The following is a 560542-nucleotide window of genomic DNA, read 5'->3' on the forward strand; positions in this document are numbered from 1 at the left end:
GGAAAAAAGGTGACTTGTGGGTGGATGAGACTTAAGCGTCATATAAATAAGCTAAGTGTTCTGAGGCAACTAGGATCTCTTTAAGAAATGGAATTGACACAGAGGAATCAATGGTTATGGCAAAGCTTATAGACACTCTTCTGGAATAAGTAATGAAAAAATATTATTTCCAACTTGGCAATTGAATACCATATGCAGTCTTAAAGACACCAAAGCAACAGCAATGCTATATGTCATTGCTAAGTTACTGTGGCCTTGTGATATGTGTTTATTTTTAGGGAATTCTTGCCTGAATGCTCAGGTATTTTAATCAATATTACTTGAGTGTAATTTCCTGTTTTACCTGTCACAGAAATTGCTTCATGATAGTTAAAAATAATTATTTAAAGGTAAAAAATTGAAGTTTTTTTTTAAGATATACTAAATATTACAGGATTATATTTTAATAACTGTGCATTTAACCATGTATGAATTTTATTTGATATAAAGTTTATGAAAATGTTCATTGGTACAGCTTGCAGAATTCTTGAAAATGTCAAACAATTGTAGTTGTAGATGAAGTTACTTTTCTTCTCAACATTTTCAAGAAGCATTTTTCAAGAGATGCTGCTTTAATATTTATATAAGCACTTAGAAAATAAAACCTTGGGTGCTGAAAAAATATGCATGTCAGTAGCTTCTGCTTCAAACTGACAACCTGTACATCTTTTCAACAGTCCTTAGATGGTTTATAGTTAGCTGGCCACATTAAAGATTTAAGCTCCTGAGGTTAGCGTTTTCTCTTTTCAAGGGAAGATAGCTTACTATGTCTTGTTCTCTTGCAGACTCTCAGTGCATCTTTTGTCGTGACAAATGAAGCTGATGCTGTACTAAGGTTTCAGCTCTGCTGTCTATCATTTTGCTTTCTCATGAACAGGAGCAATTTACCTGGTGACCAGAAGCGTACAGTGTTCAGCTTTGTCAAAACAAAGACGTGACAGACAAACAAATTTCAGTGTCTGGAGCAGTGTGTGCTATCCTTGGTCATGCTAAATCATGGACCTTTTTCCCTGCATGTGTTTGGTAAGTTCAGTACAATTTAGATCTCCTTGTTTCTGATGTGGAACCACAAGACTACTCCTATAATATTTACCTGATAGCTAACAGTTTCTGTTGCTAGTTAGCATCTTTCTTTCAAGTGTGTGCTGATGGAAATACTAAGGCATAGACCTAAGAAAAAATAGCCACATAAGCCTGGTTGGAATCAGGAGAGTGAACATTTCCCAGGAAAAGATAATTTAATCTCCCTTCCCTTTTACCATTTTTAAATTTTGTTCTGCCATCCAATGTAAATGAAAATAGGTAAACTGAGGCACATAAATATTCAGGAATAAAAAACCTTTTGCACTGTATATTCCACTCTTGGATTGTGCTTCTTTCTTTAAACCTTCATTAAGAGGCTTTCAAAAATCCATTTAGCTTGACTTGATTTGAAATATAAATAGCAAGCAGATCACTGTCCCAAATATCATGTGTGCAACTCTCTTTAGCACTTAAACAGCGTCCTGTAAGTGCCTGGCACACACACAGAGAAACAAGTCTCTGTAGAATAAGCTGATTTAAACACACGTCATGAGACCTACATGTCAGTAGTGGCCAGTCTACACACTGCAACTCCTGGCTGACCTAGGAGACCTTAACTGATAATGAAAGAGGAAAATAGGAAAATTAACAATAAATTGCTAGAGAGTAAGATGTACTGTAGATCATGTGCATTTTTACCATGTTGCAAGTTAACTCCTTAATGCATCCTTCAGTAAAATGTTTACCTGTCTGTATCTGAGTATCAGGATTTCACTGGAAAGAAAGGATTTTCTGGAAGGAAAGTATCACTATTAAAGTAGGAATGTTATGTACCAGACCTTTTATGGAGAAAAATTTAAGAAGAAGGAAACGAACTAGTTACCTGGGCTTTTAGCATATGCCAACCTTGTTTCTGTGCTACAACATGTCTTAACTTATTAAAAGTACAAAAATACTATCTGGAGTATAACATGTAGCCTCTTATCTCACTGATGCCTTTGCGTAGTTCAAGATGAGGTCACCACCTGCCTTGGAGATGTAAATCCTGGCCTGAAAACATGCATGCTCAACCTGTTTGTGTTGATATCTTGCTTATCTATGCAGATATATGAAAAGCTTATATTTAATATTGATTGGACTCAAAAGTTTTTTATATCATAATTTTATTACAAAGCACAATTTCCACCAAATGTATAGTTTAGCAAGAGATATACATTCACAAAATTTTATAGTCGTGTTTTCCAAAAATGCCTTACACTGCCTTATTGAATGACTTAAATGTAACACATGATCTATACAACAAAATCACATAAAGGAAACATTTTCAATCGTTTTGCATATTTGAGTAAGATCTTATATTTTTATATTATGTTTCTAAGTAAATTTGCATACCTTTAATTCTAATTTTTGGACATGTAAAGACATCACTGTCAACATAGCTTGTTTCTTGCCTCTGTCATTAGATGTCAGAACAAAGGAGCAAAATAATTTTATTTTTTTTTAAAGTAGTTTCGAAATCTCTTAATCTCTGCTGGAACTTGCATTGCACAACACATCAGTGTGATGAGCATTGGATTTTCTTTCCCTTCATATATCTTCAAAGCACATTCAACTGCCTGAAATACTTTGCAAGAGTCAAGTTTGGGTTTTGTCCTCAGACCTCTGGAACAGAAAAAGTGAACAACTAGCAAGGCAGGCAGGGAGAGATGGAAAATGCAGGCCCTAAATCGAGAAACTGGTAGTTGATTTTTCCAATCACTTAGTCCAGTTAGCTCTTCATTTTTCAGTACAGCAGACACATTTACTCTCAATTTTCTGATGGTCACACTGAAGTACCGCATAAAGATTTATTATGATGGTGAAAAAATGTGACTTTTTTTCAAAATAGGTCAAGAATTTTCCAGTGGTGAAACAAACTATTTTTTTTCCATTTTCTTTTTTGTGTGTCAAACTCCATCCTCAGAATTCTGAAGTTGCTTTTTATGTAACATTTTATCTCTTGGAAGATGTTATGTTTAAGTGTGCCTTATCATTCAAGTGACTATATGCTTAGCAAGACGTGTTAAGAAGACATACTGCATCAACACCTTTGAAATTTAGAATTATAGTCTATGCTACAGTTCGTGCAGGAAAATGAAGAAAGCATATTATCTGCTAGAATTTCAATTTCAGTTCCAGAACTTCATTAACAGTGTTCTTTTTTTTTTCTGATCACAATCCACTGAATCATGAAAATAGTTTTTATCAACATTAATGTTTGTTACAGCAGGTAAAGCAAGAAAATATATAAATAATGTAACATAAAGTAGGATTAAATGCAATCTCTCCTCAAGGATTATCACAGAGCCTTATATCTCACAGAGCCTTATATCATCACATCATGGGGAAATAGCTTCTATTTTATGAGATTTTTTAAATTCCTAACCTTCCCCCCTACCCCCCATTTTTGCACACATATTTTCTTTGATCTTAGTAGGAATGTTTAAACATTCTGTATTTTGCTTTACCAGGCATTTTAAATTCATACAATTTTAAAAACTTTATTTACATTTTAACATCTGCATCATGTTTGTTGTTGTTGTTGTTGTGTTTGTTTTATTTTTAGATTTAAGCAATACTTACCATTTTCTTGCCCATCCATGGAAATTAATAAAGCTCTTTTAACATGCCACAGTCATTTTTTGCTAATTGCACTGAAGTCAGTTAGTTCTTTGTATTTATTAAGATATTGCAATGTGTCCTGCGTGCTCAGGATCCAAAATTCAAGAACATACTTAAAAGATCATCTGAAAGAAGTATAAGTATCAGATATTTTTTGATGTGTACATCAATTTTGCTGATAGAATTTTTGGCCCAGATGAATGATTTTTCTGTTGTTTCATTAGTCTCCAAATAGAAGAATACCAAACCCATTTATATGTGTGTACTTGTGACGTTAAAAAAAGTGTTGCGATTCTTAAGTGCTGAGATATAGGAGAATCTACGGGGGTTGAGAAGAGGTTCATGAGGTACACATTTCCTCAGTGTGGCAGAGAGCTCTGACACTGCACAGACAAGGTAAGTCTTAGTTTATCCAAGACTGATTGTGTCTTCAAGTGCTATGTGGCTTAATTCTAGATGTAACACAAGGGCTATGTGTATTACAACATAATGCTTTATCTGTATACTCAATTGCTGATATTTGGAAAATTAATCAAGGCTGCACATCTGTAAACCATAACAGTATTCTGAGTTCAGTATGTTCCTGCGTAATAGAGGACATGATCCTTACAGATCTGTGTGTCTGTCCAAAGTTAGGATTAGCCACATATGTAATTACTAAAAATCTCCAATTCTGACAGCTCAGTAATCTCCCTAAGCAATCTCTTTTGTTGTTTACCCCTTCTTACACTTAGTTTCCACCACCTCCCACCCCAAATAAGCAGCCTAAACCCTCACTTGACGCTTTTTTCCCTACTACATTTTCTCAAACCAGTGCAAAGGGAAAAGGTGTGGGGACTTCCTAGATTAAAGTGTGCAACAAGTCTAATCACAGCTATTAGAGCTAGGAAGCCTCCACTCAGTCAAGCTCTGCACAGCCAGAACAAACAATGAAGATTACAATGTCAGTGTTTTCAAAACAGGCACTTTTACAGAAAATGACTTTTCTTTTATTTAATAGAAATGCAGTTGAATGTAATTTTGTCCTTTAAGTAAACTATTCTCTACAAATGATAGAATTACAAAATTACAACTCGCTCTTTAAAAAGACAACGTTCAACAGGTTCCAAGAATTAGAGACTAGACTATCTTTAGAGTTCTTCAAAGCGTGCTTACAAATGACATTGCTTAATAGCAATTGAGAGTTGCATTCCCTGTACATAAATTTAGTCCTTTAAAAGTTGCTTCAGTGCAGCATAAGATAGTCATCTCAGCTTCCTTTGTTGTCAGCAGAAAGAAGCAGATGGAGTGACTTGCTTTGTGGCTGTTCCTGTCTCTCCACTGCATATAGATAAATCCTAGACAACAATCTCTGACTGGCCAGCACATTTTTTATCTTTTGCTAGAAGATGGTTTGCAAGATCAATCCTATTTGTAAAGTTACCAGCCTCTGGTGAATCTTGAGAGGATTCCAGCTGTTCCTCCAATCCCTGCAAAACTTCAGAGCCTCTCCAGCTGATTCCTTTCTTCACTCAAAGAGGATCTTTGCCCAGTCTTCCAGTGTTCATATGCACTTCTCTCTCCTCATCAATCTCTACTCAGTTCATATGATTCTTTACTAAAGGTCTTACACAACCCAGTGACAAATTAATGGGAAGTTTCCCTCTGATTTCACTAGGCTCTGAAGAACACCTTCTGCTTGCACTGTGACTCTCCAGGATTTTCCCAGCCTTCACTCTTTTATCGCCAACTCTACCCCTCTAAACTTGATGATCAGCTTCTGGTTCAAACAACTGTCAAATGCCCTGCTGGGCACTAAGTAACTGCTGCTAATTTCAAATTCCATACATAATGAAGCCTGGCACACATACCCTACAGCACGTGAGATTCAAATTCAGCTTTCTAAAGCATACTAAATGAAGGCAGAAATTCACTGTAAAGTCACAGTTCATTGTCTTCAACTGCAGAGCAGATAGAGCTTAAAGCTATCACAAATCCTTACCATTTATCGTTTTGATGCATGCTTGGTTGCCCCCATATCCCATTAACACTAAAAGCAGTTGAGCATATTATTGTTGCTCACAAACACACCCTCTGTGCCAAAATATTTTTTTTTACCAAAATAATGGAATTTTCATTAATGGGAGCACTTAAAAGAGAGATGGGAGAAAGAGCACGTCAAGGCATAGACTCTGCCTTCACTAGCAAGAGCAGCTGAGAGGTCTCCCATGGCAAGAGCAGAGCACTGCAACCACCTCTCACCAGCTTTAGACCCACAAGAGCCCCGTCCTGCTTTGTGCAATGGCTCTGCCCCTGCTCTCTCAGGAGGCTACAACAGCAAGCTATTGCCTCCCTCATGAAGCTCTCCGTTATTCTGCCACACAGCTGCTGCCAATATTTCCAGAGTGAGCCCAGGCTGCTGTTGCACAGCTCCGCTGTGCCGCCTGCGTGACAGATGGTGCACAGTGAGGCAGCGGCCACAGCTGAGCGTACATGGTGGAGGTGTGATTCCACTGTAGAGATCTTCCAGTGATGCTGCTCAGAAAAACTCCAGTGAGGGAAAGGAACAGTTCAAAATTCTATTATGTACATAAAAGTGTTTATTCACCCCTCATTGCACACAAGGCTGGAGGGTATTGCTGTGCCTGTTATCAACATTTTGCTTTACCTGAGAATCATGAAGTTCTGCAGCATTAAAACTAGACCCACTGTGTTCTGACTTTCTCTATCTGAGAAACAGATATCATTTTTCAATAGCTTTGACCGATTTGGATGTTGGGCCTACTAAACCCCGGGCATTAGAATTGCATGGGCCTGAGAAACTGTGAAGGTCAGAGCATGATCTAACAGTAAGAGCAGTAAATGCTTTTCATCTGGGGCCATTGTACATTGTCAAACTTTCACACAAGACAACTGCACCAAAAAAAAAAAAAAAAAAGCTGCTGAGTAGGCTTCAGGGGTACAGCCACAACTTTGGGGACACTGCCACATGAGTACATTTACCTGCCCTTTGCACTTCTCACATCTGGCTCACAACTCATCTGGCAGGGGATGTGTATGAGCATCACATGGAAGGGTCTTGTCCGCTATTCAGTGTGCAGAAAGCTCAGATTTTAGATAGTTTTAAGAAAGGCCAGGATGGTGTAGTCCAGAGAGTAAAAATGCTATCACAGTTACTGGGAGACATAAGGGAAATTTGGTAGGACAGCAACCCAGTAATTGAAGCAGGAGACATTTTGTTTTCAATAGGCTATCCGTTCTCCAAGAAAGTTAAAACTGAACATACTTTTACTGGGGCCCTCTAAAGGGAAAAGATATTTTTGAATACATGTATTTTCCAAAATGAACACAAAAATAGTATTTCTGTAGAAAAATGAATGCGCATCTCACATCTGCCTCCTCAGACCATAATAAAGTTACTTTGGATACTGCTGGGATTGTTCAGCCTGGAGAAGAGGAGGCTCAGGGGCGACCTCATCGCTCTCTAGAGGTACCTTAAAGGAGGCTGTAGCAAGGTAGGGGTTGGTATATTCTCCCACATGCCTGGTGACAGGACGAGGGGGAATGGGCTAAAGTTGCGCCAAGGGATGTTTAAGTTGGATATTAGGAAGAACTTCTTTACTGAAAGGGTTGTTAGGCATTGGAATGGGCTGCCCAGGGAAGTGGTTGAGTCACCATCCCTGGAGGTCTTTAAGAGACGTTTAGATGTTGAACTTAGTGATATGGTTTAGTGTTAGGTCAGAGGTTGGACTTGGTGATCTTGGAGGTCTCTTCCAACCTAGACGATTCTGTGATTCTGTAAACCATAAGGCTCCTCAGTAACAGGGGCAGTACTGCCAGTTATGTGTATAGATATGCCATGAAAATGTAGGTTAGCAACCTGGCTTTTGCATTAGAGCATCTTACAATAGGAAGCGGATGTTGAAGTTTTGTCTAAAAGGGTTACAAATGGGCTTGGGCTTTCTGTCTTCCCTACCCTGGCTCTTGCTGTCTTCACTTCTCCACCGATTTTCTTCACGTCCATGATTTCTTAATCTGAGGCAGAATGATTGCTTGTTGTCAATGAATGTTCTGTATAAGGTGTCTGCCTCTAAATTGCTTTCAAGCTGATAACTCTTTCTAATAAGCTGCAAGACAGCGCTCAGCATGTTTAATGTTTCTATTATTTTTCTACAGAATTAAAAACCCTAGCCAATATTTTTTTTCTTGTTTAAATCTTTTTACCCCCAATCATCTGGAAGAGAGAGAGGACTTATGCTACAGGTGCACAATTCTGAGCACAGCTGTCTCTCTTGCCTGTTCACGAAAGCTTGTCTTAGCAAACAAAACCACTGCCAACCTAGCTACTAACAGGAAAAATATGTATTCACTGATTATCATTTTTGTTTGCATTTTTTTCCCTCCATAAAACAAAAATATGAGCATAGAGCTCTGTATGCAGTTGATTCTGGTGCCCCTGTGGGCCTTGTCACAGAAAATAATATATATATTTGCTAATTTGTTCCTATAAAAATTTAAAAAATGCAAGATTAAAAAAAAAAAAGGCATCAAAGTGACAGTCTCTTCATAAGTCTGGCAACAACGGGGAAAAACAGCCTGATGTTGCTGCAGTTTGGCAGCCAAATGGGTATGTGCAGGCTGTTGCTGGCAGCAGTTTGCATTAGCTTAGGGTCTCCTTTCTGGAAAGAGACTTGAGCTGTCAGGCGTGGCCGTCCAGTCTGTGCAAGCAGGGCTCACTTGTCCTGCTGAGCTGCTCTCCTGCTGGGCCTCTCCCCCCACCTCCCCGCACAGCTTTAGCTGCAATTCTCTTATCATTATGGCACCCCTTGGAAAACTTTTAAGGATATTACCTAGCAAACACCTTAACTTCTGTGTAATTTTTTTACGTTTAATTCCTTATTTCCACATTTTTGGCTATGCAAGCCTCTGAGGTGAATACTCCCTCTCCTGTAATTTTCCTATATGAGTCAGTAACAATTTTGTATGGAAGTTTTGGATAAAATAATATCTTACATTTTATGGTCTTTAATTTTGTCTTTTTTATTTAAAAAGAGATAAAATTATTCTCATCTTCCTTAAATATTTGTGTTTTAATTTATATGTTTTATCTAAGCTAGGCTTCCTGTTCTGTTATAGCAAGCATAAAAAATAATGGCAGGGCTTTTCAGCAAGGAGAACTGTGTGACATTCCTGTATTATTCAATTAAAAAATGCCATTGCAAATTTCTGTTTTTATTTGAGCTCTGTTTGAATTATTAAATGTAATTATGTTTCACATAGTAAGTTTGATAAATAAAACTCATCTAGGATAACTGCAATGATCATTGATTATCTTTGGTAGACCTCTCAAAATAAAAAGTACTTGTAGAAAAAGAAATCTGTACCATTACTGATCAGATTATTATTATCCTCCCAAAGCATTGGTCCCATGACTGTTCCCTGACTGCATAAGATCAGAAGGATTTAGCTCTCCTTCTTTTAGGTTGCCTAAATAGAAAAAGGAAAATATGAACTCTTCCCAGAGTGATAACACAGAAGGTATTAGTCAGTCCTCATGGTGATGGGATTCTTTTAAAGTAAAGGCAATTACTGATATGATATGACTAATATAATATTACAATATAATATAATATAATATAATATATAAATATATTTTTCACTGGAGTTAATATTTGAGCTGGAAAAATCAGGCTTCTGTATATGAAGGGATAAACTTTTAGAGCTGCAGTGACATTTGCTCTGTACTACTTTTGCATGTCCCAGGCTTTTGCCTCTGTAGTCACCTTCTAACATTCATAGAGCCCAACCCTCTATATATGAGAATAGGGGGGATCTCCACAAAATAACAACTTACTTGGTGTTTTCTTGCCAGTACCTCATGAGAAAGGAAATTTATTCAATCAATTAGGGTCGGGAAGAGTTGTTCCAAGGTCAGTGTTCAAGCTTCTCTATCCAGGCAGTCAGAATCACTACTGTATCTTAAACATGCCCATAATACAGCATTGTATTAAGACAATAATTACAACAAAATCTTAGGTATTAGAAGTTCTTTGTGTGATTGAATTGCCAGGTGGTATGGAATTACTGCCCCAATGTCTGGCTCAGTAGCTGCGCTCTGGCAATTCTTTTACTGTTTTGTTGTTTGGTTGTGGAGTTTTCTTGTTTGTTTGTTTGTTTTGAGGGATGGAGAGGGTTGGTTGGTTGACACTGTTGTGTTTTTTTTTTGTTTTTTTGTTTGTTTGCTTTTGTTTGTCTGTATCTGTGAAAGACCCAGGTTAGTATAGAATAGTACTTAGAGTGATACAGCTGAGGACTTCTTTCTGGTGCTGTCTATAATGTTCCCTTTGTTGCTATGAACTCAATGAAATCTCATTATATCAAGGTTAAGATCAGCCAAACAAAAAACCACATATTTCTGTATCCTTTGCCTGCATTTTTCAAGTAGCTATAGAATTCTGTCTTCATTTAGTTACTCTTTGGCTTAACTGCTATTTAGCCCATATAATATTTCCAAAAAGGCTGTCTTACAAGAAAATTATCACTTCTGGTTTGCTACTCTGGAATTCTTCCAATCTGTCACTGTCTCCCTGTAATGAGATGTCCAGAACTGCTGCAGGTGTAGTTGTATTTATTGCCCCACATAGATGAAATTCCCACTGTAGATTGAACGCTGTTTAGAAGGCTATGGACTTTGTGCTGCCAAACTGCATTGCAAAAGCATTTCTTGATTGTTTCAACATAACCACAAGGCTTCTCTCTCTCTCTCTCTGTGTTCAAGGGTGGGATATTAATTTTGATCTTTTTTCTTTTTAATTAATTGAAATGACTGAAGAAACCTAATCTTTCCACTTCCATAGAAGTCTGAGGCAGCTAAGCTGATTAGGCACCTACCTTTTACCTGGCTTAGGTTAAGTAAGATGTGTCCTGTGTGAAATAGTTTGTAAAAAGTAATTGTTACAGCCTGAGTGACATGAGAGTGCAGTGAAGGGAAGGTAAATGTGAATATGTGAAAGGAAGACAGTTCAGTCCATGCTCACACCTTCTGAGACTTACATAAATGATAAATGCAACTCTTTCTTGATTGACTTATTATGTAGAATAAGGCAGAGCTAATGCATAGCTAACTCATATATTAGGCATGCCCTACAAAAGACCAGTATAGGCATTTCCGTGGATGTGCAGACTCAGAGAACTGAAGGAGTAGCACTCAAAAACTGCAGTCAGAAATGTTGTTTTTCTGTCAGAGAGTATAGCATCTTTAAAATTCAGCTGTTCCCTTGATGGCTGTCAATGTGTCTGTTTGTTTTGGAGAAGAAAAAGATGAAATGCTGCTTTTTGGTAAGGTCAAAACCTTTTCTTTTCAAGGTTACCTGGAATGTTTTGATTGTTTCAAGATTCATATTCTTTCTTTACTATAAATAATAAAAATGTAGGTCTGCATACTCTAAAACACAAAGTATGTTTACATTTATCTCTTACCTTAGGAGACTAATCAAAAGAAAACTATGTAGATTCTTGGTAACTGTATAGTTAAGTTGACACTGTTGTCCCCACAACTAAAACAAAGACATCTGAAACTTTTTATTTCTGTTTACTATTAAAATATCTTTTTTTATGGAATAGAAATTGGCATGTTCATTCAGCTGTTGAGCTAGATTTGAAACACAGAATGTAGCATGCAAGGACAACATAGCAAGCGGCTAGGTTTGGCTGCACAAATGCAAGGACACAATCCCACATACCACTATTAGTTTACAAGCTGGGCTTCACCAAAGAGAGAAGCTCTGCCTCTGTTTTTACCCTATGTCAGTACCCTGTACAAGATCAAATGCATCAGCAAACTCCTGCTTCCTATAGGAAGGTTCTAATACAGGATTTTTCAAGAATTTTCCTTTAAGGAGGATCATTTTCTCCTAATGAGAACATATGGTTTTGGCAGCACCAATCTTTAAGGAATGCAGTCAGCTTTCCCACCCCCCCCCCCCCTTTTTTTTTCCTCCTTTAGAAAGTATCAGCCTAAGTACTGAGCTCATTTACCAGTAAATCACCAAGTAGAATGAAGTATTGCAAATGTAATCATCACTATCCTCACTTGAAGAAGGCTTGGACTGATGTGAATCATAACTGTGCTTCATAACAAAGACAATATTGTGTAAATGTTCCTATCCAGAAGCAATGAGTCATGCTACAATGACCATCACTTAATCATTCTGACTAAACAGAGGATCAACATTTACAACTGAGTGTGTTAACTTTCAAAATGTTTTGGAGAGAGAGAAATATGGCAAAGTATAACAACTTATAAAAGCTACTACTGTATATTAATTCATATGACCTAACAGCTACTAGTTTTACTTGGAAAATATGCCATCAGTGAGCTGTGAAAGGTGCTTATGAATTCAACTTGTTTGCAAGAAAGTAAGGTGGGTAACACTTTTTGCAGTATCAGAAAGAATATTCCACTTGACCCTTTAATATGCTATCTATCTCCAGACAGCATAGTTCCTTTTACAGTAGATGAATGTAATGATAAAAGCTTAGTATAGTTGAGAATAAAACAGCATAAACTATTACAAATGAGGGATTTTCTGTAACTGTCTTTGCTATAGTTTAACTGTTGATGAAAACATATTATGGAGTGGCAGTTTACTGTCAAATGGCCCTTTAAAGGACAGGTTTATAACCCCACAGCTAATGACCTTGGATTCCTCTTGGTATGGTACGGTACAGATCTAATTGCTTTCCTTTACAAAGTCCTTAACAAAATAAGGCTTTTTAAAAAAATCAATTCAACTTTAAAAGTCAATTTCTTAAATACTATTTTTTTCCTGTACTGCCAAAGATTGTGCTTGAGCCAGCAATGTGTTTGTAATGGTAAAGAAAGCTAATGCTGTCCTAGGCTGCCAGCAGGTCGAGGGAGCTGATCCTTCCCCTTCAGCACTGGTGAGGAGGTAGCGTGCTCGTGGAGCATACCTGGAGTGCTGTGTCTAGTTCTGGGCTCCCCACTACAAGAGAGGCATGGAGCTCCTGGAGAGAGTCCAGCAAAGAACCACTAAAGATATAAAGGGAGCACTTCTCCTGTCAGGACAAGCTGAGAGAGCTGGGACTGTTCAGCCTGGATAAGAGAAGGCTCAGGGGAGATCTTGTCATTGTACATAAATAACTGAAGGAAGGGTGCAAAAAAGGTGGAGCCAGGCTCTTCTCAGTGGTGCCCAGTGCCAGGACAAGATGAACATCAGGAAGCACTACCATGCAGGTGACTGAGCACTCACACATGTTGCCCAGAGAAGTTGTCCAGAATGTTGTCCGTTCTAATTTGATATTTGATCTCTGCTATGCCTCATAAACTCTGGGGAGTATCTTTGCCCTGACTTATCTCTGTGCTCTGTTCTTCCCAGTCATGTGGCATAACATCTGCATATGCAACACTTACGGCTTTGCCCAGGCATTACCCTTCCATTTTTGAGATGCTCAGCACAACCATTTCTAATTTACTGTTCTTCTCCAAGTTCTTGCGCTGACATGACATTTATCTGGTGCTGTTCTGCTGTAACACCATGACTTCTGCTGAACAATATTTTCTTGCTTCCTTGTAGTACCCCATCTGCATCCATCCTTTGAAGCAGGGAACATCTGGGTGGTTTGTTTGTTGTTGTAGGTTTTATTTTTATTTTTATTTTTATGCACTGACTAACCTAGAATGAAGACTCCTGAGCTCTCATACTGTTCACATAGTTGACAAGGGTAGCGATACGATGTGAGGTTCCATCTTAGTGTATTGATTTCACATAGATATGAACCCCAAATTTTGGAATAAAATCGGATGCCTCCATGATAGTTTAAAGCTCCTAAGGGTTTCCATGGAACCAGGACTTTTTTTCCTAGCTAATTCAAAATTGAGACCTTGCATAATTTCAGGTTCAGCAGCTTGCACTGTAAGTTATACCCACTGGATCCAATTGAAGAATACTTTCTATATGTAAGTGAAGCACAGAAATGCTTTCATAGATTATGCGACAAAACTTTTGTAAACGTGTAATGATATACCAGGTGAAGCACAGAAAGGCCTGGAGGCTTTTTTTTTTTTTCTTTTCCTGAAGCAGAGAAAAAAAAAAAGAAAAAAAAAACAGGAATGCAAGGAATGCAGCCAGTAAAAGAAACTTAGTTTAAAACTTAAAGAAAATAGACTTTTTAAGAACAAAGAGGGATATGAGCTTTTTGAGAAAGAGTTCTGAATGCAAAGGACAGAGCATATTCTTAAACGTTTAAGAATAATATTATTTTTCTCACTGATATTGGTGGGCTTTTCCATCCAACAAACTTTAGATCCCCAGTGGAAGTACATGAAAGAACTCAAATGTTGCTAAAGATTGACAAAGGTGAACTTCGGGGAGGGGGGTGGGGGGGAATCACAGGTGAATAAATATTCTTCTTTAGTGCTAGTTCAGCCAAACCGTAGGTATTACCTTTTTAGAAACAGTTTAAGCACAGCATGGCTCATTCCCTTTCTAGAAGCAGGACTAAATCATTGTATGTGTAGTAGGACTGCAATAGGGAGGTTGGATACTTAGTTTCTTAGTTTTAATCTTATCAAGACCATATATTCTAACTTTACATGTGTAAATTCTCTTGCTATCAGGGAAAAATGAGAAGGGGAGAGTAGAGTGTTCGTAAAGAATGCTGAAGAATTAGATATTTGACACCATTGCTGGCTGCTATTTTTGCACTATACAGGGAAATAGGTCCTGTTAATGACCTCTCATAAAAACCCTTCTGCTTGAGGTCACAGGCAGGACCTGCAGCTTGCACATTCTTTTGCATTAAACCAGCACATGTGGCTGTGTTACCACCTCCTCCCACCCTTCTCTAGGTCCTATCACAGCTCAGGATTTTCAGCAGGGTGACATAGACAGGTGGTCTCCCTGGCACACGGAAACGCCACAACTACTTTCTGAAAACACCAGAATGGAGATCAGCCCCTCTTCTGTCTCCACTGAAATACTCTCTCTCACAGCTGAGGGGACCTGAATGTCCCCACCCTTCCTGCCAAATCGAGTCCTGTTTGAGAGCAATGAAGCCAACATCAGCCCAAGAGTAACATGGGAACACCACGAGTAACTGCAGTGTTTTCTTTCATGCACAAGTTCAGTAGCAATAGATTCAAACATCTCTGTAGGAAATAAAAAATTGAGAATGATAAGTCAGCAAGACAGGAGATCTTTTCTGAAAGTAATATTGCAATCTATGTTATTCACAGCCCGTCATAACAGAAAAAGAACAGCATGAAAGTCTTGAAGAGGGAGTCAAAGGTGGAAAGGTGTCTGTGGAAAGACATACACAGCAAAAGAAGGGAGCCAACTGGAGACTGTGTAATTTTGTTGTTGTTGCTTATTTATCCATAGATATTTTAGGTATCTCATTAAGTAATACAAAGAGTGCTTTTGTAGGTCTTTTGTTCTGCAGTTGAGTTGTGAGGAAATAGAAAGCCAGCATCTACTTTGTGTAGCTAAGCTGTAGCAAATTAAAAAAAAAAAAAAAAAATTGCAGAAAATTCAGTAGAGATCACAAAGTTCAACATATGGCATAAATTCAAACTATTTTTAAGTGGTTGTAAGACAGTCTTTATTCTTGAGCTCTGCTAGCTAGAATCTGAGTTGTACAAAATCTAAATTAGTAGAGAGGGAAAGCCCCCTAATATCAATCAGACTCTTCAATACATAGGAGTTACATATAAAAAAAAATAGATTTAACAATCTAGAATGTCCATAAACAAATCCTGTCCCTCCTTCACCTAGTCACAGAAGCAATGATTCAATTTCGTCACATGGAAAATGTCAATATATCAATAAACTATTACTTCTGCTTCTTATTTCTTGTTCTTAATCCAATTAGCTTCATTTAACACAAAAGAAAAGTTATACTCCCTATTCATGGTTACCATAGGGAATGAAAGTACACAGTGTAACTTCAGCTCTGACTCTATTAATACAAAATCATCAATTTGGTTATGTCACAGTTATGGTACCAACAGTAACCATAGCAAATGAAAGAGAAGAGGACCTGTATGTTTATATCATTGTCATGTGATCCTTACCACTAAATGATATGGCAGCCATGTGGCTTCTTAATGTTTATTAGAATATTCTATCATTATTATAAAAAGTAATAATCTGAAAATACAGAAAACTTATGTGTATTCAGAATATATTTCATTCTCTGTGTTTTTGTTTTCTTAGTCATATTTGTTCCACATCTTTGCTCTGTAAAAAGTTTGCATTACTGCAAAGTCTTCTTCATAGATGAGTGGATTCAAAGTCTTCAGCCTTCACAATTCTCAAAAGCTTCTACTAGCTTAAATGAGATGACCCATCCCACTTGTATTATATCATGGAAGTCTGTCAAGTTGTGTCATGTGACTCGACTCTGAATTTCTCCTCTTTTGTAAAGACCAAATGGCTGCTGATGGGCACTTGTAATTCTGAGCTATAGCTGCAGGTGAACACTTAACATTTATGCTCTAGACAGAATATATGTAGGCAGAAACAATTTTTGGTTTTAGTCTTGAAAAATGTAAATTTATATTCTGCGAGGATAATTCAAAATTTGCTGAAGTGGCTGTCTTCTGCTTTTGCAAATCCATTTTCAAGAGGATCAGTTTTGAAAGTCTGGAAATACAAGACATTTAAAAAGTAAGGAAAATAAACTTCTGTAAAGGGAAGATGGAAAAGCTTATCAAGTACCTGCCAAATTCTGAACACTAGACTTTTTTTATGGACAGTCATGAAGAAGTTACATGCAACAAAGAGAGCTAGTGAAAGTTATTTATGTTTACATCTAGAAGTATGGGAAATGTAATAGTACTGAATGTTCTCTGAATTGTTCCTTTTCAATCTGTACCCTAATGCATATTTCAGAGCTTCCCACTCCAAGAGGCAAATTATCCACAGGGAAAACAGAATACCCTTCATAATCTAAAGCTACAGTCCTGGTGTATCAGTGGACTCCTCACCCTTTTAGATAGGAATACTCTTTAGAAAACAGTTAGGTAGGGCTGATGGTGTGATTTCACACAGAAAATTATTTCACAGGAGTGGCAAGATTGTTACAACTAGCACTCATGAAGGGAGATCAGAGGATTCAAAGAATGTCTTGCAATCTCTTTTGAATATACATCTTTTACTTTTTTTCACTCTTTTTAATTTGTTATTTTGCTATTTTAAAAGAAAAGTTTGAGTCAAGTAGTATTTCATTTTATGTTTTTCTTATGAAGAGAAGGATAAGCTACAGTAATATTATTTCTCCATCTCTGACTTTATTTTTGAAATCCTATTCTTTTTACATTAATTTGGATACAGACATGTCTTCTGACTTTCATAGTTTTTAGATCATAAAGGCACTTTGAATTTTCTGTCTGTGATACAATTAAGCATCAAAAATCATTGGATTTTGCTAAACTATGGAGAATTGACTATATGTAATACATAGCAAAATTGTACATAATGCATAGCAAAATTGCAGTCTTCAAAGTCATTGTAGGCCACTTTCACTATTTTATGCAGACAGAGCAAAAAATCGGGTGATGAGCTGAAAGATTCAGTAAAATATGTAATTAAAATTGCTTAGATTTAAATATGTCTGTTCACAAGAAGAGAGGATGTGTCACATCCGACACCTCTTAATTTCTTGATTGAATTTGGAATAATGTCGTTTTTCCTTGAGAAGCACCAAATACACACACACAAAAATTAATGGTTTAGTAGTAATTGTAAACAGAAATATCATAGAAGCATAGAATCATATAATATCCCGAGTTGGAAGGGACCCATAAGGATCAACAAGTCCAACTCCTGGCACCGCACAGGTCTACCCAAAAGTTTAGACCATGTGACTAAGTGCACAGTCCAAACACTTCTTAAATTCAGACAGGGTTCGTGCAATGACTACTACCCTGGGGAGCCTGTTCCAGTGTGTGACCACCCTCTCGGTGAAGAACCTCTTCCTGATGTCCGGCCTAAACTTCCCCTGCCTCAGCTTAACACTGTTCCCACAGGTCCTATCACTGGTGATAACGGAGAATAGGTCACCTGCCTCCCCACTCCCCCTCGCGAGGAAGTTGTAGACTGCGATGAGGTCCCCCCTCAGCCTCCTCTTCTCCAGGCTGAACAGGTCCAGTGACCGCAGCCGCTCCTCATACGTCTTCCCCTCTAGGCCCTTCACCATCTTTGTCGCCCTCCTCTGGACACTCTCCAACAGTTTAATGTCCTTTTTGTACTGTGGTGCCCAGAACTGCACACAGTACTCGAGGTGAGGCCGCACCAGCGCAGGGTAGAGCGGGACAATCACTTCCCTCGAATGACTAGCAATGCTGTGCTTGGTGCATCCCAGGATACGGTTGGCCCTCCTGGCTGCCAGGGCACGCTGCTGGCTCGTATTCAACTTGCTGTCAAATATTACACACAACTCCACTTGTTTAGAAGGTAAAACAAGATTCAAAGTACATTGATATGGTTAAGTATCAGTAACATTCTGCTAACTTGGCTGGACATTAGCTGAGGTGCAGAACGTAGACCTTATTCATAAAAACTCAAACAACAGTCAAAATAACTTCCAGCTTTTGGGAAAAAAAATAATAATAAAAAAAAAGTATCAGTGGGAAAAGCCCATGTGTTTAATTAGTTCCCACTAAAGTTCAATTTGAGGGCACTTTAAAACTCTTCCTGAAATTCTCTTTTCCATTCCAGTACTCACGTTAGTAGAAAGAGTATAGTCTGATTCATTTCTGCCAGGTAAAAAGAAATATCTCCCAGGTAAACAAGAAAAATTCTTCATACCAGTGAAAGTCAAGCAGAAAAAAAATATTTCTTGCTTCTTGCTCCAGACTGACATTGCAGTGCCAGCAGCTTCAAAATATTTCTGAGTTATTTGAGCAACTTTCACACGAAATTAGTAGAAAACAAACAAACGGTACAGCATAACTGAATTTTTGCTATTGTATGTGTTATAAAATCAAATATACTGAACTTTCTCTCTTCCTAAGGTGAAATAATCATATAAAGCACTAATAGGTTCAGTTCTCCACAAGCCTTTAAAATCCAAGGAAATATTGACACTTTTAAACAAGGGCAAGCCGTATAACAATGCATAAATCTACACTGAGATTTCTTGGCTTTTGGATTTTGACTCAAATGTTACCAGGGCTTTAGTTGTTGACAATTAAGGATTTTAAATGTAAAATAAAGCCTTTAAATCCATGTCCTACATAGTTTGTCTTAGTTTATAGATTGCTATTTTCTTCATGGCCTCAATTAGTAAACGTTACCAATCTTCTTGCTGTAGTGCTTGCATGAGTTAAAACTGAAGGCTAGCTAAACACATTGTTTTACGCCTCTTTAGTTATATTTTCACATGCTTCATATGCTTCTATACAGCTCCACAGCATTCATCCATTTCCCATCTGCTTATCTGAAAAGCAGTAGGATCAAAAATACCCATAAGTACCAGACATACAAATCATGATTACTGGATTCGTCTGGCAATCTTAAAAATGGTAGCATAAGTGTGCATACCTATCGTCTACTGCTTACAGAGAAGTAAACTCTTACTAAACAAGATTTTTGAAGCTTTTTTTCAGAACCAAGGCTCCAGGAAGTTTAACTAAATCTTTTAACATGAGGGTTGGGTCGTGTAATGGGTGCTAGCCATTATGAAGTCTTCAATCTGATACAATGCAGAAAATGGCATTCTACATACATGAATTAAAAGAGATATTAAAAACTTCAGTTTTATCAGTTAAAATCAAATAACCTAAATAACTTAAAATGTATTTTAAAAATTATTATGTAATTATATCTATTATGTAAAAAAAAAAAATATTAGTAAGAATTAGAAAAGATAATTCAAATGACAGAGGAATGGTGGGCCGAACATATATAGGCTGAATTGCACAATTAGCCTTCTGTGTTGTGATTTTTATTTCATGGGTTCCTCCTAGGAATCAAAAAAAATGCCAAAGCCAAAATAAAAATCATGTTGCTCTTGAGTTAGAGGAAAAACATTGCTGGAAATGTTACTGAAGGGTATCTCACAAGGGTATCTCACAACTTACAGGGTTTTTAGACATCCTAATTTTTTGAAAATGATCTTATATCTAATGCTAACCCCATCTGATAGTGCTTGGACTTGACAGAAGGGAAAGAGATTTTAAAAATCAACACGTTTAAGTTTGTATAAATTATGTACTGCTTCATCTCCTTTTTTCTCTTGGAGTCAGGAGTAACTCAGAAAAACTGAGTTCAAACAGGGATATTTTTCTGCAAATAAATGACACTGATTTGACATAGAAGGAAAAACATCAGTCTGAGTCCTTACCTTACAGAGATGCCGACTGTCAGATTCATTCATTCTTCAATCACAGGATTACAGGGGAAACTGCTATCTATAAATTGACTAGGTATTTGAAAGCACCTGAATCTTCTAAATCTATCTGGCTTCCTTAGGAGTCTGATAATTTCACCCTTAGGCAAGAAAAAATGTGAATTTTTTTCCTCTCCCTGAATGTAAATTTACGTAAAGCCAAGGAACGCTTCAAAAATTATGCTTCTGGGTTCATCCTTCTCACTACCCTCTCACTCCGGGCTGAGGCATTCAGACCTCCTGTCTCTAAACTGTAACTGTGTGGCATATTGACTGGATTAACAGCTCTGTAAAGATACTAATGAAAATCTTCTGGATTCAGAATGTTTGTTGTCTACTTTTTTCAGAATTATAGCATATTCCTAGCTGAAAAAAAAAAAAAAAGTACTTGTGAGTGTCTTTAAAGCAAAGCAAAACAAAACAAAACAAAACAAAAAAAACCAGCATATTGTTATCTCTCCTCTACTTTTCCTCCCACAAAGCCCAAGGAAAGTTTGACAAGGAAATATCAGCCTACAGAAAAGAAGGAAGAATTCTTTATATAGGTAGAGTGACAGGTCTGTCACTCTATTCCTCCTCTTTGTGTTTTGTTATCAAATCAGTCATCCCTGGAAAGCATTTTAAATTGTCTCTTGATGCTAGAAGTTCAAAATGTTTCAACTTCATGTTTATTTGAGAAGTTTGTGTGGGAATCAAGCACAACTTTCTCTCTATTTTTTGGATAAGCAGAGTCTGTTTTCTCACCTTCAGAAATGAAAAAGTTCAGCTTTGACCCAGAAGGTGCAAGGCTTTAATGTTTTAATTTTACATTACAACACCATCCTGTAACACACACACAGTGTTAGGGTACACATCTCTAAAGTGGTGTGCTAACAGCAATGTCATTCTTTCAAAATCTTTTTTTTTTTTCAAAAACCACACAAGACAGCTTCAGAAAACAGAACCTCTCCGATTTAAGCAGGAAAAAAAAAAAAAAAAAGATACATGATACATGTCTAAGCAGCACATTGGAATTATTTTGTTCAAGTACTTTATGGAGAGCTCTCAGAATGAAAGAAAGGCAAAGTCTGAAATTAGCATGGGCATAGTTAGTCCAGCTTTATCTCTAGACTGGCAGCTAGCTGCCTGTCAAAAGGTTTTAAGTAAAGTTCTTGATTGTAGGTCACTTCTCTGTGGATAAATCACAGAAACAGCCACAGATAAGACATATGATTGGCTATTCTCCTGCTGAGGAGAGACTGCATTAAGGTAGACTAATGAATACTGAATCATTTTCTCACCCTCAGGGTGGACGCCCCTGTCAGGGCTGAGTCATTGTGAAAGCAGTATGCTGAAGTGATTTAAAATGCAGCAGCTTTTAGTGCTGGTGACAGATGGATATAACTTGGGCTTTATACATACTCATTTTTAGGCCTTCACAAGCCATGAGTGCAAATATACGAGAAAATGAAAGATAAACTGTGATACAAGTCTCCTGTTTATGCACACTTTAGGAAAGTGCAAAGTGGAGACCTTGCCACAGACATTTAAAATGACCACAGGGGACTGTCTTCTAGGGTAGTTAAAGATGGATATTTTATTCCAAGGCTTCCTCATTGCTTTTTTTTTTTTTTTTTTTTTTATTTTCCCATAAGACTGAAGAATGTCCTGGAATAGTGTGTTACCTCTGCATAATGAAACTGCATTTTTACATTTTCTGCTGAAAATTTGTTCTGATGTGATCATCAGTTTACCTAGTCAGCTGGAGGTGTTACAGCATCAGAAGTGCAGATATGAAAAGCTTGAGGTACATTTCAATTTTGTCAGTTGCATTTTAATTTGAAATATGTGTTCTTGTTCGAGAGAGAGAAGATAAAAAGGTAACTTTAGAAATATCAAACACCCTGACAGAAAGGATGGATTAAAAAAATGCTATTACAGCCTGGGTGAGAAATTATGCAATTGTTTCCAACTTGGCTGAAAAATATGTCCTATGGCCTGGAGTCTGCCCTGAATTATGACTTCTGTTTGTATAATTGTGGCTTTTGGCATCAACAGACTAATAAGGAGGGGCTTGTGGTGGTAAGCTCTCAGGGGCCTCCCGTGGCTGTCACGACCACCTTGGGGACCAGCCCAGGGGAGGTGTTTGCGCACACTATGAGCAACTGCCATTAACGCTGCCAGGAGGACTTTCATAAAGGTCCAGCTGCTCGGTGTCGGAAGGTACCTTCCCCTAACCCCTCGGGAGAAGCCGTAACTTTGCACAACCCTGTGATGTCTCTGTGGTGAACCCTTGTTAGCCATGTAGTGCAAATAAAGCTGCTTGTGCACAGCGTAGCCACAGAATGTATCCCACAAGGAATGCTAGTAATATAAAAAATGGATAATGAAACTTCATAGCGTACATGCATGAATTCTTCTAGCTACTCAGTCAAACCGTAGTCTATGGAAACCTAAATTGGAAAGCTGCTTGGGAAAGGAATCACGTGCAATGGAGGCTATGAATAGTCACTAGCAGAACAGCTTTATGAAAACAATAGCTCTAATGCTTGCATGCTGTTCTATGCCATTTAAAGCATTGCTGTTCATTGTAGAAAATGGGACTTTTAAGCTGACCTTCTGTTTTACCTTTGGGGAAGCTAATGCTTGTATTGCAAGGGGGAAGCTGGTTGGTTGTTTTTAATATGATATGTGCCACAAATGAGAATGTCAGGAAGGTCTGAAATTTCATCTCATCCAAATCTATTAGTGTTAATGTTCTTTTCATTATGATTTCATCAGGATTAATTAACAGAATCTGTGAATAATATGCTGCACATATTTGATATGCAAAACCAAATCAACTGTACAATTTATGTTTCCTTACAGCTGGTGCTTCACATATTGACAGTCAGGAGTATAGGCTACATGCATTAGTCTACACCAGCTGTCCGTGACTAACAGCTCACCTTCCTGAGCCATGAGGTGCCCTGGATCTTAATAAAACCTGGTGCTAGCAGCTGACCCTGCTGGAGTCAGGGCTTCTGAAGAGAAAGGGTTCTGACAGCCAGCCCAGAAAGCAACAGAATCATAAGGTTTAACACACATTTAGATTGTGCTGGTGTAAGTGTGTCTTGACCATTGCATTTGAAAATAGTTCAGGATAAATGTATGAAATGTCCAATATTTGTTTTCAACGACTTGTCCAGTGCTTCCTCTGAGAACCCTATAAATTACCTCGCCAACATGATTCACCAGAAAGTAGGCACAGTAAATATGAGTGGGATGCTTATAATTCTCAGAGAAGAGCTCAATATTTATCAGAGAGAAATTTCTGTTGATAGCAATGGTAGTGTCCAATTAACCCCCCTCTATATAAATATCTAATTTTTAACGGGAGAAGACATTTCTTAAGTGTTGTTTTTTTTTTCATTTATTTTGATGGCAGATCACAAGATAAAAATTTGAGGTCTCCTGTACCTTTTTTAGAACATGATAAACCATCCTTATAGGCACCAAGATCTGGAATATTGATATATTTTGACGCATAGAGCCAAAATAGTGCAAATCTGTTTTCTGCTTTCACTGTGCTTGGCACAGGCTCCTGGATATTTACATCTTAATTTCTTCCACTCAGATGTGGTATTTGATGTGAGTGTTTGTGAAAGCTACCAATCTGACAGTCCTGCAGACCAAAGCTTTCCATTTATTCCCTCTTTAATACAAAGTTCAAGTTTCCCTTTCCAATTAAAGTGCCTCTACCTGTGCTGGCCGACCACCTCAAGGGAGGCATCATTTAGATTCCAGCCACACACTTTCCCCTGCCTCACTGTTGCAAATGCCAGCAAGAAGCCGATTTATGCCAGCTGTTGCATATTTTTAATGGGTACACTTGTCTATAGGGAACAAAACTATCAGATAACCACGAGAAGATAACAACTTTAGGTTACTACCAGTCTGGACTGGGTTTGAATTAATACTCTGGAAGAAAATTACCCTCTCTCATTAATTGTCCAGATCTGTTTTGGAGTTTGTGTGGGCTCTGAGAAATATCTTAACAGAAGATATATTTTCTGTTTCTGATATTTTCAGAATGTTTCTCTTCACAAATAGGTGGATTATCCAAATTTCAGGTTGTATTAACTGCACTCAGATGTGTTTTATACTTAATAGATAAGGAAATTAGCTCATATTAGAAATGCAGTACATGTATATTATACCTGCTGCACATTTATCTAAACAGTGTCAGGTTTTGAACAGCTTACATTAACTCTGCATCTGTGCTGTGAATCCAGAAAGAAGTTGAGGTTTGCTCAGCTAAATCCTTTTTCATGGTGTTGGCAGCTGAGAAGGAGTTTGTCACTGATATGCTTACTTTTTTTTTTTTCCGTTTCATATCTTTGAAGAGGACATAAATGAGAATAAATTGACTCTGAAGTAACAGAAGGAACGACATAGAGACAATAATGATGAGCATGTTCCAGCTGTATGGATTATGGGAGAAGCTCAAAACCTCCAGGTTCTCATTTTCTAACAAGACAGACAATTCTGACACTTCGATACATAGGCATGGACAAGCCAGAGGGGGAGAAAGAGGTGTTTCATTTCTGTCTGCTGTTGCAGCTTGGTGGCTTTCGTACTTCTGGAACCATGCTATAGCAGATGAATTGAGAGCCACACTGTTTAGAGGAGAAGGCAGAGAGGGAAGTGGTGTATTCCCCAGAAACTGCTGAGCCTTCCATCTGTGCTGTTGACACTGGCTTGGGATGGAAAAGAGTTTGGCTAGGACATCAGCATGTTGTATGCGGCACACTTGGACCTTGCTGTGTGACCCCTTGCTCTGTTTCGAGGAGAGTGATCCTCACCACTCCTGTTACAGAGGCAAATATTTCTGAATTAGAAAACTGATTTTTCTCTTGTTTTCTACCACTCTGAATGCCACCCAAAAAAGGAAGAGAAAAGAAATATAAACTTTTCACCGGTAGAGAAAGTATGAATGGAACATGGCACTGCTAGCATGTGCTTCAGAAAAGGGCACAAAAGGCAACCGGGGCAAATACACTCAGGCAATGGGGACATGTGCAATATATAGCTGAAGCCTAGGAAACAACAAACAATTGTGTCACATAAGCAGCTTTTTAACACCAAATGATTTTTCTTGAAATCCTAGCCAGATGAGTTGCTCCCACACACAAAGGGAAAGAAGACAAGAAACAAAGAGAACCTGGCTTTGGAGAATTTCTAGTCTGTATTCCACTTTTGCAGAGGTGGCTTGCCAGAGCAATATACAAGATGAAGCCTAGACAAGAACTTGATTATATTTTGCATCAGTAACTGCACCTTCTAGTGGTTTTTTTTTGGCACTGTCTTTCCCTTTAGTTTTCATCTTTTAACCTGGAAGAGTTCTACAGACCAAGGGAAATGTCATAGGTGGAGACAGAGACCAGTCTGTAGAAAGTAAATCCATAGAAAATAACCCAGAAAATATTATGAGATTCTATTTAGGAGATTTGAAGCTAGATTAGATATGTGTTAACAAGCACTAGGAGGATATTGTTTGGGGCAGGAATTTCCAAGCATGCTTAGAAGGTTGAGATGCTGTAGGTGGTCATCCCAAATCACTTTATGGACTATTATACCCCATTGCTCAGCTTAATATTTCTGGCTTCTTTTACAGTGAATATGTCACTTACATCCATTTACTTCTATCATGACCCTCAAAGCAGGTGGCAACTCACTAAAAAATATAACATCATGAAGTGTGGGGCCCTTTTGGTTTATGGTTTAGGTATTTCCTGCGCAGCTTCTGATTTTGCAAGGAGGGCTTATCATCATGCATCACTAAGAGATTAATCTTGCATCCCTCTCAAAAATAACTGCATAGTCTTCCTTGTCTGCCAGGAATTCTCCTTTAATTCTCAGCAAATTCTCTTCCTGTTGTGTGGATGATGTGCAGATGGTTATTCTTTCTCCTTTAGATCCTGTGGTGGACAGCTTATGTAAGTGGTGGTAAGTATGGTCCTTCTTAACCTGCAAATCACTCTTCCAAAGACATTCATTTCTTGAAATAAATTAATAACAAAGTGGACCTATTTACATAGACTTTTACTTTTACACTTCCAGGCCATCTCAGGGTTACAACAGAGAAACCTAATGGAGCGTTAAGGTTGCACAGAGTCATTAGAAAAGCCAACTTAAATCTTGATGTCTTCCAGTCATAGGCAGGCCAGGTACTGTAATTTTTAATTTTACAGCCATAAACACCAAGTTTGGAAGAAGATAACTCATTTATTTCTTTTTAGTTAAAGCATGGACAGATGTATTCATGACACTAAAACATTTGCATTATTAAAAGATTTCAAGAACACAAATCAATTGCTAATCTGAAAAGGCTATAATTATTTTTGCCTAGCCATGAATAAATATCACTTTTGCAACGTCTGTAGGCTTAGGTTATCTATTTCCCCTTGTGTATTTGTAAACTTGTATGCCAGTTGAGTTACCTGGATCAAAGCCACATTTTAATAAGACATAGAAGAAACAAAGTGTATTTGCTGTCAGCTTTCTCTACTGGAACTACAAAAATAATTGTAATCGATTTTACTTCTTTGAAAAAAAAGATGACCCTTAATTTGCTTGGACAAACCAAAGTGGTTGTTAACCATCTTCTGTGACCTTTCTCTTAGCTGACAGTTGGTTTGTGACAGATGAAGCTGAGTAATCAGCTGACTCTTGTGAAAACTAAAGCCATGTACCTGATGCAGTCTCGTTTTGAACTGTCATTTGTGGTACATGGGATTTGTTATGAAAGCTTCAGCATTTTAGATATTTTTGTCTTTCTGTCAGGATAATGAGGAAAAAAATTGCTCAAGCCTGTTTCTTCATAGGAAGGGATATTTCTGAATTTACAAAGCTGGCTTTAGTGGCATTCCTGTTTTCTGTTTTCCTGGAAATTTTTCTTTTCCTTGGTAGCTAGGGGAATTTCACATATGTCCAGTGTTAAATATTTCCCCTATAATGAGTTTTCTAATGTTTGAAGGAACCGTCATGAAACAAGTGTGACTTTCATTTGAAAAAGTGTCTTTGCTGCTGAAACACAAAGAGACAAGTGACTCTAGTTGAAACATGTTTATGATTAGATGCTAGGATTTAAAAAAAGAAATCAGTGAGGGTGATCAAACACTGGGACAGCTTGTCCAGAAATGTTGTGTGATCTCCACCTTTGGAGACATTCAAAATTCAAAGGGTATGGCCCTGACCAAGCTGACCTAAATTGTCCCTGCTCTGGGAGCAGCAATAGAAGTTGAACTCGGTGACCTCTAGAAGTCCCTTCCAACTTGAATTATTCTACGTTCCAGAACGTGCCATGTGAAAGATGACAGGAAGGTATTGTTTATGATTATTGTCAGTCCTCAGATTTCAGATTCAAGACCTGATTATCTATACTGGTAAATATATTGCATTGAATTCTATAGCAAACTGATTCACTACCTGTATGTCACAGACCTACAACCATTTGTTCCTTGGAAAACTATTCTTCATCTAGTGTATTCCTAAAACTTCAGGAACTATCATGACTCAACTTGTGAGTTTTGTCTTGTTGGAATATTAGGATTATATTGTGCCTGCAAGCAGAAGAGACAAGTGAAATATTCTCCCTTATATTTCTTCTGAATACAAAATCAGAAATACATTTCATATGCAAGCTGAAATACATTAAAATTCAGTTACTGTTAGTTACATTTAAATAATTTGAAAACTGAGGGTCTTTGGAAATCAAAGCAATGATAATGGAAGGAGCCTTCATGTTTTCCTGTGACATGCAGTGAAAGAATCAAAAGTGGCCAGGGGGGTTCAGATATCCTTACCGTATTATTCAACTGCTGGGTGATGCCTGCTGCAGGCAATAGTGAAAATGTCTCAGCAATTGAAGATACAAACATAGATGAGCATCTCATTTGAAGCATATCTTTTAACTTTTTTTTTTCTTCTCTGCTATATTTTTAAGTTGTTGAAATTAGTATGTTGGAAATATTCAGTTTCTTTTTATCTTCCTTGCATAAGGAAATAAGTAAGAAAGGCATCAGATGGAGTAAACAGCAATGTACCCACAAATGTTTAGCCGGTCTCCCAGCTTCACTTGGCTAACAAAGCACCCATTGGAATAGGCAGAATGAAGAAAATGCATGAATGCTAATTACATTTGCCATCAGTTGTTTTTTTCTATATCCTATTTTCCTTTGTCACCACACATTTTATTAAGCAAAAGTTACAGATAATACATTAACTGGAGATCTTCCGGCCTACAGTTTAATGGTACTAAAGATACGGACTTCCCACACTTTTTAAAATAAGATATGGAGTTACTGGAGCTTCTGATAATTTAAGAACTTCAGACTCTAGGCAGTAGTACCACACATATCATTACTAGTTTAACCAGTTTCAGGCATGCCTAGAGATTAGTACACAAAGTATACATGTTAACTACTGATTGCTGTCATTCCCTCATGAGAGTCAACACTATCATAGATAAAGCATGAGAACCAGAACTAATGCATGGAAATCATTCACATGAAGAAGATATCCAGCTTGCTGCTAGGGCTACCATGTTTCTAACAGGCAAAAGTGAGAGACTGGAAAAGAATGGACACAGTAGTCGTGTGTAGTGGCAGGCTGTAATCCTTGTCTCTCAGTTATGCTTGCTGGGATATTTTCCATTCAGGAATGAGATGCAAGAGCCTGTTTCAGTAAAAGCACTTATTCTGACTTTATCTATGTGGTATAGCATGGAAGACAAAGCAGTTTTCAAGCAGCCAAAATCATCAGAAAAACATACCTTTCCTGGGGGCAAGCCAATAATCCACAAGTCATCCCTGCATCCAAATTTGAGTGGTAGCAAGAAGGAGATGACATGGCAGAATAATGTTGTTTTGTTTTGTTTTGTTTTGTTTCACTACTAATTATGTAAATCATGTTCTCTTAATTGTGTACCTAAACCAATGACTAAACAACATTGTCCATCACAACACAGTTCATTGCAGAAGAGTAGGACTATACTATGCCTCATTGGCTGCAATTTCTTGCTTTCCTCCTTCCTCTTCTAATTCAAGAACACTACTTCTCAGCTCTTTTCCAGGGTGCACACACAGATCAAGATTTGTTTGTTAGCTCAGACTTGTGCCTTTTCTCATCTGACTTGTGCCTTTTCAGAGAGATTGGTCACAGTGGCTGAGAAAGTTTCTAGTGTAAGAAAGTAGACTTAAATTATCTTGGTTATAGAATTTATTTAATCTAGGAACAAGCTCAAGAAATGAGCTAGCGGGCTCCTGCAGCTCCTGGACTAATGGCTCTGGTTCTGCCTGCAGTTATGAAAGCAGGCTGAAATACATGCTATGGTGGATCTGTGAACCTTGTTATTCAAAAGAGAGTATGAGAACATTTTCCTGTCTTGATACCTTTTATTTTTCTTAAAATTGTGTGTACATTCATGGTTAAATCCACTTTACACTGGTCATTACCAGCACTAGTTTATGGTGTGTAATTTATTAAAAACACAATTCCTTGCTTGTTTTCTTCTAACTCTTAACTAACTTCTGGCTGAGTTCCTGTTTCTTGCTTTTCATTATATGACTCAGTCTTCCAAAGGCAATTGTTCCACTAGGAAGATAAGGTGAAAAGGCAACAGAAATAACACAATGTGTCATCAAAATAAAATGTGGTACAATTTTAGTTTATTGTTACTGTGGGAATTCCATTTCAGTATCATTCCCTCTGTGCCCAAAAGTAAGATAAAATAGTGAGCTTTTGTACTTCTGGTCAGAAATTTTCAGTTATACAACATACTGTCATATACGTGCTGTTTATATATAACAAAAGCAAAATTTACTCCCTGTAGACATAACACCATTATCTTTAAGACTTTCATTATTTCTAGATTCATGATATCATGAAGATAAAAGCTTGTACTTTTTTCCTAAGAAAAAAAAAAATAAAAACTTTGAGTCTCTACAAGAAGACTTTACAACTTCACGGTATTGAAATTTTAAAAATTGTCCTAGTCAGTGCTTTTGGTGCAGCTACATAGTACTCAGTATATTTCTGAAACCTTTGTAACAGTCAGTTTACTTGGTTGATGAACTTAAGAAATACCAGCTTTTTGCAGAAGAGGCACTCAGTAGTAACTGCTACCATTACTACAGATCTATTCCACCTAGCTTCCACAATGATGGTTTGAGAGTTTGATGCTTTTGACTGTAAAGTTATAGGGCAGATTAAGCAGTCTTTCTGACAAGAGCTCAATACATGAGCTGAGATAAGCTGAATTAATAAGTGTAAGAAATAATAGGAAACAGAAGGAGATGAACATGAGGCGAGCAAGGGTGCTTTCTTCTATCAACTCTTCAACAAATTCTCTCAGACTTTCCAGAAAATATCTATGTAGTCAAAAGAAAAGAAAAGGAAAAAAAAAAAAGGAAAAAAAAAAAAAAGCAAATTAACTTCAAGACTAAGTAATGGCTTCTTAGCTTTCTGCAGACAAGCAGCAGCAATTCCTCACTTTCCTGTTTTTTTAAGGGTTGTTGTTTAATCTGAGAGTTTTGTAGAAACACAAACTGAAGGAAAAACATGATTTCATGAAACTCCAGTAACTGGGTGGAGAGCTGTATCTCAAAATACTTAGCAGACATTGCATTACATGAGTGGGGAGATAAAGAACTCTCATGTAAATAAAATAATCAAAAGGGAAAGTTAAAACTAAGCAGCTATCAAAGAAGGAATACCTAATGATTCCTTATTTTCACAGAGTCATTGTAGTCAACTGTCATAAAGTATTTGTCAGTATTTAATGATATTTAGGTAGCTTAAAGTACTGCAAACTTTGAATAAACACCTTTGCAGTAGTAACTTTTGTGTTCACTACACAGCTGCCATGACAGAGGTAAGAGTCTAGCTAGTTCCCCTGACCTTGGGCCCAGTTCTGTTACATTCAGATTAGCATAATTTTAGAATATAGCTCAGCTGAAGGGAAAGAATTTGTTTCAAATTGATACTAAAGTAATTCAGTGCAAGCATGGACTCAAAATAGGCAGATCAGATAAAGAATACAGATGTATGCAGGCCTTCACTCACCAATAAGTGAATAAAAACAGCTTTTTAATATATTAAGTGACAATTAATTTGTTTAATGCTCTATCCATTGATAAATTAAATATCATTTGTGTTGACAGCAATTGTACTCCTTGCTGTCTTGCTCTGTGCTGCTGTGATAATTATTATTTCAAAGCAAAAGCCAATCCTTTTCTCTCATTTAAGAGATACCATGCACCATATGAATTGTGGATTTTATCTAAAGCACAGTGAAAAACACCACTGGAAAAACACCTGTGGCCTTCAGTAAGCTTTAGATCAGTCTCTGAACAGGTCAAGGTTCTTGTGGAAAATAATATCACGAGACCTTGTAATTATGTTTGAATATATAATGTCTGTACATAGAAGGCATATTTGAAGGAATCACAAACTCTCAGAATGTCTGAGGTCAAAAGGGACCTCTGGAGATCAGCTAGTCCAATTACCTTCTCAGAGCAGTGTCAATTAGAGCATGTTTCCCCAGAGCCACGCTAGAACATATCTCTAACTTTATTTCTTTAGTTTTAAATGATTGATTTTCTCAATTTAATGTTCTCTTACATAAAACTCTGTACTACATTTCACTCTGTAATTATGGGATCATTTGCCAATCTTTTATGGCCTCTTATCAAGAGAGTGGAATCCTGTTGTGCATTTTACATTTAGTATTATAATTTTTTTCACTGAACAGGGCATCAGGATTTGGAGTTTTAATGCAATCTTGGAAATTATAATAATGTGCTAAACTAATTCTGACCTTTTTAAGGTTCTATATTTTGATTGCAAAGCACTCCACTTCTTTAGCATGAGTTAGTGAGACTGCAATCAATGGAGAAAAGAATTAAACAACCAATATAAAATGGATGGTTTGGAACTTAAGAATATCTTTTGGAAAGGTAGGTAGAGAGACCTCCAAAATTTTGTCAAAAGGTGTTCCAGAAATAGAGCACTCTGAGCCACTTTCCTGTCAGACATTGCTGTTGAGCCTTGACCAAAGTTGGACACTGAATACCCACTGAGGTTTCTGTACTGATAATGCTCACCTCTCGTCTCACTGATTTCATTGAAATTGTTGCCACAAATTGTTATGCTAATGGACATTTACACAACTGCTCCAGTGAATCTTTTCACCATTACCCTGGACACTTGTTAGCTGGCATCCTGCAACATCCATGTTCTTATGAATCTGCTTACTTTCTAGATCGAGAGCTATATTGAAATTAGCTGACAGTAAGACCAATTACAAGTGATTGATTGATGTTGGTTATGTATACCTGATACTGATTGTTGATAAGAGTTACATTTTAATTAAAATTACAGCTTTTCTTACTGTATATTAACATGGCTAGATGAATATAAATTAGAATAGCCTTCGTGCTCTTACGTCTCCTAGGATATGAGAGAATATTTATATATCAGATACACTTCAATTATGAAACTTAACACAAGGTGTGCAACAGCCAACAAAATAGAAAAAAATGAAGGCCAGATCTAATCTTATGTACCATCTATATAGGGGTCTAGATTCAGTACAAAAATAATTTAATACCTACTTCTCAATATTGTCTGCAGGTATCTCATTCATCTTGAAAACGTCACCAGTCTCCCACCAAGAAACCAGCACAAGAAACAAATCAGAGGCTGTGCAGTAGCTCACCCTGAGCACAATAATGCGGGTCAGCAATGAATATGGGTGGTAGGTGCTTGGCAGAGGCATACCCAGTCCCCTAAGAGCCCTTGCTGTTGGGGCTGCGAAATTGCAAAGCCAGAAATACATGTAGCATGGGAATGGGAACAGCAAATCTCCAGGGATACTGCCTTCTTAACAAGGGTATTTTCCTTGGATCAGGAAGTAGGGGGTACCAGTTGAGCCAGGATTTTAAGGTTGTCCTGATCTTGACACCTGTCTCCCATTTCCTTACAAAAAGATAGAATGACATGTGTTCCATGGGTCTATTTCCTTTCTTCTGATCTTTTATTCTGATGAGGTCCCTAACTGAAGTACATCATCAGTTTTTCCAACCTTTGAAATTACTGTAATGTTTTCTATGATGAAAGTATATTCTTATATGCTCATAGAATTAAAAGTTTAAATTCATTTTACTTTTTTGGTGTCCAATAAGAATCTTATTGAATGAAAAATTAATGTATGTTTTCAAACAGTAAAATATGATTTATATACTAAAGACCAGAATATATCAGTCTGAACAGTGCAAAGTGGAAAAGTATCTACGTTTTAGAAAGAGAGCTCATGAAGCTACTTTCTGGTTCGAGGTGATCCAGTCTCCTATATTACTGAAACATTTCTGAATTTATTACATTACTGAAACTTTTGTGATAGGAAGAATAAATACACTGGCAAAAAAAAAGGGACTGTCTGTGACCTGAAAGTAGTGAGGGACAAAGTCTTTCTGATCTTATTTTAAATGATGCTTCAGACTTCACAGCTTGCACTGATGCTCTGTTATCAACCAGTGACCTTCTTAGCAATCACAGTGGGCTGACAAATTAATGACACTGTTTTGCATAGATTTGGGGGATGAGTAGGAAGAGAATACAATATAATTAAACTATTGTAAAGTTTCAGTTTTGAATTATTACTTCTGAAGAATGTTGGTCAATGTATGAGTTTAATCAAAGCTAATAAACATGCATGGATTTATCTTGCATCAGTTACCTTTTGGAGCACAATCCCAGCGACAGCTTTGTGTCAGATGCTGTTTTTGGATGCACGTGCTCTGTGGTGACCAGCTTTTCCTGCAGCCTTTAACTCATGGGGCAGAATGAGAACAAACTTCACCAGCCACGGTTTCCGTCTGTCTTTCACTGGGTGCCACAATAGTGGTCAGCACAGCATACCAGCCACTAAGCTTCAGGCATCGACATCCCTAGGAGTGTGAAATGCAGTGCTGTAGGCCATCCCCTCAACAGGGTGGATTTTTATGGTGAACGCTGCTGTTGTGAGGAGTATCATACTTATTTATTTTGTTGTTGCTTAAAGTAATTTTGTAAGCAGGTCAATATTTTTACCTTAGTAGTCACGGTGTTACTTTTAGCTGACTTGCTCTGACTTTAATTTTCAAAATGAGTTAAGTTTATTTTCAGATTGTTCAGTTATTGTATGTTAGGCTACAGGAATAAGCTATATATTGGGTAGAAAAATACAAAATTCCTTGCATATTTTGAATTATATATGCTTTGCAGTTTGCATAGAAACAAAATGGAAGTTATATCAGTTTCTAGGAAAGATAATGTGCATTTAAAAGAAATATGATCTACAACATATGTAGTAAAACAACACCTGCCCACAGAATAGACCATGTTAGTGTTCCTGTTCCAAATCGCAGGCTTCAGGGGCTTTGGTATATTATGCCAAACATTGTGTTTATCAGTGTGATGATATCTTGCCTGATGGCACAGAGATAATCAAATGAGGATTTTTACAGGAAGCAGTAAGGAGAAAATGAAAAAGAAAAAAAAAAAGAGAGGGGCGGGGGGGGAGAGAGAGAGATTAATCTCCTTAGTGAGAGAGACACTGTTAATTGGCCAGTATCCCTACCTGGCTGCTTCTAAGCTAGCAATATTTAATCTTTGCAGTCCTAAGGCTAGGATCAAGGATTCTGAACCACTGACCTAGAAAACACTAAGGAAGCTGAAACAGTTGTTTGTAAGTGCTGGAAGGGACTCTCAGACATACAAACAGCCAGAAAGTGCTGCAAGGAGGCCACTTTCTCACCTCCTGAGTCCCTAGGATGAATGAAACTCATCAAAGCTTGCAAAGAATGAAGAATTTTCAGGCAAAAGGTGATAAAACTTGCCTGTGGCTCCTGCGTGAGCAAATAATGGATGTTTTTATCTAAATAGATGGGAGAGTCACAAAAATGTGTCCACCAAAGAACACAATAGAGAAAAGAGTAAATGTCACTTATGGTAGTAACCATAGTGGCTACCTTTTTGATTAACCCAGTGACTTTTGAAGTTAGAAGATGAATATAGTAGCTAGTTCTTTTGCAGCCACTTGATTGTTCTAGATGCTCTGCAATCTAAGCTTTTCCATTATGCTGCATGGACTGTATTTTTTGCAGCAGAGCTCTCAGACAGAAATACTGGCTTCAGAGCAATTCATGGCTGAGGAAAGTGGTGCATACGGCCAAAATGGACTTAGGAAAAAAGTGCCCATGTTTAAACACGAATCTGGGACATACTGTGCCCAAATGTAGTTTTCCAAGATGTGGTGAATCTTAAAAATGTTAGCCATACTGGACAAAGGGTTATGATACAACTCAAAAAAAATTCACATACCTCAAATGTTTTATAATGATTTTTATCAAGTAGTCTGGAGCTGCAGACAGCCCATCAACAAACTAACCATGTGACAAGCCTAGAGGCAACTCCAGAGCTGCCAGGGGAGCCTGCCAAGGAGCCAGATGTCACTAGGAGTGCTTCTGTTACTACTTAGCTGCTGGGCCCTGTGGCTGCCACCAAGCAAGCAAGGGAATAGGTTTATGTACTGTCTTACTTTTCTTAGCCTACATCAGTCTACTGCAATTCTGCCTCCACTTGAGAGAGAATATTGCTGTGTGTTTGCATTTTTTTCTCAAGCCAAAGCATGTGCATGCATATAAGGGAGTGGATTTTGTCAAACTTGAAAAATATGATTATTATTGACCACTACTGCTGCATATTCTTAGCTTTCAGTGTCATGTTTTGAAATGAAACTTTCTATTCCAGATGTTTTCAGATCTCATAGTTTAGTAACTCTTTGGTTATCCATGAAGATGAGATATGTAGACCTTTGAGAGGTTATGGAGTTAAGGCTCCACTGTAACTGACCAGTGGGAGGATGTCATTCAGAAACAACCAAGATCATATTGTCAGTGTCCAGAGAAGGTCTGCTTCATTTACTGTCCATTTTCATCAGTCACAAGGCAACACAAATCAGTTCTGGAAAGTACCAAATTCTTTTTGATCAAAGATGACTCATTCCCATGTAGCACTATTGATTCCTGAGCAATAATACTCTGTTTATCCTTATTTTTTTTAAATTACGATTCACTCTTGTATTGTAGATAACTATAACTCAAAGTGCATTCACCTATAAAGCAGGCCAGTCCTAAACATTATTTAGAGAAAGGTCTAGTCTGTATTGATACACTGCTTGATTTCTCAATCCTGCCTTTAGATCTTAGAAAGCTTTTCTCTTTTGGTGCATGCAGGGGTTAGACTGTAGATGATGCAATGGAGACTTGTACACTATCAGTTAAACACAGGCCTAAGCCCATTCTGAATCAGTTATTTTTCTCCCTCCCCGCATGGTTTCCTACAGAGATGCTGTTTAAGTATGGGATGAGTGCTGCCATACTCTGTAAGGTGAGACACCAGGCACTCTCTGTGAGCTGGTGCAGCTTCTGAGTAGGACCTGATTGCTTTCTAGATGAACAAAGTATTTCAGGATATACCTACTCCTTTTTGTCTCCTCCTTTTTCACCAACATGCTATTCTGTTGCTAGATCTTAGTTTAGCCCTCTGTAAAATATGTAAATAAATGTCTTCAAATGTGATCACACAACCTTCTTTGTTCTGCCAAGTACTATTTTGGTGTGTTTCTTCTCCTCTGTCACATGCAGGCTTTGCCTAGTGGTAGTCCAATATTTACCATGCAAGATGCACTTTGCACTTCCTCAACTATGGAGTTAGCTGAGGAAAAACAAGAAACTGTGAACACTGTTAATTGTATTTCCTTAAATAGCAAAACAATACAGAAGCAACCTCCTCATTATTGTTACTTTCAATTTTGTGCAGTAAATGAGAAGTGTTTGGGGCCATTTTGTTTTGGTTTTACGTCTACTACACAGAAGGAAAAGGTAAGAATTACGGAGGAGTTGGGACAATTAGAATATTTCTGAATTTAAGTTTTTATTTCAAAATGACAGATTCTGATCACTTGAACTGAGCATCCTATATCCCACCCAGTAGAATATTGCCTGATCATAGGCACCAAACAATGATACCAGATTAACAGCCCCTGATTTCCTGAGCTTGTGTCTAGAAAGAGAAAGTGAAGTACTCCCAAAAGGCAACTGGGATCTTAGATTCCCAGGTCATGAAGGCCAAGTGGATTAAAAGTAGGCCTTTATGTTTGTTACAGAAAGTGAACAAGCCCTTAGGATGCCACAGAATCTTTACATTCACCTCCAAAGAGGGAACACATCCTTCCCATCGAGGCTTTGTAAATTTGTCTTCTTTGTTTCTTTGAGAGTTTTCTACTTTAAGTATTTTCATCAAGAAGGAGAGGATAGAGTGATCAGCAAAGGTGCAGGCCAGAGTGCTGTGAATGTGTAAAGTAAATTAAATGGAAATTCACGTTTCATACAGGAACTTAGGGAGTTTTTATGAATTATAAGTTCCCTTCCAACAACCCTGGGCACATTACAGGTCACCTGAACCATCACTCTCCCCCATTTTTTCTGAATTATGATTTTTAAAAGTCGGTGCATTGGTAGCTCTTCTTATGAAAATCTATAATTTGCCACTTGTGACAAGTTGCTGGAGAAACAAACCCAGGATGTAAGTCATCTTGCCTTCCTGCACCTTTACTTTAAAAGCCTTTTTTCCACAAATCAGATGTCATGACTTCTCTTGATCATTGATGGAGCCTGAGATAATGCACTCTAGTATTTTCCTGAGGCTGTGCTGTATTTCTTTGCTTCAAATGCAAGCTACCATTCCTGGTTTGGATTTGTTTCTTTTGTGTTTCTGGTGCCCCCTACCACTAAAATACAAAGTGACTAAACTTGGTGGTCCTTGATGCTTCAAAGGGGGAGAAATAATTTGTAATGTCCAGACAGGTGTATTTTTCTACCTCTACAGCATCTGTTGTTTGCCTCTAAGTTTTTTAGTACTGTGATTACAAGAATCTGAGGTATCAGCATCTGTAGCTCCTTTGTTCCTTCTTTTTGTAAGTTCTGTGTTGAAGACAACATGGAGATTCGTTTATGCTTGCTTAGCAAGTGTATCCTTTTAAATTTAAAAGAAAGAAATCCGAGGCCTGTGTGAGCTTTAAATGAGAACTAAAAGAATAGAATATGGCCTTTATACATTTATTTTAAAGTAAACACAGATATTTTCAAATAAGGGAAAAAAGCCAGTAATTCTGATTCATCTTATTTCTTAAACATATCATTTCTGTTGGCCTCATATGGAGGGAAACAATAAGAGATTCATTCCCTGGGAATAAGGGAAAATAAGTAGGATAAACATAGATACAGAAGCAGAAATTAGTATATTCTTCTACAATAAATACTCCTTATCGAGTTTTTTTGTTTGTTTGTTCTTTGTTTGGGGGTTCATGTGTCTGTATTTTATATTTCACTTCCCTCATTTAAAAGATGTTATCACTTTTCTATATACTATGAAGCATATGTTGTTTAATACTAACTAGAATATTTTTGGACCAGCTAAGCATCAGTCAAATTCTTTTATCATAAAAGTCTATTCTGGAAAGATCACCTTATTCTAAGGTTACTAAAATGAAAGCAAGAACCCTTGCACATTAGACTTTTTTTTTTTTTTTCCCAAAAAGATTTCCATTTTCTTCTGCAGACCTGCCACTTTACTTGCTAGTTGTATTATGAAAAGCTGTGCTTATAGCAGACCTATTGTAGAGTGAAAAGAGAAAATGCTTTGCTACAAGGCAGTAGCTAATTCACTATTCTTCAGGGACTGATATTCATCTATCCTTCAATAAAAGCTAATGGTTAAATAGACCCAATGCACTCAGCTAATCTAGGAAGAAGCTGATGGCTGGGGGTTGGGATTCAAAGTTCATGCTGAAGTGCTATTCCTGAAGACAAAGATATTCTTACATTTCCCATAGAAAAAGATGACAATGCTACAAAAAATATCAGATGGCTTTCAATCTCAAATACATGGTTTTATAAAAAAGTACCTACTGCATCTGAGTTAGATTTTATTTTTTGAAAATGTATTACTTTGTTTCTTTTTTTCTTTTTCTCTTTCTAAGGGATGTGAATATTTAAACAAAGGGATTATATTTTAAATAACCTTCTGACTAGTCTTGTGCTACTTGAATTCCATCACCCTTAAGAAGACACAAAGAATTTTTTCATGAAAAGCAATTTTTGTAAAGCACTCCCAGAAGGAGGAGAGATGACAATAACACGTTTCCATCTGTATAACTACTATTCCAGTTAAAAGTACTGCTGTGCTGTGCATATCAAACAGTCCAGTGCAAGAAGGAAAGCTCACTTGAGAAATCAACAATGAAAAACAAAAACCCACAAGTAACACAGTAGACTACACAAGGGCAGAGCAGATAAGCAAGGTTATGGCTTAAAATACAATATATATAGAAAACCACATGATTTCTGGACAGTTTCTGCAGCGGTGTATAAGTACATATGTGTCACTGATTCTTTTGATAACCTAAAAGTATTTTATCTGTGTTCTAGGACATTTAGCTTAGCCATACTGTGAATGAAAACAATGACCTGAGTATATAGATGTGTTATTTAAATGCAGGACATAGACTCTTGGTGGTTAAATTCTGGTCCCTCCAAAAACAGTGGCAAAGCTCTCCCTGACTTCACCAGACAGAGGATGAAACAGTAATAAGGAGAGGCATTGAAACTGGTGGCTTGTGTCCTTATCTGAGGACCTCCTCCTAGTGCAAATGATGAAATGTCATATACTGTAACAAAATGTCACACCTCTGCAGGCTAGCAAATCAGTGGCTGAACAGCTGTTTTCTCCGTGACAAAATTGGACACATTTCTTGTGAGAGAGCTTGAAGATTTGTGTCCTACTGCAAACTCAGTACTGCAAATGTTTTTTCTCTTCCCTCATCTTCTGCCTTATTTATCAGTTAGAGAAATATACATACGTACACATATATTTTGTCTTGATGGGTTTTGTCCACTTTTTCAATGTCCATACATTAATTCCTCCTTTAAGGGATGTTTGCCAAAAGGTGATCATTCTTCTATCTGAGGCCAAATTATGCCACTTGTTACACAGAGAAGTATTACAGTGCTACGACCTTCAGTTCTTCAGCATGCATCAGTGGGAAAGGATGTGGACCAAGCCAGTCTTGCAGTAATATGAAAATCAACCATTTACCTCAAAAAGCTGAGGAAAAGGGATTCCATTTGAACAGTGCATTGGCACTGAGTGGCATGAGCTATTCCTTGGTTTAGGGATGGTTCACTTAACAGTTCTCCCATATAATTTTTATGCAGGCCTCAGTTCTTGTTGATCCAGGATTGATGCCATAGTAATTCACCTGTGCAAAGTACAGGGGAGTCCAACTAGTCAGTGTTGGAGTTGCACTTTAGGTAATGCATCAGACTGATGGAGGCCTTAAGACAGCAATTGAAGGACAGCATTTTTAATGAGCTGTCCAACAGCTTTCAGATTATTAAATAAACTCATGGTGGTTGGATCATGTATGAAAACAGAAGTGTGTTTTGGTGGAAATATAAATTTCCTTTATATTATTGCCTTCATCTGAACACTATTTCAACATATCTTTAAGATAATGGTTAAGATCCATTAACAAAATAATTTGAGAGCTATTTACTTCACATTGTTTGATATTCAAATAAATTATGAAAAGTATTATGTTGTATGTTTTACCCTCACAAACATGTCAAACATAATTATGAACATCATGAAATTGGTCCAGACACAAAATTTCCCACCATATTTCTGCAGACTAGCTACATTCATAGTTCCAGAAGTTTGATAAAAGTAGCAGCTTACGGAGAGTAGAGAATGGAGTCCTCATGGAGTAAGCACTGCAAGGATGGGCACTTACCAGGCAGCATAGTCCAGTTACTCTACTGGAGGTTGGAGTTACTCTACTGGAGTACTGGAGTTACTCTACTGGAAGTTGTTTCTACTGCCATCTCCTGAAAAGTAAACCCAAGCAGGTACAGTAATACAGTGATAGTGGCACCTGGCCCCTGTCAGTGCTGGTTGTGTAAGACGGGGACTTATTCAACTGCATTTACATTCTTGATGTTCTCAGCTCTGGCAGGTTCTCTCACTCATACTGTCATTGTAGTCTGACTGACACACATTTCTAACCCTGTCATCAGAAAGCTCATTCACTTATTTCTTTTTCATTGTACATTAGTTTTCAATTAGCTGTTCATTACATGATAATATTTCATTCTGTTGTAGTTTTCTTAGTGAGTGTTGTTTCAAGAAAGGCTGTAGTAATGGAGGTACTGGCCCACCCAGCATAAATTCACTATGGAGAACCTAGGTTACTGCTTCCACCTGTTAAAAAAGTCTTGCCTTTCGATTTTTCCAAGAGAATTTTTAAGGTTGTTAGAAGTGAAAGATCTTCCCCTTCTGTTTGTTAACATTCAGATAGTCAATTCTTTTGAATCTGCTTGTGAGACAGACTTGTTTAAAGAGTAATCACTGAGGGATGTGATTGATCTATATCACAGTTAGCAATTTATGGGTACGTGTCATTTCATTTTCTGAGGGTGTCATTTTTTGCTAAATTTAAACAACTCTGAAGAATTAAAATATTTGGAGAGTTCTCTCACTCTGTCTTCTCAATCAATTATACTGAGTGATTACAAGTGGAAGGACCTGGGCCATTCAAATGTACTGTTTTCCAATGAAGAAACGCTAAAATATGCAGATGAGACATTTGATATGAGATGAAGGGGTCACAGTCCTCTTGAAAAACAGAAGCAAGAGTACAAAATAGTCAATATATGATGAGAATACATGGTGGAAAAAACTGTTTTTTTCCGTAAATACATATTACATTTCTCTTTCCCTCTTCTGCTTTTGTATAAACTACCTCCTCTGCTTTTTAAATGTCATCCATATTTATCAGACTGCATGGTTCTTGACATTTAGGAATATTTTTTCATCAAACTGTAACTGAAGCTTTGACAAAGGGTACTAATTATCAAGGGATTTTTTTATTTTTATTTTTTTTAAGGAGCAGCAGGCTACAGAGAAAGTGTGAATTATCAGTCACTTCTAATGTTCTGGTATCAGAGTCTCTCTTCCCTTGCTGTTGCAACATAGTTAGAAATAAGAATTCTAATGTTTGATGAAGCACGTACAAAAGGTAGTGAGAGTCAAATAACAGTGGATTTTAAATGACAGAGAAGTCATTAGTCTACGTACTCAAGTAGAAAGAGTTACCACCTGTTAGAACTGCACACAGTCCCTACTGAAGTATATTTTATGAGCATTTTCAAATGTAAATGCTGAGTAAAATGCTCATTACTCACCAATGGTGATTTCATTGACTATGGGATGCATAACTTGTACAATATCATCATACAGTAAATGAAAAATTAGAGCAGGAAATTGTATGAGAAAATACTCTGTTACTAAATAGAAGTCTGAAATTATAAAAAATCATACATGTACATTGTGATTTTTATCAACAAAAGTTGTTCATATTGGAAATAATCTATTTTCTTGTCCTTAGTAGTAAAGACCCTGATCAGAAACATAATGTTTGCGTTTCATATAGCCCTTTCACGATTCTCCAAATGAAGCCTAGTGTAAGGGTATAGATATATATCTGAAATCTATTCATCCATTTTCAGTTGCCTAGCAATGGCACAACAGCAAAGGAAAGAACAGTACGTGGTGTATAATACATTTTTTTTATTGTTATCAATAGTTCTGTGTCCATACAGTTCTCCTTCATTATGATCTTGCCTGCCATCACATATAAATGATTTGATTTCACTGACTTGTCAAACCCAGGCCATTTAGCTTGAAGTGAGATTTTTAACTAAGGAAGGAATGCAAGACATTCCCATTTCAACATCAATTTTAATTTAGTTATGATATCAAAGTCTGCTTTTAATATATGCTCCATGAATTCAGCTGTGTTAATAGCAATGCTTAGGTCGGACTATCTGAATCAATTTTATAAGAATTCAAGGCTAAGCACAACTTTTATGTCTGGCTCAGCTTTGTTTTAATGTCAATAATTGTAAAATGGCATACTTTCTTTACCAGCTGTTTATGTAATTACTTTCTAAGTAAAGAATGAGGCCAGTCCTACTAAACATGTACCCTCAGAGGAGACCAGTTCCAAGCAGTTACCCGTGAAAGCAGAAAAGAAATATAGACCTAAGCATTCCTAAGACTCAGCACTTTCAACACAGTGAGCTCTACCTCTTGTCACTCCTTTCTATCCTACACGTAATTCTTATTAATGTCTTCATGTTGCAGTTTTTAAATCATCATATATTTATGAAACAGAAAGGAAAGGAAGCAAGTATCGAATTGTGCCTGAAAAGAACGCATAACAGACCAGGCCAGAATGGCTTTCATACAATTTTATTACTTATTTTCTTTCCCTAAAAACAATGTATCATACTGAGCTAAGGCAAATAAACAAACAACAACATGAACAAACAGAAAAAACACTTTTTTTTCTTTTTCCCCCCATAGGCTACTGAAAACTAAAGCATTCTTGTCTGTAGCATCCCTCTTCCAAATTAGAGTCTACAACACCCATTGAAACAGACTGGATTTATATCTTACAGCTCCACATAAATTTGGTGTGCTTTTCCTCTTTTTCTCTTTTTTTTTTTTTTTTTTTTTTAGCTCAAAGAAACTCTCTGGACTTTAGAAGATCAAGGTGAAATCTTCTGCCTCCTGACAACAAGATTTCTAATTTTCCCCTTGCTACATTTGTTTCCCTTGTAATTTTTCTGTTCAAAAAAAGTACTGAGAACACCTCCATGTTAAATTTAACAGGAAATCCCTAATGGCTATAGAGGGAGACAGTACTAAGAAGGACATACATCTGCTGGGCTTCACTTTTTCTGTCTTATGCGTTTCAGGTTCTGCAGAATGTTTGGCAAAATAAATTGTGGTTCAATACAAAATGAATGGTTCACTGATGTGGTACTTTGCCATTTCCCCTGTGGGATGGTGGAAAGGATGATTTGATCTTTCTCTCATAGAAAATGACATCTTTCCTCAAGAATTTTCAAGTAACTAGAAAACTTAGAAATAGCTGTTTCTCCTGTCAATAGTTTTAGCAGTGCAGTATATAGGAGAAATTTTCATCTCAGTAATGAGAAAGTTTTAAGGAATTACTAACCTGTAGTGCACTGTTGTATAAAGTCCTGAAGACATACAATTTTAAACAGGATTTGGCTCATTTGTGTTGCACATATATGTATAGGTAGATAATTTACTTGTAGAACAAAATGGAAGTGATGCTATTGAAGTCATACAGATGGAGGAGTTTACCTACTTGCCTGTATGGTAGACAGTTCTTAAGGGTTTCAGCAAGAAAGTTCTCAATGTATCATGCTCTGATGCATACTCTGAAGAATGGTGTAAATAGGCAAAAATAGAGAAGTAGACAGGATTAAAAAGAAGCAGGCTCCCTGAGAGAAATTATTGCCTGGTAATTTAGAGTAATTTCCATTTTAAAGTAGTCCTTGTAAGGAAGAGCAAGAGTAATTTTCAGTCTAGCACTTGAAGATTGAACTAACGGAGAAATTGAAAACTTTGCAGTGGCTTTGGCAGAAATCCAAATATTTTTTCCAGAGAGACCTTTTCCTGCTCCATATTTAAACTACATTCATCTTAAAACTGCTTAAGTCTATTTTAAGGTAAACTAAGATCTCATTTATTCTTGTGGTATTTTCAAGCTTCACCAAGAAGCTGTGACAGTATGAAGAGATCAAAATTATTATACTCTGGTGAGCAACAGCTTTGGAGAAAAGGAATTGATAAACTGACATTAGAGCCACTGCTTTAATAAAACATATACCGCTAGTACTTCAGCTGTCTTCCATTTTTAAAGAGCTCCTAAATCTCCTGCTTGAAATACATGAGTATGTCCAGGAGGCTATGGACATACTGAGGGAATCATCTGCCTTAAACTGGGTATCTGGCATCAGCAAACGGTAATATCTGTCCCTGTGCTTCTCAGTAACCTCCTTTAGAGTAGACTGGTTGCTCCCACACAGCAGACAATTTGGCCCAGGCCTCTTCTTGTACCCTGATTGCAATCCCAAGGCATATGTCTATAGTTATATATACTTGTGTCTTTTGCTTTGAAGTGTGTGAAATGAAGTGGTCCACAAAGCAACATATTTATAGACTAATGGTGGTAGTATATGTTCCATACTCTGAGGTCTGCCATGAGTTTATGGGAAGGCCAGGAGGCCCAGCAGACAAGGTTTGGGGTAATTTGAAAACCTCTGGAGAAGGAAAAAGACACACCTGGCAGGATGTCATCCCCATTGCTTTTGGGAAATAAGGCCAGTAATGAGCTATCACAACTCAAAACTCATGTTTTGTTTCCTGGGTTCACTCCAAGGACACACGAGTCTGGAGGACCCCTTCATTAGCAATGTGGATGATCAGACCCCAGCAACAAACCAAGAACCTTGTTATGTTATGTTTTAAATATATTCCAAAGTAAGTCAGGCAACTCACATGCTGAAGGTACCATACTATTCTGGTTGAACAGAAGGGTGTTTGGATCACTTAGAAGTTGACTTCTAAGAGACTTTCGGTCTCTGAAACTGGCTGAAGAGAAGTCACAAGATAAGTTTTAAGATGTTTTTAATTAAATGTGTGCTTTAAATAAGTGGGATTTTGTTACAACAAAACTTTAGGGTAGCTTGCTCATAGTTACACAGGAGTCTGAGGAAGAATATGTGACTTTTGAATGCCAATATTTCTAACACTTGGCTAACATAGATGGAAAAGCTGTAACACAACCAGGTCACTAAAACAGTTGTCCCAAAAGTGGAGATAAAGAATCTATTTAGCCAAATAAGTCAATGACCATCTCACGTCTCTCATTCTTCTGAACAGTTTAGGTTAATAATTGTGTTTAATAAAACTGTTTGTCTCTTCCTACTTGATGGAGTTGATGTGGGAATTGCTCACAATTCTAGAGGCATATGCTTTTTAAGACCATGGAAAAATTAAAAGAACCTTATTATTTTTATGTATAAAAAAGTTTGAGAATCTGGATTTTAGTTGGAAGTTATATTTTAAAATTCAATTTAAACCAGGCAATCACAGTGCACAAGCTGCTTTGTGCTGGGACAATGCATAATCAAGCAGTAATTTTGTGAAGTTTGGCACAAAATGAGTAAAAATAAGCTTTTCTGGAGATTGCGATCATCTTCAAATCCATTCTAAATGCTTAATTAAATAGCCTCCTGTACTATTACTCTTCTTTCAGTTAAAAGTGAAAAATCTTTTTTTCATACAATGAGAGCTACTGTACCTATTTTGATCTTAATGGATGGAAATGGGGGGCAGTTTTGCTATTGCAGTCTGAAGATATAAAATCACATTTCTGTAGCAGGACTGCACCACACACAAAAGAACAGTGCAAGGATGCCCAACCCAACATAACGATGCAATCAGTTTCGCCTGGCATGCATGTTTATTGAGATGGTAGGGAGCTACAGAAGATCTGGAGAAGGGCAATTGAAATGATTAAATGGATGGAGCAAGTGACTACAGTAAGAGACAAAAAAAAGGCTATAATGTCTCAGTTTAGAGAGGGAAAAAAAAATAGGAAGGGGTTACAGTGAAGTCATGAGGGTGCTGCTGAGTAATGTGAAAGCAAACCGTTATTCAGCAAATACCACAGTAAAAGAACTAAAGGGTATTAAAGGAAACTATTAGAAAATCTGTAAAAGAAATTGCTTTACATAGAAGATAGTGAACTTCTACAATTAATTCCTCAACAGCTTGTAGAGACAACATCAGCAGGTTCATAAAGGGATTTAATAAATTCATGGACAAATATCCATAAAAAAATACTAAAGGAATACTCTAGCCATCACCCATCTAATGATTGTGGATGCTGGGAGACAACCAGTGGAAATGGTCAGGGCTGCTTGTTCTTCCTGAGTAACTTTACTCAGTAACAGACAGAACAGTGTTCTAGGTTTGATGTACTGGCTGTTTCTTATATTCATACTCATCATGGATATGCATGCTCTGATGTAACTGAAATGTACCTACACTGTGTTCTGTTCTATGGTACACACATATGTTTGTTTTGTTCTTTTTTTCTAGAAAATACAACAGTGATTTAGATTTAAAAGATGTTTGTAAGGGAGCTGTGTGTACCAGCTAAAGAGCAGAATTATCGCATTGACATTTTGCAAAATACAAGCCCAAACACAAGTTGCTGGACTGACCCACTGTCTAGGCTAATTTAAATTGGCTTGGCTTCAAAGAGGCTGACCACTCAGAATAATCCAGGTTAAGACTGATTTTTGCCCTAAAGAAACTAAACCCAAGTTATAAAACAATTTTTATACATACAAAGGGTACACTACCTGTTCCACTGGTATTGCTATATGTGAATCCCAAGACAAAAGTTCAAATAGAACTTTCTAGTGACACTCCTACTGCTTACGTGTGACTATGAACATCATGTTTAATTTTTAAGGGTGCATCTTCAGCAGATTCAGATCTGAGCCCATTAACTATGGATTCACATCTTCTGTTAAATTTATTGGGAATTTTGGCTATTCTGTAGTAGCACAAATTAAGCAAAGCTGTCTTAGTAACATCTAAGTAGCACAACTGACAGTTTAGACCATAACTTTTTCTATTCCTCACTTTCTCCTATCAGTAAAAAGGAGACTCTACAGCTTACAGAACTTATAATGTTATTAATGTTTGTACAGTGCTCAGGCAAAAAGACACCATGCAAAGGCAAGATCACATCGCTTTAATAAAAGTTCAGGGCTGGGTCTCATTTTATTTATTCCTGTTTGACCTTTGAAAGGAGTGAAACCAGAATTTTCTACTTTTCCTAAATATCATTCCAGGTCTTATGATTTAGAATTTTTAGTCTCTTTGATTTAGCTTTAGTTATCATTAATGGCTGAAGCAAATACATTGCATTTGATGCTTTGAAATTGAGGATTAGATATTTTAAAAATAATAATGCCTAGGAAATAGCCTTGCCTTAGTATTCACACTGTTGGAACACATTGCTTATGATAACTGGATTTTAAAAGATAATTCCAGTGAATTCCTATGGTATTAGTAATTCAAAAGCAACACTTTCCTACCTTGACGTCTGTTGTGCTCATCATATCCTTTCTTCAGTGATCAGCAGAATCATGCTACAAAGTCAATGCAGTTAGGTAGGAGGCCTTGGATACGTATATGGGTTTATGCAGTACTCTGTACACTTTCATAGTTGAACAATGACATAGCAGCTTCCAAACTAGAAAGCATCTTTCTGGAAGGCACAATCTTCTAATAAAATACCATAGAATCACAGAATCATCTAGGTTGGAAAAGACCTCCAAGATCACCTAGTCCAACCTCTGACCTAACACTAACAAGTCCTCCACTAAACCATATCACTAAGCTCTACATCTAAATGTCTTTTAAAGACAGCTCCCTCAGCTGCTCCTCATAAGACTTATTCTCCAGACCCCTCACCAGCTTCGTTGCTCTTCTCTGGACTCACTCAAGCACCTCGATGTCCTTCTTGTAGTGAGGGGCCCAAAACTGATCACAGTACTCGAGGTGCGGCCTCACCAGAGCCGAGTACAGGCTTCACTTCCCTAGACCTGCTGGCCACACTGTTCCTTATACAAGCCAGGATGCTGTTGACGTTCCTGGCCACCTGAGCACACTGCTGGCTCCTATTCAGTCGACTATCAACCAACACTCCCAGGTCCTTCTCTGCCAGGCAGCTTTCTAACCACTCATCTCCCAGCCTGTAAGCGCTACTTGGGGTGCATTCTGAGGGCTGGGGCTGCAGCAGATGCAATTATTAATAACTGCAACCTGCGACAGTTTTAGAATACTATGTTGCTTGAAGATAAGTGGTTATCTGGCAGTGCAGAAGTTTGGTTCTCAATCAGGAGTTAGATAAACAGAATGTTTAGGCCTGTCAGATCTCTTTTAAAAAGTAATGGGATGATGACAGAAGGAACTTGTCTTTGGGGATGAAAAGAGACTAATGCAAACAGTTGTGATATCATAAGGCAACTTCAATAAAGTTAGATACATCACCATGACCATTTTCAACAGACATGTTTAACATGACCATTTTTATTATGAGTAAAAGGAAGATTTCAGGAGTGAAATGTTGGCTGTGCAAATCCTTAGTGGTCCATAAAATCATATTCAACTACATAATATATATAAATATATATTTCTATACAAAGAACTAAAGTTCAGAAAAAAATCACGTAAAATATTTAAATAACCACTTTGTTGATAGCAATTTTGAAAGCAAAATATGGGTGTTATTTTTAGAAGAACTGATAGGTCTCATTACATTTCCCATTGTAGATAACTGCAAGGTGACATTGTCTTTTGAAAGAATCCTTAGCATAAATTAAATTTTTCAAACTTCTTGTCCATATGTAGGAGAAGTTATTTCTTCTGGAGACTTCACTTGTATAAAAGTCACTATATCTTGCCATTAGAACTCATTGCCAAATATGTTTAATTTATGTTCAGTGTAATTGAACTACTCCATCATTCTTTCCTGTTTGGACAGTTATGGTCACTTAGGAGTTTTACATTACTTTTAAACTTGGTTGATACTGATTTTTCCTTTTAATGGTCTCTGGACCAAGAAACATATGCTTTTGGTGTTCTCTCAGCACTTTTGTCTTTACTGTCTGTCTCCTTCATGGTTCATTTATGTATTTCACAAAGTTTGTTCAATATAAACTCCTTTAATAAAAGTAATGGAAAATTTCCATGCTTTTAATTACTTCTCTCTTTACTTTTTGAAATAATTTAAAATTTTGCTATCATTTTTTTCCATGCTTACACCTTAATTTTTCAGTGGTAGCTACGCTTTATTGTCTCATATTTGGACCCTATCTTTTCATATCCATTGATTCATAGAATCATAGAATGGCTTGGGTTGGACGGGACCTTAAAGATCGTCTAGTTCCAAGCCCCCTGCCATGAGCAGGGATGCCACCCACTAGATCAGGTTGCCCAGGACTTCATCCAACCTGGCCTTGAACACCTCCAGAGATGGGGCATCCACAACCTCTCCGGGCAACCTGTTCCACTGCCTCACCACCCTCCGAGGGAAGAATTTTCTCCTAACTCCTAATCTAAATCTACCCTCTTTTAGTTTAAAACCATTCCTTGTTGCCCCATCACTATCTTACCGAGCAAAAAGTTGCTCTCGATCTTTTTTAGAAGCTCCCTTCAGCTACTGAAAAGCTGCAATAAGGTCACGCTAGAGCCTTCTCTTCTTTAGGCTGAACATCCCTAGCTCTGTCAGCCTGGCTTCATAGGAGGGGTGCTCCAGCCCTTCTATCAACAACCTTCTTGTGCTGGGGACCCAAGACCTGGACACAGCACTTCAAGTGTGACCTCACAATGGCAGAGTAGAGGGGCACAATCACCTCCCCCAACCTGCTGGCTCTTTTGATGCAGCCCAGGATGCAGTTCACCTTCTGTGCTGCAAGTGAGTACTTCTGGCTCATGTTAAGCTTTTCGTCCTCTAGAACTTCCAGGTCTTTCTCTACAGGGCTGCTCTCAATGAGCTTTTCTCTCAGTCTGTCCTCAACACAGGTGCAGTACCTTGCACTTGGATTGTTGAGCCTCATGCAGTTCACGTGGGCCCACTTCTCAAACTTGTCCAGGTCCCTTTGAATGATAATACAAATGCATCATAAAACTTCTATCTTTGTATATAACACATTTATAAAGTTTCTAAAAGAGGCATACTTCCTGTTTTATCTGTAAACTTTCTGGCTTTTCCAGTTGGCATCCTTGGTTGTTCTTTGTCCTGCAGGTTGGTAACGTCATTTTGAGGGAGGTGAACATACAGTCTTCCAGGCCTGGAAGCACCTCAGGCATAACACTAGGAAAGCACAAGGATTTACTAATAGTGCTAAGCTCTTATAAGGTCTTAAGTTGGTGAGATACAAACAGTAATAAAACAAACCTGACCTTATATATGGGAAGAAACTTCATTGGTTTCAAAAATATGTATAAATATGTACATATTTAGAATATTATGTGCTCTTCCAGCCTGACTTACTGAAATTTTGAGAATTACCTGTAAGTAATCCTGACTTACATTTTGTAAAGTTTGGCTGTTCAAATGAAGAAATTGGTTGTCCAGTGAAGAAGTACTTGCAGTCAAGTTGGAGTTATTTCCCTATTGCATGTCCCAAAGAAAAGAAAGACAAAGATAAAGGGAAAGGGAGAAGAGAAAGGGAGAAGGGAAAGAGAGAAGAAAGGGAAAGGGAAAGGGAAAGGGAAAGGGAAAGGGAAAGGGAAAGGGAAAGGGAAAGGGAAAGGGAAAGGGAAAGGGAAAGGGAAAGGGAAAGGGAAACCTTGTACAGATGAAGCTTTTGTGGTGAAAATAAAATTTTTAGCTATTGTTTGGCAGGCAGCCTGGGGAAAATGACTACTTACTAGCATTCTAACTCTGCTCTTTAGTCATATATCCAAGACTGCTCATTAGCATTCCCAAGCATGCATCGATTTGAAAATGTCTTTCTTTCAACTCGTCAATATGGAAGCCCCAAAGTGCACTTTATTTGCTTAATAGATTCCTTCAAGATGTTCAAAATCAGTTGTGACTCTTCTGGTTATATTCAAGCGAAATCCACTTAAAGGAAAAAAAAATATATTATTTTCACTAAATAATAAAGGCAGAAAGTGCAAAGAAATAATGCATTCTGGACAGATTTCTCTGAGCAGTGGAAAGAAACACAAGGTATTCTCAGATGATGATATATAGGATAGTACTGTCGTCTTAACCAACATCCTGGTTCTTATTGAATCTGATTCCCAGATTCAACAGATAGCCCCAAGAAAAGCACACCTACTATCATATTATTTTGCTTGCTAAGGGATATTTTAAAATGCTCAAATGATCACTCAGTAAGTTTATCAGACAAACTCGCAATCAACCCAGAGACTAAGTACAGTTTTATGCAGAGCACAAAATTTTTCCTTTACATTATAATGATTATTATAATGATATTATCTTTATCTTCTGCCCTACCAGGAGCTGTAAAAAGCCCCCTTCCTCCCCAACCCAATAACTATTACCAGTGTAAAAGAATGGAGCTTTAGAAGGAGAAAATACACCAGTATTTTTACCTCACTTGTTCTGTTGTGCTGCATTCAGATGTTAGGAATTTTATTTCATCTTGCAGCATACTTCTCAGGAGTTAGGAGAGACTGGATAACTTTTTACCAGCAAGTCAGAGACTTTTTTATACACAAATAAATCTCCTCCCTTTGCGATGAAAATTGATAACAATCCTACTGTTAGTCGGTTTCCAGAATATAGCTTGTCATGTGTTCTGAGATAAAACACTTCATGGCTGAGAAAGTTAACAAAACTGTAAAGCATTGGATAAAACAGTAAATGCAAAGGTTCTGTAGCATATAAGCTAGAATTGTAATCAGCTGTATACAGAAGTGTATAAACTGTACTTTATAAGGCACGATCACAGTATATTACTGCCTAATTTGCCTTTGTTTAACTGGTTAATGGCATTTTTTATAAAACAGAAGAAATCATCCCCTCCATATAATGTTCCTGTAAAACAGGATGGCAATATTTATATACCTCCCAGGGCTATGGCAAGGATTCACTAATTAGATATAGACTGATTTTCAAATGGGGAGACTCAACTACTGCTCAGTCTCTCTCTACTCCTGATCTAACAGGATCAGAGCACCTCCTGCTTCTTTGGAGTCTCTCTTCCAAGCTTCAGTGAAATGGTAAAGTAGGGCTTTGAGAGAATTTGTTTTGCTGTACACTGAGATGTATTTTAATTGAATTATTAGGTTATTTATAATTTATAATGTTACAATACAGAAAAGGAAGGAACGTGTTTAGAGCTGGCATCTTAGTTGTCTGTTCAACATGCAGTGCATGAGGCCTAAGTACAAATGTGTCCTCAGAGGGCGTACAGATGAGAGAAGCTTCCTTGTAGCTTTCTCAGTGTTTCCTTTTGGGGAATTCAGGATGTGGTTTTCATCCAAACCGGCACTTCCGTGATGTCTTCTAGCCTCTCAGAGACTTCACTCAACTACTTCTGATGCACACTGCAACAGCTTTTCAAGGGGAATGCATAGCTACACAGGAGATTCTGTACACCTGTAAAGTGTAAAAATTAAAAAATGGCCTGTGTATCTACCATTGCTTGGGAGAGAGAAAAGGTAATCTTAGAGAAGGGACCTATTGAGGGAAAGTTTTAAATGCAGAGATTAATGCATTTCCAGCATATTTTTTTCTTATGCATTTCAATTACTCTGCAGCTTAATTAAATCTAGGGCAATCATTTCACAGAATCACAGAATCACGGAATGGCCGAGGTTGGAAGGAACCTCTGAAGGTCATCTGGTCCAACCCCCCTGCCAAGCAGAATCACCTAGAGCACATTGTGCAGGATGGCATCCAGGCAGGAAATCCATCACATCCAGGATTTCCTGTCTTAGGGAGGGGAAAAAAGATGAAACTCATTTTCCACACACTACCCGTATGCAAACCTATTTCTTCTCAAAGTCTGATACAAGAGGAAATAGTTCCTACAGTTTCAGAATTGCACATTTGTACAGTTGTTAATCATTCCTGCCTTTAACACTTGACAGCATGTAAAGTAGATGGACTGTATTTTGCTCATATTCACTACATATCTGCTTCCTCCTGACAATACAATTTTGGTTTTGTAATAAATCGCTGCTGCAAATCATTTTAAGTATTCTTGTCCCATAATTCACCCAAAGATTTTTGACCTTGTTAACTGCAGATTTTAGAGCAGAAGTTTAAAATAAATGTCAGCCTTGTTGATGCAACCCTATTGTTTTCTCCCAAGACAGCTTAATAAGTTTAGACAATGGGAAGTGACAATTCCTCACAAATTTCAAAAAAATCACAAATTCATTTTAATAATGAAAATCAAATTGGTGTGTATAAAAATAACCTTTGTCCTGTATACTAAGGAAGCTCTAAGATCTGTAATGAAACACTGTTAAGTATAAAAAGAAGAAACTGGGACAAATGTATATTACTAGTGATTTGGTATCCATTACATTGTCATTCCTGAGGTTGTTCTTAAAAAACAACCAACCAAACAAACAAAAAAAACAGTGTACTAACCTAGTAACAATGAAGGTAGGTATGCTTTTTTGTCTCATTGCTGCTAAACATAAAAAAGATGCAGCATGCATCTAGATGAGATACTCCATCAAAGGCTTGCTTTTGTCCTGCTAAATTCAATGGGCAAATTTCTGCTACCAGTAAGAGCAAAAAGGTGCTATACTGAAGGATTTAGAGCATTTGGACCTGAATGACAATAGGTAGAGGGCAAAATATGAACTCAGTTCTTCCATGGTTTTTTTGTTTCCTGTATGCCATTAACAGAACAATTATAGGGGAAGATATTTTCCTTATTTCTACATCCCTTTTTCCTAGAGGTAATAGAGGATGGCCAGGAAGGCCAATGGCTTTCAGGCCTGCATCAGAAATAATGCAGCCGGCAGGACTGGGGAAGTGATTGTTCCTCTGTAGTCAGCTCTGGTGAGGCGGCATCTCGAGTACTGTGTTCAGTTTTGAGCCCCTCACTACAAGGACATTTAGTTGCTCAAGTGTGTGCGGAGAAGAGCAACATAGCTTGCGAAGAGACTAGAAAACAGGACTTTTAAGGAGCAGCTGAGGAAACTGGGGTTGTTTAGTCTGGAGAAGAGGAGGCTGAGGGGAGACCTCATCACAGTCTACAACTACCTGAGAGGAGGTTGTCAGTGTCTTTTCTCAGATGACAGGTGATAGGACGTGAAGTAATGACCTCAAGTTGCGCCAGTGGAGATTTAGGTTGAATATCAGGAAGAATTTTTTCACAGAAAAGGTGGTTATGCATTGGAACAGGGAAGCGGTGGAGTCCCCTTCGCTGGAGGTATTTAAGAGGCGGATATGACGCTTAGGAACATGTTTTACCAGCAGACTTGTAATGTTGGGTTGATTGTTAGACTTGATGATCTTAAAGGTCTTTTTCAAACTAAATGATTCTGTGTTTCTCTGATGTGAGGAGGGAAGTTATAGCCTTGGAAGGACAGTAGATACTTGGTGCCTTCAGTACTGAAATGTCCTACAAGCATCAACAGCTATACTATCCCACCTGTCAATCACATTCATAGAACAGCCACAACCATAAATGAGTGCCACATAGGATTTTACAGATGATAAATAAGATAAGAGTGTAAGCACTAGGGATACTTTAAGGGGCAGTAATCAAAAATAAAATATAAAATAAAATAAAATAAAATAAAATAAAATAAAATAAAATAAATAATAATAACAAAACCAACTATGTAATCATGGTACAAGCCTGCTGACTACAGAACAGAAATGTCTATAAAAAATTACCCATGGCTGTGGCTGCATATTGTGGAGTATAAGATTATAGATAAAAAGGTTTTTCTTAGGAGATTGTAGGTAGCTTTGATGCACAGTGAACGCTGGAGGCAGTACACCTGAAGAAAGGGAAAAGAGAAGTGTTCCCCTTCATGTTGTATGAGATCAGAGCTGCCAAGGACTATCTTTGGCCTTCTCATGCTAGTTGCAATATCAATCTCTGAACACGATGCTGAGCAGAGCATCTCTCCAAGATTTCAGTGTGTTGCTTCTGCAGGATTTAAGGGATTCTAAATGAGTTAAACCTCACCAAGGTGTCTCACTCCCTTTTGGCAGCAATTTCATGCAATCCTGAACTTTGTCACTTGTTAAGTGAAAGTGATTCATGATGCACTGAAATAGAAATTTTTAAGAAAATGTTTCTGAATTTAATGCTCGTGAGAGAAATGACCTTAAGTGAGACATGATGCAAACAGGAGCAGGATGGAACAAACTGTTTCAATAAGTTCTGGTCATCCTACCTCTCTTCGAAAAACAAACTCATATATAGTTAGGCCATAGGTTTCTGTTGAATAAATCCAGACTCTCTCTGCATTTGCCAAGGCTACAGAAAGAGGGATTGTATCCAGTCTTTGTGTACAGTCTCTTTAATCAGTTTAAACCTATTTTTTCCTGTTAGATTTGCGTCAGTGAATTCAGAGGCACTGAGTTAACTGAATTGATTTTAAAACAGATTTCAATTACACCATATAATTTATGACTTTAGAAAAGGCCTACTTGGCTCTACACATAAAGATAGCCATGGTAAGCATGTGTCATTAACACACAGCTTTTTTTGAATGTACATGACAGGTGCTTTAAATGTCTAACGTGAAGGTGTGAATAGTTGCTCTGCTTTTCTGACTAACTTTCCAGAGACAGAGTTGCAGTAGCACCACTGTATCCCGTATAATTCTTGCAATTTACTTCATCATTCAGAATGCTTTTAGGTAGACTTGTGCTTGAGTGGACACTTTCCTTATGCCATACAGGAAAGCTATTCTGTATCACAGGTCCTACATAAGAGGAGGCATGTTTTATGTTTGATCTAGGCACGATCACTCAGCTGGTCACAAGGAAATAAGAGGTCAGGATGGTGGCTCAGCATTTTGGATTTTTCCTTGAAGCTTATACTGTAGCTTTATTTTATCTGGAATTATACAACATTTATATGTGGCTCTTTTCTTTGAATTTGCTGCTACACTGAGCATGGAAAAACACAACTTTCCTTCTGAGTAAAATAAATGGTGACAACATGTAATTTTCTTCTTTGCAGCCCTTGCTATAATTTCTTTCCTTTCAAGCAATAGAGTAGTCATTTTGATAAAACCTTCTCCATTAGTCTTGTCAGTATCTTGTTACTTGCGTGTAACTGTTGTATGACTAAACATCCTAATTGTTTGGAGAGGTACAGTTCACTGTTGCTTTGTACATAAAGTAAATATTTCCCAAGAACGTGTTATGGAAATAATTCACTGAAGCACTTAACTTTCAAAGATCAAAAAGAATATCCTCGCTGAAAATATGCTCACTGTTTAATCCAAAAATTACTGAAGACTTGGATTCTTTTTGGCAAATGGAGAGTGGTTTTTCTGTTTGTTTGTTTGTTTGTTTGTTTTGTTTTGTTTCTTTAGTTGATTGGTTTCATTTTTGTTTGGGAGGGGTATTTTTTTCTCATTAATAATACTAATAAGCATATATATATAGTTTTGTTTTACATATTATTTTTTCTATTATACCACCTGCTTTTCAGGGTTACCTATGATTTCAGGACAGGCTATTTAATAGAAGAATATTATTTAATATATAGAAAGCTGAAAGAAGTGGGGAATGAACATCTTCAGGCAGATTAGCTATGTAATCAGCTGCACTGGCCAAGGACAGCCAGCCACAGAGACAGAACAGAGGAATAATAATGTGGGTACAAGGAGCAAGGAGGAGGCATTCTGTCTAGCCATGCAGCCTTCCCAGAGACCAAGTGATGCCAGAAAAGGATCTTCAGAGAGACCTTGAGACCTACCTGAAATCTTAAGTCTTTTGTTCCCTAGTTTTACCTCTAAAAATAAAGCCAAGCTTCCTGCTCCCATCAGATTTCCTGGTGCTTTGACCACCCTCACTGTGTTTGCTTGTAACTCCTCCCAGCCCCTGTTCTGTGTTGTCTGTGATGCTTTTGGGCTAGTGATCCTTTGCTGCTGGTTTTCAGTAGTTTCCTAATGGCATTTCTTCTCCTTGTCCCAGCAGCCAAAACAGGAGGTACCAGGTTCAAATTTTTATAGGCTCCTTCTCCTTGCCACACTAAGTTGAATTGGGCAGGTGGGAGAAAGGGGGTCATCATTCTCTCATCTTCTCTCTGGTATCTCCCTCTCTTCTTGTCTTCCTTTGTCTTTGCATCTCCATCTTTCCCTATTTTTTTTCAAACCACTTGATTTCATTTAACCACAGTTATCATTCCTAATAGGCTGCTATACAACATTGTATCTCCATGATGGACAAGTGGGACACTGCAGTGGCCAATAAAGATACACTGTGACCCTTGTTTAGATAATATTCCTTTGTTGTTGAGAGCAGCAGACAAGCCTTGTTTCTTCCTTAAAGCAAAAGGAGAGGAGTCTTCAGCCTAAAGAAAATGGACTGATAGAAGGAAATCGGGCTGACTTATTCTTGCATAGTCATAGGCTGTCTTGCTTTCAGGATATCTGCAATAACCAAACAGCCTCACAATTTGGAAGGATGCACAAGAAATAACTCTCTAACCAGAAAAGCAACTTCTTTCAGTTTAAAAACATATAAAGATTCTTCAAATACTTGAGAAAAAAAAAAGTTATATAATCTCTCCAAGTTGTTTGCCAATTTTAAAAATAATTATATGCATACTCAGTAATTTTGCCCTTTGAAAAATTAGAATTTGTTTTTTTCTTCTTAAAATTCCAATGGCTCTTGAAACAAGTAATATAATTTTCCTTACTGTTTACTGGAACCTACATGGTTCAAGCATACTGCGGATAAGTTTTTAAGTTTTCTTCCTGGACTTCTATTCTAGCCCTAGCACAGAAGAGTACAAAAATATTTAATTTCATGTTGCTGCTACATAAACATTAGCTAACTTTGGCAACTCCATAATTATCAGTGGAGGATGTTCATTTACAGCCCTAAAGGCATTTCCCAGAGCATCAAGGCACTTTTCAAAATATGGCTTAGACTTCAGTACATTGACAACATATCTTCAGGACAGCACAACACAATAAATTTTCCTCTTGAAAGTCCACACCAAATTAAAGAGCAGTTGCTGATAGAGAAGTACATATAGCCACTGTCACTTTTATCAATAACGCACACCAGGTGGTCACATCTCGGGGGGGGAGGAGCTCCAGCCTTCAAAGCAATGAGGCAGAAAAAATTGTTCTACATGGTGTTCACTTAAGTGAACTCTTTAAAGAAACAGAAATGAAACTGCAAGTTGTGAAATGCAAAAACAATCAACAGCCAGAAAATGGCACATGTCAGTGAAGAAAGGTTGATTTTTTGTTCCCCTTTCCCCCTATTCTGAGACTTAAATTTGCAATTTTCTAACATAGAGATTAGACAACATGTGGAATCCAACAAGTCTGATTCACACTAAAGCAGTGTTTTGACTGAAAAACACTATATGATTTAGTTTATGGTATAAATATCCAGTAATCCCCTCCCTTTTAATATCCCAATTTGAAAATGCTGTGAACTATATCAAATTGAGAACAGAGGCACTAATCCTCCAAGTTCATTTACAGAGTTCCCACTTCAGTAGTCTTGCTGGAACAATAAAGTAGTTTGAATGCAAGCTTCTTTGTTAAAGTCAAGCTTGCCTCACTTCCCAAGATATTTTTGATTGCTATTAGTTCTCTCACTAAAATATGCGTGAGCATTATGGTTAGAAATCACCAAGAGAGAAGCTTATGATCAGCAGCCAGACATTTTGAGACCAATAATTTGTTTTCTTTCAAATTACTTACTTTATTGCATTAGGGGTTATAAATAAATGAGGTTGCATTTGCTAGACAGATTATAAATGAGATGAAACTACAGCTGTGCCTGTCTCTTCAACAACAACCAACAGACAGCTCCCTCTGCCCAAAATACTCCAATTTCCACCCATGAAGAGTCTCCCAAACTGACCACATTCACAAGAGGCAAAATACTCTATACTAGCAAGCCCCAGATGGTAGCTGGAGGGCTGAATTCAGTGTCAGTGTGAAGATGACCACCTCTTGTTTTGGTTCCTTTGTCACTGGAACAAAAGCAAGCTTAAAATTCATCAAACAATCAATCAGACAAACATTTGCAAAGCAATATTAAGGAATGTAATTCCTGATTAAACTTTCTTCCCAATGTAAAATTAATCCTGTGGAAACATATACATTTAGCAAAAGCTAACCACAAAAGCTTAAAAGTGATTATTCTTTTGTATTGTTCCAAGATTGAGCTAAATTTAAAACCTGGAACACAAAGCATTGCAGTAGCTTCATTTGGAAGAGTTTGCTTCTTGTTTATGATTCATAGGGGAATTAGTATTTCTTATTGGCTGTGTACTATGTTAAAGTGAGAGCTTTGAAATACAGTAATAAGCCATTTTCTTCTGGCAGACCCTGAAAGTTTATAAGTAGGGATTATACCAGGACTCTTTGCAAATTTTAATCCAGTTTGCATCCTATAAAAATAGCAGTAGTTCATCCCTCATGAGGCTTTGCTGTATTATACTGCTTGTATAGACTGTGCTGTTGAGGAGAGTGTTTAAGTAGAACCATTTAGTGCAAATGGAAAGAAAAATGTGTTTTCTCTGAATTGAGAAAATGAACAACTTGAAGACAGAATAATATAGCCAGAAAAAGCAAAGAACTGAGAGTGACTAAGGCAGCTATGAATATTCACACCCCAAAGGGACTGCTAAACCAGCAGTATCTGTATATACCTTTATTTTTATATTATTGTGACATTTGCTACTAAAGGAACTAGTTTCTCTCATAAACTGTAAAGAGAAATTACTTTACCTGCCACCGAAAAGACATGTCATTTGAACTCATTGTCTACTTGATAATTTTTTTATACAGGAGAAAGTTGTATAACTAATATTAGAAGTGTGAGAAAATTTAACTTTGACAGCACAGCTCAGATGATGATTAACATTAAAGGAAGCTATGTTTACAAATTACAAAATAAATACTTGCAGATGATGCCCTAGTCATATAGCAAATATACAGCAAGTAAGCTGTAGAGAACATGATACATAATATCTTTGTTAAATAACATTCAAAATTATAAAACTTCACAGTCACTTTTCCTTATAAGTCAAAAAAATACCAGCCTTGAATATACAAAAATCTTGAGGCATGTGTCCAAAATAGAGTTTCCTCTCCACCTGGCAGCTGGAAAGGTCTTTCTGCCAATAGAATTTTAGAATCACATCATGTTCTCCAAAGGTGACAAAAATCAGAAAAAAGAACACTTCCAGTGAAGTGGTGTTACTTAGATGTTTTCACAATTTGCTTCATATTGTATGGTCTTACAGTGTTGTCATTTTTATGACATCAAACAATCAGTGAAATAAGCTGATGACAAAAGAATAAACTAATGACAACTTCTAGCTGAAGAAACACTACAGTAAAGCAGACCAGTCAATGGAGGGCCACCAGGATGGTCAGACGGCTGGAGCCAAGGGGAGGCTGAGAAAGATGTATCTGTTCATCTATTCTGCAGAAGAGAAAGCTATAGTGAGACCTTTACTAGTCTACAAGTATCTAACAGGAGAGTGTAGATAAGATAGAGGCAGACTTTTTTTGGAAATGCATGATGAAAGGGTGAGAAGAAATGGATGCAGACTGCAGCAAGGAAAATTGTGTTTAGATATAAGGAAAAAACTCATTGCAGTGAGAGCACTCAAACACTGAAAGATATTACCGGGAGAGTCTATAGAATCAGCATCCTCAAAGATGTTCAAACTCAGTTGAGACAAGGTCCGGTAATTTATATTTAAAGGTGGCTTTCTTTGAGTAAAATATTGGACAAGAAAACTTTCAGAAGTCCTTCCCACCCCCAACTATTTTATAGTTCTACGATTACATGAAGTTTTGGAACTTGAGAAGATGTGAGATGCTGATATTTTGTCTGAAAAATATTGCATGTTGAGAGATTCAGCAGCATTAGCATACGTTTCATAACTGTATAATGTTCAAACACTATCTCCAAATTCTAAAGTTTGATGACTTCGTTATATTCATTTCTATTTCATCTGTGCCGGGAAAAAAAAAAAAACAAACACTTTTCTTGTGGAAACAGACTTGAACATACAGAAAAAGGTTGTTAAATATTGAAGCATTTATAGCCAAATAATAAACTGCAATTGATTTCAGCTATACGTGCACAACTTTTATGAACTGAGGTAGAAAAACAAAGATGTATTGAATTGCAGTGAAATTGATAATTACAGTTTCTAACAAAAAAAATTGAAGCCTTTGACAATTGAATTGCAGGAGAAATACACATCTGAGAGAAAGCTGTATAATATGCTAATAGGAGTGTTATTTTTACTAAAAATTCTCTTAAACTAAAATGCTTTATTATTCTCTTGCAACATTTCTGTGGCTAACAAAAAATAGTTACTCAGGTTTGTCTTCAATGCAGTCATGCTTTTACCAAAGTTGTTTAACACATTAAGGTGCCTCTTAACTCTGAGTAAATGACAAATATACATATCTGCCAGGAAATTTAGTCTAAAAGCAGAAAAGGAGCACCAAATGCCAAGTATTAGTGGTTGTGTAGTCTCCTGGGTAATGCAATCTAGAACTGTAGAAGCTCAAACTGAAATACTTGCATCAGCAAAGTGATTGAAAATGAAACATTTTAATTTAGGAACACCAAAATATTTTATTTCAACTGTAAATATTTTTTAGCCTTTTTCAGTTATTGGGCATTCCGTCTTAGACTAAGATACACCCATAAGCTATATACAATACAATTCAGGATGTTAGGTTGCAAAAGAAGCTGTTCATTCTGACGATAAACACTCAGTCACACAAATAACTTTTATTCTGGACAAGAAAAGTAACAAGTTAGTATCCCAGTTCAGAACAAGGAATCTCCTATACCGAAATAAAGTAAGTACCATCTTTAAGCACAGGACTACTTACCTCAAAAACCAAATCTGTATCCCAAAAGGTATTTTCAGAGTGTGGTGGTTTTGTTTTTGTTTTTTTTTTCCTGTAACAGCCATCTGAAAATATTGAAAGTAGCATAATAATGAGTCCATTTCTATGGAAATGGTCTTGTTATTATTTAATCAGGCCAGCATCTAAGTGATTCATGAACTGTAGGTTGGAATTCAATAAGCAGTTCACGAATCTCTGCGTTAAGAAAATCTGAAGGAAAGAAAAAGAAAGAACCCCCTTCCCCAAAGGACTTGGTAAACATTCTGTCAATGACGAATGCCACCTAATGTACTTTAAAGCAGTTAAAATCTACTCAGTTCCTTGGCTTATTCAGTGTTCACTTATAGAAATAGTGAGTATCAGTGATGCATAAGTAAGCACTGTATAAATCCACAGCAAAAAGAGAGATAACCAGTAGCTTAGAGAAATTAACTGCACAAAGCAGTTGCGAAGGAAGTTAATTGAAATTTGGAAGTACTGTAAAAAAGCCAGAAATTTTCTTCCATAAATGGATAAGGATCAATACACTGGAATAAAGCTGCCTCATGCTTCCTGGAGCCTTTATATTCACACCAAACAATTTTATTTTTGTCATCCTTAAATTCCTTACCCCAAGGCCTGAAAAAGTGCCCTTTATTGTTTTCCTTGTAAGATCTGTAGTTCTGCATGCATATACATACATGCGCACACACACACACAAACATACGCTTGTATGTGTCTTATGGGTACACACAGAGCACTCAAGACTCCACATTCACTTTAAAAATACCTTGTAGTCACAATTCTAAGCAAAAGACTATTTTTCTAATGTTTCCACAGGGTGATCTTCGTAAGACTATTAAACATTTGTAATTAGCTACAGCTTAGAATAAGCAAATGGAGGAAGAAAATTTGCATTGTAATTTAGTTTGACATGCAAAATGAGCCCAGACAGCTACAGCATCCTGATTTGTAGAAGAGTGATACCTATTTCCCAGGGAACAAAAATGCCATGACCACCTTTCCTCATTGCCTTTTTTTACCTCTTCTCCCACCCAACCAAGTTATATAGAAAAGAAAGATGGATGAAGAGGATAGATGGAAAACTACTTCTGGAGCAAATGGTGCAGCTCAAATTCTTCTCAATTTCTATCCCTGCCTTTTGACTGGAGATGTGCATAGCTTTTTTAAATAAAAAACATAATCTATTGAGAACACCTGGTTGCTTTGCTTTTACATTGCATTTTTTTCTGTCTGCTTTCATTTACCTTTCTTATGTCAAATATAAATGTGCTTCCATCACTTTATCAGGCATAGAGAGTTCCTAGTGATACTTTATCAAGACAAAAAAAACAACCAACCAAACAACAACAACAACAAAAAGCTATAGAAGCCAAAACACATTTTCTATATTATTATTGTAACCTCAGTAAGAACAGGAGTACAATACTGCTTGACAGAATTTCAAGAAAAAAAATGAGATTTTTTTCCAGATCATTCTGTAACAATTGATCCTGCAGGGGCATGTGAAACCTTGGAATATATGTGTTTTGCTGAATAATGTTTACAGTGCTGCTAGCACTCGTGATTTTTAAGGTGGTGACAGAGTATTGTAAGTGAATAAAAAATAGATAGGATCAGAGAAGGTAAGTAACAGGGGCTTTGAATAAAATGAAAAATAAATATCACATGGAAAATCATTAGGGTTACCTTCTGCTTCTACTTTCTTTAGCATAAAATCATGTGGAGTAATGAGAGAGGACAGCAAATGCTTCATGTATATTTGTGGTTTAACAGAAGATAGAGATGTCCCAGTATGATCTTTCCCCCCTTCTTAAAATCTTTGGGCTGCCTTATTGATTGATCATCATTATGTTTAAGTGCATTAGATACTAATAATTACAGGCAATTCCAAGGGTATCTTATAATTCACCTCGAGAGGGGCCACTTTGCATACCGGTAACACCTTTTCTAAATGGTTTCAGGCTGTCTTTACAGTGAGTTTCAAATGACTGTTTCAGGTGAGGTGTAAACTCGTCTGCTCATCAAGAAAGAAAGGTTTTTTCTTTGTCTCGAAGGCCCTGTAGCTGCTCATTGACTTGAAAGCTGACAAAAGGCAAGTATAGAATACAGTCTGCTGCCATAATGGTGCGGAATAGCAGTGTTATTCTAAATGTACATGGGTGTTTCAGAAATCTTCTGCTGTGGGTCAGAGAGAACAAAACAGGTCATGAATGAAGACATGGGAATTTAGAGGAGCCATGGCAATGGCCCATCTAGAAAGGCCCAGGGCTGGAAATGTCAAGGACTTCCTCGTGGGTGTGAAGGTAAGAGTAAATAAGAATTAATGTACAGCAAAGTAGAAAACTGGAAAGAATTTTTGTTCTACCAAGATTTTCCTTATTGCTGAAAGCAAAGTTCAGACATCTTCATGACAGGACTGAGAACTGCACTTAGATGCTTTGACAGAGCCATTTTAGAGCAGAAGTGCCCAGCATACTTAGTGCCAATATGGTTGTGTCACAGCCCCATCAACAAATCAGTGCAGGTGAGCATCTCTGAAAGAAACATCTAGCAGGAAAGAGTTTGACAGGGACATGCTTTTGCCAAGTTGTCAAAGTTTTCTATATATACATTTTTTATTTTTACCTCGCAACTTCTAATATTTTAGAGGTAACAAATGGAACAAGTTAGGATGTTGTTTATATTCAGCCAGGTTTTATTATTACTCTATACTGAAAACATAACTGATTATGTTTAACCCCAAGAGCAAGCTGTAGTTGCTAAATTTTTGTCAACAACAGGCAGCTTTGTTGAGACAAGAACAAATGTGTTTAAGACCAGAGAAAAGGATGTTGTTGTGAGATGTCTCGTTTACCTCGGTGGGAGTATGGCAAAGGTAAGCACGAAAGATTCTTGTCCAAGGGAGTTTTCTAGGTAAAGATTATTTTTTTTTTTTGTAGGTGGACCTACCTGCCTATTTTATAGTTCACTGAATGTATTAGTTTGATTGAAGAATTGGGATCTAAATTTGACAAAATCCAGATATAAAGAAAGGAAAAGAGGTATAACAGAAAAATAAAAAGATAGCTTAATAATTCATTCAGTGCTACTTATTTATTAGTCTGAGATTATTAGGAACATGACCACCATGGTAGAAGGTAGCAAATCATAAAGAAGGATCAACTGGGATTCAAGAGATGAGAAGTTCTACCTGAGATCTGTTGGCTGAGAGACTGTAGAATAGTAGGGGAAACAGGATGTGTGCATGAGCAGTGCTGTTCAGAACCTTAAAGTGATGATGGAGTGCATGTCAATCATTTACATGAAAAGCTATAACCTATTTTCCTTATCATATTCACACACACACACAAAAAAAAAAAAAGTGGAAACCATATTTTTTTTGCAATCTCCAAGTCCAACCTTATTATACAGGGACTGTCACACTGAATAAATCAGAACTGTTTAAAACCCTGTAGGCTGTTCACACAACTCAAGGCCACCTGTTCTTGGGTCTGGTTCCTTTCTGTTACTCGCTGTAAACACAGCATTCCTGAGGTCAGCAACTGTAAGGCTTGGTGGAATGGCTACCCTCAGCTACATGCAGCTGCAGTCAGATTATATTACTGCTCACACAGTGGCCTTGCAGGCCCTCAATGAATAAATGTTTTCTGCAGATAACAGCTCTACATTCAGGGACACTGCATTTATAAGGCAGACACTTACTCCACACTTACTTTTATGTATGAATATATAATCAAGGGAGAAAGGAGAACAGTGAAGCAGTTTAAAAGCTACAGTAAGAGAATCTGCCAGAGGCAGCAGCGAAGCAGCCTTTCCATCCAGGCTTCTGAAGGCTTCATTGTAAACTTAAAACCTAGGAGAGGGAGCATGTCTGTTAAATGCCTGTGCACAAGTACAGCAGAAACCATTTAGTTCTTAACAAGTTAATTCCTAGCACTGACATTAACTCTTCAGCAAAGATATAGTATTAGGCTATGTTTTCACTGAAGAGCTGGCACAACAGAGTGGTCACACCACTAATTACACCTCCAGCAGAACAGGACAATTTCCTGAAGTGCAATGAATTAAAGTTAAGAACACAATCAGTTTTAAAGAAAGGGTTCTTAAATGTAATTTTACTCAGATCCGAGTTCAGTTAAAACCTAGCACACAACCTGGAGTAAAACAATAAAAACAACAACAACAAAACCCAAGAATCAACCTGCAAAAACAACAACAACAAAACCCAAGAATCAACCTGCACTTTTTTGTTTGCAGAATGTGCAATTTCACTTGTTGGTGCTAGCTGCTACAGGATGAACAGAATATGGACTCCACCAGTTCTTTGTGCTGCTCTCCAAGACATGAAGCATCATCTAGAAAATCTTGGTGACATATGAAAATCCTTTCTTGCTTTCTTGATGAGCAGTTGAGTTCACATCTCACCTTTCCAGCAGAAGAGTTTAGCATCTGGGTGATCTAAAGTGAATAGATCTAAAGATCTATTAGTAAAATAATTATGAGATGCAAAGTTTGGTTAATTTGGAAGGAAGAACAGGCAGTGCATTTAAATCTAGACTGAGAATTCCACGGTAAAATGTTAAAGATTAAGTACCATTGGCATATGCTCTATTAGTGTCCTTATTGCCTTGCCAAAATATCTAACCAATCTTTATTCTTGTTCTGTCTGATCTGGTATGAGTGTTGTGTCCCAGTGCATATGTTACAAGCTTCACTGGCACTGTAAAGCTGGCAAGTGGATCCAGTCAGATTTACAAGCACTATCTTTCTAGCTCCAGAGCATCTGTATACTGTGGGCAGACTGTTCAAAGAACACGTAAACTACTTATGCATCCAAATGGGAAGTAATATCCATGCCAGTTTAGCATGTGGTTTGTGAAATGCAAATTAAAATAAAAGGTTGAAGTAAGCTTTTTGCTTCTGAAGCATCATGGTGAATGCAATATCTGAAAGCAACCTCTGTCATCAGATCTAATCATTGCCTTTATATCAATTATTGCATCTCGTCCTGAAGGATGCATAGAGCTCCATCTTCCTAGGAAGGCTATTCTAGATCCTTGCTACTCCGCTCATTCTCTGTTTTGCCTTTTAATCACTAGGAAATTTTTACCTATTGTTGGTGCCACTCTTATTACTGAAATTATCAGAGAAAATCAGACCCCTGGAAAAACAACTAACTACCCTCCTTCAGCCTACTACTGTTCTTTCATCGCTACTCATTTCTATCTCCCTTGGATAGGTCATTTTATTCCCCTTTTTATTAGAGTCTGGCTTCTCCAGCTTCACTGACAATTTTCCATTTGACTTAGTATCCAGTGCTTCACATATTAACACAGTTAAGGTCTGCTGTGTTGACTTTCTCCAGAAAATGCATTATCAGACCACTCTCACACAATCTACTTTTGGACATTTTTTTGTCATATTTCATCAATTTTTTCTTACCATATGCAGACAAAATAACAAGTTTGTACTTGCTTGGATTATGTTTAATGTCTACTGAAAGTATTAGTACTACTTTTTTCTATTCTTCAATTGTATTGTAGCACTTCTTACTGAAAAGACTTATTAAAAATGCACACCGTTGAACATGTAAGCTTGTATGGATATTCTACCAAAATTGGGGGAAATAGTGGAAAATATCTATATCCATTTTCTTCGTATTGCCCTCATACTTTGATCTCCTAGTTTTTTCCTAGTTCTGTTCTGAAAAATAACAAATTCTTCATTGTACCAAAAGCATCCTGCCAAAGCTTGTATGTTTGCTTTCTTTTCCTACTCTATGAAACCCCCTGTATATTTGTTCTCTTTTCACTTGTATTGCTAAAGAACCTTTTATTTATTGATTTATTTATTTTCAAATCCTCTCTTGTCTCTGCATACACTTTTTGACCCCTTAAATGAGTATTTTTTTTCTAACCAGTCTTTCTTCCCTTCTGAATATGCTTTCTACTTTTTCTGAAATGGCCTTCTTGAAAGTAGTCAGTCACCTAGCAGAGCACTAGTCTGCAGGTTTTTTAACCCCAATGTTGTTTGGTATTTAAATTCTAGACTGTTTCGCATCCATGGACTGGAAGGAATTTAAATCTTCCCTTGCATGCAAGTACTGGAGACCTAAGTCTGGTTGTTAAAACTGAACAATTCCTTCATTTTGTCAATGTTTATCAGTTTTTTTCCTTTTAAAAAAAGAATAAATATTTTATAAAAAAATTACTTTGTCTTTCTATGCATTTCTTTCCTTTGTGAATATAAAATGAATAATCTCTGCCATTCAACCCAAGATCATTTTCCATGGCTGGCTCTTCCATGACAGCCTTGCTGCTTACCAGTGCCAACTCTCAAAACACATCCTCCTGCTTCATGGACAATTTAACCATCAAAATTAAGGAATCTTTAATAAGTGATTATCTTTGTTCTGAAAGGTTTGTCATTGGAAGTCATTGACTGACATGTGACTCTGCAGTGGGCTTTAATATTGAGGGGAACCATGCAATGAGAGGAATGACTCAGCCATTAGCTTCAGGAACTGCTTTATTGCCTAGGCCATTTGTTGAAGTTTTTTATTTCTAACAGTGTACTACAGATTAAGCATTTTGTTGTCAGAGAGACAATGCATGAGTTTGGGTTTTCTTTCTATTGGTATTAATTTAAAAGCTTTAAAATGAGTGTTTTGAAAGATCTAAAACCACTTCAGCTTCTCAACACTCAAAATGGATTTTTCCCTCTTTGTGAGAGCCATAAGTTTAATAAAAGTTCATTAATTTATTTTTTATTATGATATGTGCTTTGGTTGGCTAAAATGTTTCTAAAATACTGTTGAATGTCTTAATTTGATAAAAGCAACTTATTACTTATAAATTGTTAAATGGTTCAAAATAGTGATTTAAAATATTAGTAAAAACATTTTACTGCATTTGTTTGCAAACTTGTATGAAAAAATTACATCTACAAAATTTTAATCGATTTTAGTTCATATACTTGCACATATGAGTTTGTTTCTATAGTCCTGAATTCTTGTAATAAACATGGTACAAGGAAACACCAAATATTTCCTCAGAGGTCAGTTTAAATTAAAAATAAAATAAGCATGGGTCATCTCAGAGAATCTCAGTCAGGCAAATTTTAAATACCATTCAGCTCTTCAGTGAAGTGTAACTTCACTAGCTGGCAGTCATTAATACATTATCTATCTACTCTTCTCTCTATTTATTATCCAAGATGCATAGGTAAAATGTTATGCATTAATTTTATCACACAGAATCACAGCATAGTTTGGGTTGGAAAGGACCTTAAAGATCATATAATTCCAACCCCCTGCCAATGGCAGCGACACCTTTATGACAATTAATACTTTTTTTTTTTAACTAGCTTTTATAAAAGGCCTCTATAACTGCATGTAAAGACTACCGAAGTCTGATTCTTCACTGCTTTCTTTGGTGTAGCTGTTCAAAACAGGTGTAAAGTGTGAAACCGGCATAATGACATTTATTATTCCCTTTGCTCTTTTTGCCCAGTTGATATTCTGAGATGTAAGGGTTCAGATAATTTGGGTTGTAGGAGATGGGCATGATTTTTAAAAGTATCTTTTCCTCTGAAGGGAATGAAGATAAGGGAGAGCCTGTAAGTTAAAAAACAAAAAACTTCTGTAGAGAGCTTGGTGGCTGATAGCTGCCAAATAGTACCACATATATTCCATATCTACTTTTGGCAATTGTTTGTAACTAGTTCTACAAAGTAAAATGAAAATGGGAAGTTAAAAACAAACAAAACCAAAAAAAAAAAAAAGAAAAAAACACTTCATAAAACATCAGATAATCTTCTGCTTGAAGGAAAGATCTATTAACGTGAGCATCAGCCATGCTTTCTCCCTGTTCTTTTCATCTGGAAATATCCCAGCCAGTGTTGGGCTAAATGTGATCCAACTACCTTTTACAGCCCTCCTCCCATTCCCTCATGACCTTGCCAGTAGTGCAGTACTGTAGTTGAAGGTAATCAGTTTAGTACATGAATAAGATTTGATTATTTTTGTTTTACATAGGCTATAAACCTGTCCAATCTGTTTTAAAAATCCTTTCAGTGTTCAATTCCCTTAGTTTTCACTGAATTGAATTCTCTGCCTGAAATATATTAAGCAACTGGGGTTAGAACAGGGAAGTCTTTTTTTATTTTTTTTATTTTTTTTTTTTTGTTTTTAAATGTAAAACTCCCTTACTTCCTTGCAATAATTCTTCATTAGAAATATGGAGATTTGGTACACAGTGTATTGTTTCTTCTCAGCATTGTCCCTGAGATTTTCAATCACCTGTCAAGCTAACATTATTTCACTGGACTTTGTGAGACCTTACCCTTCTTTGCAGCTTGGTCATGGTGTCTTCCTGGCTGGCACTGGTGAACGTGTTACAAGCATCAGCTGTTAGTTTGTCAGCCAGTTCAGTTCAAGGGGATGGTAACTGTAGGGCAATGCATAACTAATAAAATGAGCTAAAAGCATCAGGGGGATCTCTAAGCAAGAGCCTGCTATACTGAAAAAAGAGGCAGCCTCTAAATATACTCTAAAAGGTTTCTAGCAGTCAGGATGTGAAGTGAAAGCTGTCTTCCTTCAGAAGTTTACATAATCATTTAATTTAATCCTTTCTATGGTGTTTCCCTGTGACTGCTTTAGTTCTTTGATCATAATATGCTAGGACAAATGTCAGGAAATATGAGCCTACAACGTGATGTAAATCTTGTTTCCTATCGGAGATGTGACTATGAGCATTATCTTCATGATATTTTCTTTCCCATGTATTTATTTCTGCTCTGTTTTTTTTTCCAGTTCTACGATGACAGAGGAAAGCAATGACTTTCAAGCTAAAAAATGAAGTTATCTTGTGTCCCATCCCCGAGTTAAGAGAGTACTTTAACTTGCATTTCAAGGTGAGAAAATGCCTTATTAAGCTGGATATTACCTCTAAGATATGTAACAGTGTGACATTTGTAATAAGCCAGGTCTTTTGGCTTTTACATTGTTTTGCACTTTCTTCAGCTCCATCATCGGTGTATGTGATGAGACCTACATATATGTTTCTGTCTAATAGCAGTCAAATATCATCATACAAATATTGTAATTTCTTTTCTTTCCCTTCAGTAGCTTTATAGCTTTATGGACTATTATGAATTAGGTGGAAAGAAAAAAGAATATCTTGAAAATGATAGATATATGCCAATAAGTACACAGAAATTAGCATCAAAAAAAAAATGGAGCATAAAGACTTCTTTGGTTCTTTTGAACTTTGCATTAAAAAATTATATATACATATGAGAGAAAGAAACTAAAAATCTTTCTATCCCTGTGGTAGCATATGTTTTATATGTATTTTTGTAATTCCATAGTGCGGTTGAAGTCTTTACTCTGAAGGGAAAATAGGGGGGAAATGTAAAAGATAGAGAACCAAAGAAGAAAATATTTTGTTATTGCTAACAGCTTGGTGTCTGTTCAGTAAGGACTTTTGCCAGTGAAGTCCTAGCTTGCTTTTAATTAATGTTGTATTACTTTTTTTTCATAGCAGCATCTATTTAAGATATTGTTAATAACAGCATCTATTTAAGACATTAAGTCTCTAACATTAATTTAATGGAAGCTTTCCAATGGCATCTATTATATGTTCCCGGTTAAATTAGCATGATGGTCTTTTAATGGATGTTTTAATAGACATTATTAAACAGAAAATTATAAAATTAAAACTGAACTCAGTGGGTTCTTTGAGTTCCTATTGTAATGTTCTGTGAAGTCATTGATTCTGAAAAATAATAGCCTATATATTTTTAATTTAATTCAGTGGTAGTTGGCAAGAGCAAAAACATGAACATGCATTTATATGACAGTAGTAAAGGTAAACATTTACTGAACTAGGATGCAGCTGATTTTAAAACTATCTTACATTTTGATTCTGTGGGTAAAACTTTTTCAGAAGAGGTTTATAAACATTTGTGTACCAACAGCAATGATCATACTTTTTCCTCCCTGCTGATGTGTATGATGTGTTGAATTCCTGTTGCAATCAGCTCTGAAAATAATTGGAAGCCCATTTCTTCAGAGAAAGAAGCATTCTTTTTACAAGCTATTTCCCATATTTTTTCAAAAAACTCATTTTCTCTTGTTAGTTTGTGAAACTACACAGTGGGAGTGCATAGTAAGTCTCAATTCCAGCTGGGTTACTTCTACACCAGATTCAAACTGAGAAGTATTGCAAAACTCAATAGACTGCAGATCTGCCTAGTAAGCTCTTATTTTGCTCAGCGAACATTTAGTACACAGGCAGCAGAATTTGAACTTTCTCCTTATTGATTTTCTGTTTGTGAGTCGCATTCCTGAAAGTACATATCTTACCCATGGAAAATGTTACTGTTTTCATCAATGAAGAGGGCTGTTGGTTATCATCTTCTTATTTCAGCAACAATTATGATTAATTCCCATTTTTTCTTCTGATCTTCCTCATTTTGTTGCAGAAATGTGGGAGAGAAGACACCTAGCATACACTTTAAAAAAAAAAATACAGATAAAAGATAAAAGTGTCTTGTATAACCAGTTAGTTGACATTTTGAACATGTCATTATTGCTTTCATTTGGGTGGAACTTTTTCTGGAATTCTCAGAATTTCTGAGTTTTCTATATAACCAACCCTCCATGAAGTATTGTGTAACATCTCAGGGTTAGCTGAAAACTTTTCTTTTAACTAAATGATTTAAATCACCACTATTTTCTCTGAAATCCTAACGGTCTTATTTGCATACAAATCTGTCATTTCACAGAACAGACAAAGCTGGCAGACTTAATATGAATTTCCCATTGGATTTGTTTGTGAGTGTGAATCCAGCCTTCACTGAAGAAGGACTAACAATCTTTTTCACATCTCTCAGAAAGCCTTGTCAAAAAGTGCAAATGAAAATCTCTACTTTTCACATAGCTCTCTTGCTGCCTGCCTATATCCATCTGGCAATTTCTGATAAGGTCATGCCTATATGCTGACTCCAGGTGAACAAATGCTGTTTTCAGGTTGATCTGTGTGCTTTAGAAAATATGTGCAATAAGTAAACAAGCAACAATCTAATTACGTTATAGCCTGGAAGTGGCAAAGTAAACATATATTTTGAGAAGACAAAGGGTTTGTTGTGCTTTTCAAAAAGTCAACCTTTTAAAGGTATGTCTTAAACTCATGTGCCTAAAATAAGTCTTTGATAAGTGGGAGGAACATTTTTCCCATAACAGTGAACTTTACACTGCATTCTCTAATGTTGTGCAGAAAAGCATTTGTTAAAAGAACCTGCCGTGAGGTTCTTTCAAGAAAAGAAGACACTTTTATTTATAATCTCCGGAATTCCCAAAATGCAATGGGATACAAACATACTTGAAAGCAGACTTTATAATAATATGAGAAAAAGATGCGAATGCCTGCTGTGATGAGCTGGTTTGATTATACCATAAAGCCCTTTAAAAACTGAGTTTAACATCTCTTTGGGGAGAAAAAGGCAAGTGAAAATAGGCCTTCATAATAGGCCTCTATGAGACAGGAAGAAGCTGGCTGCCACATATGCTAGCTTGCCTGTGCTTTTATTTTACTTTGGATGAAAATAGCTCTTGTAAATCCAGGGAGAGAATGAAATAAACACAGAGTTCAATATTTCAAATAGATGACAAATTTCTAAATTTCCATTTACCAGCCTTTCCCCCTAAGAAAAGAAAAACTGCTCCAGGCAAGTTCTGTTTCCCATCTCATCTAGGGGCAAGTCCCCCATCTTTCTTCCCTCCTTTACTTTCCAGCCTTGGACCCAGGAACTGAGGATAGATGTCAAGGGAGTGTGGGGAACCTGCATCTCTACAGTTCCCTCTCCATGTTTCTAAACTCCATCTGTGGGACCAGACAGAACATCTCTTCAGTGCTATAGTCAGTGGCAACCCAGATCTTCACAGAAATGCCAGCTGGCATACAGAAATACTGTTTAGCAAAGCTTTTGATGTTATTAGTTTACTAGGAAGGAGCGGGTCTATTGAAACAGAGACTGTTCTTGGAACTGCCGCATGGCTTAGGAGAGTCAGGAGAATGTGGGGGACCAGGTACAAGTGTCTCCTCTGCATAGCTTGGAAGAAGCTGAAGCCTTCTTATTCAGGAATTATTTAAATGAAAAAAAGTTTGATGGATTGAAGATGTTGACTTACTGGCTTACTGAGCAATACACTTTCCTGAAATGCAGATGACCCCTATCCAATTTTCAGTTCCAATTCTGGTTCCAATTTGGATGGAACAGGGACATGAACTTGCAGTTTCAATTCCCACGCGAGTGCCACTAACTTAAAACTTTGTAGCTAGAAGAGCTCCCAGGATTTTTTAATTTTAATTTTGTTACAGGGATTCCAAATCCCCATAATTGCTTTCAGCTGTAGTTTCATTGAAACAAATATATTCCTATAGAATGTGATTTAAAACAGATTGGCATTTTCTGCCAACATCACTGAATCAAGAATATTTTGGGGAGCTACACTAAAGAAAGATTATTTAAAAGAAGACAAATGGGAAGGGCAAAAGAAGATGGCAGGCAATCAGAGAAAAAGGTAGATAAGCCAAAATAAAGTCCTATTTGGAAGGGAAACAAAAACTTGTCTTCCATTTAAAAAATATCTCCAAAGCATTCTTGGTTGGATGTCTGTCCTGCTTACAATCAGCAGGCCAAAAGACTTACTGCTAACCAGTGAGAATCAGGTCAGATTTGGAGCCTTTTATTAATTCACCAGGTTAACGAACTCAGTTTTGAATCCTGAAAGCTGTACCTATAGCCAGAAAACCATCTCTAGAGCTCAATTTATAATCAAGACCCTTGATACCTATTGTAGCCAGCAAGACTTTCTTTTCTGACTTTTTCCTCACCTTTTTCCTTTTATAGTTTCTAAAATAAAGTTTACTTATGTAAGTGCCCTTTTCCTTTATATACTGCCCATAGGCAGAACAGGATTCTTTTTTATTACACTGGCATTCTTTTGTCCAGAAGTTTCAAAATCTTTCATCAAGGAGACAAGCATCCTGCTTTGTTCCTTTGAGCAGACATGTTGATGCATTTATTTTTCTCAGAATAACTGACATACTTTTTTGAGAAAATCACCTAATTTGAGAGAAGAAATCTGCATTCTAGTAGTCTCAGAGCTAAAGAGATTAAATTTGTTAATCATTATGTAATACAATTTAGTTAGAGTGAAGGATGACAGTACCAAAGTATGTTAGAGCTTTTTTTTCATCGCCCCTTCTTTATTTGTCCACAAAACATCTGAATGTCCAAGCTTGCCTGTCTTCCAGCTCTGAAATCTCATGGGTTGGATGTCAAACTGGCTTCTTGTGAAACCTGCAGGATTGCCGCCATGACCCAGTTCAACTGTAAATAGCACCGTTATCTAAGCTACCACTGTAGGACACATTTGAAGTGTATCACTCATTGTATCACTCAGAAATGGGCAGCGTCCAATTTAACTCAAACAGCTTGTGACAAAGTGAAATGAGTGCACAGGAGATACAAAGGCCAAGATATTAAGAACCATTATGGATATGTGCATACCTAAGGATTTGAAAACATCTATATTCTTAGCAATTGTTTTTTACAGATTCTGCATAGACTCCTTAGAAGTGTATGAATTCTAGACCAAATTATTATGATATTAACCTGAATAGTTAAAGGAATAAGAATAGGCCACTAAATGAGTAAGGAATAACCTTAAGCCAAGAAAAGCTGTGGAGTTCTAGAAGTCCAGAAAGCAGATTACGGTGATGTAACAGGAAATGTATAGAAGTAAATCTTACTTGAAAGCAGGTATATAGCTTGACACGAACATTCAAATGGGCTTTCTGGTGTGCAATAGAGTTAATTACTTTATCTTCTCATTTAAAGCAATCACATGTATTCAGCATAAGCCAGAATGTGTGGCATGTTCACACCAAACTACTGAAGTGCACAAAGAAGCTGCTGCACCTAAGCAAATCCAGTGCAGCTAGGTAGATGACGATGATGATGCAGAGGATAAGGCACCCCCTGGGAAGGCCTCCTGGGAAATTTCCAGAATATGCAACGTCATCCTGAAGATTATCAGATGAAATCCTCTTTCTTGGTTTTAGACGGGGATTCTGTTGAAGCCAAGGTACCTGTCCTATACTATTGGTTTTACCTGGGTTTTACTGTTCAAGGCAGATGCTACTACTGCTACTACTTTCTACTAATCCCCTGTTTTGTTTAGAAGCTGATGAAGCTTTTAATAAGGATGTTAGAATAAAGGCTGTTCAGTGTTTACCTTAAAATAACAAATATGAGTTCAGAAAAAAGTATTATGTGTCTTTGGAACAGACATGTAAGGTCAGATGATTTTTTGCTCATCTATCCCTTTCTTTCTAATAAAGATTTGTTAAGAGCTTAGTACATGTAAATTTCTGTGTATTGGCATTGTGACTGAATTGCAGAGGATTTGAGAATCTTTAGTATTGCCAACCGCAACTATTCAAACAAAAGATATCAAATCCTAAATCCCAAAAGAGTAGCTTGAGGATGAAATTTATAAGAAAAAAAAGGATATATTTGCTCATATGTTATTTGCTCATGTGTTATTTGATACCTGGGTGTTGTTTTTTTCAGGCTTTTCTGTGTAATGTTTTTAAGCTAGCCACAAATGTAAAACAAGTACAAAATAAATCTGAAATGTTCATGAAATCTTGAGGCTCAGAGTGGAGCTATAGGAAGAGTGCTGAATGTCAAGAGAAACTGAGTTGACTAAAGTAAAATTTTGATTTCCACTTGGCGTTTTTATTATGGGTAAATTACAACATCAATTTACACCATTTTTAAGAACTGTGCATTTGAAATATGGCAAAAAAAAAGTGGTATATTAATTTTAATTTGGAATGCAGTTTAAACTGCATGAGTCATTTCATATTGCATCATTCCACACAACTTGTTTTCAAAACAACTTAATTTCTGAAATGATGGTATGTATGTTTTGGGGAACAGTCACTACTAAAAGGGCTTGCAAATTTTGACTGGGAAAAGAGAACATCTGAATTCTGTAAATATTCAATTTCCTAAATCTCATCTGAATTTCATTGATTCTACCATTTCTTCTTCTAATTTGAAAAAGAAAGATGTGCTTTAAAAGATAAGCAGACTGACTTTCAAACTACAAGCTATATATTATTTAAAAATAAAAATGGCAGAAGAGAAGACTGAAATCATGGTGGGAACAGAGATAAAGGGTTATGCAGAATAAACATCAGAAACTTATAGATGCCAATGCAAAACAGTTATGCTAAACATGTTCTAGTGATATAATATGACTGACATTTTAATAACAAAACATCTGAGAGTTAGTGTATAAGCAGGATGTTATATGGTTCTAGCCCAACCTAGCAGATCCTGACAGCTGCTGAGAGAGGCTTCATGCAAATCAGTTTTTAAAACCGAATCTTTTCTGATTGGTATTCATGTTATATACATTACAACAGATACTGCTTGAGGCAGGCACAGCCCTGATGTGAATGTGATTTCTGAGCCTCTTACCCAATACATCGGATGATGGACTGGGGTCAGGCTTGCTCTCCAAAGCCCAGGAGCAGCGTTACCTGGAGCCCTGCCTATACCCCACAATCCCAACCTCAACAAAACAGTTCTAGTCAGGGTATCCTGACTAGATGCTGTAGCACAGATGGCTACAGCACAGAAACCTGAATCTAGTGTCTTTACTGTCCTCTTCCACCTCCCTACCATCTTGCATTTCCAGTGAAGTGTCACTGGTAATCTGCTATTTTCAGATCAACTATCTTTCTTAAATTATTCAGAGACTGATTAACAAGAACACCGCGGATCTCAATTCTTAGGTAAATTTGAACCTATGTAAAAGTGTGGCTCTGTGTCTCACTGCATGATAACCTTTCTCTAACCATGTCTTTGTGTTTGGAACACAGGTTCTAGCTCTTAGTTTTAACAGCAAACTGGTTCTGCCAAGAAAACAGCCAACCTGGATCCTTGAGACGTGAAAACAAGGTAAGCATTTTTAGGAACTTAGAGCTTTTTTTCTTCCATAAGCAGTGTTTTTGTGCTTATCATTTGAACTTCTTTGGACTTGAAGAAAGAGTGGTAAATTGACTTTAAAGCAAACTATAATAACAAACATTACATTTCTTCTATTTTTAATATAAACATTGTTTTAAAGCTGAATGATGCATCAACAAGAAACTGTCAAGGGAATACCAAAAAAAAATATGAAGCCAATTTCTAGAAAGGAATCTGTGATACAGCAACTTCTGAGTAGGCATCTACGTTGACATTAAATTAGGCTGCTAGATCAGCATGTTCAAGTGAAGATCCAATATTCTTGGGGTCAATGTGAGCAAGAAAATATGTAAAGAAACAGAAGCCAATTAAGGCATTTAACTAAAAGGGATGAATCTGAGAAGTTAGGATAGTCAAAGATCAAACTAGTTTCACAGTCGTAAATTAGTTCTAATTGGAAAATTGCAGAGTCTATTAAACCAGCCAAGGGTCCATTAAAATGCCCAAATGGAAAACAATAAGGGTATGTTCCAAAACTGTCAGTCATCTTGTAAGCAATGGATTTTTGAGGAGTTTAGTAATGGAACATTTAGACTAAATAATGCAAGCTGTATAGCGTGAGTCATATACAGGAAGTCTAGTTCAAATGCTATTTAAATATTACATGCGGTGGTAGGGAAGGAAAAATGGAGGAAGAACTTCAGAGAATTCGGAGCAAAATGATGACGTTAAATACAAACAAGACATGGAAATGAAATGACAGTAATACAAAGTACTCTCTCAGCCAAATGCATCTCACACTATGAAGAACAAAGGCCAGAAAATACTTGAAGTATTCATTTACATGATAGTACCCACATCTGCATAACAATTAAAAACAGACAGGGGATCAATTATGAAGAATTGAAAAGAGAACTGGTCATAAGCAGTCTCAGACTTGTGATTATCTGGGCTCTTTCCCCAAGAGCTCGATTTTATAAATTCTAAATCACAAAGGTCCCAGATTCCTGTCATATCTGCAGAGAGATCTTGGTACACCATTATCAGTACAGTCACATGTCAGTGCAATTTATTACATGATTCAAATCAGAATATACTTCTGGAAATTTTCCCAGAAGTCTACAGTAGAGGATTCTGACTCTCCTACTTTAGGACTATAACATTATACAGTGCATTAGAGGCTGAAGGCACAGAGCAACAGAAAAGTTTAATTACTGTTCCTGTGTGGAACATTATAAATATTATGGCAGAGATATAGAAGTCAAGATAAGAAACCAAAATGGAAAAAAAATACTGATGAGAAAATCACCTTAGAAATGACATCCTGAGGCAGAGGATATTGATGATGAATAGTAATAATATTCAACCTCAGGTAGAGCTGATGGCTCCAGCAAGAGCTGCAGAGATTCTGTTTTGATGATATTAGTCACTTTTCTGTGGCTTATTAAGAGAATTCTAATTCAGTCAACCCTTCAACTCTGTCTCAAGTGGTATGCTCTGAAGACAAAGATTACTCTGTTATACTTCCTTTCATGGAAGAATGCATTTTATTAAATAAAAAAAAATAAAAAAAATAAAATAAAAATATAAAAAAATAAAAAATAAAAAGGGAGAACAAATATACATAACTTTCTGGGAGAAATAGGAACTATAGAATGAACTGTTACTGAAATTATATTAAAAACATGGTTCTAGAAAGTGAAAGACTGTTGCATATTTTAAGGTTGCTTCAGGGTATTCCAGCAACCCCTTGATGTTAAAAAGAATAATATTGGAAAGAGCCTTTTTCATCTTCTTCCAGACAGCACAAAAGCCCTTCCAATTCCAAAACAATCTTCAAATTCACAGTATGTTCTCATGCCATTAGAAGAGTCTCTTCACTGCTATACTAGCTTTACTACTTTGTTTACCTTAGTGTATTTATTTTACTTTATAGACAATTTTATTTTTACTAAATATACTATTTTTATTTTACTTTTATATTACTTTAGTATTTTACTTTTTTACTACTGCTCTACTAGCTTAACTGCTACAATAATAGCTTTACTACTGCTGTAGTAAAGGTACGCATACTAGAAAGCATAATACTTCATTGTAAAAAATATAGGTACCATCCTCCCATCTCAGTATGAATCTGTGCATGACAGCTTAGAAAGGAAGTTTCCAGTGTATGATGAGAAGGTAGACAGAAAAAGCAAGGAAGAAGAGATGCTGCAATATCTACTCCAAGATTGGATTATTTGAATGAACGTGTAAAGCATGACTATAAATATAGATCTGTAACAAGTTATCCATCTATATATGCTTTTGCAGAGGTGATTCATGGACTAATTCTGTACTACTGTTGCAGAGGATGGCTACGAAGATGATTAGAGGACTGGAGCACCTGTCATACAAAGATAGGCTGAGAGAGCTGGGCCTGTTTAGCCTAGAAAAGTGAAGACTGAGGGGAGACCTCAACAGTGTGTATAAATATCTGAGGAGAGGGTGTCAAGAGGATGGAGCCAGTCTCTTTTAAGTTGTGCCCAACGACAGGACGAGAGGCAACGGGCACAAAGTGCAGCACAGGAGGTTCCATCTGAATATGAGGGGGCACTTCTTTACTGTGAGGGTGACAGAGCTCTGGCACAGGTTGCCCAGAGAAGCTGTGGAGTCTCCTTCTCTGGAGATATTCAAAACCTGCCTGGATGCCATCCTGCACAATGTGTTCTAGGTGATCCTGCTTGGAAGGGGGGTTGGACTAGATGATCTTCAGAGGTCCCTTCCAACCTTGGCCATTCTGTGATTCTGTGATTCTTCACATTTAATCATCCCTAGAGGGTCAGTACTGTTTTCCAGGGCTGCTTTGCTGACAGCAGCAGGAGGCTGTCCAACTCCAAACAAAGGTGAATCTATTGCCATTGTGGCTTCTGTAACCTATTTCAGCTCAGCCTGCAGAGTAGAGTGTGTCACAGTAAACAAGACATTAGATTGTAATTAAACTGGCAATTAAACTGTAAATAACTTCAGCAAATAACCTTTTTTACTCAAAGAAAACTGCCAAGGTTTTTTTAGAAGTGACTGCAAGAAAAATCAAACAAGTTCTGTTTAAATTCAAGTACAAAGGGAAGGCAAGCTAATATAAATCTTTTCAAAAAAGTCAAACCTGAACATTTTTATGAACCCCTGTAACCAAAAAAAAAAAAAAAAACCACGGCATGACCATTTTCTTTTAAAAAACATCAGTCTGGTCAGAAGTAAAGCTTAATAACTTTCAAAAGGAAAGCAAAAGTGAAGAGTTAGTTAAACACAAATAAACAATCAAACACCTCAGCATTGAACAGGCCTTTTGTAATTTCAGAGGAATGACTGTTGCTCTAATAAGTCCCTGAGGTTATTCTGCAGATACCTTTGTATTTATGAAGGAATAATAATTATAATTCCTTTCTGTGTTTATGGTGGGGAAAGTGGGGGTCATAGATTCCAGCAGAAGGAAGAAAGTTAAGGCAAAAAGGAGTCCACTGTAAGTCTCAGAATAACTTAATCTAGGCTCTCCTCTTCAGAAAGAACATTTTAATTTAGAGTTCCAACATCAAAGATCATATGAAATCACCATTTCTTTGAAAATCCGTACTTAAGGACAAGAAGATACTGGTCAAAATCCTTAAACTAATTAGTACCAAACATTCCTCTGGGCTGAACTTTTCCCTAGGATCAAATTACAGAGCTTAAACTAGAAAGCTCTTAGTCTGATTTCAGTGTGGACAAGGATGAGCTTCTAGTGAGGAGGATCTTTATACTTTATCATCTCTGTCCTAAATTGCTTTGAGTCTACCTTTATTCTTTTTCTTTTTTTTTCTTTCTTTTTTTTTTCTAACCATTAAGTAACATTCCTAACTAGTTACTTCTCTTAAGCTACAAACAAGAATTAAAAACAAAACAATAGCTTAGTGAGTTTTCCATTACTCAGCAGGGAGCAATATATTGTCGTTCTTCATCATCAGTCATAATTCTGCTTTTATCTCCGTGCCTAAAAGAAAAAAACCTTGCAGAAATGGGTTCAATGTCAAGGGTGAAGAGAACAATTGTGATTGTCCAGATCATTTCACACCTAGCAATGTCACCACAAAATATATTCTCAGGTTAACAGGCAGGACAGAGAAGGAAAAGTAGAGGACTGGTAACTAAAAAGGTCAAAAGCAAAAAGCTAGGAAGGTAACAGGGGATTCTCATTCATGGATTTATGAGCACCTGAGGAAGGTGATACTGCCCCAGACTAAGAACTACTGAGTCAGGAAGAAACTATGTCCCCAGTGTGCTATTGAAGTCTGCGTTCCCTTAAAACTTCACATTTAAACTCAGGGTTTGAATTAAAATTATTCATTACTACATTAACTTCTTTGGGTCTCTAAGATAACTTGATTTATAGAAGATAGCAGTTGTGGAAACCGTGCTTTTAAAACAGAAAATCTACTAGAAATTTATACCTGTGTAACTGTGAGGAGAATTAGGTTTAATGGGTAGATTTTATATTTTCTGCACCTAAGTTTTATTAAAAGGCAGGAAAAAAAAAAAAAAAAAGAAGACATATTGTAATGATTAAAAAATCTGGTTTGACTTGGATAAATAACTGTCAGGATTTGCAGAAGTGACACTACCACTGACCTTAACATCTTAACAACACAATTACAGTCAGAGAGCTCTATTCCCTCCTTCTGCTCATCCGATTTGAAGGCTACAGAAAAGCAATGCAGGAAACAAAACAAGCATTTTGGTTTGCGAACAAAATGGTGCTGACAGAATTGTCAGAGGTAACTAGTTTACTGTATTGCATTTAGGCTAAAACATAGCTATGAAGAAACTGAAATTAAAAATTCTTCTCTCCTAATTATATTAATGACATATAATTTCCAGTTCGTTTATCCATGTGTTTTGCAAGCTTTTACACAGAACAGTAGTCTAAACATCAGAATTGTAAAGTGACTGCATTTCTGTAAGGGAAATACGTATATTTTTTAAAAAGGACAGAAAATATTATGAAATGGTGACTGCTGTAAAAAATATCCTGACACTTTAATGGTTTGGCATTTAAAATATTAATAATAGGATAATTTCACTGTGCCTTTGAATGAAATGACTGTGTGAGGTAAATACAAACAAACTCATTTGAGAATTTATTTATCAGAGTGCTGATATTCAGAAGTACTTCTTGAAATTTAAAATATATTAACTAGTTTTGTACCCTAGTAACTCTATCCCATTTTTTCTTCACATTAATGTTTTTGCCTACTCTGAATAGCTAGTGTAGAATTTGTCATGCTTCATGGCTAGGCCAGCTTTTTGGTGTATCTTTGCTATACATCTGCTGCACAATGAAGGTTTTGTGGAGATCTCAAATTAGAGACATCAAGTTCAGGAAGCCTGAAGTGATAAGGTTTTACTTACATTTCAATGGTATATTCTAATATGTATATTCATCCTTACTCTGCTCTCAGGGTGTTGTGAACATTAAGCATATTTTGCAGTTACACAGGCAACTCATTTGAGGCTCTCAGAACTGAATCAGTCATCCCTATTTTGTACTGGAGACCACAGAATGACAGGAATGTCTCATATATATTGTGGCAAACTGAAAAGACCAAGTTTAAGTCTCGACCATCTCCGCAGAGGTAACAATGACTGCCATTACATAGAATCCCCGAGTGGCTGAGGCTGGCAGGGCCCTCTGGAGCCCACCAGGCCCAAGCCCTGCCCAAGCAGGGCCACCCAGGGCACACTGCCCAGGGCCATGTCCAGGTGGCTTTTGAAGGCCTCTACCTCTCTGGGCAGCTTATTCCAGTGCTCTGTCACGTGCACAGTAAAGAACTGTTTCTTGATGTTCAGATGGAATCTCTTGTGTTTCATTTTGTGACCATTGCCTCTTGTCCTGGCACTGGGCACCGAGAAGAGCCCAGCTCTGTCCTCTCTGTACCCTCCCTTCGAGTATTTATAGACATTGGTAAGAAAGCCCTGAGCCTCCTCTTCTTCAGGTTCAAAACACAGCTCTTCCTTGTGCTTTGTGAAGGTCAGCTCCTCAAAATTAAATCAGAAATCACACTTCCCATTCTTTTTATTACAGTCATCCATATGATGCATGTGGTCACCGGTGATTAGAAATCTCACACTGGGGAAGCCATAATACTTACCACCACCGGGTAAGATTGGAGATTAATAATACCTGGACACTCTGGAAGCCACAGCTTAGTAGTTATTCATTTTATAGAGTAGACTGTGCCTGAAGGGAAAACCAGGACTTCAGTCCTCTTCGTCCTACCCACACTGAAAATGCTGTTTTTCTGGAGTACCACTCTGAACACCACTTGGGAGAAAACTGATTTTAAAAGTGAAGAAGAAGATTAGGGACATTTAGCTGGCAACCCAAAACTGAATCCCTGAACAAGGGGCACCATCTACAGGGGAACAGACTGACACTGACTCAGATCTGTCCCTGCATTACACAGATGACATCTGCGCAAAACACATGCAAGTTGGTTTGCCTACCCTTGAATACTCCTTCATAAAAGAGTATTTCCATCTTCATTTATACCACTGCAGTGTCCAGAAGCCCTGGGCAGAAAGCAGGAGCTCTCTATGTTAGCTGTTATATAAATGCAGATCAAAAAAGACCATCTCTGCCTAAACAACTTAGAAGCAGCAGATGTGTGCAGATCAAACACAAGAAAACAATGAAATCAAAATGACACATTGAGATAAATAGTCAGTGGACTAACAAGTTATTTGATTTTACCCTTTGAATTTTAGCTATGATAAAAAAAACAACAACACTTTTATCTACTCCCTCTATCCAACTCACAGTCTCACACATTGCTCCAAAAATCATCTTCAGAATATACTTTATATGACACACTTGCTTTTGTTAGTAGTGTACAGCCATGAAGTTACTCTAGTATTTACTTGTTTTACTGAAGGTTAATTCTCACATTTGGGACTTAGCTTTCTCACTTTGTTTTCATGTTTCATGTTCTCCTAATGCAGACTTGGCTTCCTGACTAAGAATGTGAATTCTAAATACATCATCATCACCTAGTATGTACTGTGGAAACTTCACTGAACTCAGTGGGATGACAGTGCCCTAATGTGGGATTCCAAGTTTTTAATTTTCAGCTGTACGTGCCAGCCCTTGGATTCACAGTCAACTGGGAATAAAAACAATAAAGACTGGGTGTTTCATTTGCTAAGATGAGAAGTTTCAGACATCTGTGCTTGAACTCATGCAATCAGAGAACTTCTGTTTAAATGCTGGCCCATTCCCCTAAGCAAAAGCTAATTCCTTTGTCTTCAGACGTACAAACTAGTCTTAAAATGAAAAAATTTAGAGAATGTCAAACCGAGGGAAAAATAGGAATAAAATAGCATGACAATGAAGAAAAAAGTAAAAGCATCTTTCAGTTAAAAATAGGTACCTGTGATCTTGGGCAACACAAGGCTGGTGAATAATTTCGTCATGATGACACAATTCAATCAGTGTTAGCTTACAGTTCTAAATTCTGCCTGATAAGTAAATTAACATGCTATCAATATCACTGACTCATTCACCTTCTGCTGATTTGCCCTCGTGATCTACCTGACTCCCCACCCTGTACATCTAGTCGTGGCAGTGGTGATACTTGGTCACACAATGGCTGATGTACAAAAGAAAACCAATGGCAGCTTGGGCCCAAAGCCAGAACCCTGATTGCTCTTTTTGATATGCTACAACTGCTGTTGCTCCTTAATTTGCCTCACTTCAGTGACTGTCATTCTAGTACCTGCTCTTTATATGCCATAAAAATTGCCAGGACAGGCCTGAGAATACTTCAGTTTCATTGGCTCCGGCCCAGGCTTCTTCCTTGTTTATGGAGCAAACGGGAGTCTTTTACTTTCAAAACCTAGCTTTTATGGCTCATATTGCTTTCTAATCTTGAGGTTTTATTTTGAAGCCATAGTATATAGAGAATGAAAAATAAAAATGGCAAAGGCAAACACTGCACCATTTCTGCTCTTGCTTTTTTATTCAGATTCTTCCCAGACGCTCCTGTACCTCTGGCTCAGTCGAAGTCTAAATTAAAAACAAGGAATATGAAGGATGGATCAGAGTCAGGTTCTTAATTTGTACTTATCGGGGTTCTTGATGAATCTTCTAAATTGTAGACACTACTTAATATTCTCTTTTGATGCACATTAAAAAAAAAAAAAAGAATAGGACTCAGTTTTAGAACATCATTTCTTCTCTCACTGCATATTTCTTCCATTTTCTCATGCCAGGACACCTTCTTCTTCCCTGAATACAACTGTGAAAGACATAACAATAATAAATACAATAAGCTGTGTTTTGTGAGTTAGTATGTAGCACTTGGCTACCACTCCCAGTGCTCATCAAACATTTCCAAGCTCTTCTAGAATGTCCTTGCCCATTCAGGGCATGTACATCATCCCTCAAGTTCCACAGCCTCCTTGGGTTAAATTAAAGACCACGACTCAACAGTAACTCTCTATTTCCTTGAGGATGCAGTGGTGAAATAAAACTGGCTTGCAGAACTGGAGACCTCTTTCTGCATGAAGAAGCTTTGGGGCCTGAAAGGAACCGAAGCAAGTGTGTGTGCTAGAAGGAATTAAACTTTTGCAGCAATTTCTCCAGTGCGAATTATCAAGCTCGGAAAAGGAGATTAGGTGCAATATCTCCCACAACCTGCCAGCCCCTACCAAATTTGTCCTTTAAAAAAATAAATGAAAAAAATATATATATATGTATATATATGTGTGTAGCAGATAAATTGTGTATGCTCTGTGATAGGCAGAGAGCGAGAAAGGGATGGTATACACTCTTCAGGGCTACTGCTACATAGCACTTCTGTTCCTTACTGTCTGTCCACTATGAAAAAGTCATCAGGCTTAAAGAATGTTTTTTGTCTTTGCTCAAATACAAAGACAGGATATGAAGTGTCATGCCTTGCAAACACCAGACTCCCTCAGAGGTCTGGCTGTGTGGCTGTTAGGAGCACAGTATCAAGTCCATATAGTTATTAGCACTGAAATTTTTATTTTTTTATTTATTTTTTAACTGAACAGATAAATGATCCCAGAGAAAACAGTCCTTGAGATCTGCAGTACTGTGAGAGAGAAGGAGTCATTTTTTTTTAAATTCTACAGGGTGATCTGGGCACAAGTGACTGTATGTCTGTATGCGCAGGTTAAATTAAGTTGGCTCCTCCTTTAGGTAGCTCAGCAGGAGCTGTTACTTGCTTTCCTTTCCTGTCTTCTCTCTCATGACCAAATGTGCCGGTACAAGAGTCATAACGTGACTAACAGACCTAAGAGCACGTCCAACACTGATGGGATCAGAAAACGTGTATGTGAACTGAGCTGGCAAAGGGCTGCAATTTTCAGAGGCAAATGCCACCACAAAAGTATGGCTGGGGAACGGCAGCACGATAATGTTTTGTGGAAGGCACAGTTAAATCACTCACTTCTGAGACGTGCCTGGGAGCTTCTCGACTTTCTCAGGTACCTGCTAATGATGGCATGCAGAATGGGCTCCCCTGTTTGCCAGGATTTCCTGTTCATCGGATTAAACTATAACTTAGATGACTGTCACTCTCGCGTGTGCTAGGGGAAGTCAACTACGTGGTCGTCGGACACATCACCTCTTGCTCAAGTTTTCTGCAAAGAAATGTAATTCAGCAACATGCCGCACCATTGCGCATCGAGTCTGGGCTAGAACCTGCATCTTGGGTACCCATCATTAAAGGTTACGGGAATCTCTTACCTAAATATCACCCTATTATTTTTACAGTCTTGCAACAGAGATTAGGATTTCCTCCCGTGACACTGAGGTACAGATGCAGCAATAACACATGCTGAAGAACAAAGAACTTCAGCCCTCCGTGCTTCTAAAAGCCAAACTTACATCTAAATCTATTTCCATTTCCCTCTGGAGCCCGGGCAGCTCCTTACGTTGTATTAAACACCAGACAAATAGGATAGATCTAATTAAAAGTAGAAGGAGCGCGCTTCCCTTAATTGAACGTGTCACGGTTACGTTTCGCAGCCCGGCGTTAATCAAAGCTGCGGCTCGGTGGGGACACCCCCCGGGAATCGAGTTACCCGCTGCGGGCCCTTACCTGGGGGCGATGCGGGCTGCTCCGGGGAGAGCCCAGCACCGAGGGGTCGCCACCGCCACCGCCTCCGCTTCCCGCAGCGGTGCGCGGGGCCGCGCGGGGCCGCGCGCGGACCGGGGTGCGCGCGGCCGCGCGGGGATGCCCTCGGCGCCCGGCCCCGCCCGACGGGGCGGCCGGGGACCGGGCGGCCGCGGGATGGGCGAGGCCGGCGCGGCGGCTCCACCCATGCTGGGCGCCGCGCGATTGGCCGGCGGCTCCGTTCTCCCCGCCCCCCAGCCAATGAGGGCGGCGGGCCGGGGGTGATGGGCTGCCTCTCGCGGGAGGGATTCCTGGAGACGCTGCAGTGTGGCGGCGCTCCCGGCGCCGCGCAGCCCCCGGGCCGCCTCCGCCTCGCCTCGCCCTGCCCGCCGGCGCCCACCGCCGCCCGAACTTAACGCCCGGCGCGCCGCCTGCCCGCCGGGGGATAGGGACGGGGAGGGGAAGGGAAGAAGGGAAGGGAGGAGAAGGGGGGGGGTGTCAGCCTGCCTTGCGCGGGGGCGCACCGCTCCGCGCCGCTCCGCGCACCGGGAGGGGCCGGGGCTGAGCGCGGCCCCGCCGCGGGGGGAGCGCTGAAGGACGCGCCGGCGGCGCCCGCCCCGGTTGCCAGGTAAGGCAGCGCCCCGGGGCTGCCCGCCGCCGGGGGTGGGGGGTGGGTGGGGGAAAGAGGGGTGGGCACGCGCTGCGGGGGGGCGGGGAGCGGCTGGCACAGCGGGGGCGCCCCCCTCGCCCCCTTCTCCCACCCTCCTCCGTCTCCATCCTCTCGTCCTCCCCCCGCTCCGGCAGCGGGCGCGGCGCCCGCCGCCCTCCCGGCGCTGCCCGGGTCCGGAGGCGGCGGGGAGGCGCCCCGGGGCGGGTCGGGGCTCCCCCGGCCGTGCCCTGCCCGCGGCCGGGCGCTCCGCCGCTGTCCGGTGGCGGCGGGGCGCGGCCGGGAGGGGCGGCGGGGGCACGGCGGGTGCCAGCGCCCGGCCCCACCTTCCCCCCCCCTCGTAGGGGCAGCCTCTAATCACTGGCGTTACAATTAAAAAAAAAAAAAAAAGCCATCCCATATTACTTAGCTATGAAGCCGATTCTTTTTCTTTCCGTGCGATTTCATCTGGGGTTCCTCGGACGTTGTTGCCCTCCCCTTCTGTGTGCTGCCCGCCTTGCTCTGGTTTCTGGGGTATTGTGCCCTGCCTGGAATGCTCGTCCGCTCCGGGTATGGCATCAGCGCTCTGTTTAAAAGTTAATTTGGCTTATCAAACTCTTCGAGGTGGAGTAGTGAGGAAGTGGTGGAGAATGTTAATGTTTCTTTTGTTTCGAGGCTTCTGAAATAAAGATATCAAACGTCTATCGGCTTCTAGTAGTCCGCATAGTAAGTAAATTAAATGTAGTCATTGGAATGAGCCTTTATGGCACTTCCAACAATCTGTAATTCAATCATCTCTGATACGAGCTGCCTTTTGCTATTATTCATCAGACCCAGCTGAGTGATTTCTGTCAGATGGGAAGTGGTAGAGAGAAATCTCTAGGTAAATGTAACTGAAAAGCTTTGCAAGTGGAGTCCTAAATGAGCACAGAAAAGCACTTGGCCACAATCTGGAGACAGATGTTAGCATCCAAATAAATCATTTCTTCTGATTGTCAGGGGGATGTCAAGTCTCATTTTCCTTATTTAGTAGCCATTTGCAAGTGAAGAACAAGGAGCTCTGTGTTTATGACCTTGTAAACTCAATGCAGAATGCTGTAATTCAATAGTATTTCACTCTGAAATACTATTTTCCGTACAAAGGTCAGTATGGTAATTCTAGACACACATACATGTTGTAGACCACAGCAAGGCTACTGGATCAGCAACGGCAGTATTGATCCTTTGAGCGCTATGTAATGTGCCGTCCGTGTTCGGCGTTAATCTATTGCGTGCTGTTTGAACTGCTTTGTTGTCTGAGAGAGTTCTTTCGTACTGAGAAACAGCAGACAATAGTTGGAGACCCAAGAGGAGACTCCTTTCCCTGGTGGGTAGGTATCTAGAGTTAGAGGAGCAGTTGCTGTAAGAATGACCCTGAAAAGGGGGGAGCTTTGAGGTACAAGGACAAGTGGGCAGCAAACTAATTTGCTTTGAGTGTATGAATTGACATCTCCTGCCATGCTTAAATAAATCTGCTCAGAGAAAGTGTAAGGGAATTCCATGTGTGCCTAGAATAGTATTTTCTTGTCACTTGTTTGTTTCTTGGAAACAAACGACCTGATTTTATGTCTTCAGAAACAAATATGTGTGTGTGCATGTGTGTGTATATATATGTATTTTTTCTTCTTACAAGCTTTTTTGGGATTGTAGTTCCATTAGTAGTGTCCGAGGGGAATATACTTTAATATGGTCTATTACTTGGCTTCTGGTATAGTTGCTCAAAATTTGCATGCATGCAATTCATAAATTGAAAACTACATAGCTTAAAAACATAGTGTAGGCAGCTTGAGTGAGAAGAGATAATTTAAAAAAGAACCACAGGGCAGAAGATAATGACATACTGTAGGAAATAATCATACTCCTGCACTTGCAAAAGCATGAAATGTTCCAGTGTAGCCATTTCATACAAGACCAATTTTCCTTCACATTAAGAGTGCCTAAGTGAGCCTTATTAATGTTTGATGCAAAAGATGCTAAATCCATTTTAAGGATTGATACTGGAATTTAAAGAGGTAGCTCACAGACTAACAGTGCAGTTCTAACACTTTCACAGAACAAGTGTGGAAAATAATCACTCGCCATGTATGCCATAACTGTGCAAATGAGATACAGCATTCCTTGTGACAGTGACACACTAGAAGCCCTTTCCGAACTACAGATTTAAAACGGAATTTGGTTTAACAATCTGAAACTTTCCCTTACCTTAATCGTAACTTGAATCAGATGTAAGAACCCAGAAAATGTTCAGCTTTGGTTAGCATAGTAGCTTAGAAGGTGTAAGATAAAGAAAGATTCTGTTTGTCAGAAACCTGGGGGGGGGGGGGAAATCTATAGTTTTCCAGCTGGCGTGGAGAGACCGGAAACATAAAATCAATTTTTATGGTCTTTTGGCAGGGTTCGCTGTTATATGTTTAAAAAAAAAAAAAAAAGTAGTAGCAGCTAAGGGTCTTGGCAGAAGTTTTTAAGCCACTCAGCCGTACAGAACTCTGCTAATTGATGTTTTCTCACATGAAAACAAGGCTCTCGTTTAGCATATTGCAGGCTTTTCTTGTCCATTCAGCAGTCTGATCACAATTTTAAAAATATTTCTATGTAAACGTGTGTGGTCTTATATTTATCTGGGAGTTTAAATGCATATATGATTTCTTACTGGGAAGGAAGTTCCAAATTAAGAGCATGTGCAGCCTTGTATTACCTGCTGTGGAAGAGACATCAAAGTTTGGAATACAATTGAAAAGAAAAAATTTCTCTACGTGCTCCAGAATAGAAGCATGGAGGAGTTATTACTCATGGATACAAGGATCTCCTTCCCTCTGCTGGTGATGCCCTTAAAAATGTTCAGTTTCACAAAGAAATACTTGGTCATCTGATTTACTTTGATTCTCTATAGAACGCTTGTCTTAAACACTACTCTGTATCTAGGAAGAAGCTTAATTAGAAATACACATAAGGGAAGCTTGTTAGCCAACTATGAATTTGTGTTTACCGCTGACATTTACTAAAGATACTTGAGGTTAAAATAAAAGCATTTGCCAGACTGAATAAACAAAGCATTATGTTAACAAATATTTTCAGGATCTTTATGTACAAATGTTGTCTTTGCTAGAGGAGCTTTACTCCTTCCTAATACACTGTTAAGAGGAGGGATTAAGAAATGCTGGTTATACTGCTGTATCTTTTGCAAAAATACCAGATACCAAAGCAGGTGGATTAGAAGCAGGACAACTGGCTCTTCGTGATTTCTCTTGGTGAGAGGGTAAGAGCAGGCTACAGGCAATCTCTGTCAGGAAGTACAGGAACAAGCGGAGTGGTTTGTACAAGCAGTGCATGGAAAAAGTTGTCTGGCTTAAATAAGTTAAGCAAAAACCAATTTTTTTTTTGAGACATAATGCAAAAGCAAGAGATTAGCTGTAATAAAACAACTCCCTTAGCACTTTTGTTTTCTTATCGTTACTAGTCTGAAGGCATTTTCCTGGAATTGCAGGCACTGAACACTTCGTCTCCATTGTAGAAGGAGTGATGCTGCCATCTTTTAGATTCCGAGAGAGTTGCCAATTCAAGATGTCACTTTCTTTTCTAGTCATCCCTAAAGATGCTGGGGAGGATGTGTCAGAACACAAAGTAAATCCAGAATGCCTCCTGTTTAGCATAATTATCTGATAAGCTACTAATACCATTATTTAAAAATGGAAGACCATAGAAATACAAAAAAAGTGTTATCAGAAATTTTCCAAACTGGTTGGATTTCATTAACTCTGGATAGTTATACTAATATAATAATCCAACACAATAAAACTTTATTTAGAAGTAGCTAAAACCAATGTGTTTAATTATGCTGTCTACATTTATCAGCTATTATTCAGGATTTATAGTAGTACCCTAATGTAATTGTTTTAATAATGTAGCCAAAGTTATGGTGACTGGGTAGTACAGTGCCACAGATACATGAGAATACATGCCTTAAAGCTGCTCAGTGATTTAATGAAGTTGATTATAAATCTATTTGCGAGTTCTGCTTCATACCCTTTATGTGAATGGTATTGGCTTCCTACGTGTAGCTGAAAATCAATGTAGCAGTTGCAATATGGGAAAGCTGGTAAACATCACCAAATATAGCTTTGAGACATAAGATTGCTAGCAAGCTGCCTCATCTTCTTGTATTTGAATAGCCTTGTGGATATGGCAATTAATAATTGGAGTGCTTTTGTGGAAGGCATTGTGGAAATAAAGACCCATGTAAAAAGGTTTACCTGGTTCAGGATGCTCACTAACAGTGATAAAAATTTCTAGATATACACATGCACATACACAGTTGACAGGTGGATGTTAAACCTAGCTCTTCTTATTCTGAAAACTTAATAACTGCTTGCTACATGCAATTTTAATTTTTATTCCCTTCTAGAGCTATGGAGAGTATTTCTTTACAATTAATCTATTTCTATTTGATTTCTATCATCAAATCTTGAAGTCTTAGAAGCTGGTGTGACAGTTACAGTTAGTGTTACTTTTTTTTAAAAGGCCCCATGCAGTAACTTGAAGAAATAATAGAATGGGATGGTGTCATTCTGAACCAGTGTCATAGAAGACACAATCTGTTGGCAAGGAGCTGAAGGCTAAAGATCGAGATAGCACAATACATCCAAATCTACATTGTTTAAAGGAAAATGTTTTCATTTATATGTACAAAACAAATGTATGTTGTTGAAATTGTCTGCTTTCTTGTTTTGACTTTAATAAGGCATGTGATTTAGCTTAATGTGGTGTTCGGATAGTAAGAAATAGTACTGTAGGAGAGCACCATTGTCGATGTGAATGGATTAGTTTTTATTTTAACTCGATCAATCGCAGAAGAAATAGTATAGGAGGAAACACCATCTCCATTATGACAACTCTATTCATTATCTTTAACAAACATACAAAGATTAGGAATAAAATACATATTCATGAGAATAAAATTGGCACAAAAAAAAGTAATAAAGTTGGAGCAAGTGTTATAGACTGTCTTCAATTGTTTTCTCATTCTACTACATCTAAATGTGTATTTTAACAAACTGAAGTGTACTATTTTGCCTACTTCTAGTTTTTTTTTTGTCGTTTTTGTTTTGTTTTTAAATCTTTTCTCCCAAAGCAGTGACCCTAAAAAGATTTAGGGATTACATCCAGGGAACATCATCTGTCATCATCACTAAAGAGCAGAGAAGCCATATGTGGTCATAAACACTGAACTGTTGAGGGTAGAAAAGATGCCCAACTTCAGAGGGGATGCTGGACAACTAGACGATTGGTTTAGAGAAGAGACTTGGGAGTAGGGTGTCTTTGAGATAGGCCAAATATGCTTCTTGGTGAGACTCGAAAGAGCATAGTATTCTCTTTGGAACACTGTATATAACAAGAGCTTCCTTGATTCCTGCACAGTGAAAATACTGTTATTAATATATTAATATTATGTTATTAATATATTAATTATAGTACTATAGTATGTCATGGAGCAGCCTGGGTGGGTCTGCAAGCTTGAAGAGTTCAGACTAGAAGGTATCAGATTTTATCTGTTAGAATAGTAAGCATATGGGCCAGTTTACTGAGGAGATAACACTTTCTACTCAAAGTCCCTAGATCAGTATTTCATCTTTTATCTACTTCAAGTACAAGTTCTAGTTTTGATATGGAAGTTGCTGGATATCTTTTTTATTTGTATTAATCTGTGAGAACAGACCAGATAATCATCTGGCCTTAAAATTGCTGACCTATTGAACTTGCTGCCATTAACTCTTCTTGAGTGTCTTGGATGAGATTATTATTTTTATTTCTTTTTTTTTTTTGTAAAAGGTGTTGTGACATGTTATTCTTGTAGTGTGAAGAGATTTGGTCTGAAATTCTCTTGAGCTGCCCTTTCATTTTATAATCCTATTTTGTCCTGCCTTACTGACAAGACATTTCTGTGTATCTATCTACGTGGTATTAATCTTTGAGACCTGATTTAAAGCTCATTGAAATAAATGGAAAGAACAGTAACTTAAAAAACCATATGTTGTATTTAAAATAGGATTCTGTTTAAAAGGATATTGGTCCTCCCACATTTGAAAGAATAACAAGCAATATCCTGCATCTCATCAGTTTGGCCTGGGCCTGTGGAAATGTACCTTCATTGGTTTGCAGATGCCCAAGAGAACGGTTCTACCTGAAGGTCTGCATTCTACTAAATCTGTTCTGGAGCTAGCATTGCATGTAGCAATGCTTGGGCATGGTATCTGAGTTGGGGAACTCTGCATCCTGCACAGTACCTTGCACCAGGATAACTTTGTGTCGCCTAGAGTCTTCCATGTCCTCTTTCCACCTGTCAAGGTATGGGTGTTTTAATTGTTGGTATTGATAGCACAATAGGTGCCTGTTCTAAGAAGGATACAGTCTTACCAAAATGGAAAGTGAGGTTTCCTTGAGAGTATCCTCCCATTGAATTGCTAAAGATATGTCCTTGCATAGTCTAGGCAAGGATGGGATACAAATGCGTACTTGACCAGAAATGGAACAATGTTTTAACTCTGCAGGATTTTGTAGAAATTCTAGGATTTCTGCGTCCTGAAATTAATGTTCTTTTTTATAACAGCTGACATCTTTGATTAAAGATAAATTTGTTAAACTGTTGCATTTGATAAGCCTATCTGGGAGTTATTATTATCTCCTCAGATCAAGTCTGTTTTTTTCTGTAGTTTTCCTTTTTGTCATAGCTGTTTTTTCTATATTAAGAACAAGAAGATATCTTGCATTTGTTCTTCAAATTCAGCTTTTATTGCATTAAGCTTTCTTAGCTTATTCATCTGCTACTTACAGCAGAGTAACAAAAGGAGAATGTTTGTGTGACCTTGACAGAGGTCAATTCCTGTTTCACGTTCTGCTGTAGCTAGGTAAGGCCTTCAGCACTCTTATCTTGTAAATTTGTTTCAATCCTACACAATAGGATTGAAAGGTATTTTTCTATGTTAATGTGTATGAGTACTCCTTTACTGAGAAAGTGGTAAAACTGAAAACTTAAGTAAAATCATCTGGGACAAAAATGCCTGAAGTCATAGGCTATAGACTTTTTTTGTCATTATCAAAGTGGACATATATTTGGATAATAACTTGGACTTACTTTAATATTTGATATGCAAATATTGGCTTTACAATTTGTACACTGGCTAATAATTGTGAGCTGTTTACTCTAGAATAAATTCTTCATAAATATTGATGAAAGTTCCATATGGTTATAGGTGAACAAGGCATAGAACTTGCTATGAAAATCATCATTCTAGAATAATAATAGTAGTTCTCAGTGTCAAGCAGGTAAAACGCAGAACTTTGAACTGAGTACTATTTACCCATGTAGTATCATCTGTCTTTCAAAGCAGCAACCAGCCAAATGTTGACTAAAAGTGGTGGATCAGACTTCTGCAGACATGGTAGAGACTGTCTACCCTGTCAGTTACTGGAGAATTCGTACGTATCCCTAAAGCTGAAACTTACTTCTGCTTCTCCAGATAACTTAGTTCGGATGGAAATCCCATCAATGGGATTCCAAGATAGTAGTATTGCATACAGATGAAAGAAAGAAGTAATCAGCACAGTTTTAATGGGACTTGTCAATTTTCCTCTAGTTATGGCTTTGGAATTTCCATTTAGTGTGGAAATGATTCTGGAATATTTAATTTGCTTCGGGTTGAAATTTGGCTCTTAGGAATGGTTTGACTGTTCAACTACTCTTATCTTAAAACAACTGAAGTGTTCAACAGTGTTCACTGATTTCACAGAATAAAGCTAGATTTGCTGGAAGAAGTCATCACCTGACATCTTTTAGTCAGCGGTGTTACTGCTTTCTGCCACACACAGTTTAGACTTCTGTGATGAAGTGAAGTAATTAATTTGGGGGTGGGAAAGGGAGGGGTTAAGAAGAACAAACTCTTAGCATCACTTTTAGGGTGCTGGCTTCAGAAATTTTAAGTAGGTGAAACTGCAAAGTTGAAAGGATATATTGCAAAGGTGGACAGAAGACCATAGGTGGATGTAGTGAGTACCAAGCCTAGTCAAAGATGTATTTGGTCTATTACAGTGAACAGATTATTCAGGGTGCTTTTCCCTTCCATTAGGCCAAATACTGAATATTTTACGGGCCCTTTTAGGATAAATGTATAGACTTCTGAATAGCAAAGGAATTATGATGATGAGGCAACATAAACACCTTTAAACTGTGAGGGGAAAAATGGCTGAACTATGGCCATAGTGCTAGTAAGATGACTTAAGATAGTTGCTTCAATCAGGCTTAGAATTTATTTGAAATAATTATGTCTAAGTACAAAGTTTGAGAGGTGTATTTGTAAGTTTACAACTGTTATTGTTTATCTCATGCCCTAGTGTTTTTTAAAAAAAGTAGGGAAATGTACTGAAACTATTCTATTCTTTAAGGCCATCAGCAAGTCCATTGATTGTGATGAGTCGGGTTTGTTTTAGTTTAAAATTATTGCTTCATTATCACTTGGTGCATGAGTTCTGTGTGCACATGAAACTATAACAGGACAGGGAGGAACTAAAGGTAATGTTGGCTTATAGTGAAGTGTGAGAATGGAGGGGCTGTATGTTGTTCAAGGACAGTCAAAATTCTGTACGTGTTGGTGCTGAGATGATTCTCTAGTTTGAATCACTACATACCAGAGATGTAACCAAGGTCAGCTGGTTAGTCTCAGCAAGGCTAGTATGCAACAAGAGGCAGCATCTTGCAGATATGCATTTGAAGTGTGCACGAGAACTATCAATTGCAGTAAATGCACATTGTTGTTTCTTTTCACCCCTTCATAAGGTGCATGGATCTAGCCTACAATGGACACAAGCTGAAATTTTATTTTCTGTCACAAAGCAAGCAACTGCTTCAGGCCACATTGCTTTTTCCATTGGATTTGCCTTAATGTTGTATGTCTGATTCTGGCTGGCTTAGACCAGGATTCTTGTTAATACATTTCTCAGTAAATCATATTTTCTTTCATTAGACGAGTTGAATTACATTTCAGAAACTTGTATATATACATTTTTTTTCAAAGCACTTACATATGAGTTGGAAGGTTGCATAAAAAGTCATTTATTGTCACCATCACTTAAAATAGCTATTTAGGCTTTTAAACCTATTCTGATTTCGTAGGCTACTTGCTTGCCTTGACACGTAGGAAAAATCAAAAGTGGCACTTTAGTTTTTTTGGCAGACGTTCTAATGTATAGTAGGCAGGCTTTTTCATGGAACAAAGAAAAAGAGCAAGGGCTGATGGAGGATGTAAAGAGGCGAGCAGTTAACGCTGAATTCCAAATATGGGTTGTAACCAGTGACAGCTGTTTCATCAAGTGTTGCTCCATGTGTGCGAGAAGCAGTGTTTGCTTTGCAGTCTCTTTAGAACAGGGCCTGACATACCTTGTAATGTGTTTATACTGTGTCTAACATAATAGGATCCAGAGCTTTGACTGAGGATGTGGCCTGTTGTGCAAAACAAATAATAATTAGCCCAAATGTTGAAAAAGTGACATTATTTAAGGCACCTAGAGATCACTAAACAATTCATTGCTGTAAACATTGACTATCTCCTTGAAAGGAGATTTTAATTTTAATTGTCACAAATTTCATACATGAAGAAGTGAACAGGTCTGTTAAGCATTCTGTTAGATATAATTTATGTTTTGCTGGTCATTGAGGCTGTACTGTTTGTGCTGGGGGACTTGGACACTCAGTTTACAGTTCCAATTTGAGACCAGGCTGAGTTATTCTTTACAACCTCTTTCACCCTGATACAACTTATGAATCTATCAATTTTAAATGGGGGAAAGGGGGGAGAGTTCCCCAGTAATGTGATTTGCCATTTTCCAGCTGAAAACTGGGTAAACTGTTTGGCTTGCTCATAAAGAAAGCTGTTTTTATGCATAATGCCATGTTCACAACTGAGATTTGAATTACTTGCAGGAGGGATGGTACAAAGGGGCTGGATTTTAGCTTTGTGTGGCCAGGAGGGAATTTATCTGGCATAAAGCAGATAAACTAGTTCCAACTCCAGTAATACTTAAGAGGCTAGCTACTTCATGCCAGAAAACAATTTCTAAAGGTTTCTGTGATAGGGGAATTAGCAGAGTTCTGCTACATCAGCTTGCCCAGTACAAGAGCCAGTTCCTCTCTCTGGAGATTGGTGTAATTGTTGGAGTCTTCTGCCCCCCCTTTCAATCAGGAGTTGGTACAGGAGGAGAAACTGTTCAGTCTGATATGTGATATTGTAAATGTGTGAAACAAATTGAAAGACAAGACTCTACCTAGTCTGTCTTAAAGATAGAGCCAAACTGTTACCAAGAGTTCAGGTAGAGATCTTAGGGTTAGCCTTTTGTGAATAAATACAAGTCTGTGTGCAGCAGATATAATACATAGCAGCCAATCTAAACAAAACAACTAAGTATCACAAGGTAGGCTTCATATGAGTCGTATTGATGTAGTGAAACATAAATCCCATTTGACAGATGGGGATCAATGGCAGAGGGAGATTAAGGATAGGATTCATCTCATTTTACTTTAAATACCTTCAGAAGGTGATTCATTTGACCTAAGTTGGGTTGTGAGATGGACTGCTCTCTGGAGGTATCTGTTCCTTTCCAGTGACTGTAAAAAGAGTCTGAGATCACTAGATGAGACTTAATCAGCTAATTTTTAGATGCCTAACATGGACCATTTAAATCCTAAATTATGTGCCTATGGCCTTACCGAGGAGCATAGGGCAAGACTGAAAACTGAACCTAGGTTTTATGAATTCAAATTAATAGCACTAATTGCAATAGCATCTTTTCTGTGAAGAGGATTAGATCATTTAAAACTAGTAATACATATTAAATGCCAAAAAATGCATTCAACAGTTGCAAATAAAAAGTAATTGGACCAAAAAGGGGGTATATATGAAAGTAAATTAAAATCCGGTTCAATTTCTTTTTTTTTGCTCAGTCTAGTATGTGATTTGTGGGAATCAAAAAAATAAAAAATAAAAAATCAGTAGTTTTATGCAAGACTCTAGGTTTAAAAAGAATACTCAGAGCTAAACTTGCATGTTTTGCTATATAGGATAACAGACCAGTCTTTTCAGAATCTGCAGAGCTGTCAGGAAAGAACAAGCTTTATATCCACAAGTAGCATTTTTAATAGTCATTAAAACTTTCCTGGGGGGACCATAGGAAGATGGATATCTTGTCAGTGACACCATAAAGGTCTGTTGTGTTGGGGTGCAGGGAGGGAATATTCTACTAATAGTTACCGGAGCTAAAGTTGGTCTTGTCCAGTCTGCACTGATAATTGGGATTGCGTGAAAGGAGACTCCTTACATTCCAATGCATTGCAACAATTGCGAGATACTGTTTCCTGAGACCTGCACGTTAAAAACCATCACAGTGTTACCTCCTTTGCTAGGCTTTAGATCTTGCCTGAAGTGTGCAGATCTGCACAAATGGGAGTGACGGAAATAATCAAACTTGGCAAAGTAAGGGGAGACTTTTATTGTCTCTCTCAGAAAAGCTCTCAGGGGAGAGAGGAAAAGCAGCAGTTCAGACATTGCTATAGTGTGTGGGTTCCCCCCCCCCCCCCCCCCAAGAGCTGCAATAAGTTTTGCATCTGAATCAGATGCAGTGCTTTTGGGGGTTAGCTTGGTTCCTTCTTGTTTGTCTTCCCACCTATTTACCTTTATGTACTTTAAGGCTGTGGTTTGTCATGGTTTTTGACTGAAATTAAATTTTCTGAGCTGTAGTGCAGAATCTGTGTTAATAGACTTCTGTAACTTGTACGTAGAAATTTAATCAGATGATTCTCGTAATATATGACCCCCTTAAAATCATGGCATCACATATCTTTGCATGGGAATATACTGTGATGTTAAAGCTTCAGGGTGTAAAGTATTTTTTTTCAATGAAGTGCTATAAGGAAAAAGCAGAACAGGAAAAAACTGTGCTATATTAAGATAAAACAGACGTTGGCAATGCAGGGAATAAAATAGGATGTATATTTTAAGCTTACACAATCTTTTCCTCTAAAGAATTCAAAAATGGCTATTGCTTTCACAGTACTGTGTATAGTAAGAACTGTATTTTCACATTATGTCTAAAGCGTTAAATTCGAATGGTCTAGAAAGAAAAATCCAATACTCTGAAGATATCAGCAAGACAACCATTTTGCTGTGATGTAATTTTTCAGTCACCAGAATTTCTCATTTGTTTCTATCCTCCTTTGAGTTAGCAGCTCAATATGATGTTTTCATAGCTAAATGAACCTTTATAAGCTAGACAACAACTATATATGAGTACAGAACAGTAGATCTAAAATTCGTCACGCTGTCAGAGTACGACTTTTCTTTACAAATATGGAAATTGTTAGTTATCTGCATTTTCTCCCTGCCCTGCTTTCCTCCCTACAAGTTGATATTCACCCACGTGAAAGCGGCCAATTATACTTCAGCCATTGTATAAATAATGCAGAAGTTGTCAGTAGCAGAGGAAAATTTATGTTAGAAACCTAGGGTAGTGAATAGGGAAATAAAAGCACCTTTTAATGAGGGCAATAATCTTTGTTTTTATATCACTTCATGTTAAAAAGGTATGTGTTTTTTAACCTATTAGCAGTTTCTAATTCTTCACCTAAGGACTGGCTGTAATAAGTTCCCAGTTCAGTCTTCCATTAGGATATTTTGTTCTGCAGTATTTTTTCCAGCTGTTTTTCCCAGTGCCTCCTGAGAGCAGGCACTGGTGTCTCCCTAGGTTGGGAGCAGGAGTGGAGCCTGAGATGGAGGAACGTCCTGGCATCGCAGCGAGGCTCACCAAAAACGTCTATCTCTTTCCCCTGGGTCTGTGAAAAGCACTTGAAACACGCAGTGCAACCAGGAGTCAGGCTACCTTGAAAGCAATGTAATCACGCTCATTATAGGTAGACTCCTGAAGCTGGGGAGCATCTGGGCCAGCTCTCAGTAGCTGTTGCAGGTATGCCAGGGCCTAGGCACTTGCTGGAGCTGCCATGACGTTGGCCTAGCTAAATAGCATGTTATTAGGGTAGCTAATTGCCAGCTGACTGTTCTGGGGGAAGGCCAAAATCTGAACTCAGATAATGTGCAGAATTTAACTTCTAATTTCCCTCCTCCAACTGCTGTTTCTCTTGAGTATTATTCAGAGAGACTTTGTGGCCTTCAACGTAGTTGCATGTCATCCACCATGCCAAGGGTCTCACCAGCCTCACAGTGATCTCCAGTGAAACTTGCTGGACTGTGTGCGTGCTCTGTCTGTGATGCCTCTTACTAGGTCACAGTCATCAGATTAACAATGTACTAGCCCTTGCCTCACGTAGTTGACTTTGTTTTCAAGTGGTGGTGCTCTTAATGTAGTCATTAAAAGGATACTTGTAAAGGGAGATAAAAATTGCATCTTCACTGAGGCTTAAAACAGGAGTAATAAGGAGATAAGCAAGTATCTCCTTTTTTTGATCAGGGAGCTCAATTTTTCCTAGTTATCTTTACTCTTTCATGATTGAGTTGTTTGTTTCCAGATGGTGGCTATATGTGTGAGGGCTAGGATGTGCACTGGCCAGTTTGTTCAGCAGCATGTGTCTTCTCAAGCAGAGCCTGAGGTACTGGGTGCAATGGCCTCTCCTGCAGCTATCAGCTCCAGTGCTTTCATTTCCCACCCCACAGCCACTGAAGCAGCATCCTTCTGTGGGAGGAAGGATTTCTACTTATTTTCTTGAAAACCCAAATGTTGTTCTTGGATTGCTTTTACCTATGACTTTGTTAGGGTTTGAATTGACTGGACACTTTCCCCACATCTTCAGTTATACCTTGTCTTTTCTCCCATACTTTTTTAAAAACTGAGTGGGAGGGGAATAAAAATTAATCACAGATAGGGTAATAAGCTCTGATTAGAAGACAAACAGACACGTAGCATGTAGCATACTGGAAAGGCTAAAGATCTGCTATGTATGTAGTCAAAAAGTAACTCTTGTTAATATAATAGGCAAAGTGATTAGGTGTCACCTTATTGACCAGGGTGGCTTATCACAGTGATTCAGGGGGTTTAATCAGCAGTTCTTCAGTGATTGAAGTCTGAATTTCTGAGTGGTGCTGTTCTGCTCTCCTGGAAAGCATGGTGGTGGTTGATGGGCAAACACTGAAGTCCATGTGGTAAGGCACTGATCCTGTTGTGCATCCTCTCTGAGCCTCTGGAAATCCCTTTGAAGTTAAAATAAACTGTACTAGTGAAAGTGTACTTTTTTTTTCAAAAAAAATAAGCTTTTTGAAATGGAAGTATGAGATACTGTTATCACGTGGCTACACTGTGTAGACTTACTTTCCAGGATCTTTTAGCAGCGAAAACCTTTCACCATATATAATTATTTTCATGAGAAAAACATGGCATATCTGATCTGGGAATCTCTTCAGACAACATGTTTTTGATATGTCTGCTTGTAAAAAGTATACCAGGGATTGAGAATTTGCAGTATTTCAAATAGATTATGGGAAGGGCATGATTTTCTATTGTTTTCCAAACAAACTCTTTTAGGCTTCTATTACGCTTGAATAGATACTTGCTGCTTTAGTCTGAGCAATTCTATTGAGCCCTTGTACTTTTTGTTATGGTTTATTAGCAAATATGGGTTCTTCTGCAAACTTAGGTTTAGTTACCAGTTCATTATTGCAGTGAGATTTCTGGCTCAAGATGTTTGATTTTTTTTTTCTTTCCTGAAATTAGTTTTGAAAATTCCACTTGAAAATCCAAGTGTATTTTTACCTTTGCTGTAGTATAGCTGTGTTAAAGTTTAAGTGAGTAAGTTTAGATGGCTATCACATCAAGCAGCTGTAAAGGAAGTAAAAGTTCCATGTGGAAAACATTACTGTTAGCATTAAAACGTTACTGTTAGCATTCTCTGAAGTGTTTAGATCATGTGATTATTTTTTTTTCAGAACAATCCTCCCCACACTGAATTCTAGTAAAATAAAGCACTTCAGAATTTATGTTGCTTAAATGGTTTTATTTTCTGTTCGACGGCAGAAAATCAGTCATTACTCAAGTCACTTGGTGACATTGAACACTTTACACATATCAATCTTTGTCAAAATGAGAAGTCATTTCTCAATTCTGTGTGTTATAAAGCCAAATATAACCCTCTAAATTCCTCTTGTCCATACTTCTTAAGTACAGCATTGTATGAGCTAGAGTTCATTTAAACTGCCAATTATACAAGTAATTGGGATTTAAGACTTCTGTACTTACTGTGGAGTAGAATATCTTAATACTTTCTGTGGACAACTGAACAAAAATGTATAACTGAACAAAACTGAAAAAGTATAAGTGGTTCACACTGTAAGAATGTCAAGACACTTTCTTTTTTTTCCTCTGCATTTTTGCTATGTATTTTGACCTTCCCAGCTGATTTCACTAACATTCATAGAAATGCACAACTGTTTTGTTTTTTTTTTTTTGTGGAAGCAGGCTCAAACTGCAAGAAATTCAGAAGAATATAGACACCTGAAACAAGTAGTATTTCCAATTTTTTACATCAGGTCTTCTCAATACTGTTTCAGTTTTCAGTAGATTGTGGAGTGTTTTTGTTTTTTTTTCAGGGGGAAGAAAATCATTTTTCTTATGCTGACAATGGCTGTAATCACATTACAGGTAAAGGGTTCAAAGGTTATTTTTCCAAACAAAGAATAGAAGAAAAAACTGCACAGCAGTCCCTTTCCACTGTAGAAGATAGTGACATATTATTCCTTTCAATTCCAGGTTGTGCTTCATTGCTTTCGAAATAGATATACTTGGGACATATGCCCAAACCCAAGATGTGGTCAATGTGCTCCTAGGATTATTTTGTTGCTAAAGAGCTTTTTTTGCCAGAGAAAGAATTATCCAAGACAGATGCTACTGTGATAAACAGCTTGATACTTGCTACCCTAGATGCTGAAAAGTTTAATTTGATAAGAATGTAACAGTGTCAGGATCATAAATGCATAACAACTTGTTCACCTTAGAAATATATGGGAGGTAATACTTGATAAAAGATACCTCCACAAGTTTCTTGGGTGAATGGCAAAACTGAATAGCTAAATTATTATCACTGTTTATGCAGGTCTGGATTTGTAAATGACCGGTTATATCAGCAATGCCCAGCTTGAAGCACATTGAGAAGTGCCTTGTTTTCCGCATGTGCTGGGCATTCATCCTGCTAAAATCAGGCTGTATGCACACTTGACCCAAAGCCAAGTTTTATTTATATGTTAGAGAAACTGTAAGGTGAACTTTGGGTACGTTCTTGTGATTAGAGGAAAGCCTGGATGGAAAGCCTGATCTTGTGTTACAGGCCTGTCTTCCCAGCCAGGGATCTTCAGGGTGTGATTCATCCCATGTAAGGTCTTTGAAATAAGCATAGTTGTACTGTGTAATGTGTGGTCAATAGGACAAACATAGACTGCTGAACCAGTGTAGTGGCTTCTAGGAGGCTCTTTCAGGCTGTTACCATGCCCATCATCTTAGGAATATCCACTGAGTAGATGTATATGAAACAATTAATAAAAATTTTAGTACACCCTCACTGTCACCTGACAACCATCTTTAAGGTAGTTGTCTAGTCTAAGCTGCCAATGGTGACTTTTTATCATTAATAGAGAAGAAAGGATACTTCATTGTCCCCATTTTAGATAGCCATTTTATGGTGATGAGTCATACTTGGACACTGGAGCTCTTCCTCCACTGCCTGAAGTGGGAACCATAGTAGCTATTGTTGGTCTAGGAGGATGCAATGTCTGCCTCAAAAAGATTCACTAATGCCCAGTATTTAAGGAAAAAAAAAAAAAGTTGAATAGAATGTAAGAGTTTATTTTTCAAGAATTTTCTTTATCTTCTGTCTCTGAAACAAATAGGTGGTACTGACTTCTTTTCAGAAAGAAATGTTATTTGAAGGTAGTTTTCATGATAAAAGGTTTTGTGGTGAGTTGTACTGAAATTATAGATATGTAGAGAAATTAAGGAAATCCTAATTTGCACATAGGGATTTTTAATTGTAAACAGTACTTGGACTCATTTTTTGCCACTTTTTAGGGATTTTGTGAACAGAGTCTTAAAGCATGATACTAAAGGTGTCTTTGAGTATTGAATAAGAAAAATTAAAATTAATTTTAATCAGTATGACAATGCTAGTATATGTTTTTTCTATTCTGACCAACCTTCCAAACTTTAGTGTGTGCTTTTATGTATTTGTCCAGTTGTAGCTTAGAAAGACTTATTTATGGATAGTGATCTAAAAAATGGACTAAATAAGTTTCTACTTATGTAGTATCACAGAACACTACCGAATAAAGATGAAAAACATGCCCATAATATTTTGTGAATCAGGATCGTGTGTATTGCTTATGTCCATGTAATTTCATCTTTATTGATACTTGTACCTGATAGATGCTCCAACTGGTATTCAGGTACTGATTCTTACACGGTGTTTTGGTTCTGCAAACCTGATTGCATTTCTACATCTCCTAAAGGAATAAACAGAACACAAACTGCGTCTGACATGAAATGTTACTAATAGGTTTCTGTTGAGTACCTTTCAGTACTATGCTGTTTACATGGTCATTTAATGGGATCCAGAGAGACCAGCCATTAAGCACTGTTTTCTTCAGATCTTGGATAAAAGATACCTACTGCTACACCAAAACAGAAGAGGATTCTGAATATATAGTATACAGTCTCAGCAGAAATCTCTTGCTCACGCTTTCTCTTTTTCTGACTTCGTGTATGTTATTGTCAATCCCACATTCACATAAGTATTTGTTACTTTAGGTGAGTTGAATGTGCACATGACTGTGCATCCACATATGGTAGACATTGGCATCACACAACTTGCATATCTGCCAATAATAATGATTTTAGCCTGGCATTATTTTTTTTTCTGGCCCTGGGCAAGTTTTTGCTATTCCTAGGGGCCCATACTTTTTCTTGTATTCTGTCACTCCCTATTTGCAGGAGAGAATTGAGAGACACTGAGTAACTGTCACTTAACCAATATATTTCCAGAATATCCTTGAAGTCGTGTGTAGCATTTAGGTACTGTGCATGCAAATCACCTTGCCAGTTCGTCAGAACCGAGCCTTTGATCACAAAATTTCTGTGAACATACAGACCTCAAGATGAGTGTGGAAATGTCTGCAAATATGCAATGTGTGTGTAAATAAAAATATTTTGTATCCTTAAGGATGTTGTGAAGATCTATAACTTCTTTGTTCAAAATACCTGTATTAGCTGTCCATCAGTTAGTTTAGGATGAAAAAGCTAGCATAACTCATGTTTTAGAGCTGTAAATTTCTATGTAAATAAGATGTTCTTTTAATAAAATACAATAAAATGACCTGATTAAGGAGCAACTACAAAGCATGCAAACTGATGGTTGTATTATCAATGTCAAGCACCAGATATCCAAGAAGCTTATAAATTTGTTGTCACTTGCTATTTCTCTTTCACAATTTCCAAGCTCTAGTCCATGTTAACAAGTGTTTTTGACATTACTGGTTGATCTTTGGGAGAGGGGGGGAAATCTCAGATGCAGAGTTATTTCTTGGAATTTTGTCATAATCTTGCAAGAACTTTTTCCTATGTGTTCCCCAAACACAGAAGTCCTTAGGTCTTGTTCCTAGTGGTAGCAATCACATTTCAGAAGGCAGTTCCAAAAGATTTAAGTGCTTGCAAAAGATAATGAACAGCTATAAATGAGTACCTTATAATAGTCAAAGCATTAAAGAAAAAAAAGGGGGGAAAAAAGTGGTGGCTTTTTTTAACCTGCTGCTAAGGGAACCCGGTCCCTAATAACACCTGAGTGGTGGCTAATAAGAATATTGATTTTAAGCAAACAAATAGTAAAATGTTTGGACAGTTGAAGACTGACTTTGTTTGTTCAACCTCGTGTTTGAATTATTTAGTCCTGTATCCTCAAAGAATCTTAAACATTGTCATGCTGAGAATCACAGTTATCTTCCCATTGACACTTGTGAACTTAGTAAAATTCCAAATTCCATACTGGTTAACATAGGAATCGTAATTTCATATAGAATAGGTTTTCCAAAAGCTGGAGCGCTAATTATCAATGTAAAATGATGTAAAAAGAGATGAAAAAGGGGTTATATGCATAATTAATGTTCTTTGTGAACTTCAGGCTATTTTTACTAACAGCCCAAAAGAAATTAGTCTAGAATAGCAAGCAAGCAAAAAGGATCTGTTGGTATACTTGTTGCTCTAAGGAAGAATAAATCTCAGCAGAAGGTAAGTAGTCATAAGACTTAGTAGTTTCAGCATATAGACCAAAAGAGAGCTCTCCGAACCTTATTGAGGAAGGCTGAAGTAAATTGAACTGGGAGTTAAGATGAACTTTCAAAACTGCAGTGTGAATGAGAAAGGGTTGAGTTCAAATATACTCCCTGTCTTCTCTTCAGAAAGAAGTGCATTACAGGTCTGCATTTAGTTTAATAAACTTTGGAAGCTTTAGGCAATGTAAGTCTATGAAATAGTATGCAAAAAAAAATGTGGTTAAAACTGTGGATCATCATTATAATTTTGCAGTCAGTAGTTCTGGAGACACATGTTCTTTCTTATTGCGTTGCTCATAATTTGAAATGTTTGATATATGTAGCTTTGCTGACTTGTTTTTATGAGCTACTTAAGCCATACAGATTTAATGAATCTCTCTAGACCACACACTAGAAATAAATGTCTTTAATGTGCCCGAGACCTGCGTAGTATAGATACAAGTTGAAAAATTGTTTAGATTGGTAAACCTGTATTCTAACATGACCACTGTCATTCTATACTAGGTGAATATATTTTGGTGTATGACTATCAATTTCTAAAGGATTACGTTTAATATAAGCATGATTACAACTTCTTACCTCAATTTCTTACTATCATGAGTCCACTCTGTGGAGTTTCTTTCCATGAAAATTTTACAAAAGTAAATGAATATAGGGAATAGAGTTAGTGTGTTGGTATTTCAGGTATTTAGAAATTTTTATGTGGCTGGTATGCATTTGATCAAAAGAGGAGTCTGTCATTTTCATTTATTTTGGGGGACTGCTTAAGTGAGGCGTATGAATCAATCTTTCAAAAAAGATGGTTGAAAAGATCTGAAATGATGTGTATCAGATGATGATCCCCAATGTCTAACAAGGCAAATGTAGTTTTCCAACTTGTGTTCTCTATGTTGTTTTAAGGTAATGAGAAAATATTGGTTAAATAGTAGAAAGAGAAGCTAAAAATGGTAATTGGAGACAAAGCTGAAACACTAAGAGGGAGGAATAAAGAAGTGTAAAAGAAATAAAGTATCTTATTAGTTGGTAGCATTGTATAAAAAGGATTTTGTTGTTTTCAAGTTGACTAAAACCAACCGGTATTGCACGTAAACAGATAAATAAAGGGCCCACAAACCTGAGAAGCACTAATTTAGAGTGCAGATATTCCAGAGTAGCATTTCAACCATTACTGGAGCAGTTTAGAACAGTGGGAAAATGTGGGTCTGGATAATGGGAGACAACAGGTGTACTTCATACATGATGAGTGAGGAAATGGGCCTGCAGTATGATAACCAGGAGCACAGAGTTCCTGGAGGGGGCCCATCAGCAGTGATGTAAAAGCTACAATGCTATGAGCATTAATATGTAGAAACATAGGTGTAGTGATGAAGGTAATACTGAAACAGAGGTGATTTTTCCCTGCATAAACACTTGTCTTTCCATTATGAAAGATCCTGGTAGAGCCTTAAATTATGGTATAGTTTTGTGACCTGGGAATAACTGTGAAGAGATCTGAAACTTTAAAATTTCTTGTATCTCTTTATCTGCAGGAAGAACAGTCTCAACTAACCAACCAAAGCAGCATTTACACTTTTACTGGGATTTTGATGGATAAAAATTCTAGAAAGTTTATAACATTCTCTTATAACAAGGATAGAAATATACCTGTGTTCATGGCACTGATTTGTTCCCTTTATCTTTGATTATTAATGATGTATTCCTTGCTGTTTCCAGAAGTTAGCTGTGTATGTAAGAGCATGTGTTGAGCATCATGGAGGAAATTGAGATAATTTTCTTGATTGCCTTACCTACTTGAAGAATTGTTTATTGTAGGTATTCAAAACTCATGAATTAGACTGAAAATACAAAACTGGTAGAAAACTTTGTTTTAAAAATCACTTCAAATGTTTATCTGTTTTTTGATATGAACACTAGAAACTCTATTACATGATGAAAAGTCAGACAGTCATGATTCATGGAGTTTAAGGGTTTCAGGGAAAAAGGCCCCAGCTAAGTATTATAATTATTGCACTTTATTTTGAATTTGAGAAATGTATGTAGAATAGGATTTTTTAGAAATGCAGGAATGGAGGTATAATACATTCTGCTGCTAGTCCTAAATTTGAGTGCAAGGAAACAATAACAAATTGATTTTGCAGGCTACCCAGCTGCTATTCCAGCCCACTACAGCTGAATACAACTCTAAGGTTTATTACCGAAATACATCACACAAGAGTTCCACCTAAACTGAGTTCAATTAATAGGAGTCACTGTATATGCTGTTCACTCCCCCAATTGCATATTGATCTGTTTGTGATTCTAATGTGCAGTAATGACTTCATGCTTCTCTGCCTGCTACCTGCACCCTTGCAAATGCGGTGTTGTATCTGGGCATATTTAAAAAATAGCAGCTACCCTATTTCTTTTTCTTGACATGGTAGGTCCAAATTGAATAAAAGCTTGTAAAAGCTTAAGATACTACTGTTGGCAATTATTTAAATAAAAGCTGTACTCAGTCATCTTGGTGGAGTCATGTATAGAACTGACATTGGCCTCTAGCTACTTCTTAGCATTTATGGATTCAGAAGTCTGAATAAAAGTTGAAATAGTTATAATATAAATAAGTTTACTAACACTACACTAATTATATTAATAATACATTTGAAGTATTTCTAATAAATATGCCCAGCAAGTTAGAATTCAGTTAGTTTTCTCCATGAACTCTATGGTGAAGCACTTAAAGTAAAAGGAGGAGAACATGCTCAGAATCTGGGAAGTACAGAATCACAGAATGGAATCACAGAATGGCCGAGGTTGGAAGGGACCTCTGAAGATCATCTAGTCCAACCCCCCTGCCAAGCAGGATCGCCTAGAACACATTGTGTAGGTTGGCATCCAGGCAGGTTTTGAATATCTCCGGAGAAGGAGACTCCACAGCCTCTCTGGGGGAACCTGTGCCAGTTCTCTGTCACCCTCACAGTAAAGAGGTGCCCCCTCATATTCAGCCAGAACCTTCTGTGCTTCGGTTTGTGCCCGTTGCCTCTCGTCCTGTCGCTTGGCACAACTTAAAAGAGACTGGCTCCATCCTCTTGACACCCTCTCCTCAGATATTTATACACACTGATGAGGTCTCCCCTCAGTCTTCTCTTTTCTAGGCTAAACAGGCCCAGCTCTCTCAGCCTATCTTTGTATGACAGGTGCTCTATTCCTCTCATCATCTTCACAGCCCTCCCCTGGACTCACTCCAGTAGCTCCGTGTCCCTGTTGTACTGGGGAGCCTAGAACTGGATACAATACTCCAGGTGTGACCTCACGAGGGCTGAGTAGAGGGGCAGGATCACCTCCCTTGACCTGCTGGCAGCATTCTTCTGAATGCAGCCCAGGATACTGTTGGCCTTCTTGGCCGCAAGGGCACATTGCTGGCTCATGGTCAGCCTGTTGTCCACCAGGACTACCAGGTCCGTCTCTTCAAGACTGCACACTAGCAGGTCACCCCCCAGCCTGTACTGGTGCTTGGGGTTATTCCTCCCTAGGTGCAAGACCCTGTGCTTGCCATTGCTGAATTTCATGAGGTTCCTCTCAGCCCATCCCTCCAGCCTGTTGAGGTCCCTCTGAATGGCAGCACAGCCCTCTGGGGTATCAGCCACTCCTCTGAAACTACCTTCCCCCAAAATAGTTAATAGCCACTGTTTATATATTAGATATCCCAGGATTTGATGTTGTTTGTCAGAACTGTTCATCTTGACTAAGCCCTGAGTACGGAAAGTGCGTGACTTTTTTTCTCTGGAGCCTGTGCTTTCCCTTCAGCTGCCCAGATGGTGCATGAAGGGAACCTGTCCCCATTGTTTGTGTTTAGGTGGCAGCACCAACCTTGTGACAGGTGCTGTTCTGGGAGAGGAGAGGTTGCAGGGAAGGGGTGAAATGCCTGGTCAAAAGCACTGCAACTTGGAGGAAGCGGATGTGAGTCAGGGAAATAAGAAAGAAAAGCAGAATGGATCTGGGAGTGAGTGATGGAAAGGAAGGGATGGAGGCAGTTGTTTGCTTCATTTACTACGTGGTTTCCCGTTACTGCAGCAGATGAATTCTACTGACAGTCTCCTTTACTATATAACTAAATTAATCCCCAGAGCGTCCTGTGCACTAAATGAAGTAGGATCCCGTGGAGAAAAATAGTAGAGCCTTAAAAAAAAGAAATTAAAGACTGTATTGCACTAGGGGGCTGAATTAACTTTGCACGAGCCATCTCAGTTCTGGCTTTTCTAAACTTTAGAGTGCTCATCTTACCAACCTTAGTGTTATTTTAATGTAGGTCTGAGAGAGAAGGGTTTGTGATAAATGTAGGCAAATTATATGCACAAATGTGGAGTATGCAGGAAACATTCAACCTGGTGTATCCTACGCAGGTGGATGTACGACTCTTACTGACCTTGTGTCGTTGATTTGAGGATACAATTTGCCTACTACTTAATCACTTTTACCTTCAAAATACTATGAAAATAAAAGATTTGCAGACAGAAATCTAGGAAGGTAGTTTCTAAGGAGTGAACTGTAGAACAGAGATGCTTGCAAAAATGCTGTTACCATGAAAACGATTTATAAATCCTAGCACGCATCTTCAACGTTTTCATCTGTATTGTGTAAATAGCTATTGCTTCCAGGTGTGTTGACCCACCTAGCAGTCAGAAAGTAAGCACCCTTTGTGAATTATTTAATAGTTGGATTACAAATATTAATCATAAAAGAACTGAAGCATTTTCTTAGAATATTTTTGAATCTCAAGCTTTGTTTGCAGGTCTTTCAGTGCAGCCTGGTACTGTAACAAATAGGTGTGCATGAAGAAAACCATTTCACTCTGCAGCCTTTTTCGCCCACATCTTTAGGGTTGCCAGAAATCCTATCTGTCAGCTAAAATGATGTTAAAGTTCTGCACTGCTCTAATCCAAATATGACAGAGAATAGGATTAGCAGAAGCTGCTCAAATGTGATAAAATAAATGAATAAAAATGAGTTGAAGAGGAAAGCATAATATTAGTGGAACATGACCCAATTATATATGTAAAAATATACCCAACAAAATAGGTCAGAAATACTTGGCTAGATGCATTCACATACTGTTTAGAATGTGAATTCTCCGTGTAGCTGTAATAGTATTATATAAGATTTTGATATCTGTGTATACTTATCTATAATGAACTCCTATAAATACATGTAATTGAAACGAGATATTGCAGTCAGACTCTTTTCTAGAATATGAAACTGTATAAATAAGAACATCAGGGTCCCCAAATGATGCAACCTTCATTTCACTTTCCCTCTCTATTCCACAACTCAAACAATAAAAATTTAAGTAGGTAACTTACATAAATTGAGAAAATAAATTTGTTGACCTTGAAAGATGTGCGGTATAACTAATAGGAAAAAGTTAATTTTTTCAATAATGAATTCCCTCCAAGAAATGTTAATTCATGCTTGCAGATTAATAAAACACTCTAAAAGGTAGGCAGAGCTTCTTAAGCAGTAGTTGAATGTAACTCTAACTCTCAAGTTAGTATTGTGATTTTTTTACATTAAATAAATGTCAAATTAATCTGCTGATTTAAAGAAGCAACATGCATAGCTTACAACTTTAAGTTATCTTTTTCTCCTGGCAATATTATGGTATATTACAGTTCACTGCTCTGTTTCTCTAAATAATGAAAATAAAGGAATTATCTGACTTGGACTAAAAAAGAGAAATGATGGTCAGAGCAGATGTTGGTATGTATTTTTGATTTCCTCATTTTCTTATCACATGAATGATCCACCTCTCTATATGTTGACTAAAAGAGATCTAACTTTAATAATATAAAAAATAAAATATGTTTAAATCTTTTTAGGTAACCAGAACTACTACCATTAATTAATTGAAGAACATGATAAATTAGAAATATATAGGGCATTTACTGGGGTTTGTTTTAAAATCTGGGTTTATTTTCTCTCTCCTTTAAATAAAAGTACTTTGAAGATCAGAGTCTTTAAAATAGCTGATGAACTTAAAGTCAGAATTAGTTGAAGTAAGTGACCTTTTAGTGTATTATGGAGCTAGTTGAAAATGGTCTTTAAATCCTGCTTTATCTTTCTCTAGCTAAAGAAAGCTCACGATTAGAGTTTGGGTTAACTCCTTCCTCAAGAAAATTGACAGCAAATAAGACTGAGCAGTGAACACGAGAACAGCAGTAGAGAGACGGAAAATCATTCTACCAGTCTGCTAAAATACAGCATGAATTCTAGTTCTACATAAGACTTATAATTTATGGAGACTTTATAATATTAGTACTAGTAAATTCTTTTGTTTTCTAGAAGTTTTTTTGAAATAGTCAGAAGAATGTACTTACTGTTTTATGCATAAGAATTTAAAATAACTGGACATATTTAAAACAAATTTTTCATAGCTTAATTCTGACTTGGTGTTATTGGAAATGCTTTACCAAACGTTCCAAATTTGTAGGAATTCACTGTCTTATCCACTGAAAATCCAGATATTAATACTGAATGCTCTTCCTTGGATATGAAATTACTCAACTGTATATAACCGTTATAGGGAGAGGTCATTTGGTTTGATTGTTAATAGACATCATGCCAAACGTACAAAAAGTATATTTAAGAAGTGACTCCCTTCAATTATACTAGGATTGGTATATATTTGTCCAGTGGCAGAATTAATCTCCCCATATGTATTACACTGAATAGTTCCTACATTTTCTTTGTGATGTTACACCTAAGAGTCATTCTGCACATTGCAACAAGAGTAGGGGAGTGCCAAACTACAGCAGCTTGGCTTAGACTGCCTTCAAACCTTCCCTTTTCCTTCAGCTTTGTGGTCCAGACCCCTCTTATGCCATTTCTTGCTCTTGTATGACCAGATGGTAAGTCAGTTCAAGGAACTGAGCCAACAGGAAAGGAAAAAAGAGTAATTATTTTGCCTGGCTCAGATCACTGGACTTGCTCATAACCTGCTCATCTGAGCGTGAGTGCCAGTGCAAAGGAAGAGGCACGATTGCATGGCCAAGGGCAGGGAGAAGAGCAGGAAGCCTCAAGCCTTCATTTAGGTGTTGCTATGGTGCTGTACAGTTGGTAGTAACTTTCTAGACGAATGGAGGGGCTAAAAGCAGTCAGGATTGATAAATATGTTCTAACAGATTTTTCTTGCTATGTGGTTAGGAAGGGGAGGGAGGTAATTGTTTTCCTTGTAAGTCTGTATTTAACCCTTTCTAATAGAGTATGCGTGACCTTTTATTGCTAATCCTCTCTGTTAAAAGGGTTGATTTGGCATTTATCTCAAGGAGTGAAAGATGTATCAGTATCCCGCGTTATATTGAGAATATCACACTTTGCTATTTTGGCATCCCCAAAAGTCTTCCCCTGTACTGTTGCATCTGTGAAGAATCATGACTGTTTTTCTACTTTTGGATAGTCATTCTTCTCAGTGCAGTATGTGGAGAGACTAATAACTTACAAGTGATTATATCAGTATATTCACGCACAGAAGTGAAACGAGTCTATTGTTCCATGCTGTAATTTATCCTGACTACTTTATTGATCTGGGCATTAGTGTAGGTCACTATGCAACTTACCATTAGCTTATACAAAAGGCTTATTTCAGGGGAGCCAAGATTTTATGCCTTGAAGCAGTTCCTTGTAAACCCAAATACCTGTTCAGAAATATTCAGGACAATATGAAGATCTTCTTGTCTGTACTCTGTCAAATAGCACTTTAAGATCGCTGATTTCAGAGGTCCATAATGAGTGTGCTCACACACAGTAAATGGTTGAAGTCACTTCTGTTCACTGGTCTTTCTTTTGCTTCAGTACATAGCACCTGAGAACTGGTATTCTTGGCTTCAGACCAGTGCACAAGAGGAGAAACATGATGGATAAATAAATAGCTTTTTGTCAACAATTCAGTTTCTAGTCTGCATTTTCAAAAGAAATTGGTATTGGCCTTTTTTTTTTTTTTACGTTGTTGTGCAAACGTCAAATGTTTATTGTAGTGCTAGGAATATCAACAACTTTTAGTGACCTTATCAGAAGCTCTGCTGTGTCCATGTTTTAGTTGGACTTGAAATTTGTCTCATGAATAATCATTAGTGGAAAGGCTTAAAATCAGTGGGAGTTGTGTTTCTAAAATACTCTTTTGCATCAGAGCCTTACAGTTAAGCAGTCAACACATTCTTAACATTTTGTTTGTGCTGCGTATGACCCTTACCAGTATGATCAGGACTTCCTTTGCAGTTGAAATTCTAGGACTACCCCACCTTTCTCGGACTTCTAATAGAGAAGGAACAAAATAACTGAGAAGCAGAGAGGGCAGAAGTTGGACCTGAGTGGTGGTACGTGGGAATGAGTAATCCTAGATTACACTGTAAAACTGCTTTTTTCCTTGGACGTGGGAATTTAGAAATTAATTTTCTTTAAGTTTAACCTGTGGACTTTTTACAGTCATTACTTTTAACCTACTGAACTGAATCGTCATACTTACTATTGCTTCACCTGGAGAAAACTGTAATTTACTCTTATTACAGATATCTCAAAATTGCAGGTTATTCTTTATGATACAGAAATAATGCTCTTCATTTATAAATAAATCTGTAAGTTTTGTATTACATCTGAGTGCCTGACAAATACATGTAATATGTAAGTACAATGTGACAAATTCAAGGTGTGATCTCTTCACTCCATCCATGTTATAAGATCGTAACTGCTTTGCAAGTCAGATCCACTGGTGTATCTAGTTCTGCTCTAAAATGAGGCACCCAAAATCTATTGTTTCTTATTTATCCATACCATAAGTGGCCTTTTGAAGACTATCTGCTGAATTCCTTGCTGTGTTGGGAACAGAATCCACATGAGTCCCATTTCAAAGGGATTAGCTATGTGTTCCATCTAGGTTCATCTCAGTGTTGAAGAATTTAACAAATACAGTGACATAAACCTTGCAATTACCTATCAGAGCATGCAATCCTTGTTTTAACAGGTGGCTAATCTTAGAATACATTGTTTGTTTCCTCTTTGCTAGTACAACAGACAGCTTTGCCAATGTTGAGTAAGTCTCGTCTGGTGAAATTGGGGATGGAGTTTACATCTTCAGGTTCTGTTCTTCCTCTGAAGCCAAAAGCTAACTAATTGTGGAAGTTTTCCTGCATGTTCAGCTAACTGTCTAATCTCCATAGTGAATCTAAAATGAGATGCCTCAGTATTTAAGAAAATGTTTTAAAAAATTCTGCAAAGTACCAAATGAAAACTACTAAAGTTTTTCTGAAGTTATTTATTGTAGATTTTCTTGAAAATTTTCAAACCTGGTAGACCTGATGAAGATATTTGTGGCTTAAGATATTGTCACTCAGCAATTTATTATTCTAAGCTCTAGCCTATTTCCTCTAGGCAAACAGCTTGTCTTTCCTAAAATAAACTTGGATAATGTTACCTATCAGAAGTCCTGGCAGAGGTATTGGTTGCCTGGCAGTTAAAGCGTTGGGTCTAATAACATGTTTCTGACAAAACTAAAAGGAAAATAGCAAAACGAATACTGCTTCTAGGAAAAGCTATAAGAGCCATTTGAGGTATTCCATAATCTTGCTTATTTGTTTGTTACCCTGTTTTCGTGATTTACTAAAGCTTTAGATACTAATTTAGGCTCGAAGTGTGGAAGAGGGGAAAGCATCAATGTGCATTGAGTGAGTATGGTGTTCTTTTGTTGTTGTTTTTGTCGTTTGTTTTTTTAAAGGTTTCCTCCCTCTCCCTCAAGTATTTTGATGCTGAATGTTTCTTCTCTGTCTGGGGAGGAAATGTGGAAACTTGGAAAAAAATACAAGCTTTGTAAAACTAAAAAGGAAATATGTGATGTAATGTGGCCCAGGGCATGAGGCACGATTGAAAACTGCTTGTGGTTTTGCTTTGTCTGTATAGCTGTCGGTGTTTTGCTGTTATTATGGTGCCTTTTATCTCTTAGACCATTTGACTGAGTGCTTGCATTGAGAATTGTTCTTTAATGGAAGATGGTGAATGCTTATCTTGCTCTGTTTGGACAGCAAATCTCAGAAAACAGATGAGAACAATACACTAGTGGCAGTGATCAATTTAAGACTTAGGAGCCTTCCTTATTTTTTTTTTTCTTTTTGATAAACAGAAGATATTAGCATTATTGAAGTTCCACACCTTAGAGAAGGGAGGAAACAGGCTTTGTAAATCCAAACTGAAGCTTGGGTTGCACTTCCCAAGAATAAGCTTTTCATGCAGAGGTAAAAGGACTGCAAGGTGCAGCTCAGGAGGGAGCCCTCCTCATCAGGCAATCCAAACTGCTGGTGGGTGCCCCCACGCAAAGCAGATTCGTCATCACCTTGGGGGTGAAGTTATTTCTGTGCAGAGCCAGCAGAAGAGTTGTCATCCAAGCTCTGCATAAACTCTATTTCAGGGATTTATGCCTTGAGCTTAGTGATTTACTTTTGTACTTCATCGATGTTTTAAAATTAAAGATAGATTTTTAAGAATAGGTTAGCATGCAGAAATTATTGAAAATAAAACCTCCGTTCTTTGTCTATAGCCTGTTATTCCTTTTATTCACTTTGTCAGCACTACCAGGCTGACACACTGTACTTTAAAACTTGAGAATTATACATGGGATTTGGAAACAATATAATTCTTTTGTATCCTTTTTTTTTTTTCCTGTCTTTATTTCATTATGTCATTTCTGTCTTTTCATCAGTAAAATGGGTTTGTTAAAGCATTGTTAATAATGATGTTGTTAATGCTGCTCGTTAAAACATTTTGTTCCACTCACACTGAGCTGAAACCGGTTGTAGGAGAAGATGGTAACTAGAAACATCTAATTACCATCAATGCTTCTGTTTTCTGTCACAAGGAAGATGGGGACCAAGCCAAAACATAATGATGCCTTCTCTCTCTGTGAAGTCCTGAGAGGTCTGGTTGCAAGGTTCCACTGAAGGTGCATAGGGGTGTTATACCTGAGAACAATTATTAGTTATTATAACACGTAAAACTTGTCTGAAAGCTAATTTATAGGCACTGTATGGTTTCAGATGGCAGATTTTTAGCTCAAGGAACAGTGATTAAAATCTTAATAGGCCAGTGTTTTTAATGAGTTGGTCTGATAGTGGCTTTGCTCGTGGCAACTATAAAATTTTATGCAAAGTGCTGTCCAAGAGTATGTTTGTACTTATCAGTACTGTAGTGGCCCAGGTGTGTAGCTCCACTGAAAACCTTTTGGGGCTTTTAATAAAAAGACAAGGGGTATTTATTGTTAAAGAAAAACAAGTTTCCTCAAAAGCCAGCATCTCTTTGAATGAAGGAAATCCTACAGAATTTCATACTGCAATTGCCATACAAATAGTGAAAGGCTTAGTCCTGACATAGATGCCAAAAATTGTTATATCAAAGTGCTGAGAAGAGGAAAATGATAAAGAGACCATACTCTTCAGACAGCAGCTACCCGTCTCAAGGTAACAGTATTCACTGTAACCCTGATACCCACTTTAATGGGAAGGCTACTGAAATAGGCTGGCTACTTTTTGAAATATAAAATACCTTGAAAAGACATTATCAGTACAGTATCTACTTATAAGACTGTAATTTCTGTGACTCAGGTTTACAGTGCAGCCCTGAAGAAAAAAAGAATGGTTATAGTATATTAGTTCATAAATCCTCATTTGATACTGTTACTGTGAGCTTTTGAACTACATGAGACTGTTCTATTTATTTTAAGTTCATTTATTTCCATCACATCCACCTTTATCCAAGCATCCACTGACAACTTTATTTCAGTTAATAATGCATATTGAAATTTGGGCTACTAACTTGCTGATGGATGTTTGGATTTATAAGATAATACTTTTATCCATATACTTATTTCAGCCTATTTAGAACTTCTGTCTGAACACAAATGCACACCTTCATTCCACTCAGTAAATCTGTCACTCATGTGGAGTGCAACCCATACTGCAGAAACCTTACCTTTCTTTGTGGGGAAGAAAAATAAATACATATGGTTTTGTTTTGTGTATATATAATCTGTTTGTATAGACATATAAAATATTTATAAAATAACAACAGAAGCCGTCACATGCCAAGAGGAAAGTTTTGTTTGTAACACTTGAGATAGTTTAACTCCGTCTTGAAGTCATTTTGAGGCATATCACTTCTCAGATATGTTTGTAAACATGTTGCATATTCTGCCCATGAAAGGAAGGATAAAGATTTGTCATAATGACACAGTCATTATGATCAAGTAATTTCTTAGATTGTAATGTGGCTGGTGAGAAGAAGGTGCAATTGTAAGACTTTATAAACATGGGCTTCTTAAATTCTTTTCTAAGAATTGTTTATTGGGAAGGTCCTGATGATGATCACTTCAGCTTTGTTTTAACAAAAACTAATTTCTAAATAAAATACATTGTAATTACATTTTTATGGAAGACTGACTTATCTGGAGAATAAGGGAAAAGGATTTTTTTTTAATTTAAAGGAATTAAAGGAATGTGGTTTTTTTTGAAATTAAATTATTTTTTCTTACTCAAATTTGAATTCTTTGACATAATTTCCCAGCTCAGTTATTTTAATTGTGTAACTTACTCGTTAAGCATTTTATCAATTTAGAAAACGTTAATGCAAGTTCTAATACAAAACTTATTGGCTGCTACTGCCAGGTTTTACATGCTGCTACTGCTAGGTTTTACTGAAGTAATAGAAATGATCAGAGTAGGAATTAACTTAGGTTTTGTATAAAATGATCAAAAATATGCTTTTTTCTTTAGAAAAAGTAACACGCAGAATTGCTTTATTTGCATCTTCACAGACTGTTTTCTCTTTAACCAAAATAGCTGACATGCATTAGAATTTATCTTCTTTATGTTGGTTTTAGTTAGTATTTGAAATTTTTTTTTGTTTTTGTTTTTTAAGTTATTGATCAGAATAACTTTTTGATGATACTGATTCATCTTGTTTTTACTTCTAGGTAGGTATTTCAAAATGGCTATCAACTTGTTTAAACAAATAAGCAAAGAAAAAAAAAATCCCTTCAAAAGCAGAGCGGCCAGCAGGGCATTATTGTGTGGATGATTAGCAATCAACTTGGAGAAATAACAAATGCATCACAAAGCTCATTTATGAGGAGGGTGGAAGGAGGTGGGGTAGGGAGGAAGCCCTACAACAAAACAATTGATATGCACACCCCACAACGCTACCTAAACTGTGTTATGAGATATAAACATCTTTTCTAATCTTTCTGCCCAAGGCTGACTTTCTTCTTGAAAGTATAATAAAGTAGTAAAGTAATTAAAAGTTAAAGCACAAAAGATTAAGCAACACAGAATTCTAGATTAGTTCCAGTTGTTCCAATTTCAACACCAATAACCCAAAGTAGTACCTAACTGTTCCAATGATGAAGTATGCCCTCTGAAAATCATAACAGAATTATCCAACTAGAAAAACATTAAACTAGAGATAATTCTGGTTGCTATTTTTCACTACTGTTCAGCATGCTAATACTTTGGTTGGCAATAGGATATCAGAGCTGGTATAGTGATGCTGAGGGAGTTGCTAAGCTGTTTATGTGCACAGTCGTGTTTTTCCCTTGTTAGACAAAAACTTCTTTTCATGCATTTATACTAATCAAGAAGTGCCTTTTAAAACAATTATGCCATCTACAGAATTGTTTGTAATTATGAAGTGCATTAATCAACTGTTCTGATCTGTCTGATTAGTAATTTTTAATCATGAGCAAAATGGAAGAAAACACAGATGCAAATAAAAATTGAACTCCATATTCTGGGTTGTGTTCAGGTGTACGTAAATAAACAGTATGGCCTAGGTTAGTAGATCAAAGATACAAGAGCACAGTGGCTTGCACGGGTTTTAAATGAGCAAGGCATGTACGAGTGAATGTCAGTCAGCCACCCCTCCATGCTGCTTTATTATTGTCTGTGTACTGTCAGCACTGAAATAACCTCAAACTAGTGCCTGAATGTGTATGAGCAAGTTTCCTGTTTTGGTGGGTTCGTTGTGTTGGTTCTTCTTTTGATAATAGAAGATAAAGCCTCCCCAAAACACTAGTCTTCTCCTGTTTAAAAGCCCAGTTAGTCACCTTGGTCTCTTCTACAACTGGTTTCTCTCTCTTTGCGGTGTGGCTGCCTCCACTGTTCAGCTTGCTTCAGTGAAAGTATGCCTTCTAGCTAGCCTTCTTGGGGGCTAGGGAGGGGAAAGTCTTTTTCAATACATTGATGTAGATGGCTGACTTCGGCAATAAGTATGAAGAGGGAATTTTATTTACTTTTTGTTAAAGTAACTATTCCTTTTTTTTTTTCTGATTTCCTCTTGCTTTCCCTTAATCATAAGCCATGCACTGGCATGGAGCTCTAAGTAAAATGTGGTATATTGGCTACTGATTTAAATACTTTATTATAATGCTAGGAACTATTTAACTTTACATTACATTTATCCTTTTTCTTACGAACCCTCTGAAAACAGAATTTACCCTAATCCAATGCATCTAGTTTTTTTGACAGAGAATGACTTGGCAATGCCTTCGCATTAATGAACAGTGAACAAAACCAACCATTAGAATTTACATATTTAATGAAGATGTATCTATTTTATTTCTGTGATGCTGTAAACTTTAGTGAATTTTGTGCTATTTTCTGAACTGAGTAAATATCTGTTTATTTAGTTATTACTAAATACCATTCTAAAACTTAAATGATGTTAAGAAGTAGTCATGGCATTAATTCTAACAGCATTCTTGCTCAGAATGAGTTTTTACTAGCTTTGGGACATCATTCTTTAATATGTTTTCCTGTGGTTTCCTAAAAGATTATCAATGAATTTGACTTGGTGTTTGGGTGTCTTTAGAAAGAGATCTTTCTCGCCTAAAAACCAAGCATTGTTGTGTAAGAGTATGTCATCCCACAGTTTTCTGGTGCTGTGTTGAGATGATTGTATGTTTTAACCTACTTTTCCATTGCTCTCAGTAGGCAAACTGCCATTCCCAAAAAGACATGCTGTCTTTACAAGCAATCAAAGTAAAATGGTCAGCCGCTTTTGAGATCCAGCTATGCAGTTGTGTGCATAAAAACAAACGCATCTCTCCAATTACCTGATGTTTGGTTACACTGTTTTTTCCACAGTTGCAGAATAACATAACAAAGGCCTTATCTGATCCCTTTGAAGACAATGATATTCACTGAAATCAGTGTGAGTAGATAAACAGTATCCAAGTCTTGAACAAAATAAGTGTCACACTACTACCCAGTAAGAAAACATTCTGACCAATTTTGGTCACCAAGCCTTTTTGTTAGCAATTTATTCATATAATGTGTTTTGAAATATGAAGGACAAATTTAGTTACTTTCTCTGACCATCCACTTGGCTAAGTTTAGACAAAATGGGTCTACAGGCTGGTCAGTTGCATGAAAATGCATCAATACTCCTGTCTTTTATAACTGCCCTTATATCATAGTAGTAAATCTCAGACACACAGGTTTGACTGGGCACAAAAACAAAAAAGAAAACAAAGCTATGTTTCTTTTGTAAACTGGTAGATTTCAGTGTAACTCAAATCTTCTTTTTCCCCTCAGTCTTTTATATAAACATTATTTCCTTTGCACTTTATGTAGTGCTTTTCAGGTTCAAAGCCCTTTACACAAATTATTTTAATTAGTTTTCACGTCTCCTCTGAGAGAGGTAAGTAAATATCATTATGCTCATTTTTACAGACAGGGACTCTCATCTGGAGAGGCTAAGTAACTTGCCCAAGGCCACAAGGGGAAATATTGTCATAGCTAGTCCTGGAAATTCAAGAGGTGTTATCCTTACTCTTTCCCTTTGTTTGCTAGGTGGCAACTTAAATTGTTAATGGTTACTCCTGTGTTTCAGAAATATGTTCTGTGATTTTACCTCTTTGGTCTAAGCCATAAATTCAGGCAAGGAAGAAATCAGGTTTTCTGTAGTCAGGCTGTAGCATAGTAACACAATTTCCTTCCACAGAAATGTCAAGTTACTTTCCTGTTATGTCTGTAATTAAGTAGGAGAGGTTGTAGACATTTCTGTTCACAATTTTACCATAGGAGGCTGCATAGTCAGTAGTTCCTTTGTCGGTTCAGGACGTATTAGGGCTGTAGCTCTGGTTTATGGGAGATGCTGAAAATGCAAGTTATGGAGATGTTTCCAAGCCATGCCTATGTAGGACCTTGGGAAAATAAAAATACTGACTGTATGTACTTTCTAAGACGTTTTCTCGTACAAAGAAGATTCAGAAGCAGAGAGTGGTGGTTTTATATTTAAGAAATTTAAAATACCACACCGCTTTAATTATTGTGTTTTAGAGGCTAAAGTACCATGTCTGCAAAAATAGTTCTGTCTAGTCTTCAAGCTAGAGAGTGTTTAAAGAACTGAGTTTTCTGGTTGAATTTTATGTTTCTTGAAATTTAAGAGAAGGTTAGTCCCAACTAGTGTGGGGCTGTTTCATTTGTACGTGTAGAGAATTTAAAGAACTCAGTAGATTAGTCAGGATACTATTTTGAAAGGATAATGGATGGAAAAGAATAGAAATGTATTACATGTCTCTATTAACTATACCATAAAAAATGGAAATGTACTCAAGTTGTGTATTATGTATATGATATTACTATAGCTAGTGACCCCTGTTCTCCATGAAGAGCCAGGCACTACTTAGACTGTGGCAACGTTGTATTACAGTGCAGGATGTTGAGTCTCAAGTTACCAGTACATGGAAAATGGGTGAATACTCACAGCTGTCCAGTCAAGTGATGGAGGACAAATGAGAAGGAGAAGGTCTTCTGGGGATGAATATTTCAGCAGTAGTTCTAAGGATTAGGGAGAACTCAAGCTTGGTTTTTGCTGTCCCAACGGGCGTAGACCTTTTGTTTGGTAGCTTGAGCTTGAATTATTGTGACATTTTTCTGTTGCCACCTTACATTTTTGTTGCTGCTCAATTAGAAGTGTTGGACTTGAATCATTTGCCCACACAGAGGCATTTTCTTCCTTCTGAGATGTCTTAGATTATGTGAAATTTCTCTGTGGGGCTGACAGGTACTACAGAAGACTTATGAGAACTCCATGTCCCACCACAGCAGCAGGTGGGGTTCTGGGACATGCTTCGTGTACCCCAGGGTACATCAGAGGGCACTGCACACTTTACTGGGGGCCTTTGTGACTGCAGTTTTATATGTCGTGCAAAACACTTATGAGATTGTAAACCTCGTCTCAGTTACCTTGCACAGACATCTATACCAGAGTGAAAAGATTAAAACGTGGAAGGAAACCAAGCAAGACAGTGACATAACATGCTTTATGAATGCAAGTGAAAGAAAAAATGCTGAGTATTTTGCCAGACGTTTTGGAAGCTATGTGCACAGCATATGTGCAGCAAGAAAGAATTGATCAACTAACAGTGGGGTGGCAAAATTAGTCATCAGTGGAAGTGTCAGGTAATTCTTCATGATAATGATCAAACTAATGAGAGCTTTAGGGATAGTTAGTAGGTAAAGCTTGAAAACTGTCACTATCTAGCATGCTAGCCCCCCTTCCTTACAAAGCAACATACTCCATTTATACTGAGCTATGGATTATTTTCTCTTTAGACTCAAATAAAATCTGTCCAGGAAGAATCAGATCACATAAAACTGTTTATAATATCTGTTATCAAAAGCACCTTCTTTAACAGTGTCCCACTCCTTGTTTTTAAAACATCTGTGTTTATTTAAATACTATTTGAAAGTGTCTTATTAGTTAAAATGAAAACACATCCTTTTTATCTTTTAACAGTATGAATACAGTCAGTGAACAAGGATTAATTGAATCTGTTTGTGGGACCCAAAAGTAAATAGACTGTGTGACATTAAATTTTATCAATAACAGGAATTAAGTATACAAATTAATTGTTATTAAAATGTCCCTGTTTCCCAACAGTGAAGTCTCCCTCTTGGTTCCTTCTAAAACATCATCTAGAATTTTTCTTAGTAAAACTTTAATGATACATAATTAATTACTATGAATATGAACTAAGGGTATCTTTCAATCTCCTTTGCTGCAGTGATTGGCATGATTTTCTGTATGAGATCACTCAAGCAGTTCAAGACTTTGATTTACCTTTTTTTTCATTTGCAAATTCTTTATTGAGCATTATTTAGATAGTGAATATACCTCAGCTAGTAAAAAGCTGAGGATTTGTGTGTTAGTGGTGAAGAGGTGAGAGTGATATCATGTTCTCTGGCTTCTGACACTCTCTGTCCCGGCTCTATGTCATTGCTGGCTGTGGATGATGGTGTCAGCCTTGCACATCCTGAAGTCATAATATTTTAACTACTCAGAATTTGTGGAACTCTTACTGTTTGAATTTTGAACCTTTAAATGAAAAATACCTGTCCTAAAAGCACATGAGAGAAATTAATAGTAAAACAAATTGCCTCATCAGTCTGGTGGCCTGTGTTACTCCTGTGTACTTACAACAGCGTACAGCACAAGGACAGATTTTTCTAGGCCTACTGAAGAGATGGACGAGAAGGGGAAGTATGTGGGTAATAAAGACAAAGACTGTTTAGAAGAATGTTGAAAGCAATGTTTTGGAAGCAATAGGTCAGATGTAGCTTTATTGTTCTGTGTTAAACATAAGAGAGAACTTAGAAAAGAAGCTGTGCTTCTGTCATCTCCCTGGTTTGAGCTGCTGCTGGTGGGCAGGCTGGGAGGCCTCTTGGTAGGAGAGCCAGTGTGTCCCCTTGCCAAATGCACCACCAGGGTCAGGAAGAGAAACCAGGGAGCCAGAGACAAAGAGAAAAATACTGATGTTATCAAGATCAGGAGTCTGTGATAATGGATCCATAGGTCAAATCAGAGCAAGAGATAAGCTAGTATCACAAGTCTGATATCTTTAGGCGGAGCAAAAACTAGAATCGGACAGGAGCAAGGCGGAGAAGTTATCTTGCTCAGAAGTCTCCCGTGTGGCTAGTGGCTGACTACTTGGGGAGGTAGGTCTGCTCACAGTAGAAGTCACAACTAGTTGACACCTGATTCTCCCGCAAATAGACTATTCACTATTGTGCATTAGTGTGTTAGGGCCTTTAAAAAGGGCCATTAGTGTGTTAGGGCCTTTAAAAGTCAGAAGTTACTGTAACATTGAATAAGAGAACAATTTCTGTGCAAAACCTACTTCAGGGCTACTGCATGAAATCCCAAACAGATGCTTAGACACACATGTTTTTCAGTGTTATTTCTAAGCAAATAGTAATTGAGGACAAATAACTGGAGCAAGTAACAGCCTAAGTTGTGAAAAAAAATGTTGCCATTTTCAATGTTGTATTCACTTTTCGCTGAAACACTGTGTTCCTGTGATTTTTTCACTGCTGAAGTTTCAGCACTGCTCAGGAAAAAGAGACAATGCCTAGCATCTTTTGTTTGGATCTGTGATGGTTCCTTATTATGCTTGCTGAGTAATACTAAAAATCTGGCTTTGAAGCTTAATAGATTATAAGTTATACACGCAATAATTTAATCAGTGTTTATCATCTGCACATTCTTAGCATGGTAAATGGTTGCATCTCTCCAGGTGACATTTCCTGGCTTGGTAATACTTGAAGAAAAGGTAAATTAAGCTAACCTGAACTGAGTTACTGTAATCATCTTCCCTTTTGTTAAGGTCATGTAGTTCTAGTTGAAACTGGTATTGTTCACCTCAGATTGGGTGTAAGAGGCTGTAACCCTCCTGTTACCTTGCTTCAGAGGAAGAAATATCTAAAAATATTTAAATGCACAGAAATGATGGACCAGCCAGTCACTTCTAAGACTTTAAGGACCAATACAATTATTCTTACAAATGTTTTGAACCTTTCCCCTGATTTCTGTGAGAAATGGATCAAACTTCAAATGAATTTTTTCTGAGAAGAAAAAAAAATACTGAAAAATAGTCAGACATTATGCAAAATATACCAAACTTTAAAAAATGATTTGCAACAACAGGAGTGGGAGCTGCGATTACTAGGTTTGGCAAGGAAATTGCTATTACAAGGAAGAGTCCAATTACTTGAACAGATCTAATAAGTTTAAGTCTTATAATAGGATGGGGAAAAGTTTCGTTCCAACTTTGAGCTAGAGCGCAATTAATATTTTAAGTAATACTCTTCAATTTTCTCATATAAAAACTTAATTTGATGTGCATTATGTATGAAGTCTTACCTGCAACAGGAATGATATTCTATGGTAGTATTAAATGATAATTACACTACTGATGACTTTAAAGAATTTGTGATTTGACATAGCCTTGGCTGGCAAAACTACATCTTGTGATGTGTGCTAAATTAAGGTTTGAGATGCACAGTGAAAGGGGAGACAGTTTTTGCAGTACCTTATTTTATAGCCTTTTGCTTTAACATAGCAATCTCCATTTTTCCGTAACTATTTTTTAAAACATGAGATGTATAATTTATCCTTCATTTATGTAGCTAAATGTTGACAAGAACTTTGAAAATCTGATTATGTGATATATCTGGAAACCAGGCTCAAAATCTTTTATTACAATGAAGGTGTTTTTTTCTTTGCAAGTAAAATTTTATTTTTTAGAAGAAAGGGAAAGTATGAGCAGCATACTGCTTTATTTGAAGACTGTTTTCACTTATATTCAAACAGCTAGTCTCTATACTTAGTAAGAGGTGAGCTGGACTTTATTTGTGGTGGATAATCTAGGTATCATTTTGCAGAATGGAGAAGCTTATATTGATCTCAGATGGTTCTTCTCACAATTTAGCATGCATATATGGGATAAAATTACATAGAGAATATTAATGTTAAAGCTGTAAAGCCAAGCACTAAAACCTAGCCAGTGCTGATTATAATGTTGCCCAGGCAACTTTACTTCCATTATCTTTACATGTCATAGTATGTTTTTTTTTCCCCACTGTTATACAGGAACGGAGAAAAAAAAGGTTTGTTGATCAGTGTCTCTGATCAAAGACTGTCCTCAGTCTTCTTGCAGCCCTTGGCATGTTTACTGCCCATCTCATTACCCAGATGAGGCAGAGGACTGGAAACTTTATATATAATTAAAGACCCACAAGAGGCTAAACTAAGGTTGTATGTATCTTGCTCAGTATGGTACCAGTAACGTGCAGTGAAGAACTGGAGGAAATGCATGTGGAGTTGATGTTGTCATTGGTTTGGTGCCAGCTTTCTATAGCAAGAATAACAGGTCAGATTTAGGAGAAGCCACAGCTAGCAATTTTTAATAGCTTCAGCCTGACCAAGTTTGCATGTATTTTTATTGGTCAGTGCCTTTGACTCCTTTCCTATATGCCCTCCTATTTCAAACAAAAGAATTATACTGGAAATAGGGCAGGGGACATGGAATAGGAAGGTGAGAATGCTAGCACTTATATAGATAGATAGATATAGATATATATAGAGAGAGAAAAATTAAGCTGAGGAATATATATATATATATATTCCTCAGCTTAATTTTTCAAAATCAGTGTTTCAACCTAAAAGCTTGTCATGTCTGCCTGCCTCCACCCCCCAACCCTCCACCCATGTCTGCTTGAGTAGGAGATGAAGCATAGATTATTCTAGTCCCATTGTTCAGTCTCCCAAAGCTATAAGCATCTAACAATGACTGTTTAATTAAAAAAACATTAGATAGGTGTAATGTGGGTGTCACCAGCTCTGTATTATCAGTGAAAAAATAAGCCTAGTTATATTTTTAAACGTTTTGTCAACTGGACACCAGCAAAACTGGATACCAGATGAAGAACCCGTTTCTTCTAAGAACAAACATCAGAAGGAAGAGAAAATCCATTTATAATTGATAATACTGCTTAAAGAGGGAGAAAAAAATAAATTAAGTGCCAGGTATGATTATTTTGCAAGTCATGGGGAGTTGTTTGTGATGTTACAAATAATCAGCAAGACTAGAGAACAGTAAATGTGGTCATTGATCAAACATTAGTAATTTAGTTTCAACATACGATGTATAGGGTCTGATTCATTGTGCACTAAAGTGGAAACTTTTCAATAACTCATGGAATTGTCTGTAATAGTTCTGGAATACTTAATTTTGGTGTATTTTTTGCAGTATTATATAGAAACGGTAGTATTATTAAACAGATTAACTCCATTATGCTTCTTGTTCAAATGCAAAGCGAGTAGTTTTAGATAGCTGGTTCTTAAGATGCAAAATGCAGTTGAACTTTATTATATGGTCTAGCCAGATGGATTAGTAAAACAGCAAATGCTGAGGACTTATTAAGAGGCAGTGCTAGGATCGTTAACATTGACAAGTCCTATCCTCTTGTTTCAGGCTAATCAGTGAATCTGATCTGGCAAACAAAGGCATAAACCACAAAATTCAAAAGTATGGAGCACCTTGCTGATTTTTAAAAGTACACAAAAGGGAAAGGGAAATAGAAGAGGAGCAGGGAACACTGGCAATAGTTAGAGAAGGCAAGCCTTACTCTGTTGCTTTAATAGGATAGGCAATTCATAGTTGCACAAAAATACACTGTTTAAAAAATTTTCTCTATAGATTTGCCTTTTTAAAAAATAAAAATAAGTAAAACAGTTTCTCCAGAGGAATGCTGTTGGTAGTGGTTTAAGAACCAGGCTCTCAAAGAGAGGTTAGTTGGACCTTTGGCTCCCTCTTACAATAATGGGTATATACAGGTCATTTTGCCTGTATTATTTTCTAAATATGGAAACAACGACAACAACAAACACATTGCTTTTTTTTTTTTCTTTCTCCCCCCAATACAAATAGTCTCACCATTGTGATAAACCTTTGGAGTCCAGGAGTTGGGTTGAGTTCGAAAATGATTATTGCCTCCTAGGCAAAAATTAAGCTGACTTAATTGAATTCAGACCATAACCTGTAATCACAATGCATCTGAACTTTCAAAAAGTTGGTATTCAGGTAAGGAATTCAGACCTTAGTACATTTTGGTTCCATACAGAGCAGATGAAATTGGTTACAGTATGTAGCTGGCACTTCAAAGAGCTGTTCTCTAAAACTATTTCTAGACAACATAATCCACCTGACTATGAAATGCAATAGCAGCTGTGATTTCTAATAATAATACTTTTTTCTGTACACCAGAACACATTTGTGTTGACATTTAAGTATTGCTCAGCTAAGATGTTTCACAGCTTGAGGGAGAGGAAAATTTTCTCTTCCTTGACACATCATGATTCTTTTTTCTGAGTGACTAACTTTGACAATAGAGAAGGGGAAATGACTGAGCAGCAGAAGGGTCACTGAAGGATGAACATCGCATATAACCTTCCCTCTGGTGTGTTCTCCATTTGAGTTCTGTGGCTGCTCCATTCTCACTTTCTTACTAATTGGGCCCAATGTCCTGTCAGAGTCCCTTGCTGTGATAACCCCTCCCACCATCCCAAATTCCTCATTTGAAAGGCTAGTGCCAGAAGGCAGAATGTTTTGTCCAAATAGTGGATGCCGTTGCTTAGAGGGACTGGTGATTCTGGCCAAGGAGGGGAGATGGTGTAAGATCTCAGTAGATAAGTCCTCCGCAGCACCACTGGCCATCTGCATCTGACACAGTGCTCCATCGTATCTCCAGGTTTTGAAAGGTGTTTTTGAAGGCCAAAGGAATGCCTCATGACCTTTACACACTCATGCAACCTTACAGAAATACTTCATTCAGAAATACTCACCAAGAAAATTTGTTGTGATCCCTACCTTTTTCTTTATGGTCAGTATTTGCCATGAAATGTGGACTCCACAAATAATAAAAGTGTTTGTCAGGATCTGCTTTCCTCAACACATCCAGTGGAATGTACTTTTATGTCCTTTGAGATTTTTCAACCTGGACATAATATACTTTTATCTACTCTGAGAATGCAACTTTAAAATAACCTCACTTATTAACTGGGTTGCTTTAGGCTGACATCAAATACGATCAAACAGGATGTGTATACTGGAAGGATGCAGCTTCTCTGAGCTATGCCTCAAGAAAAGAACAGTAGTAAAATGACTTCGTTTGTTGTTTACAAGACAAAAGTGAGTTGACGTATACCAATCGCTACCATTTCTAAACCCTTTTTAAAGTTCGGATAACAGCTCACAGAGGCATCTGGAGCTCCTCTTCATTTTCTCAGTGCAGTCATAAAATTTTTGGAGATTAACCTTCAGCACTGTTCTGTTATGTATGTTGAACTATTTTTTTTTCCATGCTAGCAGTTGTGCAGTGTTGCAGGAACATCCCCAAGGCAGTGTCTCTTGGAGATCCTAGCAACATTACATCCTTTTTCAGTTTTAGTTTTTCAACTGCGAGGATGTTCCTCAAAACTGAGGCAAGCAGGATGAGTAAGGAATATTTATTTGTCCCTCTTGGTTTTGTCTCCTTCTTGCAACAAAAACTTTGCAAAAGCTGATAAATAAAGCTGATATTGCTGAAGCCTCAATTGTTTGAAATAATGGTAGCCTCAGGCCTAATTAACTTGCACAGAGTTTCAGTGACCTTGAGATAATTTACACCAAGTCCATACTTCTGGAGAGCCATCAGCAACAGCATTTTCAAACATGTATTAAATAGCTGGTTTTTATGCCGGGCTACTTTGTTGGGCATGTATCCTGTGGATGCTTACACAGTGTAATATAAAATACAGAGGCACAAATCTCAATCTGTCAGGGGTTTGGTTAATCCAGGTCCGACAACCCTCACTGCATCAAGGCTCCAGTTTTGTGCATTCCGAATTGAACAGCAGCAATCTTCTAAGCACAGCAGAGCATTTGGCAGAGTGAGCAGCTGTAAGCCCTGGTTTCTGTCATGTGTCACTAGTAGATACGTGTATGCAGGCATACTACGTGCCCTCAGACTGCTCCCCTCCCCTTCCTCCCCTGATGCGTGTGATCCTTTTAGCAGTGTCTCACGTCACGATGTGGGAAAGGGGAAGGTTCATGGAAAGGATGCGCCTGCTTTTCCACTTCGGGGAAAAAGTGGCTAGGTGGAGTTATTGTTATGAAGTCTGTGGTGACTTTCTTATTTAAAAGATACCGCTTCTACATCAACTACTTTCTTTGTCATGTAACTCTAACTTTCTAGCAGACAGTGACAGTAACGAATACCATTTGTCAGCCTATTTGTTTTCAAATATGTTCGAGTAAGATTTATAGGACTGAATTAAGATGTCTTGTAAAGCTTTGCAGTTTATGACAATTTAATGCTGAGAGAAATAAGCAGTCTCAGGAACCTTGAATCTTTTTTTTTTTTTTTTTTTTAAATAGCAGCTCTGTTCTTGTAGATGGATTCATGAGGAGCTGTGTGGTAGAGTGTGGTGATGAGACCTATATATCTAATCTGCTGCATTTGAAAGAAGCCATGAACTTTTTGTGTGTGCATTTTTGTTGTTTTTGGTTGGTTGGTTGTTTTTTCTCCTTTCTGCTGTTGGAAAGCATGGAACTAATGGGTGAAGATAACAGGGTCACTGCTTAAGAAGCTCGCAACTATCTGGAAGTAATTCTTAAGAGTTAAACAGGGAGGTAAGGCTACCGTGTGTTCCGAACTTGCCCTGTTGTGCCTAGGTAATGCAGCACATATGGCCTTCTCTCAGGAGTGGCAGGAGCAGTGGGAGAGCGTACATGCCATATGTTCTGCTATACCTAGTCACTTGCAGGAAGTTAAGGACGATGTGGCAGCTTTAACTTATAATTTCCTTTTATTGGTGTGTGTCTCAGCTTTAATGTCCTCATTTGCATAAGTTTAAATAACTATGTAAATTATAGCTTTGAAACTGACATATGGTATTTTATGTGCACATCTATCCTCTAATGTATACTTAAGGAATACAACACTTTAACTAATAGAGCCAAAATGCTGCACTAGAGACATGTTGCCTGCTTCTATCGTTCCTACATTTAATGCCTGAAAGGAAAAAAAAGTCCTTTTATTCCAGGACAGTTGCATTATGTAGGAGGCAGTTGAGTCTATCTGGGATTCAAACTGAACACAGTATAACGTAAACAGTATGTCACGCTGGAGACTAATGATTTCAGTAAGTCCAATTTTTCAGTGTATGAACTTCTGAGGAAGTTATTGATGTAAAATAAGTATTTCAGCAGTCTTGACAAGTTCCTAGTTTGTCATCTCTTTTTCACACTTGTAAAATTACAATAGAAACCAATACTAATAATTCCTGCTATAGTCTTTCAAACAACTTCTACTGTGCAAATTGTAGTAAGGTGGATTCCGTGATATTTAGCTGATGCAACAGCCTTTATTCTTTTTGAAATGGCAATTTATTATATTTAGAGTTCACAGAACAGTCTGTGCTTTTCAAAAGGGACTCATTAACATAATCCAATTGCTTTTTTTGTTATACACAACCAATATCATGGGTAGCTTACGAATACAAAGGAGAAAGCAAATACATACAACAGTTTTATTTTATATTTTGATGTTACAGCATTTAGTTTTTTGCACCTATTATGCTGTTACTATTTCATTTCCTAAAAATGCAGCTGCTGAACAACTTCTTAAATAATCAGAGGAATGATGCAGAATACTTTTACAGCTAAAAACTGTTGCTGGTGTCACAGTTCACAAAGTCAGTCTCTGCTCCTCTTGCTCATCCTGTGTAGGCTGAGAGACCCATCAAGCGGCTTCCCTTTACAGTACAATCCAGTCACTTGCAAAATCATAACAGGCTTTTGGTGAGACTGCAGAACATGCAGAAGATAGACCGTACATGGAAAATTTCCTGGAGACCTTCACAGGTTTGGCACACTGCATGCCAAGGAGTCCTGAAGTTATCACCATTCTGTACCAACAATTCTTCCAGACCAGTTTAATGCCAATTCTCCACATATGCTTTGCAGCATGTGTGTGGGTGCATGCACTCCTTTATCATTTAGCTATTTGAAGAATATAAGCTGGAGACCTGGGTGTGAAATGCTTATAAGATGTCTATAAAATATTTATAAAAGGTGTGAAAGAAGAAATGAAAGATATGTGATACTAGGTCTCATTATTAAAATTAAATTGGAAAGCTCTCTTCCTCTTCTCTCCCTGTTCCTCCGTACTCCCTCTCCTTCACCCCATACCCCCTTCATCCAGCAGACTTGCTGTAGACTTCTGAGCTCCTTGCCTGGCAAGAAATGCTGTATTTCTGTAACCACAGACTGCGTCTGTCTTTCTGATTAACTTCCTCCTAGAAATCCTTCAAGGGATCAATGCAGATTGATACTTTCTCCCAAAACTTGTCTGTTTCTTTTGTAATCAGCATATTTCTTAACTACAATAAAGATCCTTCTGTTCCTTTGAAGACATAAATGTCTCTTTGTTAGACACAGTGTTACTTTCTGTATTGATTAAACAGTTAACAATTCATCAACTCGATGAGAGATAATACTCTCCCCATCGCTCCTTTTAGTGATTTGGGGTGGGATTCCAGACAATGCACTGCCTGCGCAGAGGTTTCTGTTCATCATATCTGCCTTTTCTTTCCTCCCAATTCGCAGTGGGAATGGGGATGGTACTTACCAAGAACTGATTCAGCTCACTGATTGCATGGAAAACTGACTAGGCAAAGTAGCAATCCCACTTCACCCATGTTAGGGTGGTCAGCTTGGCTTACAGAAAGAGACAAGGAAGAGGGGGCGTATGGCCAGGAGGAGGGGAAGGAGAGAGACGAGGCTTCTTTTCAGCCCGCACCCCCTTGTTAGATTGCTCTGTGCTCATCAAACCACTTGAGTTTTTAGTGTCTGCTGCTGTAGAATCCCCTTGTTCATTCAACTTTGATTTATACGCCTTTATACATTAATAATTTTGATTAATTCAGTAACAAATGTATGTAGGTCACTACTAGTTTCTCATTGTCAGAAAGTGTGATGAGCATTCACCAGTTTGGGATGATCTGGGATTTGAAATGACTGACACCCTTCATCTTTCTTCTCAGGGTACCATGGCACTGGGACAGAGGCAAAGGAAGGAACAAATGAAATACCTTCTGTTCCTTCTTATACCAGCTGTAATGTAATTTGCTAAGCAGGCACAGAACTTGCGGGTAAAAATCTAGAGTGGAAAAAATAGCTACTTGTGACTTCTCCTGTGAATGAAAAATGGAGCTTTTCCCATAGGTAATGTCTTAAATTCCATTGCAGTCCCGGTATGGTGAAGGATATGCAATAAAAATAGTGAGTCGAAGCTTTCAGAAAGGCTGCATTAAGTATTACAATTAATCTATACGTAAGAGTTTTGTTTCTAATAACTGTGATTATTTAATTTAATAAATTTGGCTGTGCTTTATTAATCTACACCAAAAAAAAAACCAAAAAAAAATATATATTGTTTCCCTGAATATGGGTGGCAATACCCAGAATAAACAATTTTTATGTGTAATATTTAAGCTGACCTGTATTTGTCATAGTAGGCTGTTCCCCACTGTCTATGCTATGCTCTGATTGTATAGTAGGAAGGGAAGTATTAAAAGAGGGGATAGACTGTACGTTTGACTAGAAGAGTATTGACATGTTGGTTCATGCCAGCAAAGCAACTTGTAATCATAAACATCAAGTATCGCAACAGTAACACTTTCTTCAAATTTATATTAATTGTAGCTACAAAAGGAGAGTGACCTAGCCTTGTTTTGTATTCCAAAATCTTTCAAATAATAACATCAATATGTATGCTGAAAAAATGAATGTGAATTTAAGTAGCCCTCAAGGAGCTCCTAGTGTTGGTGTTTTGTAGTTTTTGTTGTTGTTATTGTTGTTGTGTTTTTGTTTGTTTGGTTTTTTTTTTTGAAATAAGATGTCAGTCTAGTGTTTTCGATTTCTTAAGTGGAAATGAAATTCCTTAGTTGATCAGAGAATTTTTATACCCAAAAATCTGAATAAACTAGAATTCTTCATCCTAGAGACTCTTCTGTGAATTGTTTCAAATAGGAAACTGTATTTGTTTTAAAATTCAGACTATAATAACTGTCAAGTCAATAATAAATGATTGTTTTTGTTACATTTCTTAGGTATTATAATGTGATTCATCATGTATATTCAATGTCTATAATGCTTTCAGATGTTACATGACAAAAGAAAATGCTTGCTGCTTGTTTCGATCTAGTTTGATCTGTTAGTGTACCAGGCTGGTGCTCAAAAGACTCGAGTTACAATCCCAGCTCTACCCTTGGCCTGTGCTGACCCTTGGCAAATTATTCATGGTCTCCATCTGTGTCATTGAGAAAGTAGTGCTTTCTCCCTGGTACAATGTTTTGAGATTGACTGTTGAATGCCACTGGAGAGTGAGTTACTGCTACTTTTGTATATAAGCCAACACACACATTCCTGCCTTTTAGGAATACTAGGTAGTATAGCAAAGAATTTCCCTCAAAAATGCACTGCTTTTCTTCCCCTTCCCCCCCCCCCCGTTTTTTACTCCAGATTTACCAGAGTAAATCATAACATCAGTGTCATGTCACTAACTGTATAAAGATGGACAAAGAAAGATTGGTATGTCAGGCCTATGGTGCATTCCTCTGTATTGTACAGCTGTATTATTTCTTCCCTCTTTTTGCCGACCATCATTAAATGAGCATTTATTTTAATCGAAGCTTTAATAAGGAGTGGGCTGGGAGGAGCAAAAATGCTTTGGTTTGCTTTCATTCCTATTAACAATAGTATTCCTTTGCTGAGGACTGAAATGATCCCTAGCCAGTTGTGTATGCAGAAGTCTCCTCACCCTTCTTTGATGGGTGCAGTCTGTTGTACCACAGTTGCCTATGGGCAGGAATGCCAGCTGCTCTCCGTAGATGCACGAGTAGTACAGAAATACAGATCCACACATTCCCATCCACATCCCTGACCTACTTGAAGCAGCCTCCCTGGGACGTAAGTAGCTGGGTTGTTGATAAGCAGATGCTCTTTCATCCTTCTGATGCAGCAGATACAGAGTGCAAGGGACCGGTGTGGATATGGTATACTTGTGTAGATTTTATCCAGGTTGAAGTTACAACATTGCCATGAATCCTGTGCTTTATTTGTTTCGATATTTTTATAGTTACTTTTAAAATGAGTAGAACACACTTTGATTGTGAACAAGCTTGATTAGCTCTGCCTATTATGAAGTAATCAAATGCTTTTAATTACTTTCATGACTATATGTTTGTTTGATAATATTCTTTCAAACTGAGGCTTTTAATTGCTTCTTTAGTGGTTCATTTCTCTAGAAATGTCAACTATATTTTTCTCTCCGTTTTCCCATCTCTTTGTGCTTGTATATAAATTTATGAAGTGTGGCTTTGCTGTGACTTGTATTTATGCCTAAGTCAATATTTTTTTAGTAGCAACAGCTTCTCCTGTCTATTATCTTTCCTTGACAATGACTGTAGAAGTAGACACTGAAAAAACCATCTGCAAGGCTGCAGCTAGCCTCTTTGTATCACCTGTCCACTGAAGGTCCCTTGTCTAGTGCATGCTGCTGCCAAATCTCTGTCTCGTGTTTTTCTCTTTTTCCTCTAGGGAAAACTCCCCTGTGGAGCAACCCCTCCTTTCTGCTTCAGAAGCCAATGACTTGCTTGTAAACATCATAGTCCTTACTAGTATTGCTAGGAAAAAAGCTCGACAACATCTACCAAAAAGCCCTGCAGTTTATCAGATGGTGCAGGACTGTGATCTTAGCTTCCTATTATTCCAGCCTTAGAGTCAATACAAAAGGTGCCATCAGGAAAAGAGAACCTGACTAGCTGATTCCTACTGCTTTTTCACAGCGCTCAGTAAAGATCAGTTATCACATCACCATGTTGAAGTGACTGAGAAAACAAATTAACCTAACCAATAACTGCACAAAACAGAGATCTGACTTTTCCAGTCTTCTGGGTAGTCTTTCAGTGAGACTGGTGTGTAATGATGCAAAATTGCTGAAAGTCATGGAGTTAGATACTTCAGAAAAGGACATCTGAATTACTCTGTGCCAGAGACTTCTGTATCTTGAAAGCTCCGTCAGTTTTATATAAATGCTCACCTAATTTTTAGGAGTAGTATACTAACAATGTGTGTTTATTTTTTCAGGCTTTATTATTTTTTCACATAATCAAGTCTTCTTGCAATGTTTTTTTTTTGTTTGTTTAAACACAGGTACACTGTTCTCTGTATGGGTGTGCAAATTCTTCTACTTCCTTACTCACTTGCATCTTAAATAGCTGGGCATGAGCTGGGCTGATCATGGGCTGGGCTTGGGTTGAAAGCGACCTTAATGAACACCCAGTTCCAACCCCCCTGCAATGGGCAGGGACACCTGCCTTGAACACTTCCAACAGATGGGGCATCCACAGCTTCTCTGGGCAACCTGTGCCAGTGCCTCACCACCCTCATAATTAAGAACTTCTTCCTAACATCTAGTCTAAATCTCCCCCTGTTCTAGTTTAGAGCCATTCCCCCTTGTCCAGTCATTATCTGACCAAGTAAAAAGTTGCTCTCCATCTTTTTTATAAGTCCCCCTTAAGTATTAATGAGGACTCAACAAGGCCTTCTCTTCTTCAGATTGAACAACCCCAGCTCTCTCAGCCTCTCTTCATAGGAGGGATGCTCCAGCCACTTGATCATCTTTGTGGACCTCCTCTGGACTCTTTCTAATATGTCTATGTCCTTCTTGTGCTGGGGGCCCCAGAGCTGGATGCAGCGCTCCAAGTGAGGCCTCGCAAGGGCAGAGCAGAGGAACACAATCACCTCCCTTGACCTGCTGGCCACACCTCTGTTGATGCAGCCCAGGCTGCAGTTGACCTTCTGGGCTACAAGCACACACTGCTGACTCATGTCAAGCTTTTCATACACCAGAACCCCCAAGTCCCTCTCTGTAGGGCTGCTCTCAATGAGTTCTTCACCCAGTCTGCCCTCATGTCCAGGATTGCTCCAACTCAGCTTCAGCACTGTGCACTTGGTCTTCTCGAACCTCGTTGGGTTCTAGCTTCATCCTGGATATGCTATTGATTGTCACTGTTCTGTGAAGAGGTCTGATACCTACAACAGCCATGCTACACATTTGAGCATGGGCAAGAAGATGCAGCCATATTCTGTCCCTACCAGTAACAACAGTGATGTATTCCCATTCACTCTGGTTTCCCTCCAGTGCACATGTACAGAATTTGTACTTAAGAGCATGTTTTACGCTGAGTTTGTAAGCAGTAAAGCGTACTTTTATGCTTTCTTGTAGAAACTTGACTAAGAACTTAAAGGAAAGGTTGAAATACTTACTTATCAAAGAGATTTCAAATATTAGCTTAAAGTCTTTCAGACTTCAGTGTGCTCTCCTTTCAGATTTGACCTATCAAGACTTAATGAAATGCACAGTGTTCAGAATTGTTCTAACACATTTGCCATTTCCATTATTTTCTGTACATGAAGAAAGTTTCTACTGGATTTTTTCTCTGTGCTTGTTTTAGTGTACTGACAGGGTGGGAAATAATAATTTATTTAAATTAGGACAATGACTACTGGTGTTTGCTTAAAACAGGTTCAGATTAGTTGTTACAGTTTATTTTAAGGCACTCAGTCTCATCTGAGACTAATTTTGACCATGATATGGGAAGATTTTTTGCTACCAGTTGGTTGCACATTGGTCCCATTTTGAATATAACAGCATAAATGCCAGGAGAAGGACCATTAAGTGTTCCTTCTATCTCCATCAGGGACGTAGGGAAAACCAGCAACCACAGCTAATGTTAAGGGGGCAGAAGGAAATGTGCACTTCATTCCTATAGCAAGCACTGTATAAAAATTCCACATAAAGAGACACAGGCAACATACACAACAGTTACCAAATTCAGTTAATTCAAGTGTCAAAAGGAAGTTTAATGGAAAATTTGAGATGGCCAATACATTCATTTTCCACTTCTGTTGCAAAAGCACTCAAGCTATTTTAAAACCTGGAGAGTTTGAAGAGGTAGACTGAATTATAGAAGTAGGAAGTAAAAAAAAATAAAATAAAATCTTGGCAGTGTCTCTCTCCTTTACAAGGTGTAACAGTAGTATAGGCTAGTAGTTCAATAAGAAATTGTATCTGTGTGGTTTAGGTGTCTAGTCGAAGTAGTAAAAAGGATATGCAATCTGTAATCTGTAAGGTATCGTCACACAGTTGTACATAACCAAATTCCCACCAAAGGGTGATTAGTTCCAGAATACTTAAAATGTTTTCTTGTTGTCATTTTTCACTAACAGCTTCACTCATCTGTAACAGCAGTAGTAGCGTAAGAAGTATCTTTAAAGATAGTGTTGGACATGAGTGCTGGAAAAAAAAGGAAGTAAAGGTAAAGAAAAAATACCACAGTAGGCTGAAAAGATGGAAGGAGAAAAAAGGATGCATAAGGAGGATGTGTGGGTTTGGGTTATTGTTGAGGGTCAATGCACCTTTCCAGCATAAGAGAAGAGACAGTTAATTCCTTCTACATTGGAAAAAATGGATTGCAAAATTTCCCTGAAAAATACTACTGAGCAGATACCAAAGCGTTTGTTTGTTTGCTTTGTTTGTGTTTTTGTTTGTTTGTTTTAGTTTTGTTCATGGGAAAGCACTGCTTTTTACAGAATTTTCAGATAAAATAGAAAATTTTTGGAACTTGCAGAAATTTTCTGAATTTCCAGTTAGAAATGATATTTTGTTTTGGTAGGGGGGTAAGCATAGCAAATTTATGTGGTTTATGAAAATTTATTGGCACAGAGGAAACAAAGAGAAACTAATGCCTCTCATGTCCATAGATAAGGACTTTCCATGCTCCTGGAGCTGAGGGCACAGTTACTGATGCAAGGAGACTTGATATGTTTTGTGAGGGTGAGGGACACAGGGAGGTACTAGTGGTGGTGAGAGCACTGCTAAGGGCCCCGTGTTGATGTGGTTGTGTGATGCTGATAGGGGGTTGTGAGAGGGAGAAGGGCAGGTAAAATGCTGGCAGCAGTGGCACTGGCAGTGAACACAAGGTATTAAATCATTACTGGGACTTGGAATATGATTAGTGAAGTTAATGGAAAACTAAGCCACTGTGCCAAATGACTGTTGCTAGGTTAAAGGAGACTAATTTGCAACACCATAATGAAATTAGGCATGCTGCCTTTGTTTCTGACACGGAACAGAGGAAAAAAAAATGTATGTGTTACGCATTTGTGGACCCTCAGCTTTTCTGCTGGAATGGTGCTACCAGGCTTGGGTGACAGTGATTCCTGGTGGCTGGTGGGCTTTTAAAAGTACCTAAGGATAGATGTGTATGCAAGACGGATATTGAAGTGATCAGCCAGGTACCACTTCTAAGGTGGAGGGATTATTAAGAATTTTTCCATTCTGTCAACTACATGTTAAACAGGAATCATTTCCAAGAGGTGTCAAGTCTTTTAGCAAAACTTTGGGGTATGGAGATTTCACAGGTGTCTTTATGGTGTCTGCTTAGGCATCGACAACAACTAACTGACCGCTAGGAAGCCTGTCCTCAGTCTGCATGGCTGTGATTTAACTACTCTGTGTTCTGACCTGGGTGAACAGGGAAGACATTTTCTCTCTTTCCTTTTATCTTATTGCACCTAAATCTTGCTCTCTAAGCTAAGCAAGTTCTACTTACCAGATTTAACTTCTGTTTTTTTTAATTTATTTTTTTTGCTAGCATCTGGAAACTGGGTGGAATTCAGCTTACTGGCCTTCTAGATACGTACAGTTATAACCATCAGAACATTATCTAACATCTGTTTTTGTAGTCAGGAGAGAGAAACATTCACTTAAAACTGACTAAAGACAGTTCATCTTAACCTAGAGTAGATTCCTGAAGTAAGCAAAAAGAGCCATCCTCTGAATTTGTTTCTTCCTTTCTGACTGTAAAGGGAACCTCAAGTGCTCATGTCTACATGTTCATTTACTGATTCCTGCTCTTTACCACCCTTCCGTTCTGCTTAGAAAATAGCTGTGGAGTGTTTTATTTAGTATTATTTTTTTAATAGTATGCATTTTGTATTGGTTTTTCAATTAATGAAATTCTTTTTATAAAAATAGTAGAATCAGAAAAATACAGCCTTTTCAAGAGAGGTCACTGGACTGTCAATAATTTCATATATATATTGTATTTCAAAAAAGCATAAATGCGATTAGTATTTTAATGCATCATATGTCTATGCCTGTTAAGACTTGTTATAGCTAAAGTTAGATAATGGTCAGTGTACATAGTTTTGTTTATTACTGAGGTTGACCTATTATATAATCTTTCTCAGATTTAAAGCTGCTCCTCTTCCCCATCATTTTCAGTCTTAAATAATAATGAAATGGCCTAAATGTTTTAAAGAGTTCAAATATTTCATTAAACTTGAGTGATTATTTTGATGGAATAACAGAGGTTGAAGTAGAGTACCTCTTTTGTAACTTCTCTAAAAAGCTAATCACTTGACCCACTTGCATGTTTTCTTTAACAAGCAAGTAACGTTTGTCTAAAACATCTCATCTTGTTAGTATATGTGGATGCTCCTGGCTTGTGCTTGTTTGCCTGCTGGGTTATATAGGCAGTGGGTATGATTCTCTTAGCAGAGACAGATTTAGGCTAACTAGATTTTAGGAAGGGATTTATATATGAGGAGTGAAGAGAATATTTCAGAAAATGTTTGTTTATTGTTACATTTCATTAAGAAACTCCAGGAAAAAAGAAACATGACTTTTCCATAGCTAAGAATGGTGGTTCTCAGAGAAATTTGGGCAAGATAAATACATGGTATGAGACAGAGAGAACATACTGCTGTTTTTTTCAGTCTTTGTGCAAAATTCGTACCAGAGCAAGAATGACAGCCAGACCAGATTACAGCTTAACAGGAACAGTTCCAGCAACTCAGTAAACTTCATCCAACTCTAAATTATCATACTTTTTTCTTACCTTTTCCAGGAAGGCTTTTTAGTTCTGTGTCCTTACCCTACAGGCTATTGCCTAGGCAACATTCCCACACAGAAATTATCACCAAAAATTACTTTGTGTCACGAGCATATACTTAGCATAATTTTATTTATATTCTCGCTCAGATAGAAAGCATTTTAGATTTTATGTATATCCCTCGCACTGAAGGTGGCATAGTATCATTTGCTTTAGGGGACTGATTCTCTCCTTCACTTTATCAGCTAGTGGAAATGGGAAAAATTGTAATTTTAGTCTCATAAAGAGCCACTCAAGACTTTCTAATATGTAGATAAAAATGATATTTTCTGCCTCTGAAGATGATGGGCCTGTGCCTTTGTTGTGAGAACCAAAGAGAGGGCGGGGAGGATGGGGCAGAGCTGTGAATGTCTGTTTTGGGCTCCTTCCTGCTGCCAGGGGCACGAGCAGGGGGAGTAGGCCGGGGGCACCCACTCGACATCCCGCAGCTGTTCCCAGAGCATCACCAGAGGCCTCCCAGGGGCAGGACAGCTTTCTGGGTGGATGAGCTGCTTTCCAACCACAGCCAGATCTGGTTGTGTCTCTCGGGGCCTCCCGCAACATTCATGTGGCGAGCACCCACCATGGGGACCCTGCTGGTGGCACCAGGGCCAACCCCTGACTGCACAGGATGCAGGCACAGTGTGCCACCAGGACGTCGACCACGCTGTGCTAGATGGGCGCAATTACAGCCTTCTCATGTGTAATTACTCTATAAATAGAAGTTTAAGTACAGGTTTGCTCTACATACCGAAAATCTAAGTGCTAGCAATTAGCAAAACTGCTTTCTATTTGTGATATCTGGGGATATATAATTGTATAGGTGACTGATTTTTTTCTAGGTACAAAATACTCTGAAGAATATCAAGTCTGTGTTTTCTCAGTGAAACGGGTTATTTTAATTTATACTTCACTGCAATTACCAGTAACAGCAATTACGTAGGTAACAATGTATAGTTACTTTATTAAATTCAAAATGCATCTGGATTTGAGTCTTGCAGTGGATTTTTATTGTGATTTAACTTGACGTTTTGCTGTTCAATATCTTGCTTTCTACTTATGTATATTTAATATGTATGTAACTTGGATGATCTACAGCTATCAAATAAACTGAATTAAGAAAAGGCCACATACTGTTCAAATAATTTCTGTTGATGACTAGATTACAATGTATATAAATCACTGTAGAATATGCTTAAATTCTTGTTAAAATCTACCTAATTTGTTCTAGTCATTGTTTTGCACACTAATACAAACCACAGCTATTATTAGATAATTTCTTTGCAATTTTCAGGGTGGCAACATGATTATCTGTTTTTTACTCATTCTAGATAAACTTCATTGTAAAACATGCGGTATAAAAAGCTTCCTTGTAAACAAAAATAGTATTTATTTTAAACCCAGTTGAAGTATTGAGGAAAAAATTAGAAGGTATCCAAGTCAGTAGTTCATCTCTGGTGGTATTTCAAAAAACAAAAACTATTTTCACAAACACTGTTCTCGTCTTTCGCATTTTTTTTATTTTTTTTTTCAGTGGAGGATCATATGTGTTCCTTGAGAACTGAATAGCTGTATGAATCTTGAATTTCTTGAGCAGTAGAGGTTTGGACTGAGATACCTCAAATTAATCCATATGGCCATATCTCTGTCACAGAGCTCTGCTGACACAAGGGATCTTCACTGAAGCAAAGTATGGAAAGGCAGGTTCTTTCTTGGGAGGGAATAAGTTATTTCATTTGAAAATCCCTGGAAACCCTTTCTAAAACATTGAAACTTCCCTTGAAATCATTGACTTTGTATTTGCGGTTCTGTGTTTTAGTATGCTCAGCTGGAGGTATTTCAAAGAATCAGCATACCAACAGCTTCCATTGAGAACCCGTTTGAGAACCATATGTGTTTAAGCACTTTCATGTAAACCTGATTCCCTGCCTCTCCCCTACCCCCCGTTTCCTTTCCCCAGAATTAGAACATTAAAGAAATCACATTTAACAGGTATGGCCTATTTAAAAACTCTCCAAGTGTTACAAGGTGTAATGAGATGAAGGAGTATCAGCCTAGATGTTTTTTTTAATTTTGAACTATCCTTTTTTTGTGTTCAGTACTAAGTATGCCTTCTACCATTGACCTGTGATTTAGAAAACACTATTTTTGCATACCTTAGTGGATATATCTACCGTAGATACACATCTAATTTTGATAATTATATTCTGTTGCCAAATGTTTCGGTGCTTATAATACTCTGGTACAAAACTTGTAAAATATTATAAAAATAAATTTATTATTATTTTTTAAAACATCCTCTGTGTCTTTTGATCATACTATTATTAGAAAGTAGTATCTTCAGAATGTTTTGGGTTTTCATGAGATTAAAACCTATATTAAACTGATGATGGGACTTCAGTTGCTTATGCCATAGGATGAGAGGTACTTAGTTTGGGGTGCAAAGAAGCCTTAATCTGTGTTAGCAGCCACTTCTGGCTTGTGCCTGCAACAGCATTTGCTGCGTGTTTGCAACAGCAAGGGAACAGCTGCTCTCTTTGTGTGGTTTTGCTTCTCCATAAACAAATGGTTGATTAGAAATTGAGCAAAAAACAGTATTCAGCAGAAAACAGGAAGGTGTCTTGTGCTCCTGAAGTGTGCACATGACATTTATGGTGAGAGGAAAAGGAGGTGCTGTAGGAAGAAACATTTTTTCCCTAAAGAGAATTGGCTTTTCAGGGCCACTGAAAATCAGTCTTGTTTTTATCATGGAAAGCCAGGCACCAGCACACAGCAGCAGCTTTTTGGAACAAAAATCAAATCAAGATTGTAGTTGTATGGCTGAGAGACTATATTTTAGGGCCAAATGCTGTCAATTGCTTTAATTAATGCAAGCTTTCCTTAAAAATAGTTTTTTGTTGGTGTGTTGGTTTTGTTTTTCTGTCATGTGAAGGTACTCTTAGAGGTGAGCACTGGTAATTCAAGTTGGATGTTTCACGTGAGTTCTGATGTGAACACCACACATCAAATTCAGTTGTAACAACAGAGCTAAACTTGATCTTGTGGGTTGTTTACAAACATTATCCTAGGTATTTATGGGTTCCATCTAAATTTTAGTGAAGCCATGGTGATAGATGTCTCCAGTTTGTGGTGAACAGCAACCAATTACCATAGAGAATAGAAGAGGATGGACGGGTGAATAGAGATGTGACAGAACAAAAGCAAACTAGCTTATAAATACTAGGGATTAGTATAATACATTATCTGCTCCCCTCATGCCATCACCTTTTTCTATCAATCTCCCCTGGAAGACGGCAACAATAGTTGCCTTTTATCATGGAGATGCTATGATGGCTAAATTAAAAAGGCAATTTAGATTTGTTTAGAAATCTTCAGTGACCCTCAGGCCACAGACCTGCAATTAGTTGAAGCATTTTTTTTCTTTGAAAACTGTTTTAATTATTGGCATTTGTGCTGTCATGCATAATCAGCGGGACCCCATTTGTGTTTCAGCTGGAGCTGCCTCTTGATGGCCAAGTAAACGCCACCTTTTTGAATATGGAATAAATTGTTGGCATCAGATGCTAGTTCAGAATTAACATTATTTAAAAATCCTTGACGCTGTAATCCTGATTGTGACTACATTGACTATTTTTGTGACACAAAAGCTATTGTAGAAAGTAGGGTGAGTGTGGAAAATGGTTTTGCAGCCCCTCTCTTCTGCCATCCTCTTCTGTGTATGAGAGGTCCTTCCTCAGAAGCCAAGCCTCAGTATGAGCACAGTCCAGGCTGTTTACAATAAGAGAGTACCTCAATTCAAACAGCTGTCAGGGAGCAGGTATTAATCATGCCAATATTCAGCAAGCCATGTCCAAGAGCTTTCTTGCTCCTTTGAGCTTAATGCGGATAAAGCAGGTAGAGAAAGAGAAATTGGAAAAGGTGGCTTCACTGATAAGAAAACCTACCATAAACTTTGAATTAGTGACAGTGTACCAGATTTGCCTCTGGAGTGTTTCATTAGTATTGTGTACTGCCTCTACTGCGTGTTAGCTTTCTGCTGACATGTCACCTGAGATAACAACATCATCTATTTAACCAGCACAGGAAAAAAACAAATTAGTTTCCCACCATCCTAGGAAAAATGTGAATACTCAACACATTCGCAGTGTTTCCACACTCACTGGAAAGTGTTCTACTTTTATGATCTACACATTTTTCTTAGTAAACCAGCAATTTTTAATTTTTTTCCCTCAAAATTATATGACAGATTGGACCAGGGAGATAAATCTTGTTCAGGAAGTGAAGCAATGTACAGCAACATGATGCGAGCAGCTGCTCTCTTTGTATAGTTTGCTAGGTAGACTGCTGTTGCAGAGCCTAATAATGACAAAACCAATTAGCTGATTAGAAACTGCTAGAAATAAAAGAGAACAAGAGAAAACACTTAAGTGACAACAAAAGTAAATGCAGTTCTCCATTAATTTTGCTCAGTGCTACTGCTCTAAGGATTTCTAGGGAAATCACTGAGTTTATTTTACTTAAGATTATAATAATCCAACACCTTTTCTTCAAGCTTATCTAAGAGATCTTGATGAAACTGCAATGCTAAACAAGTACAAATCCTGCAGATGAAATGACACATTTGAATAAATGGAACATCTGAGCATTGATCAAAGTTAGTACTCAAGAGCTACATAAAAGAAGGCAAGCTCTAAAACTGAACATTTTAATAGTTTTAGAGCAACATGGAATAGTTATTTTTTCAAGAAACATCTCATTTAAATGTAAATTTGGGGTTCAGTTATCAAAGTGATTTTTTTAATCATTCTGTGTTTCTAGGGATCTAGGATCAAAGTCATATATAGCACATATATAGCAAAACAGCTTTTCAAGATGGTTGATGGTGAGATGTGAATTACCTTGAAGGTAGAGTTCAGAGCAAATACTGAAAAAATGAATGAACAGAAAGTGAATTCTGGAAGGCTCCATAAAAATATGATCTGTATTTTCAGCTCTCAAATGAGGTCACAAAAATGATAATTCATCAGATTCTTTCTATACTCATACCCCCAAGAGAGGGAGAGAAATTGGGAATGATGGTAGGTTTTGCGCTTAAATAGTGCAAAAGCACAGCAATACATCCCGTGACACCACTTATGTCAATGGGCACAGAGCAAGCCATATCTTGGGTGGAAGAAATGAAGCCAATTGAGTGTAAACAGGAACCTTTATGGTGCTCTCTTCACAAGTAGCACAGTGACTGCAGTGTAGCTGTTAATAGATATCCTTGAACCCTGCTAGAGCAGAATGTCTTTCATTAAGCACAGCACACGCATCCTAGGCCTCCATGAAACCCTCTAGGAGGCCTCTGTAAGCCAAGTCCAAATATTTTTTTGCAAGTTTGGTGATAAAAGAGGATGAACAACTTTTTATTCAGAGCAGGTTGAATTGAAGGCATTGAGCTGCAGTCTTTTATCCCCTTAACACATATAAATCCTGTGTAACTTCACTGTAGTCAGGAAGTATTGGAAAATAACTGTCATAATAACAATAAAAGCACAAATTTGAATACCTTTTCATTGCAGGGCAGTGTTGGACACAGAAGATACTTGTATATAGTCAACCAGAAAATTGTTTCCTGAATGAAATTTGTACACAGTTATTTTTCCTTTTCTATCTATATAGAAAATAAGTGTTCTCTTATGTTGCTGTTAACGTTGCCTTTCCTCACATTATGCTAGCCCAGAAACAAGCTCTAAATATCGCTTGCTAATAGTGTATTTTCTCACCATCTGTGTTTCGATATAGGTGGTTTCTTATGCGTGTATTTAAAATAAGTTTAAATACATTATCAATAATCATTGCATTAGGCAATTAAATCTAAGGCATGTGCTTGTGCTGGGAAGTGCACGGTTGACTTAAAAGAATAATGCCTAATGATAGTATGAAGCAGTTTACTTCCCTTTCAGTAAGGCTTCTGAAGATCTGAGAAGCATGTTCTGGTAAACACTCCAACAATATGGCAATGGAAAACGTAGAGTGTGAAAAAGTGTCTTTTTCTATAATGGCCCACATTCTGGGCAGAGGATGATTAGCTGGGATGCTGTTCAGTCAACAGCTGTATTACTAAGTACTAAGCTTTAAAAGGCACCTCCTATGATGGCTTTCCTTGGCTCTTCATTTGGCCCAGTAAAGAGTCTTGACCTTATCATAAAAGAAGGCACTGCCAACATCTCACTGACACATTCCTCTTTCAGCGCACCCCTCTCCTTGATCCTCAGTCATTTCCTTTTAGACAAATGAAAAGGTTACTGCTCTTTAAATATCCCTTCACAAGGGTCTATGGTAATTGAACTGTCTAAATTCATGTATCTAGTTAGATTAGACTCTTTCTTTACAAAAAATAAATACTTGACTTTTGTCAGTTCTTACCTCCTTAGGAATAAATTGCACGTGTGAGCCTGTTCTGGAAAGTGGCTGTTAGTGGAAGAGCAGTACAGGTACACAGTGGTGTTATGAAAGCTCCTTTTTCTATATTCATTTGGTTTGCATCAAGTAAATACATCTTTTATACTATATCTGAAGTCATATAAAGCAGACAAAGGAAATCGCCATGCCTGCATGTCTTTAAACAAGCAGGAATATATGTGTATTGAGAAGAGGGTGAGTTGTAGATTTGAGAGCTGAGAAATTGGATTCTTCATGGCTGGTACTGGATGCCATCTTTCCTAGGTATTTTGCTTTATTTAAGGCAGAGTTGATACTTAAGTATATGAAAATGTCACCTAACAGTTCACGATCCTGTAAAAAGATATCAGTACTTATGAAAAATCCTGGTTACTGTTCAAGGAATTTTGCAAATGTAAGATTGGTAGGGTTGCCAGCTGCATCTCCTTACTGTTTCAAGTAGCTCTTTCTATTGGTCTATATTATGAGCTTCCAAAGCACCATGCACCTAGTTGTTAGTCTGAGGAGAGGATAGGAGCTGCATCCATTTCTTTTATACCAAGGCTGTTCCAGATTCTTATTGTTCTAATATTTAGACTTTTTTTATTTTTTAATTTACAGCCTAACTTTATTCATAGCTATCTTATATTCATTCTTTCTTGTGCCAGCTGTGGCCCATAGACTGCATAATTATTTTTCTCCATCACTGTTCAGTTCCCTGGCATATTTTCTCATACTTTTCCATTTCACTATACCAGATATGCTTAAGCACTTTTAGTCTCTTTTTGTCAGATAGATTTTCCATTTCTCTGATCATGTTGGCAGCTCTTTTCTGCACCTCTTTCAATTTAAGCTTATCATGCTTTAACATGAGTGAGCAGGATTCTGTGGCATATTAGAGATATCAGTGATTAGATTTCCCCCAGATCTTGTACAATAATATCAGTATTACCTTCTCTCCAGAAAAATCTTGTCTGATACAGTTTAGGATTGCATTGTCCATATAACAATAACAGCTCATACTTAAATCCTAGGATTGATCCTTTTCTACCTCAGTTGTTTGCAACTGATGAGCTTCTGGCTTTTAGAATAAATGTTTTTATTAGTCCTTAGGGAGATGGCCTTGCCGTAAGTGTCTTACAGTTTCATTTCATTTAATAATATTCATGTCCTCAAGGTCATCAGGTTCTTTTCATATGGATATCCTAATGCTCCTCAGTATTGATTACTTCCCAAGAAATGAATTATCATAAGATTTCACCAGTATAGTACTGATACTTTTGCCAAGGTCATTATGAAAATATTTAACGAGATTGCTCCCAAGACTGGTCATTGAGAAACTCTCTTAATAGCTTCCCTCTAGCCTGAAACTTTTCAACACTAATCACTTCCATTTTTCCTTTAGTTAGTTTCTTATTGAGCTAATATTCCTGGTATTACTCCTAATTTCCTCTAGATTGAGTAATGATTTCCCATGTTGGTATTCTGTGAAAATGCTTTTCTGAACTTCAGATATGTGAGGTCTATCACATTCCCAGTGTCTTAAAACAAACAAACAAAAAGACCACGCAAAACAAACAAAAAACAACAACAAACAGAACCTTGAAGAAAGCTATTGATTTGATCTAGTGTGATTCACCTTTTAATCCTCCCTTGACCTGCCTGTCTTTAAATGTATGTTTTCTGAAAGTTTCCTCTAAAAACATACACATTCTTGATGCTTATCGGCCATCAGTTGCTCAGATTGCTCTTCTCTCATACTTCACTACTCTAAGTTATTCTACTTACTAATATATATATATATAGGACAAAATAGGGATCTTCCTACCTGAAATATCATGTTCTTGTTCTTTCAGAATTTGAGCTAGAGGCTGTACTGTCACTGTCAGCTGGATTTGTTTGAGCTTTTCTTCTGAGTTGTATAATTAACATAACTGAGATTACCTCATCTGTTATCCATCTTACCTTCATCCCTTCATTCAGTATTTTCAGCATAATCAAGCTGCATTATCACCTCTGCACCACCCTCACTGTGTATGATCCCTTTCTCATTTTTTGTGTTTGTATTTTATTCCTAGAGGTAAAAATTATTTTACTGTTTGTTTCTGCTCAAGTACAAAGTTTTTATCTTGTTATTAACAGCTACTTTAACCATCATGGGAACAAGGCTAGTGTATTTATTGTTATACCTTGTGCATATATGTATGTGTGTATATGAAGAACAAATATTTTTGAGACCTCTGGATTTTTTTTCTTATTTCCATACACAAAACCTTCAACTTTTTACTTACAATGCATATAGATAGGGTTAGGCAGATATTCAATGGAGCAATGTGATTTTTTTTCATTCAAGTTTTAATCTAGCCTAATTTATGCAAATAAAATAAAATAATACATTTACAATTTCATATTATGATATTTCTTAAAAGAAGTCTTTGGCTTCTATTTTGTTGCTTAAGTCGAGTTAGTGCTCAAACGGAATGGGTTTAAGGAAGACTGAAAGGAGGAAATGGAAAATGCCAGTCAAATCGTAGTTGGGAGAATGTTCCCCAAAGAAAAGTTGAATGCATGAAATCAATAAGTATGAACTGAAGCACTTCAGAATCACAATTTTTAAGTTCAGCACAGATATTGCAAGAGAAGAGAGAAAAAGAAAAAAAAAAGTGATGAGCAAAGCTATTGCCAGGTAGGTATAGACAGTAAAGAAGAAGTGAGAGCTAGGCAGATCATGGGTTTTAGGTATTTCACTGGGGTAGGAACAAGATGTCTGTTATGAGAAGACTGATGAATGATATTTCCAACTTAAAAGAATGTGAGAAGGCAAGGTGAAAAAAATAAGAGGAAAAAGATTTTGAGCCTGAGGGAGAAAGTTTTATGCACACTGGAGACAGCCATAGGTTCAGTGATACAGCATAATAGGAGACTAGTGTAAATTAAGACAATGTACTAATAACATTGTAATAATTTGTTCAGCTGAGAGGAAAAAGTGGCAATGTATGATTCTAGCCAAGTTTGAGTTAAGTGAAAAAGGTTAAAAGGAAAAAAAAAAGTGAGAGGTCAAAGCTTAATTTGCATTTAGTTGCTTTGCCTGTTTACCTACCAAAACATTAGGGAAACTTCTGCTAACTTTCATAACCTCCTTTGTCTGTATGATATGATTATTCATGGGGTTATTTTTTGCCTGTTGGAAGGAGTATAGTATTTTTCAAGCTTATGAATAATTCAAGTACTCCACAATGTGTTGCATTACTTGCCAAATGCTGGGTCACTAATGTAATTCAGCTTGCTGTTAAAAAAAAAAAAAAAAGTTGCTGAAAGAATTCAGTACTAAGAAAAATTCCTACTGCTTTTGCATGGATTTTGATAATGGATGCTAGACATAATGATGATAATGGATAATAGACATACGGTGTTAGAACTCTTCGGTATATTAATTTAGGAATACTGAGCAAAGCCCAGAAGTGTGTATCTCAGGAGATTGCAGGGTTTCTTTTGAGGTTTCCTTTTCTATTTCTTTTCCTGTTTTTTGTTGTTGTTGTTGTTGTTTTTGCTTTGTTTTAGTTTGTTTGTTTTTGAGCTATGGATGACTTCTAATATTTTTTTGCTTATATGTAAAACAACATTGTGTTGATTTGTTTGCAACCAGGTGTCTAAAATAACGCTATTGATTATACCAATAATAATATATCTATCCCTGGGTAGTAACATTGATTAATTACATCTGCATGGCCAAGAAATGGATCATGAAAGTATCATGGTACACTTGGGTTGCTGTGGGTTTGTTCGCATGAGGTTGTTGTGTGTGTGCATGCATGTGTCAAAGTTTTGTTTAATAATATCTACAGTGAGAGGGAAGGATGTGGGTGTATGTTTTAGAACAGAGGTGGCCAAGCTTTCACAAAGGTCCAGTGGCTTTTCTGGTATAGCTTAAAAACAGTCTTTAACTTGCTCAGAACTGCATATAGTCCACAATTCCTCAGTGTGCCTTGTTAACTACTTTGAAGTACCAGCTCCTTCCTCCAAGCAAAAGTGAAGGAGCCATGATGGGCATATTGCTACTAGGCCATTACCTAGGTGAGGCATTTCTGTCTTATTGAGGGATAGAAAATAATTTGGTATGTTTTAATGAAACTAAGAGCCTAATCTTAGAAATAATGCCAAGCATCTTATATTTTGAGAAATAAGTGGATGAAAACTTCAAAACAGAAAAATACTCCTGTGCTTGTTGTAGTGCCCGGGGAAGCTCCCTTTGAACTTCATGACTATGGGACTGCTCTAATACCTAGTCAAGAAATGTAGATCCATCATGTGAGGTGTTAACTGTATGTAATGACAAGACAACACTGACAAAGAAGTCCAGTTTAAGACAAGAGACAGTAGCTGGATATAACAGCTGAAGAAAGTAGAAGTCCTGGAAAGCTGATTTTAAAGAATGCATAACTTTTGGTTAGTTTTGATCATAAGCCTGAGTTAAACAGCTCATTTCTGCAGCCTTTGTACCTAATAGGGTTTAGCCAGGTTAGCAGTACTACTGACTGCTTTAACAAGTACTATACTCATTGGCACTGTGGTTTGAGGCTCTAAAATTAGTTAGCACTGCTTTGCTTTCTGAAATTTGTCCTCTGCATCGTTGGAAGGATTCAGAAAATGTGGCTCCATTCCTCGTAAATTTTAGTTTCAGCAGCAGCTATTACTTCCTCAAAATTTTGTTTGGAACAAAAAATATCTAATGAAGACTTAAATCACTTTCAAATATGGTGTCACAGCCTCTGTTATTAGTGAGCTTTTAATACCCTTTTTATTAGTAGGGTGTATTCTCAGTAGGAGTGATTTGTTACTCTCCTGATTTTTAGTATTTAAAGAATTCTTATAAAGGTTATTTAAGATTTGTGGGGGGAACAATCTTTGCAAAACATCTAAGTTCCCAAAGGAATGATAACAACAGGTGATAAACCCTTTTGTGTTAATAGGAAGGCTTATAGCTATATGGGGCTATATGGGACTCTTATGCAAATCTACTCTCTCATTAATCATTGGAGATACTAGATTTAGATGAAAGGGATGAAGATGCTCAGCTGGCTAGATTTTCAGCTGTATCAGTTGTTAAATTAGTCCTAAGGAATTATATAGATATTAAAGTGATTTAAAGGACTAGGGTAAAAATACCCTTATCTTAATGGTGCATCAGTTTAATGAGTAATGTTGAGTATAGTTGTAAATAAGCAGGATCTAATGAAATAAAGTCTTTCTGCACAACTTTAGCAATGTAATTGGAAGCAAACATAAATAGCATTTATGGAAAAATATGTTGTTAATAACCAATTACAGTAGCTTGTTTTATTACGTTCTTTCATTGAAAGAAAACACAGGTTGGCATTCAGTTTTCCTACTTGCAACTAAAATGTTATTGATTTTTCTTACATGATCATTTTTTTCTTTTTTTTTTTTCCCCACCCACCTATATTTTTCACCTTTATGTTAAGAGCTATTTTTGCAGAAATAATCAAGTCATTTTTAATTATCTTCAGCAGTTTGTTAGTGGGACGAAAACTTACTTTAGTTTCAATCGCAGCTCTACTTTATAGAAGCTTACTGGATTGCATGCTGCAAAATGCTTTTGTGGCAGCATAATGCCCTCTTTCCCAGTATTGCTCATTGTATATCCATGTACTCTTCCACTTAAAGGATGGTGGAAGATCCTACCCTGGGATGTTAAATTGTCATAATGTTAGTATCATTCTGTACATGTGTTTCAAAGAATACATAGACTAATGTAGAGATCATCATGGATATAAGTATATCCAGGACAGCAGGTGGATCTTAAGTGATTCTTGCTTTCACGAGCTGAATGGCATATACTAGAATAGCCATTAACAGAAGGGATCAATAATTTCAAAGTGATACACTTAAAAGTAATATCTACACAAACATGACTTTGTGACTCATTGCTAGGCTTTTTTGTTTGTTTTTATACTTCCTCAATAGTTATTGTGTTGAGATTCTCTATTTACTGGCATTCTGTGGGATCATACCAGTAATTCACCTGAAATGACTGTGTACAGTCTTAAAGGGTCATAATGCTAAGGTTCTGTTTGAATGCTAATGTAGGTCATAATTAATCAATAGTGATTGTGGAAAACATAAATCATTTATAAGATGCTCGTAACTGACATCTAAATTCTCCACAAGAGAAAGCCTGAAATAGTAGCAGAACTTGGCCTTGCATCTCTGTTCTAGGCTCTTCCCATTTGATGTGCTAGAATGTATGTCTTAAAATAGACTCAGAGGTAAGTTGTTTGGATGTGTCATTTGAACTGAATATAGTTTTGAATGTTCTTATAGTATATAACAGAAATACTGCCGAAAACACTAAGTACATACAACAAAAACTGAAATACTTTTATTTTTTTTTGCTAATCTTCCAAAATCCAAATCATAATCTACCAATAAAAGTTATTTCTTGAAATACCATTCTGAGGAGTTAATTAAGAAAAATCTGGATATGTTTACTAAAGAACTTATGTTTTGCTTCCTTTCTATGTATAAAATCCAATATTTTTTCTAGGCTTTTTCCAGCTCTCCTCTATGTTGTGTCTTTACACCTTCATTTGGCTAGTAATGTATAGCCTTCTTACTGAATTGGCTTTGCTTGATAGGAATTCTAGTAGATTTTCTGATAGAAATTGGAGTTATACTCATATATGGGAATTTCTGATAGTAACCAGGTACTATGTACTGACTCCAGTACGTTATTAGCATGTTTAAACTCTTTGTTTTATTGTTATAATGGTTTTCTTTCATCTGCATATTTGCACAGTTCCCAATACATTGAAACTCCAATGTTTTTTGAACCTCTGGATTCAGCTTACAAAGGAATGAGTTTTAATTTTCTGGGGAAAATGTGAGAGAGTAGAAGCTGGAATCCCATAAAAACACATAAGATGAAGTAACAAATTCCCTTCTTACTCTCCACCTTACTGCCAAAATCAACCCACCAGCAATTAGAGCAGTGGTTAAAGAAAGAATTGTTTTAGTTCCTTAATTCCATAAAGGAACGTGTAAGACCAGGTGGTTAGCAGGCTTATTATATTAGCATCATTTTTTGTCAGCAATGAATGACATAAATCTGCAGTCCTGTGACTACAAAAAAAAAAAAAAAGGATCTTCCTTATGATTCAATTACAATTCTTAACTAAGGGTGACCCAGAAACTGAAATCATGTGACAATAAAGAAAAAACCTAGTATATTGTAAACATTGCATAGTAATATTTCTTGCAGATAGAGCTAAAGCTACACATATACCAGAAGGAATAATCTTGCAGTCACAAAACCTGGAAATTGAGCCGATGCAGTAACCTAAGATGTTTTTGCTGAAAGTTAGAACTACTAGATTTCTCATACCCTGGTTTTAAGGTTTGCTATATCGCTATGAATGTTACGTCTTGATGGTCACCCTTTGGGAAAAGAGATCTCTAATTAACACTATTAAGTATATTAGTAAAAAATATTTGGAAGGGAGCAAAGCTGAAGTGAAATGCATAGTAGGTTTTCTAACTCCCATGAAGTTCATGGAAATAAAGCACTTACTCATTTAGACACTTCAGTAAACTCCAATAGGTGCTTATGTGCATCTTCAGGCATCTAAATACTTCAGCCTCTTGTCCAAACAAAGGACTGCATGCACAGACAGTATTTACAGTGGTGGAAGTCAGGTCTGATTTGACTGAAATCAATGGTCTGTATTCATTTATTCCTCACTCTGAAGGTATTCTAGCTGTAATCTGTTTGGTTGCCAGCTGACCAAAGAAAAACCTCAACTGAAAAATTACATTTCAAGAGGACTAATAAATGTATTTTGAAGATGGGGAGACAAAAAGGAAAATTACTTCCATATGACACAAAGCTATTAGAGGTTTGATAAATCTGGCTTAGTTTCATCTTTAACAATGGCTGATATTAAATCCTTGGCCAAAAAAATAGATAATTAGAATCTCACAATACACAGCTCTTCAGTTTGGCATCAATCTCGTAATACAATAAAACTTATCATTTGTAAGCTTGTCTAGTTTTTAGCAAAAGACTGAGAACAATTTGATCTGTCTTAGTACATAAGACAATACAGTGCAGGTGGTTTAAAAACAAAACAGTTAATGAAACAAAATTTTACTTAAACTACCTGATGATTCATCATCCAGTCTTTGCATACTGTCAATTGTGCCTTTCTGAGCCATTAGTTATAAAATATTTAAATAGCCTGGACAGCATGTGCAACTGCTGAGAATGCTATTGTATTGTGAATTATTTCTCCAATTTGTTTCAGTTCAATATAGACAGACAACAGTGTAGTGAGTCAACCTTCTGTTTCCCTGAATGCAATGCAATATAATATTTATACTGGAAATTAATTTTTGCCTCCAATAATATTTTAACCATGTTACAATATTCCTGAACTAACCTTTGAAGTGGTATGAAAATCAGATTTATTTATTTCATCATCTTTCTACTTCCTTTTATACATGTGTAATCACAACCTTGAGAAGTTTTTATATCAATGAGGGCTACTATTCGTCTCTTATCTGCACGACTCCCATTCAAGCATGTAATTGCTTGGAAGAACCAACAGAGGATATAACAGAACAGTTCCTTAATGGGCTGGGGTCTAGCTGGAGTTTTTAGAGAAACTGAAGAAATATGTAGAGTAGAAAGGAGCCTAGATAAGTTAAATACACAGATAATGAGATAATCCCTGCCTATGGCAGAGGGCTTGGAGTTAGATGATCTTTAAGGTCCCTTCCAACCCAAGCCATTCTATGATTCTATGATCAAGAACTGGGCAAGTTTTGGCAGGCTGCAAAATAAGAGGATGCAGTTGGATGAAGCAGAAAAAAAAAAAAAAAAAAGGCCAGGGGGAGAGAAGGGAGGTGATACAGTTGTAGATATTAGGTGTTTACAGTGTTTCTAACACAAACCTGGAGCTGAGAGAGTTAAGTATTTTTTCTTGTTGTATTGGCATTTGAAGAGTGGCATGTCAAGGAGTCGGAAATGAGACTGATGGCAGCAGAGGTGCCATCTGGTTTGAGGACTGTGACCTCGATAGCTACATCTAGACTGCATGACAAACACTTTCTGGGATCCTGGCTGCCTGTTCATCAGTGTGCCTGGAAACCAGGGTGGAATGGTTGGGAGGAACCTCGTGTGTTTCCGTTTGTGCCCATGGCCTTTTATCCTGCCACTGGGCACCACTGAAATGAGCCTGGCACCACCCTCCTTGCACCTTCCCTTCAGGTGTTTGTGTACATCAACAAGGTCCCCCTTGAGCCTCCTCTTTGGAGGGCTGGCAGAACAGTCTCAGCTCTCTCAGCCTCTCCTCATAGGACTCCCACTCCCCTAGCACTCCCACTCCAAACAGCTTTTTGTTGTAACTTAGCATAATTTGACTGCTTTATGTGTGCACCTATCTCATCACTTGATTGTAGAGTTTTAGTGTATTTTCTGACAATGAAGCTTCCTGGATAGTGGATGAAAAAGAAGTGATGATGAACTTTTTGTTCATTCTAAATGTGAACAGCAATTTTCAAGGGAGCTAATTAAAATCTTTATCTGATCCCTAGCTGTGAGAACTCTGCCTGGATGCACGTGATAAGTTCACGCCTTTTGAGATTTGTAATTTGATTGTATATTTTTTTATGGTTTCATGGCTACAGCATATTTTATGTCTAAGTCATAAGTCTTTGCCAGAGGAAATAGCAACCTTCCCTTTAAATGTTGCAGTTAGGAAACAATACTTTGCAAGTGGGTTTTTTTTTCTTTGTGTATGTGAGAGGAATGGCAAGTCAACTCATGAAAGTGGTTTGTAGGGAAAAAAAAGATTATTTTCAGTCTAATTGGATAATAAACTATTGTTTTGAAGAGAGTACAACCTGAGATAACGTACAGGATCTTGGTAAGCTGTAAACTCCTATTGTGAAAGCTTTGTGAAGATGGTTTTGACATCTTAAAAAGGACATGCAGAATTTATGGGTTCAGCATGGAACATTGCACATCAGCTGGATGTCGGCAAAGAACATTAAACTCTTAATTTGGTATTATAATTTGTCAGCTGGTCACATCAGTTGACTTTAATAATTGCCAGTTGAGCACATGCACAGATATGGAAGACAGAACCTCAAAAACTTACCCTTTCTTTGGCAGTTTGTTAGTTTTATGTGTTTGGGTTGTTTTCACTTACAGCATGAAAAGTTTAGTTTCCATCTACAGTGAGGTCTATACCATCAGATTGATCTTGTGTTTTATGTCTTTCATAAATTGAAGGTCACACTCATAGTTTAAGCTTGAAATTGTTCCTTAATAGCAAGTAAATGAGTTGATCAGTGTGGAATTAAGTTGGTAAGAGAGGTCAGAATGAAAGTTTGAGGATAGGACTTGGCACAAATAAGGAAATGATATAAAATTGATGTGTTCACACTGTAGTGAACTATTGATTCATACTTTTTATTGCATGCTTCAGCATTAATGTGGAGGAAAAAAATATATAGGATATCAGAACAAGGTGTCTGAAACAGTCTGTTTTGGCTATAGTAGAAAAGTTCATGGTTACTTATCTGAGATGTAGTTAAAGTGAAAGAATGTTACTGAATAAACTCTTTACATAAGTGAAGTGGGAGTAGGAGGGTAATAATTATATTGAATTTTTCACACAGTCCAATAAGATAGGGCCATATTTATAATACTTTCTGACTCTTCTCAGTTAAATAACAAGATCAAGACTGATACTTTTGTCAGTGCATACTAAAAAGGTTTCTGCGTACATTTATTGCTTACTGCTTTTGATAAAGAAGTAGAAAGGGAACAAAATTTCCTTCCATAAATGTGTATAACTTTAACAGATATACAAGAATTTAAGATAAAATTCTCTTGGTGAAAATATCCCCAAATGGAAAGTCAGAAATTTCCTACTGAGACCAGATAGACTAGAAAACACATATGAGCTTGAATAGTGTCATTTGTGGATGGGCACATTTTCTTGAAGGGTGACGACTCAAAGTTGTTGGCCATGTATCTCTGAGGTCAGGTTTTTATATATACGTAACTATATGGTACAGTATGGATACCTATAACAAAGCAGAGAACAAATTTGTCTCCATTGCAGTTACCAAATCAGATGGTAACAAGTCTTTGTGTACACATGACTCTGTACTGTAGTCACTTCATGCACTGCACTTGCTTTTCCAGGTGAGATGGATTCTGTGATTACACCTGTCTGCCTCATAAGAACATATGCTATGTTAGGATGTAAAATCTTCTTGCAGATTTTAATCCCAAGGTACTTACAGACTGTTTGGAATGTCCAGATATACGTCACTTGTGATATGGTGAAACCCTCATATGGGCTTTTTGAATTATGATTTTTTCTAGATGGCAAAGAACTTGCACTCTAGGTACAGTGGTACTACTGCTAAAGGAATGATTATCATGAACATACCAAGTTTAAGACATACAATTTTGTTCAGTAGAAATGAATTTACATGCAGTATTAACGATGACCAGGTGATGCATATGCATCATACAGTGGTTTTGCCTAATTCCTTGAATGTGATGGCATCTGTTTCCTTGCCCTTGCTTAGGCAAAAATATAGGGCAAATTCAGAGCATCTTTTGTTAGAATGGAAGAATGGTCCCATCGGTTCAGACCAGGGATTCTTGTAGCCTGTGACCTACAGAGTGCAGCATCCTGTCTCCAACAAGCCATAGATTTCCACAGAAAAGAGTAAGAGGGCAAGGAAATATTACACATTTCTTGAAAATTCTCCCAGCCTCTGACTGCTTTCAGCTCAAGGGATTTCTGGTGCATTTTGTCTAAATATCAATGAATTGCTCTTCTTAGTGATAATTCAGTTTCAGCTTGAAACTTTTTAATTTCTTGCATCCCTAGTATGTTTCTGAGAGTTCATAGATCTGCCACCACTGAAAAAAGAACCACCTTATTTTCTTTGTTTTGAACTTTGATCCTACCAGCTTCCTTTATGGTTGCAAGTTTTTCTATATATAAAACATTATACTGAACTCTAAAATGGTATAAAAGTACAGTTTGAGCACTCTGTTTTGGTACAAATTATTGCAGAACATCACAAAAACTGCTTTACAGTTGAATTTATTTAAAAACATTTCTACAGTAGGAGAATATCATTTTTACAGCAGTAACAAGGTAGAAATTATCACTTGATACTTTAACTCACAAAACTCTATTGGGTCTGTATTTACATTGTACAATATTCCATACACAATTGGTAGAAATGCTTCTCAGGTCATTTGCAGACCCCATTTGATCATAAATACAAGGTACTGAGATCATAAACCCCACATTTTTATTGGTATTGTGATAGGTTTAATTCATGTTTAACACAAGTTATGTTTGAAAGCTGCAGGGAAGGTGACATAAGCTGGATTTTGCTGATAGTTTGAACAGTGGCCAAGGTTTATAATGCAAGGTCAGAGGGGACCTGATACCAGTAATATGGGCTGGAATGATATATGTGTGTTGTAGTTCTCACTGAAGGTCATTTATCATGTAATGAATACTTCATAACATTTCTTGAGTTGAAGCTTAAAACTTGTGCTGCAGTGTAATTAAGAGTCATTTAGAGTAGAATAAAGATATCAACCAAATCTCTACATATGTCACCTGAAGAATTTAGGTCAAGGCTGATTGTAAGACTGTACTGGCTGCAGGGGCCAGGTTTTTAGATACTCCTGTGCTTGTTGCAGGGAAGAGATAACTTTAACATGCTTCAGACTGAAAGAAATGTGTGTTTGTTTGTTTGCTTGTTTTAGTACAGGAGATAGTAATGCAGTCAGAAGTCAATGGAAAAATAATAAAGAAGATCATTACTGTCTTCCAGAACTAAATTTGTTGGTTGTTTTTTGCTGAATAGTGATACACCATGAGATTATTCAGTATCTTTCTACAATTATAAAAGTTATGAACTTTAAAAAAAAGGGAAACTGGTGCAAACAGTGCAGGGATATATTTTAAAAATTAACTGAAGGGATTAAAGAATGTCGATCTTAGACCACTGCCATTTGTGTTGGTAGTAAAAATATTCTACACCACCAAATTGTACTGCAAGCACCAGCTAATAGGAGAATGTAATAGTCAAAGACGTGATAGGTGGGCTACAGCTGTATTATTACCACCAACAGTGGAACAGACTATTATACTTACCAACAGGTGCAGATAAAATAGTGTTCTTCTGACCATTGGTTAAAATTACTTTGTTGACAAGTTGTCTTCATATTGCTGATCACAGGTAGTCTTTTTTTTTTTTTTTTTATTCTAAAACATTAAATAAAATTTTCTAGTGAAAAAAAATAAAAATCTGAGCTGTCAGAAAACGAACATCCGAAAGCATTATATTCCAATCATTTGTGATGGAGAAGGCAGAAAGAAGACATTGCAAAATTGCTCAAACAGACACTTTCACTTTCTGAATCAGCTTGTTATTTATAACATAGCTGCCGGCACTTTCAGAAGTTTGCAGATGTAAACAGCCAGTGCCATTATGGGTTGCATGCAGAGCAGAATTATACCCTTCAGCCAAAGAGTACCTCTTGAGGAGAAGCTACCTGGTGACCCTCATTTTAACTCAAATTGTAGAAATTAACAGTTAATCTTTTCTGTGTTTATTTTGTTGTTGTTTTGTGGTATAGGTTGTTTCTTTGTTTTGTTTCATTTTTCCCAGAAAGGAAAGAGAGCAAACTGATTTTATCTTCATGCTCCTGTGTTTCTGGTAGCATCCTTCATAAATTAGTCATTGACTTTTCTTGATACAAAAAGCCTTTTCCCATCATCTTTTGATACCTGCACCTTTCTTTTTTTTTTTCTCTCTCTTTTTTTTTTTCCTCTTTTTTTTTTTTTTTCCCCCAAATGTTCTTACTACTGAGGAGGTCTCTGAGTACCAGACTCTTGGTGAAGAAATACTGGAAGACCGGTTCATTTAAAATACATTACTAACTTAGGTATCTTCTCATACCTTTAAAACAGCAAGATACAAAATACAAAAGGAAACTTTTTTTTTTTCCCCTTCATTTTGTTTGCGTTTTGCATCGCTGTAGAAGACACATAAAGGTTTTCCGCAGCTATATTAGTATTCTGGCAAGCTTTCATTTGTGATACATAGACCATCAAAGTGCTGACAGATGCAGTATTATACAGAAATGCAAAGATTATGTTTGTGTTTCTGTATGTATCCTGAAAAAAAAAAAAAAAAAACGAGATTTCTCCTTGCTTCTCTGTTCCAGAATACTCAAGCCATCTGCTTGGTTTTCCTGCTGCATTTTGTCTCATTAGTCATGTTCACATGTATTTCAGGCTGCTTAATTTCATTACGCAAAGTATTATGCACTGTTCATCCAATAAGTGAGAGAGGTTCATTCTGCTACTCAAGGGACTTGTAAAAAGAAGTTTTAAACCTCTAAGAAAACCTGAAAATTCTTGTTGAAACATGGATCACGTTTCACTGTTACCTCTATTAACATACTAAAACTTACTTTATTGATTAAGTTATCCATCTTTCTCTAACTCCCAAAGGCTATCTGCTGTCTCCTTAGAAATATTTGCTTCTCACTAGGATTTTTTAACACAATTAAGATCTCTACACAAAACTGTCATGTTTGAAAGTTTCCTTTTAGGTGGGGTTAGTATTACTGCCTTACAGTAAGGTTGCCAGTTTTGAAGAGGATGTGGCTGTGGCCATCCCCATGAACATCCACCTAGAATTAGCAAAATTAAAAGCCCTTAAAAAGGTTTGGGATTCACAGAGGCAAGAGAGATCTGTTAATGCTGAAGATGCAAAACTTCCAGTAGCAGTCACTATTGGGTGTGCTCAAGCTTCTCTCAGCATCTTAGGCTGATAAATATGCAGCATCGCCGCAGAGTGACTGAGCATACTTGCATTGCAAGACTAATGGCATTGATAAACAGTATCCTTCGATGGCTTTTGGTAACTCTTCTGTGCAATGGAGAGGAGCCAGCCCCTGCAGTGGGAGCTGGGCTTGCATGTACCTGCTGGGACCCAGCAGGGACCACAGTAGATAGAAGAGTAACAATAATGGACAAAAACTCTCAGCACTGGGCTGGGAGAGGGGGTGACCAAGGCTTAAGGGGCAAAAGCCCTAGACTACTGATGATTTGTCAACCTGGAGAATGGGAAGAAATATAAAAATTGGGCATGGAGTGGGAAACTGGGATTAACCAGGCAAAAAGAGAATTGGCAGGGATCTCTAGGGAAAACATTTTTAATAAGGAATTGAATACTCGGACAACAGGCTAAGAGCTGCCAGCATAGTTCCATTAGCAACAGCCAGTAATCGTAGCTGGAGAGAGCTGGGACTGGTTGAGAAATGAGCCAGGAAGGCAGCAAAAGAGCCTACACTGAGAGCTGTGCTCCAGTATATAGGAACATGCAGTATATGCTGAGTGTGCTCAAGAAATAAAACAAGAAAAAAAATCAGGGTCCATTATTAGATGTAAGAAAAGAGTGGATTTTTATTTTTTTTTATCTTCCAAAAATTTCACAATGAAAACCAATTTTATCTTAAGAATCTACTGTGAATTCTATACAAATTATAAAGCACTCATGGAGCAGGATGGGGGGACTCTTTAAATTCCTTAATCAAGCAACATAGGTGCTGAATAAGCTTAGATCTGCCCCAAAATATGGTACTCAGAGATTGTCATAAAAGCCTCAGAAAGAGGCTGAATTAAACTTTGAGTGCTTGACATTGCAATAGCGTTCTTTTATTAATGTTGTGGTTTGCATCTAATGAGTTTAATTTTACTTCGTTGTTTTGATAAATAAGTATATTCTATCCAGACAGCCACAAGGTACAAAATAATTGTCGACTCTGAGAGCCGGAACATTTTTTAACCAGCTTTCCCTGATATTTATTTCATTAAAGCCATAGATCTTGGAGTCATTTGGAGGATATCACCTCTTTTTTTTTTTTTTCTTTAATTTCTGATGGAAAAGACACATTAAGTGGTGGTGTAAATTCTTGTTGCCCCATGACTTTGGTGACGATGATTCAATGCTCTCTGTTAATATGGGCTTTACTCCCTAAAAAAATTGGAAGGGTAATTATACATTTATAGAAATTTCCATTGTTTTTTACTGCTGTGGTTAATAATATTGATGTCTTAGTATATAAGTCGTGAAAAAATGAGTTTCAAAACTATTCAAAATACTTTCAATGAACTTTTGAATTATGCAATTAAGCCTTTGCAATAAGAATTGCAATATGCAATAAAAACTGCAATGTGCAAATATTGCAATATGCAATAAAAATTGCAATGTGCAATAGTGTCTTTATTTTTAAGTATTCTTACTGTCTTAACTATTGCCAAGACCTGCAAAATGAAATAATGATTGTATTTCACACTAAGGAAAATACTCAACAGCAATACATGTAAGAGATGGGCACTGAGAACAGCTTTTATGGTGTATGATGAAGGTATTGATCAAGGATTCAAGACATCTATGGCTGAAAAGATTTCTTAAGCTAGATTCCTTGTCTGACATTCAGCATATTGGTTAATTTTGTGTACCTCAGCTTCCATCTGTAGGATAAATATGTTGATACAGCTTTTCTCCTATCCTTTGCATGTGTATAGGGGATTTGATTTACAAAAATCTTAAAGATCTCTAACAGTCTTGTTCAAACAACTTCCAGTACAGTAAGCATTCAGACTTCACTGGAGCATATAGTCAGAGCTGTGGGGAAAAAGCTAGGTGAATTCTCTTAATTAACCATAATCGGAGACTCTATAGAAGAAAAATAATATGGGGCATAAGCTGAATTTTCTACGAAGTTATTTGAGTCTAAAGACTGAATTTTCTTCTGTCACTCTTGCCCTTTAATACAAATTGTTTTGAATTGTGTATAGAAGGAAAAAAAAAATACAGAAGTACAAATCCAGGTCTCTTTAGTATCAAATGAGTTCACTGAGCATGCTAACTTAAGGAACCTTGTGGGTCACTACAATTGATTATACGTGTCTCACTTATTAAAACTACAGATATATATCTATAATGGAGCACACTAAGAAAACAGACCAAGTGAGCCCATGATGAAGGAAACCTGTTCATGTCTTTTTTTTTTTTTTTTTTCTGTGTATCTTAACAATCTGGTTAACTCTCATGATAATCAACTTCTGACAATCAGCAGCTGAAAGGCATTGAAGAAACCAAGTATAATTAAAAGACTTTTTAAGCAGCAATTGTTTGTAAGCAAAGATGGAAAATACAGCTGCAGAGGTACAGGCAAATGTTTACATGGAATGTCTTTCTCTTAAAGGGAGAAAAGAAAAGGGATTTTTTCTGAGCTGAGAAGAAATTAGAAACTGACTGATAGAGCCTTCATTTGAGATTTTCCTGTGAAAAGAAAACCGTGTTGACGCCAATGATATAAGGTATTTTCAACAAACATGGATTCTTTTACCTTCTGTACCTGCTTAAATGCTTTAAGGCATGGCACTTTCCTAGAAATAAAATGGAGGTAGTAAATGACTTTAAGTAATGGCTTTTTCAGATGTAAAGTCTATTAGATCAGTGAGTGTGTAGTTCTGTGGAAATACATGATATTTGAAATTGCCATGAAAGACAGTCTGTATTCATTTGTTGACTGTTCATATAGCACTTCTATTTTTTGTCTGCTCTCACCATCAACTTGCATTTTATCAAATCCCAAACTGCCATGGTTCAATATCCATAGATGATCTTGAGTAGCCTTGCATCATAAAAAAATATGCTGTGACGTCTGCCATTGTGCACCAGTATACAGATAATTTCTGAGTAAGGTTTGTCTTTGATTTATCTGTTCATTAGTGTGCATTCTTACATTTTTGCATGTGAATTTCTTAAGCAACAGGAGCTGTATATACATTACTGTGGTCTTTCAGGTTGTACATATTTCAGCTGTGTGTCTTTAGCTAACGAGTTCCATCTGAGTTAGTTTCTACAACTCAATCTCCACTAGTAGTGACATAGCTGTTGTAGTCCAAGTCATTACATAAGCTCCTGTACCAGTGATGTAGACAGGATGCTGAAATTGTAATAATGGTAATTGTAATAATAGAGAGCAATAATGCCTAGAAACATATATATATATATATATATATACACTAATGAAGTCTTTATTTCCTGTAAGGTAATTTCATTGATAGGAGGCTGTTATTCATTTTTGAAAGACAATAAGTGAAAATGCACAGAGCTCATAGATATTAGTAAGCAAAAGTCCTCTCCATCCCTCTAATTTACATGTCTGTTTAACTATTGTAATGGGAAATGGAACATTTTATTTTTTTTTATTTTATTTTTTTAGGGATGCTCCAAGGTGATTAGGTGCTATTGTTTTGGTAATACAGCATTTGGAAATTAATTTATTATATTGCCACTGCTTAATCTAAAAATGTTTCAACAATCAACACTGAAAATTTATTACTACGCTATTTAGCTTTGTTTCAGTACTTCTTGAATTGATAACTATTTGAAGTTAACCAAAGAAGCAGTTGTTAGGAAATTGCATGGATACTTTTCTGAATATGTTATGCCTAAGCAGCATTGCTTGCTATAGCCTAGATAGCCTGTCTTCACCCAATTGCTTTGATGTTTCCTCCAGGGATGAGGAGAGTAAGAGAAACAATCTTGTTCTGTTAAGATTCCTTATAATTGCCAGGCTTGATGCAATTTCAGTGAAACATTGCACTAAAACCATCCTCTTAATAGATGAAAACAGTTGCTGTATAGTCTGAGGATATTTACAGGGCTTTCATTTGCATGTCACAGTTCCCATACCAATTAATTGTTTATACTGACAAGGGCTTCAATACTTCATTTGGGTTAGAGCTTTTTGTACTTTTTCTGTTTGTTTGTGCAGATGTTTCACAGAGAGCATGTGGAAGTGGGGATCATTCACAGGTCAAATGAAAAGCAACAACATATAAAGACAATGAAATGTCAGGGCACCTTTCAATGAAAGTTCACAAAACAAGTGAAAAGCCATAAGAAAATGCAAAGCAATATGTCCTCAAAGTAAATTGTCCCCAAGGAAAATAACTCACTTGGAAAGAATACTACTATTCTTTTGTGTTGTAAAGCAGATTGTTGTGAAACTAACTCTTGATGTATGACTTTAGCGGTGGCTGTCACTTTGCCCAAAGCCTACCTGTTATTTTTGGTAATAAAACACAGTACAGCTCTGTGCTGAATGTGGAAAAAGGGGAGAGAGAGATTGAAAAATTTTATTTTCTAATTCCCCAGCATCTGTTCCTGTTCCACCAAAACTTGCAAATGAATTTTGATTGGGGTAGTAGTGTGTTCGTTGCAGTGATAAAATTAATTTTCATCTCAGTTCACTATCCTGCGTGTCTCAGTTACAGACAGTTTCTTCTGAGAATATGAAATACTGTCTATGAATGTGTCTGGGAGTAATTCACCAATGTTTAAATATGTTATTACAGATAACTCTAATTTAAATCAAGGCAAATTTTGGGGATCTGAATTTTCATTTGAACAATAGCTTCAAGGACTTGCATGCACATTGGACTGTCTTGTGTCCTGAGGTGGATTGCTACTAAAGAGATTATCTGCATAGACACATGAGCTACAATAGGGTTCTTAGGAATGTGAAATAGAATAAAGTTGACTATAAGGTAAATACAAAATGAAGAAGCAAATCAAAGCAAAAATTCAGTAAGAATGACCCCAAGAACTTGTCAAAAAATCTATAGCAAGCACTTTAAAAAAATGCAGTAAAACCTGAGGATCTGTTACACAAATCTGAACTAGAAATGCTTCTTAATCTGTCATCCAATTCATAGAATTTCTTTGGTAACATATTATATATAGACAATTCAACAATACTGAGAAAACTACAAAGTGGGTTAAAGGGGATACTTTAATAAGCAGAGTCATGGGGAAACACCTTCTGAGACTTGTTGAGTATTAGAAAGTGTTTACTGAAACAAGAAATAATTGTAGATAGTTATGCATTACAAGGGATCTTCCTATTTAAAAAATCCATTAAAATATTAACAATGTTCCTTCAAGTGTTTTAGATGTAGTTTCTCTTTCCATTTATACATATTTCTGGTCAGTTGATTTTGGTGTTATTTTGTTGCTTTTTTTTGACTATAGTATTCTCCTATTACAGGAGCTACTACTTCCACTGTAGTTGGTTTGGCCATTCAAGAAATGTAGACTGGTGCTTGGGTCACCACTAGAGGAATCCCCACAGAGCACAGAGGAAGGCTGTAAATGATGGAGGTGCCAAACCAACTACTTTCAGTACTCTGACCCCATTTAGTGCAAAAAAACATTCTAGTTTATAGCAAAGCTCTCAAGTTTTTCTGCTTTTCTTGCCTTAGCAGTATTTTGCTTCTAGACCATTCAGGAAAACAAGAACAAGTCCTAGAATACTTGTATCACCCTCCTGCTAGTAAAACACCACTAACTATGATGGAGCATGAAGGACTACAAATAAAACTTCATTTCAATTAGTGTATTTGACTGGAGGAGAGAACTGATCAGAATTAATTTTAGGGTTTATACGTGGTATACCTCACTAAAAAGAAAGTATCTTATAAACTAATATTAAACTCTTCACAAGGTAGAGGATGTTCCCTGTGTATTCTCTAAGTTGGTTGAGGGGGGAAAAGAAAAGTTCCCAACTTATGCCTTTATATATATATATATAATTATATTACATTTCTAGATTTCATGGACAACAGAGTACTATCTACTAGAAAGATGTTCACATATTATCATGGGAGTGTTCAAGAATCAAGCACAAAAGCATTGTTCCAGTGAACACCAAAATTACAGGTGCACAAAGTTGCCACAGTTTCCAGACCTGTCTCAGAAAAGGTTGTCATAAAATAAATATTAGCACAATTCCTTTTTTTTCCCTGTATTTTTATTTTTTTTTTCTGACGTAATACTTAATTTATTTTCTGGGAGTCAACTTTCCACTGATAAATTAAAATCCCTAGGCTGTAGATGGATACATCTTGCCTTCTGTAATCGTTTCCATCTTAAAGGTAAACCTGTAAGCAACAATGAAAAATGATTTTTATATAGGTCTGTGGTGCATTAATCTATTGAAAATACAGAGAACAGTAATGAAAAATTTACTTCAGTTAATCTATTGAAATTTATTTAACTGTGTATAACCTCCTTAGTTGAAAGTAGCTTACTACCTTATACTGGCAACATAGGTTGCAATGAGATTTCTGGGTTTTGGCAATTGAGGGTAAATCAGACATACCAAATGATTTTTTTGTGGGAAAATTAAAATTTCACAAAGTAATATAGTTAAATGCAGGTCTTACTATTCTCTTCCCTATAAGGAAGAGAATGAAATTGCTGGTGTAAAAAAGGTTTCTTTCTTCCCACAGTGCTGCATTTATTGTGTTACAGTCTAAAACAGCAGCAATTATACATAGCAGTTAAATAAAATGAGAACAATCAAACAGTCAGCTCACTGAGCCAGAGGTGGTACTTGGAGTCCCTGCTGTTTCTCCCAGTCAACCTCAGCACCAGTGATGGTCAGAAAACAGACTTCATTTTCCTGCCTTTTCTTTTTTTTTTGTGGTAGGGTGGGGAGGGGAGTTGGCAGGGGGGAACATGATTTTTCCTTACTTTTTGGCAGGCAGAAAAGAAACTAAAAACACGGGGGGGGGGGGAAGATTTATGGGGAAATAATATATCTACAAGTGTACTTTATAGTATACTTTATACCTGGGAAGAATATTACCATTTTTAACTGTCTGGATAGAAGGTCCACTGCATTCCTACAGGAAGAAGCTTGCAGAAATCAGAATCACTTGGAATTTGTATTGTAACAAGAATTGTAACAGTAATTTCTTGCAAGATTCCAGTGGAAAGAAAAAAACATACATAGAGCAAAATAAATGGATATGTGGATAGGATTTTTTTTTTTCATACAGCAAAGTACGTTCCATATAACTACTGCAGGAGGTCACACATTTTTTGAAATAATTGATTCTGTCAGTGGTCAGAAAGAAGATACAAGATTAGGTAGATCATAAGTTTAATGTGGTTCAGAAAGTCCTCAGGTCTTATCACAGGTCTGGTCAAACAATACAGATAAAATTTTGTGACAAATTAGCTAAAAAAAAAAAATCAACAGGATATATCTGCCCAGCTTTACATCTGAATAAATCAGGACAGACATTTTAAGAAAATCCAGTGTAAAAGTAGGGTAACAACTGTGGTCCAAGTCTATAAAGGGCAAATATTTTCTGAGGTACATTGGAGTCACGACCTTGGAAAAGACCGAGGTTATAGTTTTACGATCCTCTAAAACTGCACTTTTGCTGGAAATGATGTTTTTTGTTCCAGCACTAAACATTAACAGAGTAGTTTTCAGCCGGATCAGCCTTACTGCTGACACACAAGGAGTAGTGCGGTGATGTGTGGGAAGTAGGGCAGGATCTCATCTGTTTTGGCAGCAGCAAAACCTTAAATATGTTTAAGCAGCTCCTGAAAGCACTCCAGAACTCTGAGCCTTCACAGAAGAAGGATGGGGGAAATGTGTCCAGACACCACCATTTACCTTCTGTGTAGCAAATGACAGTCACGTCACAAGCATGCTTAGCATTTTAATGAATAATGAACTCCATTTGCTTTCCTATAATTGGACTAATTTTTACCCAAATTAGTAAAATCAGTTCCCAAGCTTGATCCCCAAGTGTAGTGGGCTGATCTTGGTTGAATGTCAGACACCCACTCAGCCGCTCTCTCACTCCACCTCAGCAGCAGGACAGGAGAGAAGATAAGATGGAAAAGCTCATAGGGTGAGATGAAGTCAGTGACCAATTTAATTTATTGCTGATTAAAATAGATTTGGATGGTGGGAAACAAACAAAAACAACCCACCACCACCAAGCCTCCACCCAACATTTTTTTCTCATGCTCACCTTCATTCCTTCACTCCCAACTCCTGCACCTCCTCGCCTCCATGTGGCCCCAAGCCTCCTTAATCACTGAACTTGGTGTCTGCAGGGGTGTTTCTCTCACTTTTTTTCCTCAATCCTCTCTACTGTCTGGGATTTTTGCCCTTTCCCAATCCATTTTCTGCCCCAGGGTGGCTGCTGGGCCCAGCCAAGCCCTGTGGTGGGGCCATTGGAACTGGCTGTGTCCATCAGGTGCCCTTGCAGCCCCCTGACAGTGCCAGGGCACCCGCACGTAGTACCACAAGGCTCCCCTCAAACATTTTAAGCAGTGAATGAAAGCAAAGGTAATTTTCTCAGGATACTCATGAAAACTTTTTTTTTTTTTAACTAAACTTTGATACTTTGAAAATTTTTTAATAATGTGATCACCCAGACACCTATTTTCAGTTAGTGTAACAATATTGATTGCAAGGGAACTCATCTTTCTAAATGCTTTTGTAAGTACAAACCAAATAAATCCCATGATGTATTTTAAGAAAATATTCTTTATTTTCAGCAGGGTTGTGCTTATGCTAGATACAAAGTTGTGTTTGTGTTTAATGTATTACGGATATTAAGTATGTCTGAAAATCTGTGCTGAAAATGCAAACTAGTAGGTTATTCATTTTTGCCACAATACAATTTGTGGACCATATATCACACTAAACATTGAACACATTAAACAGATCACATTAAACAGATCACGTTGTGACAAAATTTTGCCTGTAAGCTTTCACATATGGCACTGAAAAAAAATATTTTCCTTCCTCTAAAATATTCAGAAATGCTTGCAATCTCTATTAGATTGAATCCAAAATTTATATGTGCAGGATGTGTTAGAAGCGAAAAAGAGACATCAGTGCCAGAGAACAGGCAAACCCCCCAGAGCTCGCCAGAGGCACTCACGAGATGTAGCAGGCAGCTGGCCAGGTCTCTGCTCTGGGCTGGGAAGGTCTGCCATATCCCTTCTGGTGCCCACCTCTCCTCTTGTTGCTGTGTGTTCTCCAGACCACGGGGTAGGAAACTGACCTGAGATGAAGTTCAACCTCTGCTGTTCTCCCAGAACTTCTTTGATAAACTGGGTGAACATCGATTCCCACTTTATTATTCATAATTGATGTCTTGTGGTATCAGAAATGTGATGGCCCAACCAAAGCAGTGCATCGTCCTTTATAGCATGACATACTGTTTAGAACTGTTTGTACAAACAACTAGTTTATTTTGTTCTCACATTAAAAAAAGATACAATATGAAACTTTGTCTATTTTTAAAATACAAATTCTTATCTGTGCCTGACAGATCACATCACTATGAGAGGTCCAAAATTGGTGGTTCTCTGTTAAATTTAATTATCTGGCACTTTCCAACAACAGCTTGTCTACTACTGCCATGTAGAATTTCATTTTGTTCAAACATCTTTTGTGTGTATGTCTCCTTGATATTGATAACAGTGGCTCATGGTAACGCTTATCTCCTTTTGATTCTGAAAATGTAATAAAGAAGGAAAATACAAAGTAATGGCTACATGCATTAGTTAGGCAGACATCCATCAAGGCTTGCATGAGACTTAGCTTTTCAGATATCTCAGGAAACAGAGATCATAAAAGCAGCATTAGGATGGCAAACGTGTCCACAAAACCAAATAAATCACTGTCTAAACAAGGATTGAGCCAAGACAGATCCTTCTTATTCATTCATGGGACTATTTGTCCCATTTTTCCAGACAGTCTTTTGAATAAATTGTTAATTACTAATCAACATAGTCATCTCTCTTCATAGGTACAGTAATTGGACTGTATGTAAGGTATGTAAGACTTGAGTCCATTCCACAAACTCTGGAGGATGTGACAGCGACAGAAAGCCAGTACAAAGAGGGAACATACTCTATATAATCTATTTTTTACAGATAAGAGTGGTCAGATGAAAAAAAATATAGGATTGCGAACACAGAACTTGATCTTGTTTGTACAACAGCCCTATCATTAAAGAACTGTGGGTATAAATAAAGCAACTGTAGACATAACTCTTGCTTTAGAGTTTCTAATGTAAATGTTTGAAACTACTGGATACTTTTATGTTGGATGTGTTTAATTACATGACTTTGGTCTGTGAGATACTTGTGGATAATGAAATAAACAATAACTGCCTGGTGTACTTGCAATTACAAATGGGGAGTATTTGGGGTAAGACTTATACATATAGAAAAATATGAGATTTGGGTGGGTTTTATGTTCCAATATATGCAGAGTTTCATTTGTCCAATAACTTCTGATTTTTTCTGACATAGAAAAGCCACTGTGCACATATCAAATGTACAGTGCACTCTGCATGATGTCTCTCAGTTGTCTAAGCCTCCTTGGCTCAGTAGTTCCACACTTTCCATGACAGTAGCTGTGGCAGCCAGAAGATCTACCTCTCTGGACTGTCCTTCAGAGAACAATTTAGGCACCTAATAGTAAAGATTTTGAAAAATGTATGTTATGTTTGTTTTATTTTGTTTCGAAAAAGTAAAAGTACAATGTCAGTTGATAAAATACTATAGTTTTGAATCAGAAAAAAAAGATGTTAATTATTTGAGAGAGAAAAATTAGTGAAAACAGTAGGTCTGGCATTGGGATTATAGAAGAATCACCAAAATATTTTTAAGTTATTTTTTGTTCTGTGTCCAATCCAAGCCAGCCAAAAGAAATTGAGCTTACAGTGTTTGGTTTTCAAATTTTAAGGTATTTATGATCAGGGCTTCTCAAAATAAGAATTATCTAAATCATGTAATTTAAAAAGTTACTCTTTAGTGCATCAGAAATCACTTCCATTTTCATTTTAAAAGCCTTCATTATAAGATCACATAATTGCAGAAAAACATACTACAAAGAGATAACACTTTAGGCTAGAATGGAATTGATAAAACTTAAAATCATTTCTGAGGTTGTTGAAATCATGTTACAAACCATGGAAGAAGACTTACTCTGCATGGTATATTAGATACTCCATAAAATACAGATATATTTGTTTATTTAGAAGCCACAATATCTTTTTTTTGAGCATGTCTTTATTGATTTTACAGTGCTATATGTGCAGAGTGGTCTTATTACAGGGTTTTGACTTTGTAGCTCCTGGCCTCGGTAGCTAGATTCAATACTGACTGAAGATTGTATGGAGAGAACTGTATGCTTCCTTAGCAGGACATCTAATCTGAACAGAAGAACAGTGTCAATCTGCTCTATATTGTGAGGAAAACTAAAAATATTTTTGGCTTTCATTTAGGCTGTTGATAGGCTTTGATAGATGCAATAAACAAGTTTAAGCTGTGCTGCATGCCACAGAAGAGTCTGTTCAAGAGTGTGGTGCAGCCTGTGTTTCAGGAGAAGCAGAGAGAGAAACTGTTTTTTTCTAAGTTCATCACATTTAAGAGCTTGTATAAAGGAAAAAGGAAGGTGGGTACAGCTCTGGGAAAACCATACCCTTGATAAACTGGTCACAGGTGAGGAAGATGCATACCCAGTGATCAGAGATAATATATTTTCACTAGACAGAGGAAACTCATATTAAGTATCTAAGGCTTTTAGCATTTCTGTTCCCATACCAGGTCCAACGTGTGCGGTGGCTTCCAATTGGGTTGTAATGTCAACAGGGGATTTCCTGGCCAAAGCACATGAGGTAGTGCAGCTTGTACTAAACTCAAAAAACTTGGTAGCAAACAAATGTCACTCTCCAACTATCTACCCCCAGATAGTGGTGTCCAGGAGAGGACACATCATATACGCTGTACAGTGTATATGTACAAGGGGGACAATCATGGTCATCTGGTATATTGGTTTTTGCATGTAAGGTTTAAAGTGTACTGAAATAGTACTAAAAAAAAAATAGGGAGCAGGTGGAGACAGGAGAGAGCTTCCATCTTGTCATCTTGGTCCATCTCCTCTGTATTAGGAACAGATGACTGCAGTGAAGTGGGATTCCTTTCCATTCTACAAACCTGAATATGGTATAAAACAAAAATAGCAAATTTATGGAGAAATTATAAACGTAGAAATAGGGAATGTAGCTCTACTTTTCAGAGACAGAAGAAGAGATACATGACAGTATGTGGGCATCCTTAGAATATGAGATTAGTTTTGGCAGTAAAGGTGCAAGGTACCCTTACTGTATTTTGTGAGAGACAGCTGTTATTACTTTTATTTGACAGGAGAACTCTAACCTGCATCAGTTAGTGTCCTTGTACTGCAGGAAATAGCAACCGTTAAATAAGATTGACAAATTGTTTCAGGACAAACTATTTATAAAATGAAGGGTGTTGGCTGCAAAATTTCATTCCACTGCTGCAAATACATAATTCATATACGAGGGTATGCCTGACATATTTGTAAGCTCAGAAATCACTTAGCAAATAAATAGTTGTTTACCCCACAGTAATGTACAAATATAAAAAATGTATCTTCTCTTTTTAATCTCTCTGCTGCTGTGCATTCTGCTACTTTTTTCACCAGCAACCAAACTGTTAATTCTATATTAATACATTCCCTTTATTCCCTGTGTTCTTGAGTGGATAATGTTACATAGTAGGTATGAGAAGGTTATATTCATGTGTGCAGCTGTGTGTGTATAATGCAGGCTTATGCTTATGGCTGCTCAGGCATGTTTGTTCTTGAGCAGCATGAGGAAGTTGGATAGAAAATGCTAAGCTGCCAGTTTCTCAGTCTGTTTGGTTTCTGCAAGTCAGCTGCTTCTGTTACTAATCAGTACATTTCTTGTCAATGGGAAGGACATAAAAGAGGTACAGGTGCCTGGGTGGCAATTTTCTATACAACTTGTGTCTGGTGGTATTCTTTTGAATCTGTAAATTCCTCGGTCGGGTGTTTCCTGAATTACAAAGTTTTTACAGGATGGGAGGATGCCTCACTCATATATAAGTAATTTTGAGTGGAATATACGAGTTCTTTTTTCTCTTCAAAAAAGGTTATCAGTTACTCGATATTTTGTATAGGCATCACAGCCAAGCCTTCTGATCAACCATGAGGTTTACAGATAGGGATATGTTTCTATAAATTAGTAGCATAAAAGCATCCTAAATGAGCTTTCTTAATCAAACCCAAGGGTGGTATACAGATCTCTTGAAAGAATGACACCTTGAAATACACATTGTATCCCACCTGAGAGTTGTTGAGCCAACTTTTGCATGTTTGGCTATATTGATTTCAGTGGGCCAATTTTTGGATTAAGATGCTAGCCAAACATGCTAGTCACTGTCAGCAACTAATGAACTCAGTGCATGGCTAGGGCTAGCAATAAATCTGAATCTAGTTAAAATTACAACATGATATTCATTAGCTTCAGCAAGGGTAATTTCTGAGATAAAGTGTTGCTATCATCCAACATGTTAAATAAGCAGTTGGACTAAGCAGGTGGTGGGCAGAGATCAATGACTTTCTATTAAACAATAGGTAATTTCTGAGTGGGAAATAACTCACATTCCCCAAAAGGGTCACATACCAAATTTCTTATGCTTGTTTATAGTTGTAAGAAATTTGCCACTGAAGTATGTGAACTCTATAAACATGAAGAGGCAGAAAACAATACAGACTTCTTGAAGGGTGCCCTTATTTGATCTTATTTGTTCTATTTATCCATCATATCTGAAAAGTTGTGGCAATCACGTGAAGTTCCCACTGACTGGAAGAGGGGAAACATAACCCCTATTTTTAAAAAGGGAAAAAAGGAAGACCCAGGGAACTACAGGCCAGTCAGTCTCTCCTCTGTGCCCAGCAAGATCATGAAGCAGATCCTCCTGGAAACTATGCTAAGGCACATGGAAAATAAGGAGGTGATTGGTGACAGCCAGTGTGGCTTCGCTAAGGGCAGATCATGCATGACAAATCTCATGGCCTTCTACAACAGGGTTACAGCATTGGTGGAGAGGGGAAGAGCAAATGACATCATCTGCTTGGTCTTGTGCAAACCATTTGGCACTGTCCCACATGATATCCTTGTCTCTAAATTGGAGAGCCATGGATGGATGGACCACTCGGTGTGTAAGGAATTTTAATTGGCTGGATGGTCATACTCAAAGACTTGCAGTCAATGGCTCAGTGTCCAGGTGGAGATCAGTACCAAGTGGTTTTCCTCAGGAGCCAGTATTGAGACCAGTGCTGTGTAACACCTTTGTCAGTGACATGGACGGTGGCATCGAGTGCATCCCCAGCAAGTTTGCCGATGCTGCCAAGCTGTGTGATGCAGTCGACACGCAGAAGAGAAGGGATGCCGTCCAGAGGGACCTGGGCAGGCTTGAGAGGTGGGGCTGTGCGAACCTCATGAGGTTCAACAAGGCTAAGTGCAAGGTCCTGCACCTGGGCTGGGTCAGTCCCAAGCACAAATACAGGCTGGGTGGGGAATAGATTGAGAGCAGCGCTGAGGAGAAGGACCTGGGGGTGTTGATTGATGAGAAACTCGATATGAGCCAGCAATGTGTGCCTGCAGCTCAGAAAGGCAACTGTGTCCTGGGCTGCATCAAAAGCAGTGTGGCCAGCAGGGTGAGGGAGGTTATTCTCCCCCTCTGCTCTGCTCTCGTGAGACCCCACCTGGAGCCCTGCATTCAGCTCTGGGGAACTCAGCACAAGAAGGACACAGAAATATTAGGACGAGTCCAGAGGAGGGCCAGAAAGATGATCAAGGGGCTGGAGCACCTCTCCAATAGGGACAAGCTGAGAGAGCTGGGGTTGTTCAGCCTAGAGAAGAGAAGAGAAGGCTCCAAGGAGACCTTATAGCAGCCTTCCTGTACCTAAAGGGGGCCTTCAGGAAAGCTTGGGAGGGACTCTGTCAGGGAATGTAGTGATGAGGCAAGGGGTTAAGGCTTTAATCTAAAAGGGGGTAGATTTAGATTGGATATAAGGAAAAAAATCTTCCCTGTGAAGGTGGTGAGGTACTGGCACAGGTTGCCCAGAGAAGCGGTGGATACCCCATCCCTGGAAGTGCTCAAGGCCAGGCTGGATGGGGCTTTGAGCAACCTGACCTGGTGGAAGGTATCCCTGCCCATGTCAGGGGGGTTGGAATTAGATGGTCTTTAAGGTCCCCTCCAACCCAAACCATTCTGTGATTCTGGTATTACCTCAAGGCTTCATTGTGCATGGCAGTGCATGCACACAAGGACAGGACAGTAACAGTTTTACAATGAGGTTCACTGCTAATTTATTTATATGCTGAATGTTTCCCAATACTACAGGATTTCTCTTTTGTACTGCTTTTAAATACCACCCTTATAAATTATGTTAATCTATGGAAGTATTGGCTTCTTGATATATTTGTTTGCTTACATAGAATTTTGTGGAAAATGGGTGTGATATTTAGAGATAAAGATGGGCATTTGGTTAAATATTCAGCCTGCTTTTTGGATTAAATCTTCTACAGTATGTTTTATAAATTTTGGAAGAAAACTGTTACTTTTGCTTTTCATTTAGCCATTTCATATCATAACCTGTTTCAGATTAAAAGCAGAAGTGTCAAACACTCTTAGAAGTTTGCTCTCCCAACATTCCAGTTTAGTTTCAGTTTAGTTGTCTCATGCTTTATTTTTTATTTTATTTTATTTATTTACTTACCTGAAGCTTAATTGCTCAGTTCCTAAAGTTCTTCTTGGACTAATACCCTATTTTCATTTTGAGGCCTGACGGTCCTAACAGTGGATGGAAGTGAGTTGACTTGAGGAGGGATGAGTTTGTGTCCTCACCCTTGAGGAAGTCATGTCCAGCCAGTTCATTTGACTTAGTTGGTCTTTGGGTCACTGCAATACATCAGTGTTACAAACTGGTGGGCAGGAGCTGGCCAATGATTCCATCACTTGTCTGTGCCTGGAACTTAGCAAAAACTACCCGAAGAGCAAGGGCAGAAGGCTGGAGGTGATTATACCTTCTGCCATCCACTTTTCCTATCTATCCAGCACAAGTATGTGAAACTGGGTAAGACTTCTCTATCTTTAAACATGAATGGTCAGTTACGTCTGTAAACATCTCTGTCATGATTTGTTATCTTGCACCTACCCAACCTGGTGATTTACAGAAAGCAGCAAAAATAACAGGATATGAATGAGGGGGTAAGAAAAAATAATTATAATGGGTAACAAATAATAATAGATAAATAGTGGAGCAGCTTATTTTATCAATATAATTTTTTCTTTTCCTGTGTTTTTTAACAGATTTTTATTCTGTTTTAAAAACTGTAAGAATATTTAATTTGTGTTGATTAAGATGGGTAGGATAAGCCAACAGGTTAGCATTAGAAAAACTCAACATCATGTAATTTTTCTTTAAATCTTCTCCTTTAATGTCATGCTTAATGAAAGAATTTACATGTTAACAATTCCAAGCACAGCAGAAATTTTCCAAATTATTATTTAATAAATCTTGTATATACAGTGTCTGTTATGCAACAAAAATGCTAAATTAAAAACACTTTCAAATAGTTTCACTCTAGATGTGAATTTGGGAAGAAATTTTATGGAAGTGTTCAGTTTTGTAAGGGAATAAAACATGTCAGAGCAGTGTCCCAGTAGGTTAGTTGGAGTTGTAATTTAAAACTTGCCATGCCATATGCTTTCTACTCATTCTTCATAATTTACTTTCATGAATAACTTACTCTGTCTTGCAGGTATGGTTTTGGATAGCAATATGTTTCTAGCTTCAAGATGAAGGATTGAGTATGCTGCATCTGACTCAATGAGTAAAATCTATCTATGCCTATTCTTGAAAATATGTTTAGAATAATCTTTTTAGTACCTTCTTTGTTTGGTGATCTTGAAAGTATGTGACTTGAGCATCAACTTCAATATTTAGGTGACTATACTGTAAACAATCTGATTCTCTATTTATTGAATTGCCCTGAACTTTTGTCTCCACCTTATTCAGTTAATATTCCATGTCAATATTGGCAGTGCATGTATTAAAGCCTTGCTAAACACTACATGTATTTGATGATCACAATGTCTTTGCTGCTAAATTCTTATCGGAATCACAGAAGAATGTCCTTTGCCCATCCTAAGAAATATGAAGGCAGTAATAACAGTAATTAAAGTTCTTTCTTTCTAAATTATTAGCTTGTTCATTAAAATCATGTTTGCGGATATGTGTGCATATATTGAATACCTCTACAGTTACATTTTTTCTGTCTTGCAGGAAAGGTATGTGTGTGTACATTATGTATATGCATAGATTTTTCAACCTGATCACATGTATATGTGTGTGTGAGTATATGTATAGGCATGTGGTAATGTTTAGCAGTCTGTTGATTATATGGAGATAAATGTGGATTCAGAGATCATTCCTGAGATTATATTAAAATTTTTCTATGTTGCAAGCACAGCCATAATATATCACATGCCATATTTGAAGAGTCAATAATACAGAAAATAAGTAGTTCTTCATATTTACGGTGAATTTCAAAACAAGTTCAGCAACAGGAATATCTACTTCAAATAAGTGAAATAAAAATGCTTTACATCATATTATAGGAACTCAATTTTCTTTTGGGTAGGCTTCACAACATTAAATATAGATGGTGGTAGGCTATCTAATATGGTGCTAGCATTCAAAGTACATTTAATTTTAGACTGTAAATGTTAAACTACCTTTTTAAAGTTTGAAGTTGAGGTTCCTTCACCTAGTCTAGCTACTAATCAGCTATTGAATTTACATTTGACAAAAAAGTAAACATGTCAAATATTAATCCAATAATGTATCGTTAATTAAGACCTCTGTGAAGTAAAAAATATTTCACGTAACTTTGTTCTTTTTAATACTCTAATTTTCTTTGTTGTGGCATGAGATTTGTTTAGATTTTTATTAGCAGAAAGCTCAGGAATATTTTCAATGGGTGGGGAACAAGAAAGAGGCAATAGTCTTGTATATACTGAGAGTTCCAGCCTCAAAAAAATATTTTACAGTTAGAAATGACTTTTCACGTACTGCATAGAGCCAATGTTTTGGCAGAAGACTACAACCTAGTACAAAAAAAGAATAGCAGACAAAATATATTACAAGGTTTGTGTATACAGAAGAATTAGGAAGTGTTAACTAATGCATAGGTATCACCTGATCCCTAGTGGTATAGTTTGTCACACTTGTACATCACTCACTTTTAAAAGCATTTTTCTTAATTCTTGCTCTAACAGGTGATATTTCTTGTTAGCAGTGCTTCTCATAGGAATGTATTTCTAATCTCATTTAGTTTTTCTTTCTTATTTGTATTAATAATCTCAGTTGATGATCTGAAGATAAGACCAAGTTTGTTTTTCTTCACTCTTCCTCTTGTGTATTTTTTTCCTTTCACTTTAACTGACTGTGGTTAATTTTTAATTTGAGGTACCAACACCTCTGTCTCTGTTAATGTGTGCCAGCTTTTGATGTAAGGTTACGAAACATAAGACTGTGTCCAAAAATAAAGCTTTTCAAGTCTCCTCCACACTTTTTTTTTCTGTACGGACAAAATTTCAGTCTCTATTTTCTCTTTGTATGGTAAACCTTTACTCACCTTCCTTATTTTTGAGTATGTATGAAATACCTAAATATGTTCCAGAACAAGCAGATGTAAAAATGTCCACAAATTACTTCAGGCTAGTGTTAGAAGGTTGCTTGCTATTAGTATGATGGGAATAGTCTTCTATTGTCACCAAAAGACTCACATTGGAGCATCATTAGCTTATGAGTGGAATTTCCTATTGAGGTAGGAACAGGCTAGTTACCAGTTACATCCGCCCAGCTGGTGCCTTCCAGATGCCGTGTATTCAGATTCATCGTGTATTAGAACCCTCAGTAGATGCAAGACAATATTGGCTCTTTCTTGCTTCCCACTCACTGAAAACAGTCTCTGGTTTCAGATCTTGCAGCTAAACGATGCACTTAGAAGTCTATGGGAAATGTTTCCTTTATGGTTTTATTTTTCATTACTATACAGTGGTGCAGTAGAAATTGAGCTTAGAGTTAAGAGTTTGTGATTCACAAAATGGATTATTTATGGATATGTTGGGACCTGATAAAGATCACATTGTTTGGGAGCAGCTTGAAAGAAGTTTTAAAATCAAGAACTAAAAGACATATGATTATTTTGATAAGCCTGTTTTTGTTGAATGAGTAAGAAACAAGATCTGAAGAACAGATCAGGAGAGGCTTGTGAAAGGTGAGCAAGAGTTGAGGAGAAAGGCAAGATTATAAGTACCAAGAAAGAAAGGATTTAGAGAAGGCAAAGTTGTTCTGGAGTAGGCATAGTAAGTTGCAGCTGTTAACAGGCCATTTAAAGCAATACGTTGGAAAGAAAGTCAAACGTGTAACACAGAATGGTCTGGTTGTGGAGAAGGGGTGAGCCATTGACCCAAATTATAGCTGAATCCACATAATGTTTGCCAGAGAGATTAAAAAGTGGGAAAGTACAGTACGATAGAGAAAGAGAAACTGTAAGGCAAAAGTTAGGTGAGTGAATGCTAAGCCACAGGATGACAGATTCTGTAAAAGATGTTAAGAAAAAGAGTGTAAACAGCAATATGAAAGGATCTAGAAATGTTAAGGTAGCGGGATTTAAGACATGTCTAAGAACTGATCAGTATAGTACAAAACACTGGTAAGGAAAGATGAACATATGCATTTTATAAGGAACCTTTAAAACTATGTTTAAAAATTGTTCAGAAAGGTAAGGGATGAAAATAGGACTGTGAAATGGATAGTAAAATGTCAGGTGGAGTCGAAAGTCCTTTAATTTGCAATGCCTATGGAACAGCAAACAGAATTAGATATTATTGAAATAGAATGGAGTAGGAGCGAGAAATAGAGTCAGTATGACAAGAATGATAGCGTCACAAACAATAAGTAATAGAGCAAGAGGAAGACGCTTTAGTTAGTAAACACACAAAAAAAAAAAAGGTAAAGGAGAGAAGAAATAAGTCTAAGCCCATTGGATTTTCTTCCCATTAAAAGCGTGAGATCCTGAACAAGTTAGAAAAAGAGATATTACAGTAACAGGTCCTGCTTTCAGCCATGAAATACCAAACAAATGTGTATGTTGTGTTGTTAAAATTTCAGGCAGGAAAACTCTGCTTAGACAAACAATCCCAATTGCTCTGACTATATACTAGCAGATGTGAAAGTTGAGGAAAATATACAGATTCACGAACTCCATCCAGTTGCCTTTATAGATTTATACGCAGCCAGTTTACCAGCTGGCAAACAGTGATATTGAAATTGAAGCAACCGTCAATCCTCTTAACAATTTTTTTCACTACCTTCATATGTTCCAGTGCTTCCTGTACAACTTAGAGACATATGATCTCCCCTTCTTTGGGTGTATTACTTCCTTTTCTATCTTCCTATCCTATCCTTATTTTTCATTCTGCTGCACTTATAATCTATGCAGTACTATTTAAGGTTCACCAGTACCTGCTATGACCATTTCACCCTTTTAAATACTGAACAGATTCAGAACTCTTGAAGTCTTTCACCATAACATAACCTTTGGATTTCCAGATAAGCTCTCCAGGCCCTCTCTGTTAAAGAATTTGAATGTCCTTCACTTTAGTATCCTGAACTGTTAACAGCACTTCAAGATTGGTATATAGCATATGTCTGTAGCTTGCATTTTGGAGTTGTTCAGTCTTTTTTTTTCCTTTTTTTTAATTACCATTTCTGGTCAAAAAAGGCAGTTTCCAACTTCTTGTTTTAGATTCTGATAAACAGATATTTCTACTTCTCTTTGCCTCAACAGCAGTGTTTTCTGACTGACTCTAGTAGCGAATTCAGCTACTAGTCCAAGTAATCCATTTTAGCTTAAATAAATAGAACATTTATTTAATTTATTTATTATTATTAACATTTATTTATTTATTTAAATGGAACAGCTAACAGGGCAAAAGTTAGCAAAAGATACCTTGGTCGTCTTTACAGTTTGAGCTTAGAAGCCAGCCTGATAATCATCAGTTACAGTAGGTCTTAAAAATACATGACTTTCTTATTACCTGCTAAATGAATATGCTTTTAGAATAAGTTTGTCTTCAGAGAGATAAGTGTTTTGAGCATGTAGAAAAGTAGCTTGCATGTCAAAGGCTGAACAGTTTGGTTGTCTACAGATGTTTCTTTTGCAATCAGTGTATTTATTTTTTGTTATTAGCTAGATAATAGCTCATAATTTACTGACATAAATTTTAGTTGAGTTCATCAGATTTCCTTTTAATAGCTGCTACTATATCCTTCTGTCTTATGAGTATTTCAACTCATACACATTCTCCCACCCTGCACAATAAACAAGATTCTTCTATTAAGTTTGATTCTCTCTTGAATGCTGTCTATTGGAAGATTGCCTTGATCACATTTTTGCCGTTGAAGAGGTAAATGACTAAGTCACTTTTATCTGCTTTATGGAAAGCTCAAACGCAGAGACTAAGCCTTTAAAATAATATATACAGGTATTGCAAAGATTAAAACCCAGAGAAGTTAGATATAGCCTCTGACATGAGGATTTTATTTAATGGAATCATTATTTCTCTTGATTTATAAGTAATCCCCTTGCTTATGCACCCTAAGGCTGTAGTAGCCTTTACAAACAGCTGTTACACATGACTCTGTACATGTGACCACCAGTGCTTTTTACCATGTTACTTGAATGCAGGTCTATGGTGGTCTTGGTTTACTTTCACCAGATAAATAGCACTTACTACATGAAATTTCACACTACTGTCCTCTGCCCATATTCCTATCCTGCTTCCCCACTTTGGCAGTATTTTCTTTATTAAATTCTTCTCATATGCAAATCATATTCACAAAGTTTATGTAATTAATTTCAGCCCATTCTAACATTAATGTGAATGATAAATAAAATTGGGTTAGAATATTAGTAAAACCCAAGGCTCTGTTAAGGGGGAGCGGGTTGTCAGCTGTTAACTTCACATGGTTTGTGGGGAAAATCATCCGAACAGGAGGAACAGCAGCATGTTTAGTAACTTTTTTCTTTTCTTTAAAACTTTTCCTGATTTTAATTGTGTTCTGAATAAAATATCCTAAGTAAAGTTTTCCCTTCAGCATGTTAGCTACTCAAGTATTGTTAGTATTGTTCTTGCACTAGTTTGACTGATACCATTTTCAAACACATTTAATGCTTAGCATTAAGCAGCTGTATATAAGCTCTGTGCTAATATCTGTGATGGTAAACATACACATTACTGATTCTAAGGGAAACTTTTAAATGGAGTTAAAACTGTGGTTTGGGGTTTAAATTTGTTCTTTTTTTTTTTTTAAATAATATATCTGTCTTACAAGCAGCACATTCTGTATTTGAACAGCTGTGATTTTCAGCTGGGTATCTTTTGTGCTGTTTGTAATTACAGTGCTGTGCAAAATGGCTATTCTGTTTAATCTTGATATATGAGGGCTACTTTTAAAGTAAATAGGCAGGTTTTTCAAAATCAGAATCAATTTAAATATTAGCCAACAACAACAGTGATGGAAACATAGGCTTGTGACAGAGTCATGTATTCAAAGTAAAAACTACTTTTCTAAAATTAATGAGTACTTGAATAGGTGCATTAGTCTTTGCTACTGTGACTAGATTTTGAATTGAAAATATTGCTCACTGGAAAAAGCGAGTGTAAAACCTTGTCTTTTGCTTATTCTGAGTTATTTTCCTTGATGGCAGCTTTTGCAATTGATTCTCAAGTTTTATATGTGAGCATGTGCTTGGTATTTTAAAGTCAATAGTCACAAGCAAAAGCTGCTACTTCTCTAACTCTATGGAAGCATAATCAATAACTGCCAAACTTCTGTTTGTCTAGTAGCTTTCTTAGCTTTCTTTTATTTTTCCACTGATTCCACTGAGGAAAACCAAAAACAAAGAATTACTTTCTTTTTTTTCAGAAATAGGGAAATATATGCAACCTCTCCCCTTACCCTGTTCAGAAATTCTTTTCCTTTTGTAATATATCTCAACCTTTTCACTTTTCTCTGCTCTCCTTTGCAACTTAGTGCCATGCTGCTATCTGTTAACTTCTAAATTCCTGAGCTAAACTGTTTCTTCCTGGTCTAGATAGCTTTCACTTGTTCCCTTGCAATTTGGCTTCTACTACTTCTATTCCTAAATCTTAAGACCCTAGAGAAGGACTTCTGCATTCATCCTTTGAAATGTTCCTCAAGTTTGATTGAAATACAATCCATTAAAATTTACCTTTTGCTTTCAGCATCGTGGTTGCAGTCAAATGCCATATACGTTTAAAGAGTTACATGAATGTATGTTTTATATAAAATCAGATTTCATGTCAAAGCCACACTTTTTCCCAGTATCCTGTTTTGTTTTTAAAATAAGATCCAGCACAGGCAGAGTGCTGTGGTTGGCTTGTATCAGGAATAGTGTAGTCAGCAGGACCAGGGAGGTGATCGTCCCCCTGTACTCTGCTCTGGTGAGGCTGCACCTCGAGTACTGTATTCAGCTTTGGGCCCCGCACTGCAAGAAGGACATCAAGGTGCTGGAGCGTGTCCAGAGAAGGGCCTGGAACATGAGTCTTGTTAGGAGTAGCTGAGGGCACTGGTGTTGTTTAGTCTGGAGAAGGGGAAGCTCAGGGGAGACCTCATTGTTCTCTACAACTACCTGAAAGGAGCTGGGGTCGTCCTCTTCTCACAGGTAACTAGTGATAGGACTAGAGGGAATGGCCTCAAGTTGTGCCAGGGGAAGTTCAGGTTGAAAATTAGGAGACATTTCTTCTCAAAAAAAGTGTTTAGGCATTAGAACAGGTTGCCCAGGGAGGTGGTGGAGTCCCTGGGGGTGTTCAAGGACAGGCTGGACGTGGTGCTTAGGGATATGGTTTAGTGGGAGATATTGGTGGTAGAGGAATGGTTGGACCAGATGATCTTGGAGGTCTTTTCCAACACTAATCATTCTATGAAGTGAAAGTATTTTGATTCAGCAGTTTACACTGAACTTTATTCAGGTTCATTCAGGTATTTACGTTATTCATGGATTCTTGGAATTGATTTGTTAATAACCATTCAGATTTACCATAAAAGTAATATCTGATGTGAAGTTTGTAGACATCTGGAAAACATTTTTTTTGTTTGCTTTGTTTTTACTTAAAATCTCTTAAGGTATGCATAAACTTAATTTAAAAAAAAAAAAAGCACTGGAAATACATAATGAAAATATTTTCTTTGTAGCTCAGCATTAATTCAGTTTCCATTCCTTCCTTTTATGATTTATTTTTTTTTTTCAGTTTGACTAGAAATTCCCATGGGGTTAGTATACTTCCTAAGAGATTTTCTGATAAGATTGTGTGATATGAAATATCCAATCTGCAACAGAGGAGCTGCATAGGAATATAGCAACAGTGCAGTGAGATTGCCTAGATGCTGCTGAAGCAATCCAGCTCAAGCATGGATTCCCCATGGATTCTTTCTGCTTGTCTGCTTCATGTCCACTACATGACTTTTGTAAAACCACACTTTTCTTCTCCTGTCTCCCATCACCTAGTGGATCTTGTGGCCTAGAGGGGAAGACATATGAGGAGTGGCTGAGGTCACTGGGCCTGTTCAGCCTGGAGAAGAGGAGGCTGAGGCAGTCTACAACTTCCTCGCGAGGGGGAGTGGAGAAGCAGGTGACCTGTTCTCCGTAAACACCAGTGATAGGACCTGTGGGAACAGCGTTAAGCTGAGTCAGGGGAAGTTTAGGCTGGACATCAGGAAGAGGTTCTTCACCGAGAGGGTGGTCGCACACTGGAACAGGCTCCCCAGGGAAGTAGTCACTGCACGAACCCTGTCTGAATTTAAGAAGCGTTTGGACTGTGCACTTAGTCACATGGTCTAAACTTTTGGGTAGACCTGTGCGGTGCCAGGAGTTGGACTTGATGATCCTTATAGGGTCCCTTCCAGCTCGGGATATTCTATGATCTTCCAGGTGGACACAGAATTCAACCTGACCTCCTCCCAGCTGGAATACCAACTTCCATCTCTCAACTTTGTAACTACCGCTTACAGCAGTTCAAGCATATAGCAAAAAATAATCCCATGAAGCATTGGAATGGTTCAGACTTCAAACTGTGCTTGTGATACACATTTATTTCCCCCCTTTGTGAAGAAGAAAAAAGGAATGACTTCTTATAAACTGCTCTAAGCACTCAAACGTATCCTCTAAAATGTTCATATTCTCCATTGTGGATGTGAAATTCTGATGCGATATTAATGATTTAGCATGATGGACGGATTAACTAGGGGGCAAAATGAAGGCTGTACAACATTTCTAAACTTTCAGCTGCTAGACTTTGCAGCTTTGACAGAAACACTACTGATTTTTTGTTTAATCTGTATAGGTGAGTCTGTATACAAATTCTGCACATTGGTTGACTAACCTATGTACTAGACTAAAAGTGAACTCTTCCTATTGCTTCTCTATAAAATATAATTTCTTTAAGGTAACTAATAAATTACTGTAGTTGAGGGCAGCTGACCTAAGTCCGTTAGCTCATTAAAAAGATAGGTAAGAGAGTTACTGGAGCATGCTAACATAGCTCATCAGCATACAGATTGCAAACCAAAGCATGTTACTGGCATCTGACAGAAGCACGGTATCTGCATTAAACATCTTGAAGAATACTTACAGAATGCTGTAGTGCTGCCTCCAAGTCTGCTCCCAACAGCTTTCTTTTTCCTTTCATTGCGGCAGACAGAGAATAATTGTGAGAAAGAATACAGAAAGGTTATTTGACTCTTTATTTATATAAAATATTTTCCTTTTTATATATATACCTCATTTTAGAAGCAGCTGCTCCACATTGACATAAATGGAATAATCTTTTCTACCAATAATCTTACAAATTGCTTTAGAATGCCACACTTCACTGTGTAGTGACACTTACACTCTGAGCTTCTACAAAACCTCATTTTGGGAAACAAAACCCATGTCACTTTACATGGCAGGAGAGTGAATACTACATTCGTAGCTCATATGGAATCTGACAGTTCAAAACTAAAACAAATTATTTGGAAGGTCAACTCTCTTCTTCATTGACCTTGATATTAATAATGTTTGTGCCCTGCTATGTAAATGAAACACGTTGCCAAGGTCCTCCTCCATCAAGATAAATTAACAGCATTTTAATTTATGTATCTATGAACTCTGGTTATTTTCAAACATGTAATTTCAATCTACCTAAATCAATTTAACCAGGGACAAGGCTAGAATGTGACTCATTTGCTTCATGCCAGTGGGTAGCATTAAGCAGCTAAAAGAAGAAATTCTGACAGATTTGTGTGCCTGAGAGCCTTCTTGGCTATTTCCAGTTGACAAAATTTCCACAGCAGCTACTGTCCAAATGTGGGCTCTGGTGTTTGAAAAAGATCTCATCTGAGGGAGATGTACACATCATTCATGCAACTCAAGCTATTGGGATAATTCTTTATAATAATTCTTTCTTTAACCCGAAGAGATTTTTTTTTTTTTAATTTATGATGTAGCTTTACTGTGTAACAACAAGAGGAAACCAAATTATGAAATGCAGGTAACTGTAGAAACACAAGATGTCAATATAACAAGCTGATCTTCAAGTGCCAACAGATTAAGAAATGTAATTATATGAAGTCACTACAGAGTCAAACAATGGCATCTGTTCTCGCTATGTAGCTCTGCAAAGAGCAAGTTGAAAGGGATTCAGAAATTTGGACGCAGAAGGCAGTCAGCACTTCTTGTAAAGAGCTTTCAGGCTTTCAATTAGGAAAATTGTTTTTGTCTTTACCTTGTTCTGTCTCTCCGTTCATGGCAGTCAGATGAAATTCTGGCCGAAAAAAAAAAAAAAAATTACAATTCCTGTGTTTGGCATCATAAAGCAAGCTTTTCCTATGTAAGGAGCTGTACACTGTGTTGTACAGATAACAGACAAATATTAGCTGGAACATAACTACACGATGAAGAGTAAAAATGGCTAGCAAAAAGTTGCTTTTATTTTTCCTGTAATCCAGTGTTGCTAAAATCAGAGGTCCTGTATTACAAGATCCGTGTGTTTAACTTTATGCTCAAGTGAACAATTTCTTCTTGTGCCCACTAGTTTTTCAGTGAAATGTGCATCACTTTTTTACAAGTTTGGAAATGGAAATAAGTATGGTCATATTGGAAACTAAAGGCTAATAAATTAGGAAAAGCTATTTTATTTATGTCTTATTAATAGATTTTTGATTCATCAAAATCATGGCCAGTAGGGCAAGGGAGATTATTCTCCCCCTCTGCTCTGCTCTCGTGAGACCCCACCTGGTGTGCTGTGTTCTGCTCTGGGGCCCCCAGCACAAGAAGGACACAAGTATTAGAACAAGTCCAGAGGAGGGCCAGAAAGATGATCAAGGGGCTGGAGCACCTCTCCAATAGGAACAATCTGAGAGAGCTGGGGTTGTTCAGCCTAGAGAAGAGAAGGCTCCGAGGAGACCTTATAGCAGCCTTCCTGTACCTAAAGGGGGCCTTCAGGAAAGCTTGGGAGGGACTCTTTATCAGGCACTGTAGTGATAGATTAAGGGGTAATGCCTTTAAACTAAAAGAGGGTAGATTTAGATTGGATATAAGGAAAAAAATCTTCCCTGTGAGGGTGGTGAGGCCCTGGCACAGGTTGCCCACGGAAGCTGTGGATGCCCCATCCCTGGAGGTGTTCAAGCCCAGGCTGGATGGGGCTTTGAGCAACCTGACCTGGTGGAAGGTATCCCTGCCCATGTCAGGGGGGTTGGAATTAGATGGTCTTTAAGGTCCCCTCCGACCCAAACCATTCTGATTCATGTCCATTTATTAAACAGATTCTTGAGAAAGAATGAACTATACAGTGAGGCTCCTAGATGGGAAGCAAAAACAAATATAAATGCAAGTGCTCTTGAACTCTAGCAAAGAAAATTGAGTGATACTTTGGGATGGCTTGAGATTAATGAATGTGAACTGCGCTTGATTTTAAGACATGATACTATGTTTCCACCACATCTTAATGAAAGACTTATTAATGTGCAAATCTGGATTGGGTTGTTCACCTTTTATCTTTAAGATAGAGGGACAAGACACAGTTAGGCATCTTGGTAGTTTTTGTCTTCCTACCATATATTACATGTCATAAAAAAAGAGATAAATACTTGTATTGTCTCTGTACAGGGTCAGTTTAGTGTATGTCTTCTATGTAGAGAAGTCTGTTTGCAAATTTAAAAATGCTCCATACTGTTATTTTTGCATTGCACATTTCCTTGTAATGTACCTGTAAACCCTTTTGTCTTTCTCTGCTCACTCAAAATTACAGGTTCTGTAATTCTTCTACAGGCTAAAAAATAAAAAATAAAATCCGTATGTTAATATATACCCATTGAGATTTTCAAAAGGTATAGGGATTTGAGATGATGTTTTTTTCCATGTCCAACCTTAAAACAGCATTTTTTTCCTGCTGGGGAAGGGTGCTTAATATTGTGAAGCCATACGTTTTTAATTCATTTCTGAATATAAATCCAAACTGTCAGACACACAAAATGACTTGTCATCGCTTTTGAAAATCTTGGCTATTTTATGGAGAACTGCACCACTTTCAGGCTTAACGATAAATATGAACCACAAGCATTTCTGGTTTTGTAGACTGACATCACTGACCAGAAGTCTCTCAGTTAACGAACTAGGATGGTGAAGCACCCACACTATGCTGCAGTAGCCGAGACAAATATTTTCAGTAGTATGATCATAGGAAAAAAGTACTGAAACTAGAAATTGCCTCATTCTTGCTTAGTATTTGAAAACAGTGAGTCAGAAAAACAGAAGAGATCAGAAGGTCAAAGAGCAGGGGCAGAAATAGCAGGAGAATTGAGCTGAAGGAAATAATTGGGGGAGGCGGTAGAAACTGGACGGAAGAGTCAACAAGGACAACGCATTCTGCAGCATTGTCAGGGGATGAAAATTCAAGGCAAAGTGACATGGAATAGATGAAGGAATAAAAGTTTAACAAGGGTTTGAACTGGGAGCAGGAGGAGGGAGGGAAATGGAAGAAGAGAAGAGAAGGTACGCAGCAGATAGAAAAGCCTGAAAAGGTAGGCTGACTCCTGAACTGGCTGAAGAAATTCATATATCACATAACTGTAGAAGACGTTGAGGTAAAGTGAAAACTTTATATAAGCAGAATGTGGGATATTCATTAGAACCGGAAAATAATTGCTTCTTGGCCAGGACAGGAGCTGATCTGAAAGAGGACAGAACAGATTTGTAGTGAAAGAAATTGATTTGGTCCTAGCTTTTCACCCAAGGGCATTCAGCATGAACAGAAATAGGAAATGGAATGTGGAGGTTGTAGGTCAGAAGAAGAATGGAGGAGGAGGAGGGACCGCAAAATATATGTTCATTGAGCTGCAAATAGTTCTATATTGTTTTAAAAGGAATCTCATATTTCACGAAATCCATCAGCTTTGTCCTGACCTCAAACCATAAATCTCTTGTATAGGCTGACCTATCAGAAAACTAACAGGCAGTTTAGTTTTTGCAAAGTACAAGATGTCCTTTCAGACCCTGAGCCATGTTGTCACTGCTATTAACACATTTATCTCAAAACATTTATTTTCAACAATATCAAAATAGAAATCACTTTACAAGCTCTCTTTAAAAAATTATCCAGAGTAGTTAATTAAAAGATATTTTTTCTGTCACAATGTATGCAAACTTGTTTTTTTTTTTTTTTTTTAAACCCAGAGAATTAATAGCTAAAGAGAGCATAAGTCTTTCATTTTTCTGTCAAAAGACTGTATGATGTTCAAGGCTAAGCATCCAAAAAAATAGGAGGTCTTTGGGCAGTTGAGAACAGGATGAGGAGGAGGATTATTATATCTTAGAATGTATTACTGCTATAGCAGTGGCTAAGACCATTGCATTACGGACCAACCTTGCTTGTACAAGGGAATGTACAAAAATGAAAGAAAAGACAATCCTTCCAAAAACTTTTCGGGTGATAGGTTACATACAAAGCATTCATCAGGCTTTAAGATTTCTAGAACTCCTTGTACTTGAGGTAGCTATAGAATGAAAGCATACAAGATAATCTAAAGCAATGTCTGCTTTCAAATAACAATAAATTTTATAAACCTTCCATTTAAAAAAAATTCTCTCGGAATCAGTCTAAGAGTTCTGTCAGCATTACAAAAGTAATATACTTTAATGGTATTGGAAAAGTCATCCTGGAGGAACTGTAAGAAGGAGACATTTTATATTAAATACATTTTTTTTCTTATTAAACGTTCTCATTTTCAAGTCAGTAATTTTTAAGTTATTAAAAATGATTTTTCTTTTTTAATGTCAGTTTGTACAGCTCATCAAAAATCCTTTTGGATATCAAAATTAGTTACTTGAAATATTTTTCATTCTTTTGAATATTTACCATGTACATTACAGAATATCCTTTTTTACTTAGACAATGAGAAATGACCTGGCAGCAAAGCCAGGCTAACTTTTTTTTTTTTTTTTCCGTAAAGTAACTGATTTGCCAAATCTGATCCTGCTAATGTTGAAATGAGCTTTAAAATTCTCATTGGTTTCCATTCTGTAAGTTGAGAATTGTTTCCAATTTGGAATTTCTACCCTCTTCTTTAATTTTAGAATAGAGTATCCCATTTAACTTCTTTTCAGCTCTTCTCCAAAACATCGTCAAAGAGGAAAAAGTAGCATTTGGGAGATAAAAGGTAGCAATGCAGTTTTACAGGATTTATTTGAATATGTTAATTAGGGTGCAGTTTTGTCCATATGTCGGAGAATATACAGGGACAGAGCTGGAGCTCATCAGTAGATAGGGAAAAGATTGACAAATAGGTTTATTTCATTGAAAAGAACATTCAAATATAAGTACATACATCTGAATTAATTATTTGTATTTTATAACTCAGTTACTTTACTTTACTATTAATGTACCAGATACTTTTATTTTCCCTATCTTAATTTCAATGACAAGAGCTATGGCTAGTTCTCAAATAAGAGAAATAGATGAATGGAGATAATTTAGAAGCAAAGGACAACACAAAGCAATTTAGGGTATTGGAATCTACTCTATATTTCCTTTTACTTGACTAAAAAACTATTTTACATTTACTTTAATTCAAAAAATATACCCAAATTTAAAGGTAATTGACTTGAGAATGTGGAAGACAAAGACATTCTGAGGAAAGTCCATTTAAGTTTTTTTATTTCGAAATATACTACTCTTTCCTTGAAATAGCAATACTGATTGTTCCAGAACTGTTCAAAATCTAACTTTTTACAACATGGGATCATTTCTAGTTGTGGAGTTAGATGACAGTTGGGATGAATGACTGCTTACAACTTTAAGAGCATTTTCAAGAGAAAGAGAGTATCTGCAGTAATTTAAAATATTTATATAATCATTGCAGACCAGTGTTAGGATAATTTGAGTCTTAGATGCCAAGGAGCATAACCCAAAGTTAACAGTGAAAGTTTGTTAAGCCTAAGATGTGCATAATCACTACAAGGTCAATGATAGGGTATTTATAGTCTCTATAGGGAAGATCCAGGAGGTGGTCCTGGCTTCTGTTGAATGCTAGTGTTACAGGAATTCTATAATTTGTTTGTTTACCTTTTATTCACATACTATGAATTGAATTAATTTCAAGATGAGACAAAGGCATGTAGAAAGCTAATGTATTTGACTTGTGAAAACCATGTCTGATGGTGCAATATGATAATGCATGAGATATGTCTCAGGGCATGCCTGGTCCATGTACAGAATTAAATTAACATGCAGCCATCAAAAATCAAAACTGTAGGCATCTCTGAGCAGAACAACAAGCCATAATTAAAATGCTATGATTTTGTGGTTGATTTATTGTCAGAAAACATCTGAGCTTTTTCCACCGAATTTTACCATTATGGCTCTCTTCAACCCTGACTGTGAGTAGTGTTCATTGATTTAGTTATATAAACATATGTTTAATTTTAAGTACAGAACAGGTCTCAGAGGTTTTCAGACAACTAGTTGAGTAAGTTCTTAAGCATCTTGCTGAGTCTCTTTATCTCTCTACAAGCTATAGCTATTGTTAGGGAATTTGGCATCTCACAGGAAAATGCCTTCTGATCATGTTAAACTGGCTAAATATAAAGCAAAGTCTAAATATAAACTAAATAGCTGTTTCTTGATTTGGGGAGAAGCACATATGTTTAGAACTGTAAATGTAAGGCCAACTGTAAATGTAAAGCCAACCATCCAAACATTTACTTTTAGTATATTAACAATGACAGGGAATACTACCTGGGGAGAGGAACACGGAGAGCCAGTGCAAGGCAGAAGGGAAGTTTTGGGATGCAGTATTACGCCATATGAAAACTGCAGAGATCAATTTTACTGAACCATGCTAGGATCTGGTGAAGTGAGCAAGGCCCTCCAGCTTTCCACTGAGCTGAATAAAAATTCTCAAAAGCTATGTGAGCACTGTAGAAGGGCAAAACTAATGCAAAGAACTCAATATTCCCCTCCACTCTGCAAATAGGAGAAAAAGATAGTAGAACAAGTAGAAAAGTCCTGCCCATCCCCGTGTGCTGCCCACTGGGCATTTTCACATAAGGCTTTGCCACAACCCAAGAATTTCTTATGATATTTGGGTATTTTTGAGCTCTCCTTCATCCTTTCAGTGATTTAGAGACTTAGACAGCTTTTATCTCTTTTGTGTGCTTTTTATTTAGCTTTTGGCATGAAAATTGTCAAGTTGTTTCAGGGTAGCAGGGAGTGTTCTGCAACTTGTCTAGGCAATGCACACAGAATGTTCCTTAAGGCCATTCTGGCCTAACCATCTCTTCCATGGTTGTCTGGGATTGAGGACAGCTGCACTCAGTGCCTGGGGAGATCCCTTCCATGCCCTCAGGGATATTTTTTTTTCCTTATTCTAATATGGTTCTTCGATAAGTACCAGAAGTCCTAGGACTTCCTTGTTTTATTCTCTGTCACTTCAAAGCAGTGCTAGCATCTTGTTTCTGTCGGAAATTGTGAAGTCACACAGAATTGTATGGCTTTGCTTTAAACAAGGTAGGTTGAACTAAGCAGGAGGATGAATTACGCTGTCTCAGCCAAAAAATAAAATAAATTAAAAAATCAGACTCAGCTTTTTGTAGTAGTCCGTCTACTTTGATTCTCAGGACAAGAATGTTTTCCATGCTGTACCAAAAATTTCAGGCCAGGTCATTCTCCAGTACTAAGGAGCAGTTAAGTCCAGCAGTCTGGCCAGCTCAGTGTTATCCCTGGAGCCTCCGAGGTAGAAATCCTTCTTGCAAGGCTCTTTACCCAGCTGAACTTGACTCCATTTTGTTTTGTCTTTTTAATCTTAAAATGGAACATGTCTTTTGCCTCCCTCCTTCGAGGGGATAGGTTTAGTGGGACTGCCATCTCCAGTGCCACCTGTTACCTTCAGGCAGAAATCCATGCTGTATGGTGCCTAAGTCTAACTAGATCTAACTCATGTATTGTATAGTATGTATAGTATTAGCATAGTATTGCCTCATGGATATACTCTTGGTGCACATACAATAACTAAGAGCTGATAATTGGTTTTGTTTCTGGCTCCTTCCTTTCTTGCAATGAGCTATCCACTTTATTCAGGGTACTGTAATGGAAAAAAATAGTTATTATTTGTATTTATTATGTTAAATCAGAAATTTCAGAAGTGAAATTTTCTATTGATGTTTGGAAGATTAGTATAAGTAAAGTGTTGTTTTTAATAAACTGGCGTGTGATACAGAATATGCCAAATCAATATATTTAGTGCACTTCCAAAAGAGGTGTTCCTGTATTCCTGCAGCACAACTTTTTGGCTCCTGCCAAGGTAATTATCACTATAAATGACAGTATGTTACAGTCTCTATTTTAGTTACCCTGCTAAAGACTTCAGAGGGAATCAGGCAGAATAAAAACCTAGAACCCAGTTAAATAATGTCTCTCACTCTGTCATATCTGGGCTTGAGCACACCATCTTCCTCTGCTATTCTTATGCTATAAATTATATAGTGTTTGTTAAGGTTATTATTTTGCAGTGGTACACTGACCAAACTGAAGGTTTTTACGCAGCCCTGGCGTCAAAAGCCTCACTGATTTTGCACAGAGGGATATAAATCTCTTAACTGCTACCATGGAGGCTTCTAAATTGGGATCATCTCCTCTCTTCCCTTGTGTAAATCAAGTCTGTGTAGTGCAGTATCTCAGATATGGGTGATCCTTTAACAGCATATTTTCTATGCTGTTCTAAAGACTATACCTTTTTATATATTGAGAAATGACAACAATTAAATTTCTACTGTGATGTTTGTTCACACAGTCAGTTACATGCAGATACTGGTGTCACTGCACTGTGTGCAGTCCAAAGTAAGTATTTATCTCTCCGTCTTTTAATTATAAGAAGAATATAATTTATGTCTGCCAGGAGCATACATCTGAGCTTTATCCAATCATTTTATGGTGCACTTTAATTCATAACCAAAAATCCCAGAATAAATCCAGAACATCTGAATGCTGCAGGCTTGGACCTTTGTTTTCTGGGGGCTCTGGGTGTGTGTGGATACAGTTTGACAGAGGCATACATCTGCAAATACAGACATGTGCCTATACATAAGGCACTTAGAGCTGCTGAATATAAAAATTAATTATCTTAGTATTTTAGTTATGTAATGTAGTAAGTGCAATTTGCAAAAGAAACAGTAAGCAAAATAAAAACTTTATGGGAGTGAAACAGAACCAATCCAGTAAATACTGTCAACTGATGGAGAATACTGTTCAGTCTTGCAGTCCTTTGGCCCTGTACTTCTTCATCTTGGTTTAGACCATTCCACGAGTACGTTTACTTTCTGGTTGAATAATTCTTCCACTGGTAAAGGATACCTCTTTGGGATTTAGCAGTAATAGTAGTGGCAGGTGAACCATGCTAAATTTATTATCAAACACGTTATTTCTTTCTAATACAGCCTTGCCCAGAGAGTCAGATGTGATGAGCCCTCTACAGATGATTGGTGAGAAGCGCTTGCATCTTCAAAGAATTTTGTGAAACAAGATGGTACAAAAAATATACAGAGGAATAAAAATTTTATTGTTTATAATGTTTAAAAAAAAAATCTATGGCCTTAGGGACAAAGAAGAACTCAGACTGTTCTGTGATTTAATTCTGAAAATCAGACAAGGTCCCAGAAGTGCAGACATTCATTCCTCGTAGCAAACAGATGAGTAATTCAAAGGTGACATTTTTGAAAACACTCAAGGGTTGCCTTGATTCTCTCCTACTGAAGTCAGCATTTTTATAGACGTAAGCTAAGGCCCAGTCCTATAGTCTGATCCTTGTAAGTACTCTAGGAAGCTTAAAAGGTGTCATTGTTTATTCAAAATGCTACAGACTTTTAACTAATTAATTCTCCCAGCTCCTTCATAAGTTGGTTGTTATTGTGTCTGTGTTATTAGTAGAGAAACTGAATAGTGACTTGAACATGGTATCAAAGCAATTTGGTGAGCTATCCAGGATTACAGCTCTAGCATTCTTGACTTCTCACCCCGCATTAGCTCCAATAATTCCACTTGCTTCCACAAGTATTCTCTGAGGGGAAAGGTGGAAACAATAAAACGAATGTTTAGCTCAACTACTTTCTCAGCTGATGGTTTCAACTGTCTACTTTATAATGTTTTTCCTCGTCCAGCTTTAAATTTCATGCATAGCTGAACTTTACTATATCCCTTAAAGTATTTTAGAACAAAAGAGTTTTTGATATCCAGCCAGTGCTCTCTTTCCCTATTCTATTCTGTTTGCTTACAGTGCTGGTCATGTGCCAAATATTGTCCAAATTTCAATCTTTCAGATGCTTCCTACTCTCTTTTCAGCCCTTTGTCTTCTACGCAGTACCTGTCTGCCTCATTTCCTCTAAATCTCCCTTTTGAGAGTCCTCTTTGCTTTTCTCAACATTTTCAGTGATCTGTTCAAATGCTTTACTTCTTAATATTGACAAAGCAAAAACTGAAATCAGATGTATTTTCTCAACAGGCCCAGATAGGGGAATTGTCTGTAATAAGCACGGAAGATAGCAGTTGAAAGACCAAAAAGCATATTGGTCTGTTTTGTTGTTATATCTCATTGCAAACTCATCTTTAGGAGAGAACACTGGGTAAATTACAAGACAATAGATCTGGATTTCATATTGAGCAGAAATTGTTTTGCAGTTGGGGTAACTTAACCTCTCTCTCCTTTTTTTGCTTATTCTTAGGGGTGTTGCAAGATTCAATATAAAAGTACTGTAGAGAAGTTTCTTACTGTATGCTCAGAGGAACTGTCTAGGTGCAAAGCAGGGCAGTGGTCATGCCACCGAGCCTGCCAGAATTCAATTAGCATTTGGGCAACTCTCTCAGATACGTGGTCCGATTGTTGGGTGGTCCTGTGTGGAGCCAGGAGTTGGACTCAATGATCCTTGTGGATCCTTTCCAACTCAGAATGTTCTATGAAAGCAAGTTAGCAACTTTGTCTGGTGCCCATTTTAGTTTAGGGAGAAGGTGGAGAAGGAGAAAAGCATATCAAGAAGGAGCAAATTAAGCCAGGGCCAGGGGACCAGACATTTGGCTTCTCTGATATTTTATTTTCTTTCTGACTCTTCCTTATCTTATACAGATGTAAATTGTCTGATGTATGGACCAAGCTTTAAGGAAAAAGTTAACGAAGACGTTTCATTTATTGCTATATATCCATGTACCTAATTTTAGCCCTAATCTTCCTGTTCTCAGCTGTCAGGTTGTTCTGTTCATAAAGCAACATTTCACGTTGCATCCTAGAATCTCCATGTATCACAGAGCTTCGCTAATGACTGTCACTGCTGTGGGTTGTGTTATTGTATTCTAGGGGAATTCATTTAGCCTAAGAGCCCACACTTCAGCGGCTCTTGAGCCAGGACTGTAACCTTATAGGCAAAATGCTGATTTTTGTCAAAAGGAAAAGAAACTGACAGTCAGCTCTGCCAGAGTTTGTTGAACATACGTATTTAATGTCACTGGAAAGCATAGATTAGAAAATTGTCTGCATACTTCATAAGTGATAGTAGAAATTGATTAAAGCAATTGATTGTACCCTGTGCAAGGAAATATTTATGGTCATTACATTAATGCCAAAAAGCACCTGTCAGCTTCAGAAAGGGCATCTACTGATTTGTTGACAGGCAATTTCAAATTTTCTTTTTACAGAAACTCTTATTAAGGGCTTCCTTGAACTAGATGATCTTGAACAGATATTTCCTTTTTTTTGCCAGATGCCGAAATGCAATTTTAGATACATCATGTGGTGTTTTCTTGATTTGTTTAAAATCCATGCTGAGAGGTGTTGAAACAATTGCTCTGCTTAGTGATGTCTGTTATGCTGTTATCCTACCCATGAATTCAGTTGTGCTCTCATCTAGCTGTTTACCAAAGCCCTATTCACATGCACCTTCCTACTCACAATTTATTCCGTTACATCTGGTTTGTTTAAAAAAAAATATACAAACACCAAACCTGTTTGGTGGGACCTGTTAAATTCGGCATTGGATCATTCAGCAGAGAACTTCAGCATTTTGGTGTTAAGCAGCTGCCCTATTTTGGGGCTGCTGTGAGACCTCTGGCATTGTAGCAGTTTGCTAGAGAAAGAAGAAAGGGAAATAACTGGACAAAGGGGACAGAAGAAGTCTCATAACATAACTAGTGTTGCTCCCCTGAATTAGTCTGCCTTACATTTTCCTTCTCTAGGCCCCTCCTCAAATGTATAACACAGCTGGTGTTAACAATATGTTGGAGTATTAGGTGTTCAGTGGCCAGGCTTGGTTTGTCAGTTAGAAAAATAGATGAGACACATTTTGGATAATGATGTTCTGTGTTGAGGTAGAGTGCGTCCCTGCCTCAAGATGATTCAGACATTTGTTATGTTTTCTAACTCTCTGCTTCTGCCTCTTCTGGGCTATGGGTAGTACAGATTGCTTTTGTTTTATAGTCTAAGCTAATGTGTTTGCAAATTGCAATGAAAGAATCTCAGAAAATTACTCTATACATCAGCTGAGACAGAACAAATGTTTTTTATTTTTTTTTCTTCTCTTCAAACTGCTCCAGTGTGCTATTTGAGTGCAAATCAGTAGTTTTTATGAAGTGGCTAAAGTTAGGTCTGAATAAGCTATATTTCAGAGAATCTAATAATCAAAAATTTAACATGTTTCCTCAAGATGCATAGGAAGCTTAAATTAACGGGTGGTTTATGTTAACATTTGGCTCTATAAAGAAGGAGAAACATTGCTGCATGAAATACTTAGCTTCATTAGCAAAAGTAGCCCAATTAAAATATTTGCCATTTGGGTTTTTTAGGGATTTCAAATAGACCTTTCTTGAATTTTCCTTGATTCAGAGATGCTAACATTAAATGTGACACATGAGATGATAATTACACAGTAATTATTTGATTTTCACTAAATAGACATTTCCATTAGATTCCTTCTGGCAATATCTAGCTGAGGAAGTTCATTTTATAGCCAAATACAATATCAAGATGTCTTTTCTTTACTCAACTACGTAAGGAACAATAACCATAACCACCTCCTTTAATGTTCCTAGCCATCTGTACCTAGACACTATGCAATGTATGATGTGCTACTTTCTGATTAGGCTATCAGATTTGCTGCATGTGGACTTGATGTTTCCTCTTCCTTTCATGTAGAGTTGCAAAACCAGCACTTGTCTTTTATCCTGCTTTTTGTAGTAGTATCTTTGCATGTAATCTGCAAGGATTGGCTGTTAAGCTCTCCTGTCACAGCTCAGGGTGACACCTGTGATTAAAAGGTCTGCCTGAATTCCCCAGTCTCTAGGTTTTTGCTTCTAGTTTAAAGATGAAAAAAGTCATGATGCTTCAAAATTTCATCTCTGGGAGTATAAAATCAGCTGCAATTGTCAGGTATGTGCACATACTATGTAAAAAATGCTTTAAGATACTGAAGTGATATCTCTGCATGAGGTAATAGCATTATGAATTTAGACCCAAATCCCAGCTGCAATAGACTACTTAAAATTTTTACTGTGCTTCCATCGGTATGGAGAAGAATTTTAATTTATCGGACCCGGCCAACCCTACTGAAATTATTGGTCAGGTAAGGAAGCCAAGGGGGCCAGGTAGGACATTACTGTGTGTGATCAACTCTGGGAACTGGCATGGCTTAGCCATGCTACACCAAGACACCACCTGTGCTTGGTTAGGAACTCCAACCACCGAATTCTTCTCTCACTTCCACATTTATCTCAGGGGTATGAGGCATTTCCATTGAACTGTTCAGCTACTGCTGAGTTGGCATTGCAGCTTCTGAGAGTCAAGGTGGCATTCACAGCTGTGGCCACTAAACATGCAGGCAGGGCTGAAAACACAGCCTGTTGTCATTTGTCACTCAAGGTTCGCTCTGGGCATTTAGGTTTTAAAAGTTTCCTCAGCAAGTTGCTGCCTGCCTGTAAACACTGGTTTGCACCGCTCTTGGAATTCATGTGTTTTATACCCAGACAATGCTTTTGGTCACTGTTTGTTTGTTTGCTTGTTTTTGGTTTGGTTTGGTTTATTTGTTGGTGTCTGTGTGATTGCTCATCTACGTCCAGGCAAAAGGAAAAGCACTGAAAAAGCAGACAGATCTGTATGTACGGGTCATCTCATTACTCGTGTTTGAGGATCAGTGATACTGATCAGCGCATCTCATTTTTACTTCTGTAATGGCACTATACACTGCCCCTCCCAGGAGACAGGGCTGTCTGCTACAATGACAGTCATGGAAAAAATAATGTTCTGGACGGTACTAAATAAGAATGACACTTGTCAGTGTCAGAAGTAGACTGTGACAAATGTGAATACAGCCGACAGTTTTAAAAAACAGCTCTAATTTCCAAGGGCATCTCTACAAATCCTGTTATTTTCATGCTAATCCATTTTATTTTGGTTTCTTTGGGCTTCTGTGCTATAGAATCCTGACTTATCAAAACCCAGTTTTTAACAATTGCTTAAGACTTTTTGGCTAACTGTAAGGAGAGCTAATCCTCCACTTACATTACTGCAGAGGAAGAAAAAGAAGATGGTGCAAGATGAATTCATGTTTTTCGACAGTCTTTGCAATGTTTATACAACAGACTCATAATAGTAATCTATTCTTCTTACAAATATATAAAAGATATAAAAATTGTTTTAAAATAAATAATTAGAAGGCTGCAAATATTTCAGGATTTTTAACTTATTGCTCATGATTTTATCATCCAAGTTCTTTAGCTATGGTGTTGTAAGGTATTTTCACTGATGATGATACAGCTGTTTATTTGCATTACGTTAACATTAATGTTAAATCATAGCAAGTGATTAGAAACAATTGTTTGGGTAAATGAATTAATAAAATACATGTTGTAACTGGGAAAAATCTTTTAAATCTGCAAGTATATTTCTTATTTAGTGATTCTATTATTAATACAATTTAGTGTCGGTATAAAAGATCACTGCTTCCAGTTTGGCTACTAAATTTTGAGTTTTTCATTCTTTGCTGCTGCTGACCACAGGAAAAACTTTTTTTTATTTTTTTCTAAAGAAAAATATTAATTTAAGTTGATGATATTACATTTTCTTATTATGGTTCAAAAATAATAATTAAAAATAAAAAGGTGCCCCCCATGCCCCCCACTCACTCCACCCTCTGCCAACTGTGACTATGTGAGTAGTGAAATTTCACATGAAGTTTAAAAGCAGTAGTCCTGGGATAAGAGGTCCCAGATAGTTTCAGGAAGATGAAAGGGAGCAGAGAGCAGTTGGCATAGAGCAAAAGATGTTTTATGTTGGGTGCAGAGCAAGCAATGTTAAAAGGAATGTGAGAGATTGTGGGTGGCAGCTTTGGAAAATGATATACCTGTTTTCACTGGATTTGTTTTGTTGCTTTCCAGAAACCTAAGCAGTTTATAAGCCATTATGTTTTGGATTAGTAAAGGAAACAGTACACAGTAACTTGATTTTGCTTGCATTTAGGCCTGGTAGATTTTCATTTTCTTTTTAATTATTTTCTTTAGAAGAATTAAAACAGCAGCATGAATAAAACTTACTTTATGAGAGAAAGTGTAGGCTAACATTATACCCACAGTGAATTATCATCTTTTACTGCACATATCCAAGAGAACCTCAGAATATAAGCTGTTTCTCTAAACAGCTTTCTTTGGAGGGATGCATTTAGGTGGCCAGCAAAAATTGAAGTTGTTGCCACTCTAAGTCTATTCAGGGTAGTATAGAAGGGGTATTAAAAGAATTTACTCATAGATTACATTGCTTATTCTGCTGATGTGCTGATACTCTTTGTCAAGTTTCATGGGTGAATTGCTGGCTCACATTAGAACATTTTGTAAAGTAGAATTGAGAAATACATTAAAAAACCTCACGCCAAACTCGCAGAACAAAAAGATCAGCAGTGTTATGTAACGTATAATCACTTCCTGCAGTGGATATTGCAGCAGGTTCTTTCGTCCTGTGATAAAAGCAATTTTGAATCTCCAAACACTGAAATACAGCTAAGTATGTATCGAAGGTACTGAAGTTTTTGTAATTATACTTAGAAGACTTGTGTTAGTTCCATAACATATCCAGCTATTAATATAAAAATTTATGCTATCCATCTAGGTAGGATCTGGGAGACTGATTAATAACCTTCACTAGATTTATAAATCTTGATCTATAGCTGAAACAAACAACCTAAATGTGTCTTCTGAAATCAATTTTTACTAGGAATTATTTTCTGATCATTTCATATAATCAAAGAAATACACTATAAATAATGTTACGAAGCAACTTGTTAAGGACTGGATTTCCTTGTTCTGAAATGGTTCATAAGATAGTGGAATTTCTTTATCTTTTTTAGTCTAGGAAAGGCTGAAAATATTTGGAATTAAATTTGATGAAGTTCCATGTCTGGTGTGCTGGTTGTTTCAGCATAGTTACCCTCTGATTAACTTCTCAGTCTTTTTGTTACTTTTAAATGTTAGTGGTATTCTCGTGTGTTCATAGTTGCAAAAATGTATGCTACAAGTAAAGTTATAAATTCTACTGTATGCTAAGATACTGGCCAAGAAAGCCAGAATAGCAAGCTATGCATGGTGAAGATTCTTCCCAGAGCAGCTCTATAGCTACTAAGTGGCAGATGCAGCAAAGTGGTTGAAGTATCTCTATATAGCGTGAACACATCCATCTTGTCTACTGTAATGCTCTGTCACTTGCAGAGATTTCCTGGGAGCCTCTGCCACATTTGGTGCACATCCATATCTCTAGCACATCTGACATCCCATTTATACAGCAAGAGTAGTGTAGCTTCACTGTAAAATGGGCCTTCATAGGGGAAGAGCCATACATTGTCCTGGATAATGTCCATCCTCCAGAGGGAGCGATGGAACTGCCCAAAATCCCAATGATCCTTTGACATTTCCTGTGTATGGCCAAGAGCTGTCCTAGGAACATAAGCTCGAATCAATTCAGATACTAATTTTTCCCTATATTGTCACTGGCCACATTATCACTGTTAATAGGTGATCTTGCATGAAAAGAGAATTCTTTGGTGCCCACTGATTCATATGACTGTTTATTGATCATGAAGTTATGGTAGTGCCCTAAGTGGGAGTGACTGAAATATCAAAGTCGATGGCTCTTACCAGTCCAAGCATGAGGATAAAGCAGAAGTTTGGAATGGTTGTTGATAAGTTTGTCACAACTAGTTTTTCACTCCCTCTTTGTATCATTTTGATCCCTTTTCTCTATTTATCTTTTATTATATGTCATTTTTCATTCTGTTGTCCTAAATTGATTGTATTTGAATTGATTGTAATTGATTGTATTTTGTAATTGATTGCATTTTGATTGTAATTGATTGTATTTTGTTGCCTTGCATTGAAAAAAAAATGGCTCCTTTTTTTTTTTTTTTGGTTATTCTCTTTCATTTCCCACTCTGTAGCCATTTTCTTTGCCTTAGGAAAACCAGCAGCACGTATCCACAAACGTGTTCCCTGTCATGTTTTTCCCTCCTAGTTTTGAGAGGACAGAGACGCTGGAATTAAGCTCTTACAGGCAGAAGTTTGCTGTCTCTTCTCTGTACACTGACACCTACTGGCAGGCGTGCAGCTGAGAATTTTTTTTTTAAAGCGTTGGGTTGTTTTAAAACCCTCTGGACTGATGCAATCCAAAATGTGAGAGCTGCTGAGTTCATTTTTGTGTGGTACTCACTGACTTAATTCCATTCTGTGTACAGTCTGAGAGGCTTTCCAAAACACGTAGTTCATAGAAGTGTTCAGCTTTCCTACTACTATTTATTTCCTAACCAGACTGGCTAATTACCAGCTTTTCACCAAATGCGCAATAAAGATGACAATAAATACTTTTTTTCCAGCTTGCTAGAGAACTTTTTGCTCTACATTTTTGATATACGAAATATCAGACTACTGTGGTTCTGTCCATTCATTATTCTGCAACTTGTTGTTTATGTACTATCACCTCTACCATCATACATGTCATCTCTTTATCAAATAGCATGTATATGGTTTTCCACTCTCCTGTACTGTTGTCCATCATTTCTTTTTGGCAAGGAGTGAGGTAGATGGGTGTGAGGAGAAGAACGCTATCGTCTAATACATGGTAACTTAGACGAATGCTATTTAGCTATTTTTGTGGAGGTGAATTTAAAATTGCTTTCTCTTTTGCTATATTACAGGTCCGAATTCAGCCAGTAATGACCTCAATAGTGCCTGTTTTAATGTAATCCCTGCTTGCTGACTGCTGTTCCAAGAATAAAAATTTAAGCCAAAAGATTTAATGAAATCCTTTGGGATTAGTGCTCACTGGGCTGGGGAAATTGCATATGAACCTTTTCTCTGTACTCTAACCATAAGGCTTGGTATTTGAATAGGAGGGTGTCCAAGAGAGACAACTCTGAGTTCATCAATAATTTACATTTTTGTTAGTTACAAACCTGGTATTTGGGATTCTGTTGCCATAGCAATCCATCTGGGCCTGAACGGATAGTGTTTTAAGTGGTGGTTGTATAGGGATTCACAGTGTGTGCTTTAAATCCCTTCTAAACTAATCCTCAGATCTGTTCTGTGACTTATTTGAGGCTTCAACAAAATCAATGTTACTCACAGGAAAAAGTTTATGCTGAACAAATTAAGCCCATAAAATATTAGAATATGCATATGATCAAAGACTTTAAAGTTCATCATGTATGACAATTTCTGTTTCAGTATGTGCAGCAATTAATAAATGCCCACATCTTTTTTTTTCCAAAATACATTTAATTTGTTGCACATTATGCAACTAGAAATTATCCAGACTATGTACTGGTTTATTAGCTAATTTATACTTCATAATCGAATGCTATCCTCATTTTCCCAGATGTCAGGTTTTATGTTTTCGAGGATGTCGGTCTATTCATAATACTGTATAACTTCCACTTTCAATTACTCTGATTTTCTCTCTTGTAAGTTATTCTAAGGCTGATAATAAAATTTGAAATTCCCATTTTCATTTCTAGCACTGTTGAAGCAGTTTTGAGGCAGTGTGGCTAAATTCATCAGTCTAAACATCAGCTGTTTTTAGTTTGAAGCTTGTTTTACGTTTTCATTTTGCCACCCAACATTTTCAAATCGTTTATTCAAAAATTCCCAGATACGCCACATGAAGGGATCTTACTCAGGTTTGAAAGATGATCAATAAGCTCCCCAGCACACCTGGACTAAGTTTCAGCTATGTCAAAACCAAAACCCTCCTGAAACTAACTGATTACCAGAGTTTTTGGTTCATTGTAACAAAAATATTGTCCAGTTGTCCTCCCAAATGGTCAGGAAAACATGATACCAATATATATCATCAGCTCCTTATTACTCCAGCTTATAGAAATTGCCTGCAAAATCATTCCTCGGTGTTTGAAAGAAGAGAGAAAAAGTATTTTAATAATAGCCATACGCTCTACCAATGAGGTTTTAGTCCAGAATCCTAAACAGACAAAAATTGTTTCTTCATACAGTTTATAAAATACCACACAGCTCTTCCTGGCTTTAAAAATAGGAATAGATTAAAAAAAACTGCAGATGGCCTAAGAGATCTTTATTTACCATGCAGCTTCCCTTTTATCTTTTATAATATGCTTCATAGTGAATAATGAACCATGTCATAAAGGGACTTATTTTTGTCACGATTCTGTGATACTGAAAACGTTATTTGTCACCTGTAATAAATGTAGTTCTAGTGCTTCTGTTAGAGTTCTTCTGTAAATAAGAGTTTCCTGAGAAAACGTGCAAGTCCTTTTTTTTCAGTGGAGCAGGATTTCATTTCATAAGCTAAGATGTGCCTGTGTGTTCTTAAATTCAGTGTGGCTGACTGAACTTTATTTATTGCAGAGGTCCCATTCTTCTATCCTGGCTTAAGGAGTTATTTCCATAATTGGTTGCCACTAAATGTAATGGAAAACAGAGAACTTAAAGTTAACTAAAAAGGTTTTGTTTGGATTGCTTTTGCATATCCTTATGACTAACTGAAATAAAAGTTGCAGATCTTTTACTTGATTACTTACCCTAAAATTACATGCCCTAAAGTATCTTCTGTAGATACCATTTGTAAAATATAGATTATGCTTCAAAGGGATATTACAAGATGTATTCAGGCATATCAAAATGTGTCTCTGTTGATATTTCCAATGGTTTTCATTAGGAAAAGTTTTCCCCTTCAAACATTACTGAAATGAAAAGTGAGCCTTGAAAGATGCTAGCAGTATGACAGATGCTATTTGTAGCTCTGGAAATACAGTTGTCACTGCAGGAGATCTGCACTGAAGACCCACAGGAGTCCATAACCAAGGGTGAATGAATTAATCTTCCAACACATCTCATAAAAAATAGCCTCTCTTTAATAGCAATAGAAACAGTTGAATTTTTCTGGTAATTTTATGACCTTTCTCTACACAAATCTTTGGTTTGCTTTATTTCTATTTTAGCTGTGCAAATCCTTGCAAAGGGTGCTGGTGTTTAGTCTCCTTGATTGTCGTTTGGTTTTATTGATTGGTTTTTACTCGTTTATTCCAGATCTGCTTTATGGTTTTTGAATGTTTCGGAAATTCCACCTGTCAACTCCAAGGGAGCCGGCAGGCTGGCTGTTCTTGCTGACACACCACAGTTACTCATGCCTCTTCTGAAATTTGCTTCTCTAATCTCGAACACAACCTGTATTGTTGTTCAATCCTTCCCAATTAATTCTCCAGTAAATATCTGCCTTTTCTTTCCTTTGCATTTTCTGTCTTTGCAGCAGAAGGAAATAGTTAATTTTCTGAAAGGCTCAGTAATAATATGACACAGCTTGACACAGACAGCTTAGAGAAACAGGGGAAGATTGAGACAGTGTGCCACAGAGCAGGTGTGACTCTATGTATTAATTTCTCTAAGGCACTTGTAGCTACCTCTGTTCAAATGCAAGATGTACACAGGGACCTGCACGAAAGCCCTGGCTCTGAACCCTGAGAAGAGGTTGGGATTAGAGCTTTTAGCTGAAACCTGTCTGAATTTCAGATCCCTCAATTTGGGAGGGCTCAAATGACAGGGAGAGGCAAAGCTTGAGTTGAACCCCTTCAAGACGTATTTGAGTACAGGTTTGGTCTGTCACAGCCTGTACCAGTATATTTTATACAGCTAATAAGGAGCACCAAGTTTATAAGGCCTGCTAAGACTATTTTCAGATGTATTGCAAACTCTAGGAAGGAAATGAGTTTATCCTACAGCTGTGTTCTACACCAGCTTCTGCATAATTATAAACCATTTCGAAATGGGGGTTTCATAGCATCGTCCTATTAACTTTGCATTGCTTGAGTCCCCCACAGCTCTTTACTGATGTCTAGGGTATAACAATAGCAAAAGAGCTAATCCATGTTGTTTTAGCAAGTTTAAAAGTTCATATCCAAATATTACAGTATGCTTCAGATTCATGGATGCTATAGTCCTCAGCTCAAACATGTGTTGCCTAACAAGTATCTTAAGTAGACTGACATGAAAATGAGTGATTTCTGGGATATCACAGATATTGAAAGAACCATACAGAAGGCAACATTAACTTGTTACTGAAAAGATAGGAAAAACAGACTTTTAAATCTATTATGTTCTGAATCTTTTATTATTTGTGTCATTAGAGATGGTAGCCTGGTTAATTTAGAGTGAGTTGCTGGATGAAATCATGATTTGGCCTTTTTAAAGAGCAGGCTAAGGGTTGATGTGATGTAGTTTGACAATTTCAGGTAATAGCAATTTTGTTCTGCTCCAAAAAAGTTGGTGTAAAATTAAAAGTACATTTACCTACCTTGGTAACTGTTCATTTGGCTCCCTTTTTCAACAGCATCAAACAAATTGGTCACCTTTGCATTTAACTGCCTTCACAGTTTGATCCTGTCTGCTCTTTCACATCACTGCTGCCCTTACCACAACCCTTATTGCCCATCAGTCCCAATTTCCTCCCTTCTCTCATGCAACCTTTATTCATGAAAATTGTAAGTAGTAAAAATCTGCAAAGCTAGTATGCTGTGTTCCTTCAAATCCAGCCTTAAAACTCACCTCAGTTGTGATGCCTGTAAACTGCCAAAGAGGCTAAGCAGCTGGTGTGCTGTGATCACTGCTTATTATGGTAATTGTCTGCATGAAACAGTGGGAGTGAAGCATCAAACACCCCTCTGCTGCATGTCCCACTGTCCTTCGGAAGCTGTGGGGGAGGCTGTGGCTGTCTTTGGAGGTACACATTGTTCTTTCCTTAGCTCCTCAGTCTAATAGGGTAATCCAGCCAAGGTCTAATACAGCATGAGAAATTAATTTTGAGCAGAGGATTGCCAACATGATGGGTGTGAAAGCCTCTCACCTCCCCTGAACTGGGAAGAGCCACAGGTGTCCAAATGCAAATCAGAATTTGGTATGAGGTTTTAAGAGATTTGTCCCCAGAACATGTAGATTTCCCGTCTCTGCTTCTATATATAAGACTGGCAAATTGTCTTTTAAGGAAGTAGCCCTATGTGGATTTTCTTCTTTTCCAGACTCTTTCACAAAAGCTCAAGGCTTTATATCTTGGCGTTTAACAAACCTTAATATAAAAATGGTAAACTTCTTTGCTACAAATGAAACCAGGTCATTTATTTTATGTAGATGATAAATACACTTATTTGTTTTTCTTACAGACACACAGAACCCTGAATAAACAAAGAGAAGAGAGCTAAGCACAGTCTGTATTGTGAATAGTAAGTGAATGTTATTTGTACTTCCATTTTTGTATTTTTCCTGTTTGCAGTTCTTTTAACAAGTGTAAGAAATTAGTACAGTGAGCATTTCTGCCTTTTATCCAACTCAGTTTCATTTCACAGGAGTAGGTTATTATTAATCCTATAATCACCTTAGGTAAGAAGCCCAGATAATTCGTGCAATGCATCTATATCACTGCCCATACTGAAAGTATTGTTATTGCCTTTTTCTTCTCAGTCAAAGTGAATTGTAATGCTAGAAGGTACCAGGATAAAATAGTGTTACACTAACATTGGCTCACACCTGAAATTTTGCAGAAGAGTAGTTAGGTTTTGGATCAGTACAGACAGATTCTGTTGGGTGGGGACATGAGCAAGAGAATGTTATGGTTTTGAGATATCCACTTAATCACTGATTAGTCGTTCAGAACTGCGCTGGTGAGAGCTGTGCTGTTCACTTCCCAGTATGACCAATTGCCTGCAAACTTACAATGCATGGCTTCATTGTCCATTAAGACAAAGAGCTATGAAAATAAGCCGTGTTTGTGGTGTGGATGCTATTATTGATGTCGTCCTCTGGAAAATATCTCAGGTTCCTGGTGAAGTACCAGTTGTGATACAGCGGAGAGCAGACACTGCTTTTATTGCCAATCCTAGGTAATATGCCCTGGGAAAAGTAGCAGTGTATATTGTTGTACTACATTACTGGGTAACAAAAGGTGGCAATATCCTTTAAGAACCAAAGCAAATAAATGTGTGCTAAGACATTTCTATTAACAGTTCAAACATAACAGTTCCTCTGTGTTACGTGCTAATAGAGCCTGATTCTTCGTGGGAGAAGATTGTGGACAGTATGTAATGCACTGAGAATAGGTGCTGTTCAGCACTATTCTACTTTCAGACCATAAGGTTGACAGCATATTATGCAGTAGAACTGAAGAAATTTATTGTCATTCATGAAATCCCTATTCATTTAGCCAAACTGATGTATGGAACGGACTAGATTTGGGTATAAATAAATCTTGGATATTTTTTTGGCAAGCATTAAAAATTAAATGCTTTAGTGGGAAAAAATATATATTTATAAACCTCAGAAGCTAAAAAAATGCCTAGTGTTTCTCTGGGCAACCAAGATCAGCGATGAGTTTTAATGTTACATTTAATCAGTCATCATGAAAGGAAATATGTGACATTTCACTGAATGTGAGGGCAACATGTTTGAAAAGCTGGTGCTGTATATGTACGATTGTACGATTATTTATACAATGTACCAAACTGTGCTACCAGTAGGCATTTTTTAGCTTATAATGAAACATTAGGGGGAAACAAACAAACAAACAAACAAACAAAAAAAAAAAGCTTAAAGATCCCTGTCAAAACTCACCTATTTCTCTTAGCTTTCCATTGCTTCTTCTGTCAATCATACTTTCCATTCTTTCTGCATTTTCCCTGTCACATCTTGTGGTTTATATTCCCTACGTGTGTCACACCTCTCTCCTTATGTCTTTCCGGTCTTATACCTACACACCTAACCTGCTCCAACTTCATAGTTTTTCCTCACGTCTCCCACACAGTGCCATCTCGTCTTCATATTTGCAGAGTTGCCTTGCAGTATGTTCCCAATCTTTGGAAATTTTTGAGCTTGCTGTTTCTAGTATAAAATAGATACTTTACCGACCAAGAGCATTATAGCATTATAGGTGTTACCAGTAAATAATGTACTGAATAATGCCATATACCTATACATGAGAATTTTGTGAATGGTTGCAATATATTGTACTATGAATCGGCTCTAATATTTTTTATTTGTGGAAAGATATGGTGAAAGTTTGGAGAGTTGTTTGACGCATGGTTTACCTTCAGACAAACCAGTTATGCTGTTCTCCAGCATCAGAAGTCTTGGCAGCAGATGACTGATAGTAACATAGATAAATATTAGTAATTCCAAGCAATTCATTTAACTCAAATGATGTATGCATGCAAAAAATCCTGGAGTTGTGATAGACCTGTTTGTAGAAAGCAAATTTCATTATTGCAGGCACTCAGACACTTTCTCTTCACTATTATTCCTCTGTCAAGTGGCCAGAACTCACAGGCAGCTGTTTCAGAATAGCGTGGATTTATTTGTGCACAGTGAGAAAAAATTAATCAACTATTATTGGTACTCCATCACATATAAATTCTCTCTTCTGCTAGCAGAATAGGTTGATGGAACCTTTTCATATTGTCCATCAGTTAATTTTATCAGTCATGGTATTATGATTATAAACTACAAATGACCTAACAATGAATATATAATTATCAAAATGAAACTGTACAGTGGTTATTTAACATTTTTAATATGTAATTTATTTAACAGTCTCTTTGGAATATACATGGAAAATTAGAATAATAAAACAGAAATAAAATTACATTTAAATTTCATCCATCATCAGTGAGAAGCAATGTTACTGGCTTGAATCAGGCTATACATTCCTCCATGTGGGGAGGTTCATGTGTGCTACCTTTGGGCCTGCTTAAAACATCCTTCTAAACATTGTTATTCATACACTAAGCTATAAGTCATTCTTCTGACACTGAGATCAATTAATTGTGCATCCTTGTTTTAAAGGATTTTTCTTGACTGTTTTCTTGAATTAAAAACTAAATTTCCAAGTATCGATTGCTGAATGCAAAAGTATTGGATTACAGATATAGGAAGAAGATAAAATTAATATTAGTTCTTACTAAGAAAATGATAGAATAAAAAAATTGGAACAGAATTATATTTAGTAGGTTTTAATAGTTCTCATCTTTATTTTAAATGCAAGGGTCTTTGTCATTTGGCTTTGATGCTGCAAGAGGTGAGGCTTTTTGTGGAGGGGAAAATCTCACAGTGCGTTCCACAGAAGGCGTTTGTTGACGTCGTGTATTTAGCAGCAATCAAATTTCATCTGCCACATGCTCTGGTTTATGTTATAATTGACATCTTCGGTGGCTGCTGGTTAATGGCAGCTTCTTCATTATTCTTGGGCAATAAAGAGAAGTTTGGGTAATGTGGCATGGATTAGGAGACTGCACGGCTGAAGAGCTAATGCAAGGTAGACCCAGCCTGGCTGCATTTGACTGCCATCGGGTGAGGCGAGGCCTGGCCTGCCCAGAGTGATTGCATGGGCGGTTTGACTCCAGTACATGGAGGGGAACTAACTTAGCATTAGCTCACGAGCGTGCAATATTACCATTGTTTACCCTAATATCTATTTCAAAAGCCTACTGGGTTTTATATTTTACCATTTTCCATACTATATCCAGGGGTGTGTAATGTACCAGAGACAAAGTAGCTAAATGAAGGGTTCCTTGGTTTTGGAAGGGTCAGTTCTGTAAAAGTTGAATTTATGAGCCTTCAAAAGGAAATGGGCCTGTGGTTTCTGAATGTTCTCTGCTAATCACAATAATCTTCCCTTACAGTACAGTTTCAATCTTTCATTGCAATGCAATAATCTAGAAGCAGCATAGAGGTGCCCTCATTCCCTGTGCTCCCAGGTTTTCTCATTGCCCATTAAAATTCATGTGCATATACTGTAGGCTTGGATAAAAGAGTTCATTTGACTGTTCACACTACCTGAATTCTTTAATGAGGTCATCCCCTAAATTAGTTTCACTTCTCAATTTTATTTTTTTTTCCACAGTGGAAGTATGAACTTCTGGCAAAGTGTATAGTAATATTTGCATAGTGTAAGGATTTTTTATTATTATTTTATCTTGGTTATGATGTTAATACTATTCGGAGTAGTATATTCTCTGTGACTCATCTGCTTACAAAATCTTGTGCCTCAAAAACTCATTTTTCTTTTTTTTTTTTTTTATTGATCATGTATTACAGCCACAGCTTTGCATTTTTTAATGTGAGATCTCTGACACGGATTTAGATTCTGTAGTGCTTTGAGGTATGCTAGTTATGCAACCTAATTTTGCAAAATGGCTATGTGTATGTACTTCCCTGGGGCTTCAGTTTAGTTGTCATTTATCATTTTAGCACTGTGAGTGATTACTCTCTACTATTTAATTTGTCTTCTGCAGCTTCTCAGCTTTTTCTTCAATTGGTAAACACATACTTTTCTAGACACATTTTCAAATGATGTGTTTTCCAAGTGCCCTAGAAGTCATGTAATCTTATTTTTCTCAGCTAGGAGTTGAACCATTTAAATAAATTATTGGCTCATATTGTGTCTATTACTTGGAAGTTTTGCATTTCAAATCTGTGTTGCATTTTCCATTTTTCAACGTTAGTGTATTTATTTATTCTGAAATATGCGTATTTACTAACTGCATCTCTGTCCTTCAAAAAATAGCAAAGTAAATGAGCACCTTTTTTAAGTGTAGGAGCCAAAACCTTGGGCTGATGCTACTGCAGTAGGCTTTAGCCACCTTTGCATGTTAGGTTTCAAATGCAAAGTCTTTGCTAGCTTAATTTGCTTGTTGGAATTTCACAAGACAGCTCCAGTCAGTAGGGTTAACATATGCTTTGTTTCTCATCTTGTGTACTGTGTTTCTATACCGTAATTTGCTATTTTTAAACATTACATAGAATATCAACATGGCTATGATTTAAATCAGGTTCTTTAAGAGTCACATTCAGCTTTTAATTTAAAAAAGCGTTGTTTTTTATTAAGTCATACTGTGTATATACATGGTAACAGTTTTGCACAATTACTGTGGCAACTTCCAATGATCTATTGTAATGAATAGCTTCTGTGATCCACATATCAAAGAAGTTTTACCTTTAAACTTCCCGTTCTCATATAATTGTCTTTTGATCATTTTATTTTATTTTTTATTTTTTTACTATTTAGTCACCAGCTATACTTAAGATTTGTGATTAAAATCTCTTAGTAAGCAGAATTATACTGCCAACATCAGCAAAGCTGCACTATGACACAACTGCTGCTGTAGTTCTGTCTTCAAGTACAGTCAAACAAAATTAGTAGAAATCTCTGGTGTCGTATGCTTTTGGGGGACAGTTTGGTGTTCTTTTTTGTGACAGAGCTTTAATCAATACTTATCTTTTGCTTGTAATTCTTACTGTCTTTGCACAAACCCTTTCTAAAGACTATCAGGTTAGCTTTGGTAATTTGTGGTAGGTGAATTCCAACCCATGTTTTGTAGAACATCAGAGATAACCTGTTCTGTCACTGTTCTTGTAGTGAGTTAGCTTTGACGAGGAACAAAAAGAACATTGTTTCTTGTCAACTCAGCTATTTGGCATTTATGATTAACTAAAAAAATAGCTAATATGATACCCGTGATAACATACTGAAAGGTTAAAGTGATTCCCAGCCGTGGAGTTTGTACTAGCCAAATAGCATTATTTGGCAGTTTTGAATCCTCTCCAAGTGTGATTTTGTTCTTCAGTGATGATTTTGTTTCCTTCTTTTAAAGTTTCATGCAGTAAATCTTATTTTGAAGACATATAGCCATCATAAAGATCACATTTTGACAGCTTTTCTTATGTGAATGAAACTCATTCAAGTCAGTCTATCCAGAAATAAAAAGATGCATCTTAGACCTGTTTACAGTGATATCTTTAAGTTACTAGTATATTGACAGCATTTTTCTCAGAATATGCGAAGAGAAGTATAATAGGAAATTCAGTTACTTTTCCATGTAAACAAAAATGTTTTTCAAATCCATTACCGAAGTCAACGTATCAGTTTTAGTAAAATACATGATATACACTTGATAGAATTTATACCAGATTAAAAATGTATTTTATGATAGTAATCTTATGTATTTATCTTGCTAACTGAAGCGTATGAAAATTTGCTTTGAATTTTTCTTATTGCAATAAATACTTTTGAAAAAAATACTAGTAAAATTCAAAATTAAGTGATTTTGAAAAGCATTATTCCTTGCTTCAGTCATGTGAAATTAAGATAGTGTTGTGTTTTTGTTTTTTTTTTTTTTTTGAGATTTTTATTGCATAAAACTACATCTACAATTTAGGAGTGCACTGGAATATATTGAATATATTGGTAATGGAACTGCAATGTGCTTCTGCTGCTGTAGTTTCCATTTTGAACTGTAAGCTAAAGAGGCAAGGATGTGGTTTTCCTGGAAGAAGATCCTCCATACAAGGGTTCTTAGAGCAAACTTGGTTGATACATTTACTACTCGTGACTTTTGTAGCTACATTAATAAATGCAACAATGATTTGAGCTGAAGGCACATGTTTTTGAGTATTGTGGTCATAACGCACATAACATATAGGCCATGTTCCCAGTCTCCACCACTAAAAAGCTTTAGTTAAGTCATTAGGTCATTTTAAATGAGCTATATATTTGGGAGTTTTCCTCATTATTGCCTGATTTCCATGACTGTGCTTCAGTTTCTCCAAAATTTAAAGGTTAAGAAGTGTATTTTTCATTGAAGGGTGCGATTTTCATGCAATCACATGGATCCAGAAGTTGGAGCTTCTAGGAATAACTCCCAAACACTTATTGCAAAGTCTGGCAATCCTGTGTAAAATGCATGATAGCCTGGAGGTCTCTGCTAGTACTGTACAGCAGTACACTTTGATCTTTCCAATAATAGGTCTCCCAATACCTTTTCATTTCTAAGAGAAATAGTGCCCAGGCTGCTCTTATACCATAAGTCTATTTCACCCATCCTTATAAGTTGTGATGGCAAGTGAGAACATTTGTTTTAGAAAGAAGGATGAGGAGAAAAAAGGAGTAAGATGTCATTTAGACTGTACAACCTTAGCCATTTTTAATGGGATTTTATTCTTAAAGTTTGTCACCATGTTTGAATCTTTAGTTTAAATGAAATGCTTAACACCAACAGAGTTTATTTAAAGATCTAATTTCACTTCAGGGAAAATAATTTTAGGAACTTTAAACTGCATTAAACTATTAGTTATTTAACCACTAGCTATTTAACTGTTAATAGTTTATCCTGCAGATAACAATGATTCCTTTTGGAGAGTTATGGTCTATTGGGCAAATATGCATTGAGGGAGGTTTTAAAAGGGAATTACATCTAAACTTTATAATTATGTACTTAGACATTTCTTAAGGAGAATAGAAGCCGTGGCCATTCATACGTAAAGTGGTATATTCTTCAGAAAGATCTAAATGTTTGCAGAACGCAGCTATTCTTGTAACAAGGAATTGTTATGTCTCAGATGCTGTATCACTATCATTTTTGTATTTTTCTCTGAAATTTGCCTATTTGCAGCCTTGGTGTCTGGAGCTATGACCTGTCATTGTAAACATTCTGGTTGCACTATGGAACCAGTCCACACTCCAGTCCTTAATGGACTAGTTCTATATCCATTTAAAAATAATAGTAAACTCTGAAAGAATTTGAAGCCTGACTGCCTTTTAAAAAACAGTTGCTCAAAAGAAGGTAGGTTATATATAACGTCTGTGAGGCTATCAGTAGCACACAAAAATGTTGCAAGCTCTCTGTACAATTTTCACATGTATTTTAAAGGCTGTTTCATCCCAAAGTAATACTTGTTGTTTATATTCGATAATCTACTGAGTAGGATCATTATAAAAAAGATGGAGAGCAACTTTTTGCTCAATCAGATAATGATAGGACAAAGAGTAATGGTTTTCAACTAGAAGAGGGGAGATTTAGATTAGAGTTTAGGAAGAAATTTTTCCCTCAGTGGGTGGTGAGGTTGCCCAGAGAAGCTGTGGATGCCCCATCCCTGGAGGTGTTCAACGCTAAGTTGGACAAGACTCTGGGCAACCTGATATAGTGGGTGCCCATGGCAGGGGGGTTGGAACTAGAAGATCTTTGAGGTCCATTCCAACCCAATCCATTCTATGATTCTGTGATCTTTGAGGGCCCTTCCAACACAAGCCATTCTATTATTCTATGATTATACTGAATCACAGCTAGATTTCCACATGCGCTAATTGCCCTTGAAGCTGAATCAGTGACTTCAAGCATGTGGAAAGCTGTGCAATGCTATCCAGCCCCATCATGGATCTTACACAATGGCTTTCACAGCTTTCTGGCATTCAAGAAGCATGACAGCTGTACTTTCTGGTTTTTATGAGGGCTGTCCTTTGTAGTTGATCAACAGAGAGACTTCAGCTTGCCCCATCTATTTGTGGCAGTACTAGTAGGGATCATGCCACTGTCCTGAATATTAAAGCCCTATCCTGAACTAGAGGGAAGGGGAGTTTGTACTTCTCAGGATTTTTTTGGTGTGATTGCCGGAAATTCCTTTTTCATTAATGTGCTTCTCTTTTGTGTCACATTTTAACTGTGTTTTTCCAAAAAAAGAGCTTCAGTTAACCAACCTTCAGTTAATTTGAGCATCCTTTTTCCCATGACATTTTGCTTCACAGCTTGAGGTGTCTTATGTAGAAAAAAGTACTTATGCCATTGAAAAACCCAGATGACTGATACTGAAATTTTCCAAGGATATTAGCTAGTGGACCTGTGGAACTTGCTTAAGCCCCCTGAGTCTCTTTCCTTTTAAAAATGAATGTGGTGGCACATAACTGTCCAGGGGGATTGGAATTCACTCCTGTAGTGAAACTGCTAGTATTGCTACTGCCATGAAATGAAAGAACCAATGAGCATCCCAGTATTGCAAAGACCTTGAAGAGCTACAGATCTATGTACTGCTATTACTTATCGTTACTCTTTCAGATGCAGAGGTTGTTCTGAATATTGATTTGTCTAGTAGAGCATACTTCTTAGAAGATGCCATCATGTTGGTCTGTTCAATAAATGTGTTCATCAGTACCTGATTATTTTTGAAGGATGTTAAAAGAAACTGAGATTATATCTGTTGTTAAATAAATGTTAAATAACTATAAACCACTATTTATTTTTTTCTAGTGTTTTCTGAACTTGAAAATGCCCATGTAAGACAGTGAACAAATCCTACAAACATCAGACTTCCTTGCTGCATTTTTTACCCATGTAAACTCTCTGCCTTCCTTACTCATTCTCCTGGGAAAACTCAGCAGACTTTACAAGCCTGAATTATGGGATGGGGCTAGGGAAGAGGAAATTTCTGGTATAATTATCCTAATCTGCTACCTACTGCTATAACATCAAGTCCCATATTGTTTCTGATTGTCCTTTTGCCTTTCATTTTTCTTTATATTCCCTTCATGGCTGTATTATTTGCAGCTCTGCCTAAATCTTTACTCCCCTTCTGGACCTACCTTGGCCATAGTCTTCTGGAAAAGATCCCTCATTTCCCAGTGTCACCTAATTTGTCTTTTCATAGTTTCCATAGTCCTTTATCTTCTTCCAACACGGATAAGATAAGGCTTCTTTCACCTGACATCTGCTGGAGTCCTGTGGGGAGGCTGTGACTGACCTTCCAAAGAGGTACTCAAGCTGGGCCAGTACCTGTTCATGTAGCTATGTGTCTAGGCAGAGAGAGCAGTTTCTTTTTATATATGCCTTCCTTCCTTCTGGTGCTCAAGTATCTTACTGTCATGCTACAGAATGGTAAGGGAACACGGGGTTTCTATATACTCCAAGTGTTTCTTTCTTTGACATAATCCCAGAGTTCTTTGGACATTTCTCTATCTCCATCATCAAACTGTCTTTGTAGCTTTGTTTCTGCAGCTGCTTCCTTTTCTATGTTCTATGGGCATGGGGCTACAAGCTTACATTGCCCCAGTTAGAACACTTTGCTGATAGGTGATACATTAATACATTCCCTGCCTTTTTGTTGGTAGTCAAACCCTTAACTTTGGCATATTTCCCTAATATATCTGTGTATAGCACACTGGTTTTGATCTGTTTGATGAGCTGCTGTTTTCTGCTGATTAGATATTTTAGTAAGAATTAAAAAAAAAAAAAAGTTTATGCTTCTTCCTTTTCTTCTTATGTGTGTGATCATTCTGTGTCTTTCCCTCTCGTGCTTGGTCTTGCTCTCTCCTGTGCTCTTTTTCTCTATTTCGCTGGAGTGTTATGTCCTTAGTTGTCAAATAGCTTCTTCTCAGCTGAAGTTCCAGTGCTGAATCGAAATAAATCAACCAGAAGCTCCAGAAAAATGTTTCATTTTCACAGTGAAACTGAATTTTAAGAGTCTTAAATGAACAAAAGTGTGTTACTAAAAGAAGAGTATTAGGCTTGTGAAAAGGGATCTCCAAGATTTAGCATACGAAACCAGAAATGTTATGATAAGATTATGAAACCTCGAGGGGTTATCTGAATGAGGGGTTATTTGGTTGTTTCTACAGAATAAATAAAGCTCCATCTTATTAATCCTAAGTGCCCTTTTATTTGTTGCAATATATTAAATCAGGGCTGCAGCATCTCTTCAGCATTAGCTTCCCAGAAACAGCAACACCAAAGTGCAACTATCAGTCAACTAGGTGATACAGATACAACACTGAAAATACATGAGTGATAAAGCAAGTCACTATTTTCTCCAGAAACAGCACATCCATTTCTGTGCAGTACCAACAGGAGATTTAAAGAAAAAAAAAAAAGTGTACAGATGCACATGTATAAAAAACAGTTGAACAGCCTGTTTACTGACTAATAAACCACTTTCATAGGTTAAATACTGGATACTGGTAAGCAAAGGAGAAAGACAAAGACGGGTTAAAAGTTACAGTGTCATGAATTGCATGGTACACGGAAAGCAGTTTACACTCTAAGAACTGTATGACAGTTGTGAATCACTGCTGCTTAAAGATGTCCTGGCTACTAGGAGACATTAAGGCATTCTCTGGGGGTTCTGTGTAAAGTTGATTGAGATCTGAGTAAAAGCATTTCTATTGCACTCAATAGTGCTGTGTGGCTAAACATAACAGGTGGCTTTCAAGGTGTGAATCAGCGTGCAGCATAGCTGTCCCTGTTCAGCCTTGCCTATTTGTAGACATTCTGGTTACCAAAATGTTGCTTCATCAGTTTATTAATTTAGGAATACAATATAAGTGCTGTCACAACTTCTTTAGCAGAAGATGCCTATGAAAATTATGACAGGGTAATTGGACAATTCATTTAACAACTTGAAACTCACAGATTTAAAATGAACTGAGCTGTGTCAGTTGATTATATACTATAGTGCAACCTGCCTTATGGGAGTTTTCTCAGACTGGATTTAGAATGCTTTACAGGAGATTAAGATAATACAAGGTTTTTTTTGTGTTTTTTTTTTTTTTTTAAGTGAATTGAAGAGCAATTACTACTTCTCATGGGAATAAGCGGGAGGAGCAGGTGAACCATGGGCTCCAGTCACAATTCTAGATGTCATAAGCAAACAAATATCAAACCAGTACCAAGAGAAAATCCCAAAAATTAGAAAATGGGAGAAGTCTGAATGTTTCTAAATAATGGCATCTACCTTTCATGATGCTGACTTCTTAATTTCAATTTTCGTGTTTTTACTTGGTGTAGTGCCAGTAGAAAGAAGGATTTGTTCATTTATTTTTTCAGTGACCAGAAATTTTTCTAGGCCACTTATAGTTAGAAAATATGGTACACTGTACTGGACAGAAAAAAAAAGAATTAGGGACTTTCAGTGATAATACATAGGAAAAAGGATGAAGGATCACCGTTATTTATCTTTAAAAGGGGTCTCCATAGTAACTGCATTTATTTAAGATTCTTAATACATGTATTGTTACCTCTTCTCTGACTGGGTGAAATTTATTTGGTCACCTAGAATTTAATGTGACTTGTTCCATTGATTTCTCTCAGAAAGGGCAAGAGATTGAAATTAAAGAAATAAGGGTGAGCAGATATGTCTGGAAACTGTCACTGAAAAAGTGGTGAGTAAATGCATGCAAGTTCATGATGTTCTTTGGTAAGTTAATAGGTAACAGTATTATATGTAAGAAAAGAAGAGGCCCAAGAATTATGTTCTGAAGATAAAAAAAAAAAAGGTGTTATGAAAAGGACATTTTTTACACATATGAGTTAGCTATATTGGTAAACAAGAGCAATGACAACTTAGAGCAAGAAGAATGCAGGTGCAGGTTTTGTCAACGTGCGAGCAAGCTCCTCAAGATACCCTGATGAAAAATTGCTGGTAGTTGTTTTTCCCTTATGGTAGCCTTGACCTGCTGTATATTTTCGGTAGAACTTCTGTCATTTTCACCCAAAATAAAAGTAGCCATTCAGAAAGCTTAACATTTTTCATTTTGATTGTGCCTGGAAAAAAAAATAAATAAAAAAAAATAACGTAGAAACATTTGGCAGTGACAAATGGTGTCTGATCTGTAGGCAACATTTGTTGTACTCTGAAATGACGTAGAATGCTATCTTGTTCAGATGCTTTCACAGCTAGGTGTCTGTAGCTTATATTGTTGCTTGTTCACAGGTTAAATGGTTTCACATGTGTTTGGGATGTGTCGGTTTTGTATGGTGTTTTCATTATAATTCAGTTGGGTTTGGGGAAACATCACTCATTTTCTATACCTTTATGGAAAGCATACAGAATTAGCTCGCCAATACAAAAAGCTATGTATTTCTGTGTATTAGGACTTTTGTTTTGTTTTGTTTTGATGGGAGCTTATCCACAGCTTGATTGCCCTGTCATTTTCTGGTGCTTCTGGGGCAGTGATGCTTCTTCTGCAGGCTGAAATTTACAAACACGTCACTTCTTTTTTTTCCTTTATTTTTTCCTCTGAAACAATGAGTTCCAGTCTTAGAACAAGACTTCCCTCAAAGAAACCTGAAGAGTGTGAGATTTGCTGCTTTGCTTTTGGACGGAGTTTCATATATCATTATTGCTAATTATCTTATCACCTTGTGATAGTATCATAAAAAGTACTAAGCAGATTGTATAAAATTCATAAGAATTTACATAGTACCATAAACTAACATGTATTCTGCTAAGATTCAGTCACCTTCCTTTATTGTGTATGCCTGGTACCTTATTAACTCATAAGCAACGCGGTCTCCAGATTAGAGTTCTAGAAGATAACCTATGAAATCAATTAGTCTTGTACAGAAAAGGCAAATGCTTGAAATGGAGGAGTTTGGCAGAAGCCCCACTGATAAAAACAGTGGCGCCTATGACAAGGGAATCCTACATGGGGCTTATCTGACAGCATAACTTACAGTCTACAGAAATGTCCACTGAAAAAGTGCTAGCTGGTATGGGGAAGTTTTTTGGGTAAATATCACTCTTCTATTCCCTCGTGGCTTTTTCATGAAAATCTTATTTAATTTTCCAGGAGAAGGCAGTTTCTCTTGTTCAGTGAAGTATAAAGCACATTTCTACTGAAGTTAATAGCTGTTGCTAGGTAAGATGTGACTTCTGGCTGGGTAAGCCTTGTTAATAAAAAAGATGAGAGCCATTCTAGAGGCTCTTATTCCTTTCAGTTATGATAGTTTTTTCTTTCCAATTTTTTTCATTTTTTTAATGATTTCTTTGATATTTTTTTTTCTTTATGCTCAGTATTACATTATTCTTGGTGTTATTCATCTTACTATGTGTGTTCTTTACTTTTAATGGTTTATGCTGTGCTTATTGCATTTGGAGACACAGATAGATCTTGGTTAGTGTCTATATCTATATTGTCTAACTTTATGAACTTTGAAACTTGAGATCTTGAAACAGCTTCAGGAATTTTTCATGAACATTGTATGTGCCAGGAGATCCTGTACTTTAAGGAAATTGGCTTTCTATTTCTCAGTCTTCACTACAAGATAGGCAGGTGCCAAAGCTGCCACGTCCCTTGCAGGAAGTCAGATAACATGTTGTAGTTTACGTTTGGTTGCTCCTGCACTCTCGTGCCACTTATGCAATTGTCTTTATGCCTGGTTATGGAAACACACAGAGCATTTTCTCTAGTGCTTATGGTGAATATCATGTTATCAACACAGGCAGTCACTTCACCTCCAGATTACAGTAATGCCCTTTCTTAAACTAGCAGCTGAGCGTTATTTAAAAAGAGACCATTAGATGGCCTTTTATCAGAGACTAAGCCAAAGATCCAGATCAGATCCAAAGCACTCTGTGATGCCTCTGAAATATAATGACTGAAATGGATGCATTTGTCCCAGCAGAGCTGTCATGACACACAGGTAAATTTTTTAGCTTTTTAATTAAAGATACTTTCAGGTAGGACTAAATAATCTTTTCCAACCTGAATGACTATATGATTCTATGTCTGAGATAACCTAACAAAATTAGTTCTCTTAATTAGCTTCTTATCATTTTTTCAGTTGCTGGCCATTAGTAAATATTTGGTTTCTTCAAGTCTGATTTCTCTAGGTGGATGATTTAGGTATTTATAATTATGGGATAAGGCATTTGTTCATTTCCATGTTTTTTCTGTGATATCTAGTAGGACTTTCCAAGTCACATTGCATTTTTAAAAATAAATGAATAAGTAAAGAGGAGTTGAAGGAATATAGGAACAATTCACACATCTGGATGTGAAACTTTGAATTTGTCCCAAGATGATGTCTTAGCTACTGACTATGAGAACCAAAATTGACTTTCCATACAAAAAGAGTTATATTCTCTAATTCTGTAAATTTCTCCAAGTGTTGCTTGAAAAGGCATGTTTTTATTTTTTTAATTTATGACCATGTTTTTATAAGTCTGTTTACTGTAGGGCATGTTCATGGTCTCTTGAAATGTCAGGACATAAAAAGGAGTGAATAATGGACTTCAATAGAACTGGGAATAATAGGTAAAAGCCGTATATCAGAAGCCAGTAGTTGTTTTCTGGGGTGTATATAATTATCGCTGTTTCAGTGGGGGTAACCTGCAGCTGTGAAAAAGATCAATTATTATTGCCTACACTGTTATTTTCCGTTCCACAGTAAACGTTAAATTCATTCTTTATCCCTAAATTAATATTTTATGTCAAAGCTTGGGGAAGAAAGAAGGGGCTTTGTAGGGGGAAGAGATGAAGTGTATATGTATAATTGAAAGCTGCACGGGAAAGGACATTTTGGTTAATGCTGGTTCCCATGGTTACTTGCAAATAATTATGCAATTTTAAAAACACAAAACTTTTTTTGCAGTCTTACTTCCAGGCAGATAAGTGTCCAGCAGTTAATTATCGTTAGCTATGTAAGAAGTAAATTATCAGCTTTGATCTTCAAATTTCGTCTTAGCCTACATATTTTACACCTGTGCATACTGCATTTTTATCGGCTTTACTAAGATTAGATTTCCAAGTTAGGCAATTCTGCCTGGCTTGAATAATCTTATCAGTTTGCTATCAGTTTATTTTTACCTCCTCAAGTTTTATAGTAAGCTATGAATGCCTGTTACTGTTTTTTTAAAACAGTATCCATTATACATTTAAGAGTTTTGGTCTTTTCTCTTAGGGCCTTTTCTTTATTATGATGTACCTAATTTTATTAAAATAATTCAGCTCATGGAAACCACAGTGATGAAAATGGAGTCTGCCATGAAAATTGGTCATAAGAGACCACTGTTTCTTTTGTTGTTTCATTAATAACAAATGTAAGTTTATGTTGTTAATAATTGTAGTAAAATGATTATTATATTTGTAATACCATATTAATGTGATGTGAAAAATAAACCGATTAGATTCAACTGCCCGTGTTTTTCTAAATTAAACAAAACTGTCACTGTTTTGTTTGCATAGCTGCCCTACATGGCCTTGGAACAGCACAAGTCAAGAAAGCAATAACTTGTCAAAATGAAGGGCAGCTGTGGCATTGGAACTAAGATGTCATGGGAAAAGATTCAGAAGTTTCTAACTGGGCCTTCCACAATCAATGCAAAGAGGGGAACTGGTGTCAGTACGCGTCTCTGGCAAAGGAAGTAAGAGAAACTCCTCCTTGCTTGAGAGGGGAAACACAAGATTAGTTTAAGACAAGGAAAGAGGGAAGATCTTCGGTGAAGAGTATCTTTTTAAAGTATAATCAAAACAATGCATTTCTTTTTCCGTTTTGTACCTTTCTGACAGTACTGTAAATCTATGTCTTTAAGGTAATGTACTTTATCCTGAAGTTTCTTCTGATGATAAACCTGAATAGTTTGGTACATGGAAAACATTCCATCACATGAGGTATTGTCATGGTTAAGAGGTTATTGCAATATCGACATGTACAGCTCCTGCAGCCCATTCTTGCAAGTGTCAGAGTTGCTTATGAATGGTTTGAAGAGCAGACAACACAGAGATCTAAGAGGAGATGCAACAATTAGCCAGTAACCAGGTAATATTCCCACTATGTGACCCGATAAAGTTCGTTGGACTCTTAAACTGTAGAATCACATAATCACTCAGGTTGGAAGGGACCTTGAGACGTCTTGCAGACTGGCCTGTTCAAAGCAGAATCAGCACTTTGTCCAGTCAAGTCTTGAAATACTTGTAGAGTGGAGATGCTACAATCACTGTGGGCAGCCTGTGGCAATGCTTAACTGTCCTTTTTGTGAAAGTGTTTTCCCTCTTACCCAGTTAGAGCTTCCCTGTTTCAATTTATGATCATTGTCGCACAATGTTTTCCCATGGAGCACATCACGTACAGATAAATATCATTATGATCCAGAAATACAGCTTACTTAAATAAGTCTGACATGCAATAGCAACAACGAAGTAGTCTGTCGTATCATGTTTTGAATTCATATACAGAATATACAAATTTTGTGATATAAAAATAAAAAATGTTTTTAAAGACAAAACCCAGTAACTTTCTGAATATAAAATTTCAATAAATTTATCTTTATTTTCAAATCTTTATTTCAGGGCAGTTTTATTCAAAGTCAATATAATTTCGCAAACCTGTGTGTTGTTGGTTTTTTTTTTTTTTTTTTTTCTCTCCAGTGGAAAAGTTCCCTGGCGAAAATGTGCAAAAACAGATTCTCAGAAAGACAGCTTAAAAGCTCCCCTTACAGCTTTTCAGAGCTTATGCTTTATGACAGCACAACATCTGGGCTGAATTATGAAAAATATATTTTGAATTGCCATTCAAGCAAAATGAAAATTCTTTATCACCTGTAGATCCTGTATCAGTCTGGAAAGTGCCCATTCTGAAACACTGGGGGAAAAAAAAAAAAAGTAAAAAAAAGCAAAGCATGTCTGGATTTTGGTCATATTAATGAAAGGAGATTATAAGCTTTGCTATCATGTCAGGTTTTTCAAGTAGGGGATACAAGAGTGACCATGCAGCTATGTAGAGTCAGTCCCAGAGGGGAATGTGTCATCCTTTTTCTGTCAAAAGCCATCAGTCTTATTATGTTGTTGTTACTAGAATTAGCTAGATTCTTAATAAGCCTTAAATTCAAAAAGCTGAATACGGCAGCTTTCTCTAAAATAAATAGATAAATAAATTTCTCTTTGTTCTGCATTTGGTTTTCTACATTGTGCTGCTCCCCTTCAAACAAATTTCAACTGAGGAATCTTTTTATTCCATTTTAAGTACTCACTTTGTCATCTTCCATCTTCTCTCCCTTCCTCTCCCCTCCCCTCCTCTGTACTTCCCCTTTACTTCTATGCTCAGTATTTTCTTCTTCTATCCTATTTTTGTTCCATTATCTTTTTGCCCCGTCCCCTTCATCAGTCATGTTTCAGCTAAATCATGAACAGAGAACCCATTTTACCCCTACAGATGTAGACTGAATGAAAAAGATCTTGAGCTTTCCTGAGCATAAGAATTACCTTATAGACTTCCACAAGCTGGCTCAGAAAAATCTTGTTGTCTGTCAGGCTGGAACAACTAAACCCAGTTTGGGTAAATGAATTTGCAAGGTACACTACACTGGGCAACAGAAACAGAATGCTCCATAACCCTCAACATACTTATTGAGTGCTACTTGTCAAACCCAAGGCTGAAATGAAAATTAGCTTGCCACCTCAGTTCTCTTGTAACTGCTACTGGACATTTAAAACATGGGCTTTGTTCAACTAAGTCAGTTGCTCTCCGGTAAATTCTTATTGCTCATTCTGTAAGTAATTTGTTTCTGTTTTTACTTTGGAAAGAAGAGTAGCTCACTGTGGTTGGTGTTCCCTAGGTTTCTAAATGGAGAGTAACTAGTTTCTTTGTATGCATCAGGAAATCTTGAACAAGCTGGAAACCAAACCCCCATTTTCAACTACCTCTTCAGCACAAGTCAAGACATTCAAAATTCACAGACTTGGGCCAGTTTGGTTTAGAAAGACTCAAAAAATAAACCCAGTATTCTTTTAGAACTGTTTGATAAAATGTACATGATTTGATTTAGAGTTGTTTGGATTGAAAGTATACTTGGACAAATTGAATGTTTAAAATGAGCTAATGGGTTACAAATCAATATGCTTTTAGTGGCTTGAAAAAACAGTCTTAATTTTATTATTTATATGTCTGAATAAATTTAATAATAATCTGATGCAATGACTGCTGCAGGTGAGAAAACAGAACAATCTCAAAAAAAATCTGAATATATGATTTCAGTATTGTCTAAAAATAATGCAAGTGAATTCTGTGCTGTCATAACTTATTTCATTGTGAATTAGTGTTATTCTCCATATATGAATAACAACAAAGTAGAATGGAAGGTTAGAGAATATATAGTGAGTATGAAAAGACAACCAGTACAGGTAAGAAACTCATTTTTAGCAAAATATTCTTTGTATTGAAATATTTTTAAATATTCATCCTGAGTTCTGCAGTGACATTAGAAACAGGAGACCCTGGGTCTAACATGTCATAACAGAAGTAATGTTCTATAGATCATTCAAGCTATGATCGTTATCATTGTAAATACTGCTTTCATCATATTATAATTTTTCATTATTCAGTGTTATGTATCCAACAAGTATTCTCACTGAAAGGGACAATGGTCTTTTCAAGATAGGAAACAAAAGACATTTTCAGTCCTATGCAAAGAAATTCAATGTTCAGTGAGTTATACTTGTCCTTAGAAAAAGGCTAAATTTGGATTTTGTCATTGTGGTAAAACAAATATACTGTTTGTCCCACTGAGATATATTCATATAAGATCGTAGTTGAAGGGTGTGTGGGGGGAGTTAATGTACTTATTTTTTTATATATGAAAATTTGTGTGTGCCTTTTAAATTATGCACCTTTTGTGTATATTAATATGTATAAGTTTGTGTCCATGAGAATGCAACATGAATGCTTTCTCCTGTTTTGTCATTAAAACACAAAATTAATAAACTATAGTTGTGCAATGATGAAAATACAGAATGAAGTATTAATATTTAATGGCCACAAGCTGAAGTCTGGAATGGAAATAATTTGTCACTAAAAACCGTCAAACAATTTTTTCATGTATTTTTCATATTTCATTTAATTTCATCACAACACAGTATCATTGTAGATGCATGTAGCATATGTAGATTAAAATTAGTACAGTTTTTAAATCAAACCTCTTAAAACTAGGGATTGGTATTAATAAACAAGGCTTCCACTACTAAAACATACGCAATTTTAGTTGTATGACCATATCCTAAACTGACTGAGACAGAGCATTCCAGAACATGAACAAAATGGAGAATGTTCAGGAAAAGAGCAGGTACTCAGAGTTTGGTTTTATCCTCATTGTTTAGAGGGATATTTACATGTGTTATTCAAATCTTTCACTGAAGATGGGGTCATTATTTTTGCCTGTGATACATAGCTTTATTATCTGGTAAGGGTAATAGTACAGTACACAGATAGTAAGAAACTTGCAGCGCGGGTGTGAAAAGAGGAGGAGGTTTTGGTTCCATTTTATAAGTAGGTCAGCAAAGCACATAATGCACAAGAGTATCCGTTCATTTTGTGTGTCCAGTGAGCATAAGACCTTTAACATCTTGATTCTTCCAGACTGCTGTATTTTTTGTAGCATATAATGCATTAAAAGCCTCACTTGGAGGGACTTAAAATTGGAAGGAGGCAAGACACACAGTTAGCAGGCGTCACCGTTATTTGAGGAGAGCAGGAAAGTATGGAGAAGCTGAATTCAAAGCCGGGTACTTGGAGGGGAGTGTTTCTATATGGCATTGCATTTTAATTCTATTTCTGCAACTGCTGATTCTTTTCTCTAGATTTCTTCCATCTGTAATAGTTCATCTTCTACACACACACAGTCTTCCTGGAACTGTTCATGCTACCCTGTCACATTCTTGTGTGATCTTTTCTGGTCTGTATACACACATACGTGCTTCTGTCCCAGCTCCTTCTCGCCTTCTGTCCCTTCTCTCCTTTCTTCAGCTCACCTTTCCTTCCTGGGTTGCTGGGCTGGCTGGGTCCATTGGCACTGCCTACAGTTTCCATCCCTTTTCCCTATCTAGTCTTCTTGCCTGGTGCTGGTCCTAGGACATACAAACATGTACATCCCCAACAGCCATCCACCCCCTTAGAAAGATGATTCTTATCTTTATTCCATTCTTTCTGACTGAAAGCCAATCAAGTCTGTCTTGCATGCTTTTTCATACTTACTGTTTGCCTGTAGTAATTCATACAGAAGAAATTGTCCTTTTGTTCTGTGTTCCTGTATGTAGTTCCATGGCAATATTCTTATAATTTTCTTCTTTTTCTGTACAGTAGAAATCCCTGATCCTTCCAGTTCTTAGCTGGAACAAATTGATTGTCAATGGAAATTTGGTGATAGGGATGCTCATCTCTAGTCTACTACAAATAGAAGAACTGAGGAATTTTTTTATTTTTTTTCCTGAAGACTTGTCAATTAGCTGAATTTAGACACTTCACAGAAATCAGCACACCTCTGGTGCCAAGGTGAACCTTCTGCCAGAGAGGAAACAGGTGGGGAAGTAAAATTTCTTCATGAGACATTTACAGGAATTTTCCCAAAAAAAATGTCTTTTTCCCCAAGTAGTATATTTTTAATCAATTTGAGGAAGATACACAGTGTGGATATTTCAATGGCAAACAGATTTGGCACAGTAAACAGTAATATAATCAGAAGTACTGACAGCTCTTAAGAATAGGCCTGAGGTTGTTGCCTATCACGTAGTGTTTAAAATAGTTTCTTCTACATCTCTCCATATGACAGAATTGATAAGCTGTGGACTGGAGATAAACATCTTTCACAGTAAACTGAATTTACTTCTTTATAAAATTCAGTATATAAATCATACTCATTAAGCAGTAGAGCAAAGCAAGAAAAAATCAATTACAGGATTTAATAGAGTATTGTGTTGATTTAAATGACTGCCATGAAAGGATAAAAAAAAGTATTTGTCAGACTTTCATTAACTGACAGTTTACTTCTATTGAAAAAGTTAAGCCCATTTTCAAAAACTTATTTAATATTGTGCCATCTTCCTTTCTCAAGAAATCTGGTGAGTACTTGTTTACAGCATACTGTTTTTCTGTTTTGATTGTCAGAACCTTGGAAAATATCAAGGTCAAATATGGAATTGCAAATTAATGCAAAAGTGCATTTAATTTACTGATAGATGATCTACTCAAATGTTCCTATTTTTACACTTATAATTTTTTAATTGTAAAAGAGAGTAGTGAATTTAATGAGCTGAAACTGATGGCTTAGTGTTATTAGTTGGAGCTGGAACATTTTACTTGGGTGACACACACGTTTTCTCACAGGAAAAAAAAATTCTCTGCCAAAATAATTCAGTCCAGAAGTGAAAAACAACAAAAAAAATAATAACTAAACTAATATTTAACATTCCTAGTCCATTATTAGCTCCACAGAAAATAACTTACATGGAACATGATAGAAGTATTGTAGGAAAGGAAGAGAACAATTGAATATTAAGTTAGTATAGGTCATACCACTGTGTAGTGGGCACTGTGATAAGGCTGAAGCTAGGAAACATTTTCTGAAATGCTAGATACCAACTGTAACAACTTTCTCTATCCTAAGCAAAAACTCTTTATTTTCCAAATATCTTGAGAATTCACCATTCTGTAGAAGTGTGCTGTAGAAGACTTTTCGTAGGCTTCTTACACACACATATTTGAATACATTTTGAGAAATGTTTCTGTCAAGAAATGTCAAGAATGTCTTTTATATTGAGGCAAAAGTATTTAAGTACACGTTCATGAGGCTTTCTTTCTTGCATATTTGAAGATATAAGTTAAAAGAAATGTATAATTAAATATTTGGTGTCTCAAGAAGAGACAAGTTATTTTAATTTATAAATTTTCAAAAATAAATCCACAGTATTAATTAGAAAGTAACTTAATATGTATTATCCCACACTGGCAATTGTATTTAAGGCTTAGACAGTCTAATATCAAAGGTGTTGTGTAAGAAAAGCTAAACAGACATGAACTTGAGATTGATTTAGCAAAAATTCTTTTTGGAATTTACTGACTTAAATCCTTACAGCAGCACAAAAGCTGTTTGTAGAAAAGTGGGAAGTGACAAAACTGCTGATCTGCCTATTATGGACCAGTGGGAGGTTAGAAGTTAGGAGACTCAATATCAGACTTCGAACAAAGCTGACAACATTTTGCTCCTTGTATAAGCCCCTCCAGCTTTCTTTTGTACTCTAATTCCTGCAGAGAAAAAAAAATAAAAATAAAAAAAAATGCTGTGAAGTGTTTGACTTGTCAAGCGAATTGATATAAATGAAAAACTACAACTCAGGTTTAGCAATTTGCAGTGGTGATCTTAGGTTATCTTTGATTATGGGCTCCATAACTACAGAAGATGAACTGCTCCACACATTTCTAAAAATCCAAACAGTTAATCGGTGCAGCACTTTCATTTTAACCTCATCTTTTCATTTAAACCTTTCATCCTGTTTGCCATATGTGACAGTGAAGCTTGGAGGGAGAACTGTTTCAGAATGTCCTCATAGTGACTGAAAGTACAGACTGTCCCCAGCTAGCAGACAGAATGAGGCTGGGCTGTCAGTCAGGATATAGTTTTAAGTTAGAGACAGGATAATTTCAGACAAAATGGAAAATGAAATCACTTGGGCACAGGTCAGATGTCTTTTCCTACTTCCCTCCCAAATAATATATGATTTCCGGACACACCTTGTGGTCTCATCCCTCTCCTTCTCTCCTCCCTGCTATGCCCTTCTCCCACGTAGCTCTTCATGCCATTTCACTGGGGGAAGCAGCACAACAGATATAAATATTATATTATACTTAAACACTTTGGTGCTGAATTCTAGTCAGTCTGTGCTTCTTTGTAGCTGGATGAGTTTTATTGGAAGACCTGTCTTCAGAAATACTGTGAACCTCTGATCTCTGTCATGGACCAATGTAGTCAGCAAAAACCCAAAGTTAAATCTTTTGGACTGTTGCTGAGCAGGTTTTAGATGTTTAGAGACCAGGGAAGAATCACAGAATGACAGAATGGTTAGGGTTGGAAGGGACCTCTGGAAGTCATCTGGCCCAATCTCCTGATCAAGCAGGACCTCCTACAGCAGGTTGTCCAGGACCATGTCCAGATAGCTTTTGAAGATCTCCAAGGATGAAGACTCCACAACCTCTCTGGACAACCTGTACCAGTGCTCTGTCAGCTACTCCCCCCAGTTTTGTGTCATCTGCAAATTTACTGAGGGTGCGCTCTACCCCATCATGCAGGTTGTTAATGATGTTAAACCAACTACACTCAATACTGACCCCTGGGGTACTCCACTCATTACTGGCCTCCAACTAGACATTGCACCACTGACCACTACCTTCTGGGTCCAGCTGTTCAGCAAGTTTTCAATTCACTTCATGTCTACTCTACTTCAGCAGCTTTTCTATGAGAATCTTATGGGGGACAGTGTCAAAGGCCTTACTGAAGCCTAGGAAGACAATATCCCCTGCTCCCCTGACATCCATCAGGCTGATGATTGCAGTATAGAACCTCACCAGGTTGTTTAGGCATGACTTCCCTTTGGTGAATCTATGCTGACTACTCCTGATGATTTTCTTCTCTTTCATGTGCCTGGAAATCATTTCCAGGATTAGTTGTTCCATGACCTTCCCAGGGATCAAGGTGAGGCTGACCAGAAGACAGAAGTGACATTTACTTTCCTCCAGTTTTCAGGCACTTCTCCCAGTTGCCACAATCAAGCAGATTGTTGACAGTGGCCTCACAATCATTATGGGCTCGCATCCTTCAAGGCCCATGAACTTGCATATGTCCAGTTTGATCAAATATTCCCTGACTTGATCCTCTTCCAGCAAAGATACATCTTCCTTGCTCCAGCCATTCAGCCTGGCATCTGGGACCTGGGATTCATGAAGGCCAGTTTTGCTGGTAAGGACTGAGACCAAGAAAACATTCAGTACCTCAGACTTTTCACTGTCCTGGGTAGGAAACTGTCCTGTTTCCTTCAGGAGAGGGACCCCATTTGCCCTAGTCTTCCTTTTGTCACTGACGTACTTGTAGAAGCCCTTCTTGTTGCCCTTGATGTTCTTGCCTAGATTCAATTCACTCTGGGCTTTAGCTTTCCTGACCTGATCCCTGGCTACTCAGACAACGTCTGTGTAGTCCTTCCTGCTTAACTGTCATTGATTCCACTCTCTGGAAACTTCCTTTTTGTTCTTGAGTTTGGCCAGGAGCAATTTGTTCATCCATGCAGGCCTCCTAAGATTTTTACTCGACTTCTTCTTTGTTGGGATGCTTCACTCTGGAGCTTGGAGAAGGTGATCCTTGAATACTAACCGGCTTTCTTGGGCCCCTCTTTCCCAAAGTTAGCTCCAAATTTCCGTAGCCCTACTTCTTATGCAGGATTCACCCTTCCTAGAACAAGAGCTTCCCTTGCATGAAAATGATGCAATCTGACTTACGTTTTAGTGATTTTGTAATAATATTGACTACCTGATGACATTTTGATAATAAGCAAATATAAATAATATTAAATATACAAGGTAATTAGAATGGAAACAGTACAGTAGCTTAATGGTGATTATTATTTATTAGAACACGGGTTTGAAAAAGCTATGTATAGTACAACATGGTATTGTATCCACACATGAAGGAGTGAAGATGAGCAAGAAGGAGGAGGGTAATCAAACGTGAAATTTGTCACATAACATAAAATATAGCTGGGCCCTGTTTGGCTCCACACATATTAACCAAACCTAGTGCAAAAGAAGACGTTTATTCCATATTGTTTGCACTTAGGAGCCAGCTTTATTCTCCAGAGCTGAAGGGTGGAAGGAGCAGATCAGAGCTCCCAGGAGGTGTGGAACACAGGAGGTGGGAAGAAGCTGTGTAGTGATCTGTCACTGCAACAGTGATAGCAAACATTTGTTCTCTCCCCTCACCCTTCTGGAGGACACTAGGTGCTGGCAAGGGAGGAAAGGGTAACAGAGCAGAGATGAAAAACAATTCATTTAGATGATATTTACAAATGAGTTGACTTTCCAAACAGTGAGACCCTCAAACACTGCATGAGTGTTAGGAGTAGTGACTGATGGGCTGCTGGCTGGAACTGTTTACACGAGGCTTTTGAATCCTCCACTTTTCCAGCTGAACACTTTTCCAGCTGAACCCATAAGCCATCCCATTGGTTTCAGTTGTCAGAGGCATGGAAAGCCACAACTGAATTGCTTATGGATTCCTGGAGCTTGGATACTACTTAAGACTGGCCTATGTAAAGCTTCAAGCCAGAGCACCCCTGTGCTGCCTGGAGCTGCCTGACAGTGCTCCTGTGCTATTCAATAAAGGCTTGCGGGTATGGAGGCTTTCCCAAGCTATGATTGCTGAAGTAAGACTGAAGATGAATAAAGTCTCTGGAAAGACATCAGTACTGAGAGTAGTTTAAGCCTTTCACTTTTTGATTAGCTCTGAAGTGGTGTAGGAGAGCTTGCACATTGTCACTATCCCCACACAATAATAGAGGCATGATAACTTCTTAAAGTTCAATCATCATTTCTCAAAGGACCACAGAAGCTCCTGGGACTCTGCATTGATATCCCAGTTCAGTGGGAGCTCAGTCTCTGCCTGGAGTCGTAGGGCTGTGGCCTTCTGTTACCAGCTCTTCCTAGTCAGGCTAAGCAAAATTAAATGGCTCAGGTTAAGGAGTTTAGTGTAGGAGGGACAGGGCCTCAAGCCTTTGGCTCTAGGTTTAAGCCTCTGTCTAACATCGAGTATCTCCAGGCTCCTCCATGGACTCCAGCGTCAGGGAAGGAAGAAAGAAAACATGCAGTATGGTGTGCAAACCAAACTGTAGTGTTGCTGTAGTCCAAGAATAGAAGTACTTTTGTTGAGAAGAGACCAAAGTGATTCATTGTTGTGACTGTGGAAGTTGTGGAGGGAGTCTGTCCCTTCCTGACTTCAGCACAGATCATTCTCATAATGCATATAAATTACACCATACAGGAAAATTATTCGTGTCTGAAGCTTCCTTATTATGTTGTTACACAGCTTGGTATTTTTTCCTTACCAGCAGTTAGGAAAATGCAGCAACCAAAATCTGTGCTTTGAGATGCATCCACTTTTGAATGTGAAGTGTAAGCCATTTTTGTTCAAACATCTGTCCAGCTGCAGGAGCTGTACTGTGTAGTTGCTGGGGGGAAAATAAAAATAAAATAAGTGCTTTGGAAGCACTGTTGAAGAAAAATAAGTGCTTACTGGACATTAAAGTTGAATGTCAAGCTAACTGCTGGTAATTTTGTTTTCACATGATGTCTTTTTTGATGGCCCAAGGCTAGTAGATTTCTCTTCATCCCCTTCTTGTTATTTCATCAATTCAAACCTGAAATGTGAAGTATGTTTATTAGGAAACTAGTGTGGTCATTGCTTTGAAAGGATGATGCTGACAGTGTAGCTGCTTATAAACTATTTGTGCGTTGCTTTGCCTGGAATTTGGACAAGCTAGCCACTGAAGCAGAAAAAGCACAGCCAGTGTTGTCAAATATTATTGGTGCAATGTGCCTTTATATGTGCCTGGCTGAGCAGCATCAAATGGCATTTGACATGGCTCTTTCCCAGGGCCATAGCTTGCTGCATACAGCAGACTCTCCATGAAATCATTTTTTTTATTTTATATTTATACACACATTGTATTTATAATCCATCGGGGTGATTTGCATGAATTTGTAAAATATTCCTCCACCGACTCTACTTAATTTTTTCATTTCAGATTAAGAAATTACTTTCAAAAAATTATGGCATCTTTCCCAAAATAGCATCCTTTAATTGAATAAGCCTCAATGCATCTAACTATGATATACAGCAGTCATAAATATGTTTTTGAAGATGTAAAAATGCCTAAAATTCGTGATTTTGCAGCTGTCAAATTATACAAGTGTATGTTTGTTGTTTGTTTGTTTTTTGTGTTTTTTTTTTTGATTATTTCTTGGGTGAAGACTTTTAGACCCATAAATTTTTTTATTTTTTTTATTTTTTATGAAACACTGACTTCTTTCTGTTAGCTATAGTTATAAAGAAATACATACAGCATTCATTGTCTCTGCCCTCAATGCAAATAGAAATCCAGCTCCATTATGTAACATGTTCTACATGGAAATCATGGGGAAATGACACATTATGTTCAAGTAGCATTATTTTGGAACAAACTGATGCTTTAAAAGTATTTTTAAACGCTTCTTTCATTGTTTACAAAAGCTATATTTTTGAATGAATTTTGTTGAATGTTCATTTTGGAATTCATAAAATATTTTTTCAGAGGCATAATAACTTTGATACCTTAGCTGTTCAAATTTAAAATGTAATAGATGTTGACTTCTCATATTTCACTTTTTGAACAAGTCTTCTTCTATCTCAATAAATGATGCGAAGAATAGATGTCAGCAATGAGAGCAGACAACTGGTATGTGTGAAGAGTCATTTCTATTTTAGCTGAATTTTGACTAATCTAAACCAAATAATAGTGGCATCTTTTCTGCATGCTGTTTTTATTTCTCTGTTCACTTTAGACTGAGATGAAAAACACCTGCCAATCCATACTGAAACGTTTGTGTCTCATTGATTGCTACCTGCGGGGACTATCCCAGTAATGACCGTGTAACAACTTGGGGGTGAAAATGATCTCTCTGTCTAGTCTTGTGTGGGATAACTGCCTACAGAGAAGGACAAAATGGTCAAAGCCTCAGTGCTACTCTGCCCTAGACTTGTCTTTTTCACTAAGATTTTGTTCACCATACCTCCTGCTTGCTGCTGGCTGCAAATGTTTTGTTGGTGGTGGTGGGGTTTTTTTTGTTTGTTTTTGTTTTTTAACCCTGGCTTATAAAATTATGTTTTTATTAAATCCTGTGCAGTATGTTGTTAACTTGGTAAGAAAAATCTCTGCATTAACTTCTAACTCAGATAATAGCCTAGCCTGTTTTGTTTTAATTCAAAATCAAATTCCAGGGAAAGTAATGTGTAGTGGATTTTTTAACAAGCTAAAATGAAGTTTAGTGGGGACATCTTGTCAAGCTATTTAGGATTTATCACCTTGTGTCACCCATTTGCTGAACTGAATTATTGTAAGTTGGTAGTCATAAATGTACCATTAGTATATAATATGTTTCTACTTTAAATAAAGATTTGTATTCTAAACTAGTTTCAAAGAACACCACTACTTGAGTCTCCCTCCTAATTTAGGCAATATAATTAATTCATTGTTGCAGTGTTCTTTTTTTCCCTTGAAGAGTGAAGGAGGGAAGGGAAGGCAGGAAAGGGGAAAGAAGATGTTAGAAAAACTATTAATCAGCTGTTGTCAAATGTACAGAATAAACCAGCTGGATCTGAAGCAAAGGAGGAAACATATAATCTTTTCCAGTTATAGCAATAGTGGAACATTAGTTCTAGAATTTGCTTAAAATATTTCAGATGTGAGCATAGTGTTCTTTTTAAAACATTGCACATCCTCGTAAATATTGAGATAGAAATAGCTGTTGGGTACTTCAAACTTACTGTGGTTCACCATTGTTTAATAGGAGTACATGCAAACCATGCTATTGCATACATTTTATATTCAGTGTTCACCTAGGAATACTTAGTTCTGGGGGTTTAAAGGAACTTTATTTTCAGTGTACACTGGACGTTAGTTCTATAAAAAACAAGATCTCTTTAGCATGAGCCGAATGGTGCCAACAGTCATCAGTTCAGAAAGTCATGGATCCAGCACATTTGTTGTGGTCCAGGTGGAGAACTACAGCTTGTCAGTGGTGGCTTCTTAATGACTTTTTTATGTAACTGAGTTCTTCTGTTCTTTTCTGAGCTAATATGCATTTTCCTAAGATGGATCTGATTTAAGAAAAACAAGACTTTTTATGATCTAAAAATTGATGGCTTGCCACATACGATTTCAGAGTATGTGAGTAACACACTAAACAAGATATTCTGGAGAACAAATTTGAATTGGTCCAGTATATTAGTATTGATTTTTTTTTTGTCCTTTGGAGCTTCACTGATACAAATGTGGAAATAATTGCATGAAGCACAAACCAGAAACCAACATCTATGTAAGTACACTACTTAGCAGTGGTCCACCTGTGTTTAACACTTGTTTGATATCCAGAAAGCAATGACATTAAATCAGGGTTAGTGTTCAGTCCAGTTCACATCTTCAAAGCAGTATCTTCAACTAAATCCATTGATTTCAGGCTGTCAATTACAACCAGAGTATTGAAAAGCTGTCTTTAGCAGTATAAACATAATTTCTTGCATTTCATGGAAACCGTTTACCCTAGACAACGTGCAATGGGATATTTTATGCTATGTTATTCAAATATTGCCTTCTATCCAAATCATTGAAGGTGCATTAAAACCAAAAATTGAAAATAATTTGACAAAAAAAAGAATAAAGTTAAAAAAGGTATCATTTGCAAGTGTGCAATTTTGAGGGGGAAAAAATAGGTTAATGGTTTTTCCTTATATAGGAACAAAAGTTTAAAGCATGTGATTTCCAAGTCTGGAAACTCCTTGTAGTATTGCCCTTTGTAAGTACATGAAAACCTTAAATAGTCATTAAGCTAAGAATGTATTTTCAGGGAATATGTTATATTAATTATAGTAAATCATTTATTGTGTCTGAACAATATGAAATTACTTTTTTTTTTTCTGATTTTATTCCAGTCATCAAATTTACTATGATTCTAGAATACCTTTTATGAACGTAGAAATACATTAGAAAGGAATGAACTTTTACGATTATGTTTCAGATTTGTTTTAATAAATCAGAAGAAACAAAATGGGATAAAGTAAATATCATTCTTTTTCTATTACTAGTAAGTTAATTTTAGCATTTGTGAAATGGTAAAGTGTATTTCTTATCTATTACATCTGAATATTACAAAGCTTTTCCATCTCTACATTTATTGGGCAGGCTTAACCTTCCCTTCTATATATTGCCCTGAAATAAAAAGTAGAAATACAAGAATGTAACTATGTGAAATACTCATAACAATATGTAGTCTTTTCTACTATTAAAATACATACGTGAGTGCATGATGAGTGTAAAAGTCAACAAGGAAATGTAATTATTTTGGAAAGATTCTGTGAAGAAACATTATGAAATTCAAAAACCTTTTTTGTTCTTGTAATTCAGGGCTAACTTGGGTGTTGGAAAGGCCACTGAAGTGTTCTGCACTTGCACTGTGTCAGTGTCTATGAATGAGTGCAGGTGGAGGACCTATAGGACTTAAGAATCTTTTCACACATTCATTAGGGCATCTTCATATTCTCCAAGAATATTTATACCTAAAAACGGTGCCTCAGACTACTGAGTATCCATTAACGTTTGAGGTCTAAGCATACATCTATACGTTTTGTAAATTGTATTAATATTTGTAAAACTTAAAAACAAAATGGAGAAGGTCACTGTAACTAAATAAGATTAGCTGCCTTATCAGGCCTTCACTTGAGTGAAGCTTATTGTTTGACCACAACTCAGAAGAGCTCTGAGACAAAACAGACTGGCTAGTGATCTCCTTTCACATAATTACATTTGTTTTCTCTAGTGATTAACAGATGATCCCGTCACTCTTATTTGTGAGTTCCTAATCCTCTTCATGTGTTTTAGGATTGTGTTGGGTGTCTACAAGTACCAAGGAAATATCTGTTGTAATGGGAAATTGTTCTGGACTAGGCAGATCCAGAATGTTATATTCTGGAGAGAAATAGAAAGCCTTCTTGTTACCTATCTCATAATCAACATTGCATCCAGTAATGGACTAAAAAGGATGGCCAGGATCAACAGCAGTAAGGAAGCAATGATGAGAGAAAGGATTAACCTTGTAGTGCTAATTCTGCTTGGATTGGAAATCTCCCTTGCTGTATCTCATATGTCATGTGTGAGGATTAGAATTGCAAATTGGGGGGGCGTGGGAATGAGCAGTAAGACAAAATAGTCTCACAGAATATTGAAATTTTACTCTATGGACAGTAGGTGGATTTGTAAAGAGACTAAGAGTAAGCTGAGTCATGAAATCCTCTGTCAATTAATTAATCATTTAAATAAATCCTGAAACATGTATAAACACAAAATTACAGCATCTCACCAAATTATTGATTTAGCAACTTTTCTTAGGATAAGCCTTATTTTGATGAACTGGTTTAATATTTCAGTACATGTATTTGTTGCAGTATTCCTCAGGTATTCCATTAAAATGTAAAATATATATTTCATGGTGTTGTGCTGACGTAAAAATCAAGTACTGATGGAGTTGTCCTTATAGTTGTTACAGAAACATGAGATTCTAACTGACAAAGGATTTAGGGGTGAGTATCAAAGAGTCAGACAAACTTGAACTGAAATATATGAAACTGCTTTGATTTAGATTGCTCAGCATAGGTTTTTTTTACTTGTATTTTCTGAGGATACCATAGAATATTACTTAAAATAAACTGTAAGTGAACAGTATAGAAGAAAGTGGTGAAAGGGATTTGAAATATTTCTGTTGGAAGAAAAAAGCGCAAGATTCAGGATGAAGCAAACGCAATTTTGCAAAAAAATGATGCCTTAATGAATCTGTAGTCATTTTAAGAATGTGATGATATTCACCATTACTACTTTTGTAAATAATACTGCATTTTCACAGTAGGTAAGGTGGACGTGTAAGGCTGCAATTTTTAGTATTTCCAAAGATAATTATGCTAATTCAAGTTCATTCTCTCTACACTTACTTTAAAGGAGGCTATAGCAAGGTGGGGATTGGTCTCTTCTCCCAATCACTAAGTGATAAGACGAGGAAATGGCCTTAAGCTGTGCTGGAGGAAGCTTAGGTTGGATATTAGGAAAAATTTCTTCACTGAAAGGGTTATAAAGTATTGGAACAGGCTGCCCAGGGAAGTAGTTGAGTCACCATTCCTAGAGGTCTTCAGAAAAAAAAAAAAATGTGGATATGGTGTTTAGGGACATGGTTTAATGATGAACTTGGCAACACTAGGTTTAAGGTGGGACCACATGATTTTAGAGGTCTTTTCCAATCTAAATGATTCTATGATTCTATTCTAAGTCCAAAAGTTGGTCTGCCCTGTATATTTTCAGAGAGTTCAGATGAACTACATTGTGCCAAAATTACAATTCTGCAGAGAATCAAGTTTATTGGAGCCAGATAGAGCTGCTCCTCTGTCCTCTGTCCTTTATTATTCAAGGGCAGTAGTTGGACTGCTCATGAGTTTCTGCCATTAGACTTGAACAACATAACAGGTACAGTGGAAAATATCCTTTCTGATGAACTACTGTAATCCACAATACTGTGGCAGTCTTGCAGTATTCGATATTTAGAGTGGTTTGTGTGTATCTGTCATGTGGCAAAATCCATTTGGAAAGAGGATCTTTCTGTGTTGTCTGTTCTTTTGCTTTCCTTTTGGAGTGAGTTACAGATGAGTGTGATACAGAGCTCTCATTAAACATGATGCTCCTTTATTTACTTGGAACCCCCACTACAAAAAGGTGGAAGGCACACACATCAGGCTGTTTTTTCAAGTTTGCACTTCAGTGTGTTGATAACTAAATAATAGATCACCTGGTGGGAAACTTTGATTGCCTGTCAAGGCCAATCAGGAGTCACCGGCAGAGAAAACACTTATTCCAGCAAAGTATTCCTAGTGTAGACATGGTCAAGTAATCACAAAGACCCTCTGAGATGAAAACAGCCTCCATGCAGGGTACTGTAGCTGTTAACAGCTGGCTTTAAAGAATAGACATGGAGAGACTGCTTTTGAGTCGTCCACAGTTCTGAGACTGCTCTCCTAAAAGGCTGAAGATGGACCTTTGTGTTATTCTTGGTCTAACGCAGTTGAAGGCAGGACAAAAAAAGCATTTTAAATCAGGTTTGCCAAGAAGATAATGTTGATAATTGAGGCAAATTACCAGAAGAGGGAAATAAACATTTATCTTCATCATAAGCAAAGCAAAGAGGTCATGGACAGAGTGAGCATGGAAGAAAGTCACTGCTGGCAGTTTTCTTCAATCAGCATTGAAGAATAAAGTCACCTTTGAGTGGAGAACATTTAAAGTTTGGATCTCCAACCATATTTATTCAGAAGGCTACAAGTCAGAAGCTTGGCATTTCATGCATTCATTACTCCAGGGTTCAAATAATACAAAAGTCTCTTCTTTGTCACATATTAACAGATCAGTTATCTCCTGATGAAGAGCATTTCACTGTGATCTTTGTTCTTTACTGATATTTAATGTAAAAAAAAAAAAAAAAAAAAAGATTTTGAGTCCTTATGATGATGTTGTGCTGTGCAAATACTGTATCAACTTGAATCAAACTATGTCTCTATCAGAAAAAAAAAAAAAAACTGAGGTACATGTGTACTTCGCAAAGTACAGTGGACAAATGCCGTATTAAAGTAAGTTGTAGGGAGACAGTGAACTGATTCCTGTGTGATAGTTCCCAGATCACAGGTAACACCATAAAAGGGAAGATGACTTCAGTTCTGTCAAGTTGCTACATTGTTTTGTAAAGTCATGGGCAGATAAAATGGACATGCTTGCTGCTTTATTTCCAGCCCATTCACGTGGATCAAGGATGGCTTGCCTGCACTCCTGGGACTACAGTGCTAGTGTGGATATGTAATGTCATGATCTAGACCCATACAAGTATCATATAATAGGATATGGTTCCTTTGTTGTCAGTCTGTCTTTAGGATCTCTGTTATTTTATTGCTATTTTCAAACACATGACTGATTATCTATCAGTCAAAGTTTAGGTGCAGTTTCTTTTGCAGTGCTACTACCATGCATAAAATTTACTGTTTTGTATGCTTATTGAAACCTACCTTTTTGAATTAAAAAGGAAGCAAGTGCAAGAAAGCCACAGGATGCTGTTTTTTTTTTTAGAAATTCTTTATTTGAACTGTCCATGTGGAAAATTGACTAGAGACTTCCTGGTCATTTTAGCAGATTATGACAGCCTGGAGGAGAGGGTGTGAGGCGGAACTTCTTAGACTTTTTCACTGCTCCAGTGCTTGTTTGGTACTAGGGGCACTTTCTTGGTGAGAAGACAGATGAGTGGAAGAACCTGAGAAGTATTATCTATGACAAAGTGATTTCTCATGAAAGGGTGATGGTAGTAGTTAACTGGTTTGAAGTGTATAGACACTACATTGCATATACTGTTAGAACATGAGAGGGGAATGGTGTTTGTGCAGTGGATTCTGAAAACTTTTTTAAAAGTTAGTTATCTTTCTCTGACTTCTGTATTAGTTTCAGAACTATTTGTAGAATGTGGTTTTGTCTGTCTAAATTAATAAAAAATTAAAATGTAAGCATTAGCGTTAAATCACTTTTGTGTAAGAGTAATATCTAGCTTAGATAGTCAGAGAGTAAATGAAAAGACCCATGTAAAGAAGGAAAATACAGCTGAGAAAAATGTAGATGGGGAGACAAACAACTTGGAATGGGAGAAAGATATTTATTCTTTAGAGTGGATGAGTTAGTTCGCATTTAGGTCAATCTATTTTCACTTAAGCCTTGTGTCAAAATTCAACCAGCTCTCACCCACTTTAGAGAGATTTTGACTGTTCTGAGCTGGAAGAATTTTCTATGCATAGAAAAACATATGTGAAGAACACCATATAGATATTTAGAATAACAGACTATCCCTTACTCCAATTCTATTTGTGTAATTTAGTACCTACCAACCTCAGCTGATGACAACTGAAATTATTTCTGTATTATCTGCAGAACAATTTCAGTATAAACAGTATTAATATAATCTTCTGCTGATTGCCATAGCAATATATTTCATCTTTGCTCTTTAGGTTCAGCTTTTGATGTGAAAATAGGTCAGTTTTTGTTCTCTGCTGTCTATCAGTATGTGTGTCAATCAAGCAGGTGAAGAACTTACACCCGTTAGGGGTTATATTTGAGATCATCGACTCATTTCACGTAGGCTTCTAAACAGATGGTTTCTCTTGGTCCCCAGAAACATTATGTGGATTTGAACCACTGATATGAGTGTGAAAAAAATCTGTTTATACTCCCCACAGTCTAGCTTCCATCTATTAAAATTTTAAAGGCACAGATTTTATTCTGTATGAACAAAGCATGTGAAAAATCACTGTACTGGATTAATAAGTAATTAGTGGAATTTCCTTCAATTAAAACTGAATACACAAGCCTGCGGCCTTGCATACTGAGAACGTTCTTTAAAACAAAGTAGGCACCAGTATAACTTGAGACAAAGCTGTGATGTAAAAATTTCCAGCATGTATTAGTCTGATAAATTTTAAAGGTGATTTGCTTGTTATGCCTTTCCTTTTCTGATGGTTCTGTTCAAGCCTTTTTATGTTGTGCTTTACATTGGATTTTATTAAGTTCCTGAACCATTTGGCAAATAAGGAAATAGCATTACACTCAGAACAGAAATATGCTGGTTAAATTATTTCTGGTTACACAAATAAAATATCAAAGCCATCTCATGGATTTTGCTGGCAATGAGAAACCTTGTCTTCTGTTTATGAATACTCTTACCAGACGATGACAGATTTAAGTTGCACACCGAGGTCCTCATTTTTTATCTCCTGATTTTATTTTATTTTTTGCCTCCCTCTCCCCTAGCAATGCAATAGTGTTGAATATTATTACTACTGTTTGATTCGCTGTACCTCTTAAAGGCCATAGTTAGGACCAACATGCATGATGGTTAGTCTGTATTGCAGAATGTGGTATAATAAAAAGACACCAGAGCTAGATTTAAATCAATTATTGAGGGTACCTGAAGCAGTCTAGGAAGAGAAGCATAGATCTTAATCTTCAGTTATTTATTCCTCTTAGCTTGATGTAGACATCCTATTCGTACAATTTCTATGCGTCAACCTTATAGTTTACAGCTATGTGTATTACACATACAGTAATGCAGGAGTGTTTCCAAGTTGTATATGCTGCATGTATTTATTTGATTTTATATTTATGGTAATATAATACACCATCTTGACTATGTAGGTAAGATTTAGTCTGTTTAAACATCAGCCCTGAATATCAGAACTTCTCAAGCATTCCAAGTACTAGAGGTTACTGTTACTGCTCTTCTTATCAAAATCAAATCTTGTAATAGAAAGTAGTTAGTAATGACTACAAAATTGTTATGGAAGAGCTGTGGAAAGAGAAATTCAGTCAAAATTCATACTCCTAACTTTAGCACTTATTTAGACAGCCCTTGTTTGTGATAAGTATTGGTACTATGTCAAAGCAAAATGATAATTCTGAATATACAAGTAAGGGATCAATATACCGAAATATTCAGAATTAAATCTTCAGAAAGTTCTAGGTTGATTCTGACAGACAAAGAAGATGAGATTTCGCTGTTGATAAGCTAATGTTTGGAAAGCTCAACAACAACAACAAAAAGGAAGACAAAACCACTTGTATGTAGAGTAAAAAAAAATTTTTAAATTACACTTACGTGGGATTTTGTTTGGAATATTGTTAAGTATCAGTAAGGAAGGATTCAGCACATGAACCATTTTCTGTTTTTCTTGAATGTTGACTTAGTGAATTGGAAGACTGTTATCTGTACTGGGATGAAAATGTCCAGATATCAGTTATCGGATGGTGATAGGGTGTGAAGCTATGACTAGGAAGCTGTTACACTACTACAAGTCATGGTCAACTGGTGATATATTACCCTTTCTTTACAGCTGTGGGAGATCTTCTTACTTTTCTTGTCACAATCTAAAAGTAAAACCTTTTTTTCCTTACACACAGTCCTGATTAGTCCTGATTTCTGACCAGGTGGAATGATTTGATCTATGATCTTGGAACAAAGAATGATCATTCTTTGTCTCACTCTTCCTTTCTCTCTTTGGTCAGAAGTGCAGGAAGATATGAAAATGAGAATTCCAAGTGATTAGAGTTTTTGAAATGGTCAAAGCTATCACTGTACAGTTTGGATTGAGTGGAAAACAGGCTAACAGGCTCTTAACTCCAAACTAGAGTTCACCATCACTACAGAGGCAACAAGCTAGCACTTCATGAGGCTTCACAACTGCAGGCTCTAAGGCAGGCTTCTTTCAGTATGTGCAATACATACACAACTTAGTTACCCTTAGTTTCTTTCATTGTCAGTGAATAGAAGTAGACACTTTAAACACTTTAAAGGTACATCTGCTTTTGATACCTACTTTAAGAAAAGAAAAAAAAAAAGGGGGGGGGGGGGCTGGTCCAATGTAGTCAATACCAATTCTGTTGATTGTACAGAGCCCCCAGCATGACTGGCTTAGATAAAAATGCCTTCATTGTTGATATCAGTAGGGAAGATAGGAACTTGTAGATTGAATTAATCACCCTGTCTTAGATATATTCTTTACTTAAAATTAGAGGAATTGCACACTAGGAACTATTAAATATATTGGTTAGTCACAATGTTTACCAGTTCAGTTGCAGATGTATAAATGGGAGGCATTTAAAATTAAGCAAGATGAATTGTTGACTATTTTATTGTATGCTTAAGTTCCCTTGACTTCGTTGAAAATACTCATTTCTTTAATAGATGGCTCTGTAAGAATAACATTGAATTTATTTGTTTTCATCCGTTACAAAATTCTGTGCCTAATGTAGCCACTGATTGTTTGGAATTCAGGGTTTAGTTCCTGTGTTTATGTGTATTACTGTAAGTTTGTAGTCTTAACTCACTTTTTGCCAAGCAGTTTATTTTGTGTTTATCTTGGCTTGTCTCTATGCTGGTTTCAAGTATACTTTCATGCTGGGTCCAGTACTGCTTTTAAAATCTTGCTCCTAACACACCAAAAGTGGATACACTTTGGAAATGGGCTAGTATCAGGAAGTTTATGTTGAAATAAATTGTTCTTTTCTTTAGCATATTTAAAGCATATCTCTTCTTTACATCTTCAGCAAAGATGAGAAAATGTTCTTTGCTTGCTTTCTTCCCAAATCACAGAGCATTGATTCTCTGTAGTCACACCCAGAAAACACGTTTCTTACAGCATTTTCCTTTTGTCCACATCTTGCTCTGCTTTTCTTATTTTTCTTTTTCCTTTCCCAGAAGAATTCTACAGTTTAAGGGCTTTCAGCCACAGATGTTTAATCATTATTTTTGACACACCAAGCAAAGCAACTCTGCACTTTTAGGCTTTACTTAGATATCCAGATTTTTCTGTAAGTTGTCCTCAGTGTCACATTAGTGAGAAACACTTTTTGTCTCATGGTGGAAGGAAGCAGGAGTTGCTGCCTCCTTAGTTAACGTAAAACTTAAATAGTGACATGTTACACACAGCTAATGCCTTTTGATTGTCTGTCTTGCTAGTACCATCTCATCAGAGCAGTAAATGAAAGAATATGCTGCTGCCTTGAGTAATACAAGTAACTGAACTGCAGCTCACTTCCATACTAACATTTATGGTTATCTTTATTTTAAATTTCTCTGCATGTCACTCACTGTTGTTAAGCATACTTGATTGTTCAAGGTGATACAAGAAGCAGTATGAAGGTACTGCTTGTGTCAATAACTGTATAGTACTCACAATTATAGTTGAGGATGTCTTTAAGTTATCTGTCTTTTGAAGAAATACATTCTATTTGGTAATCTTGTCCATTCCCATAAAAGAGGTGAACTAGACTTGAGAGTCTTTCCATTAATGAGTTTTCCAAGCTGTACAGAATAGCTATTAAGATGAAAAAACTGTGACTTAGTGAGGTTAAATTAGATTTGTTACTACTCACAACTGAACTCCCTTCTGGTAGCTGGAGTGAGTTTCTAAAGCAGATGAGAAGAATAGAACATAAGGCACACAGCAATTTTTCATTGTTATTGCAGGTGACATCTAAACTGGCAGCATGCAGGCATAAGAAGGGCATATAAATTAGAAGAATTTCTTTAGACTTTTTCAAAAGCATCGACAGAAGTGCAAAAATGAATGAACTTCAGTGGGATGTGAGAAAGAACATCATCATCTTTACCTAGCTATCTTTCAATGCCAAAAAAAAAAAAATCTACTGGAAATAAAAGTAGTTTTGGTCCTTTGTTCTGTAGTAGGGGAAAAAAAAAAGTCTTTACTAACTTACCTTGGCTCCTAATATCATGTGCATATTACAGTCATTTTTCATTTTGAAAAGAATGAGATTACTAATGACCAATTGAAGGAAAACGTTTTTCAGAGTGGGCTGGATCTTTTTGTTCTGTGGATATTAATATATATATGTGTGTGTGTGTGAATTTCCTGCCACCTTAAGAGTTTCAGTAATACTAGGTCAGTACAAAAGTTTGGCAGATGATAATAACCATTACTTGCCACTGCAAGGTAGATTTACTTGGCATCTTAAGGGATGTTTGATCGTTACAGTAGAGCGCTACTGGCAAAACTGGGCAATGGCTAATTTAGGTACTGTAGTGCTTTTTTTCACTCTTTTCAATCTACCTAATCGTAACTGAAATGAGGCTTCTGTAGAACAAACACCTTTACAGTACTTGATACAAAAGTGCAATTAGAACACAAATAGATCTGTACAATCTATACAATGGCTTTTAAGAGAGTAGGGTTTTTTTTGGTTTAGGTGTTGTTGGTTTTTTGTTTTGTTTTGTTTTGTAGTGTAAATGAAAAGATGCCTTTTGCCTTGCCCTGTTGTTCACTTGTTTTAGGTCAGGAACAAGATCATCATGTACTGAAGTGGCACTCCGTCACACTTTCAAAGACCTTTCTGTCCTAATTGCCTTTTCTGTGTCTTTCAAGAGGTTACAAAGGGATCTATCAAATATAGTACTACTTTATACCAGAGCATACTGTTAGTATATATGGCAGTCTCCCTACCCTCATTGGTTAGCCCACTGATAACAGTTTCTAAAAAGTTCTTACTTTTCAGTATATCAGACCTATTCAAGAAAAAAAAAATAATTATCCATTTATCCAAGAAAGGAAGAAAGCATCCCCAGCACTTGCAAGCGTATAATAGGCTTGAATTCCTTTCCATAATATCATCCTTTCCCCTTTTTCTCAAATACAAGTATTTTTGCAAACAAAAGGGGAAATATCTACCTTTGTTCTGTTACTCTCTTGGTCATATTTGAAAATGATAGTGTTTGGACTGTAGCTATTCCTCATAAAGGGCAGCATTATAAATTTGTCACAGATGAGCATGGAAGTTTCACAGCAGCAGCAGTGGGGTTAGGAACACGAGACCTCCCTTCAGGTGAGCTGCCCCCACGCTGTCGCAGGGCAGCCACACGCTGCTGGCTGTCACCGCTGCTTTGTCACCGTGTGTTCATGGCGCTGGAACACAGGGACGGGTTTGCAGCTCTTGATTATCTTCAGTGCCTTCTGCCCACACACCGTATGCCGGATTTTGTCATGGCATACTGTGTGGGTGAGGCTGTGCCAGGGACAGAGAAAAGTTCTTGCCCAATTCAAGTATTTGTTTTATTGATGATTATTGATGATAAGACAATGATATCTAAAAATAGTCAAGCAATAATACCAATAATACTGAAAAAACTCTACGTAAAACAGAACAATTACAAATAATAACACTTAGCAGTTAGAATAATAACCCCGCGAACTCGCTCACAGCCTGCCCCAGCTGCACACTGTTGGTAGCCCATGGCCCGGCTGTGCCCAGGGAGCCATGGCCCTTGCATCTGCCTCAACAGGTGAGGCTCCGGGCCTCCTCCTGCGAGGCCATGCCTCCACACAGCTGTCACACCTACAGGAGGCTGCTGCTTTGGGATCTTTAGAGGTCTCTGAGTCAAACATATGCACGCAGTATTTTATCATGCTTGGTTTATATCACTAGACTCCTGGTCTAAGCACTTTGTGGTTTGCTGAACCAAATATCCGATCATTATCCCTTTCATCTCCTGCTGCCAGTTTCTTCCTCATGTTAATTCTGGGCCAAATTCACTTTGCCGTGTTAGTGTCTGGTCACTGTTGCCAACAGCCTCAAGGCAAAGAGTTACTGCCACCAGTTTCACTCCAGGCCAGACTTGGTCCTCCCTTCTTACAGCTCACTGCTAACAAGGTGCACACACCAGTCTCTCTGCGGACCCCTCCACTCACAGCTCAGGACGAAATTGTCAGGGGGTACCGTGCCAGGCTGGGGGTGGAGCATTGGGAGCCAAATCGGGGATGTATTTGTGGAACATACAGTCCCGCTGCCTTTGCCAAAAGGATAGGAAGTTGAGAATGCGGATGAAATGGTTTGAAAGTGGATTTGTTGCCACTTTAGAGCCTAATGGAGGTGGAAGTGGTCTCAGCAATTAACCTTACTGAAAGAATTCCAATCCATCTGTCAGTTTTTGGCCTTAACTTTATATCTCAGGTACCCCAAGGAGAGTACGGCCTCGAAGAAGAATTAGCCAAAGCTTCTGTCAAGTTCTGCAACCTAAAATCAATGTGATGGTTAGGTCTTGTTCTGACTTTTTCTATTAATATAACTGGTTAAAAAAAAATATATCTAATCCATCAATCCATTTAATTCCATAGTTACAGCATCAAAGTGTAGTCCTCATGTTCTTGCCTGCTGTTTCATCAACACAAACGTAAAACAGCCCCATAAGATTAAATAATATCACTGCTAAAGGACTACTGCTTCCTGAGAAGAATGGCATAAATATATATATATATTTTAATTGCATCAGTTTTGCTGGAGAAAAGAACTTTTAAACTTGCACTGAAATGCATTACAAACAGCTTTTTTCCCTGCCAAATACTTGCAGCATAGTGGCAGATTGGCTGTTGATTTACAAAATATTTTTACTCTGTTTATTTTAAAATAGAACCATAATTCTTCTCCTGTTGAGTGGCACTAAAACAATATTACACGATGTAAGCAATTAAAAATAATTGCAAAGGCTTGAAAGCTAAATGCTAACATGCTAAGGCCAAACTCCAAAGTTTTTGTTTTGCTTTCAATAAACAGGATTCGTACTTGTTTCATTGCACTTTTTACCTCGGCACTTCCTGATTTAAAACACACACAGGACCAGATGAATAAAACACACCATTACGCTTTGTCTGCAAAATCTGCATCTTTTATTGCATGTGGTTATCAGTACCCCAGATAAGTTTTATGTGTAAAATAGCTAAGTGCGAGCATACAGTGTTGATGTGTGATTCCATGTTCTGTATTCTCTATTTACCTTGCCTGGATGCAGTGTGGACTCACCTGAAAAATTCTCACCCAGCATGATTTAGTTCTTTTATTAGCTGTATGGTTACTGATGCTTATTTCTGATATATCCCAAAGTTACTTTGTCACTGCAGTATGTTACAAGAAACTTCTGTCCCTTCTCCAACAGCATCACTTGCTAGAACATTTATATATTTTTGCAAGGTTTTTGCAATGTTTTTTCAGCCAATTTGTTTCCATAGGTTATCTTCAGTTGTAAATCGCCACACTTTGAAGGCACACTGACATCAGAACATGGATGTGATAAGATAGCAGTGCTGGTTTGACATGTTTTAATATATGAAGTGTGAAGGTGAAAACTGCAGTTAGCAGTGCCAGTCAAACAGATTAATACTATTGCTGAAACTGGAAAAAATGACTAAGGCAGTGTAAACTGGTCATTTGCTGTAAATGTTGCTCTCATCTTATTTAGATTTAATTTTAATGATTTGACAACTAAGGAGTAGGATTCATTTTGTCTAGTGGTAGATACCTATAAGCCAGTTTCACAGTACTGACCTCAGCTGGTTTTACAGCCAGTGGAAGGGCAATTCGTCTTATTTTATTTCAACCTCTATTATAGGATGGGATGACTCATCTTCTAAGGGAGCTGTTTCTCGCCATTGACTATGAAGGAACATAGTGTCTGTCAATTAAATTAGGGCAGATGAACTTGCCATGCAGCTTGCTGTGTCCAACTCCTGGAAATATAAATCATATCTGAAACTCAAAATACTTAAGGGAAATACACAATTACTTCAGAAAAGTGGAAACTGCAAATATTGAAGTGGATTTGTATGTACAGGGGATGTGAATTTGTAGTTTAATATTTATGCATAAAGGTCTTTGTTTTGGGGGGGGGGGGTTGTTTGTTTTTATGGTTATCTGTCTTTCCTGAAGAACACATGTTTTTGTTGTATTTTTTTTTTGTTTTTTGTTTTTTTTTGTTTTATGCCAGGAGGAAAGGAACATGAACATAAGGTACTTTTCTCCAGCTGAACAGATGGTTCAATGAATGGGTCAAATATGCCTTTGCCCCATGAATGTATGGTATTCTGAAAAAAGATATGGGGAAATATCTGAGAAGTGTAAAATGATTTTGCTTTGTGCTAACATATGACATCCTCATCTAGTGTAAACTTTAACTACTCTTTTGCCAAACCAAGTGGAGGTGTTACTTTAAGAAAATAAGGCTTAGAAACAAAATTCCTTAAAAATTTGATTATGTGTTTAAGAAAGTTTAATATTTAGATAATGGCGAATCAGTTTCTGAAAACCTAGTGCCCAGTAATTTCTAAAAATCATATCCATTTAATGTGTTTTATATTGGAAATTTTAAAGACATTTAAAATTGCCTTTAAAAATATCATTTTGCACATTTTGGTATCAAGAAGTCTGTCTCCACAGTACGTGTGACAATACCTTAGTCTTGTATTTCATAGGAAGTACAGGTTAACATAAAGCTGTGGGTCTGAGGGGATGGTTTTGTATCTATATCAGATCAACATCATAAAGAGAGAAAAAAACTTCTACAGTCTGACATATCTTAAATTAACCTTTAAAAGTATTTTGTGGGCAGGCAGGGCAATCATTTGGTTTCTCAGCCATTTCTTCTCTGTGGAATTTTGATAAGGGAAGGTCATTAAATAAATACATTACAAAAAACTATTAGGAATTGTGTATAATTTATGACAGCAGGAACAAAGACAAAACTAATGTTGCTAGTAGTCTATTTATGAAATCAGTCATACATATAATTTGATTTTTTTCTCTTGCCTTCTCACAATTATTTTACAGTCTCTTTAATTTTACTTGCTCTTTTCTCCCTTTGTTTTGTTACCACTGGACATTTTTCTCCTACCCCTTTTCTGCCTTCTCTTTTCAATTTCCTAAACAGATTAGGAATCCGGTTAGAATCAAGGTGAACTTTTGAACTTAGTGTCCCTGAGCTGATTAGAAAATGGGCATAATAGGGAATCTCATTTTTAACAATGATTTAATGACAGTAATTGAATAGCATCTTTCAGCTGGAGATCCCAAAGTGCATTGTAAATGCGAGGCAGTATTATTATTGTTCAACAAATAATAGAAAAAAGTGGAACAGATAAATTTAGGCTTGCTTTTAAAAATACTTACCTTTGAAGTGGGGTTCTAAGCCCTTCTTTAGGCACTCAAATGCTAGGTCACGCTTTATCAAAGTAACTACCTAGAAGCTTTTTCCGAATCTGTTGGAAGCTGTGGATGAGGAAAGAACAATCTCACAGTTACCAGATGAACAGATGAACTCAATACACAGGCAGTGTTCACGTTCCTGATGTACACATTCCTATTACCTTTTTCATGGTACCATATTCTCAGATAATTAACTATGACATTAGAATGGTATTTCAAACACCAGTCTTTTAAAGTCTTCACCAAGGTATTTTTCCAAAGGTCCTCAGACAAGCAGGAACTTTGCATCTCTACTTTCCTTTGAAGGCATAATGTACAGAGCATCTTGCAGAGTTTGGAGGGTGAAAGGAAGAAAATATCTCGTAACCGAGCCATAAACATTTTGCTTTACAGGAAAGAGAGCTGGATGATTTAATTAAGAAATTAAATAATGCTGTTATCTTTATTGGAGCTGTGATGATTCAACGGATATGGGGTTCTATAAAAACTGGAAGCTATGCCTGCGCCCATTCTATTCAGCTTATGTTTGTATCATTCAGAGATCATTATGCTTTCAGTCAGGCCAGAAACAGAGACAATTTTAGTATTATTTTGTTTTGTATTGCCATGTAACGATATTTTACCAATTTAACCAATTTTACCATTTTCCTCCATTATCAGAAGAAGTGAAAGGTACAGCTATATCAGCCTCTCAGATAAAAAATACAGTAAGATACAGTGCAAATATTTATAGCAATGATAATAATTCTTTCATTTCATGTTCAGAGCACTCAGGCATTTGCAATGTACCAGTTCATATTAATCTATCTTTTATCACATGTTGCAACTTACAAAATACATTTACAGGGTAGATGCGGGTGTATTACCATAGTCTCACATTAGACGTTGCGGCCTCTCATAATGCTGGCCCACCTCTCTGCCCGTGTTTTTTTACTGCATAACTCTGACTCACCCCTTCTCTCGATGCATTAATATGGATACATTAGATGAATGCCTTTTCAATTTGATAATTCAAGTGTAAATACTGACATAAAAGTATTTGGTTTTAGGAAAATTTGATGGAGTATAAATGCAAAGTTTAAATTCTTTATGGATAAGTTTAATGAAAAATAACTGTTTGAGGTTGGTTTACTTGCTTCCTTCAAATGATGCAGAATCATAAAATGGTTTGAGGTGGAAGGGATCTTAAAGATCATTTAGTACTGGAAAAGAATGAAAAGACACCATTTCCTTAAAAACTTTATAAGACACAGCTAGTTTTTATAGATCTCTTTATTTTTCCTATGCAAAAAAAAAAAAAAAAAAAAAAAAAAAAGATGTTTTGAATATTTTCTTACATTCCAGAAATATAATATTAAATCTAAATAAAATAGAGAAGTAGCAGCGTATCATGTTTTTGAGTGTTAATCTCTTGGTGGTAATGCAGTGATTTTTTATTTTTTTTTATTTCCAAGTGATATTCTTAGGCAAAATAAAATATTCCTAATATTAATAATATAATATATATTATATAATAATATAAATAACCTAGTTTGGTTTCAACTGCTGCTAGCTGTGGCAGCTTCTGACTGTTTGTATTGGGAACATCTTTCTGCAGAACATCCCTTCAAAGGCACAAAATGTCACTCGAAGCCAAGAACAAGCAGGTGCACCTAGAAAAAGGTGTTTACTGATGTGTCTGCCTCATCAGTAACAGTTGACACTCACATTGTGAGATTAAGAAGTTAACAGTTTAGAGCTCAAAAGTAATCAGGTAATAAAATACTGGCAACTGGAATAATTCTCTAAGTCTGTACATTTCTGTTGTTGCTGATGCCTATATAACAGTAGTTTGTTACTAGGTAAAAATGCGTTCTCTTTTGTTGACACTTGCAGTGAAAACTGAAGAATTTCAGGATCCTGTTAAAAAGATTTTTGAAGATCAGCTTATTACAGCTGAATTACCTGTGGAACAATTTCCACTGTTTTTAATAAATTATTTTCCATTTGTATTAAAAATACATATTTTTAAATGCATGGTTGATAATTTTTTGCCACTCTTGCTGCACAACCTGAGACCAGTATTAGTCCTCAGATCTTCCTATTAAACATCCCTACCATGTGTGAATGTCACCACTTCCGTACAAAGGTAGTTATTTGCATGGTGTTATGTCTTTATTCTTACAGCTTTTTCCTGACTGTTAATGAAGTTTGAATTTACGGACAGGGAAAATGTATGGATTGTTATTTAAGGAGCTACCTTTTTAAACGTATCCTCTCCAGCTGTGTATTGCCAGGAGAGTCTTGACTTTTGAATTGCTTTCTCTGCCTCTGGGACCACTTTACTTACCATTTCTTGATGTTAAAGGTCCAGCATGAGGTATTATTTTGAACCTTCTACAAAATTCACTTACTTGGCCATAACTTTGCAATAAATTTACTGTTACTTTGCTAGGTAGAATCTTACAGTATTTGCTCTTTTTGCTTTCACAGAAAATTAAGCAGGTGTTTAGCTCTTGGGAAAGAAGAGTGTAATATTTTGCAAATGTAAAGAATGAACATGTACATGCCTAGACTTCAGATTCCTTAAGGAAAATTTTCTTGTATACTGATTTTTGTCATGATGATTCATCTCATTATAGTCATTCTTCTTCCTTTAAAATATCTTCAATTATGTGTTTTCTGTGGCAAAACCCTGCTACTTGCATGTTTTCATGTATGCATACATGTTTACAGTGTACTAAGTTTTAGCTACTTTGTTCCTATTTCTGAAGGAGACTAAACAATAATAATTCAGCCAGCATTATAGAATTGATGGCTCTGATCAAATGAATAGTGTGTGACAGACAAAGAGCTAAAGCCAAGTGTTCATAAATGCTTGTCCTCTGTGTGTGAGAGTAAGCTGTCTGTCATACTAATACAGTATTGTGATTATGAAATTCTTCCCACTCGAGCAGTCACTAAGGCTACTAATGCTGGAAATCTTAAGTCAGTACATTAGGGTAACTCATATCTAAATATTTTTAAAGGATTGGCAAAAGAACTCTCTGGATTTTTAATATCGATTTTCATTGTATCAAGCATTGGGGATGTTCCAGAAGCCTGTGGGAGTTAAGGTTGTGCTAACTTTTTTTTTTAAATGGGTGAGATAACCTAGGTAATTATAAGCCTGTCAGTCTGACATCAGTCTCAAGCCAAATAATGGAAATGCAGGTGTGGGACTTGAATAAAAAAGAATTGAACTGTGCCGAAGCAAACAGTATGTTTTAGCAAGCACAAGATATAAGGAAGGGAGCTCAAATTACAGAATAGGGGGTGCTATCCATGAAAAGCATTTTGTTGCCATAATGAATAGTAATAATGAAGGCAGCTTAAGTTTTTTATCCAGAACAATAGCCAACAAGAGCTAATGTAATCACTGAACATATATACAGGGCAATATATTAAAAAACCTAAGAATATCATTTTATCCCTTTAACGATGTCCAGCTAGTGAATACAGAAAACATTTCCAGTTCAGTAAGGATGTTAGAAACCTGAAGAGGACTCAAAGAACCACAAGATTCATTAGAAAATATTCTGTATAGTGATACATTATCTTGAGGAGTTTTATTCAATTTATTTAGTGAAAAAATCATTTAGGGAAGACTTTATAACACTCTATAATTTTAAAGATGGAAAACAGAAAACTGAAAACAGAAAACTTAAAGCCTAGCAGACAAAGATATAAAATTATCAATTGAAAGATGAATTCATACAATAAATAAAGAATTGTCACAATACCTCTGAAAATACCTATGGTATATTCTTTAGGACTGAAAGTTTATAAATCAAAGTCATGATTTTTTGAGACATATTTTCTGCTACAAATCCTTTCTGGGAATCCCTACACACTTTGTAATACTGCAGGTCAGACCACATGATGACAATAGTCCTTTCTGGCATTCTAATCTATCTGTGAGTCAGAAAAGAAGGTATGACTTTGAGTTGCACTGACGTTAATGCTTTGCTGTAAATGACTCTCAGAGAACTTAGTGTCTTGCTAGAATAGGGCTTGATACATAGCCATTGGCTCATACGTAGGGTGATATTCTCCAACTGGCTTTTGGTCACAAGAGGAGCACTGAAAAATTGTACTATTTCAGCATTCACAATAAAGACTATGCTAATTTCAGAAATTTACTTTCAGAGCTGAGAATAAGACAAACAAAAAACCTCAACGTTAAGTAACAACATGAGAAGGTCTGCTGGTTACTGATGAAGGTTTTGCAAGTATTGGTACCACGTTGTGGAGTGGTTTAGATGCCATGGGTCAGTATCTCTACAGCTCTACAGGTGACCACCCTATCAAACCTTTCCATGTACTGTGTAAGGAATACTTTGTCATTTTACAAGACCAATTTGATCTTAGCTTTTTTTTTTTTTTTTTTAACAGTTACCAGTGTGACATTAGAATGTGCCATTTTCAGCCCTAGCTAAATACATCACTTCCAGAAAATAAGTTATAGATTTTTATGAGTTCTTAAAATGAAAGCCAAATTTTTTAAGAGGAAAACTGAACTCGTTTTACCTCCCTCATACAAACATTTTAGATCAGCAGTATAAACATATTACGGTTGAAATATTTTAATATTTTTCATTTTTAGTTTAACATTGTAATGCTTTTTCTTTACAAAGAACCTTCAAACAGTACTATTATCAAATATCTGCATATATCGCTAAAATATGTACATACATACAGAAAGATAAAGGACCCACATCAAAATTAAGAGCAAAGTATGTTTATTGTTCATGGTTTATTGTTCAGAGATTTGCAACCATTTTCTTTAAACTACAGACTTGAAATACAGAATATATATGTCTCCTCCATTTAAAAACACTCTTTTATGCTAATGTTCATTTTGTTTAATTTACCATACGACAAAAATAAATAGGCACAATGTAATGCTTGGCTGTGCCTGTTTATATTGCAGTACCTTGCAAAAGAATCAGAATATATTCCAAGGTATGAGTCAGTATTTTTATGCATTTTCTTTTGCCCTGTCCCATTTTATAGCTTTGTAAGAATTCTGCAGGTGGTTAAGTGAGCATGATGGTGAAAAGGCTGCAATAAGTAAATGTGCTAAGTGAGAAAATATTCAAAAATGTTTCGGGTTTACTTTGGTCTTATTTTTCCATACCCTCTCTTGGCTCTTAGATAACAGAGGGTAGTAAAATGACTTTTAGTATTAATGTGCCGTACTAATTAAAAGGTATATGAGCATTTTGCAGATTATTTTTTGTCTCAAGGTGAGAAAATCTACCCAGTGAGCAAACTTGATCATCATTAATACTATTTTACCTTTTATTATCTGTATTAACATTTTTTAATGAAAACCTTCCACAGTTTGGGCATTACTCCAGTGATCTCACTGGAATAACAATAGCACTCCAGTTCTAGGACAGATTTAGGCTATACTGAATCGGAGTGTCAGTCTGAACATCAGGGGACTATGTTAATTTATGCCACCTGGCCCTAATGCCATCACATATGTGCTAGCTGATGTGAGATTTGCTCTGGCTGCTCTGCTGATATTAAGTGGTGGGAGCTATACAAGAGTGAGAAATGTGAAGGGAATTCACACTTGTCCACATCTGGTTGCTTTTCAGCTTTTTTTATACCACACAGACAGGTGGACCTTATGCTTGAGTAGTTTCTGGATCAGTTATAAAAATTACCTATGATCACCCAGTGAGACCACTGGGATCTTTATATATTCCTGTGTACTCTGTTTATCAAACAAGAACTTAATGAAGAAGGAGCACTGAAAGAAAAAAGAGAACCTGAAAAAGAAGATAAAAAGATCATGTTTAAAAAATAATTCTGCAACCTCTTGCATTTTTGTATTGGCATTATTATTACTGAATCTTCCCTCCTTGATTTTGGATCTGCAGAAGACATACATACAGTTGCACATATCAAGCAATGCTCTTTCTGACTGCTTAAAAAACAAAACAAAACAAAACAAAAAAAAACACTGTAAAAACATCTGTAGCACAATAAAAATATTCACTCATTCATCTGGCCTAGTCTGTAATATAATAACTAACAGATTCTCTGTGGCATAAAACAGGAAGATAGGAGTAGCAATCAGACTTTGATATTTATTGCCTGAGTATGCAGGACTTTCTCCTAGTGTTTTAACTCTTTTTGGTGGTTCTTTTGTGAAGGAGACAGATAAAAATTGTAAAGTAAAGGTATTTCTGATGTTTCTGGTACTGATTCCAATTCCCGATATTGTCTGAGCAGGTAGCCTAAGACAAATTATTTAAGGGCATAAAATTAGATATCTTAGATGTATAAAACACAAAGGAAGAAAACAATAAGAAAAGCTAATTTTCAAATTCACGTGGTAGCTGTTGATAAAACACTGAAATCTTTGCTATTTTGTCTAAACTATGATTTGAAGCTACTGTTATGGTTAAACCACCTAATGTACAGCAAACAACAAGCTTATCTGTACCAGTAGTACAGGAAAACCTTTCTCTGATACTCTCTCAGTTACCTCACTTTTCTGCACAGCTGTGGAGAGATAAGCTGTGAGAGGTTCAACTTGGGCCTCTTTTTGCTGTGGGGTGAATGTGGTAAAGTTACCTCATCTCCATCCTCCCGTAATTCTGTATCTGTAGAAGATTGACTTCCTTACTCCTCACAATATATGTGTTGCAAGTACACTTGCTTTTGTTTGCTTGAACTACATCCTTCACAAAAGAGTGCCAGAATTCTGTGATATCTATGCCATGCAAATTAAGACATGCCATTTTGTTATATTAATTAATTTTAAAGAGCAATTACTGTTGTAATTGGTTGCTTACTTAAGTACTGTTAAAAGAGAGAATGTTTCTGGGAAAAAGCTAACTGAAAATAATAAAATGGAGGAAGCAGAATGAAACACAGTAAAGGAAAAAAAAAAGAACAAAAAAAACCTTGAACACTGTGAACTAGAATCTAAGTTACTTAGAATATATCTTTGATTCACAGTGGTGGATGTTTTGCTTGAGTGGTAAGAACAGCATTTGGACACCCCCCCAAAATTTCAACAGTATACATCACAGGTGTGAGAATAAACACCCAGCTTTCCTTTCAAATGAAGCAGCAGAGAGCAACAGTATGCCTTGCAGCTTGCTGCTCTCGCATTAAGTTGCCATGTTTGCATCGCAGTTCTTCATCACCCTGTGATAAGTCCCAATGTGGTGTCATGGGCATCTTCATAGAATAGAGTCATAGAGTGGTTTTGGTTGGAAGGGAAAGACCGTCTAATTCCAACCCCCCTGCTATGGGCAGGGACACCTTCCACTAGGTCAGGTTGCTCAAAACCCCATCCAGTCTGTACTTGAGCACTTCCAGGGATGGGGCATCCACAACTCTGGGCAACATGTGCCAGTGTCTCACCACCCTCCCTCATAGTAAAGAATTTCTTCCTTATATCCTAAGTTTGCCCTCTTTTAGTTTAAATCCACTACCCCTTGTTCTATCACTACACTCCCTGACAAAGATCCCCAAAGCTTTCCTGTTGACCCTCTATAGGTACAGGAAGGCCACTATAAGGTCTCCCTGGAACCTTCTCTTCTCCAGACCGAACAACCCCAGCTCCCTCAGCCTGTCCCCATAGGAGAGGTGCTCCAGCCCCTCGACCGTCTTTGTGGCCCTCCTCTGGACTCATTCTAATACGTTAATGTCCTTCTTGTGCTGGGGGCCCCAGAACTAAATACAGGAATTTAAGTGGGGTCTCATGATAGCAGAGTAGAGGGCTCCCTCATCTCCCTCAACCTGCTGGCCATGCTGCTTTTGATGCAACCCGCTATATGGTTGGCTTTCTGAGCTGCACGTGCACATTGCTGGCTCATGACAAGCTTCTCATCAACCAACACCTTCAGGTCCTTCTCCTCAGGGCTGCTCTTAATCCATTCTCCACCCAGCCTGTATTTGTGCTTGGGATTGCTCTGGCCTAGATGCAGGACCTTGCACTTGGCCAACAGGGTTCATTGACAACAATGGCCAACAATTGGTTCAACAATGAACCTCATGAGGTTCACACAGGCCTACCTCTCAAGCCTGCCCAGCTCCCTCTGGATGGCATCCCTTCCCTCGTGCGTGTCAACTGTACCACACAGCTTGGTGGCATCGGCAAACTTGCTGAGGGTGCACTCAATTTCACTGTCTGTGTCATCAACACAGTTATTAAACAGCACTGGTCCCAGTACCAAACCCTGAGGAACACTCGTTACTGATCTCCATCTGGACATTGAGCCATTGACTGCAACTCTTTGAGTATGACCATTCAGCCAATTCCTTACACACCAAGTGGTCCATCCATCAAATCTCCATTTTAGAGACAAGTGTATCATGTGGGACAGTGTCAAGGGCTTTGCACAAGTCCAGGGAGATGACATCAGTTGCTCTTCCCGTCTCCACCAACCCTATAACCCCATTGTAGAAGGCCACCAGATTTGTCAGGCATGATCTGCCCTTACTGAAGCCACATTGGCTGGCACCAATCACCTCCTTATTTTCCATGTACCTTGGCATAGTTTCCAGGAGGATCTGTGCCATGATCTTGCTGGGCACAGATGTGAGACTGACTGGCCTGTAGTTCTCCAGGTTTTCTTTTCCTTTTTTATAAATGGGGGTTATGTTTACCCTCTTCCAGTTAGTGGGAACTTCACCATACTGCCACAACTTCTCAGATATGATAGACAATGGCATCCATCAACATCCTCAGGACTCATAGATGCATATCATCAGGTCCCATGGACTTCTGCACCCTCAGGTTTCTTAGATGGTCATAAACCTGATCTCCTGAAGTGGGCTCTTCTTAATTCTATCAGTCACTACCTTTGCTTTCTGGGACTTGTGCGGTGTGGCTAGAGTTCTTGCCAGTTAATACCAAGGCAAAAGAGCTCACTGCAATCTAAGCATGACAGCATGGCCCTGTGAATGTGTGACTGTGAGTTAGTATCAGCTTCACCTATATTCTTTCTCTGCCTCCTGACTGGAGAAAAAGGAGAAAAGAGACTTCACTGGCTTGGTGCCTGTTGTCTGTAATCTGGCAGGGTGGTCTAAGTGATTCATGTTTTCCCTAAGAAGTGCTGAGGAGTTGCTAAGAATGACATGCAACTGGAGAGCTCAGGTTTACTCTACACAGGTGGCCATGGTGCAGGGGATGGTGAGATTTACAGGTCATGAATCAGAGTACACAAAGTCCAAAGACTTGACATTACTATATAATGATCCCATATTAATATATATATATACATATATATATATCTATCTCACCATCCTTCCATCAAACATTTGCCAATACGTATAGAAGTTATTAACTTCTTAAGTTGATACTTAATGTTACTTGCCTATATATTTAGTTCTTTAGTGTGGAGCTTCATTACTTCTGTCTGTAGTCTAACAGCTCTCTGCCACCAGAATAAAGACTATCTAGTTCCCCTGTCTATGCATTCACCAGCTCTCATGACACTGGGACTCAGGAATAGGAAACAGAATAAGGAGGAATGAAGGCAAGACTTCCCATTTTCACTGTCACTTCCTTCCAGTCTTCCCATTTTGATATTATAAATTCAAAATCATACACACTTTTCTTTGTTGTCTCAGTTTATCTGAAGAAAGATATTTACTCTCCATGCAAAGTTTGCCTCTCCTTCCATTTTCTTAAACCATAGAAATACAACTCTTGGTGCTGCCCCTCAGCCACTAGGGGTCATGACCAGCACCACCATGGTGTTGAGCATATCTCCTTCTAGCAATAATTAGTGATTTTTTGCTATATAGCATCCCTAACCAGATGTCTGCAAAATAATGAAATCATTAAGAGTATGCGGCTGTAGCTTTCACCAGACAAAAATAATCGTTCCTTGTACAAGTGTCAGCTGTGGGATTGCTAGTTACAGAGTACATTTTTTAGGATTGACCACATGGTGAGTGTTTTGCATGCAAATGACCTGTGCTGCATCACCGAAGGAATAGCCTCGGTCTTCACAAGTTCTTTATCAAGTCCTTACATTGCTCTGTACTTTTCTACCCTTGTCCAGCATAATTTGCTAGTCGATTCCTACTGCTTACAAATTTTATCCCTGCACAGAGAAATGTTTCATTTCATGCAGGAAATAATAGATAGCTTTTTTCCATTACAAAACACCTTGTTTTACTGTCTCTTGTGTTTGTGCAAATTGATATAACTGCAGCAGTGTTCAGTAAGTGTTAATATAAAGTATAGGTGAGCTTAAATATGAAGCATAGAGACAAACTCCAGAAGAAAACAAAAACAGACAAAATAAGCTCATGGTTTATCCCAATATAAATACTGATGAATGATGAATTTGCTTCAGGAATATAGAAAAATCTTTAGAATAATGCCTTTATCCGAGACTTTTTGGTATTGGAATGGTAAAATTTGTAAGTTTATAGCTTAAACAGAAGTTGTGTAGAAGAAATGAGTGCACTAAAATCAGATTTGTACTAGTTTTATAGTATGCCTGTATTCCAGTTTTGTACTCTCCAACATGATTTTAATTATTCATCATTAAAGCATATCCATATTTGCCTATGTATATGTGTGCATATTATGTGTGATATTATGACATGGTAATAATATATTACTTTACCAGCACTGTTCATTGTGTTAAACAGTCTGTGTCATTGATTTTAGTTTCTTTTGTCAGTGTGTTTGGGTGTGCAGCAGGACTCAGCTTAGCTAGAGATACGGAATTAGCATATTGTTTCTTGGGGGATGCCCTTGAATGTGCTTGAGTAGCTGTCTTGTGTAAGACGTGAGCAGCATTGCTTAAAGAAAGGGTGGAAATGTGTTTCAAGCAGAATGCAGTAACCCTGAATTGCTGTGCATACTTTAAAACCTCAGGAAAGCTCTTCAAACTGTTAGGATCATGGTTCAATGAGTAGCAAGCTGCATGGTGGGCAGGTTTGTCACCTGGAATGTCGGTTCTAGGTCATTTACACAGCATTTTAATAGAGCTTCAAACGGGGTCCATGCAGGAGGCCAGGTATGAATCTGATCTCACTGTTAGTGACCTGAAGGTATCACCAAGGAATGAAAAGCAAATCTAAGGCCTTTCTATTGCTTCTATATGGGAAGAGAGTGCAGGGTGTGATGTGCTGGGGGAACATGCAATGTAACTTATCTAAATTTGGCTTTTTTTTTTCCATACTTGTATTTATTTTCAGAAATGTATTATTTAAATAGGGATGTGACTAACAATCTCACTAAACGTTAAATGCTACTAAAAATCAACCTTGATGTGACCAACCTAGAGAGACAGGCAACATGACTTTTTATTAATATCACATGCCAAGGAACATTGTCACTTGCTAAGATAAATGGTACAAAATGTTTCTTTTTGGCACAAAAATTTGGAATGGAGGAAATTGCAATCAATCAATTACAGCAACATAAGTGAAAGTTGGGTGAAAAATCTAAGAGATACCTAGGAACATAGCTGTGTAACTATCTCCCTTTATATCTCATTCACCTCATATGCAATCCCATTGTGAGATTTAAGTTTTATTCTCACACTGTTAATCAAGAGTTTATTGTGAGAAGTAGAATTCCATTGAAATGTCCATCAACCATTGCTTGAGGGCTTTCTTTTTATGTATGTCATACAATGTGGCAAATTTAAATATATTTATTTATGGTAGTAACATCCAATATAGAAGGAAGTATGAAATTTTTCTTTGACCTTGGTAATAAAAGATAACATGCTATAGATTAGCAAGGAACTCTAGTCTGTATCAGCAAGTGCCATTTTATACATAGAGTAAATCAAGCTGGTGACAACAGGTGTAAGACTTAGGGACACAAAACAAAAATCTAATCATACAGTTCATATATATACTTCATTTTCATTTGAAAAAGAACGTTTATTGCTATGTAAGTTATATGAGATACATTTTACTATATACAGACATTCACATGGCATGTGTGCTGCGTTAATTTCCTAGTAAGTAATATTACAATGAGCTTTTTATTTCCCACCTAACGAACACCACCTGTATTTACACTTATGCCTCTCTATCTGAACTGAATGATAGTGTAACTGAATGATCACTTTCTGTTACATATTACACTGTGTTATATGCCATGTTCTCAGTGTTTCTACTTGTTTAAAAATTGGCATCATGCCTGTGAAGAAAAGAAGAGCTGACATTAGATTAAAGTTTCAAATAAATAATGATATTTCATTTTACTTTTATTATTTCTTCTTATTTTATTATAATACAGTAAGTGTTTACTGACCATAGATTTTGCTTTTCTTAATGAAGAAAACATCTCTACCTTGGTAATCTTCTTGTGGTCAATGGCCTTGGCCAGAAATAAAAGCAGTTGTCACTGACTGTAACCACCGATATATGGCATTTTTTTCTTGAAAATCAAAAGGACTAAGTATCAATTGGTTTTATCTTTCTCCATACCATTAAAACCAAGAATCATAAGTGCTGGGAAAACAAAATTACCCTGATGAGAGAAAGCACATTAAGGCTCAAACTCACAAGGCATTTCTAAGTCTAGATTCAGGAGATTTTAATAATTCCTGAAGACCTTTGTACCTATGGGTCATAACACTCTAGGAGCAAAAGTCACATCTCTAATAAAAGATATCTTGACAGTCTCTGTGGAACAAATGCTGGTCTACATGACACGAGAAGAATCCAAAGTTACCAACTTAAATCAATTGTTGTTTACTTCGTATACGTATTTTTTCCTTAGGGTGAATTGAGGCAGTTTCAGATCTTATACTAGCAAGTGTCATTGCAGCTATCACTGACTTTAATTACTCCTCAAATAGAATGCAATGTTACAGAAATTCATTCATGTACAGATTAATTTCTGATTCTTCAGCAGATAATATGTACAGGGATAGATTTCACTCAGAGTTATGTAACTATAAATCTGGATTAGCTCTATTGAAATCAATGTCATATTTTTTTTCAGTTTATGTTTTTTATCAGTATTTCTGAGAACAGAATGTGGTCTGCATGTTTATAGATGAAAAATATTTAAAGGACTATAGAAACAACATCTAATAGTTGTCCCCTCATAATCTTACTTGGTTAAATTAAGCAAAGAAACATTTAGGGTTTTCTCTCCTTTAAGTATCTACTTTCATTGCAGTTAAGCTGGTTTTACAAGCACTGAGACCCAATAAAAGAGCTGGTTTACTTCTTTCCATACTACAGACTTTCTTTTTTTGTACTACAGAATCTCTCTCTCATTTGGGAATTTATTTTTTATTTGCCTAATTGTTTTATTTTCTTGTTCATCATTACTGAATGACTTGCAGAAGTCTTTCACTTAATTTCCTGTATGACATACCCCCAACTCCAAATCAAAGTATTTCAAATGTATTTATGATAATTTCCATCACTGTTTCATGCATTCTATTATCAAACAGCAGGAAATCCTGTTCATGGGAAAAAGACTATAGCAAAACAAATAACCACAAATTTTATTTTATCTGATATTTATTTTTCCCCTTACACTTCCATAGGAATTCTAGTTTACTTTGGTCATATTTTGTAATTTGCTTACAACTTTGTTTACAGCCTATGTAAAAGACAGGAGTATATGTATAGAAGTTCAGTATGGTATCCAGTGATTTCCAATAACCTCACCAAATGGGACTTAATTTTTCTGAGCTGCGTCAGTCCAGCCAACTGTTAAACAAGCCCACCCATGAAAATTCAGAGAGAATTTTTGCTCCTTGTTTATGATATCATTACTAAACATATTTATTTAGATGTATTCTCCAAAAAATAAATAAATATACATACAGATATATAAATACAAACACACACACACAGACACGTATATATACACACATAAGCATATATAGTCCTTTGTCTTCAAATAACAGACTTCCAGCCACAGTGTCATTTAGCCTTCACAAAACTATAGTATATGTACTGTGTGTAGCTGAAATATTGTGAGTTACTGGTCTCAATGATGTGAATGCTGTGGCAACAAAAATTTGGAGTATTTTAGCCATGTATCACTGGATTGCTGGGACTTCTGAGTATTGCTTTATTGACTACTTTATTGTCTGTCTCACTTATCAGTCCCCTGATTATTATATATAGTTTATTTTTCTCACTTTAAGGCCGTTAAATCAGAAACAAATCTATTTTGCATTTTATAATATACCATATTGTTTTATATTGAAAGATAAATTTGAAGAAAAGTATAGCAATAAAAATTATCCTTTAAATAATACTTAGTCTTGTGATATGCATAAGTTGTAACAAATAACACTATTATTAAAGTTTTGGAACAGAGGGAGAAATCAAAGGAAAACAGTAAATATTAAAGGAAAATGTATCACTCTTTGGCTATTCTGATAAAGGACTAGATTACTATAAATTCTGAAATTTCTCTCCTAATTTAGTAGGTGAGATGTCCTCTGAAAGATTATTTGTTGGTTAATAAGAGATATAAAGCTTTTTTTTTTTTTTTTTTTAAATCAGATGCAAGGAACTTGAAAACGTTTAGACAAACGATGGAGAATCTGTTTATGTCTGGTACAGATTTTGTTGAAGAAGAGCAACACAATTGTTATTCAAAATATTACATTCTGTCTGGTGAGATAATAAGAATCAACGGAATATGCACTAAACTTTATCATCTTTTTTTTTTTTTTCCTCTGTATGTGAAGATGTAGAATGAAAGAAAAAGAGGTTCACTTGTAAACTAAGGCAGCCTCACTTAGCAAAAGCAATGCAAGATATCAGCATTCTGTGCATGCTGAAGGAAGAACAAAAAAAGAAAAGTTCTTCAATTGGAACGATCTTTATGAAAATCCTTTTGGTGATAGAGGAGGAGGAGGAAAAATTAACATCAATATTAAAGTGCAATTGGGTTGGATCAGAAGTCTTGATGATGCATCTGGGAACAGAATAATGTAAATCGCTGCAGGTATAATTATGAAGGTAATTGCAATGCAGTATAAGTAGTACCAAAAAAAAAAAAAAAAGAAGAAATTAAAAAATTGCAAAGCAAATAAAATCATGAGCAGCCAAAAGACAAAAAGTTTGTGATAAATGGTTCATTTAGACCTGCAGTGCTGTGTGGGCAAAATTGGATTGCAATCATAGCCATTTCAAAAATGAAAACATTAAGAGAAAAGGAAATGGAACAAAAATGGCATGGAAATTACAGCCTTTGATCCGTTTTTGAAGAACCTTTTATGAGACATCATCGTGAGTGGGCAGCAAATTCTTTCCAATCTCCTCTTAAAGCATTTGTGAAAGCTTGGAGACCATGAGACTGAAATAAATGTTTAAGCATGGATTGTAGGAGCATATCTCTCCCTGTTGACCTTTTTTAGCTTTTAAGCAGTGCAAAATTGCACCGAACATTTAGCACAGTACTATGGAATGTATATAATATATGCAATTATATAGAGCATAGCACAATAACAATGAAAGGAAAATATTTTCTGTAGTAGCACTAGTCTTTCATTAATTTTTTTGTTAATAATTGGGAACTATAGATGAGGGAATGGCTGCATGTTGTTTTTAAGAGATATGTTAGATAGAAGTGCAGATGTTTTTTGCAGTTTATGCTTTTGAGGGCTCACTTAGTCTGGGCTGAGTACATCCCTGCCTACACTTGCCACAAGTTATATTCCTGAAGAATGATGTGTCTTCTTAATAATGCATTGGTTTCAGCCTTCTGGGTTATTCTGCTGTCCTGAGAGAATTATGACGTCTGAACGTAAAAAATCAGTGTATATTCATAGAAAAGAAGTAAATTGTTAACATGAATAATATACAGTAATTGCTAAAGCATAGCCTAGTTCTGTATTAGGTAAAATTAGATTAAGCTCTGAGGCTATAAAACAAAGATGATCATAGACTTGTTCAATCACTATTAAAATATCTGTAATTCTGTTGTAAAATATTAATGTATGGATGTATTTGGCAGTGCTCCTTATTAAATACCAGTAATTAAAATCAAAATACATTGGGTTAGCTGTCCCATCCTGTAAAGTCTGAGTAATTAGCTTTCAGGTAATTGGTCAAATTAGTAACTGCACATAAAATGAACTTAGATTATTGGCGATGAGAAGAAATATGTTACATCCTGATTTGAAGGATCATGAATGCTGTCACATAAAAGAATAAGCATGCTATTTCACATTTCAGTAAACAACAGCTGGATTCTTCCAAGAGTGCTGCTTAAATCAAATTCAAGCTGCCTGAAGCAAAATCCCTGTTTATTTTCTTATTTTATTTGACTTGACTGGGTTCTGTTTTCATTAACATTTTCTATCTGACCTTTTGAATTAGAGAACCTTTTTATTTTGCAGAAAAAGTCAAGTTTTCTTTGAATTTGTGAAATTTAGGATCTCTTTTTTTTTTTTCTTCAACTTTCCATAGCATTGTAAAGGTGGAAAATGCTGTCCAATATATCTAAAAAATATTATAGGGGCTAAATATAAAAATAGTTTTAAAAAGTTTACTCATTTGTGGACTTTTCTGCTTCTTGGATTATTAAATAGGAGGTGGAGACAGAGCTCTGTTTTGCTCTTGTGCTGCTGCTATTATCATTATTAATCATTTATATAGTTTATATATAGCTGCTGTTCACATCTTAAGCAAATAAAAATGTCATCCATGCCCTGAAGTGTTTGCAATCTAAAATTAGACAAAAGAGCAACAAAAGAGATAACAGATAATAGCAGCTGGCTGTAGGGATGGGAGGTTTGGAAGAATACGCTAGTGTTTATCTGCTGTCCTCCTACCATGTTCAGGTTGAAATGCTTGCTTTTCTCAGACTCAAAGAATAGTTGTGTTTGACAGAGATTGCTGGAAATCTAGTTTGGATCTAGTCCAATGCCACTGCTCAAAGTAGGGTCAGACAGAGCAGGTGGCCCAGGCCATAGTCCAGGTGGTTTTAAGCATCTCCAAGGATGGAAGCTCCACCGCTTCTCTGGGCAACCTGTTCCAGTGCCTGACCTTACTCAAAGTAAAGAAGTTTCTTGTTATATTTGAATTAAATTTGCTTTCTCTTAATATGTGCCCTTTTGCATTGTCAGCGGGCACCAGAGAGGAGAGAGGAGTTTGGCTCTGTCTTCTCATTCCCTCCTCCCAGTCAGTTAATTATACACATTGGTAATATGTCTCACACACATACCTTGTCTGTCCTTACCAAGCCTTTTCTTCTGGACAGCTACAGATTCATAGAATGGTTGATGTTACAAAGGACCTCTCAAGGTCACCTCCTTCATCCCCTCTGCTCAAGTAGGGCCACCCATAGCAGGTTGCCCTGGACCACGTCCAGGAGGCTTTTGAGTATCTCCAAGTAGGGAGATATCACAACCTCTCTGGGCAACTTGTGCCAGTGCTCCATCACCTACACGATAAGAAAGTATTTCTTTATGTACAGGAGGAACCTCCTGTGTTTCTGTTTGTGCCTTTTGTCTCTTGTCCTGGCACTGGACTCCACTGAAAAGAGCCTGGTTCCATCTTCTGTTCACCTTCTCTTGAGATAGTTGTACACATTGATAAGATCCTCCCAAATCTTCTCATTTCTAGACTAAACATTCACAGCTCTCTCAGCTTTTCCTGATAGGAGAGATGATCCCTTAATCATCATCATGGCCCTATCCATTATATCCATGTCTCTCTTGCATGGGGGAGCCCAGAACTGGACACAGTTCTGAGAGGGGAAGGATCACTTCTCTCGACCTGTTGACATCACTCTTACTGCAGCCCAGGATACACTTTGCCTTCTTTGCCACAAGAGCACAATGCTGGCTCATGTTAAACTTTACGTCCACCAGGATGCCCCAGGTACTCTTCTGCATAGCTGCTTTTCAGCCAAGCAGCCCCCAGCTTCTAATGGTGCCTAGGGTTTCTCCTTCCCAGGTGCAGGACTTTTACTTCTGTTTGCTTAAATTCATGAGATTCCTGTTAGCCCATTTCTCCAGCCTGTTGAGATTCCTGTGGATGGCAGCACCACACTCTGGTGTATCTGCCACTCCCCCCAGTTTTGTGTCATCTGCACAGTTGTTGAGGCTACACTCTGCCCCATCATTGGCATCATTAATGAAGATGCTGGAACTGGACCCAGTACTGACCCCTGGAGTACAACCACTAGTTACTGGTCTCCAAATAGACCTTTTTCCACTCATCAACACCCTCTCAGCTCAGCCATTCAGCCAGTTTTCAGTCCACCTCACTGTCTTCTCATCCAGCACATACTTCATCAGCTTCTCCATGAGGTTCTTATGAGAGGTAATGTTGAAAACCTTACTGAAGTCAAGGTTGACAATATCCACTGCTCTACCCTCATCTACCAAACCATTTCTTCACAGAAGGTCATCATGTCTTCCCCTTATTGAATCTGTGCTGACTACTCACTCTTACCTTCTAGTCCTTGGTGTGCCTAGAAACGGTTCGATGACCATCCAAGGGATCAAGGTGAAGCTGACTGGTTTGTAGTTGCCTTGGTCCTTGTTCCTGTCCTTCTTGATGTTAGAAATGACATTTTCTTTACTCTACTCTTTGGGCTCTTCTCCTAATTGCCCCACTTATTCCAAGGTTCTCAAGAGTGGCTTTGAGAATCAGGCAGATCCCTCTGCACTTGTGAGGGTATTCCATCAGGACCCATGGACTCATATGTCCAGCTTGCTTAAGTATTCCCTGACCTGATCCTCTTCAGCCAAGGGTACACCTTCCTTGCTTCAGCCCTTCTCACTGTTCTCCAGAACTTGGAGTTCCTGAAGGCTGGTCTTGCTAGTAAAGGCCAAGGCAAAGAAGTCATTCAGTACTTCAGCATTTTCCATGTCCTGTGTCACCAGCTCCCCTGCCCCGTTCAGCAGCAGGCCCCCATTTTCCCTAGTCTTCCTTTTGTCACCTTTGTACTTATAGAAGTCCTTCTGGCTGCCTTTGATATCCTTTGCCAGGTTCAATTCAAGGTAGGGTTTCACTTTCCGAATTGCATTTCTACATGCTTGGGCAGCGTCTCTTATTCCTCCCAGGTTGCCTCTCCCTGCTTCCACTTTCTGTATGCTTCCTTTTTTGTGTTTGAGTTTTGCTAGGAGTTCCTTGTTCATCCATGCAGGCCTCCTGGCATTTTTGTCTCACTTCCAGCTCATTGGGATGGAACAGTCATGGCTTGTGCAGCGAACATTCCCAGCTCTCTCAGCCTCTTCTCATATAACAGATGCTTCAGTCCCTTAATTATCTTTGTGGCCCTTCTCTGGGCTCATTCCAGTATCTGCATGCCTTTCTTGAACTGGGAAGCAAGAACTGGACCTAGCCCTCCAGAAGTGGTCTCACCTGTGCTTTTTTACAGGTGTTCATAGCAAGAGTTTTTAAGGTATGTGGCAAGACCATACTGTGATTAACATGGGACCGGGGAGCACTTTCATAAGGGTAATAGCAGCAAAGTTTGAAAGAAAAGGGAATAAGAAAAAAAAAATTTGAACAGTCAACAGAGGAAAGTCAGTGGGAAAGAAAGCACAACTAATTGGAAGCAGCGAAATAGAGCAGAAGGATGATTTATATATATTGGGAAGGTGAGTGGGAGGGTGAGGATAAGAGGAAGTAGCTAAAGCTTGATTAAGTTAATTGAAGGCAACGGGAATCTTTTATGTTTATTTCAGCAAATTCCATTTAGGGAACAGGTTGTGTAAGTGGCAGGTTGTTAGAAATGAGATGCACCCTTGTCTAGACTTAAGATTTCCTGAAGTTCAACTATAGCAAGTGTCTCTGGGGCTTTGAACCTGTTTTCTTGGGTTGATGGCTGGTGATTGCTTTGGAACCTCGGTGAGATGTGCTTGGAGAGGGAATGGGTCTAATAACAGCTGTTTCAGAATGACATTCTAATTTGCAAAGGTGGTTCTTTTGGTGTGGAAAAAAAAAAAAAAGTCTTCCTGGTTGTGGCTGAATTAGATTATTCCAATGTTCCAAAGAGTGAGTATATCTCTTAGCATATTAGTATATCTCTTCAGAACGTAGAAAATCTGCACAAAATAAAAACAGGGCTAAAGGGATATTTTAAATGCCAAGTCCTCACTGAGAAAATGAAAGCCAAACTTTGACTTACTGCTTAAATTATATACATTTTTATACTGAGCCACTGAACTGTTAAGAAACTTAAATGGTTCTGATAAGGGTAGCGTCAGATTTGAGCTTGCTTATAGTTTGAGAACTGCACCATTTATTTTGTATATTTGTGAGTCCTAAACTCTGGTAGGACCATCCTTTATCCTTACTTTTGGGGGAATTGTTTGTTTGTTTTGGTTTTTTTAGCATTTCCATATCTTTTTGTTGTTGTTTGATAGCTAACTTGAGATTTAGTGTTAATGTGTAAAACACATGCCAGTTTAGTTTTGGTGCTATAAGCTTCTTCAACCCTGTATCTCCAAAAAGTGTTTAGGTTCTCTGTTGAAATCTCCTTGTTCTCCTTGAACTATTGCTGCTATGGTCATCTCTAGGTAGGAAATGGCTAACCTGATAAAATTTCCAATGCTAGCAAGTCTGTGTTTGGTCTTTGTAAAATGCTGTGATAAATATCTGTTTGTTTATTTATTCTAATTTATAGAATTCACCAACTTCTACATAATCTTTGATTTCCAAGTCATTAAAATCTATTTCCTCATAAAAAAAAAAAAAGTTTCTTAAAAATCTGTTTCCAAATGCCACGTGCTCTAGTATACACAAAAGACTTATGTAATCTTTCCAGACAGTTGACAAATCAGGTCTCCTGTAAATGTAAGAGGAGAGAAGAGAATGAATTCTAAAAGTTAGAAACAAAGAAAATACTTGCCAATAGTCCCTTGGCCTTCTTTCCTTCAAATCAAGAGAGTTCTTGTTATACCATTTCTACTGAACCATAATTACAATTCTGTAAGTACAGACATCCACGGGTGTGGGAATAGTATTTCCAGTGTAAAATACTTTCTTCTATAACGTGAGTATATTAGTTGTAATAAGTATTAACATACATATCTCTTGAATGCAGGTAACAGATAAGTGGAAAAAGGATTCATCAATGATAAATCAATAACTAAATCAATATTATTCAGCCAAGGATTTCATATAATTGGGTAGGATTAAGTGGCAATAGGGAATGAGGTACATTTCTTAACCATTTCTCAGTTTCGTGTAGTTATATAAAGTCATTACACCCTTTGAATACAAAATGGGGAATTGCTTTAATGGTAGCTGAAAATTCATTTTATTTTGTTTAGTTTTGGGGACATGATGGAAACTGGGGTCAATCCCTTTTATTCCATTCTTACTAAACTGTTGTTCTAAGTTAGGGATTCTTCTTTTCAAACTTCAAGCAGAAAATATGAAAAATAGCTTTTATTACCATTCCATGATATTTGTAAGGATAGTGAAGGAGTAGCTCATAAAAAGATATTTCTCCAGTTTTAACACACTGACTTTTTCATTACCATAGCAGGTGGTCATTTTCATATAAATGAAACTTGTAAATAGCAACCCACCTTTTTCACATGGATTCAATTACAGTGAATGCTTCCAAAGGCCAGGTGCTTGGAAGAAAAACTTCCTTTTCATTCTCTCTCTAACCAAATAAAATGAATCTTTAAATCTTATTTTTTTTATACTGGTCATAGTCTAAATGCAAGAAAATATAAAAGAATCCTATACTTCTTTATATTTTTCAGGTCTATTTTTTTTCTTCTTTCCATTTTTCTTCCTCTTAGTTGTTACTAAAGCTGTACATAGAATAATTGAAGCCGAAGTGAAATTTACTTTTCCTGTTTATAAGTTTGTAAAATAGTTTTCAGGTTTCTGACAAATTCATATTAACCTATGCTATGCTTTTCCCCTTTCCTCACTTACAGTCTTGTAAGACCCACCCTTTTCTTTTGGGTGAGTCATTATTTCCCAGGAATCATTATTTTCCAGGCTGCTGTCTTCTGGAAAATAAATTAAAGTTCGACACATGGCACCTCATAAACTTGCCAAGAATTACATTCATCTCACCTAATTTTAGATTTATAAAAATTAGATAAAGTTAGATACATAGATTAGATAGATTAAAAAAAAAAAAAAAGATAAAATCTGTATAAAGTATCTTCCGTACATCTGTTTCTCTTTTTTCTCTTCCTAGTTTGCAGTTTGCTTCAAACGCAGCATCCAAAGTAAAGTCTGGAAAGTTCTCTGTGCCCTAAGAACTGCAGTTAAAATACTCATCTGCCTATAGATTATTGAAGTTAGGTGAAGAAGAAACAACACAAAGTACTGATTACTAATGATGTCACTGTCAGCTTGAAATGTGTTGCAAAAGTTCATAGTATTTTATGGGATCCATAAAAATTTAAATTCTATTTCCAAGATGAAATGCTTCTTGGAAAAGCATTGTAAGGTGCCTGAGCAACATTTTAAACAAGAATTCTTAAGCACAGCTTAGGAGACAAGTACATCTTATCTTAGCAGTACAGCATTTAGCCTGTATGCCACTAACACCAGCAATGAAAATAAATACTGCCCATGGTAGGATTCCCTAGCTGAACAGCGTTTAAAGACATTATTCCCCAAAATGAGTTTACAAAAATATTATTGATATAGACAAATGGAAGCACTGTTTTGGCTCAGGACTGTAGCTACTATCTTCAACTCATTAGGTTTTGCTGTAGAAAAACAGACAAAATAACATCAAGAGTTTGCACAAAATTGGTCAGTTTAACTGGGGATCCTTCCAACTCTTCGAATCTATCTTTGTCTCTAGCAACCTGCTGGCAGATAAAGGTGGCAATTTAAATCTTTGTCATTTCAGATCCTTTTATTCACAGCTGATGCAGACTTCATCCATCAATATCTGATCTGTTGCATTTATTGTGGTGGAGAAGGGCTCCAAAGAAGCATGTTCCTGTTGTTCTTTGTTAGGAGTGGTTCCCAAGTGGTTCCCAAGTTCTAGTAATTAAATTTCAGTTTCTCTGTCAAATGCACTGTGATATAAATTGCTATGCTAAAACTCCTGAGTTCTGTCTTGAGCATTAATTCTGTCCTAAGCACATGTGAAAGGATACATGAACATTGGAATTCATTAAAAATAAAAATAAAAAAGTTCATGGTAGCATAGTGATTATTTTGATATACAGTTTGTATCTTTTTAAAATTACTGTTACTAAGCTCAACTGCTGATAGAAAATATGTATGCATTAATTAGTAGAAAGACTGATGAGCATATTAAATCAGGCACATTATTTTTGCATATAAATTATGATATTAAGGAAGAAAGGTTGTTGAGCTGGACATAAAAGTGCTAATAGTGATTTGTAAAACACTTTTTCTAATGAAAAGATATTGAAGTTGATGATAAAAGGCAGTCTCAGAAGCAGGCATTTAGCTTTAAGGAACTCTTCCTTTCCTCTGTCCTCACCCTCTTTCACCTTACACCATCCTCATCCTATAGCACTTTGATTTTTTGCTCTACTCTGTTTGTACCATTATAAGCACAAGAGGTTGTACCTAGTACTCCACCCTGTCTTTAAATAAAGATTCCAGAATTTCATTCCAGATAGTTTTGGGGTACAAATTTATTGTCTCCACAGACACTAATGAGCTTGTTTTAGTGCTTGTGATAGGGAAATTTGATATTATTCTATTTTGCAATTTCTTGCTACTAACGGAACTTGCAAATCTATTGTGTTTTCCAGTTAAATAACCCATAAACTGCTACTTGAACTACAGAGATAGTTGTAAGTTGTTCATTCCTCTCACATAAGGATTTACTGAAATCTAAGCTATTGGCAGTTTTTAATATTACATTAACACCATTTCACGTAATTCTTAACTAAATTCTTGCAAATCTTTCTATAGAAGTGTAAGACAACACTGATTTGTTACTAAAGAACAGTATCACTGATTTATATGCTTTATGAGTGAATATAGTTAAACTCATAGACAACAATGTCCATTAGATGTCTATTTATATGTATATACCATTTTCAATTCAAACCATATCTAGGAAATTTTACAGGTAACATGTTACTGTTTATAGAAATTGTGTCTGCATAAGAATTGTTGATTCATGTTATCTACACTCAGCATGTGCTACTTTATAAAGACATGTATATTGAGTTGTTTAAGCTAAGCACACAGAAGCTACCTAAAGAAGAAACCTCCTTTGAAGTTTCTAGCGGTGAGAACCCAAAATGTCCCTTTATCTCACAGAGATATGTGTGTATGCAGCAATGCTAAATATTACGTCTCTTGCTTAAGTCTTTGTTCTTTGGCAGTCAACATGAAAACTGAGCCATTTTTAAGATACCAGTTTAGCCTTGTGTTTCATAACTACTTCTAGTAAACTCATGAAATAATAAACAGGTGAATCAATTCAGCTGAGAAATGAAACATTATAGTCTAGCAATTCTACATCTGAGGATCACATCCACATTTCTGCCTGACAGAAGGATTATACTAAAGAGAAATATTAATTCCTCAGAAAAGCAAGATTAAGGATTAGCTATTTTATATTTTCTGGCACTTTGATATTTTAAAATTCATTTTAATAAGCAAGATAAAATAATTAAAACACATCTTTAAAATAGTCTGATTAATGAGCAATGATGATCAAAATAAGTTTTCAGAAATGATTTTTTGTTGTTGTTTCTTTTTGATTTATCATGCCTATTTTCATTTCCTATTGCCTGCGTTGTTTGGTGGTGGTGGTTTTTAAACTGTAAATAATTTAGAGATGTCCTAGATTTAGAAAATGATGTTTTAAAAGCCTATGGTTTAAAGTGTGCCTGGAGAAGGCACAAAATTATTTTCTTGCTTTCATGTTAAATGATGATTTGAGCAATAATAGACCATTAGTCTGACCTTAGTAATATGCAAGGATTTAGAAGATATTTTAATGGAAACAATGATTAGGGGCATGGAGGCAATTGAAGCCGACATGGAGTTACCAAATATAGAGCATTCCAGACTAACTCCACCATGTTCGTTGATGAAATAACTGTTTTGTTTTTTTTTTTTTCAAGAAATGAAGCTCAGCAAACTTTATCTGTATGGAGTTTATATCATTTGATATGGAAACTTTTTTTTTTTTAAAAAAAAAGGATCTTAGTTGTGTTTTAAATATGAACAAAAGCTCTAAAATGATTAACAAAGTAGCAAAAAGGGGAAGCATGATGATGGGCTGTGTTTAAAGTTATGGAAAAGGGAAGAGGTTATTAATACAGTTCTTAAAGGAGCATAGGACTTGAATCATTATTACTGCTTTAACAACTGTTCCCAGAAAGTCAGGGGACTAAAAAAATTTGCTCCTGATACAAGTTGGAAAGTGTTTGCAGCTTGTAGAAAGAATGAGATCTCACTGAGGAAATGGGATGAGATTTAGGAGAGGATTGTTGGAAATAGATAGTTTGTAAAAATAATAAATGAAAGGTTAACAGGCATAAAAATTTCTACCCTATCTGGGTTCTCAAACCTTCAAAACAACAAAGAAGGAAAAAATCATCTCTAGCCATGGGTGAATAGAAAAGCCACCATTAAAAACTGCAAGATTTCTAGAAGTTATTAGTCAAGATACTCAGGAAAAATAGAGATCTGTTAATTAGTGACACTAGTAAAATTCTACTTGGAATGCTATCTACAGTTCTTGCCATCACACTTCCAGGGAGATAAATCCATATGAGAGCAGATGAAGAGAAAGTTTATTAAATGACCAGGGAATGATGAAGGAAACTCATTTTGTAAGCACTATCAGTTAGCCAGGGGTTGGACAGGGACCCTGGTGGTCAGCACAGGCAGGAAAATGATTCCAATAAACCTTAAATAGAAAATATAAATGTAATGTAGTGCTTCAATCCCCGTGCTAATTTTCCTGTGTTTCTTAATATCCAGTGTAAGAAATGTGGTACCACTTTTAACAATTTCTTAATCTTAGTTTTGTGCCAATTTTTATAAGCCCTACATTAAACTTTCTGTGTGCATGTGATTAAGCAGTATTTTTATAGTGACATTTTAGCAGCTCACAGCAATGAACAGATATCTAAACACTGAGCTGCACCAAGATATTCAGAATATACTAAAACATACTTAGGAAATAAATACTTTATTGTCCCATCAAAGCTCATATGAGCTTTCTACCGTAGATCTCTATGATCATTGCTGTTATAGAACTGAATCCAAAGTCCAAGGCTAGCATTTTGGCTGCTGGATTGTTCTTCTGATTGTATTTATGCTGGTGAAAGTTAGGTATAACTTTATTAGCAAAAAGATCATAGAATCATAGAATATCCTGAGTTGGAAGGGACCCACATTGAGTCCAGCTCCTGGCTCCACACAGAACCATCTGAAAATCAATGCCATCTGTCTGAGAGCATTGTCCAAACACTTGAACGCCAGCAGCTCGGTGCCGTGACTACTTCCCTGGGAAGCCTGTCCCAGTGCCTGACCATCCCCCAGTGAAGAACCTTTCCCTAACCCCCAGCCTGACCCTCCCCTGTCCCAGCCCCATGCCGTTCCCTCGGGTCCTGTCGCTGTCCCCAGAGAGCAGAGCTCAGCGCCTGCCCCTCCGCTCCCCTCGTGAGGGAGCTGCAGGCCGCCATGAGGCCTCCCCTCGGCCTGCTCTGCTCTGGGCTGAACAAACCAAGGGACCTCAGCTGCTCCTCATACATCTTACCCTTTAGACACGTCACCATCTTCTTAGCCCTTGCTTGAACACTCACTAGTAATGTTATGTCCTTCTGATATTGTGGTGCCCAGTAGAGAAACCCTGGGAGTTCGGTCTTTTTCTTTCTAATCATTGTATTTCCAAACAGTATTATTTCAAAATTTTTGTAAGGGACTGATCAGCACAGTACTCAGATAAGTAGTAAAGGGAAAAGATGTATCTGTACTTGTTGGAATAAATACCTTTTCTACTAAATAATTTCATTTTTGAATAATGTTAGGCTACTCTAACATTAGGGCCAGATTTTGGAGAAATAGGTACTCTAGTAATTTATTCATTTAGAAATTTACATTGAGCTGAGCCTCCTACATATTATTTGTTGTTCAGGATTGTTCCAAGACTACAAACTCAGTATGCATTACACTGTGCAGCTCTGGAAATACCAAATATGAGTCAATATTTGTGGTGTTAATCTGTGCAACTCAAGCCAAGTCTTATTCCAGCACAGCAAATACTTTTGAAAAAATATTGAAATTCAGCTGGCATAAAAGGTTATGTCAGACAGAACCACTTTGGCCGGGCCTTGCCAGGGAGATGCAGCTGGATAAAAGACAAGGAAAACCGGAAAAACAAATAATTTCACACAGACTGTTAATCCTATTTCCCTGCGTCTGTATAGGAAAGCGCTCACACTGTTTAAAATGCTTGCCTTCATCTGGTAATTTGAGTTTGCTTCACAGATCTAAGAAAGTTGCATTAGCTGGGAGCTTCCCCAGTGTTAAGTGCATACAACTAGGTCTACAAAGTCATGTGTAATAGCATAATAATTTTAATGTGCACATCATATGAAATATTCAGGGTATTCAGACATGGCACTAAATTTTCAGCAGATGTTTAAGTCACTGAAAATTGCAAATTTGGAAATAATTGCTAATTAAAAAAAATCATCTATTATAATGACTGTCATTTCATATTTGAAGAGTTGCTGGGGGGATTTTTTTCTGTTTTGAAAAGACTCAAGATACTTGTTTGATCTAATCACCTCTTCTCTTGTCCTAGTGTGTGTGTGGTTTTATTGTCATTACATTGTTTGTGGTATGAAGTATACATGGATAGTTATCTGCCCTTATCTAGACATGCATTGGTATCTGAGAGAGCTCGATATTTTCCTGCTTGCCTTGAAATTTCATTCCTTCCAATTTTTCTTCTAAAATATCAAATACAGGTTTCAACACTGAAATATACTTCTAAAATGATCACCGTTGTGAGTCTTTCTAAATTCTTCATTTCCCTTCAGAACTGGATCTCTTCATTTTTTCTTTATGTGTTATGAGCTCCCTGGTAAAGTTATTTTATTAAGCTTTCAGTGTCATTGAATTTAAGAACAGCAGCTCAGGCCTTCTGCCAGCTCAGTGTTTGGGGACTGAAATTGTCACTGTTTTCCTTTGTTGTTAAAAAAAATATGATGTTCAAAGTTGAAGCCAAAGTCTTTTTTTTTTTTTTTTTAGGGTAAATAATTATCCTGACATTATTTGCAGTTTGAACATGTGGCATAAATTTTGTGAGAACAGAGCAAGATGGGTTACAGTCCTAAAGAGCCCCTGTTCTATTTTATTGGTTTATTTCATCAATAATTTCTCATTTTGCCCTTCTGGGGCACATGATTTCTGTATTGTGAACTCACCAGTGTGATGCCATATGTAGACTGGCAAGAAGCATCTTGATTCCAGCACTGGATATTTTAGTGGCTGGATGCAAAATCTTTTACCCTTGATGAAATGGTATCCTGGGTTTCTGTGTATTTAAGGACTTTTTATCTTCACATATCTCCAGTTCACATCACTATCTGGACTATGGCAAAAGCAGTATAGCACCCTTGTGTTCTAGCTAGCTGGCTATTTATTAATGCCTCATTGGCATTTTCTATTGGCACTTAGAGAGCTATGGATGGCAGCATATTTGCAATTTTTTGATGTAAAGATAGTGGAATTGGAAATTTGGGAATAAGCTTTTCCATAATACTCTATACAATCCTGATAAAGTCCTGATAAAGTCCTTAATTTTCCTGAGTTTCAGTTACCCACATATGAAACTAAAATAATGTTTCCCAACTGCCTCCCGTACTGTTTCTCCAATACAGCAAGAGAATACTCAGAATAGCTGGGTAAGGGAACTCCAGACATTTATATTTAGAGGGTTGGAAGAGGATAATCCCACTAATTCAGAATTTTAAGAAAAGGGAGCATTTGTTACTTGTTTAGAACTGATTTGTTTCAGTTACACTCTATGACAGTCTGAAAAACTCTAGCTTTGTTTGGCTTGGCATTTGGGTATTTGTATTATCTTGTTGTTTGTAGCTGGGCTAAAGGTACTGAAGCATTCATTTTTTGATTTGCCTGAGCATATAGTTGTTTGACTAGATAAGGATTCACCTGTCATATGTATCAATATGCAGAGCTGGCAAATAGGATAAAAGAATGGAGCTACATTTCTGAAAGAAAATTACTTCAGCAGTAAAATGGTAAATATAAAATAATATGCATAGCTAATGTGGATTAAAAATACATGTTCCTCAGCAAAATCATTAGATTTGTTCTTGAAAATTTGCTCCAGTTCAGATATACAACCAAAATAAATACATGGAATTTCAAGAGGAAACACTACCTGCAAATTAGAAATACTTCTTGTGAGTTTTTGCCTTGAAAAATAAAAGAAATATGAAGTAAACCATGTAAGTCAATTAAATGTGAAATCAAAAAGGTGAGAAATGTGCTTGAAAATGTTGTTTTTCAGTGTTTCCTGTAACATAGTGAAAGCCACAGTATATCATCTACCCGTTTTCCTTTCACATGCCCTCGAAATACACTGCCCCTTCCCACAAAATAGAAGCATCTTTCTGTTTTTATGACTAGCACCTGCAGATTGAAAATAATCGGTGGGAACGTATGCACTGCATTGGAAGGGCTGAGGAAGAAACAAAGATTTCCAGACCACAAGGAGGTGCAGTACTGCCTGAGTGGGCTAGACATATGCAAGGGTGTGGAAACTCGGTCTTTAACTGATGCATCTTTAACTTCTTGGGTGTCCCCAGTGCCAGTTCTCGTCACTGGCTATGGGATCAGGGAGTGGAAGTATTTCAGACTTTGCAGGAAAGGACTTTGAAGTTTGTCAAATTCATCTCAGTATGGAAGGGGGAAAAATCTGCTTGAATTATTTTTACATGAGCAGAGAATTGTTTCCTGCTCACCACTAGGCAATTTCAGATTGTGGGTCTCAAACACATACAAACGCACTTTCATGGCACTTAACTGCAGGGTTTGGGTTGGAACCACTTCAGAGGAATATTTGAACATTCCCACTGGATACTGGAATAATAAAGGATTAAGATTTTGTCTATGGTATATATACGTGTGTGTATTTTTACAACCTAAATCTTATTACAAAGATAACTGAAAAACAACCTTTTAAAAAGCAGCTAGATATATTAAAAAAAAAAAATCTGTAAAATATAAATCATGCCAATCAGTTTACATCTGGCTTTGATATCTAACATGCCTCTTTCTTTATTAATAGAAGTTGTGAGGAGGCAGATAGAGCAGGAGGGTAAGAGAAGGGTAGAGCTGTGTCAGCTGTCTTTCCCCTTGTCTCTGAACAGTTTTGCTGTCCTCAAAGCCTCTGTGCCAACTCCCCGTAACCCTGAGCAGTACCTACAGCTGAGGATTGCTGTCTGAGCACAAACGTCTGTGCAATTTCTTACACTGCAATCTGAAGATGTGTGCCTACTGGTGGATCTGTTCCTTATTGTCTAATTATATTGTCCATTGAAACAACTAAACTATGGCAAGGGTAATTAACAAAAGAAAACAAAATCTTACTCTTTTTTTTTTTTTTTTTTTTTTTTTTCCTCAGCCTGCTGGGAACATCCACACACCCACAGGCTGTAGCTGACCCACTTCTTGATAAATCATACAGCAAAAATGACACTGAGGCAGCTAATGCCATCTACTGACTAAAATAACACCACCACCAGGATAGTCAGTCTCAAAAGTAGCTACAGAGCTACAGGGCTGGCAGCATTAGAAATAATCAGAACATTATGTACACCTCTCTGATTAAATATAAGCTGAGCTTGGGAAGTTAAACAAGGTGCTTCAGAAATCATGATTCATTTAAGCTTGTTCTGCAGCAAGATTGCTAAGAAAGCTAAAATAATCATTAGAAAGGTCTTTCAATAACCTGATTTTCAAAATTCCTAAGTACCTTCTCTCCCATTGTCTTCAATGAGATTTGTGTCTTCCCAGAATCTCTGCAAATCCATGCTGTTTTGCTAAAAATACTTTATATGCTGTAACCCATTTAAAACAGAAAACAAGCATTTGCCCCTTCTCATCTCCTTTCATTGTTGTAATGAGTTACACCCAAATGTGTTATAAAGCTGACTGTTTTCACTTCAGAGGTGAGACTGGGCTTTTTATTTTTGTTCCCTCAATACGCTCTGAAGACATGATCAGTGTTAGGCATGTCTCTGCTTTGTGATATCTGCAAATAACCATTTAATTTGAAATACCTTTTTTTTCTGTGTTTATTTTAACAAATATATTGCTTCAATGGAATATGCAGAGAAAATTTGCGTTTGGAATAAAAGCCACGTTTCCTGCTAAAAATAATTCACTGAGCAAGCTGGATTACATATAAGACATCAGCAGCCTCCAGGTTAATAACAGAGAACATTCTCTCTAATAATGAATAATCACCTCTACACAGTAAAGCAAATCAGCGTGCTCAGCTCTTTTCTTAGACAATTAAATTATAAATCAAAGTCTCATTAAAACAGACGAGGTACTTCAGTATATTTTTAAGTGGGGTGGTGTTGCTTTAACTAGTGTCACCTTTCTTTATGCTGAAATATTAACACTTCTGAGGCCAAATCCTCCTGGCTGTGTGTAGCTTGACAGAGTTATCGAAAGAGATGCTAATCAAAGTGTGGTGGATCTGCTGTAGCTGTCTTTCATCCTAAAATCCTGACTGGATCAAGTCACTGAAACTCCGCTTAGAGATTTAGCAATCTCTGCCCAGGTTCTGACCTTTTTTGTATTCCAAATATCCCAAACTGACTTCTGGAACAGCAACAACTTTGCAGCAACTTTGTACATTCACTCCATTAGACAATGTAACTGCATCCTTTATTCTGTGTCCACAGCTTCTGTACCACTCCTTCACTTGGTAGCTTTTAAACTGCTGTAGAAGCAGTTTAAAATTTTATGGGAATTTCCACAATTTATCCACTTTTCCATAGCTGTAGCTGGTGAAAAGCATCTTTGGTCATTTTGAGAAAACAAGGTCTTTAGCTAAAAGGGAATGTAATGGAGGTGTCGTAATGTGATGTGGACTAGTATACCAGACCTAGCATTTATAGTTCGTGCTGTCCAGGGCATCTTCTGTGGATATTATAGCCCAAAGAATAAATGAAATTAATAGAATTAATTCACAATTTCTGCTTTCACAAAGTAGTAGCTTTCTGTTTCAGAATCATTTTCATTACACTGTGTTAAGGTTGGATGATATTCTACATCATCATCATTATTACTCTTAGGTAGCATTTGCCACACCACCTACTACATCAGATCAGAATAATTCTTGGTTTGATAAAATTTCATCCATGGAAATATAATTACTCCTATAATCTTATTCTACCTATCGTAAGTAATCCAAGCTTGAGGTCATCTTTAACATTTTAAAATATTTCTTACTCTACTTCCCTGTTATTTTTTCCCTTGTCTGTTGTATATTAGATATTTAAAGTCTCCAAGAGTCTCTGTACAATTCTCAACTTTATTACAGATTTTAGTGATCCTGTTTGTTTTTCCACAGTCACTGCAGATGAGAACAAATTGAAAAGATATGCAAATTTTCATTAAAACATTCTGTACTCATTGTTAAGATTTTTTTTACCTCTTTAGATTTGAATGCTAATTGCTTGCTAAATGTACAATACATGTTATGGACAGTACATCTCAGTAGTATGCATGTTGAATAGCAGAATACTAGCAATAATTTCTGCTTTGCTTTTAATAGCTTTCAATCTGCCTGTTGCTGTATGAGGAAGGTATGTTTTGCTTTCAAAATGTCATAGATTGCACTGTTTCATAGTTTTTTACCAAACAGCTTCTCAGTCTTGAGTTGTTTTTTGCTTTGTATGAGCAGACAACTTCTGTTGGTCTTGAATTAAGATTTCCAGGACCTGTGAAGAAGCATGGTTTACCGAAGGCCAGCTAGGACAACTGTAATGCTACTGCATTTTACATAGATAATTCTATTAAAATGACAAATTATATTTTTTTCTGTAGAATGTTAAATTGTTCGAATGGCTGTGTAATTTATTATTACAGACTGTCAACAGTGTACTCTGTACTTATAGTCTTCAGAAAGGGATTTTTTGTTTCCAGTTGTACTCCATGGACCCAAAGAGCAATTCCTGTAGAATTTACTGTTCATTTCTTTGCTTTTATGTTTGGTTGGACCTTTCCTTTAAGAGAGTGAGGCTGCTTTTATTTTGAAGCCTGACAAATAAATCTATCTATCCACATCTATAAATGGTATTTATATATATATATTTTTTAACCAAGATACTGTACTATGTATGAGTTTACTGAACAGAAAACATTTTGGGAGACAGGTGTACAATAATCTTGTTATTTTTGTATAAATTTAAAATGTTGGCTAGTGTTTGCTATGGTTAACATGAAGTTTGGTGTTTTCAGCAGCGATAAGATTTGTTCCACGTTTCTTTAGGAGTTAAAGACAATAATAAGGGGATAGGGGGGAAGTTTTTTGATGAACTAGTTATGCTGTTATTTCATTTGTATTATAAAGTCATTTATATTTTCTAGTCAAATTATCTATATTCAGAACATTTTCTTATACTCACAGAGGACATAGAGGAGAAAATATTGAAGGTCTCATGGCAACAATATATGCAATAGACTGCACTGTTGTTTGCACTGTATCTAGGAATTTTTAAACATCTACATTACTAATTGTGTAGCGTGTACAAGCATGGGGATTTTAATAGCTGTTATAAACTAGTGTACCAGTTTCTGAAAAAAAAAAAATGTAACATTATGTGATAATGGCTGACTGTGAAGGATGAAGATTATGCAAGGAGCCTTCATAAAATAAGTTGTATTTATAAATAGAATGTGAAAGCCCATTTTAAATTGCTTCATAAAATTTGATGACTTTAAACTAACCTTTGTGCCAAATAAGCCAGTTTTGTGTTCTGGAGGCACAGATTAGAGCAGGATTACTCAGCAGATAGGAGACACACACCAGAAGTGGTCCACAAGGATCATACCTGATAATGAGAAGAATCCAGCAAAAATCACCCCATTTTGGTGACAGAGCAGGAGCCTTGAATGGAGGGAAAAAACCTACACATCCCTCAGAGCTGTCCTACTCTCACTGCTTCTACTGCATCTCCTGCTGCAAGCCGTTACCTGTGTGATGCTTTCTGCATCCAGCCTGTTCAACATGTGGGCCCCATTCCTGCCAGTCCACTGCTGGGGTTCATGTCACCACCTCATTCCTTAGTCTATTTATTTGCATGTGAAAAAAGGGGTCCGAGGGAGACAAGACTCCCTGCCCCAGCTTGTGGAAGACTGTTCACCTTGCCTAAGAGCTGGTCTATCAATGGAAAGGGAAACATGTTCCATCTCAGGAAGATTCAAATGAGATGCCAAGCACAGGTTTTTTCAGTAGCCCCTACAGGAATTCATTCCTGTCCGTTGAATCCCTCACATAGGCACCTTTGTACAGGACATTAGACAGGAAGGGGCAGGCTTTTTTCTTTACCTCTCCTTTCCGGCTCTGTTTCTGTTCCAAGAAAGAGTCTGCCTCCCAGCATGCTGCGGAAATACAAGGTGGTCACCAAGAGGCCACTTCGTGGTGCACATAGTGACTACATAGATTTAAGGCAGCCAGTCCACAGGTGCCTAGCTTTGCCAGAAAATGGAAGAAAAAAAAATTAATTACAATTTCTTTTTCTCTTTCTTTCACTATTTGAATATAAAATCCAGCATATTTAACAGAATTGTGTGATACAAGGGATCAAAATAAGACTGGATAGCTTTTTTTATTCATTCCTTCCACTTTTTACTTTCCTTCTTGTTACTTTTCTTATAATCTGTAACTCATTCCTTTGTTGCATTCTTTTCACCCTCTTCCATATTTCACTTTTTCTCTTAGATTCTGTTCTCACAGTTTGTTCTTCTTCTTTTGTTTTTCTATTCTCCCTCCTAGATTGCAGTCAACAATCACACCTCTCTGTCTGCCACCTTCTTTCATAACTATTTTACTACCTGTACCACTTTTCAAGTGATTTGTCCTTCATTTTTATTCCTTTATACATACCCCTTTCAGGATTTCCTTTTCCTTCCCATTGTAGGCATTTTTAGGTTAGTGTTTTCCCTGCAGGCTTGTCTCCTCCCCTTCAGCATTAGTCCCGAATTCCCTCTGCACCAGGAGAAACGGGAGTGGGCAGACAGTAATTCTGTCCTCACCTGTAAAGAGGAGATGGAAGCTGCATCTGAATTCAGCCCAAACTGTTCTTTCTCCAGTTGCTACTCCTGGTGTCAGGGGAGGAAGCTGACTTCAGAAGGCTGAAATGCCAGTCTGAAACATCAATTAAGGTCAAAGAGGAACACAACACTAGTCCTTTTAAATTCTCACCAAGTTTAAATGTTAATATTGGGCTTTGTGAAATACAGAGTTGAGGGATTTACAGACTCACAGGTTTTTGAATCCATGGCCATTACTATTTAATTAGTTATTTCTCTTAACAGAAGTTGACTTCTGCTTTTGCTTTTTCTGGTGTTTGATCACTACACTCCACAATCTTCTTATCTGAAGTCTGTTAATAAATATTACATAACAACAGAAGATGGTGGGAAAAAATGGCTCTAGTGGAGTGCACTGGATATTGGAATATGGCACTAGGCTCCACCGCTTAGGTATTAGTTAGCCAAGTCTTCACTGATTTTGTATATGTAATCTGAACTTTTGTGTACCTCTTATTTCTCCTCCAAAGGACAGGAACAGTGGAGAAAAATCTCTCTGCGTGGCTAGAACAGACATGGTTGAAACAGCATTGTTTGGGAACGCCACTTCTGGATACTATCAGCCCTTGTATGCCATTCTTCAGATGCATCTATCCCCATGTACAAATCTGTTGTGGTTTAACCCGGCTGGCAGCTAAGCACCACACAGCCGTTCACTCAGACACACCGTCCCCCTGCCCCAGTGGGATTGGGAAGAGAATTGGAAAAAATAAAAGCCTGTGGGCTTAGAGAAAGATAGTTTATTAGGACAGAAAAGGAATAATAATAATAATAGCACTAATAATAATAATGTGTATAAAACAAGTGATGCAAAATGCAATTGCTCACCACCCGCTGACTGATGCCCAGCCCAGACCTGAAGTGAGGTTCCCCCCACCCCAGCCAGCTACCCCATAATAATTGCTCAGCATGGCATCATATGGTACGGGACATCCCTTTGGCCAGTTCGGGTCAGCTGTCCTGGTTCTGTCCCCTTCCAGCTCCATGTGCATCCCCAGCCTGCTCACTGGCAGGTTGGTATGAGAAGCTGAAAAGTCCTTGGCTTAGTGTAAGCACTGCTCTGCAACAATTAAAACATCAGCATGTTATCGACGTTATTCTCATCCTAATCCTAAACTCAAAACACAGCACCCTGCCAGCTACTAGGAGGAAAATTAACTCTATCCTGGCCAAAAAAATGACAAAATCTAAAAACGGGGTTTTGTTTTTTTGTTGTGGTTGTTGTTGTGTGTGTGATTTGATTTGTTTTGTTTTGTTTTGTTTTTTAATGTTTTAATAAAACTCATCTTCAAAAAGAAAGCTATGTTTAGGTCTGAAAAAATACTTAGCTTTAGGCAATAAAATTATTTTTGAGCTTTTAAAGGTTATTTTCTACTCTGTCTGTTCAGTGCCTTACAAATGTTTCATGAAACCAGCTCCTGAGGTGCCAGTAGCAGGAACTGGGAAGGTATTCAGTAAGCAGGGCCTAAAATAACTTTTAAATGTGGGTGCGTAATGAAGAGAGGATAAAGATGATCATAGGTAGCAGCTGCACAAGGCAAAACTACATTTCTCAGTAATTGTGGTGGCCTACTTGTGTCATTATAGGTTCAGTGCCATTCAGGATGCTCTGAGTACCTCTCTAATTTCTTCTAAGGTTCTGTTTCTCTATCAATCTCTTGGCAATGACAGCAGATGCTCTTAGGACTAGTATGATACGTCCAGATTAAGAAGAGAATGCTAAAAAATAGGAATAAGTCTAATAAGATCACCAGGGGACTGGATAACTTGAGTTTTACAAAAAGAACAAGCTTTTTCACTCTAGTGAAAAGACTAAGAACATTGAAAAATACTGGTGATATAAATATTGGGAAGGGAAAAATATTTGTGAAGCTAAGAGACATCAATGGCCACAAGTAAACTTAGATTGGAAGTTAAAGGAAGATTTCCAACTATCAGAGCAATGAGATTCAGTAAGAGTAGGAAGAGAAACAACCCGAATAGAATTCAAGAGGAATTTTGACAAATTTCTTGAAAGGACTGTATGACACTCTTAACTGCAGTAGTAGAGTATTGGAATCTAGATTTAATTGCCTTATCTCCCAGCTAAGTTTCACTTTGGACTACATTCTTCAAACACTGAAGACTATGGGGGCATTTTTTTGGAATGCTTGTTTTCAACACTTGTTCTTTTACAGAGGGTCTCCCAGGAAGCATTTTTTGTAAAAGTCTGTATGTGAAAGCACACGTTTTACCCTTTTCATGTCATCTGATCTGTTTTCACAGGTTTTGTTTGTTTGTTTATGGATAAGTGGGAGGTGCTCTGTTTTACCAGTTGGAATTATTTCAGAGCCAGTACAAAAATGTACAGGTTTTTCTAGAAATCAAAATATATTGACCCAGCCATGCATCTTACCCATCTGATACAATTAGACTGAATTCTTTTAACATGGTAACAGTGAACTAAGCTTTCACAACTCTACAAAACAGTCATTCCTGATAACAGCAGTTTTCAAAAGCCTCATTCTTTTCTCTATTTGTTTTTCAGTATAATTGGGATGAGTGCTGTTTAAGCTCACATTAAAAAGACATGTTATGTTCCAGCAAATGAGTACTTCACTTGTAGACTGTACCTGTAACAGTCTCCAATCTGTAACTCCAGTGCAGGACCCTGTTTTGTCTGCCATTGTCACTGGGTTGCCCTTAATTATATTGATATATTCAAAGACTTCCTGTATATAGAAGACTAAAATGCTGCATCATATTTTGCTAGTATGTTTTCCCTTCCATTTACATTTATTTAAATGCCTTGGAATTTTGTCACAGTGCCTTCATACATATGCATGACATGTCACTGCAGAAGACAGAACTCTTTATTTTTAGAACTTATGAAAAATGCATCCAAACTTCAAAGTTGCATTAGAAATCAAGATTTCTGATTAGATATTTTGGGATTAAAATCGTATGAAACCACTAGAATGTAGACAGTAAAAAGGGTGGTGTTAATGTGTCTTTAGAGAGAAAAAAAATGCCTTGCATAAATCCCAAGAAGTCTTCTAAGCATTTGGAAGACAGGAAATATATAACTGAAGCTAAAATGACAATTTGGCTGGCTACAGTTTGTAGTTTGTGATAGTTTTAATATGATTGCATATATTTTCTTTCCTACTGCATAACTAAGGATTTAAAGTGTCCTGGAATAATCCATGTTTTATATATCAGTACTCACTGAAACACAAACAGAAACAAAAATTGGTGTAGTGTAATGATTTAAAAATTCTTTAAGTATTATGTGCTAATACAGAAAAAAAATGGGATTGAAATGCTTTATGAATACATTTATAATAAATGTGACATTACTACCTACTGTGTGCTGGACATACTCATTTATACCAGCTAAATCCACTAACAGTTTCTGTGAAGTTGAAAATGTTTTATTAACTTTCAGCTGTCAGAGATGTACAAGTTTAAACTCTTTACAAGTGAATGACTTTAATTAGGAATTTAAAATGTAAATCAAATAATACAGCCCATTGCTAATCTGCAGTTACTAAGTTCTGCAGTATTACAAATATTTTGCCTGAGTTCTTAAAAAAAAAAAAATTCTACAGATTCTGTTGTGAAACATGTTTTGTTTATATATGTATTGAACTGATGTAATGCATTACATAGAGGTAGTAGTATAAAACAAACAAACAAAATACTGAATAGAAATTATTCAAAATTTTGAAACATTATCTGCTTGAGATGAGTTAATAGAAATGTCAGAACTGCATACTCAAAGGTAGAATTTGCAAACAAACATTAACATGTCATGTTATTCTTGGTACCTTTAAGTCCTACATTTTATTTTCCTGTTTTCAAGGGAAAAATCCAAGGTTGTTAAATTTGTGAAGCTTGTAATGTCTTTGAACTATGTCCAATGCCTCCAGCTTGTGGAATTCATAAGCTTCACCATTTGAAAGTGATTCACCAGTTTGCCCTTCCAATGATTTTACAGTATGCCAGGGAAAGTCTCTCTTCTGTGCTTAGGAACTGAATCCACAAAAAAGCCCTGCTGTGCAGTTTGCAAGCTGTGCAGCAGAACAAAGATGTCAAAGCAGAATCTGCTTCCTTTTCTTATTTTTTTAACAATAAAAGTTTTTGTGGGTCAAAACTGTCCTTCTTTATGTCCAGTTCATTAACAGATGAATGTTTGTCTGCCTAGAGCTATGCTCATCTACAAAACCTGCATATTAGCTATAGTATTAGTTCTCACACACAGATCTCAAAGCTCCTCCCAGAACAAGAGGGGTGACTGCTACATACCTGACAAATCACATTTTTAGCTACTTACGTTTTATTCTCTCTGAACAGCAAAACATTTCAATCATATCTACCCTAAACATTACACATTCACTACATTCTGCAGTTGGAGATACGCTCACAAAATATTGTCTTCAGGCATTCAGAACAGGAACTGTGATTATTGTTGTTCAGTGTGAAGTTATTTTCAAAAATTAACTCTTCCTTTTTTATATCCTTGCTTTATATTCCTTTCCTACTCAATAAAAAATTAAGCAAAAATAATTTAAAAAATTTGCACAACAGACGGTAAGAATGGAAAGTTTCCTTTAAGGGAAATGATGATAAATTATTTAAAAACAAAAAAAAAGAAGCAGTTACTCCAAGAGAAGTGGATCGGGTTGTTTAACTTCTCGGCTTCTTGAGCATTATAGCCATTTTAGTATAACTAAATGAAGATGAGTTGGATGACTATTACTTTCCCATATTTACAGGGTTTAACTATGATTCATATTTTGTGTGTAAAGTATGCAACAGAAACGTAGTAGATCTTGGAATATGGCCAAGCGCTGTTCTATGTTTATGAGTACACAAAAATATAGAGATTTACTACACTAGATTAAACCTGTATTCCATCGCGTTTAATGTAGGTGAGTACCCATCCAACATAGTATATCGTGTCTGGCCGTATTTAGAATGGGATGTTTTGAATAGACCTTCAAGAAACCCTAAAACAGCTTGTTGTGGATTAATCTGTCACATGGGAAATCACTCCTAACCCTTTACTGCTCGGGGTTTGATACCTGCATAAAGGAATGAGGCTTTGTAGCTTTCCAGGGGTAGTAAATGTAGTTTCAAGAAAGAGGATTCAGTGTGTGGGAGAAGACTTTAGGTCACATTACAATTCATTTCCCAAAGAGTACATACAGTGTCTCTCTGTTTACACAAAATACATTTTTTTAAATCTCCAATGTGTCTCAGGGGAGAGAGGTTCTTGGTTGTGTATGCCTAGAATGTAATCAAAAAACTTGTTAAAATAAAAACCCTAAAGAGTTTATGGAGATTTTTGTTAACAAAAGTTAAGAGTTGTTCCTGATAGGTGCCCAAGATACAATTTCCTGTTACCTTTTTGGTACCAGTTTCTGTTGCAAGTGGCAGTAGCAGGCTTGCAATATAGCCAATTAAATTTTGTACGGCATCATTAGGCTGCAATGTGCAGTGAGATGAACAGGTTTGCTAAAAACAGTCTTTTGTTTTCTAGGCTATTATAATGAATTTTCTTACACAATTCTTTTAACAGTCCCATGCTCTAATGAGACAGCCATTTTAAATTAAAATTTCCATCACTCCTAAACAGTTGTGACTTATGAAAAAAGTCTGAGGAGAATTAATTATTATTCATTCCAGCTATATTAAATGAATAGATCTATTTGCATCTGTTAAAGTATTGAGCAGTTGAAGTTATACTCTGCAAACCGAACCATTTCTTTAGCCCATTAGATAGATACAGAGTATAGAGATTGATAAATACATTCTCTCAGATATTTATTTTGCACGGCAGTGAACGTCCTTTGTTGCTCTTTTTTGATTCTAAAAGGACGGTCTCTGCATCAGGGACTGTCTGAAGTCTTGTCCTCTGTAACTGTGCTGACCCATTCCTGCATGTGTAGGTAGAACGTATGCTGAAGAAGCGGCATCTTTGCTGGTGAAGTCACACTTACTTCTGAAACTGGGTAATGCAGGCTGACAAAAGCTGTTTCTGTTAAGATAACTGCATGCCTTAGAAGTTTTGCTGGCATGACTGACCTGCAAAGATGTGCTGGCATAGCTGTGGCCTACCTTAGGTAAGCAAAAAAGGATACAGAGAACAAAGGAAGGAAAGGATGGTTGATGCAAGGGAGGAGAGCTAAAAGTAGGAAGGGGGTTTACTGCATAGCAAGAGAACTATGAAGGTGTAAGAGGAGATTTTTCAAAGGTGTGACTGTTAGCTAAGTGTCTAGATATCCCCGTCTGCTTCTGAAAACCTTTCTCATAAATTTTACACAGAAACTGAGGTAAGATAGAGGGGAAGAACAGATAATAGGAGAGAGAATATGCTTGGAGGAGGGATCTAAAGAGACAGGCTGAAGGCAGTTAATGAAACCAAGCAATGCGGTTCCTGGGGTAGCATAGCAGCATGAGTCAATGAGTCACACACCAGGATAAGGAAACAGGGAGCATAAAGGGAATAGGAGAGGTGGCACACAGCTAAAAACACACCAAATAAGCAGAAGAAGATAGTCAGCCATAAAAAAAAAAAAAAAAGTACAAGTATTTGATGTTAAAAGAAACTAACTTTTATGCAAGTTGTTCTGAGAAATCTGGTGATGACAAGGAGAGTGTCTGCAGTGCATCACAAGGTGCTGATTCTGATTTTCCAAACTGAAGACCCATTACAACATGTTGTGGCTTCCACTCAGGCTACGCTCATAGATCTCAGGCATAAGTGATAAGTGCAGCTAGCTCTAAATGCCTTTTAGGCAAGTGTGTGTATTTCCACATAATTCACAAGCTTTATTATTGACCAGATTCTCATTTCACATCATGTATCGCTTGCCCATGTTGTCACAGGCTAGCTTGTCACAAGAAGTGTGAGTAGGCTTCAACAGAAGGAAGCACACTTCACTCCCTTTACTACCTTTGCCTGTCAGAAAGAATTAGATAGACAAATAAATGTGCCTGTAATGTTTCTAGCCACTGCTCTAAATGCAAGGCAATAGTCACGCTTGTTAAGCAGAATACAGACACCTAAGACCCTAGTGTCCATTATTTCCTTGCCATCTCACAACTGGTTTCATAACAAGCCCATCAAAGTGTGCGCTGTTCTCTTCCCATGTGGACTAGGCTCAGAAACTACTGCTCTTAGTAGCAAACTGAGCTGGAGGGCAGCTGCAGTGTAAATCCAAAAGTTCATGATTCAAGCACTGCAAATGACCCAGTAAAATATGTAGTAATCATATAACTATGGTTATGTTAGATGAAAAAGTAGGAATATAAAGGCTTCCAGGGTGTCTTCTGCAAATTTGAGATTATAATTTCAGTGTTCCTGTGACACATTTCCCCTCCAAGTTGGGCTCTGACCACAGGACTGGATGCTGTAGGACAGTTCTCATCAGCTGCAGTTTCTCACCTTGTAGATCTCTGCTTTGAATCTGCCCAATCTGTCAGGAGGAAAAGCTGCTGCACTGAGCTATTCCCATGTCACAGGCAACATGGATTTCTTTGAAATGTTGTGACATCACAACTTGATTTGTGAAGTTGCACAGAAGGGCTACATCACCATCTCCCTGAGTTTTGTTCCTTAAACTGTCCCCTGCTAGTTATAAACTCACGGAAATGGGAGATAAACCAATAACGAGTGAAGCAGTCCCCAGGCTTTAGTCAGGATTCTGCAAACACAAGTAAATGGTTGAGCAAGAGATGTAAAGAATATTTGTTGAATCCAAACTAACCAAAAAGTCATTCTTAAACCACACAGTTTTGACTGAAGTTTCACTGTGCATGTAGGCAAAGGCATACCAGTGCTTCTGTCAGCCTTCCTGACCTTTCCTTCTTCTGCTAAAGTTACAGCCTCCAATTTGTTCGTGTTAGCAGTGTCCACTCACAGCCTCCAATTTGTTCCTGTTAGCAGTGTCCACTCTCAGCCAGTGCCTGGTGGTATTGCAGTCCTTTGCTCTTTAGCATTTCTTCTGTGAGAGCTGACTGTTTCACAGAGATGACACTCCCCCTCTTTGGAGACAGCCAGCTGCCACTATATTTTCTTCTCTCCCAATGGTGTATTTTGGCAGTAGATTTCCTGTGCAGCTGTGACTACAATTTGCATTTGGAGAGTATTACTTTAGAAAGAGAAGGTATTTAACAGAGCTAACAATTATTGTTTTCAAATGGTTGGAAAGGTGATGAAAATTCCAGGAATTGCTTTTGTTTGTGGATTAAAAAGAAATGCCACTGTTTGCCATAAATGCTGCTTCGCACTTTCCTACAGTGACAGCTGGTAACATCTGAAACACAGATGCCATGTTAGCCCAGGTTTCAATAGGAAGGGACTTCCAGCGGGTACTGACTTCGGGTTTCTTAAAGTATTCGAGGAATATCAGACTGCACAGGTGTAGGGCAAGGCAATTGTGCCTAACTTCTGAGGAGATACCTTGTCTTTTAGTCTGTAGGTACTATGTGAACTTAAAACTGCTGGTTTTGTAATGGGCAGAAGACAAGAAAAAAGTGCTGCTCTAGTGTGTGTTAAAGGAACTAGATAATACACTCTTTCAAATGCAGAAAAGTCTTTTTCTAAGTTTAAACAATTTTAAATTATCCTGTTTAAGATTTTGGCAGCAAAAGTATGAACAGAGTGAAGTTCAGAAATATGTTGTTTCAAGCTTTTCTCTCTTTTTTTTCCTAGCAATTATAGAAAAAAATAAACAAACATGAAATACAAGGTTGTAATTAAAAGTTTAATAGCTGCTGCTTGGTTTAAAATGACCTTGAGGTGTTATTCTTCTTTTCATCTTTCTCTTTTCTTTGCTAATGTACATTACAGGAGGGCTAATTCCTCTTTTTTTTTTTTTTTTCTCCAAAGGCTTTGTTGAAGTGAAGGCAAAACTTTGACTTTCGTCTCTTCATATTTAGAATAATCTTTTCCTTGTCACATTCTTAACATTTTATTGCATCCACTTTCATTTCATTGTGAATGTCCCTTGTGCTCTAAGTCCAATTTTCTGCTTTTACCTCACAGTGCTTAAACTATCCATTCTATTCTGCTCTGTTTTCATCAAGAACCAGCCATTAGCAACTAGATAACAGCCTGAAGATTTCTTCTTTTCACACACCATAATACGTCTTTTCTCTTCCAAAGAGATTTCTGGAGCTCATCAAATACCTGTGTTACAGAACAATGCATCCGCGTGCTTTCTCTTTAGTATCTCTTCTCTTCAGAGAACTTTGAAATGCTAACTTGTTTATTACTCTGCTAAAGAGAAAGCAAACATTTTCATCAATCATGTTGAATGCTTTTGTGCTCCTTTTTTATAATGTAGATATAATCTCTGGAAAGCTCTTGGCTGCAAGTTTGTTAAAGAAAGCCAAGAATTTCTTTAATAATTAGTGCTGCATTCATTATAGAGGACCAAGCTCTTGCAAGTAGTGCTGGCATTATCTTTGGATTCCAGTCCTGTGTTTACATGCTTTCATGAAGGCAAAATGCCCGTACAACAAAGCAGAAACACGTGTGCTGGAAGAGTCTTAAAGACCATGCTGGCCTCCCTACATCCTGCTTCTGGTTTGGCTCAGTATCCTCATCCTTTCCAGAGCAATGCACTATGATTTACAGATTGCAGAGCACAGAGGACAGCTACCAGAGGCTGGAGATGAAGCGAAAATTACCCCTTGTCAGTCCCGGCCACTTCCTCTTCTTGAGCACACGGAGCAGCAGGGAGCGTGAGCATGGTGCTACCCTGCCTGGTAGCCAAGCATACCAGCCACGCAGGGGTAGCACACAAGCTCAGAGGATGTGTGCCTTTAGTGCCAAAGCTCCCCAACTGCACGTCTGCTCTGCCATGCTGCTCAGCAGAGCCCCAATCTCATAATAGTAAAATTGATACTATTTTCAGCTAAGTTTGACAAAGATATATAGTTATATGCCAGCTATGGTGATGTAGAAAAGTGGGAGCTCACTGTGTGTCTTTGTTCTGTGCTCTGTGACAACAGATTATTTTCCTATCCCTGTATGATCAGCAAGTTCTTTTGTTTTCATTTTAAACAGACGTGTCCAGGTTGAGGCTTATAACCAACAAATGGTTATAATCCCATAGCTGAACATTGAGCTTCACAAAAAAAAAAAAAAAAAAAAAAGAGAAAAAAGAAAAAATAAACAAAAAGCATTAACACATTGAAGCATGCAATTAGACAATATGTATATGATAATCATCAAATTAAGATCTAAAAGAGATTTTTTATTTTTTATATCAAGAAGATGTCGATACAAAGTAGAACTTGGTTTCTCTCACATTTTTGCTCTCTTAAAACTGTTGTGTGGTTTGTTTTTTTTCTGCATGAATGTTAAATGTATGGCAATTAATGTACATGCAGCCCTTCTGATGTCCCAGCTGGAGAGCCAGCTCAATCAAGTAAATCTACAGGAAAGCGAAGTATGTGACAATGTCTACTAGGGTGTTTAACTGCTAGACATCTAACCACAGCAGCAGTACCTGTGTTGAAAAATAGCATTCCTGTAACCATCCAGTAACCAGTGAGTGTTCAGTGCAGTCCAAGTTCAATTACTAGTAGATTATTTCTGGAAAGCATAAGTAAAATTTGCTCAAGTTTGCATCCACAAACTTGAAAAACTGAATTACCCTACTTACAGGCTTTTGATGAACAGCATTTTCCCACCAACAAGCACTGAGTCGATGGTTTAAAACAAGGAGAACTGTACTGGCCAGAAGAAAGAAGCACAGAACAAAATAGGGAAAGCCAGCAATAGCAATAAATCAGCCATGCCTATTAAATAGGATTTCTATCTCCCCAGGTTGTTTTGGCAATAGCGCTAACCTTAGTTGCCCTCTTGCAGCAGTAAGTGGCTAATGAGGCAGAGTAGTCTATCAATCACTGCCTCCGTCAGAATGCTACTGCAGACTGTTGTCCAGATTTAGGGTAGATCCATCCCTCAGTCTAAAAGGGCACAATGCTCTGGGACTTTACCTGCCAGCATAGATGAGGCACACAGGAGGATGGTTTTCAGAATTCAGCCCCGGCATCTCAGTTGGCCTCAATCCAGCTGAGAGCTTGGAAGATGCAGATGACTGAAGAGTTTCTTTCAAAGATGTGCTGAACTTCCAGATTGAAATGGGTGATATTCATGACCCGGAAAGGGTCATACCATCAGCTGGAGACTCCAGACTTCTTTGGTCATCTTGTATATGCAAGCAGAGGAAATACAGGTTGTAGATTTGATCAGAGGGCCCTTTATGTTGTTTATATAAATACCTTTACTCTCTACAACCTTGGACTGTATCATAGCTTTAGACCAAGCTTCCTGTATGGTTTTAGAGACATGAGTACCTCAAAACGGGATGCTCAGCAGCCCGAACGTTGAGCAAGTGGTTGCCTAATCAGCAGGGTATGCTAAAATCAGGAGTGACTCATAAATAAAGCTCTTCTGAACCATCTCTACCACTTTCTTCCAGGTAAGGTATGTGTCCTCTCCTGGCAAGCACCCAAAGAGCTTTTTTTTCAAAAGCTGAACAGGGATGACTCTTCCCTTTCAGAGCACAGATGCAGCAAAACAGAGGCAGTAAGGCCAAGGTCTATCCAAAGGGATTCAAAGCTATGTCACATGAGCTCTCTCTGGTCTAGAGAAGAGATGGGAAGATAGCCACACCAAGCATTTGCGTGTGCAAAAAAATCTGAAAGCTTTAAACTTATGAGAATCCCTAAATTACCATTCAGTCCTTAATTATAATTATTTTTTTTAAATCCAAGTATTTTTTTTACTTTTCTTTTCTTACTTCCTTACCTTTATTCTGAAGTTGCTTTCTTTAGTATTGCTCATGCATGAGTTAGATACAACATTCTTGTGATGGCATCCTTGCTACATTGTTCACCTATAGAAATATCTGCAGAATGAGAATTAATAGTACTATCAGCAGAGAGTAGTGCTTACCCATATATTTTATAAAGTGCTTCAGTGTAGGTCTATAAATTGTGAAAATAATTTTAGATATTTATAAGGAAATATTTTAAAGAGATGGCTTTCCAAAACACCATAGGGAATGCATAATTTTTAATCTTAAATTAGGATCTTTTTTTTCTTTTCAGTAGAAAAATGTTACAAGTTAGGAATTAATTGTCTCATAATTGATTGATAATTTTCCCTCCTGCTGTGTGCAGAAAGCTATTGGATGACGGCATATCATTCTCAACAGCAGGAAAAAATATCAGTCATTATGGGACAATTAGTTCCAATTTCCACTATTTCTCTTTCTATGTGCTGATAAGATTGCCTTCAAAGAGTAAGTACAGTAATTAGCCATAAATATATTTTATTTTATTTTATTTTATTTTAAACTTTAAAAAAATATGAATGCAGATGCTTCCTGCACCCCTGTACTTTTCTTTCCTAGATTGGTGACATTCATGAAAAAGTAATTTCCACATAGCTGCAGTTAGCAGAACCTGTCACAGCCAGTCAGCTTACTTTCATGGTTTTGCCAGGTTGTTCCTGATTTCAGTGCTGCTGTCATGTGGCTGAAGAAATCTCTGAAAATTTTTATCAAAGTTCGTGAAAAGTGTGTATTTCCCTACAAAGCTGCTATCTTTATAAAACTGCAAAACTGTTTATTATAAAATTCTTGGACTCAGACTCACATTGTTTGCTTTGCTGACAGTGAAGTCATAATACTTTCTTAGTCACCTCATAGCAAGCATCGCAGCATGTCATTTGTGCATACATGATAGCTATGTACCCATGATGTATATATATAGACAGGTATATTTGTACATGCACAAGTACTTAGCATTACCTGGTTGATATCCGTGTCATGAACTATTGAGGTTTTTAATACTAGATTGCTTGTATCTGAAAAATCTGAATCCTTTATCACGCAGAATTTGCAAAACTTGATCTACATAATTCAGTCACATGTGAGTATTTTTCCCATTAGTACACTTAGGTGACGCATCTTAGAGCTTTAATGCCAAATACCAACTGTTTACATTTTTCTAAATGCCAGCCATGTAATTTTATCATAAGATCTGAAAAACTAGCTGAGCTCTTTCCTTCTCCCACCTACCACCAGTAACACAGCCCAAATTTTATGTGCTTGCCTACAAGTATATAATCCCATGCCTTTGGGTATAACTGCTTAACATGCAGTAGGTTCTCAGAGATGTAATCAACTGGTCTTTGAAATTTAGTTAATAATAGCATTCATGATGCACAGAAGGAATAAAATCTTGCTCATGTTCTCTTAGCTTTTTATACTGGAGATATAACAGAAAAAAAAAAATCAGTATTAAAGCTGAAATGTGATACTCATTAAATTCAGCATATATGACTGAATATACGTAGGGAGCAGATCTTTTTCAGAAGGAAGGTGCCATTTTTGTATAGTAACTTGTCAGAGTAGAATCACACTCAGAGTTGCCAATTATTTCACAACCTAAGTCCAGGATTTAACTAATCTGTGAGGTAGCAGTGAATTGCACATCTCAGGTCCCCCCTGTATTTGCTTCTTTAGTGCATGTACCATCCTGCTTGTTCCTAATTAATTTCACTAATCTCACAGTTACTGACTGCAAAAATTGGGACATACAGGAAATCTCAACAGAAGAACAATTCAAAGATACCAAAACAGGAATATTAATAGTGTTTCTCTCTGTATTATTTTACAATTTCTGTTGTTTTGTTCCTTATGAATTTTCGACATCATAGCTAGTCTCTGTGGCACTTTCCTAGTTTATAGGCTTTATTGGAGACATTGATTGGACAGTAGCCAAATATGTGAATATAAATTGATTTTACGCAATGTACATAACAAGGATTTTATTGATATAAAGGGCTTCATTATTTGTGGGATTACTCTAAAATGATTTTGGAACAGCAAGAATTCTCTGTGGACTGTATTAGAATTTCATGCTTAAATGCAGTTGAACACTAATTTTTATATGAATTCTTTTGTCTTACACTGCTGTACAAAGGAAGTCTGAAAGTAAATACCAGGGGAGTAGAAATGCAGATTACAGCTTCAGGAAACAAGATGCAAGTGTGAAAGATGACAGAATGATCATGTGGGAGGAAATTGCTGTAGTTTCTTTCCCTCATTCCTATTCATAACTCTAGCTAGTATCAAGGACCTCAGTCATTTTGGAACAGCATTGCAGCAATAGAGGAAGGCAGAGGGGTTAAATTATACATATTCTGATGCTTTGACAGCTTTGGTAACCTCACTGCTGCTGAAACATGACAACAATGTCAACATCCAGAGAGACAGGCCTGTCTCCAGCCCCATTACCTCTAAAAATCAAAAGAAATGCTCGACTAAGAAATATCATATACTTAGGGGAAAATAATAGTTTCAGAACGCAGTCAGGGAAATAGGCATTTATATAGTGAATCTGTGCACAGGGCTCGCTACTCTTGACTTGCCACATTACTCCTTCCTCTCGACTTTTGTGTTTCTCTGTGAGCTATTCTGACTCCTCTGGCTCTTGCATTGAGGAAAGTAAGTTTGAAGTGCAGTCAAAAAATTATGGCTTTTAGCTGGAAAAAAGAATTAGTGTTAGCTTCACTGTTCTTAAATTAACAGCAGTCTTATCAACAACTTAAGGGGTGTCTGAAAATATCATTTTGCATAGTTTGGTATGCAGATCACTGCATACAGCGATTAGCTGTTCATAGATCATGTATCAGCAGACTGAGGTTCTTTCTGAAAAGAGAAGCCAAAGTTTCCCTTACAGAGACTCTGCAACATGAGATATTTCAGAGCCGGGTTCGTTGAATAGCTCCACCTTATTTGGTAAGGGTGATCAGGAAACTAAAAGAGAAACACACATATTTTACCATGTACTGAGGAGTTTGTCTTACTCCAGTTTTCACAAAAATAAATCAGATGGCTATGAAAAAAATTAGATGGCTTGTCGTACACTGGGCAGATCATTTTCTGTGACATTAGCTTTGAAACATGCTTAGAGATGAAATCATACTTTCTTATCATTTCAGTTAAATAAAATATATTTATGTTTATCATGACAGAAAACTGTGAACTATTCTGAGCTTATTCTACATATATTCTACATTTATTAAACATAAAATGAATGTTAAAAGTTAAACAGGTTAAGAAAAGTACACAAAGATTTGGATATTATTTGAATATAACCCATACTTAGATAACAGGCTTTCAGTATGAATATGAGGTTGGAAATCATACAAGATTTCATTTTCTCCTGACTTTTCAGATGCTTCTTCAGATGCTTCACATGCATGCTTTGCCTCAATACTAGAGGAGGTATAAGGATGACATTCATATCTAAATACACAAACTTTCCGGACAGTTACACTGCCAGAAGCACCTCAAATAATAACTAAATAGATGTCTGAGGAGAGGAGCAAAACATGTTTGAGCCTACAAATAGAAAAGAAAAAAATAAATAAAAAAGATGAGCTTGGATTTAGCCATCACATTACTTGCTTTCAGCTGTTTTTCTAAAATGTTTTTTCCTATTTTAAGCAAATTCTGGAGTCTGATGCTGAGCTCATGCCTAATAATGGGAAGATTTGTTGCCTGTTCTGGGACTGTGCTGTAGATAACTCAGTCTCCTAGTTGGTTCCCAAAACAAACAGTTTTGACTAACTGTCAAAAAATATTTCTGCCAAGCTCTCCTACTGTCTGCTACCTCGGGGTTGCAACACTTTTGTCTGACTTGGTACGTGACTCCTTTGCCACCCCCACACTTGCTTAAACTTGGACTCAGAGGTCTCTCCCTTCCACATATGTGAGGTCTTCATCACATCTAACTAACCATTCCTATATCACAACATGATGTTCTGCCATCTGCTGCAGAATCAGTGATGCTCCTTTGACAGGACGCCACTGGCACAGACATTTCTAAAATGAAGCAATAAAGTAGCCATGGACTTCTAGGGGCAGATTTATGTGCCTTATCTTGCTTGTTCAGCTAAGCCAAAAAAATGTGTTGATGTGTAGCTGTAAACACTAGAGACAGTTTTAAAGATCTAATGTAAAATTGGAGTCTAGAAAGTTTCAGCTGAACTGATGTTTTACATATGGCAGCAGGAGAAATATTTCTTCTCCGCTAAAAAAGGTGCAGAAAAGTGATTCTTTGAGGGTTTGCTGGGGAGTTTATTGTGCATCTGTAGCAGCACAGATGGGACATCTGAATTCTCCCACCCAAGATCTTCATCAAACCTTTTCTTCCCATAAAATGTTGGACCTTTATCTTCACTAAAGCAGTATTAAATATGGATTGCATTGTAAGCCTCTGTGGTAGTGGTGAAAAGGCTGTTTTGATATGACATCTTTACTATGACCTTCCATTCTTCTGAAAATGTAGTTACAGACCCATCTTTACAAAAAGCCAAGAAAGTCTCTTTTTTGAGCTTGTCTTTTAAAATAAATGTCCATTACTGAAGCTAGAAAGATAGCATATTTCATTAATGGGAAGATGAATGAGTATAAAATGTATGATTAACATCCCAGAATACTTCAATCTAGGAAGAGATCGTTTATTGTAGATAGCTTTAGACTTTCTGGTAATGTTCCCATCTTCTTAGTGATGAATTAATTTCATTAAAAACAGTCTAATGGAATAAGGTAAATTTTCAGTGTGGTGTCAAACCTCTCTCTGGTAACACTGACTGTACCCTGGACAAAGCAGCACTGAAAGCTGATAGTTTTTTCTCTCTCAGTGCATGGTAACTGTAAACAAAAATGCCATAGGAACACAAGTGATGTTTATGTGTGATTTTTTTCTTTCTTGGATAAGTGTTGTGATTACATTCCAAGCTGAATATAACTGCTGAGCTGAACATGTTTGGGATGCTGAAAAGATAAAGCTGTACAGGAAATACTATTTAGCAATCTAGATGCCAATTTACAACTTGGCATGTTTATTGGGGTTCAGTGACCAGCTCTGTTACAGTTACAGCAATAACCATTGAACAAATAGTGACAATTACTTCTGAAAACTTATAAAGTTTCTCATAGTAACACTATATTTTTACATTTTCAATAACCACATTTAAATATTTAGTATGGCAGAAAAATCTGAGAAGTAGCAAGGTAAAATGTCACTTTCCAACAAATCTCTCATTGTGAGAGAATTATTTGGTCAGCATGGCATGTCTGATCTATTCACCATCTCACTCCACCCAGTTTGTATTCATCAGGTAAGGGAAGAAGTTAGCAAAATTGTATTGACTGAAATCCATGCAGAAGGAATACACCAATTTTCCGTCCTTGGGATTAAGTATTCACTAAATCCTTCAGCAGATGCTATGGTATACCTGCTGTAACTTAACCACATAGAAACCATGCAAATTTCTTTGCTGTCATTTGAGCTTTCTCTCTTTCTTTCTTTTTCTTTCTTTCTTTCTTTTTCTTTCTTTCTTTCTTTCTTTCTTTCTTTCTTTCTTTCTTTCTTTCTTTCTTTCTTTCTTTCTTTTTCTTTCTTTCTTTTTCTTTTCTTTCTTTCTTTCTTTCTTTCTTTCTTTCTTTCTTTCTTTCTTTTTCTTTTTCTTTCTTTTTTCTTTCTTTTTTCTTTCTTTTTTTCTTTTTCTTTCTTTTTCTTTTTCTTTCTTTCTTTCTTTCTTTCTTTCTTTCTTTTTCTTTCTTTTCCTTTCTTCCTTCCTTCCTTCCTTCTTCCTATTCTAGCATGAATCTCCCCATTGCCATAACATGATACACTGCTCTGAGTTTTGTTCTTGTTCCAAATCCTGATGATGATGATCCTCCTTTCATAGGAATCACTGTGAACGTTCTACATTTCTCTCATTAATGCTGTCACATTATTCAGTTTATTTTTCAAGAATAATTTAAAATAAGTTAAAATTTCCCATGGGATTAGCCCACCTCTCACTCTGGATATGCTTGAATGTTTGCAAAGAGAGGCTGTTGCCCCTGGAACACATTTTTTCAGAGGCTACTCCATGCCCTATAATCAGCCATGTCTAAAGTCTGACTCCTCTTCTTTACTGCTCTCTCAGAGGTGTGTTCCAACAAGACTCTCACCACCAGTATCCATACCAGAATACGCAAGCAGTCAGCCAATACTTTGTACCTCTGTGAGGAAATATATTCCTTCTTGTGAATCTCTGGGGTGCATTTGTATATTATTCAGATTCTTCCTTTTCAGAGGAAATTATGTAGAAATTTTGTAGATGTTTGAGCTGATACTTGTTTTTGTCAAAATTTTTCTTGCATAGGGAATAGTAAGGTTCTAAATCCCCAGCATCCTCAAGGGTTCAAATCATCATTTCTGCATTTTCAGTCAACACTTGCCTACTTCTGGATAGAAATGACAAGCATTGCTTCCAAGCATTCCATGTATTTTTTTCAGGGTTTTTGTTTGGTTTTTTGTTTGTTTTACATCTGTTTAATAAGGATTTTAGTCAGAATGGACAGTGTATACCAAAGAATCAGCATGCTCAAGCACTATAGTCTTTATAGAAGCATGTAAATGAAATGCTTCTATGCTTTATAGAAGCATGTAAATGAAATAATTTTATTTATGACTACAAATGTACTCCTAGTTATGACTGCATGTTGCACATGCAACGTACAGCATTTCATGCCTAGCAGTATCACCATTGTAGTGAACACTTCACTGGAAATCATAATTGAATTCTATGATATTTAATTTTTTAACCTATAAGAAATTTTTGCTTTCAACAGCCATTTCATAAATGGCAGGTACTCTGCTAGTCTTTTGTAGATCTTCACCTTTAGCAATGCACTGCAGCATTAAAGTAACCCCTTTTTTGTAAAATGCCAATTTAAATCTAATTATCCAGTACTCTGCAGTCTCTAATAATATGGCAGTGTTTATACCATTATTGTGGGAAGCTGCTGCGGTGTTACAATAATAGAAGCCATCAGATGTTATCTCTGTAAGGGAGTGGGCATGTGCTCTTCAGAAAATTCTTTACTGCAGACAGCTTCTTCTGAGACAAGATGCTTTTTCAGCCCCTTCACACCTATTTAAAATATCAGGACACTGTCATTGGCGTGTAAAGGTCAAAGGCTCTGTAGCAAGTCTCAAAGCATTTGTGCATGCCTCATTAGATGTAGTGACCTCTAACTGCACTAGGACTCTGCTGAGGCTTGTTCCTGGAGATTAGAGAAATACTCTGTTTTGTTATTTTTTCCTTCTTTTGGATAAATGAAAGTGTAACAGTAAAAAATTTGTTCTCCTAATATATTTTCAAAATATAGCTCCAAAACTGGAAGCAAATAAATTACATTTGCCTTAATTTTTAATTAGCTGAAAGTCATCACTGCAAATTGTGTCTTCCATTACAAAATAAAATAGTCAACTGCCAGGCCTGAAATAATTAAGCAATATATTATAATTAAGCAATTTAATTTTGATTTAATTATGATATATCATACAACTTTTCTTCTGATTTAACTGACATTCATTGACAAAATGCTATAATATAAAACAACATTAATGTTTACAGCTGATGGCTCTGCATGTTTTGCTTCATAGTATTTGGCATTCATCAGAGCATATGGAAAAAGTCTCCCAGTCTGAAAGCGCTGGCACGTTATTCCATACTACACAAATTATGCACTACATGTTTTTCCCGATTGTTATTGTGGGAGGCAAGTGGGGAAATCTTTGAAGACATCAGACATGAGCCAAAGTTCATGGATATTAACTGGAATGTTTCCAGCAGCTTTGGTCTGCTTTAGATAGTGAACTGCTCCCATGTTGTTACAGGCAAATAGATAAGACTGCATGTGTATGAAATATTTATGTAGCTATATCACACACATATTCTGTGTCAACATCAACACGATTTTATATTAGGCTAGAGACTGTGAGGGCAAAGGCAGGAGCAATGGGCGGGCAGGGAATACTGCTTCATTCAGTGCTGCGTCAATAAAATTGCTTCAAAATATCCATCACATTGCTTCTTCAGAATAAGGCCAATCCCCTATTTAGTTAAAATCTTTTTCATCAAATGACGGTATTAAAGGATGACTTCTGTTCCAGAATACACTTAAGCACAAACCCCTGTTTAATGATGGGAATGGTCAGGGTGATTTCCAAAGGTTTGTTCTTCCTGCGGTGAGGCATGTGGTAGGAGATCTTCCTTACTGTGGGCTTACAGAAGAAAAGTTGAAGGACAAAAAGCCAATCCTCATTTGGATTTAGTGATTTGAGTACTTTCAGCAACATCCATTGCTGCAGTCAGATTGCATGCAGTCATGCTCCTTTAATTTTGATGTGTTGCCTTTTTTCATCTGATGTTTAAAATTCTCAGCACAAGGTCAAAGGCCAAGTTTCTTTTGGGACTGAGAGCAATTGTACACTCAGAGCAATAATGAATGCTTGTTATCTTTCAAGCCCTTTCTCCCTTTGGTTTTCTGAAGGAAAACAGAGTGTGATTATTCAGATTAGTGATATTTAGGATGCAGCAGAAAATCAGAACATTGTGTTCAGAATCAATGTAAACATTTCAGCCAACCTTCTGGTGATACTGAAATTGCATTGAACATCTCATCTCACCTTCACCGCACAGGCCCCAAATTCTTCACTTTGTACCATGAGCTCAAACAGAGGTTTTGCAGAATGCCCATTAAACATTAAATGAAAAATATGCCAATGTAGGATTATGTTTGTGACAGTCTTTCAGATTCTTCAATATGGCTGCATTTAGATACCCTACAGATGTTGTGGTTTCATGAATACACCAATGAGACATGTGAATAATTTAACAGAATATTGTCAGTAGCAAATGTCACACAAAATAACTGGAAGGAAAATTGCCTTCAATAAATAAAGATAAAAATGGATGCAAATCAATTTCTTTTTAATATACAACTTGCTTAAGTATAAAACAATAGGTTATTACTTTGTCAAGAAATCTTGAAGTGTTTTTATTATATTCTTATCACTTCATTTATTTTACGTAGAAACTTTGGCTATTATCTGCACTTCTGTAACTCTCCTGGATAAATAATTCTGTAAATACACCGTGAAATTTGCACGTAGGGAGCACTTATCACCCCATGTACTTATACTTTCAAAATTGAAGAGCAAAAGGTAAATCTGCATGAGCATTTTACAGGAATTTTGAGGTTTCAATTTCAGCAGTTCGAGAATCAACATTATTGGAAAAGAACACTAAGCACTAAAATGATTCTGTCTGAAATTAACCCTGGAAAAGACTTCTCTCTGGTCTAATAAATATTGTATGAAGAACACAAAGCAGTCTGCTGATGCAGTCATATTTACCCAGTAAGCATGAGCACCAAGTGATATTCTGCCTATTTAGTCTTTTATTGATATGAGATCCACTTTCATGATGTAAATATATATATATATTTTTTTTCCCAACAGCAGCTTCCACAGGGGTTAAAATGGTGAGTGAAAGTCATCATGAGGCCCTGGCAGCACCGCCAGCTACCACAGTAGCAGCAGCTCCACCAAGTAATGTCACTGAACCAGCCAGTCCCGGAGGAGGGGGAGGAAAAGAAGATGCATTTTCTAAATTAAAAGAGAAGTTCATGAATGAACTGAACAAAATTCCACGTAAGTAAAACTTGATTGATTAAAAGCTTCTGCTGGCAGATTAGATTTAACTTGAAATTTTTGTCTTTGTCATTTATTTAGAGTGCAGACTAAATGTTTTCAAACTAAAAAAATCAGAAGATATACCTGGTGTAATAAGCTCCTCCGAATTAATTGCAGTAGAAAAGATGAGAACAAACTCATTTGTGATTTGAGCCTATTCTTGATAATGTCATTGTAACTTTTCCAACAAATTATTGCTGAATCTTCAGAGCTGGACTTCACAGTGGCCACAGGATCGAAGTATCTACTAACAGTAATGCTTCTGGTTTCATGTGTATTATAAATAGTGTGGTCATATTACCTTAAAGCAGAATTTGACTTCAAACCATAAATATTGAGAAATAAAGGAACTGTGTATCTTTGGGGACTAGGAAATGTAGAAACAGAAAAATAATGGCTTTTTAACAAGGAAATATCTCTAATACATCATTAATGTATGAAAACAGACATTCTTTTCCCTCTCAGTAATTTTGTTAGATCTGCCATCAAACTTTGTTTGCATGAGTTCTTGGACCTATGCAGGATACTTTTAAAGTACCGGTGTATATTTCTGTTAGTAGCGTTATTTTGGCCTTTGTTAGAAAGTGTTGATTCAAAGTTGAGGCGTCAGTTTGTACGCAAAGCTTTTTGCTGTTTATGATAACTACTGTCTGCTTGAACCTGTTTGGTATATTTTCGTATGCATAGACTGGCATTAAACACACAACTAATTCAGCATTTTCAGTGTCATTTTATATAAGAAAGAAAAAATCCTTTTTTTGTTACCAAAATTAAAAAACACCTAAAGAGACAAGCAGATAATTTTGGCATTTTGTAGAAATGAACGTGGACACCATGTATGTATGTGTGTTTCAATAGCAGGCACTATAGAGACATTCAATCTCTAATGATTTTACTTCAAAAGAATAACTAAATGTAAAATATTTTCAGGAAGCTATTTTAACATATGATAGTTTTCATTTTAGAACATTATCATTTGTAAAAAGAAATCCTGTTTGACTGATAAAGACAGATAACAAATCAGAATATTAATTGGTTTTTTATCTCTGAAATGTACCTTGGCAATCTGGCAGATGCAGTTTTTGCAAAATTGATAGCAAACAGCTTTGCTCTGTCACTTGAAATTCTCACTTGCAAGAGTAGAGGTGTTACAGTGGTAAGAAGTCCGTATGTCATTAGTTTGATAATCTGCACAGTCCAGTGCAGACCATACTGAAATGAAATTGCCTGCTGATATCATGGGAAAAACAAAACTGCTAGAAGTAAAAAAGAAGAGGGAAAAAGAAAAGACAAGATATTGAGAGAAAAATGGTGTCCATTCAAAATATTTTCTCTTTTAATTTATAGCTCATCATGCTATATCAATGAGGTGGATGACTTTTTTTGTAGATATTACTTTATTTTTAAGCTTTTAGTTTCAGAATAGCAAAATTGTGGATTGTCTCCACTGTGTTAGCAACTACAATTGATAGATCTAGGAAAATACATAGATAGGAACTTTGAATTCACTGCTGCATACTTTTTTAAAACAACCATAAAGACAATTGGAAGGTCCCATTTTGAGAATCTTTCCAAATAAAACTTCTCCTGTTATCATGAAAAGAAAGAAAAACCTACTTTTATATGATGAAATTGCTTGTAGAGGAAAATGTACTAGGCCATAAGACATCTCTATTTATGATGAAATACATTTTAGTAATTATAAAATAAGATGCCTTATGCTGAGAGTAAGAACAGAACATCATGCAGATCTTTTTTCCTAACTTAGAGAAGTTCTTTGAATGTCACATTAAACAAAATAGGAATCTGCTTCTTTAGAGAATTGTGGAAAGTCTTGGTAATCCTGCCCTGGATCAAAGAATTAATCTAAAACACTGCCTTTTTTGACTAGTTTGATTGTTGACCTGCTTGATCCATTTTCATCTTTATTATTTGTATTAGCTTCTCCTTCTACCTGTAATAGTCTCCTTTTTGCTTGGCAGAATAGTCTCTTAAAGTTTCCATCAGTTCCCTGTCTTGAAAGGCAAGACCAAAACCTTTAAAAATTAGGACTATCAGTGTGTCTTCTTATTACCTCTTGCATTTTATGCTTCTAATTTTTCCATTCAGTAATAATAGCGCATCAGCCGTTACCCAGCAAACATTTATTTGCACTAATGTCTTTCCTTCCAGTTTTGAGATAAAAGCTACTTTTAATTCTTCAAAGACAAAAAAAAATTCTTGATATAGTTTTTGTTTAGAATATGTAGCTGCTTTATTGGAACAAATATGGTCAAGGCTGTCTGCGCTACGTTTAGTATACTTTTTTAAAAACTTACACAACCTTTACAAAGGTCATCTTAAATTATGACTGCATGAAGTGTATATTGTTGCCTTCATTTTAGACATCCCAACCCTTATCTAAGATCATGCAGGAATTCTGTGGTAGAAAACTAAACCTGGGTGATCACAAATGCCATGCCAGTCCCATGTTTACCTTCTAGAGGTTGGAGATGTGATTGGATCTTCTCAGCATCTCCATCAAATAAATGTTGGGACTTTTTAACATAACATTCTGCTTGTTTATACACATATATATATTAATTTTGATGTTTCAAGAAGAGAGTTAAATGTACATTGTACTGCGAAGGGCTTGGGCGTGTTTTTTTTAATATTTAAATAAGAAATAACGCCACTGAAATGTTGGCACATTTTGTATCCAAATAACTTTCGCTTCTCCTTTGAGAACAGTAACAAATCCTACATAAATGGACTTTAGTTGGCAGGTCTAAATGTGCTTCTTGCCAATAAACAGCTGTCCCTTATAAACTAACACAAATAGATCACAAAATAAGTTTAAGTAGACTGTCTCCAAAATATCATGGGGTAAGGCCAGGCCAGACCAGGCCATACCGGCCTCATTTCCTTGTCAGAAGATTAAAGCATTTCCTTACTATTTGATCGTTTTTTTGTCAGTAGGCAGTTGTCAGTGAGGTGTTGTTAGCCCCTAACAAAGTTCAGGATTTCATTTTGGAAGAAAAATTGACAAGCCTTCACTAGTACAGCTGGTTACAATTTATTTATTTATTTGTTTGTTTGTTTGTTTGTGAATCTCTCTTACGACAGAGCAGAAAGTAAATTTGTTCCAACAAAATCATTTTGACGGGGTCTTTCTAGGAATTTCTTGCCATGTGAGAGATAGAAAAGCAGCAAAATGGTGTAGAAGCCTCTTGGGGATAGCACAGATACTTAAGCCTAAAAACTGTTGTGGCATGTGGACTGTGGACCATTATGTTCTCTGGTAGATTCAGACTGCAGACCTGACCCTGAATCTTAGACATAGCAGAGAAATGACATAGTCAACAATTTCTCTGATGTTTGCTGATGGGAGACCAGCATGGACCAACATATTTTTTATCTCATGTATTTTCTCATTAAAACTTCCAAAGGTCTCTTCATCCTGTCCTGGTTTCGGCTAGGATAGACATATCACCATGTGACAAGGAAGGCTTTGAAAGCTTGCTGGTTACTGGGAGAGTATTTTTCTTGCCAGTGCTTTATTGTCTGTGTACAAGAGAGAAATAATTAAATGTTTTAATTGCTTCTGCCTAAGATGACTGCAGATGGAAAATAAGCCATCATGATTTAATGGAAGTATAATAAGATATAATATTGCCATATTGTGAAAAAGCTCACCTGCAATCAACTTAAAGTGATAAAAAGCCCAGCTGTAGTAGGGGCTAATTTATAAATATTCTCCTCTTTCTGTCTTTACATCAAAATTCTGTAATATCAAGTCATATTTATATACACACACAAAAAAAATAAAATAATGGTGATGACAAAGGTAAAGGTACAGCAAAGTATACCCAGCTGAATAAATAGTTGTTCCATCCATGTGCCTTATATCAGAACAGACATCTTTTAAAAACAGTATGTTTTGTAGAACACACAAAAGTCACAAGTTAAATAGGCTAGATATATTTAACTAACTAAAAATATGAGAATCGCCAATAAGATTTCACTCCGCAAAACTCCAGGATAGGGTCTGTGCAATTTAAATGACACTGATGTTTCCTCCTGTAATACATGCACCAGAGAAGTCTTATATTTATCAAAACCAGATGCATTCAAAAAAAAAAAATGAGTAAATAAAAGTTCCAAGAAGAACAGAGGGACCATTTGTATTAGTATACATTTACTACAAGAGCAGTGATGCAATATGTAAACCCAGTTGAAATTTTGATTGATACAAGCTTTTTGTTGATTTGTATCTCTTTAAAGAAGAACATACTCCACATTTTGTGGCAGGAGATTGTAGTCTTCCAAAAACACACAAATCATACAAAATGGTGATTTCCTACCATATATTTCACTCTGAATAATGCGAGTGAGCAAGTGGGATCATTGTATTACAATGAGTCATACAGTTAAAGTGCAAGAATCCTGTAAGGTTACTGAGGCATAACTGTGAAGAATTTTGTTCTCCGTTATGTAAATCCTTGCATTTTGGTTGAGAGTGGCTGATTTGCATAATCACAGGACAGTTGTTTTTCAACTGCATTGTGTATAAAAGTCACTCTATCTTAATCGATTCTTATATTTTCTATCCTAGTTTATCTTTAATCAGCAGGATTTTTAAGCTGTTCACCAGAAGGAGGAAAAAAGGTACCATCTCAGTTCCTACAAAAAGGAGGTAAAACAAAGAGACAAAATGGTACTTCACACTTCTGACAACAAAACTGCATTAAAAGTCTTTATAAGCTATATTGATTATTTCCTTTCTCTCCCTCCCTGCTTTTCCATCTGGGCCGTTCTCTACTGGCTGGGAAAATACCTGCCATATACTTACAAAAAGCAATTACTAGGTTCTGCAAGACTAAATGAATGCAAGACAACAACAGCTTTTGAGTGGAGGCTTTAAATGTCAAGATACCGATAGTAACCATACAATGCTGATTACTGTTAAGTTTTATCTTTAATTTACTTAATGAGCATGTTTGTAAAATCAAAGTGTATTTAATGTGTTTCCTAAAAATACATTCTTTTATGAACAGAAGACCTTGTTCTGCTGGCAAGGTAAATAAAAGAGCAAAAACTCCACCAAAAAAATCCCACAACACATCTGACTGAATAATCATACTCTGTCAGTGCTTCTGGTATAATCCTGAATAGCGGCAATATCTGAATGCTTTCAGTGCTGGATACTATCATTACCTCTTTAATAGGAAGTTACTGCTTATTGCTAATGCTTGTTGCTGTCCTACACTGTAATTGAAAAAGTTACATTTCTATACCAACCTTATTCTAAAATATTTGGCTGGCTCACACCTCCATTTGCCCTCAAAACACCTAAATTTGATTTATTGTGCACAAGTGACTGATAGTCTTCCAAACCAGGAGCTCAAAGCTATGTGATGATTCAGGCTAAAAAAACGATATCCTGTTCAGACTTGTTTCACAATCTGTTTACAGCTGTGCAGAGAAAGGTTTGTTTACCTCTCCCTGGCTTTCTGAATAGCTCTCAAAATGAAATGGGACTGGAGGCTATAGAAGAAACTGTAACAAAAATGTAAAAATAACTCTAAGACTCAGGTCTGGGTTAATTCTAAATAACAGCTTAATAAGCTGACGTACTGACTTGTAGATATATTTGGGTAAACCAGCAAATAAAATAAATCTTGATTTATATGTTTAGCCATTTAAATTAAAGTTACAGCCTTCAGTAGTCATTCTAGACACACCTCTATTTTATTTCCTACTAGTCTCTGCTTTTCTGCCCTCCTTGATTGACCAGCTTATTATCCTCTTTAAATGGCAATGAAGTTTATTTCTTAATATTTCATTATTATTTTGCATCAAGATTCAGGTTGGAGATATTGCTGATTTTTGTCTATAATTCATTAGAAAATTAAAAATTTTGTGCATGAAGTATTTCTGAATCTTAATTTTTATCAACCTCCTGGTTTGGTCATTTGCAGAAAATAAATTCCAACTGTTCATTTCACAACTTCTTCTAATGGTTTCTTGAGTATAGGTGGCACTGACGTGAGAAAGAGAAGGCAGGTGTTTTGTTGTGGTTTTTTTTTGAAGTTCATAAAAAAAGAAGTGAAATGCTGCTAATAGAATGCTTTCTGATTTTAATGGTGGACTTGGCAGTGCTAGGTTAAAGGTAGGACCAGGTGATCTTAGAGGTCTTTTCCAACCTAAATGATTCTATGATTCTATGTCTATACATACATGAATTAGTGTACACACATATATATCACTACAATAAGCAGTGATCTCAGCTTAGGAGCAGTCTGACATTCATGTCCTGGCAAAGAGGACTTGTCAGGAGAAATTTAGAGAAGAATAAAGAGAGAAGATTCTTGATGTTCCAGCAAGTCTGAAGAACAGCGCTGGAGAAAGCAGGAAGGCATAAATTTAAGTCTTCTTGTTTCTGTTCTATCATCAAATCGTTGTCAGTTGCTGATAGGGAAATACATGCAGCTTTACACTGGGGAAGAAACAAGGGAAATTAGAAATAAAGATTTATTTTAGAACATGGAACAGGTACAAGACAGAACTATTACAGTGCAATAGTAGAGGAAAAAAAAAAGTATTTATAAATATAGCAATTTAAATGCAAATCTCAGATTACTTTGGTTTCTCCCTGAATCCCCCAGCCCCAGAGTTCAATGATTACATGACAACTTCAGCATTCTTCATTGAATAAAATTTTCTAGACCACCTGCAAGTAGGGAGAAGCTTGAAAACACTGCCCACACACATCTAGAAGACATAAAAATCACAAGACAAGGAAAAACAATTCAAATTTGTTATTTTATAAATTCAGAGCATGAAAATAACTTCATTAATCTTAGGGACCTAACATGTTTTGAATGCTTGAAATCAGGGTTCCTGGAAATACAGCTTTCAAATCCAAAGTATCTAAACAGTTGCTGAGGGGCTAGAATAATGGAAGAGAAAATCTAACGAGTCAGAACATGGATGAAAAACCATGTGTAGAAGGAGCAGGATCTCATGGTCTGAGATCCTGCTAAATTATACTCTGTTGGTATCATAATGATCAATTCTATCATGAGAAAAATAAGCAGATTCCTACAGCTTGACCTGGGGTACCAGCTCCGTCCCAGTCCCGGGAGGACCCTAAGTCCATGTGCCCTCCTGTAGCATCTTGAGGATTTACCTGTTTGAAAGGAAATGTTGCCTGTTAAACAGAAGTACACTGAGAGTATAACCTCAGTGTCAAACAGAATTATACATTATTAATGACGTGTCTAAAGCATCATTTTTAGAAATACCGGTTGGTTTTGAGTTGTGTAATCTGAAACAAGGGGAAGGAGAAGCAAGTCCAGTAAAATACATGATGCTGAGAGCATTCAGCAAAATATAAGAAAACAACCCCCCCCTTTAACTTTTGCAGATTAGCTTTTGCATCCGTGGGGTTGAAAATTATCTATAACAAAAACAGAGATGAGCATCTACCTTTGATTCGGTGGCAGGGTTTAACAAATAGTGCTGGAGTACCCCCAATGGTCTCCTCTTGCCCATCACTTTGATCATTATTTTATATATTACAATGACTCTGGTAGGTATTTTATTGCACTATAGATATGTCAAGTTGTGCCAGTGCCTTATAAATTGAGTAGAGAATTCAATTTACAAGGAGAAAACAGAGCATGGTTGCTGGCTTCCTTTCAGTACTGAGAACATATCTTAAAATTTCATTACTTTGTGTGAGGGGAAGTGTGCACTAAAATTATGTTTACATACATAAAATAAACACAATATTTGCTAGTCTTTTTCTAACTTACCTACAGATGAAGTGTCTACAGAAATTACCCATTATCTGTTATAATTTGGTTTGTAATCTTGCTTTGAAAATGCTCTATAAAGAGAGTTCATGGAACAATTGTTCTCAACTTAAAATTGAGAATGCATTTAAAGATTGCTTCTCAGCAATGTACTTCATAAAAGGAAAAAAGCACTTGGGACTATGTTTAATAGATTTGCTTTAAAAATACATGGTATAAATGGGCAATGAAAATACAGGAATTACTGGTAAGATTGATATCACATCCTTACCTCTGTTAATAGTGCCTCTGCCTAGTGCCTAGGCATTGTAGCAAGTTATAAGATATCCTCATGCATTTTTATAAAAACAAGAGTAGATAATGAAGCCTCTGTTATTTCGAGGCACTGTTGTAAATTGGCACAGATTTAGAATGTCATTCTTTGTTGTTATTGTTAATAATTCTACTTAGCACTGGTTGTTTGCTGCTGACAATTATCTAAACTAAAGTCTTCACTGAGGGATTATATATACATAACACCCCCACTTATTTTGGCTGATATATGTTGTCTAAAGTATTTAAACTTTTTTAAAGAGACAAAAATCCTTTTATTGTTAAATGAAGTATTTATTCTGTTCATCAAGCCCATATCGCCAAGGTGGGTAAAACATTAAGCCACTGACCACCAGAAGGAGCTTTCAGGAATGCTGTAGGTCCATAGCATCCTTTCCTGCATTCTTTTAATCTTTTTATGCTTGGCTTGTGTTTCAAGCAAGATCTTGAACTGATCTAGATGAGAAAACCTCCACCGCTTCCAGAGCACGCAGCCAGTTTGCACGAGCTGTGGAGGTGGCCTCAAATCTTCAGACAGCTCTCGGTACGGGTAGACTTTGCTCTGACTCCACAGAAGGAGCCTGTGCTGCTGAACTTGAATGACTGCCTTAGGAAGGCTGAGTTCCAGCTGGCAGCTGAGCGAGCCATCTGCCTACTCCTGTGCAGGTTTCTGAATCTGCCTCTAATCTTAATTATCAACTTCAGCAAGAGCTCCCTAATTTGCTCATAGGCCCTATATCATCTGGGGGCATGTTTCAGTACTGTAGCTGGCACTGTTTCCTTATCACAGTGAGAGCCACCAAAATAAAAGATGGGGTTTGTCCTTTTGGATGGGAAAGGCATTTCAGCCCACATCTCAAAAGGAGCTCCAGAAATGTTCGGGGTTTCCACGTTGAACTGTGAAGAGATGAGCTCTGGGAATCAGATTCACAGATCTGAGTTAAATTCTTTAGGTCCCCTTCAGAGCAAACAAGAAACAGGAGGTCCAGTTTACCCAGTACAAAAAACTGGAGGGAGATGTGCCTGAAATCATACTGGTCTCACAGACTTCAATGTTTAGGGAGAGCCCTAGGTTAGGCCTTTAGAACAAGTGGATTCATAGCCTGTAAACTTACAGACCTGATTTATCTCACTTTGAGACCAGTAGGTTCACTCTCTTCTGTCAGTGCACAATTTGATGAAGAGCAAGGAAACTCACTGGACCATAGACCTGGCTGAAGGACAGCATATGCATTTTGTTGTGAAATGTCAATGGACAAAATAAGCAAATGCACTGAGTATTTAGGGCTCCATACTCTTGAACAAGTATCCTACACTAAGCTACAGAACCTGACCCCAGGAATCCTGTGTTTCTTTTCCACTGTTGCTGCAGGAAAGGCAGATCTAAGTGAGTTTTCCAACTTGACCCCCTTTAGTCTCAGGAAGATCAGGAACTCAGGTGTTTTAGGCTGCAGCCCAAATGATATTTCCCAGCCTATGCAGGCAGCTCCCATATTGTTAGCTTGAAGCATCCACACAAAACATTTGTTTGACATCGTAGAGAAGGGGTGGCACTTCTTGACAAGGAATAGAGAAGAAATATCCTAAAGCTAGTGAGCTGACAGTAGTATTGAAAGTCATTTCCACAGAAGAAACCTTCTCTCCTGTGAGCTGTGCCAGGTCCATCCGTCATATGGCAATACTCCAGAAGGGAGGAAATCTACAGAACTAGAAGAGGTATTAGATGGGTTTTTACTGAAAACAGTTTATACAGAGGCAATACATTCTTTCCCTCAACAACAAAAATGCTAAAAAAACTTATTCCTTTCTTGAAAACATTTTATAGTTCCTCCTCACCAGAATTCATTGAATTTTCTGTTTTCTTTCTGTGTTATTTCATTTATAAATTTATTAACATTTTTTTCCTATCCAGAACTCACATGAAAAAATTGGCACAAGCAATATGCTTGCTAACCCAACATTCAAACTTGTTTCTTTAGGTTTTGAACCCTGCTTCCCCTCCAAGGACAGCTATTTTATCATGGTTTCTAAGACCTCAGTACCCAATTTTCAGTAAACACATGCTCTGAGCTGGGTTGTAGCATTTCAGATCTCAGTCCAGGAGTTAGCTGTTTGTTTGTAATACACCATGGGTGCAGTTTTACTTGCAGCATGAGCAAAGCAAGGAGGACAGAGGAAGATAAGGCAAGCTTACTATTCATAAATTTCAGTCTAGCGTAGCATTTTAGATTACAACTCTGTGATGGTAATCGCTTCTGTGAAAGTCTTCCAGAATACCAATTTCCAAACTCTCTTGCCTCATGAAATATTTATTGGTGGGTTTTAAGTCATAGGACAGCGAGGTGCCCAAGTTGACAGAAAACAGTGTCAGAGAGGAAGGTGAGGGCAAGAACAGTGGGCAGAAAAGAAAGCTTATTGTTATCTGAACTCAGGGCATACCATTAATGATGATAAAATAGCATGAAAAAAATGTCAGAATTGACTTTACTGACTCCTATTCTACAACAGCCTTGTGTTTATTTAACAATGGTTGTGTGGTACAAAAATTCGCTGCTTTTTTGAAGTAAATATAGACATGCAGAAAGAGACAGAATGGAAGAGGGAAACTATTTACAAAAATCTTTCTTCTATTCAGTTAGTGCATTAACCGAAGTGTTTAAACTGTGCAACATCCTTGATTTGCAACAGCTTATTTTTGTTAGGCAACTATTGATAGTTGTTTTTTGATTCTGCAAAGTACATGGTTCTGTCCAACATTGCTAGTGCTTCTCGCTGTCACTCAGAATAAGGAAACTAGGTATAATTTTATGGTGATACTGACAAGAAGCACTTTCATTCTAATGAACTGAATATTTATCCCAGTAATTCCTGGGAAAGGAAGGAAAAAAATACATCCTCTTTAAAAACAAACAAACCCCTATATTGTGTCAATGTCAAGTAAAATAAGTTGTGATACCAAATCCTTGATGACATAGAAGCGCTAGCTGAAGCCTGCAGTGCAGGCAGAGTGCAAGCCGATGAACAAGTTTTTTCTCATTTTCAAGTCATTTTCTTGATTAACATACTCCACTCCATTAAATAACATAAAAAACAACAGAAGTACATTCTTATTTGATATAGCCAAGCAAGTATAAGCTGAGTATGTAGTCTGAGTTCAGGTACTGAAATGGTACACAGCAGATTGCAGAATTTCAAAGCGTTTAATCTAGGGAAGTATTTAAATGTGTACTAACCATTAAGCTACAGAATAGCCCATTTAATTAAATTTGTTGCATGCAAATGAATGGTGGTTTGAAGGATCAAGACTATAAGTAAATTTCTCATACATGCTGCAATTTATATGTTGAACTGCTACATGAATCCGTAATTTAATATAAATTAATTTTACTTTAGGTGTGGTTATTTTAAAAGTGTATAACTCTACAAATGATGTAATTTTGGAGATGTGTACTACACATATGTATAGTGGTAGCAGCAAATTTCTTTTCATATCTTCATAAATATCAGTGTAGTTTGTTTTTCTCCCATTTCATTTTAGCAAGCTGCTTGCTGAGATTTGTACCCTCTTTTGTCACATGGCTTATTATCACGACACACATTCTCATGATTGTTGTCAAAAAAAGACAGCATTTAGGAAAAGTCATTTAGTTTAAATGATCAGTAGTGTTACTTTGAGATCACTGGTGGGAGGGACACTGAAATTTTGCAATGGAAGCCATTGGAGGAATGTAATTACCTCACTTGGGATTTGGGCCAACCCTGCAAACATCCAATTTCCACAGAAGTGATTGAGGTTCTTTCCATTTATTTAATGAGAGTTGGATGGGGCCGTAAGGCATTACAACCCTTTTGGGAAGATCCCAGGGGATCTTTCCTCTCCACAAAAGCTCAGGACATTGGTTTTATGCTTCCTCCAAAGCACAGCAGCTCTTGCATCGATGTGTCTCCACTGCTGTTCTTCAACATTACTGACTCAGGGGGAAGCAGGCCACCATGGTGCTGCTTTCTATGCCTGAGAGGGATCCAGGATGCTGGCAGATGATGTTGTTTAGCTTTCTTCTGGGTTTAGGTCATCCATGAACTTCAGTGAGTTGCTTAGCTGTTCGGTGGGTGTATGGGAGTGTCTGTGGCAATAAGCAGGCAGCAGATGCAATGCCTCCCTGATTCTTCCCTCCTCTCAGCAACGGTGCTGAGAAGCATCTGAAAGTCAGCATCAGATTATCACAATATACAATACTCCGTGAAGTGGTTGAACCCCAGCAGCTGATTCCTTGAAGACCAAAGTATAGGATTGCCACCAATGCTATGGATAGTTCTGTTTGGGCAGGCTGCTTTAATCTTTCCCTCTTGTATCAGGGATAACTGTAAATTATAAAGTGCTGGGAGCATTTAGCAAGTGTTACAGGGCCACTGTTTCAAAGCTGTTTTTTGTTGTTGTTTTGTTTTGTTTGTTTATTTTAAGTAAAGACGAGCTATAATATACTTACCTCAACATAGGACTGAAATAAAAGATGTCTGTACTTACAGTTATTGGGGAGTGTACCTACCATTCAGTTCCCAAACCTAATATGCCCATCACTCAAATGGTGAGAGTGTTGAACTACAGCAGTCTGTTACTCACTCAACACCAATGGTTGGGAGCCATTAGGAGACTGAAGCGTCAGCGAGGATGCTTGATGTAATAAAACAATGCTGATATTATCTGCTTTCCCACAATATTTTATGGGATAAGGAAATAAAGGTGTTTTGCACCAGTTTTTGGTTTTTTGTTTGTTTGTTTTTTTCACTGACAATTGGGGAGTGGAGAATGAAGAGCTGGAAAATATCTATGTTCCTGTCCTGATGCTAGGTGAACTTAAAAGTGCCTTTACTAATTAAAAAGAAGAAGAAGAAAAAAAATTATTTCTTCTCCAAAAAAGTGCAACATTTGCCTCTACAAGACAGATGACCATTAGTGATAGTATATGTCTTCATAATCTCCATATCAATAGGTCTGATGTTATGAGAATTTCTATTACAGAGTATGTTGATAAGATGTATGACTTGCAAGCATTAGAGGTCACATCTGTGATCTGAGAATAAATAATAACTCATTTGTGACTTAACAGCTCCAGTTCTTCCCACAGGCTTTCATCTTCTGACTCTTTTGCTTCCTTTTTCCTGGTTCCCTCATCACACAATATCTTCACCTCTCATTTACGCTTTCTACCTCTCAAGGAAAAAAAAAAAAAAAAAGTTTTGCAGTGCTAAGGCTCACAGAGAATATAGTTGCATCTGTGTCTATTGGAGGAATAAGAGTAGAAGAGTTAGGTCTGTGAAACTTTTTTGACATATGGCTGAGAGAGACATAAGGCTCTCCGCCAGTGCAAGTCTCTGCTCCATTCTCCAGGCTGTCTGTCTGCCATAGAATGCTTCTGATGAAAAAGAATAAATATAAACCAATCTCTCTCTACTTTTCCCTCTACTTCACAAAAATCATGTTAAGAAAGAGTGAAAATCATTCAGCTAACTTTCTATTGAAGCAGATGACTGAATACTGGTATTTATTTTTAAGTAACTTTGGGCTTAACGTACTGTAAAATATACAGCTTTTTCCTGTCACAGTGGCAGAAGTAATGAGGGCAGGACTAGCTGGTTTTTAGCTCAAGACTAATAGGGCTCCTGACAGTGGCTGTTCTTTACCCTGTGAATACATTGGACATATTCCTCCACTGACTCATGAACTGGAAAGCTCATATCCCTGCTCAAGTGTTTTCTAACTACTACTAACTATGCTACTAGTTGAACAAGAAACATTTTTGGAAGGAGTGTCAGAAAAGTGTTGCATACAGCCCTGCAATGTCAATGGCAGTTAGCAAAGTTGTGTGTGACCTCAGATAAGGCCAAGAATAGAGACAAGACAGGATAAACTTCAGTATTGCCAAGTTTAGAGAGAAGCCAAAGGAAAACTAGTTCCCGTGCTGGCTTCCAGAAACTTTTTTGCTGGCATGAGATGACCTAACTTGAAGGCATGCGAGGCCAATTAAATCACTACTAGCCACTTGCAAATGATATGCCTGTCAGAAACCGATTTCATAAAGGGATAAAAGGGCTATCAGTCAAAACATAGTCTACAAGTTGGCCATACTTAAATACTTTGACTGACAAAGTAGAGAGATATCAAATAGGGCTTAGTCTGAGGTGGTATTTTTAACTCTTCAGTGGTTGGATCTGGGGAAGCCACTGCAGAGACACTGGATCTCCAAGCTATCAGCAGTGAAATAAATGGCATTTAGCTCTGCTCCAGGGAAGGACTTACTCTTTCATCAAGTGTCACCTCTACATGATGTGCCTGAATAAATATAAGTATCCTCTTTTTCTTTAGTGGAGTCCTCTGTGACAGCACTGCCAATGTAGGTTATTTATGGGATGAGTTGAATGCTAGTCATAGCACAAAAATATTACCTTATAAGCTCACTGCATATTGCAGGTGATGGAAATTAAAACTGTACCCTTATTAAAGGACTATTGTGCCATAATAATATAATATAAAGGCCTACTTTTACCCCTACCATCTGTGCTTCTCATACATTACATTGTCCCTGCATGTATCCATGATTCAGTTCTTCAGCTCCTCAGCTGAAGGACAGGCTTCTCATCACCTAGCAGATCCAGGAGTTTGTAACAAGTCTGATTAGAAACACTCAAACTGACATTCAAAATGAGCTGCAGCAACCTACTAGTTGCTGGAAACCTCGTTTGAGTTTTTACCATATCAGTCCTAATTTTGTTATACTGAAGAGTGATGTGCTAGCATCAGTGATCAGAAAGTGAGGCAAATATTTGGAGATTTGATTCCGAGAGAGTTTGGGTAAATTAATACTGATTTTGCTGCTTTCCTTGGTCCTTGAAAATACAGCAAAGGCCACGTGGGTTTAAGAGTCACAATTTATTAAGTACTGTGCAACTTTTAAGTCTGGAAGAAGAAACTTTGCACCAGTTTTACTATGTTATTGTTAAAACTAATTAGTATCTTACTCTATCTTGTATCTTATCTGTTTTTTACAATATGTAAACTACCATCTTATTTTTATGGTAGCTTAGAAGTCTGTGCTGATTTAAAGACAATTCACAGGTGGCTGAGGTCTTCATACATTATAAAAGTAATTTGTCTTATGGGTATTATATATTGAGGTAACGGAGGAGAAAAGTACTACAAAATAATACAAGAGTGATAATAAAGATAATTAATAAATTAAAATACAAAAACAATAAATAATGACTAGTAAAAAAATATTGAAGAGTAAAACAGGACCTGGTGCTTAGGGACATGGTTTAGTGGATGACTTTGGTAGTAGGGTGATGGTTGGACCAGATGATCTTGAAGGTCTTTTCCAACCTTAATCATTCTATGATTCTGAGTAAATGCAATGTCCTTAATGCAGTGCGTATACAGCAACGTGTTTGTACCACACTCTAAAAGCTAATAATTGCACTGAAATCAAAATGTGATGTAAAAGTAACAGCGTATTTTACAGTCTCCTTTTCATTCCTTAAGTAAATGTATGATACATAGATAAAATATAACATTAAGAAAATCTAGATCTGAATAAAATTTCTCTTGTGTAAAGTTAAGTGCTTTTCCTTTCAAACTTTTCTTCATGTTGCATATTTAAGAGAAAGAAAACACAAGTTCTTTGAAGTCCTTCTTACCTCAAGGCTTTTTACTGTAGCGCACAGTTCTGTTAACTATCAGTGCACTTATTCACAGAGGGGTATATTAATTCTTGTGCACGGGCCTCTGTGATAGCCCATGCAGCACATAAACCTCACATTAATGTAGGTTTTGAATTATGAAAGATGCCTTTTGCATACTTCTACAGTGCAATAAGTGTTACACCATCATATAGAAAAATACCGTGAAAATGACTGATTAGCAATCTCAGGCTGATATTTCATTTGATAATTAGTTATGACTTACCAAAATATCCCTTTTTTTGTGAATAGCTACACTTATAGCTACACTTCCTAGGTTTATGGAATGCTGTCAAAAATATCCAATGCTTTTTCCCTGTGTATTAGTAAGTTCACCTCCAAACCTAATCCTACAAACGTTGTTCAGTATAGTTTTGCTGAAATTAATGGAACTGTTTACAACGGAAAGGACTCAAACCAGTGCTCTGCTTATCCAGAAATATCAGATGGCAAAGAAAATTACTTTAATGGGACAATTTTCAGAATTTTCATCATTTAGATTTCTTTTTGATAATACAACCCTCTATGTACATTTTTCAAATAACAGACCCAATTTTCAGTGCGTGATTCATCTGTCTTCTCTATTGCTCTTTTACTTAGAGGTTGTATTTTCATTCTTGGAACTACTTGGACTGGCTGAAGAAATGCTGATAGTGTTGTCACCCATTTTATTATGTAATAAGGACAGTTGCTGAGGCACTATCACAAGAGGAGGAAGAACATGGCTTGCATATTGCTCAGCCTATGCAAGTTTAACCCCTTGTATCTCACTCTCAGAGAAAAAAAGCTATGGGTTAGACTGCCTGGAGGCATTACTCATGCTTCTCACTGAGGCTGAGGCTGAAGTCCTCCATGGGAGATCCAGGGAATCTGGAAGATTGTTCTGCTGGAAATCTGACATAGATTCTGGCCTAAATGGGATAAAAAGCTCACTGTGTAGGGTAGCAGACAAGAAAAGAGGTGTCCAGAACTCTACTCTCAAGCCTATTTCCATTTTTTTACAGTGAATATTACATTGAAAATAGTACAAAGAGTCACTTTGCTGGCATTTTAGGAGAGTGTCCTATCTACAGTATAATTACTACATGTAAATCTTGCTCTAACATAAAGTGTTTCCTGAGTTTCCCAGGAATATAGGGCCTTGCCTGTCACACATACTGGAATTCACCATTTTAGCAGTCTGGTGAGCCTTGAGAAAGAGAAAAAGAAGGAAAACAATGAGATCTGGAGAGCACCTATATCTGTGCGGATCCAGACTTGTGCACATCCATTTTTACACTCCATGCCTTCATACCTGTGGCTTTCTACAAGCATAGCTATTTAAAGGTACAATAAGATCAAGACAGTTTGGACTATTTCTCTCAGGGGGGAATATGCCAAGTGTCTGTGTCTACTATAATACCTTATGGAAATACTTTGTGACTAACTTTTTGTAAAGATTTGCCCTCCTGACCTTCTTTTCATCCTTGTCATCTGGTTTGAGCATTTTTAAGACAGTTTTCTAACCTGAAGTGTCTTACCTGAAATTTTGTGGGGGGAAAGAAGAAAGGTGAACTATTGGAATTCATTCTTGTACATTGCTCTCAGAGCCTGTAGAGTGTGTGCTGGGTGGAGGGTCATACACATTATTTTATTGCCTCATGGCCATTTTAATTCTCAATGCTAAAGTCGCTTATGGCAGAATTTCAGTTGTGAGCTTTAAGTTTTCATACTGAACACAGAGTCTGTGGAATGTTTATTTGCCAGGAAAAAAGAAGGGGAAAAAAAAAAAAGTGATTCTGTTGTAAGAATATTTTGAAAGAAATCTCCTGACAAGACAAGGTTTTGATCATGCCTGATTTTGCTGTGGATAGCTCATGTCAGTAACATAACACATCTGCAAAAGTGTTTTTTTGTAGTTGAGTTCTGCCTTAATAAGTAAGGCTGAAGGATGACTTATGGCTTGAAGCTTTTTTCTGTTTTCAAGCTGTATCATTTTGTCTAATGAAAGGCCATTACCTCCCCCTGTCAATCTGGCCTCCCTTGCTGTAGTAATGTATCTGTGGATACATTATCACTGTTTCTGCTTCTGTGAATGAACAATTCCAGAGCAGCTACATAGAATTTATTTGCTGATTACTCACCTGCTATTAAAGTAGTTCCAAATAAAGTGAAATGGCAGACACTGCCTCTTGGTATCTTTTTCCAACTATAAAAGGAATTCTGCATGTTATCTGCAGTGCTCAAGCTGCTTTACAGATGCACCATATTTAATTAGATTAGTTTTAATTAGACTACAGATGCAAAGTTGCATCTATGTATCACTATTAGTCTGTTTTGAGGCACTTTCAGCCAATAACAAACCACCATCTCATTTGCATTTATTTTAGTGTGTTAACCATTTGCCTGCTGGAATAATCACTGTGGAAGAACTTATATAATTTGCGTTGTTATTGCTGTGTGGCACCATACACAGAAAGTGAAGTAGCTTAAAAGAAAATCATGCAGGGGAAGAGAAGAGGGTATTGCACTGAAGAATTAATTCAATGTTAAATAAATCTTTCTGTGAATTCCATTTGTACTTATTTAAATTCCTTTAGAGTGCTTATTTTCCAAGACAATCTTGTGAGCTTTGGACTTTATTGATTGCTCTTCTACCCTTAATGTTTGTTTTCTTTATGATCTTTTCATTTTTATTTCTTCATGCTTCACAGAGCCCATTTTCTTTTGCTGCCTTTCCCTTTCTATTCTGAGCTTAACTCAGTTCTGAGGAGACAGAGGATTAATTGTTCATTACTCGTGATGCTACAGGTTTGAAACAATTGTCGATTAGCTATTGCAAAGTTTTTATTATCAGGAGAGAGCACAGCTGCTTCTTTAGTTAATGACAGAATACTTGTGAGAAAAACTGGAAACTTGGGGCAGAAGCCTCACTGGGCAAAAGTCACCAAGACAGTGGACATTGGCTTCAGCAGAATGATTTTTTTACCCTCATTTCTTATTCCAGCAGAGATTATTTTCCTATGTTTAGTTATAGCATTCCCTTTTCATTTTTATTTCTCCATTTTGGCCAAGCTTCAGATTAATCACTGCATGCTCAATTGTGTTTAAACAGGGACAGAAGTAAGAACTCTGATATGTACTTTTAATTTTAAGAGTTGATAATTTTTCAGCCTTTTTGATCAGTAGCAATGAAATGAATCCAATGAGAAGAATGTAATTGAATTAAATGATTTTAATGAACGGGATGCACTTTGAGCAAGGAAAGGATGCAGGAATTGTTAAATAGCAATAAGAAAATGTGCCATCTAGAGCAGCTGCTAAGGTTGACTATAAATACTAGGAACAAAATATTACTAGAGTGAAAATATTCCAGTCTCAGGAGAGAAACGTACTGTAGGCATGGGGTTAGGCTGACTATGCTCAGATTTTAGTGACATTCTTTGAAATCCCTAAAACAAGTCACAGGTCATTTTCTCCTGGCTTTCCTTCTTTAAAAGGAAAATAGTACTTATCTTCCTTTATGCCAATTAGCAACTTGTCTTTCAGAAGGCACTTCAAAGATAAAACACAATGAACTTGGAGTTCTGTAATCCAGAGGACAGGACTATAGATCCAAGTTTCCTATAGAACTTTTGCGTCAGACAGTGATGATCATTTACTGAAGCAAAAGTCAGACAAGAATGTTGAATAATTGATTTTCAGAGCTGGTGTAAGGCTCTGATTCCTGTTTCCTTCCCAATGAATAGAAGATGCTGGTAACATTTCAGCACTGAGTTTTCAATATGCCCTTACAGGGATGCTTCACTTAGTGAAGAAAGTCTGGCTTGGATGTACCTGTAGGATCAATCTGTGCTGAGCACACTCAGTGTCAATAGGACACTACATCAGGAGACAGAGGAAGAGGATGCTCATTCTGTCAATGGAGCTTGTTCAATTAGATCCCATAAGGGATGTAAGTGCCTAGAATGTGTCTGGTTTTCATTTGAGCAGTGTAAGGCAAAACTGACACCTAGTGCAGTTAATCAAAGGTGGACTCTGATACTGAAAGAGGGGATTTATTTCTTTCTGTCATATCCAGGAAAAAAATAAAAAAAGGAGAGACTGACATAATTTAAGAACAGCTTGCAGCCTGCATTTAGCGTTACATGGCTGGACTTCAAACTCAGCACAGGTGGGAGTCACGGGGTCTCAGAACAATGAAAAGCCTCACAGGCTGGCTGTCCAGCAGCAAGCCAGATGCAGGGGTTAAGATGCAGGGTTTCTCAGAGCAGCAACTGGTTCATCTGTCCACTTAACACAAGATGAAAAATTCCCCTTTGAAAGACAGATGCCTGCAGCCCTTTTTTGGGGGTAGTAGGGGGATAGGAATGGAAAAAGGCTGAGTCTTCTGATACGCCAGTAGCACAGCTCTCCTCTTCTTACATATTGATCTGAAAGTCAGAGTGCTCCTCCAGGAACTGGAGAGACTTAGATTAAATTCCTTCATCAAGCCGGAAGCTATAATGGTTGACAGTACTTTTAAATTATGTTGAAATCACGGCATTGTGTACAAAATAACTCAAAATAAAGGCCACACTGAGAGGGGAGAAAGTTTTCCTCTTCCTGTTCTCCACATTGCTAAATTTTAGAAGAAGCAATCACCAAACAGAATACAGGCGTTGATGAAAAGGGTCTTCTTTTTAAGGTTTCTTCTCTGTGCCAAAGCTTCTTGCACAGTCATACTTCACCTCAACTTCTGTCCAGTTTAAAAAAAAAAAAAAAAAAGCAGATAAAAGTACTTGGATCAGATTTTTAGGGAGAGTTGCTGTCTTATGAGACAAACTGATAGTAGTTGTTGTTGCTGATAGCCAGTGATATTAACAGGACAAAGTAAGCATTGGGCAAACTGCCTGCTCTAATCCACACTGGATGAGAACATTTTATGCTGTCCTGCAGGATGGTATGCTTGCTTAGAAAACAATCCTTTCCAGGCTTTTTTCAGATCCACATCATCCCCCTGAACTAATACTGCCAACTTAGGTTTGCAGCTGTAACATACATTCATGGCCTAGCTGAATATAGGGGCTGACTAAAGCTTGTGCGAATTAATTATTCAGGCTAATTAGCAGAAGACTGAAGCACAACATGAGAGAAAACATATTCCAGGCTTGCTAAATTAATAACTTCTAACGTTGCTAGATTGCAAAGTCAGAAGCACAGCACCAGTGATGGGTGTGTTTTACTTGCGCTTTACAGAAGTAAAGATAAAGGATACAAAAAACAATTTGCAGATAGTATGAAGGAAATCTGGATTACGAGCTCAAAATGCAGTCTGCAACTATTTCCTTCCACAGACCTGACAGACTAAATCCATACATTAGCCATATGGTTTTGCTGCAGATTTCAAGATACTAACATGAAATTCCAAACATACAAACAAAAGTTATGTTCTAGTTTCCTCCAGCAAACTGGCCACTTTTCCAAGAAAAGCACCTTTCCTGGGCATGGCAAAAAGAACAGCTGTGGGTAGCTTTCAATTCCTGCTAAGAACAATTTAAACTTGTCTCAGACTGAACAAGGAGTAAGGACAAAATGACAGTATAGCATTTAAACAATGTGTTTTGGAGAGGATTGTGACCTTACCTCAGTGGAATAAAATTTCAACTTTTGTATTTACGTAGACCAGAATAAAAAGACTCTGAGTTGCCAACCTAAAAAGGATAGCCTTCCTTCTTAGGGAGCATAACTCCAGATTTGATTAGAGCTATTAATGAGGTCAAATGATGCTTTTAGGCTGGTAGCTAATGTAAACCAAATCTATTTATCACTTTGGCAGTGGTTCCTGCAACAAAGTTAATGACCATTACCACATTGCTAGTTAGCCAATCAGGAATGGTGCTTTTTGTGCAAAAAGGCAAAAGCTAGTAATCAATCATCATCATCCTCATCATAATAGTGCTGCTAAATGAGCTTCTGAAAAAGAAGAGCAACATAGCTATTAACCTTAACTGTATCTCGAAAATAGATTTCTTCCTACGAAGGCTACTCCTGATATGTGGGTTGCAGCCCTGATAGCTTCTTGCAAAATAAAGGAGGTTGAAATACTAGTCAAGTGCTCAACCCATATTAAGATTCTTTGTTCAGTCTTTTAAAATAAAACTGAACAATTAAACAGAAAGATCAAAGTCTACAATTTTTTAAATAGCAGGTGAAACCATTTTGCCTAATAGACTTGAATTGTATACTGTCAGTGAATAATGAAATTAAACATTTTTTTTTTTAACTGTATAAGTGTCTAATAACATACAGGTTCCACCAAACGTATCTTTATAATACCTTCTGATACACGTCTTCATATTGATAGCCATGTGCCGGTAGAACAGACTTCTGCAAAAGCTGTTGTGCATATTCATGTCAGCAGTGTTTTCTTGGGAGGTTGGCCCAGCCAGAAAGGACTGAAGGAAGTTACCTTATACATTGCTTGTTGAGGCATAGGTGAGGAGTGCAGTGGCAATGGCTCTCTCTTGTCATCCCAAGGCTTGGGATGGCTGGGCTATTAGTACCAGCTCCCTCCAGATTTGCAAAGCTGGTACAAGTATCCTGATCAGCAATACATAGAGATTGTGAAAATTTTCTAGCAAGAATGCATGGGGAAAGTTTGAGACCATTCAGTCCTTCAGCACACACACAAGCCCAGGCAGTCTGACAGGCTGTTCACTCCAGAATATCTCACCTAATTGCCCTCCATCTCACGATGCCGTGTCACCCATACAACATTCCCAAAACACCTGCAGAATGGCTGGTTTGCTCTCTGCCCTCTGCTGAGCGTCGTGGGAGTGCCTCGCCAACAGAGGTGCCTGCCAGGAGTGCTCTCCCACATACCCTGCACAACCTTGTCCCATGCAAAGATCAGATACACAGCCACGGCCAGCCTCACTTAGTCCCACCAGGGTGAGCAGGGCCAGGCAGGGTGTGGAATTGCACCCGTCTTGGATCGTCTCCAAAATCAGTTCTAATGTGAGCCTATACCTGAGGTGCATCAGGGCCTCAAGCACTGGAAACACCTTCTGGAAAAGAGTGGAGCCACAGACTAGACTGTGTTGAAGAGCTGTTGAATGTACTATATTTTTACTTGGGGCATTCGTATTACGAGCTGCTCTCTGCCAACTGTTTTCATAGATGCCTGAGTGCCTGGAGAACAATTTCTGTCTTGATTTGGAGCTTGATTTGGAAAACCAGAAAGGGCCACAGTTGAAATCTGGTCCTTAATAGCATGAATATGCGACAGGGGTGGTTCAGGCTGGGTGTTGGGAAAAGGTTCTTCACCCAGAGGGTGGTTGGGCACTGGGACAGGTTCCCCAGGGCAGTAGTCATGGCACTGAGCCTGCCAGAGTTCAAGCAGCATTTGGGCAATGCATTTGGAACCAGGAGTTGGACTCAATGGTCCCTATGGGTCCATTCCAACTTGGTATATCCTATGATTCTATGAAACCTGGGTTGTCTGGTACTAACTGCTTATGCCTTGAGAATGCAGCCAGCTCAGGCACTCATTCTGGAGGGTCCCAGCCGAAGAGGGTCTCTTGGTTTTCAGTGCCATTTGTTCAGGGCCCAGTCTTAGCCATAACCTTGGCCAATGGCAAGCTATGGAGGTGCCAGGCTGGCTGGCTAGCTGGGTGCCACCCAGAAAGAGGGCGTTCATGTTGTGGGTGGACAGGATCCTAGCAGGATCTTGTTGAGATAATAAAAGTGGTTATTTTGCAATGGCTGTGCACAGCGGTGTGCTGGGCGATGTGCTTGGATGGACCGTAGCTGGCAGCATACAAGCCTGGTGCATTCTTGTAGGCTGATGCGTGGTTAAGGCCCTGGCCCTTGTGAGCAATTGGTTGAACCGAGATGCCCATGTACCCGCCACAGGCTTGGAACCTTACGCTGCAAAGCCTCTCAGGCCAGACTGCCTTCTTATTTCATCTGTGTGCACTGCCTGATCTGGTGAGGCATTTCTTCTGAGTCGGTGCCTTTAGGCACTACCCACACACAAATGAGTGTCTATTAATAATGATAATATTTAATGAAAGAATCTTGTTCAAAGTTATATCTGTACATTTAAAATAACAGATCAAGAAATGCAGGCATTCAGTTAATTTCATTGGGTATACACTAATGCCCAGCAAAAGAACTATGTTTTTATAGATATATACTTGTCACAGAAGAAAATATGGTTTCTCAGACTAGCAATTACTGCTTACATATTGCAAGTGGCCTAACATACAGAAAAAAGTATATTTAAAAACAAAGCTTTAATTCTGTGTGGAAGAAGGAGATTAGTTTGTTTGTTTGTTTGTTTTTATAATTGATTCTTTAGAACTACAGGTATGAAATTAATTTTTTTAATCATTCTGGACATTATATGAAAAATTTCCCAAACCTATTAGAAATTAGCCTTTCTCACTGCTTATTTGGCTTAAGTATGCAAATATTTTCCTGCTGAAGTGATTTACAAAAAATGAAAAACAGCAAAGGCTTTTATATCTGAAAGTATTAATCAATTTTAGAAATAAACCATTTCCATGATTCTTGACTGCAGAATGCATATGTTTCTTGAATAAGTGGATGGCAGATGGCATATATGTGTACACATATATATGTATATATATGTAAAGGTAGTACATTCTGAGCTGTGAATGAGTCTTTTTAACCTATCTTAATCTTATATATCTGAGGGGAAAAAACAAGTTTATCCCAGGCCTGTTCAAGGGCTCAATAAAAACAGATATATGAACCTGCTTAGCATCTGTTCAAAGTCAATAATACAGCTCTACCAGGCTGTGTGATGGATAGAGGCAAAAGATCATGTCCTAAGGGAAATTGTGTCATACTTTTTATAAACAGAAAGAGTTTGCTTATTTACAAGTTAGAAATACTTTGCATTTTGACATTTTGTTCTTACTAAACATGGAAAGGTAGTAAATTTCACTGAGAACTCCACCGTCATCCTCAGGAAGGGAATCTTAAAAAGGTGACAAATGAAAATCTGAACTAGCAACAAAGCTGAGGAACAGGAGGATTGTTTCAATGGGTAAAGTCATCAGTTTGGTATGGATGAGAAGTGAGTAAAGTCTATTTACCCCTTGCTATCCCATACTTTCGTGCTTTGTCTGAGTGTATGGATTCTGGACACATTATTGCTGGCTGGATAATAAAATGGCAGGAATGAGGGAAAAAATATTGCTTTTAAAGTTTTCAATAAGAAACTAAAATTTATTTTCAAAGTAGTACATTGTGACAAATGAAATTTCAGTCTCTGTGTTTATGTTACAGCTCTATAGTTATAAACCAAATTGAGTTTTAAGGGTCCAGACACCCTGCAATCCTGGAGCAATTTCATGTCACTGCGCTTCCCTGCTGGCAGGAGCTGCTCCAAAGCTGGGTGGGAAGTGCCGTGTCCCCTTCTTTCCTGCAGCTTCACTGTTTTTGCATGGAATAGCCATGCAGAAAACCTGGAAGTAGTCCTCTGGCTTGCGGCTTGAGAAGAAGTGAGGTGGAAGAGGTGCTGTAACGGTGCAGTCAAGCTCCAGGCACTGAAGGAGGTGATGTGCCAGAGACATGCTGGAAAGGTTGCAGCTCTAAGAGCCTGGAGCAGAGACTGAGGGCACTTGTGGTGTCACACACGGCACTAGGCACTAGTGATTTAGTGTGCTGGAGGGCTTCCTTGTAGGTGTGAGTTTGTGTTGTGTTCTAGGGAGCTGGGGGCCACACGCTCCAGGGTGGTGCTTGAGGTGCATCCCAAGGCTGATGCTGTGCCCCAGGCCACTCTCTGGTGTGCCTCTCTTGCAAAGAGCACGTGGCATCCTCCAGCACATCGCTCCCCACAGTTGCCAGGTGCATGCCTAGGACCTGCTGCGGACATGAGCTCCACTGCTGGAGCGAGGACATGTGATACTGGAAACACGCAGCAGATGAATCTGCTGTTGCTCCCTGTGCACCATACTAGTCAGTAACGTAGACTGATGCACCCACAGTGTCTTCTATATGATGCTAACCAGTCATTTTATTGTCTGTGGCTTAATGTCTGCATCTCTGCAGTTCACATATTACCTACCTTATTTATAAGACAGTTTGTGATCTACCTATGAAAGATGCTATAACTGAACCATTTTTATCTGTGACCTTCTAAATGAATATTATATCTCAGTAAGGAATAAAACTGGTAATTACTTTCAGTAGGAACTTAGTGTATAACTCCAGTGGTTGACAATTCTGTTAGTTGTAGCTGTTCTCATTTATACCTGCGTTTAACGTTTCTATGTGTTAACAGACCATTGGCTTAAAGTCAGATAGTTTCTATAATTTCATGTTGTCAGAAATCATAGATCTTTTTTTTTTTTTTTTAAGATGACATTATACCCTCATAGCATTTCCTTTGTTGGCAATAGATTTTTTATCTAATTTTGAAACTTCTAACATTGAACATGTACTATGCATGACTAATTTTGGTATGCAAGATATGTGATTCCTCTTTTGAAAAATGAAACACAACCCTGCTCCTCATTTGCAGGGAAAGCCGTGAAAAAGTGACACAAATACATTCCCAAGTGCTCAAAAAAAAAAAAAAGTAAGGAAAATGAAACAAAACAGTGTTCATTCATGCAATGAATGAAATCAGCTAAGAAAATCAAATATACATAAGCATAATTGATTTTTTCCATCAATTTCATTACTTTTGAGTCTTATTATCTTGATTTCCAAGTCCTCAGATTGATATGACTGGAGTATTTTGTCCATTAGCAAATTCTAGTTTGAAGTCAGAAGCAGTTGCATGACTTTTTTTTACTGTTCTTTTCCTTCAAACTATCAATCAAAATTTGAAGTGCAACACGCAGTATGTGTCACAGGAAAAGTGAAATGCTCTTTAACCACAAAATGCCATTGTCCACATGATGGAAAACAGTCATCTCAAGCTTCTGCAGATTTGTTTGTCAGTGTTGAATATTAGCCCCATGAGTTGATTTGTGCCTTCTCAGGGAAGTATTTGGCCTCAGCTGGTGTTGGTACATACACAGTTTTTGGAACGCCTTCAGCAAACCTGTCTGGCTTCCAGGTCCAGTTCGAGGCTCCAGCTTTCTTCATCTTCCCCAGCTGCTGAGTGTGTTTAGTGCTTTCTCTGGCAATTATCTAGAGCCTGAATTCATTTATTTTGTGTTAAAAGCTTTATGGCAGCAGATATAATGAACTGATAGGAAGCATCAGTCTAAAAATACTATCCACTTGATTAGAAAGCATCTTCCACCAAGGTTTTTTCTTTCCCTACTCCATTTTCTGTAGCAAGTGACCTAGAGGCTTTGCTGGACAGGGGAGGCTGGTCTATTTGTCACACTGGCCAACGCTGCAGCTCTTCACAAGGAACGTGCTGTGCAGAAGGGTGCTAGGCTGCTGGTTTCTCCTCTGGTCTGCTGCATGCCAGCTGAGGGGGACATGTTGGAGGCAGTGGGGATATGGGTCTCATGCAGAGGATGATGGGCAAAATGGCTGTATTTTCCCAAGGAAGGGGGAGGAAGCTACCAGTGGGAGCTGTGGAAGGATGGAAGGGAGGTGACAGCACCATGTCATGGTTCTCAAGGACTGTGTCCAATTGCAGCTGAGCTGAAGGCAAGCCTGAGAGAGTGGCTCAGACCAGCAGCAACACAGGCAGCAGGGGGGAAATCTGTTTTAACACTCTTTTGCTTTTATTCTATTTCATTTTGAGTTTGAGAGGAGGTAGTCTGGTTAACAGAGGAGCTATTTTTGTTTTAGTATTTATTCAGATGAAACCTGACACTTGAGCTTGAAAGCCTTTGTGATCTCTCTGAGGTACCTCCGTCAAGGAGACATCTCAGCAGCTTTGCTGCCTCACCATCCTGTCTCACCTGGAGACTCCCTGGCTTTACCTTCTCCACCATGTACCTCAAGTGACAAGGAGCAGAGGAGCTGATGAGACTGAGCAGTGAGGAGCGGAGGGCGAGAGGGAGCAAAATATGTAGGAAAGAGGGAGAGAGGGAGAGCAACAAAGACAAAAATAGTTCTGCTCTACAGAAAGAAGATACGCTGTTCGGTAAATGTGTTTTACCACAATGCACAACTGCCATGCATCCTAAAAGGTGAATTAATACTACCAATTATAAATTCAAGTGACCTGAAAATTAGAATAATAGGTGTGGGTTCACCTTCAGGTTAATATTTTAGTCATGTTATGTATTTTGACTTCCAGCTTAGGGAGCATGCAATAGGTACATGCAGTGTTTGAGTGACCCAAGTTCCTCAGCTAAATTTATAGCAATGTCTAGGATTACTGCTAAATTCAATGTCAGTTTATTTGCAAAGACATGAATGTTTAACTATAAGAAGTCAGAATAATTTCACATGAGGATATCTAACAAAGAAGCTATAGGCATAAGTATATTCGGTGGCTGAAGCCCATGTAATCAGTACACTTTCACAAACTGTTTTGCACATAGGGAACTTTCACTGTCAAAACGCATATCTCTTATCTCAGTTAAAGCCTCAGTATCTCCCATAAACTATTCATAGAGAGAGTATTACGTAACAGCACATTGCTCAAAAAATAGAAAAGGGGAAATGCAGCATGAGAGCATTTGTTAAGATATTTAGTAGAGGTTCCTTCTAGTGATGGGTCAAAGCCATTATCTTGGACCACATAAAAAATCAGAGATAAATTTAAGTGAAAATAGTGTTTTGCTAAGATGCTGTTAAAGCAAGGTTTCATATATAAGTGTTAGGGGAGGAAATGTAGCTGTATAAACCTGAAGGTTAGCATTTAAATCATTATTTTTAAGTTTGTATTTGCAGTTTTTCCCTGCCTCCTTTACAAATCATTCTACCATGTATCAGCATTTCCTTTCCTTTGCATTGATCACCTTTGTATTCGTTCTGCTATGAGTAGTGGTATCTATTACCGTGCTTTTAGTACATTTTCTTTTTTTTTAAGTAACTTCTAATGAAAGTCAAATTGGTTCCCAGAATGTGGCCCCTGGTGAGTTGCTATACAGAAAGTCTTAATATGGCTATATATTATTTTTCCTTCCTGATAAGAAGCAGTAAGTGGAAAAAAAAATAGTACAGTTTAATAAATAAAAACATCCAGTGCTCTCATGCTCGGGCTACCAGAGATTTAGCCTAATGTGATGTGCTTTACATACAACTATGTGACGGTTGCATCTTCTGGTTAAGTAGCATTCCCCCTCTGAAACATAGATTATTAATATGTATCAATTGCAACATGCCATGGGCCTCCTTTGTACAATAATATGGAATCTGCCATCATCTGATAGTCCTTTGCTATCACAGTTTAAATGGGGCTGCTTAATTGCTTAATTGCGAGTTATCATTGGACAGCATTCTTGGTATGGAAGTCCTCGCTTTTTAATTCAGCTCCTCTCTTCATTTTTTTTCTTGACCTTCTCTCTCTTTAGATTCTTTTTTTAAGTTAATGAAATTTCCTGTGACATTACACACAGAAAGAGAGGAAACTTATTAGGATGAAGGGTTTTATTCTCTTTTATAGACTGCAGCACTTTGATTCTAGTACACATTTTGTGACTACCCTCTACTGTCTTTCCTCTGGAGTCAAATGTCCTCTGAGGCATTTGATAATTTTAGATCGCCTAACGGGAATGTCAGTTTTAGACCCAAGGCCTATACCCCTCCAAGCTTTTTGTGTAAGGCTAAGTAAGGATATCTTTGCATAAAGGGCACAATTTGTAGCTCTTAAATCAAGTAACTCAGTAAAACATGTTTTCCTTTGAATCTAATGTATTCAGTGGAACAAGATTTGATTACAGGTTGGAAGACAAGCTATGTTTAGTGCAGTGCAATAGAAGCAAATCTGTGGTGTGAAGCAGTCAGCCCCAAGGACCCAGTACCACACTGCATGCTTCATGTAATGCTTCTGACTAGATTTGCTCACATGGGCATGAGTGCCTTTTTCATTAGGGCAGCTCTGGGAGCCTATATTCACATTATTTCCATCATGCACACCATGAGTTCAAGCACGGTAAGTGGGGATGGCCTGGAGATCTGCCTCATCAATCCCTTCTCAAGTCCAAACTGAGATGATAATATCAGTGCACGACAGCTGCCATATATATGAAATGGTTACAGATGCATCAAGTGACCCACAATATGCATACAACATGGGCTGACCTTAATGGTAGGAAACAACATATTGAAGAAAACCTCACAAGTCCTTTAACTGCTTACATGTCTGACTGATGTTCAGCATGAGTGAAGGATGCAGTATTGGTACCAAAAACATCTCCATTATCAACATAATCCTAGAGTTTATTCTTTTCAGTGACCCACTATTGGTCAGGAAAAAGCTTTCATGTTCACTGCAATTTCCTTTTACTCCACTCTTGCATTTCTGAGCTAAGTCCTGGAATGTACCCTGTTGGGACTGGATCGATGCTACTAATTCAAAACTTTACTCTTACTAACTATGCCACCTTAGCAGATCCCCTCCAACAGATTTGTCTTTAAGAGCCTTATAGAATCACCAAATCAGGTAGTGATTCATGACAGTGTCTTCAAGATAAGTATTCTGTATTTGTCCACGGGAGCAGAACAAAGAAAATAGTACTGAAATACCAGAAAGCTTATGCACATATTAATTATACTTAAACCTATAGCTTTTCCTTGATAGCTTGGTTAAGTATTGCTTGTTTCAAAGCACCCCCTTGTGCTGGTACTTGGTAAAACAAATTGTACAAGTCGCTTCTGGCTCTCTGATATCTCTCAATCCCTTGGTCAGAATCTGTTTTCTGTGTCACCCATCCCAGTTCGTCTGCTGCAGAGGTGTTTTGTTTAATGGATTATGTCCAAAGACCCACTGAGGTTTCAAACTACACTATTGAACCTGATCAACCTCGTTTAATATAGATGGAGGTAGTATTCAAACTGTAGATCCCCTTTGCTGTCCATTTAAACACTAGGAAAATGAAATTATTTGAAAGTCTTGCTTATGTGCGAGAAAGTTCAACCATAATTAATCGTTATGAAGCTCTAAAGTAAGCCAATCTACAACACCAAATTCATATGCTGTCCATAAAATTTTTATAGATATTATTCACAGTTGATATGCCAAAAAATTAAGGACTGCAGATTTGAGTATTCCAAAGCTATAGTGACATTGGTCACTTCATTCTGGACTGTCCACCCTGAGAATACTTTATACAAAACTAATTTTTAGAAACTTATTGCTTTCTGGAATTCAAGATCTTCTGGCAGTGTCATGAATTGAGTAGAACCTTCAAAGTCTTTAATAATTTTGGGACAATAATAATAATGTTGGATTTTTAATAATTTTGTAAAATCTTGGCTGTCATGTAAAAATTATTAACATTTATTTAAATAATGCTTTTGAAAGACAACGAGCATCATTACAAAGTTAACAATAACTGTACGTTTCACTTGTCTTAAATCTAGCATGTACATCCCCTGCCAGCAGTGTTAGATTTAGCAATGTCTGTTGGAGACAACGTTCTGCTGAGCCATCTCCTTGACAGAGATAGTACACTTTTATTGGGGAAAAAATGTTCATTCCTTTTTGCTTTTTCAGTCTTGAATGCTGAAGGCATTTTTGAAAATGTCCGGATTTTGGGAACCCCCAAATTTTTATCATTTATTACTTATGCTTTCTGTAATAAAAAGGTAGTATATATTCTTTGAAGAGATAATGAGGAATTCTGCATAATTTTTGGTGTCTCAGATATTAATTTGGTGGTCCTTTAATTGCATCACAAGAGCTATTGGGTGACATTAAATTACAAATAGATGAGAGCAGACAATACATGATAAAAAAGAAGCTGAGGTACTGCAAGTGTTTAAAATGCTCCCCAAGGCACCCTACATTGTTCATGCTCCAGAAAACCAAGGCAACAGTGCCAGAATACCACTTTGCACAATAGTTTCAGCACATAGGCATCTGAACTCACTACCTACACAAGTTTTTTCATCTGTAGGATGTGTATGTATATATCCTATTAACGCCCACATTCCCTGTCTCAATTCCTTGATTCTCCTAGCTTACCTGCATTAGCTGTGCCCCTCCTCTTTTTCCTCCCACAGTGCCATCCCGCCCCAAACCTATCCCATACTGCTGCTCCCCATGTTCCCTCACATCATGCTTTGAGCACTCCTGACAAGGAGCAAAACAAATAGCTGATAAATTTAGGCACATCATTCATTTCATATTGTCAGAATTCCTAAGAATTAGCTCAGATATAAAGTACAGTGTTATATAAATACAATTTCAAAGGCCAAGTGTCTAGTGCAGTCTAGGCACATGCATGAAGTTTAAATTTGAAAAGAATACACATTGCCTCTAAAAGGCAATGCTTTCACATTTGTGAGTGTCAGATGAAAAAATAAAATTTAGTAGGAGAGTCAGTTGTGCTACGAGGAGTTATCACACCAGATCTGAAGTAAAAATGAAATCATTAGTGCATGAAATACACATTTTAAGATGTGATAAGTGCAGATCTAATGCAACTTTTACTGCAGAATTGCTGCTGCTGACTCCATAAAATACATCCCATAAACAGCTGTTAATCTGTTCACTCTTTATCTTTTAACATTCATTTGTTTAGTAATCAGTTCTCATTTGTTCTACATATGGTACATAGCTTCCCTTTTATAGCAGCTGCATTTAATGAACATTTGGATGCACAAAAAGTATTACAGAAATTATTGTTTAACTATTTTTCCTACATGATTTTTGTATCTGTCACTAATAACATTTGAATAAAAGTTAGAAATGTGGTCATTAAACTTAGAGTAGGGAAGGTTTAGGTGCTTTGTCCTCTTTCTGAACTGGTAAATTCTACTGGAATTTCCAGTGACCATTCTTCACACTCTGCTTAGCTTCTTTAAGCAATTAATTTTCTCTATTTATGCTGTCCATTCACTTCTGTGATTCACTGATGTCAACTTGTCAAATTTTATTCACTCTTCAGTTTTGCTCTGTATCATATTACAGACCTTTAGGTAAAACAGTTAGAAAGTAACCTACAGACCTAGTAGAGTGAATGTGTTTAGAGATTTTAGAAAATGACAGCTTAAAATATTTGAAGTTTCACTGGGTGTTCAGGTTAAATGTGAGCATCAGTGGTCATTAAAGCTGAGTTGAATGAAGACAATTCACTCCTGGACTACTTGTGTTCAAGTTAATTCATTTTTTTCCAAAACTCTGATTTTTAACAAGACCATTTTATCATAGTAAGTATTTTGTATTATTTATTCATACTACAGCTGTGTCCAGCATCCTGGACTGAATGAAATATTTGAACTTTGAACTATGCTTTTCTTGGTAGGAAACTATAGGTGAAAATATACTTATGTACTAAAACTCTGCTAGTGTTAGGGCATGATGACTAATAGCACAAACGCCCTTGGTTTGACAGTCCTGTGCCCTTGGTCAGTGTTTACTGGTGGCCTCAACCTACATCTGTTGTGAGGAGTCTGTGAGTCTGTCAGGTACAGCAATGGGCAGAGGAGAAGGGCTCTTCATCAAAACTTGACTGCTTGGAACGGATGCTGTTCTGAAAACAGGAAAGTCCAAGTCAGTTCCACCCTATTCAGCCACAATACAGTGCCAGGTGGGTTGTGGAGATGATTAAAGAAAGAAGCGATTGCCTAAATGTGCCAAGCATTTTACAGATTTGCACAGTGTAAATATTTTGGACATACTGTTTTAAGATGGTCAATTAATCAAAATAGCTGCAAGTTAGTTTGATCTGTGTCACCAGGCACTTAAATAGATAGATGAGTTAAATTGGCATTGTGTGTGCAAATGCTTGCTTGGGAGAAATGTACAAATGATGACAGCATATTTTAGAACGAATTTCAGGTATTTCTGCAAGGTATTTTCTTTGCAAAAGGCTTATCTGTGAAAGAAATGTGCTTGTTTCTAGATTTAACCCTACTAACAGTTTACCACTTTCTTTTTGTGTGTGTTTCTTTTTCTTTTCCAGTGCCACCTTGGGCCTTAATAGCCATAGCCATAGTTGCAGTCCTATTAATCCTTACCTGCTGCTTTTGTCTCTGTAAGAAATGCTTGTTCAAAAAGAAGAACAAGAAGAAGGGAAAGGAGAAGGGAGGGAAGAATGCTATTAACATGAAAGATGTTAAAGATTTAGGGAAAACCATGAAAGACCAGGTAAAGTACCTCTCCTTTTCTTCAATTCTTGAGTTGTATTTGAAGGATGCATCTACAAAAATGTTTTGTTTGTTGCCTCAATAGTGGCTTTGTGAAGAGGAGACATTGTCAGCATCTTCTCAGTCGTATCACAAAAAATGAATATGGGTATGGCATCACTGATAAAGCAGTCAGCCAGTTTCTCTTCTCTGCTAAAAAAATGAACAGGAGTGTAGTGACTCATCTGGAAGGGGCAAGTTTATTGACAGTATCTTGGCTGTCCCAAAAATGCAGTAAATGTGTGCAATTTTCAGCTGTCCTTTTTCAGGACTTTGACCAAGACCAAGTACAACATTTGTATATCTTTCTAGCAGTGGTTCTGAGCATCAATGATAAACAAACAGATCTGTACTCTGAATCTCTTTTTACACAAAAGCATAAGTTCAACTGAGAAACAAACAACGATATAGAGGAGAAAATGAGAAGCATAGAAACAAGGAAAAACAATCAAAAAGAGCGAGCATGGGTCATTCAGCACAGTGGTGCTGGGAGATTTTGTATTAGAGAGGAGGAGATTAAAGATAACAGAACGTACTTGTAGCTGTAAGTCAATGGAGTAACTTGGAGGAAGAGATTAGCATAATGTCCTTTGAGTAGTATCATTTTCATGAGGGCAAGAAAACTTGTCATTTAGATCTGTTTTACGCAAGAGAAGCAGAAGGTTACAGGACCTAATCCTCAGTGCCACAGACTTAATTAATATGTTCCTGAAAGAAAAAATATAAATATATGTGTGTATATATATATGTATATATATATATATATATATATATATATTGCCAGGGTTTTAGTATTGTCCTTCCTGGTGATTCTGCTGCTAAGAATTCATAAGGAAAACTGTTAAGAATAAGCAGAAGAACGGGGAAATAATAAATGTGAAGAATTCATGTGTCCTTAATGCAATGCCATATTTCCTAAGCTAAGACAAAGGGCTGCATTTTTCAAACAGGAAGTTCTCAGGAGAGTTAGAGAACTCCTTTGCAAAACCTCCTCAGTAGGAGACTATTGTAAAGATATTACATGTGTCTGTGCTTCCAAGACCCTTTGTAAGATTGAGTCAGAGCAAACCAGAAATGCTTATCCAGCCAAAGAGAGAAGATAAAAGCAAGGTAAGGAATGAGTAGTTCCTTCAATAAGCTGGACACAATTTAGTGTGTGAAGAAAGCTGAACTGAAAGCAAGTTGATTAGTACAAGCTAAATCTGGGAACCTGAGGACTAGTGTCATTAGATCAAGAACAAGGTCCAAGAAGAAAACCCTCGAGTACAGTAGCTAGGTGAACAGAGCAGACCAGAACCAGTGGTGGGATCCCACTATACAGTGATGGAGCAGCAATGGATAGAGCTCATCACCCAGTCTTCAAGAGTCTTGGAACAGGTTAGCACAATTCTCCAAGTATGTGAGATATGATAGGAGGAAAGCAAGAAAGGTGGGTGAGGAGACCTTACAAGTTTGATGGCCAACTGCAGCTGGATCACCTTAGTGGAGTGTGAAATGAGCTCAGGTAAGGGGAGGAAAACAATGGATACACTTCAAAGGTGCAGAGCTATCAGAGCTATATCAAGTTTCCAACATCACACAAGAGGGCAGTTTTTGTTGTTGTTGCTAAGTGGACAGTATGAAAAGAAAAATACTAAAAATTCAGTTGTTTTTTACCTGTTCATACTAGTTAATTGCAATAGCTACTACTGAAATGTTAATATATTAGACAGTAGTTAACTTTTCTAGGTTATACACTACACCAAACTTTGGCAAAATTCATTACTGTCAAGCTGTATGTATCAACATTTTGTAGTGGCCATTGTACACACTGTCAGCATCTGAGAGGCAAAGGAAAGAGTGAGGCTTAATCTTACACTACAGCTAACAAAGGTCATACCAGTTGTAGGTTCCAGGTGTAGTCATGTGTCTACAGCCAGTAGGAAATACAAAGCAGATTTCCCTATAGCCATCCCAGATTGTCTTACCACAACTCACAGACTCCTACACAAGCAAAGAGAGCAAGTGGACAGAGTCCCTTGCATCCACACTGCAAGTGGACCACTTCAGACAGCACCCAGGTGCACAGTTTCAACCTTGGTTCCACCAGGAGGAAAGATGTTTTTCATATGTCACACTGGTGTATTGAAGTGCAAAACTCCCAAGTGTAGACACGAGGCAAATCTGTACCTGAAAACAACCTCATTAGAACACAAAATCACTAATGTAGATGCACCTGTTCCAAGTTCAGGAAGATTAGTGAGGTTGAGCTCAGAAGACAACAGAAATTTTGGGTTCTTCTCTGAAAAAGATTTTTGTATTTTACTGATTTTGTTTTCTCTATATGACAAATGTGAAACCTCTTTTCTTTAAGCACCTTGGTTTAGGATTCAAGAATTCCTTGTATTGGATTTATAGATATTGTTCTGGTTATTGTTATTAAGTAATTGTGAGATATTTCCCCACAGCCACGCATGGAAAATCATATCATCAATTGTTGGGTCACCCTGGGCTACTGTTAGCCAACTTCTTCCCATTGAAGCAAGCATAATTTGGAAGAACTCTTTGATTATGTTTGTGGAAAAAATCGTTGTGACATTTGTTGTATTCTACCAATGTTACTAATGATACCAAACCTAACACTTTGTTGTAGGATAAATAATGTACAATTTGTTGGTTGATATTTATGTGGAGTTTTTTCCGTATCATTTAAGACCACTGTTGCACTTACAATATATTATTCAGTGTTTTTAATTACATTTGTTAGGACCTGGATAAATGACCATGGGTTCTTGGAAAATAAATATTTTAAATGCAAAATTGTATTATGTAATTAATATGGAGTTTATTTTTCATGGGAAAAAATGATAAAAAGCTGAATCATGGTTTCTTATCTGTCAACAAAGATAGGTCAAACTTTGAAATGTTTCATAATTAACTATTTCAAGATGATTCCTTTCAAAATATTCTGTATAGGTATTTAATTATACTTTTGCCCAAATATTTTGCAATTTAACCAGCATGGTTTGTTTTGCACAGTTAAACCTGAAGATAGAATCTCTGCTGATGTAAATGTCAGACCCTTAATAAGTGAATGCATCACCAAGTCTCCAGCCAACCTTCCCTTTCACTGTCTGGGATTTCAAAAACAGGCTACTTGAATTAGCCCTTTAAATTCTTACCTAGCAGTCTGGTAGTGTACAGATTTTAAGTCCTTGGCGTTCAATAGTTTTTAGCAATGTAATTCCTAATGTTTTAATTTTTTGCTATCTTTTCTTTCCAATTGTTTCTTCTGATAGTTTAATTCTGAATTATCAGTGCATGCTGAGCTACAGGCAATCTTAAACGTGCAATACTTCAGTAAAGAGAAATGAACCACGTTAGAGCTTCTGCCATAAAATAGAAAGGGTTAAAAAATAATAATAACTTTCTTTATAAAGGGCAATGTACAGTACCAAAGATTTGAAATGTTGTCAAAAAACAAAAAGCTTAGTTGTCATTGTTAGGCCTGAACGTGCAAGTGCTAATTACCTGCTGCCTTCAGCTGAGAGTACATAATAGCAGTTGATAGGCACTTGGCATCTTGCAAGATCCTAGTTCCCTAGGCACACAGAACTTGAAAGGGAGCAGCATTTGGCAAATTGAAAGTATCAGCCTCTGGAAGTATAATTTCCATCTTAGCCTGGCTTCATTTGTCAAAGAGAACTTCTCCCTTACTTGTGCCCATGCAGACCTGCACATCCATGCCAAACCCTTATAGATCCATATAGCTTGACATAAGTAAAGATACTGCAAATTTGGTTGCAGTAAAGTTGGAGAAGAGATAAAGTAAAGATTAGGTTTTCAATCTTTAAACACAATTCTACTGCAGGCAGTGGTTACTTATTCAAGTAGAGCACACAGCTCCATGAAGGGCTAGGGGGAGGGTATGATTCCTTCTGGAGAGGCAAATTATTATAAGAATGTACTACTGTGAAAAGGTCATTTCTCCGTGTTTTTTACTAATGTTTGTATGTGGATGTTTTAATTTTTATTTCTTCCTTCTATGTCCTCCTTGTCTATGTTGTGTCTCATGACTGTTCTGGATTGTCACTTGCGGTAGGTTTATTTCACTATTTGGACGCACCTAGTCTAAAGCTCTGATACATATAGTCTTCTGACAGTGCTGGCTCCTCAGCTGAGATTTATATGTAGTAGCTTTGGTACACACATCAAGAAGCTGAACCAAACTGATTGGGTATTTTCTTGGTGGGGGGGAGGATAGCAGAGGTATAGAGAAAAGAGGTTGTCATTTTTTCTTTAGTTAAAATATTAAATCAAACTGTACTAGAAAGCTCAAGTTTAAAATTGATAGGCACCTAAAAATAACTTGCTAGTGTTATTTTCTTCTTGTATAAATGTCATCATATCAAAAGTAGACAAAAGCAGTATGTATTTTTACTGTCTTTTTCTTAGTGTCACTAAAATTATTGGTACTTCATGAAACTTATTGTGTGCTCTCCTATCATCTCAGTACAGTGCACATGCTTTAAGTTCTTTATACACCATGTAAATGCTTTAAGTGGTCTTACTGCAGATTTCTGTTGGTGCATCTGAGTGACCACTATCGCTAGTGTTTTTATGAGATCTTCTCTTCACAATTTTTATCTTTGTAACTTTCCAGTCTCTTCCATGCCTCCAGTAGGGCTGCCACTACTTTTTCCCTTAGGAAAAAAAAAAAAAGCCCCAAACATCCAGCTCTAGACACTATTCTTGCTGCTGAATTATTGGGTCTGAATTTAATGCACTGATACAGCAAAATTCTTGCTTAAGCTCAGCCTCTGCTGAGGAAAGGAATAGACGTAATCATTTCAGTCATGAACAGCAACACTGAAAAATTAGTAAAATTTATCCCTATTGCTTGGAGAATAATTGCTGTGGTTGGCTGTACCTTTTATTAGGTCACAAAGCATTTGTAGAGAAGGAGATTTAATATCTCAGTCATTCTTCATTGCATCAAGGTGAAACACTGTCACTAGTGAAAGATTTTTGTTTTACAATGGATGTGTCTGTTAGGCGAAAGAGGAGACTTCATATCAGGTATATGTACTATACCCTGGAACCTATAAAGTATGTTCTTGACTGTGCTGCTGACTTACTGTGGCCTTCAGTCTATCACTGATTTCTCTGTATGCTTTTTTTTCCTCTATGTAGGCCTTCCTTTCCACTGGGGTTATGTACTGACTTCATCATAACTTCATCTGTTTAATTTTCGTGTATTAATAGCAGTGAAATTATGGGGCATTATAAAGTAATATGATAGTGAGTGCTGCAATTTCACTCAACCAAACTTCAGCATGTAATGATTTTCTTTGACTACTTCACCTTTTGATTTTAGCTGTTGATCAGTAAACACCCTTCCCCTCGTAGAAAGAAAATACTGAAGGGAAAAGCTTTTTAATGTTAGGTGCTCTCAGAAACATTTCAAAGTAGTGTGTTGACCTGTGAACAGCCAGTGAAGAAGATACCAAAAGTGAAGTTGGGGAAAATCTGAAACAAATTCCAGAGAGCCTGGATTTCATTTGAGGGAACCCAAGCCTTTATTGCCAGATATAATCCAATGGGATCTTCTTGGGGGACAGCAATTCCATTGCTGGTCTTTTCTTCTGCAATGTTTGCTTGTGTGTTTATTTGTTTTCCCTGTTGAATGCCTAGAGAATAGTCAGTGTATTTATTCCATGGTGCTGTCTGCCGGTCTCATCAAGCCAATTCCCATTCAATTCCCATTTGTTGGCATCTTCAGCCCATGCTGACATTAATGTTCACCATGGTTTATCCATGATGCAATGAAGTATCTCCTATTCACACTCAGAAAGACAATATGTGCTTCAGACCCAGTACAGTGCAGAAAACTAGTCAAAAATAAAGTGAACAAGTCATTCTTCGAAAACAAGAACAATAACTATACTGTAATAGTCAAAATGGGTTGATTGAGCCCCATTTGTGTATTAATTCAACCTCAGGCTTGAGCAATCATCCTGCTTTTTTTTTTTTTTTCCAACACCTGTCTCAGAAACCAACTGTGCAGGATGCATAAAACTTCCTGAAAAATGTGAAAGCAGAATGTTTATGAAGATACAGTGCTATATATGAGTGTTTGTGTTCTGCAGGGTTTTCTGCAATACTCTTATTTAGCTCAGATTTATATTAGACTTCAGAACGTGGAAATTATGAAAGCAACAGCTGTGAGCCACAAGTCTGGGCTTATTTGCATTCCTATCTCTTCTTCTCAGCCATTCCCAACAAGACATAGAAGCTTGCTTTGCCTGCTTCCTTAGTTTCTTTTTCCTCCTTTTTGTCCTGTAAAATAATTAATTACTTTTATTGTAACCTATTGTAATGTTAGAATGATATGAAGATATGGATCCTACTCATTTTCTTACATGTCTTGTTTTCTATACTGAAGGTCTTGCTACTGGAAGCTTCCATAGTTAAGATGTTTTTTTTCTTGCATTCTCTTGATTAACAGACCAGGTTTTGAACTTTTTATTCAAGACCAGAGTCTGCAGGTTTCTAATGAATGGTGTCTAGGGAGTATGCAATTATTCTGTAAATTAAGTGATTTGAATCACACATTTACCTGTATCTACTGATTATATGGAGAGCTAAACTCTTACACTAAGTGCCTGAAGTTAGCAGAAGTGAATAACCTACAAAAGGAACAGCAGTTCATATCAATAATGTGTATATTTCAAAACCTACTGGTGTTTTAATTCCTTTAAGCAAAGGAATTTATTGTTTACAAACAAAATAGTGGATAATAGGTATAAATAGCAGAATAACCTTAAAGCATGAGAATATCTTGGGTCTTGACAAGGTACTGTTGAGAGGATGGTCAAAGATTATCTCTTTTTATGCAAATAAGCCAAAAGGACAGTTCTTTGCCAGCTTTTTCTTCTGTATGTCAATGTTGCACCCAATAAATCATGTCTGGCTATATTTAGATTAATTTTCACTGTTAAATAGATGTAGCACTAATTATACAGTATGACAAATTTCTCAAACAGAAATAAATTTAGTACTCGGAGTGGTCCTCCCATGCCCAGGATCCAGCTCTATCCCAAAGCATGTTTCCATCTGGCTCTTTGCCATTCATTTGGGGAGGATGAAGAACAATTGATTGAGCAGCATGCACTGGCCAAGCAGCCTAAATCTGCCTCCTACTCACAGCCTGCTGCTTAGCACAACGAACCACTGCCATATGGGAAGTGGGGGCAGAGCATGCTAGCGTACTTGCAAAAACGCTTGCTTCTTTTTGTTCATGCACATGGGCCCTGTGTTCAAAGCACAGCCCTGACCCACCGGGTGAACTTCCAAAATAGGCCCCCAGGTTGAGATTGACTGCATCTCTTTTCAGCAAATAAACACTGTCTACAAGAAAAAAAAATGATTTGGGGACTTAGTTCCAACTTTTTGCTGTGTTCCTCCATTGAACCAAAAGTAGTAAGTATTTCAGTACCCCAACAATTCAGGGAGCTCTTAAGCTGAATGTGATGGCCTTGTGTCATCAAGCTCCTAAAGAAAGAAAGCCTTTGAATAATCCAACAGACCATTTAAAACCTGGATAACAAGCAAGGAAGTAATGTCAAGGCATCGCATGCTGGACACAGCAGGGCTGTGCTCATTCTGTGCATTGGTGTGGCCCACTGCTGATGTGTGAGGCGAACAGTCTTACAGCAGTAATGGCAAAGTAGATTTCACAGTGACCAAAGCCTGGCTCAGCCACTGGAAACCCATGCACAACATGCTCTTTAAATTAATTCATGGAGAGAAGGCAGATGCTGAAAGAATGAAATGTTGTCTTTCCTTCTGAGGGACTCTGATAGAGAATGTGTTGCAATTGCAGGCTTTTCTGTTTTGTGATAGGGAATCAGCCAGGAATTTTTAAAGGCTTTTCTTTTTCCCCAGGATAAAAATTGGCCACATCAGAATTGTGGTCTACTCAAATGTGAAAATTGATAAGACGTGCACCACCATTAGTGGAAACGCAGCCATTCCTAGGTGCGGACATCAATAGGAGGAAAAATTGCCTTTCTGATAAATTTGTTGTTGGACATGGCACAGAACATTCTCGCTACAAAATAATATTGTTTTCTTCCATTCAACTCAGCAGGCATTGCACAAGCCTGAGGGCTGGGCATCACTCACATGTTAAGAAAAATCCTCCGCCCCACATGAACAAGAAGACTTATTGATAGGACAGATGTAGAAAGAACTCAGACTGCAGCATGCACTGTGCCACAAATAACCTTACAGCAGTCATAGTTATGCTTTCAATCTAACACGTCTCCTGGCTTATTGGTAACTTGCTTCCTTAAAAGTGATGCCACAGGTCACCCCTCAAATATAAGCAACCCTAAAACACTGCTAATGAAAGTGTTTCCATACATACAACAGTAAAACACGTTGTTTCTGCTTGCTGTCCTCAATAGATTGTGAAGTAGGCATTAACGATACACAAAGATAACTGAGAGCAGAATCAAAAAGCAAAATACACCTTCTTGGTGTATACACCTTCTTCGTGTCCTCACAGTGACTCAGATGGAATTGTGGCCTCTGCTTTGCTGTACAGAGGGCAAGAAAATACACTGTTGGGAGGGAGTAAATAAAAGAATACATAAAGCTTTTTAAATTCCCAAAGATATCTTGTGGTTTGTGGTGAATAGCAGTGACAGGGCACGTGGCCGTTGGTGGAACTGAGCTGGAAGCAAGGGATGTTCAAAGAATCAGAAGGGCAGTGTCACCATCAAGAGGCTTCTCTTGAGTGCTGGAGTGGAGCGGGGAGGAAGCCCAGGAATTGCAAAAACCCACTGCAGGGTGTGGAGTCTGTAGAATTGTGATCAAAAGCAGTGCTTTGTTTTGTTCTTTCTAGTTTTTATGCAAAAGATGAAACTACAAAAAATTGAAAACAAAGCATTTTCTTTAACAACCCAGAAGAAAAGAGGAGACTGTAAAACCACCCTTAATTATGTGATGGAAGTGAAGAAAGAGCCAGCAGATTGAACTGTGGATCTCAGATTGCTGTAATTTAGCCCTATTTGTTGTAGGAACCACTGCAGAGTAGATGAGCTTGGGAACAATTGACTAAGCATGGCACAGAAATGAAAATCCTAATGGCATATGTAAATTTATGTCTGTACCCCTGGTTCAAACTAGTTACAGATTTCATTCAAATATGGATTAAATCAGAGGGTGCTCAAAGAATTCATTTTGTCTTCCAGCTCTAAGAAAACATATCATATATTGAATGGCTCTGGCACAGTCCTTGGCACAACGTAACTTTTCCCACTTGCTGATTTCATTAGATGTGAAAGTGTCACCTCGCGATGAATCAACACTTTTTTTGTACATTCCTACTTACCTGTAAATATGCATTTTTTAGAGACTTACACACATGTAAGAGGATGTAGATCTTTCCTTGCTGTTTATTTCTGCATACATTCACCTGAGCAAATTTCACATTCATCCCAACTTAGAAAAAAAATCTGTTTATCAGCATGATGTTATAATAGATTTTTGTGATGTGTATTTCACACACACATGCACAAAATGCATTAAAATGTCATGGAATTAAAAGAAATAGTAGGAAAAGTAAGACTTATATTACTCTGCATTGAAATCCAGGCTTTCTGATCACTGTCATGTCAGATGAAAAGGCTTGAGGAGAAAGTTGGCTTATAATTAAAAACATTTTACTGATTCCAAAACCAATAAAATATAGCTGCTTATTTTAATTGATTGTAGCAATACAACAATAAGATTCAATATAGTGTGATATAATGTATTATAAATTGTGGGTTGCAGTACGATTCCATTAAATATTGATCTTTCAGAAAATCTCAATATAAAATGAAAATCCCTGGGGGGTATTTCAAGTCCTTTGAAGCAATCCAATTCTTCTTCCTCTTTGGAACACAGCAGTTGCATCACACATGAGAAACTTCTGTGCTTCCTTTGACTCAGCTTCTTCTTGAAGCATTGGCCTTTGGTTTGAAAGCAAATTCCTCTCCTGAAGGTAAAAACTATTATATACTGATTTCTTTAGAAATAACCATTTGTTATTTCTTCCCTCCCCTGACTCCAAAACCTTGGCCAAATCTGAACACCATCTTATTCTTAGTGTTTCTTAGTTCTTCAATGTATCTGAGTCAAGGTCAAGAACAATATAACCACTCAGCTGATGTGAGTAATATGAAACATTTTCCATCTCTCCTGGGAAATAGCTTTCACCTTCCAATAGGACTTTGATAACCTATGGAGAAGAGTTTCCCAGTCATGCAATGTTTTGTGCCTGCACTTCAGAACTCACTTGCAAGAAGGATGTTAACTTCCCATTGTAATTTCTAGAGACATAGTTAAAAAAAAAAAGTCCCTCTGAGATACCCACAGCTCTGGCACATCTCCCAGTTTGATCAGCTATGCAGAAGAGTATATAGTTTTTCTAGAGAGCGTATGGGTATGTAATTTTTGCCTTGATGCAATAGTTACAGATGCCTTGTAGCTGGAAATTAACACAGAAGTTTCTCTTTGCATTCTCCATTTTATTCTTGAGGAATGGCTTCAGGATTGTTCTGCTCAAACAAAATCCAGGTCAAAAGTAGATGTAATAGCAGAAAGGCCAGTACTTATCCCAGAAACAGTGATATACTGGAGCTGTTTATCACTCTTTTATCATGGAGTCCTCTGCTAGGGCAATACTGTGATGATTCAGAGCAGTGGGTCCTGGAGTTAACATCCTACTCTGAGTTATTGCTTCCTGTTTTCTCCAGGCTCAGATCAATGTGGTTGTTTCGGTTTGACTGAGTCACATCTTTTTTTCTGTGTGTGTGTGATCACAGAATCTCAGCCTTATTTTTATCACCAGTGAAAGCAAGATGCTTGGTATAATCACGCCATTCCATATCCTGAAAGTCCAGTGTATGGTCCTGAAGGGACTGTGTCCCAGACTGGCTTTGTTCCAACATTATCCTCTTGCCGTAGAACCTGCTAGGTTTTAAGTGCCATCTTTGTTGTTGTGTTAACAAAAATGTTGTTGTGCCACAGCCAGGGAACTCACTAGCAGCTCAGCAATTAAAATATCTCAAAATAACATTAATATCAGGCAGTTCAGCCCTTCCAAACAGAATTGGCTTAGTTCAGAAGTATTACTTTTCCAGCATTACAGGTGATTCTCATCCACTGTCAACCTTTATCACTGACCTCATGCTGGTACGCGGTAATTTATGTTCCTAGTAAAGAGTCCATCACTCACTAACGTTCAGGTATTTAACTGTAACCCAGCTCCTCAGCTTGCATAAATCAATGTTGTTGCATTGATTTCAGTTGAGCTATGCCAGCTGAATTTCTTTTTTTTTCAAAAAGTAGAAAAATAATTACTTAATACTGTACAGTTTTCAGTCTGACCTTTTGAATTTTAGATCCGGTTTCTGAAAAATAACATTTTCTACTTCAGAGATCAATCTTTCCTCTTACCACACCCACACAACTGTTGCATAGCCCCCACAGCTTTCATGGCTGAGTGAGAATGTTAATGCTTTTCTGCATTTTTTTTCTCACAAGCCACCATCAGCTGTGGGTATTGCTACTTTCCAGCCTCGCTGTCTCTTCAGATATAGAGCTCCAGCTGCAACCTATTGTGTCTAAATGCTGTAGATTTCTTCAGACTGCCACACATTGTTAAAAAAAAAAAAAAAAAAAAAAGAACAAAATAAAACAGAGCAAATCTTATTCTTGCACTTAATAGTCTGTCTGTGCAAGCAGAAGCTCCATATTGAAGGTACTTTTATATCACTCACTCTGTAGTGTGCAAATCACAATTCTAGATGAATGCTCTCAGTATTGATTCTTTGTCTTTCACAATCTAAACTTTATTTTCACATTTTCCACAATTTTTCACTATTTTCCTCATCACTTTTGCCCGTTTTCAGTTCTTACATAGCAAAGAATCTGCTTGAATAAGAACTACATAGTTAAGTACAGTTTTTACGGTTTAATAATGGCATAAATTCGCTTTTTCACTGTGCAGATGCTTCTGCTTTCTGGTACAGCAAAAATAATGGCATCACTTAGTATTTTCATTATGTATAAAAACTAAGATAACTGCTGCATCCTTTAAAAATAGCAGGTTTTATATAATAGGCAAAACTGTATGGAGTTCTGTATTTCTTATGTTTGTATTTCTTTCCAAGCAAAGCAGAATCAGTTTTCAATCAATTTGGTTCAGCTAAGCTTTACAGCAAGAATGAACAAAAATAAAATTGGTCTCGGGAGGGAGGGAAAAGGAGAAACATGCACTTGCTAATGGCATGGTGATACCTTTGCTTCCATATTCATTCTAAATAAACATGAGAAATGTTTGGCATATGATTGTAGGAAGAACACATCCACAACACATGCTCTTTATCATAGCAATCCTACAGAAGTGTGTTGCCAATTGCAAACAATTCACAGCATGCACAACTAGGTTTCACATTGCCAAGATATCCTTAACTTGAGTGAATGCGTGACTTTGCATATTTAATAGCATGTTTGCTTCCTTGTGCCTCTTTAAGAGACAGTGTGAGCCCAGAAGAATTCCTTGATATCAAGTTGATATTTTCTTTCTACTTTCAGGTTTTATAACAGTTGTTGCTTGTAATATTTCAAGAAGCTTTCTTCCTACTTCCATTGCTTGCTTGCTGGTTTATAACATTTTGAGCAACTTAAATAGTATAAATATATACGAAAACTGCATACTTGGATTTCTGCTGTCATGCTTGCTTTTAATGGCTTCAAAATAGATTTGAGGACAGTGTCTGTTTTAAACCAGTGTTTAAGAGTTAGCCTTATATATTAATTTTACATTACTTCTTTCTAGGCTCTTAAGGATGATGATGCTGAGACTGGGCTGACTGATGGAGAAGAGAAAGAAGAACCCAAAGAAGTGGAGAAACTAGGGAAAATCCAATATTCTTTGGATTATGACTTCCAGAACAATCAGGTTTGAAACAACCAACCTGTAACATTTCAATTCTCTGTGGGCAAGGGAAAATGAAGTTATACGTGTAGATATGGTAAATATAGCTTGCACTGAATAAAGGGAGAAAGCAAGACCGAAGATTCATGACATAAATATTACTAAATAGGGGTTCAATGTACTCTAAATTTATACCTTTAATCAAAATTGAAGACAGTTTTATCTAATTGTTAATAACATATTAAAGTGTCACCAATCAATGTCAAGCTACATGATCCTACAGCATCTACATGTAAACAATGAAAGATAGCTTCTGCCTCTGCATATTTAAAACACAAGCAAAAAGATGGGGGGCAGGGGGGAAAGAGAGACATAAAAGTAAGTTGATTCATCAATGGGTCTTTTAGCAAGTTTGTAAGATTACCAGAAGTAGTTTTCTTTCACTGCATCTTGTCATCTTTGCCTTATTAACTAGCAATCTCAAATTCTGCTGCTCTCCATGAAAGTACAGCTATTTGCTAAAGACAATTTAGTTTGGAACTAAAATCCAGATGAAAAGTTCTGTCGTCCAAAGAATAGGACAGTTGGACAGGAAGAATCTCCAGCCAAGGACAGATATTACTTTCATGCCATACTCTGAAGATATTAAGACCAAACTTTGGCTTACTTCCCCGAATTTTCAGTAGCAACAGATACCATAATGTGATTAGGATGTACAACTGACCCATTCAACCAACTCATAGACAGACATTAAAGCTCATTGTGCTTAACTTCGGACCAAAGCACACCAATACATCTTACTTATTCACTTCTACTCCATGTCTTTCAGTGAACTTGAAAATACACAGCCTGTATTTCATTTTTTGACAACTTCAATCAAAAAACACATCATTCTTCTCTGTTTAGTGAAAAAAAAATGCTGAACTTAAATCCTTATTAATTCTTCATCTGAACTGACTTCCACACATACTTGTGATTTATTTCCACATTCAGATTCTTTATTTCGTGCTGTTCATGGATTGCAGTGCACTTACATGTTACAACAGAAAGAAAATAAGAGAAATTAAGAAAAAATTTGCTATCAGCAGCAGGATATTTGCACAAAGCTATTATAATATTTCCCCCATCTTCTGACTACCAGTATTTGTTTTTCAACACAAGAGAGAAAAAGAGTTTGAAGCTTTTCAAGAACCTGTAGTTAAAGGAGCTTTCCCTTGACTCCCAAAGAAAATTCTCTGGCCATGCACTGGGGCAAACTGATCCCCCTTGAAATCACTATGAAATCAGCGTGAAACTTTAGACCCTTCAAAAGCAGAAGATCTGAAGAGGGGAGGAAGAGAAAGTTGCAATTGTGTTCTGACAAAGTGATTTCAGTTTCTTCAGAATATGAAAAAGAACTTTATTTTTAAAGGAAATTTTGAGATTTTGAGAACTATATTTTACAAAATGATATAGGAAGGGAAAGCAACAAATCTGTAAAGTGTATAGTATTTAATTAATATAGTAAATTCTTTGAGTTATGGATTCCTATTTTATTTTGCTGCTCTAAAATGCATTTCAATTTGGAATTTGTCTGAGAATAGATTATATGAAAGAGTAGAAGAGGGGATTTAGGTCGGTAGACTATGGTATAGTTTTGGTATTGCTTGAAACTGCAAACCAAAATTGTGGTTATTAACATATTGCACAGGGTTAAGACCGAAGACAAGATAACCAAATTACTCTCTAGCGTGATGCTTCAGTTTTACAGAGACAATTTTTAAAGGAGAATTAATTAATTAATTAATTAATTGAATTGTGTTTCCAGTTTGTTAATTAGACGGAATAGATTTGTTTTTCACTCTCTGATGTGAGACTTGATGTAGATTCTGAGCCTATTCTTGTATTTATAAAATACTATGCAACTAGAATAAGAACAACAGAGAAGAGAAAAAGTGTTTCATATAGCTAAAGGAAAATGCTTCATGGAGTTTAAGAGGCCCATAAGTAGGAAAACATGCAGGCCATACGGAGAATTTACAATTGGAAAAAGATAGTCGAACTCTGAGAAGACTTTCAGAAGGCAGGAGTTTCTTTCCTAGATTGACTATAGTGTTCTGTATTCTGTTTGTTAGAGCTTCTGATTCCAATTTTAAACAATTCATCCATGAGAGGAGACAATACATTATGACTGAAGCACTGATTTAGAAGAAAGTATTTTCAGATTTTTTTTCCCAGTTTTTAATCACTTGTCTCCGGATTGACCTTGAAGACTCATTTGAATGTTTAGCTTAGTTTCATGCCTATTAAATCAGAATTAAAAGTATTTTCTTTCTCTTAACTCCATTATGCTGATGCAGCCTAATATAGGCTGGGATGTCTAGAAAACATAACATAACATATGACTTCATTTGTAACACTAAAAAATGACCATGGCATTTACAAGTTTCAAATGTGCTGCAGTCCTATTTCAAAAGTATGTAAAAGATTTAAGAAACTAACTTTTCTGTCTTACAGTGAGATTAAGAATTGTTATTAGGACTTAGTTACCAGATGTCAGTTTTCATGGTGGGTGTTGTTGTTGTGTTTGTTTGTTTGTTTGTTTTTAATATGGTGTCCTTAGACTACTGCCTAAACCAATCCACATACATATCAAGAGAAATTAAAAATAAGAAAGACTGCAAGACCCATTTGTTTTCAATAAAGCTCTACCTGAGGACTTGTGTTTGATATATCACCTTTTTGTGTTTTGGAGGGGGGGGAAGGTTATGTGTTGGGGATTTAGAATACAAATTTTGTAGTCAAAATTAGACATTCTTGATTGTTTAATAATGTGATTTCTATTCATGGTGCGCAGCATAGAAAAATAATGCACAAGAGGCGATGGCAATTGAAAGTTATTTGATTGCAGTCTTTAAAAAGATGAAGTCTGTATTTAGCTGTAATCAGCTGCCCTTTGAAAACCTCTTTTCTGCTTAAACACAGCCTTTGTACCGTCTGCATGTGCCATAATTGGTTTTCAAAAGTCTATAGTGTTGCTTCGCTTGCCTTCCTTGAAGGTCGAGGGGAATAGTTTTTCATAGACCAGAAATAGAGTGTGCATGTGTACTTGTCTGTTACAGTTTTTCATTTATAAATATCTGTTTGAAATTTCATTTTGCTGTTTTTCTGTCTTTTCAGCTTCTGGTTGGGATTATTCAAGCAGCTGAGCTGCCTGCATTAGATATGGGTGGTACATCTGATCCCTATGTGAAAGTGTTCCTGCTGCCTGATAAGAAGAAGAAATATGAGACAAAAGTCCACAGAAAGACCCTCAACCCTGTTTTCAATGAGCAATTTACATTCAAGGTATTTTCTTGATAATTATTGAAACTCTTTATTTAGCCACTATGCATCTCATGCTCGACTACGAAGTTAAACATCTTAGTTAACTGGTAACTGTGACATAGTGATTTTTCATGTTGTAGAAACCTCTAATATTCAGTCTTATGATGAAAATGGTATAGCTCAGGGGCAGACCTGTGTAGTGTAAAAGGCATGATTTGATTTTAGGCATTTCAGTTATCCTGATTTGTGACAATCTGATCCATATTTTCTGGCTAGATAAAACTTACAAGAAGGTAGGAAAACTGAAATTTTGACAACTGTCAGGTGAATTTCACTGAACCAGCATTTTCTTTAAATTTCTTTGTAGTCTGATCTATGAATTTCAGTATACCATTTTTTTTTTGCCTCAGAAATAGATAAAAACTCGGGGAAGGTAAATGGATGAAGGACAGTATGGCAGATTAATCTTGCTAGTCTATCATAGTAATCCTTTACCATGCTACTTTATATATGAACGGAAATCATGTCTCAGGTTAATAATATACATATTAAATAAATGTAGCTATACCTTACATTGTAAAGTTTAAGTTGTTCCAACGTTATATCTCAATAGTATATTTCTAAAACTGTAGCCATACCTAAACCCCAGTTAAGTAAAATAAAAGTACACTATTCAGCATGTTTCAAAGGGCTTCTCCTAATATACATTCTTTTGCTGTTACTTTAGGCCTTTTTTTCTATGCCCAATCTTATAAAGACAGCTACAGATTGAAAACAGGAACAGTGAGAGATTCAGGCTATGTAATCATTCAATGAGAAAGATATCCCTGGAGGCCAGAACTACTACTGAATATATAAGCTTATGTTTTCCCTTGAAGATGTCCATAAAAATAATCTTTTGTGGGGAGTTATTTTTTCCTGAGCTTCCCTAAGAGAGTATTTAAAAAGAAACAGTGATATAAATTACAGATTCCCGTGCAGCTCACAAAAGAAAAGCAAGAACCAATAATGCTGTCACCTAAGATGAAAACACAAAATATAAATCAGAGCATCCACTCCTGGACTATAATGTCCACTTGTTTTAAGTCACATCATAATAAGCAAATTTTACTCTACTGAAAAATGTGTGTTTTCCAAGCAAGACCTGACAGAAGTGTTTAGGTGCATCCCAATGTGGTACTGATCATCCCCTGAGTACTGTGGTCTGTACTCAAGAGAAAATTTATGGAGCATGCCAAGTACTATCATTGTTCTGGGACTACTGTGAAAGAAGACAAGTGACCATTTAATTAGTGCTGCAACTTTAATTTCCCTGGGAATTACTGACAGCATCTCACTTCCTTGGGCAGAGTCTTACTCCAGTGACCCACTTCAGGTGGGTCACAGCTTCTGCTGGCAGCCCTCCTATCCATCTCTCAAGCAGAGCTGCCCACAGGGAAACCCAGGGCTGTTTTATTACCTTCTCCTAGGACACAGCTGTGAGCTGTCTGCCTTCCTTCCAGAAAGAAAGGCTAATGTGGAAGATATGAGTAGTTTTTCTTCTGTAGTGTGTCTTGAGACCTGGACCTAATAGGTCCAAGATTAGGATCTTCTTCAGGTAGTTCCCTGCGTTAGTCCCCTTTCATTTTTATTTCCTAGACATCCATGGTGCCATTCCAGGGTTTAGGTGTTCATCAGGCTACAGCTGTCTGAACTGTATACCTGCACTGAGCTAGTGAAAGGAAACTGAGAAATCCTAGCTGGGCTATACCACTCTGGAAAAGACAAAAGTGTTTCTCCCCAGGCCCACAATGATGATTAAAATGATTCCCGATGAAAGGCTCCTGCATCTATCCCAAAGCAGAGAGAGGGTTTGTGTCTGGAAGGGTGACATGTCTGTGCCAGAAAAAGACTCTATATGTGTCTTTTAAGCAAGGTCTCATCTGCACTAAGAGGCTGAGTACCTCTGAGCACAGCAGAAAGCAGGGAGAGGGAGCAATCCTTTACAAGAGCTGGGAACATCCTTGGTTGTCCCGAATGAAGCTGTAGGCTTAGGCTGCTTTAGAGGTAATGAATGGAGGAAGCATTGCCACTAGATCTTCTTTAAAAATAAAGCTTCACTGAGGTCAAGTTAATGATAAAAAATGAATGACAATATATGTAGTCTTTTCCTGCATTCCAAATGACCAGAATCCATTAGGCACTATAATTAACTGGAGGAGAAAGAAGCTTTAGAACATTTCTCTTCTGTTTTTGATGCTGCATAAAAATAAAAAGTGAAATTATTTAGAATTTTGCCTTCCACATACATTTGTCTTCTATAGCTTTTTAGAAGCTATAAATAATATACAGAATCAAAGTAGGCTTTGCTGTAGTATTTATTTACTTTTACTGTAATACACAACCCTGTGCTCATTGAAATTATTGTACTCAGTGATGGAAGCTGGAGCTGGCTCTCAACTTGAAAAGCTTCTTTTAAACATTATATAAAATATTATGAAAAAGAAAAACTACTCATGTCATTCTTCAGTATTTTAAAGAGCAAGCAGAAGCTAAAGAGTACCAAAGGACAACAACCCTAGGGTTTAAACAGACCAGAACATATAGCGGTTAACAAGGCCAGTGACAATGCCATGCTTTCAGTTCTCTTCTTATAGAGACAATTAATAGAGAAATGTTTGCTGAAGCCCATGGAAACCATTTATACTTGCAGAATATATTCATATTGACCAAGTGTTCAATGTAAGTCCAAACAATTCCTAATTCAGCTTTTTCCAGACAGCCACTCAAGTGTAGCTTACCTGAACTGCACATCTTCATCTGAATATTAAAAATGTGACTCATAAACATCCAAACCCACAGCGTCTGTCTGAAACACATCAGAACAGCTGGAGAATTAGTCAGAAGTTGGCCTTCTGCCACCACAATATCTAACTGTACACTGTGACTTATAGGCACCTTAGTGTCTGCAGTGTGAAAGGTATAATAATGAAAAATATGCCTTGGCAAGTAATAGGTAGTGGTACTGTAAGAAAACTATTTAGTGTCTAATTACTTCGTGTCAGATACAGTAAGGCAGTTATGTTTTTTCATCAGTCTGAGAGCTACCCATTTCTGAGTGATGACACTTGATTTATTGAGGAAAAGACACCATTGTGTGAAAAGTTCATGTATCTTCAGTGCAAATAATTGGGCTTCCTGTTTCAGTTTCATCACCCACAATATAATTTGAAGTAAAATGAGAAAAACCCGTAGAGTGATGAGTGAGCTGCCACATTGTTCTATTGAGTGCCATAGCCTGGTCTTGAAAAATACTGCATCTGGTGACTCCGAAACAAATACACCTCATAATTTTCTCTGCTTTTCAATTTACCTGAGATGACAGCTGATAAACCAAAGAAATAGATTTGCATTGTAGTGGACTGATCTTTATTGTCTGAGATACTGAGTTTGTCATTCTCTCTTCTTTACAGGTGCCATACTCCGAGCTGGGTGGAAAAACTTTAGTGATGGCAGTTTATGACTTTGATCGTTTCTCCAAACATGATATCATAGGGGAATATAAGGTTGCGATGAACACGGTGGACTTCGGTCATGTGACTGAGGAGTGGAGGGACTTGCAAAGTGCAGAGAAAGAAGAGGTAAGAAAAATTGGCTGCTTCTATTTTTCAAGATACTTTTGTACTCAGTCGGAGAAACAGTCAAACTAGCAACATTTTTTTTTGCCAAGACAGTTCCCATCTGTTATCAGCATTTCTCAGACTTACTTCGCCTGATAAATTTTGATAATCATCTTTTCCAATACTCACTGAAAGGTACATTCTCCTTTGCTAATCCTATTTTCAATCTTTTTGATACTTTATGCAACATATTAAGGGAAGTTTTCATGAGTTTGACTTTTTATTGAGTTGGAGCACTTTGGATACAGAAAATTTGCATTTGAATCATAAGAATACTGTGCATTTACGCTTTTTTATGGCGCAAATAATTCTGAATGTTTGCATCTCAAAGCATCTTATTGTGCATAAAGAAAATAGTAGCTTTTTATTAAAATAATTTACAATTTTATTGAACTTCTATGTAATAATATCCATTGATTAGAACATGGATTTGACAGATACCTTGGAAAGAATGACGTTTTTCTCAAATGTTAATCACCTTTTATTATTTTCCTCTCTGTGCCAATATCCAATACATTCATTATTTAGTGTGTGTAATGGTACATGTACACAAGATGCTTTTTGGAAATATTTCACCACTATATTTTGTATCCTGTGAGGCTGTTCATACTGGCACATCCACCTTTTTGCTTGTTATAAGACTATTTTGTGCTCAATTTTTCATTAGTTTTCCTTTTGATTGCTACGTAATATCTGCCCACTCATATTAGTCAGATTACACAGCATGCTTCAATTCTCTGGTGAGAGAAGAATGAATCTGAGTCTGCATTCCTCGTTGTCTAATTTAGCTAATAATTTGCTCTGAATTCGAACCACAGTTTCTATAATAGAAGGGACAATCTCTGGATGAAATCTTACCGTAATACAAGTGAAAAAAAAAATGAATATTGGGTTGAGACTGCAAGTTGTGAAAAATAACAGCAAATGCTGAATCATCCTGCCTTCTCAGATTTGCAAAATAGTAGATTTCAATCTTGCCATTTTGAATATTTGCTTTTAAAGACTGTATTTCAGATGAATTTCTTCCACTGTGCATTGATTTGAAAGTCACTGCTACATTAGACTATTCTGCATGGAATTATTTCATTGAGGCAGCATTTGCGTGGCTCTCTTATTGCAACTGATGTCGCTAACAAGGCTTTATGGTACATTTTCCTTCCAAGTATAGAGCTAAAGATAAAAAGGCACAATTTGGAAAAGAAATCTCTACCAAGAACCAAGAGAGTTACATCTGTCAGTGGTTTGGGGAGCTGTGTTTCACAGAAAATGTCATTCATATTTCCAGATTTGACTACCTCACCACCTTTGATATTCCAGCCGCTTTGCTCAGCAGCAAAAATGCCAAATAAATTCCAGTAGATTTTATGCAATAACTAGCAAGGGACAGAAAGGGTTGGGAGAGGCCCTATCTCTATAAACCCATTACTGGCTGCCACAGCAGACCTTGAAGAATTCATGGCAGATATACCTCTGACCAAGCAGTATTCTGGCTCCAGAATTAACAAATACAGTACTGCACATGTAAAGACTAACACGATTTACATGGGGCAGATGCATAACAACAGAAACGTGTGTGTCTTGACAGTGACCATAAACATCACATGGCAGCCTGCCTTACTAATTGTAAGAAAACATGATAAAATTGAATTAAAACCCTAAGCAACTGGATTTCATCTAAAATTGTATGACAAATGAAATTCTATTACCACAAAAAAATCTTTCATAGACTATTCTACATGTTGTCATTGCATAATGAATTCATCCCTGAAAAGCACCTCTATACATAGTCTGCATTATTTGAAGAATATGATTTATTTTCTTTTTAGCCCTTACAGCATTTAGTTAGGTTTGTCTGTTCTTAAAAACCTACCACTAACTAGAATTCTGAATATGTAGACAATTAAGGATCACATACCAAAATATCCTTAATGTCTTCATTATGACCTGAAAACAAGTTTTATGCCAAAGCACATCAGTGGCAGTTGTCACTAATCACTTTGAAAGAGCCATCTAGGTGGCATCATTCAAACTGAGTATGAAAATCTTATTTTTATTTCACTTCATGTAGAATTCAGTTGTTGCACATCATAGAATATACAATTTAATTAACACTGTAATCATAGAGGGCAAAATCATTTTATGAGCTGTTACTCTTCTATTTGCTCATGAAGCTATACAGTACTTTCCATCCTTTCTTCTAAATGAGCTTGAAATTGATGGCAGAGGATGAAGGTTTAATGAACTATTTGAAGCTCTACCTCTCACAGCCCAGCCATTTGAATGCCGTCTCTCTGATACTCCATTGTCTTCTGGGAAAGGTCTTATTAATATATTTATGTTGGTGAATCACTTTGAAGGTGCAAGACTTTATGTAAGTTTTTGCTATGACCGAGATAGAGCTTTGGAAAAGTATGAGACTGTGCAATGACTGCTAAATGTTGGGGAGGCCACTATTAACGAGCTACATTCCTTGAATCCTTTTTCCCTAGCTGCTTTGAGCTCCACTGTCTTTGTGAATATATGATGGTGATTCATCTAGTAGTCCTTCAGTCTCCTATGACTGAGAGCATAGGAGGGAAGAGTGGTAGATACTGAAAGATTATTCACTTTTACCAAGTCTGACATATAATGGTTTGGGCACAGAGCGTAAAAAAACAGATGATAGGAGTTTGCTCCTCTGTGTCACCTACCAGATGTCACTGCCATTAACTTTATCTGAGTACACACTGCATCCAATATCTGTTATCACTCTGGTACAGAAGGCCAGACAGACCTCTTCTTTGCTCACAGCAGTATGAATCATACCAAGAGTCATCTCCTGCATACTTCAACTGATTTTTCTCCATCCATTTTGTTATATTGGCACTTTAATTGAAAACCTGTTGCAGCAAACATTTAAATTATTTTTTTTTAGGAGTAGGGGCAATATAAGGAAGAGCAGAAACAATTCTTGCTCTTGAAAGCAGTGGAGAAGCAGAACCTTATTCAATGGGAATAAGGATCTTTGACCTGCCAGTATCCACCACCAAGACTTCTGCAGACCTCTTATGACTGCCATCACGTAAGACTACATGCAGTATATGACAAGGAACCCACTGTGGATGAATTACCCGATGTATGCGTGTTTGTATCACAGTGGGCTGTGATGGATATATTTTGTACGTGGCTTCTGAGGTGGGAATCTGCTAGAAAACACCAGCAAGGTGGACAACAGCTTCCCTCCTACATGATGCACAATCCCAATCAGGAGAGACGCTACAGTACTGCTTTGCAGATGGGTGAGAAGCAGGCAGTCTGCAGCTGAGGAGTGGAAGAGCAATTCTGTGAAGCTTGACAAGCGTGTTATTCATGTGGATTATTCTTCCCTTCCTCCTCAAAAAATAGAAGTTGAAAGATGGAGATGGAAAAGTGGGCCTGAAATGGGTATATTTATTTAATACCTCTGTAAGCTTCAGAGAAGTTGGAGACTGACAAAACTAGTAAGCCATCTAGCTTATTGAATCCTCAGCACTGAAACTTGCAGAAAGTTAAGAGGAAAGGACATTTTTACAAATGTCACTGTCAAATCACAGCAGCAAATCACTGTCATTTCCCGTTATATCAGAGATGGACAGATGATTTAATGGGCCTTTTCCTATCTCTAATAATAACACTTAGCTCTTGTACAGCTTTGCAGATATCATAGTGCTTTGCAAAAAGAAAGTATCATTATCCCTATGGAGATGCTGTCAGAGTGTCAAATTTTAAAATGTGAGGTCTCCTTTATTTAGCTGCATATTATATTGGATCACTATGTTTTCTGTGTGATGTTCAAGTTTTCTCAAATTCACTTCATCTTTCACCCAGTTAAAACTCTAAAATGTTAAGTTTAAGGGTGTTTTAATTTTCAGATTTTGTGGCAGAATTACACGCAGTAAATGCAGGATGTTGAATATACAATAAGTACAACAGCTGTCCTAAAGAGCGGCTGAATTTGGTAATGAGACAGGGAACAAAACTGAAGATCTTAATATGAGGGAGATAGCTAAAATTTGAGAATAAGCAAGCCTGATATGAAATTATTCAGCAGTTAACTAGTTGTTTTTCCTCTTTAAATTGAAGATATTGAAATCTACAATTTGAAAGATAAAAAGATGTGACTTAAGTAGAGCAGCATCTGTACTGTTTCAGACTATTAGAATTCTGCATTTCTTTTCTCACCTTTCATGTTCAAACTGCTGACAATCCCCCTGTATACATTTGTTGGGTATTATGTTTCTTTGCTCCCTCTCTGGAAAAGGCACCAAGCCTTAGAGGTCAGAGGCATTCTTGTTTTATAACAAAAATAATGTAATTGGCTTAACCAAAATAAAAAAAAAAAAAAAGGGAACTTGTCTTGATTCACGTCAGACTCTCTGGCTTTATAGACATTGAATTCAAGTATAGAGGACAGTAGACAAGAAGCAGGAGTTGGTTGATAGTGCTAAATTCTGTCCATGCTGGACCCCACTGATTCTGGATAGTATTCTCTCTCAGATCAAAAACCTTGCATTGCATAACTGTCCAAAACATGCTTACTCACATTTGACTTTCAAGCGTGGAAGGGCATCTTGAGGTTAAACTGCGCTGACAAGGTGCATCCTATACTTGGTGCTCTACATCTTCTAATAATCTACACACAAAACAATATTAATAATGGTTCTAGGCAAGGCACATTCCTAACAACCTTGCCAAAAGTTACGACACAAAAGGAAGGAATAGCGGACAATTCCCCTCTTCATGTTAATGTTTGGGTTTTTTTTTCTTAATTGCTCAAATACAGGTTATTTTAAAATGCTTAATAGAGGAGAAAAGCCAGATCAACCAAGGAGCTCAAAAGCATTTGACTTGGATGTTAAACACACAGTAGCATTTGGATAACAAGGTTCTGGGGAGCCTTTTGAGAAATATGCTGAGAGGGATCAAAATCATCATAAGAGATCTTTTTATGAAGTCTTAAGCAGAATCTATATTGTTTAGATGCTGGAAGCATTCTGCCAGGTACCTGAAGGTGATTCATTCGGCTTGTTGAGGTATCAGTCATTTGCATGAGTTGAAGTATATTCCAAGGGGAAGAAACTAAGACTGCACTACAAAGAGATGTTTTGGTTTGAAGCATAGAAGGAATTCCAGAGAATTCAGACAAACTCATGGTACTCCCAGTTATAAAACTCTGCAGTCTGAGAGGGTTTGTAAGCACATGTGCAGAATCTGCTGATTTGCATGGAACGACCACAGAACATACCATAAATGAAATTCTCCTGTATTGTTCTCCACACGGACTTTTATGTGCCTACTTATTTTTCTGACTACCAGCACCAGTGAATGCATTATCCAGAGGCAAAAGTTGCAGTTCTCACTGGGATTCTAGGCAAAAGATTTGCAGTAGTCCAAGGTGATAATTTATTGCTTTTTCTTACCTCCTTTTGCAAACTGACAGAGTAAGAAAAATCATTATCTGATTGCTGCTACATGAACCAGGTGTCATTAGGTAAGTGTCATTAGGAGGAAACTTTGTCAGCAACCTTCAGATCAGAGACCAGAATTTTAACAGGCACAAGGAACAACCAGCTCTCACAAAGAAGACAGGTTTTTCAGGAAAAGGTTGAAGCATAGTATGGGACTGTGGTCTCCTCTAGTTGTTGTGCCCACCCCATTTCAGACTAGAGCATCTTGGTTTCCAGAAACACCAGAGAAAGATGTATTTTTGAAAAGGTTAAAGACAAAGATTTAGCAATAGCAGTCTGAGAAAGAAAGGGGTTAGTCATTTTCTTCATTTTTTTCCTCTGTCAGCTCTTAAACACCAATTTAGACCATGTCAGGGATTACCATAGTAACCATTTAACCTCTTTTCAAAGCCTGTTTATTGTGTTTCAGCTTAGTTTAACAGTGAGCTTAACTGGCATTTGAAGCACTTTGCACTGTAGCTGTGACAGGCAGTAGCACCAAATGCTCTTATTTTAGAGAAATCACAGTTAGAATCTAAAATATAGTACTGTATTTTCAATTTGGTGGTATTGAGCTTCTATTGGTTTTATGTTAATGTTTTTAAGAAGCAGAGTATATGAATTTAGGATGTTTTACCAGGTCTTATTTCTAGGCTAAATTGATAACAGATAGTAACTCATTCCTACAGTTACCTGTAGGAAATTATTCACATTGGCTGATGCATTGTTATGTTGATATGGTACTGTTGATGTAACTGTGTGTTTTTAGTGCAATCAACCTTATACTTTCATCATTCTTTTCCAAAGCCCTCTACAGCTTACTCTGTGAATGTTATCATCATAACTATAGGACACTCGACACTCAGGACATGAGGATTTAAATTAGATTTTATAAACCTTTGGATAGCATTGCCTTTTTCTCTTGTTCATGTCTAATTCAGTCTGGGCAGAATGCTGTTGTACAAAATAATAATTTGCAGAAAAAAAAAATCATCATAGAATATCGCTGTTTCTGCAGTTTATGTATTCTTACCATGTAGGTTAATGGAGAACTGACATTTCCAGTTTCTAAGATCTTGCATTCTGCTACACACACACAGTTCTTTCTGAAGGGCTGATTTTGGCTAGTCTTTCACTTTCAATCACACAGATCAAAGCAAATATTATTATTCTTGGATGTTCATAGGTAACTCTACATCGTAAGATTTAAAGAGGAAAAGAAGATAGATATAAATGTTTTTCTGTACCTTATCTGAGCATTAACGTTTACAATATTGGTGCTATACAATTCATTTTTGTAATGTCTCTGTCATGTATAATTCTAAGAGTGAGGAATTTTACTCCAAGAATGATGGCACTGTCTAAATATAAAACCATTTCTCCTCTCTCCTCTATGTGTCTTTCTGTAGATTTTCACATCACTGGCCACACAAAGGGAGAAAATCATAAAATGCTGTCTTGTGTCTCAGTTTCTTATTCTTTTAGGCATTTTATTTTAACCTTTACCATCGTTCTATACACCTGAGTCGGTTAATAATTAAGCTGCACATTTTAGCCTCCGCAGTCTAAAGTTATTGGGTTTTTAGTATCTATGTTGACCAGAGATCAAACTTCTGTGAATCACTCCACCTCCTCATTTCTCACCATATTCTCACTCTGTGTGTAAGATATGGTCTTGAGTATGGAGCAGAAATACATCTTTCTTTGATGATGTATCTTCTGTGATGGAACCGAAAAAGCTTTTGTGAAAACTTCAGTAGTTTCACAAGCAGCCATTAATTGCATTAACTGAGACTTTTTATTTTGGATGGCTGCCTGACAGACGGATGGAGTGATACTGAAGAACAGTGGTTCTGTCCCTTCCATTGGCAGAGCTTCCACAATATGAATTGGTTTCTGTGGAGGACCTGAGTATGTTCAGTACCACAGAATTACTACCCCTGCTGTCTACTTAGAGCAGAACACTACTTTCTTTGAGTTACAGTCATCAGTTCTGCTTTCTTTTCTGAACGCAGGTATGCTTTTGCAACCAGTCTGTATGTGCTTCTTGCTGGCATAGCACTAGATGAAGAGAAATACCTGCAGCTGAACCCAGTGACACATAGGCCAAGATATTTTCCTTGAGGATTATATCTGCAATTACAACTATAGAAATAGTGCCAAAGGCAGGAGTTTCCAAACCATCAGAAAGAAAAAGAGTTCAAAGTGGTATGTTATTGCTGCTTGATCGGTTGGATGCATTCACCTATAACAGAACAGAATTAGAAATTATTGCTACTTCCACTGTCACTGATAATGGCAACTAAATTTGGGAACCCTAGTGCCTTTTTCCACTTGTAGCTGACCTTGAGATCAAATCTTTTCTTCTTAGATACAGACCTTGCCATAAAATTCTAACCTAAATCACTCCCTATAAGATTACTGTTATGTGGGGTTTATAACTTGCTTTAGATGCCACCAGTGTAGAACATGGCACTGCAGCTTCTCGCTGGTATGGACAGCAGTAGGCAGAGCTCCCAATTAGATTCTTAATGAAGTGTATGTGTTACTTAAATTGCTCCAGGTAGTCCTCAGAGCTGCTGAGTTGTCTGGAACCCAGTTATTTTACCTCTGCTTTCTTATGTCTTCTTCAGTGTCATGAAAAATTGACAGGAGGATCTCTGCTGATGAGTGGAGTTCAGGCTTCACAACAGGCGGCAGCTTATTTTCATGCAAGTGCCCTGAGGTCTGCAGCTGACGTCCCCTGTCTGTTAATGCCCAGCCCGGAATTAGATAGCTGTGGATTATGCTGAAAGTGTTTTCATTCATTCAGACTTTCACATTAATCAGTCAAGCCAAACATTAATTTTCTGTGATGGTTAGAGCAGGCAAGTTTTCTAGGAGATGTGGGTCATTTGAATTAATTTTGATTACTTTTTTTTTTTTTTTGGCTTTCATACTTATTGTACGGAAAATAGGTACAACTATTACAATTCAGTGACACAGAATTAAAGCAGTTCTTCCACAGCACATCTCTGTAACCCATGATTTCTATCTTGTCATAGCAGATTTTCTTTCCTGCATTTTCTTTTTCTATGACTCTCAGGCATTAACTTATATATTACAACACACATCAGAGCCTTAAAAAAAATAAAATAAAATAAAAAATACACCGTTAAGCTCATGTGCCATCCAGTACCAGAGCATGTTTCCTATCCTTTTTTTTCCACAAAAAATTGTCTCATTGCAATTTGATATAGAAATAATAATAATGTTTCTCTAAATATAGAATTATACTTTTCTACATATCCTTTGAATCACTGAGTCTTTAAAGTCATTTAAAAGGCATGAGTATTTCTTCAGAATATTTGTCTGTAATACCATACTACTAATTTTCAGCAGAGAATGGTGTAATTTTAGTTTGATCCATCTGCCTAAATGAAAAAAATGTTCATTTAGTGTATTAGAAGATACATCTTTCATATTTAAAGACATGAAGTCCAACAATAATTAATATTGCCTGATATATGGTAATTGTAAATGAGAACAGATTTTAATTAAGCTCTACTAGATTTGCTGCAGCAATCATGTGTTCCAGAATGACTTGAGAATATTGGCTTCCTGCTTGGATTTCAGCTCTAGAGCTCTGCATAAGTTCCTGCAAGCACAAACCCTGGTCTCATTGTATAAGAATTTAAGACCCTGAAACTTTCTTGTTTATATATTCCCTATCATGAAAACTGGCTGTTTGTCAGCCTTGAGCACAATCCCTACATAAAAAGCTGTGAATATCTTGTGTATAAACACTGGGACATGCTCCTTAGATTTTTTTAGCCCACCTGTTCATTGATTACTTGGGTTTATTTCCAGAAGACACCACTATTTGAGTTCTTACAACTCACTGAGGATGACGGGTCTTTAAATCTGATCTGTTTTGTTTGCACTGAGACTAGACTAGCTAACATTAACATTTTCTTTCTGGAACAACAACAACAACAACAAAATCTGTCATTCCAAGAGCCTATATTTTATTTAGAAGTAGTATGGTTTCCTATCAAAGTGGATGTTTTTTTCTAAATTAGATGAGGTTGTCTGCCCTAAATCTGAGGGACTCCTAAATCTTCAAGGAACATTTTAAAGAATGTAAAGAATCTCCTATAATCATACTCAAACTAGGAAACCTGCTGCATCTGCAAGACAGTAGTGTTACCTCTGTGCCATGCTGGGAGAGAGGGAGACACAAGGAAACGCTCTAACAAGCTTGGAAGTTAGGTGTTGCTTGGTTTTGGAGCAAGGAGCTAGAAACCCTCTGATTCTCAGCTCATGATGTTTTGTCATGGCTACTTGGCCACAGACTGCAGACTTTGAAAGCTCAGGCCTTGTGGCATTATCCTGCATGTTTATTTTAGAATTTCACCAAAATACCTCTCCCATGACACATTGTGATATTGTCTAATCAGAATTTTGTGAAAATCCTGCTGGATAATTCTGTGTGAGATCATACTGACAAGTGTTACGAAGCTAAGGCTGTTGTCAATAGACTAGCATTTGTTATAGGCAGCTTTGCACCGCTGTTGGAACACACTTAAAGAGTCTACAAATCAAAGAAGTTAAAAACGTCAGTAATGGAGAAAGTAACACATCACTCATAACTTCAACAATTACTCTTATCTCTCCATTTAAAATGTGTGCTTTATTTCTTATGTGGATGTTTTTGGATTCTACGTCAAGTCCCTGATTCTTGTTATGCTCTTCGCTAGATTCAGGCCATTTAATCTATGATACTTCCTCTCCATGGATGTACTTATGCACTGCAATCAAGCCACTTTCAATCATCTTTTAAAAAAACTGAAGAAATTCATCTTTCACGTTTCTCATGATCAGGCTTTTTCTCCAGTTTCCCAATAAGAGTTGTGACCTTTCACATTCTTTCTACTTTTCAAAATCTTTTTAAAATACATACACAAGAACTGTATGCAGCATTCATGCTATTCTTGCCAGAGAAGCAAAGCCACATGCTACTTCTGCTCTTCTACTGTTGACTCTTTAGCATAGCATTGCACTTTCAGTTCATGGCCTATAGCTTATGACCCTAACTGCTTAGCAGGAAACACTGCCTTGTAAGATATATTTCCCGATTCAGTGTATATATATAGAAATAGTCTGAGTTCTTTTTCCTAGGATGTCAGATTTTTGCTTCTGTCTGTATAAAAATGTGATCTATGTGATTGTTTCCAGGTGACTAGGTGATTTAGCACTTTCTGACCAACCTGTTGCATTAGTAGTTATTATTATGATAATTTTGCTTACTTTATCAGTAGAAAAATTTACTTTCATATTTGTAAAAACAGCAACAGACCTTCGAATGATTTTTTTGCATGTTTCCTTCATCAGACAAATTTACAATCTTATCAAAGAATGAATCTGATTTTAATTGAAAAGGCCTGTTTTCCAGATAACCATATGACTTCACATTCATTACATTCCATATCCTTTAAACCATCATTAATGCAAACTTTTATGAATTCTTCATTGTTTTATCTGGGTTTGATAAAAGGCAATTGGCTGATAGATTCTGCCTTCATCCCCTTTGGCCTTTTTTGAGTAAGATGGGCATAGCATTAGCACCATTCCAGTCTTATGGAATTTCCCTTGTGGTCTAAGATTTATTAAAAATGAATATTATTGAGCCAGAGATTTCATGATAAGTACAGTCTTCTTTCCTAGATTTTTATAGATGATTGTGGTGACCTCGTTCTTTTTTACAGAAGAGATTAATGAAATTCAGTGTGTTGTACTGATTGCTACGATGACCTTTGATGAGCTGTCTTGTCTTCCTAAAGAATGCGTTAAGAGAATGCATTTTTCAAAGTGAAATACTGGGGAAGTGGAGTAATATAAGAGGCTTTTACCTGTATGTATTTATCCAAAAACTTGAATATATTTCAGTGGATTCATAAAAATGTATTTTTGAATGCTTGGTTTAAGAAGTGGCAATGAGTCTGGTAAGAGAAAGTTAATAGATTTGAATACACAGCAATAGTTAGGAGAAAATCATTTTTGAACTGAGCACAGATTTTTACCAAGCTGAATTCTAAAATTCTGTTCATGGGGCATGCATTATTTTATTCATTTCAACTGGAACCAAGACAAAAATATTGAAAGCATCTGAAAGAGTATTTTACATATTTCCGACTTCCCAGAAACTAGAAAGCCCTACATGAAGAGCACTTCTGAGGTTTTCTGAGGGTTTTCAGCTTGCCTCTTTTCCAGCTGTGTATCCTTTACCCTACCTCATATTTTTAGGAAGCTTGGGTGCTCTAGAAAAATCTCCAGTGCAAAAATTAGTAAAAGAGGGCAATGTAAGAAAACTTTCCAAATGAAAAACAGGGATACAGAACAGGATTTCAAATCCTGCCAGTAATTGTAGAACAGAAGCAGTGGGTGGAAATAATAGCATTTATATAATAATAAATGGCATTGTGTTGGTTGAAATTATACACGAAGCAAAAAGCCTTCATCTGGATAAATTACAGGTGGAGAACTGTCTTGCCTTAAGACCTCACCTACTGGTGAAATCTCCAGCCTGCCACTAGCTAACCAGCGCATTTCTAGTTTCAGAACAACTACATCACATACTGCCTCTTAGATATCTAACTGCCAATTTAGGAGATTTTGAAGAAGGCTGCCGTATTGTGTGGAGTTTGTGATTTGGGGTCATAGAAGGGAGCTGGAGGTAGTGCGGGGGGATATCATGGGGGAGCATGAAAGCTGAACTGTTGTTACAGCAAGCAAAAAATGAGAGGAAGGAGGACATATATCCACAGGAGCTGAATGAACCAGGCTGAGTTAGTGTCACTGCAAAAAAAAGCCATTTATTTATAACATATCTGTGACTGGTACAAGGTGCAAGGTCATTTTATCTTCATAGTTTGTTGCAAAGAAAAGGGAAAAAGATAGCTGCCTATGAAAGCAATCCACAGATTCCACTGAATTTCCCTTCGTGGTTCTTGCAGATTGCAGATTCGCGAACAGAAATATACTGTATAGCTTCAGTAATGGAGTCACTGAATTCACCTGATAGTCTTTCACTGGGGCTGTTGGATTTCATCAGAATTTACCAGCATCCATGGAGAATTACTCACTCCATCTTGCCACTCATTCTCAGCTACTGGTTCATTTAATCTGTGCATTCTGTCTTGTCATTAACTGCAAATGTATGGTCATTTTAGCAAGGACTCTGTTTGTGACAGGTTTTTGATACAGCACCATATACAGTGCAACACTGATCCTGACCAAAATCTGCATGTGCTACTTTAAAGAAAAAAGTACCTCACTCATATAAGTTGCTATATTGGATACAAGTAAGAAGTCTGTAATTGATTTGATTCTTAATTACAGTTCTCTGTCTGCTGACCCTATATATTTTCTGATGTATGCTGTAATTTCAATCTACAGTCTAAAGCTTTTGAGTCAATCACTTTTGGAAACAAGACACTCTTTTCATAGTGGAAACTATATTAACTAAGCATTAAAGCACCCATACTTACTTCAAGAGATGTTTTCAAATCATGTGAGGGTACTGTACTGTGACTTCCTATGTCCTATCACAAGAGGACAAGGATTTTCTGTAGAGTGACTACAATGTACATGTAATTTGCTATTAATTATGGAAAAGCTTTGAGATTTGACTTCTCCTGGTGCCTGATAAGCCAAAAAAAAAAACCTTTCAACTGTATTACATTTCCTTTCTATGTTGTACTTAGACCACTCACTAGAAGACTAGCCTCGTGACATGCTATAGTTAATAAGTTTTCCATGCTGTCAAAAGTAATAATATTAATGTGCCATTCAGTTAAATTAATTTTGTTTTGCGCACTGGCCTGCATAAACATGAGTGACATTTAGAAATATGATCAGGCAAGAGCTGAGGAGAAATGAAGTGGCAAAATAGAGCAAGATGCAATCATTAAAGCAGAGCAGACAGCTGCAAGCATTTGTGGATAGGCAAAGAGCTACTGAAAACCAGTCTATGATTTTTGGGTGTATATGTTTGTTTTAATTCATTCCTCCCTTTCTCATTTACTTAAGATTTTTTTTTTTTTTGTCTTCTTTAATTAAGAACTCAATATGTTTGGTAGCATCGTCTCTCGTTTGGAAATGAAAGGGTGCGTTTCTGCTAATCTTTGATTTCAAGTGCCTTCAGCCACAGCTTTTCTAATTTTGGAAGAGGCAGCTGATTGTAATGCTTTTAAACTGATGACCATGAAGTGTCATTTTCTACTAATAATAACAGTGTTTTCTCCCTCAATTTTTTCTGCTTTTTAGAGAACAGCAATAGAAGTGCTTTCTCTAAACAGTTAAAAATGTAATGAAGAGGTCTAAAAGAGGGAACCTGACAGAACCTGACTTGTTAATATTTTAATAACATTGGCTAGTTCAAATTGTTGCCCAACTTGCTTGCAAGTCTGATTTACCATTGTATTGAAGAGTATAACATAATTAGGACAGTTAAAAGAAATGCAGTCTACTACATATATATATTGCAATAAGAAGGCAGAGATTTGTGAAGAATTCTATGTCAAGTGCTGTTCAGAGAAAAAATAAAGTAGATTTTATTTCCATAGGAAGATCTTGCCAGGCCTTGTTCCCTTTAAGCAAAGGTAAAAAGTAGTGCTGGCATACAGACGTTGTATGACAAAGGAGTCAGAGAGTAGAATTGTAGTAGGGAAAGCAGTCGAAAGGAATATGCAATTAAAGCTGTTTCTTTTGGCTCTTCCGCACACCTACTTTATACCATGACTATATCCCTACAGATACCACCTCCTGATACCTTTAATAAATTCCCTTCATTTGAAAGATTGTTCCCTGTCTACTCTAAAACTCCCTTTTAAAACTTACCTCCTGGACCTTTGCTTCTATCTCTGTTCTCTGTTCACCTAGCATCAGCTTCCTTTCCATCTCTCCTTTAGACTGTTGTCACTGCTAATCCCTTTTTTATAGCATCCGAAACAAGCCTTTTGGATCTGTGCCTCAAGAACCCTCTGTTTCTTCTGAGATCTCCTGCTGTAGCCTATTTCACTTAGCTTTGGTTCTTAATTTACTTGTTATGTGGCTTGTAACTGAATACTGTACATTAAAATGAGCTCATTTTATGGCCAAGTTTTTCATTTGAAGAGAGTGTTACCTACAAAAGCACTTCTGAAATAATGCTAGTAAAAGCAAACAAGAGGGACCTTTGATCACAAACACTGTAGATCCATTTTGGAAGACAAGTGGGTTATTCCTGTGAATAAAGGCTGATCCTTGAATAAGGAAGCATGTGGTAGGACACTTGTCTGTTCATATTTGTACTATTTTAAAACATTTTCTTCAAAAGTGCAGTAGGTACAGTCTTGAAGAAGGTTCTTCCTTATCTCCAGAGGCATTTAGCACTTGTTTATTTTCAGCTGTATAATAGTGTGGCTGCTCCATTCATGGGAATGAAATCCTTTTAGACAGTGAAGGAATTATTCTGCTTGTCAGATTAATGGTTTAGTTGTTAAAATCCTAAGTTTGTATTGACTGGGTTTATAGTTAACATTTCACGTCTGAAATACCTGCTTCTGTAATCAATGTTTTGCTTGAAAAGGTGGGGGAAAATTCTGCCTTTCCTCTTCACTCTCAGCACTATATCCCCAAAGTAGTTCATAGACTTTGGGGTTCAATGTTACATGGTGTAAATACATATTCATGTAAGAATCTCTGAAAGTGCTGTAGTAATGGGCTGACACATGAGCCCCAGCTTTTCTTTCTCTTTCTGGTCCTCCTTTTTCTTTCCCTGCTGCACCACCTATTTCTAGCCTATTTATGCAAACTGCATTTTATATCCTTCTTGTTCACTTCCCACTCGTTCGTCTAATTGTGGCAAAACCGTCTTCATATTGTGGGGTCATCTGTTTGCAAGTGTAAGAGAAAAATATCTTATTTCCTGATTTTACCTCTTGCAGGCTTGAAATTTTCTTTGTTGTTTAACAGCATATTTATCAAAAATGCAATGCCTTCAAAGCCAGTAATGTTGAAGATAGCTGTTGTGGCAATAAAATTTCAGGCTTAGAGAAAAAGATGGAAAACCAAAAAAAACCCACAGTATTTCATTTTCCTTTTCCAGTATGATCCTTACTTAACCTGGAGGAGCAGTATTTTCCTAATTCTAGGTGCCCCATCCTCCAGGGATGGAGCACCCACAGCTTCCCTGGGCAACCTGTTCCAGAGTCTCACTGCCCTCTGAGTAAAGAATTTCTTCCTTACATCTAATCTAAATGTACCTGTCTTAAGTTTAAAGCCACTACTCCTTGTCCTTTCACTGCACTCCCTGACAAAGAGTCCCTCCCTAGCTTTCCTGCGGGCCCCCTTTAGGTACTGGAAAGTCGCTGTAAGGTTTCCCCGGAGCCTTCTCTTCTCCAAACCCAACTCCCTCACCCTGTCTTCATAGGAGAGGTGCTCTAGCCCTTTGATCATCTATTATCAATACTATTAGCTTATATTTCAAACATGGATTGGTGGAAGATTGTATTTTGGGTCTTTACCCACAAACAACATCCTATTTTGTTTGTTTTAGTCTCATGCAAATATCTACAATCAAAATTGGCTATTGAATTTGGAAACCCACTGCACTGTGTTTATATCTTTCTTGTACTGACAATTTTGGAGTCTTAGATCCAATTAGGGAAAAAAAAAAAGTGTGGTGCTGTGGCTTGTTATTTTGGTATTGTTTTACCAAGAGAGCTGCAAGCATCAACTTTCTTGTAATATCTTACACAAAACGTGGAGAATGCTTGTATTAAGAAGACAGATATCACTGTTAGAGATTCTGCAGTGTGAATGAGAGTAATCTGCATAAATAGCATTTTTCTCTGTAGCTTATTAGGAAAGTGTGCTGTCAAGGTAAAAATGACTACTGACAAATACAAGAGAAAACATGAGACAGGCAGGAGAGGCTTACAGTCTTCTCTAAAAGGATCAGGTTCTCAATAGGACCTCAAACAGCCTTTTCTAAGCTGAAGAAGTGTTACCAGTGCTATGTCATTTATGTTCTGCTCCATTGCATCCTCTTTAAATGTAATGAAGTTATGAAGTTGCTTAGATGGAGAGAGTCTTTTGATTGGTCTTTAGGCATTATACATGAATAGGTTAATGTCTGTGAACCTCCCAGTTGGAACTTTCTAACACTAACTTACAGTTTTCATCAGAGATCAAAGTAATTTACTAACATAAATTATTTATACATAGAGCTGAAAGAAATTCATAATAACAATAAGGCACCTTCATGAGATAATCACCATACCAGAAGCACTCATCTGTACCTCATAGCCCTGCAGGGGTTTGTAATTATCTCCTGCAAACCACACCTCTAGTGATTGTTTTCTGTTGCTTCATTGCAGTGCTGCCACTTGCAGTATCTTGCCTGACAAATATTTTTAAAATTAAAAAAAAAAAACACAGCTTAGGAATAGAAAACTCTTGGCAGCAATGCGAAGAAGAAATGTTAAACTACAAGAAATATTCAAGAAAACTAGTTATTACAGATTTTAATGACAGCAAAAAAGCTCTACATGTGATTATGTGGGGATTTAAACAGGTATCTCTGCTTTTTCTTCAAGTTATTCACTGAAATAAGCCCATCATCTGCTGCCATTTCCCATGGCTTGCTGGTGATCTATGGAAAACCGGCTGTTTACATGGTGCTGCCGCCTTCTTCATGTTTCCTGCAGCTAAAATTACATTAGATGAGGCTAAAAATGCATTAAATACTCTCATAAAATTACTCTTCTGTGTAGACAATTGCAGTATTTGCACAGAAGCATAACATGATTATAGATGGAGAAAGGCTGGTGAGAGGTGATGGTCTCTGTGGCAATAACTGTTTGTAAAATACCTTCTCCAGCCTCTGCTGAGGCACTCTGCTTGGCAAAAACAATCCTAGCACGATTTTATTGAGACACTTCAGTCTCAGTACAAACATTAAAAAAAAAAAAAAGATAAGAACAATCAAAGGACCAATTGGAAATACGTCATTAATTCAAAAATTCCTTCCAAAATAGATGTTTAGATATTCTGTCAGTGAGGTACATTTCTGAGGAATACAAGCTCCTGTACTGCTACAACCGACGTACTGCCTAGTCAATCTAGGTGTGAGGGCAGAGCCCTTGAATGTTGGTTGATACTTGAGTACAAACATGTCTGAGATGGGGGACCATGACGAGCTTTCAGATTTCCCGTTTCAGTCTTACTCAGCCTGTGAGTAAGCCAGGCTAATTTAAACCAAGTCTACCATGTAACAGAACAGCAACAGCGAGGAACACCAGGTGGCTGGGTGAGCTGTGATCATGATAACACGAATCAATAAGCAATTGATTTCTTCCATTCTGAGCAAGCTGCAAGTGATAGATCAACTTCACCATTAGCCCAGCCAACACAAACTTCCCAAACCGAATGACAGGGTAGCAAAAACATGCTTTGCTATCACCATGTCATTGCACACTCACAGTCAAAAGTGAACTATGCTGAAATCTGTATTTCCATGATCAGAATCTATACTGAGATTTATAAAAGCCTATGCAGACAAAGAGGAATAGTGAGTCCTTTCTTAAAAATTCAGTTCATGCTGTGGAAGACATCTTAGGTTATTTTAGATATGAGTTAAAAATGTAAATTTTGTGGTATCAGGATCTCTTCCTTTGAACAAAGGCATAACATCATTATGGCCCTCCTGGGTCTGACCAAGGTCTTTAAGATACCCTTTCCCAATATACCCATTCCAGCCTGGAGAGTTGTAATCTACTTAACTCTTCCTAATGCAGAAGCTGTATCATATTTTTCATCATTCCTGCTGCTTTTCTGGGAATATTTCCCAGTTCTACTATATCCTTTTTGAGGTGGAGGGATACCATAACCACACCAGTTTTCAAGATACAGGCATGTGTGCATATCTTATACATGATACATACATTTAACATTATAAGCTTTTGGTTTGTTTCATTTTGTTCCACCTGATTGTTTCCTAATTATACACAACTTTTGTGTTTGTTCTATATGTTTTCTGGCCATGTTGAGCACTGAGCTGATGGTTTTCAGGGAACTATCTATTACAATCCCATGGTCTCTTTCCTGGCTTGTAATAATCCATTCAGAGTCTATCACTTTATAGGTATTGCATTATTATTGAAGTTTCCAAGTTTTTGCACATTAAAAAGATCAATAACTACATGATGCTGAGTAATTTTTAATATATAAGGTTCCAGTCCTTGAGCAAGAAAAACACAAGCAGATTCTTGTGTCCCCAAGAAATTCTTCTGAGACAGACTTACACACCTTTTGATATGGGAGGAAGATGTAAACTTTGAAGTATTGCTGAGTATCTGGAATGCATCCTTCAGATGGATATATTGCAGATACTTATCCAAGCCTGGATAAAAAAGTGTTTGTGTCTAAGAGCTATTGTGAGAAGAATGTAAGGAAACCACAAAAGTAGAATAGATGCTTGTTATTCGGTAGGAATTTCATTTTCAAAAATGCTTGTGCACACAGATATTTAGATACTTTGCATAAAATTCAGCAAATAAAACCTAGTTTAACACAGCATAGGCACTTTACTCTCAGTAGAAAGTACTTGTAAAAACAGTTATTGAGCATTTGTATAGCTAGACCTCTATATCTAACTGTTACCAGTGCTGAAAATTTGGCTTGGTGGTTAAAGCTCAGATTCTCATAAATGACATTAGAGAAGAATATTTTGGTGCATTTTCCATGGTAAAGTCCTTAGGATGTGGTCTGTCTTTTCTTTGTGACATTCCAACTACAACTGTGGACCCATGAGCAGTTACTTTCGGTAGTTTTCCCACAGCTTTTTAGGTAAGGTTCTGCCTTTGTATATTTCCCCTTGACTCCTTGAAGCTGGTAAATTGCCATGTCCTTCCTATATTTGTGGTATGGGGAAAAAGTGCATAATTTTTGCCAGAATTACCCAGTGTCTTAACCAAAAGCCTGGATACACATCCAAAACTTTTCAGCGACCAACCTTCCGATTTATCCTAACAGAACACTGGAGCCGAAGGGACTGATAAAAATGTACTTTACTGCCAGAATAAACTGTGGAAAACAGATTTGTGCCATAAGCATGACAGTCTTTGAAAGAGAAACAGTGCTGTCTAAAATGCCTTATTGGACTGTTTAGTATAACATGATTCTTCTTCTCTTAAAGGAAACCTATTTACTCACCTAGAGATAACATTGTGCCTGAAAGGAAGAAGGAAAGCTCGGATCATCCTAAAGATCATTTCTAAGCAGTAGTCTGGTCTTTTCTCTCCTGTATCTGCAAGTTTAAATATATTATTCCTAGTTTTAAAACGAAGTTCCAGTAATTCTGCCCATAATTCATCCTCTCCCTCTTTGCCAGGACTGTTAGGAAAGTACTAAGCAATGAGTGGCAAAAGGTTGTGTTTGGCAGAATCCCAGATAATAGTCTGCAAAGGCTGAAGGCAAAACTTCCAACCCCTCCCGATGTGAAGAGGGATGCACTCCCTGCCTATCTGCCTTCCCAGTTTGCCTGTCTGATAGGAGACAGGTCTTTCTTACATTTATTGTTTTGTGCTTTGTGTTTTATCTACATTTTGCTTTTGTGACAAGTCATGATGAGAAAGAACCAACATTACTCTTTTGCAGAAAACAGTAGTGGTTGCATATGTATGTTAATTGATTTCCACTGAAACACGAACTGGAAGAAATACTGACTTGGTTAATATTACAGAGCAAACAGTCTGGGATCCTGATTGTCCAAGGTGAAGTGGGGGGCAGTGTAGCTTGCTTTGCAGCCAGCACATCTTGTCATTTGGTTCCATCCAGCACAGTTGCTGTGAACTCCAGTTGTTACAATGGACTTCAGGTTACCAAGGATTTAACTTGTGGCAGACATGTTGTTAATTTGAATGGTTTGTTTTACAGCAGGAGTTTGAGATGTAATCCTGGTTTTTCAAACTCAAAAAGGTTCAAAATGATTTAAAAAAAAAATAAAATTATAACACAATGACTTGTTTGCTTTCACAGCAAGAAAAGCTGGGTGATATCTGCTTCTCCCTGCGCTATGTGCCTACTGCTGGCAAGCTGACTGTTGTCATTCTGGAGGCGAAGAACCTGAAGAAGATGGATGTCGGTGGACTGTCAGGTATGTGCATGAAAATCTGCTTGTAGACTTTGCAGGTTTGTAAGGCAGAAAAACAATTCATTTTCCATTGAAGATCTCTTGGTTGAGAGGGTAAGGGCTCTTGTTCACTGTCTGAAAAATGCATTTTGTGTTTTCTGAAACTTAAAGCTTGACTGGGTATAACAGAACTCATTCTAGATTTAAAAAAGGAAATTCATTATACATCGCATTCCAGTCCAAGACAAGGTCTGAAGAGTTAAGCAGTCAGATAGTGCTCTCTGTACTTTCCTTCTCTCCTGTTACCTGGAGATAAATATGGACTATTTAGGCAAGAGAAAAAGAAATCTGACTACAATTCCTATTGTCTGTTTAATCTCACAAAATGTGAACATTTCCCTACAATGTTACTGATAATACATAATAGAGGAACTCATCACAGGTCACTGTGCTGACTACTGTCTGAGGTGCTAGGGTAATTGTTTCTGCATTTGAAGGGCTCAGGTGTGATTGCTCCCATGCACAGATTTGGGACTGTTCTGCATTTACATGTACACCAGCAATCAAAATGACAGTCTTGCACTTGTGGGAGTCGATGAGGTTGATACCTACAAATAGTCCTCATAGTAAAGCTAAGCACGCAGTGAATGAGGTGATGTACACCATCTCTAAGGGAGGGCACAGTCAGCACGTGTGACACCACGTCTGTGTCCTGGGGACCTGGCGGAGCTCCACATAGGCTTCTGTTCTCTGCTGTGTCTGGAATTCTCGGACACAAATTACTTTCTGAATTGCCAATTAGCTGAGACCAAATTAAATAACAAGGTGCTTCATAAGGAAAGGTCTTTGCAGGAGAAGTTTATTTTATATACCTTCTCTTAAAAACCTTTGAGAATAAGGATGTTTCTATCACAGCTCCAGAACTGAACACTTTGACAGCTGTCACTAACACACATATGATGTAATTGCTCACTTTGAATAAACAAGAAACAAACAAAATGATACAAGCAAGAGTTATACACAAAGTGCACATTGGAATGGGGGCATGCTCGAAGTAAGCCTGGAGGTTTTGTTTACCACTTCAGGTGAACAACAACAGGATAGCCTTCATAAAGTGAAAGGAAACAAAGTCTCATACCAGTAGCCAGTTATTGTTCTTTTATTTTACTTGCTTCTAAAGTCTTCCACTGTACAACAGCAGATATCATAAAATAAAAGACATCAAAATGTTGTTGTGGTTGTTACCTGAATCAAATCTAACTTTTTGAACACCCATTCTAAAATGTGAACACACCACTAATTGTTTCCTCAATGCCTGTACTGAACCGATTGCAAATTACAGTTCTTAAGAACATTTCCTTCATAATTGTTTCCTAATGAAAAAATACATTCTCTTAGTGAGGAAGTGTGATACTTTTTGACTACAGTAGAGGTCAAAGAGCCAGAACGTCTGTATTGTTTTACAAATTTTGAAAGACATGATGGTTAATGGCTACAAAACCCCTAAGAAAAGAAAGTGGCAGGAGAAGTACCAATGAACTGAAGATCTTCTATCAACTTGAGATGAAAAATATAATGCATTGTTGGAAATGAATGTGCTTACTCTCCTTTATGTGATGAAGTGCCAGAACAGAGTAAAGGACATTCAAATGTATTTCTAGGGGATGACAGGTTTTGTTCTTCTTTTTTAGGGCCATACCAAACTAGAAACATCTTGTACTCTCCGGGACAAACAAACCCAATGGGATACCATAGTTGTAGTAGGAATTCAAAAGTCCCTGACAGTGATAAATGGCAGTTAGTGTGGTACACCTGAGGCAGTAATTATAGATGAAATAACATTGGTTTAAAGTGGATACAGTATCTTTCATTAGGGAATTTATCTTTTGAATAAATTATGCAGAAATAACTTGAAATCCAGCTGAGATTCTGTTATTATTCACACTAACTAATACCTAATCTCAGAGTAAGGTACTGTTAAGTGGTAGTGAAGGTGGCAGGATTTTATCTCGATTAGGAAACACTTTCCCCACTAGTCCGTTATTTTCTCTAGACACTAGAATTGCTTTTCACTTTGCAAAACTGAAAGTTTTGCATTGCAGTGGAGGTGGGAAAACACTAACAATCAAATATTATCTCAGACTGAATGCTACCTATATACTCAACAGCACTTACTGTCACCAAGGAGAGACCATTAGCAAGAGGTGAAAATTACGTAGGTGTCACAGATGAAAAAAAAAATCTTAGACGTTTGTCAAAAATTGCTGAGAAGTGTTTAGTTTTTGAGTTTAGGATCTTTTTTTTTATCCTCTCCTATATTGGAGAAGATGCTGGAAAAGGAGAAGATAGACACTTGGAAATGGCTCCTCTTTCTCCTCCATCTAGCCTTTCTGCCTCTCAGTGGAGTTTATCCGCATTGCACAAAGGAGAAGCAAGGCTCTGGCTTCTGCAGGAGGTCTGACAGCACTGCCAAGCATTCACAGCAAACAGCAGGCAACTCTGCAGTCTCCTTCTGGCTGCTGCCCTGCACGTTTTAAGTATAACTGCTTCTAGTGAATATCTGCTATACCTTTGCTCCTCAGTGACGTGGAAAGCTTTAGCAATTATGCATCTGTTGTCCCAATACAAAGACCAAGTCAGTCACTGTGGTTCAGTAGTATTCTGAACTTCTTGTTAATAATAATTTATTAAAAATTGGAATGCATCCATAACTGTGGTCAATCATACTTTAAAACATTATTGGTTTTCAACATGTATATTTATGCTGTGCAGAAACAGAGCCCAGTTAAGAAAGCACCTATCAAAAGCAAGAAAACAATCAAAGTAGTTTTAAAATACCATCTTTCCTAGCATGGCTACAGTTGTTCTACTGGTGAAACCTTAATCCAGCTAGTCAGCCTATGCGTCCAATTTAATGGTTATGACAGTTGGAAAAAAAAAAGTCTTTATCTCCTGCATTTTGAACTTTTCCATAAATTTTATTAACAGTCAAAAGCCTAGCATAAATTACTTCAGACAGATAATAAAAGACAACAAACTAATCATCAAATTCATTAGACTCCTTGTAGCAAAACCAGATCACCCATCTGAGCAATAAACTCCCAGGTCTTAAACTTAATTGCAACATCAGGCTGTGACTAAAGCAAACCTTGGCTCAAACACTGGAACTGTTCAGCCTGAGCTCATCAAGTCGCCACAACAAGTGGAAATTATTACTTCTGGTGAGGAAGGGCCTCTGGCAAACAATTATGCATGTTTTAAAATGGCATTTTAATTATTTAAATTATATTCAAATGCATTTTTAATGAAACTGACATCTGGCAGGTGATATGTAGGAATGTTAGCTATGAAGAAATTATTCTTATTTGTTGGAATTTGGTAAACTGGGGTTACATGGCTTTATAGGCATATTTCACCCAAAATTTCTAAGAGGCTTAGAAGCTTATGTCTTACTGAAAATCAAGGAAAATTAGACTCCCAAGTCACTGTATTTTTTTAATTGCCTTTAGATGACTTGCAAAACTGGAAGATTTCAAAACCAGCTTGCCATTTAATCTCTCCAAACAGCTGATAAAGACACAGTCCAACTAATTCCTTGATAAGGGCACAGTGCAGCTCAGCAATGCACTTCAGTTTACAAGGGTTGTCTATGAATTACAGTACATTATTCAGGTTTACAATCCCTTCTGCTCCAGAAAGAAAGCAGAAATTGTCTTTATATTATTATACCTTGTGAGATATACAATTATAACTTGTGAGATATTCATTTAAATCAGAATGGTAGTGATTTCAGTTACTGATTTAAATGAGTATGAAACTTTTATCTAAATTCATTTTAATCTTGTGTTGTATTTGTATTTTTTGCTTGTTTTATAAAGAAAAAGAAATGGTAGCTTAACCCTTAGCACATCTGACAGCAGATAAATGCATACTGTAAAATAAATAGTGTTTTCTTATTTTATAGGAAGATTTCCAATATTAACACACATTTATGTAGGCAATTCTATAGATTTCAATGTATTTAGTTGTAGCCTGCATTTATATTCATTTTTGTTCCTAATATGAAATATAAAAGCTTTCATTTCAATTTTCTAGTAGCTTTCCCTGCTTTGACTGAGAAATTGAAATACATTACCTGAGACAGGCTGGCACCTGAACAGACCATTGTTATGAGTGTTTAGCTACGCAGGCCCTTTGGCTTAAATGGCTTTTCTTAAGAAGTTCAGTGTCTATATGTATTACTGACAAAATATTGTTTCATTTCTAAAAAGTTTCATCTCTTAGTAGCTAATAATAAGTGCAAGCTTTAACATAGCTTATCGTCTTTTTAGGATTAATTTCAGCAAGGTTTATTTCCTCTAAAAAAAAAAACAGACACTGCATTTTTGTTTTATGTGTTGTTTTAGTATGCTTAGCTTTTAGTGAATCTAATTACTAGGAATGTATCCTAGTAGGAAGCTTTTTCTTCCCTTTATCTCCTTCATGCTGCTGCCTCTCAACGTCCCTGAGGTCAGACTCAGGTTACCAATGGGGAGGTGAGGACCTAACTGGCATGGGCTCAGATCCTGCTTAGGCACTGTGGTTTATAGAAATTATTCAGATTATAGAAAACCCTAAACTGTATCCATTTGTGCCAAATTAATGCTTAGGAAGAACCGCAAAGACTGATTGGATCCATGTGATCTTCCTTCTGCAGGAACCTGCAGATACCACACAGAAGAGAAAGTAGCCCATAACCCAGCCCATGATGTGTGAAAGCTAATCTCAATATTTATGAGTTATAAATAGAAAATACATAGCACCTCTTTGTATCTGTCAAGCAAATACTATAAATCTCAACTATCTCTGGGGACCAAATTATAAAAAAAGATTTGTAAAATAAAAAATTGTTTAGAGACTGTTTCTTTGAAGACAGAATGAAGACTCATGAATTATGCAGTCAGAGCATTCACTTTAATAACTTCATTAAAACTTAAGAAACCTTAAAAGCTATCTAACACGAATGTAATAATATGTGAAGAGAAATACACTATTAGTGCCACGGCCTTGCTATAATCCATATTGTAAGCATAACTCCATGAATATTAAGGGAAAGAAAAACAGCCTTACTAAAAGACAAAATTAAAATAAAAACACAACAGCTGCATTTACATCTAGCCTAATCCAAAAGAATGCAACAGAGATCAGTACCAACAAATATTTTAAGATCTCTACTTTCAGTGAGTATTTCTACAGTATCTAATATTTCAATATCTCTACTGCAGTACACTGATGGGCAGAACTTCCAACAGTAGATGGCTGCAACAATACATTTCTCTATCACTTGCAAAACAGCCTCGCAGCATCACAGTAAATTCACTTTGGGCTCCGACAGTGGTGATGGGATCAGTCACCAAATCTCTGTCATATCAAAATCCTTCTCGCCTTCACAGAACAACATTTCTGTTGGTAACATCTTCCCTAGGACTGGGCAGTGATGGGGGCAGAGGGGGTTGTCCGAAATGGTCCTCTTTCAATGGCTAAATCAGGTCTAAGCTTTCTTCTACTCACTACTCAAACCTTCAACATTAAATCGTGTGAAGTAATGAGCCTGATGAAGGTAATTCCAAAATCAAAAGACAGTAAAAATTGAAACATATTCATCATAGAAGCCATGTTAATGGATACATGAACTCTGATATTTTAGGGCATTTTGGAGGTTCTTATGAGGAAGCTGCTAGCTAATTGTCCATTTTGTAGCAAGTACACAATTTCCACTGAATCATTTGCCACAGGCTATTTCACACAACAATATATTGTATTAGATGAACCATCAAATGCAGCAGCTCCTACAAAGAAGCGAAGTCAAATTGTTCTGCTCTTTTTTTCCTCTTACACTTCAAATGAGGAAAAAGAGATTGTGCTATCTGATTACCAGTGAAGCTGGACAAAACCTGTAGGCATTGCTCTGAAAAACCTTAGTAACCTTAGGACAAACATTGTGCCACAAAAGCGCCTTGGCTCAGCAGGTGTTTGAACAACTTCTTGATTTGAGAAAGGAAAGAAAGCTTATTGTACGTGTACATTTCCTTAATCATACATGCTGACCACAGGTACAGGAGATCAGGACCCAGCTGTATGGACTCGGCCAGCAGTCAGAATTTTCTAGCATTGCTGTTGATTTCCTCCCTCCTTCCCCAAAACAGAGAACCTGGAAACTTCTCATTTTTTTATTTGCATATCCACATCTAAATAATGCATTTATTTTTTGTGTGTATGTGTGTGTGTGTGTGCTTTTTTCTGATTAAATTATAGTGTGTTTTTATTTGGTTGTGCATTCCCAGAGCAAGTGTGAAGATGTGTGTGTTAATTACTTATATGAAAATAAGATGGTTAATACTTAGGTTTTCAAGCTCTACTAAAATTTCGTAGCAATATGAGTGGCTATAAAATAGATGTAGAAATACTGTAGATAGATTCAGGCATCCTTAGGGAAATTAGTCAGTTCTCTTACGAGCAAGTTTAATTTATTTTTACTCTCTGAAAATGGCAGTCTATTTCTTTTTATTTTTTTTAATGGGTTGGAAGAAAAAAATAAAATATGGTCTCAAAAAGAAAACGTCCTTTTTTCATCTCTATAAATACAGTTTAGATGGGTAGTTAAATGATCGCAGAAAGTGAAAAAAATTATAATCAAGGGTATCTCCTCTTTAGGACTACGTAAAGACATACACATTTTTAAGACAGCATAAGCATTATATTAGCACTGTTATGCAGCTGGAGTTTGATTAAGTTTGTAGGGCTTTCTGAAGAAACAAAAACAACTTTTAAATAAAATTTATATGTATGTTACTTTAAATCCCTCATGCATTTTTTCTTTGTTTAATCCCATGTGGGCAAGAAAGACAACTAGTTTCTGCTAGGCCTTTATGTGGTTACTTCTTATAGGCCTCCTGACTCCATTTCCGAAGTGTAGCCACTTTGTTTGTGCATCTCAACAGACAGAAACATTTCACAAATGAGACCCTTAATCCCAATCCTGAATTATGCCTGAAGCGAGCAGGGGCCATATACTGAAAAGGGAACTGCATGTCTCCACTGTGCTGAAAATACATCTGTGAAGATGGAGAAACTGTGTACTTTAGTGTAATGAGAGAGAGGAAATAAGGTGGTCTGGCTTCTCTGTCAGTATCTTTATTTTACATACATGCTTTATCTGTGCTAGTTATTCAAAGCTGCTCACACATTTGGCAAGTGAAGCTCTCCGCTGGCAGCTACAAGATATTTGTCATTCCAACAAAAATGGTAGAGAAGCTTTCCCATTGCCAATTCCAAATTTCACTTTCCAAAACCTTCCTACTGAAGGCAGAAGTCAAGTCCTGCCCTTTCTTCTTTTGATACAATCCCCTCAAAAGTTCCCATTACCCCTCTCTAAGTAACAGGAGATAAATATAACCTTGTTGCTGACTGAGATTAACATGCCAGCATTCAGTTATTCTCATCGTGCCTTTCATGCATCTCAGGAGAATCACATGGATCTCAGTAGGATTCTCTTTCCAAATATTTTATCCCTCACTTTCGTTCTGTGATCCTATTGATGAGGTAGAAAAAACAGCATTTGGGCCTCATTCCAATCTGCCAGTATAGTCCTCACTGTCTTAGAGCCACCCTACCCTAGTTGTGTCAGTCACAGTGTTTCGATTAACTGCAAATTACCTGCAGACACAGTGGAAAACTGAAGCCTAGAAATGCCACTATTCCTCCCTGCAAAGATGTTTCTATGTGACAGAGGTGGGGATTTATCAGGGTTTAATTCCTAGGTACCCTTTCTTGTGCTTTTATTTATTAGCTGCTGAAGTCAACACTGCAAGTGTTTGTATCTTCTGTATCATGATAAAGGCATCTTTACATCTTCTTTGGAAAAAAAAAAAAAAAGATTGAACTGAGCTCTTCAGGCATATTATTGTAAAGTGCATTTATCACTGAATTTCAGATATATTGAAGGGAAAGACAAGGCTGGATATGAGTGAGGTATCTACACAAGCAACACCTCTATTTAGATACTTTGTTTAGGACAGCTAAGATGGTGATTGTTTTGCAAAGCTAAAGGTAAGAGAAATCTAAGGAATCTCCCCTAACAATATGGTTGTTTTTAAAGCGAAAACTGTGTTTGTTATGTATTATACAAGTGTTGTTGATAAGATGGTGCCAGATGTGTTTCAACTGATGCATGTCAGTAACATAATGCAATAGCAAAACTGGCAATATGGAGGGAACATCTCTTGACATTTTATAGGTGTTAGTCCAGGGATTGTAGTCCTTAGGAGGAAATTAAGATTTTATCCATTTAAGATTTTATTCCATTTAAGATTTTATTCCATTTTTGTTTATTATGCTGCCTTATTTATGTCTTGTTGAAGAATATGCTATTGTTCATTCCCTATTTGATTTTTTTTGTTTCTGCTGAACTGTGTTCACATTTACAAAAAGCAATATTTTTTGCTCCCTTTAAATCAAAATCATTCGTATGCAGGTTTTTATTTTGGCATCTTAAAACGTTAGATAGTAAAGTAATAAATGAAAAGTAAAATATATAGTGGTCATTCAGGAAAAACACAAAATAAGCACAGATCATATAGCAACTGTCCTGTATGTATGCCAACAGACATAAACTTTTTAATTTGACTGCAAAATTCAATCGTTATCTTACACAATTGACCAATGACCAATGAATAATATTTAGAAGTTTTTCTTGTAAAACATGCCCAAAAGGAAAACTGTTAAAATGAATCCCACCCACAGCAAAGGTCAGCTGTTTTCATTTTTTGTTTGTTTGTTCGTTTTTGAAGGCAAAAAGGAAGATTTGTAAGTTCTGTAATGTGGGCTTTCACAGCATATCTCTCAGATTTGAGTTTGTCAAAATATATATATATATATTGATACACATATATATTATAACTGCTTATGATCTAATAGTGGTCAGAAGCAAATTTTAAACAGCAGCACACAAGGATTTCAGGATCCACATGTAATCTCTGCAGCTCAGCAGTGTCTCTGTAGGAATTGCTTCAGGTCAGAGAAGTAAGGGTTTCCTATAATCTCAGTTATCAAACCCAATTCATGGTAGCTCTTTTTCTTCAGATTCCTGGTGGTATCATAGAACACTTCATACCTACAGGTCTACAGGTTAAATCCACCCTTCCAGTGAAGAGAATATGATAATGTCCTCATTTAGCCTTACTGAGAAAAGCATCTTAAATTCTGTTTGAGTCTGTCCAGAAATCTTTGCAGTGCAGCTGGCTCCAGGGCCATTATCATTATAATTTTGTTGCGAGGGGCTGTGTTTCTGCAGCAGGTTCCAGGAAGCTGTTGGAGTACTCAGCTATATCAGTAGTTTCCCATCAGCAAACCATCACATGCTTGTCAACATTTGAAGGATGCTAAAAGTGGTGATTATGAGAGCATGCAACATGACAGGTTTTTTAAGTTCAGAAGCCCTGGATATGTGGGATGTGAAGAAATGCTTATGTAACTATCTGGCAGCATCAGCAAGTCTTGCACTGCAGATTGTTTCAGCTGGTTGGGAGCTAAGTTAATTCAGGCTGCTCCCTCATGACTAAAAAATAGAGGTGAATATTTTATTAAAATAAGCTGCATGGTATTTAACAAAGTATTTGGGATCTGGAGCTGGAAAGTGCAGTCGGGTGGAGGGGAGAACCAAGGATGCTCCTGGGAGAGGTTTCTTGCTATTGTTATTCAAAGACACTTTCACTGGGGCTAAGCAAGCTTAAATGGTATCAGATCACATTTCTCCATGGACAATGGAGGTCAGGGACTGGCTCAGCCATTCCTGGAGACCATCCATAGTGCCCCATTGCTGAGGAACATCTACTTTAGGAGGTTGCTTCCTGGCTTCTGGTCAGAAAAAACAGTACTTGACAAGAACAATCTTTCCATCTGCAGGTCTGCTCATACTTTGTGGCTGGTAGTCCCTGCAGGAGAGCAAGCAACCGATTTCCTAAATTGATCAAATTTTTTGACCTTAATTAGTCAAAAAATAGACCCAAATGTGAAATAGATGTTGCTTTTGTCTAATCTGGGCATGTATTGCATCTTTTTGATCAGGGTTTGGGTACTTCCAGCAACAAAATGGAGAAGTCTAAGAGAGTCCATGCCAAAACATAGACAATTATATATGTTTTATAAATGAGAATTGTTCAGACAAGTGCACCTTCCATATCCACCAGTGAACACTTTCCTTTATGTAGCTAATATATCCATGATCTTTATAACATGCCAGTTGCTGTAGTCTCTAGGTATTACGGTTCTCAACTATAGATTCCATGAGGTAGATGGGGGCATGGACTTGACAGATTTTCAATCTCAAGTTAAGTTTTGCACTAATGAAATGTTCTGTTTCATTACGCGTTGTCAAAAGACCAAGGCCCACAGTAGCCCTCTAGTAATTTAAAACAGTTCTGTGAGCAGAGGAATTACAGGGTGTGATTTCCTTTAAATTTTGGAGTGTGAGTGGTTATTCTAATGTCTAAAAAAATGCATGCTTCAGCTGAAACTTCCAGTCAGAACATTCATAATACGTCTTTCACACATGTATTTTCTGGTGGGTAATAAGAGGTGAGACCATGTTGCAGCTTTCACCTCATGGAGAGATACTTAGTAGGCTCTCTCCATTCCACCTGGCTGCCTATATTTACACAGCCTGTAGGAATTTAATATCCTGGAGAGGCCTCTGATCATGTCAAGTTTGATTGACACTGACCAATATACTAGAAAGTACAGAAAGGGGGCAGTCAGTCACCAGACTGGTGCTTGCACATAAAGAGGACAGAATGATCACCTACACTGCTTCCTTGGGAACTCAAACAAACAAACAAACAAACAAACAAAAAACTTTGTTTTATTTCAAATTCATCAAAAATCATGCTCTAGTGATTCATATTTAAATCTATTCTCATTTTCTTGCTGTGAGTCTGTTTATCTTTCTGGTCTTTGGATAAAGGGAATTACTACTTTAAAAAAAAAATTTATATAGCTGTTCCAAATCGTTCCATTACTGCCTCTCTAGTTTTAATTGCTTTCTGTGCATGCGAGACCCTGAATCTGAATAAACTAAGTCATACTCTGATTTTGGAAAGCATATTTTGGCTCTGTTGGCTGTTGGCTTCATACTTCAGCATAGAGCACAGTCCCTAAGCATTCCACCACTGTGTATTTGCATACAGGTTTGCTTTCTGCGGAGCATTCACAGGATAAGCACTTTGGCTTTTCTTGTTTACACTCTGTTTGCTGCATTTTCTCTTTGTTTACAATTCTAGCACATTTGAGCCCTGGTAGGTTAAATGGAAGGGAAGACTTACATCATCCACAGTACTGCTGCCTGACCTACCCAGCACATATATCTTGTTTTTAGAAAAGCCCAGTCATTTTTCACCAGCACTTTGGGGTACATTCAAATCTGCTCTGGCATCTGTCCAGCCCTGCATAATATCAAGCCGGGGACATCCTGTCTGAGAGAACAGATTGTTAGTTCAATTATATTCCTGAAATCAAGTTAAATTTCCATGAAATCTGCTTCAAATTTGAAGAACCCTAGGGGAATGTGTTTTTTCTTTTGTTTGTTTGACTTATATTATAGCAATCAGGCAAACTAAATGAGATGCATTGTATAAGCGCATGTTGTGTGTGCTGTTTATGGCTGTTATCTCATGTGTTTGATAAGAGTGAAGCAAGTAAATTGATAGTGCTGCCATCTGTGGACAATACAAAGTTATGGTACTCACAGCAGGATAAGAAAGGTGGAGGAGCTTGGACTTCTTGTCTATTTTTTTTCTAATAATGTTGCACTTCAGTGAAAAAGAACATAAAAATGCTCCAAGCTTCTTCTCAGTATGTTTAATGACAATTCCACAGTCATGAAGATTAAATTTGCGCTGTCTTGGGATCGTTACTAATCACAGTAGAATGAGAAGTGTGTTTTCCTAGTCAGTATCATGTCTGGTACACTGAAAAGAATGGTAGTCTTACTGTAACACATAACATTTCGGTCCACTTTTTGGTAAAAGGACAGATGGTGCAATTTTTCTGGCAGAGATCCAAACATCCATATGGTACAATAGTATTCTATATTAATTCTAATGTTGTTTCATTGAAAGATATCATTCTGATCATATGCAAAACTTTCATGCTCAGTTATACTTTTTTGCCTTTTTTTTCCTCTGTTAATTTTTATTTATTTTCATAAGTTTAAAAGCCATATTTCTCCATCTGCCAGTTTTATCCTTCAGTGATAGTATCCTATACAGTGAATGTTCATTTTCTTTCTTGCATGTCAAATTGCATACATATCTTAAGAAGTAAAATCTGGCCATAATGCAGAGTAACACATCATACAAGTAAGACATACACAAATTGTCCTATTGATTTCCATCAGGTGAAGTTTCTATTTTGTCATGTAAAAGGTGATAGATTTTGGATTCACTTATGTTGTTTTGTTTAAACATATACAGAATTAGTAAAGGTTTTGGCTATTTTTTGGAGTACTTTTTGTTGACTGGATGTTTGTTCTGTGTTTATATAAATGAATGCCACCTTTTTGCCTCTATGAGACAAGAAACATTGCCATTGTCTGTGGATTTTATTTCTTGTCAACAATTTCCCAGTGAATTTTTACATGGGGATAATAAAGAGGTCTAAACAGCACATATTTCTAAATAATCTGCAAGCATTATTAAAGAGAAAAATCACAGTGATTAGAGATTGTCTGACAAGCTGATCAGAATAAAAGAATTAATGCATATAAGAAACAGGAAATCACTTAATGATTTAATCAGGTTAGCATGATATTTAATCAGGTATCATGATAAATAATGATGCTTAGAGAAATTGAGAAAGAAGAAAAAAAAAAAAAAAGGTAAACAATTCCAGTTAACAGTATTTGAAAGAAATTACATGCAGACTGTCAGGAAGGCAATAATTCTAGGTTGGTAAAAGACATAAAGAGTTGCCATCTATGAATCACCAAAGACCGAGCAAGCTGAAATACAGTCACATCATGGTTTTGACAATGGTCATAAAACACAAACTGTAGAACAATACAAACTTTTCAATAACCACACTAAATCCACATAAAGCTTGCCTCTTCCTCTCTAAAGTCCTGGTAAGCTGAAGCATTAACATTGGTTCAAATGCATATTTTCAAGCTTTACATCAACACATTTGACAGCACAGCATATGCTGACATCAGACTTCCAGTTCTACTCTTTGTCATGGGCATGAAGCTCAATAGATAACATGCTAATAAATTAAAGGCAATGAAGGGTATGGCAACCCTTACTAAAATGATCAGGAATTCTGCTAACACATTTATTTCAAACAAGTACAGTCTATGAAATTGAGCTTCAGTGAGTGACTGGAGTGTTGGATTTCTTTCTTTTCCAGACATGAATAGGCCATTGGTACATCTTTATTCATCTTCTTGCTCATGTAAACAACTGGCATTCAGTTCTTTGTGAGAGACAGGTGATTTTAAAAAGACAGAAGGGATATCCAAATACACTTAACTATGGAAAAAAATTACTGAGTAAAATAGTGAATTTTACAGAATGAATTTTAAAAACAAGAGTGTAGACATCTGGCCACAACTGTTAAGTAATTTATGTGTTTTGAGATACAGGATTGGAGTTCAGATGGGATTTTCAGTCCTTCTCTGATAGCTGCTTAGCGATGTACTTTTGAAAATCCCATACATATTTAGGCTTTTAAGTACATTATAAATCAACTTTTACCAACTTTTCCTGATTAAGTCAGTCACAGTGACCAAATTTTCACTGAATGAGAAGTTCAGGGCCAAGTCTTGATAAACTGAAAAGAAGGATGGCTTCTCAGTTGTACTAAAATCTCTTTTACAGATCTTTCACAGCACAGTGAAGCTTTTGTTGTTGTTGTTCTTTAGGGTTTGTTGGTTGGTTGGTTGGTTGGTTTTTTTAATAAATTAGAGGGCAAATTAAAAAAAAAAAGTCTAATATTTAAGGCTCTGTAGATGTTTTGAGGCTTAAGCTAATGCTTACTCAAGTCTTTCAGATGCACAGTCAATAGGGAAATAGCAGAGTTGCGTGTGGATTTAACCATCCATCGGATTACTTGAATAGCCATATCTGAAAAGGAGCACTCAGAAGGAAAATGTGCATATTGCTCACTCCCTTCAGCTCTTTTGTCCAAAAGCTGATAAAAATATTATTTAAAGGAGAGCTTAGACTATTAAGTACTCTTGGCTTTCTAAGGCATCAAAACGAAACCAAAAGAGAAAAAGTTCAATTGTATTTGGATATGTGTGTATCCAAATGGTCTGATAAGGTGGAGGATTGAATTCCCTCTCATTGTGTAGGGACAGGACCAAGGTTCCTGCTTCCCAAGTGCAGGTTCTGCTCATGAAGACCCAGTCCTCAGAACCACCTTCTCAGTTTCCACAGGCAGCTACATTTTTTACTGAGTATATGAAGGCTGTGCTTTTTGCAGGGCTTGGACTTAAGCTCTGTCTATCTCTGTGCTAAGCACGAGCTGAGCATGCTAATCAGACCACATCCTAAAGGGATCTGAAGTGTGCCATTTTCCATAACCCTAAACATTTCAGGAGAGCAGGGGCATTGGACATTGTGTCACCAAACAGCTGTGTTCTGTGGGAAGTGCCATGGTGGGATGTTGGACATTCAGGAAAAAAAGAAATCATTTTCCAGAAAGCACTGATATCTATGTCCTCTCACATGTATGTGTAAGGTATTTTTACATTTAGTCCTTTCAATATGTGCCATTGTTGTCCAGTATGCATCTAAACGTTATGTTGAATCTTAAGTTTAAGTACTATTTCCAGATTTGCTATTAAGTTAGTTTTTGACCATATGAAAGGTATTTGGCTAGGCTTTACCATGAAGAGCATTTCTTTATGCTTTTTTTTTTTCCACTGATACCATTGCCAATGTGGGACATGCTTCTTATCATATAGAGCCAATGTCCAACTGAAAGAGGCCTCTGAGTGCTACTGTGGCAGTAATAACAGTTGTAAGTCTTGAATCTCCTAAGTAAATTCACTGTTTCTTTTGTCTAGAGCTCTGAGATTCTCTCAGCTTCTTCAATCTGTATGCAGATAGATCCCTTTCTTACCTGAGACTACATGGCCTATGAGACTGTGTATTCTTTGTATCATAACTGTACTTAATTAAGATCTCCAGTCAGTTTGATCATGCAAATAACCCAAAAAGAATTGCCCCAAAACCACATAGCAGAAATTTAAATATTATTCTTTCTTGCTATCACCTGAACGTGAACCAGGAATTTAATGGATGAATAGGAAATATAAGCAGTCTTTATGAAATGCATGGAATCAGGTAATTTGTCAGGGAGGTTAACTTGTTTACAGCCACTGTTTGTGATACACAAGCCTGAGAACCATTAGCCCAACACAGCATAAAAGCTCACAGCTGAAAATGTACTCTCTGTAGTTTTTTATATTCACAGAAATTGAGGTACGCAATTCTCTAGTTCAAATTTGTAACACATTTTTTTTGACTTATCTGTGTACTCAGTCTCACTGGCTGAATGGAAGAGCATCTGTAGATTTCAAAGTAAATTTTGGTACATCTGTAGCTGAAACTGTCTCAAGTTCCCATTGAATCAGATAATTCTTATCAGATATCCTTGAATATGATAAGAAGATCAATGCTGTCAGCAAGTGCAAAGCTGCACAAAAATACAGTTTGGTGAAAAGAAGCTTCATTGTAATGCAAAAAACATCTCAGTGCCCTAGCCATTCTGGGAGTGTGTGTGCAAGAGTTTGAGTGATTTGAATGCAGGATTTCTGATACAATAATTTCTGTCACGAATGAGACCCACAATGATTACTTGTCCCTGCAGGGTAAATGGACCTGCTCATCATGCAGGTCTTTGTAGAGATAATGTATACACCTGTTAGGAAGATTTAATAGTTGTGGTTGAAATACCAGGTCTGCAGCTCAAGGGTTAGGAAGGACGGCTGAGCTTTAAAATCACTTGGAAGCGGCTGATTTTAAGTTGCCATGGCAAAGGATTTTCAGACAATGAGAAGCTTTTACATTAATATCTTTGTAAACCTTGTTGTGATAGAATTGTCTGTGTGAAGAGCAGTCTCTTTCTTGGTCCTGCCGACACACACACTGATAAAATCATAAGGTAATTATAGAGTGCTGTAATGATTTTTGGGTTTCTTCTCTGAGGGTTTTGCCACAGGTTTAGAGAATATGTCTCTGGTATTTTTTATAACAGGGAACAGTATTATTCAACATTTTGTTATCAAAAAATTATCAAGATACCCTTGTTTGCAAGAATACCAATATATGAAAATGACATTGATTTTCCATTATATTAGTCTATTAATTTTTAGCAATAACTGAATAAAAGCTGTCTGATCTTTACTTGAAATTGAAAACATTTACTTTGTCTAATTGTCTTTTAAAAAAAAAAAAAAACTTTGTGCCTGTGATGGCCTGAGTGGCCTGAGTACTCTCCTAGTATTTTGCAGCATATATTTTACAATTAGGTTCTGCGATCCTTCAGTCTTTCTCCTTAGTACCTAAAATATAGGTCTTAAAAATGTGTTACCCATCCAAGATTAGTCTGAGACAAGAAAATAAGGTTGTTTTTTTTTGTTTGTTTGTTGTTTTTGTTTGTTTGTTTGTTTCTGTAGGGGGAAATTAGTGGAGTATTTTGCAGGGATTTATTCTGATTGCCTCTGGGGGGTAGAGGGTGTAGTGTTCATGCTTTTGAAGACAGTTCGGAGTTGTCCTGGTTGTTGCTGGTTAAAGTTATGTTGGCTCTTAAGGCTGCTGCTGTCCTTTATCTCAGGGCCGGAACTGGGGCCCATTTCAGTGCTTAGCCGGCTGTGGCTGTTTGCTCGTGTGCTTGTTGAATCTCAATGCAGAAAGGACTGAAGGCCAATACTATTATTGCTATTTGTCTTTGCCAGCTCCCCAGAAGCTGATGCAAACAGCGTTGGTAGCACACTGTATGCCAGGAGCAGGGAACACTTAATACCTGTGTCTGTTCTCTGCCACCTCCCAGAGGCTAGCTGCACTCCTGGGGGCTTCAGAGACAAGTTTCCTGAGATGCCGCTTTGCCTTCCTGTTGCAGAGACAGTCAGAATGCAGAGGGGAAGTTTTCATGCCAAAAAGTGCTTTGGGAAAGCAGCACTGAATCTCTAGCAGCACTGGATCTCTGACATTCACGCCTAGTGGCACTTTGTCATATTGAAATTTAATGGGCTTCAGGACATAAAGTGAGGTGTATTTGTTCTGACACACTTTTAATTAAGGTTTTTATCAAACACTTTTTAATTTAATTTTTACTTGACATTGACCATTCCTTGTTTGGGATTCAGCAGGTATGGAAAGCTTTCAGATAGAGCTTTAATTGGAGGCTTTTCAGTGTAATTATTAGTTGTGTATTACATGGGGATGAAGCCAATTCTTTAAGTTAGCACAGTATAAATGCTTCATACGCTGAGCCGCTATGCTAATGCTAATGCGCAGGACTGGAATCTGCATTACAATACATCATCCCCACTGTCTGTACTGCAACGCAGACAGACTATTTACTCAGTTTAGTGACAGCAGCAGTACACAAGCAATTGGGGCCTGTCAATTCTCTGTGGGTATTATTAATTTAGTGCTAGATTTTAGTTATAAGAGGTACCCAAATGCCATCACAACATACAAACATACTTAAACATGAACAAATTGATTGGATTACATAGATAGATTGACTGCATTAATCTCAAATCCATGATTGACTGTATTAATCTCAAATCCATGTATTTAAGACTTGTGTTACTAGTTACCTGTAAGCATGGAGCAAACTGATGCACAGGTAGACAAAAGAATACTTTGTTCAACAGCACACGATATCAGTTGTTAACTCTTTGAAATCAGCCAAAATATTTAAACTGAATTAAAATGAACTATCTAGGAAAGCTTTAGAGAGGACTGAAATCGTTCACAATAGTAATAAAATATTTGGAGCTCCTGAAAATAAAATAGCCCGAAGTTAAAAAACTATGTCAAGAGAAGATCAGTGAAAAACAAGATATGAAATAAAGGATGTTGAATAGTGGGTGGGAATAGGCTCGGTTTATGTAACAAGATAAGTTAGAAAATGAAATACAAAAATAGATGGAAAACTAAGAAACAACTGCATTGCAGTTTCACATATTTGCAGCTCTTCCAAACAGCTTAAAGCGTAATTTAAAGCAGCTATTCACCTAGAATAGGAGCACAGCAGGGCTTAAATTCTCCAATCTTTCTCCTATCATGCAACTGAAAATATGCTCACGACATGACCAAAGTGCTGGTATCTCCTTCCTATCTGTTCTCATGCTGTGGACAGAAAATGTCACGGTCATAAGATGAATGTGCTTGTAGTTAAGCAATACAAGGAGCCTTGTAAGGCTGCAGGAACACCAGTAACAAGAAGGATGGCAGGCAGCTCCTGCAGCCCGTGCCCACGGGACACATAGAGAAGGAGGGAAGGAGGACCTTGCAGACAAGGCTGCTGAGCTGTGGTTCTCCCTCCTGGATGGTGCAATCCAGACACTCCCCAGACTGCAGGAAGGCTTTCTACTTTTCTGATCGATTTCATTCTGCAAAGACCTGGCTAAAGACCTTGGCTCGTTTGAGCAGGAAGTGTTGGAGATGTTACTGATCTGAGTATGCAAGACAGCCATTTATTTGGGGGAGGGAATCCTTTCCCTTAGGGTAAGTTTAGATAACTGTAACCTTAGAAGAGTAGATAACACCACTGCTTTTTTAAATTGTGTGAACTAAGCTTGTGTTTTCCAGAGAAGTTAGTTGCAGTCTTCTTTCTTTGGTATAGGGAAGGAACAGCAATTCCTGCTGAACTGATTCTGATAGATAGGAAGCTGTGGATCACCCAGTAGCGGTAAAGGGTGTAAGCCAGTCCGGCATCTAGCCTAATGACTAGAAAATATTTTTCAAGGGCTTTTCAGTTGGACAAATGTTGCTGAACTGCACTATATTTTTGTAAGGAAATTAGCACTGCTGAGACAGTCCACCACGTGTGTCTGAGGATACATACAACTTCATGTAGGAAATAGAGATAATATTGTGAAGCTGAACACTTCATGATTTAAATGACTAAACATGTAATGTGTCAGGTTTTTTTGGGGGGGGAATATGTATGTTACAGCACACCTCTTGTACTGATAATAGAGATGAAAGCAGAGGAGTAAGTATGGTAGAAAAATAATGCAAGAAGAACAACTGGAATTCATAGCTATGACAAATGAAGATGTGAACAGAGTTCTAGTTTGTTATGCTCGGTGATTTGGTCATTAATATATGGTGTACATCTATTTATATAGTAAATACAAACCTGTAAATACTGTTTTTCATTACTATGCGAATCCTATGTGTGGGAGTAGTACTCCTGCAGGAGTGGTACTGAACAGGTGTTGTACTCCCCCACTCCCACACTGCTTCCAAATCAGAATAATTTGGAGATCTTATAACCAAGACAGACTGAAAGAAATGAATAAACATTCCCCACATACAGCATTAAATCAGCATTCCTCATCATATACGGCCAATCTGACCAGGCATATGCATGTAAGTATATGTATACATAGACTTAATAAACTGATGCAGAGTTTTTTGTTAAGTGACAGTCTTTTAGCTTGTCAAGTATTGATGGCATTTCAACTGAACAACTGGGAAATGTTAAGATTTAAAAAAAAAAAAAAAGATTACAACCATATTACCAAAGTGCTTTAAGATTTATGTGAGATTTATGTCAGACTTTACAGTAATGTTTAGAAATCCACAGTATTTCACTGGTCCATGGATGCTTGGGACTCATTTGGAGAAAAAAAAAAGTGGAAAAAAATCACATCTATACCTATGTACTTGGTATCATACCATACAGTTCTCCAAAATAAAATAAAAAATGGTTCCACACGGTTGCCTCTTGTGTGATAAACAATATGATTCTCTTGGAGTTAGGGAAAATGAAACTACTCTGGGGCTCAGTATGTTATTAGGTTTATACTGGAAACCTGCTACTTCTCTGAGCAACAGTAACTTGCAACTGGTGGAAATTCTGACTGATTGTAGACATTGGCAGGGGTACTATGGGAACCATGTACTCTGGAAGCGGTATGGAGGTGTGCAGACTGCACTCCGTGGTGGCTGAACACCTTCACAGCTACAGCTGTACATGTAGCTGTGGCTGGCAGTGTCTTTCCTGCTCCAAGGGACTCAATGGTAAGCATTTTATTCAGCGGTCAGTTCCATCATTCCTATTGCCAGTAATTGCAAATGCTTTCTCATCTGTTTTGGCTAGGTGGCATGCTTTACAAAAATTAGTATAAACCATTTTTGTAATACTTTTTGTATGTTTTTCTCTTTTCCCCATTTTTATGTCTTCTTCAATAATGATGCCAGTTTATACGCAATTCAATTATTTTGAATGAATCCTGATCTTATCACTTTACAAATTACCTTGCAAGTGAAAGGATAAAACAAAAATTTTATATAGAGATAGTTTGATTTTGAAGAACTCTGCATTCAGCCTTTATAGTGCTAGTTTAATATACCTCACAGAATATACCATCACAGAATTGGGAGAGTGACAAATACCTTTATCATATCTATTCTGTTTTCTTGTGTGAAAGAAACGTGTTACTCTTTATCTGATACACTTAAATGGCATTCTCCTGTCTTATGCAAACAATTTTTCTCACTTTATTTGTTTGGAGGGTGTTTAATACCAAAATTCTGAAATACCGTTTGGTTTTTCTCATTTTACAACTGATTATTATCCTCAGAGAGTGATTTGTGGATAGTTTGAAATACCAGTATTGCACACCCAACTTGGACTAAGCTAGGCATAACTCTTAAGAGCTGCTAACAAATGCGTAAGTTCAAGACAGCAAAATAAAAACATCTTGTCTTCATTATGCAGAAAACAAAATCTTCAATACAATAATAATTGAGACTATCCTGTCAGCTTAGCCTATAATTCATCAACACAGCAATCATGTTGTTACTGTTTATTTGTACACAGTAGTCTTGGTCATGGATCAGGATCCAACTCTGTTAGGTTGTATAAAGAGACAGTTTATAATGATAAACTAGCAGTGTGAATACTAGCCTCCAACTGTGAGTAAATTCTGACTTTCATGTCATGTAAATATTGCCATGCTAGTTCAAGGATCAATCAGATGACTGTTTTGGCTAAAAGGAAAAGGCCTACTTACCTAAAATTTGTCCTTTCTGCATTTAGTAATTAAGCGATCTCCCAGAAAAAGTAATCAATACTTCTATTGTTTCACTTGTAATATAGTGCTGCTAACTACTGGATTTTACTTATTCCACCATTGAATAAACAAAGTGTATATTGTTGAATATTTTCAGAGAAATTATTTAAATTGATATTCTGATAGTAGCTTATGAGATGGAAGAGGAATGTTATATATATAAAATGTTTATAGGCTGTATTTGTATTGCTGACTGTTTGGGGCAAGGATTATACCTTACTCTGTTTGTCTCTGCATAGAAAACGAAAACTATTGAAAGAAACCTAATGACAAAGACATTTCTATATGTGAATGAGTAGAATTGTAATCCCTTTCTAGAACTGTGTTGATATCAGAATGAGCATCCAACCAAATTTCTGAACGTCATTTGAATAGAGCAATTGCTCCAGTTTATTTTTGCTGCAATTGCTGCAAAAGAAGTTTGAAAACAAGGGAAAAAAACATTTTTTTTCTAGTCCTGTGTAAGGAATACCTAGGAGCTTGGTGCTGTAATTTGGGGGAAAAAAAAAGGGGAAAAAAAAAAAAGGAAAATAAAATCCACAGTCATTAATTGTAACATGTATATCAAGAAGATGGCCAACAGCTGAAATGGACTCTTTTCATTATTTTCTATTCATGGGTAAGATTTCCAAGAAAAGAGAAAGACATCCTCTTTGAGAATTATTACAATCTTTACTTAACCTCTGAGTATAGAAAATAAGAATTTCCTATTATTACATGATTAAGAGAAATGCAATTAGGAAATAGCAGAAGATTCTATTTGTTCAGGCAGCCCTGCTTGTTGTGCCAAGCAGATACTAGACTGGCCTCCTGGGAGTGCAAAATATGTGAGAAAATACAAGGCAGCAACATGAGGCTAAAAAAAGGCAGCTAGCTGGAGCTAGGAACAGGATAACAGCACGAGAACATCTGAGGTAACAACAGTCTTTGGGCTAATGTGCATTGAGATCCCTCATGAACTGATGACTGTTTAAACCATTCTTAAAAATTTATCATACTCTGCCCCACTTAAGCATTTTAAATGGCTATGAAAATGCTCATTTTACTGTAACCAAAATACTGTGTAAATATGGAAAACAACCGCTAGGTTGTCTTTTGAATGTTATGGTAAAGCTCAATTCCAACATTGTTAAGTATTCAAATTGAAGAGAAATGAAACATAAGATCCATAAAACATAATTAATTTAGCATATGATCAAAGTCAAGTGAGCATTATTTCTGACAAATTATATGCTAAGAAAATTAGGACAGTATGAAAAAGTCAGTAATATATTAGCAGATTCTCTTACAAATAAAGATGTGATGCCACAGCAATTAATAAAAAGAAAATGCCTGTAACAGTAAACCAGGTTAGAGTGTCTTTCTCTGTGCATTTACATATCTCACATAGTGAAAAAGATATATATCTATAGACTTAAGGGTGATGCTGTCAAGGTTTCAAAAGTGTATGCAGCATCTATCATGCTTAATATGTGTGAGCAGTAGATTGCAAAAAAAAAAAAAAATAGGGGTTAACAGTTTCAACAGTAAATAACTTCCCCAGTGCAAGATAATGGCAGGCAGGGTTTTTAGATGCCAGAAGGGGACTATCCTCAAGAGCCAGAGAAAGAAAGAACAAGTAAAAAGTTACTCACATATAAATGAAGACAATACGTTCCTAACATATATTTTGTTAATGTTTAGATCTGAACCAGACAAATTCTCATGAGGAAAAAAGACAGTTTTCATCTCCCCTCAGTCCTTGAATTGAACGTCAGATTGAAAGATGGAAAATGATTATTACAGAATTGGTCTAGGGTTGAGCATGAACCTGATTTTCTAGTTCAACAAAAGACTTGTTCAATCATGTAGCTCTGTGTGAAAGATGACATAAAGTGCAACCAGGCTGTAAAGGCACCACTCTATACTCATTGAACATGGATGTAAATAATTTAGCAAGATGCAAAGCAGTGAGACCAGGTCTAACAAAACATAATCCCATTATTTTGAACAACTAAGTATGCCATGTTACTTGTTTATGGAGCATTCCTGATGCTTAAAATATTGGATGGTGTATTTAGAGTTGACTTTTCAAGTTTTGACAAGTATGCCTTTTCGCTTGCTGGTCTTGACACGTCTATTGGGTCTGACTATTGATCTGAATTGAAACAGGCAGATTGCTATGAATATGAATTGAGATGTCACTAGGGCATTTATCAAAGAGGAAAATATTATCATTGGTTTTGCTCAGATTAGGAAGCTGAAAGCACAGAAAATAAAACATGGAACAAAAACATTACAGGGTTGAAAAAAAAAAGACAAAGTGTGTGAGAATTATCCTAATGTAGTAGGAAGTTGTTCAGGTCTGGTGGCTATACTGTGCTACAATATCTGAAACAGTGCCCCTGTTGTGATTCATTATCACTGTATAGCACTATTGGAATTAATAATAATGAAAGACGGTCATAAACTGATGATAGAAAGTGTGGTGTTCCTACATGGTTTTATAACTAAAGTGGCTAAATAACTGGTTTTGTGGAGATAATTCCATTATAAAGAAAACAAAGCTAACCTTTACAGATAAGTAGTTATATAATTTTGTCTGGTAGGGCATTATCAGCCCAATTCTCTGCTTATCTGAACAGATAAAATTTCACCAAAGATGGTGATGTACCCATTTATTCTGGAAGGGAGCTGTGCACAATTTTAAATTACCTGATGTAGTTTGAAGTGCCTTCTTGTCTTTGCTTTGTTAGAATCACTTTCTCACTCTTTTCTCACGGGGGTTGCTTCAAAGGCAGTTTTGGTCAGCACAATTGGTTTTTGTGGCATGGGAACTGCCAGAGAGCGGAGTCTGGGATCAGGACCTAGCAGGGTGCTGGTTAGCATCTAAATATGTAACACGATGTGGTCCTTCTTCTTCTCTTGGGGGTGAGCACCACATAATTTTCACTGATCAGCGGTCTTTGTCTATTGAGCGCAAGCTGGGGAATTGTGCTTCGATGACCATAAAAACTGTAATTGTGCCCTGTCTTTACTTTATGTGTGTCACACAGAGCTGTTAGTCAAACAAAAATCCCACTGGCTTACCTCTCATGGACACTGCAGGGCTCACCCAAGTGCTTGTTCTGCTGCTATTCTGCAGTCTGCAATTGACTCAGCCAATTCTTGTTTCTCAGTTTATCCGAGTTTTTGTATGCAGCATTTTTAATTGCCAGTAAATTCAATCTGGGATGCCTTGTTCGTGCAAAACACAAAGTTACTTTATCATGTCAGTGGAAGACTTTTAAACAGTGCCTGTGGAAAGAAAATTTCTATATCCATTATAGGAGAGAGTGGCATGAAAATAACAGTGTTTACAGTGAGGCATTTAGGGAATCAAGACAACAGTTTAGAAAAAGAATTAGTTCTTGGCTCCTCTGAGTTTCTCAAAACTCGTTTAGCTCCTCAAAACTTACTGTCCACCCTTATGGGTACCAAAGTTTCTACTCCTAGGAATAAATGCAGCCAGGAGGATTTTCAAACTCAGCATTTGGAGCATGTAAACTTCATTTGGAGCAGGGAACCAGATCTCCTCCTTCCCAGGGGAGTCCCCCCCATGCTACATTACTAGCTTCTAGAGATTAACTCTGCTCAAATTATTGTTCTAAATAACTGAATATTCATTGGAGTAAAGATTTCAACTGTTTTCACCCACCTCTCAGGTATCTTTCTTAACTGTTATGTTAAGTGCTCCTTCCCTACCTCTTCTTTCTGTTTCTTTCTCTGTTTTTTGTAAGAAAAGGCCAAATAGGCTGTAACACAGCCCCTTTTCTTTATATGATTTAAAAAAAAATCTAGGGGGAATGATGATGCAAAGATTAGTTGGCTAGCCTCTTTCAGTTCTTAATAGGTATCTCATTTGAAACCAGTCAACTGTTTTTATTCACTCTAGGCCTGGATATGAATGGGTTGCTGTTCTCCTCCAATTCTATTTGATTAAGTCTGCCAGGATGCAAATCATGTTTTCATCTAGCTCTTTGGAAGACCTGTAGAGCACCAAATAGAGAGAACTTTTCCAGTTCTTATTCTAATTGTTGTTTTTATTTTGGAAAAGTTACTGTAATCAACAGATAAAAGAGAGATGTTATCTTTAAACAAAGCTGAATATATTCAGTACTGTCACTCTTCCAAGCTGAATGTGTCATGACATAAGCAGCTTGTAATAGCTGTGAGGGCTTCTATAAGGCATTACTTTATGTAATGTAGAACAACTATATAATTGTTCTCAATTACTAATTTTTGTATTCTACAATAGATGTGTTACTGTATTATTTTTACCTCTTAACATTAAATGGTGAACACCAAGTCTTTAGCAAATGCTACCACGTAAGCTAAAACTTCCAGAATCAATACAGAAAGAAGCAAAAGAATATATCATTTTCAGAGATACTTGTAGCTATTAAGAGGTTTTTGTGCTCATTGGGTTTCTTTAAATTCTATCAAAGCACCTCAGAGTGATGTGGAAGGTTGATAATGTAGGTAATAAGAGAGTCATCCCAAGAGATACAAACTCGATGAAGTAATCATTTGGCAAAATAGTGCACATGTATGCTAAAGATCAGGTTGGCTGGTCTCAGTGTTCCTGCTTTGCTTTTAAAAGTAAAAATAAAATCCAATGAGAAATAAACAACAAGGTAGTTTGTGCACTGAGTTCTGGAGGAAAAAGTCTCGATTCAGGTTGCAGTCATGGGCAACTGTCAGTGGAAGTCAGATGCCCTGTGCTATGAACCGAGGCAATAAAATGATGATCTAGATATTTACTCCACCTTCAAAGTCACTTTTAGAGGTGGATCCACAATGTAAACAGATATGAGACATAAAATGAAAGCAGGATAAATGTGGTTAAGGTAAGAAGCTGTGGATGTCCCAACCCTGGAAGTCTTCAAGGCTAGGCTGGATGGGGCCTTGAGCAACCTCGTCTGGTGCGAGGTGGCCCTGCCCATGGCAGAGGGGTTGGACCTGGGTGGTCTTTAAGGTCCCTTCCAACCCAAACCATTCCGTGATTCTATGATTCTAAGGTGATCCAAATATTTGTTCTGTGTTAATAAATCAGGGCAAGAAACCTCATCTTAATTGAGCACGACAAAACACAGAGGTCACATGAGCACTGTACATCAGGGTGAAGGATACCAGACTAGTAAGGAATCTCTAGGATAATAGAGGATAGCTAGGATAACTGCAGACAGAGTCTTTTTATCCCGCTTATCTCCCTTTCTGACCAGCAGAGAAGGACAGATTCTTTCCGAGTGATTCGGAGTAAGAACATAAGCCAGGTGCTGCTATCCTCCTGACTGTATGATAGCAGCTGCTGTGTACCCTTCTTTCACACTCACCATAGCTCTAAGTTGGATTTTGACAAAACTGAGGCCAAATAAACAAGCACCATCTGAGAATTACGTGGCACAGCTAGTTTGCTGTGGAAACTGCAGGGAGGTTTCTTGTGTCCAGCACTTCAAAACCCTACTTTTGTCTGATTAGTCAATTGCTTTATTTTCTCCCCAGGAGGAAACCTAAATAATAATTGACAAAGGAGCTTTCTATCACACTTACAGCTGGAAGAGGGCTATAGGAAATTTAGTGATAAATGTTCTCCCAACAGTAAAAGCAGTGTAACACTGACTACAGTAGCTAGAAAAATATTTACCAAAGTTGTGAGAACACCTGTGTGGATGAGTTCATGTTGACCTGATAGTGAGTCAACCAGTACAGTTCTGGTGGTTTTCCTGTGTCTGTTTTGATGTTTTGCCCAGTTCAGCATGGGTATCAGTTGGGGATGTCACCATCCTAAGAGGACTCCTAGAATTTTCTCAAGTCTTTCTTTTGACTGATTCTGACATCACTCTGTTGTGAAAATTTCCTGGGAGAAATGTCAGGGAAAACTACTGGTAAAAGGCCTTCCTACGCTTTTAAAGCTTTTATCATTGCATATTGACAATGGCTGAAATGGGAACTAAGAGAAGATGTAAGAAAAAAGGGCACAAGTGGCTCAGTTTTTATAGCATGTTGTTGGTAATTAGAGGACATTATCATTATTGCCAAACCCAGGTTCTCAAAATTCTTTCTCTTGGCTTAAAAATCAACACATTTAAGTAGTAATAAATAAACCATTCCTGACTCGAAGCTTTGGATTCTATGCTTTCAGACTTTTATTTCTAACCATGAGGGTTAGAGATGTTATTTTTGATTTGAAATGAAAGCTGAGAATCTCATATGATAACATAAAGCCAAGAAACTAAAGCTTCAAGAAATATACTCTATATCTCAAGGACTGTGATAAAATCACAAGAATTGGCAGCAGTGCAATATTCTTAAAGTTTGCATACAGTTGATTTTACAGTCTCACTTCACTAATGATACAGTACTTACAGGAGCTGGTTGCTGGCATGAATATCAATACCAGAGTTCTTCAGTAGGATATCTCTGGACAGTAAATAGTGCTTAGAATAAAGTCCAGGTTCAGTCCATACTGAAAGAGAAGAAAAATGCAAAAGCAAACCTAACCCCCAGAACCAACAGCAAATAGAAAGGTTCTTGAAATATATTTTATATAAGTAAAAGTTACAAATTTATATATAAAGTATATAATTTATATGGTTGTTTTGCAGACTTCTTAGCACCTAGTTTGGCCATTACTCCGGTGTTTAATATCAGCTTTTACCTCTGACTTTAGTTTGTGAATGCCAAGATGCACCAACAGTTGCAAGAGGCTGGGAGGAGAAAAGGACCAACAAAAGGGCCAATATTTTGCTGGAGACCCTTAACTTTAAGATCAGCTGCATCTTCAACAAAGAGCTACAGAACAAAACGCTTTCACTTCCATTGAAGCAGCAATTTTTTAAATTGCCTTTGCCTTCTGATATATATATTTTTTTTTAATAAAAGACCTTATCATTGAAGGCAGCTAACATTCTCCCAAAGCAACTTTCATCCTAGTGTATTTGAAATATCCAACAACTTTTGGACTTTTGTAGCAATGTAGTAGAAAATAGGTTATTTAAAGTACCCCTCACGATTTTTCCCTAAAATGTGTTAGATTTCTGGATAATAATAACAACCTTTTTAAGGTTAGAATGCTTGCTTTCTTTCACTTACAAGATCAGCCATTTTTCAAAGCAAAGAAGTTTTAGCTAAAAGTTTCTAAGGTACCTAATACTGTATTCTGGCCTAGTCAATAACTGCAAATGATAAAAGGCTTTCTCTCAGCCTTTGTGCTCTCTGGTTGCATTAGAGACTGAACGAAGATATATGAGATGACACAGCAGGCTTTTTAATCCTTTAGAAATGGTTGGCAAAGTCACCTCTTTACTTACAAAAAGTAAAACATATGAAGTTGGGGTATATGGGTATTTTTTAAATAAATGTCAAATCTTTTTGTAATCTACTGTATTTTCACAGTCTGGCGTTGGGTGAAGGACAGTACTTTAACATGCCAAGACATGTTTATGGAAAGTTCAAAAGTTTATGAAACAAAGGCACTGATAATTCCAGGAGAAGCAGAAAGATACTGAGCCTTTCAAAAGCTTCTGAGCTTCTGTGGGTTTTGCTTACAGCACTGTCTGGAATTTACCATGGTTCAAGTGAGAGGTATGCTGTGAAAAATAAATCTGAAATGCTGTGGTGCAGTGCAGTGGATAACTTGTAGGCAAATTTATACAACAGAGCTCATTTTGAAGCTTTAAAGGCATTTTAAGCCTTTATTTTGTGAAAATCTAATCAAGATACCAAACGTGCTAGCAAGACTCAGAGTAAATCCCATCCATTCTTTTTTTCATTTCTGGTTGATCTGAGGAAGTTAATTGACAGAAAATTGTAGCAGTATAAAAGCTATATTTTTTCACTTCTTTTTATCGGTTTTCTTTGTAATCTGCAACTTTTGCTGACAACGTCATGTTATTCCTTACACACTAACTCTTAATTGAACAATATTTCTTTGTGGGTGGGCAATATTTATTACAGACTATGTTATAACTGTCTTGCAAAGGAGAATCTAATGAATTTAATGCAAAGTCTCCTGTAAATTGTGTACCTTTTTTGTCTAATTTCAATTAATAGTATAAATACAAGTCCCCTAAGCTAGAATGGTGGGGAACAGGGCTTCAAGCCTCACCATACCCTATTCCTCTTAAATTCCCACTTAGAGCCCCAGCTTTTCAAAAAAGCAACAAACACAACTAAGAAAATAGAATGCATCCTCCTTGCTCACTCCAGCCAGAAAAAGAAAAATGAACCCAAGCTAGCAGCAAGATCGTTGTAGGCTGAGTTACTGGATTGCCACCACATTGCTGTTCAGTGAATCAGCCTGCATATAGCTATAACCACGGGGCTGTCCCAGGCCCCAGGGTGGACAAGTGCTTGATGGTGTGACACCCTATCTGTTTCTGATCTTCCACCACTTGTTGGTTCACAAGTTGATCTTCCCAAGGGATAAATGACCAGTTTTGAGTATGGGGCAAAGGGAAAATCATGTGAAGACTTGGCCAGCAGCAGCATGGCAGGCAGCGCAGTAGTGTAAAAGATACCAGAGTGTCCTCTCAACTTGTTTGTCATTCCTTTGGATTTTTGGGGGGCGGATAGGAGTATCTTGCCATAATTTTCACTGTAATATACACAATTTTTGTTTGCTAATGTTCATATAGTTTGTGGATATTTGACTAGTTAAGACTGGCTTTTAGAAAATCAACACACTTGCAGCTGACAGCAGCATGCAGCTACAAAGCCTGAGCAAGAAAGGAGAAGAGATAAGAATGAAATCAGTATGCTTGAGGGGGAGTAGTATATAATTAGGAAACTGCAGCTTTTTTCTTGTCTCAAAAGCCATAGAAAGCCATGACTGCCATCCTGTTTGTGCATTCCCTCAGCCATTGTTTATTTTTATACCATGACAATATGCTGGGTGACAAAATCCTACTGATTTCTTTCCCCTGAATAAATGAAAGGCATACATGCAATCTTCTTTTTTGTTGTTACTCTACCTCCTTCCACAAACCACCTCTTGTATCAAAAGAGGTGGCGATATTTCTACAGTCAAAATAGAATTTCTGCCACTGTCTTTACAACCCTTTCAATTAAATTCTGTGGGGAAATCTCTCCACTCATTTTGGTTGTGTAAGATAAGGGATGCCACAGGAGCCTAATGGTTGAGGGTTAGAACAAGGTATGGATATAGAAAAGTTCATTACACCAAGTTTGCACTCCCAAAATATGTTACAATAGAAGTAAAGCTTTATCACATATTATAGGCTATGCACTGGCATGGCTTTACCTTATTCATGCAGAATAGATACAAAATCTATAGATTTCAGTCATATCTACATGGAATTACATCCTTTCACCAGTAGTGTAATGGATTAGATATCTTACAGACCCTCTCTACTAAAGATTGTTCAAACTAAGTCCATACACACGTACTGAAGTACAGTAGCAAGTCCTGTATTCTGCCTGTACACACAAAGAGCTGAACCCTCAGCAAAATTTCTACTTCAGGTGAGATTTCCAATGGACTACACAGCTGATGACCAGTGAAAGAATTGACTACAGCCATGACAAGGGGAAGTCGCGGTGGAAGGGCCAGAGTGACAGTTGCTGTATACTGAAATTTATGTCAATAAAGTGAGAGCAATTTATACTGGCTGCACTGCAGTATAGTGATGCCTTTCCAGTGAAAAAGGATGTGATAAAAACATTTGAAGCTGGTCATTGATATGCATCTAAGGATTATTTCACTCCATAGTATAAAAAATAAAAAATAAAAAAAAAAGTAAGGAACAGGGTTTTCTCATATCTGGAAATCTACTTCCCGCAACACTTCAGTAGGAAGTATGATAAAAGCCAAACAGATAAAGAAGCTGTAAGTCCTACTGCTTAGGGTTTGTTTTTTAATTATTATTTATTTTGTTTCCTGAATCACTTTGCTATACTCATTTGGCTGGAAGGCAAATGCATTCCCTGTTGATTTATCCCCACTCAGCCAGGGGCTTTTGCTGCTCTGTTTGATTCCTAATATGGTAGCAAAAGCAGATTTTGTATGACTTCCAGAGGGCTCCTCTCAGCTTGGGGAATGCAGCGAGAAAAGAGCCCTGCCGAGAAGAACAACGATAGTTGTTGCACTAATAATAATAAAGACCAGAAAATGGGCTTCCCCACATGCACTAAAATTTCCGCTTTCACTACTCTCTAAATCACCACTTTTGTCTTACTTCATGGTAAAACAAAAAATTGTTTTGTGTTATCTAGCTGAACAGGCTTTGTTGAACATATCAGAAAACATTTTTTTTCAATAAGTGGGGAAAACACCTACTCCATCACAATGAAATTTTCATTATACTAATGCATAGCTTGAAAGCATTCTGTCACAGTATCAGTGGATTAATTATAGCACAGAGGAATTAAATGCTTTGGGAATCAAAAAAACTTAGGATTTCCCCTTTTGTCTTATTTTCTTTATCACTTTGATTCTAGACACTCAACTTTTTTGTTGTTCATTATGGAATGAAACCAGTTTTCTATTTTTTTTTGTTTATTTGTTTATTTATTTTTCCTTTTAATAAAGTGTTCTTCAGGTGCCAAACACACAAAATCTCAAAATGGCCTTTTCTGGTGAAGTACCAAAAGCCAAAGGATTAAATTCCTCCACTGAGCAGGGTCTCTAAAAGGTTAATATAGAGTTGGAAAATAATTTCATTCCAAATACAGAACAATAGTGTGCAGTGACATGACTTTGTGATAAGCACTTGTTAAAGCTAAATCCTCCCTAAGCCCTGCAATTGTTTTCCTTTGTGCTAATGGCAAGCTAACCGGAGGTACTCCCTCTCCCTCTCCCCATTTCTCTCCTCTGAGGGTATCAGAAAGGCAAGTTTATTGTTTGCTAAATCTGGCTTTTTTAATTAAAACCTCAATTGTCTTTAGGTCATTCTTTTTAATGTTTGTGATCTTCATTTCTGACAGGAGAATATTTTGTCTTTCTGAAATCCACAAACTTAATATTATTGCTTGCTAATTGCCTTTACTGGGATGTACATGAAACAAAAGGAATTTTAACTATTTATTATTGCTGTTGAGTGACAGCCTTGGCTTTCGTTATTCACAGACACACAAAAAAAAAGCCTTTTGTCACCCACGTATTCACTAGTGCAGAAAAGTGTTCGATCGGAGTTTCCACAGGAAACCTGAAGGTATAGGCTCCAGGGGAATTGACCGCTTCATATTCTTACCACTTTTAACAGGAGCTATGTACATTTGAAAATCATGGAATTGTAGAATCATTCAGGTTGGAAAAGACCTCTAAGATTATCTAGTCCAACCTTTAACCTTGTATGGACAAGCCTGCCACTGAACCACGCTACTAAGTTCTACATCTGCACGTTTCTTGAAGACCTCCAGGGATGGTGACTCAACAACTTCCCTGGTTTTATTCTAATACCACAAAACTCTTTCAGTAAAGAAATGTCTCCTAATATCCAACCTAAACCTTCCCTGGTGCAATTTCAGGCCATTTCCCCTTGCCTTATCACTTGGTGCTTGGGAGAAGAGCCCAATCCCCACCTTGCTACAGCCTCCTTTAAGGTAGTTGTACAGCATGATAAGGTCTCCCCTGAGCCTTCTTTTCTCCAAGATAAACAACCTCAGCTCCCTCAGCTGCTCCTTGTAAGACTTGCACTTTAGACCTTTCACTAGCTTTGTTGCCCTTCTTCAGGCATGTTCCAGCAGCTCGATGTCCTTCTTGTAGTGAGACCCAAAACTGAACACAGTATTAGAGGTGTAGTCTCAGCAGAGCCAAGTACCAAGGGGCAGTCCTACTGGGCGCATTATGTCCAGTACAAGCTACGATGCTATTGGTCTTCTTGGCCACCTGAGCATACTGATGACTCATATTCAGTCAGCTATTGACCAATACTACCAGGTCCCTTTCCACCAGGCAGCTTTCCAGCCACCCTTCCCCTATTCTGTAGCATTACATGGAGTTGTTGTGCCCCAAGTGCAGGACCCAGCACTTGGCCTTGTTGAACTTCATACAGTTGGCCTTGGCCCATCAGTCCAGTCTATCCAGATCCCTCTGCAGAGCCCTCTTACCCTCAAGCAGATCAACACTCGTGCCTATCTTGGTGTTGTCTGAAAACTTACTGAGGGAGCACTTGATCCCCTTGTCCAGGTCACTGATAAAGATATTAAAGAGAAGTGGCACCAGTACCAAGCCCTGGGGGACACCACTTAGTACTGGGCTCCAACTGACTTTAACTCTATTCACCACAATTCTTTGGGCCCAGCCACCCAGCCAATTTTTTAACCCAATAAAGCGTACACCCATCCAAGCTTTCAGCAGCCAATGGACCCATTTACAATTTCAAATACTTAATATATTTATAATACTTATTACACTTAATATCTTTGAAAATCTATTCTAAATTTGGCTAACATTGCCTGAAAAGAATATTGTTTTTCCAGCTTAGTTTTGCTGGAATTATTTATATTCTCAATTATACACAACAAGCCCTGACTTGGCTTGGAAACAGTGTCGTCCACCCTTCCATTGTTGAAGTCTATTGATCCCAAATAACAACACTTACCAGTTTCACTCCTGTGTCATCCTCTTCTTCCTCCTCCTCATCTAATAACCTCACACTCAGGCTTGTCTTTTCAAATATTCCTACTTTCAATTCTGAAGAGCCAAAGGGTTTGTGAAATTCATATGTGCTCTTTGGATTCTTGGGTTGTTTGATTATAGAACATGATCCCATGACTTGACTACATCCAGATCTTGTTTCAGTGAAGTAGCACACAAAAATGTTGTGAGCTGCACAGATGCAATCTGGCTTCTCAGTGAAGCACAAGATCAGATTGCTCCACCACTTCTGTAACAAATTGGATAGCTGCTATATAAATTTGTAGCAGTTACCCAAGCTGAAAACTATCATGTATCTTTGGATTTCTGATCATTTATGTTGCGTTTGACTGCCTTTTAAGCTAAAGTGGTGTACAGTGAGTGGTGAAACCATAACATGTCAGTCAAATATCCATTTGTAGCCATTAAATGGCTGCAAGAATTTGAAGAAGTTTGGGGTACATTGGGGCATGAGTTACTGGTGATGTTCTCAGAAGTACTTCCATCTTTCATCTAATATTGCCATTTGTCAAGTTGTTTAGTCTCTTGTCAGCAGCAGAGCATTCATACTGCAGATGCTGTTGGCCTTGAATGCTTGTACTATAGTCTACCTTGACAAGACAAAGGCTTGTACTATAGCCTTTAAATGCCCCATGGCGTTGTGTTTGCAACACAGAGACCTCCTTGTCTTGTACTTTCTTGTAACTTTTCTAGGGCATTGTAGAAAGGTAAATTTTTTGTTCTACCAAGGACTTCATAACTTACATAACCCTGGGCATAATCCAGATGTTACTCTTGTTTAAGTAAAAATTTGGCTTGAGTTTCAGGTCATTGCTTTTCATTATGTAGAGTCAACAGGAATGTAGTCCCGCAGCCCTTGCTCTGCAAGGGCCTGAATTCAAAATTTGACCTTCAGGCTTTTCAAAACTTTTTGTTATACTGCAAAATATGTTTTCACTCAGTTGTCATTTTTTGCTAAACAGATGTAACATAGTTGAACTCAATTGAAAGTGCCTGTCAGTTTAACCTACCTAATAGCTTCTGTTGGTGAGATTTAGATGAAGATGTTGCCCTTCCCAAGGAAATTTTCTTTTGATCTGCTTTTCCTAATTGTGTTTAAATTTCATCCAAGACAAAGTCAGTCTTCAGAACAATATTGGGAAACCCCACCTGGAATAGCCCCTTTCATGCCCTTGGTAGACACAGTTCTTGCCTTGCAGTATTCCAAGAGTCTTCTTCTCACCACCAAGTAAACTCTTGTCAGTTGGATTTGCTCTGGGCAGACAAGAGGGAAGGGTTTCATGTGGTTTCTGTGTCTAAAAGGGCACAAATACATACCTGTGTCATGGGTTGCTTTAGGTTTCATATTTGATTGGCGTTGTATTTGTTGAGGCAGCAAATACTTTGATCCTGTGAACCACACTAAATTAGGTGCCAGAAATAGACTATAAGTTTATATGCGAAAATACGTACCAAAACCAGGCTGAGAAGACATGCAGTGTGTTGAGAGGGGGGGGGGGGGGGGGGAAAGAGAGCTATTTATTTTCTCCTAGTAATTCTAAATTGATGCTTTATAGGCTAAAAGCAGGACTGCAATCATGTAGCTCTAATCTAACAGGGAAAAAAAATAATGGAAGCAAAATGAGAATTGAGCTTTATACAAATATAAATCTCTGAGGTAGAAAAAGTACTAGGAATGATATTTCAAACTGAGACTGAAAACCAGGTGCTCATGGGCTCCCCTTCTATACAAGCACTGATGAATGAAACGTTGGAAAGTCTTGATATCCTCTTAAAATACATATCACCTTTGATAAAGCATAACTGGTGTTGGTTTCTCAGCTGTGAAGAGTTCATACCAGCCTGCTTTGCTGGTAGTCACAGATGTTGTAAGACTTTTTTTTTTTTTAACTCCTTCTGTACTGCAATGTTCTGAAAGTATTAGCTCTCAATATTTCTAGTTTAATCATCTGATTCATAAAACATATCGCTTTCACATTGTCTAAGATTGAATGTTTACCTGAATGAGAAAAGCAGTTTGTAAAGTATCAGCAATATTTAAAAAATAAATAAAAAAAAATCAGAATTATTTTTCAGTATAATGTTTTGCATTTTTCCTATGACTCATTTGTGTAAACTGAGGCTTTCCTTATGGGTTTCTTACTCTTTACATAGCATGCAGGTAATAGATACTGCTGCTTTGCTTTTCTATTTTTTTATCCTTTGCTTTTCCTTCCAATTCATGTAACATTATCTTCAACTGCCACCAGGATATGGAGTATGCAGTTATAACTGGGTTTGCTGCATTTGAAATTAAAAAAAAAAAAAATCTGACGTAATTAATATCATAGTTCAGTGTTTTGTATGTGAGGCTGCCTTTATCACTGCCTTTGTCTTTTTTTTGAGTATGCTGCTTCTAGCCCTCTGTGGGAGAGGATACAGATTACCCCCAAGCAGTCTGTATGAGCATTTTTACTGTAAAGACAATCAGAATTCAGTGATACAATGCTGATGTGCAGTCAAGCCATGAAACTTTTCTGTGGCAATGCTGACATGAGGAGTCCATAACACAAAATGTAAATTCTTGCTACAATAAATTGCTAATAAACTAGCTAGAACATTTTTTTATTTGTTTTTAATAGAGTTTCTCTGTATTTCAGTGTTGATTAATTCCTTTCAGTGAATACTGCAACTCACTTCAGTGATAGTAATATTAGAACTCCTATTTGTCCTCTATGCAATTTGAGATTAGGACTTGTTTTGCATCACAGCTACAGGGTTTGGGTTTTTAGTGTCAGTGCCTTTTTTTTTTTTTCATGGGGGTGTGAGGACATAACCAAAAGAGGAATTTGTTTTCAGTTTGTTGGATGTACAGTAAAAGTGAAGGGAAAATTGTCTCAACTGTTTCCAGAGACAGAAAATTGAAATTGAAGGTTGTTCCCTACCCCACTGCAGTTTCCACAATGTCTGTCCTAAGTAAGGGTATCTCAGTGCTTGGCTGTGGCAAAATATTCTTTCGGATTATTATCTGTACTTATTCCTGATTGGCATTAATTGCTTTCAGATCGCTCTTTCTATGAACACAGCCTTCCACTACATGAAAGAAATTGCTTTCTTTGCTTCCTTCCAGTTATTTTCAGGTGTCTTTCCTCACCCTTGTCTCTGTCTGGCATGGTAATCATCCTCAGGACAGTCATCCCACATACTTAAGCCTGGAAGCACAGAGAAACATCGACAGACAACTAGAAATTCTTGACTAACAAAAATTTGTAAATCCCCCTGGGCTTCTTTCAATCAAGTCTCCTAAAATGTTGATAGTCACACCATCATCCAGTGCACAGGCAAGAAGCTATTTGCAGCAAATACCCACAGGAACAGATACTTGATATGACAGAGGCCCAGAGATGATGATTGCACAGGCAATGCAAGTGAAGGCACTCACATCAAAGAAGGGAGACCTGGCACCAGCCTTTGCTCCACTGACTTATCAATAGTAGCACTCAAAATGCAACGTTCTTCTCAGCAGAGCAGACTGAGAACCTGTTTCTTGTATCTTTTAGCCTCAGGATGTTGGAAATAAGCATTCAGATCCCTTTAGCCAACAGAGGGGTCTAAAGACCCTTAGTCATCAATTAGCAGTTTGACCTCTTGGCTATCAGCAAAAGAGGGGTGGAGAGAAAAGAAGGTTGCTTTATTCTGTAAAACAAAATAGATAAAACCAGAAAAGCCTAAGCTAGCACAGCAGGAGTAAAACATCGGAGACTTGAAAAGGTGAAGTGTAATTCCTCTCCCGAACACTTTTCCAGGCATGTTAAGGCACCTTCCTACCCAGGTGCCTGGCCTGTCCAAATTCCATCCGTTCCACCTGACGCTCCTCACATGCTTGCTTTTTGTTGTTGTTTTTGTGGATTCATTCCACCAGGCAGCATGTGTCTCCGAGAGAGTTACTATACTTCTGTCCCTCCACCCCAAATCTTGATACCCCTCCCTGAATGACCTGGTTAGATCGGCAGCCCCGTACTGCAGGGCTTCCAGGTACTCACAAACAGTCCAGCTAGACGTACCATTATACACTTGGTTCCTGTTTTTTCTGCTGAAGCATCCTACGTGACCCATTCTTTTTCCTTGTTTTTGTTTTGTTTTCCATATTATGTGCTTCTACTTCTCTCTTTCCCTGTTCTATATGTCATTATTCCTCAGTCAGTTTGTGTTCCCCCATCCTCCTCCCCAGTTCACTTCAGGACAGTACTCTGAATCTCTCTAAACCTCTATGTATTATCTTCTTTCCGTTATTTTCAGTACCACCAATTTAACAAATAGAAATGTAATTAATTTTTTTCTCTATAGCATCAAAAGGCATTACATAAATTCAGACTCAGCAATCTGCTGGAATTCGCTGCCTGAAATATTGCCAGTTTGCTTTGGTTTCTGTCTGAATTCCTGTACTGGACAGTCTGCCTGTATCAGCAACCCCAATTAATAACATTCCACCTTTTGATGCTAACACCTCCCTCATCTTAGTTGTTGCTGTGTTCTTTCCATCTGTATATTTTGTCATACATAATGATACATATTATAACATTTTATATATTACGGTGTGCTTTTTTTATTTGTTATTTGTTCCCCTTCCCCAGCATATTAAAGTTTTACAATGCCATGCTGTATTTCATAACTAAATTCAAGCTTCATGAGCAGTCAGGCTCCCTTTTTGGTGCAAATACAGAAGAGTACGGTTTAGTGCTTTGATGCTTGAAGTTTGCATATAATCACATTTACAAAGTGTTGGGTTAAGTTGCTTGGCTTTTGCACCAGGGTATTATGTGTTTACACACAGCCAAAACTTAAGGTGCATTTTCCTCTTGGTTCAACCCACAGTGAGCTTTCTAAAACTATTTGTTTTGCCTATGTGCAGCTATGTTGAAATGATCTGCTTGGATGCAAGAGAGACAGATCAACTGCCCTTGCTCTGGCAGTAAACTTAATCATAAGCTCATAAGCGCTAATTTGTGCTGTTTTTAAATAAGAGTTTTGGCTTCTTTTTTTTTTTTTCAGTTCTATGCTACTTTCCCCATCTGGCGTTGTAACATTTGTTGTTATGTTCCAGTTGGAAGCACTAGGGGTGGAATTATAGATTCATCTGCTGGCTGAATAGCCCTTAGGCCACTGTGAATGTTTCTGTTTCTTCTGTCAGCTCTACGTGTTCTGCAATCTCAGTTTGGGATTCTCAGATGAGGGAATTGCTGGCTCTGCTGTCAGTTTTACAACACCTCCGCCCTCCCATTGCTCTCTGGTTCTCTGAATGCAGCATTTCAATAACAACTTGATACTCGCTTAACTGCACAACGGTGAAGAGTTGTTATTTTGAGACTGCTTTGCTATACTCGCCATTTAACTTTTTTCATTATTGTGGGGGGCTATTGTTAGTTCTTACAAATACTGACCCCTTTTCCCCCACTGTAAATGGATTATTGGAATCCATTATTCCTGTGAGAATCCACCCCCTGTTATTGAACATGTATTTGCAAATGTTTTCATTTATAAATTATCTAGTCTTTGAGTTTCTTCTATTAAAGATGCTTATGGAAATACATAATTGAAGTCATCCAACTTTACACATAATATGAGCAAAAAAGGGTCCTGAGCATGTAAGCGTGCTGCATCTGGAGCAGTCCACCCATGGGGCACAGACAAATATTAACACATGCATTCTGAGTCTTTTTAACTAAATTGTTTACAGCTATCTGTGGCCTCTCTGACACCCTGTCCAGGCTGGTTGCAATTTCTTAACTTTTTTCATGGCCGCTATGGTACTGGCTGGTGTTGGGAGAATATTCCCAGCACCCAGCTGAACCCTCAGCCCACTTAACTAAACTGATTTTTAAAAGTGTTTTGCTGGGGTCAGAACTGGCACAGATGCCACCACAGGAACCTGCAGCAAATATATTTGCTACCCACTTTTCCTGTGTGCATTACTGGCTACAGCTCAAGATCTGGCTGATAACACCAAGTAATCTATAGCCCAATGGGGTTATGGAAACTATGATGAAGTCCCAAGCAACATTAGCTGAGGACTGGACACTAAGTAACAAATAAACTTTAAATAAAAATCAACATTCCTGTTTTCAGGGAAATGTTGTGGATAAATAAATAAATAAAAACATAAAACCTATATTTTATGCCAAGATAATTGCTCCTAATAAGAATATTTTGCAATATTTCCCTTGGGATGTCAGCTTCTGCTTAAAAATTATGTCCCACTTTTCATGTGCACATTTGTGGAGGAAGGTAGAAGACCCACTAGCTTGCATCAATGAATATAAACCCTATATTTTGTTCAATCTAGAAAGTACCCTAGCACTTGTACTCCTTCTTAGTAATTGTGCCTTATATTGTTTCTTCCCTAGATAACATATTTCCCCCCCCTCTGGTTTCCTTCCCTTTCTGCAGCATTCCATTCATCTGAAAAATATTGGCTTAGACAATCAAGGCACAATATCACTCTAAACTCATTATTTCAGAGACTTTAATTATCCTCTCTCATCCATACATGAATAAGCAGGAGAATAAAAACTTAAGGCAAATTATCCATGGCCTGAAAGCCACAGGCATCATGTGAATAATCCCTCTCCCGGGAGAGAAGGGTTTATAGGCCCACAGGGGGAATAAGTCCCATGATCCTTGGGAAAAATCAGCAAATCTGTGGGAACTACCAAGGAAGTTTGTCCTGCTTTGCTCTGTTCTCGGAAGCCCTGATGCTTTCTGTACATAGCACTGCTGTGGCAACCACTGCTGCTTTTCTCCAAAGGCAGGATAAAGCATACAGATACTGCTGTCCCTTGTCAGCGTTCATCCCTGGCAGAGCTGCTATAGAAAATAGACTTGCTTGCTGCATAAAATTGCTGGTCTCCTTGCTGCCTGTTGCCATAAGCCAAAAAGTAAAAAAGAAAAGCAAAAGAAAAAAAGAAAAAAAAAATCTTTCAAGTGAGTTTGCACAGAATAGCAACAGGTTGTGGGTGCAGTACTGAATCCAGCACCCCTCCTGCTCTGGTCAAAGGCACGAGCTTGGCGTTGCTCGGCTTTCCGCCCTGCTGCACTGCTGCAAGATGAGAGTGATTCCAGCTCTTTAGCATGGAACTAACAATCCGCCCTGCATGTCACCTCTGCCCTAATCATGTGTTCAGAGCCATTTCTAAGGCTGAATTTCCAAATCCAATTTTCTTTACTTATTGGATCAATTTCCAAGCTCTTCAAGAATTCGTTTTGCTTCCTGAAATGGAAACTCCGCTATCTGCTGACACCTTTGCTCCAAATGTCAGTGATGTGTGCTTTGGCACGGGCTTGGCATACATTTTCTTCTGATAGAGAAAAACATGTGCTAATTAGCACCCAGTTATCCTGAACATTTTCAAGACAAAAGTACAGCTGAAGGCAATTCTGGCACTGTATTTCTCCTCAGTTTCTACATTGTATTTGAGAACATCTTCTTTTTACAATGTTTGTCATATGAAACTTTACTCAGCTCTATCTATGAATAGTTTGTTCTGGCTCAGTTTTTTTCTATTAATGATGTTAGGCTTCCTTGAGGCTTGTAGAGGGTTTTCTCTGGTCCAGCTGCACAGAACTGTGTGGGATTTTTTTCTTTCAACAGTTACTCTTCCCCAGCACACAGACTGGGGACTGTAATTGCACACCTAATCAAGTCCAGTGTTTTCCCTGCAGCATTTTTCAAATTTGTCAACTTTCTAGTTGCTTGCTTTCATATTTTCGTGAGATTACAGAAGCCTTACAAATATTTATCAAAGATCAGCACCATCCTTATGTTTGCATTCAGAATAAACCACTGTAGTAAAGCCATTCCAAGTTGAGTACTTTGTTGACATTTTTCTGCTGAAGATCCATACAAGTGGAAATTTGTATGCTGAATTCAGTGCTACCTAAGTGGAAAATGATTTTTCATTAACTACTGATCCCTATAACATATTTTTCATATTAAAACCCACTGATGGGCATTCTGAGTTCCACTTTTTCCTTAGATATACTCATTAGCCATGATTTTCTTCTTTTTTGATGTAGTATTTTCTTCCAAATGACAAGTTTGCTTCTTCTAAACTTCTGATAATTAAGAGCATCTTTCCTACAACATGATAGTGGTGAACCAGTCATTATTTTAAGTGGATTCTAATTGCGTATATGGGCATCACAGTCCACATGAATCAAGATGTCTTTGCCCGATATGACATACCATTTTATTTATCCTTTAAATAACATATTGGCATCTTACTGCAAACTTCAGGAAAACAAAGTATGTCAGCTGGTCCCCCAGTGCTCTAAAAGCTGTTCAGCTAGCCTCCCTTGAGATGTTAGTGTAAAATTTACAATGCACAAATAGTTATGAATTTTACAGCTTTTTAGCACTCATGGATAGACCATTAATGAGGGAATAAACAGCAGAATTTTATTTAATCACACACATTGCTTAACATGAATTATTACGCAAGGCACACACAGCCATTCTGTCCCCTTTAGCAGAGGAACATCTGTAGTGCCCTGGATGCAATATCCCTTCTAGATTGGTAATGTAATGTCTTGGGGATGTAATGTGGATCTAAACTCTTGTTTACTCAAAAGGAACAAAACTGTAGGAAAAAACAGAGTGATATTCATGTCTTCTAACTTGAAATTTCTGCAGTATAACTGTTTACATCAAAGTTTATAGGCTGCCTTGTATAGGTGGCGAGAAATAATATGTTGGGGTACAATCCATTTGACCAAAGACAGATATCTGCTCTGGAATGAGATAATTATCCAGAGTACATAAATAAAAATGTTTTTTTAGTTTCATTGGGATTGGATGTAGACATTTACACAGGGTCAAAAGAATTCTGCCTTTGTGCCCGTGCTATGCACTTAGCATACAAATTATCATTGCTAGTCTGTAATATCAGTTCTGTCATCCTTACTAGTCTCACTTGTTCAATAAGACTATTTACATATTAAAGCATTATTCAGCATGAGTAATGGTGCCACAATTGAGGTTACGTTGCAAGTAGAGAGATGTTTCCATTTGCACTAAACCTTATCTCAGAAAAATTACCAGAGACTGGTGCTTCTCAGAGTTTCTGCTTTCTTTTGGTTATCCTTCCATGGTGGAACAGAACCTGTCTTTTTCAGAGGTTTATTTGTGAAGTTGCAGGTATCAGTTTGTCTGTGCAGGTTACAAACAAATAGATTACTGGAAAGTTAATGGATTTAGGGCTAATGTGGTGGGGTATGGGAGGAGAGTGTAACTGAAGATAGTGCAGTGCTGGAGAGGAGTCAGATATTAGATGTAGAAGAATAAAGAGAGGAGAGAACTAGGTAAGACCAGGATACTTCAAGAAACAGAAAGTAGATGTGCAATCTAATGAGGATAAACTCAGTTAAAATCTCCACTGTCCATTTGTATACTTGAGCTGGACACCTCATTCTGATTTGCTCTGTTTTTGTATATAGTTATATACATATATTAGTTATACATATATACATATATTACTTATATATATATTATATAGTTTTGAGTATAGTTATTTAATACTTTCGCCTAAAACTAGAAAAGAAGGAACATGGTTTCAGTTAGTTTTTTTAGTTTTTTAATTTGTATTTGGTTTGGCTTGACAATTTCACCCTATGTAGAGAAAACCTGAAGCTATTATATCACATGGTATGTACATGCATGCTATGTACCCTTCTGTGCTCCATTTGGGACCTCTGCCACTGACAGCTGCACTACGGGGGCAACCTGGTACCACTTGAATCTTTCCCACTGAAAAATTGGCATTTCTCTGAGCCTAACTCAAATCCCTGGACGGACAAACATAAGGAACTGATTAGAACATGAAAAAGAAACCACAAAACCTATCTTCTTTGCCTTCCTGTGGCCATGAGTTATCCAAGGTCAAATTTTGCTATAATAACAGCAGAAAGATAGAACATCTGTTAAAGTCAATAGAAGCAATTATTTAAAGTGTAGGTACATGTAGTCCCCAAATATTCACTTGCACTTGAATTCTAGGTTTAAAAAGTTTCTTTCCAAAATATGGAATGTTTATCTAGATAGCAATGTATTTGTGTTGCTATATAAATCATTGCTATAGAGTTCCTTATAGGCATATGAATAATCATCAAATCTGTGTATATTTTCTGTGTATAAACACAGGTCAATAAATGATTTTCTTATATTGACTACATTTATTTTAATAGAATTCTTCATTTCTAATCCCCTTAATAATAATGTATTACTGAACTGTTTAGCCTCCCAGCCCAGCCTAGTTACTCAAATTATATTTTAACAGCATTATATCTAATTTCCATATCATAACACACTACCACTGGCTCCTTGACTACTGAAATTTCTTACTATATATTAGTTATAACTAAAACATCATTTGTGCATGTCAAAACAATTGTGCACTCAGCGTAGAGCCTGAGCAAAAGTAACCAGGTAGATGAGCTTTTCTCAAGAATCAGCTAGTGTTGAAGCAATCCAGGTCTGCCAGCTTTCCACCTTCAAAACACAGTATGCCATGGTGTTGAACCCAGTATTTAAAAAAAAAATAGAATTCTGTTGTCTTTTTGCTAGCATTTCTGCTGTTCACATTTCTGCTCTGCCCTTATTCATACATTGTGCAGTCAAAAGGAACCCTTGCAATTCCCTATGTAGCCTAGAGCATAAAACTACCCAGATTTAATTTGTATTTGAACTCGTGTCATTTGAGGGAGAAGGAATCTTAACCCTCTGTGATAGAGAGCTCATCACAAACACTGAGAAGCTATTTCAGCTGTATCGGGAGCCTCATTCTATTTCTAAGCTAGAATTTGTATAATCTCTTCTCACAGCCATTGGATCTTATTATACCCTTGTCAGCTGACTTGAAGAGTCCACTACCAAAGTTATATTCCCTTTGGAGGTAGTGTAGACTGTGATCAAGTCACTCCAGTAACTTAACTGTCCTGAACTCCTCGGTCTTCCACAGTAAGGCACATTTTTAACAGCGGAATGCAATTACTCTCCTCAGATACTCCAAGCATGAACTTCACTGGAGGGTCATAAAGCATGGTTTGCTCATAGTGGTAATATTTAATTTCAGTGTTCATTTGTGGTTCTTCTGTGCCCCATCCTTTTCTCAGGAGAAGCCCTTTCCTGTGATAGCTTGCATTCAGGTTCTCTTAATATTTGCCACACTTGACTTGTGGTTGATGGGTGTTTCGTACAGCTCCTACCAACTCACTAGAGGGATGGCTTGCCTCAATTCCATCATAGTTCAGCTGCCTAAAGATAAAGGGGTGCATACCTAAATTTTGGTGACTGTACCATACAGGTTGTTGAAAAGGATGAGCATGAGACTCTTCAAATGGTGCTTTATGGTAGGCCTAAACAAAAACACAAGCTCAGTGAAGGTATTGCTAATTAACACCGCCATGGAAGAACTGCTAGTTCATTCTCTAAATGGCTCTTGTAACAGATTAAAGACTGATAGCGCTGTTTTTTTAAGCAGGCGAAATTTCCATTGGAAGTATAACCACTGAGATATCACTTCATGGCAGTAACTTCAATGAGTTTTGCTTGTGCGAGGAATACCTGATTAGGTACTAAATCATTGCTGTTACTTAGCCACCAGAAGTCATACAAAATAAGAATAGGATTTCAGTAGGGAGCAGCAAAACCGATTCATAATTTATGCTGATATGGCCTGAACCTTACTCCGGCTGCATGCAGCGCTAAGATAGAGAAGTAGTATTGGTGGGGCAAAGTCCCTTCCTGCCTCATGCCCTGGCCGTGTGCTCTGCGCAGCTCCCCGGGGAGCTCGGGACAGGAAAACCCACAAAACATCACAAGGGAGTGAGGGGAGGAGTAGCCAGCCTCTAGCCCCGCGCACACCCTGCCTGTATTCGGCAATGCTCAGAGCTCCGTGGGAAACCCTCCTCACAGCACTAAGGCCCATTGCTAAGACATGTCGGCAGTTAGTAAATAATGTTTCAGTAAAAACGTTTCCAGGACAATTAATGAACTGCAGAACAAAGTTAGGTGGGAATTTACTCTTCCCTTGCGCTGTTAAGCAGACAGTGCAATAAATATTTTGCACCTTTTCCATTGGGAACACTTTGCAATTGTATAGGAGTTTTTCTACAGTGGAAACTAAGACTGTTAAATTGCAAATTGCTTGTTGCTATTTTTTTTCATCAAGTCTGGAATTTGTGGGATTAAAATCTGTAGAAAGTGCACTGAACTACCTTTCTTACCTCTACTTCTTCTCTTGATTACTTAGATCCCTATGTGAAAATCCATCTGATGCAGAATGGTAAGAGGCTGAAGAAGAAAAAGACCACAATTAAAAAGAATACTCTGAATCCCTACTACAATGAGTCTTTCAGCTTTGAAGTACCATTCGAGCAAATTCAGGTAATGTCAAACAGTGTTTTGTCTTCTCTCTGCATTCCATTTCTCAGCCCTTATAAATATTTAACAGGACTCGTGTTAATTATCACGTGTGCATGCCTTCATTAGCACCTAGGTGCCAGCACTGTGCTACATTAGATGAGTGTGACTGCTTCAAGAGGGAAATGATAAAATGCACAGTATTTATGAAGCTTTGATTCATCAGTGAGAAATGGATAACTGACATTTTATGTTAACAGAAATGGATTCTGAAAAAAAAAAATCCACAGGGAGATAGCAAAAGAATGTGCCTGCAAAAAATATATAGGGATAGAAGAAAAGGCATATAGAGTAATTTCCTCCAAATTATTTCAAATAATGCATCAATATCATTGATCATATTTGTGTTCCCTGCATTTTTAGGACCTGTTTGTTGAAAGCACTGTAACATCGCTCTTTAGTAAAACACATTTTGTAATCACATTTTTTTCCAGTTACCCACCAAACAATTAGAACTTTTTCAGTGGTTTCTACATCTCTTGGAAAATAGAGATTTGAGAATCTCAGGGGTAAGTTTGGTTCAGTCAGGTTCAGGGATGAGTCAGGGTCTGTTTCTTGTCAGCTCGGTGGAGCTCTAGTAGTTCTCTGGATGCTGTTCCCAAGGATTTCAGTGTTTAAAACTAGGAGGCTCAGAAGCCAGCACGCTGAGCTGGAGGTTGCCTACACTAGCAGTGTCATCTGTTTTCAGGGACTCAGATGCCTACCTTTGAGCTACTGGAAGTCAAGTCATCTCTCACTCATGAGAGTGAGATTTGACTTCTCAAGCTAAATAACGTTTTCTCACAAGAGAGGTGGTCTTCTTAGCCATCTCAGGAGACATATAGAAAATCTGCACTGAGTTCAGTCCCCTCCCTAAGTGAATTTGAACCTTGATCTGCAATGTCTTAAGCAAGTATTTTTGTCACCTGAGACTATGGCTTGTTTTGGGAGTGCAACACTCATTATTTTTCATAAATAGCTAAGTATATGATTGACCACAGTGCATCAGTTCATCTGTTTGTTGGGGGGATCACTTGGAAAGGGCAAGACTGATCTTGGATCTGATCTCTGAAATGTAAGCCACGTAATGATAAGTTGGTACAGGCCACCTCCATTTTTGTTAAGTCTTACCTGCTAGTGTTAAGCTGTTATTGTTCTGTTGCTCACTTGTTAGAGTGTTCATTGTCAGGGAAAGATGCAGTGGTTTAAATAACCTCGAAGGAGAAGAGAATTGCATGGTGGCATCCCACCCTCCCAGAGGGAACCTGGGACCATGCAGATGTTAAGCAAAATAATTTCTTTTCTGGATGGAGCTCAGTATGGAAAGTCTACTTTCAGGGGCCTCCCAGGTTGAATGACAATAATTAAAACAGTCTGGGAATACATGCTTTTGTGGGCTTTAAAAGAGGTCTATGTACAAGCTAGGTGCCATCAGTTAACACTGATGCCATTTAAATCCTCATGTAGCAAGACAATGACAGCCAACAGACATTTTCAGGGAAAACTGCAATGCAAATAGGGACATGCAGCCTCCTCTTGATTAGATGAGAGCCTGGTAAGGGTTTTAAGAATCTATATCTTGGGTTCTGATAGCAGTTGTACTGGAGAGAAGTCCAGCAGCTAGGGCCTACATTTCAACAAAAGCTGTGTGCTTGCCTTTTATTGACTTGGTACTGACAAAGGTAATAAAGCTAGACAAGATGAGGCACTGGGACTTGGATGCATGACTGTCCCTTTCAGGAGTTTCTTCATACCCCACAGCATGTACAGATGTCTGTGGAGTCTAGGAATCAAAAGTGGGAAATCCACTGGAGCCTAATTCCCACTGATTTTAATGAAAGCTGGTCATTGTGCCTGTGAAAAATCTCATAACAAGCACCGAAGAGCCAGAGGCAAAAAAGATCAATCACATCGAGCCTCTCTGGAATGTCTTGATTTCTGAATAGGGACAGGACTGGGGAACCTGAATAGATACCTCCAAGTTATCAAACATGTGCTTTGGCATGATTACATTCTGTGGGTACTTGGCCATTTTGCTTTCTGATCCTGTCGGTTTTGTAAGGTGGACATAGACCTTTCATAAAGTGTTGTAGTTTAGCTGTCTAAAATTTTGCCGCTTTTTTGATAAGTATGTGAGAATAATTATGGCTATTTTCTTCAACATGTAGCTTCAATTTAAAATCTGTAATTATGGACTTTGGTCATATGTCAATTTATTTTGTAATTAGTTATAAAAGAATATATTTACAAATTATTTCAATATAGTTACTATAGCAATTTCATCATTAGAAAAACACATTTTAAATGCTATTTAGACTTAGTATGGTAAGAATTATTTTGGGTAATTCATGTAAAAGTCATTAAGAGACTTTCAGAGACAATTAAAAATAATGGTTATATAAGTTTTGTGATCATCGGAGAGCAAAGAAAGAGCTGATGGAGGGAAAGCAGCTCAATAGCAGAACATCTATGTAATTTAAAATGGGCCAAACAATTTAATAGCAAATATGGACTTTGACTCTTAAGTGAAATAAGTGTGTAAGAAAGTGGGATCTTGAAAGACGATGTGAGAATACCACTGGGAAGTCAAACCCTGTTGTTAACAGGGAAATCAAGCACGTGTTTCACCACTTTTGAGACAGACCACATCTGTAAGTAGCAAAGTCTACAGGCGCTTTTACTCCAAAGAATGCCTAATCATGCCAAGGAAACTACTAATCCAAATGTGTATTAGCAGAGGTAGTGCTTTCTACTAGCACCTGTTGGTTTTTTGCAGTGCAGCTGTTCCTTTAATATAAAGTACAAAAGCACAGAGATGCTTACATTTCTCTGTAGGTTTAAGTCAGAGACCATGAAGTGAAAATCATCCCAGCGTTAACCATCTGAGCTAGCTGTTCTTGCATCTTTATAGATCAAAAAAAAAAAAAAAGTGTCTTTTGTTTACAGTGCTCACTGTTGCGTTATGATTAACAACAACAACAAAAAAATCCAATAGTAACTTGCTCCCAAGCTTCTAGGTACAGCAGGAAACTTTTTTATACTGTAAAATGATACTCGTGTCTACTTTTTATATCTGTGATTGTATCATGCATCTAAAACATAAATGTCCATTTGGGGAGGTACCATCAACATTAAAGTGAGTATATTGCAAACAGCAACACAGAAACATCATTTTGGCATCTAGAAATACTTGCTTCAGGATATTGTCATATATCCTGAGTGCTCCGGGTAGAGAGAGTCTTGAGTTTGATGTACACTTTTGTCATCAGCAACCATATAAATACTTTAGTGCCTGTTGGAATCATCTCTTTCTCTGGATCAGAGAACTACAGAACCTTGTAAGTGAATGGACTCTATAAAATAGACCTCATGAGTCTGGTTTTGCAGGTATGCTTAAGCATTAGTTACTTTTAAAAGATAAATCCTATTACAAGCAAAAAAAATAATCATGCTAGTAAGAAATCTAGATTGCACACATATTTAAATTTTAAAAATTTATGCTTGAGAATAAAAGATTTTTCTGGAAGAAATGTGTTTCTGTGCATTTCTGCCTCCAGTTCAGAAAGCTCACATTGGCATAAGGAGCTGTGTGTGTTTATCATGGGATGGAAAGAAGTCAGGAAAAGAATTGTATGTTCATCTTTAAAAGAAAGTCCCCGAGGAGAAGCATTTATAGTTAAGTAAAATCAGCCCAAGGCTGTTTAACATTTTAGATGCTGTTGAGGAAGAACACCACTCCACTGAAGGAGTAGTTGTTTATGCTGCTTCGACAAATATTAATGACCTGATGGAGAGGAATGCGTGTGTGTGCACGCAAATGCATACGCAAATGCCTGGCTTGAACACCACCTTTCAATGTGCCCAGTCCAAGTGAACAAAAAATGGTCTCTGAGCTCTGACAGATGGGCTCCCACAGATTTTGTGGGCAGTCTAACCCTGTTTGCCAGAGGTTACCATTCCTGCAGCAGAAGTGGCACCCCTGCACCCATCGGCTCAGCCATAGGCCAGACTTTACTGTGCCTGGCAGCACCACTATGTCAGAGCCCTCAGACACAGCAGCTGGTCCTTCTTTCCAGCTCCCCTGAGTAAACAGCCTATTTTCCTGACTCCTTTTATAATGTATATATACTATACACAGTATATACACATACTTATGATTGTGCATGCACACAGATATGTACTTATCTATATAGCAACTGTAAGGGCTATCTTTTGAATTTCCCTGAAAGCATGCTAGCATGCTAGATAGATGGGACACAATTGTTTAGAAGAATAAAAGCAAAAAAACAGAATATAGTACAACAGTGAAAACGATAACTTGGGGCAAAGCCATTTCTGAATTGTAAGTGCTAAGTTTAACTTACTTAAACAATAATGATGTGTTAAATTGAGCTACTTTTGAATTAGCTTATCTTAAGACTTTTAGCTCTACAGATTTCTAGCAGCCTGATTCCTCAGTAACAACAACAGAATCTATACATTGCTAATCTGTTAAAGGAGAAATGCAACCTCGATTCCCATGTGAAGCTCTTTGATGCAAGGGTGTGAATTTCAAGTTAATGTGTAGGTTATGAACGTAAATGCATTTGGAATGCTGACAAGAAGCAAAGACAAGAGTTTGAATTTGCTTATGGCTAGGGGAACATGCACTTGCCCGCTTCTCATCCATGGAGTCTCAATTGTTTGTGCCCATGCCGAGATTCATCCCTGCCTGCCTGCCCCTTCCTGTCATGCTCACTGGTTTTTCTCTGTCTCCTTGTAGAAAGTGCAAATTGTTGTGACTGTTTTGGACTATGACAAGATTGGCAAGAACGATGCCATCGGGAAAGTCTTTGTGGGCTACAACAGCACTGGAGCGGAGCTGCGGCATTGGTCAGACATGTTGGCCAACCCCAGGCGGCCCATTGCACAGTGGCACACCTTGCAGCCCGAGGAGGAGGTAGATGCCATGCTGGCAGTCAAGAAGTAAATTAAATTAAATTACATTAAATTATGAAGAAGAAGAAGCCTTTCTGCATTTGCCCACATAGTGCTCTTTAGCCAGTATCTGTAAATACCTCAGTAATATGGGTCCTTTCATTTCTAGCCATGTGTTCCTGACACAGATCAGTTGTACTTTTAAATTCCTGTTTTAATTTGCACAACTTTAAATGTAGAGAGCCTTCTAATGGCGCTTCATTTCACCACTGCCCCCCCAGATCTACTCTTCTTTTAAGCAATATGATGTGTAGATAGAGCATGACAGAAATTATTTATTGTATCACACAGTTGTATATATACACCAGTATGCTGAGAATTTATTTCTAGTTTGTGTATTTGTATGTTGTAAGCGTTTCCTAATCTGTGTATATCTAGATGTTTTTAATAAGATGTTCTATTTTAAATTATGTAAATTGACTGAGATATAGGAGAGCTGATAATATATTATAGGGTAACTATTGTATCGTCTGCATTCCAGAAAAAAAATTCCAACTTGTAAGGCACTAGTAGTGTTACACTGACATCTTAAAGGACAACTTAAATCTGAGCTTTCAACTGGACCATTCTAATAACACGCTATGCGTAATCTTGGAGGGGCACATCCAATTTGGTAGACTTCTTTCACGGGCAACTTAGCATGATCTGAGCAGCTCCATGGCTGACCTCAAGGAGATGTAGCCAGAAGCCAGGATATAATTTTTTTGTATATATTCCAAAGCAAACACATAACAGACTGAAATGGCTTTTGATTGAAAGCCGAGGAAGCAGTTCCATAGGAGGCAATGATTTCATCTAACATACAAAGTAAGAACATTCTAGAGGTTGTGCAGGGAGGGGGGGAAGGGAGGGGGGAGATGCAGCGGTCGTGAAATGCTGCCATGAAAACAAGAGTAGCTCTCCGTTATCACCTTTATACAAAATTTGCATACTGTGAATTCCATCCACGATTTCACATTATAATGAGTTTGCACATTAGACTTTGTAACAAAATATTTTATTATACTAACTCAGATTAGAAGGAATGCAGAATATTTTTTAGACACAGCCGTGTGAGTTTATTATACAAAATAGTTTCATGGTAAACAGACAGTATTGTAATCCCATCAGAAGATGACAAAATTTAGCCATAGTTCTAAATGCACTTCAAAGTAAGCCAAAAGAGAACAGCTAGTGACCTTTTATATACTATTTATACTTAAGTTTTAATTTGTCCTTTAAAAAAAAGTGAAAACAAAGAACAAGTTCTAGAAAACTGAAGCAACCTCTTCTGTATACTAGATGCTCGTTTCAGGAGGAGTTTTTAAATGTTTTCAATGTTATTATGTAGTAAATGGCACTATTATGAAGCTATTAGTCATTCCATAAGAGTCTTGAAAGACTGCTCTGTGTATCACTGTGACTGCCGTGTGTGCTTAGAAATGTAGTTTTCTCAGTGGATAGCAATCAATTTATTCCGTAGTGATATTGTAATAATACTGCCATTCCCTTCTACTGCACTGCCGAAGGAATGCATAGCACAAGCAGTTCTAGTTATTACGGACCAATTTAGAACTGGAGAGCTATGCAGGGGACAAGGAGGCTATATTGAATGGGTTGACCACGCAGCATTTTGTCAAGCCCTGTGCAATATTCCACATTTCCAACCTCCTTCTCCCTCGCCCCCTGCCGCTTTACTGTAGATAATCATCTTACGGCTAGCCAGCATGTCATCTCAGCTTGTACCATCTCATCAAGTCAGTTAGGGCATCACTTCTATCTCATGTACCGTCCTTTGAGGCCTCTTGCTTATCTTTCCAAGCTGTGAATATATTTATAATGCTTTGAGAAGTTCATTATTTTCAGTCATGCAAACTACCCCAGAAATGCGGAAATGCTATACCTTTTGGAGGGAGGCATGAGACATTAATCAGTGATGTTCTTCTCAATTGTATCTAAAAGAAATTATTGTAAAAAAAAAAAAAAAAAAAAAGAAAAAAAAATGAATGTAATCAGGGAACTGTGTGCTGAAAACGAAATTTTTCACCCTCCCTCAAGACTTTGCTTCTGAGAGAGGTGTGACAGTCTGAGAGGTCAGTGCAGTGACAGCCAAGCTCCAACATTTTCAGTGCATGCGGAGGGTAAGAGAAGCAGCAAAGAAGTGGGAGGAGAGTAAAAATCTGGATCTCTCCCCACCTCCAAAAGTAGGAATAGCAAGACCTATTTTCTTTCTTTTTTACATGAAACATGGAAAAAACACAAGTGAGACATTTTCTGATAGAAACAGGCGCATACATGCAAAGCATCGAGCTGGAATACTTAAAAATCTTGATCTTGAGGACCAAACCCCACCAAAGAGGAGAACTAGACAGTCAGCTTTCCAGTGTAACAGCAGATACTCAGCTTCATGGTCTCCAGCTTTCAGTTGTTCATTCAGGATAGCTGCAGGTTCAAACTGCCAGAACTGATTCATTGTGTTAAGGTATTCTTAATGCTTTCTCTTCCTACACTGCCAGACTGAATGTCACCGCAGAATTGGTTTGTAAGGTACTATGATTCTCAGAGACTGAACCTGCTATATGACCAAGATGACATTTTCATCCTCAAAGAAGCCACATGTACCTTTCTGACAAAGCTGTGTCAAGTATTAGAATCTGATGCTGTAGAAAGATCCTAGTTGCCTTTGTGTATATTTACTGCCTGCTTGAGTGTTTCTCTGTGTGGGTTTTCTCTGTATCTTGTAGAAATGTTTGGGGTGTTTTATCCTGCCATATCGCTCGTGGCCCGCGAGCTGACAACTTTAGCCGTATTTTACCTTCATTTTTGATGAGGTGGTTTATATTTTGTTTCACTTTGTGTAGTGACTTCCCACAGTAGAGTTTTCCAATTGTCGTTAAAATAACATACATATTACACAGATATTCAATAAAAATGTTTTATTTCCTGTTGATGTTTCAGTGTTTCTCTTTTGATCTATTTTAGAAAGACATTTCACTCTTGGACCTTAGTACAATCATTAACTTGGAAGTATAGTAAGTGCAGTGGCACAGCGCCTTTAGAGGGGCTGTGAAAGCTGCTTTCCCCTGCATGGCCCAGCCAGCAGTTCTCCAGGAGGTGAATTCTCTGTCTCTATTGTAGATGAAAGACTACTACCCTGTTTTCCCAAGAAGTCTGATAATTTGCAACAAAAAACATCATTTCCTATCAAAAAATAGACTACCTTCTATACCATGACCAGAACTCCAAGTAGTTACCTCTGCAGTAAGTACTCCTCCAGACAGTTGTGATTAGAGAGTTGTTTGTTTGGAGAGAGATGGTATGTTTTAACTTACATCCAAAAGCTACTTCTAATGCTGACCTTAAAATCATGTCTCTTGTAGACTAAAGATCAGTAAATAAGAGATAAAAACATTACATGGGGAAAAAAAAAAGAAAAAAAAAAAGAAAAAAATATGTGAAGAAGTGAATCCACGGATGAAAAGTGATTGAAAAGCACTGTGTTAAAAAACAGCTGAAGTTCCTGAGCCTACCAAGAGAAACAGTTCAAAAACAAACAAAAATTCTGTAGCCCTGTTTGTTTTATGTAACATGCAACATTTTCCACAGCAATCCCTTCTACCTTTGCCTTTTCCTCCACCTCAGAAGAAGTGTTATCATTCCTGTCAGGAACCACACTGTGGTAATTACTGATATGCATCATTTTAACCATACTTATCTGCCATTGCCTGCATCAGGCCTTACTAAGAGCTGGAGCTCATTACAGGCATTTTCAGAGTTGACCCTTTTCCCTATTCCCACTGCTCAGAAACTGCTCTTTTCTCCCAGATGTTCGGGTTTTTTTCAGTCTAGAGTCAGTGAGCACCAGACAGACCCATGCCACTTCGGTCATCAGCGAGTGAGAGCAGGCCGACGTCTTCTCGTGGGCCTGGTGGGTTTGCCAGCGGTACTCTTCCAGATTGCCAATGACTGGGGTCATCGTCTGTGACTCGTCTGCCGTGAGACGCTGCCTGTTGGTCTGCAGGAGCGAGGTAATGCTCTTGTAGTGCAGTGCAGTTCCCCAGAGATACAGGCAGGTACCATGTTATGGAGGTATGAGATGCTGCTGCTCCTTTCCTCGACATAAGCTGTTGCATCCTCAGACCAAGCATGTGATTCCCTAAGAGCATCACTTTGCTTAACAGCAGACTGAAATCTATGAAAGTCGATAAAAATACTTTTGATCCAGGCTCTATATCTAACAACCATTTTGGCTGATCTTGAGAATACCAAAACACTTTGTCAATCAAAAACAGTTCTTCCAACAGGGCTAATCAGTTAAAGCCAGTTATTACAACTAATGTAAGGAAAAATGCTTCATATAATAGCTGTTATACTAAGTGAGAAATGCAGCAAAAATTACCAATTTTATTCAGCTCATTTAACCCCTAATCAACTGTCAAGAAAAACATTCTTCCCAACTGACAGATTGTTACCAAAGCAAAGGATCTACATCTCTCGATCTCTTTTCACATCATGAGTCAATGAAAGTTAATTGCCTGTTAGTTATGCAAAGCAAGAATTAGAACATTATATTTTCTGATTAAACTAACACTCAATGCCCTTATTTATTTATGCATTAGCATTTTCACTCCAGGATTCCAGTTCAGTTTCTTCTATACATACTGTCCTGCTTTTCAGAACATACATAGAATCATCGAATCATTAAGGTGGAAACGACCTCCAAGATCATCTGGTCCAACCATCCCCCTACCACCAATGTCACCCACTAAACCATGTCCCTAAGCACCACGTCCAACCTTTTCTTAAACACCCCCAGGGACGGTGACTCCACCACTTCCCTGGGCAACCCATTCCAATGCTTGACCACTCTTTCTGAGAAGAAATGTCTCCTCATTTCCAACCCGAACCTCCACTGGTGCAACTTGAGGCCATTCTCTCTAGTCCTATCACTAGTTATCTGTGAGAAGAGACCGACCCCCACATCTACGACAGTCATGTCCAGCCCCTATTTTCAGTGTCAGTTCAGACACTGTTGTTCATCCAGGTGTTAAAGAAAGCATGGAATATATTTTTCTATATATACCACAAGAACTTTTACCCAATCTTAGTTGCATTTACCTTATATGCAGTAAATCCTTCTATGCTCAATAGAGAAAATACTTGTAATATTGCACCAAAAAGTAGTATTTGAAAAACTAGTGCAGAGAAGAATTTAACTTTCTGTGGTACCTTGTGAATGATACCTACAGCAGTATTTTCAGACACAAGAGCCACACTGAGAGGTTTATTTCAAGGTTTTACTGCATTCAACATAAAAAAAGAAATTTCTGTAAAGAAGAGAATGACCTAGACATCCTTAATGGAGGTTATGAAGAGGCCAAATAGGCTGAGGAAATGAAGACAGTTCTTCAGGCTTTTGGGGTGAAGGAGGGGGCAGGTCTTTTTGTTCTAGACATGCACTGCACAATAACATACCAAGATTCTGAACAATCATTTAGAAAAAAAAATAAAAAATAAAATACTTCATCTTCTGACAGAATCAGACTTACCAGTTTGATGGCTGACATTTAATTTCTGTCAACCATTTCATATCTTTGTATACTCTTTTATTACTTACAACAAGGAAAGCTCTGTAGGCAATGCACTGATGTTATACACCAAACACAGCCAACATCAGTTTTTCTCAAAAATAGAAGACTGGTGCACAAGAGCAGCAAAATATTCTCTGATCTGCTGCTATTCGTGATTATCCCACAAACCTGTAAAAACCTCCCAGATTTTGTTTGTATTCTCCCAGAGTCCAGGGACAGTTCTCTCCTTGTACTTAATTGTATTTGTACCTTAGAAGATTTCATGACTCTTCCTAAGAAGCAGAAGCACCCACTAAAAGGTTGTTCCAAAACACTGACACGAATCTGTCATTGAAGAATTCCAGGTTGGTCTTAGGCTATATTTGTCTGCTCCCTTGGACCATTCATCACAAGGAGGAGGATCGCTGGCTGTAAATCCTGATTGAAAGCCTGGCAGGTTGTAGCCTGGAATGTAATGCTGAAGTCAATTCTCTTGCGCTTAGTCAGAAACATTATCATCCACTCATTCTGGTGAACTCTGAGGCTCAGTATCTTGCATCCTGCACAAGATGCATTTCTTCTTCATGAAACTAGCAATATTATTAAACTTTTTTTTTTGAGATATTTTCTGTGACATTCACAGAGTCAAATGGCTTTCGTATATTTTCTTTCTTTCATGTGAAAGGTTGCCTCTAGTGTTTAAATCAGTTAGGAATTTTTAAGCCACCTCTTCAAAGTTAATAGCAAGTGGCTAAATTACTTAATTGGCAAGTGAATGCGTTGTAGCTACAGATTTCTATGATACTAGAACTAGAGAAAAAGCATCTAGCTACAAATTCATACCAGAGTAAAGATGATTCCTCATACTTCATACTGCCTCAGGCTTCATACTGCCTTGTGTTTGAGACTTCTAAGTCTCCAGAATAAAATGCTGAGAAGATTCAGGTTACCATTGGTGTTTTGCTCCGTGTTTCAGAAAGGTTTTTTTCCCCACACAAAGAATGACATGTCTCACTTCAGTCCAGTGGTAAGAATTGTTTAATGCTCTCATTCCTTGGAATTAACACAAATAGCTGCCTGAAAGGTTTGAGCACCATGACCATAACTAAATCTGCAGTAATTAGTAATGCAACAATGGCAAGCAAGAAAAGTAAGCAATCTTCTCCAGCTGACATTTTAAGCACAGATAACACAGGGAATAAATGTGAAAAAGACAGGAAGAAAAAGAAATCACTTGCAGATCAGGGGACCATATTGTTGTCTCTTGCCATACTCTTTCTCTATTTCATTGTTATGTCAAAGCAACAAGATATTTTCTAACTAAAATTCTGATCCCATGTTTGCTCCGCTTTGTGTTGTATTTACTGTGTTCCCTCACCCAGCTGAGCAGACTCTTGTATTGTTGATTCTTCTCTCGGTTTCCTTCTCATGTTCTACCTCTGCTTAGCCAACTTTCCTTTCCTTTCTAAAGTTTATTAAACCACTCTGTTACAACTGGCACCTAACTGTCTTTTAGAAACATGGGTTGAGGAAAAAGCACTGAGTTGCAAAAGCCTTTGCAACCAGTTGACACATGCTTCAGAGTAGAAAGTACAAAGATGCTACAATCACTTCCCACAGTACCTTCCTGTACATGTGCAGTTTAAAGTGTACTTTCTTCATGGTCTTATTATATATCTTATTAGCAATGATGAGTCATACCAGCACTTCAAAGAAGTGCAGTGGCACTTTTGATGGAGAAGAAATGTGATGGACGGGGCGATACTGAGGGCTTTTTTTTTCTTTCTGCCCTGCACCAGAATTTCTAAGTCAGTTCCCACCAAGACTTTCATCATCTCAAGTGCCTTCATCAAATCTCTTGTAACCCTTTACCCAAGAGAGAGCAAACTGTGTCTGCCTAGCACCATAATGCAAGCACATTTCATTATAACCACGGTAGCTGAACAATCAATACGAACTGCACGTTAGCCTCAGCCTGTCTCCTCCCAGCCTCGTTTGAAGTTGGCAGCACAAATACTTCACTCTGATCACATACTAGGAGGACCATCTCCACTCTTGAGTCAGCTTAAGCAGCTTTGACTTACTTTCTCCCTTTAAGGCATTTCAAGGGGAGCAAACTTTTGGTCACACCACTATCCCATATCCACTTTCAGTTTTCATATAAAGAAAAATTTACATGATACAGACATTAGCAAACATTACACAGAATGCCAATATAGTTGAAATAAAAGTAAACCGCACTGGAATCCAGATTTTGAAATGTGTTGGTAGAATTAGCAAGTTAAACGGGAACTCATGCATTTTCCTGCTAGCCAGGCTGTTTTATAGTATCTTTACTTTCTTTCATATGTGTGTGCATTAGTTATCTCCTAGTTGACAGCTCCATAAATCCTCTCACACTCTTGATATGTTCAAGGATAGATGAGGAGCTCCTTCATGACAGAATATTTCATGTCCCCACAAAATTACACAGCATGTTCCTTGACTAACAGCTGTTAAATACAAATATGCACTGGCACACTGCATTCCTCAGCACCTCTAAAACAGTAGGTCTCCTCCACACATAAGCAGCAACAGACTGCTCCCTGCTGAGTATATACAAGGCATGTACAACATTTTCCCACTTCATTTACACTCACTTTGTTGCCATGTTTGACTTCTTTCCTATGATGTGCACCACGCAGAATTCTGGTCCACAATTTGGGAACCTGGGCATTCCTATACTAATAATGCTAGCTATATAGACTTCAAAGCCAAAGCAAAAGCCTTCAAGATCCAATGCTTTTAACTTTGTAGGTCTGAAATTACCACTGACGTAATCTACTAAACAAGCATGTTATTTTTTGTCAAATCATCTCAATCAAAAGTCCTCTGGATTTTCATTATCCTTAAAAATTGTTGTACCAAGAGAGCAAAAGAAAGGAGGGAAAAAAAAAAAAGGGGAGAGAGATTAATGTCAGTTCCTGATCATCTCGTTAACAATGTGTTTCCATAGTGTAGAACAGCCACTTACTGTGACATGGTTTTGTAGAGACAGATCTGTTTTCAAAATCCTGCAAGAATTGTACCCTTTTCATCTGAATTACTTAGCAGAACATATGAAAATATTTGATCCTGTTAATAATCTAAAACAGTTATCCATGGAATGCATTTGGTCTTATTAGCAGCAACATGGTCTTCTTTGACAGGCAATATAATTCAACACATGCCTCCATAACACAGCCACTGAGTACTCATCAAGAAAAAAAAATCCAAACACTTTGGAAATTACTGATCTGGACAATACCATGAAATAACCAGTTCCTTACACATGGCTTCTGGAGACTGTGTGGAGAATACAGTCCAATATTAGGCCTAAAAGAAACCAAGGACTTTGTACACAGCAGCAAGCAAGCTCTTTGCTTACTTAGTATGTGCAGGTAGGCAGGCAGGCAGTTTCCCTGTGTTTAAGAAGTAGAGTGGATGCAGCAAAGACCTAAATTCAGGTCTTCCTCTCCACTAGAAGTGGGTGAATCCAGGGAGATAAAGCTGAGGGGCAGTTAAGGACTTCAGCTTGGGCAGAACTGGGTTTCACACCATCCCTTTTGACTTCCCCTTCCTCTCTGCATGGTGTAACAGGCATACAAGGGAGGTGGGATGTAGGTTTACTGCTAAACATAACAGCAAGGAGCAGGAACATCTGTATTTCAGGGAGGTCCAGCATTAGTCTCATCAGCCCAGTGACCCATCAGCCACTGCCTCTCACGCACCAGCTGTGCCAGAGTGTTAGCTTAACCTCCCCAGGCTTCTCCCCTTCAGATCAATGAGTGCCAGTTCATACACAGACATGGACGATCCATCTTCTGGACTGTGCTGATCCTGTAAATAAAAATTGTGTGAAACACTGCCTTTCTAGGTTTCCAGCTGACACCACTGGCAGTAACAGTACTCTGCAGCTGCATGCACACTGTATTTTCTTCTCTGCTCGAAAGTCCAGGGCTACATTTCCCAAACCTTCTCTGATTCCAGCCACAGCTGCAGCTAATTATTTTTTTTTTATGTCAGGCTTACTATCCTAGATAATTGAACTTCTTATGTGTTTAGGAGCTAATTAAGTAATCGCTGGCCCGACGGGCAGAATGTTACATTGGGATGATCAGGTTTGCCTCCTGACTCTTATTGTGTTGTGTGTTTTTTTTATGGAATCTCATGTAATTTACTTCATGTGTCTCCTACCTCTCTTTCCACACATGTAACTAGGAAAAAAAATTTTCTCTCTTTGAGAATTTGAAGAAAACAAGTGTTGTAGGTAGTATGTAACAGTTATATAGTAACAATAGCATTAATACCCTAATTAGGTTTTTTTATAACTAAGTGCTTTGTCAAAGTGCGGTATAAACCTCGATCATGATATCTCAAGAATTGTTTCAGTAAGGAGTTGGTAAGCATTATTCTTCTTCTCTGTAGGCAGAAATTGAATGCCACTAATTTGACCTAAGGTTAGTTATACTCCATGCAGAGCTGCAGCAGTGATTAGTTTTGGTCCTGCCGCAGCTCCAACCTCAGGAATATCTGCAGGCTCTCACTCAGCAGTAAATTATCACTGAATAGTTTTTTGAGATTTCACAAAGCTGTTTGTGCAGTATCTTGTGGGGAGTCAGTGTAGAAACTATTCCCGACTAGCCACGTGCCACCACACATTTAGATTTTTCACAGAGAACTGAAGTATGACAGTGTATTTGAATATGCCTAGGAAGGAAACTAAAACTGCAGTACACTTTCACCTTAGAGAAAAACATCATATTGGTTGGTCTCTACTTGTAAGCGAAACTACTGGTTTGAAAACTAACCAAAGTCTCCTCCGAAAAACATTAATCCTAGACACCCTCAAATAAGATTTGTGCCAAGGTAAAGAAATGGTACACCATGTGCAAACACTTCATCGCTCATTCAGGATGGATTAAGATGAGAAGCCTAACTTCTGGATATAGAGCTGGAATCGATCAATTAGCTGGACTGATGAATTAGCTTTCCTTCACGTGCAACTGTCAAGCTTCAACTTTTTTTCAGTGCAGAATATTCTTTCCTTATGCTTCAAACATTTTACCATCTTATGTTCTCTCTGTGCAGCTGTAGCTCCACTTTGTGGAAGATGAAGAAAGCAGAGAGTGAGCCAGGTGTATTAACTGCATGAGTACGAAGAGGATTTCTGAAGGTAGCAGATGTATAAGAAATGTGGGTTTTCAGAATCAGCCAGCAAAGATTAGTGAGCAATAAGATCATTTCTCATTCTTTTTCAATTTGAAGGGCACTCAAATATTTCCAAATACTTTGCTGTATTTCTTCCTTCTACCCAGATCCAAATATACAAAATCAACTGTAAAATACAGCAAGCTAAAAACTGAAGGCAAATATATTTCCTATATATCTAGATACGCAGCCATGGAAACTGCCTAACCAAACATCCATTTTTCCTAAGGAAGAATGAAGATTTTTCAGTCTGTTCAGTATCCTGTTGAATATTCTGATAGAAATTGCTTATTTTATCTCTCAGGAAATTTACCACTTCTATAGTTAATGCTGTAGCTGAAATGGCATGGTTTTGAGTGTTCAGCTGCTACAGTTATGAATGTTCTTAAAGGAATGTAATAATAGCTAAACATATTTAAATTATATTTATGATTTCTTTTTAAAATCTTTAAAATGTTAAAATCTTTAAAAATGTTTTTCATACAATGGAAGAAGACTGGCTATCTGGTACGGCTGCTTATTGACTGGACAGAACTGAAATGATTTTACAAGGAAAATGATTTGGAATAGTGATTTTTTTTTTTTAAAAAAAAAAGCTATTACTTTTGGATGCTGCAAAATTTAATTCAGTTTGTAATGTGGGTGGGGATTTGTTTTAAGACATACAACTATAGGTGTCCACATACAGGTGTATACAACTGCACTTGTATACTGATGTATAACTGCCAGTATAGACAGCAGAGATGTGGTCAATACAGACAAAGCAGGTTAGATAGCAATTTCACTCGCAAGACAGGGAGTGTGTACATTAGGGAGCATCCTCTCTCTCTCTGAGCTCCAGTGACTACCGTAGAAGCTTAGGCACCCAGTGCTCATGTAGAGACTGAAAGGGCATTTCAATTTAATGTCAGTGTCATAATAAATCCCTCATAACACATCCAGAGCTACCTTCTAAAAAGTTGGCTTATAAAGCATTATTCTGGTACTTAGCTTTGAAGAAATCTTTGAAGCAGTTTAGGAACCCTTCTCAACACAAGTTCCACTTGGATCTTCAGCAGAGCAAGCACACTGAAATGCAAGTTCATGTTATGTCAGACCAGACCAAGAACGGTAAAGCCTTCCTAAGTGCTGGTCACTTCAATTTGATCAAAACTGCAGGCCACATCAGACTAATAGGAAGAGAGAGGAGCTGGATTATCCTTTTAGTAGGTGAGGGTGCTATCTGAGCTTTGTATTGTAGGACAAATGCCTTTAATGCTCTGTCAGCTGTACTCCAGCCAGACACAGCAAAGATGCTTTGAAACACTCCCTCATGATTCTGTTGTCTCAGTAATTTCATTTCAGGGATGACCTTGTCTGAGGAGAATTGCCCAGGTCTCTAAAAGGAGCAGGAGATGGACGTGTTCAGAAGACTCTTCACAAGTAATTTCAGGACTTTCCAGAATGGCAAACAATCAGGCAAAAAAAGTTACAAGATTTTTGACATGACACTGAAAGTGCTAAGAAGTGTACTTCAATTTCTATCGCCTACGGAGCTCTGAAGACTGCAGGAAGCATCAAGGGATGCAACAGCAATGTAGCATACTGCTCTGTCCACTCACCCCAAAAAGTACAGGGAGAGCACTGAAAAATCAACAGCGTCCCAAAGGAGGAACGTAAGAAAGCTGGGGGCTGCCCTGTGCCTCACTTACCTGCGTACAACCTAGGGAAAGCTCTTGAAGGCCAGTACAAAGAGGCCTGAAGCCTTCCCGCTGAGGACCACACAAGGGGACAGCAGTGGCTCTGAGGGAAACAGAAGGAACCAGGCCACAGGCTCAGGCTGGCACTGTGTCCAAAGAGATTTTGCTTACTTTAAAGAAATTCAGGGAACTAACACTGCTAGTAAGAGGCTACAGCACACGCTGGACCCAAGAACACCGTATCCTTGGCCACCTCAAGAGGGAAGCAGGCACTTGGAGCACGGGCAGCAGCCCTTGTTTCAGGAGTACTGAAAAAATCCCCATGCTAATGCTGGCAGTTTAGGGCTTTCAGTTCCCACCGGCTCTGCACAGCAGCCATTCACCTGGGGGGAGTTTCCCAAGCAGGCCTCTTCAGAAATCGAAATGTCCTCCTCCTAGCTTTAGCTTCACTCCAGGGAAGCTGACCATGTAAACAGTCTGAGCCTCCGAATGAAAGGAATGCAGAAAGGAATGAAGATGAAGGACTAGAATGTAATTCCTGTAAACAAAACCATCAGCCTCTTTTAAATTAAACACATACCTATCTTTCTACTGCTTCGTATATGCACAGCAGCTCAGTAAATTCCTCGGAAATATGAGAGGCAGAAGTCCAGCATGCTAGAAGACATTGCTTTAAGTTTTACTTAAGGAAATGAAATTTCTGAGAATCTAAAGCCTGTACTGTTATGAGGCTTTGTGGCTACATGACAGAAGTCCCAAATCTGTGAGATGCTGAATACATTCAAAAAAATTCCTTAGACTTCACAGTGCAGTTAAGATAAAATTTATCTATTTGGTATATGCTTCAAAAAAAGTCGTGTCGTCTCCCCACCCCTCCCCTTTATTTTAATGTCATGAAAATCAAGAATTCTGCAAGGGAAAATTAGGAATAACACCAAACACAGAATTTGTGTAAGATATTGTATATGTAAATGAGATGGTGCAGAAGAAGACAAATAAAATAATCCTGAATGGTTATGAAACCATTGTCCTCAGGAGGACAATTTCACAAAAACGGTTCTGTTTTAAACTTTAAGACCCTATAATTTTCTTCTTCAACTGCTGTATAGGCTATTGTGCAGTATGGAAATGCCACCAGAAGATGTCAGGCACGGACTGTGAATGCCACCATCTCTGCACAAGGGGGTGGCAGGGGGAGAAGCCTGAACGAGCCAAACCGACAGAAATAAACACTCAACTGAAAATCACTTGACAGGCACAAATGTCATTGCTAATATTGTGTCATTACTTCATCCTTCAGAAAAATGTCAAATTGGGAAAAATAGGACAGGAGAGTTTTTGATGTTGTATTGCAATATCAAAAGTAAAAATATCTCTGGTCTACTCTTACTAGCTCTTTTAATACTTCAGAAGTATTATACTTCGTATATATATATATTTTTGACTAAGACCAGAAAAATGTTTCAAACCAACATACTTACATGTATGCCTGTGTAAACACATGCACACACACAGAAACCTGCACGCAACTGGGATCAAAGCATGACGTTTGTTTGATATGTGCTACAACAACTTTCTGAAACTAAAATTCACATAGTAGACATTGTAAAGTCTGTAATGACTGAAGAGGTTTTAAAACAAACATAGGGAGAACTGTGTTTGACTATTGCACTTTTTATTTCTGCATATTCCCTTTTGGTGTACTCAAGAGAAGATACAGATTACTATGAATAGAACAGAGTTCAGTAAATTGTAGACCTAAAGGTTTATGATATTTAAGACTAGTGCTTACCTACTCTTTGGATTTTGCTCTCGCTACAAAAGAATTTATTTTAGTAGATTTTATGACGTCTTTTCTATTTCCTTACACCCATCTATAATCTTTACTGAATACTGTGATGACAAATGGAACAATAAAAACCCTCTCATGTGGATTCACTTCTGCCCAGTGGCTAGTGCTAGGCAGGTAGCAACTGGTAGTCTATCTGAAGAGATTCTGAGATAATGTGTTTTCTTGTTTGTTTGTTTTGGGTTTGTTTGTTTGTTTGTTTGTTTTTGTGTGTGTGTGTTTGTTTGATTGATTTTGTTGTTTTAGTTTTTAATTATTAGTGGTCCCACAGAAACAGCAAGAATCACTGGTGCTTTACCAGCTTTAGCTCCCTAAAAATTTGAGATGTGATGGGTCTGTCTTGTCTTCAGCTGGTGATCATCTCCACATGGTTCAGATTCAAATAAATTCAAGAAATAGAGAGAAAAGTTTGCATTTCAAATGAAGAGCCAGTGTCCTTTTTCAATGCCCCAGGACAGAACGGTTTTGCTGTCCCAGCCATTAGTCAAAAATGCAGTGGGGGGTGGGGTAGTGAATAGATTTTTGGTTCAACTATTCTTTACGAATGTAGATCTAAAGAATTCTATTTCCAGCATTAAAAATACAATTAAAGCCATGTCTACAGCACGAAACTACTTTACTGTCTCTAAAATGTTCACAGCATTAGCAGTAAGCAACATTTACTGTTGAGAAATCAATTATGAATTTACAAATGTATGCTAATTAAAGTATCTTGCAAATTGATGGGTAACTTTAAAGGCTAGAGCAGATGCAGCTGTAATACTGCAGCTTCATTAATCTGTTAGTTTCCTGCAACTATAACTTTGGTACTGTCCATATTTCACGTAAATTGATCACCATTTTATTGGGATTTTTTTCGTTGTCATTTTGTTTCAATTGAGTAAAATAAGGATAAACTACACATAACTTGAGTTTGACTCAATCACACACCCATATCTACTCCATGCCAAACCAGCCTTGAATTACTTAAAACCTCTACTCGTCTACTGACCTGGAGTACTGGAATTTTTAATGGAGCTAATAAACTAACACTGCAGGTCAAGAGAAGAATGTTGAAAATGGGAGACAGTAAACAGACTGGCCAAGAGACGTGACTTCATCAAAACTCTGGCTCTTGTGGAATTTAAAGGCTCAGAGAGCAGTACTTTGTGTCATTGTACACCTTCAGGGGTCTGCTTATAAGCAGTAGGTAAAACCATTGAACTTTATTTTATGGAATATACTCCATAAAACTGAATTACATTAAAGTGTTCTGTATGAGAGGGAAGGCAGACTGAATTTTTATTCCCCTTTGAATTAAATTGGCATGTGACTCATCATTTGGGCAAAACAACGTAAGCCCCACCTCTTCCTCATGAGAAAAACTTCCATTGTCCTTTAATTAAAAAGCAGTCCTCTACCTATGCATGAAGATAGCCACACAGTAGGCTCCTTTGAGTTTTCTTCTGTTGTTTTGTTTTGCTATTCTCTCCTTTTTACATAGCCTTTGTAGTTCTGTATGTCTGATGTTAAAATTAGAGTAGCTCTTACACCTGAAAAAATACAGATGAGATACAGAACATATGTTCCTAAACAGCAATACCAACAGACTGCAATATATGTAATAAAAAAGGAAGTAATACTTAGCTTTCCAAGACCTACTGACACCACATACAAGTTTTCATTCAGGATATTTTGGTCTCTTCAGGCCTTGTTAAATGATCTGGCCTCCAGCTAAAGAAGTCTTTCTTTGCCACTTCAGTACAAGAGCTCAAACGGGAAACGTCACTACAAATAGAGCTGGGCATCTGGATCTCACCAGGTGCTTTGGTCTCTTACCATGTGTCCTTCACAAGTCCTTCATACTCAGTAAAACAGCTCCCTTTTTATCTTACCTTGTACCAAGGGCAGTCAGTTTTTTGTCGAATCCCTTTTCCCTTACTTAGGGACAGGGCTTCTAATACACAACCCCATTTAGATACACCCCTTTCAGCCCCAGAGGAGTTGGAAGTGTGGGACTTTGAATGTGGGCAGCAGTTTGCCACAAGTTTTCTTCTTTTTCCTTGTCCAGGCCTCTGCTCCAACCCCTTCAGGAAGTTCTCAGACTGCTTGTTTGCATCTTTTTGGAAAAGAGGATTGCTGAAATGGCTTCTGATTTCATTCCCAAGCAGGCTGCTTCCCGTACTACAATTCTTTGATCCTAGCCTTTCCACAAGGCCTTTTTCATGAAATTATCAGCACGTGTTGCCCAGCAGTACTTCTACCTTGAGTAAGGTGCCAAGAACCTTGGCAGCCTCAGCCCTCGTGCAACCCTACCCAGGCTGGTCTGGAAGAGCACGCAGGCGAGGTCTCTAAGAAACAGCTGCCTCCAGCAAACAGCCGATCAAAGGGGCTTGACCGAGATATCTAAGTATTTCTGTCTAAAGAGTAACTAGGCTATTGAAAGCAAAAATGCTGATAGAGGATAGAATTCATATCACCAGTTGCACATAAGCTAGTGTGTATATATTCCAGTAATAGACTGGACAGAGATTTCCTAGCAGCAAGTCAAAGAGCAAGGCAGAGAGGGTTATTGGAAAGGGACTATTATTAATTGTGCAAAGAGGTCAGTGTTTCAACCAGAGTTTGAGTGATTTAGACAGCCTGTGGTCAAGCAAGCAATGGGGTTTCTTTCTCCCCTACTCCTTAGCAGTGCATCAAGCCTGATCCCTCCTGAGGGCTGGCGTCCTTCTCCAGTCATCAGGCTGCAGAAGTAGATTTCATAAACAAGTTAATACCAGTGGTTTCCCAACTATGGGCCACAAATCACATGCCCTTGATCTACAGAAAGCTGGCTAGCTCTGTCAAGCTGACTCTACTCATTTCTCTTAGGAAGAGAAAAAACAAATGAGAAAAAAATGTACTAAAAGAAAAAAATGGATTGCACAGTTATATCTGTATTATATTAACACAAAAGGAAAGAAAACCGTATAGAGACAAGCTAGAAACACAGATGTTTTCCTACTGCTGCTTTTCCATGTAGGCATTTTTTGTAATTGCTACAGAACTAGTAATACAATCCTGAACAGATCCTCTACTTAACATGAGTGTACTTGGGAGGAAACTTGGGAATTAGTTTTTGTTCTTGTACAATGAAATTACTTGTGGTGAGACTGCCCTTGTCCTGCCTCTCTGGCACACAGCTCTCACAGAACGACTCCATGGTGACAAGGGAAAGTACATGGAGACTAATTAATCTTGTATTGCATTTGGTTTTAATTCCTAATTTAGGAATGTATTAAAAACTGATTCCAGAATGGCCATCCTAAGTTCTGGGCATGCTTTCCAAAATACCCAACTCTCCAATAACACTAAAAACCATTAAATCACAGTCTTAGCAATGGTAATCAAATCCACCTCTCCCCTTCTCACAAATGACAATTTCAAATGCTTTTCCTACCATTTACCCTAATTGGAAGAAGGAAAAGGAATAAGAAGTGTTTACAGTGTCTAGATAGCTAAAACATTTGTTCTCTTGAATACTAAACCTGAATTATAAAACAAAGAAAAATCCAGAGCTGAGAAGATCTTGTGGAAAACCTTTGGGCAGATCTGTCCCCTTTATCAATCAGTCAAACAAAAACCCGACTTAAATAAAATCAGAATCCTCCTTCAGCAGAGCAGAGAAATACAAACAGTAAACTCGGGTTCCTTCAGATGTACTTGGCCCTATGAATGAGACAATGGAATTTCTCCTTCCTTGTAAAAGATCCCTTCAAAGGACCCAGACACCGCCCCGTTTTTCAACACATAGAAAAAACACTTAATGCTAAGATCATCCTATGCTATTCTTTAGTTTCCCTCGCAGACTGGATAACCCTACTCTCACTTTGGCTGTGATTCAAAGGAGCAGATTATTACTGCCACTGATACTGGTATATACAGTTTGCAGGGCTCTGTCCTTACTGCTGCTACCTGTTGTCAAATTCCCCTCTTCACTTAGTGAGGCAACAACAGTATCTCTGCCACTCCATTCTTTCTTCATGAACTGTCTTTTATATTCTGGCTGGTTCTTGCAGAATTGGAAACTCCCAGATGTCTCTGCATCTCCACCAAACTAAATTTGCTGTCAGCAAGCATCAGAGACTCAGCCATACATTAATTAAAAAAAAAAAATAAAAAGAACTAACAGAATATACCAAAGTGCACCCACATTCACAGATGTTGCTCAGAATCTGCTATTGCTTCTGCTGAGCCTTCTTCACTACCTTTGGATACCTTCTCATTACTCCTTTTATTGCATATCAAGAAGATTTTAAAAATTACATCTCTCAAACACACCTTCAAACTATATCTGAAATTACATAATTTATTCAAGTCTTGTACTGCATCATTTATCAAGGACCTTATAGGCTTAGTAACAGCATAGAGATTTTTTATCAGGTGCAAACTGACTAAAGCTGTAGCCTTAAAAGATTACATGCCTGAAAAGGAAGAACCTTTCGGCTCTTACCTTTCACAGCCCAGTCTGGATGCCTTTCTAAGTTGACTGGATGCCTTTCTGGTTGACTGCTATTATTTTGCTGAGTGCTGGGACAGGCTGTCTGCTGGCGAAAGGACTGCAGTCACCCTCCCCTCACATATGACTTACTCTGCCCGTTTGCTTTAAAACCTCTGCCATACTCAGTTTTTACACTCTGCCCCCCCTTGTCTGTTCCTCTCTGCTTCCTCTCCATCCCAGAGGTATTGTTCTATACTGTACTGAATAAATAAAAGGGAATACAAAAACCTGCATGCACGAGGACTTATTTTTAAATAAGAAATAGTAAATAATATTTTCCACAGGTCCAGCGCGGCCTTGCTTCTGTGCTAACTATCTCCATGCCAACATACCAAGCAAATAGCATTGTCTTTCCCCTCCCAAGCCAAACACGGTCACCTCACACAAATGCACTTCTTGCAGGCGTGCTTAAAAGCTCCTCAGTCCCTACCTGCTCTGCAACCTGACCTTTGCTCGAGCTCCCATCCCCAGCTGACACACCCGAATTTCTGTGACTTACAAACAAAAAAGACCTGCAGGAGAACCGCAGTGAAGTCAAGCAGCACAGAAAGTGTAGTTAGACAAAGGATAAAAGGCTATACACAACACCCAGCCTTTCCCCCGACTATATGACGCTGGGTTCAAAGCAAGGGCTTGCTCTGCCTGGCCTTGCACTTCCCAACCTAGGCCTGTGACTGAGTAGCCACGTTAGCAAGAAAAGCCATCCTTTATTAAGCCATCCTTAAGCCATTGCTTAATTTGAACATGGGTTGCTATCTTGGCCACCAGCACAGGATAATGTAAACTATATCCAAAGCTCCCATTGTTCTGTGGATTTAAGCCACATTTAACTCTAACACAAAGACAAGCCTTCCAAAACTTTCTCCTACACGTGCATTTAGTCTCCACATGTCACAAAGCAGAACATGGATTGCTAAAAACTCACACTAAATAAAAATGTTTTCTTTTCTCCTTTGGAAAAAGGCCTAATATTTAGTTACATTCTGTGCTCATTAGGATATTTTTTATAGAGATCTGGTTTCTTAAGCACTGAAAAAGATTCCTCAGAATGTCATTTTATCTCTTCTTGAAAGTGCCAAGAATGTCTAACAAGCTAAATAATGTAACATTATGCAGGGGACGGAACAGGGAAAAAAAAAGTTCTGCCCATGATTTCAAATTAGGATGCTTTATACAAAATGGTTTAATTATTACTTTTCATGAGAGGTGATTAAACTTCATTAAAATCCAAAGCATCACTTGCCAAGATCTCAAAACGGTTTATTATTTTAATTTTCACATAATTACGAGGAAAAATATGTTTTGCTTCGGTCTCTTTGCTGAGGAGATATGGCGCTTTGCCATATTACAAGGAGGAAAATTCTCTGTAGTGCCAACGCCTAGTAAACTGCATCCTGAGTCTCAGTGCCTCAATGCTGAACAAGTCAGCTGAGAAATCAATAGGTGACTTGCTTTAAAACCTTCCTGTTTCTTCGTATCAGAACACGCTGTTATTTGCAAAAGAGCAGTGGGAAAAGCAGGCGAAAATTTCAGAGAGGAAGAACAGAGGAGGAACGTGACATTTTGCCAATTTGCAAATAAATGGAAGCTGATTCATCCTGTCCGGTAGGTTTTCATATCAGCACTCGGTTAATGGTATTGCCCTGAAATATGTTGGTTCAGCTGTCTAGTCACAGAAGCTTAGCACTGTATAGTCTAGTGCATAGCCCAGGAGAGGAAAAAAACAATAAAAGACCACCATAGTGCTTACCTGAATCTTGTCCCCTGCATTCAGATGCTTATCCCACATAATCACATGGGCCAGAAAAGATTGCTAATAGATTCCAATACTGAGTGTTTGGAGGGATCGACACGGGCATTTCCTGAACCCTTCGCTAAATGTTTTTGCCCCCATGGTATTAAAAATCCAGCAAAATATACAGAACACTCCAACTTCAGAGGAAAACGGTAATCTGCTGGGATAACTTCCCTTAGCGTTAGAATGTAAACTGAACTGTATTTCAGCTTCAGCACTAAAAGTCTCAGGAGGTGTCATAATGAAACAAGACAAAAGATAACAGAAGAAAATAAAACTAAGAAAATGCACAATTACACTCCTACTTTGGAATCCTCAAGTAGCCAAATGAGATCTACTTGTCTTTAATTGTCAAAAGAAAAACACGTTGTTGCTGAAGAACCAAGGATACAGAAGTGACGCACCTGAAAGACTTATGTCTTTATTTACCTACAGAACAGATGGAAGCGCCAAAGCAGAACACGTGAGGAGTCTGCATCTTTGTTTACCTACAGAACAGAAAGACCAAAGACATCAGGGCAACGAGGACAGTGATGGGTTTAGAGGGGGAAGACGTATGAGGTCCCTTGGTTTGTTCAGCCCAGAGCAGAGCAGGCCGAGGGGAGGCCTCATGGCGGCCTGCAGCTCCCTCACGAGGGGAGCGGAGGGGCAGGCGCTGAGCTCTGCTCTCTGGGGCCTGGTGTGGAACACGCTCCCACAGAAGACAGCCGGTGCACTTCTATCTGCTCTCAACTGTCTCAGCTAAAGTATTAGCAGCATTCGGAAAGCCTCATAAACTCAATGGGCAGGTTATAAAATAAAAGGGATGTGAGCACTAAGTAGACAGCTTCTCAGAGTAGACTGCTGACAGCTGCTTAAAAGGAATCTGAATAAAGAACACATTTACAGAGCTGTACCAGACTCTTTATTCAAAATAGGAAATATCTTTCTTGAGGTCCTTACCAGTTCTGGGCTTCTACAGTCAACTGCACCCAGAGACGTGTCTTTCTTCTGCTGCGATGTAGATCAGACAACAATATACATATAAAATCTCGGTGAAATGGATGAACAAGGCAAATAGTTTACTGAACTTCCTAAATATTAAATAAAGTCAGAAAAGGGAAATAAGGTTTTATTTACCTCATTTTTAAGTGGTCTTAGTTTTTACTTATAATACAGCTAACAATCATTGCAGTTCTTACAGGAACTTTATTTCAAGCCATCAATTTTTGTATTGAAACATTTAGTACTAAAAAATGATTGACCATCACACCAGCAGTTATCTGCTAATTCTATTGAGCATTTCCTCTGAGAAAACTTTTCAAATAAGCACAGCTGTTTAAATGGATGTACTTCAGGAAGCATCAGAATACAGTTTTTCTGTTACATAAAATGTGATTCTAACTTTGTAAACATAGAACTACAATCCATATATTTTCAATTATTCCATGTGTTTTTAAAAATCCTATGAGCACAACAACATTAGAACAGGCATAGTGAATTATATGAAAATGTACTACACGACTGCATTCATATTATATTGAGTGCTTTTTAAAAGATTTCTTTAATTACTATTTTGTTCTGTAACACTTGCACACTACTAGCTGGTATAATGCAAAGGCAGCTGTCTTTTGTTTTTCACAAATCTTTCAGCAGTTACAGGACAAGACTTTGTTCTATTTAAATCCGCAGGATGGAGCAAAAAGGGCTCTCAGATGCAAGCAAGTCAGAAGTTCTCCATGAGGCCCTGGTGCTTTAGCAAGGGGCTCACACCATATCCTGAGAATTAGCTGTACCATGGTTTTGCTAGAAATCTAAGTATCTGCCCTACACATCCCTAAAAACATCAGACACACTAACTGATAATACTGTAGTACTACAAATTAGGTAACATTTGGAAAGCAATGTCCAAAATTGCTGCCTACTCATCTACAGCCTAGCATGGTCTAGGAAAGACATGATCAAAGCTGCGATTTTAAATAGTAATTTATATTTCTTGAAGGACCGAGAGTTTTATTCTTTTCACTTTGAAGCGTTTGTGTACAGACAAGAACATGAAGGGCTGGAGATCATGTTTTCTCTTAATAAGACTGGACTGTAGCAATAACTAGAACCATTTGTAGATCTTTAGGAAGATCAGTTTGTCATCCTTTCCATATTGAAAAGTATATGAAAAAATGTTGGAGAAAACCTAGGTCTTCATTTTCACATACCTGTTCCTCTCCCTAGTGTTCAGTTCAGCACAGTCTCATCCCTTACATTTTTTCCTAATTTTCTTCCTTGCTTTAACTATCTTTGTAAATCCTATAATTTGGAGAATGAGAATTGAAAGTGGTCCGTCTTTTTTAAAATGTCACTGCTTTATACAAAGCCAGAGTGCCACTATAACAGGGTTTTATAAGTGATATTTTATTACAAACTATAATGAACAGAAGCAGTTAAATGGGTAGAAGGAGTGATTCAGTTGGGAACAATTAGCATTTTCTAAATAATTGCTTCACAGAGAAATATGAGAGTTATTTCTAGACAGTCTCAACTTGCAAAGCCTCAGTGGTTTTATTGTCCCCACCCATTAAATATATTTGGTAGCTGGCTGTAACTACACTTACACTGTTGCAATCAAAATTTTAAACTCTCTAAAATGCATCATTGTTATAACGAGCCTTCAGGCAAATGCAGAGATTAACATTTCTAAGGGAGAGAGAAAAAAAGATTTCATTCCACAGGCTCTTGCTCTACAAAACCTGATTTGCAGAGATAAATACTAATGGAGCTTGTGTCAAGATGCCAATTATCAATCTGGACTTTTCTCAAATATAATCTTGTGCAAGAGAAAAAAAAATGTTTTTCTTTAAAATTATGCTTAGGGTTTTTAGAAGATACCTTGGTACAAAGAAGAGTTGATACTGCTTTGTTGCATGAGATTGTGCAATAGGTTGTTGAATGCGCCTGTAATATCTAAATATCTTCAGGTTATTTCATTAAAGGAAACTGATAAAATTGTTTGAGTTCCCATCGTAAGAGACTAAGCAGAGATTAACTTTTCATTTTTGCAGTCACTACATTATAAAAGTGGCCTTTTGCTATTTCAGAAAGCATGGATATTTTTTAGTCATAACATGAAGTCAACAATGAGCATATCAATTATAGAACCTCTTCATCTTCAACCTGTACATCTTCTGTTTACTGGGAAAAAAGGCACAGAATTAGCTCCAATATATATACTTTTTCATTACCTCCCTTTTAATTCCAGTTCTCAAAACAGATTGATACTCATATTAGTAAAAGATGAAAGCTGTAACTATAGGTTACAATCTGTAACAGAGCTTTACCATGTAACAAATACCTAAAAGTCAAAGATGTTAAAGACTTCTAAGAAGGAAACTTTTAACTCAAAGATTCTAAGTCTTAGATGACTATTACCAAAGGTTACCGTTTAATCACTCAATGATTAACGTTAAAGAAACATTTCTGAAGAAAGTCTAAAATAAAATGAAAAAAGCAAGAGAATCTCACTTTTCCTATGCCATCAGCAACATCAACTACAATTCAATTACGAGTTACTAACCATGTTTTGCACAAAGGGGGCTGAACTAGCAGAAAATGTAGTCAGTCATTTCTAGCACTCAGCAGTTATTCCTCAATATATCAAGGTACTTGCAGGATTCTGCTGTGCAGAGACAACATCGATGCCCACCACTCACAAACACTGCTGGTTTTCATCTGTAGCAAAATTTTCTTCTACAAACGAAAAAAAGACTTACAGACTTCCTTTGATACTTAACCCTCAACTCTGCCCCAAGAACTTTTCCAACTAAACTTCTAGTGCTTGTGAAAAGAAGGACTGGAGTTTTTGTTTTTCTCAAGGCAAACACCCTCATCAGACTATAAAATGAGTCCTATTTAAAAGCGTTAAGAGTCTTCTCTGAAGGCAGCAACTTTTGCTTAAAAAAAAAAAAAAAAGGCCTAGAAGACTTGACATTGCCTAAGAAAGTTACACGCTATCCTTTTACATGGTATAAGACTCTACCCATTTCCTGTGTCTGCTGATTAATATTATTTCAAATGTCTAGTGAATCTAGAAATTTTCAGTCAATTATGCTCACACATAAAACCCTGTTGAGATATTACCAAGAGACTATGCATACCTTCCTGCTCTAGTAATGCTAAGTAAAATGTAACCATCAGTTTCCATGTTTGAAAGGCTGTCGGCTGCTAGAGTGGAAGCTCTCAGCTTCAAACATGTCAGTGCAGGTGAAAAAAACACTAGACCTCCATACAGAACTGTCACTATTTCAGACTACTATGTATACACCAGAATATTCCTCTTGTCAATTCCTGCCCAAACGCTTTCCATATTTGGTGACAAATCCAGTTAGAATTTTAGTCAGACAACGTTAATTCTCCTGTGAACACAATAAATACTCAGCCTGGATTAAAAAGAATTTTGTTTTATTTGGACAAAGGCACACAGTCTTTATTGTTAGATTAAACGCGTTTCTTTTACCTGCAATAGTAAATCTCAACATCAAATTTAATCTGATACCACAGATAATACTACAACTATTCAGTGTTCAAAACTAAAATGGGTATTTAGTTATTTATAGTTTAATGATGCTTCATCTTTTTAAATGCATAAAACGGGTATTTTAAAAAATGACTCCTCATGAGATTATTTTCAGAGGTAAACTCAACTATCACAACTTTTGCAGAACAGAAAAACCACAACTAGCTGTAACCTTGAACAAGAACAGTTACACCAGAAATCCAGAAATAAAAACAAAAGGATTAAATTAACAATGTAATGTACATCTGCTGCAGTACAAGCAGGAATGGAGATTTACTATAGTAAGTCACCATACCTGTAAGACCATGAATGGTACAAAAAACACATATCTGTGTCCTGGACATATTTAAGTAGTCCTAAAGAAATGCTTAATAACAGGAGTAGAAATGTTCCTTACACAGGTATTGACACTGGAATGGCTTTCTGAAATGAACTTTTAGTAGAGATCATCCATATCAAATTAAGTGACAAGATCCAGATTTATTTTTTTTAACAGAACTTTTAAATATAATCCTTAGCTTCTCAGTCTCAGCAGATACTGGTTCCAGCACAAATTTATTTTATTGTACATATTTAAGTTATGGCTTGCAATGGCAGTTTCTCCAACGAAAATGGTTGTGTCTTGCTAAAAGTGTCAGACGTTTATGATCATTAATACTGATGAAAATGGACCGAACTCAACTGACATCTTCAAAAAGGGTTTGAACTTAAGAAATACTGACAAGTCGTAGACTGATAGTATCTATAGAGTGTTTGTTTCCCAATAATTACTTTTCCTGTTGGCTACTAATACTGATTTGTTTCAATTCAAGCTGGAAATAGACAGAAAAACGTGCAGAAAACTATGGAATAGCTGGAGTCAATGTTCCTCTGCCTTCCTAGGAGAGAATTAAAAAGTAATTTGATCTCCAGTATTCCTTCTGGTCCTATGGTAAAAGTTGTAATAATATCAGGTAAATTTTTAAAAGTTTTGATGCAGATTAATCAGTTGCTTCCCATGTATCAAAACCCCTGTATCTCTTGTAATGCTTGTGTCAGTTGCAAGTCTTTCCACAGCTACCTCTCAGTACAACTGAACAATAATAATCAAAAAAATCATTAGGTTATACTTCCTAGTTTGGAATTAATTCATTTATTTCTTGTTACCCTCTTTACTACTCTACCTCTCAAATTCAGAGCCAAGAGAAATAGCAGAAAAATAATTAATATCTGAATATGTCAACATAAATCTGGTAATTAACAAAGAAACTTTTTTCTTTAAAGATAGAAAAAACACTCCTTTGCAAATACAGACTGTACTCTTTTGGTTAATATATAGATCAAGTAACAATGCACTTACACATTGCCACTTAATTATTTTGAAATGAAAAATGGGTAATTTTGAATTTCCTTGTAAAAATCAGCAACATTTATACATGGCAAATCTTCTAATTTAGAGAACAAATCCCACAAACATCTGTGGAATTGTAATGTAATCATCAATAGAAATATTTCTGCACAATTTTAACCTTCAACTCTGGATGCACCTCTTTTCTATACAATATGCAGCCACAACAGGAGCATCATTTTGCATTCTTAAAAAAAGTATTATGTGCTGATCGTTATTAAAGCATTTTCTCTCATTTCTTTTAGTCAACTAGGGTACTTTTCTGTTTGGATTTCCTTAGATGACTCAAGTTACCCAGAAACACAGATGCTAGATCTAGGCAGTTGGGTACAAATTTAAAGATAGGAAAGTTCAGAAATCTTTATCAGACAATTAATATTGCGTAATAACACCCCCTTCCAAAAAAAGCTCTAATTTAGCCTAGGTATGTTACTATCCAGATTCATCCCAGAATCATACAGCTTTCCCAAGAGAGGTGGGTTCCCACTTGCAGCAGTGTATTTATTTGCTTTCAGATCAGACAATTGAGAAAAATTGAGGTGTGGGATGGGAGAGCACATGGGCTCAAGTTAGTGAATTGCTGGCAAGGTAGATAAAAACCCATGTAAATCTTCAAAAATGTCAGAAAAAATGTGATGCTTAAAGATATATTTTGTGGGTATTTTTAGGACTATGAAGCATTTTATATTTGTATACAGAACATCTGTATACAAAACAAACAATAATATCTAGGTACTTTCTGTGTGAGTTCCCAACAGTTCTGTTGTTCACACTTTCTGCCTGAAGGTTTACTGCTTTCAAATATTTGGAAACTTCCTTTTGCCAGTACCTCTTCAAGGTAGGATATAGTTAGTGCTTCTGCCAAATATACCCATCAACTGGGTGTCCACGTTAAAAAATGAAATTCCAATTTTGGGGTTTCTGCTGCTAAACTTTAGTCAATACACATGCAAACCAAGAAGAGGTAAATACAATGACAAGCAATTCTTGTTGATATACTTTGATGTCGTTGTTCTTTGGTTTAAAATGTATATGAAATACAAACTGTGAAATACCTCATTTACAACTTCGTATTGGTATCTGTGTTTCTGCATTAAGTCCTTAGAGATGTTTCAGTATGTTTGACATCCCATGCTTTAAGTCTGTATGTATATTCCCTACATAGCATACACAGAAGGAAATCAGATGTTGTTCCAGATAAACGTTTTGTATTTATTTAGAAGGCATACACCTCAAATTATTCTTTTTTTATAACTTTCAATTTTAACTTTATGGAAGTGATAAATGAAGGGACTTCTTACTGTTTGACTAATGTTAAGACAAATATTCACTGGTGAATACCATAGTTTAGAGGGCCAATACAAACCCCACATACCACTTAAAACCCTGAGATAAGGTTTTAAACAGTGTCCTATGGGATATCTCTTCCATTATGAAGGAAAACTCCAAGGCATCTTGGCATATCTTGAAAAATACTTCTTAAAAAATACTTTAAAGCTCTGAAAAATTCCTCATTAGAATACACATATGTAAAATAACATATCCTATATTTAAAACAATCCAAGGCATAACAATAATTCCTGAATTTGAAGTTTACGAATCTCTTACAGTCATTAAATACATGTTATGGAAACAATTGGCAAATCTGAAAAGATGATTGCTACTACATATTGAAGTTGCCTTTAAGTTTTAAGGTAACACAAACTATACGTATGCAATGTTCTGACACGAAACTTCAAAATCATCAAAAAAAAGCCTGGACTCCTTGAAATGTTTTCAAGTCTCCTCACTCAAGTGACCTATATATTTTTTCTGATTGAAATGAATGAAATATATGTTGTATTAATATGAAATAAAGTACATCAAATTTCTGCCTAATAAGAATTTTAGGAATGGAATTGTCAATTGTCTGTGGTTTATGTAAAATGAGAATTTTGTCTACTGTCATGTTATAGAAGAATCAGTATGTGCTTGTAAGTGGACTGTAACATCTAAACAGGCACTTCTTAAACACTTTGTTAGTTTAAAATCAAGGATAAAAGTGTTTTTTTAAGCATATGATGTTTCAAAAATGCATGAATCTCTTTTATTCCTCTCTATTTTGCTATATACAAAATTTTTGACCCAGCTTAAAAAATGAAACATCAAAAAACTCACATTGGTTACGATCACCTTAAGACAACACCTTTAAATAAAAATGTATTGCAAAAATATCTTTGCAAAAATGAAAGCTCCAGGCTCTGTTTGTATTCTCAACACAGCAAACAAAACTGTTTGATAGTAAAATTGCATTTCATTGCTAAAGCAAAAGCTTTAAAATAAACTGCAGTGCACAACTTCAATGTGATTCTAAGAATTCATTAATGCTGATACCACAGGTGATTTATTTATTTTTTAATAAGACCTCCCCCTCCTGCCACAATACTGCTATACAAAAAAAAAAATTGCTACTACTCTATTGTCAGTCTTTCAGATAACGTAAAAAAAAAAAAAGTCAACATACAAGAGTTTTTAGAGCAAGAAATCAATCTGCAAAATGTTATACAACAGTAAAAAGGCATCCACTTTACAGATGTTGAAACAAAAAAGTAAATATTTCACAAAATATATATTTTGGATCTGTGTAAACAAAGCTCATATGTATGTATTGCTTCTATTCATTTCAAAAATATACATCCACATGGACTGAAAGTGATCTTGGTGCTCTGAATTTTAAATTACTTTGATATATCCAGATGTAATCTGAAGATACAAAACCCCCATATTTTTGAATTTAGTATTTTGAAATATGTCAAAACTTTTTATTTTTCTTATGAGAAATGAAAATGAAAATACACCCCAATTTTGATGCCATTTCATTGAATGAAGAAGAAAGTACTATGAAAATAAACATTCATCTGGTTTCCTAACAATAAATATAAAGACAGTTATTATAACATAATGCAACACAGGAAGTATTACTATATTGACCTTAATGTTCAATCAGTAGTTTTTAAATCTTTCCTCATTGAGGCTTGAATCTTCTACCTTGTCAGCTGTCCAACAACTTTTAAGAGGGTTTTATTTTCTTGCTTCAATTGTTCATTTTCATCTTCTATATCATCTAGGTCCTGTGAAAGGAGAAAGAAAAATACACATTTCTCAGGACATTAAATACAAACTCTTGATTAGTAGCAGCAGGAATTTAGCATCTTAGCTCTGAAATCAAGAAGTTGGGGTTGGGAAGAATTTGTGTCACAGTAGCTATCTCCTTAAATCTGCTAAACCTGGCATTTTTCCAAGTGTTACCAGAAGTAGAAAACATTAGTATTATATTCCCACATATAAGAACCTTGAAGTGGAAACATACATAAGCAAAACTGAAGCTGCAGTAGGAATTAAACAACAAGAAATCAAAACTGGATAGGTGTGATTACTTTACTAGCATGGAGTTTATTTGGCTACTACCTCTGCTCCCTGGATTGCACTTGTCTGCAACTATCCCATTTGTTGTGTTGATGAACACATCGCTGGTTATTACTGCAATAAAGTCTGCTTTGTATTTTAAATTAAGCATAACATTTTTCAGGAAAAGTAACACATGCCCATCTTTTTCATTTTCTCTGAAAAAGAGTAAAAGGCATATTGTAACTTCTATCTAAACTGCTACTGAAAGAACAGACAAATACTAAAAAATTGTGTTTAAAATAGATTGATCCTACCTCAAATGTCCGTCTCTCTTCCACTAACTACTGTATTTAATTAGTTCCCAATTCAGTGCTTGACTTCTTACCAAGTCTTTCCAAGATTTTAAACTGAATAATGACGAAATTGGCAGTTGCTGTAAGCATTAGTTCAGTAAAAATAATTTTACTGTACAAACAACGTGGAAGAAACAGAATGAAAACAAAAAACTGAGGAAATAGGAGTGTGACCTCAGGGACAGCACTTTGAAGAGGAAAATGAAAGGCAGGCCAAAGAAGGAAGAACCAGGACTCTGATCAGAGCTTTTAGATGCCTTTTGATCTGTCTGCAAATTCCTGCTGTTGTCATGCTTGATTAAATATAAAACAGTAATAGTGAAAAGATTTTTCTCTCTTGTTCCTTGAAGTCGTTAAGCACTGTTTGACATAAGGGGCCTATTTTCTTGTTTCTTTTTAGTGGGGTCATTCCAGAAGTGCATTCTAGAGACTGTGTGTTAATGGGTATTCTGATTTTTAAAAGCCTCTTCAGTTTGCCAAACCAAATCCATACTGCTAACCTATACCTTTGCAAGTTGTGTATTGTTTTTGTAATGTGGAATCAAGAAATCACTAGCAGAAATTGCTTTTTACCTAACAGAGGTAATACTGCGTCACAGAACAAATGACTTCCAGGAAAAGCATTTGATTGCTCTGAAAGTAACAGATATAAGTGACTTAAAAATCTAAATATGTAAACGTTTTGATGAACAGCTATGCAATTTTAAAACCCACACAGTTTTATCTCTTGAGCAGATCAATAATCAGATGGAAAACAAAATACTTTTTCAATAAAATGTGGTTTTTTTAGTTCAGCATATGTAATACTGCATTTGATCTTGCTGTTAACAGAGATATTAGATAGCTCAATTAAAGCTTACCTAAAAGCCTTCTGTATAAAAATACCTGTTGTTTACTCAAAATAAAATGTAAATAGTTTGTGAAAGTTCATGCTGACAAAATAACATTCCAAAGAAGTTCTTGAATATGATCCAAGAAAAATAACTAATTCAGCTTAAATATCTAAGGAAATAATGGACTGAGAGATGCAGATGGTTTTTGCCACTCTGGAATTTAAAGCTTCTTATCAAAATTAAAAACTGCAATGCTAACTTACTCTTATTAGTAAATAAAATACACTAGCTGGAAAGTTTGGATTTCCAAATGAACCAGTAGCTACACCATTGACACTAAGTAGATTGTGAATTCTTAGTCCAAACGTGCATTTAACTATAGGGACAGTAAGATCAGAAATGACTGAGTACAAACTAGTCAATAGTTGAACATAGCCTACAAATATTTAAATGTCTTGAGATGCCTTTCCTTTCACATATTTGAGGCTTTTGTTAAGCAATTGCCTTTATCTTACTTAAAAAAAAGAAAAAGAAAAAAAAAGTGGCAGACATACTTTTAGAGGCTAATCTACTGGAATGAAAAAATGCCATTTATGACAAAAGGCTTTTTCTGGTTCTCAATATAAATGCAGCTAATGTTCTTTACGTATCTTTGTACTGAGTGTTCTCAGTAAAATCTTATTTTTACATTAAATAAATATATTTACTTAAAATAAGAAAAAGTCTGCCAACAAGTTTTCAGGATTCTTGGAAAAACAGCTTTTCAAGTGTAACACACAGTCTCTGGCAATGAAGGATGCATCTGTGGTCATGAACTGACCGAAACTTCTAGAAAGAGCACTTCTCTAAATATGAGGGCTAAGCAGTCACAAAGCTATGCAATAAAATGGCATTTAGGCTCTCTGACTTGAAAATCTTTCCAAGTCTGTACAACCTAACATGCAATGAGAGCATTTTTTGATGAATGGAGAAATACTGTGAATGCATAGATGGTCAAATTTCAAGACCCCTATTCAGGTTCCCTACCAGTAAAACTTTTTAAAAAGATCTCTGCGTAAGCTCACTAGGTCATCAGGACGTCATCGGCTTATCCAAACAGAAGGTTGAAGATCACAACTGTTCCTCCATGTAAAGCACCCAGTCCTGGTGCCAGGTCTACAGAGCAATGTTCTATGAAGAGCAGATGGATGTTTAAATGCTGGCTCTCGTGACTGCAGTTGTAAAGACAAACCTTAGGCAAATATGATCGCATATTACCTTTCATTCCTTTCCTTTATGGGAATGATGTAATACTTCTGTAGCTTTTCTTAACATTCTAAAGCTTTCCTCTTTCTAAATCCACATGGATAGCCAATATAAAAGCAGTCATAAATCCAACAACTATTTAAAAAGAAAGTAAAACTATCTGTTTTAATGGAAGTTATCACTTGAGACATGCTGGCTTCAAACTGTGGCAAGACAAATTAGTAAAATGGCCAGAAATTCAAAAGGCAGCTATTTCGATAGGAAAAGTCTGTGGGATTCAAACATAAATACTTGCTCTGCAATAAAGCTAATAGATAATGTTATAGATATGATAAATGCTGACTTGATGGATAACAAAAATAAGAAAGCATTCTCTTCTCCATTTAACAGAGGCTACCTAGGGACCACCACATATATCTCATTGAATGGTACAACTTTAGTCATTTTGTAGTGAAGAGGTTTTTCGGAGGACTACATTTTATGCTTTCTTTCCACACAACAAGCAGAAATTGCCATCGTACTTCAATGCATGTAATACACAGGGTCTGCTTAACTTTACATGTTATAAGATAGTTCCTAGTCAGATACTCAATGGATTTAATTTAGGACATCATCCTTCAAATACAGCAGAAAAAAATGAACATTGTTTCTAGAACTCTTCTGGAAAAGCAAACCTTAGAAACTATCATGGTCCTAAAGCACAAGCTTTGAGTGAATCGGGTACTTCTGTTGTGTTGTTGTTGTTGTTGCTGTTGTTTTTCTGACTTCTGAGACAGGAAATCAGATGTGACCAGCATTTAAAGTAGCTTTGCTACCCACTATGCAGGAGTGAACAGTTTCATTGACTAATACTCAGGTCATCAGCTTAGATGTGAGAGATCCCTTGCTGAATATAAAAGTGGCATAAAGATCAATTCCCCATTAAAGTAGAAATCTCTCCAAAACACAGACAATACTTCACTTATCCTATAATTTCCAACTTTCTTTATAAAAAGAAATAACAGACATGTTTCAGAATATTCTCAGCTCCTTCAGTACTGTAAATTAGTTTGAGAATTTTTGAGTATGTTGTCCTCCATTGTTGCAAGTGAAAGTTTAGCACTATGCACATAGAGTTATTGTTTCCCTTCACTGTTGGATCAACCAAGGCCAGTTTTGAAATTTTTTGTTGAATTTTTATAGGAAAGCCTGCACTGGACTACTAGAAGCATATTTCCCTAGTACATCCTGGCTCTGCACATCAGTCAAGAGTCAAGTCCCACTAGAGATTAATGATGTTAATGATGATGAACAGAAGCCACCTGGGAAATAGAACTTATTTACATGCCTGTAGAAAAGTTACATAAATAGAAACAAACAAACAAAAACTCCCAACAACACTTAATTCTATTCAGATCTTGCCCAGTGGATATAAGTGCCTGAAACAGAGCACTGAGAATGCAGATGAGATGCTTTTTCCCCTCTTTATATAGCACCATATAAGAAAATATGTGCTTACTCTGTTTAATAAATCAATTTCTTCCTTCAGTTTCCCAATTAGTTCCTCTTTGTCCTGTGTCATCTTCATTAATCTCAGATTTTCCTGTCTCTCCTTTGCAAGTTCCTAAAAACAGAATATGTACTGGTGTCAAATGTAATTGTGCATCTTAAAGACAGTTTTAAGTAACTAACATTAAAGTTAATCAAAGCAACCCTCCACACACACACCACAAGCACTTACCTGTAATTTCTTTTCTATGAGCCAAACCCATATGTCTTCAAGCCTTTATATTTCAAGGAGCTAATGAATCACATCTAATAAGATATTTTACCCACATCAAACCTGTGTGCTATCTCTGGTTCCAGAGATGTTTTTTTAATATCTACCTTAAGCATGAGTGAGCCCAGAACTGGATAGAAGGCCCAAAAGACAAATAAGTAAATGTAAAGTTTCTGATTCCAAATTTTTATAGTTTTTTTTTCCTTTTCTTTTTGTTTCATACTACAGTTAACAAAGGAAACGAAGACTCATAACGTCTGTGGGCTCAAATGCAAGAGAAAATTAAAACATCCATTAGGAATTCAGTAAATTAGTGTTCAGTATAGCAAAAAGAAGTCCTTAGATCTTCTCCTATTTTCTGTTATTGGTAGTTCAGTTATTTGTTATTATTTATTTCAGAAGAAAGTTGATTTGGAGGATTACAGCACATTTTATTCAAAGCTGGCTTCCTTAAGTCTTAAAAAAACAAACAAACAAAAAAACTAATTTCTACAGAACACGCCCTATTTTCACCCTTTAAAAAAAAAAGTCTATTCAAATTGCATTTACTTAGTAACTTTCATCTATATGAATTCAAGAAAATTTGGCAAGTTACCCACAAAAATACACTTCAGAGGAAGAAACAGAAGCCCATAATAGATTACACACGATGTATTTAGCCAAAAGAATGTTTTAAGTGAAAAACACAGCTTTAACATTATTACACTTTCCCAAATATGTTTGGATGAAAAATGTCTGAAATAATGAAAACTTTGTTTTAAATATATTTGAGATGCTTAAAACTTCAGTGAACAACTAAATAACAAATTTTATAACACTTCAATACATTAAAAAAACTCAAACTAGAAGTAGATCAGAAACAGACTTGCTTATTTTCTGAACAGCCAGTGAGCCCCTCCTCCCCACAAGTTATCTGCCCTGCGTTGGTGCGTCACAAGGTACATATGACAAATACACAGAGAACAGCTGGCTCTCTAAGTGTATTATATTTACCTTATTATTTTGCACTTCTACACCAAATGAAAACTAAACATTTATAATGATTAGAAAGTTCACATTCTTTCAGTCTGCTTGTTTCATCATACATGTTTATAGACATAAGTATCTGCACTTCAAGCACTGAGCATCATTTCTATGTATTTTTACTTGTAATTTCCCTATGGAGTATCAAAGGTACTTTATTTCAGATTTATACCATGCACATGTTAGTTGGTACTCACCCTTTCAAGCTCCTCAATCCTCTTTTCCAAAGCAGTACTTGGTACAGAGCTCCCAGAAGAGTTTGTATCCCTGCTGTATCTGCTATAAGTTGTCCTCTCTGTTCGGGAATATCTATTGAGAGCATCGTCTTCTGGAGCATTAGCTGTGCTACAAAGGCATAGAACAAAGCAGACACCTATTTAGAGATTTAACAAAATGGAAAAGGAAGAAGCAACAATAGAGTCCTTTCCAAAGCACTCAGGAGGTCAGTCTAATAAACTGCAGAGCAGCTATTTCACAGCTTTGTGTTTCTGAGAACTCACTGAATTCACTGCCTCAAGGAATCAGGCACAATACTGCCTCAAGATACAACCTGTACCAAGAATCTAGAGTGTATCTCCTTATGATAAAATGTTGTAATTCACAACTTCCCTAGATTAGTATTTTATAGTAACCTGCCTGTTTTGATCCCTATGGAATCTCTTCTTTTCTGGCCAGGGTAATTTAAGCAGCAGATATGAATTCACTGTAGAGAAGTTTTTGATCTTCTCTACTGCTGTATCCCTATGAAATGTATCCCATTTTGTTTGCCTGAAAGTTATCTAAATTCAGTAAAAAATTCAGGAGACATATAGCCTGTCTGATATCACAAAGCAAAATGTTTGGAAATTTCTCATCAGTACAGCAAATAGTTGATTTTTGTGTGCTTTTTTGTTTTGTTTTCAAGTCTTCAGAAAAAGGTACTAACCTGCTTTTTTTGAAAGGTGATTATGAAATTTTCATTAACTCTTTGAAAAAATAAAACCTTGATCCCTGCTTTCTCAGAGAGTTTTAAAGAGGCTACCTGAAGGTCACCTTGAAACAGCCATATCTCTGTATTGCAAGGAACTGACCAAGAATACGAAACTGGCCAACAGAACTTGAGCAAAGCTGGGTGTGGTGGGTTGAGCCCGGGCAGCAGCCAAGCAAGCACTCACACAGATGCTTGCTCGCTCCCTCCTCTCTTCCCCACAGCAGGACTGGGGAGAGAATGGAAAGAGCAAAATAGAGGAAACTCATGGGGAGAGATGAAGACAGTTTATTTATCTTTTAGACTGGTCTCTGAGCAATAGCTACTCTGGAAGCTAGTCTACAACCCCCCCACACACTTCTTTTTCTGCTACCCTGGTTTTACTGCTGAGCAGGACATTATATGGTATGGGACATCCCTTTGGTCAGCCCAGGGAAACTGTCCCAGCTGTGTCCACTCCCATTATCTTGCTCACTGCAGGGGAGGTGAAGGTGTAGGAGAAAAGGCTTTGACATTGTGCAATTACTGTTCAGCAACAGCAAAACCACTAGTGAGTTATCAACACTGGAACAGGTTGCCCAAAGCCCCATCTAACCCGACTTTTAACACTTCCAGGGACAGGCCATCCACTGCGTCTCTGGGTGACTTGTTCCAGAGCCCTGGGCGACTTGCTCCAGTGCCTCACCACCTTCATAGTGAAGAATTTCTTCCTAATATCCAATCTAAATCTCTTTCAGTTTAATACGATTTTTTCAGTTTTAATATTTTTTTTTTCATTTTAATATGATAATAGTTTTATAAGCTCTTCCACTTTAATATGATTGTCTCTTACCCTGTCAATACAGGCCCTGGCAAAAAGTCTTCTTCTGTCTGTCTTATAAGCTCCTTTTATATATTGAAAGGCTGTAATAAGGTCTCCCTGGAGCCTTCTTTCCTGAACAACCCCAACCTCTCCCAGCCTTGCTTCAAAGAAGAAGCACAACACCACGCTGGCCGCTATGAAGAAAGTCAGCTCCATCCCAGCCAGACAAAACACAACAGGTTACAAGCACCATGGGAAAAAATCAGCACAAAATATTTGCAGTGATACTCCTCTGATTAAATATGTATTTTTATATATATATATATTATATATATATATTAAAGTTACCTAGTTATCACATCAGGCTGGTGATAAGTTTTTTTGCGTTAGATCATGTAACCTTAAAAAGCACTGCAATGGAATCTTAACAGATAATCATTGCGAATGCGCATGAACTAGTATATAAAAAGCTTATGGTCTCGGCATTGTGATTATGTATAAAACCAGTACGGAATTAGAAATATAAATATTAGAAGTCAAGCATTTTCAAAGTCACAGATTTAATGGTGTTCTTCCCACAGTTGTAACAGGCATAATTAAGAGCTGCAGAACAGAAGACCCTAGGACCAGGCAGAGGGAAAAAGATTTTGCACTCTCTGATCCACCAAAACTTTGAAAATATACATCTATATGGCCAAAAAATAATAATAATAATTGTTCACCATTAACCAGAACTTGGATAGAGATATTTGAAAGCCATCCAGACATGGTCCTGGGCTAGTGGCTCTGGGTGGCCCTGCGTGAGCAGGGGTTGGACCAGATGGGCTCCAGAGGGCCCTGCCAGCCTCAGCCCTTCTGGGATTTTGTGAAACCACACCACTGCAACATGCATATAAAGGCTTTTGAGAGCACTCAGGGAAAGAATAAAAAGCATCATGAGTATCCCTACAACAATTCCTTTAACACACAGGAGAGTATATGATTAACATTTTCATTTAACAGTTTTGCATTTCATAACTCTAGAAAACCCCTGCTGACAATGTGCAAATCTAGATGGATTCGGTGCAAATCAAAAGCAGGCATATCTGGCAAAAGAATGTCTTTTCATGGATATAAATGTTGCTTTGCTCCAGTATGTGTGAAGTTTCCAAGGCACACTGACACAATTGTAAGGAATTTTGTAGCTTAATGTTATTACCATATTTAGCACTGTTTATTCTCCATCTAGAAGATTTTTTTAAAAACATTTCTAGGGACCGGATACGCATGTTGCAACATAACATAAGAGAAATATTTTAGCTTAACTCTATAAATTCTAGATTATTTAGCTTTTTGAAAGATGTGTTGTTTCATGCTGCTAATGTCACAAGGAGAGACCACACCAAAAAAAGACTGAATTTTTCATCACTCAGAAACGATCCCTGTTGCCAGTAGTGGAATATCTCAACTCCAGTGAGTGACCTTGGCAGATGTTCCTAAAGGAAAGTTAAAAGAAAGAATAACTAGATAGGAAGAGTTTCATTAATACTGAAAATCAAGACATTTTCTGTATTTTCCCTGAAACTCACGCTTAAAAATTTCCTCACCTATTTTTATGGGGAGAAGGCCCTACCGAACACACTCCCTTTCAGTATCATAAGTATAAAGGACATATCATGAAGACTTCTAGGGATTAAAAAAATAATAAAGTTAAGTTATTAGTCCATAATACAAGGAAAGTGACATAAACAAAGTTCATTATTTTGCCTGTTGTAACAAACTAGCAAAGAAATGAACCCACATTGCAGTTTCTGACTATTCTTACACAAAAAGTTTTAGTTTAGAATGACATTCTAGTCAATTCCTTTAAAATAAAATAAAACCTGTTATTTGCAAAGGGTCAGCTTTAATAGCAGTATTACAGGAGGGTGGAAAAAATCTTGCTCCTTTCAATGTCTCTTTCAATGTTTTCATGAAGCACTGCCCAAATGACAATTTCATCCAATTAAAGTCACCTATCGTCAAAAGCAAATGTCAATGATTTCAATTATAACGCATTTATGTTCATTTCCAGAATCATGTAATTAGACTTGATTTGGAAACTCGTAATTAATTGTGTCACCTTGAAATCCAGCCAGCAGCTAGCAGCTTCTTTGGAAGAACGAGCAGAAGGCAGCGTTTCTAAACAGCCTACCTCAGACTTCTGTTGCTTCGGACCGGTTAAACCATGCCAGAGGCTGTCGGTGCCGAGCTAAGAAAGGCAGCCGTGTCGTCCCTGCAGCTCACATCCCCTTGTCCTGGCTCTGGCCGTAAGGTGACTGAGCAGGACACCTCTGACTGCCAGCCACAGCAGCTCCCTCAGGCACCACCAGGCCCAGCCGCTCTGGCACATCCTACAGTGAGGAACTGCAGGGGGCCCAACCTAGGCCATAATAAGCTTCTGTAGGAATACCCAAAGCTTTTCCACTACTTTGTAACATCGACGATTAGTGGAGAAGGGGATATGACAGTCAAGAAAAGCCGTTTGGGTGATCCCTGCCTATTTAAGTGCTCATTTTGGCACAGCTGAGGTCCTGCCGTGGCAGGCGTGACGAGACAGTGCTCAGCACGCAACCTGAGCCGTCGGGGCCTCGCTGCACAACTCCCAGACCGGGGCGAGTAGGCAAGTCCGGGCACAGTGTTACGAAACGGTATTTTGCAGCTGCATCCTTTCTGAGGCAGTGAGACCAAGGTTAGTAGGTGGCATGTAAATTGGTAGACTTTAAGCTTTTTCCTTACGCTTTAAGATTTTCAGTAATCAAGAACAAAAAAAAAAAAAAAAAAAATACAAAAAAAAACACCAAACAAGAGAATTTTAGCTGGGCTTTAACATCTCCTTCACAGCACTTCCTGCTAGGAGCAGGTGATCTGTTACACCTCATTTATTTTTCTACTCTTGCATGAATGTTAAACCGGAGTCCAACGCGGTCTTTCAGAATTAGTGGGCAGGGTCCCCACCTGCTGGGTTCCGTGTGAGCCTGCACTGCTATCCTGAAAGAGGGAAAAATCCCTCTGCCGTTTGCCTGGAAGCCATAAAGCCACACCATATTGCATTCATTTCCACTAATAAACAAACTTATAAGGGGAACACACCCTTGAACCATTAAGAGATTTTAATCTGACTCTTTCTGTAAACTGATCCAGCCTGATCTGTCTGATCCATGAACCATGCAAAATCTTCTGAATTATTTTAAACCCCAATTTGCAAGGTTTTAGTTTTAATTTAAGGCATTTCTAAAAAAGAAGCTAAATGGCTTTTTAAAATAAGCCAAAATATTCCTATGCCCACATGCATATCCCGCTTTGCTGTTACTCGCAAACTTCTAGTTCACAGAATGCAAGAGAAACATAATTCATGTTTACATGTAGATTGCACTCAAGTATTTCAAGAAACAATACACTTTGTCACTGACTTGTTTGAGAAATCACTGATGACACCAACTCTGGTGATAGCATCAGAACTGACTCAGAAAACCACCCTTACCAATGGCAGTGTGCCTCTTGATTTAAAAGAACTACACGCAAAGCAGTGCAGAAAATGGTAGACCCAGCTACAGCAGTTGGAACGGCCAACATGCAGCACATCGTATTTAGAAAAGCTTAGGGAAAAACTAAATATGAGAAAATAGATATGGGCTATTGCCCCAGAAGGATACCCACATGTTTTAATCCCATGAGTTAGATGGGATAGTTAGATACCCTAATCCCAGGAGTTGTATGATTAAGGTCCCTTCCAACCCAAGCCATTCTATGTAGCTCACAGTCAGCACAGATGACTGGTCACAACTCCCATATAAGCTCATGAGCATTTCCCGCAGCCTTCATGTAAGCATGACCCTGAAGATACTGGTCATGGTTTTAAAGCATCCTACCGTGCCACTCCAGATCACAACAAAACCATCACTTTCTTTTGAAAATGTTTTATGTGGTTAACTCATGCAACTACAAATGAACCCCAATACAAAATTCTAGGATATAAACGTGGAATTAAAAAAAAAATCAGAAGACAGAGTACAATTATAAGAGCCTCATCCCAAACTTTTATTTACTTTATTGTATAAGGAGACAGGCTCAGTTTGTCCAAGTCAGCCGAACAACATAGCAGCCAGCAGATTTCATTTGTAAACACATCTTCCCGTCAAAGGGCACTCAGTGAAATGGGTTTCTCAGCAATGTCATATAAATGTTTAACCATGGATTCCTGCATCCATACAAGGCAAAGTAGTCAGTATGTCTGATTAAGTAGGTAGTAAAATCTGCAATTCCTGGAGCCCTGGAATATATTGCGAGAGTAGGAATTCCATCACAACACACAGCACAGACCTTTCTTCTCTGCTGTTGATAAATCTCCTGTCTTCTTGGGTCCAAGAGGATGGGTATCTCAGTGTAGACATGAAAACAGCTACATGGGAAGGGAGAGGAAGGGTACTGGAAGCCTGGAATGGTATCTGTGACTGAGGGCTAAAAGTCAGAAGATGGAGACAGAACAGAAGAAAATAAGAGATCAGAAAAATGCCAAAGACTAGCAACTCAGTAGTTAAATATGAGGATGTATGAGAAAGGGGGAGAGAGAGGAAAGGGTGCCTGACTGGGCCAGGAAATGGAAACCAGGGAAGCGAAGAAAAATGCTGAGATGTCACTTCTGGTGAGGAACAACTAGGAAAGAGGGAGAAAGCAAACGAGTAAGTCAGAAGCAGTAAAGATGTGGGAAAATGACTGGAAATTTTCTGACAAATAATATATTCTTCCCACGGGGGTCTACAACAGAGCCAAAGATTTTAGGAAAAAACTCTTTCCACTTGTGCTGTCATTTGCTGTAAAGTCTACTAACAGTCTCTCTCTTCCCCACTCCACAAGTACTGACCACCTGTCATTAAAGCAGTGCAAGTAACAGCTTCAAATGGGATCTCAAAGTGGTTGGCCCTAGGTTGGAATTTGCTTCTCTCTTCTCCTGAAAACCTAAGGAAGTACGTACAAAGTTGTTAAAAGCCCATTATGTTGAACACATTTGGGCCTTAATAATAATGCTTACTGTAGAACAGGATGTTTTCTCTAGGACCTTCCTGCATTGCAGATGAGGGAAGAGGAGAACAAGCCCAATGTTGTCAGAAGAAAAGAGGAGCCTGGTCCTGATTCCTTTAGGATTTACACCAGGAAGGGCAGCCACTCTTGTTCAAGTGCTCTTAACTGAAAAATCACTTTGGGGGAGGGTAGAAATTTTTTAATATAGAGAAAAATCAGTAGATACTTCTATCTCTAATCACAGTAGGCATTAAGTCTCTATCTGTAAAGTACTGGCTCTTGTACACCTACCGAGGTTTTGTTAGAATAAAATCCATTTAATATTTGGGTACTGGGTACTGTGATGACCTCACAGGAAAATAATCCTTTGTTCTCAAAATGAGGTTTGAGGACTATGCAATGAGTAAGATATATGGCAACATACATAACAAAATATTGAACTGCAGCTCACAGCAAGTCAGATTCATCCTGAAAGTGATGCAAGTCCTGAGGGGGAAAGTTCATAAACAAAGAATGTACATCCTTCATATAACTAAAACTGACTGAATGAAGACTGCACAAACAAGTCTTATTTTAGTATTTCCTAACTTAGGAGTTTCCTATTTTTTGCAATGCTATCAGAAGAATTAGTTTATTTTCAACTAAGTTACAGATGTGTGTGATTACTCAAACTTCTATTTATTACCACCCCAGACACAACCAAGTTTTTGCAAGGGAGTACAGAGTAAATATAAAGTTTCAGGAAAACCCACCAGGTACTTATGACACACACAACTAAGTATTTGGCAGACATTAACAGCAACAAAATTCCGCACAGGTACTCAAGAGGAAGTGGAGACTCAACTAAATTGTGCTTGATTAATAAGAAAAGAAATCATGGAATTACACAGGTATTAAGGCTGTGAAAATAAGTCCACCCATTCTGCTTTAACAAAGTGATTCAAAAAACCCCACAGCAATAAAAAGTATCACTTGGCCACGTTTATGGGAACCCAGTAACCTAAATACAAAAGAAAGCATCACACTAAGAAATGTAAAGCCTAAAAGAATATGTGTACAAGTTTGAGGTGTAGAAAATACACCAGTGAATACTAGGTAACTGAAGGTGCTCTTTGCAGTTACTGCTGCAGCCATGATATATAAATACAGGTGAATAAAACATCTATATATTTTACCTGAATAAAGGAAATATTTAAAAGAGAATAAATTCATGTGTGAAATAAATATGTATTTCCAAAAATGCCTTGCTTCAGTTGACGTACTTTAAACCTCATGTTAACATTACATTTTCCTAATAAATGCAATAGCTGAGTCAGTATGTTCCACACGGACAAAAATTTCATGTACTTGTCAGGTGCATCAGCAGCGTCTGAGATATGTTTCTGACTGATGAACTTGAGAAATGACAAGAGTAATACTTGTCTTAAAGACAGGCAAATAACGAACAAAACAGGACATGTTAAGTGAGCAGCATCCCTTAAAACTGAGACATTAGTATGATAAATCCATAGAAATTCCTTTCAATACTACTGTGGAGAGCAACAAAATTATCTACCTCAGTCAAACTTAAGAAGTTGGTGCTTCACAACTAGTAAGACCCAGCAGAATACTAGCTAAGATTATTTTAAAATAGTAACATAACAGAAGGGTTTGGGTAAGTTTGGTGCATCACTTTGGTCCTTATCCCCAAATCAGGCTATATATTTGTAGCAGTAGTATAACAGCCTACACATCAAACACTCACCCCACTTAAATTGGCTTTTACAGAAGGGCTGAGGCTGGCAGGACCCTCTGGGGCCCACCAGGCCCAAGCCCTGCCCAAGCAGGGCCACCCAGAGCAGGCTGCCCAGGGCCACGTTCAGGAGGCTTTTGAAGGTCTCCAAGGAGGAGACCCCACAGCCTCTCGGGGCAGCCTGTGCCACTGCTCCGTCACCCGCACAGAAAAGACGTGCTGCCTGGTGTTCAGGAAGAGGGAACCTCCTGTGTTCCAGTTTGTGCCCATTGCCTCTTGGCCTGGCACTGGGCACCACTGAGAAGAGCCCGGCTGTGCCCTCTCTGCACCCTCCCTTCAGGGTGCGTACAGACATTGATGAAACACCTCCAGGCCTTCTCTTTTCCATGCTGAAGAGTCCCAGCTCTCTCAGCCTTTCCTCATAAGCGAGCTGCTCCAGTCCCTTCATCATCTTGGTGGCCCTGTGTAGGATTCTCTCCATTGCGTCCAAGTCTCTCTTGTACTGGGGAGCCCGAAAGTCGGCACAGCGCTCCAGGTGTGGCCTCACCAGTGCCAAACAGACAAGAAGGATCAGCTCCCTTGACCTGCTGGCAATACTTTGCCTAATGCAGCCCAGGCCACCACGAGCCTGCTTCGCAGCAAGGGCACACTGCTGGCTCATGTTCAACTTGGTGTGCAAAGTACATCTGGCAGAACTATGTACATGAATAATGTTTTAAGTACAAAGATTTCATACCTTTTATATCTGCTTGAAACCACCCTGGAGGAGTCCTGAAAGAAACAGAAAGCAAAACGTCATTATTAATATTTTTATTTTATTTGTATTTCCATAATATTTTACTATGTCATAAAAAATGAATCCTGCAGTTAAGAGCAGGAGGTCCATGCCTCAAACAGCTACTGAGTAACTCAGTTTTGCACCTTTTGGCTGTCAGGAATAGACAGAATACCAGGATTATTGCCATCAAGCTACTGCTTCTGAACACAAGCTCAGAACCCTTAATGACAATTTCTCATTAATTCTTAAAATGTGATGCACTTGCATGTTCAGAACATGCAGTTTACTAAAACAGTATGCAAATCTATCACAAATACACCTGCACTATGACTGCTAATACCTGTGCATTTTGATAGCTGTTTATCAGCTGTTTATTTTGGGGGGGGGAGCAGAAGAGCAAAAATGCTCCAAATCTCCTGACAGCACTGCTGTCCTTCCAGACTGCACAAAAATGGAAGCTGGCAAGCAGTACAGGGTTGAGACCCAAATCAAGTTACTGCATACCAGCTAGGCCATGGTACCTGTCCATGGGTATGCCCTTCACCACGCTAACCCAGGTATTGCGACCTGGCCCACCAGTCAGGCTAACTCAAGTGGTGTTCTCCTGGCATTTGCTGGTAAGAAAGCAGGCTGGAAGTCTGTATGTGGCTGTTTTGTGCACTCAAATGTCAGGCAGTAACTTGTCAAGCTATGAGAAGTTAATTTTTAGATCATTGCTTTCTAAGTACCTGCAGAGGCTTACAGCATTCTGACTACAAACTCGAATACTCTGCCTCTCCTTTGAATGCTATTTGGAAAAGATCTTAACTGAAATAGAAACAGAACACATTTTAAACAAGAGTTCAACAGTGCAAGAACTCTGCATCTGGCCCTTCAAAGATATATACATGGATTATTTTCAAATTTTAAGTATTTTCATTATTTTTCTAGTGTGAAGACTTCCATTACTTCTCAGATTCCCACAAGTGCAGTAAGAATAACATAACCCATTACGCTTTTATTCTTGCTCTGTAAAGACGGAAATGGAAATAAAAATGCAGTGGGAAAAAGTGCTCATTTATTCTTTTACACAATGCCTAAAAAAAACCCACTGATGCATTATGACAACTAAGAAAAAAACCTGAAACAATACATTTGCATTGATAACGCTATGCTCGTAGCTTCAATAACTGCCTGATCACACAGGAAAGTTAAGACATGTTTCACTTGGATAAAAGATGGCTCAGATCAGACAGTAAATCCACAAACATTTTTTAGGATGTTGTAAGAACGTGAACCAATTATTTTATTAGTCATAGACAAAATTCCCTCCCCCCCCCCCCCCAGCATCAGCAAGTACTAGGTAAAAAGTCAGAAAAGAATATTTAAGGAGTTAATGAACTGAATAATTGCCTGGTAATTTACCTTAATAATTTACCTTACTGGTAAAAAAATATATAATGGCAAAGCATCAAATTTTGTCTGTTTATGATACTAATTACACAGAAAGGAAGAAATGAGTTTTTAAAACAAGATGCAAGAAATGTTTCCATCCACTGAAAAACCTATGAAACATCACACTGCCTTCAATGATCAGTTTATTGATGTCTCTGTAAGTAACAATAAACTAGCTAAAAATGAGGATAACAAAACTTTATGATAGAAAATAAAGCTGGCAAATAATTTGTATTCCAGAAAAAAAACCTTGATTTTAAAGTGTTAATTTATGAAACATTTTCAATTTCTGCAATATATGCCACACTTTTCCTACTGTAAGCAGAAGAACAATATTGAACAAAGTTGTTTAAATCATGAGAATTAATTATTTAAAGAAACCCACAGAGAGTGCAAAATTGCTGTTTTAACACAGATAATTTATCTATAACAGCATCTGAAAAGTAGCAATTTACAGCTGTGAAACAGCAACCTCATTCCACCTCTAAAATGGCAAGGAAATAATTTTAAACGATACCCATGTTATTTTTATAGTTTAGGAAAGGTACATTATCTTTAAAGGACATGGCAGTACGGTGAGGTTTGTGAAGACTGGAAGAAAGCAAATGGTATTTCTATCTTCAAGAAGGGCAAATCCAGGGAACTACCGGCCAGGCTGCCTCTCCTCTGTCCCTGGGAAGGCGATGGAACAAACCCATCTATTACGGAAAGAAGGTGATTTGAAGTACTCAGCATGGATATACGAAGGGGGAATAAGCCAGACTGACCTGACAGCCTTCTACGATGAGATGACAAGGGAAAAGCTCTGCAGACAAGGGGAAAGCAGATGTTGTATATCCTGATTTTTAGCAAGGCTTTCAACACCTTCCCCCATAACATACGTACAGGCAAACTGATGGAATATGGTGAGCAGACGGTGAGGTGCACTGAAAAGTGACTGAACTGAGCTCAAGGGGTTGTGAAGAGCAGCAGCGTGGCATCCAGCTGGACACCAGCCACGGGCAGCGTGCCCCAGGCTTGATGCAGGGACCAGGGCCATTCAACACCTTCGGTAATGGCCTGGGTGATGGGACGAAGTGCCCCATCAGCACATTCACAGACTGCACTAAGCTGGAGGGAGTGGTTAATACATCAGATAGCTGCGGTGCCATGCAGAGGGACACTAGCAGGGCAGGGAAATGGATGTACAAAGACCTCATGAAGTTCAAAAAGAGAAATGCAAAGTCCTGCACCTTGGAGAGGAACAATCCCAAGCATCAGTATGTGCTGTGGGACTGGTGGGCTTTGCAGAAAAGGACCTAGGTGTCCTGGTGGACACCAAGTACCACACAAGCCAGCAGTCTGCCCAAAGAAGTCCAACAGGACCCTGGGCTGTACCAGGACGAGTGTTGCCAGCAGGTCAAGGGAGGTGATCCTTCCCCCGTGCTCAGCCCTAGAGAGACCTCAGCGGGAATGCTGGGTCTGGTTCTGGGCTCCCCAGTACAACAAAGACGTACCGGAGTGAGTCCAGCTCCATGAAGATTAGGGTTTGGAGCATCCAACATATGAGGAGAGGCTGAAAGTGCTGGGAATGTCTAGCTTGGAGAAGAGGCCCAGGAGGAATCTTGTTCATGCATATAAATAGCTGATGGGGTAAAGAGAAGATGGAGGCAGACTCAGTTGTGCCCAGCAAAATGGCACAGTGAACACAAACTGAAATACAGGAAACTCAGACATAAAAATCTCTTTCTACTGTCAGGTCAAGCACTGGAGCAGGATGCCTAGACAGGCTACGCGGTTTCTACCCATGCAGATAATTCAAAACCCAACTGGACACTGTCCCGAGCAGTTCTCTCTAGCTGACCCTGCTTTGTGCACAGGGGCTGGACTACAGACCTCCTGACATCCCTTCCAGCCTTGGTGATTCTGTGCTCCTGCAGCCCGTGCTACATCTCTACTGGTCTTTTAGCACAGATCACAAGTGTTCTCTCAAAACCAGCCTCCCAACCGCCTCCTATTCCTGTGCTCCAGATCTTATCCTGAAGCTTTCTCAGAATGTGCAAACTGGATTCCCTTTGGATGAAAGTAAAGCACGAGATGTGTTGTGAAAGTCTTCCAAATGCTCACAGGTGTTCAGGCCACAAGGTCAGAAACACTGTCAGAGGAAAAAAAAAAAAAAAAAAATCAAGCAGACTAAACACCTCAGCACTGGAAGTTTCACTGCAGATTTTCTTCTGCAGTACTGCACTAACTTCCTACTGCGGATGAAGTCTATGATTATCTTTTTACCCCTGTACTCAGTGAACCTTGTCACTCAACTGACTGGTCAAAAGATAACGAACATATTCATAAAATTGCCTTTTTTGCTGCTATGTTGTGGAAAAGTTCTTGTTAATCATTTAAAATGTGCTGCACTGCTCATTCGAGATGCTTAAAGCAGTCCTCTAATACTGCTGGTAAAAATCTTCACCCCGGATTATGCTATACTTCCTCAAAGCAGTGACTCAGCCTTTTGGACCAAATGGGAACTTCAGGCTTTAAGCTTCCTCAACTTTCATTTTTTAAACAGCTTCTTTTTAAGGAAAATGCTGAAGCCTCAACAGTATGGCTGTGCTCTCCGATGAACATGCCAGGAAAAGCAAAAATGGACAAAAGGGGAGAATTTGCACGTGACATTGCAGTCCAGTGAAGCACACGTTTCCTTGTACAAAGAAATCCCTCAGCCTTGGTGCCTGTTCCCTACTCTAGACACCAAAAGGATGTAATGTATACATCTTATAACCACAAATTTATGAGACTTTTTCATCCAGTAAGTGCAAATACAGGCTGGTAAGCGATTTAAACACACAGACTTGTGCATGCACCTCAACAGAGGGCTTCTAGAAGTTTGCCGGTACTCTTCAGACATGCCAGTTATTCAGAAAGAGAAAGCTGGGAAAGCAAACAAATGCTCAAGAACAAAGTTCACAGCAAATACTCTCATTTGCTACAAATGACAGCTGTTAAAACTTAAAAAAAAAAAAAAAAAACCAACACAGCAGAATACTAACTAGTCCTTTGTAGCAGATGTTTCTATGGTAGTTTTTTTGGGGGTTTGTTTTTAGAAATAACTATGAACAGAAAGTTAAAAATATACAGCAAATGATGCGTAAAAACAATTTCCTATCATCAATACTTTGATAACCAAACTAACATTGCAGACCTTGTAAATTGTGACTTGTTATTTTGCATTCTCCCGTGTAAATACAAACTACTCATTCTTTAAGGCAGTGATGCAAGCACCAGGGAAATCCATTTTTGGTCTCTGTTCTCACATTATGAAATTTATTTTTGTGTCTTATTTGTCCAAAGGTTGCTACAAAAACAAGTATATATGTAGCTACACTAAAATCAACATTATGTGTCTGTTAAACAAAAATTACTTTAAGCTTTCAAACAATTTAAAAACTCTTAAAATGACGCAAATACGTGTTACAACTTGTGACTTTCTCCGAAAATGGTGCAAGGAGCAAGAAGAGGCTGGCAGGAAATAGAGATGGGAAAGGAAGAATATTTCTGTTCTACAAAAAAATAACATAAAAGCAGACCATTAGGCATGCATAAATATAGTAATTTGCAAATCTTATGTTATTTTGTTTTAAATTGAGTTTTCGCCAACGTTTAAAATCTACAATAATTACTACAGAAATGAATGATTTGTCAAAATAATTCTTTATGAGCAAAAAGAGATCAGTTTATTTGGAAGTCTCTTTTTAAAAAAATAATTACTTTTCTTGCACATATCTGGCATCTTATATTATCTTTTAACATCATACTACCACTAATAATTTCTATAATCAAGTAGCCTTGCTCTCACTCCATCTCAAGTGGGAGGGCAAGGTCACTGCGGACAGACAGAAGTCAGCACTGCTCCAGAAACCAGCCACGCTCCCTTTTCCCCATGCCTACAAAGCCCCCGATCCTGCTCCTCGTGCCTACAGTCAAGTCTGCACAGCCACAAGTTAATGCACCAGGGGTGTGAAATCACCAGGGAAAAAGCACAGATTTGTCTCACTGCAGATGAGCTCCATCTGGTTCACCACGCAGCCTAACACACACCTACGCAAGAGCACGAGGGCACAAATGGCAGCTGGGACCACTCCTTTAACGAAACCACTTACTGCCAATTTAACTTGTGTCGAACTAGGAGGTAAGCGACTTTGCTAATTCCCTTCTCTCCTCCTGGCTCATCTTGGTATTTCATCCTGCTGATGCACAGATTAGATGAACAGGCTGGTCATCAGGCTTTAAATAAATAGAGTTGTCCGTGTTTACAAGTGTCTGACAAAGATTTCCAGATGTTAAGCCAACGCTACCATTACAAATCTGTTAGTTAAAATGTATTAACAAACATTGTTTTAAAACATGTACAAACCCTAGAAGTCAGCCAAACTATGAAAATATTTCACTGGGATACCCTGAAGACTACTTAAAAGTTTCACAAACAATTAAAGCTAATTGTCTGTATCAAAACAGGCTGCTGGGGCACGCTGGTGTAAATGCTGGTATGTATAATACAGGCAGTGTCTTCGAATTTGACAATACTGGTGTAAACTCACATTTTGACTACATGACGATATTGCTGCAACATGCAAGGTAAAATTTTGATTGAAAATGGGCCATCAAAACAATTTTAGTTTTCAAGTGCAATCCTAATACAGGTTTCCTTATGAAGTTTCCTAAATATTCCTCAAGATGGGAGCAGATACAACTTCACTGCCCAGAGGAAGGGGTTTTGTGTTTTTTTGTTTTTTGTTTTGTTTTGTTTTGTTTTGTTTTATTTATACCAAGGAACAGGTGGATTCTACTTCCACCCAGGCAATCAAGTTAACTCAAATCTCCAACATGAATCACATCCTGATCAACTCTAACTGCTTTCTTCTCAGGTTCAGTACAATTTTTTATTGCCATTTCCTTGGAAACAGCAGCTACAGACGTTCTGCAGTGCAGCCTACGTCTAATTCAGCTATTAGAAGTACGATTACTTCTGAATGCTGGCTAACTGAAAGGCAACCCGATGCTAATACAAGCCAGAAATAACTACCGCTGCGAATAGCAGGAGGAAGGAAAATGAAGTATACCACTTTTCCCTCCCATCCAAACTCCCATGAAAAAGCATCTCGCAGGAGTAACAGAGCCATGAGGGTACCACTTACTTTCCATTCCTGATTCTAAACCATTTGAAAATTTCTAGAGAAGTTTTCCATGGAATTTAACACCAGTTTCACCCCAAATGATAAAGGTTATTTCCATTGAAACCACTCCTTTTAGAAGCACTCCAAGGTACTTTTTAGAGCCTCAAGTTATATTACTGAACTACTTGCACCCCCTGTAGCTGTGCAATTTCTAAATCTCTACTTGGGCAGAAGCCTTGTACACACAAAACCATCCCAGGCTTCCTCCCCTCCCCTTAGTCAACTAGCTGCCAAGATTTTACATCTACTGCTCAGATTCATTACATTTTATTTTTTTTCTGGCGTGGATTTCCTAGAGCTGACCTTAAACACTTTACACACCCAGTAAATCTCTTTTATAAGCAGCCACTGTAAAAATGAGCTTTTATTTCTAAAACTGTTAAGAAAGCATGAAGTTATCACCACCTATTAATCAGTTACAAAATAAACTGAAACAGGAACCTGGTAAGATCAAACAAAAATAAAAGCTGACCTACTGTTCTGAAATAGCTTGGCATCATATTTTAATCTTCCTTTGATTTGTACTCTGTCAAGCAGGAACCAACACATTTTAAAAGAGCTTTGTTTAATTTACATCCAACCGATCTTTTTAAAACATGCCATAGTGAATAGAATTGTACCAGAATTAATAAATCTTTGAGCAGGAAAAAGACATTCCAGTATTCTGGAAATTCAAATGCAATAGTCAGAGCTATTTTGATAATGAAGCACCCAGAGATTTAAACACAGGTCAGCAATAAAGAACAATCTCTTCCCTGTGAGGCAGCTGGCGTAGACAACTGAGACCTAACAAAAATGTCAGAGGGGAGAAGAGGAATATAATTTCTTTATCTATGCTAAAGAGAGGAAATTTAAGGTTAATAGAGCTTCTAGTCACCTGTTTATGAAATACTGTCTGATGGATTCAGGTAGGCATTCATAGAAGTGGAAAGGCAATGGCATTACAGATCTACACAAGGATAATGCTTTCTTTAGGAAGGATAGAAAATAAAAGGCTAAGTTTTATAATTAAATGAATCTATTAGAGCATCTGCCTTCAAACATCTTTATCTGCATTCAGTTCTTTTATACGTATATGTAATGTCTTTTTTGTATGTATTTGTGTGTATATATCTACATTACACATTTAGATATACAAATACATCTAAACGACAAGAATATATGTTGATATACATATGGCATAATATCAAACAAGACCCAAAGAGAAGACACCACTTCAGAGGTAGTATGGTATTGTACCATAACGATAAATTAGGCTAGCATCATGAGCTAGCAGTTCCCTAGACAATTGGAATTTCCCAGACCCTTTCGCTGCAGCCCATATAAAACCCTTGCATCTCCAACAGGTTTCAGGTCTTCTCTTTCTTGACTGCACAACCCTTTGGGGAGAAAAGCTATTCAATTAATTATTTTTCGAAAACAGGTATCTTCTGCAAGCATGCAGTTCTCCGTAATGTGTGTGTGGTTCTGGACTGCAGATGAGCAACGTGCTCACTTTGCCTGACAGAGCAGAGCCTCAATTAAGTACTGCACATCCAACACGCCTGCGCGCAGATCTTGCTCACATGTAGGTTTTGCTTTTCCAGAACTCGGGAACAATGGGCAAAGCATGCCTCTTCCCAAGACCTGCCCGGATCCAGGGGAACCCTCAGGCTCTGGCTGCCGCCGGGTGACTCAAATGTTCCCGCACACCCGGCTTGGGAAGCATGGTTCAAGGATATTCGAGCGCCTTGGTGAGGAGCCAGCCAGACTGCAGCGTGGGCAGTAACGCTCACAGCTACTGCATGCACACTTACTCTGTCCCAGCTACCAAAATGCTTGTGTACCATGCTCCGCAAAGCATTCTGGAGCACACGCACTGCCTGTCCCAAATCACTTTGCTGGGTCAAATGCGGCTAATCCAACTATCAGCCAGCTGCCCAACTGTGAAGGAAAAAAAATCCAGTGTATTGGTACACCAATTATTCAACTGTGGCACAACATGGAGGTCAGACTGATTTCACATCATGCTACTACAATTTTATTTATTTCATTTTTTTTTTAATCTTACATAGCTCCACAGTTGCAAAGGTGCAAATGTCTTCTATTAACAAACTGATTGGAATACATGGGTCACGGTGGTTCTGTGCCTGGAAAACATGAACTAAAATTTAATGCCTAACTTTCTGGGCTACTTCTTGGTAGATAAGATTTACAAACATAGTTGCATTTTTATACAAACAAATGGAGGATTTTAAAGTTTATTAGTTCTTACAGTTCACCCCTATCTCTTAATCAGCTTCAAACCAGATGTTAATTTCACAGACTCACAGAGAGGTTAAGGTTGGAAGGCATGCTGTATTTATATTGCATACACTTACATGTAAGTATTTTTATATGGTGTACCTTTTCCTGTTCAGTTGTAGCATATTACTTTTGTGTTCATTGGCAGTTCTGTGATTTAAGTAACACTATATGATGTCTTTACTATGTCCGGGAAGTTTCAAAATTATTACATATAATTTGTAAAGCAGAATAAACAAAATTGTTCATTACAGATTTGCTCAGACAAAGGAGACACTGGAGAAAGAGAAAACGAAAGAAATACAGTGAAAGTTTTATTTACGGCAAGTGATCAGCCTGTACACCCAGGTAACCCCCAAAGGAGCAGGGGGAAAAAACAGATTGTAAAAAACAGATTTCAGTCAGGGAAAAGTTAACTTTCTGTAGCTCTGGATACAAGTGAGCTTTAAAATTACTTTTTAAAGCCTTAACTACAGCCTTTAATTAATATATAATTAACAGGGACTTCAAACAAGAAGTAACACAGACATGCTACAACACCTGGATGCAAGTGATAGGGATTACCGTCGTGAAGCCAAAAGAATTCTGAGTCATCTCCCTGCTTACACAGAGCCAGGAGGCCTCTGAGAAACTCTGGAAGAATGTCTAGGGAATCAAATCAGATGTCTAACAAGGCAGTAAAGACCCTCAACTCCTACCCAAGAAGCAATGTATTGAGGGCATTAAGCAAGGGGAAAAGATTAAAGACACCTGCAGGTAATCAAGCAACTCCTGGGGAAGTCAAGTACAATCAAGAAGAAAACAGCTTAAAAAATAAGGAAGCCACAAACACTTGAACGCACGAGCAGAGTTTTTTCTTTAATCGTTTTTCTTCATTTCTCTACCCAAGCAATGTTCAACCGCAAAGAGACAGAAGAGCGCAGGACAAGCAGTTAGGCACTCCAACAGAGAACACGACAAGGAGAGCTGCTTAAAACAGGCCGACAGCACCTGAAGTGACTCACTGATGGAGCAGGGCTGGAAACATCATCAGAAAGACAGTGATTATAAGCAGTATACAGCCTTCATGGATCAGCACTGCACAGTAGTAAACGGAAGATGCGGGTTTCAAAACAAAATGGGAGCTTGGAAATACTTGAACAAAGCTCCCGAATGCAGCATGTCAGCCACTCATTTAAAAAAAAAAAAAAAGAGAGAGAGAGAGGATCAATACTGCTGCCAAAAACCTGAAGACCTCCAGCACATAAGGGAAAGGCACACACATTACTTGTCACTGAAATGAGAACATTTTTTAAAAGAGAGAATTCAAATGGGCATAAACCTTTACAGCTCAGAGAAATTAAGAAAGTAGTGTCAGGACCTCTAGTCACAGAAGAGCTGAATTGTGCTATGAAATCCACAGTAGAGATGACAACAGTGAAAATAGAAGCATAATTTGCTGGGGTGGTTTATAGCAAGTGTAACTATACAAAAACTATAAAATCCTGCATGGAACTAGGTGCATCTCCACTTCACCATACACTAGCCTCTGTCCAGAGGCACAAAAAGACAAAATACAAGTTCCCAAAGTTCTTTTTGATGGGATTCATCTCACACTTCCCAAGCATTGTAACTTTTTCAACCTGTCTATGGGTAAGTTACGTGTTGACTTGTCTACGCAGTGTCTTGCACACTATGTACTAGAAACGTAACTCGTCACAAACCCAACTTCTCCAGTGGAGCCACAACCATCTGTGCTGTTTATTGGCGGTGGTGGTTTTTAACCCCTAAAGTTAAAAGCAGCTGAAAACAATGCAAGGACTGAATGGCAGCCCACAGTAGTGTTTTCACAGCATGAAACCGAGGTCTGTGTTGCACACCCCCAATGTGCGGATGAAGGGCACACAGCTTTTTTTGGGAACGCAGAGGCTAGTAAGGTTCTAGTAGCACCACACAGGCAACCAAACCCCGTGCTGCAACATTCATACTGGCTACAAGGGCTGGTTCCTGGTGCATTAGTCCTCAAACAGTCCCTGGGTACGACACAGGACAGCACTAGGTTGCACAAACCAGAACCATGCCAGAAAGTCTTGCTAATCATTAAGCCACAGGCACTATCAGCAGCGCAGGGGCTGAGCTGACGCCCAGGCCTTGTGCTTTCTAGCAGTATAAACGCAGCCAGACTGGTTCCACCAAACAACTCTGGATCCTGGAGTCCTTCTCCCTCCCAGGCTGTCACGTTATTCACACTGGACGACGGTCACAGTGAGAAGGGGGCCTCTACCCCATCCTCAGCCCACCGGGGAGCTGGACTAGGCAGCACCTGAACGCGCAAGCCCAGGCGAGCAACTACCACTGCCATCCTCTGTAACTTACTGTGAATAACCTGCAGGTATGATCCACCTCACAAAAATGTTTGACAAGTACTGCTACGCCTATTTCTGTAGAGCTGCATACATTTTTGCTCATCTTTCTGCAATACTAAGTAACTTTTTCCCCCCTCCCCTGTACACAAGGGCATTCAGCAGGACCCCTCTGGTCCACACAGGGTCTTGCAGAAGTGTCCTCCCCCCTGTGCCCACACCCCGAGCACTTCTGTATCTTACAGGAGCTTTTACCATCAGTCACACTCGTCATTTATTTGCACAAGCAGATATGGCAGAAGTCCTTCCCTGCTCAACGAGCTTGTATTTACCAGAGGGCTCTTCTTCCCACAGAGACTTCAGCTGCAGTGTGTGCTCCATGGGGTCACCTTTTTTATTCAAGGAATCTTAAGACTGGGAGGAGATACCCACTTAGACATCATCATCTCTGACAGCTGAGCAGAATTTCCACACTGACTCCTTCGGGAATAAAAGAAGCTTTCCAAACCAGCATTCAATTATCTGAGTTAAAAGTGATGCCAGTCCAAAAAAGCACGCATGTGGGAAAATGAATTCCTTGACATGAGGCCCCTGCTGACTGCCCAAAAGCATTAGCTGAGAAATTGAGAAACTGCTTCCTATTCATTCTGGCCATATAAAGGCTAATGTGCAAGCTTATGCAATTTTGGAGCGTAACTTCATGAAGTCAACAGTGAAAGAAACAAACAGAGCAACCACAGAACAAAAACCTGCTCAAAACAGGCTGAGTATATGGCAGCAACATCTGGTGATAAGAAAATAGGAAAGGAAAAGCAAACAAAGCAAAAAAATCTTAATGGAGAGATCACAGCACAACTTAACAGAAGCTACAAGAAAGAAATCATAATGTACAATCTCTGCTTCCCGTTGGGTCTGCACAAGGATTTAGGAAGTGCCTGAAACCCCTGCCATTGCCAGGCACCACTGAGAACCCGAAGCAGCAGCAAGTAGCCACCGCTCAGGCTTGGTTCAGCTTCAGTGTTCATGCAGGTCCTGCGACGAATCACTGTGGGTGTGCACACAGGAACTACTACTCCACTAGAAAAGACTTCATGGGTACATTTGACTTATTTACCAGGAGTGAAATGCGTTCCTGAAACGAGATTTGAAGTTGGAATGATTCCTCTACTAAATTAAATGCTCCTGACGTGGCTGTTTAAAGCATTCCTCACCAGCAGCAGCGTCCGGTAGCACACATGCGATAGAGTTGAACCAGACTTGCTGAGCGCGTGCAGATCCTTTGGGAATGCAAGACTTACCGAACGCGCGTGGCTCAGCACCGCACACACACAGGCTGCTCACAGGAGAGCACAGGAGGAAGATTTTGGCAAATAAACCTGTGCTGCCGCAGCCATGAGGATTATGCAGCCCATTCAGCTAGGAATTCCACTGTCTTAAAACTGCCTTTTTACAAAAGCAACAATAACAACACGCACACAATTTAATTAAAATCTAGCAACCTCGTTTTTGCAAAACAATTAACTCAGTGTATATAAAGACTCCAATTATACCAGACAAGACCACCATGCAACATTATCACTCCTAAACTCAGAGCAGTGACCTTGTAGCTTAATGAAGAAGCTACGACGTTCATTTTTTGTCCCATTCCCCAGTCTCCAACACTACAGACAAAACGCGTTACAAAACAATTATTAAGAGTGCAAAGTCAACCAGCCCAGAAAGCACCAGAATGTCAATAATTTAGGCAACTTTTATTCAAATCCTTACAGCTACATGTTTGACGCTGCCTCTCATGGTGTCCTAACATGACACATTTTTGCACAAGACCTCTGAAACACCACACAAAGCACCGTACTCTGTGAGTACTGCCCAGGGTTTGCATTTGTTGCATTTTCAAGAAGCAGCCACCATGCCGTATTCACTGCACTTGGTGTACTCAAACTGCTCTGGATATGTGCCTGTATTACCGTAGGCTGCTGCTTGCGTGATGGATTGATCATACATGATCGTGGAAAGATGGAATTCCTGGGTTCATATTTTCCTTAGAGAGATCAAAGGAATAATTTGGGTGTCCCAAGTCATGCCAAGAATCTCAGGTAAACATGGGAAGTACCTGGTTCGTGTCAGGAACTGTGCAAAGCAGCAAATCCCCTGTACCTAATGTCAATTTAAAACCACTGCACATGGAAAACCTACTTGAGATGTAAGTGCATTAAATAAATAAGTGATGCTTCAATGTTTAAACACTGGATTTCAGTACTTTTTAATCCATCCTATGGGAACACTTTGGACATACAATAAAATTTCCTCATGAGTCTTTCTATTGCATTCACTGTTATTGTCTAAGTGCTTTGTGAATACAAATGACTGGTTTTGTACCATCCCTGTGAGACAGATCATGTCGTTAATCTGCAAAGAGAAAACCCAACATTATCTGGTAATTTAACTGTCAAATGCCAGAGTCCTACAATCTGATTTTGCACAACTACATACAACTTCATACACTCAAATACAGCTTCTCCTAATCTACATATTTTTGTATTTTAAACACATATTATTTAATCTTTTTTTTTTAAAGAAGTATGCCAGTATTATGATCATGTTATTATGTAAAATAATACTTGGCCTAACATCTGAACAAATACAGCATAAAAAATAAAAGCATGTCAATAAACTGGGACATTCCCTGTAGCATAACTCAATGAACAGAAAGTAACACCATGAAAATACACTTATAAAAGGTGAATTATTACTCTTAAATGCAGGCACACAGTTCTCCTTTGCAAGAACTATGTGAAACCTAGATAGAAAACATTGAAAAGCTGTGGTCAGGTACGAATAGATATGAACATCGTTACTGCATCAGATAATAGCTATTGCAAAGGGATGCTGTATGTCATTACACTGTTTTGCGAAATAAAAAGCCAGTAAACGCAAAATAGACAGGTATAAACTGCAATGCAAGTTAAGAAGCTTATTTGGCAGCATGTTCTTGGCATAAGATTCAAGCAGAAAACTCTTGGGATGCTTGTGCCAAGCAGGTTTTCAGCTGTTTCCTAATGGAGATCCACGTAATACTTCAGTTCCCTGCATTTCTCGTGGCTTTTCACACAGCTTAGAAGCCCCCAGAGACTTTCACTCCCTAACTTGATTTTATTTATTGCTTTCAGCATAGCTTGTAAGGTGCCTCTATTAAACATTTACAGCTTTGTAACACTGGCGTGCACAGCTGCTTCTGAGAATTTCAACGTGCTGGGCCACATCTGAGGCAAAAGACAGTATTTAAGCAAATATAACTGCCATAGAGTGCTTCTGCGGGAACCCCCTTGGGCTGCATTTCTTTTAGGAATCGCCTGCAATGCTTCAGAGAAATGTTAAGCCTACTTAGAACAAAAGGTTAAAAGAAAATCATACATGTTTTTCCTTCAATTTATATGCTCATGTATGACTTCTGACTGAATGTGCAAGTCGTAACTGCATGGTCTCTCTAATAAATCAAGTTTAGGGGATTTCACCAGCCCTCTAACCAATTCGCTGCTGAAGTTAACTATGATGAACCCAATCAGCTGTGGCATAATTTTGCAGTTATATCATTAGGTGAATGCTGACTAAGTACAAATTGCATTCTTACGTAGAATCCATTTCTTGTAGAGAACAAAAATTTCATCCCATCCTCATCTCCCATCAGAAAGATTCTTTTCAAGGTACCAGGTAGTTTGTACACGAAACAGAATGATAACCCAAACACCTATCACAAGCTAATCACTTGCAAAGAACAAAAATCTGAATTACTGAGAGGAGTGACAGCAGCCCAAGATGTGGCAATACTGCTGTGTATGCAGGTCTGCATTATGAGTTGAAAATTAAAGCAACTTTGCAACTTCTCCCTGTGTTGTCTTGGATTAGCAGCTCCACAGGAATACAGCACTAGGATCAAGCTTTAGCCTGTCTAACACTGCACAGAAATTGAATTTATTTTAGGGATCTGATGCAAGATACAGTATGTCAATAACCACAAGGTTGAGTCTTATAAATGTAATGAAATCTTTTGCCTAGCAAATCTCTTTAGTGTTGTTGACTGTGCTCCAGTGTGGATGTTTAACTGTCTCAGGTATGTCCTATGGATGTTGAATCTTCCATAAAATCATTTGTTAAGAGTGAACATCCTGAAATTTCTTGAGTTTCTTGTTGCTACACAATGTAAGAGCAATACGGGAACTCCAAGAAATGCCCATTACAATAGCACACATAAAAACAAATTAATGGTTGGAACAAGATGACCGTAATCTCTTAAGTAGAGCCCAAGGGCCTTGAGAACGTTCCTGGGCTCCGCAGCAGCACGCAATATGTGATCAGGTACAGCAAAACAGCAGGTGTGGCTTAACAAAAAGCATGAGTCACATCTCCCACTGGAGTCCCAGACTTCAGAACTTCTGAGAAGCAGAATTCCCCTACCAGCTGCATGCCAGGAATACAAATCCAAAAGCAGGTGTCTAGCAGAAGACTGTGGAGACTTCTGTCAGTCGCTCCTCACACAAAGGTACTGGTGACTGTGCCAGTTATCAGCTGCAGCTCCTTAAGCAGGTATTAAGAAATTAACCGGACAACTTGTGCTGCTGTGTGATGGTAATGAAGAGCAGCATTCCCATTTTACGGCAGGATGTTCTACAACATTCTGATTTTTGTAGATCATTACCTTTCACTTGAAGGGTTCGGAGTATTTATTTCACAAAGGTTGAACCTCATCAGCTAACTGACTTGAGTATCCTCTTTTCATGCTTGAATGCACGATCTCACACTATCGCTAATGTGATACCCACTTCCAACTCCTTTAGAACCAAAACATTCTGACACGCTTGGTCCAAGTCTGCCAGGGAGAGGAAAGGATTCAGCCCATCTAATTTTAGATGTCTACAGCTGATCTAGTCAGACTCCTTTTGTCATCACTCACCGGAGAGAAAAACAAACATCTAGAACACAATAAACCCTATCCCGATGCCAAAGTCAAAAATAACTCTGCAGATCTCAAATACCTTATTGTTTCTCGGTGCTCTTGCCAATACGTATTTACTCAACTATTCCCACATCTTATACTTAAATGTCACACTGTTCGGAGCAGATGACATTTTTGTGTGTGTTTGCACAATGCCTAGCACAACAACCAGCACTCACAGACACTACAACATCTGAAATAAAACGTGAGCAGAAAGGAAGCTAAGATAACACAAAACACAGGATTTCAAACTACTACAGTGTGTTGAAAATGATAGTCTGTATGATTGTGGCATCGTTTCTAGAAAAATTTAAAAAAAAAAAAAAAAAAACAAGAAACGGCCACGACCGATTGGAAGGTTTTAAGGAACAGAGAATCTACACATTTACCCACCCCGTTTCTCACACTGATAGATCACCCACAATGTGAAAAAAGCAAGCTTTACTTTTATGGTGAGCTTGATTTGCCTTACGAATGCTTTTTTACCCCCATTTTTCTCCCTAGAGAAAACTCTACTATATAACAATATATCATCCCTCTGTAGTTTACTACAGCCACTGTAATGCCAACTCTCACTCTCCTTTCTTAATAAATGTATATATATATATATATATAGGCTTTGGGTTAACCTTCTCATTTTTTTCCCAATTTGGTCTCTGGTTTTCCATGAACACCACAAAGTAATACAGACACAATGTGGTGACACACTTGGGTATCAGTTCTAACATGACACAAAAGCAGTATTAGCACTTCCTGAACAGGATTACACCAAGAAGGGCACTTATTTGTGCATCTAGTTTCCTAAAATTTTCCCCGAGCCACTGAATTCCAAGAGGCAGTTGTCCATGGTATCAGCACGACCTGAATTCTGTGATACAAAAAGATAAGGCCTTGCATATAGATATGTGTGTATATATATACTTTTATATATGCACCCACAAGGTTTATATATATATATGTTTTGACTATTGACACAGTAGTTGCATCTTTCCACCTTCTGGAGCTCACCAAGTGTTCTACGTGGCTTTTAAAAATATCTTCATTGGACTGATCATTTTTTTCAGCCAACTCTTGTAGGGTTTTTTGATGCAAGTTATCTTTATTTTGAGTAGGTATCAACCCCTTCCTCAACTGAGACGTTACCCTAAATATAACAACACTTCTGTCCAACTGCAAGAAAGACATTGCTATCAAATATTTTTGCACTATTTTTAATGTTACCCTCTCTGCTAAGCAAGAGATGGACCTGTATAATTGCCAGACTGACAATTCCTAGCTGTAGTTACTGCTTGTCCTTAGCATTACCACTCTCAGCCTGCATCCCCATACACTTCAGTCAGTATTTGGCAACATTTTGACCCACAAGCTGAGAGCTGCACAATGAAATACAGCAGAAAAATTAAGCAAGACAGTCTGCACACTTGTTCTGTGTTTGGGAGTAGATTTAGTTTTGATTCAACCGGTGAGGTGAAGCTTTCCACACTATCTTTTGCTGAAGTTAAGTGACAGTTCTGATTGCACTGTATTTTTAATGTTTAGATAAAGTTGCCAGACCTACCACATCCACATTTCCAATAAAAAAAAAAAAAAGTTGATTTCAACTAAAATAAGTCCTGCTTCAGGAAAAAACATTCTCCTATCTATTCTTAAATAAATCTCACATCTCTGTGCTTTGGATCAAGGACTTCAAATTCAGACAGAGCCCTCAAAGCCCTCAAAGCTGTTTTCAAAAACTGCATTTTGCCCACAATGCCCTAAAATAAAACTAAAATAAAGTTGAAAGATCAGGTTAAGGACTAGAAACAAGAGAATATCATTCAGCAATGTTTTTGTCTATCAGACACAGAGTCATTACTATCTGTGATTCCCATATAAATGTCACAGTAATTATTTACAAGTTTCATAAAATGATCATAGAATGGACAAGTCAGTGAAAAAGTCTATAACTGAAGAAATGCAGTTACTTTGCTTAATAGGTAGAATTATAATAAATACTGGTTAAACCAACTAGAGTTGACTGAGTTCTTAGATCTACAATATAACCTCAATTTTAAGAACAGAATGAGGCTCCACTGTCACACAGTGTACCATCAAAATGAAACTAATTCATCAAAGCTGAAATAACACTGTCAAATTCTGTTCAAGTTTGGGCCACTTATAAAAGTATTCTATTAAAAGCGAGTTGACAGTCAGTAATAAACTGATTAAGTCTTAGCAGATTCAACTTGCTACGGTTCCATCTGTTCTGTGCATAAGGCAGCCTGGGTCTTTGCCAGATCCAAGGACTGGGACACTGTATTGTCAGTGACAAGACACCCCTGCTGTGCTCTGTCAGCAAAGAAGTAGTGCCTGTTTGAATTTGGAGGTGACAAACTTGGAACTGTGCAGGGTAAAATTAATGCAGGCAGTCTGCTAAAGAGAAACTGAGACTGCTGCTCAAAATGAATAGAATATATGGATGAAAAAACAGGGACATGGGAATACAGTCAAAATATTATATAATAATAACACGAGGGAAACGAAGTGACAACTTCTGGAATGCTTCTTGAAAAAGTGAAAGCAGAGCACAACAAAAAAAAGCCTGACAAACAACTTCCAAAATGTATAAAAACATTTCAGAATGAGGAATCCTGAAAAGGACCTCTGGGGCCCACCAGGCCCAAGCCCTGCCCAAGCAGGGCCACCCAGAGCAGGCTGCCCAGGGCCACGTTCAGGAGGCTTTTGAAGGTCTCCAAGGGGGAGACCCCACAGCCTCTCGGGGCAGCCTGTGCCACTGCTCCGTCGCCCACACAGAAAAGACGTGCTGCCTGGTGTTCAGGAAGAGGGAACCTCCTGTGTTCCAGTTTGTGCCCATTGCCTCTTGGCCTGGCACTGGGCACCACTGAGAAGAGCCCGGCTGTGTCCTCTCTGCACCCTCCCTTCAGGGTGCGTACAGACATTGATGAGACATCTCCAGGCCTTCTCTTTTCCATGCTGAAGAGTCCCAGCTCTCTCAGCCTTTTCTCATAAGCGAGCTGCTCCAGTCCCTTCATCATCTTGGTGGCCCTGTGTAGGATTCTCTCCATTGCGTCCAAGTCTCTCTTGTACTGGGGAGCCCGAAACTCGGCACAGCGCTCCAGACCTGGCCTCACCAGTGCCAAACAGACAAGAAGGATCAGCTCCCTCGACCTGCTGGCAATACTTTGCCTAATGCAGACCAGGCCACCACGAGCCTCCTTTGTGCCAAGGACACATTGCTGGCTCATGTTCAGCTTGGTGTCTACCAGGACTCCTAGGTCCTTTTCTGTAAAGCTCCTTTGCAGGTGGGTGGCCCCCAGCATATACTGGTGCCTGGAGCTGTTCCTCCCCAGGTGCAGGACTGCACTTCTCCATGTTGCACTTCATGAGGTTCTTGTCAGGCCACCTCTCCAGCCTGTCGAAGTCCCTCTGCATGTCAGCACAGGCCTCTGGTGAGTCAGCCACTCCCCCCAGTTTTGTGTCATCTGCAAATTTACTGAGGGTGCACTCTACCCTCAGTTGTTATCCAGGTTGTTAATGAAGATGTTAAACAGGACTGGACCCAGTACTGACCCCTGGGGATCTCCAGGTAGAGACTGCACCACAGCCACCTCTGGGTCTGGTTGTTCAGCCATTTTTTGATCCACCTCACTGTCTGCTCATCCAGACCCTGCTTCAGCAGCTTCTTTTAGGAAGATCTTAGGGGGAACAGTGCCAAAGGCCTTAATGAAGTCTAGGAATATCCCCTGCTTCGCCATCATCCATCAGGCTGAGCATTTCATTATAGAACCCCATCATGTTGGTCATGCATTACTTCCCCTCGGTAAATCCATGGTGACTTCTTCATGATTTTCTTTTCACTTAATCTCTCACTTAAAACTGCCCTTGTAGCAGTCGTTAACACAGTCACCATCTTTAAGAAGTTTCTAGAGTGGACCAGAGAGCTACAGACCAGTAAGTCTGATATTTATTCTGAATAAAGTGGTGCTAATGAGTCTAACAGAATTAGGAAGTAAATAAATAAGTATGATATAGTCTGGAAGAGTCACCAGGGCACCTGTAAAATAGAAAGCTGTACGAGATTTCTGAAGTGTAACTAAGTCAAAAGATGTCCAGAAGAGAAATTTGGTTGACAGTCTACTGAATTTCAGCATTCCCCCCTTCCCCCCCCCCCCTTTTTTTTTTTTTAAGAAATTAAACTACACTGGAATAAGCGATGATGTCTTTCCATGAATAAATTAGCGGTGAAAAGCCATGAAACGATGGTAGGACCTGACAGCCAGCTACTGAAGTGCTATTGAAGCTATTGAAGTGAATGGAATACCTGAAAGAGTTCCATGGGAACTCATTCTGGGACCTGTGCTTTTCAATACGTTTGGGGAGGTGATGTCCACAGATGCTATTCAGAACAGAGTCAACTGTTGAAATATGTAGGATTTCTCTATTAGGAGTGGCTGGGAGGCAAAACAGTAGGTGAAATACTGTGTACATAAGCACCAAGTGAGGCAAAAAGATAATAATGCATCTCAACTTACATGTGCATGAATATGAGCTGGCTACGATGACTCAGGGATAAACCCAAAATGTTGAACTTGTAGTAGACACACAAACAAAGAAAGTAAACTCAGTGCTCAGCAACACTGAGAAGGAAGACTAGCAGGAATTATCAGGAAAGAAGCAGAAAAAAAAATAGAGCACATGGTTGTAGAGTGGTTTATCTGAATCTTAATCTTGAACATGCTCTTCATTCCTGTTTCCTGATCCCAAATAAAGCAGAGTCAAAGCAGAAAAAGTACAGAATGTTATTGAATGTCTTCTGTACAAGGAAGAGCTAAATAAAACAGAATTCCTTAGCTTGGAGAAGAGGCAGCTGAGAGGGGCTGTGCAAGGTATTATAGGCTGTGCTTTCTCTGCAGCATTCAGTCACATGAAGAAGAAGCAGTTGTGTTCCCCATGTCTTTCACTGGGACACCCTGGAGAAATCACATGGAAATAGATGGCAATGACCCCAACCTCCTGTGCCTCTGAAGGGACAGAGTATCACCTACTGCAAGGGGACTGGAGAATAAAAAGGAGGGGAAGAGATTTTGTAGAAGCAAGGTGTTTTCTGCGTGTGTTTGCTTCAATACCAGAATCAGAATCATAGGCTGTGACAGAGTGGACAAGTCAGGACTGTGCAAAGAAACATCCTAAAAGGTAAACAATGGATGAGACAAGTGATTCTGGGGAAGAGAATGAAGGACAACAAAAAGAAGCAGAATACTGCATGGAAGAAGATAATTTTACCTCTGCTCCTACCAATCAAATCCACACTGGATGCATGGAAAGCACCAATAATCACATATGCAGGCAGCCAATAGTTGATTATTTCATATTCTAAGGGTCTTGATCTGAAAAGCTTACCTCCAATTAATTGAATATTCTAAACCCACAAGTATTTTTCACTTATCTTCACATTTCTCTATCTCATATCAAATGAGTGTTTGGTGGACACTTATACCTTTGTCTTAACAATCCTGTTGTTAGAGCTGAGTCTCAGCAGTGCTGAGTTTGGGGAAAGGAACCTTATGCTCTATTTCTAGATATGTTACAGCTTCTGAATTTCATGTTTGTTTCCATATATCATATAATCTACTGTTAAGTAGGAGTACGAAAAAGAAGGCAACACCAGTTTAAGAACTGAGTAAAATACCAAAAGGAGAAAGTGTTAACACCTCACCTGTAGTAAGTATGAGCCAGTGGTATCTGCACTGGAACTCTCATTTTGTATCGTATTCTGCTGAGTAATAGCATCCTCCTTCTTTCTCTCCTTCTGCCCTGCTTCATCATCTTCATATTCATCAAGGCTCTAAAAACAAAAATATGCAGTTATAAAATTGTCTTTTTATGTTGCTTCATGTATTTCCCACATTTCATAGAATTCATGCATCAGTGACTTAACATTTTCAAAGATTAATTTTACATTTCAGAAAAGTTTAATTGATTTTAAATGGATATTAATATCTCCAGTACAAGAATAAAGTTTGACAACTAACTGCTTTTACTTAATCACAAAAAACAAATAATCAAACTAAGATCCAGCTTGACAAAGCCCTAGGCAACATTGTCTGAGTTCAGTGCTAATCCTGCTTTTTGAGCAGGAGCTTGGACTGTGCCTGAGGTCCCTTCCATTTGAATGATTCTATGATTTTACAATCCCATTTGTCATGAGCAATAATTTTACCTCTACATGACTGATCTGAAAGAGGTACAGAACACCACTAATGTTTCATACTAGATTTACTGAAATACTTGGTTCAAAAGATTACATTTCTAAAGTACTGACTGCTGATAGGAGAGACACAAAAAGTACAAAAAAAAATTCAGAAGCACTTCTGATTTCTGAAACACAGGGCAGAAACATTAGAGCTCAACCACCTTTGGATTAAGTCAGCTGTGTCTAGACTGGTCTATATTAGCTTAACTGACACAACCTTACAGAAAGAAAAACTACAATCTAGTTATTTGGAAGACTATCTTGAAGCAGACGTGAAGCCCCCCAAAAAATAACATCACAAGCTAGCACTCTGCACTAAAACAACGCAGAGAATGAACTATTCTAGGGCATTCAAAAAAGCTTCTAGATGAATGGCTAACAGCTTGAGAAGCAGAGAGCTGGGCTACAAGGGTACGGAGGCACGTGTCAAATGACTTGAACGCCAGTTTCTAATGCACACAAAAAAAATCACCATTCTGAGGCCTAGATACGGACAATCTTTGACATCAATTTTTCCAGAGGACACAAAAGTAGGCAAAAGCATACAATGAGAATGGTGGAATGCAGTATTTTTTTAAAAGAAAAACCACAGTTATTTGCTAATTGAAAATCACATCAGTGTATAAAAAAAACTAACTTTAGCTGCTGCAAAGCAAACTCCACAGTGACAAGTGCTGGAAAACTGACAAACTAGAAGGGCATATGCTTCCAAAACTGAACATAAGTTAACCCAAATAAAGGCCATTTAAATTCTTTGCAGTCCCACCCACGCCAGAATCCTAACGCAATTTCACCAGTATACTTTTAATCAACATTTTAATGTAGACCTGCCTACTTTTATCACAAAGGAAAGACACACTTGAAAAACTATCACATCTAAATCATTATACACTCAAAAAATGTTTTCAAGAAGTGATCTTTTCAAATTAAGTAATTATAAATCAAAAATATTTCACTTGGTTCTCTCAGGCCCATTAGTAATGGAGAGTTTAAAAAACATTGTCACAGCACATTCTAGGAGCTGATCTTTAAATCAACATCCTCTACCTTTTATAAACTGTAACAGTTACAAATTTTGGTAATATAAACTTAAGTCTTATCCTATTTTATCTCACTATCCTAATAGTCCATTCTGAAGTGACAAAATTAGAAATAAATCTATGCCTTCAGTGCAACAAGAAACGAAGTCATCTTCAGCTCATGTGAAGCCAGCCTTGCTCAGAAAGACCTCTGAGGCTAATGGAGAACCTCACATAAATTCAGATTAATGTCATGCAGATGAAGAATGACATGCTGTTAGAAGACCAGAAAAAACTTTTGTTCTGCTAGCCTCCAAGTTGTCCAGGTAGAGGATTAAGATCCCAGAAAAACACAAAGGAAAGAGACCGTCTGACTAGAATTTGGAAGAGCAGCCTCTGATAAACTGAGGAGAAAACCAACAGGACCAAGAAGAGAACAGTTATCATTGCAGACCTCAAAAAAGCTTTGAGGGTCAACATTCTTTAAAGGGAAGTGTGAAGCTCAGCTTATAATGCTGTACGAGCAATAAAATTGTTTTTGCAACAACCAAGCAGACAAGGGCTCCTTTCCTCACAAGTTCTCTCCTCCAGATACATACTTTAAGTTTTTCTAGAGACCCTATGCATTTCACAGAACTATTTGTCCCTGAATACAATTACATCTGTGAGGAAGAATGTTTTCCTCTCTTCATGTAAGATCACCTGCTACTAGCTACCCTCTTGGTAGTTTTGGGCAGGGACAACATGTCATCATCTGTCAGGAAACTTCAAGCCACAGAATTTCGCAGTTGGGGCCTGCCAGGGGTGCGCGCTCCCACCCGCCTTCGTTCTCAGGAAGGGCGAGGATCAGAGCAGACTGAAAATCGATGCCACTGCTAGGTATTATGAACCCCAAAAAGCTCATGCTCCCACAGTTAAAGGCTCCCTTCCCAAGCACAGAACAGTTAGCCGAGCAGTTGCTGTAAACTTCACTTGGAGAACACAGCCTCTGCAGCGACGGCCTGCTCCGGGGAAGTGAACGCTGATGGGAGCAGGCCAAGGGCCAGCCTGGGCAAGCACGCTTATGAGCGGTGGGGGCCGCAGCAGCAGTGGGTTGCCATTGGGGTTACAAGGAAGGCAGACGAGGCCTGGCTGGGCTGGGACATCCCTCAGGAGCTGCAGGCACTGCGACTCCGGGCTGGGGCTGGCAGGGCCTCCCCTCAGGCTGCCAGGCGCTGCCAGAGGCTTCCCTGGTTTCCCAAACCCAAAGGTCACGTTCCTCTTTCAAGCCCCAAGCCACAGTCAATTTGAACAGTGCCCTCATAAGAAATGCTTGCTAAGCACCAGTTTACAGCCCAACAATTATGGAAGTTTAACATTTGAACATTTTTTATTAGAGTTACTAAGATTTTTCAATCAATAACCATTAGCCTTAGTGAGGAAATCCATTGCTTAAGCCTCACCAAATGGTTTGGGTTGGAAGGGATCTTAAAGCTCATGACAAAATTAGCTTTCTGTATCCAAAATAATACTTTACACACAATACCAGCAATTTTAGTTACCTCAGAAATCCTAGTGCTATTTATGTTCTAAGCTAGCTTTTAGTTCAATTAAAATCAATGAAAGTCAACCTGACAGTTTTTAATTATGACTGAAAAATTAAGAACGCTCTTGAACTTTTTTTGTTCAAACTGCCCTACAGCTGAAACTGCCTGAACCCAAAGGCCATTTCAGCTGGGCGGATTAGTGCTTTGCTTGCATTGCCGGCTTCCCTGTAATGCAGCACTTCGCTTCAGAAACCAGCTCCACGCCCCTGAAAGGGCCGCGAGCATAGCAATCGCTTTCTGTCAGCGGCAGCCCAGGATCGGACTGGGAACCACCGAGGTGTAATCCCAACCCATTATATCGTTCCCCCGTCCGTTCCCCTCCCCCTGCTTTTTTATTTTGCTGCTAGGCACATACCATTTCAGATGCTTATTTTCCATTAAAATCATCTGAGTTTTGTAAAGCAGGCATTCAATGTGACATTCCCACATCTGATCTTAATATAAGGAATCCACAGAAATTCTTTAGGTTTTGTAGCATTTCAGTAAATGTTTGAAGCTTTAGCAATAAACATTTTTCTGTAAACCTCTAGTATGGAAAATACAAGCAGAATGAGATGCTTTTGAAAGAATCAGAAGGATGAAGGAAGCGGCCCCAAAGACAGCCCTACATTCCAGCACACCGCCGGCCTGCAGCTCAAGCAGGCGCTGCGCAGAACCTCCCGCGTGATTCACTGGGGTCGCTTCCGATAAACACTTGGGCATCCTACAAACAAAAACCGGGGAGGGGCCGTCTTCTCCAAAAGACCGAGCAGCATTTCTAAATGCAAAAGGAGAGGTTTCGAAACACACACAAGTGACTCTGGCCGCAACTGTGCTGATGCAAATTGTCCCCGTCCCCATCCCCCTTCCTGCACCAACTTGCTTTTTCGCCTTGCAGTTCTGCTGGCGGAGCACATATCTGGGAGCTTCCCAGTTCGTTTCATGAAAAATCAGTCAGGTTGATTTCAGCAGTTTTAATTAGCCCAGGTATTTTGTCTCAACCAGATGCGAGCAGGTTCAAGCTCTTTCTTTCGCACAGCTCCAGGGAAGGCTGTGCTACATCAGCTTTTCAAAAATGATGAGCACTTGAGACAGTACCATATTTAAGGAGTCCTGCAAGACGTGTGAGCAGATGTCTATGTATAGTCAGTAAAATTCTGTTTTCAACTTCACGTTTGGGCAATAAATTGAATCTTCACAACACAGGCACTATCCTGACATTTCTTCAGCTTCTGAAATACACCAAAAATTTAGGAGAGGAAATAAATCTAGGTTTCTTCTCATTGCCCCAAAACAACTTTAAACAATTTAAAAAAGGACAGTGAGGTCATTTTCTGTGATTAGTAAAAGTTTAAAGTATGGTATCGCAAGTTCTTACCAAGATGCTGGAAAAGCACAAAGGTCTATGTTAAATTTAACTACTTCCTAAAAACTTCCACGACAAAAATATGAGATGAGATAAAGAATTCCTTTTCACTCTGCATTAAAATTTGACTAAAAGATCAACTATAATGAAGTGTGTTTTGGGAATCAACCCAGCTAACCCTTCAGAAAAGCCTGGAAAAGTTATCTGCAAGTACAAGACTATTTTACACATCATTTCTTGATAATCACTTTTCTTCATGCCACATGGGGAATCAAAGGCTTTCTGTCTTTATCACACAGAGCCCTGGTATCTGCTAAATTCCAGCTTCCTACCTCTGCACACATCCAGCCTTTCTGTCATCACCCCCTCAGAATGCACACCACAAAACAAGCAAAAATCCCAAACCTCAACGATTTGAGACTACATTACCTTTCCCCTTCAGAAACACTGGTTTTAACCACACATTTTAACACACTTCTTGTAAAGTGTCCAGACAGTACCCAAAATATTTAAGTAAAATGGGTTTACAGTGATATAATCTTACAGCGGAACAGCAGTAAAATTGGAAAAATTATGTCTTTTTCACTATATAAACCCTTTATCAGGTCTAACGTGTAAAGAAAAGCACTTAGGCAAGCTGAAAAACATCTCTATGGGGGTGAAAAGAGCTAATGTTATTCATAGGAATTATGTAAAACATACAAACAGTGTTATGAATACAGATCACCCAGCAAATTTAAAAAAAAAAAAAAGCACTTAACCTTAATTCTCACATTAAAAGAATCCAAAAAAGGATACTGAACTCGGGTACCTTATCTGAATGATCTTTGTGCACTTCTGACAGTCTCCGTATCCCAATGAAGCGCTCCAATATCAACAATTAGTGTGATCACAAGCATGGATTTTTAACCCAGAAAGGGAATAAAGACAGGAATCTTTGGTATCTAAGATCAAAAGAGACCCGAATGCAGCAATGGGTCAGCGAACAGCAGGTGGGCCAGAGCACAGCTGACCGCAGCCCTAGGATGTGCTCACCCTGACCACGCTGCCTACAAAGCGCAGCCAAGAGACAGCCATCACTTGGAGGACAATGAGATGCACGTCTTGCTCTACAGAGCTCATCATATTCATGATTATATGTCCCAGCTACGTTTTGTTTCAAGTCTATCCTTTTCTCACCCAAAATGAGAACTTTGAAGTACACCCTTTATATGCTTAATTCTACTTCCAAGCAAATGCAATTTGCGTTCTTTGTTTCAACAGGATACATTTGAAAATCCACTTAAAAATGAAGGGGATGTGAGCCATGACCTTATTTGTCCGTATTAGAGCAAAATAACAAAGTATTTTGAATTCTTTTAAAGCTAAGTAAAACATCAACTACATCAACACCAGAATGTCAATTATCCCTCTATTATAATAACAAAAAGCAGCTATGTTTGCCGTTTGTTACTCAGCAAAATACACTGTTTGGCCACCACTGTCTTCAAACATACCACAAAAATGAGTTCAAAAGTCAAATGTTTAACTTAAACTAATCGCCAAAGAATCCTTTATCACAAGGCTTGTCATGAATGATTGGTGGAAATGCTCAATTTAACTACTTAGTACGTGATATTAATATTAAAGTCACTCAGTGAAATACCAGCATACCAGAGGATAGAAGAGAAACTGGGGGGATGGGGAGGGTGTCAATCTAGCATTATTTAAATCCTTCTAGAAAAGAGAAAAACAGAATAGAAAATATGGATTGGCAAGCTTTCAGAATTAAACACCAAGCTCAAACAGCAGAACTAATGGAAAACCACTATGCAAAGAAGTCAAACTGCGGACACCCGTTCCATTGGGAAATTATTATATGAATATAATAATCACTCAACTAAATGATAAAGCATTCATGCCCTGCTCTTAAAAAGAAAACAGAACTAATCCCAACAGAAAATAAAGAAGCTAGGAGAAAAGCAGCCAAATCCTCCTCTTGTTGATGGATATGATCCATTCTGTCTCACTTCAGAACTAAGGGTCCAAACTTCAAATATAGCACAGCTCTATACACTAGAAGAGTGAAAACAAACATCCCCCCCTTTAAAAATTTTTCACACTCCTCTTCTTACCTGCTCTAATCAGATTTTGCTGATTAGAAAAAAAAAAAACATATTTTTCCCTGTTTTGCTGCTAGTTATGCCTAGTATAGAGCTATCATTAACAAATACCATTGAACATACAAATCTCAAAGTTAGAGCAATGTTCCCAAGAAACACCAGAAACCAGAAGAAAAATCCATTAATTTTGTTCCAGAGTTGAGTTGACCACCAAACCCACCACCTTAGCCTCCTGAACAACATCTTAAAGTGATGCATCCAACCTAATACAGAGATTGCAAACCAGTGGCTGAGACAAAAAATCTTTGGCAAAACAAGGTTTGCCTGTTACAGACAGAAGGAAGAGAGAAACATTGAAGATATTTGTACCATACATGGAAGGACTATTTCACAGCTTGTGTCATGCCCTGTATGTTAGCAAACAATAGTTACAGGTTGCAAAAATTGAAGCAAGATCTTTGCCTGGGTATACAGAAAATAAGTGTCTATAGGCTCAGTGCCTGCCTATACTGTTTTTTCCTATAGAACGTCCTCCTCTATTAGATACAATTCATAGAGATATTTGGTAATGGAGACAATATAAACTGTCTGAAATAGGAGCAGTTTACCCACTGGAACAATGGCTAAACAAAAGCCACTCAGGGAACACATGGATAATGGAGTTTGAATGCCTGTAACCACCACTGTTTTGCCTTCAAATGCCATGCCAAAACTAAACAAACAGAAACAATGCTCCAAAAGAGAATAAGATGCATCCTCATGTCGATGAAGACCAAACAGATCAAGCACCCTTTGTTTAAAGCCAGAAGAATAGGGAGAGAAACAAATCCTGGAGATTAGCATGCTATTTTCAAAACAGAAGCTTTTCTTTTCATGTGACAAAGGTAATATGGAAGGCAGCTAATTCCTGTTTTCTTCCCTTAATTAAAGATGGTATTTCTAAAAAGAAATAAAGATGAGATCGGTATTTGAGGAATGTTCTAAAAGGAGATCAAACAGGTTAATGTGTACCGTATTTCTAACTATCCTGTCCCCTTAACCATGCAGTTTGTAGCAATTTATATTGTCTGAGTATCAAGTTGCATTTAAAATGGCTTTTTAAAAATGTAGTACAGTGCTTTCATAGGTTTCTGCTCTCTTGCTTAACAGGCTAATTGTCATTTTGCTTTTTCTACCCAAGTGAATCTCATTCAATGTTTACAGACAGTGGCTGTGGGATTGGTCAAACTAAACAAAGGGAAAGAGGCTGCTGACAACCAAGTGAGCACGACAAGTCAGAACAATAGACTTAGAACCAGAACCAATTCCAAGGGAAAAAGTAAACTTTGGCACAATGCTTTTTTTGAGACTTGTACTGCATTTCTGATTTGGCAGTGGGATCTTTTGAATCCCTAGAAAAACTGATAAAAATATCAACTAGTTTTTCATCTCTCCAACTTTGTTTCCTTTTGAGTCCTAAAACAACCAAATGTTTTACCAGAGACAGATGAGGATGCTACACTCTGCTGTGAAGCAGAAAAGGAAAGAAAGTACTGAAAAATCACATTGGACAGGACTGACACATAGCTGGATAATAACTGTTAAATTTGATGTTCAATGCAATAAATAAGAACTTTTGAAGCCTCCAGCACTGGCGTCGGGAATAGACAGAAAATACTGACAGAAGCCATGTGGGCAGACAAAGCACATCCCCAGTTGCTGATATTTGCCAGGCTGGCAATATCCAGGTAAGATAGAAACAGTTTAAAGTTGCTGCTGCAATTGATATTGGAACTATTTCTCAAGAAAGGACCTTATATCCACAATTTAATCCTAGCAACAATACTGTGAAGCTGATTCCCAACTCAGATTTCTGAGAAGACCCTTTAGCTCTGCAGTTTGGAGTGAAGATGTCTTCCTTGGGGGCTCTGCCAACAGTTTTGGTTTTGTATAAATGCTCCTATGACTGTCCGAGGCTCCTGGTGGAAATCAGGCTAGGTTCTCATGCTGCAAGTCCTAGCAGTATGAAGGTCTTCGATCATCAGCATCTGTGCCCCCACTTCTTTACAAAAACCAAGCTCAGAAATCACAGTTCCTTTGTAGCCATATTTTGATTAAGTCACCAGTAGGGGGAAGGGGGAGGTAGTTTACAAATAGCAACGCATAATATTAATAGCATAATAACAGGTCAGTATCTTCAAGATATGAAACCTGCACAAGGTGTTTTGAAAATCCAGTTTGCTTCAAGTGCAAGATGCAGCTTAGCTGTCACCGTAATTCAGCAGACAGACGCGGTTTGTCAGCCTCCCACCTGAGCAGGCAGCACGCACACAGCCCAGCAGGTGCTCGGCTCTTCCCATTCAAAGGCTATGCGGGCAACTGAGGGAGCCGGTGGTGTATTGACTTAGGGAGGGCTGGGGTGAGGAGGAGAAGGAGTAGGAGGACAGAGAGCTGTGGGAAAGGATCATAGAAAGAACATGTAGCCAATGCCTGGTGAGAGGGAACTATGCAAGCAAGCGGAGATTGCAGCAGCAAAAATAAGCAAGCAAGCGAAGACACTTCTGTGTCACGTTCGGAGAAGCAAATCTACACGTTTTACTTTTTCTTGATTTTTCTGCAACTGCCAGAGCAATCTGCTTTATTTTTCCCTGCAGCACTCACCCCAGATCTTTACCTTTTGATTACCATGGTCAAGACAGCGCTTCCTGCAGAAGGTAAGGAAAATTAGGACTTCGGGATGGGAGCACGCAGCCAGACAAGACTTTGCCACTCAAGACCATTTCCTGTGCACACTTTAAGCCCACAAAACAGTACAAGCAGGTTCAAGGGCTTCACTACAGCAGCAACATTTGCATATGGTGACCTCAGAAGAGAGAAGAACATGCAGAGACACAAAACAGATCAATCTAGGTGTGAGGAAATGTGGTGTGGGGTAGCAGTGGGAGGAATGAGTCACGTCACAGAGCTGGTTCAGAACAACTGCACTCCCCAGAACCCTGCGCTACCATTCCTTGTTATGCTGGAGAGCTATGGGATTCTGCGGCAAATCGAACCAGAGTAAGGCAGGAATAAACACAGCAGGGAAAAGGCCAGATAGATAAATCAAAACTTATTCCTGTAAGTGCAGAAAAATGTGTAGAACAACAACAACAACAACAAAAAAGACAATTTTCCATTAGGGTTGATGTTTTTGTTTGTTTGTTTTTCCAGATTTGTTGAGTGCCTGACAAGGTTTTTGGTATTTAGATATACCTTTACTTGTACAAAACACAGCAGAAGTCGTTGTCAGATCTTCAGCAAATGAGAGGTTCTTTGCGTGTCAACAGACTTAGCGTTTCAGGCCAGACAGCTCAAGCACATCATTAAGATTTCAGCTTATAAGGCATTTGTTATCTTGATTCAAAACACCAACTGTACACGCACTTCTTAGCTGTATAACAGGCATAAAAGGTGAAGTCCTCTTTGTTGAAGCACTCAGAGATCCATCAATTACAGATGCTTGATAAAATCTGGTATATTCTGACAGGAATCCACGAATCTGCTCTGTGCAGCACATCACTGGCAAGGGTCTGGGTCGCTGAGGCGCAGAACAAAAGGGCCCTGACAGCCCTCCCCGTGTTCCTTTGAGCTCGAAGAGAGCATGAGGTGAAGGTTAAGACTGACACACCAATTAACGTGCACCATCTTCTCCATGGTAACTGCTCACACGCATTGTTTTCCCTACGCCAATCTGGGACGAACACGAGGTAATTCGGGCCTCACCATCCCCAGAAGAGGAAAGGTGGGCAGTTTTACCTCTCCCAAGAGTGCTCAGGCTGCCCCAGGACAGCCCGCGAAGCATAGTGAACAGGGCTGGCGCGGGCCTGCAGCACCACAGGCGAGCTCCCACCTCAAGCCACCGCCGCAAGGGCAAACAGTGCCTTAAATCGGTGAAAAATCTGTTTGTAAGAATCCCAGGGACAGGAAACTTTCATGGATAAAATGATGTTCCAGTAGGGGTGTCCATGTTGTAAGCAAGGAAAAAAAAAACCAAAACAAACAAAAAAAAAACACCCCAAATCTCCCAGCCACTTGCACTGAAATCTAGGGGAAGGCAAGAGAGGAAGTGTCAGCAGGGTCCAGACCCTGCTATTCACATTATTAAAACGTGCTTTTAATTTCTCAGACCACACGCTAAAGCCTGTAATAATGTCACTTGGAGAACAGAAGGCTGAGTGAGCATCTGAGGGTGAGGAGGAATGTTTTCACAGGCGCAGTTAGTAAATACCACCGGCTCCTGCAGACATTCTTCCTTAAATGGACATTAACGTTGCTTTAGGGTAGAAAAAAGCCTCCTGGTCCAACACAAGTGATAGGCTAGCAATTGACCTTTCAGCACCTGCACTAAAAGATACTAAAATTAGTAGAAGGCTTTGCATACACAACATTACTTTTTGTTCAACGACTTAAAACCCTTCCCCTCCATGCCACATGATTTTCATCTGTAGATTTGGAAGAGTAAGGAATCCCAAAGTCTCTCAAACATGGTAAAAAAAAAAACGTAGAAATAAAAAGTCTCTCTGCCTATCTATGACCAACTGTATGAGGACACTAGGCAACTTAAAGAAAGGAAACTGCCCCAGGTGAAATCAGAACTGAACCTTCACCCAAAAGTTGAGCCAAACTTTATTTGGACATTGAAATAATTCTGCATTACTTCGATTTTAATTTACTTCCTTTTTTTTTTCCTCCATATAAAATAGGTGAACCCCTGGAACTGCTTTTTTCCAGCCAAGAAAACAAGACTGCCTTCCCTCCCTGACAGTTCCCAACAAACGTGAGGGACAAAGGCTGAGCCACTGTCCTAGTCTTCCCCTTTTCCACTTCTGCCCATGGGCTTCTGCCAGTCCTCCGCACCACCACTCCAGGCAAGCCACATCAGGGTGATTCACTGGCATAAAGCTAACCCTATAAAAGTCTTTTATACGCTTCAGTCTAGCAAGCTACAGGATCAAAGAGTGCTGGAGTCAGCAGGGGTGAGGCAAGCAAAAAGCAAGCAAGGATCCACACCAGCCCTGACCTGGAAATGCCTGAACTCTCACAGAACTGAGATCTCAGCAAATCGAACCAGAGAAATGCTGAAGTATTCATCTAAAGCCCGTACTGATGTGGAACATTACTCAAATCAACTACTTTGGGATTTAAGTAGTGCCCCTGATAATGGTAAACACTATTTTTAAGGTGAAAAAAACCATTGACTCGAGTTCAGAGCTCTGACACATGGTCATGGTGACTTCTTCAACCTACAGGTTTTGTGGACTACAGAACACTTCATAACCTGCATGGCTGCTACCACTGGACGTAGCAACAAGGGGCCTACTGCAGAGCTCACCCAACTGTTGGAAGTCTTCACATAAAGGCACGGCCCCATGTTATGATTCCTAACGTAAAAATGCCAAATGAGTTACTGGCAGTGGATTAATGTACACCTTCTCACAGCTTGGCCCCTTCGCAGTGGGGCCATTACAACTGAAAGAAAAGTAAACTGCAACATAAATATAAATGAACAGGATTAAAAAAACAGGACAAGATGGACTTCTTTACTCAGCTTTCCCACAACAAACAGCGTGAACTTGGAAATATCCACAGACCATGGTCAAACAACCTAACCTCAACCTCTGTTCATATTGGCACTGCCCATTCTTTGGTGCTGGCACAACTGTTTGAGTGGACAGGAACTGATCCTGCTGAAAATTAACCTATCAGAAACAACAACAAAAAGTTGTTTTCAGACCTGATACTTACCTTACTATAAAAAAGGTGTCCAAGCACAACACGAGACACAACACAATGACAAGAACCACTGAATCTGGCCTAAGACATTGTGAAATTTGTGTTGAATTATCCCCTCTCTGAGCACAGATATGCTACCAAAGTTATTAACTTATATGGTGAACGAAAGGCTTGACATGAGCCAACAGTGCATGCTTGCACCCCAGAAGACCAACTGCATCCTGAGCTGCAAAAACAGAGGGGTGGCCAGCAGGTCAAGGGAGGGGATTGTGCCCCTCTGCTCTGCCCTTGTGAGGCCCCAGCTGGAGTATTGTGTCCAGGTCTGGGGCCACCAGCACAAGAAGGATGGGGAGCTGTTAGAGCAAGTCCAGAGGAGGGCCACAAAGACAGACGGTCAGAGGGCTGGAGCACCTCTCCTATGAAGAAAGGTTGAGAGAGCTGGGGCTGTTCAGCCTGGAGAAGAGGAGGCTCCGGGGAGTCCTCATTGCAACCTTTCAATACTTATCATGGTCTTATAAAAAAGATGGAGAAGGACTCTTTACTCAGGTAGAAAATAACAGGACAAGGAAGAATGGTCTTAAGCTAAGAGGATAGATTTAGAATAGACATTAGGAGGAAATTCTTCACTTTTCACAATTCTTCAAGGTAGTTAGACACAGGAACAGGTTGCCCAGAGAAGCTGTGGATGCCCCACCACTGGAAGTGTTCAAGGCCAGGCTGGCTGGGGCCCTGGGCAACCTGATCTAGCGGGTGACATCCCTGCCTACTGCAGGGAGGTTGGAGCTAGATGACCTTTAAGGTCCCTTCCAACCCAAGCCTTCTATGATTCTATGATATACCTTACAATAGTGTTCCTCGCATTAGTAATTTCCCCTGCTAACATATGCAGGCAATTGTAGGAAAGAAATATCTAATGAAATCAAGACCACAGAGATCGTAACACAGCTATTACACTATGCCCTACGTATTACGGCTTTGATATTCTCTTATTACTGCTTTAAGCAACATTTTCCAGTGTTAAGTGGAACTCCCATTTCCTAAAACAATTAGAGTTCCATTCACACTTCTATGATATTTTATTGTACTTCTGACACAGAGCTGCAATAAAATAAACAGAAAGTATTTTAAAATTAAGCTGTAGCAGTTTATGCCTGAAATATAAATCTGGACTAGGATCTTTTCTGGCAGTGAATCTGAAAGTGTGAAACTTTGGCCATCTTTATTTATAGATAATAGAGTGTCTTCTTTACTGGATTCTAGAATATTAATAGAGGCTCTGACTCCCTTCTGCAGCTGTTTTTTAATGTATGGTTTGTGTTTGAAGACTGTTCTTAAAACATATACAGAAGGAAGGAAAACTTAAGCGCATCTATGCACTGTCACATCAAACACCCACAAAGACTTCAGAGTCATTCTTCATTGATATGAAATACTGTAAGAAAGGATTTGTGCCAAATAATCCAGCTAACATTATGAACACGTTATTGAGTCATCAACAGCAGAATAATTACCTTGCAAATAGGATGTAGACTGATGCACTTATGCGCCTCATTGCACCTAATAAAGTTTTGTTGCAAAAACAACAAATGCATTGCATTAAAAAAAAATGAACAAACACAGACAAACACAAAAAGGCAGTCTGTCTAGAAAAGCAATCTTTGTCACCAGAGATCTTAAAGAATGTATCAACTACATCCACAGCAGATGAACCATGTTAGGGATGACAGATATACAAGAATCCTTTTGGGACAAGATGATGAGCTAGATAATCCATCAAGGTCCCCTGCAGCTTTATTATCTAAGATTTTACAATAGTAAACTCTTTGCATGAAAAGTTTCAGTGTCAACAAATATAACAAATACAGTGAATTTCACAAAGAAGACCTTTCTCCCCACCAACCCATGGAGTTGGTCTATGTATAGATCCCACACAGACCAACTGCAGTCAGGCAGGGGACTGGGAGAAGCAAGAATCAAAGCCGGGTAATTCTGCTATCATACCATCGTGCTACACAGCTGCAGCACTCTGGCTCTTCATGAGAAGACCTGGATGCACGCATCAAGAATTCCCTGTGCGGATTCTTGCTCTAATCTGGGAAGGTAACAGAAATAAAGAATTTTGCCCCGTACTTACTTTGTCCTTAAACACTTTCCTACTCATCCCTGCCAAGAAAGGATGGTGGGATGGAAAGACTGTTTCCCGGAATGAGGACGATTGCTCTTCTGTCATTTCAGTGTTCAGATTGTTTTTTTTCAAGAGAGAAGCACAGAAAATCAGTTCTTAAATTACATTCTCCCCCTTGACCTTACCCAATTGTCTGCACCATACTATTAACTTCAATTAGTACTAGTCTGTCCTATCTACTGAAGGCACTGTGATCCATGTTTCCCTGAGTTTTTCAGTCAAAATTACTAACCTTGTTACAACCTCTGCCTTCCTATTAACACAAGCTATTCACAAGTAGACTACAACAGACTTCTGCAATTAAGCTCTCAAACATCCAGATAAAATCCTAGGAAAAAAAGACCTGCTAAATTACACTGCTTGTCCTTTAGCCAAGAGAATTAAATAAAATAGATCTCCCACTATTTTATCTAGACAGACATCTACCAGATAACATCTGTTGATCCAGATTTATGTTACTGGATTTGCCTTTTTTTAATTATAACCCTAACTTCATATTCAAATTCTCTGAAAACTTTTCCACTATTTCAATGTTTCTGACAAATTAATATTTATGGGCCAGAGACTACTCTGGTCAACTACTTTGAGGGCAAGTTATCTGGACATGCTTACTTCCAAACGTTTATCCTTATTATAGAGGAAAGAACTCCCTGGAAAATCCTCTTTTGACATGAATACTTAATCCTGTTTCCTCCAGGCAGAAATGTTTCTTGTACGGCTAATGGCAAACACCTGATAATATATCATAATAATACTCATTTAACCAGAAAGAGAAAGCAACATGACTTAGATTATGACTGAACAATTGGTTGAGGAAAAAACAAACAACAAAAAAAAAAAGCACATTTAAATGAGGCCAGATCCTCCAAATGAAACGTAGCACTTGGCCATGGCCATGTTACCAGACCTGTGAACTGATGAGATTCTGTTATAGTATCCAAACCAACAGAAATAAGCCCTTCATTTTGCATTGTAATTGGATAATAGCACACCCACTGCCAGTAACCAAACCTTCAGTGAGAAAGGTGAGTGAAAGGGGGTACCATCACCCTCACAGACGATGGCTCATCACAACCTCAAGTCTAAAGCAGTCTCCTGTGGACCTCCCCTGCAGATGAATGCAGCTTCTACTGCAAGTGCCGCAAGTTCAGCCCAAGCTGCAGGACTCACAGCTCTCAGTAAGGGATGCTGCCTGTGTCCTTCCAGAGTGAAGACCTGAAAGCCACTGCATCACCTGTGCATTGAGACAAATGGCGGAAAACTGGAGGATTTATCTGACTACACTGGCTTCGATATATTACTTATTTACAACCTTTTAAAAATAAAAGAGAAAGATGAGACAAGAATTGAAACTGTTTTTTAATCTATCCAATAGTTGTTTGTTCATTTATTTATTATGCTCCTACGGTGATTTAATTTGTGGTTTTCTTCAAACGCCCCCCTCTACTGAGCTGCACTACTCGCAAAGCTAGCGGTGCTGAGCTCTGAGTTATTCAGCCATGCAGACTAAACATTTACCTCTATTCGCTACAAAGTGTATGCATTATTATAGTCTATTCTGAAAGACAACATTTTAATTGAAGAATTTGTAAAGAATGCCTATTTTGAAACACAGCTTTCAACTGCTCTGTGAAACCCTTTGGCAAGGATATTGTGCATTCCTGAGAGGATTTAAATTAGTTTGCAGCAGAACAAAACCTGGGTTACGGATAGTAACTTGGATACAGTCACACACGCACAAAATAGACAGCATTCGCATTCCTCCTGATCGTTTTCCTTGAAAAACACAACCATCAACATGCAAAGTCCATTTTAATATGATAATATGAGGGGTTATTTTGCTAAGAGGAAAATACTTATTGCGACACTGTTTCTAAAATAAATTAAACATGTTTGCAGTTCTCAAAGCTACTACAGGATCTAACCTTGCACTATTTAACCCACACTATTTAAAGTTGAAGCTGCTAGTCTTAAACTGACACGTAAAAAGGTAATTTTACATTAAGGAATAGAACTGCACATCTTGACTTAACTACAATTCCTGCATCTTTTTCTAGGATTTGAGACATGCTTGTCTTAACGTAATTTCTTACTTGTTCATTCCAATCTGATTTTTCCCCTCAGCCTATCAGTAGGGCATCAGAGTAAAAACAGGCCTTAACATAAAAAAGAAACTGAAAACAGCCTCATTAAATCTTCTCAGCATTCAGCTCCCATCTTCCAGGGAATCTTCATATACATGATAATTAGTTTCCTGAAAGGCTAAGGCTTAAATGTCATTTCTTTGTGTTGTAAATTCTAATTATTCATAGTAAATAAATTAGTGATTCTGTTGTATTGCTTAAAGCAATGCAGAAGCTTGAAGTAATCATACAACTGGCAAAAATTAGGAGTTCCCAAAAAAGGAAGTAAAACCTCATTCTTAGCATTCCAGGAGACTTAAAGAGGGCTCCATTAACACTAACAGGGAAAGGGCCAGTGACCTAGAACTTTACTCGTGCACCGAAACTATTAATGAAGTTTGAAGAATAAAGAGTAGTGGGTATGCAAAATGCAGCTCCTGCGATGGAGCAGGAGGATGAATAAGCTGCGCTCTAATTTACCCAGGCACACAGCACACCATGGCTACGGGAGCAGCGTGTTAGCGCAGACCATCTTTCAGGAGTCACATTCTTGGAAACTGGCCGATTCCTGTGGATTCTCACATGACCTTTAGTTTAATAGCAAAGTAGTTAAAAATCAAACAACTCTTCTTACATACAAGTCATAAAGAAAGAAAAGGAGGTGGGGGCAGGGGAGGGGGGAACAACTCATTTAGCATTACTTGCAAATGAGACCATATCATATGGATTTTATGGCTACCCTACCATTATTATTGAACACTACTACCAAGGCTAATCCCCTCCACAAATGTTGAATCACTGTAAGCACAGTTATGCACAGACCAGCAATTCAGATATTCACTAGTGGAAGACTAGTGCCAACTTGAGGGAGAAACTCTCTCAAACTGTCAAAGAAAAATAACTTTTAGGCACCTCAATAGCCAGCTCTCATTCCCTAGCACATGTTTTAGTGATAAATAAAAATATAATATTGGCAAGTCCTAGGATGACAAAATGGCTTTGTGAACTTTCCCCAAGTTGCTTTTCGGCTCCACCACTAAGCAAAGATCAAACACTCATATAGGAGCATGTCATTCCACATCATTCCTATTAACGAAGCATGAACAGATCTCCTTTTTGTATTGCCCAAGCAAAAGTTTAATATCAACATGACTAAAGAGTCAATTCAGAATCAAAAGATGGAGGGTTTTTTCAACTTCTGAGCAGAGGAGAACTTCACCACCAGGAAGCACATACTTGAGGATTCATGTTGTCCATTACAGGAAGCTAAAAAGAAGACAAAATAATTTCTTTGGACACATTACTTAAAATTTGGCTTTCTGAGAGGAAACCAAAGAAATAAAACCATTCTTGGAAACACCAGGCTTAGTGATGCTTCACAAACAGCAGCGCCATTTGACTTTCAGAACCGCCCTCTAAAAATAACACTATGCAGTCCATATTATCTCTAAACTCTTCTTAAAACTTTCAAGAAAGAAAATGTTCTTCCCTGAATTATGGAGCATGTCTTTTTTCTTTTTTTTTTCCCTTATTAGCACAAAGAAGGCAAATAACTTTTACCAGGACAAGCACAATCAGAACGATTAAGATGCTAGGATAGACCTGAGAAATTAATAATTTTTTTTACTGGTCAGAGGAAACAGTTAATGCTGTTTCACATTCAAATTGAAATATCAGCTATCTATAACTGGAGAATAGATATATTTGTATTTGCATTCCATAATTCACTAAGATTATGAGTCTCCTAGATGGCTGCTGCAAGCAATAGCAGAAGTCTTTAAAATACCAGAAATATGTGAATACATATCTATCCAAATAAACATTGACTATTTTTGTTACTAGAAATACTTTTGGTTCTGTTACCAATAAAAATGCTTCAGTTACAAAAATGAAGAACAACCTAAAAAATATTTCCTACTTAGAATTACTGTGTTGTACATATCCTTTCTCGATCCATTTTGATTCCACCATTGGAAGAACAGCTAAATTAATTGAGTTCCCTAGGAACCAGAAAGATCTGGAGAAAAATAAAAGTACCTGAGAAAAATGCAAACTTTTAACTAACAGCTGGTAAATCACCTTTGTTTCAATGTAATTTTCTTTGTTTCATTTCCCTTAACAAAACATTTTCTCTGTTATGCTTCCGATTACTGGTTACTTTACGAAGGAGAAACAACAAAATTAAACTTCTCTCAGATATGCTTCTGCTCACTGACAATAAGGGTGAGGAGAAAGAGCAAAAATGAGGTACTTTATACTCCCCTTACTCACACTAAAAGATGACTAGTGTACAAAATCAGAGCCATTTCTGAAATGAGAGACCCAAGTGAACAGGAGAAGAAACTAGAGAGGGTCTACAGAGCACGAGCACATGGCCTGGGAGGAGAGGTTGAGGAAGATGAGTTGGTTTAGTTGTTGACGAGGAAGACAAGGAGCAATGCAATAGCAACCTAGAGAACTGCATGAAGGTTAGTTACAAAGACGATGGAGGCAGGCTGCTGGAGGCAGCAGATGGACAACGGCCACAAAACACATCAGCTGGGCACCAGGATCAACATCTCAGTGAAGGGCAGCAGTACAGCACTGGGCCAGGCTACTCAGAGAGATGGTGGAACCTCCATCCTCAGAAGTTTTCAAGTCTCAGCCAGACAAAGCCATGGCTGACCTGATCTAGCAACGGTGAAAGTAATATTCTGAGACTTCCAAAAGCCTCTTTCAGCCAACATTTCTATGCATTTACTGAGTCAGTGGGGTTTTCTTGATTTATTCCCTGCTATTCCCTCCCCACCCCAACCTGGAAATCTGATGGTTGGATTGGCTTTTTCTCACATTTGGGCAACATTATAGATTAATACTTCCTCCTTAAGACAATTCAGGCAAAATCTTTTGTGAATCAAATCTCTGTGCAAAGAAGGATTCGGGCACAAATCCGAAAATGTATCCAAAAATGCAGAAACAACAAAATTGGGAAAAATAAAATAAAAGCAAATGTAATCAGACGTATATTTTAAGAAGAATAAGCAGGAAAGCTCTAAAACACTCAAAGGAAAAGCTTTTAAAAGCTGAAGTTTCTGTTTTGGACGCAGCAAGTTGATAGGCTATTATTCATCAGGAGAAGGAGAAAGATGGATTGGTGACAACACACTTAACCCAAATAGATGTATGCTTCTTCCTGTAAAATCTGCTTTATAAATAAGCCTCTGATGAGTGAGCTGCCCTATCTGAGTGCTTTGTTTCTTTTTTTTTTTTAACGCTTTGACTATTCCAACTCCTACTCTTCTGGCTACATACGTATATATACATATACACACACACAGACAAGTCACAACTTCTCCAATTTATGGAAAACAAGAAATGAATACATGAGTTAAAAGCTCTAGAGGAAAAATGACCACAGCAGATTACTTTTAACATGACTTCCCTCCCACACCTTTATCTTAGCAAGAAGGGACATACAGGCGAAGCTTTTAACAATTTGTTTCACATGTCACTGAAAATAACACCAATGAAGACCATCTGAAGAGATACACTATATGTATAATAGAGTCCAACTGCCATAACTGAACGACACACGGCCATAATGATTTCAAACTCATTTTTACCCAATTTTGAAAGGCATGCTTTTGGAGGATCCTGAGCAAGGACTTGTGATGAAATATGAGAAAAATAATGGCAATACAAATATGAATTCTATTGAATTTAATGAAATTGATTCATACTTGTCTACAAAACACATTGGTTAATTAAGTCCAAACATACCTATCTCCAGTAAAGTAAGTAAGTTATTTTTCACAATGGTTTGGTATACAACAAGGCATATGACGCAAACTTTATTTTCATTAAAAAGTAATGAAATGTAAAAAAAAAAGTAAAAAAAAGTAATGAAAGTACTTTTCATTAAAAAGTAACCTCCCTGGAGGTCTTGCCCAGGGAAGTGATTGAGTCACCATCCCTGGAGGTCTTTAAAAGACGTTTAGATGTAAAGCTTAGTGATATGGTTTAGTGGAGGACTTGTTAGTGCTAGGTCAGAGATTGGACTAGGTGATCTTGCACGCCTCTTCCAACCTAGATGATTCTGTGATTCTGTAACTTCTCAAGCTTATTCTCAAGATGATTTTCCCAAAAGCCCACTTAGATAGGAAAGGGCTGTTTGTTTAAAACAAATACACCTGCAGTTAATAACTAGAGTGAGCAGTGGGATTAACAAAGTCAGATCTATGCCAGAAATTAACAGATATCGAATATTTTTATCAAAGTTAAGAACTAAAGACAAAAATAACAAAAGTTTTTGGGCAAATCACATCAACATAAAACTGGTAAAAGCCTGTCTTGGGAATAGAGGCTGCCTTCAAATCAAGCTCAAGGAAAAAAAGGCACACAGATCAGTGTATTTTCATTTTATCTGGTCCTCTGGTCCTCAAAACAAGCTGTACTTAAACATCCTAGCAAACACTAACATCTGGAAGTGGCACACCAATTTACGTTACAGCACTCTACCAGCAGGTGCAGCACAGTGAGTGCAGTTGATCTGTAAGTTTCACAGCACCTTCCCCTTCACTACTTACTATCAAGGGGCTATGCAGCTCTCCTTCCTGCTAAATGCTTCAAAACAGGTGAGTGGGAATCATTCCTTCCTCAGTTATCCTTTGTCCAGGTTTTGTTGCTGATGACATACCAATGACATAAGCAAGTTTACACATAACATAACCACGGGGACTGAATTCCTGACAAGTTCGTGTTGGACTGCTGTTCGTGCTGATGGCAGCAGCAGACGTCTAGCCATGTTGCAGCAAAAACTGACTCAGCCATAGCGCTATCTTCTAGTCCAATGTTCCCTAAAAATCAAGGGATGCAATCCAACTGCTGTGTATAAAACATTCTGACTGATAGATGAAATATTTAAAGGAGAGGATTATGATCTGAACAATAAAAAGACCCTTTGGAGATAAATGGCTGTCCTGGTTCCAGTTAGGACAGAGTTAAGTAGCTCATAGTAGCTGGTAGGGTGCTATGTTTTGGATTAGGATGAGAAGAGCGCTGATAACATGCTGATGTTTTAATTGTTGCAGAGCAGTGTTTACACCAGGCCAAGGACTTTTCGGCTTCTTGCTCTGTCCTGCCAGCGAGCAGGCTGGGGGTGCAGCAGGAGCTGGGAGGGGACAGACCCAGGACAGCTGACCCAAACTGGCCAAAGGGGTATTCCATACCATATGGCGTCATGCTAAACAATATATAGGGGTGGCTGGCCGGGGTGGGGGGGCCGGCTGCTCGGGAATAGGCTGGGCATCGGTCAGCGGGTGGTGAGCAATTGCATTGTGCATCACTTGTTTTCTTACACATTATTATTGTTAATACTATTACCATTATCACTATTATTATTATTATTGTTATTATTATTTTCCTGTCTTAATAAACTGTCTTTATCTCAACTCACAGGCTTCACTTTCCCGTTTCTCTCCCCCATCCCAGAGAGGGAGGGGGGAGGGTGAGCGAACGGCTGTGTGGTGTTTAGCTGCCAGCCGGGTTAAACCACAACAATGGCTTTTTACAAAGCTCTTAGAAATAAATCCACCTTTCAAGGACGGTTCCATCTTTTGAAGAGGATTGGTCTTGAAAGTAATGCACTCATCTATAAACTCATTAAAATTATAAGCAGCAAATGCATTTAAGCAGAAAATAAGCACATTCTTGAGAAGCTTCCCAATTAAAAAAAAATACTAAACATTCTTGATTACAGCTCCACCTATTTATTTTGCAGACTTTCAAAGGTGTTAAAACATTTGAGCAAAAATAAGAGCAACAAAAACCAAACAACAGCAAATGTTTTAGTACAAAATCAAAACATTTCCCCAACCAATAATAGTTTCTTTAGAAGAAAAAATCTACGCACACACACAATTTCACCACATACACACTTCTAGGTCTGTGATCCCTCATTACGCATTGCCTGCTCTGAGTGAAACACATTTAAATACCTCCAAAATATCCCCCTCCCTCTTGCCACATTCCCTTCTCCCCCCCTCTTCGCATTTTCAGCTAATACCTTGACATTACTGGCCTCACTAAACTCAATCCTGCGAATTCCTGACATTCATGTCTTCTTAATCTGAAACGTAACTTGAGGAGATGGTTAACATTTGACCTTTGCTCTACCTCAGACATACCTGGAGACAAAAAAAAAGTCCAAGGCATGCAATATGCATTCACAGTCTGAAAGGATGTTTTATTTTAAAGTTTCCAGCTCACAGTCTTTAAAAAAAAACCCAACCCATTAAAACTTCAAAAGGTAATTTTTATTAAATTCCCCTAACAAGCATAGTTCTGCATAAACATTACAAACTCACGCTAAGAATGAGGGCCTAAAGCAATAAATAAGGAATAAATTCCAAGAAGTATACATTTAAAAGTCATGATGAATTTAGGAATTAAATGGCTACCATACTAATGAAACAATCGGCCTCATTTAATTAAACTACATACTGTGGGTAGAGAATGAACAACAGTAAATCATACATGGATTACAGAAATAGACATGGTCATTAACAGGCTATTAAAAATTTAGTCAGAAACAAATTACTTACAGAAAAACAAAATTACTTACAGAAAGACAAACAGGTTACAAGACAAATCAGAAATAATATTAAAAAAAAAAACAAAACAGTTCCACAAAAAGAAAATCTATTTGCTCTAAATGAAGGTGAGCAAAGACACATACAGTTTCCCCTATCTTTTTCTTTCCCCTTTAAGAATTAAGTTTTAAAATAGAATCTCTAAGATTATTTTGGCTTTTTATCCACCCTCATTCTCTCTTCACTATACACATACACACACAAACAACATGGATATTAGGAGCTCGTTAGCTGCAATTTAAATGAGTTTTTCTCTATTCCTCCCCCCCCCCCCCTTCTTTCCCTTTTTTTTCTATTTTGGGGAAAAAAAAATAAGAAAAAAAAAAAGATTCACTACAAATTAAATCTTCTCAACTATCAGTGAGAGAAGTTCTACATATTTTTACCTCAAGTGAACTTGTTTGGGCATATAGGCTTCACATCCTTTCTCCTTTTAATTACTAGTGCATGCTAGTGCCGGTGCACTGCAGTGCCAGAATTTTGAGGAAAGAAAGAAAAGAAAGGGCTGGAAGACAAGGGATGAACATGATTGTTTAATGAGCCAGGGTCTCTTTGCTAGGAGGTAGTCCTCGTTTGCTGTTATCTCTAGCGGCTTCAGGCATTTTGTTTGTCACGCAGTTACAGCATGACTGAACATGCCATTTTGAGATTTTTCTTGTTAAATAAAGCCCGCAGTTACAACTGATTAAGAGAATGTCCTCTTATAGACATGATGTGCGACACCTACAATTTGAATTAAGCATTGAAAAGTAAAAAGTGAAAAATAAGGTGAATAATTTTGTTTTCAAGAAACTTCCACTTACAGTTGCACTTTTCAAATCAATCTCTACCGACAGCTGCCGACTCACGTAAACACTGGCTATAAAATGTATAATCTTCTCAAAGCAATTTGTTTTAAGGTACGGATTTCCGTAACTACAACGTAAACTACAAAAACTCTTTTAAAACAAGTTTCCCCTGTATCAAGGAACAGACAGAACGTATTATTTACAGCCTTTTTTCAGAAGAATTGCCTATAGCAGAGAAAACGTGCCCTTCCTTGCACCTGCAGGTGACTCAAAGCCAAGACCCTTCCCAAGCAAACCACCCGCACTTATTTTGGTCCCAGCCTAGGTGCAGAGCAGATTTCAGAGGCAGGTCCCTGTCTCGGCACAGACACCTGCGGCCTACCACCGAATCCCTTGGGCTTTTGAGCCCAGACAGGCCGCTTCACACCCCACCAGGCCACACTCGGCCCATTGGGTTCCCCCACCAGTACCTTTCCCTCTCAGCTCACTTCTTACAGCCAGGCATCTAGTAAGATGAGCCAGCGTCATGTCTTAAAAATAGTTTATGAACATCAGGAGAGGCAGAAAAGCACGGGCCAGGCTGAAGTGTAGATATAAGGCTGCATCTTTGATGGCAATCTCTTTAAGGTGGTACACAAGCTACTCCTGTGCAATTTCTGTAACTGTGTCTAGGTGAAGAATCACCCTTTCCTTCAGCATCATCCAAAAGAAGTCAAATAAGCAACAGGTATTTTGAGCTTTCATTAACTAGAAGATCCCTGTATGATATTTGAGACATCTGAGAACTGAGCCTAATTTAAAGAGGAGAAACTTCAGTCTTTGCTATGAATGCAAGGCTAATTAGCAAATGCATTTCACGATTCTCCTGTCAGATACTCCTCTCAGATTTCATTAGTGCTTTCATTAGTCTACTTCTGTGTTGATGACTAAAAACTACCTGCTTTTTAAGAATATATTTGCAGTGTTAATGTCCTAAAGTTGTTATTTTAATACTGATGTTGGCAAGACCGGAGCTGTATATTTTCATTTATTTTTCATACTACAGTTACCTATCGGTCCTCATCATCCACTTTTGCTAAATGTCAGAACATTCTTAAAGATGCTGCTGTGATCTCTGCTGAAGTTCTGTAACGTATTAAGAGATAATGACATCTTGAATTTACTCTTCAGTTTAGCCTTCTTTGTTATTTGCTACAATTTCAATACATCTAGTTTTTTAAAATATAAAGTTGAAGATTTTTACTGGCATATTTCAAATGGACAGAATCACATTTTCAGATAAATCTTCACCATTTTATTCTGCCAAAGTGGTACAAAGTCAATTCTTTCTAATACCATTTCTTCCAAAATGAAGCTTGTGGAAGGGCTTATTTCCTCAGCAACATGAATCAATGAAAAATATGCCCTGATTTAAGAACTTAGTTACATTTATGCAACATAATGGCAAGCCCACTAAACACTCTTGGAAGTGGGAAGCAATGCTGGCATCCCAAGGTCTGAGAGTTTGCTTGAACACCACTGCATCACATTTCCACATCCCCATTTCCCAGGGCTTCTAGATGGAGCCAGGTTAGGTCAGTGAGATTTAGCAGCCCCAAGTTCAGCAGTGCATGCACACTGTCACAGTGATCCCAGATCGACCCAAGTGGGATCTCAAAGCAGAACAACAATCCTCAACCTAAACTAAAAAACTGTACCAGCTTATAAAAAGCCATACGGATCTCTACCCTTATCATAGTGGAACAGACAATTAACTGAAAGCTTACCACATCGAGAATTCAGGCTTCAGATCTCAGTTTCCAGTCTCTGTGAGCCAGCTAACAGCAAGTGCTGAAAGCTTTACAACATACAAACACACAAATAAACCTCCAAATCTTTCTAAATAAACAGAACACAAAGAAATTCATGAAGAATCAAATGGGTAGTGGAGTGGTAGCAAGGAACATTTCATGCATGCAAAAATACATTAACATACCCATTTCTAATTTCTTCTGCTTTGATTTGCAAACATCCTTTCACCTTATAAAAAATGTAACATGCTATGAGAAGTGGTTTCTAGTGTTGAGCTGCTTAGCAACACCTGCGTTCAAATAGCCTCTGGGTAAGTTTGACAAAAACTGATCTGACATCTGACGAGCCTAATTTTTTTTAATTGAAAGAAGCAAACCCACAAAGTGGGATTATATTAAAACACCCATTTATGTTTTAGACTATACACAATGGCTGAAAACTGTCAGATAATGGGTTTCTGCCTCTGGCTAAAAGTAAGTGCTACATTTTGCTATAAAAGTTAGCTGCCTGAGGTGCCAGTATTTCATGAAAGATAATTACATTGCACATCATCTTCATCAGATTACAAGTTTATGTGTACTTACTGTATAAATTTTCTTCATTTTTAGTTTACCTCCCTTTTGACGAAGAATTACCTTGAGGGTTTCTGTCTTTCTAGCCACAGGAGTTCATTAAGTGAGATTAAGGACTTTTTTTTTTCCCCAATTCTTTTGATTAGTAACAAATGAAAAGAGTAGAGAAATAGGCTGAATAGGAAATTCTTTCACAGATATGTTAGGACTCTAGCTATGCCATTATCCAGAAATGTCTGAATGCAGGCCCCTATATATGATTTAATTGTCAAGTATGCTCAAAACGCCCAGTCTCAGTACACTTCACTGGAACGCTTTGTTAGAGTACTTAGCACATCAAATACATGCTACTTAAACATCCAGCTGTAGATTCCCAAACCTGACAATTTATCACATTTCTGCATTTACTAAGAGCATTTAATAACTTTGTGAAAGAAACGTGACTACGCCTCATTCATGTCACATCTTACAGTCAGACTTTCAGCAATACTTGTCCCAAGCCTCCCCAACATCCAGTTGTGTAACACCTTATCGCGTCTGACTGTCTGATGGTTCTGTCTCATCTTCCCCCAGATCAGAAGCCATTTGGTCTGCTCAAACTTCATGAACAAAAATTACAAGTGTGCAAACTAATAATGAAATTGCCAAACACCCATTAAACTCAACACAGCATTCTGTATCAGAAATGGGTATGTGTTGTGGTGGGTTTTTTTTTTGTTTGTTTGTTTTTTAAGGAGGTTTTTGGCATCAAATGCTAGTGTAGAACATCTCAATTCAACAGCTTCACTTTTTTTTTCTTAATGGATGGACCCAAAGGACTTCTCTGCAAAATCTCTCTGCACATTCTATAAGTTTTTTTATGTCTGTAGCTTTGGTCTAATTGAAATGACAATGTCATACACACATTAAAAACTAAACCTTTCATCTTGGAGGTAGTAGTTCAACTTACACAGCACCTTTCCATATACAGATCTAAGAGCTTTTATAAGAGAGGAGAAAAAGGTAACTCTAACCCTGGCTGCACAGCAGATGATCTAACCACAGAGGCTAAGCAACCTGCTTAGTGCCAAGTCTAAAAAGCAATCCGCAGCAGGACCAAGCACTTCCAGGTTCAATACCACCTCCCATGTTCCAAAATGTACAGATCTTCATTCAAAACAGACTTCACGGAAAACTTTTAACATAAGTATGCAAGAAATTACATGACTGTTTACATAAAAGCCTTCAACACCTAAGAAAATAAGAGGAAGACACGTTTTTGACTTTCTGTTCTAGAGGCAACTCTGGTAGGTATCAGCTTCACGAAGAGCCTGAAGATTGAGGTCATGGCATTATTTCAGACTGGATTTATTACACAGAATTTGATAAGCCACATCAGCACAAGTGAAAAAAAAAATACACATCCTGTATCCCAACTTCTTATTGACACCCTGGGACACAGACGACAAGCAGATGTGTAGCCAAACTCAAAACAACTATCTAAAAGATTTTTAAAAACTAAGATTAATAAGGCACTGGCACAGTTCTGGACTGGCAAAGCATTGCTTAATCAATCAATAATAAGTAATTCCTAATTTAACCTGCAAAGACAAAGAAGTGTTTTTATGGAAGAAACTGAGATTATACTTCACATCATCAACTGAACTGTAAATTGCACCTTGGAAGAATTTATCAGACTAAATTAGTGTCCTTAGAGCTCTTTCTAAATGACTACTCACAGCATACTGATGTTTTAAGAGCTTCTCCAAGTTAGGCCTGTTTAATAATCTGCTTTGGGCTACCAGAACATCAATTAGCTCCTGAACTGTGCAATAAAGGTCATTTTTTTCATCAGCTGAAAAGAATATATTGGATATATTTACTTTTTAAACACAGGAAAAGCATATCAAATCAAAAAGTTTCGTATTTCTGGGCAGAAAACCAAATGTTCTAAAAAAGGGGAAGAAAAAACTACTTTGTTAAGAAAAATATTAATTCAGCTTCAGCATAACAGCTTTCTGGTTATTAATCTGAAAAAAGGACCTAGGTGGGCAAATACATACCCAAACACTGTAGAGAAGGAAGAAAAAACTGCGAATATCAAATTTCTTATTTGCTACCACCTACCATAGCATTCAATATCAACAACTTCTCCACCCTTTCCAACTATAAAAGATGTAGGTCAGCTTAGTTTCCGTTGGTGCTGCTGGCTTGAAGAAGGCAGTAAAACAAGACAAGAAGCACTATGTAAACAATTAAGAGGCTATTTTAAATTAATGACCCATTCAAGAATGAATATTTAATTTGTTTATTTTGCTACAACTTCAATCATTAGGAACTAGGTTCTTATGTAGCATTTATACACGCACAATTTGTAAACACAGGAGCCTCGGTTTCTATACTCCACAATTTTATTATTATTTTTTTTTTTTTTTTACATACAAGCAAAACAATAAAATCCAACAGCAATCTGCAACACTCAGGTCAATTTTCCCTTGCTCTCCCCAGAATAGAACATAGAAATGAAAAGGTAAAATATACAAGGAAAACAGATGTCAACATTTTAAAAGTCAATCTGTTTATCTGGTAGAACCTGAATACTTCCAAATGTTTTAGTACACAGACTTCTTATCCAAATTACTAAAGCAATAAGAGGTTGTATTTTGGTAACCAAAGAGGACATTAGAGTTTTGTACTGAACCACCACAAGCAGATACAGCCAGCAAGATAATTAGCTTTCCTTTTTAAAGAAGGTCTTTAATAAGATACTTATTTCAGAAGGACTAATTCTGATAAAGGAGCTGGTTGGAGAAGTCTGTACAAGAACCTGTATGATGAGGATCCTGAACTTCTCATCCAAGTGGTAGGAGAGTGAGGTCCTGTATCTCAAAAAACTGCTAAATCTTTTGGGAGGAATACTTGCAAAAGCAGAAGTCTGTAAGGAAACATGGGGTGCATGTGAACTGATCTGCAGAGAAAAACTCATCTTTAGGTACAGTTCCGTAGTGACTTAAACCAGTCTAAAATTTTGGCAGAGCATCAGATGGATCACCTTCCTCAATGAAGGAGCAAAAAATAGGAAGCCTCTTAAGCATTACAACAGCCTTGCCACAGAAATAACTAGTGAGGAGGGATCATGAAATGAGGCTAACAGATACCACGCTGGGTTTTGTGGGCTGGGGGGGGGCAAAATAATAATCATAAAAAGGTGGTTCATCATAAGTAAAAGTTGCTAGAAACATGGACCTCCTTACCCAATGATTTACTGTATGCTAATATTTAACATACATTCAAGTTAAGACTGAAAAGTACTTGGAAGAGGATTTCTGTGTACTTAAAAACCTTCATCCGATGCTGAAGGTATTCAAGCTGAAAACTGTCAAGAGGCTAGAAAATTAATTCACAGGAAATACGTGATAAGATTTCCACATTATTTTTCCTTACTACATGTCTGTTTATGGCCATTGTAGGAGCAGAACATTGAGCTGTGTGGCTCCTTTGCCAGTCCAACTATATGTAGACTTATTTTCTTACAGTGTACTGAGAGAAAGAATCAAGCTAGAGCTTTGCAACGTGATTAAATGAACCTTATAGGCATGCGGCAGGAAGAGGTTGGTCCAGATGACCGTAGGTGTCACTTATGTGAACCCATGTTCTTACAGACACTGAACTACATATTGCATGGTGCTTAATTCATAAAATACACACCAGTTTCTGCAGCAGATGGGTAGGACAAGCACAGCTTTCCTTGATTCCATTTATTTTCAAAAACAATTAAAAAGGTTAGAGAGGGCTGAGAAGAGGAATGGTGAAAGAGGAGAAATCCCAGTTGCTCCTGCCTATCGTTCTGGTTTCTCTGGTGGTCAATGAATTTGGCTTAGCTGCCGTATATAGAGCTAAACAGCAGTTATTCCATAATACCTTTTCCATATCTGAATACTGCCATCATTCTGCCTGGCTATCCTGCCTCTGTGCCTCAAATCCTATTAGCACCTGTTACTGCTGCTGAGTAAAGCAGGCCTAGGTTGTTGCCCTGTCAAAGAAAAAAAATAAAAAAGCATCTTTTTTTTCCATCCATCTCAGGCAGCCAGCAAGTAGAGAGCCAGGCTTGACCCATGCAGGAGAATGAGAGGCAATAGATATAAATCGAAACAAGAGAGGCCCTCACCAAACAGAACAGAAAACCCAAGGACAGTCAGATATTAGAAGGGCTGCCCAAAGAGGCTGTGCCCTTTTCATCCTTGGAGGTTTTCAAGACCTGACTGGATTAAGCCCTGTGCAACCAGGTCAGGCTAAAGCCCTCCTGAGGTTCCTTCCCACCTCAGTGACGCTTAGATCCAAGGCCTACACACAGAGAGCACTCAGTGCTGCCCCAAACCATGCTCCTCCAAGTCTCTCAGCTGCTACAGACTCTCTGACTTAGAGAGGTTCAAAATGTTATGTACAGAGGCTTCAGATCAAGAAAATCAGTGCTGATGAAGGACTGCATAACAGCTCCTGTGCAAAGCCTGTGCCTAGCACATACCCACTCCACGTTTGTGTTTGAAGACAGATGAGTGTTGAGATAGGCAAAGCGTGCTGTTGACATGTTACTGTGTTTCACTGAGGCATTTTTGTTTGGTGTGGTTTGTGTTTTTGTTTTTGAAGTGTACCTTCAACCAGGATTACGTTCTTATATAAGGCAAAATAAAGGTTACTTTTAAAATGACGTGAGGATTACACGGTTAAGACTACACAACAGAGCTGCGTATGGCATTTGCAGGCCTGGATTGAGAGACCTAAATATTCCATCAAGCCCTTCCAAGCAACATGCAAGCAGATCAAACACATTAAAATCCCGAAACAAAACACTGGGGTTGTGGTTTTTATTTTAATTTCCCATGACCTTGTAAAGCACGGGAAATAGTCATCCACCTACGGTCTTTCACTTGAAGAGTCTTTAAATATAGAACTCCAACTTAAAAGAAATATAGCAGAGAAAAACATTCACAATAAAATGTTCACATGTATGTAATGGATGCAAACCACATATTGTGAAGATAATATTAAGGAATCAGCTCAAATCTGTGTGGAACTGAGCACTTAACAGTGACCTTTCCATAAGTCCCCTTTACGCTTAGAGCTATAAGAGAATTTAGAAAACATGTAAATTTTAAAGATGCAATGAAGTAAGAAATGTTACATTTGTGCAAACAAATATTTTGCATCAATTCATATTATTGTATTTTACTTAGAGATGGGAGGGGAATTGTTTTAGATTCCTTTTGACAAGCAGAGGTCATTTCCCACCAGCTCTTACTGGGTATACAGAAAATAAACAAAAATAATCAAAAAAAAATCCTGTCAGAATATAAAGGGACACAAAAAAAGATCTGCTCAAACTCAGATTGAAGAAGAATGAATATTCAAGTTGCGTAAAGCAAAACTGGAACAGGGTAAGACAGTCTGCTGAGCATAATAGTCAAGAGGTGGATTTTCTTTAGGGGTGGGGGGCTACAGTGGGCTTTTTTTGCTTGTCTGGCATGGGAGGTAAGGGGTTATTTGTTTTGGAAGCTGTTTGTTGGTTTGTTTTTTTTAGCTTGCTTCTTTTGAAAGTAACACATCCGGGATGTAGTACATTCAAAGCATGAAAAGGCTGCTGGAAAGGAAAATAATAACTGGAGAAGTAACAAAATAATTCACAAGACTTCTGGTGGTTTATAAATGACTGCTGAAATCCATTCATTGTTTTCACTCTTCTGTATCCTCACATAAGTCACATCTGTGAAACACAGTCGAACAAGGGTTGTATTTTTTTTTAATTAATGAAAAGTACTGAAAAAAGTCACGTAAATAGTTCTTACAAATATATATATATATATATAGTTATGAAGCCATAAATCACAAACAAATCACACTTCTCAGTTCAGACAGAAGTCTCTCACTCTATTAAAAATACCACCACCTTTTTTGGGGGGGCACAATATTTTTCAGTCTCCTGAACCTACAGTAGAAAAATACATTTAGACTAATTTACTTATAGCTTTGGAAATTAAAAACTACAATCAGCATAGTTTCACTAGAAGTAGTCAAAGTATACAAATCTAAAACGTGCATCATCTATAATTTGTTCCTTCTAGTATAAAAGGAACTCAAAATTCTAAGTTTATGAAATACAAAATATATTGTAAGTTAATTTATTCCAGATATCTCCTTCTAAATGTGTTAAATAAATAAGCCTCTCAGCAATTAGCTCCAAATATTCAGATGTGGGATGAACCATGGTCCCCAAAGTCACAAAGGGATTTTGAAAACATGACAAATGCAAACAATGAGGTTTCAGAACTCTGGAGTGCTCATTTAGCCTTTCATTGTTGCAGTCTTCATGATTTGCTTATAATACTAAGCTATTATTTCCTCCACAGCTACATGAATATTACAACTTACTTTAGAAAACACTATGCAAATACTCGAGATTGCTATTTAATCCCATTACCATTGGAATACCCTTTTAAATACTGAGATATTTAAGAGAGATAAGATAGCAAAGGTGATCCTCCTTGGGAATGAAGCCAAACACCAACTCATTTTTCATCATTCAGCATAGCTGCATTAGACTACTCTCAATTTTAGGGGATTAAAATATTGTTCCTTAAACAATTAAATATCAAACTATCGTAAGTTTTTCCAAAGTAAATCTTTTTAAATATTACTCTTCCAAAGTATTAGTAGCTTCATGTACCTGAGACAATACATTAAGTAAAAGAACAGGACAGACTGACCTCTTGCCATCTTTCAAACTGCCTTTTTTTCAGTCTTGCTCCCTAGAAGGAAAGTAAAAATTGTGCAGCACTTCCACTACCAATAAGAAATGAGAAAATCCTAAGGAATTTCTCTCAGACAATTGTAACAATTCAGCTGCATTAGTGTCAGCAGCTCTCATATAATGGTTTTCTGCACCAGCAATTCCAGAAACCTTCAAAGTTTCCTTCTAATACATAGCGTGAAGAAAGGCCTCTGAGCTGGGCTCCCAATAGTATCCTTAAAGCCAAACTGGTTTAATGTGGGCCCCATAAGTGTACTGTAGGTGGTGGAAAATTGGCTGCATCTTCGGGCTGAGAAGGCTGGGAGCAGTACTATGACCTTGAGCTGGCAGCCAGTTCAGGGGTTGGTACCAGGGCCAACAGCATACAACGTGGCTATTAACCTCAACAACGGGATGGAAGGTACTGCAAGCAGGTTTGCGGTCGGTATCAAACTGGGGTGGAGTGGTGGAGAGGCCGGAAGGCACACCTGCTGTTCACACAGACCTCAACATTAAATCTACTGATCAGACTCGAGACAGGTTGTCCATACTTGTCTCTTGTCATGAGGGGGGGTTTCAGCTATAGTCTAACCTCATTATCTTATTGCTCACATTTAGGATACAAGTCTAAATCTCTTGAAATGAACTTGAAGTTATTATTTTTGCATTTATGTCCGAGCCACTAGTTGCCAAAAGTCAAGGAAAAAGCAGCTTCTTTTTGCTTTGTAGGAGACCATCAACCTATCAATAAAGCAAAGCATCTCCAATTCGAGGTTAGATCAAGATATTTTTTTACAAAACAACAATTGTGTGTTTTCAGAGCAATTACTTATTACAGAAAAGATACCTAAAGCATTTGTAAATTTGTCAGGTAAGTCATTTTTAGTAATACTTAGCAGCGTGCTCACTTCAGTGCAGTAATTGATCACATCGACGCTTCCCTGCCTGTGATTTTCAGTGAGGCTGAAGTCACCCCGTTTACAGTGCAGAGCAAGATGCTTCCTATGTTTATTTCAGGGCAGAAGAGGACAAATGCACAGCTGAGAGCCTGTATCCTCTCTTCGCCCTACAATTATATTTTTGTTGCTCCAGATGTATCTTGTCTTATAATTAGGCTTTAGGAACAAACAATGATGGGACAGACAACATTTCACCCTTAAGTACTAGAGAAATAACCTAAAAACAACACAAAGGAATATTTATCTTCAGCCAACCAACATCTACACTTATTTAGGGTAACTGGCTATATGACAGGCCGGCAAGAAAAGGCAGTAACTGGCAAGGCAGAACATTAAGAAGCCTTCAACCACCAATTACAAGCTAAGCTAAATACTTTTCTTACTTTCTGTACAATTCAGTACTCAATAGAGGAGGAAATACTTTACTTACTCTGTGTTTATTTTCCACCTAATAACGGTATCATTTCAAATGATTCATCCCAAAAACAGGAGAGTGAAAAAGCTAACTACAATAATGTTTTCCAAACGCACCTCGTTATTAAAAGATCATTTTAAAAACCAACCTTCCCAAAATTGCACTTACGAGATAAATGCAAAGTCAAGAGAATCAGAGGGGAAATTGGTGGGTTCTGATTCTTTTCCACCACTCTTTCCTATTCCAGCAGGAACTGGCACTGGATAGAGCTACATGCATAAAAGAGTCAGTATTTGCTGGTTGAGTGCTGTAAATTCCAGCCGTAGATACTGGACTGCAATCTGACTGTCTATGAAAACAGCAAGGATGAAATTATCCCTATCACCTCTTGAAGAGAAATTACACTATCTGCATGTATATTTTCAGCTGGAAAACTATTGGACTGCCCAGCCTTGTTCCAAAACAGAGCTGATCTAGTGCCTAGACACCATAGATTTGGAAGGTGTGCATGCAGTGACTTGGAAGCTGCTGCAAGGGTACTGGAAGTGAAAACCTCCCAGGTTTCTGCATCTATGATGTGACTTAACTGAGCACACAAGCTTACCTATGTAAGTGTCAGGGCATTAAAACATGCCTTTGAACATATACAAACAAACAACAACAGAAGCAGAAAAAATAAAAGCAGTAATAGAAGCTTAAGTACTGAAAAGAGGTGGAAAAAGAAAATGCCCTTTGCATAGGTTGCCCAGAGGCTAAGTCAAAATGAGAATTCACAAAGGTATCAACAACGAAGCAGACTGAATGTAAGTAATTGTGATAAAATCCCTTATCAGAACCTGAGAATGCTTCTATCACTTCTTTTACCCTGACACACTTGAAGGAGGAACCATAAATAGAAAGTAGTAAAAAACATGTGCTCACTGACAAAGCAAGCAGGAGGATGGCCTAACATGCTGTCAAAGGTCATCCAGGACAAATAAATATATTTTAAACTTCTGTCATAATACTAACACCTCTGCACCGATGGCAAGGGTATCAGTGGTCAAAAATAGGTTTTGTTCAACCTCCCAGGATTTTCTTGAACATCTCTTTTTGAGACACTTGTCTTCCAACATAAGCAAAGAGAAGCAAGCTGTTTTAGAAGAAAACGCTCAGAGTCGCTGGACAACGCAAAGCTGCTTTCCCATTAACAGGAAGAGAAGGCTAGAACTGCTCCTTCAGTTACCTTAGTCCTCAGGTAGGGAATTGCTGGGAAAGACTCTGCTGAAGGGAGACTTCCGCCCAAGAGAATCCAATCGCCAACACCGGGCTCCACTCTTCTCTCGAGTTTCCAGCCATTCAGAGAAGGTTTCAGTTGCTTCACAACTTACACGGTAATTGCTACGCTTGACACATTTGGCATTTAAAGTTTCCTTAGGTTTTTCCAACTGGAACGCAGCAGCCTTCTGTCAGCTACTCATCGCAGCACGCTGGCTTCTGGTAGCAGGAACCCTTTCTTTCCCCACAGGCAGAGCTCATCCCTCTGCTGGCAACGCTGCCGTTCAGTACGACACCCACCAAGCACCACGCACGCAGTCCCTTCCAGGGAGAAAGGCAGCGGGCCACCGGCATGGTTGCAAGAAGGCAAACCCTTCGGGCTGCTGGTGAGACGACAACGGATGGACAGATTGGCTGCACATCCTATGCAGAGCCCACGTTTTTACCTGTTACGCTACCTTTAGGCTATTAGGATTTTCCACAGAAAGGTCAGGAGACTGTTGTGTCTCGCGTATGGCAGCTTCATGTGCAAAATACACAGATCTGAGTTCTTTACACCTTTTTAAATCATTCATCACGCTGTTATTAGCTGAAGAACACATGTGAATTTAGAGGACTTCCAGCTGGTCAGGTGAAATGTAAACTCTGTCCATAAGCACGTTACAGCAAAACCAGCTATCCTCCCTCCTGGATCAACCAAGACTTAGACTCTACATATACCTCTCTAAAAAGGTAACCACGACAACTGCTGTTATTCTGCTGGTTGGGGTTCAGAAAAAGCTTACCAGCGCAGCTTTGCCAGCAGAATCCTCCAGTGTAAACAGTTACAAAAGTAAAGCTGCACTTTCACCAGCGCAGCTTGTTTTGCTTGGAGCAGGACAGGAGAACTGCTTTAACAACACGAAACACGGCTCTCATCATCCTTGTGGGTCTTCGCAGAGCACCGTCAGCGTAGCACGATAGGAACTCTGTGTGTTTCTTGGACAGATGCGAGCACAGCTCCAAGTGGGGAAATGGTATGAGTAAACTTAACACCTGCATCAAGTGAGTATCTACAGACCAAAAAAATGCTTTCTAACAGATAGCTGTGGGGTGGGCTGGAAAGCTTAATACTTAAAAAAATAAACTAAACTTAAGGAGTGATGATAATTAGATACAACTTAGTTACCTTTCACGACCTGTTGCAAGGCAACAAAGCCCAAATCCCACAGCGCTTAACACTACTCAGAGTGAAATTAAATGACTAAGATTCAACACGCTATCAAGACACTACTTTAAAAACGCTGAAAAGTAACAAAGCTGCAAGCATTTCAGCAGCCATTTTCAAAAGGCATCTGTACCCAGATAAACATTAGTGCTGCGAAGATATAAACCAACCTTTAATTCCACCACGACGGCCTCTAAACACAAAGCCTCGCCACTACACCCAACCTGTCACCATTCGTTTCCACGGCCTCCCCTTTGGTTTCTGGCCTCCAATCACTTAAATACAAAATACTTTTAAGACTGTACTTTTAAGACAGTACTGTTTAAGACCTAGCTCCATTCCCTTCCTATTGAACAGAAAAGAAATTAATCATTAACAAATAACGATCTGCTAACATTTTTCATGACCACTTCAACATAAACGAGACAACCCGAACTTTCCTTATTCCACCACTTCATAATACTACATTTTCCAACAGCATTAGAACTGAAATTACATCCTGTTTCTTTGGTGATGAAAACTGTTTTCATATTCTCTTTTGGGCCAAGAAGCTCCTGGGCATTATGTATCTTCTGCAGGTGCATTTTGTAGCCAGTTACCTGGTTTCATTTCAGAGTACCAGAATCTCCTCTTTCTCGCCATTCCCCGTTGCAGTGCCATGCTGATCATACAACAACAATGCTGTTCTAGAGAGACTGTTTCCTTGAAAGCTAAGACAACAGAACAGCCAATAAGGCTCTAAAAGAACATCTTCCAAAAAGCAGTTCTAAAGCACAGCACTTGAAGCTCTGCATGGTGTGAGTGATTAAATTCAGTGTATACTACTACCAAATCACCACACAGCACAGTGAAGCTAAGCCTAGCATCTAAAGGAGGACGACAAGTAACTGGAGTGTTGTAAGAGCAAGCCAGTTCAGTCTACAAGCCATCATCTACACAGCAGCAGCCTTCTTTGGTCCGAGTTCAGCTTCATAGTCACAGAGAGTCAAGAGAACTTAAGCTGAGCGTATTGAATCAGTGCTTTAAAGCATTTCCTCATGAATAAACAGAAAGACAGCACAAGTAAATACTCTGTAAAACATTCATTAGTAAGTAGTTACTCACATTTGACACTGGACACAGTTTTTGAAGCTGTCCACCATCAGGAATGATCTAGTGCTCCCTAGTTAAATAATTCTTTGGAATGCAAGTGGTAATGATTAAAAACATTTAAGAAATGTGAAATGCTGGAAAGAAGTAGTTTTGTATAAATACATGCCAGCCAGAATGCATCGCTTTACAACAAGTCTCCCCAGAAACACCTCGTACAACAGTTATCTGCATTTATAAAAATCTGACCTTAGAAAGGTAAGGTGATGCTAATTGCTACTTTCAGAAGGAAGCAGTACAAAGATGAGAGGGTTGCAAGAAATGCCAGCACATGGTGACACTCAGAAAAACGAGCAGGCCCTCAACAGGATGTGAATGGGTGAGAGCTTGCTTCTCAACACCTAAATACCTCAACCGTAATAAATAAACCACCCTTAGCAATGCAGCAGGTTACAGTTGCAAATTGACAAAGAACCTAACAGCTGCTGAGCAAGGAGTGTGTGTTCCTGGAAAGCAAAGAATATTTTGAGCAATATTTAAAACAAAGAAAAAAAAAAAACAACAAACAAACAAGAAATCCAACCACCAGCAAACCCCAAACCACACCACCAAAAGCCACAAGAACACAAGTTCAGAAAACCAGTTCAAAGAAGCAGAACACCAGCCTCGAGGGGGGGTGGCGGAAGACTGTGGGTAGGGGGTACGGCAGAGGCCCCTCAAGTAAGATGTTTTACGATGAACACTTGCTGCAATGTACAAAGCCAGTATTAACTGAACTGGCACCACCTTACCTGGGGAAATAAAGGCACGGCATTTTTTAAGAGTCCATACAGGAGCACGGGGGCAGACTGAGGGGGGAACATACAAAACCAACCAAAGGCAGTCCAGGAGGGGTGCAGGCTCTAAAACCAGAGGATTAAAGAACTTGCTTGTGCCCCTTACTTTCCAAAGCAGTAATATTCAAGACCGACACCAAAACATTTTATCTCAAGGTAGAGACTGTTCAAGAGTCTGATCAAGTGCAGGACCAGCCCCTAAAAAATGCGATTCTAAAAGACCTGTACAGCTCCTAAAAGGCATTCCCTGCCTTCTGATACCGTCCTGTGTGAAAGTGTCTGCTCTGAACGCGTTTATGGTATCAAAAAGAAAGTGTTAATGACTACAGGTATGGCAAACAAGATTCCTTCTCCTCCTGCTGCTCTAGAAAGAGAACTTTTTATTGCCATTTTAGCCATCTGTAACAGAAGAACAGATAATAGAAATGCTTTCTACGGAGAGACAGATAATCAGCATTAATGCAAAATTGGAGAGTAAAACACAGCTTTGTTTAAAGTTTCCTGTGGCTTTTCTTATTAACTGAAAAAAAAAAAAAGAAAAAAGCTAAAGACCTAGTTATCATTCTTCTGAATTCCTCTAGGAGTATTATAAATCAATGCCAGATTTTTATACTAGTAGCAAACCACAGAGGACAGTGGTGTTGGCTGATAAAAATATCTTCCTCTGCCTTCAAGAAAAAAAAATGCTCTTTCAACCACCACATTTTTTCCAGCGCAGGAAATTCTTTCGGGCTCCAAACCGAGCGCTGTTTACACCTGAACATCTACTCAGCGCCCACAAACCCGCTTTCCTTCGCTCTGACGGCGCTGTTAGAGGGCACGCGTCTCCCTTCGGACTTCCAGCGGCCCCAGCAGCGGCTTAAGGAAGAAACGCAGGGCAGGGATCAGGGATGAGGGGAGGGGATGGGGGCCGGCCGCGTGGACTCGGCGGGCCCCGCGCTCACCTCGGCGGCCGGGATGTTCACCACACCTGTCGACCTGCGCTTCTCCCGCAGCTTCCTCTTCTCGATCTGCCCCTTCCCCTTCCTGGCGCTGGGCCCCGAGCCCTTGCCCTTGCCCGCCGGCTTCTCCTCGCCCTCGGGGGAGCCCGGCACGGCGGTGGAGGCGGCGGCGGGCTCAGCGCCCCGGCCCCCGGCGAGGCCCGGCGGCGGCGGCGGCGGCTCCTTGGCGGGGGCGGCCCGGCCCAGGCCCAGGCAGTTGAGGGCCCCGCCGGCGGGGGGCGCCGGGCGGTCCGGCGGGGCGGCGGGGGGCAGGCAGCTGCCGCCGCCGGGCTCGGCCGGGGCGGCGACCCCCGTGGGTCTGGGCTCGCTCACGGCAGCCGCCCCCGGTGGCGGCGGCGGCGGCGCCTGCTTGGCCCGCATCTTCTCCCGCTTGGCTTTCCACTCCTCCAGAAAGTCCGTGGTGCTGCCCCCGGCGCCCCGGTAGCCGCCGGTCGCCATGTTCCCGGCGGGGTCGGCTCGGTGGTGGTGGCGGCAGCGCCCCGGCTGCACCTCCGCCGCCGCCCGCCCCGAGGCGGCTCTGCCGCCGCCCGCCGACGAGAGGGGCCCGGCGGGGCGGGCGAGACGGGGGCGGGGAGGGAGGCTCGGCGGACGGCGAACACCCTGCGGGGAACAAAAGGGGGGCCGTCAGGCGTCCCGCTGCCAGCCCGTCCTCGCCCTGCCTCCCGCCCCGGCCGCCGGGGGCGGCTCCCCCCGGGCCCCCCTCGCCCTCCGCCGGCCCCGACGCCCTCCCTGCCTCCCTCCCTGGCTGCCGGGAGCGGAGCCGCCCGGCGCTCACCTCCCTCCCTGCCGCCCGGCGGGGCCGCGGCTCCGTGCCTCGCTCGGTGCCTCGCTCGCTGCCGGCCCCAGGTGAGCGGCACCGCCTCCCGCCGGCCCGGAAGGCGCGGCCCCGGGGCGGCCCCGGCTCCCCCTTCCCCTCCCCTCGGCCAAAGCCCGGGCAGGGCAGGGCCGGGAGCTGCCGGCACGGTACCCGAGGGGCGCCGGCACCTGCGCGGGGCTCCCCCGGGGCCGCGGCCGTCGGGCCGGGGCTGTGAAAGCCGCCCGGGAGCCGCCCGCGGGACGCTCGGTCCGGGCTGCGCCTGGAAGTCGCCGCTGTCGCCGTGCGTGCGCCTCGTCCTGCCTCGCGTGCCGGGGAGTGAAGGACGGGGCTGGCGCTTCCCTCCCTCCCCGCAGGTCCGGAGCAAGGTGCAGGGGCGCGGGCAGCCCGGCCGTGCCCAGCCGGCAGCACGTCTCGCGGTTGCTCATCGCTTTTTTTCTGACTTTGAGGTGTAATGCTGAGCCCGGCCGTGTGGTTAATAAAAGTCCTTACGAGTTTAGAGTGTAAACTTCTGAAACGGTTTCGGTTTCTTTTTTTTCTCAGAAACGGTACAGATGCTATAGATACAGGTTAAAAATTCCTGGCAAAACGGGGTCCCACATGTCTGCGGGAGGCTGCCTGTGCCCTACAGCGCACATAGCAGGCTTCTTCATCCCCGTTCCTGCTCAAGCCTTGCAGCCTGCAGTGGTGGGCAATGCCTCAGGGAATCTCACACACACACTCACAGTCGCACACACACACACACTCACTCACTCCCCGAGTGGCTGAGGCTGGCAGGGCCCTCTGGAGCCCACCAGGCCCAAGCCCTGCCCAAGCAGGGCCACCCAGAGCAGGCTGCCCAGGGCCACGTTCAGGAGGCTTTTGAAGGTCTCCAAGGAGGAGACCCCACAGCCTCTCGGGGCAGCCTGTGCCACTGCTCCGTCACCCGCACAGAAAAGACGTGCTGCCTGGTGTTCAGAGGGAACCTCCTGTGCCTCACCTCACCAACCGTCGATGCCCAGCTGGTGATCATTCATTTACTTGGGCATTTCACTTCGCTCGTATCTGATTTCTGCTCTGGTTTGGGCTTAGGGCTTTTCGTGGGGAGGCAGGTGGTTCTGAAGGAGTTTATGTGTCTGTATAGATAGAAGTTCAGATACCTGCATCCCCAGCACAGACAAAACCTCTCATCTTTCAGGCTAACAGTAAAGCCCAAAACAAAACAGGTTAATGGTTCCATGTTATGCTGGAAAGCTGTTAATAGGCAGAAGAGTAGATGTTGAAAATACAGGTCTATACTAGCTCTACTCCTTAATGCTCAGCAGTAAAAAATTATTGAAGTTGATTATATTTCTATTTGCGGATCAAGCATTTAATGAAGCGTTGACTTAATCTTGACTCAACTAGCTCTTGCCTCAAAAAAACATTCTTACCTTCGCATTCATCTAGAGAGTTTTGTTAGAAAGCTATTGAGCTGTATTTTAGAAAACACAATTTAGAAAAAGGATCCTTAGTGTGAATTCTTGCCTGCAAAGTACTTTTCCCATTCTGTCAGACTCTTCCTCTTACATGATGAAGAGCTGTCCTTGAGAGTATCACGTAGCTGTAACAACACCAGCATTTCGCCCCTTGCCATTGCTCCCCATGAGCAGCCTATCTGGCTAAAAATGTGTAAAAATCATTTAACAAAGTCATTAGTTGTAATACGTTGTGCATATGGAGAAACAGAGTGGTGTATTTCAGTTTGAGGGTTCCCTTAGCTCCCCGTCACCCAGGTCTTCCTGCGAGGCTTGGGCAGCATCTTACCTGCCCACCTCTCCCGTGGGTTGAGTGCTGCAGCTGGGCTTTAGCTGCATCTGCCATTGCTGTTAGATTTACTGCTTCTATCTTCTATAAAAAACATTGCCTTTTTTGTTGTTGTTGTGTTTTTTTCAGTGCCAAAAAGGCTTTGAGTTCCTTACGGTCTGTTATATATTAACAGGAGTTATGTTGTGGTGAGTGAGGTTGGGCTTTGAGTGCCCAATACAAAAATGCTGACTGTCAGACGTTTGCATCTCAATAAGATTGTCTGTGCTGGAGAGCTTTCAGGGATAAAGTCCCAAATAGTTTAAGTATCACGCTGCGTGTTTTCCTCAGCCACAACTGAGAACAGCTGAGTAGGTTGCAAACGGCACATTTCTCTTTTCTTACAAAAAAAAATCTCGAGGATATACTTAAGGCCTAGAAATACAATTCATTTTATTAGCTACGTTTTAAGCTGGCATGATGACAAGGGTCCCTAAGCCTTAAAATATTGTTTTTTGTATATTCATTGTTATGGAATGAGATTTTCCACTAGAGGTAAAATTACCACCAGGATTTGGTAGGATGATCTTGATCTCCTTTGCCAGGCAAAAACCAAACACTTTGTCTTTTCAATTTAGAATTAAAAAAAAAAAAAAAAAAAAAAGGATTTATTCCTAAAATCTTGAGGAAATGAAGTGCCTTGTGGGATTGGGCACGTTAAAGCTGGTTCCTTTTTATAAGGTTGCAGGTTGTTTCAGATTTTTGTGACTTCTGCTAGAGATCCAACCGATTATCCAACCTTATTAAGGTTCTGTGTACAAACTTATCTGAGCCATAATCTTTTATGAAGTAGCATTTTTCAAGGGCTGGAAAATAAAATAGAGAATGCCTTAATGTATTACCAACTGAGCAAATTAAGGACAACATCCAAACTCCTGGCCAATGTCTGTTTGCCTGTTGTCCCCAGGCTCCTGGTTAGCGTTTGTTGTACCGGCTGATGCCCATATGCCCTCCACAGAAACACTCTCTCCTTCTTCAGCATCTTTGGAAGCTCTCCCTAAAATCTTTGCAGAGACTGCTGCATTTCCCTGCCTGTCTTTTGAAAACACTTTTCCTTCCATTCCCAACTTTACCCCAGCCCCATCTGTCTTACCTGAGCATCCCCAAAGCTGCCGCTCACTGCGCCTACCTGGTGTGCCCTCCTCTCCTCCCTCTGAAGCCCACTCAGCCAACAGTCTTCATGCTGCTTCTCCCAGCACAAACTTTGTCAGTCCCCTGCTTGCTCGGCCTGCTCCATGACTCTTGCAAATTTTATTCAGCTCTCTCCAGCACAGTCCCGTTAAACCTCCCCTCTCCACTGCTTTGCATTTCACCTGCTGGATAATCCTCACCCATACCACTTTGTACCCCAGATAGCCTATCTATTTCAGTGAAATCTTATTGCTATCTTTTCTTAGAAATACATGCTTTTTTTTTTATCCATACAATTTCAAAAGCCTTCTCTTTAAACCTTTCCCATTAAATGACTTACTGTAACTCCTCTCTTTCTGTAAAATCCCCACCTATGCTGCATGAAATTTCTAATGTCAAATCTTCATGTAAAAGTAAAACGATCCTATGACATAGCACTGCTGTCCATCTTGACTCTTCTTTTAACCTTTTCTTGCTAATGCTTTCCCAGCCAATGCCCTGCTATCTGGTGGCAATGCCTGCTTTCCTGCCTCAGGTCGCTCACGCTGCCACAGACCATGTCCCTAGGGCAAGATATGGCGAAGTACACTTTGCAAGTACGTGTCTCCCTCCTTGCACTCTCTTGCTATTCCCAGTTATATCTCTAACAGAAGATTGTATTTCTGTCAGAGACAGTCAAAATTGTTCAAAAACTTCGGTGGTGCTCCGCAGCCTTGACCGCTGTCCTCTTCCCCCTACTTCAGAAGATTCATTTGTGGTGGATCCCAGTGAAGAAGCAAAGCTATGAAGGATAACATGGAGATGCTTCCCATTTGGCTTCAGGACAGCAAAGTGATTGCATATTTTGTCTCTAAAAATTTTCTTTTTTAGGTATGTAGAGAGAGGCTTTATTTCTGTTTATGTCCGTACTGTTTGCTTTTCAAATTCTCTCTTAACCTTTGGTTATTCTCATCTTACCTACCAACTTCTCTTATCACTGGGTCTTGGTTGGTTTTGCATTTTTGCCTAAATGTGGATAAAATGCTATCCCTTGCAATGTAATACAACTTTCTGCTACTTCAGAGCTGTACACGCTATCTAAAGCTGAGAGGCTTAGCCTATCAGCATGGATTTCTATTTCCTGAACTTTTCTTCCAGCTTTTAATTAAATTATTCTTCTTTTTTTTTTCCCCTCACTGGAGCTTACTGCCGCAGTGCTAAACTTCTGGCAAGGTTTTCCTCTGTAAGGTTCTGACAGTTAGTGATGTTCTAGTCCCTGTGGTCAATGGTTTAGCTGTATTACTTTGTTCTGGTTTTTGTCTGGAAACTCATACAAATCTGGCATTCCTTCTTTCACTGAAATACCAACTGTATACTATTTGCTGTGTTACTGAATTGGATGTTTAAAACATTTTTTTTTTTTTTAAGTGCTAGGTCCTGATTTGAAATCTTGCATTCAACTATAACAAAGCTTTGTAAAATAGCTGGATTTATCAGCAGCTATTAGCATTCAGGATCAGTCCTAGGGGCCATACCTTCTAGTCTGCTTTCTGTATGTGGCTTTACCGTTCTTGAACTCTGCTGTCATTTGACCATAAATAACGAAATAGTTTCTTCAAACCATGTACTATCATCTCTTGCAGCAAAGTTCATTCATTGAACTGATGGAGGCGTGCAGTGTGGAAAGAAAAATAAAAATTTACAGAAGGAAGTTTACTTGATTTTCGAAGTATTTCATCTTATAGTTTGAGAAACTCATGCAGAGATTGCCATCTGTCTCCAGTTTGCAGTTGTTGGATAGGAACGACGGTAGAGATGACTTCAAAGGCTTGATAAGAACATTTTCTGCCACAGTTCACAGTCGCTGCATCTCGCATTCTGCACTGTATGCTTTTCCTGCCTTACAGGAAAAAAGACCTATGGCTCTGTTTATCTTGCTGCCCCTCGCTATTTGTGATGAAGTTCAGTCAGCATAGCTTTGAAATAGTTTATTGAGCAACCACTCTACCTCTTTTTCACTGTCGAAATAGGTACTCTCTAGGGCCAGATCTGAACGGTGAACTGAGTGCGTATGCCCTAGAGCAACTTGCTGAGGAGTGGGATGGAAAACAGACGTGGATTCAGAATGTTACACGGTGAGGTATAAGAAGGTGGAGGAAAACCAAAGCTGACAAATCTTACAGTGTCTGGGGGAGAAGGGAGAAAAGGGTGAATGCTCTTAGGCAGGCTAGCAATATGCCTGAGGACCAGTTTGAAAAAGGCATGGAAAAACTCCAAAACCCTGACAGTGAACCAGTAGGGCCAGGATATAGGATAAGAGCATGATACAAAAGAAGCACATAGAGGAGACAGTCTTTCCATTCTGGCTCCACTTTCTTGTTCCCTGTGAAGGAACCTAGGGAGGTTCTCACACAACGCGTCGTTATGGAGGATCCATGAAAATTAAAGTATTGAAAAGAAACAACGCAATTTGATAAAGTGAAAAATCACAAATTGCCAAGCTGAGGGGTGGTGACAAAGCAGTACATGGAATTCAGTGTAGATGAACGTGAAGAGACTTGGGTTGGGAAGAATGTTCTAAGGTGTCATCTGAGCATGTACCATCTTGGTGCTTAGGGACATGGTTTAGTGGGTGACATTGGTAGTAGGGTGATGGTTGGACCTGATGATCTTGGAGGTCTTTTCCAACCTTAATGATTCGATGATCTAGACATACCTGAGCAGCACCGAGTCTGTCAAACCAAAATGGTCCCCCAGAGTGCCCGTGCTCCCTCATAGCAAAAATATCAGGGAGGCATGGGGTTTGGCTGCGTGCTGGCTTATTAGTCCAGCCTCTACACTTGCGCTTCTGGGAACGAACAGAGGTGCTCTGGTGTCCTTGCAGTCCCCCGCAGAAGAAAGGGACCATGCAGTCTTCCGGACATGAGCTACCCTTAGATGCTTTCTGCAGCGTGTGCCTATGCACGTTGTGCTCCACACTGCTCAGGGAGCCAGCTGGGCTGCCACCCGTACAGAGGGGCCGCCTGGTCACAAAGCTGTTGTGCCACCTCAGATAATATCTGTCACCCTGGCAATTCAGTGCTGGCTTACTTAGCCGTATGACCAAAATAATATCAGGGGTTTACATTACAGTTAAGATAACCTTAAGTTATCTGAATAACGCCACCTTTGTTGCTTTTTGTGTTATGTTTGATACGTTTCCAGACTGGATGTCAACATCTGATGACCTCCATTAGTGCTTAATGTAAAACTCTTTGTACACCAAGAAGCTTTTACCAGCGCTGAAGGACTATTGGCACCAGCAGAGCCCGTTCCCTCCTCTTAAAGACAGCAAGCTGTGAACAGACTTGCCTCTATACAGCTGATGCTCAGGGTAGGTTTAAAGCATTGGTCAACAGATTCTGGTCCCTGCCAAAGACAATTCAGTTCCTGTTTTTCTGTTTCTCCAGATGTAAGCTTGCAAATGAATAATTAGAAACCAAATCCAGTGGTAACTGGGCTGCTGTCTGTCTGTGTCTGCTAGTTACACTTTATAACCCTTCGGGGATTTTTCTTTTTCCTTTTTTTCGATAAACAACCCTCTAGCTCTTATGAATTGTTTTGATTCTTTGAAGGGCCAAGGCAAAGCCAGTAAAAATGAAGTAGGTCTCCGGACTGTCCCGTGTTCCTCTGGCAAACCTGTTCCACAGCTTCCTCCCAATCCACCCAGTGCAGGGCAGGGCTCCCGGCACCAGGCGTGCAGGGGGCTCAGAGCCGTGTCCCCCGGAGGCATGCGGTTAGGACGGACTGACCGACCTCAGAGGGCCCACTGGGAAACTGGGCCTTCACTGGGGTGCATGCGGAATTTAGTGTGACGGCTTTTTACAGTGCTTTGCTTGAGCTAGCTCTTTGTTTGGCAATTACTTTTCTCTTGCGCCACAGTATTTCTAGGACCCAGGGTTCTTCATATGACGGACCATAAAGAAGTTGCCTTGTAGAAGGAATCAGGGAGATATTTCAGGAATTCAGTACTGGTTATTAGTAGCAATCATCTGGAAGTGTCCAAAACAAACACAAACAGCAATCAATCAATGGCTGTGACATATCAGTGAGTGTAAGCAGAGGAGGGGGAGCGGTGAAAAGAGTTCAGAGTCTTGCTAAGAAAGCAAACAAAATACAAAGGGAGAGAACAGCTTAAACAAGATAAAAATGAAATTTACTTTCTATTGTTAAAATTATGATGGTACTTTATGAAACTTCTTTCAGTGATACCTGTCTGTGCTATAAACATCTAGCATGAAAGCTTGGGGCTGAGCAACAAAACCTATGTGCCTATATCGTAACCATTTTATATAAACCAGCGTGGGCAATGCTTAAAATTGAATTTTGAGTTTTGCTCATAATATACATTCTTCGCTATTTCAAGGTGAAAATTGCTAAGGCGTTTAAACAAGTTTCAAATATATATTGAAAAGAAGTTTTAAGTTAAAAAATTACTTGGAAGAAGACAAACTGCATACTTTGTACTGCCCGCAAGCAAGTCCACAGCCAATGCTATTTGTAAATTTTCCCCAAAGCAGCCACATTTCAATGGAAAAACTGTACGACTTTTAACTGCTTTCAACCTGAACCTGTTTAGAGGTATGACAGAGAAGAATAGGAACAAAGCCTATGAAAAATAGTGCTGATTCCTGAGGAGGGCAGTAACTGGATTAAACAGGAACAGGTGACTTGTATGGTGCTTGGTTTATGGTAGAAGCACTCCCTTGGGTCAGAGAGAAACTGGAGTAGGTGGGAACTAAATGGCTTGGTAGAGGCATTCCTCATTCCTCCTGAGTAAAGATTAGATTATCAGGGGAAAAAGATCCTGTGGTCAGGAAAGATTAATGGCATCTCTGAAACCATTAGGGATGTGTGCTTGTGAGAGGCTCGGGATAAGGAGGTGCAAGAAAAGGGGGAAGGGGCGGCAGGTAGCAGGGGTGGAGGGAGAGGACACCAAGTGTTGAGGCTGCAGAAGTTGTGGTCAGCAGAGAAGTTGATGGAAGATACCACGGTGCAACTATCAGCAAGACAAGAAGTAACCCACGGTCAGCTCTGAAGAGTGAGTGAAACAACAGGGAAGCAGCAAATGAGTAGAAAATGCAAGGACCAAGCAGAAGGGTGGGGACAGCCTAGCGGGGCAGAAATCGGCAGTGACTAGAAGAAGAACTGACTGAGGAGTGCTGGGAGCTGAATGCCCCAGGAGGGTCCCGGAAATCTGGGTGGCGTGCAGGAGCGGCTGAGGAGGCTGACAGCCGAGATGAGCAGAAGATGGAGTCAGTTTTCTCCAGAAGCTGTGGCATGTCAGTAAGCTTGTAGGGACTTGTTAGTAAAACATGAAGGGAGTTCTTACGCTGGATGTCTGCGTGTAGCAATGCTGAGTGCCACTCCCCAGAAACTGTGGAAATTCAGAGTGCTTAAGGTCTCCAGGGCAGTGGCTTCTTGGATCTTTCGGTTATTGTGGCTATCACCCTGAACTACAGAGAATGTAGCTCAAAGCTCTCTCCTGCACACAGAACAGGTATAAATGGTGGCTTGGAAATAGGGGCAGAACCCTGCAGGGCTGAGGAGAAAAGGTGGAGGAGACTGGAGAATAATGTTAAAAGGAAAGTGAGCAGTGCTTGTGATATAGTATACGTGTTTGCAAAACAACGATCAGGGAGGAGAGACTGACTGAGGCAGAGGAAAAGGAGACTAGAGATATTGCAGTGTACACAGTGCTCTGGTTACAAAGCAAAGCCTGTAAGCAACACACTTGCATGGTGGTCACACTGCAATGGGGTTGGGCAAGGAGTTAATCTGCATTTGGCATTTCAGCCAAGTTCAGTACTGCTATAAAACGCAGGCTTGCCAACGCCTGATACGGAGGATTTTTTTTCCTTTTTTAAAATTTTCCTTCCCCCCCCCCTCCTCACTGGGCTCCAGCTGAGCCTTCCTGAGGTGCTTTGCATGTGCTGGCTCCCAGGCCACAGGGCAGCTGGCACAGCGCAGGGCACCGGTGCCAGTACCGATGCCAGTGCCAATGCCAATACCAGTGCCAATGCCGATACCGATGTCAAGAGGCTCCAGCAGGGCCACGCCAGCCAAATCCATTCCTCCAGGCTCACCAGCCTGTCCCGAGGGGACAGTTTCAGCCCAGTAGGCAGGCCGAGAGCTCTCCGCACCGTTCACAGTTTTTTGGTACGAGGTGCGTGCACGGAGGCCTTGCTGTGCTCAGCCTCACTTCACGCCTCAATTATCTCGAGTTTTCTGCTCCTCGCCCCGCTCCCTGCCTCAGCCCAGCTCTGGCTCGGCTCGCACAGAGGCAGAAGGACCTCGGGGGGCTGCCCCCAAGGAACAAGAGCGGGCAGCCCTGGAAACCCCACTGCCAAAGGCCGGCCGGGTGCCCGAGGGCCTGGGCCGGGCCCGGGTCGCCCCTGACAGGGCAGCGGGGCCCGGCTGCCGCGGCCCCCGGGTGCCGCCTGCTGGCTGCCGGCACGGCCCGGCACGGCCCCGCCCGGGGATTTTAAACGGGAGCGGGTCGCTCCTTGTCGGTGCGGGGGGGGAAACAAGCGGCAAAAGCAGGCTGACACGGCAGCTGAAGGAAGGGGATAGCTGGGGCTGAGTTAGCGGGCGTGAAGCAGCACCGGTGGCTGCAGATTTGGTGGGAGGAAAGACTTCGTATCCTGCTGCTCGCCATAAAAACCTGAGGGGTGAGCTGGTGACAGCTGGAGAACCGTGCTCGTGATAAGAGCAGTTTGTGCAAATGTGGATTTATTTTCTTTTTAAACAATTTCACTTTTCCGTTAAATCTTCTGTCTGGGCAGTGAGTACACTGTGTCCCCACACGTGTATTTTGTGTACCTTTTCCCTAGACGTGTATTCAGTGCCAGCTGGCAGGATGATGCTGTGCTCCTTTCCCTTGGAAGCCTCAGGGCGCGGGGCTGGGTGAGCCCCCCTGAAAGCAGCAGCTTGATTTTAGCTGCAGCGTAGCGACCCCGAGTCAGGCCTGTCCTTTCTTGAGGCCGAGATGCAGCCTGAAAACAACGGTACGTGATGTAGACACTAGCACAGGGAACGGGGCTGGCTTCCCACTCCTCTTTGGTAGGGGAGGGCTGGGGCTGGCAGAGCCACCTGCGGTGCCGGGGTCTCTGGGGTCCAGAGATGCTCCAGCTCGAGGCCAGCGAGGTCTGCAACTGCTTCTCGCTGTACAGTTTGCTCAAGGGGCCATTCTGCCCAGCCCATCTGCCCGCTCAAAGGACGCCGTGTAGTGCAACAGGTGGAGCTCCCAAAGACGGTACCAAGGGTTCTTCTCCCCCCCCTTTTTTTTTTTCTTGCTGTTTTTTCCCCTTTGTTATAAACGCTGGAAGGACCACACTGGAAGATGAATTGTGCTGCCCTGGCTAACTACTTCTGCTAAGCTTTAATAGGCTTGCGAAACAGATGGGTAGAACCCAACCAAGAAGGGTGAAATAATTAGGGTTGGAATGCGGGGCTTTTGTCCCTGCCATCATTATCCCTGGGCCAGATCAGAAACATTAGACATCCAACAGGTGATGTTTTCAGACGAAAAAACGAACAGTTCCTCCTTTCTCTAAAGGCTACATACTTTTGCTATCTAATCAGTAATACAGACCAGGGAGGTGCTGACAAAAGTAAGAATAGCTGATGACTTCATCGGTGTGGCAGCAGCTCTCCCTTTAAAGCGTCAGCAATTCATTGTGGGTTTTTGAAGCTTTATTTTTTTTTCTGGGGGGGGGGGAAGGGTTATTAATTCTGTCTTTCATATGAGAATCTGCAGTCACCTTTGGGACTGGTATATTCTTTAAGTCTATGCTGAGGCAGAGCACTGTCACTGGAGCAGGGCACTTGCTGTTACTGTCTAACAGACCCCAACTGCTGCTCTTGCACTCAAAACACATGTAAAGCAAATACCTCCAGTCACCAACATTTTTTTTCCCTTGTTATTAGTGGCTTCGACCTAAGAACCCGAGGAAGCTGAATCACCATAGCTAAATGTTAACGTGTACATAATCATGTCGAGTAACAACTTCTGAAAAACTTCAGCAGATTGTCTGCTCTACTCCCGGCAGACAGACTGGCTATTCCTACATGGGGAAAAAATGTAATTTCACAGAGACAATTCTCAGGACTGCGAGAATATTGTTCTAAGATTTAAAGCCCTGTATAGGTTTGCTGTTGTTGTTTTTTGTTTTGTTTTGTAGAGTTAGAACAATCCTGTGGCAACAATTCCGTAAGCTTCTGGAGTTTTCTATTTAAGAACTCGCGGGCAGTCTG

At 37.9% G+C, this 560542-nt stretch overlaps 3 protein-coding genes and 1 long non-coding RNA gene across 12 annotated transcripts in view; 2 read left to right on the forward strand and 2 right to left on the reverse strand.

The window, feature by feature from the left end:
* Positions 1-1264, forward strand: part of LOC310884934 — a 14524-nt gene extending 13260 nt beyond the window's left edge. Inside the window, exon 4 of one of the 2 annotated variants that reach the window (XR_014574468.1) lies at positions 917-1264. This is a non-coding gene — a long non-coding RNA (uncharacterized lncRNA). The remainder of the gene's footprint in view (positions 1-916) is intronic. The other variant, XR_014574469.1, reaches the window with a different exon arrangement.
* Positions 1265-59595: 58331 nt separating this feature from the next.
* LOC310892812 (uncharacterized protein) lies at positions 59596-96024 on the reverse strand (the record flags this gene model as incomplete). Its single annotated transcript, XM_083821036.1, has 6 exons — positions 59596-61354; positions 62791-62873; positions 73178-73316; positions 82810-82873; positions 89004-89718; positions 95985-96024. 3 exons carry the CDS (start codon positions 96022-96024, stop codon positions 82810-82812), a joined length of 819 nt encoding a protein of 272 aa, XP_083677162.1. The 3' UTR covers positions 59596-61354; positions 62791-62873; positions 73178-73316.
* On the forward strand, positions 89304-445018 carry SYT1 (synaptotagmin 1). Of its 8 annotated transcripts, none has more exons than XM_083807422.1 (11): positions 89308-89646; positions 168736-168850; positions 214595-214654; positions 315841-316032; positions 349904-350088; positions 363001-363123; positions 366259-366426; positions 369858-370025; positions 390593-390710; positions 436966-437099; positions 441877-445018. In XM_083807422.1, the coding sequence occupies exons 4-11, from the start codon at positions 315861-315863 to the stop codon at positions 442081-442083; spliced, it is 1275 nt and encodes a 424-aa protein (XP_083663548.1). In that variant the 5' UTR covers positions 89308-89646; positions 168736-168850; positions 214595-214654; positions 315841-315860; the 3' UTR covers positions 442084-445018. The 8 variants fall into 8 exon arrangements, with proteins under 8 accessions (XP_083663553.1, XP_083663548.1, XP_083663554.1 ...); XM_083807428.1 differs by having other exon boundaries at positions 363010-363123; XM_083807424.1 differs by having other exon boundaries at positions 89322-89646; positions 315844-316032.
* Positions 445019-463881: 18863 nt separating this feature from the next.
* Positions 463882-549821, reverse strand: PAWR (pro-apoptotic WT1 regulator). Its single transcript, XM_083807496.1, has 7 exons — positions 549275-549821; positions 548443-549099; positions 508545-508673; positions 486522-486556; positions 477442-477589; positions 475961-476065; positions 463882-471754 (listed from the first exon to the last, which is right to left on the reverse strand). Exons 2-7 carry the CDS (start codon positions 548935-548937, stop codon positions 471668-471670), a joined length of 999 nt encoding a protein of 332 aa, XP_083663622.1. The 5' UTR covers positions 548938-549099; positions 549275-549821; the 3' UTR covers positions 463882-471667.
* Positions 549822-560542: the final 10721 nt, after the last annotated feature.

This window comes from Anser anser, assembly GCF_964211835.1.
Source record: "Anser anser genome assembly, chromosome: 1".
NCBI lineage: Eukaryota > Metazoa > Chordata > Aves > Anseriformes > Anatidae > Anser > Anser anser.

Excerpts from the sequence above, each read along its gene's own strand:
- SYT1 (XM_083807427.1), top strand. The coding sequence starts at position 315,861 with ATGGTGAGTGAAAGTCATCATGAGGCCCTGGCAGCACCGCCAGCTACC. Across the intron at positions 363,124-366,258 it reads ATGACTTCCAGAACAATCAG|CTTCTGGTTGGGATTATTCA; the intron begins GTTTGAAACAAC and ends CTGTCTTTTCAG. Across the intron at positions 370,026-390,592 it reads AAAGTGCAGAGAAAGAAGAG|CAAGAAAAGCTGGGTGATAT; the intron begins GTAAGAAAAATT and ends TTGCTTTCACAG.
- PAWR (XM_083807496.1), bottom strand. The coding sequence starts at position 548,937 with ATGGCGACCGGCGGCTACCGGGGCGCCGGGGGCAGCACCACGGACTTT. Across the intron at positions 486,557-508,544 it reads CTGGCTCATACTTACTACAG|GACTCCTCCAGGGTGGTTTC; the intron begins GTGAGGTGTTAA and ends TGTTTCTTTCAG. Across the intron at positions 476,066-477,441 it reads GGATTGAGGAGCTTGAAAGG|GAACTTGCAAAGGAGAGACA; the intron begins GTGAGTACCAAC and ends TTCTGTTTTTAG.